The 497,500-nt window shown below is 39.0% G+C and overlaps 2 protein-coding genes and 3 pseudogenes across 5 annotated transcripts; 4 read left to right on the plus strand and 1 right to left on the minus strand.

Annotated features, from left to right (window-relative positions):
* Positions 1–21,975: 21,975 nt before the first annotated feature.
* kug (kugelei) lies at positions 21,976–397,776 on the minus strand. 4 transcript variants are annotated; one of them, XM_065236077.1, is made up of 19 exons: positions 396,887–397,776; positions 381,223–383,815; positions 250,124–250,230; positions 242,571–242,778; positions 209,599–209,660; positions 189,547–189,702; positions 177,761–177,913; positions 113,275–113,644; positions 111,456–112,855; positions 107,044–108,027; positions 98,952–99,135; positions 70,933–70,956; positions 56,835–57,071; positions 43,121–43,722; positions 30,354–30,807; positions 24,751–30,285; positions 23,495–23,680; positions 23,058–23,297; positions 21,976–22,990 (listed from the first exon to the last, which is right to left on the minus strand). In XM_065236077.1, the coding sequence occupies exons 1-19, from the start codon at positions 397,733–397,735 to the stop codon at positions 22,749–22,751; spliced, it is 14,586 nt and encodes a 4,861-aa protein (XP_065092149.1). In that variant the 5' UTR covers positions 397,736–397,776; the 3' UTR covers positions 21,976–22,748. The 4 variants fall into 4 exon arrangements, with proteins under 4 accessions (XP_065092149.1, XP_065092151.1, XP_065092150.1 ...); XM_065236079.1 differs by lacking the exon at positions 177,761–177,913; XM_065236078.1 differs by lacking the exon at positions 70,933–70,956.
* LOC135712973 (uncharacterized) lies at positions 115,267–125,001 on the plus strand (annotated as a pseudogene).
* LOC135712968 (uncharacterized) lies at positions 126,121–141,378 on the plus strand. Its single transcript, XM_065236076.1, has 4 exons — positions 126,121–126,402; positions 134,903–134,958; positions 135,097–135,865; positions 141,220–141,378. The coding sequence occupies exons 1-4, from the start codon at positions 126,121–126,123 to the stop codon at positions 141,376–141,378; spliced, it is 1,266 nt and encodes a 421-aa protein (XP_065092148.1).
* On the plus strand, positions 386,592–387,386 carry LOC135712969 (heterogeneous nuclear ribonucleoprotein L-like; annotated as a pseudogene).
* An 83,364-nt stretch (positions 397,777–481,140) lies between the features above and the next one.
* LOC135712970 (uncharacterized) overlaps positions 481,141–497,500 on the plus strand; it is a 168,476-nt pseudogene continuing 152,116 nt past the window's right edge.

Here is a 497,500-nt window from a genome sequence, read left to right on the forward strand (position 1 = left end):
CTATGTGTCAGCCACATAGGGGAAATGACGCCTTCGGCTTGCAAGACTATTTTCGGCAACCCAAATTGAAACACTATTTTCACTGGATTTTCTTACGAAAACACTTCGCTGAATGCATGCAAACGATTCTTTATGCTTTCAGCTTCAATTTGACTATATTTTTACCACTGAGAAAAAGCAATCTAGCAAGGTTTTCTTGAAATGAAACACACACACTACAAATTGTAGCTGATTTCGAGTTGCCGATAATAGAACAGCAGATTTACATGCAGTTCAAATGGAACGGTTGCCGACAATACTCGCTCTCACTAGAGAAGATTGGAGCTTTTTAAAAGCGTTTCAAAACAGTTTTTGACAATTCTTTCGACTGAAATTGTTAGAGCAGCTGGCAGCAAAAGATTGTAAACAAACCAATACTGCATATGTGTGCGTTCCTCAGAGAAAAAGGCTATAGAAAGAAGGTCGCTGCTTAGGTTGCCGAGAATACGTAAATTCCCCTACTTAAAATATGTACATTTAAAAACCATGCGTGACCACTAGACTGATGATTTGAAATTTTCGCTCCACAGTGCTCAAATGGTTCCAAATTGGGCCCTGATAAGCCTCCCAAAATTTGAACTCATTTAGTGAGAAACTGACTTGGCACAAACCATTTGAAGTTTATATGGGAATTACTATGGAGAAACCATAATTTCAGTTTATATCTATCTCAAAATTCACCAGTTCACTCTACTTTAGAAAATGATAGCTGAACTTGTTGAAAACCACTTTTCGATCAAACGTAAGGAACAAAAATTATTAATGATTCAAGTCCCTGATGTCTTATGATTATGCTCAATCAACTGTTCAGCAGGCAACATTGGTGTTTATGGCGCGTAGAATAGAGGACAAAAATCATGGCTACTATGTCACACTGCAGAATACAGTGTTGCCCACAATACAGTTGCTTAATCTTGCCATAAGATTATCAATCTCTTAAAAAATTAATAACTATTTAATTTGACGTTTGGATGAAAAATGATCTTCTGCAAAGTTGTAGCTGATAAAAATTCCCATAAGAATAGCAATAGAATGTGTTAACAGTACAATGTGTAAAAAGGCAAGAAGACAATGAACAAAAAGTTTTGTTTTCCCATAGTAATTTCCATGTAAACTTCAAATGGTTTGTGCCAAGTCAGTTTCTTATAAAATGAGTTTTCTCTTTTGGAGGCTAATCAGGACCCGATTTGGCACCGTTTGAGCACTGTGGAGCGAAAATTTCAAATTTTGCATCAGTCTAGTGACCACACATACTATTCATTTGCGTGTAAATTTCATGTGTACTTCTGAGTGGATTCTGTTTATGTGTGGTCAAATGAAAATCATGTGGAATTTCACATGGATATTTGTAAAGAAAATGTGTAAATTGTTTTGAATCAACCATAACCGAAACATTGAAATACTTGAAAATTTTAAGATAAAGTATAATAGTCAAAAATGCATGAAAAACAACAATTTTGTGTGGTTCTACGTCATACTGCGGTCGTGTCTAGGACACAACCCTTTACTTTTTTAATTTGTATAGAAAGCAGAAGTTTTGAAAACAACTCTAGGGTGGACAAACTTTCAATAAAAAAGTTTTTCTGAGAGCAACTTTTGAGGCATTTTTGAAAATTTCATTATTTACGGCAAAATGTTCAGTTTGATGTCAGTATATGATTATAAAAATCATTTCAAACGATAATATTCATATCGATAAACTTCCTAAATATAGCCGTTTTCGAGATATTTTAAATTTACTTTCATCAAAATCAATTTTTTGTAGAAAATAAGCCATTTTTGTAAGTTAATCGTGATTCTCCATCAGCATTGATAAGTTTAGCAAGATACACATATATTTACCTTCATTTTGTCTTTTGACGATTGAACGATCAGGCAACCCGTTTAGAATTTACAGGGGAAATGAAAACACTATTATTTTAAATATAGAAACCAACACAAGTTAAGTTGCACTTATTTTCATTATCAAGCGTAGTTTCATCCTATTTAAGTTGGTAATATTGATGTACCTATCCATCTTATTATTTTAGGTACATTATAATGTCTTCCATGGCATTCCAAAAGAGCTTCTCTGTTAAGTGGACCCTACGAGATTACTTTTATTTTCAATAATCGTATTGTCAATACATTCTATATTGACGTCAATATATCGAGATTGACAATATTTCTGAATTCACATCATCAATATTATTGTCAATAATTCCCCTTCGCGTCAATATATTGATGCGTGTGGGGTTTGCTTTAGAGTAGCTTCAATACCAAAACAATATTTATACCTGAATATCCAAATGGTACCTACGTTTGTATATAAGCATGACCATCCTTTTGAAAACAGACATCACTAAAAAAATCTTTTTGAGTGAACAAGTATAATTTGAATATGGAATTCAAGAAGGTCGAGTGTTGACGTTTCCTAATAAACGGTGTTCGTCAAAGCTTCGTAAATTATCCGAAAATTTGATTGAAAAACATAAGTTCCTAGAGTGGAAATTTAATTTGGATACATCTCTATCAATCTGTGATACGTGTCGCTTGAATTTAAATAGAATCAAACCATGTGCTGAAAATCTGGAACTAGAAGAGCAACCGTCAGTCATGGACATCGCGGAGCCGCAGCCATCTACATCTCGACATGGCCTCGAAGAAATACCATCAACTACGTCAATAACAACAGCATCATCTCAGGATAGTGGAGACCAACAATTTTCCAGGACGCATAATATTGAGCTATTCAACAAGGGCATAGCTGGTATCAACGTATCGCCAATATCGACAAAAAAATTCCAGAATGTTAACTATCCCCGGAGAAAAAATATGGACATTACCAATGGCATTAAGAAACGCATCTTCGGTTTTCATGCGGAAGAAGATGACCTGGAGCAACTAAAATTGAAAGCTGCGGAACACAATGAGATGATCTGACAACTGAAGGAGAGATTTGCTGATCCAGGTTTATCGAGAGACGATCAAATAAGGATTCTGACGATTTTGCCGAAATCTTGGTCATCGCAAACGGTAATGGACGAGTTTGAAACAAATAAATACATTGTTTTGCAAGCTCGATGCTTGGCAAACGGGAAAGGAGTATTGGCCACCCCCAACGAAAGGTTAGGACACGGTTTGGATCCCGAAATTAAAAACGAGGTATTGAAGTTCTTCGAAAGCGACCAGATAAGCAGAGTCACGCCAGGACTAAACGATTACGTTTCAGTGAAGAAGGAAGGTAAGAAGATTTATATTTAAAAGCGACTTTTAGTTTGTACGATGGAAAATTTTCAGCCGTCAATTTTTGCTCCGTTTTTTCTCGACTTTTGTGAAGTTGTAATTAGATTTCGCTTATGCTCCCGCTCCAGAAATTTGTGGCATCGCGAGTGATAGTTTTTAAGTTCAGTTTATTTATGCGTTGTATGATTTTATGAGCGGTCACTTCGTGTTTGCGTCAAGGAGCAATTGACTATATTAAACCTGAGGATTGATCCCCGTAAGGCGGGTCTATGATCGGAACTACTACACCAAACGTGACAGAGCTGCTTGCAAAGGATTCACTTGGACTGATTTGGTGAGATTGTTCCTTTTTTTTTACTTTTATCTATTTAAACTTAATTTCTATGAATCCGTAGCATTTGGAATCATTTGATTCGGATGAGACTTAACTTTCATCCTATGGATTTTAGACATCCTATTTTTTTAGGAGACATCCTACTAAATACGTGCCATCTACAAAGCAGGAATTGCTTTGATGATGGAAGTGTACACGCAGTACCAATATACATTTTATATCGGTACTACGTGTATGCGGGGCGTGTTGTAAGTTCATGCATTGTTTCTTCTCATTGTAGACAGCGAATAACGAATAGCGAGCAAGGGCGCTATAACCTAGGCGAACACAGCATTCCCTCCGTATAGGTTACGTCCGCACACCGCTCTCTGTTGTCCTTCGACTGAGGTCGGCTGGATCGATTGAGGGATGGCAGTGGGTGGGCGGTGCCGTCCACGCTTGTACGGAGGGAGGACTGTACGCTCGAACACAAGGGGTAAATACCTGTGTTCCATCCCAGGAGATCGGACAACCAAGGAGTGTACTTTAACTTTCTTAGCTCTGTCACTCCCAACGATTTATATAGCCTATTTTTAAATCCTGCATACGGAGCGGTTGGTACGGTATGTCCCCGCTCTTTGATTACCTGTGGATTAAATGTTAACCACTGTCTATACTTATTAAGTAGACATGGTAAACATTCACTTCCACAAAAATTAACTAAACGCTACACAGTAGGCCTGGCCACTTTATTGTTTGTTTCACATCCTTGATGTGCAGCAGGCATTAATAATGACAAGAAAATGATAGATGTATTTCTATCATTTCCAGGATTCTTTCAAGTACTGGCTGTGTATGTGTAGACTAGACTAGACTAGACTAGACTAGACTAGACTAGACTAGACTAGACTAGAATAGACTAGACTAAAAGTGACTTTTAGTTTGTACATTGCGAGAAGCTTTTATTACATTTCAAGAAGTTAGTAAAAATAGCATTGGATTTAGTTCATTTGCAGCACTAAAACCAAAGCATTGCAAATTACTTGGTAGTTCAGGTTCTCACAATATTTGTGTTTGTACCATCCATGAAAATATTAATTTTATGCTTCATTGTCTTAGAAAAAATTCATTCGAAAAAGATTTCAACCATTATTTTGAAGAAATATTATGCAGCTCATCATCCAGAACTAAACATTGTTATCTCCGCGAATGCGAACGTTGTCCAGGTCTCTCAGATTTTGAAAGAAGTTTTTCAGAAAAATTCGAGGAACAGGGTATGTCTGAAATATGTTTTGAACAATGGGTTTCAACTGATCGATGTAGTTTAGAGAAACTTGTAAAACCAGTAGATGGATTTGTTCCTTATTTTTGCGAACAGTTGGAAAAACTGGTATCCCATGATTATATTAAAATTCAGCAGTCTAGTTTCTTGAGAAATACAAAAAATACTCTTAAAAATGGAGAAGTTGTCATAATTTGTGATTTTTCCGAAAATTATTCATTTGTTCTTCAAGATGCTGCCCAAAGTAGTTACTGGAATAATCAACAAGCTACTATTCATCCTTTTTGCATTTATTATTCAGAATCAGGTATAATTAAAAATTTCAGTTTGATCGTAATCTCTGAAGTTTTAAAACACGATACAATTGCGGTGCAAGTATTTATTTCAAAATTACTGACCTTTTTGCAAACAAAAATACAAGTAAAAAAAGCGATGTTTATGTCTGATGGAGCTGCATCCCAATATAAAAATTGCAAAAATTTTGCAAATCTTTGTAAATTTAAAACGAAGTACAATATTGATGTTCAATGGCACTTCGCATGGTAAGGGACCATGTGACGCGATTGGTGGCACATTAAAACGAATGGCAAGGAACGCAAGTGTGGCTGTAGAACACGAACATCCAATCACAAGTGCAGCAGAGTTATATGCATGGGCTAACCAGAAGAGTAATGATTATTTAACAAAAAGTTCATTTTTTTTTGTGTCACAAAAGGAATACGAACAGGGGGCTGCAGAATGGAAAAGCATTTTTGAAAAGGCCAAAACGATCCCAGGTACAAGAAAATATCACTGTATTGTTCCGATTTCCGAAAATAAAATATCAGCGAAACTATTTTCGAATGACGAAGAACGCACCATTCATAACATATAAAAACATACCAATCAAAAATTCATCACATAAAAATATATCCAACGAAAAGGTTTATGTACAAATTATTATTATTAAAGACGATCGAAAGTAATAAATGTAAGATGCAAATAAAAACGCATGAATATTTCATTTATTTATCTTATTTATCTTATAAGTTTAAAACCAATTTTCCTATATTCTATTGGTGCAAGGGTAAGTTGAAGGTAAGTACATGCATATCTAGCAAAACTTATCATATTTGATGGACAATCACGTATAACTTACGAAAAGGGCATGTTTTCTACAAAAAATTGATTATGATGAAAGTAAATTTGAAATATCTCGAAAACGGTTACATTGAGGAAGTTTATCGATATGAGCACTATCGTTTGAAATGATTTTTATAATCATATACTGACATCAAACTGAACATTTTGCCGTAAATAATGAAAGTTTCAAAAATGCCTTAAAAGTTGCTCTTAGAAAAACTTTTTTATTAAAAGTTTGTCCATCCTGGAGTTGTTTTCAAAGCTTTTGATTTCTATTCAAGTTTTTTTTTTAAAACATAAAAAAAACAAAAATACGTTTTTTTTTGTTATTTGAATTTTGAGGTTTATTTTTAATTTTTTTTTTGTAAAAAAACGAAAAAAAAAATTCTGTGTATAGTTTTTTTTTTATAAAGCCTTATTAGTTTCCTACAAGTCCTTATTAAATTTTTTCTACAACCAACTGTTTTCGAACTAAATTTTTTTTTAAAGTATATGTGCAAAAACACATAGGCCCTTTTCAAAAATTACCCTTGAGTCAAAAGGGCTCCTCTCCTGCGGAAAATACTTGGTCTATCATACTGAAAATATGTGCCAAGTATCATCCAGATCGAAGATAGTCAAGTTTGGTGACTGACCGATTTGGCGTGGAATTGGTCTGTATAAATTTTATTTGTCGTTTTCGATTTCACTATGAAAGAGTTGGAGAATGGATGGATAATGACTACCATAGAGGTAACTGTAAGAACAGAAGGTCCCGAAGAAACGTGCTCAACATTTTGGCTGAGCTCTGGTACTATCTTCGGTCCCAAGCTAATCGATGCACCCCTCGAAACATAGAAAATCCACGAACCCCTTATTTTATCATAGCGAATCAAAACAAACATAGCGTAGTACTAGAATTTCGACTAGAATGGGGTACGTTAACCGATTTGCTTGGGACCAATAGGATAGTCAAGTAGTGAGCCAATTTAGAATCGTTAGTTTCCACTACCACAAACGAAGTGACAGACGGAGCGGCTCGAAAACTTTGGTGACGCACCTGCTATTGCAATTTTTCAGTGTATCACATGGCAACACCACTACTACTGGCTTGTACCACATGGCAACACTACTAATGGGTTGTACCACATGGCAACACTAAATGTACTAGAATGTTTTGGTTCTATCTCTTTCACTTTACTCTAAACTGAAATGCATAAAAAAATGACAAAATGATACACTCTTTGCACACTGTCAAAGATCATATTGCACACAAAATCAACTATGTTCAAATCAAAACAAAAATACTAGCCCATCTGGTGACTGATGGCACAAGCTTATAAGAAAATTCTATTACAGTGAACCACATTATCACAAACGAAGTGACAGACGGAGCGGCTCGAAAACTTTGGTGACTAACCTGCTATTGCAATTTTTCAGTGTACCACATGGCAACACCACTACTACTGGATTGTACCACATGGCAACACTACTACTAGATTGAACTAGCATTTTAACCGAATGTACTAGAATGTTTTGGTTCTATCTCTTTCACTCTACTCAAAACTGAAATGCATAAAAAAATGACAAAATGATACGCACTCTTTGCACACTGTCAAAGAATCATTGTACACAAAATCAACTTTGTTCAAATCAAAACAAAAAAACTAACCCATCTGGTGGATGATGGCACAAGCTTCCAAGAAAATTCTATTACAGTGAACCACATTATTTTAATGGATTTCTTCGCCAGTAAGTCGTCTGTCACTTCGTTTGTGACATTATTTTAATTGATTTCTTCGCCAGTTAGTCGTCTGTCACTTCGTTTGTGATACTACTATTGGCTTCTGCGATTAGTTTTATAGTAAGCAGAGTTTCCAGACAAAATGCAAACAGCAAGCGAAACTGACCACTCCAACCAATCAGCTTCGAGTATGTCATCCGCGTCGATTATAAAATGAACTCGCAGCAGCGGGTTTGATGCATGTTCGTAGACGCCAGTTTCAGAGGACTGGAGATCTGGGCAAAAAACGTGATATGGCCGATCTGAACAGGCAGATTGCTTCCAGAATGGACTCACTCCGAAATGAAAGTTTCGGGCGTGTTGTTCAGAATCTGGACGACTCCAGACTATTCTGGAAGGTAGCCAAGGTCCTGAAAACTCATCCCAAACCCGTTCCACCTCTCAGAGTCGAAAATGATGACGATCGGCTTTTAATCACCCCACAGGAGAAAGCAAATGCGATCGGCGAGCATGTCGCTTCATCGCATTTGCTTGGGTCGAATATCCAAAGCCCGCTCGAAGGTCAGGTTGCACAATGCGTTCAAAACCTAGATGCCTCCCCTTGTGTCGTGCCTTCGGCGGATTTGATTACAGTACAACAGATTTGCTAAGCGCTGGAATGCACCAAGAACATGAAGGCTCCCGGATTTGACGGTATACTCAACTTGATCTTGAAGAGACTCAGCATGAAAGTGCAGTCTCTTCTAACCACCATATTCAACAGATGCTTGGAACTGCACTACTTTCCAAGCATTTGGAAGGTAGCAAAAATCATACCAATCCGCAAACCCGGAAAGGATCTTCAACCTCCTAGCAGCGCTGAGCAAATTGTTCGAGAAACTCATTCTCAATCGTTTGCTCAAGTTTGTCGAGGAAAATAACATTCTCCTTCCGGAACAGTTTGGATTCAGAAAGGGGCACTCCACCAATCACCAGCTAGTACGGGTGATGAATAACATCCGAAGTAACGAAGCTGTATCACAGACAAACAGACGTAACACTTCATTGTGTATCTTCGTTCACGCATTTAACGGTTGATTTGAATATTATTAGTTCCGCGAACTACCCGCCGCAGTGCTGGCATCGGATCACTTTGACGTTTCTATACATTCTATAGTACTTTTATGCAATATTGTTTGCGAGTTAGCGAGAAATCTTGTTTTCCGCGAGAAGCCAGAGAGATGTCGTTACTGAGGTCCTATGTTTTGAGATACTATGTTTTCAAGAAAAACTTTTTCAAAGTGTTACGTCTGTTTGTCTGTGGCTGTATCCAAGTCCACAGCCATGGCCTTGTTAGACGTTGAAAAGGCGTTTGACAATGTTTGACATGAAGGACTTGTGTACAAGCTTTGTAACTTCAACTTTCCTTTACATCTGGTTAAAATCACGCGTAACTACCTCCATCTATGCACACTTAAAAATAACTATTTTTACACGAGACGTAATCCATCTTTGACGTAAATTATGGAACGTAAACAAACATGTCATGTAAAATTAAGTGTTCCCAAACCGAAACATACGCAACTCGACGAAAAGTGCGATTGATTGAATTTATTTTCTCGTTTCTTTCAACTGATTCTTATGTCATTTGGTCCGCTTGCATGCGTCGGTCTCAGGACACGGAAATTTACATGACTTTTTGGTAGTGTGTGGTATATGTAGAGTTTCGGATGTATTCAACATATTAAACATGCGTTGTTACTTCTGATTTATCACTTTTTATTTTCTCGAACCATCTAATACAACCTCGTACTCTCAACGTTCGCTCTCTTCTCTCCCTATCCGGAAATCCCACGTACCTCACATGACTTTATCAGGGTTGCCATGTGTCTACTGTTCTTTATTATATAATACAACAGGGCCGGAGTTAGGCTCGACCCGACATCCCTCCTTTACACAATGGTCATAAACTTCTTATGTCTGATAGTCCCTCAAATATCCCGGTACACGAAGCGAACGCGTTGGGCGGTAATCTGGTTTCTCTCGTTGAGATGAATCTAGAAAGTCCCCGTGTTTTGCTTGTTGCGACGTGTTACCCTCTTCGGATTCTGTTCCTTTGGTGCTGTCTTCTCCAGAAGATGTATTCTTCATCAAAGACTTCAGGTGGGCTGTATTTCTATGTATTACACGATCTGAGTCAGTCGATCGTAGTTTTACATCTGACCCAGACAGCTTGATTATCTGAAATTCTTCAGGAGCAAATGTTGTTGATAGCTTATTTGTTTTATTTGTACGTTTAGCGACAACTATGTCTCCCTCTTTCAAAACCGTAAATCTTGCGCGGCGACGAGCGTTGGTGTATTCTGCATCATTGAGCTTTTTCGTCCAATCTCTATCGGGAATCTCCTCCTCATCCATTCGAACTCTCCTGTTTTCCATGCTTGGAAACAGAGACCACGTCCAAACATCAGCACAGATGGAGCTACTCCAGTTATCGCATGTGGTGTAGAGTTGTACATCAGCAGAAACGAACGTAAATCCCAGACCCAGTCTAGACTACCTGATTCCTGGCTAATTTTTAAGCGTTTGAGAATCGTCTTATTCGCGCGCTCAACTTCACCGTTGGCCTGTGGCCAGTACGGAGTTGTTCTCCGAAGCTGGATGCCGTACTCTCTGCAATATGTTGCTAACTCTTCACTAATGAATTGTGGGCCATTATCGGTCTTTATTGATTCTGGAATGCCAAATCTACAGAAAGATTCATGTAGTGCCTGGATAGTACGCTTGGCTGTGATTTGTTTCATTACCACAGCTTCGGTGAATCTACTGAAGTAGTCGACTATAACAAGTAGATTGTGACCAGACGGCAAAGGACCCATGAAATCCACAGCTATGTTTATCCATGGCTTCACTGGCATTTTTGTCCTTTTAACCGGTTCGGGCGATGAGACAAGCGTACACTGTTTACATCGTTTAACACAGGCTTCCACGGCTTTATCCATTAATGGCCACCATACTTTTTGCCGAAGACGATGTTTCATCGCTGCAATACCTGGGTGCCAGATCTATTACGCGGTCTCGTAATATCGTTGGAACAACTAACCGGTTTCCTCTGAATAGTATGCCATCTACGTCACATAATTCGGTCTCGTACGGCTTATATTCTTTTGGTAATACCTCTCTTGATTCTGTCTCGAGAGCTTTCAAAACTGCTTGGATAGTGTCATCTTCCTTAGTTTCTTTGGTGATTTCAACAATACTTAAGGCAATTGGTATTGCTTGTTCGGCTACATTACGAATGTATTCTTGAGTTCCTGCATCAAACTGTTCCGGTGTATACACTGCCAATCGGGATAAAGCATCTGCAATGTTGGCTGATCCTCGTATGTGTTCGATATCGTAGGTGTAGGCCTGCAATCGTAGAACCCATCGTTCTATACGAGCGCAAGGTCGAGACCTGGGACTAAACAAGAACTCCAATGCCTTACAATCTGTCAACAATGTAAACTTTATCCCTTGGAGGTAAAGTTTGAACTTATCCACACTCCATACGAGTGACAACGCCTCCCTTTCTGTCTGAAAATATTTCTTCTCGATATCCGTCAGAGCCTTACTTGCATAGGCTATTACTCTGATTTGACCATAGGAGTCTTCTTGGAGTAAAACTGCTCCAAGGCCTGTTGGGCTAGCATCCGCAACGAGTTTAGTACGATTGCGGGGGTTGAAGAATCCTAGGTAATCAATGTTACAGATAACGGCTTTGATTGCTTGATAATCTTTCCGTTCCTGATCTGTCCATTCAAATTGAACACCAGAACGGAGCAGCTTTCTCAAAGAATCAGTTTTAGTAGCCAGATCCGGAATAAATCGACCAACGTAGCACACCAGTCCGAGAAAACTTCTCAACTCAGTCACGTTTTGTGGCTCTCGAAATCTTTGGATTGCATCTATTCTGCTTTCCGTTGGACGAACACCATCAACAGATAGTTTGTGACCGAGAAATTCAAGTGACCTGACATTATACACACATTTCTTGTCATTCAACAACACTCCATATTCCGACAACCTTTGCAAAACAGCGTTCAACCTTCCATCATGTTCCTTTTGGGTTTTGCCATGCACAACAACATCATCGAGATAGACAATAACCCCGTCGAGCCCAGCAACAACTGATTCCATCACCTTCTGTAACACCTCCGGCGCACAGCTAACACCAAACATTAGTCTTTTGTATCTGTTTAACATACGTATGTTTATTTTAGCAAAATAAGAAACAACAAGAAAAAAAATACCCAACGTTAGATTATTGCAGAATAAAAAAACAACAACTTTATTAACTCTGATCAACGATTTGCTTCAATTCAATCTACCTGAATAGTCCGTGTTTAGTGATGAAGGTAGTGATGACCTTGGATTTTTCAGAAATTTCCACTTAATGATAAGCATCCTTGATATCAATCTTCGAAAAACGCACTGCTCCATTCACCGAACTTAACAATTCATCCACCAATGGAAGGGGATGAGTTTCCCGTAAAACTGCTCTGTTTGCTTGACGCATATCGATGCAAAGTCGAATTTCCCCTGAGTCTTTGGTAACTGGGATCATTGGAGAGACCCATGGTGATGGACCATTCACTCGTTCAATAATGTCTTGTTGAAGGAGGCAACGCAATTTTTCTTCAATCTTTTGTTCCAAAGCAATTGGCGGTCGTCTATAGGGTTGTTGTACCGGTTGTACTTCAGTATCGATAGGTATTTCCACGACTACGTTCCTAAACTTTGGAAACATCTTCAGTTGTCGGTTCTCAACTGCTCCAACATTGAAACAAACTTTCAGAACCTGAAGATTTTTAGCTGTGCGATCTCCGAGAAGACACTGTTGCCCATCGTCGGCAATGTAGAACCTTGCAAAATCCTTGTTTTCTCCTGCTTTAATCTCTGCTTCAAACATTCCAGAAATTTTCATGGGCTGGGCTGATGCATATGCAACCAGGTTGCGGTCTATCTTCGTGGTCATGTGCTTCACTTTTACACCTGCTTCCTTCATCTGCTTCCAGACGTCTCGATTGATAATGTTGGCATCCGCGCCCGAGTCAATAGCCATTGGAACTTTTATTCCCCCTACCTTGAACACAAATGCGTTCCGACCCATCGCATAAAAGATGTAATTTTCCCCGTCTTTCTCCGATTCCTCAAGTACTGCTCGGATACGTTTTGGTTTCGGCTCATCTGACGCTGTCTCATGTCCAAGTTTGATTGCTTGGCCTCGAATGTAGCACCGTTTAGCCCAATGTCCAGTTTTTCCACAGCAAGCACATTTCGTTCTTCTTGCAGGACAATCATTACTCCCTTGAATGTGACCACGTTTTCCACAGCTGTAGCAAATGAATCTGTCATTTGGTTGAACTCTTTGTAGCCTTGATTGTGAACCTCTCTGGAACCGTGTATCAGGGCGTCTGTTTCGTTGATCTTGTGAAGTGCTTCGTGAATAAAGGGTGATACGGTCAAAATTTGGTCAAGGGAAAACGCGTGTTAATCGGTGAAATCGTTTATTTAAAAAATCAAATTAAATTTCTTTTTCAAGTTCAATTAGTATAAAATTCAGGAAAAATATTCAGTTAGGCTTCCGCTTTTCCAAATCCGAATTGCCGGGCCTTACGCTTGACCCCTGCCATCAGATTTTGTACAGCCACCTTGTCCACCTTCTTCGCCGCAGAAAGCCAGTTTGCCTTGAACTGCTGCTCGCCCTTAGCAGTTTTTTTGGTCTTCTTTAGGTTCCGCTTGACAATAGCCCAGTATTTCTCCATTGGGCAGAGCTCTGGCGTGTTGGGAGGGTTCTTGTCCTTGGGAACCACCTGCACGTTGTTGGCGGCGTACCACTCCATGGCCATTTTACCGTAATGGCAAGATGCCAAACCCGGCCAAAACAGTACGGAACAACCGTGTTTCTTCAGGAAAGGCAGCAGACGTTTATTCAAACACTCTTTCACGTAAATTTCTTGGTTGACAGTCCCGGAAGCTATGAAAATGCTGCTTTTCAAGCCACAGGTACAGATGGCTTGCCAAACCAAATATTTCTTTGCGAACTTTGACAGTTTCATGTGCTTGAAAACATCTGCTACCTTTCCCCTTTCTTTTGCCGTATAAAACTCCTGTCCCGGAAGCTGCTTGTAGTCGGCTTTGACGTAGGTTTCGTCGTCCATTACCACGCAGTCAAACTTCGTCACCATCGTCATGTACAGCCTCCGGGATCGCGCTTTGGCCGTCGTATTTTGTTTATCATCGCGATTTGGAGTCACTACCTTCTTGTAAGTCGATAGTCCGGCTCGTTTTTTGGCTCGATGCACGGTTGTAGACGATACACCCAGCTTATTTGCGGCATCTCGGAGAGAGAGGTTAGGGTTTCGCTTGAAACTACCGGCAACTCTCTTTGTCGTCTCAGCGGCTTCCGGTTTTCGATTTTCCCCCGATCCAGACTTCCTGGCTGTCGACAAACGTTCCCCAAACACTTTAATTACATTTGTAACGGTTGATTTGGCAACTTTTAGCGATTTTGTCAACTTTGCGTGCGAGTAGCTCGGATTTTCGCGATGCGCGAGCAAAATTTTGATACGCTGCTCTTCTTGCTTGGACGGCATTTTGACAACTGAAGAGTGAATTCCAAAATCAAAATAGGAGCAACATTCTACACACACACACCTTCAAAATGAGGGGTGTTCAGGTTTTTTAAATGCAAAATTGAAAGAAATACGTCATACGTCATACGTTGATATTGACCAAATTTTGACCGTATCACCCTTTATGATTGACGGACTATATTTACCTCCTGATGATCTTTTCTCAGTAGCGGCTGTTTGCTCAGGTCCTTGGATTGTTGTGACGATTCTGCCAAACTCGTTCCTAGCGCAATAATCTCTTCCAAATTTCTGTCTTTCTGAAGCAGTTTGACACGCAATTCTTCAGAACTGCATCCCTGAGCTATACGGTCAGCAATCAGTTCGTCCACCACCGAAAAGTCGTAATTGCATCTTGCAATTTGCTTTCGAAGCCGCATTACGAAATCTGTGAATCGAACCCCAGGAATTTGGCTAATCTGGTGAAACAAATGACGCTCGAAAGTTTTGCGACGAAATGGTTCAAAGTAATTGTCAAGGCATTTAACGGCAACGTCGTAGTACGGAGGGTCAACTGTAACGTGTGAAACATTACCTACTCCCGGAAGATGTCTCAGTAGGTCTTGGAGCCCTGGTCCCCCAAGATATGCCAACTGCGCTCGCTTGTCATATTGTTTTTCGATCCGTTGGGCTACGAAAAACGACTCTAGATCAAACTTCCACGTTTCCCATTCTGCAGGTAAACGACTTGCTTCAATAGTGACGTCGAACGGTTTTATACGACTAGAAACGCTCATGCTGTTAAGGTTTGAAATAAAGAAAACATAATATCCATTGCAATAATCATTTCAAAATTCAACAAAAAAACGTTTGAATAGTATGCTGACGTGCCTATTCACACTAAAAAAATAACTTATCTGTGGTAAAATATGTTTTTTTTTCTCTGCTTTCTTCCCAAAATGTGTTTTCAATAACAATAAACATGAATAGTCCACCTACCTTTAACGCCATCGAAAAATAACGATTTCTTCCTTGAACTTACATTTCGATCCGCAAGGCTAAAACAGCAATTGGGTTCTTTAAGGGTATTTAGGTAAATGCATATTCGTAATCTTCATGAAAAATGGAACCCAAACCCAAAATTTCATCAATTTTGGTACACAGGAACTATTTTAAATAAGTACGATTACATTTGCAAAAATCACCTTATTAGCGCCCCTCGGTGTCACTTTGCATGGGAGCGAGCTGTCAGTTTGTCAGTTTAGTGTCAAACAGTGAAGTTATTATTTTGCTTTCAATCTTGATTTAAAAATCGAGATGAAAGTGTGTGGGTTCGAAAAAAATATCGCTGTGCCCAGAAAACGAAGCTCTTTCAGATGATATATAAAAACCGATATATTTTTCAAAATTAAAGAACCTAATTCTTCCCTGTTGCTGTTTTGTTATTAAAAAAAAACATTTATCCTTATTCTGGTATATAACCAGTGCTAAAGCACACAACCCTATTTACTTTGTTTTATGGTACACAACCTTCACTTAATCATTGGTGGGTACACAACCCATACCTGTAAACTTTTGGTACACAACCAATTCCATCACATACACACTGAGTGGGGTACACAACCCAATTCCTCTGCACGTTGGTACATAACCATTATTCACTCAAGTCTCTGGGTACAAAACCCGATTCCTCCATAGAGCTTTTTGACGTTTAATCGGCACACACTACTGCACCATTTAAATCGAACGGGTGCGAGCAAGAGGGAAACAGATTAGTGGGAAAACAAACCATCCATTCATCCATGTGTGCTAGATAGAGAAAGACGATTAAACGTCAAAAAGGTCTATACGTTGGTACATAACCATATACCCATGATGAGCAATAATGACCACCAGTAAAAACTAAAATGCAACCCTTTTTTTTCCTCTACAGGCCATGCTACCAGAAGCAAACCATCAACCGACATTACACCACTACCATTAAATTTCTTTTCATCACAACTCGGTACCCAACCAGCAGCACGATTTGCTCCATTATGCGATACATATTTATTCTAATCGGTGTACATTTGTCTTCATTCTTCTTTGTCTACTACTGGCTCACATATTACAAGTCGGTACATAACCACATCTTCCGTTTCATATTTTGTTTCTACAGGCACACAGCAACAGTAAATAAACAAGTACAACACTGTATGTTTTTTTGACCTGTTATTTTCACCACTACTATAAAACCCAGATTCAACATCCCTTTCACCGTATCACCGTATCCATCATTTTCATGCACTAACACAGCCACGTTCTACCTTTTTCGGATTTACTTTTTTTTCCGCCATCTTTTCGTTTTGCCACACATTTTTTTATTGTTTTTAGAGAAAATGGAAGAAGTTGAAATGTGTGGATGGCACATCGAGCACAAAAAATTTATTTCGCACGGCTTACCTTTGTCACGTTTTCTTTCGTATGCAACCTCAAACCTTTCAGCTGTTTACACGCTTCAGAAGTATATCTGTACGTCCAACTCCGTAAAAAAAGTACTACGATCAATTCCGAACTTTTAACACAATTTCATCCTCAGTCGCCAAAAATGTAGAGTTTCGGATGTATTCAACCTATTAAACATGCGTTGTTACTTCTGATTTATCACTTTTTATTTTCTCGAACCATCTAATACTACCTCGTACACTCAACGTTCGCTCTCTTCTCTCCCTATCCGGAAATCCCACGTACCTCACATGACTTTATCAGGGTTGCCATGTTTCTACTGTTCTTTATTATATAATACAACAGGGCCGGAGTTAGGCTCGACCCGACAGTATCGTTGAATGGTTGTCTTTCAGACACGTTTTCCATCCCAGCAGGAATCTCGCAAGGCAGTCTGCTGGGCCCCTTGCTTTACAGCATTTACACTTCCGACATTCCTCCCCTCGGAGACGGTTGCGTGTTTTTCCTGTTCGCAGATGATACCGCAATAGCCGTCAAAGGAAGGATGCCTCGCGAAATAACGAACAAACTTCAATGATACCTTATGTGGTGTTTACACTTAGGCTAGTTCACTAGCGCTAATGAGCTCGCTGCTTGCAAAAACGGTCACCAGCATAATGAAAACAGAACATCAGCGTCTACCAGCATGAAATTTCAGGAGCAACTGAAATTCGTGCTAGTTAGCGAGTACACTAGCGTGTACACTAGGACCGCAGATAGTACCAGAGCTGAGCCAAAAAGTTGAGCTCGTTTCTTCGGGACTGTCTGGTCTTAGAGTAACTTGTATGTCATTAGCGCCTTTGCTGATTATGCCCCCACGTGGAAAATTAAAATCAATCCCTCCAAAACACAAGCGATCATGTTCCTCCATCGGCAATCGCCCAAACCAGGCCAATGACAAGGCTATACCAACAGCAACATTTGACAGTAGGCAGCATGTCCCGGGCTCAAATCGTTTATTTTGCTGTGCTGGGCCCGCTGTCACGGTATAACATGTTGCCTACGTGCCTGCCACTGGACTGGCCCGAACTGAAACCGGCTTGTACTGTAATCATGGATGGCACAAGGGTTGAGTGGTCTACCGAAGTAACCTATCTCGGGATGTTGTTCGATGAAAAGCTCCTCTTCCGTTCGCATGTAGAGAAAACTGTAGTCAAGTGTTCTGCCTTGGTTAGGTGTCTGCATCCGCTGATTTGCCGCAGATCCCGCCTCTCAAGGGTGAACAAACTGGCTGTTTACAAACAAATCATAGCACCTGCGATCCTCTACACAGTTTTCTGCTTGATAGGCCCAAAATGGACGATTAGGCAGAAGTAGTTACCTACCCTAATACATGTAAACCACACAAATAAAGATCATTTAAAGTAAAAAAAAGTCGGGTTTGATGCATTCTTTCATCGATGGCGTAACTGTACACATCGGACATCCAAGCAGCAGCAGTAGCAGGAACTAATATATTAACATTGATCTGATCGGTTGAACTCTGACTATTTCACAACTGTGACTATTTCACAAAAGTGTACGCGCAAATACCCACACACACACACACTCACATACAGAATCTATGGCAAAAGCACAGACAAGCAGACATAACACATTGAATATTTCTCACTGTAAAACATCGTCACTAAAACATTACCGCCATCTGTTGAGTATACTGTGGTGGGTAGTACGCTGAACAGATGGCGGTAGTGTGTTAACTTCAAAACCAAGAGAATTGACAATGACCGCCTCAGGTGGCGGTACTACCAACTACGATACTTTTAAATTTACCGTTAAATCACAGACAAACAGACATAGCACATTGAATATAGCTCACTGTAAAACATCGTCGCTAAAACATTACCGCCATCTGTTGGGTACACTGTGGTGGGTAATACGCTGAACAGATGGCGGTAGTGTGTAAACGTCAAACGCAAGGGAATTGACTATGCGCGCCACAGGTGGCGGTACTACCAACTACGATACTTTTAGATTGACCGTTAAATTCTTGTTCGATGAAAAACTTGCGATTGTTATGTCTGTTTGTCTGTGGTTAAATACTTGTTCGATTAACAACTTGCGAGAGTTATGTCTGTTTGTCTGTGGCAAAAGGTCGAAAGGATAAAAAATCATTGTTAAGTCAAACATACAAGAAAAAAAGACTTCACGACACAACTTCAACTGAATTAAAGATTTAATAGAAGAATAAACATTAGGAGTTTTAGGGACAAAACATTATAAATAAAAACATAATAAACTTATTATAAAACAATATAAATAAAAAAATTACAAAAATAAAACCCACTAAATATTCATCAATAAGTCCATTAATAGTGGATCAATAATGGTTACACTTAAAATCGTTTTGAAAGTTCCCTGGGCATTGGCATAACCTTGAGGATTGCTTAACTGCAACCAGGTCCCAGGGCTTGTCTGTATCTTTACATTTTGAAAGATGCACACTAGTGATGCCAGTTGTGATGTAGCGGACCAAAGTTTGTTTTGATTTAACTACTAGCCAAAATTAAATAATTATGTAGTTTAGAATTATAGTATAAAATATGAATTGTTTCTTTTAAATAATTGAGTCTAATAGTTACAAAAATGTAAAAAATTAATTTCCATTATTTGGCTCAACACTTTTGGAATGCTACATCACACAGATACTACCTTTGAATTTGGCTTGATCGAGTGGCGATTTTGTTTTCTCTTTTCTTTTATTTAGATCAATACGATGCAGTTTTGAAGAAAACAACGATATCAACTATATTCCTTCTCGGATGAAGACAGCGAAGATGATTTCCTTATGAGCGAATTTGAAGACGACGAGAGCGCAAACAAAACGACAAACAGTCATTCATCGGTTTCATTTATTATTATTCAGTGGAGTTTTTGCTTTTATTTGTACCACCTTTGGTGCCTTTTAAGTTTTTACCAACCTCGATCATTATTAACAGGTAAATATTTATTTTATTAAATTACTATATTATACTGTCATTACTGTTAACAATATAATTGCAACTAATTCAATTAGGCATATTCAATTGACCTGCATCGGGTTATTATTTTGCATGTAATGATATGGGAAAAGGGGGGACTCACGATTCAGCATGGAGAGTATATGGGAGCCGTTCTAGGGGTTGGTTGGGGCATGTGGTTCATTTTAGACATTATAGTCTGACGTGAGAACCATGTTCCACTCAAGTTCAGGAATTTGGCCTTGAGAATTGAGATCTGGCCTTCATAAGACCCCCTTCTGTCTCGCAAAATCAAAATCAAAAATCAAATCAAATAATGGTTACACTTAAAATCGTTTTGAAAGTTAAAATATTGAAAAAAAAAAAAATCCCGTTTTTGTCAGCCTAATTTCAGATGGGGCTGACAAAACCGGGAAAGCACTGTATACAATTTTGAGAATGAATTTTGTGTGTGTGCGGATTTTAAACGGTACACCCTTTTTATTGTAAGGTTCAGTTCCAAAAAACCATAATTTATAAAGTTAAAGCCGGCGCCGGTGGTGTAGTGGTAAGCGTGACTACTTTCTCACCCCGATGGGTCTGGGTTCAATCCCAGCCGAGGTCGGTGGAATTTTTCTGAGGTTTAAAAATCTCGGGTGACGTCTTCCTTCGGAAGGAAAGTAAAGCCGTTCGTCCCGGCCTCGGTAGTGGTCCATGTGTGTTAAATGGGTGCGATATCCTACGCAGGTGTGGTAGCTGCCTTCATGCACATTGCACCGATATCCGTCGGTGATTGGCACTAGATTGTGGAACAGAGACCGACGTTAAATAAAGGAATGAAGACATAAAGTTAAAACTTTATCACACATACGTTCAAGTAAAGTTCCATAACAATTTCAGTTAAAGTTAAGCAGGGATTGTAAACAATTTTAACCATTTATGGTAAGGTCAAGTAATGGCTGCATACCGTGAATTCCATTTATGTAGCGGAACGATGGAGAATAAACATGATAAAAGGACCCAAAACATAGCACAGAGAACTGGTTTCATAACACGGGGCTTTTCTTCAAGTGTCCAAAACGCTGTCAGTTTTTAAAAAACGTCATTTTTCAGATTTCTTTATTATTTCCTCAATGTTAAATAATGTGTCAGTTTTCTGTTTCCAAACAAATACATAAAAATGTTCTATTCGCTACAATGATCTGTTGTAAATGCATTCTCCGGCGAACGTTCCTATCGCTCACTCGCTCTGGGTGCAGCGCCCGACATTTTTTTATGTGATCATGTTGTGTTTTCCTTTCATTATTGGAATTTTTACGAAACGAAAATTGTTCCATCGAAACAAAAAAATGGTAATGCGTGGTTTACCAACTTTACTTTTAGGTTAAAATAAAAAAAAGAATGATAGTTGGTTTCTACATCGTCGATTACAATGTGTGTCTATTTTTGTTCGTTTTGATATTTTGAGTCCCTAAATGCGGTTTTGAATTTTCATTTTCATTTGCTCCAGTCGTGTCAAGGGAAAATTTGTGTTCGACATATCCATCCATTCATAAATGAGCTAACCTAAGATTTGTTTTGTTTTCCAACTCATTAGCTGATGAATGATTACTATAAAGGAAGTAGCTACCAGTTGGGAAGGGAACTTGTTCGGGGAAACTAATAAGGCTAATGGCAGATACAAATAACTTGTGACGTATAATTTAAATCTAAATTATTTACCTATACAATTGGACATGTAAAAAAGAAGGAATAAGTAGACAGTGAATTGTTGATGTGGTTTTGTAGATTCATTTTATAAGTAGAGCACCATAGAATTAACAGAGCCTTGTCAGTGTTCGCTTTTGATAGGTAGAATAAGAGTTAAAACGTGTGATAAAATTTGAATAGGACAATCAAACAGGACAGGTGGTTTCGAAACGAGAAACGGACCTTTTTCAGGATATAGAGAATGATTTCGCAATTTTGAAAGGATTTGGGTGAAAAGTTGGAGAGTACATTGTATAGTTTATAAACAAAAATGAATACTGGTTAGTGGTTGTAATGATGAAATTATCTAATTTTCTATTCCTGTCATTCTGTTCTTACATTTGCGTGTATGTACGTAGTGATGGAAAACATAGTTTCACCCTCATTCCATAAATAGAACTGAAATCTTTCTTCGAGCTTGTTGATATTTTGAAGTTTAAATATAAAATAGTTGCTTGTTTGTTTGTTTGTTTGTTTGTTTTTCTTCATTTAACTTTTTTTCTCTCTTTTGTTTCAGTCATTGATTGTATTCTCTTCCGAACAGTGTACCTGCGCAATAAAAAATCTTATATCCTATAGACTTTTCAAGTGTCAAAGAAAACATTAGACCTAGTGTTCTTCAAATTTTATTGTTTTACAATGTTGTGTGAGTTTTACGAATTTTGTTGTTTTGCTAGCTGCATTTCGAATCAACTTTCTTTTTTCTAGACAAATACTATCTTACACATTTTTTTTCTCCGTAATTGATAATATGAGTTGTGTGTGTGTGAATCGGTTTGCGATTTGTTAATCTCAAAATTGTTCTCATTTATTTTCGTGTTTGAATGATTCGAGCTATGATCGACTTAAGTGTGTCTCCTAGTGATTTGCTATCTTTTCTTTTTACAAATTTGTGTTGTGTAAATTTATTATTCTACTTATATAATAATGTTTCCTTCGATCTTCTTATTTCAACAGTGATTTTACATCTGTTGAAAATCTTGTCAATTTGCATTAAACTGAAGTAAGAATGATGTTGCAGCGAAAAATCGAGAGATCACTCATTAAAATTTTGATTTTCGTTCACACAAACAGACCTTAATGGCGAAACTAGGAGCAGCATATGATCTACCGTAACACAAAAGTAGTATAAATTTTCTACGACACAAAGTAGCTATTACGAAAGGTTCACGTTAAAATAAATAAAATAAGTTAACCTAGAAAAAAGTATCAAAAGTGAACTAATGCTAGAGTTAGTCTTGGCGTTTAGCACTAAATGGTCGCTGCCGTCGAGCTGCTGTCAGACCTCCGTTTGCTGCACTATGTTGGCCCATTTGACCTTGTTTTGCTTGGGCCGGGATGGCCCACCGGATGAGAGGGACGAGGTGGACTGATGTTGCTGCGGTTGCTGCATCGGCCGCTGCAGCTGCTCCTGCTCGTACTCGGAATCGTCGATTTCGCACAAGTGCGTCGATAGGTCGCTATTCGAATGATTGGAGCTATTCAGATTTCGGGGATGGCTAAGTAGGGAGCTTCCTTCTCCTAAAAGAAATTGAACTGATTAGTACATATTGCTGAAAATTGTTAGAACTCATGCGTTTATCATTACCGCCACTGTGAAGAACTAGATCGATGTCACTCGGTTCCCGTCGGTTGCGCCGTTTCTGCGGGAATCCGTACGCTTGGATGTCCTCGTCGTCGGAGTCTACCAGCTGATGGGGACCGATTTCCAGTCCGTTCAGTGGCTTGCGGCTACCCACACCGGTCAGCGGTGCGCTCTCACCTTCCGTTTCACTCTGGATGTTGTACTTGGGTAAGTAGCTGTTCGGGTGTCGAAGATAACTATCAGCTGTAAATACGGAAAGAAGACCATATTGAGCATCATCATTATTCATGTACCGAAAGGGAAAAAGTGCCTTCAAAGTACTTACGTGTATTAACTTTTAAAGGCACTACGGATGAGCAGCAATGTAGAAAAATATATCAGACAGGGAATCTTGAGTACCACAATTCGAGCATTGGGATATGTAAAAAGCATTAACTAACCTGTATTGAATCTGTAGTCCTCACTGCCGCTATCGAGAGGATTCAGACATGGAATGGAAGTGTTTTGCTCGAAGCCCAACGATAGCGGCTGCTCGCTCTGGTCACACTCGGAGTCATCCACAAACTCGGACTCGTTGTCCTCGTTCAGTGTTTCGATGTCGCGTGCTGGGTCCACTGGTCCAAGGACTGCATAGAAGGAGAGGATCGTTAATGGTTGTGGAATAACTTTCGTTAACATTTAACAATCTAATATGGGCCCTTGAGATATTGGAACAATGTTACGAAAGAGGCCAGCACCAGACATGGCTAAAATAAAGAGCCTAAATTTATAAAGAGGCGACCTGTCAAAATTTGAACAATCGATTGTATGTCAAAATCATAGGAAAAGTCATTCCAATCGAGCAGAAGATCTGTCAAATGGATAAGATGTCATCTCTTTATAAATTCAGGCTCTTTAGGCTAAAACAGTAACTAGGGGAAAGTGGGGCAGATTGGTCACCTCAAGAAAATCCTCACTAATTATACCAAATTCAGTGAAAAATTCGAATGATGTTAAACCAAATGGAGAGTTTCAAGCCCTATTTACATAATGAATACAAATTGAGTATTAAAAGTAAACCTTTGAATCTGAAATTAAACCGTTGGGGTACAATCCTTGAAAACAACGGGTAAGAATATTATGTTCTGTTGAGGCTTTATGAAGGGTGAACAATTATTAGTTTTAGTTCTTCGCAGCTGTTTCACGTGATTTAATATGATACAGTCATATTTATGAAAACAATAATGCAATTTTGAAGAATTTAAGTTGAAATATTGCTCATATTGCCTCGAATGGCCTTAAGTAATATTTTATTAAGAAAATCTTAAATGTTTATCAAAATCAAGAACAACATCGTGTCATATAAGAAACCAATGACCATTTATAAAGCTGCTGAAGGAAATGAACTATAAGTTATAAGAAACTTCTGATAGACCTTATTTCCTGATTCAGAAATCTTATAACGGTTTTGACATTTTGAGCTAGTCTAACTTTTTTTTCGAATATTTTTATCTTCTTAGACTTAAATCAAATGTTTAGTTGAAGTAGGCTTCAAGCATTAAGCCTGCAACAGGGTTTTTTTTTTGTAAAATATGTTCAATAAGTAGATTTTTAAGCAGGTGGCCACATTGTCCAATTGTCCCATATTGCCCTGCTTTCCTCTGTCTATATACCGGACATGAACAAATGAGTTCTTAAATAAAACCTATCCACTTACTTGGAGGTAGCAGGTTGTTCTTAGGGTGCGACTCGTTGCTCTCGTTGCTGTGGAAGCTCGACGAGTCGGGCACCTCGCTGCCCGGGACTTCGGTGATGTTTGGCAGCGGATGGTGCCCCCGTACAACCCAGTCGGAGCAGTCCCAGTGGTAGGCGCCCTGCGACAGACCCGGTGATTCCTCGAAACTGTGCGGTGGTTGCAGATGGGTCGGCGAGTGTGGCATGTTGAGCAATCGGCCCGGCAGAATGCCCGTTTGCTGTTGCTTCAGCGAAACGGATCGGTGGGAATCCAGTGACGTTATCGGACTTATTCGCTTCAGATCGTTGTTGATTTTGTTATCGGTGAAGGTTTGCATGTGCATCTGATCGGCCCACTTTTGTTTGTGCAGAGATTCCGTATCGCTGGAGGGGTGGCCACTGTTAATGTTAACCATCTGTTGATTCGGCCGGCACGACGCTTTCCGATATTCTGGTGGCACATTTTCCAGCTCATCGCCAGCCGAACCGTAGCTCCTCAGTGTGTCTAGATTATTGTATTGCAGCATGGCGTTGCACGTGTAGGCGTGGTCGTTGTTACTACTGGGAGTGTACGATACAGGCCTTTGTTGCATATCCCTCTGGATGATTTCCAGATTGCTCATTTTAGATGATCTTTTGTATTGCGAATTGTCAGACACAGGATTCAATACCATTGCCTTGGGATCGTTGTTAATTTTTTCGTGTCGATGAGTTCGTCTTTTCTTTCGGCAGGCGCACACAACTCCCCATATCACTATCACTAGAATCACGATAACGGCTATACTGAAACCGACAATAATCCACTGCTCTTGGGTAACCTGATTGAAGGGAATCCGCAGTGGGAACGAATACATAGGATCCCCACAACTCGTACCAGTCATTTCAGGTGGACAAACGCAACGGAAGCTGCCAGCTTCATTGATACATGTAGCTCCATTATTACAAGGTTGCTTCTCACATTCATCAATGTCGATTTCACACGTTAATCCAGTATATCCTCTACACATGCATAACGGTCCATCATCGCCTTCTTCACAAACGCCACCATTTCTGCATGGATTTGGCGTACAGAACCGGCCATAATCACACCGTTTACCGGACATTCTAGCCGGACAATCACAGGTGTAGTTACCGAGTCCTGCCTTGGTGCACTTTCCACCAAACAAACACGGCGATGAAGCGCATGGATCTTGATCTTCTTTGCAGAATTTTCCAGAGAATCTCGAGTGACACAAACATTCAAAGTTACCCGCTCCAATATCGGTACATGTTCCGCCATTCCAGCAAGGTTGCGTTCCACAAACTCCCAGTGGCACCAAGATAGATGAAGCATCACAGCTGAATTCTACGTTAGCGAATCGACGAAGACTGGCGACCGAACTTGCACCATTCATGTGCAAAGGAACCGGAACCTTCGATAACTTGATTTCATCCATGCATCCCGTATAACCACGCTGAATGTCCTCGAATCCCAGCACCGTTGGATGTTGCTTCACTTCCGCTCCAAAGAAGATATCGTCCGACTGTAGATTCAGCACACCATTTACACCTGGAGCATTTCCATTTGCCACGTGTTTATTATCCACAATCACCCGGGCACTGTTCCCGTCCCGTTCTAAGCGTACCTCGTGCCATAGACCATCCGATACAAAGATGCTAGTCACACTGACCATTCCTTCTCCGGAGCCCAAATCGAAACGGTACTGAACCACCCCGTTTACAATCTCCAGTATATTGTAGTCCACCTTACCCGCCGAGTACATGATATTTCCTGTCGGTTGCACCGTTCTTATTCGTAAACTTAGTATCAGTTGATCCTCCAGATTCTTTCTGGCAATTTCTTTTTCCACCCTGTATTGAGCGTAGCTCTTTCCACTAAACGACACAGGATTCCGCGGTGTGTAACATGTTTCATCATTGCACTTACTGATGTCTCGATCGCACTTTGGTCCAGCGAAACCTTCCGGACAAATGCAGTGATAGCCTTGGTCGGATGAATCCGGAACACAGTTTTTGTAATTCTGACAAGGTGATTTGGAGCACTCATTCACTGCATGTTGGCACTTGTCACCACCGTAGCCTTCCTTGCAACTGCATTCCATCTTGTGAATGTGACGAGCCGATACGAAGCTCGTTACGTCCGTCGAAATTGGGTTGACTATCTTAGGGTCCAGCACCAATTTGTCTTCACATTCGCCGTGAATACAGAAGTTTGGCAGACATTTCGATTTGACAACTTCGTCTATTTGTAGCTTGGTGGCATCTTCGATCTCTTCCAGATTATCATCAATTGCTTTGCGAATCTCGTAAGCTGAGTAGTATCCCATTTGTCCTTTCCGTACGGTGAACATCACATCCAAATCCAGCATGGTTCCACGTCGGTTGCGAGTTCTTTCGAATTGCTGAGTAACGTTTTGAAGGCCAGATTCGCGCTTTAAGCGATGGTGAATGAGATTGATATCATCGTTTGATTTCTGCACGGAGATGATAATGATATCTTTGATCTTACAACCCATCGAGTTCCGCACCGAGCGAATAAAGCCTTTTCGGTGACTTAAGATAAAGGACTCTGGACTTACTTTCGTGAAGCGAATCACAATCGAGTTTGTTAGCATCTCGTCCGTAATTAGTTCGACGGCAATCTTCACAATCGTATACGAAGCAAACTTGCCATCAGATACTGTAACGTTAACTCGGTAGTCTCCTACATCCAGTCGAGGGAATGCGTACAGTACTCCATCGTTACGGGATATGTTGAAAAGGTTCATTGGAGAGTACAGGACTCCAGCGGTGATAGCTAAGGCGAAGGTAAGTGTATCGTACTGGTCTTGGTCGGTAGCGAATACTTTTCCTATTACTCCACCTGGGTATTCATCATGGAAGGAATTGATTGAGACATCCAGCGGAGTAATGACAGGAGGGTACTGAGATTCCTCTATTATTTTGATTGAAACCCAAGTGTCCGAGTACAGTGGAGGTGATCCATTATCGAATACGCGGACCTGCAGTAGATACGAATCCTTTATTTTACTATTGAAGCGAGATGCCGTTCGCAGAATGCCATCCTGTTCAATACGAAAAGCACCACCATCGTTGCCAGAACGGAAATCGAACGTGTACGGGGCGGCATTTGGAGCAGTGTCAGCATCAGTAACCTCGAACTTAAGCAGCGTGTAGCCAATTTGTTTGTCTTCTTGGACAACTGCCGTGTAGTTCTGATTCGTGAATACTGGAGGATTGTCATTGGCGTCGGATATTTCAATGTTTACAAGAACATAAGTACTCAACGGCGGGCTTCCATGATCTCTTGCTTGAACTTCCAGCACGTAGCTGGAAATGGATTCCCGATCCAGAGTTCCCGCCACGGATATGTAACCGGTATCTTCCTCTATGGAGAACTGACCCATTCGATCACCTCGCTCGATTCGATAACTGACACGACTGTTCTCTCCCGAATCCATGTCATTTGCCCGTATCTGTAACATCTTGTCTCCCTTCTGGGCATCTTCGCGTATTGTAGCCGTGTACGAGTTGGCAGTGAATTGTGGCGGATTGTCATTACAGTCTGCTACGGAGATATTAACCGTTGCCAAATTGCTTAGTGGAGGAGTTCCACCATCTACCGCCTGTATGGTCAGGAAGTAGTCTTTGGCCCGCTCGTAATCAACAGTATCAGCCAAAAATAGAATACCAGTTTTGTTGTGCATGGAAAACTTGCGATGTTCGTTGCCTCCGATGATTGAGTATGTGATTTCCGCGTTGATTCCAGTATCCTTCGAGGTTGCTAGCACTCTGAGGACGTCCGAACCGATGGAGCTATCTTCTTGTACCGAAGCGAAGTAGTGTTTAGAAGTAAACTCTGGAGGATTGTCGTTGATGTCCTGAACGTTTACGACCAGGAAGGCCGAATTGGACAGAGGAGGATTTCCTTGGTCCGTAGCACGAACCGTCAAATTGTAGACAGCTTTAATTTCTCGATCTAGAGGTTTGGCCAAGGTAACAATTCCGCTATCTGGAGCTATCTTGAAATGATCCCGATAGGAATCAATGAACGAATACTTGATCTTTCGATTGATGCCAATGTCAGCGTCTGTGGCATGGATCTTGGTAACTAGAGTTCCTACTTCAGCATCTTCGGGAAGAGTGACACTATACGGGTTCATCGAAAAATCTGGTGGATTATCATTCAAGTCGGTGATTGAAATTTCTATTTGTGAAGAACACTCCCATCCGGGGTGATCGCGATCTTGGACGTGAGCGACGAGGTGGAACTTTGATTGCGTTTCACGATCCAATTGTCTAGCGGTTTTCAGTTGACCTGAATCCTTATCGAGGTTGAACTCTTCAGCACCATTACCGGTGAGATAGAACCGTAATCGACTGTTTGCTGGTTCATCGATGTCGTTCGCTTGGATTTGCAGGACGAATGTTCCAAGGGGAACTCCTTCGCTAAGCTGATTTCGATATCGGTACTTCAAACAATATGGAGGATTATCGTTGGCATCGAGCACGGAGACTGATATGTTTGTTGTCGATGTGTACTTTCCATCGGTGACGATGACGCCCAGTTCATACTGTGATATGCTTTCGCGATCCAGGGCTTTTACGACAAAGACTTCTCCACTGTTTTTGATTTGGAACTGAGATAGAGGATCACCCGAAATTATGTAGTATTCGATAGGGGTTTTCAAATCTACGTCCTTGTCCGTAGTAGCAATTTGCAGTACGACAGTACCGGGCAGTGCATCTTCGATAACACTAGCTTTGTAGTGAGATTCTTTGAATGTTGGAGGGCAGTCATTGTAGTCCTTTAGTCGAATAATGACCGTTGTACGAGTGGAATGTTTCGGTTGGCCATTATCGGTGGCGAGAACTTGGAATTTGTAATCTTCTCTTTTCTCCTTGTTCAGAGGAACGAGAGTGGTGATCCATCCGGTGTAGGCATCGATGTCAAATATATTGACAATGTCACCAACATCCGCGGAGAGAGAATATCGTATGTCTCCGTTGGAGCCACTGTCCGAGTCTCGTGCAGTAAGCTTCATGATCGAGCTTCCTTTCTCGATGTTTTCTGCCAAAGCAAACGAGTATGGGTTGCTTTCGAACATTGGTGTATTGTCGTTTTCATCTTGTACGTGGAGATTGACATCGGTGACTGCCGTCAGAGGAGGACTGGAATCAGTTTCAGCAAGGATGGCTATCAGATGAATGTCATTTATCTCCCTGTCCAGTGTTTTAGCTAGCCTCAGTTCGCCAACATTATTGATCGAGAACTGTGGCTCTTCGAGTTCATCCGAAAGAATACGATACTTGGCCGTTACGTTTCCGGACAGCTTCAATCTAGTGATAACCGTTCCCGGAAGTGAGCTTTCGGAAAGGAAAAGTAGTTTTTCCTTCTTCTCGAATACTGGAGGATTGTCCGCTGAACTCATGATGTAGATGTCAATAGGTACATCAGAGTACAGAGATGGAACACCGCAGTCATTGGCACGGATGAAGAATTGGAAGAGCTGGTTTTCTGAGCAAAAAAAAAAAAAAATAGAATCAATTAATAATGTCTATTACAATCCTTACGGAAACACTTACCCCATTGCATAGCACTTTTCCTGAGATAGATTCCTCCAGTATTCTCATCGATTCCGAACAGTTCTTTGATTCCGCTATTTTGCGAATCAAAGATCGAATACTTAACCACTGCGTTCTGATTGTCATCAGTATCTATCGCCTTGACTCGGAAGAACGTCGTATTGATAGTTAAGTTTCCTTGTATCAACGCCTTGTACTCGCGAAGAAGGAACACGGGAGCATTGTCATTTTCATCGCCAATGTTTACCCTAACTGTGGTAAAACCCGCACGGCCACCAGAATCTACGGCCATAATCGGTATCTCGTAGAGTTTCTTTTCTTCACGATCCAGCTTCTTCTTGGTCACGATTTCACCCTTCTCTTTATCTATGGAGAAGTATTCCTGTATTTCGTCCGAAATGATGTAGTACGACAGTCGCCCGTATTCTCCAAAGTCCTTGTCCAGTGCTTTGACCTGTAATGAAAGATACATAAACTCTTTAAGTACTGTCAATTCATGTCAAGTATTTCAGAATGGTATAGACCAAGTGCCATTTCATAACCGTTAAACTTTTCTCTCTCATCAAGGATGCATTCAACCAACCAACACACCCACATATATTGTCGGTGCTGAAACATGACCCCATGAAAAATAATGGTAATTGTATCGTGGCAAACAATTAGCATTCATCGTTTCTTTGTTCACAGCTCTGCAGATTCGCCATCGTGATAGGGGTGGTTCTCGGTAGGTACCTACCCACCATACATCGACACAGTCAGTCAACTCGAGTTCAGAGTCGGAGAAATTTGAATCCTGCTGCTTTGTTATCGCTTTGCTTTTAACACATACCTACCAACCAACACAAGCCAATACGGTCGGCCGGTGGTGTGGTGAGGACCAATTGTTAAAATTGCAAGGCTGCCGTGTGAAATCACACGGCTGAGCACTGATTTATTTTCCATCATAAAATTTAATTATCAGCACGCGCGAGTGTTGATTGGCGCCACCGCCCGCGATACCTAACGGCATCATGTTCATATATTGCTCGCCTTGCCGGAAAAGCACTGTTCACGGTAACAGGAGGAAGCAATTCGTCGTGGGCGGTGGGTGGTCTGAATTTTGCATACACTGTACCGAAACATCATCCTCTGTTCGTATGAATCCTCCGACTATTCACATCGAAACACCGAACTAGTTTTTGCGAATGAATCGGGTGACGGTTGTTTTGAAATTAGATGATATTCCTATCGAATACAGGATGAACAATATACAAAAAGCGAACGCACCTGTGGAATGATTGTCATTCCAAATTGAAATGCATATGGTATTGGTTCAGACAATTAACCTCGCAATTAGCACAAAATAACCATACAAAAAATGTTTCATGACTTGTTGTTCAAAACGATAATGCAGTAATAATTCAATCTTAGGTCATTTGCTGATTAGAGGTGGCTCACGAGATGAAAACGAATCTACACACAAAAAACAAAAATTGTTGCTTTAAGAATAATGCATGATCAAATTATAAGTTTCCCAAATTTCGTAGTTTCAACTATGATATTTTTTAAATATAAAATATTTTTTTTTGATTTAAAAGTGTTTTTTTCATTTTCGGCTTGTTATTTTAAAAGACATTTTTTTAGAATAAAAGTTGTAAAATTGTCAAAAAATCTCTTCCTTGCGAAGTTTTTGACAGTACTGTGTTTCCCGCCAAATTGGACATGCGAAACAAACAAACAAAACAAAAGCAGCTGTGAGAATTAGCTTGAGCAGCAGCAGTTTCTTGAACTTTCCCACATTTTCATCCACCGGTGCGCTTGTTTCTCTTCTGTAAGATACAAATAATAAGATGGAGACATCCGTGGTTACGCTATGAAGTGGAAGGATCGGAAGAATCCTCCAGCTGCGGGATTTGGAGGTAAGATGATGAAATTTTCGAAGAGTTTGCTTGGTTCCGATTTTCCTAATTGATGTGTTTTGATTTTCAGCAGCCTCGTCAGACTTGCCGGAAAGGAAGGCTACTCCCACCATCACCATCACCAGCCGTTGAGCCAACTGTATATTTGTGTAAAACGCTTCCCATGCTTCAAGTTCCATAATGCCGTACCCTTTCAGTCAGCATCATATAAATAAACTAAATTATATATCATTAAATATGTCTATGCTTTATTTCTTTCAAAGTAAAAAGCAATTGAATTAAAAAGAATTCATATTTGAGATGAAAACATAAATCATTGCGATAAAACTGCCCATCTTTTAAATGAAATCCTTTCATGAGTCTATTTAACAAAATAGGTTTTTATATTGACAGTTCTACAATTCGATTTGAAAGTTTCAACTTTTAAAAGTAAAAAACGAGTTACTTTTGAATTGACAGTTAGCTGACTTTTGTTTTGAAAGCTAAAGACTTTCTACCAAAAAGAACCAACGATAACTTTTAATTCTACCAATGGATTTTTAAATTTTACTAACGATAGTTTTTTGTGTGTATGATCAGAGGTCGAAAGACAAAAGGACTAATGGACAAAAGGCCGAAAGGACAAAATAAAATCCTACAGGATGACAAGATCAGGTCAAAAAGCGGACAAACCACGGTTTTCCTACTATGAATGAATATAACATAAATACATTCATTTGAATTAATACATTTGATATACACTGCGGAAAACCTAGTTTCAATATACAAAACAACCCCGCTTTCAGCCCCTCCTCCTAGCTACGTCCAGTATTGTTAAAATAATCATATTTTATATTATAATACTAAATTATTATACGAAAGAACTTAGCTTGATTGTCAAAAAATTATATCCGGAGTGATTTGAGATTTGGGCGTAATTACTTTTGTAAACAAACGCTTCAATGGACGATTTCTGGCGAATAAAAGCTCAGCCTAGAAAATTAACAACACAAACAGGTAGAGGGATAATTTATCTAGCATGGGGTATAATTTAATCCCGAGATTGAGCTATTATTCGCGAGAAATCGGCGATTGACGTGTTTGTTTACAAAAGCAATAACGCCCAAATCTCGAAGTTCTCTGGATATGTATTCTTATATTTTCTTCTATTTCCTTATGATATCTGGGTGCATTATTGAATTTTGGCCATTCGACCTGTTGCCTCTCTTTGAACCATTCGACATTTTGTCTATTCGGCCTTTTGCCCATTCAACCTTTTGTAACTTTTGGAACCATTTGACGTTTTGTCCCCCTTACCATTATTTTATCTTTTGTTCCCCTACGCATCATTCGACCATTTGACTCCCTTTTAATCTTTCATACCTATTAAAAACAGTCGAAAGACAAAAGGTCGAAGGAGAAAAGGCCGATAGTCAAATGTTCAAATGGATAAACGATCGAAGGGACAAAAGGTCGAATGAAATTTAAAGTGACAACAGTTTGAATGAACAAAAGGTCGAATGGACAATAGTCGAACTAAACAAAAGGGCGAATAGACAAAAAGTCGTATGAAATAAAAATGGTTCAAAGGTCGAACGGATAAAATGTCGAATGTACGTAAGGTCGAATGGACAAAAGGTTGAATGGAAAACAAGGTCCAATAGACGAATGTTCAAATGGACAAATTAATTCAATCTAAACAAATTTTGTGACAAATTTAGGATGAGTTCTGTTAATGTGTTTACTAAATGTTCTATTTCCTGTTATGTATTGGATCAACTGATGGTCTTTGGAATAATTCCTGATCATCTGATTTTCTTGTAAGAATATTTAACAAAATTGATTTGATTTTTGGAATATCACTAGTTTACATCATATTTGAACTTTGTACGCTGATGGTCATTTCCCATGTAAAATCGTGCGCTTAACTCAAAAATGTAGCCTAAAAAAATTCAGTAGGATAGTTTTCGAAATATAATTAAAAAAATAAATTTCACTTAAAAAAATGTGTTTATTAAAATACAAATATCTCCGACTGTAATGAAACTATATTATTTGTTTAACTCCAAATTAAAGATGATAAATTGCTTTCAAACGTTAAAAGCCAATTTCTAATTGTACAACCACTACAAACATTTTTATTTACACTGCTTAAAAACTTAGCAGAAATTCAATTTTTCTTAGAAAAATGCAAAAAATAATAATTAATAAACAAACTATTAATCAACAACAATACCAATAATCTCACTGACAATTGATGTTCAGTTAATCGAATGAAAATTTTCTTTCCTTTGATTTGGCGTTAAAATAATTGATATAGTCACATTAAAACCGGAGATATTTGTTTTTCATTATTTAACTATATCTCGAAAACTGTCCTACTGCGATTTTTTGAATACATTTTTGGATTCAGCGCACGATTTTACATGAGAATCATTAGCCTGAGATTCAAGTTAATTTTGTTTTACTTTTTTTGTAAACTAGTGTAATTAGAAATCTGCAGAACAATAACTTATCAATCAGAAGAATTTTAAAAATGCCCAGAGAACATTATGCTGGTATTTGATCAATTAAGCTCTCTGCAATAATTCCTCATCAACCGACTTTTTTGCAAGAATATCTTAAATGCATGATTTGATCTACAGAACAATTAGAACAATCCCTGAAAACATTATGCAGGTAATTGATGAATTGAAGGTCTTTGGAATAATTCCTGATCAACCGATTTACATCCAAAAATATGTAAGAGGCATGCTTTGATTTATTGAACAACAAGAATATGCAGAAACAATACTAATATAGGGGAAATGGCTGTAATGTCGGCCTAAATGCCCCTTGGCAAGATGGACCAACCATTGTCTTAGTCGTCATCAGACAACAGCAAAAAAAAAAATGCCCCTAATTTGGGCCCATACTTAAATTCAGCAATGGACTAGATTTTCAATAGCGACCAACAATATCCATTAGTACCGTCCCAATGACGCGTTCATCTAGATTAAATATAAATATTGCAGATTTTTAGCGATGGACCCAATCTTAGATCCACAGACAAACATTAGAGTCATTTCTCCTACCAGAAGAATTTCCAAAACACCCAGAGAATAGTTTGCAGGTATTAGATCAATTGAAGGTCTTTGTAATAATTCCTGATCAACCGTCTTTCTTGCAAGAATATCTTAGAAGAATTATTTGATCTACAGAACAATTAGAGATCTCCAGCATAATAACTAACCAACCAAAAGAAGTGCCGAAACACCCAGAAAACATTATGCTGGTATTTGATCGATATCAGGTCTTTGGAATAATGTCTGATCAACCGACTGTCTTGATAGAATATCTTCGATTCATGATGTTATCTATTGAACAATTAGAAATCTGTAGAATAATAACGAATCAACGAAAATAATAGCCAAACTATCATGAGAACATTATGCATTATTTGATGACTGTAAGGTGTTTGGAATAATTCATGAGATCTTCAGAATAATATCTTATCAACCAGAAGAATCACCAAAATACTCAGACAACATTTTGTTGGTATTTGATGAATTGAAGGTCTTTGGAATAATTACATCTGTGGATTTCAAAACATTATTGTAAGCTTCAGAAGAGTTTAAAACAATTCACTAAAATTCTGTGTATTTCACATGTGTTTTGAAACTTTTTTTTATTGACTGAACATCACAAACCTTTGAGAAGCTTGTCGAAATCGCATATAAGCAGAACTTCTAGCCTAGCCTCTTCATAGTAGCATGCATAAGTAGCTAAGCTTTTACTTACTTTTACTTTAAATGATCTTTATTTCAGTCCAACTTGGATGATTACCATATACATTTTTCTAAGTGATTAAATTGCTTTCTTCATCTTTAGGTATGGGCAAAATTCAAAATTTGTTTTACAGAATTAGTCCTAGACTTAGTACACGGTTGACCACCTTGATGGGATTGGTTCGTTTTGTTTTTAGAATTTGAAGAGAAACTACTTGATACTACTATTTACAGGTTAAAACTAACCTACTCTACTATATACACTTAACCTACTATGTACAAATTGCTTATTAAAGCATGTTCAGAAAGATTGCATTTTTGGATAAATTTGGTTGTCATATCCTCAATTTTGGAATCTACTTTGGGAATTTCTGCCTCTTGATGGAGGTCTGCTATTCTTGTGTCGAATGGACGATCTAGGATCATCCTCAACACTCTATTCTGTGCAACCTGGATTTTGTTCCTGTGGGTCTGAGCGCACGATTCCCACACCGGGGCGGCATAGAAGATCGCGGGGGCTATGATCTGTTTGTAGACAGCCAGTTTGTTTTGCCTTGAGAGGCGGGATCTGCGGCAAATGAGCGGATACAAACACCTAACCAAGGCGGAGCACTTAACTAGGGTTTTCTCTATGTGCGAGCGGAACAGGAGCTTCTCATCGAACAACATCCCGAGATAAGTAACATCAGCGGACCACTCGACCCTTGTACCATCCATTATTACGGTACAGGAGGGAGACGGTTAAAGTTTTGGCGATTGTCTGTGAAGGAACATTTGGGTTTTCAAGGCGTTGATTTTGATTTTCCACGTGGTGGCATAATCAGTAAAGGTGTCAAGGCATCGTTGGAGCTTGTTCGTAATTTCACGAGGCATCCTACCCTTGACGGCTATCGCGGTGTTATCTGCGAACAGGAAGAACACGCAACCGTCTCCTAGAGGAGGGATGTCCGACGTGTAGATGCTGTAAAGCAGTGGTCCCAGAAGACTCCCTTGCGGAACACCTGCTGGGATCGGAAATTGTCCCGAAAGGGAACTATTCAACGACACCCTGAACGACCGTTGCTGGAGGTAGTTACGGGTGATTTTTACAAGGTATGGTGGAAAGTTGGAGTTACAAAGCTTGTATATAAGTCCGTCGTGCCAGACATTGTCAAACGCCTTTTCGACGTCTAACAAGGCCATGGCCAAAGTAACAAAGGATGTTATTCATCACCCACACTAGCTGATGATTGGTGGATTGCCTCTTACGGCACCCGAACTGTTCCGGAAGACGAATGTCATGTTCCTCCACAAACTTGTTCTGTCGGCTGAGGATCAATTTTTCGAACAGCTTGCTCAGCGCTGAGAGCAGGCTAATCGGTCTGTAGCTTGACGGTAGTGAAGGGTCTTTCCCAGGTTTGCGGATCGGGATGATTTTTGCCACCTTCCAGATGCTTGGAAAGTAGTGCAGCTCCAAGCATCTGTTGAGGATGGCAGCCAGCAGCGAGTGCTCCTCGGGCTGAGATTTTTCAACGCTAGGTTGAATATTCCGTCAAACCCGGGAGCCTTCATGTTCTTACTGTATTTCAGCGCTGAGCAAATTTGTTTCTCTGTAATCCGTTCTTCTGGAGGGACGGCACAAGGGGAGGCATCTAACGTCTGGACGCACTGCGCAACCTGGTTCTCGAGTGGACTTGGGATTGTGGAACCAAGCAAATGCGACCTGGGCAATGTGCTCCAAAATCGCATTAGCCTTCTCTTCGTTGATGATAAGCCGTTCGTCATTGACTCTAAGTGGTGGAATGGGCTTGGGGTGAAACTTCAGCACCAGAATGGTCTGGAACGGTCGTCCAGGTTCTGAACGAGCCGCTCGAAACTCTCGTTCCGGATTGAGACCATTCTGGAAGCGATCTGCCGATTCAGATCGACCATTTCGTATTTACGCTGCAGATCCCCAGTCCGCTGAAACTAGCGTCTACGAACATTTCTGAGCCGAATCACGAGTTTGGTGTGGGAATCAATTGCTTGAAACTTACCCCTCACAGGAACTCGTCGAACGCACTCTTCGTCAGCCACGGATATGGCTTGATGGAGACCCTCCAGGGCCCGGTCGATGTCCTCCACTGTGTCGAGCGGTGGGTTGTCGTCGATGTGGCGGTCGACCACGCGCCGAAACTGGACCCAGTTGACTCGATGGTAGTCCTTCCGCAGGCACGGTGTAGGGGCCACGTTGCAGCCCAGCTCGGTCAGCACCGGTTGGTGGTCCGAACTCAGGTCGTTGACGGCAACCGGCTTGGCTAATCCGGTGTTTGCCAACAGGTCCAGCGTCGATGGGTTGTCCGCCGGTGATGTGAAGGTTGGTTCGTCCGGAAACCAGACGGAATAGAGACCATGCTGGGAATGGTCGAATAGTAGGCGGCCGTTCTGGTTCTGCTGGTAGTTCCGCCAGGCCTCGTGCCGGGCGTTCAGGTCCCCATTGCGGGCATTGGTGCGGGTTATGTTGGCTAGGTCGTTCTTGAACTGCTGTGCTGTACCATTGCTAACGGTACATTGCTGGGGGCAGTAGGCGGCGATGAACCGGACGTTTCCGGTCGATGTATCCACCTCTACGCTGACGGCCTTGATGATGGAAGTGCGGTAGTGGGGTAGGGTGCAGTACTTGATGCCTTTCTTGATGATGATCGCGACACCGCTCCCCTGGAGCTGGTGCGATCAAGCCGGACAATGTTGTGAGCGGGCAGCCAGAAGCTGTCACCGGTCTTGAGGTGGGTCTCGGTTAGAAGGCCCACGTCGATGTCGTGCTTGCGGAGGAAGTCTGCAAGCTCAATGTTTTTCGCCCCTACGGAGCGAGCGTTCCAGTTGGAGATCTTGATAACTTCACGGCCCATAATTAGCGACGAAGGAGATGATAGTTTGGAGCTGTTGTGTTCTTGTAGCGCAGGTGCGCTTGATGATGATGGCCTGGGCCAAAAGTGTGACGATCTCATTCGTTGACAGCGGAGAATCGTCTGTAGCTTCGCCGGTTGTACCGGCGAATCCCGGAGCAGGGGGATCCGTTGATGGCCCGGAGGCTTGACCGGGTACTGCAGCGGCAGCCGACTGGGCAGCAGCCAACTGTTGGTTGAGCGGGAGCGGCGGAAACACTGGAATTGGCCGTGGTTGGACCGGTGATAACGGAGGAAAGTTCTGCGCGTTGTTTTCCGAAACCTTGTGACCGGGCTGGTTGTTGGACGAGGCCTTCTTCCGGATCTCGGCTTATTCGGCCCACTTCGGACAGGCCTTACTCGTGGCCTTGTGGGCGGCGCCGCAGTTGGCGCATGTTGGAGCGGCTTCCTCGATGCTGTCGCAGTCGTCGATCTTGTGGTTTTTGCCGCATTTGATGCAGCGGCTGGCCATGCGGCAGTTCCTGGTGCCGTGCCCGAACAATAGACAGTTCGAGCACTGAGTGACGCCTCGGTGGGTCGGCTTATACCGCTCCCACTTCACTACGATGTGGAACAGTGTGCGTGTCGTCTGGAGATCCTTCACGGTTGTGGAGTTCTTCTCCAGATGGACCAGGTAGAGCTGGTCACGATACTTGATGGCCTTGCTGCGGGTCATCTTGTGGATTTCGACCGGCTTGAGGCCGTTCGCCTTAATATCGTCCATTAAGGTGGTGGTGTCCATTTCGTGGAGCCCACGCAGCACCACATTCAGCGGCTTGGTGGCCTCGACGTCGTGGGAGAAGTACTCCAGCTACATCCTGCCCAAGAGGGCCGGGACTGTGTTGCAGTATTTTTCGGCAGGGACTATCGATTTGCGAACGAACGAACGAACGAAACGAGAGAGAATAAAAGGTAGCTAAGCTGCGCACTCTTCCATCTACATAGCACCGCAGCTGGGCTGCACGCGCAATGAATTAAAAGGGATATCGACTTATTATTATTATCGTTGGGTGTTCTACTAAAACGGAAAAATTACACTTCTTCTTCTTCTTCTTATTCGCATTTCAAGCTTATTGCATATCGCACATTAGCTTATTGCGTGCTCTCAACTTAGTGTTCTAGGTGCACTTCCACAGTTATTAATTGAGAGCTTTCGATGCCTGTACCATTTTTGCATTGATATGATTGTGTGGCAAGTCCAATCATACTTCTATGCCCAGGGAAGTCGAGAAATTTTCCAACTCGAAAAATGCCTAGACCGAACCGGGAATCGAACCCAGCCACCTCCAGCATGGTCTTGCTTTGTAGCTGCGCCTTTACCGACTGAGCTAAGGGAGGCCCGTAGGAAAAATTACACCTAAATCACGAATCACTCCGGCAGTCTTGCAGTACCTACCTATTTTTTTATGTTGTCAATTATCGTTCTCTTCGGCCGATGCTATGCAGAGATAGCGAGAGAGCAAGAATTTCCGCCTAGCGGAGCTAGGCAAATATCGTCGAGAACGTATTTTTTGAAGCCCGCTGTGGCGTGGTAGCAATCAAGCCATCTTCAGAGAGCCGAGCGCACCCGAATACCCGAAGTCCGCTCCGCTACTCTCACCCTCGCTCAAGTCTGAATACATCTTAAACGTTACTACGAAACTCTGAGCATCGAACGGAAGGAGAAGTGCGGTCAGAATAGATGTTTTATTAGTGATCAGGATGACAAGTGTGTCGTGAAAGCGTTTAAGCGGAATCCCAATGATTCGGTCATGTGGCCAAAAAGTTGAATCTGTCCATGTCTTTCGTTCAGAGAGCCAAGGACCGGGAGGGACTGCATACGTACAAAGTGCAGAAGGCTCCAAATAGTGACGAACGGAAAAATACGGTGGGAAAGACACGGACCCGGAAATTGTACACCCAGATGCTGACGAAACCTCATTGTCTCATCATGGATGGTGAGACTTACGTCAAGGCGGACTTCCGGCAGCTTCCGGGGCTACTGATATTCAGAAACTTTAAGTTTCCCAAGAAATAAATGATTTGGCAAGCGATTTACTCATGTGGCAAACGGAGTGCGCCGTTCGTGACTACCGGTACTGTAAACGGGGAGATCTATCTCAAGGATTTTCTACAGAAGCATCTGCTTCCTCTGTTGAAGCAACACGAGGGCCCTACGATCTTCTGGCCGGATCTAGCTTCGTGCCACTATTCAAATGTTGTCCTGGAGTGGTACGAAGCCAACGGGGTCACTTTCGTACCCATGGACATGAACCCCCTCCCCCCCCCCCCCAACGCACCGGAACTAAGGCCCATCGAAAAATACTGAGCTATTATGAAGCAGGCACTACCGAAGCATTCCAAGGAGGTCAAATCTGAGAAAGACATGAAGAAAAAGTGGGTTTCTGTACAGAAAAAGCTGCAACCAGAAGTTGTACGGAACCTTATGAGTGGAGTCAAGCGTAAAGTGCGAGCGTACGGTTATGGTTTTGAAGTTGAATGAAATAAATATGCCAAAAGCTTATTAATGGGTTATATTTTATTGTCTGAAAGTTTGAAAAGGATCGGACAACTAGGTAATTTTCTACAGCGTTTTTTCAGTGATGCAATTTGCTGTGAATTGTTACGTGCTGTTTTAAGCGTGGTAGGCTTTGAAAATTAACTTATAAAAGTGTCCGAATTTTGGTGCATTACGGTATATGGCTTAGCAGTTACGATGCTTATGTGTTCGTTAAACCTTAGCTTCGAATCGATCGTAACTTCTAGATCATAGATTGAATTTGCACGTTCTCGAGAATTCGAACAGTCTTTGTGTGCCGAAATTCATCACATCACATTAGCATTCAAGAACAAGATCATTAGCGGTGACGGTGGTCTTTTTTGGACATATATATTTAAGGCATCTATAACATTAAAAAAATTCTGGCATTATAATTTGTTTTATTGACATTGACCTTTTTGCCTCGATGGTACACTATTTATGAATACGCCTATATTTGCAAACGATGAAACAAAATTTATTCGTTTATTTCAATAAATAATCTAGAAATAGTAAACAATGTTGTAAGCATTTCACTGTGTTGGTGCTTTACAACCTTAGGAACTGCATACCTACCGAAATTTACATCACTTCGCCATTAGAGGAGTAGCCTTATGTTTTTGTTTATATTTAAACATCTGACATTAAATATTGTAAATTATGAGTGGATGTGACAAAAAAACATATTATTCAGTAGTTAAGCCATCAAATAATCAACTGTACATCTTACTCCGAATATCCCTAAGAGGTGGAACCATCACAAGAATGCTCATTTTATGATATTTAACCATTTTTTCCCCAATGCATCAGCTTCCAAAATTAATCTTGTAAATGTAAAATATTGATTCATGAAATAGTCATGTGCTCAGTATATTTCCCGTATGAAACATATACAGGTAATGCATTTTAAATTCATAAGCTTTTAATTAATAAATGAATATGCATAAATAGGTATCTAAGAGACCAATTGAAAGCATTTATACTACCCATACTCGCATATCAGTCCCATTTTTGCTTGATTTCCTATCCATATGGGACTCATATGTGATTATAGACATAATAATAGGTCCTTAAAAACATTTTTTTCTTTTTTTTTGGTGTTTGGATTCTTCTACCGAAATTTAATGCGCAGAATATTTAATATACTGTGTTACTGCACTTGAGCAACTGTTGTTATATGGAATGTTTCCCACACATGCCTGTTTATTGTCACCATGGCATGAAAACGAGGAAAATGCATCCACCCAACCTGTGCGCTGTTTCCACTTTTAATTTTCTGTACGGCATGGTAACAAAAGAGCGAAACTACCCTCATCTAAATTTTTAATCCACAGTACGCCTCTACGGGCTTCACTTTGCTGCACTAATTTTAAATGTGCTTTTAGCATAAATTAAAGCACATGTGTATGAAAATCAAGCCGAAAGCAAGATGCGATGGTTTCCATGAGGATATACAGCACGATCCACTCATGCTCATACCACACCCTCCTTGATACAATGAATGTGTGCATGTTTGGATCCGTGTTCCAGGATATATTAGAGAGCACGAACAAAAGAGGAAGAGCCCCACGGATGATAATGAGAATAATACACTTCAAAGAATGCCTACTTGAAGGGGTTTTCCTTGGCACTTTGGTCTAATGGGAAGTGTTGCTTTTTCCGCTTTAGTCAGCGGAAAGTGATTCCGGTTTTCAGTACTTACCGTTGTCACCAATCGGCCAGCTAGTTGATTCTCGTTCACCTTGACATCGTAGAACATGTGCTCGAAGGTGGGGTTGTGCAGGTTTGCCGGAAGGATCGATATCTTAACCCGGGTGAAACTGGTATACACTCCATCCGTTACGGAAACGTTCAAGATGGTGACGTGCTTTTCGGCAAAGTTTTGCATGTTGACCAGAGTGATAATCCCACTGACCGGGTTGATGTCGTAGGTTTGCAGCTCGTTCCCTTGCGATATGGTGTATGTTAAACGGTCGTGGTCAATGTAGTCCGGGTCGGAGGCAGACACCACCGTTACGAATTGGCCTCGAGTGGCGTGTTCGGATAGAACGCAAGTATAGGACGGTTGTTCAAATTTCGGCGGATTGTCGTTCATGTCCATGACTGAAACCCACACGTGGGCCGTAGAACTTAGACTGGGGACTCCTTTGTCACTTGCTATAACCGTGAAATGGTGATGGCTCAGCGTTTCATGATCCAATGATTTCTTCAGGTAGATTGCACCATCTGTTGGATCCATGTGGAAATACTCGGAGGTGTTCTTGGAATCTGTCTGCAGTGCGTAGGTTATGACTTGATTGATACCTGGCATGAGAATAAAAGAGAAGGATTAGTAACGACGGCAATTGGTAAAAGCCAAATGGATTGCATTTATCTGGATAGCGATGGCATTTAGTTTGAATGATTCGTTTCAATAAATGAGCTTAAAGGCCTAATTGTGCGCAATCAAAATAGTGTTATTCTTGTATTTCGATATTCACTTTATCACAATCTTTAATGCTTGGGCCACTATATTAAATTTGAAGCTTTGATCACTTGGCGTAGAAGTAGGGTAAACGCTTCTATAGTAGCGGTACGTTAGAAGCGTTAGGTTCCTATAGTTGTGTATGGAGACTCAATACACAACTATAGGAACCTAACGCTTCTAACGTACAGCAACTATAGGAGCGTTTACCATAAGTGGATTATGTCAAATAGTTGTGACCATGTATATGGTCCGAACAGGCATGTTTATTCGTCGCGTCGCAGAAGTACGGAGGTCCCAGAAAGTACACATCTAGAAAAACTTGCATCTAACATTGATTTCAGCCCAGAACGGAAGCACCCGCGAAGGCTAACATTTTTGATTAAATAGAAGGAAGACCGAATGGATCTCTGAATGGATAATAGAAATGGCTTATCACTTTCTTTATTGTGTTCTTCAATAAAAACAGAATGATTCCAAAATTTATTGTTATTTTTCAGCTGAGCAAAATTGCAAAATTGCTCAGAATTTAGAACATACGTTCGACAGAGGCTTAGGCATCACAGCTTACCAATTTTGCTTGTTTTTGAAACAAATGCTACAAAGCTGCACAACAAGTCAAGCAATCGTTGGCAACGTTGACACTATCACGTCTTCAGTAATTACCTAATGAGCTTTTGTGCAACGTAATGACAATGTTTCACATTCGGTACCAGCTGTGTAACTAGTTTCCTTCCACCGCACCGGAAGGAACCCAAGCAGCTTACTACGCTTCAGTGTAAAGTGCAAAACAAAAGGTTGGAAAAGTTGAAATCGTCTCTAATTGCTGATAATGAACACATACACCGGTACAGCACATATGAATGACCGGTCGTAGCTGTAAACGGTGGTACAATCATCAATATAGGTGGGTGGGAAAGAGTAAATTTCTTCCTCTCGAAGTGGATAAAAACAACACCCCCCAGGAGGGAGTGGGTGACAGCAATCGGGGTTTACCGGAAGCAGTTTGTGCTCTCTTTTGTATGTACCATGCGTACACTTTGAACATTCTGTGCAATCCGAGGCATCTTTGCACTCAAGTGCAGACCTAACTGTTCAGGATGGCCATGTGAAATGGCACATATGGTCTAATGATGGTGGTTATCGTTGCGGGGAGTGAAAAGTCATTTGCTGACAAGTTATTATCGAACCGAAGGGAGATAATTACAATTTTATGCGAGTGTTTTTATAAACATCAAGATAAGCTAACACAATGGAGCCTTTCTCAGCTACCACTGTCTCAGTCAGTTTTACTGTGACTGCCTGATAGAAAGGATTTTTTTTTTTCGTTTTAATGTTTGGTCGATCTCTGTTCTGCATGCGAGTACCAATCACCATAGCCAAGCAGGCGACTCCACACCTGTTCCCTAGATATCAAAGCCACACCACATGGACCAGAACCTACGGCTTTGACAGAGATATTTCGCTACAGAAAATCTCAATGACCTACGCCGTCGAAGGATAGTTTTTAATTTGCTTCGATTTCTACCAGAATTTCATCCACAGAGATCAGAATTTAGCAAATTTAAAATATTTTTTTGAAAACCATCAAATGCATGATTAACGCTTAACTTGAATCATGTTTGGACTCTAGAGTGCTTCATTAATTTTTTTTTTTTAGATTTCTTATAGGCTACTTATAGGCAATATAGTCCTCTGCAGTCTTCATTCAACATTTCTTAGCATTTCCTAATACTTCTCCCTAGAATTCACTTGAGCGAAACAAAACTCGAGTTCATTTTAGAGCTTCGAAAATGTAGAGCCCTGCTTGCCACACAGTATATACTATTGGAAGCTCTTAATTAACAAGTATGAAAGTGCTCAAAGAACACTAAGTTGAGAGCTGGCGTAAAGTCACAATAGTGATCTTATAATGTCAAAGAAGAAGAAGAAGAAGAAGAAGAAGAAGAAGAAGAAGAAAAAGAAAAATAAGAAGAACGAACCAAATGGTAGCATGAACAGAGCAAACCAAGAACGTTTTTTCTCAAACATTGTACAATATTAAGGGAAATGGGGGTAAATTGCCTATGCCGGGCAAAATGTGTCACCCTTCTACCATCAGCGCTAACATACTTACTGGAAAAATAGTAGTTATTTTTATCATTACTATTGGTTACTCCAAGTGGGGTATGATGTGTCCCACATAACCATCAGGCGTGAACCTACGAGATTTAATAAAGAAAGAACATCCCTAATAAAAAGAACCATAAAAAGAGTTGAGAGAAAACGATATACTAAATAATAGTACGGCAGTGTGAAAATTGAACAGAGGTTGAAATTGAGCTAAGGGCCATTAATGCGATAATATAAGTCAAATGCGCACTCCTTTACCTAACTGATACTTTGGTGGATGAGGGGATTTGAGGTATGTCCTCAAATCCACAGGCAAAAGAGTGCGCGTTGCTTATATACTGTCTGCGGCTGTGGAATAGTTCTACCGACGTAAATCACTGGCCCATTAGGCCTGTGCGAAACAAAACAATCTGCGGGATTATTTTTAGTGTAATAAATCAGCAACATTTGAAACATCAGATACTTTGAAAAGTGTTCGTTATCTAAGTTATACAAATAAAATATAGAACTTGGTTAATTTGCTACTATCTTATGGACTTGTGAAGTTTTCTCAATCCTGTCAATTTCAAATTTGTTTGGAATTAGAGAGAAGGGGTTATTCGCTTTTCCCTACCATGGATACATGGTTAAGAATATTGTCATTAATTTAAAAACACTTCCACACTCCCCCTCATGTCGTTAAAACGTGGCATGTCATGTGAAGATATTTGTTTGATCTTGTTGAAGACCTTTCCTAAATCTTGTCAATTTCAGGAAAGCTATCAGTTTTGATTAGCTTTCAAATAATCATAAACATGAAAATCATAAAAAAAATATCAGGGCTGGTAGCGATCAATGCTGTCAAAAATAGTGATTTTAGTGACCATGTTCAAGAAATAAGTGAGCAAATAGTTACTTATAGTTGTAAAAAAATACTAAAAAGTTACCTAATGGAAGAAAATTAGTCGTTCTGATGGCATACCAAATAAATGTTTGATGCTTTAGACTAATTCAATTAAAATCTCATAATACTTGAATATGTACGATAGGAACCTTTAAAGCGAACGTTTCAATAGAAAGTTTATGACTAAACCGGAAAAACCGGAAATTCTCAAGGAATTTTATTTCCCCTGAAAATACCTGGAAGTCTCAGGGAATCTTAGCATTACTCAGGAAAGTTTTTAATTTTCTTACTAAGGATATTCCAAATGCATTTTAAAATGCCAACATTTAATATTCCTGGATATTTTCATTCATAGCTCCTTTATGGTTCAAGAATATGCATATTTCCAACAATTTTCATAAATTCTGAACTGAGTCAAATTCCTTGCACAGTTTTAAGCCTCATTGAATTTTATTCTAATTTATAAGGGCCTCGTCAGCAGCGCCGGTGGTGTAGTGGTAAGTGTGATTATCTCTCACCCCAGCAGGCCTGGGTTCAATCCCAGTCTGATCACGGAAGTAAAGCCATTGGTCCCCGGTTCATGAGTTGATAGGTCGATAGGTAGGTGTGGGAGCTGCCTCCCTGGCGTCGGTAGCATTGGTGCTCAGCACGGAAAACAAGATCGACGGAAAACAATAAGGGCCTTGTTCCACGGGAGTACTGGGAAAAAATCTATGAGAAAAATATCAAGTGCAATCTGCTTTCATGGTAGTTCTGAAGAATTTTAGATTTCATGTGAAGCCTGAGATAGTTTTGAATATAATTTCAAGAAAACAAGAAATTGAATTCAATGTAAATTTTAATGATAATTCATAGGAATTTCTCCTCTTCTGAACTTTAAAGGAAAATTCCAAGGGCATTCTGATGATAATTTCATGAAGTTTGTGAAAGACAACAAAACCGGAGCATAAGTCCTCGTATTTTTTAGGTGAATAGTTTGCAGGTGAAGGGGATGCTTAAAGAAGGATTACAATTAAATCTGAGAATAACTCTACAAGATCTTCAAAGAAATTCAGAAAATAATTCCAGAATAGATTGCCAAACAAATTAAGGGGAGAAATCTAGGAGACTTTCAATGTGGAAGGAAGCAGTTGAGATTAAAATGGAAATCTGAAATAAATTCAATAAAAAATCTGAAGATCGTTCCATAAGATTTCTTACTGAGGAGAATTTCAAAGCAATTCCTAGGGAAAATTAAAGAAAATTGAATTCAGAGGATTGTTTCAACGATTTTGAAGAATATGAAAATATGAATAATGAAAAATGAAGAATTTGACAATTTTGAAGAATATTTCAATGGAATTGCGAGAAGTATTCTAACTTTATTCTTATGAGATTTTTTTTAGAGAATTCAGAGAAGCGTTCCAAGTTAATTTCTGAAATAGTTCCATGAGAGTTTGGAAAGAATACGAGTGTAAGATTTGGAGAACTTCAAACGATTTTTCATGAGAAATCTCCGTTGAATATGTACTGGATTATTCTGAGGTTTCCAGAACAGCTTGAACGTTCCCAAAATATTCCTGAAGTTTATGAAACTGGCTTGTAGTCTTTTGTAGTTTGAGAAACTAGCTTGATGCTCGCAATACTTTTCATCAATGTTTTCAAGTTCTCTTAACTTTTTTGGACTTTCTAAAGTTTCCACAATTTTCCTAACGATCATGAATCTTCTCTAAAGTTTTAAGAATTCACTGAATTTCTCGAAACTTTTTTTTTAAATTTATGTAATTTAACTGCTCTGTAATATCTCTGTTCTTTCTTAAAGTTTTTTTTTGAGCTTTGGAGTTCTCGAAACTTCTCTAAAGTGTTTTCAATTCTCATAAAGCTTGGTGTACTACCCTGAATTTAATTGAACTGTTCTAAAAATGTTTAAGCTTCCGTGAACTTCTGGACTTATGCGAAAACCTCAATAATTTTCGTAACATCTCTAAAGTTTACTGAAAATCTGGGAACTTCTTGAAATTTCCCGTTAATTTTTTTGGAACTTTTGTGGTACCCCTATTTGCTGTTTGTATCATGTAAACCAACCGCTATTTAACGAGTGGACAGCAAATTGCCTGGACACATCTTTTCCCAGTCCGGTTTAATATGATTTATAAAACCAACTACCTATTTCACTAGGTTGTAAGCTAATACTTCCAAGAAACTTAGATCTACGCTTGTGTAATTTAAGTATGATATTCCACAGTATGGTTCTGGGCCATAAAACTGTGAATTGGAACCTCACTTTGCTAGGTCGTCTGCCCTTTCATTCCCTTCAATATCACACTTTACTTGGTTACGTTGGCAAAGTTGCCGAAGCGAGAGAATACATTCCCAGACGATCTTTGATGTACATTTGTAAGCACTCAGTGCTTTCAGCGCTGCTTGACTATCAAAAAAAAAAAAAAAGAGTACAAATATGTGCACATCTGCATTTCCTCCTCAGACAAACATGTACACATTCAAGTATGGCTACAATTTCCGCTTGAAACACCCAAAAAATGCCAAAGATTCCTGCACCTGTTCGTATTCCAATTTTTGAGCCATCTGTGAAAAATATGATTGTGCCCCGCTAAAGTAGTTAAAAAAAATGGAACTGAGCTCCCCTGAAATTCGTCTTGTTTTTGGAGCTTTACTAAACTTATTTGAAATGCTCTCAAAATGTCCATATAAGTTCCTGACGTTCTCAGATTTTCCCTTAAGTTCCATTGACTTTTATGAAGTTCTCGAAATGTTTCTGACGATCTCTGTACTTCGGTGAAGCTTTCGAAGTTATTCTGAAATTTCAGGAACTTATTTAAGCTCCCGCAATGAAATAATAAATATAGTTCTTCGATTTTCACTGAAGTTCTCAAGATTTTTCTGAAGTTCAAATTATCGAAACTAATTCATAACTTTTCAACAGTCTAGAGTTTCCTGATGATTCTGAAACTGCCCAAAATATTTCTCAATTTCCTTAAAATTCACTATACTGCCCTGAATATCTTAGTATTCTTTTAAAAGAACCCACCATTTTCCTGGAATTGATTGAATCGCCTTTAAGTTCTACAATTTTCCTGAAGTTTATAAATGCTCACGGAACTTTGGCTTAAATCACTTATTTGCCCCGGAAAGTCCAATAAAAATATATTTATTTTTTTTCGGAAGTTTTCTGGAATTTCTAGCAAATATCGGTGCTTGCTAAAAATTATCTTTTTTTTTAATTAATGGAACTTCGTTGATGTTCTCAAATCAACTTAGCTAAATTTTCGATTTTTTTTAGATCTTGAAATTTCCATGATATAACACCTTTGAAATATTCTTACATTTTCCGGATGTTTATATCATTTTTACTGCGTTCCAGAAATTTTCAATGAGCAAACCGAAGTTTCCGGAAATTGGCGGAAATTTTCTTGAAACTTCTTTAAGGTTTCTGCAATTCCCTTGAAATTTTTTTAACTGCCCTTTAATTCTATGATCTATCTTGATGTTCTCGGAGCTTCCCCAAAGCTCTCAATGTTAATGAAGATCTCGGTTTTGCTTTTAAATAAATGGAATTCTCGTGAACACATTTAAACTTCACTGGAATTCTCTGGATTTCTTTGAAGTTCCTGAAATATTTCTGAAGTTTTCATAAATTTTCTGAAGGTCTCTGTACTGAATCTCTCGGACCACCTTACGGGTTCTCGATTTAATTTCAGTACATCATGGAACTATCCTGAATTTGTCTAAACTAACGCTTATAGATTTAAAACCAATCCAATAGTCTGGGGTGAAGTTTCGGGAACTTCCCCTTAAGAGCTCTGGAATTCTCGAAATATCTCTTGATCTAGCTTTGCTGAGATAAATAGAACTTCTTAAAAGTTTCCACAATTTTGCTTGTACGAAAATTCAAGACTTAAAAAATGTTGTGATCTTAGACTTACTAAAATGAAGTAAATCTGTTTTCTGATTGTAACGTTGCTTAAAAAAACATATGTTTAACGCATTTCATAAATAGCTTTCTTATTATAAACCTAGAAATTATTCGCCAAAGTTATGGAAAAACCTGGAAAACTCGATTAAAAGTAAAAAAAACTCTGTACAAGGTCGTCAAATTCAAATTGTTCAAAATTAGAACCAAATTTAGGCCTATCCTACACACTGCAAGAAGAATGATCACTCTTGAAATAAATTCACGTTAATACATTATTATACAGGGTTACCCACTCGAAGTGTTACCTGATTCAAACTGCTATAACTACCACACTATTAATGACAGCGCGCTCAAATTTATACCAATGACAGTTCATTCCATTGTTTACAAGCGTACAAAAGTATTTTTTTTTCTGTCTTTTAGAAAAAAAGTTATTCGTGATAGAAAGAGCAAAGGAATTGGTGCGCTTGCACGAACGTGGCGAAATTTCGAACTTTGTGTTCTTTGATGAGAAAAGTTTCCCTATTGAGCAGTTCATAAACTCTAAAAATGATCGTGTTTACTTGACCGAACGCACGAGAAAACTTTTAAGGATTAAAGCAAAAAATGCGTTTACTGGCGTCGGTTCGTCGATGGTTTGTCGCGAGGGACTTCCATGGAATGACACACTCTGGAATGTCGGCAGGAGAATGCGAAACGCGTCATAATCGGTTAACGAAGACAAAGAGTACTCAGACAGTTGAATATTCAGCTTCGCGCAGAAAGTGTGCCCAGTTTGTAAACGAAATAGATTCCCCGTTTTCGATTGTGATATTCTCACTTGCTCTCCTCTCACGTAACAACTCTGCTACAGGAATGGATAGAATCAAGTTCAACTTGCTCAAAAATGTCCCAGACGTCACAAAGAGACGCTTGTTGAACTTATTCAATCAATTTCTGGAGTACAACGTTGTTCCGGATGACTGGAGGCAAGTAAGAGTTATCGCCATTCGAAAACCCGGTAAACCCGCGTCGGATTATAACTCGTACCGTCCCATCGCGATGCTGATCTGTATACGGAAATTGTTGGAGAAAATGATTATTTTTCGTCTAGACAAATGGGTCGAGTCGAATGGTTTACCTTCGGATATGCAATTTAGATTTCGGAGAGGCAAAGAAACGAGCGACTGTCTTGCGTTGCTTTCAACTGAAATTCAACTGGCCTATGCGCAAAAAACAGCAAATGGGTTCAGTTTTCTTGGACATTAAGGGGACTTTTGATTCTGTTTGTATCGACGTCCTTTCGGATAAACTCCACGATAGTGGGCTTTCACCAATTATGAACAACTTGTTTTCTGAGAAATATATGAGCTTCTCTCATGGAAACTCGACAACTTCACGAATTAACGTTACATGGGTCTCCCCCAGAGCTCATGTTTAAGCCCCCTTCTTTATAATTTTTTATGTAAAAGACATTGATGGTTGTCTTGATGAAAATTGCTCGCTAAGGCAGCTTGCAGATGACGACGTTATGTCCGTTACAGGGCCAAGTGCACCAGACCTGCAAGGACCATTGCAAGATACCCTAGACAATCTGTCTACTTGGGCTATGAAGCTGGGTATCGAATTCTCTCCGAAGAAAACTGAGTTGGTTGTTCAGCTTCAACTAAAGGGTAGAACAATCACTCAAAGTATATCTTTCAAGTATTTAGGTGTCTGGTTCGATTCCAAATGCACATGGCGAAAACATATTGCGTATCTGAAATAAAAATGCTAACGAAGATTCAATTTTCTTCGTACAATTACTTTAACTTGGTGGGGAACACACCCGAAAGATCTGATCAGATTGTACCAAACAACCATCTTGTCGGTTCTAGAGTACGGTAGCTTCTGCTTTCAATCCGCAGCAAAAACACACATCCTGAAGCTGCAACGGGTTTAATACCGTTGCCTCCGAATCGTGCTTGGCTGTTTTCACTCGACGCATACGATGAGCCTCGAAGTAATCGCGGGTGTTCTCCCACTGACAGATCGTTTCGCGGAACTGTCCTTCCGGTTTCTTATCCGTTGTGAAGTAATGAACCCATTGGTAATAGAAAACTTTGAGAAGCTGCTCGACCGAAATCCTCAAACAAGATTCATGAGTTTGTACTATGAGTACATGACGCTGGAGGTTGGTCCTTAATCATTAATCTCCAATCGTTATTGCTTTCAAGCCTTCTTTAGTTCCTCTGTAAATTTTGATTTGACCATGATGCAAGAAATCCATGGAATTCTAGATCACCATCGGTCGATGGTTGTTCCCTCAATTTTTGCAATCAAGTACCACCATGTAAGTAACGATAAAAGTTTTTTCACAGATGGGTCAACCATAAATGCTTCCACTGGATTTGGTGTATTTAATCAATTTCATAGCGCCTCCTACAAACTGCAAAAACCCTGTTCCGTATAATGTTGCGAAACTAGCAGTTATATTCTACGGAGTAGAGCAAATTGCCTCACTACCTTCTGACCATTATTTCACTTTTACGGATAGTCTTAGCTCATTAGAGGCTATCCGTTCAATGAGGCCGATGAAGCATTCCTCGTATTTCCTGCCTGAAATACGATCTAAACTGAGTGCTTTATCCAACTGCTTCTATACTTTCACCTTAGCTTGCGTCCCATCTCATTGCTCAATTCCGGGTAATGAGAAAGCGGACTCATTGGCTAAGGTGGGCGCTATGGAAGGCGATATTTTTGAGCGACAAATTGCCTTCAACGAATTTTTCTCCATTGCTCGTCAGCAAGTCCTCATCAGTTGGCAAAAAAAAATGGAATGATGGTGATTTAAGAAGATGGTTACATTATATTCTCCCACAGGTGTCAACAAACCATCGTTCAAAGGGTTGAACATGAGCCATGACTTTATACGCGTTATGCCAAGGCTTAGGTCCAATCACTGTTCGTTTGACTCGCACTTCTATCGAATTGGGCTCTCAGGCAGCAATTTATGTGCGTGTAATAGCCAGCAGAACAATCATCAAACATAATATTACCATTGGAATTGCTTTGAGCAATATTCCATGAGCGGTGTTTTGCATTAAAATCACAAATTATGAACAATTTAGACCTATGACGGGTAAGTTTCTGAAGGTCACCCTTGAGCAAATTCTTTTGCTGGCCTACGCATTGGAATGGCAAATAGGCAGCTTTAAACGTAAGTTGTCCAAATTTTGTTTCAACAGAAACTCCCAAAGTTTCAAAAACTTTGGTTTCAAACAAAGAAAGAATTTTATGTTTGATTCGTCTATGAACAATGATGACAACGCCACCACAGGGTCCATCAAGACGATCATTTCTATAAATGAAATAATTAGCGTCCCTCTTAACCTTATGGTCAGGTTTCAGTTATAATGGCAATATGCACGTTACGAACTCTCAAAAATTTAAATAGCTCATCTTCATTAACTTTAAGAGATCGAGCATTCCAATTTAAAATATTTAATGCTGAATTTCAAAGTCATGACAATATTGTTTGCAAATTTTACTTCAGTTTGAATAGCATCAAACATGGAGTTAGATTTAAGCATATCAAAAATCATGTCAATTAATGATTTCTGTAAAAATTCCTTTTAAGGGGCAGTGGTGCTTTCTAAGTCAAAATTGTCGAAATTTCCGTTAGAATTACGTGGGTTAGTATTTTGATTTCTACCCGTTGCATTAGCAGCATAGGTAGCTCCATTGACTCGCTGAACATTGTTAGCAGCGAGGGGAGTAGGTATAGACGAAAAATTTGAAGCAGAGGTAATACTTGTACCTATTGGTACGAATGTAGAATTTGTTCCTCGCTGACCGTTGTTAACAGCAGAGGAATTTGTACCTGGTCAGGAATATGGAGCGTTTCCTAGCTGTCGATTAAAACGAGATTGTAGGATCACTTTGCGAGTCTTACATTCCCAAAAATTGGATTTGTGGTTTTCACCACAATTTGAACATTTAAATTTCTTAGGATCTTCCTTCACAGGACAGGCTTTGCGTGAGAAGAATCACCACAATTCATGCATTTAGCTGACATGTAGCAATTTTTAGTGACCCCATCCCCGGCACTTACGGCACTGGGTTAGGTTTTGGAAATTTCCTCCAGTCTTCCTGAAGTTTCCACTTCACTCGGACATGGAGCATAAGGCTAGCTTTTTCTAAGGCCTTAGGGTTGTTCAGTTCACTAGACTTGAAGTGATTAAAATAAAAATCATTAGAAATCCCGTTGCGCGAATCGCCAGGACGGGATTTAATTTTCATTTTGATTACTTGGAGTAGCACAACTCCAAGTAATTTTGCCATCTTTGATCTGATCCAGAGATTCACCACTGGGCAGTCCTTTCATGACAACCTTGAACACACGTTCAGTTTTTATGCCGAGAGTTTAAAAAAAAATGTGCTTCTTCTCAGTAAGATACTTGAGAAGACATTTAAATCCGTCCAAGGTTTCAGCCAATACACGGCATTCATCCCGACGTCCAATTTGTAGTGAAAACTTAACTTTCACGAAGTTCAAAAGTTCCATGCGAAGAGCATGGAAATCGGAAGTGGTTATCACAATAGGGGGAATCTTTTCCTTTTAGGCATTAAGCCGGGAAAGTTTACAAGAATTTTTCTTGGATGATGGATCATTTTCATCATCCGTGAGTAAATCAAATTGATTACTCAAATTAATTTCATCAGAAGGGGGATCAAAAGTTTGCCCCTTTCTTTTGCGCGTAGGCGCCATGGCGGCAGTAAATTTTTATCCAAATCGACTTCCAAGCAGATTACTATAAGAATCTGAAGGATCGAAGAGGAATTTTGCAAATCGATATCCAAGAAGGATTACCTCGGGTAGGGTCCAAACAAGGATCGAAGAGGAATAAGAGTTGAACAAGGTAGACATTTTTTTTTACAGGTTGAGCACTGAAAGGGCTGTTTAAATTTGTTGTAGTTTTAGGTAGTAGTAACACTTCCTTCAGCGAAAAGAAAATAGATCCGCACGGCAAGAGACCACGATGCGGACTACTGCCATCCTTTTGTTACAATTTTTTACCCCTAACCTCAAGATAGCTGCGAGTAATCGGCGCTCGCTTTACTAACGTTAGTTTCAAGTAATTTTGTAATCTAAACAATGAATATCGGCTCCGCAAAGCTACAGCAAATGATCCTGGAAAATTAAACGCATTATAAAAAAAAAAATAATTGCCCCTAGCGAATAATTAGGCGAAGTTTCATATCAAAGACTTCAAACGCGTTGAAAACACGTTGTGTACTTTTAATATCATGAAAGGAAACATTTGGCATTTAGGCAGCGAATATATTGAAATTAAATGGAATTGAGCGCATCGTGTAAATTTTCTTTTTTAATTTATGAACGATTTCTGTTTGTTACATCATTACATTCGTATTTTGGTATGTTCTAGGATATTGTGATTGCGCTGTTGAAATAATTGTTTGCTGTGAAGTCGTGTAGCATAAATTATACTGCTGAAATTGTTTGCATTTACTTCCACATGTTTTATTTGCTAACGGGCTATTTATTTGACGAATGACTACATTTGCTAAAGCTTATACCGAGCTGAACCGAAATCCGAACCCCTGAAAAATGGCTGGAAATCTGTAAACGCCTACCTCTAGAATATTTTTTTCATGTGTGCGAATTTCGATCCCGTAATGAAGTAGGTAGCATACGCAGCACAAAAAGCAGGATTTATTTGAAAAGTAGAAGTTAATTTTGACTTCGCTTCGTAATGTCCCCGTTATACATATTTGATTTACTTGATCAAGTTAACCTTTTTTTCCGAGCATCGCAAATTGCAATCAGGAGCAATCTGAAAAGCTCCATCATTATTCTTAATCATGATGTAATAGCATCGTAATGGAAACTAACAGAACCGGATCTCGACAACGCAAGTGTCACTGGCAGTAGTGTGACATGGACAAGACAAAGTATGTAACCAGCTATAGGAAAAGAAAAAAAGTGAGGGAGTAAATGACCAGCTCAGCAGTGGCACCTCTGCCAGCAGTCAGCAGAACAAGCAGCAAAAGTGTAAACTTACCGGTATCATTATCCTTGGCCTGCACCTTCAGTATTGCCGTACCGAACTGGGCCCGCTCGGAAACGGTGATGTTGTAGCTATCCTGCTCGATCTCCGGTGGACAGTCGTTGACGTCCTGCACCAACACCGATACCGGCACTTCCGCCGACACGCCGGAAACGCTGTCCGTTGCTCTAATTAAAAGTTCATAACTTTGCTTCTGCTCGTAGTCCAGCTCGTCTACCACGTAGATCGCACCTGTGTAAATGGACGGTGCCATGGTTCACGGGATAATGATGATATTGTTTGTTGGTTGTTGTTGGTGTTTTTTTTTTCCACCAGCGTGTACCCGGTTCCGTGCCGAACGGTGGTTTCGTTAATGTTCCGGAACAGTTGTTGAAAGGAGGAGAGAGAAAAAGAAGAAATATATGGAGGATTAACAATTTATGATATTATTAAAATTTTAAACCCACGCCATCGGGCAGTGCAAGTTAAACAGTGTGCTGACTTTATGAGCTTTTGATTTTTCCCTCCTGCATTTCGGTGCAAATGGTGTTAGCAACAGTGTAAGTAAAATGTTTCACTTTGTAGCAAGCGATAAACTATCGGAGTGGATTTTAGAAAAATTAAACGGCAAAAAGATTCATGCAAATTAGTTCGTACATAAACAACGATGATGGATATGATAGCAAGCGATATGTGTCTTTTGCGAAATAATTAATTTTCCAAGATTCATTGGTAATTTAGACTGATTCCAACCGGTTTTTTTTATTAATTTTTTAGAACGGTTGAAAAATTGCGATACAAAACTCACCTTATTTTAGTAATCAAACAATCTTTTCCAGCTGAAACATAATTGAAAATCAGCTTCCTAGATTAGTCCGCGTCACTCACAATGCACTTTTGCGGAACGCAAGCCCGGAATTGGTTAGCTGATAATCAAAATTCTAATTATGCGAAATTTCTCACCCTTTTGCACAAATTGCGGTTTTTCTATATGTGGTTTACATTGGATTTGAATCCGCTTACCTTTTCCCACCTTGCACACACGTACATATCCACTGCATGCTCATGATTAAACAAGTAATCGTAATTGGAATTTGTGGTAAAACTAATAAAGTAGATTCGAGCATTGAAGTCAAACCGTTTGTATGTAAACTGGAGCTCCAAATTTTCGCACCATTATTGTCCTGCTATGGCCAATGGGGGCGGAGGATTAAGTGGGAAAGGTATCGGTAAAGTTGCCCAAAATTGACCGCAAATCACGTTTCACAATTATGCGCTCAAACGGGCGAACGCATTCGTAATCAGGTAAAACTCGACAGCAACTGGCAGATTAGGTTTCGGTTGGTTTTGTGGTGGGTGTGGGAGGCTGTGACTACAATATGTAGCGCAAACTGTGAATAATTTCGTGTGTAGGGAATTTACCGATGGTCAAAAAACAATAACATTATTCGATTTGGGTTCGTGATTATCCAGTGGGTTAAGGGTTAGTTGAAACAATTGGGTGGGTGACAAAAATGTAACGAAGGTTACAGTAATCATCCAATTTCAGACTAAAGCTCTGGGGATGATGATGATGATTATGAACCTTTTACCACTGCAAAGCTTTGAGCTGGACGATTTATCTTTAAGATAAGTAAGCATAACATTTTAACCAGATAAGCAAACAAAAACGATATGGTTACAATTACAGATATAAATTCCCTCTACAGTTTACATGTACTTTACAGCGACATAAATGTGCAAAAGCTTAGTGGTTCACCTATTTGTTCATGTTTTTCCACCTCACATATTAAAAAAAAACTCCCAGTGATCAAGAGTTCATGAATAACAAACAAATCAGCCAGTGCACAGTGGTACAGAATGCAGATTTAGGTGGAATGATATGTTTTGAGCCTGAAATTGAAACTTTAGACTAAAAGTCTCTTCTACAAAGTTATTCCTTATAGTTAGGCCCTCATTTTTATGACAATGAATTCTAGGGTGGTTCCTATTATCATTAAAATCAAAAATCTAACTTTTTTGTTTGAATAAATTAAGGTATACATTTTTCGGCAAAGTTATAGCTGAGCTAATTTTAAGCAACTTTGTTGAAAATAACTTTTTTGTATCTCTTAAATTGGCCGATTTACAGCTATTTTCTTGAATTGAGTTAGGGTGGCTCTTAAAAAAACAGTTTTTTTGCTCTTTTTTTTTATTTCGAATTTCTCAGCAAAGGTGTCTTCAGATAACTTTTAGATCTTAAGAAGGCGCAAATTTTTGCTGCACAAAGCTTGTCAATATCTTTCGCCGATCAAGAGTTATTGACGTTTTTATACTAAAAATATGCACTTTTCAAATGTTAATATCTCTGGTTGGGGCAAACAAAAAAAAAGTTTTTTTGCAGCATTTGAAAAGGCGTATGTTATTCTCAATAATATGAAAAAATTGGAGGTATGTTATTTTTTAAACTCGTATAAAATCAATTTGAATTTATTCATATTTTTTACTATATTTGAGTATATCTTTTTTATTAGAAGAGATACAGGCAACAAATTCAGGTATAAAACATTCGTCTTAAAGAGTTTTAAAATGCTCTTGAAGAAACTTTCATGAGAATTTTCAAATAAAAAAGTTATTAATAAAAAAGTATACATTAATTTATTCAAACAAAAAAGTTAGATTTTTGATTTTAATGATAATAGGAACCACCCTAGAATTCATTGTCATAAAAATGAGGGCCTAACTATAAGGAACAACTTTGTAGAAGAGACTTTTAGTCTAAAGTTTCAATGTTAGGCTCAAAACATATCATTCCAGCTAAATCTGCATTCTGGACCACTGTGCAGTGGTGGCAGGGGGACACCCCTCACCATCCCTCTCCAAAGGGGGAGTTTGATAAAGAGAGATGATAAAACCGATTTGTACCTTCCTATAAAAGTTGTCCTAGCTCGCAATTTTCACACTGCCGTAATCTAAACGAAACTATCATTTCTGTACTTTCATCTCATCCTCATCTATCGTATAAAAATTACCACTTAAGTCTGTTATTTGAAATTAGTATCTTGAACTATATAAACAAATCATCCCTTTACACTAGCAACCCCGAAATATGCTACCATAACAGTGCCGTATTAACGGTAGGGTGATGAAGGGCTAAAGCTATGGCCCCCAATTTGGAGAGGGCCTCCAGCTCAGAAACATCAATCATATCCTTTACAATAATATGTTTCAACCAATTAATCGTTGTATCGAACATTCAAGCATTGAAAACTTGAAACAATAAATCATACCAGTTGATAACATGATAAGATCAATACAAACTCTCACATATACTGTCCAATTTCAGAAGAACACCTAGAATGCACTCGATTTTATCTTTTAAATAGAGCGGGAAAGTTGTACAAGTTGTACATGTTTTCACATTTTTTTTTTCGTATGTAGCTGAGAGCCTAGCATTGCGATATTTTGGGGATGGGATAAGATGGAGTAGCCAGGTGGAAGGCAATCTACGCAGAATTTCGCAATAATATATTGGTAATCCGTTCTTGCAGCATCTGCATTGAACTGTTTTCTGTAATGTTGACTTCGGTGAAATGTTGATCGAAGGGTGTGTTTTTTCAATACACTATGACTAGAAAGTCATATTTTTTATTAACTTGTTCATCTTCTTCTTCTTTGCATTTCAAGATTATTGCTTATCGCACATATAAGCTTTTTGCGTGCTCTCAACTAAGTGTTCTAGATGCACTTCCACATGTCTGTTCTACCATTTTTGCATTGGTATAATTATGTGGCAAGGACAATCATACTATATGCATGGAAAGTTTTTAAAATTCTTAAACTAGACTAGGAATCGCTAGCCACCTCTAGCATGGTCTAGCTTTGTAGCTACGTCTTTACCGACTGAGCTAAGGAAGGTCCTTATTAACTACTACTGTTAAATATAAAAATCCACCAAAACCATCGTGACGAACAAAGTAGTTTTTTGCAGTGCTACAATAATAATTAAAAACTCGTTATGACAGCTATCCATACAAAATGATGCGTTAGAGATGGTTTCGTCATAATACATATATAATTTGCCAATTCATTAAAAAACACTAGACAACTTAGTTGGAGATGCCTAACGTCAAATATCAGACTTAAAGTAGTCATTTTATACGATCGATAAGGAAATGAACCCAAGTAACCAAAAGTTCTGATAAAAGGCTATGAGGTTTAAGTAGCTTGGTTGAAGGTGGTCTGTAGAATTTTAAGCAGCTTCATTTTTAAGTCGTTGCAAGAACTAGAAATTGAAGAGCATTCTAAGAAGCTTCTCGAGGAACTTGAACGGCACTTTTAGTAAATAAGTTTAAAAAAGGTCTTTGTCCTCTCCACCAATTTTACGCACTTTTAGGACAGTTATTTCTAAAGCCAGGTATGAACGTGTATTGATTAATCAGCATTAAAAGTAGTATTAGAGCTGTTTGACGCGTGAGAGCCCCAGCACAAACCACTACGCCATCTGATACATATATCAGGCGTAACATTTGATAACGGCACAAAAGCTTTTGTAAACCAACTTTTTAAGGCCCTTTACACGCACACTACGAAAAAGACATGTAAATTTCAGTACCCTGAGACCGACACATGCAAGCGGCCCTTTTGACATAAGAATCAGTTGAAAAGGACGAAAAAATCAATTCAATCAAACGCATTTTTTGTCAAGTTGCATATGTTTCAGTTTCAGGACATTTAATTTTACATGCTATGTTTGTTTACGTTCCATGATTTACGTCAAAGCTGAATTACGTCCCATGTAAAAAATAATAATTTCTAAGTGTGCGGGAACCGAAGTACGCTCACGCAAACCAACAACATCATCGGAGGTTCGCGTGCAAAGGGCCTTAGAAAGTTTGTTTACGAATGGTTTTGTGCCGTTACCAAATGTTAGGCCTGATATATAAAAGTGAGCTGTTATCTCGCCTAATGTTGGTGTTTTCAGTGCCAGCTGACTGATTTGAATACGAAACATGACACTTTGATGGACTTTAAATTGTTTTTTGTCCGCTTGGTATTCCAACACACTTGTGGCGCAGGGGTTTGCGTTCGTAGATCGCATTCCGAATACACGAATTATTTTTTTAATGTTTCGGTAGAATATTGATGCATTGCATAAATATAAGAATTATCATATATTTGAGCCATTGATCATTTCATATTTACGTACATGAAATTTTGTTACTAATAAAGACTTGTGCGGATTGTTTCATGTGCGTTTTGATGGACCTTTTAAGAAGTTCCGCTGGGAAGTTGTTCAGATCTTTGTTGGGGCCATATTTTCAGCCTTATCTGAAGTGCCTAAGAAGTGCTTGGGGATGCTTTTTGAGCTTCAAGTTGCTAAGAGTACGCATCGGAACTTTTTGCAGCCTGAAGTTTTTCGTGTGCTTTGTATAGCTTATAAAGTAGCCAAAAAGTTATGTTGGAGTATTCTTGATCGGAATTTAATCCAAGGATTATACCAGTTGGAGCTTACTACCTTAAAAGGTTTTCTCTTTACTCAAGGTACCATTTAGACAGTTACTATGCTTGTAGTTGAGATGCATCCTAAAATTTTCAATTCTTGTTTACCTATGGAGACATCTACAAACATTCCTGAGTAGTAGGCTGTCCCATTTTTCAGCAGTGTGCTCTAATTTTTGCTTAAGAAATAGAATAAGAGCTAATTCAGGCAAATATATGCTTTTTCAGCAAAAAAGGATATTCAGCCATTAATGAGCATACATTGTTTGTTGGGTCACTTTATGTATGCCTCAGTAGTCTCTGTGCAGAAAATAAGCTCATCTGCTCAACCTGGACCAAAGCACTTTTGTGAAAAAAAAACTACCCGAGCAAAGCTGGAGATCAAATTGAAATCAAAATGTGCTGTTATGATGTTACTTATTTTGAATACTCCAGTTGATCTCATTTTGGTTGACTTAACGGTTAACACAGCAGAAATGAGAGCAAAATTTTACATTGTTGAATCAAACGGAAAACTGATCCTGCTTTCAATGAAATCAATTAGATTACTGATTTGGCATTCATAATATTTAATTGAATACGGGTCTGGTTTAAATTGTTAGCATCCATGCTTCTCACGCTAAAAAACTTGAGTTCAAATCTCACCCGGACAAGTCACGAATGACCTAACAAGTGTTAAACAAAACAAATAGACAATAATTGTTAGTTCAACGACAGATGAACTTATATTAAACTTTCAACAAGACGTTAGCAGCAGAATTTGAAGTTAAGTTGCTTTCATTTAAAAAGTCTTGGCTGCATAATGAAAGCACAATATGATATCAGACTTCTGGCGCAACAGTTGAAATCAAAATTAGTTTTCCTTATGATAGGAACTGCAAACTTTAATATCGATTTGCTTGCATTTTGTTAACCGATTTTGCTCGGGTAGTTATATAGTATCTACCATGAACATATTTTTCATAGAATCTGTAAGGTTCTACATCGATTGTTTGGAGATCAGCTTGCATGCATTCCTACTACAAATCTTTAAATGCCATATTATGCTGTGAAGGACATAAAGACCTTAAATATTTTTGATTTTGTCAGAAAATGCAACAGGGTCAAAATTTGTTCAAAATTGCTCCATTTTTGATTATGTAGAAATAATTGATGATTTTGAGGTGGCATCACGAGTGATAATTTTAATTTTAGTTTATTTACGCGGTGATGATGTTGGTTCACTCGCAACTATTTTTGAAAAATTAAGTGTTTTCGAACGAAAGTGTACCAAAAGTGCTTCTGAACGTGTTTCGCAGTTGGGTATGGTGAAATTCGTGCATTCCCGGTTGATTGTGGAAATCCGTATCACAAAATTGCTCACCGATTCCTTTTTTATGCCGTTCAATAACGACGGGTGTGCTTTCGCGAGAGTGACGTTTATTGGATCCATTTATTTGCACAGGTGTGTGTTGTTTTTTTTTTGTAACTAGCGTAAGTGTGCCTGCGATTTGCAAGACTGGACGGGCGGTAGCTGGTGGCCGTGAATGGTTCCTGGGGAAAGCACTAGATGCGACCCTCCTCCCAGATGACCATGGCAATACAGGAAGTATTACAACAATTGCTATTAGATATTTAGCAAACAGTGACAGATAGCGGACATGAAGAACCAGTGGAGGTGCCGGGCAAAGGTGTTAGTCCTAGACAAATGGTAAGTTACAAATTCGCTGTTGTCGTTGTCGTAGGCGCCATCATAGTCGCTGTCGTAATCGCCTTCGTAGTCGTAGGCAGTACCGTTAGTATATTTAAAATTAACCATCAACCGCTGAAAATATGAATTATCGCGTATTTCTGTTGTTCATTACATGCCAAGTGAAATTCGAGAACGTAATTTAATTTGAATAGCTTGTTTAACCAGGTCCTAAACAATCGTCACGTTGGTGATAGCTTGTTATGATTGCCTGAACCATGCGTAAAGAGAAAATCGAAACATTGAACGTCGCGTGAAAGTGGATCTTAATGAAGACATACGTACGTACTTTTTCGTAGCTTTTAGTTTTAGGATTTCAAAGATCGTCGGTTGTAGTGGCTTGCTTACTGAGCAGAAAAACGCGGTCCCAGGTCCTTTCATATTAAAAATGTATGGTTAGATCGCTTGTTTATCGTGTATGTCGTAAAACTTTTCGTTGTCGTCGGTGCCGGGTTTGAATAGTTATAAAAACTTGAGTAACGCTATAATGTGATATGAGGGGCTCGGTGGCCTTAGAGCAACCGGTTTTGCTTACTAAGCAGAACATCATGAGTCTAATCTCAAGCCCATCCACATTCAAGATTCGTCAATCGTTTTATTTGTTAACATGACTACATGGTAATAACAGCAACTCGATGATTAAAAAGGAGCTCGTCTGCCTAGTGGCAAACATTTTTGCTTACTGAGCAGAAGACCGTGGATTCAATCCCAAGCTCCTTCGCGTTATACAATTGTTAGGACATCAATTCAGCTTATCGTTTACCAAAACGAACCCTGCTGCAAACCCAACCCTCTTACCGAACATCCCTGTGATTCCTCGTGGAAGTGCAGAGGACTCCTCGGCTTCCATCAAAGCGAGTGTCACGTCAACACATTCCTACCCATTCCTTTCTTGACCTGCGTTCAGGCGCGGCTGGCGCTGGTATTGCCTAATTCGAGATCACCAGTTTTTACACAAGCATCGTTTATTGGTTCTCTGTGTAATTACAGCTGGTCTGGCAATAACACAGTAGCAACCTTGGCCGTTCAATCATGCTCATCCTCATGCTCATGTAGAAATAATTGATGATTTTGAGACATTTGTTAATAATTGTTGTTTAAGACAGGACATGATGATCCTGATCAAAAGCTTTTTACTTTAAAAACACATTTAAAAGAGGGAATGGCCCCGGAGCAGTGGAAAACATTCATATCTCTCACATCATAGTCAATAGCTCAAATATCATCCCCGGAAAAATCACGAATAACCCAAGACTATGAAGAAAACTATAAACCAAATTATCTTTAAGGTTTTTCAGTTGAGTTTTATTGTTCTACGTCACTAAAGTTGGTATTTAATTGTTGTAATTCATCATCTGGAAACAAACTTCTGCCTGTAAATTTTCGGATACATCACTATATTTTTGGGGATTCTAAAAGACCTTGCCAACAAGTGTCTAAAATATAGAGATATAAGGGAAATGACTCTAATGTTGGCCTATGGATCTAAGATTGGGCCCATCGCTAAAAATCTGCTATATATCAATTTTATATAGATGAACGCCTGATTGAGACGGTACTTATGGATATTTTTGATCGTTATTGAAAATTTAGTCAATTGCTGAATTTATGTATGGGCCCAAATTAGGAGCATTTAGGCCGACGCTAAATCCATTTCCTCTATTTTGCTCGGGCTTTGAAAACATCAAAACTCACTTTTGCCCCACCTCTCATACATACACTCTACATAGCTGAAAATTTTAGTTGTGTCGTTACCAATCAGGGACGTGCACGCTATTTAGAAGGTTCCCAATTTTTGGGTAGAATCCACGCAGATCGGACAAAACTGAACAACTGAGTTACAAGTTCACAAATGGACAACATCGATCGATGTTGTTCATTTGCCAACTTATCACTCCCAACTGAGCAGTTCCACGCCAAATGACGAATCCGAAAAACTCGATCGAAGTATTTTAATGAGAAAAGCATTTTTATTTAAAAAAAAATAACTAATAGAAAATGCAAACTTTTGAAATATTTAAAATTATGGAAACTTGAAAATAAAAAAATAATAGTTGAACAGGAACTTTATGTAAAATATTTTTACTTTTTGCGTACATGCAAAAATTTAAAATATTTGGGCAAAAATTCCTATGTAATTTATGTAATTTAAACACAGGAAATAATTTTTAAGACATTCTAAATAGTTATATAAAAAAAGCTTGTCAATAAGAAATTAAAAAATATGACCAAAAGTTGATGTTTAACGATTTTTATCAATTTTCAAGTGCCCATGGTTTTGAATACTCCTTAAGTTAGCATTTATCAAGAGCTTTATTTTGAAAATAAATTATAAATACTGAAGATACACATTGAGATATTTGGGATTTTAACACTTTTATTCATTTTAACGCGTGTTTATTTTTTCTAAAATATCTTTACTTTTCTAAACAACTTGGTCTCAGACGTCATTTTGATCAGAAGTGACGCTTTAGTACTATAATTTATTAAGAAATGTCAAAGATGCCTTTTATAAAAAAAAGATACAACATCCAAAATGGCAACATTTTTGCATAAATGTAAATGATTGCCCATAACGAAACTGTGCCATTCCGCCGAAGGACGTTTCGCTGAAGAACATTTCACCGAAGGACATTTCGCCGAATGGATCATTTCGCCGAATTTCATGAATCAATATACAATCAAATCATGAATCAATATACAATTACAATTCATTTGGAACGCATTTAAATAACAGATATTCCTATGTAAAGCAACAAAAAAGAACTACTTAAAAGAAGTATTTCTATAAATTAAAAATATTGTTTATTGAAAAAATTCTGAAATCAGTACAACTCGAAAGAACTGCTCATGTGTAAACAAAGGAAGCATTCCTATAAATATTCATTGTTTACAAAAATAACTAAATCAATACAACTGCTCATGTTTAATAGAAGAATGCACGAGGGGCACGCAATACAAAGAACCGGTGTGTCGAAGTTAAAATGCAATCAAAAGTACTTAAAGTAGTTAATGCGTTTTGAAGTAGTACTGACGGTTATTAAAATTATCTATCCTTACTTAATGTAATAAAAAGTATTGATAATGTAATTAATGTACTTTAATTACGAAAAATCAACTGTGGTTTTCTTTGTCGCGTTTGAAAATTTGGAAAAATTTAAAATTAATAATTTATGTGAGATAGTTTGTCTCGTAATTGGAGCACATTTTCCGCGATTCAAAATTCCAGTGATGACCTGTGTTATATTTATACTTGGGTGCTGATCCGGTCAACAACTACCATAGATGGACCTGGATTCGATTGCCCGGTTTACCATTCATTACTTTGCATATTATTGTTACATTCACTCATAACCTAGCTCGGAGCGTTAGGTACGGTATGTCCACGCATCCTTCCACCCTTGAAGATTCACGAAATGCATCGCTGTTTAGATATACCATGCCAGCACTATATTTGACGCGTTCCTAATGATGACGCACTCGTCTATTTTGACAAGATATTTTTTAAAACCTTGTAACAACATCATCCCCCTAGAGCACTGAAACTAATATTTGCAGAAGTAACATTTCAAAAATAATTATTTAAAATAGTCGAACATTATGGAATGCTTCGATTTAGGAACTGCTTCGAATGTGGTGCCTCCACGGTTTATTTGAACTCGAATCCTTTCACAGAATCATCATTGCGGCAAATGCAACGCAGTAGGCTTGGCCGTTTTGATGTTTGTGTCATATCTCAGATATGCTGCAAACATAAATGTTGACAAGAAAAATGATTAGGTCTTATCTAACTGTAATTAATGGACTTAAAAAGCCGTTAATTTTCTACACTGTGTAATTAATGTAATGGAACTAATTTAATAACAGCCGTTTCCTGCAACGAAGTTAAAGATTATAGCTTGAAAAACTCCTAAATAAAAAAAAATTAAAGATTATTGCATGCCCCTACAGGAAGCATTCCTATAAATCAAAAATATCTATTATTTGCAAATTTCTGAAATCAGTACAACTTAAATGAACTCCTCATGTTCAAAAGAAGAAATCAGAACATTTGAATAGCTTTGCAGGTTGAAAAAATCGAACCTTCTTAATCTTTTTTCGAGACTGATTTCAAAATTTACTGAGCTTTGAGAAAAGTTCATTACCGTAGAAAATAGCTTGTTCTTCGACGAAACGTCCTTCAGCAAAATCTCCCGCTCCCGCCCATAACACATAGCTATGCAAAGTTTCATGCAAATCGGAGAAGGTCGAGACTTAAATTTTTATTTTTTTATCCTATTTGGCCTGGAATTGGTCAACTCAGTTTACTTATTTTTGGGTGCGTTCAGTTTCAACGAATGTGGGTGGATTCTACCCAAATTTGGATTGTTTTTTAATAGCGCGAGTGTGTCAATCAATGAGGGACACATACTTAATCGGTTTAACTCGATTAATAGACAAAATGTATGTGTTACTCACTTAATTTAAAGGTTCAGCTAAATCTCATCAATGTTTTCAGGGGCACACATTTCGTCATCGATAAGCCGTGCAGATATAGTCGGTTTCACGCAACAAATAGTAGAAAATTTCACTTTGTTTTTGATTTTTCCTGCAGATTTTATTCCTCAATTCCAATGTTCCACCGCTAGAAGGTGTAAGGTATAGATGTAATACAGTGATATTATTTGATTTGTTTATGCATTTAAACGATAAAACGGTTAAATTTTGAGTTGCGATAGTGTTACAAGAAACCGACGATATGGAAGTTTAACTCGATGTACCTATCATCCACTGAATATCATTGCTCGCAACGTATAGATTGTCAGTTGTGTGCCCAAGAAATGCATATAGTTTGTATTTCAATAGTTTTCCATTAGTTTTCTAATTATGTGCTTTACCTTTGCAGAAACGCATTAGTTTACTTAATAATAGAAGTATCCAACTTAATGGGACTGAGTGGTGTCGGAAGACATTGTTTATAAAATTGTTTTACCACACCCCACACTTAGAAATTACTATTTTTACACGAGACGTAATTCAGCTTTGACACAAACTATAAAAAGTAAACAAACATGTCATGTAAAATTAAGTGTGCTGAAACTGAAACATATGCAACTCGAAAAAAGGTACGTTTGATTGAATTGATTTTCTCGTCCATTTCAACTGATTCTATGTCAAATGGGCCGCTTGCATATGTCGGTCTCAGGGCACTGAAAATCACATGACTATTTCGTAGTGTGCAGTCAAAAATCAACTCTTTCTGACTGCTTCATGAGCTCAGATATTGTGTAGAGCTGTGTTCTGCTTAGCGCTTACCATAGTGTAACAACACACCAGGAAATTGTTTCATAAAATTGAAGCCATGTAAAAATTAATTGCACTACAGCTAGCAGCAGTACACAACTCGTTGTATATAGTTGTTTCGGTAGAGTATAGTGAAACATTTCTGTACCACTCAGATCAACAAAGTCTTGCTACCCAGAATGCTGACGAGTTTGTACCTCTAAAAGTTGGGAATAAGTAAACACCCTTTTCCTCGTGCTATATCAATAGAAAGAAGGGGTTTCCTTTACTGATTGGTACCATCGTGTTCGTCGTCGTCCTCGTACCTACTTGTTGTTGTTGACGAGAGGAATCGCTCCTGGTTGATTGTGCTTCACCTGCACAAGATCGATGGAGCTCTCGGTAAACATCGGAGTGGTTCTGCTGTTGCACTGTGATGATGGTGTAAAATTCAATCCATTTAACAACTAATTCCTTTGTCTGACGGATGGACTTTCCAGAACAAACTCTAGATCGGAGGAACCACCCTGACAAGGATGGTTTGTTCTGTTACTTTGTTTGTTGTTGCACCTGAACGAAAGTGCCCATCAACTTCCGGGCGTGCAGAGGTGAAACCAACCACCCAACCATTGAGCGAGAGTATCGATTTCATCGTTCTTGGTTGAGGCCAACCATCATCGTTGGGGAAGCCAAAACAACTTAATTTTCTTGTTGGGTAAACAGCAATAACCGCAAAACAAAAGAGCGTTTTCTTAAGGGTTCACAGTATTTCCTGCCTGAAGGGATCATAGAGGCATATGGTTTATATTTGAAACGTCAAGTATCGGGCGTTATAAGCTTGCTTATTTTAATTTGTATCTATGAAAACGTTTCACTGCTTTTAAAAGGACAAAGGACAAAGCACGAATAAATGGTAAACAATCTATAATCAAGCACATGCAAAATAATTCATATATCGGGGCCATTTTTTTTAGCAACAACACACAAACATACAAACGCACACTATAAATGTTTTCGAAGCTTAATTTTTGCATATTTCTAGGTTAGATAAATATTGTGACATGACGTGGGAAAAATACATATGAATAGCAACTTTATTAAAAATGTCCGTATATGTCCGTGTTTTCATCCGTTTCGTATTCCATCCCACCAAGCCGTTCCTAGAGAATTGCGGCTAAAGCTTGGCGTTTTCGTGCATGATGCTGTTACGCGACGACGGTACAAGGGATGCTAATTTTGAGGGCAGTGTAGAAAAAGTTGGTTCATGCGGTGGTGGAGCAACACAAAAAAAAAAAAGTCAAGCAATAACGGCCTGGACAACACGTAGCAGAAGGTCAACATAATAAAACATTCGTCCGTACACGCATGACGGACCGTGATGAAAAAATAAAAATAATTAAAACATAAAGAATTATGCATCAGAACGGTGACCCGGGTCGTACCCACAGTAACAGAACATACAAATGTGCGACATTGATGCGAGTGGCATGGCAAAACGAATAATGTGCATGACGTAACATGATTCCTAGTTTGTGGAGACACGCAAAGCACAGACGAGCTTGAACGGAATTTTAAAATTCACACAAAATCTTAACATGTAAATGGCATGTGTGTTGCTACATTCCGACAAAGGATACTCACATGGACCGTTTGTACTGTCTGGCGCTGTGGTGGGTTCAATTCGTGGGAAAAACGGGAGAAAAGTAAATTCGTTTATAATTGCACTGATGACGGACAGGTAATGGAGATGATTTGCTTGTAAGCAGGTGTGATGATTAATATGATTAAGGAAGTCGGAGTAATTCGATATCAAATATATTCAAAAACTGTGTTAATAATGTACATTTTTTTAAAAGTCCGGGAATATATAAGATAAGTTTATTAGCCAAAGAAAATAACTGTTTATTCCAACAACTTCAGCGACATTCAAGACCGCAACTAGATTTAATAATCATAAATTGAATTGAGATTGACAACTTTTTTTCAACAAACAAATTTAATATATCTTATAGGGTAAATTACGGCGTCGGCACGCATTGACTGATTACGCAGCCAAAATTTAAACGGTGATTTCACTACATTATCTCACCAAAACACATCCTTGAATGTATTCAGACGATTGCTTAGTCTTTCAGCTTCAATCTGATTAGATGTGTTTGGCTGAGCAATCGCATTTTGTCAGGTTTTTTCTTAGAATGAAACATACGCACTACAAAATGCGGCTGATTTCGATTTGCCGATAACACGCAGTTCAAATCGAAAGGATACCGAAGAAAAAGAGGTTTCCGACAATAGTCCCACTCAACTGAGAAGAGTGGAGCGTTGTGCACACGGTTTCAATCAGTTTTCCACAATTCAAGATAGAGGAGCAAGCAGCAAATAAATGTAAACACACAAACACGTAAAATGTGTGCGGACGCTGAGAAAATGCTAATAGAAGCACCGAAGCTGCTTAGATTGACGATCGTTAATTCCCCTAATTTGGAAAACTAAAAATCATGAGACTAAGGTTTCCATTTGGTTGTTAACATTTTTGAGTTGGAAATACAGGAAACTCCCGAATAACACGGTTGTCTCCCAACCAATTGAGCTGATTTTCTGCAGGTGATAAATTCTCAAGCAAGACGCAAGTTCTATAATAGTTTAAATAACCTTTATATAACTGGATTTGGTTGTAAAGAAGTTTACTCAACATAATTTCATAAAGTTGTGTTACTTGGGATTATGGGTGATCTTAATCACATTAAAGAAATCAACTCTGGTTGATCGAGGCCAACCGGAACATTATTTGTCCAACCGGAACATTATTTGTTGATACATTGCAGAAAAACTGCAAATCTGTTGTCTATTTATCGGATGCAATGTACCTACATGCTCGGTCTTTACAAAAGTGGTAATAGATTGTTTTTCCTTGATTTATATTCCGTCGATCTTGTTTTCCGTGCTGAGCACCAATGCTACCGACGCCAGGGAGGCAGCTTCCACACCTTAACCCTACCTATGGACCCATTGACTCATGAACTGGAGACCAACCAACGTCTTCCCCGTGATCAGAGATGTTATGCCTCAGAACATTCCGGTAACGTCGCCTGGGATTGAACCCAGGCCTGCTGGGAACGCGCAAAAATTGGTCGACAAAAAAATCGTTTCTTTCAGTCAAAATTCATATCACAAAAATCTTCTTATTTTTCTTATGGTAGTTCAATTCATATATTTAAGGGAAAAAATGTTCGTTTATTCGTTTCACAGTGGTCTCATCGACCTTATTCGCCACCGAACGCCAGTTAAATTTAAACTGCTGCTCGTTTTCCATGGATTTATTAGTTTTTTAAGGTTCCGTTTGACCAAGGCCCAATACCGTTCGATAGGGCGGAGTTCTGGGTTGTTGGGAGGGTTGTGGTCTTTGGGTACCCCAACCACGTTGTTCGCATCGTACCACTCGATTGCCTTTTTTCCCATAGTGGCAGCTCACCAAGTCCGGCCAGAACAGCACAGGTCTATTATGTTGCTTTAGGAATGGTAGCAGCCGCTTTTCCAGGCATTCCTGGACGTAGATCTCTTGATTGATGGTTCCCGTAGTAATGAAAATGCCGCTTTTTAGACCACACGTGCATATGGCCTGCCAGACGAGCTATTTTTTCGGGAACGTCGATAGTTTGATGGTGTTGAAAATTTCAGCCACCTTCCCTTTTCCTGATGCGGTATGAAGCTCCTGTCCCGGAAGCTGCTTGAAATTCGCCTTCACATAAGTTTCGACACAGTCGAACTTAGTGAGCAGATTCGTATACAGCTTTCGGGATCGCTGCTTTGTCGACGTGTTTTGTTTTTAATCTCGGTTCGCCATCTTCACCTTCTTAAACGTCGACAACCCGGCTCGTTTCTTGGCCCGCTGCACAGTAGTATGGGAGACATTGAGCTTGCCAGCGACGTTCCGGATGGAGAGGTTAGGATTCCGCTTGTATTTCACCGCCACCTTCTTTGTCGTCGCTGCCATGTCCGGATTACGATTGCCGCCGCTTCCAGGCCTTCCCGGACGAAATATCCCTTTACGTACAATATGCATCCTTCACAAGCGTCCATAAGCTTTTGCAAGATCTTGCAAAGACTTGTGAGCGATAAAGAGGGATGCGTATGCTTTGGACTGGATTTTTAAGCCTAGAAAATCTTAGAGTCACCCCTAACTTGTTAATCCAAACGTTTAAATTTTCGCCTTTGAAAAAGGTAAAAATGTAAAATTAATTTATATAGGGGAATGTACGTATTCTCGGCAACCTAAGCAGCGACCTTCTTTCTATAGCCTTTTTCTCTAAGGAACGCACACATATGCAGTATTGGTTTGTTTACAATCTTTTGCTGCCAGCTGCTCTAACAATTTCAGTCGAAAGAATTGTCAAAAACTGTTTTGAAACGCTTTTACAAAGCTCCAATCTTCTCTAGTGAGAGCGAGTAAAGGGTGTCCACGATGAAATTGCCACACACAAAATTGATTCGCAAAATTCGAGTTTTCATCCGATTGCCATCAAATTTTCAGGGATTGAGAAATAACTATTAAACTTCATTTTACCATTTTACTCGTATTTTATTTACAGTCCATACGCAAATGCCCGCACCTTGGCCTTAACCCCGGCCATAAGATTCTGCACAACCTGTGAATCAACCGTTTTTTGCATGTAAACCCATACTTTCTTCAGTTCCTCGACTGTCTTCACTACCTTAGGTCGTTTAAGAAGGTGCTGCTTCATAATCGCTCAGTACTTCTCGATGGGGCGGAGCTCCGGAGTGTTGGGAGGGTTGAACATTTTCGGCACGAAATTGACCTTATTGTCCGCATACCACTTCAGCACGTCCTTGGAGTAGTGGCATGAGGCCAAATCCGGCCAGAAGATTGTTGGGACGTTGTGGGCCTTCAGGAGAGGAAGCAGCCGCTTCTGGAGGCACTCTTTTATGTACACCTGTCCGTTCATCGTGTCCTGGGTCACGAAAGGTGCACTCCGCTTCCCGCACGTGCAGATGGCTTGCCAAACCAGGAATTTCTTCGCAAATTTGGACATCTTCTGAGTGCGGACATGCTCCGGAACGCTGAACTTATCCTTGGCCGTGAAAACAGGTTGCCGGGGATCTGTTTGAAGTCGGCCTTCACATATGTTTCGTCGTCCATGATGCAGCATTCAACTTTCGTCAGCATGTTGAGGTACAACTTCCTGGCACGGGTTTTGGCGGACTTGTTCTGCTTCTCGTCGCGATTAGGGGCCTTTTGTACCTTGAACGTTCGAAGCCCAGCCTTAGTTTTGGCCTTCTGGACAAAACTTCGGCTTAGGTGCAGCTTCTTAGCCACATCCCTAATTGAGGCGTTCGGATTTCGGTTGAAGGCCCCAACTACGCGGTTGTGATTTTTGGTGTTGTACGGAATACTTTTTCCTTCACTTCTGTGGTCAACCGATCGGTGGTCAACCGTTCCTCGAACCGCTTAATCACTCACGACACCGTGGAATTCGCGATTCCCAACGTTTTAGCGATGGAACGATGCGAGAGATCCTTGTTCTCGTGATGAATGCGCAAGATTTTATCACGCACGAGCTGTTCTTTCGACTCCATTTCCGCGAGTTTTGATCACAGGACTTTAAAACTTGCAGGATGTAAATAATGCACTATAAACTAAATCCATCCAAATTTTCATTAAATTCTACCCAACGGTTAAAAAGTTAGAGCAATTTCATAGTGTGGCAATTTCATCGTGGACACCCTTTATTGTCGGCAACCAGTTTTTCTTCGGCAACCGTTCCATTTGAACTGCATGTAAATCTGCTGTTCTATTATCGGCAACTCGAAATCAGCTACAATTTGTAGTGCGTGTGTTTCATTTCAAGAAAACCTTGCTAGATTGCTTTTTCTCAGTGGTAAAAATATAATCAAATTGAAGCTGAAAGCATAAAGAATCGTTTGCATGCATTGAGCGAAGTGTTTTCGTGAGAAAATCCAGTGAAAATAGTGTTTCAATTTGTGTTGCCGAAAATAGTCTGTCATGCCGAAGCCGTCATTTCCCCTAGTAAATACCGATAAATACAGATTTTTCAAACCTTTGATACCGATAAGCTTAAAACCCATCTGGCAACGCTGTCTTTTGATGCTTACTAGAAATCCACAGAGGAAAAGATAGGCGGAGAAAACAAAATGCGATTCTGCAGCAGGGTCTTGTACACTGTACCAAAATATAATCCTCTGTTCGAATGAAACCTCAGACCATTCAAATCGAAATCGCTTCTTCGAATGATAGTTGCAACCGAATGACGGTTGTTATGTAACCAGATGATGGTCCTCTCGAATACAGGATGAACATGAAACGAGAAGCGGATGGACCTCAGTTGAAATACTTAATGCTCTCTGTAAAACGATTGTCATGCCAAAATGAAATGCATATGCACAATACAGTACAAACATTTCAAAACAAAGCACATCCGTGAACATAACATAGAGTAAACATGGCTACAAATACCAACTGTAGTCAAAACATAAAAAAAAACTTATACTTCAATTAGCTTCATTGGACATCCATCATCCGAAACAATCCTCGTCGGTAATGGTGAATCGAGAAAAAAATATACAGGTAGCATAACGGGTGACCCACATCAAATTGCATCACGAAAAAAAAACGCTGTAGAAAATTTTGTAGGTATTGTATGTAGGTATTTTCTCTTGAAAATTTGGGTGGAAATTGTTTAGAGTGTATTGTTCTCACTGTATTTTTATCGCTGTCAGTTTTTCGAAAGTTGGAAAAAAATGGCGCGAATTTATTTTGCGCAAGCACCTGGAAAATTCTCAAATGTTTCATCGGGGCATTAGAAAACAACTCGTAATTTTGCAGTCAACTGTGAGTCGTGTGATTAAACGTTACTACGAAACTCTGAGCATCGAACGAAAGGAGAAATGCGGTCAGAATGGATGATCTATTTGTGATCAGGATCACAAGCGTGTCGTGAAAGCGTTTAAGCGGAATCCCAATGCTTCGGCAGGGATGTGGCCAAAAAGTTGAATCTGTCGAAGTCTTTCGTTCAGAGAGCCAAGGACCGGGAGAGACTGCATATGTACAAAGTGCAGAAGGCTCCAAATCGTGACAAACGGCAAAATACGGTGGAAAAGTCACGGGCCCGGCAACTGTACACCCAGATGCTGACGAAGCCTCATTGTCTGATCATGGATGATGAGACTTACGTCAAGGCGGACTTCCAGCAGCTTCCGGGGCTACTGTTCTTCATTCCCTTCCTCTGTTGAAGCAACACGAGGGCCCTACGATCTTCTAGCTGAATCTAGCTGTGTGCCACTATTCAAATGTTGTCATGGAGTGGTACGAAGCCAAGGATTTCCGGGACTCAAACAGCAAAAAGTTTCGTTGGCGAACCAATCATTCAGGAACGTAAAGGTGAAGTTGACCTAGTATCCCCGGTGTGTCAGTATTTCCTGTGAGAATTTTAGCACCGCTTGAGTATCATTCCATCTTTGCTCAAGCGTCTGCAGTCCCAATAATCTGCATCGATCTCCATATTGTGGTAAGTTCAACGAATGTCGACACGGAAGGCGTCGTAGGGCATGTAACAATTTTCTCTGAATTGCTTCGATCCTACCAGTCCAGGTTGAGGGGTACGGGTTGGATTCCAGAATAGATCGCACCATAGTGCAGTACAGAGATCGAAGGCAGAGAGGATCGGTAAATTCGCTGGATATTTTGAACATAAATCCCATCTGTCCCATGTTCCGGGTGCATCAATCAGAAAAAAACTATTCAGCAGCAGTTGTAGAGCATGGCAGTCCTCGATACCTTAAATGATCATGTATACTTAGAAGTCATCAGCGTAAAACACACGGTAGCCAGATGGTAGTACGAGGAAAAGCTCGTTCATGAAGAGTGAAAATAACAAAGGATCCAGGATGCCTTATAGCACACCAGATAAGTTTGAATTTTTTTTTGAAGATTCAAATCCGATGTTAACGGTGCCGTGATCCAAACCAGCTATCAAGATCCGTAGAGACACCAATTAGTCCTAGACGTTTCAGTAATATTCCGTGGTCAACTCTATCGGAAGCTTATTTCAAATCAGTGTATGCGGTGTCGATCTGAGCACCAGCATCAATGTTGCGTTTGCAAAACGAAGCAAACTGGACGATATTTGTAGAGGTTGATCTTTTGGAGTAGAAACCGTGTTGATCCGTAGAAATGTAATTCTTGCAGGAGTCTAAAAGTACATCATTTATTATGATTTCAATAACCTTTAAACAAGCACATAACGAAGTGTAATTCTCGATTTTCTATCGATCCCCTTTTTTAAACACGGTGGGAAAACTACCCTTCCGTAATGATATGTTGGAAAGTGTCATAAGTGGGAAAATCAACTCTTCGCCGCATTATTTTTTTTTCAGGATGCATGACGGTATGCCATCTGGAATGGATACAGAATATTTCAATTTGTTTATTGCGTAATCCACCTGATTCGACGTGATCGTAAAGCTTCTCAGAGAACAGATACCGCTAGATGTATCTCTACAAGCTTCTGTGATTTAACGTGCAGATGACGTTGAATGCCCTTCTAAAGTGAGTGGCAAACAAATTGCACTATTCCGAAGCGGAAATGACGACTTCAATGCCCAGAGACATCTCAACGGGTAACCCATTCTCCTTCCGTTTAGAGTTGACAAATTTCCAAAAATGTCATGGATGTCTGCGTAGATATTCCTGAGTTCGTTTGCAGTAGCGTTTGTACAGATAACGGTTATGCTATTCATGGAGGAAGTTTCCTCTACCAAAAAACGATTTTTGTATTTATCATGGATACAAAAATCGTTTTTTGGTTCATGGCAATTCAATATGAAAATCGAATCGAATTAAAAAAAAATATTTAAAGCATTTGCAAGTCATCCTATTTCTAATTTTTTGTCATCTGAGCGCTGTAAGTTGCACAGCCAATTGTCAAATGAATGTCATCATTTATTTGGCTGACAGTCATATGGATGCACATCAACTGATGACGAATTCAACCATAAGGCAATCATCCGAAATTCGAAAGCATATTGTTAAATTAATGCAGCTATGCGCCTATTCGGCAACACCATCATCTCACAAATTACGCAAAATATGGGCCATTAGCATGATAGCTTCTTACAATCAATACTGCGAAATTATTGGCTTTACAATGTCTCAGCATAAACTAAAACAATATGTTAACTCCATACGGAATCATAACTCATATGAAAAAATAGGAAAGCAGGCACAGCTTCTTTTTTATTCAATTCTTTATTTCTCTTTTCATATTATTAAAACAAAATTGTACTTTTTTTTCCTTTTTAAGAGAAAACACTGTATGTGTATTTTTACTAGTCTACGTCGGTTGACGAAATAAATAAAAAATAAATAAATAAATAAATAAATAAATAAATAAATAAATAAATAAATAAATAAATAAATAAATAAATAAATAAACAAAACTTATACCTGAGAGTCTCCTTAAGAAAAGATGCTAAAAGTCAAAAATACGAACTGTCATCGCGAGCAACTGTACAAGAATACAAAGAGCAGTTTAAGGCAAATTTTCGATTCGAGCTGATCAACACACAAATCAAGACTTTTTTTTTAAATGTTTTGGTTACATAAGAAAGTGCAAAACAGAAAGGCAAACTTTTTCCTAGCACACTGAACAAAGTAAAACAGTAATTACACGCTCAAAACAGAAACCACTGTTAACAGCCTTATTTGCTACACCTAATTTGATTTAAATTTAAAATCATAAATTTTCCCCCTTAGGTGTTTGTTAATACTTGAAATTCATGATCTGGTGATATTTAGCGGCGCCGGTGGTGTAGTGGTAGGTGTGGGAGCTACCTCCCTGGCATCGGTAGCATTGGTGCTCAGCAAAACAAGATCGACGGATAATAAACCATAGAAAAAAGATCTGGTGATCCACAGCCAAAAGTCATCAAGCAATCATTGACAGTTTAAAATAGAATCATACATCTTAACAGAGTTAAGTTCACGTTAAGATTCCTTCGATTTAATGATTTAATCCAGGACTGCGGAATAAAGCCAAGATACATTTGGGTAGCATTTGGGCTTGGAGTTGATGGTGTTTTTACCGGTCGAATATTAAAAATATCACTGGTTTTGACTCCAGATGATTAAACAAAATCTACGACTCCAATCCAACCACTATCTCAGCTCCAATGTCGTAAATCAATCACTTGCCTTTGAGAAAATATAAACCAATACCATAAACCAGTACTAACCCATTTTTCCTACCACTAATTGGAAAACAAGGCTTCCAGGAAATCCTACCGATTTCAAATATTACAACTCGTAAAATAACAGGCATTAACCTCAGTTGAACTAGCCTGTCAGTTTGGGGCCGCACTTATGTTTGATAGTGTCATATACCGCGATGAATCCTCTCAATGGCGTATGCTCAATTATGTTCATAAAACCTAGACCCATAATTCAAGATTAATTATCGGTGGAATTAAATGGCTATTACTTATCCTTCCATCTTTTTTTATATTAAAGGTAGACTTTAAGTGAAATGATGCAGCAAGCGAGAATTCATTTACCGTCTTTGTTTTGATTCATCAACAAAGCCGTAATACAATGCAAACTATATTTGAAAAGCCAATTAGTCAGATTATTCCACAAGATGCCACTTTTAAAACAAACAGATCAGCAACAAAGGAATCTAACGCACCCATAGTGCCAATAACCAAGATCAAGGCTACTGTATAGAGAGAAATCGTTATCTTGGTGCAGCTGAGCGTCTGATTTAAAGCTATACATAGTTGGCATCCAATGACATTCAGCCAAATGGTTTCTTTTATCCTTTGGAAAATATACACATTCCGGATGCAAAAGTACAACCTGAAACCGTAGACAGGTCACATGAGGTTGCAGGTACAGTGGTGGAGTACGGCATGCGGTACGGATAGCCATTGCTGATTTTCAAAGAATGCTTAGCCGAACAATTGTACCTACTATTCCGGTTTGTCCTTCCGTCCGCTCTTCCTCTCGAGCTTCACGAAAGTGCTAGGATAAAACATTTTCTTTTGGATTTTCCCTTGAACACCGTAGACTTCACTTTTTTCCACCTGGGGCACAATGATACCTGCCCCAAGATAGGTAGCAGTGCAAAAGTGAAAACCTCTTTTTTTCGCTCATGGTCACCTAGCAGTGCAAAAGCAGAAATTATATTGTATCATGCGCAAGATATGATTGAAGTTTAAAAAAAAAATTGCACTTTTCTTCTGCCAGACACGGCAATAGAGGGGAAAACTATCAAAGACATTTTCACCAGCTAACAAAGTGAGAATCGCTGCTCATTCAACAGACCGACGACGACCGACTACGACGGTGACGACACTCGGTGTGGATTGAGCGAGCAAAAGAGCTGAACAACGCAAGCACAAGAATATTATTTGCTTCACAGATTTCATAACAATGTCTTATTTTCCGGTTTAGTTTAATTTTCAACAAAACGGAAAATAATAAAATTGTGATGAAAAGAAGAACCGACCGTGAAAGGAATGTAGCTTTCATTTGGAATACCCAGCCTTCCACAGCAGTCAGAGTCAGTGGGGATGTGAACGGAAAAATAATGCCGATTGAAAGAGCTAACGAAAAAGCATTTCTTGCAGCTATGCATGCTTAAATGCAGACTCTGCTGCTTTTATGCTAGTCAAAATTGCCAGCTCGTTGTTATCCACCTTCTTTGTGCAAGTGCTCGTTTTGTATCTAGTTATTCCATTCTTTTTCTCTCCCTCTACTTGGGATTCTGGCGGGTGCAATTCATGAGATTCATTGCCAGTTGGTGCTTGTTTGTGAATTAAAGCCACTAAACAAGTTTTAGTGTTGGGGGTTCTGTTTCGCGATTGTTTTATTTTTGCATATTCTATATCCATTTTAAATTGAATTAATCTCACTGAGCAGAAACGGGGAGAGATGGTTGTTTTATTATTTGTTTAATGACAGTGGGAATTCTTAATGGAGGTGATTTGTTTTTTAACAGTTTTATTTCAGCTCATGAAGGACCCTGGATTCATCTACGTGTTTTACGGTGGACATAACTGGTGCTGGTAGAAAGCCACAGTTTGTTCCGTGTAATAAAGTATCCAAGCGACAAAATAAACCACAAGGGAAACCTGCAGGATATGCGACTTGCCAGCATAGGCGTGCTCTGGGCAGAAACTTTTAGTTGGTATCACATTTCTCTTTGAGTTGTTTCTGATCTCTGGAAACCAATTGCTTTCAATTTGGATGTCTGGAAGACTGTAACATTTTTGACTTTGAATGAAATAAAATCCAACAAAGTTACATCCTTCCATCCGGGCACCAAACATTTACCATCATTAGCTATGGTGGAAACATATCGTGACGAACATTTCTGGGTGGCCAGTGAATTTTCATTTTAAATTCCCAGTATTTACCAGATTTTCCCGGGGCTAATCTTAAAAATTTCCCGGATGTTCGTATTCAGCAAGAAAAGAAAATATTCAATAAATTTGGGATTTAATAAAATTTCCAAGATTGGTTATTATACATATGTTTAGAGTCTTACACTATGAAATACGTTCAAAATTTTCTACTCTAGAATTAGAAAAAAAATCAATCTGAAACTGAGAAAATATTCAACATTTGAGATCTTGTAAAAAATTTTTAAGACTTTGGAACTTGACATAACTTTCAGGGATCTAACAATTTTAAGATTTTCTATATACTTCTGCCGATAATACCTATGCAAATGTAGGGTATATTTAAAAGGTATTAAAGAGTTAAATCAAAGGTAACGCTGAGGAGGATTTCTAAAAAATCCTGGGAAAAATTCTAAAGGACCTCTGTCCAGAATTCAGAGAAAGTTTTGAAATAGATTCCTAAGAAATTCTTAGGTGAATTGCAAGGTATATTTGGGGGGTTGAAAGTAAGTTCTGAATTCATAGGTGATTTTGAAGAGACTTGTTTTTGAATCGTGAGGTTGATTGATACCAGATGAATTTAAAGGGTGTTCTGAGGATAATTTCAAAGGAATACTGAAGAAGATTCAACGAGAACTTCTAGAGAATTCCGAATAAAATATCAGAAGGATCATATTCTGACAATAATTACAAAAAATGGAGCGTAATTTCAATGAAATTCTTAGGAAATTATCAGGAAAACTCAGACGCCAATTCCAAGAGATTTCTGGTGAGATGTCCAGAGGATTTTCGAGTTTAATTTCAAAAACTTTAAAATTAGTTTGTATCGAAAATTAAAATTCAAAGTAAAATAATTGTTTATCCTTTAAAAATACAACCTATAATTTAAGCGACCGACGACCGTATGCTAAAGTTTATGAATATTTGCCAGTTCTTCCATCGAATTCCAGGTTTTGCACAGTTTTGCCGGTAGATTTTCAAATTCTCGGTTATTTCCCGGTTTTCCCAGTTCGCAGACCACCCTGACATTTCAAAAGGTCCTATCTGCTTTGATCAATTATCATCATCAACTTCAACAACATCAAAACATTCCCTGTTGTATTTGACGTTTTGGACGCTAGATAAGAACCGCTTTATTCAAAAAATGTTGCAAAAATAGCACAAAAAGAGCAAGTCGATGATGGAAATTGGCCATTGCATATAATATATTTTGAAGCTGTTGATGAAGTTGAGCCGTTTGTTGATCGTCTATCTCTTATTCTGGTTGATGACAAAGTAGCTGAACTCGAATATAAATTTCCATATGATGCACATTAATTCTTGCTTTAAAACCGTGTTTCCGGCTTCATCGAACCGCTCAAAGATGAGCTCGGTAATGAGTTGAAGCTTAATACCGTTTCAATTGAACTGTTTAATGTTTTATTCATACTCTTAACTTCGGTTTTAAAAATTTCCATCTCCGCTTCTACTGGTTGATTCACGTATCTCACTTTGTTAGGGCCTGTTCACAAATTACATTGCACAATTTTATACTCGCCCCCTTCCCAATATATATTCAACATAACACATTTATAAATTCCCTCACCCCTTATCCCTGGTTTAAGGCGTAACAATGAAATCTTTCTCAAGTAAAAGAAGAAAGAAAATTGCATTTATATTTGCGTTCATAAAATGTAGGGGAAATGGCTCTAATGTTGGCCAATGGATCTAAGATTAAGCTCATCACTTAAAATCTAGATGAACGCGTCATTGGGACGGTACTAATGGATATTTTTGGTCGCTATTGAAAATTTAGTCGATCAACTGTTTAAAGACAAACTTTAAAAAAGCGTTAATTTGAAAATAATTACGTAGAATGGTTTTGGAATTGCAAAAAGCTTTCAAAGTCTGTCTTGAAACATATATCAAATCCCAGATTACTTGTATGCCTGTTATGAATGTATGCCTGAATTAATCTGGAAATGCTTTAAGAACTCTTCATAGGATTTCTTCAAACATTTCACAAGAATTCCCTATCTTCTTATAATTTCTTCAACAATTTTCTCATATTTCCATTCTTTTATAGTTTTCTACATCACACTTTAATGCCATGAAAGTCTGGTCAGAGCTTGGAGTTCTCCTGAAATGCCCATAGATATATTTGATTCTCTTTGAAGTTCTCCAAGGAACTGCCTTGATTCTATTTTTATGCATTCTCTTGGAATTATCTATAAAATTGCTCTTAAAATCTCTTCAAAAGTCGATTCCATTGGAATTCTTCTTAGAATTCTACTAGAATTCCCTTGAAACTGAAACTCTTCTAATAATTCTGTTTAAGGCATCCGCAGAATTCAATTCACATGAAATTTTTCTTTGAATTTCCGAGTCCAGTTCCATGCCAAATAGAGTTAAAAATATTTTTTTTGACTAAACCTTCTCTGATTTGTATGAAACTTTGCATAATTGCATATTTCTGGGAAAGATAAATAAGGTATTTTTTAATAATTAAATTTAATTATTTTAATAATTAAAATAAAAAAAACATGTTACATACTGACATATTTCAAAAAGCGCGTCTTCAATATTTATAAATAATTAATTAAATAAAGCTCATGAAAAATGCAAACTTATGGAGCATTTAAAACTATAGACACTTGAAAATTGATAAAAATCTAAGAAAATCAACTTTTGGTCACAATTTTAAACTTTTTGTAAACAAAATTTTTATTGTAATTCATATACATATAACGATTAAGAATGTTTCAAATATTGTTTTCTGTTTAGAAAATGCATAAAAATGCGAACTAGCAAAAAGTTCAAAAATGTGTCCAAAAGTTCTTGTTTTAAATATTCCAAAAAATTAGCTTTTTTCTTTAAAAAAAAATTACAGTTAAAAATACACTTTTTTAAATGTATTACTATACAAACCCTTCATGTATATTTTTCCCAGAAATACTTTATCTTTCTCTACAATTTTATCTCAAGACGTCATTTCGATAAGAGTTGACGTTTTCGTACTACAATTTATTAAAAAAATTGAAAAGAATTTTGAAAAAAAAAATAATACAAAATGGCCGAACTTTTGTAACTTCAAAATTTTCTTGAGGTACTCTTAAGTTATGCTCAGAAGTCTGTATAAATTCTCTTCTTCCCTTTGAATTATCCTTAAAATTAAATTCGAGTTCTCGTCACAATTCCCAAACTTTCCTGATAATCATCTTGAAATTCAAGACACTTGCAAAACAAGCTATCGCAATACAGTACCAAACTAAAACACTGCCGCCGAAGACCGTCACGTATTTATGTATTTAAGTTTTTTTTCCTCATAATAAGAGCTGCTAATATTGTGCTTCTGTGAATTCTGAAAATAGCAAGCAATGATGTTGTAATAATACCATTTTTGATAAGAAATGGTTTAATGTGTAAATTGAGGAATTAGAACGAAAAATCACACTATCACATAATAGTTATTTGATAATATTCGATTTGCTCGAATGTTGTTCTACCGTTTGTGTTGTGTGAGAGAGACGACGGTGGAGCATGATTGTACAAATACAAACAGACTGTCGCGCACGACAACGAAGCGAGTGTAGTAAAAAGACGTCAACCGTTTCAATTCTATGATCTAGACATTTGTTCGCTACATCTCCTTGTTCGATGAGATCGATTGTGTGAACACTGCAGAAAACCCTCGAATTGTTAATAAATTTATGAAAAATGTTTATTAGGGTGCAGCACAACCTCGCCTTGTTGATGTAGAACAACCTGAAAGAAGATTTTTTTAAAGATTGATTCATCATTTGAGGGTTTTCTGCAGTGTTCGGAAAATCATTCTTAAATCTCATTCGCTTAAGATTTTCATGCATTTTCATGTACTTACAGTGTCAAAAATTCATTCCTCCTCAAAACTTATAAAATCCGGTCAAACATTGATGGCATGTACATGAATATTTCGTTAGTTTTCCAACGAGTAGTTCATTATTAAGAACAATGAGTAAAGTCAAAATATAAAGGAATTAAAGTATGATCCGAAAACCCATCGGTGTTTTTTGCGCAGATAAACTAAGCAAAGCAAAACTCATTGATTTTTCTGAACACTAGTCTTCTAATAGACATTTAGAATCCCCTCGACGTATCCAGAATGGCAATTAGCAGTCCAGTTTCGTACATTTTACTATCTACAATAAATTTTTGATCGTTGCACATCCATCCATTCTTGATTTAAATGTTGATACCAGTGAAAGATTTCTTGCCATATTGACCAAATTACTTTTAACATCTTTACTGGAAGAATTGACCCTCACATAAACCTTAATCAAAAACATTTTCATTTTTTGTCACTCACAGCTAAAATAAAGTAGTGTAAATTTCCGTTACTATGATGCACATAAATGGAGCGTCATAAATCATACAAATTTACATTATAAATCGTGTAAATTTCTGAGCCATGTCATGCAATATTCCATATATTGTACGCAACTTTCCACCTTTGTTTGCAACATTTCTTGCAAGCTGCTAGTTTACGTGAAAAGGAAGTTTACATGCATGAATGTTTGCATGCATGGATGTTTACATCACCAGTAAAATTCAGATTTTTTTAGTGTGCTGATAAAGTTTTACCTGGTTGCACAAATTGTAATTTCGTGCATTTTGATGTTATCCAGGCGATTTAGGATGTATATTAGGTTGATTAAAAATATCTCGATCAATTCTAAATTAGCTTCTGATAATTATTTCAAATCTCCAGCGAATTGGATAACTACACACCAAAAAATTCTGAATTTTACTGGCGATGTAAACATCCATGCATGCAAACATTCATACATGTAAACTTCCTTTTCACGTAAACTAGCAGCTTGCAAGAAATGTTGCAAACAAAAGTGGACAGTTGCATACAATATATGGAATATTGCATGACATGCCTCATAAATTTACACGATCTTTAATCTAAACTTGTATGATATATGACGCTCCATTTATGTGCATCATAGTAACGGAAATTTACACTACTTGATTTTAGCTGTGTAGAACCAAAATGAGAGGGATATAAGTGAAATTTAAAATGGTTCCATAACAATTCCAATACAAGTTTCAAACCATTTCTGTGACCCCTAAACCTTCATCAATCTGTACCATTTATTGCACATACAGTAATCCCTCTAATTTTGCAGTGATACCGTTCATCCACCGTTGTTTATCGACTGTTCTTCAGCCAATTATGCTTTTTTTTTTGGTTTTAATTCGTGTCAACCATAAACTAGTTATCTACAGACAATCTGCTCAATTGGTTGGGGACAGCCGAGAAATAGCGGTGGAAAATAGAAGAATTACTGTACGTATATTTTGGGGTTATGAGACAAACTGGAGGGTGGCCTATAAGAAATCCAACACTTTTTTCAAAATGATACACCCTAACTACCCTATAATGTTACAAGGCTATCTTGATGACGTTTTTTTTTGTTATAATTTATAATTTGAATAACACCATTGTAACATGTTACAACTCTGTAGTCTAAACAAAACATAATGCACATTTATATCCAGCATAATCAAGGAGATAACGTTTTGGAGAATTCTCTAATACCATTACATGGCTTTATTTAAACGTAGGATGCCCCACGAATGTCTATAGTTATGCATTCATACAACAAGCTGATCTTTTTTTTTTCCTTGATTTGTTTTCCGTCGATCTTGTTTTCCGTGCTGAGCACAAATGCTACCTATCGACCCATCAACTCAACTCATGAACCGGGGATCAACGGCTTTACTTCCCTTCCGAAGGAAGGCGTGATCAGAGATGTTATGCCTCAGAACATCCCAGCGGTGCCGACTGGGATTGAACCTAGGCCTGCTGGGGAGAGAGCCAATCACGCTTACCACTACACCACCGGCGCCGCTAACAAGCTGATCTTATTTTTATTCAATAAGAAGTGTTGCTTGCGACTGTCAATCTTGCAGATTTGGCTCAAAATGTACGCAAACTTTGCCGAAGACAGAAACCCTCCATATTACCAGGATCTCTAGATATCTAAGATATAACAAAAAATGCTCATTTGCGTATTTGAGAATCATTTAGTGGGTCCATAAAATAAAGCATCAATTCTTTTGAAGACCTTGTATATCTGAACAGAAGAACAGCAGAAAGAAACAACATCCCATAATATGAAAATCTCATGGAATAAACAACGCCTTCAAGATGTTTTTTTTCCTTGATATGTTTTCCGTATTGAGTACCAATGCTACCGACGCCAGTGAGCATCTCCCACACCTGGACTCTACTTATCGACCCATCGAACTCATGAACCGGGGACCAAGGGCTTTACTTCCCTTCCGAAGAGATGTTATGCTTTCGAAAACACGGCAGCGCCGACTGGGATTGAACACAGGCCTGCTGAGGTGAGAGGCAATCACGCTTACCACTACACCACCGGCGCCGCTTATCTTCAACATGTAAATAAATAAATAATTGTTCCAGTATCTTCAAGCAGATTTCATCTCGGATAATTTCGGATATAGATTTCCAGAGGATGCCCCCTAAATAATTTTACGAATTGTTTTGCAAAGTCGCTTGCGGTCCAATCAAGCCCAAGATAAAGACAAAGGGTTAACAAAATCACAAGTTCGAAAAACTCCTTCGCACACCTATGTTAGTATGCCGCTACCACAGGGTAGTAAATTTTTTCCAAACTTACACGGTCCCATTGCAGTGGAGTTAAACCATGACCGTTCGTTCCTAGTCCCCCTCTCCTCCCCCACCTCAGGTGTCCTTTGGTCAGTCACTATCCAGCTCTGCTGTGTGGGGTGTGGTAGAAAACTTCCCCATGCGGAGCCGAAAAAGCTACTGTTATCGCCCATTATTTATAGCAATGCAGAGAAGTTAAATTCCCGGTGTGAATTTCCACACTTGCATATGACACCTTGCAAGTGAAAATTACAGACTGTGAGAACATATTCTGCGCCCGTGTCATGACACCATGGTGGTCATTCTTTTTTTTTCGTTCCTAAACCACCTCTACTTGTTCATACGAGCTGTTTCAAACAATCGTTTCTAGTGTAACTTTAGTAAACTTGTGGTTGACGCGCCAAATTCCACACTCGCACATCACATTAAGGTAATTAACGGGGGGCCATGGTGATAAAGCAACTGAGTTATTATGACCCAAAGTAGTTAACGATAGGGATTCCTCTCCAGTCGAGTGCTGTTTTGATGCTTTAATTTCAGCAGCTGCCGCACAAATAAAACCTCGATAAGTGTTTGATTTACACTTCACAAGAATGGGAAAATTGTGTGAAAAAGAACGACCAGAACCACTTAAGGAGCAGAGTGGCTTTGTCGCTATATTGGGGCTTGATTGTGAGCGAAAAGGGACGGGTACAGTGGCACACAGCTGAGGACCTTAATACTCTGGAGGCGAGAAACAGTTACTCGAAGAATCGCACTTGCAGCATGAGTTTTCACAGTCACGTTTTGGAGATGTTATTTTCGTGCCAAGCGAAACGAGATTGTGGATTATTATCCGGAAAGAAAAGCGAATAACATTCAACGAGAATGGAATGAACAAGGAAATCGATTTAACCGGGATGATGTTGCAATCGGTTGAAAACGGTTGGTTTTTATCGTGAATCAAGGCTGATCGATGAAATAAAATTGATCAAAATGCAAAACATTTTTTGTTCACGTTTAAGCCGGACGCAATATGGCTGAATAGGTCACATGGTCAATTTTTTATAATGGTTAACTTTTCTGTATTGTTTTGATTTAAGGAAATAATTATAAATAATAAAAGAAGACAAAATCACGTTGCACCATGGACCAGAATTATAAATTACGCGAAACAAATTTTGAAAACATTTTCAAACCAACCGGATTTTTATACCTCTCAATCAATCTTTAAAGGTTTGTCATTAGATATTTTTGTTATTATGATAAACTATGATAAACAAGACTTGGAAATGCTTCGTTAGAGAGTTATTAGTTTTGTTGTTTAAATTGCATTTCTGGCCCATGATGTATCGTTGGAATTTTTTTCTTTGGTTTGTTTTCCGTCGATCTTGATTCCCGCACTGAGTACCAATGCTACCGACGCCAGGGGGACAGCTCCCACACCTGGACCCTATCTATCGACTCATCAACTCATGAACCGGGGACCAACGGCCTTGCTTCCCTCAGAAAAATTGATTAGTTTGGTGCAACAATAATTACTGGCATGCTAAATCATGTTTCGAAAATGACCAATTTCCTATTAATTTTTGTATGGCGTCCTTATATTTATTTCCGAAGGAGAAAACCACATTTCCATTTATTTCTCCTACTTACATGATGCAATTCGAAAGATTAGGCTCATATTGTAGCATGATAATGTGGTTTTCAGACACACATGTTATGGAATTCTGATTCTTTGATTCGGGAGGAGCCATGGCTTTTAAAGTGTCCTTTTATTAATTTCTACTAGTGTATGATCACTGAGCTACTTTTCCGTAATGGGAAGATGCCAAATCAGGCCAAAACTACACAGTAAAATTATTTTAGTAAAACGCACGGTTTTTTTTAATAAACGCAACCAAATAAACCCAACACTGTACCAATAATTGATAAATTTATGTCGATTCAGCAGCCAGAGATTCAAAAACGTATCTCTTTTAAATTGTGCTGGTTTTTCTTAAATTTAAGGACATCTGTACGCTCAATTTTGATATACCGTATGCGTGATAATGTTTGCACCATAGTACAAATAAGTTTCCTGTTGCACCTGTGCATACAATACCTTGGTTTTCTTTGCATGCACGTAACCTATAGCTCAGACCGTAGTAGGCTGTGTATAAAAGAAAATGATTTACTTAGTTTGACAGTTGCACTATGATGAAGTGGCAGCGTATTCGCGATTTGTTTCAATCACCGTGGGAGTGTCCCGGTGGTCCAAAAGGCTTTTGGACCGAGAAAAGAAAGGACAACTATCCACGAAGGTGGCCACAGGTCGTCCGAGGTCAGCTCGGGTTCCGAGGGTTATCGCTGCTATCGAAAGGAAGATTCAGGTGAATCCAGTGCGTTTAACAAGGAACATGGGATCAGTGACCTTACGGCACGGAAGATCGTAAAGGAAGATTGCGGGGCGAAGTCGAGGGCAATGAAAAAAACTCACATGAATACCAACCGCATCCGGGAGCTACGATCCCGTATCAAATTCCAGAACCAACCGGTATATTAGTTCTTTTCCGGTAAAAGACGTGGCCGACGAGCACAAGAACGTGTATCTGACCAAGCATCCTGCTAGCGTTATGGTGTTTGGATTGGTGGCTTCCGATGGCAAAAAATGGACCCGGTGTTCATTCCAGAAGGCGACAAGGTCAACACGGAGGTCTGCATCGTGATTTTAAGTAAGTGTGTTCTTCCGTGGATCAAAGAACAGTACGGTCCGAAGCCAAATGTTGTATTTCAACAAGATGGGGCTCCGTGCCACACCTCGAACCGCACTCAGAGTGGTTGCAGGAACATCTTCCGTTCTGGGCATAGGATATGTGGCCGCCATCCAGCCCCGATCTTAATACGCTGGATTACTCAATATGGCGCGTCATGAAGGCTAAGGTCTGTTCTAAACGCCACCCGAGTACAGCAAACCTCAGACAAACATTGACCCGTACCTGAAGAGAAATGGATCCAGACTACATTATTAGAACCTGCCGTGCATTCCGTAACCGTGTGGAGGCCGTAATTGCAGCAAGTGGAAACTCGATCGATGATTAACATAGTTTAAGACTCTGAAACCCATCCCCCCTTTGGATAAATAAAAAAAATCCGAAAACGAAATTTTTGAGATTTTTTTAAATTTTGACACTGTTTAATAGTACAAACATTATCACGCGTACGGAACACTGTACTTTCGACTGTATCCATGGAATCCGATGACTCCAACTCTGCATACAATGTTAATCCACAGTACCATTATTATAGAACATGCATTGCTACTAATAGGGCAATTGTCAGAAGAAGCTATAGAATCGAGAAACAAATATTTAAGATTATACCACCAAATTTTTTCCAGAAATTTCTCAAGACAGGCTTGCAACATGGATGTACTGAATAGACTGCTGCTTAGTTCAGATCCTGTTATCACAGGTAAACAGCGTAATGATTATCATTTGTGAAAGTAAATAAATGTTAGGATTAATAAAAATCCCGCGGAAAAGTCAAGGGTTTTGACAACAGAAGCATTGCAAATGTCACTCCCAGAGGACTTCATGAAAGAAAGCGAAGATCGGCTGGAAAAATTAGAGATGGAAGAAACATATAAAACAGACAAGAAAATGTCTTCTCAAATTCAGAATGAGGTTTTCTTTCGTTTAATTTCATTTGTTTTTTTTTTACTTGTTGTTTTGTTTTTGTTTTTGAATTGTTGAATATTTAGTTGCTGTGTAATACTCGTTGAAATATAATTATTTTCTTAAGGTGAAAGTTGATGAAATCCACAAATGGCCGGTCTTCTGTTTATTTTGCCTTACCACATCGAATTTTTGGCGTCACGAATCTCAGAAACTACAAAGTTTTCGTGCATGAAATTGTAATGACATGTATGCTGCAGTGCAGCAAAAGAGTGATTAGAATTTGGTTCACGAAATCCTTTTAATTTCTGAGATCTGGGCCGCCAAAACTTCGAAGTGGCAAGGCAAAATAAACAAAATAGCGGCTATTTGTAGAATCCATAAACTTTTGCCTTAAATCTCAAATCTAAAGATAAATATCTTGTTCCTGTTCTTGTTAAAACGTAAAAAAAAATCTTCAATATTTTTTATTCTTATAATTCTATATATAATTATATTCTTAGCATCATAAGCGGATTTTCATGTAAATTAGCCAACTTTTATGTAATTTTGATTTATTATCAATTAAGCTAAAATTCTTATGCAGAACCAAACTATGGTGAATTTTGCGTGAGCAAAAAATATTTTTTTTCTTGAGACATTTCGAATGTCAAAAATGCTATTATTATACACATTTTTAACCATATCGCTGATTTCCGCATTTCCGCAAAAAGTTTGGCCTTTTGTTCACGCACAATTCAGCATATTTGTGGTTTTGTGTCAAAATTTCAGCTCAATTGATCATAACAGAACAAAGTTACAACATGTCAAATTTGGCATGTTCGTAAACAAAGTTCGGCCTTTCGTGCTTGTTTATTGACACAGGTGTAAGTGTATTTTTTTTATTTAAAGCATTATTAGTTCCCAACATTTCATCCTTTGACGGTCACTAAATCCCAAGAATACTTAACGATTTACTCATTAAAAAAAAAACATCATTATAACATGACCGTCTTCCCTCCAAAATATGACTCCGCCCTTTTTTGACCAATTTTTTTTTATCCTTAACAAATAAGATGTAAATGACACGTTGGAGCGGTTAAATATTTTTGGCCAGCTAGAATTAATGAATACCCCACTGTGCCCCCGAAGAACGCGTTACCCACTGAGCTGCACCCACCGCTTTTTCTCGGCGAGGTTTCAACCAGTCGGTCTGATTGTTTGCATGTGCACTGAATGAAAACATCCGCAGTTCTTCGACTGATTATAGTATTGCTCGAGCCCTCTAACAATATGCTGTCGAATTTCGGATGATTTCCTTATGGTTGAATTCGTCATCAATTGATGACCATCCATATGACTGTCCTCCAAATAAAGGATGATATTTATTTGAAAATTGTCTGTTAAACATACAGGGCTCAGAGGACAACAATTTAAGGATAAAGGGCGAACACGAAATTATTGCGACACATTCAACAGGGCATAACTTTTTACCATTGGGTAAAAATCAACCAAATTTTGCACACTTTCTCATTGATGTCTATTGTGTACATGCTGTCAAACTCGAAGTCGTGTTTTTCGATTCAACGAAAATGGAGGTGAACCAACGCGAGTTGAGAGAACAAATTCTTTAAAAACACCTGGAATTTCCTGACCTGTCGCACCGGCAGTTGGGAAAAATGCTGAACATTCACCATTCAACCGTCTCCAGAGTGTTGAAGCGGTTCCAAGAGCGGTTGACGTTGGATCACGGCAAAGGAGCTGGAAGAAAACCGGGACCGGAGAACAAAAAGACGGAGGGAAAGGTGAAGCGGATGATTAAAGCAAATCCCAACGTCTCAAGCCGTGATTTGGCTAAAAAGATCGGCATGTCGCAGAGCTACGTCCAGAATGCAAAGAAGAGAGCTGGACTACATACATACAAGGTACCGAACTTCCCAAACCGCGATGAGCGGCAACAATCGACGGCTAAAACTCGGGCACGGAAGCTCTACGAGAAGATGCTGACAAAATATGTCTGCTGTGTGATGGACGACGAAACGTATATAAATGCCGATTTTAAGCAAATTCCGGGGTTGGAGTTTTTCACCGGCAAGAGCAAGTTCGATGTGGACGACAAATTTAAGAAGAAGAAAATGTCGAAGTTTGCCTCCAAATATCTCATTTGGCAGGCCATCTGCTCTTGCGGACTGAGGAGTGAGCCTTTCGTGACAAAGGGCATAGTAAATGGCGAGTGCCTCCTGGAGTGGTATGAGGCCAATTCTGTCCATTTTGTTCCAAAGGACATGAATCCGCCAAACTGTCCGGAGCTGCGCCCGGTGGAGCAGTACTGGGCAATAATGAAGCGGGAACTTCGGAAGAGCAAGAAAACAGTCAAAGACGAGAAGGACATGTTAAGAAAATGGAAAAAAAAACTGAGAAACTGGTACCGGATGACACTGTAAAGACTTTGATTGAGGGCATCAAGCAAAAATGCGTTCAATTTTACACTCAAGGCTCCATCGATTAACTTTTCTTTTGATTTTTGAAGTAAATATATGTATAAAACTACCCTAAAATTTTGGTTTGATTCTAAACATTATAAGAAAATTGGCATGACATTTTCGGTGTTGCAATAATTTCGTGTTCGCCCTTTAGGATGACTTGCAAATGTTTTAGATTAGATTCAGCGAATCCAAACACATAAAGCAACCAACGATACAGACAAAACGGTTGCTACGACTACCATGACAAACTCGCTCTGTAACATAGCTCGATCCGAGTGGTAGAAGGATAATGATATATTGCTTGCCTGCTTTGTTGCAATATACACGGATGAGGAAATAGCTTGATATGAATCGAGAAAAGACATAACAAAAAAAATCCCATAAACACACGTGTATCATCTTCGGCTTTACTTCGTGAAGCAGCCTGCCAACAATTTGCTCGTTTCCTTCTACCACCCGAGTGAGTTGTGTCGCACGGGCTGCTTGTCATGAAAAAGAAAGAAGAAGAATTGCTTTGCACTTCTGACATAGCGTTATTATTCGGTTCGTTGATCGCTTGTCATTTTGTCCTTTGGAGATATTTTTGATTCCTTGATTAGATTATTAATTCGATTGTTCACATTTCCATATTTAATAACCATGAACAGCCATTAATCATGGATACAAATATTATTTGTTGGTAGAGGAAACTTTCTCCACCACGAAATAGAAAATCTACGGTTTCCACCCTTTACCAATGTTCGGGCCACTTCTGATAGCAATGGTTATGCTTCCACGTCGTTTGTCTACTCAAAGCTAGACTAACATTTGGAAAGGGCGGAATTCCAAAATCACCACATCGAGAAAATCGCTTCCGAATTTTAAAGACCTAAAAATAAATCCTATTTCAAGACTTTCCATTTTCTGGATCTTCCACCCTTTGAACTGCCAACACTGGTGATATGCTGTGGAAATACACCCTCGAGATTTTTTTGTTTGTTGTGCCGCCTTGGTTATTCGTTCGCAAATTTTGTGAGAGAAGATTTACGCCCGGAGATTTTTTGGTCTTCTTTTTTGTTCGTTGTTAACTTTTGAAATATCAATCGGATGCATTTCAAATAAATCAGGCGTGAATAGTTACTACAGAATCAGTACGTTTTGCATATTAAAACAATGTAATTCGAAGTTTTGGTGCAGGACGTAGCAACCAAATGTATTATAAAGTTGAAAATTGGAAATACGCCATGTGAAAGGAAACGTTTTTGATGATTTGGAATGATATTTTCTTCTAATTGTTCGTGTTTATCCAGTAGTTTGTGAACTTTTCTCTCTATATGTGGCAAAATATGGTTTGTTTACATTTTGGCTCTTCCGCCCCTTTGAAATGTTAGTCTAGAAAGCATCATCGTTTTGAATGATTTGCGTTAAGGGGCTGAACCAATACCAAATGCATTTGAATTTAAGATCACTATCATTCTGCAGAGAACATTACGCATTCCAACTGAAGGCCCTATCCCTTCTCATAACAATGTTCATCCTGTATTCGAGAGGAAAATCATCTGATTTCAAAACAACCGTCATCCGGTTGCAGCTATCATTAGAAAATGCGATTTCGATGTTTCGATTTGAATGGTCTGAGGTTTCATTCGAACAGAGGACGGTGGTTTGTTACAGTGTGAGTAGTGCCAATGGAGAACTACACGGATAGAAATCTCCTTATATCTTTTGGCAAATTTCTATTGCTGATTATTCATAAAATGTAGAAGTCAACTAATGAGCAGACGCCTTGCAAAAAGTTAATGAAGACCATGTGTCAAATGAAATGTATAAGCGGTCACACATACCTTTTATGCATTCTTATAGGACGTATGTGGTTTGTCTTATGGAATGTATAAGGCTAATGTTTTGGCAAAAATGTATAAGTGAAACACATGAATAAAATAATTGATTTTCGTTTCGTGTAGTCACTCGCAGAATATCAGAGTGCTTGGTTGAAAACCCACCGAAACAAAGCGGTGGGTAGAACTTAGTGGGTAACGGGTTCTTCTATCAGTTTTCAAACAAAATGTTGGAACCAAATTCACATATGGAAAATCAATGAGCATAAACAGGTAAGGCCCAGTAAATATGTCGTCTCTTTTGTTCTCCGGCTGATTAAATGGATGACGGAGTTTGACGTCACACTCCTTCAATCGTTTAATCAGCGGGAGAACTAAAGATATCATAAATTCACTGAACCTTACATATTTCCATCTCATTGATTTTTAGTAGGTCGATTTGACAGCACATCCCGCCTCTGCTTTCAAATGTTAATTTTGTGTGTGTATTTGTCCCGTGCTGAGTAACTAACATTTGAAAATGGCGTATTAATATGAGAAGTCGTTAATATCGCATGATATTTCAGAGATATCAATTCGCAGTATTCTGCAGCAAGTTGTGTTTTAACAAGCCCTAAAAGTTACGTCAGAACGGTGTATACGAGAAATTGAAAACAAATGATTTAGATCTTAAAAACTACATGTTTCAGGTACATCCTCATTGAATTCCGTAAAATTACCTTTAAATGAGAATGTTAAGAGACAGACAAAATGATTCTTTAACAAAAATGCTTGAAATTAACTCAAATACAACTTTACTCAACAACGTGTGCCTTTATTTTCAAAAATAATAAAGTTAAATTTTAAATATCTACTATTTTAGACCACTCTAATGTTTACAACCACCAAAAGAAGGAATTTTCGAAGCACAAATAATTCACCTACGACACCAAACGTCTTAATATTACAGTAAAAACTCTAGGACTACTATTCCTGCAAATTATCATTCTGGACCACTGTGCATTGCTTATCACACAATTTTTGGTTGAGTATCCAAAAAGTTATTTAAATTTTCATTAATGATGATAGAAACCACCCGAGGTCTCAAATCGTGAAATACGGAAAGGTTAAGCATGTCATTCGAGATAAGTTTTCTGCTGAGCTGGACCTCGACATGCACACAGGTGTGCGAGGTGTTTGTATGGACATGGAGAAGAAAATTCCATCAGCGCTTCAGTTCCTCAATTGAATAGGGAACATTTCCTACGTTGGGATCAAGAACAGGAGATATGACAAATGAAAGGGATGTTTCAAGACAATCAATTTAATAATGGCAAATACTATAAATATTAATATTGACCTAATCTATTGCTGCAGTCTTCTATAGGATTGGCTTAATTGTATTTTAAGCTTGGGGTGGTCTTATTCCGTATTCTCCTATGAAATCTTAGAAAAAAAATTAAGTCACAGAATTTTGAAAGTCCTACAATTCTAAAATGTCCCAAAATGTATTCAACTGTTTCAAACAATAAATCCAAATCCTATTTTTTTTATATTTGGGCTAATGAATCATTCGGCTATGGTCCCAAACCGATTCAATGTGCTTTGATGAATATCTTTATCATCAAGTACCTACATCACCAATTGTAATAAAGTTCGCATACCGTCATGTCGATGAGCCTTCAATGGAGACGCTTTATACTTTGTGAGCATTTTGTTATTTCTGGAACACATTACACTAATTCACTTCCTCTCGCTTTCCCAATCGTATGCAATAATCCCCCTCTGTACTCAGTAGCAAATCTAATGTGACACATTCGTTGTTTTTTTTTCTCTTTCCATTCTCCCCATTATCTCACAACAAAGTTTCGATTTGCTAAGCAAAATAAATGCTGGATAATGGAATCCTTGACTGTTTTCTTTCCATCTTCTGCTTTGGTGGTTGAATATTTGCACAACCCTGTTGGGTTGCAACAATTTCTCGTCGAATGGCAAATGGTCAAACACATAGAGGCAAAGTGGAACGGATTATCGTCAGACAGTTTGTGGCAGGAGGACAAGGGGTCCGACTGGAAATCAAACAAGACTAATTCAGCTGATGAGTAAATGCCAATACTCGGTGGGATGCACCCCACCCGAGTCAAACCCAATCAACCGACAACCCCGACATAGTCAACATTGTTACTGGTTGTATTTGCTGGTGTGGTGGAGTTTGGTGTTTTCAGGTTTGTTGATGAGTTGGTTTCGAATTACCAGACCAGATTTGATGGGTAATTAATGTGGTGTCAAAGCTTTGCCCTTCACCCTTTTGAGGTTAGTGAACGAAACTATTCATGTGAAATTCAATATGTTTAAAGATATTCGCTAGTCCATCAATAAAGCGTTTAATATTTAATCACACCAACTGGATTGGATGCGAAAAATCCCTACGAGGGAAATCAAATCTAACGATCTGAAAAATTAAAAAAGGCAGCTCTATTACGCGTAGGAGAGGCAAACGAAGAGGGAACACGAAGGTGGCCAATTGATGATCCTACTAGGTTCCTAGCCTTGCCACCATCGCGTGTCTGTGCCATCGTAGGCTTCCTGGCTGGAGAGCGATGATGGTGTAAGCCTTTGACTATGGGCAATGGTGGTATTAGTATTATGTATGAAGCAAAGCGCGTACCTGTGTTGAAATCAACGGCAAACTCCTCCATCTCGTTACCCTTCACGATGCTGTAGATCAGCTTCCGACCCAGCGGACTTTCCGCCTGAATTGCTACCGAGAGCGGTGAATGTAGTTCGATGTTTTCCGCCACCGTGTCCGAGTAGAACTGCTTGCTGAACACCGGCATCGATTTGTCAATCACCTGTGCGGGGTAGTGGTAGAAAGTGAATGGAAAGAGGAAGAAAGGATGCATGAGAGATTGTGAATCAGATTTTGTTAGCAGACTCGTAGCAGAATCATTGATTGAACCATGGAAAATTGAAAAAAAAAAAATACATTTCGTCGTTCCTAAAATTAAGAGATGGCAATGTTAGAAAAAAATAATTTGCGATTCCGCAAAATTTCCAGAGAATATTCAGGTTCATCCATCCTTATTTGAACTGTGCCCAGAGCCGTATTTCGGCTTTGGTCTTTTGTCGGTGAGAATTTATTTTAGCGCATCTGTTACGTTCTTAGGTTTTTTTGAATGTAAACTTAAAGTTATTAACGCCTTATTTAAATTTTTATCGGTTTTAAAGGTTGAACACGAAAAAATCCGGATACATTAAAAACGCTGCCATTAAGGCATGTTCAGAGTATTTTTGACGAAGGACTACGTCTGTGATTTATATATGGGGGTAAACTTTGTGAAAACCGAAAATACAACATGTAACGAAATTATGAAAGATTTGGAACGTTAAGAACTGAGCTGCCCCTGGACCAATTTCATTAATTTTATCACCAATTGTTCAGAAATACTTCCACACATCGATAACAATTCTTCTGACTGTTGATTTTCAACAAGAAACTATTTAAAGAGTTGTAAATCTCAAGCATTGTCCAAAGCGTCGAAATAACTAACAAATCCACCAATTACCTACACCTCGATGTAGCATTGCTGCTTCCCCACCACAGACATCAGAGAGTCGTTAGTAGACGAAACAAGTCGAAGTGGCATTCGCCTCCGATCTTCATGGAGGATGCAATTGCGTAACATTTTGCACATTCATCGCCATATTCAGAACCACACGCCCTCAGGAACCACACAAAATGCTCTCTAGAGTTGTAATCTTGTAACCAAACTTGGAAGCAAGGGGGCAAGTGATTTGATCGATTCTCTTCATCGACTTGCTGTTTCGTTAATAACTCGACGGAAAACACATTCATTGACACGTTTGTTTTTCTGGATGATAGAAAAGCGTAACAGAAATAGTGCGTAATAGGTTAGTGAAGCCATGGTCATCAAAAGAGGAAATCGATGAAGATAATTGTCTGTCACCCCGCTGCTAAGTCGTCGTCATAGCAATGAAAACTAGCATCGTACCACTTTTGGTTCTTGGGTTATACTTGTTTGTTGCAATTCTGCTGTTCGACATCTTCGAAGAACCACCAAAAAACATGAAATTACACTATTTTCTAGCGATGCTTAATTTACAAATATTCGATTATCGATTAATAGCAAAGATTTTTCCAGCTATTTGATTAAATAATTATAGAATTTTCAATTATTTGAGCGCGTAAGTGACATCCCTTCTTTTTTCTACTCGTTTGATTTAGCGCAGTATAGAAAATTAATAAAAGTAATATTTTATCTGAACAGGCATAGAGATGAACCGTGACATGAAACAGGATCAAAAATTCGCCGAAAAAAGTTTTAAGCGTTTTTCTGCTGAAGGTTGTTACAATTTTCGAGATAATGCCGACAAAATGCGCCAGCAAATTTCTTCCTGTGTATCCCGTAAATCGCTACCAATTCTACAATACACCATCCGTTATACGTCCAGACCTCTCACGGCGTTATCAATAGAATCGTTATCGATTATGAAAGAATAAATCGATCTCCCTCTCGCACATCTGCACCAAAGAACAATATCCGTAAGGGACAATAGGTCGGCATTGTGCTAAAAGAGCAGCTAGAGTGTGGTTGGCTTCACCAAGTAGTGCCACAAAATTGGGTGATTGCCAAAAAGTGCATGTTGTGGTCCACCGAAATACCAAACCAGTAAAAGTGCTTGGCCAGGGACGGACACATCAACGGGAATGACTTTCCGGCAAGGTATGACGCATTCCAGATTGCAAACCCATTTAAATGCTAACATGCGCAATGCCATCACTTGAGGCCATCATCTCTGGAGTTAGAAGAGTATTCCGTTCGGGTCGTTTCAAATACCTTTTTACTCACAATCGAACGACAGGAGGTCAAGGCATCGTCATCAGTGTAGATAATCTGCAAGGTCCGATCAAGTGGGACGGAGGAGAGTAAAACGAAAATCGGAAAAGGCCTTGATCAGGTAAAGTCTATCACCAACAACATCTGATGACGTGATGGATCGATTAACGCTGTGTCGCTTCGTTAGAGGGCCTTTTTATTGTAGCTGGTTTGTACGCTGGCCATCGTACCCGGACTCCTCCGGTAGAATCCAGCCAACCACGCAGAACCACCTACGTCCTTGCCGTCATCAGAAGAGCACTTCTCCCTAGCCAAAGTATCCGAGGAGCCGTCGTGACGCAACGGGGGCCGAGACAAGCAGGGTAGAAGAACCGAGGATAGCGATAAGCTACCACGTATTGTTGGTGATCGCGGTGCATCGTCAATAGTGCATTGCAGCAGTAGTCGACCGAGCGGTTGTGCGACAGTGAAGTCGGAGTCGACAGTGAAGTCGGAGTCGACAGTGAAGTCGGAGTCGACAGTGAAGTCGGAGTCGACAGTGAAGTAGGGACACGACGTTGTCGTGCGACATCTGGCGGGGCAAAAAAGCTCGCCTACGGGACGTCACGTGCAGTAGTGCGACACCCACAACGGTGTTGAGGGTCGCGCGACAGCCGGCAGGGAACGAGTGACTACGGTAGCCGTGATGCAGTTGCAGCAGTAGTACGGGGCCCCCAACGACACGTGGTGCAAAGAAGACTAGCGTAAGTATGTAGAGTAGAATTAAGCACTAATGACATGCACATTATACCATTGAGTGGCAAGACCATCTTGCGCGACCACTTCGTACCTGATTGAGTTTCTTGCGAATGAAGTCATTTTCGTTTCATTCCTGGCCATCGGTAGCTAGCGCACCTTAATTGCTGTGAGGGGCTAGCCGGCCTGCAAAGAGTATTGAGCGGGAACCACTTCTCTCTATCGTGGTACCGTCACCGACATTAACACTGCTATTTTGACTTTAATTGCTACTATACTTCGAAGAAGTGTTCGACAATTCACCAACCAAATAGGAGATTGTTACAAGGTTAAGATACACCAACTTGTTGAGAGAAGGAGTTTAACGAGAAAAACTAAAAAGGGGAGAAGCTTTAGATGGGTGGACACTGATATTCTGCAGCCTTCCAACTTGTCGCAAACACCAGTTCAACCCCTGTCCAACCCCTGTGGGATTTTCCGGTCCGATTTTTTGACCCAGCTGCCTACACGTCATCTTCGTCTTCCAAAGGCTTTAAGCGTGTACTACTTTTTACGGTCACCAAGATTTTCCAAAAGAGTTAAATTTCTGAACATGTCCCAACTAAAATTCATATCAAAGGGGGTAATCATAGTCATACTAAAGAATATGAACTGAGAGAGCCCCGCTTAAATTCCCGCAGTTAACAAAGAAGATTTTTTTTATATAAGACCACGTAGTTCTACGTGACCATTGCGTACAACCCCATATGACTGTCAGTTAAAGTTTTTTTTTCAAAACATCATTGAATCAACCTGAGAGTGTATAGAATCACAGTAGGCATTGGTTGTCAGGATAAGTTCATTTGTTTACATCATGGCTTCACCGGAGCAAGCACGTAAACGGCGCCGGTGGTATAGTGGTAAGCGTGACTGCTTCCTCACCCCAATGGGTATGGGTTCAATCCCAGCCGAGGTCTGGCGGTCATCTCTGGTTACGTCTTCCTTCGGAAGGGAAGTAAAGCCGTTGGTCCCGGCCCATGTGTGTTGTGTATGGGTGCGGTATCCTACGCAGATGTGGAAGCTGCCTTCCTGCACATTCGATTGCCGTCAATGGATAGCAATCGATGTCCGTCGGTGATTGGCACTAGATTGCGGAACAGAGACCGACGTTAAATAAAGGAATGAAGAAGAGAAGAAGAAGCACGTCGCGATTGGATGTTGCACGCTCGAAACGAAAATCCTCGTCTATCCACTCGAGAGTTAGCAAAATTTTTGAATTTGTCGAAATCCACGGTGTGTGACGTTCTGAAACGGACTTGGCAAGCTGCCACTACTCAAATTCTACCAAACAGTGGTACAGCAAAAATGATGTCACAGTGGTTCCGAAGGAGATGAACCCGGCCAATACTATGGAACTAAGGCCAATTGAGGAATACTGGTCAATTGTGAATCACATACTGAAGAAAAATTGTGAAACTGCAATTGACCTGAAGGAATTCAAGTGGAAATGGAATTTGGCATCCAAGCAAGTGGGAACAGGGCTCGTGCAAAAGATGGGCCTTGCACGAAGAAAAGTTTAGCAATGGTGTGTGGTAAGAAGGAAGACTGAAACAATGGTATTACAATAGGCATAATACCAACTAATGTATAGCAGTTACATTGAACTATGAAAAATAAAACGCAGTTTTATACCCCAACAAGATTTTCGTGTCCGGATTTTTTCGTGTTCAACCTTTACGCCTTTTCTTGCTTGCCTATGTGTACTAACATTGCATCGAAATAAATTCTTATTCTGCATACAAAATAAACCACTGTCGACTTTTACAAGCCAGTTTTACTAGCAATATCTGTTGCAAGAATCATCCATGCCATTTAATTCATTGGTTATGGGCCAGATCTGACCAAATTGTTCAAATCGAATAGGTCGCTCAAGTTCCTGAAATGATCCCGAGGGATAATCCAAGTTCTCACAGAGGCAGTAGCACTTGTGGAAGTACGAGGGAGACCAGCGAGGTCGAAGGCGCAACTTCCATTGGAGGTAGTGTGTGGAACTATGCGTCGTGTGCATTTGCGATTAAGGTTTTCCTAATAAGTGAAGGTACATGACATTTGGTCTCGTCAGTGGAGATTATGTAGGTTGATCTGGACATTATTGACTGAGCATTGGCGACTATTTGTTTGAGCGGATAGAAGCAAAATTTCAACCTTGTCAAGATCATTAAAACAGCCGAAGAAACGTGGAATAAGTTACAGCGAGCATTTCAGGATAACGGGCTGATCTTGCAATCTGGTTTCCTGGACAAATTGACGTCAATCAGATTGTACCAGTTGGTGACGATTTAGAGATGAACTAGCCTAAGGCTAAAAATCTCTTTAATAAAGAATTAAAAAAAAAAAGTTGGTGACGACGACGGATGATTTAAGCGAAATTGGATTTCAAGCCAATGACCAATGGTTGGCCAATTTGCTGCTAAAAGGATTGCCCTAGTTCTTTAATCCGATGACTATGGGTCTTCAAGCATCCGGTATCGAGCTCAGCACAGATATTGTTAGGAGGAAGATTATTCAAAACGTCAAATTGTATTGGAAGAACTCCAGCGTTGAAGCTCGAGTCAGAACGTACGAAAAGTAGTGCTGATAAGAAGAATGGTACCAACTTCAAGTGCAAAAAGAAATTTTGCTGCTAAAAGTCAATAGAAGCATTGAAGATTTATTTTTTTTTGTTTCATTTATTTCATTCTTTCAAATCAAAAGGTGAGCTCTTATGTGCGTCGTCATTGACCGTGGAAACTGGGAAATAAGAAGACTGGTGTTCCGATTCCTGTGCAACTTCCAACATGATGCAAATAGCAGAGGGATTCATCAAATAATGGCTGACGAACAATTCTCAAACTGCCACCATCGACGATGAACGACGTGAACTACTAAAGAAGTACTGGACGGAAGCCTTGTCTACTGCCAGAGCAGTGTCCGACCTTTTGGCCAAGTGCCGCTTGGCCGAATGCCATTTGACCAAATAGGTAATTTGGTGATGATTGTAAAATTTTCAAAAAGGTGCATTGTGTTACTGCTGAAAAAGTGTGTTTGGAATAGTTGAACTATTCTATTACATTTTTAAGGATGACATACCATGATTTCTGGTGGATATAATCAAAGGTTTATCAAAATGGCATTGCTTTGGTATCGTTCATCAGCTGGAGTGGGAATCGAAGACTTTCTTGGTGGCATTGACAAGATGTCGAATCAACAAGGTAAATACTTGTAGGGGAGTTTTCTTTTTAGAATTATGATCTCGGAGGCGAACCAGCCTCAGGCTGAAAGCCTCGATAAAAAAGAAAACTTAACTTAACTTTTATACTCATGAGCAGTTATATCAATTTTTACTATTCTCGTTGTTTTTGACGTATTCGCATAATTTTGAATTTAATGAGATTTGAAGTTTCAAAATTATGAAGAAAAAATAAGATTTTATAAATTTAGCATATTATTCCTTCTTTGAAGTTTTACTGTTTCCTATATTTTAAGAACCAGTTATGTAACTTGCCATGAAATTTGATAATGTGTGATCCCGATTTGAAGCTTTAATGAAAAATTTATAAATATGGGATTTGATTGCAGTTTTTTTGAATCTGCACATGAGAAGTTTTTTTTTAAATAATCAGAACTCAGCCAAAGGGTATTCAGCCAAATCGCATACGATAGATGAGGAGATGAAAGTATATAGTTGATAGTTCCGTTAGAGTACGGCAGTTTGAAAATTGTACATAGAGAGTAGAAAACGAGCAAAGGCTGATACGGAGGAGATATCCCTCCCCAGGGGAGCTTGGTAAAGGAGATGATCAGCCAGATTCATACCTTCCTTAAAATTGACCTTTGATAGCTTTCTACTCTCTATATACAATTCACACTGCCGTACTCTAACGGAACTATCAACTTTCATCTACTCATCTATCGTATAAAATGAACACTTTAAGTCTGATATTTGACGTTCAGCAACTCCAACCATGAAGTAATACAAACATGATTAGTTAAAGTTAAAATTATGGTTTTATTTTTGATCGATATTGCCTATCATAAACTGTGCAATAAATGACGACTCATGCTGAAAAAAATGTTCAGCTATTTTAATTCTTCAAATTCGTTGAAATAACGCATATATTCCTGAACCAATCATTATTCCGCCGGACCAGTACTAACTATTGGCAATACGAAACAGCTCGCAGGGTACAGGAGATAGCTTTGTACCTACACTGTTCCGGGCAATAGTGGTACTACACAGAACTAAACCCGGTAGGTACGAGGCTGCGCAAATAAAAAAAAAAGACTCCCTCCCTAGTGGGTAAAATCCGATTGCTGGCAGAGGAGAGTTCCTGTACAGCTTCCAACGGCAAAGGCCATAAACGGGAGGAAAACTAAATCGCCGAACGGATGAAAAATAATCCAATATAGGCATGGTTTTATTACATTTTTATCCGCTCCTCTGGGTTACGCCTTTTCGAACGCGCTAGCAGGCCCTGTTTCAGAAAAGCTACACCAATGTGCAGGAATAGTGGGCGTTTGATCTAGCTTTTCATGTATAATTTTAATCTCCGTTATTGCTTTTGAAGAGTGGTTCTGACATTGCCGTGATGTTGGTTTTGAATTTTGGTTTTGGTAGAAGTTTCTTTTTTTAATCTTTTCACCGTGACCAATTAATTCGGAATGATATTCCACTGTGATTTCGAAACATATCACACTAGCTCAACTCGTTCGAAGTATAAAAATTGGATGAATTTTTCCTCGCACAAGTTCTCCGTCTGTGTAAGAATCATTGTTTTATGCAAATTCTCAATCGTATCCGAACGTCCAACCAGTCACCATTCCAACGCATCGGCCATTGATAGAGTTTACTCCATCGGTTGCCAGCTCCCATTCGTGTTCGATGGATGATCCCATTCAAGTTCAAATTACATCGGCTCAATTTCGATTGAATTTTCCCTTCGAATGGTGTTGGAAGGCAGTTCGAACGATGTGAACGAGGACGATGGAGTCCTGAATTTCCTACCACGCTCAAAGAGATTCTAATCTGTCGCTTGTTGTGCCTTCACAGAAAAACGACATGGCTTTACCGGGATTGCATGTCCTGTCGGTCCAAAACCACAAAGGGAGAAAATGAACGACTATATGTAGAATTTACAATTGACTTACCTTTACATGTACTGTGACATCCGTTGAGCATGGCGTAATGCCACCATCGTATGCGGATATCAGCAGTTCGTAGTCCCGGTTGTGTCCCTCGAGAGTCTGCTTCAGCGTCACTTCACCGGTCTTGCGATCTACTTTGAACAGTTCACCGTGCCCTCGTTTCATCTCATAACGAACTTCACCGTTCTCATAGCTGTCCAAGTCGAGAGCGTGCACTTTCGTAATTACTGAACCGCGTGGGTCATCTACTGATACAACCACGTAGTACGGTAGATTCACAAACATTGGACAATTGTCGTTGATATCCAAAATTGTAACATTCACAATCACATGTGCCACTCGTGGTTTCTCTCTATCCGGCAAATGCGAGCGTGCTTCAACAATCAGTTCATAATTATCACGCACTTCTCGATCGAATTTTTTCCCAGTCGTCTGAATCGCCCCGGATGTCAAACCAATTTTGAACAGATCAGTTGGATTCAAGATATTGAACTCAATGTGCTCATTTAGGTTCGATCCAATTACATTTACAACCGTAACAGTTGTTATTTTTGTACTATTCTCCAGTATTGAACCTTCGTAGATCGTTTTTTGGAAGATCAAGCCGGAATTGTCGGATGTTTCAACACTAATGCTTACGTAAGCCACTTTGGAAAACTTTCCATCCGATACGCGAACTCCTAGCTTGTAGAACGATCCAATACTCTCCACATCCCTGGTGGTAATTACTCCAGTGGCAGCATCGATCATAAACACCCCATCGCGATTGCCTTCGATCAAATCGTACCGCAAAGTGGAGTTCTCCGAGCTGTCCTGATCGGTTGCGTTGACCTGTATGACGGCTACGTTTTCATAGGTGGGAAGCAGAAGCGTAACGTTGTACTCCTTCTGGGTGAAGGCCGGAGCGCAATCGTTGACGTCGTTGACCGTGATGCGCACCTCGGCGGTAGTTTCCGACGTGAGACGAGGCTTGCCGAGATCAGTTACCTGGAAAAGGGTTGTATACAAAACAAATGATTAGTTCTGGGTTGGCTTTTTAGAAATTGATTGACGTTTCAGATTATGGAAACATTAAAATTCAAAACCATGATGAATCCCTCATTTGAATGAAGTACCACAGGGATTGTATGATTAGCTTCCTGGTTAATTATTACCTACTGGAACTGCCATCTAGTATCACCTTAGTGTTAAATTCAATACTTTCACTTTATCAAATATGTATACGAAATAGTGATACAGGTTGAACTCGACTATCGGTAACTAATTGTTAATAACTCAATCAAATCAAATTATATAGGGGAAATGGTCCTAATGTGGGCCTATGGATCTAAGATTGGGCCCATCACTAAAAATCTGCTATTTATCAATTTTATCTTGATGAACGCGTCATTGGGACGGTACTTATGGATATTTTTGGTTGCTATTGAAAATTTAATCGATTGCTGCATTTATGTATGGGCCCAAATTAGGGGCATTTAGGCCGACATTAATCATTATCAGGGTTACTTCCACTCACTTCGCTATAAAAAATGTTTTTCGGAATTATGGAATCATTCGATGCTATTATGAAAGTTTGTACTTGTCAGTAACAAGAAGAGGTTGGAAGGTATGTATTTGACACATAAAACCTGTCAATTTCGCTTTCAGTGCGTCACAATCTCATTATTATTATATTATTATGATTCATTACCAATTGGTGACGAATTGTCTTCTGGTGAGTAATTGATTGGTCGTTTTCTAGTTACTGTTACAGAAAATCAACTCCGACCTGTAATAGTAATACCAAGTGATCAGAGACGATTTTGAAAGTCTAAAATATGGTTTTCTGTGCACAATTTCCCAAAAAAAATTTACAAAAAGTTAAGAAAAAATGGCCCAAAAGTTGTTGTTTAATGATTTTTGTTAATTTTTATTGCCATACTTGAAAAATTCACAGAAGATAGCATTTGTCATAAGAATATTGAAGAGTGTATTTTTTCTTATTTATGTATGTCTATTGTAAACTATGATTATACACTATCAATTACTTTAAAGAAAACCTTATTTCAACAACTGAGTGAAAAGCTGTTAACAAAGGAGCAGTTGGTGTGTAAAACTGAGCATGCCAAAATATGCTTATGATAAATCCCTTCTAATTAAATCAGCATTCGGCCAAATGTAATTCGGCCGAGTTACCAATTCGGCCCAACGGTATTTGGCCAAATGACATTCGAATAAATTACCCGGAACACGACAAATGAGTCAGTACTTTGAGGAAAATAGAGGGTTCAGTTTCAGGTTCCAAGTATTAAGACTAAAATATTGGCCATCTTTTAGCCTTAGTATCCAGTTTTCTTAAATAAGATAATAAGAAGCACCATTTATTTTTGCTTTTGTCGAAGAGAAATAATGTAATCTTCGAGCAAATGTTCGAGGAATCCGACAGAGTAAACTCTCTTACTATCCGTTGACGTTGACTGGATACCCCAGCCCCAGAATTTTGTTCACATTACTGAATTGCTACGCTGCTAAGTAAATCTTTATTTGGTAAAAATAAATCGTATAAGGTGCATAGAATTCAACTATACGTAAAAATCTGGAGGCCATATAGGAGCAAGTGGAAAAATACTCCTACATTGTATGATTTCATATGATTCAATAGGATACTTTATACAACTCTATGTATAACTTTATCTTGCCTCTAATATGATTTTGTATATGCCAATATATAATTTAAAATGTTATTTGTACTACTTTCCAGTGTCGGGAAAATATAAAAAAATCAAATCTCTCCAACGCCCAAGCTCACGCTTGATTTTCGTAGACAAAAATCGACAAGCAAACAACTGCGGTTGATTTTGCAAGCTGTGATATCGCAGCTCGGAATATCAAGCTAACAAAACTCACCAACTGCAAATCTCACTAAACTGTGGTGAGATTGAGTTTAACGATTTTTGATTTACACCCGAATGCAACCAAAACTTCCATAACGGGTTGCAGCAGTCTCTTCGCGTCTGCCATCGGTGAAGATTAAAAAGAGATAGCAAACCATGCTTTCTCTTTCTAAGAAAACGATGTGCAATGGAATAATTTTTGTGTCGAGTCAACTCTCAGCTTGATTTTTGCACGTTGTGAATAGTCTTATAATATCAAAGGAGCTTGTAAAATCAATATCAAGGATGATATTTTTTTCCAATATCACGCGTGATATTGCGAGCGCATGAGAGCGGAAAAATATCAATTGATTTCTGATTTTGCCAACACTGCTACTTTCAAATTACATCTCTAAAATTGAGGCAATCCATATAGTCAGACCAAAATGCAGAAAGCCAGAAAAAATATCTTTTAAATGAACCTTCAATTTTCTAAAGTTGGTGGTACCTAGTGATATTGGTTTAAATAGAAGTTGGAAATTGAAATTTAAAGAATTAGGGGAAATGGATGTAATGTCGGCCTCAGGACCTCAGTGAAATGCCCCTAATTTGGCCCAATACATCAATTCAATTTCTCTTCCAGTTTAATATCACCACGTGATGTAAAAACTCATCGAAGAGCATCGGATTTTCAACGATAAAACCTATACATTTACATGCTCGTGTAAATTTAAATCAAATAACACTGAGAAAGCTAATATGGCGGACGGACCGATTATTCGATCAGGTTTTTCTCCGCCAGGTCAATTCATTAGTGGAGAATGTCGGAAAAAGTGTATTGTAAGTTTTGTGCGCTCAGTTTTCGTTATGTGGAACGATTTATCGTACATAAGCACGTCCACAAATAGAAAATCATGACAGACAACATATTGATTAAATCGGTTTTATACAGAGAGCACATTTAGTTCGAGCAGAAAATCTAAAAATTGGGTAGGGTGAGTGTACCAGTTATGGTCAGACGTTCCTATTATGGTGTGCTCCAATTATGGCCTATGGAATTCTCATAGGCCATAATTGGAACACACCATAATAGGAACGTGTAACCATAACCCTATGGAAAAATAGAAAAACATTCAAAAACACGCTCAGGGTTACTTTTTTCTCCTGACTGATCGTTTTGATGCAGCGGTGGAAGTGTAGGGTATGTACTGTGCCGTGAAGGCGGGTTATTCCGCGTGGGTGATAACTCCACGTACTTGAAAAAGCGAAAGGTAAACCCATCGAAAATCATCCATGTAAAATTCAAGTGTCATTTCATTTTACATGCATGTAAATTTCAAGTCGTTTAAATTTAAAAATCAATTTAATTTTACATGAATATGCATGCTCTTTATATGTGCATGGAAATTCGTGTAAAATTACAAAATAATTTTAACTGTGTACACTCTTAAGTTGATTTTCCACGATCGAAGGTAACTCTTTCTCTGGTGGTGAAACACCTTATTGTCTGATAATCCGACAGCACAATTTAAAAAAAAAATGCAATCGTAATATTCAACTCACCTTAACATGAAAACTGAAGAAAGGAATCTTTTCGTGATCCAGGTGCATAATCGTCTTGATGGCTCCAGTGCTAGAGTCGATGTGGAAGTAACGCCGCGGCATCATCTCCAGTATGTCGTAATGCAGCAAGGAGTTAAGTCCGGAATCCGCATCCTTAGCTTTAATTACCAGCGGTAGTGATGCATTCACCAGCGATTGACTGGCTTTCGTTGGATTGTCACTCAACGTCAGCACTAGCGATCCGACTGGTGCCGCTTCCGAGACTTCACCTTTGTAGACTTCCTGCTCGAAGTATGGCGTGTTGTCGTTCTTGTCCAGTACGTTGATGATCACTGCGCACGTTGCCGAAGCGGAGGCCATGTTCGTTGCTCGGATTGTTAGATTGTAGAATTTGTGGCTCTCGTAGTCCAGGATGTCTTTGGTGGTGATGACCCCGGTTGAGGGATTGATGAAGAACATATCGTTGACGTTTCCTTCGATTATCTCAAACTGCAACGAAGAAGTGCTCCGTGCTTCTATATGGATGACAAATGTCCCGATAGGCTGGTTCTCATAGATTTCAGCAGCTGGATCGACGGATATGAACCTCGGAGGAGCATTGTCTGCCATGTTAATCATCACGTGAACCGGAATCTGAGATGAAAGTGACGGTTTTCCACTATCGGAGGCCTTAACCTGCAGCATGTACTCGGAGAGTGCACTTATGTCCAAGTCTTTGACAACGCTTATGACACCCATGTTGGAATCGATGTTGAAAACGTTTCCAATGTTTCCACTCACTATCGAATAGGTAATTCTAGCGTTGTCTCCAATGTCTCGGTCGATTGCGTAAACCTGAACGACCTTGGTTCCAACGGTAGCAGTCTCATATACCCTTCCTTGTACAATTTTGCTGGTAAACTCCGGAGCGTGGTCATTGTGGTCATGCACCGTAATAATAACCTTCGCGTAATTTCGTTTGGCTGGGGTTCCCTGATCTTTTACAATCACAATCAACACGTGCTCCGCCAGTGCCTCGCGGTCCAATTTATGTGCCATAATAATACTCCCACTAACCGAGTCGACGCGGAAAAGTTTAAGTGAAACCGGATCACGTGCCGCATGTAAGCTGTAAAACAACTTTTTATCCTCGTCAGCATCGGTTGCGTGCAGTTGTAGCACCTCGGTGCCTTCCTCGATGCTCTCCGAGATGTCCACCCGGTACAGCGATTCCGTAAACTCCGGTCGGTGATCATTTATATCAATTACCGAAACGTACAGTTGCGTGTAAATAACGTGCACCCCGTCGGAGATGCTTATCGTTAGATTGTACTCCTTCTGAGTTTCCCAGTCCAAATATTTGGCCAGCAAAACATTGCCATTGTCTCGTCCGATGTAAAATTCATTCCGCTCGTCCCCACCTGGAGTTTTTGCAATTTATTCACCACGTGGCACGGACACGATAGGTGGTTCAGATCAGATCCATTTCCGGCAGCAGGGTTTTCGGTTCGGATTCGGTCCGAATGAGAGATTTTTGTTTGTGTAAGCGATTGTGATAAGGATCAGAAAAGGAATGAGAAAACGAGAAGTCGGAATTAGAATAAATATTGAATGCTGGCTGTTGAATAAACTTAAGCACGGATCTGCTTTCTTGTGCTGACGGTGGATGATGGCAACAATGAAAACGGAGATGGGGTTGTTCCATAGAGAATGATCTGCAAGTTGAAAATGACCCTAACTTGGAGATTTCCAATCTTCGTATCGGTTTAGTGAAAATTTACCCTACTGCTATGGAGCAACCCCCTCATAATTGATTCATAATGGAAAGCAAAGCACTTACCAACGATGTCGTACCACAGTTGTTCGCCATCGTAGTCGATGGCTTGGATTAGTGCCACCAGGAAGCCAGGGGTGTCACTTTCTGTCACCTCAACGTGCTGGTCGATGGTTTTGAGCACCGGGGGGTTTTCCGATTTCCCTGGCACCTCGACGACAGCGATGCTGACGCGAGCCTGCTGGGACTTTTTCAGTACACCGTTATCTTCAGCTCTGACCAGCAAATCATACTCGGAGTCCACTTCAAACGTTTTGGCCGCATAGATGATACCAGTGTCCGGGTCGATGCGGAATTTTTTCGCCTTCCCGCGTCCGGCTTTGATGGAATAGGTTACCCGGCCGTTTTCGCCTATGTCCTGATCGGTGGCCAATACCTGAGAGAGGAAAGAAGGAAATTTCGTTTGATTAGTGTCAAAGTTTTCTGGAGAATATACAACAAATATCATGAGAAATTACAGGAACATTATTGATTGTCATGCATCACAGTATTTAACATGCATGCTTTCGATAATAACGATTCATTTTTAACTACTTAAACATAAATGTGTACTACCTACAGAAAAGTTTCATTTTCATGGGATACTGAATGAATTTAACAGCTTTGTTCAGAAAATGTTTTTAAATCAGTAACGGTGTGTCAGTAAATCATTATATCTGTGATTTAACAGTTAAAGAAGGTTGGCTCACTGTATAAATATCATGCAAATCCTTAATTCGGGTTTTCTCGGCTTGTTTTTTTTTAAACTAAAAGACGGCAATGCTGAAATCAAACTCTTCCTCCGTGATTTATCAATCCGTTATTCATGAAGCATAAGTTTCATCATGATGGATTGCAAACAACTGCTAGAGCTAGAGAGGGGGAGCACTTGGAATCATTACTAGAGGGAAAATTTTGCGTTCTTATCGTAACGGAATATTCAGTAGCTCCCAGTTGGATGCAAATTCTGTGCATTTATCAAAACAGAATTTGAATATTTAATAACAATATTTCAGACTTGCCGTAGATGTCTTTTCCTACGAGCTTATCTCGTAATGAAACTTCCTGGCAGAACACAATCAACACAACAGAGCACTACACACACACACCCACTCTTTGTGTGTATCTCTTCGTCCTGGGAGAAGTGCATCGCAATCTTTTCTCGGATAGATAAGAGCAGATTTTGCTTTGGTGATAAATAAAACTCATTCAAATTCCCTTGCCCTCCAGTTGTCCTGGAATTTCCTGTACAGGACGTTTTGCGGAATAACTTTCAAACTAGTGACAGCCATGCGGCATGTCTAATGGCCATCAGGCATCAAAACTTTCACACTAACTAACAACCAGGCCAGTCCAGACCTGACAACCTACTTTTCCCCGGTGGTAAAACTGCTGCACTCAGCTATCAAACGATTTCATTATCATTTGCATCATCATCATCATCATCATCATCGTCGTCGTCGTCGTCCTCGTCAGCACTGTTAGTAGTCCTCCCCGGACGGCTCCCGTGATCGTCGTTGTAGCGTCATAAAATTCATTATCATCATTATTCATCTCTCGGCTCTTTGTGCAGCTGAGCTTTTGCGTTCACGGTCTTCGGAATTGACATCTCTTACCACCCGATACCATCCCAAGTTCCCTGGGATCCTAGTTTCCGCTATCCGCCATACACGTGGAATAATGCGCAAGAGGGCAGCCTATAGCAATCGACATAGCCACCCCCTGCAATGAGGACTGATGGCGTAGGAGGAAGGGAAGATGGTTAAAGCAGCCCCATCAGTGCTGCGGGGGGTGGAATGAGACTTAAGCGACTGAGATGATGGAGGGTGGGTTGATGTTTTGTCGGCAGCAAATGAGCTTTTCACATCGCAGCTTATAAATCTTTACACCGATGATGTTGTCGGATGGGTTGCTTCCTATTCATTTGAAGTCGGGATCCGTTTTTTCCTCGCTTGTTTCTGTGATCAGCGATAGTGAATGCTATTGTTTGGAAGGAGGTGGAGATGCGGGAGGCCACAAATGAGCGTTGGCACCTTTTCCGCAAGAATAGGCGACGGGTTGAACAACCCGCTGAGAAATGCGATTAAGGATAAGGTGATGTGCATTTTGTTCAGAGAGTGAGGGGTGGAAACTTGAGGCGTTTGAAAGCGCTAATGATTGGTGAAGGCTGACAAATGGTGCAGAAGTATACGAAGAAAGGAGAGTGTTGACTCATCGTTGCGCGGGTTTGTCGGGTGACTTTCGCTTGGTTTGGAACCGTAGCAGAGCGGAATAAACCGTTGACGGCAGGGAAAAAAGCTACCTTTCTTATAGTGCTTCTGTAAACAGACTATGCTATGTGAATTTACCATGCGATCTGTTCTGTACACATAGATTATTTTACAAGAGTCAGTAATTTTTACTAACTTTGTAACTACTGAAAAAAATCGATAAAACTTTCAAATTACTTTTATACGTAAAAAATGTCGTTTAACCTTAAGGCTAATATAGTTAACAGAACAAAGCCTGTAGAAGTTAGGAATCAATAAACTAAGTTTTGAATTTTTCACATATTTTTAAGCAACAGTTCCGCTGTTCCAAAATTACTGAAAATGCAGCTAAGTGTGTGTAAAACTGTTGGACGACTGTCTATGTTAGAGGAATGGGGGTTCTAGTTTATAGAGTTCGAGTCCCCAGTAAACTATACATATTATCTATGTCTACAATATGACCACATACATTATCGGTATGTACGGCAGATTGCAAGTTCCATAGTTTAAATTAAAAAAATTCCAATTGAATATATAATAATCACTTGTTGCAGTGATCTGATCTCCTTTTGTTTCTTTCCAGTATCAGCAGAGTGTCTCAATCTAGTCTCAAAAGCTCAAGCCCCTTTGATGATGACGAAATGGATAACAGCGTATCGCTGAACGATAGCTTCAACAACGGAACGCTACGGCAAAGTTGAGCGTGGCAACGAAAGAAGCGACGAGAACCCCCAACGCCATCGGTTCGAAATTTGGTAAAACATACATTCTCGCGTAACATTTGAAAAGGGTCTTACATCTTTTGTTATCAAACAACCCTTACAACCCTTTCACGAGAAGCGAAATACGCCCTCTCAAATCAAGAACACTATCGGGGAGGGCTGTTAGTTCAAGACCAACAATTGAAATGGCCTCAACTCCATTTTGTAAACAAACCTTGTAAGGCCATTTTCTCGCGAACCGAAACTCCAACTTCCAACCTTCTACCTCAGGCAACTATACATGTTTTCAAACAAATTCTTCGCCTGATCCGTGTCAACGTTGCAGCATTACGCCTCCAGTATGTGACTATTCTGAATCTGCCAAACCAAAACGCAATGCCTGCCACCTCAAGGAAGTCCCTGAACCTCTCAACCCAGTCGTGCTTGCTGGTTCCTGCCGTCGAAGTCGTTCTGGCCCTTTTGTTGAGAATGGTGAGAACGGACTAAATGCTACTGGAACCGCTTCGAATTTGCGCATTTATTATCAAAATGTACGAGGGACGAAGATCGACTCCCAAGCAACACAGAAAACATCTCAATTCTTTTATTTTTTATTTAAGTTGCCCTGAAATCCCTTAAATGGTACAGGAAATACATCTTGATACGACAAAGTTTCAACTTTGTTGCTTCATTTACTTTAGATCACAATAATGAAACTCAACTGTTTCAATGTACTGCTCTGATGACCTGTCAAATCATGCCTCAATTGGGAGGAGCAAACATGTTACACTCAAATTGGTATGAAGTTATTTGCTACGTGATATTGTATGAAACACTTGAGCAACAAATCTAACTTGTGTTGTGTTTGTTGAATGAGAGTTACATAAAACATTATGTTTCATAAAACTTTGGTGCAGCAGAGTGTGAACTATATGTTTTTTGTACCTATTGAGCAATTTTTCCGAAATGTTACTAAAAAGTTGACGAACCAAGATGTGTTGAAAAATGTATTTGCAATCTTGTTCCAATTAAGCGTATGAAACTTCGTTTTGCAACCAACTGAATCAAGTAGTCACTGTAAAGGTTTGTTGTAACCATTTAGTGTCTACCATGGCTCAAATATGTCTTGTCACTTTGATGTTGTAAAATATTTTTGGAAGGCATTGGCAAAAGCGGAGAAATCGTAATGCATGTGCTAACATCTGCATAGGAAATGGAAGACCACGACGAGGATGATAGGATTACGGATGGCAGGGGACGATGATGACTTAAGGCGATGCCAACAGTGGCTGGCGTGGCCGTAGTCTCTCAACCGACCGAGTGTTCCAAAGGGCTAAATAGAACAGTGAGAAGCCTGAGGTGACGATGGATTGGTTGTTGCGTGAGCTGGGGCAAACAAATATGTTGATACCGCCGAACGGAGATGTGGCCGTTGAGGATCCGTTAGAGACGGAGCTCGTATTTGTCGGAACTGCTGGCGAACAGGAAACGGCACCAAATAGCGGGTGGATTGCCAGAAGTAGTGGCTCATAATGCTGAAACCTGATGGCTGCTGGCGGAGGAGCTGCACCGATGCCGCTACCGCTCGATGTCACATTGCTACTGACAAGTGACGTTTAAAACACGCACATACTCAACAAATTCTATGATTGTTCAAACTACGCATTTGCTACTTATTTTCAACATAACTGGAACATGGATACCATCGATAATACGTAATGGTGCAGTTATGTTGACAAATCGTTGCGGTGTTGTTTTGCAGTTCAATATGAATCATTAATTTTAATATCCACTCATCTGCAACGTAAAAAATACTTGTTGTAAACTTTTCATAATGTCTTGAAAAATAGCTACATTATTGTAACGTACTATTTAACAAGTTTGCAACAGTTCAGTGAGCTGGATTATATCTGGATGAACCGTACACTACCGGCCGAAATTATGTTGCTATAATGGAAAATGCTCACAAATATTTCAAACATTTCGATAGCAATCTTTGCTTTATAATTATAAATTATTTTTTTAAAGATCAGTGAATGATGACTAGATGATTATGAAAAGAAGTCTTACGGTTTGTGTAATCAACGTAATGAAATCGCTTTAATTCTCGCGCAATAAACTGGGAGTTTGAATCCTTAGGGTTTGAAGCATGAACTCTATGCGTTGAAATATTGATCCCATTCACTAATTATTGGATAGTAATATTATAATCGGCCAAGGGGTCAAAATGCAAGGATTTATGTATTAACCAGAAATTGATGATACGCAGCAGCTAGCTGGTATATTTATTCGGAATTCGTAACCGCTCAAGTTTTCTCATTTTTTAAGAGAATATTGAGAATATTTTTTCAGACATCATCGCACAAAGATGGACTCAAAAGCCGCAGAAAATCAACTTTTCGGTTTTGTTGGGAGTCCAACTTTCTTCGATGAGATTTAAAGCGTATTGTTACATGCTAATTTTCTATGAAATCTTTGGAAAAAATGATTTTCTTGGATTATTTATTTCTTTTCCAACATTTGGGATCATCCACAAATTTAGTACCGGAATGGGGGGAGAGGAGGGTTGACATTTTCATACATTAAATTTAATAGGTGAAAAACACAATTTTATCTTAAGCGATTTAATGTCAAAACACCTCCAAATACATTAAATGCGCAAATGTATGTAAAAGTTTACCCAAATCGATATCTACCGATCGACTGAAAATTTTAAAATCTTAGAAAGACTTGCGAACTGCAAATTTTACAGAGTCTTACAAGGACGGGAGGGTGATTCAATAATCATTCATAAACCCGTCCTATTCCTATTAGAAAAAAAAAAACCAAAACGCACCTGAAATCGAACCGGTAAATTTTCGTTTGATTTTCAAACACCCAATGTCAAAAATTTATACTATTTCAGTTCATAATATTTTCAGAATCAAAAGATTTTTTAAATACTGCAATGCTCATCAAAACTTGAGAAGTTTGTGGTTCTATTGCAATGGATAGATGAAAATATTCTGTTCAAAAACAACGAAATTGTGCATATGAAGTTTTAGCATTTTTCAGTAATAGACAGTGGGGGTTTGCGAGTTAAAGTCATTAATTCCAATTGGTTTACAGGCTTTTTTATTTGTTTTTATTTTATTTATTTATTATCTTATGCATAAAATACTTCTTCAAACTAGTTTTTAAGCATTTTTGCGTTCAATAAACTTTCTGTCAGCCAAAACAATTAAAATTAAAAGGATCTATCGGTACTGCATAAAAAACGCTTATTTGGTTTAAAAAAGCTGATCACTTATTAGGCCTTGATTGATTGTTACTTGTAAAGTATTTATTTTAAATTAACTATGCTGATTAAAATTTAGGTTTGCGGCTACGGGTCGGACACTTCATGAAATAGGAGTCTGTTTTAGTTGCCCACTGATGTGACGGGGTGTGGTATCTACCAGCTTGTCAGAATATTTTGTGGGTGATTGGCTCACAACAGCGCGCTACCTTGCCTTAGAGAGCCGAAAAAGTGCCTGGGTACATTATTTAGAGTGACCACTGACCATCCCATTAATTATTACTTTTTTTAAACATAATTTTGAGTTTTAAGAACTCATCATCATGCTACTTTCATTCGGTTAGAATGCAACCAAAAATTAATCACATTCGCAAACACAACCGCAAATACATATTAATATGGTTGTACTGAACATGTTTACCCGCAATGTACACAATAAGAATGCTGTTGGTAAACTGGCAGCCATATGTTCTCCACCAGAAATAAACATAATAAACTTATTTTTCAATTTATTCATGTTTCACACCCTAGTGACATAAAAAAGTGAAATACTTATTACAGCTGTAATGTTTTCCAATAGTTTTAATATAAATATTTTTTTTAGAGATCAATTTTTTATTTCGACATATTTTTAAGCTGCGAATTTGTGGCATCAATTTGTAAGTTTTTGAAGGCGTATATATTTAATCGAAGCAAAATGTGTAATTTCACCATAAAACTAGATGCGTTTGAAAAAAACGGACTAGTTATCAAAATTTTAAAGTAATTAATGTCATACTTTTATTCAAATGACTTTTTCTACGATTGGCATCTCTGATTTTGCAGTCTAAATAAAAACATCAGTATGCTTTTTCCGCATCACCTCACAAAATATCCAATACATTTATGTGGTTAACTTGAATGTCATTTACATGTATTCGGAAACATCACAGTACTGTTTTAAATATTTCAGTGAAACATTGCAGTTAAGTCAGTTAAAACCTCATTTACAACTTGTGTCATTCAGACTCCACCTTCTGCGCTTTTTAAGGTACAATGAAGTTTTATATGCGGTTCGTTGTCCATAATTTGGACCGTCTATTAGTCACACTAAGGTTGTTGTTACTCGCTTAGAAACAAATGGTGTTGCTTGGGCTATTTCTTTCTAGCTGCGGATGATTCAGAGTATGATGCTATCGTATTAACTGAAACTTGGCTCGACGATTGCATCCTATCTACTCAATTATTTAACGGATCATACACGGTATTCAGAACAGATCGAAGCCCATTGAATAGTCGAAAAACTCGGGGCGGCGGAGTGCTGATAACCGTATCATCTAGTTTGTGATGTTGTATTGATCCGGCTTCGATTAGTAATGCTGTTGAGCAGCTTTGGGTTAAAATCATGCTTCCCATATGTGCCGTCAGCGTTGGAGTGCTTTATCTGCCACCAGATCGTAGAGACGATCTGTTTCTCATCCAGCAGCATATTACATCTATCGATTCCGTTTTATCGTGTTTGAAGCCTCATGATGTCGCTTTCCAGTTCGGTGACTATAATCACCCTCAATTGCATTGGATACCTTCAAAAGATGGAGGTCTCAAAGTAGTAGTAGTATGTTGTACTATGCATTCTGCTTCCATAGCTTGACACAGGTAAACGGCGTTGTAAATTCCACTTCACGGATTCTCGATTTGGTACTCGTTAATGATACTGGGTTACAAAGCTGTTGTGTTTCCAACGCAGCCGAATCACTCGTTGATACTGACACCGCACACCCTGCTATTGATGTCACCGTATTCACGAGCCACTTTATAATTCTAACCAGTTTGATTTTCGTCGGGTAGACTACGACCTGCTAAACGATGCACTGTCCTCGATCGATTGGCAATTCCTGGATTCTGAGCTGGATCTGGATGAAATCGTTGGTGTTTTCAACACGGAAATACGTCACGTCGTCGAAGCTAACGTGCCTCTTCAACGTCCTTTATTAAAGCCGCCTTGGTCAAACTCCAGCCTTCGCCAATTGAAGCGCTGTAGACGATCTGCACTTCGGAAGTATAGCCGCAATAGGTCTCAACAGTTGAAGCATCGCTTTGAGCTTGCTAGTAACAAGTATGCTCGGTACAATCGTATTCTGTATGCTCGGTACATTGATCGAACGCAAAGGAACTTGCGTGTGCATCCGAAAAATTTATGGTCGTTTGTTCGTACTAAACGTAAGCACGATGGATTACCTACATCCATGTACTTTGATGAGCGTTCTGCGTCTAGTAAATGTGAGCTATTTGCCGATCACTTCAAGAATGTCTTCTCAAATACATTGACCACACAAACGCAGATCGACGCTGCCCTCAGTAATACTCCGTCGCACAGCTTTGAACTTAGAATTTTTCAAATCACCGAGGAGCACGTCCAAAATGCTCCACGTAAGTTAAAAAAATTCGGTATCACCTGGTCCTGATGGGATTCCTTCAACCGTACTGAAAAAATGTTCAAGTGCTCTGCTGAAACCATTAGTAAAACTATTCAACCTCTCGTTTCAAAAGAAAACATTTCCAGCTGGATCGAAAACTTTATTCCTGTCTCCGATTCACAGAAAGGGGGACAAATGTTATGTTGCCAACTTCCGGGGAATTACTTCGTTCAGTGCCTGCTCTAAACTTTTTGAGATTATCTTTAAATATATTATCTTTGAGCCTAGCAAGAACTACATATCCTGTTCTCAGCATGGATTCTTCCCGAAACAAACCGTCACTGCAAATCTGACACAGTTTACTTTACTCTGCATACGCTCGATGGACGCTGGTACGCAAGTAGATGCCGTGTACACAGATTTCAAAGCTGCATTCGATCGAGTGAACCATGATATCCTACTTGGAAAACTTGAGCAATTTGGACTTTCCTCCGACCTAGTAAACTGGTTTAGATCGTACCTGACTGGAAGGTCTGTGAAAGTAAGGATCGGCTCTTCATATTCATATGATTTTTTTTTCATTTCTTCCGGCGTACCGCAAGGAAGTAATCTAGGCCCGCTTCTCTTCTCGTTATTCATAAATGATGTTTCATTTGTTCTGCCACGCGGACAGCGAATATTCTATGCAGATGACGTTAAGATATTTATGGTAATCACATGTATTGAAGACTGCTTGGAGCTGCAACGGTTATTGGATATGTTTGAGGAGTGGAGCAAGCGTAATCATCTTGATTTGTGTATAGCCAAATGCAACAAGATCTCATTTAGTAGAAAGCGTTAACCGTTATATTTCAACTACAAGCTATCTGGGCAAACTCTCGAACGCATGGATCAGGTGAGGGATCTTGGTGATGTTGGACCGTGAACTCCCTTTCCGACCGCATTGTGAAGATGTGTTAGCAAAAACTAACAAGCAGCTCGGGTTCATCTTTAAGCTTGCTGATGGATTTCGCGATCCTCTCTGCCTGAAGTTCCTCTACTGTGCCCTAGTACGCTCTATTTTGGAATCTGCCGTAGTAGTATGGTGGCCATACAATAGAAAATGGATCGAACGCTTCGAGGCTGTACAGAAAAAGTTTGTGCGCTTAGCCCTCCGACACTTACCCTGGCACGACGCACTGAATCTTCCTCCATATGAACATCGCTGTATGCTGCTGGGAATTGATACTCTGGAACAAAGAATATCGACTTTGCAAGCTGTATTCGTGGTTAAGATGTTAACCAACGATATTGACGCCCCAGATATTCTCACTGAATTGAATAAATATGTTCCAGAACGACCTTTGAGACGACGCAATTTCTTGCATTTAGCTAACCGTCACACTCGTTATGGACAACATGATCCAATCAGATTCATGATACTTCGGTTTAACGAAATCGCCAGCAGATTTGACTTCAATAGTTCTGCCACCACTCTGCAACGCCAACGTAATAATAATCAACGATATTGAATAGAACAATAATGCAATTGGTGAGTATCTGTCCAATAATTAACTAGGAAAATGAATGTGCTACCTGCTGTTTTTTTTATTTCATGATTCGTAATCATCTACACGATATTGGTTCCTGCCATCTGACGAGTGACCTGTTTGCAGTTGCCAACTAAAAATTGTTTTATTGATTGGTTCACTTTAAGAACTTATTTATGTTTTATTTATAATTTATATATTTTTATTTCATTTAAAATGTGCTGTCTCAAAAAGGATTTTCACCATCCCATATTTCATTTAGACTTGAATCCAGATGGAATTATATAAAATAAATAAACAAATAAATAAGTAAACCTACATTCGCAAACCTAAAAAAAAAATCGGGTAGGGGAGAATTTATCCTACCTGTTCATTCTTTTGGTTCACCTTGGCGGACTTCACTTCGTGAGAAAATGGCTTTACAAGGTTTGTTTATAAAATTGAGTTGAGGCCTTTTCAATTGTTGGTCTTGAGTTTGGGTGGACGTACTTCGGTTCGTGCGAAAGGGCCTTTTAAGTTTTGTTTACAAATGCTGATAGGCCCTTTTCAAATGTTATGCGGGAATTGCTTATTGTTGATTTTAAAAAGATTGTTCATTTTGGAATTCATAATTTCCAGGCAAACACTTCCGTTGATTTAACGAATACCGTCCTTGTCACGCGAAGATTGACGGATCACCAGAAGATGCTGAAGATGTGAAAAATCTCACCAATCTAACGGCTGAAATTGAATCATTTGTACGTACTACTTCTGAAGATGAGGTGAACCGAACGACCACAATAGAACCCAATCAATTCGAAAACCTGGCCTTGACCAACGATAGTAACAACAACCACCTGACGGAGCTTGTAATAGTTGAAAGAAAATAATAAATTGTTGAAAGAAAATAATAAATTGTTGAAAAGGTGAACGCCGCCCAAAACTGATAGACAAGAACAAGATCTATCAAAAGTTGATGGCAGCATAAAGTCTGCTGAACCAACACCAACAAGCGACGTCAACATCGCCGAACCAGAGGAAAACATGTCGCGAATAGAGGAACTCAGAATAGAAGAAACAGAACCAAAACCCGTAGCTACCCCTCAGCCTTCACCACTCTCTAAGTCATCTCCGGCACCAATCCCACAGACACCGCCCGTCGTCGAAGCAGAAGACCTGGAAGGCATCGCTCTTCCTTAAACTCCCGGTCCAGCTCAGCGCCACAACAAAAACCGCAACCAGATCCGCCGAACCAATGGAATCGCACTTCGAATAACTTCAGATTCTGCAACGGCTAGCACAACCGAGGGAGAAGAAAACATGGAATCTAAAGCGATCAAATCCATCAACTATGAGCTCTAGTACAAGGTAGAACCAATCAAAACAGAAATCGGCGAAAAAATTGGCACAACTCGTCTGAAGATAAGTTAGTCAACCTGTGATATCAGCTCCCTTCAAAATAACGGTACTGAACGGGGACGTTCGGTGCGTGACATCATCACATTGACAATGTCATCAAGAAAATTGCCAAGAAGTATGGAATTCTACCCACATAAACGCAAACCATCACTTGACCTTACCGATAATGGTTATAAATTGTTTATAATCCCTCCTAAACTGTAACTGAAATGGTTTTGGAACCTTACATGAACGTTTGTGTGATAAAGTTTTAACCTTATGTATTATGGTTTTTAGGAAGCGGACCTTACAAATAATGGGTTGTTTAGAACCATTACCATTCCAAATTCTTGTTTTCTCCATACATTTTCGGAAAGAGAACTATATTAGAACGTTTTTACTTATGGTTTGAGAACATTAATGATTATGGTTATGGTAGTCAGTAAGGTCCATTAATCGTTTTGTATTATCGCTCAACTTTACGTGGAATATATCGCGAACTGATAATTATTAATTTACAGGCAACCAATTCGCGATATATTCCACATAAAGTTGATCGATGTTACAAAACCATTCATGGGCCTTACTGACTACCATAACCATAACCATTAATGTTCTCAAACCATAAGTTAAAACGTTCTAATATAGTTCCCTTTCCGAAATGTATGGAGAAAACAAGAATTTGAAATGGTAATGGTTCTTAACAACCCATTATTTGTAAGGTCCGCTTCCTAAAAAACCATAATACATAAGGTTAAAACTTTATCACACAAACGTTCATGTAAGGTTCCAAAACCATTTCAGTTAAAGTTAAGGAGGGATTATAAACAATTTATAACCATTATCGGTAAGGTCAATTTATGGTTCGCGTTTATGCGGGTATGTCGCCTGAAAAACGATTTAACTATTGCCAGTAAAATACAGCTATACAAATCAATCATCTCTCCTCATCTAGACTTTTGCCCTTCCATTTTATTTCTGACCAATGCAACACATTGATTTTGAGATGTAATAGATTCACTTCCTCAACTTTGATGCTAGATGCCTTACAATGGTTGTCGGTGAAGCAAAGAATTGTATATTTGACTATGGTGTTCATTTTTATAGTAGTTAACGGTTTGCTGCCTCGATATTTGTGTGATCGAAGTGAAAGAGGAAGTGACTTTCATAGATATAATACTAGAAACGTGGCTGAAATAAGAACACCACATTTCTTGACTTTTGCTTCACAAAATTCATTTTATTATTAAAGAATAAATGTTTTCAATTCGATGCCTAGAAATATCAAACGTTCAGCAACACTTACGCTCAATCGAGAGCTGAACGAGCTCCATGCTCCACGAAATGCAAGCCACCTTGAGCAACGTTCAACCCGAGCCTCGCCAAGTATCGTCCGTTCCGCCACCGATCAGCAAACGAGGCTCCTACTACGATAACGTACCGGAAGGTGATGAGAACCTTGCTAATTTGGAATATCGTAAAAATCTTCTGAGCAAATCGGCCTTACGTTCCAAGAAGAGTCCGACCATGTCGCTTGGTATCGAACAGTCAGACGATTGCCCAGCCGCGGCACAGTCGGCATTTACCCGAACTACAAGCAAATTTAGGCAACATCAGCAGTGGAAGGTGTTTTGATAATTATCGATCAAAATAATAACGGCAATACTAATCAAAGATAGCTATTTAGTGCACAGAGGCAGAATATTGTTTCGTGGTGCAATGAATGAGAAGTTTATTATTTATTCAATCGGCCAATATTGACACATGGTTTCCTCACACACGCCGTCAGTTCTTAGTTTAGGTGCTTGACGCTGGAAGCAAATGGCCCTTTGGTTCAGTGAGGGTTAGGGCACATTCTGCCAGGTTGGTCGAGGCAGATTTCATGTGTGAGTAAGTGATGAACATTGTTATGCGCAATTCACTTTAAAATGTGCGTTTCATATTTCATCACATCTAGTTCCAAAGAACCTGAACGAAATGTGGCACTTGCGAAGATCACTTGAAGATACGATATGACGGAGCATTGATACTAATGGTAAAAAACACAAGTAAATTCTTCCAGAAATAAGATAAGATAACATATTGAAAACTGTGTTAATCGTCAGTGAACAGATGTTATGTTGCATTGAAATACTTTAAATCGTGTTAAATTTTAATGTTACCTCATTTAACATTTGTTTGTACCATTCTAAACGGCGTTCCCGTTGTTATTATATCATATCATTTCTAATAATGTATATACAGGGTGCTCGGTTCCTTAGTGCAAATAAATTAAGGGCGATATAAGATCATATTTTAAGTAAAAAAAATTTTCTACCGATATGATCAAATCTCAAAGATTACTGAGTTATTGAACTTTTTCAGGTACTGCATCCAAGAAAATGAAGGACACACAGAGCAACTATTGAAATAAATTTATGAAAAAAAAACGAAGATCAGTGTTTCAATTTGATTAATCATTTTTTCTCGATACCAATGTAAATCAGTTCATTGAACTGATTGGGTATTTAAAGGGCGAACACGAAATTATTGCGACACCGAAAATGTCATGACAATTTTCTTATAATGTTTAGAATCAAACCAAAATTTTAGGGTAGTTTTATACATATATTTACTTCAAAAATCAAAAGAAAAGTTAAACGATGGAGCCTTGAGTGTAAAATTGAACGCATTTTCGCTTGATGCCCTCCATCAAAGTCTTTACAGTGTCATCCGGTACCAGTTTCTCAGTTTTTTTTTCCATTTTCTTAACATGTCCTTCTCGTCTTTGACTGTCTTCTTGCTCTTCCGAAGTTCCCGTTTCATTATTGCCCAGTACTGCTCCACCGGGCGCAGCTCCGGACAGTTTGGCGGATTCATGTCCTTTGGAACAAAATGGACAGAATTGGCCTCATACCACTCCAGGACACTTTTAGAATAGTGGCATGATGCCAAATCTGGCCAAAATAGCGGAACTTCGTCGTGCTGCTGCAAGAACGGCAAAAGGCGCTTCTCGAGGCACTCAGATTTGTAGATCTCGTTATTTACTGTGCCCTTTGTCACGAAAGGCTCACTCCTCAGTCCGCAAGAGCAGATGGCCTGCCATTTTCTTCTTCTTAAATTTGTCGTCCACATCGAACTTGCTCTTGCCGGTGAAAAACTCCAACCCCGGAATTTGCTTAAAATCGGCTTTTATATACGTTTCGTCGTCCATCACACAGCAGCCATATTTTGTCAGCATCTTCTCGTAGAGCTTCCGTGCCCGAGTTTTAGCCGTCGATTGTTGCCGCTCATCGCGGTTTGGCAAGTTCTGTACCTTGTATGTATGTAGTCCAGATCTCTTCTTTGCATTCTGGACGTAGCTCTGCGACATGCCGATCTTTTTAGCCAAATCACGGCTTGAGACGTTGGGATTTGCTTTAATCATCCGCTTCACCTTTCCCTCCGTCTTTTTGTTCTCCGGTCCCGGTTTTCCAACGTCAACCGCTCCTGGAACCGCTTCAACACTCTGGAGACGGTTGAATGGTGAATGTTCAACATTTTTCCCAACTGCCGGTGCGACAGGTCAGGAAATTCCAGGTGTTTGGAAAGAATTTGTTCTCTCAACTCGCGTTGGTTCACCTCCATTTTCGTTGATTCGAAAAACACGACTTCGAGTTTGACAGCATGTACACAATACACATCAATGAGAATGTGTGCAAAATTTGGTTGATTTTTACCCAATGGTAAAAAAGTTATGCCCTGTTGAATGTGTCGCAATAATTTCGTGTTCGCTTTTTACCCAATTAGTTCAATGAACTGATCTACATTGGTATCGAGAAAAAAAAACAGAACATTTTCAATTTTCATCATGCGTTCAATTGAACTGTCTGCAGCACTGTTTTTCTTGTCACACTTTTCATACCGTTGCTCCATGTGGCGATCAAGTGTGCTATGCGCGCTGCAAACAGACGTCAACAGCAACGCACGGTGGGGTTGAATTCGTGTTTTACGCAACCGTTAATTAACGACCCAACATGATGTGTTTAGTACGAAATTGCGACAAAAATAAACAAGATAGAAAATTGGTGGCAAAGAGAGAGTTGTAGAACGCATTGAGAGACATCTTTTGGTTTGACAAAACAATACACTTTATTACGTATTTTTTTAAATAATAAGGGAAAACCCGTAGGAAAACACAAGTTTTCGACTCGTTTATCCCTAAATTGTGTCTAAATGCAGCTTCTATAAAGCAGAAATGACACTAATAAGTAGAAAACCAAGCTGTCCAATGGAAGCAAGAGTTTTGTGCTAAATGACATAGTTTTTGAGTTAGAGCCAATTTATGGCAAGCATAGACCAAAACGGGAAAAGTTCAATAACTCAGTAATCTTTGAGATTCGATCATATGCGTAGAACAATTTATACTTCAAGTATGATCTTCTATCGCCCCTTAAGGGGAGGTTTACTTGGATTTAAAAAAAAAAAAAAATGATTTTTTTTGCATAAAATGAAAGCTACAAGTGTGTAGAATATGTGGCCAAAAGGATTTTACGATCCGAAACATATTTAGCGAGTTATGGCGCTTTGAGTGAACCTTTGTCATGCGCGCTGAGGGACGCAACAAAAACTTTAAACGCGTTTTTCTCGAAACCATATTTTTTATAACAACTTAGAGCATAGGGCTTGAACAAATGATCCGATTTACAATCGGAAAATTGCGCTTTGAAGGATACTATTTTTTGTATGGCGTAGGTATGAAAAAAAAATGTTAGTTACTATTTTTTAAGCAAGGTCAAAGTGAGAAAAAAAGGGGTAAAAAAAGCACTAAATTTTCAAATGTCCATAATTTGGTCAATTTTTGTCGGATTTCGTTCTAGTTAGGTATAAGCCTAACTTTAACCACAATAAAAAAATTTCATTTCAGTTCACCACCAGAGGGTGTGCACTCGAAGTTCTGCAGCAAAACCTGACTGACACTCCTCCACGCGAGCCGCCATTTTGTTTTTTTACCTTCAAAAAATTTCCAAGTATTCAGGAATAGTGGACAAATATAATTATCGAAACCGGAAGTTCGTATGTCTTTTCATTCTCCTGAAAAAAAATTCCAATGTTCAACTGTTTTTCAGCCAAATCCAAGTAAACCTCCCCTTAAACTATTTGCACTAAGGAACCGAGCACCCTGTATATCTGTATCTTTTCCGGTACCATGGCGTCAACGAAGTAAAAGTGAAAGAAGAGCTGCAAAATAGAGCTCATGCGATAGGACAATGGAGTGATGCTCGGTAAGAAAATACCCCGAGCACGTCCATTTTCTGCATTGCTGTTACGGTTTAATAAGACGCAACTAGGAACTCAAGATCATCGTACAAAGATAATGGACGTCGAAATATCGTAGAACACATCAGAAATAACAAGGGAGATTTTCGGCAGACTAGTAGCGACTAGCAGTGATGCATAGAAGGACAACGAGTTCACAAATTGGCACGAAAATTGGACAGAAGGGTAAAGAAACAGCGAAAGTTGGTGAGATCGTGTAAATTTTTAATTTTTATTATTGCTTATTTATACAAACAAATGCTGGGATTGGGTGGGACCATCAGGGTACCCGATTGAAGCGATTTGGATGGGGAGAGTGAAATTGTCAACTCCCTGTGGCTCTTCTCCACACTCATTGGGTATCCTTCTGTCGGACGGCTCGTTTTTTGACCAATTGTATGATCATGTGGCTGGAAGGTGATGCTCTACCATTTTGTGGAGTCGTATAGGTGAATTTACCTATGGATCCACCAAACCCGTTTTTGGCCCTTCATACAGTGACATTTTGAGGACAATCAGAGGTTATTAAGCTTGATCAAATCAAACAGTGAGGAGCGCCCACTGCTATCGGACTTAGTTTCCGTGCTACAATGAGTGGTGGACAATTATCATACATCATACAATAACGCTGGAAGCAAGTGTCGGTGTAAATTATTAATCAATCAATTAATTACAATGTTGATTCAAATAAATTTGCAGAGAAGAATAAGTTTTAGTTTTCCTAAAATATAAAGTTTAGTGCTATTAAACTCGCTATCAACGAGGGTGGCAATTTAAACAAAACTAGCTTCGTATTATGAACGAATCTATTTCGTTGCAGAAAACAATGAATGGATTCGTGGAACGAACGAACGTTTTCGTTATATAAACTAAATTTTATTTTCAGTGTGTGTACTTATTTTAAGCGCAGGAGTCTAGTGAGGGGCGGAATCTGCAATACTACACCGCAAACAATTTCAATTTGAATTTAATTCATACCCCGCCCACAAACTTCAAATTGATTCTTCATTTCCTCGCAAGACTTGTTCAGGGCACGTGTATGTCTATTATACCTCCACACCAAAGGGGCATAATGCATACATTTCGAACGTACATATGCGAATGTGAGCCATGTTCGTTTTTGACACACATGTCTCCGCACTCTCCCGGGAGAATCGAGCTGCTCGTTATCGCTGTCTTGCTGCCTGCGGGAGGAACGAAAAATAAAAAAAGATTCTCCTGAGACATTTTGTGAGTCACTTAACGAAGGGGGTTGGGTTGATGGTGATTTTTTGGAACAAGCGAAAACCATCGCCATCGTCGTCGTCGTTGTCGTCGTTGTCACCCAGTGGAATCGCACGCTGGTGCATTCCGATGAAAGCATTGGAGAGAAGAAAAAAATATTGCAGTGTATAGTGTATAAAACTTTTATTGTCAAACACGACTCCCAACAGCTCATAGTCGTTATGCAGTGCGAGAACGCTCATGTCGGGGAGTATCAAACGCCCTAGCATCGAAACAAATAAACTCCCAAACAATAAACATCTCGACATCATAAAATTTATGATTCTATTTGAACTTCGTATTGTCTCCCTGAATGGCTCGGTAACTGGGTGCATACACCATAAGTGCCCCACGCTGCATCCTCCCTTTGAAAGCGTTTTGTATCCTCTCGTCGGAGACTTTTCGGATCAGTGTTGATTTTCATACTTTATACATCAAGTGACATCGAGTCATGTGCTGTGTACTACTGCAGTGTGTGTGTGTGTGTGTGTCTGGGTTTGTGTTCATGCTGGAACATTTATTCATGTATGCAAGTGCATGCAATTGTATCCTGTTCAAACGATAGATAGAGATACCGATGCATTTTGCATAAATCTCACATTTCGAGAGAATGTGGGATTCTTTTGTTCCGATGACGATGCTTGTGCTGCTAAGGCAATGGGATACAGACTGTCTGTAAAATGGAATCGAGTTAAGAAGTTGTACTCACGGAGCGATGAGGTTTTGCGTTTTTTGGTACCCCTTTCTAAAGTAACCGACCGGTATGTTGCTTTGAAGCAGGGTTGCTTCCACTCACTTGATGTAAAAAATTGTTTTTTTGAATTTTGAAATCAATCAATGTTATACTGGTTATTATTACTTGTAAGTTACATGAAGAGGTCTCGGAGTATTTGTTTGACACATAAAACCTGTCAATTTCTCTTTCAGAGCGTCACAGTCAGCGATCTTATGATTCGTGAGCGCTCACGAATCGTGAAATCGCTGATTATGACGCACTGTATATAACCATTATAACATCTAATGATTTCATATTTCCGAAAAACAATTTTTTATTGCAAGTGAGTGAAAGCAACCCTGCTTTGAAGCTTAGCTGCGGTGTTGTGAAAATGAGCTTTGGGGACATGTTAGTGTATTGAAAAATCTCCGTTTGACATTTTATGACCAGGGGTTTGAATATTTTGTTCTTCATCTCCTTTGTTTTCATAGCTTGTATGACATAATTGAAACGGATTAGAAAGAAACAATTAAAAAATACACGAAGTTGCAAGTTTTCGAACGGAAGGATTACACGGTGTTACACGAAAAAAAGGCTTTTCAAGTGACCTATTGTAGGATGTGAGTCTGGTTTGTCGAGGACACCATGAAATCACGTTTGAAACTTTTCTAACACTCCCGCAATTTAAAGTCATTGTTAAATAAAAAAACTAATTTTGGGTAAGGGACCGCATACTATCTTGAGTAACTTATTAATTTGCATTTGTTTGGTCTTTAAACAGTTTTGGAAAGCAACAAGTCAGTGAAATTTTTCTAATTAAATATGATTTTTATACAAACAAATCGTATTTTTTCAACTTTAGACGCTATTAGGATGACCAAAAAATTACCATCCCCCTCGCCATAGTACCACTTGTTCTCTATGCAATTCTGAGGCTTTGTTCAAAATTTCAGCCAAATCAGTCAACATTACATTGATTTATTTCCTTTTAATTCCGTTAGAATTGCTTATCTTTTGACAGATATGCGTATCTCGTCTACTATTTGCAGACTTCATCAGTGCCAAGTACTGAACACCACTTGGCACTGATGAAGTCTGCAAGTAGTACACGAAATACACGTATCTGTCAAAAGATAAGCAATTTTAACGGAATTAAAAGGAAATAAATCAACACACTCAAAAAGCTCTACGTAAGGTTCCGTTAAAAGGTTCGACAAAATTAAAAAATTCATATAAAGCTATTTTTCAGAGTTGAAATTTAAAATGTATACAAAAATATCATGTCCAAAGTTTTGTCGCTAGGTGGTGCTGTTAACCTCACAAAGTCACAAACATCATTAAACTCAATAAGAATTGATGTGTATACAAAAAAGAAGAAGAAAAAGAAAAATTAATATACATTATTGATGTCTTATATCAGCAATTCCATAGAAAAAAGTTATAGTGGGTCTCAGAATTTCATGAAAATTGGTATAGTTCTTCCTTATCAAAAAATATTAGACTCGTATTTTTTTATTGCGCCATTAGGGTGACCATTTCCGTGTTAGGGTGGTCCAAAAAATCATTTTTTTTCAAAAATGTCTTTTTTCAAAAATGTATAACGTCTGAACCTCTTGACCGATTTTTACGATTGACCTTTCAAATGAAAGATGTTTTAATGTAGTTTTAAGAAAAATTATGAAACACTCAGAGATATTTGATTTTGTAGGAAAAAAATATGTTACAAATGCTTTTTCTTGATTATCACTGCGAGGGTCTTCAACAACTTCTTATTTTAGTATTTTTAATTGAAAGATCATTTAATTTTACATAACATAGCAAAAAATTAGCGATGTCGAAGAAGCAGTTTTGGAGATACAATTTTTTTAAAATAAAAAATTATTGTTCCGCAATATATGCACCACACGTGCATGGAAACGATGAAGACGCAAGGTAGTTCACAATGCGTCTCCATCGAGTCACAGCAGCTGTGACTAATGAAATCTATGAGTAACTTACAAGCTGGGTGCAACATTCAGTTCAACCTGCGGGCCGTCCATAAACCACGTAGACCAAGTTTTAAACATTGCAGATCCTACCTTTCCCTTCGTATACTCAAATTTTAAAGCGTTTCGTTTCAATACTCCTCCCATAGGGCCTTTTCCATGACAAGTTGCGAAAAAATGCCACACGGCAGCAATGCCAAAATTTTTTTGCATGTTGCATCAGTACCTAAGAGTCCAAGCTGTACCTCATAGGTATATCACTCGTTCGTAGGCAATGACTTTTACATAAGCTCCAGCCCAATAGGCTTCGCGGTGTTAGTGACATTTGGAAATGTTTGGTGGTGTTTGTATTTATTCGCAATATTCATCTATTTACCTGAAACAGCTGTTTGAAGTGACGTCATTGCTTACGAACAGGTGATATACCTATGAGTTACAGCTTAGACTCGTAGGTATATCACTCACTCGTAGGTACGATATAATGCTTCACATAAAACAACGAATGTTATGAAAGAAATGATCAGTTAGAAATCAAAGTTTCCTACTAGAACAGTTGAATTGAAGAATATCTAAAAATGAAACGTAAGTGTTCAATGTGTGATGTTTGGATGTTGAGTTCATGTGCCAGAAAAATCACCAATAAATTGTACGATTATGCAGTGGAAAAAAAGATTAAAATAGATGAGAGTAGCTCCTTCATTTGTCAACGATGCTACCACAAACTATATGAACCCAATGATGCCGTGACCGAAGAAGCCGTTGCAGGACCATCCAGAATCGCTGCTGCAGGTACGTTATTTGAAAATTCATGTGATTCTTCTTTAAATTTCAATTCTTTTCTTCTAACTACTAACATAAACTCTTCTTTTTTGCAATCATTTTTCAGAGTCCATCGAAGCAACCAGCATTGAATCAATTTCCGTTGCGGGACCCTCCAGAATGGTTCCTTTTCCCTGCCAAGGTAAATAATAAAAAAATAAATCATTTGTATGTTTTTTTTCTAATAATCAATCATTTTTTATATTTATTTTCAGAATCAGTGGAAACAACCAGTTCTGAATCGATCGTTACAACCTACAACGCACCTTTGTCGGACGAAAATGAATTCCTTATACAACTTAAGGATAAATATAAAGAAACAAGAGACAGCAATGAGCGATACAGGATTTTAACCACACTTCCCAAAAGTTGGTCTACATATAGAATTATGAAGGAGTTCAATGTTTCCCAACATATGGCCAACCAAGCAAAAGCACTGCAGCAAGAGAAAGGAATAATGTCGGTGCCTGTAAAGAGGTTAAGCAGAGCTTCATTAGGAGAACCAACGATAATGCTTGTTCGTGATTTTTACAAAAGTGACGATATAAGTCGTGTTTGTCCGGGGAAAAGAGATTATTTAATATCTAAAAATGATGAAGGCGAAATCTACGTACAAAGAAGATTAGTTTTGTGTAACTTGCAAGAGGCGTACTCCATCTTTAAAAATACATATCCTGATATTAAAATAGGATTTTCCATGTTCGCCAGTAACCGTCCGAAACACTGCATTTTGGCAGGGACAAGTGGCACGCATACCGTATGCGTTTGTATATATCATCAGAACGTTAAACTTATTTTTAAAACACTACAAAGCAGACAATCACTCCCAGATGGTGTTGATTCCTATCACGATTTGTTTAAAAAAATAATTTGTCAAAATCCAAGTGAACAATGCTGGCTGCAGTGTTGCAAAAATTGTTCAGGAACGCAAATTTTGGCCACAGAACTAATGACTATTCTTAGTAACGGACATGTTGAATCAATACAATTCAAACAATGGCGTCAAGTAGAGAGATGCATTATGAACTTAGTTGAAAGGGACACACAGGAATTTATTGATACTTTTTTAGAAAAATTATTCAATTTATTGCCGCATAGCTTTATAGCTGAGCAACAGGCAAATTACATGAAACACGTCAAAAGCAATTTGAAAGCTACAGAATGCATCATAATCTGTGATTTTTCGGAGAATTATTCTTTCGTTGTGCAGGATGCAGTTCAAGGCTTTCATTGGGCGAACGCCCAATGTACTATTCACCCTTGTGCTATTTATTTTAAAGACGAAGAATCTAACGATTTGAAATTTACTAGTTTTATTGCAATTGCTGATTTCACTAAACATAATCATGTCGCAGTTCGTTTATTTCTTACGCATTGTCTAGCGTTCATAAAATGTAAATTGCCAAGCTTACAACAGATTTACTTTTTCTCAGATGGATCAGGAAGCCAATATAAAAATAAGATGACCGCTTTTAATTTATGCAACATGCAAAAAGATTTTGGCATTGCTGCCGAGTGGAATTTTTTCGCAACTTGTCATGGAAAGGTCCCTTGTGATGCTTTGGGAGGAGTATTAAAACGAAACGCTGCGAAAGCGAGTTTGCAAGGCCACCATATAACAATGGCCCAAGAACTTTACTCATGGGCTATTTCTAAGCCAGATTCAAAAATACAATATCAGTTTTTTTTCGGAATCCGATTACAATAAAATGGAAAGAAAATTGAAAAACTGTTATATACATGTGAACCAAATTTCGGGGACACAGTCATTCCATAGTTTTAAGCCTCAATACGAAAAGTATATTATTGTCAAACGGTATTCATTTTCAACGGAAGAAAAATGTGTGAAATTGTAATTAAAGAAAATAAATGCTTCATGTTTTACTTATTTTTCTTCGACCTCGCCATTATTTGTAGCATTTAAGTACTTCTCCCAGAATTTTGATACCAAAATTAATAATGTCAAACTGGGGCCTGTTTTAAAGCCACGAAGACTTCAATGGGGGAGGGGAGTCCAGCCACAGTATACGCTCGGTAAAAATATTTTAAAATTTTAGTAAAGTATACGAGGGGGGAGGTAGGATCTGCAATGTTTAAAAATTGGTCTACGTGGTTTATGGACAGCCTCCAGGCTGAACTGAATGTTGCACCCAGCTTGTAAGTTACTCATAGATTTCATTAGTCACAGCTGCTGTGACTCGATGGAGACGCATTGTGAACTACCTTGCGTCTTCATCGTTTCCATGCACGTGTGGTGCATATAATGTGGAACAATAATTTTTTATTTAAAAAAAATTGTATCTCCAAAACTGCTTCTCCGACATCGCTAATTTTTTGCTATGTTATGTAAAATTAAATGATCTTTCAATTAAAAATACTAAAATAAGAAGTTGTTGAAGACCCTCGCAGTGAAAATCAAGAAAAAGCATTTGTAACATATTTTTTTCCTACTAAATCAAATATCTCTGAGTGTTTCATAATTTTTCTTAAAACTACATTAAAACATCTTTCATTTGAAGGGTCAATCGTAAAAATCGGTCAAGAGGTTCAGAAGTTATACATTTTTGAAAAAAGACATTTTTGAAAAAAAAATGATTTTTTGGACCACCCTAACACGGAAATGGTCACCCTAATGGCGCAATAAAAAAATACGAGTCTAATATTTTTTGATAAGGAAGAACTATACCAATTTTCATGAAATTCTGAGACCCACTATAACTTTTTTCTATGGAATTGCTGATATATAAGTTAAAGGAGCTGGACCGGATACTCGCGGTTGTCTCGAGGTTAGTAGTGATTTACAATTTTTTTGGATGGGAAAAGGGAGAGGGAGGTTTGAAATGTGAAGCTACCCGAGCAAAGTCGGTTAACAAAATGAAAGCAAATCGATATTAAAGTTTGCAGTTTCTATCATAATGAAAACTCATTTTGATTTCAATTGTCGCAACATAAGTCTGATATCATATTGTGATTTCATTATGCAGTCAAAACTTTTTAAATGAAAGCAACTTAGTTCTACTCTTAACGTCTTGTTTAAAATTTAATTTAAGTTCATCTGTTGTTGAACTAATGATTCTTGTTTATTTGTTTTGTTTAACACATTTTAGATCATTCCTGACTTGCCCGGGGAGAGATTTGACTTATTCAACTTTTAAGTCTTTCAGCGTGAGAAGCATGGATGCTAACCATTTATGCCAGGCCCGTATTCAGTTAAACATTATGAATGCAAAATGAGTAATCAAATTGATTTCATTGAAAGCAGGATTAGTTTTCCGTTTGCTTCAACAGTGTAAAATTTTGCTCTCATTTTTGCTGTGTTAACCGTTAAGTCAACCAAAATGAGATCAACTAGAGTATTCAAAATAAGTTACATCATAACAGCAAATTTTGATTTCAATTTGATCTTCAGCTTTGCTCGGGTATATCTTGAAATACTCACCATCTACGAAGTCAGGACATCTACGTGAAGTGCACTCGCAGACTTGTGTCGCGTAGTGGGCCCATCAATTAGAAGACATTGGTTTACCTGAACAACTTTTCCGAAGACGGAAACTAACTTAATAGTATAGATCTCAAGATATATTCTATACAGGGAATTTACTTGTACATAAGCGCCGCATAGTAGAAAAATGCTGTACTACTGTTCTCAAACCAATCTGCCTTGACTTACTGTCCAATTTCACCAAAGACTGTAACCTTTTTAAAGGAGCCATTCCATAGCAAAACGATATAGTGGTTCTCAAAATTTCGTATAAATTGCTAGTTCTGTTCCTTTTCGCAAAATATTACTACATTTTTTATCATTAGGCCGACCATTTCCATGTTAGGGTGGTCCAAAATACGATTTTTTTTCAAAAATGACTTTAAAAAAAAATCATAACTTTTGAACCGCTGCAGAGTGGGAAAAAGTATATAAAGCGCGAATAAGTTCAATATTTCACAAAATGTGCACAATAGGCTTATTCTGATGTTAAATTTCCTAGAAAATCGAATGGAAGCGGTCTCGTTCATCTCACGAAGCTCCTAGTAGGGATAAAAGACCGACTTAACCCCAATTCCCCCTATTTTATTGAATTATTCATGGATATCTTGACTTAATGGGTGGACGATCGACCGCATGGCTCTGTGAATGAAGTTATGGCCGATTTTGCCGTGCTTCCCCTTATTTTAAACATGTATGTTTGTATAACTTTTGAATCACTGGGCCGAATTCAAATAAAATATCAAATAAAAGGTAATTAAAAATAATTTTTAGGAAAAATGCAATGATATTAAAAAAATGTGATTTGGTCTTGAAAAACATTGATTGTATTTTTTTTCTGGTTTTCATGGTTTGTATACAAAGGGTGCAAAATAATTTTATATTTTTCCATTAAAATTTAGGATTTTTTACCCATACATATAAACAAATCAGCGATGGGTTTTGACGAAGGATTACGTATTTCTTCTAGGGGGTGAAATTTCGAAAAACCATATCTTAGTCCTTGTTACTTTTTATGCCTTGTTGATAGTGACAAGACTAGGCTTTGTCCACTGAGAATGATTTTGAAACAAGGAAAAAATGAGTCTTCATCTATGTGATTCCTAATCTTCTATTAGTTGTTCCCTAGTTTAAAGTGGTTAAGACTAGGGTTCTGATGCATGGTCATTATCGGTTTCATTCCTTAATTTTGTTGCTAAGGAATCCAATTTTGACTGACAAAGGGGCAAAGGGTATAAATAGCGGAACCTTTCAATAATAGTTGGATGCTTGCGATAAATGCAAGAATGACAACTGTAAAAAAGTCGAATACTTTTCATTTCTCAATAGTGATGATAGTGACAACATGCACTAAAATAAGGACACGGGATATACTACAATATATCAAATTACTGGTCGCAGTGGTGTTATGTCCCGAACAGAGGAAAAAAAAAACTGGCTTCCAAGCTTTCAACCCATCGGTCCTTTTCAGGACCACAAATGACTGATAGAGTTAACTAAAGAGTAAGAGCTTGTATCCAAGATATACCGTCCAGGATTGGCTTGTACTAAATGGACATCGACAAAGCACCTCACAAACAGAACTCTCAAATTGCTTCCGAATTTCAACTTATCGAACCTTTTCTCTGATAACGAGTTAAGAAATAAATTTAATATATAATATACTTTTGCTGTGACATCAAAACTACCATTCGTAATCCTACGTCAAATCTACGGTCGTGTCTTGGATACAACCTCTTCCTTTTTTTTTCTTTTTTGTGTTATATGTTTTGGAACTTATCAAGTTTTGGGTTTTCGCTCAAAACGCCAATGCGATTAGAAGGTTCACGTTTAGCTTTCAACGTTAGCAGTTCAGCTAATGCTCTGTACATATGTGCATTTTTCTTCCCTTGTTTGCTGTGTGCTGGCGTTATGCCTCCCAGACGAAAGGTGTTTGTCGAATGTTGTCGTCGTCGTGTTTGTGCGTTGAGGTTGTGTTTCTGAAATGCCATCGAAGTGTGCTGTGGCCGCTTTTAGACACGTTTGTTTTCGGTCGCTGGAGTTGGTTCTAATTTCGGCACTGGTCGCGAGTTGATTCGGCCTGTAAGGAGCTGGCGCTGCGTCTTACAGACTGTGTACTGGCGAACTGAAGCCATTGTGTCACGAGTGATTGGCGATGGAAAGTGGATGCAGTCCTTTTTTCTCTTCTGAGGTCCCTCTAATTGGTGCAGCTAGAGTGTGTTTCATGGTTGATGGGATTTTCGCTGCTGTCTGAGGAACGAAAAGCTATATAGCTGTTTTAACACCGGTTGAAGAATGTCTATGGGAGATCTTCGAAATCATCGTGATTTCATGGATTTCTTTGCAGCATATCGGGTGAGATATTTCCTTTATTTTTCTCTTTACGTTCATTCCATTATTACATGCAGAAGCAAAACGAATGGAGGGAGTGGAAATGCCAACTCCCTGTCTTTAACATTTCGTGAATAGAGGGCGGGCTCTTCTTCCCACTCATTAGGGCATCCTCCTGTTGGCTGGCCTGTTTTTTTTGACAGGTTGCATGATTCTGTTGCTGGAAGGAGATTCTCATTTATCCCGGGATGCACGTGGGCGATGTCGCCCATGGATTCACTCAGAGCGTTTTTGGCCCTTCATACAATGGCAGGTTGAGTACAATTAGAGGTTATTAAACTTGAACCTGTCGAACAGCGAGGATAGCCCATAGTCTATCGACAGTTGTTTTGCTACAGTGACTGGTAGTTCCATATCATATCATATCATATCATATCAATACTCCTATGCGACTAGAATATAGAGGATCGCAGTGTGCTGTGCTCGAAGAGAGACATGGAAAATTTTATGCCGTCAATTTTTTGGTCCGTTGTCGAGTTTTGTAAAGTTTTAATTAGTGTTCCTTCAACCAGGCTTCGTTTGCTCTATTTGCCACGCGGGAGCTTTTCAACCGCCGATCATTATCACCGGTCGGTTCGGTTGGCCTCTCGGGACCTAGCACCAACAACCGGCCTTATTGGTTGTTCTTACCGGCTCTTTGTATGGGTCACATTCTCCGATTAGCAGCCTGAATCCATTCAACCTTAAGTCATCTTCGTTGACCATTTTTGCTGGCATCATCTGGTCTATTAAGTGATCGCTTGTATTCATCCTTGGACGGAATCACCGACACTAAGAATAGGCAAACCTATTTTCATGCCCAGTCAACCAACCATTAAGTATGGAGATCTCTGCAACAAGACACCGTACATTGATCGATTTGGTGAGTCCAATTTATTCTTTTAATAATAATATTTCCTTATATAGGGGAAATGGCTCTAATGTTGGCCTATGGATTTAAGATTGGGCCCATAGCTAAAAATCTGCTGTTTATCAATTTTATCTAGATGAACGCGTCATAGGGATGATACTAATGGATATTTTTGGTCGCTATTGAAAATTTAGTCGATTGCTAAATTTATGTATGGGCCCCGGGGCCTCCCTTAGCTCAGTCGGTAAAGGCGCAGCTACAAAGCAAGACCATGCTGGAGGTGGCTGGGTCCAATTCCCGGTCCGGTCTAGGAATTTTTCAGGTTGGAAAATTTCTCGACTTCCTTGGGCATAGAAGTATGATTGAACTTGCCACACAATTATACCAATGCAAAAATGGTACAGGCATCGAAAGCTCTCAATTAATAACTGTGGAAGTGCATCTAGAACACTAAGTTGAGAGCACGCAATAAGCTAATATGCGATATGCAATAAGCTTGAAATGTGATGAAGAATAAGAAGAAGATGTATGGGCCCAAATTAGGGGCATTACATCCATTTCCCCTTATTGTTACGATAATCGTCGGAGGTGGTAATAATGCGATCTGGCGTGTGGTGTGGAGAGATTTGTCTATTGGAAAGAGATTCTCTATTTCAGTGGTTCCGCGAACGAGTCTCTGCACCCCTCCATTTTTGGTTCTTGGTACCGCAGTGAATTCTATCTCTGTCGGTAAATAGGGTAGTTTATTAACTAAAGTATCGTACCAAACGCATAATTGACTTGTTAACTCAGAAATCATGGATTTATTTGTTTCCGCTCGATAGGCCCAAAATGTGCGATTAGGCCGAAGTAGTTCTCTACCCTACCAAGAGAAAACATAATCGTATTTTGTCGTGGAGCATTGAGATGCGCGTCTCGGGTAAAAAAACCGTTTTTCAAGTGGTTTCAAGTAAGGTGATGAGGGGGCGTCCATAAAGTACGTCACGCCCTAAGAGGGGAAGGGGACATGAAGAATCTTTGACAAACAATGTATTAAGTCTAGGCAAAATGCATTGAAAGAAGAGAGAGGAGGGCTGATTTTCCCTCAATATAGCGTGACGTACTCTATGGATCGCCACTTAAAGTAAAAACTTCAAAAACGGACGCAGCATCCAAAAATCACTACAATATGAAATTTCCATCAAATTCAGACAACTTTTGGATTTTTGTCCGAGATTTGTATGGACGGTGCCCACTGTGCGTCGTGACCATGTTACAATCGCTATAAATCAATGGATACGCATGAAATATACTGAATTTTTTATATATAGGACCAAAATGTTTTCCCATAATTGAGTTTATTGTGATCTTTTGAGTGAAAATCTAGATTCTAAAATATACTTTTACGGCATAAGTATATTTGACAATCTAGATTTTTACTCAAAAGAGTAAAGTTTTTAAGGTACCGCCCCCTTTATTTACGCAGACCCTATACATATCAATATTTCTGACAATAATTTTACTGTCAAACCTCCGTCAATCACATCAATCCATTGGTTTTGACAATATTTTTTCACCATTTATATTATTGACGATAATTCCCCTTCATATCCTTATATATATTGCTGCGTGTGGGGTGCACTAACACTAATCGGTAGGTCTGGCCACCCTGTACACTATTTACTACCAACCTAAACATGTGGCAATATTGTTGTGCAACGACTATTTGTAGAAATTTACTCAAGGAACATTTTTCTTTGAAAACGCTATCTCGTTTCACAACTCATACACGCGTGAAGGGTGGTACAACCTCATAAAGAGAACGGTACCAAAGAAAACGTGACGTGTTACGGCAAACGTAAATCCTAGTTTTTAATTCATGAATCCATAAGAAAGACAAATATGGTCATATTTGTATGTCTTAGAAAGTCGTGATATTAAAAATTCCGGATATGAGAAAAGCTTGAAACTTTGTAAAGTTTTCCTGCTGAAAGAAAAGATCTAAAATTTAACTGATTTTCAGCTTACGTACCAAATGTGTCAAAACCTTAGGGCTATATACACTTTGAGTTGGATAAATTCATCTATGTATACGAGGATGCATAAATGGAAATGTTTAAAAATAATGTTTCATGTTACGAAATTTGGGAGATTTTTTAGAGTGACTGTAATTCGATAAAGACCACGCAATAAAAAGGGTAAGTCGGCAAACAGTAGCAAACGACGAGTGTCATCATGAATATCCAATAATGCTACAAAAATGATCACTCAATCCATCATCCAAAGTAGCAAGCTCATGTGTCCTCAGTGCAAGTGACTTCTGCCCATAACAGCCCTTATGTGTTTGGGAGCAATCGTTCATCCTCGGAAAAATAAATCATCCCCTTTGGGGACGAAAGTTTAACTTTATTTTAATTCCATCACACCCACATCAATTTCCAGCAAATATTAGCTTTCGTTTCGTCTTTTTCCTGACTAGCTTCAGAAAATGTGGTGCAAGTCTGGATACTACATTTCTGCCGTAGGTCATAAAATAGCAATCGTCGTTTACTTTTAGCCATAGAATGTGTTTCAGTTTTTTTATATCTTCGTCTCAGACTGCCATGCCCACTTGGTACCATATCAACGAACGAGACAATATTGGCCAGTGGCAGTTCAAACATTTACTACAGACGTTCATTCTTCTTCACATGCCTGTGTGACTGTCTCGTTTTGAACCACATGGTTCGAAAGCTTGTAAAAGTGGTCAAAGAATCTCTACGCCTGTCTACCTCCGCATATGGTTGTTAAATTTTCTCTCGTTCAAATATTAAACAAAGTGGCCGGCCTTGCCGGTTAAGCAAAACCCACAATTTTGAATTTCACGTCATGGTTCGTTCCGGTAAATGTGGGTTTGGAAAATTCGTAACGTAAGGAGATTTTCCTTGGCGTAAAAATTTTGCACTTTTTAGATGTGTGTCTGTGTGTGTGTGTGTGATATGGACACATTTTTTCTTTTTCAAATTTCATTGCACGGTTCGGTACCACTTTACGACGGAAGAACTTTTCCCAGATTTAGAGCAGATTATACCGGGCACTCTATTGACACCGGTTCTGGTTTCGTCCAGCAGCAGTGGATGTAAATTTTGGGTTTCATTTCTCGTCTAACCAAGGCACGAATGAGGCTTCTTCCCACTGCTGGTGGTGGACGTGGTGGTGTATAGGCTATACAATTTAATGGCTTAATTTCCTTTTTGTCTTATCTCCAACCCGGTGGTAGCACTATAACTAAGCATAATGGAAGACTGTATCGTTCTCGCAAATTTTTGGCTACGTAGACCACACCAGCATAACATCGAAAGTGTTGATGCCCATCAACGCCAGCAGTAATAGCACCAGTAGCAGAGAAGAGGACACTATTATAACAAGCCGACAGGATCAACACTAGAACTAATGGCAGAGAGTCGACTATATGACACTCCAACGAGTAAAAGTGGGTGTTTCCTATTTAGGGCGAGCAAAAGAGGGCAAGAAATTTCCTGATTACGTTGTCCTAATCTTTGGTATGTTTCTTTGCGACATGAGCTCGGAAAAGGATGGTGGTCTATCTCCTACCGGAAGCTATATCCTCTGCTCCTTTGATAGGGATGCGCATTGGAGTTTATCCTGAAAGCTAAATGACAAATCATAATTAATCCCAATGTACATCCCTGCAAGTCCAGTCGAAACTTTCATTATCCGGAGTCTAAAAGCACAATAAAACCCAAATAGGAGCTGTTAAAGCAACTAGAACTAGACGAACAGATACCCGATATCGATTTAATAGTTATTAATGTTCGATGTAGCCCTCTTCTTGTTTGCATCCGACCGAGGGTCAATATTTTGCTTTGAAATAGCTCTTATAGTCGGAACATGGTAACCTATGTGAAAGCAATTTAGTTACTAGCAGAAGTGGCCCTTGAATTCCAGCTTGTAAACTTTCACTGAAAGGAGTAGTGGAAAAGTCGCTTCTTGCAACTAATCATTTCAGTAATTTACCTGGAATGTGATGATAAACAAAAAAGAAATAAATAAATAAGAATGTTATTTATGAGCCTTCTCTAGCGGACGACGAACCGATGTATGGGCTCAACAAATAGTTTGAAGTAGTGAGCTAATTACTTTTATCACGAACACGTGGTTCCCGATGATTTATAATATCTTTGGTGCACGAGATACGGAGTTTGTGTGTCAGGCGAAATAAGAACCATGGATGTAGTTAGGAGATATCAAGGAAAAAGAGTTTTTCTATATCAATGCAAATTGTCAATTTTAAGGAAAAAACCATAGAACATGAATAAAAGTGGTAACAACCGGTCATTCCTCCTAAAAATTGCTGAAAGCTATTGTAAAATAATAGTGACAACTAATCTAAGTTGTTTGCTCACAAAAAATGTATGACAACTAGTTCTGAGCTGAAATTTTGGATACAAAAAAAATTAAAGGGAATTAGTTGCTGTGATTGAGCAATTACTTAATGTTTATTTTTTTAATAACGATCAAGGTTATAAATAAAATTAGCAACAATTACAGCAATAACAATCAACGGGTTTGGCGTAATTCTTCCTATTGTGATGGAAGCTGGAAATGAAAAAAATAGTAATAATAATAATAATAATAATAATAACAATAATAATAATAATAATAATAATAATAATAATAATATTAATAATAATAATAATAATAATAATAATAATAATAATAATAATAATAATAATAATAATAATAATAATAATAATAATAATAATAATAATAATAATAATATTAATAAAAATAATAAAAATAAAAATAATAATAATAATAATAATAATAATAATAATAATAATAATAATAATAATAATAATAATAATAATAATAATAATAATAATAATATGCTTAAAAACAATAAAAATCTACCGATCAATTACAAGGTGCTTGGCGTTGTCCGGCAGTTTTAAAGGGGCTCGAGTTCTCTCATTCCTGTTTAGGAGAGAAATCTTTGGATCCGATGTGAACATTAATCGCTTGAAGACATCTTCCAGGTTAACAGTTCGATCGATCTTCCGAGCGTGGTGTTCACGGAAGTCGCTAATAGACTTATTCATTGTCTCCTGTGCTTCTTCGCTCAGCATACCGACTGGTAACAACGAGTTCTTGATTATGCTTGCCTCATGTACTAGCATTTTATGCACAGTTGGTGACAAGGGATACCAACCATATAGTTCGACATATAGTAGGCTCGTTTCTTCAGCATACACCTGATATGCTTCGTGGTCGATTTCCTCCTTGCTATTTAGAACCACCAGTAGTACACGAAACCTTTCCAGAAGGTTTCTGTCCAAACCTGTGATTCGTGCATCGGCTTCGACATTTTCAAAAAATGTGTCAGATGAATCTCCTGACGGCAACGGTTCGCTTATGTGAAGTCCCACTTCCTGTCGTAGCCCTAGGCGGATCGTTTCTTGGCGATCTATCACGATCAGATTTCCTCTGCTCACGCGCCAGGTTGGTTTTTCTAAGGTCATCTTGTATGACACGTTGAGAAGTAGCTTCGGTCGAAAACTTCGATCTGACCTCTTTAACTCGGCTCAGCTTCGTATGTAGACGGAGAATGATTTCGAATTTTAATCATCGGAAACAATTCCACTCCTTTCAACCATCCCGCATGACGGAGCTGCAACACGTCGCCTATGTGATTCAATGCGATCGCGAAGAAGAACAAGAAAGCGATTATATGCAGACAAAATAAGAAGCCAGTTTACGAGACTCATCTTTGACTAGCGAATCTCCATAGGGGAAACGATCTTCAAACTTCCAGTCAATGCAAAAGAACTGTCAAAGAACTTTCAAAGAACTGTCAAAGCACTGTCAAAACAAGGGGTTCCAATCGCACCAATGACGTTTTTGTATGGTTCGATTGGTAAATTATAGGGGTGGGAGGAATGACCGGTTATTCCCACTTTTATTCATGTTCTACGGCTTTTTTCCTTAAAAAAATGACAATTTTCTTATTCAAATATCTTGAAAAAAAAAAAATGATCTACCATTTTTTCAGCAAATATAGAACCAAATGTCTTCTTTCCATTACTTTCAATAGATTTAAAATTGGCTTACGAGTCTTAAAGTTATATTAGTTTGGAAAATACTTGTTTATTACCTAAAAATGACTAAATCTTTTGATTCAGTGGTCCAAACGTCATAATTAGGTGATCAAAATGTGTGTTTTTTAAGTTTTGAAAGTGTTCTCAAGAACAGTTTTCTCTAAATACAAAGAAAAAAAAAAAGGTTATGGTCAAAAAACTGTTTTTTCATGAATCACCCTAACCATCTAGTTGTTTCAGTTCGTAGAATGCGTAGATGATGAGATAAAAAATTGACGTCTTCGACAAAGTGGCTTGGTTTTGCATCTTCTACAACTTTGAACGAGTAAAACAAATTCCCAAAAATTTCCCTGAAGAGTTAGATTTTAGAAGTCACCCTAAAACTGAACCACCCTAATGACTGACCCAATGAAAAGATGCGTTTTTTTCATTACCAACAACTCTTTCGAAGACGCTAAAACTAGTAGATTTTGCGGAAAACCTAATTTCCATGTATTTTTCCGCTCTGGACCACTGTACAATGGAATGAATGCACGATATAAAATGTTGATTGCAAAAGTCGAAGCACCGATCTCCAAATTTTTTGGAGCCTAGACCGTGAAAATTTTCTTTCTGAAAGATTTTCTCGTTCGGACCGGGAATTGAACCTGCAAACTCCGACTTGATAATACCATGCCTTTACCAACTAGGCTATCTGAGGCCTCTTACATCAGGCCTGTCTAATCTTTAATATTCGCAGGCCATATATCGTTATAGATATCAGTTGGTGGGCTATACATCGGGTTCTTTAACTTAAGTGTGGTTTGATCTTAAAATAATAGATAAAGTTAAAAGTAAAAGTAAAGTAGAGCTTCTGAAACTTTTGAGCACTTCCAGATGATCCAAAAACAATATCCAGAATACTTCATAGAAATTACGTATCCCATAAACGTCAGAAAAATTGCCAGGCGGTTCCGATATTCACAGGAAATTTGAATACTTTATGTTAGTTTATTTTTGTCCGTGTGGGTACCCAAGCAACACAGAAAACATCTGAATTCTTTTATTTTTCTTTTTAAGTTGCCCAGAAATCCCTTAAATGGTACAGGGAATACATCTTGATACGACAAAGTTTCAACTTTGTTGCTTTATTTACTTTAGGTCGCAATAATGAAACTCAACTGTTTCAATGTACTGCTTGGATGACCTGTCAAATAATGCCTCAAATGGAAGGAGCAAACATGTTACACTCAAATTGGTATGAAGTTATATGCTACGTGATATTGTATGAAACACTTGAGCAACAAATCTAACTTGTGTTGTGTTTGTTGAATGGAGGTTCCATAAAACATTATGTTTCTTAAAACTTTGGTGCAACAGAGTGTAAACTATATGTTTTTTGTACCTATTGAGCAACTGTTTCGAAATGTTACTAAAAAGTTGACGAACCAAGATGTGTTGAAGAACCTATTTGTAATCTTGTTCCAATTAAGCGTATGAATCTATAAGTTTTCAAACTTCGTTTTGCAACCAACTGAATCAAGTTGTCACTGTAAAGGTTTGTTGTAACCATCTAGTATCTACCATGGCTCAAATATGTCTTGTCACTTTGATGCTGTAAAATATTTTTGGACAACATTGGCAAAAGCGGAGAAATCGTAATGCATGTGCTAACATCTGCATAAGAAATGGAAGACCAGGACGAGGACGATAGGATTACGGATGGCGGGGGACGATGGTGACTAAAGACGATGACAACAGCGGCTGGCGTGGCCGTAGTCTCTCAACCAAGCGGGTGTTCCAAAGGGCTAAATAGAACGGCGAGAAGCCTGAGGTGACGATAGATTGATTGTTGAATGAGCTGGGGGCAGCAAATATATTGATACCGCCGAACGGAGATGTGGCCGTTGAGGATCCGTTTGAGACGGAGCTCATATTTGCCGGAACTGCTGGCGAACTAGAAACAACATCAAATAGCGGGTGGATCGCCAGAACTAGTGGCTTATAATGCTGAAACCTGATGACTGCTGGCGGAGGAGCTGCACCGATGCCGCTACCACTCGATGTCACATTGCTACTGACAAGTGACGTTTAAAGCACGCACATACTCAACAAATTCTATGATTGTTAAAACTACGCATTTGCTACTTAATTTCAACATAACTGGAACATGGATACCATCGATAATACGTAATGGTGCAGTTATGTTGACAAATCGTTGCGGTGTTGTTGCAGTTCAATATGAATCATTAATTTTAATATCCACTCATCTGCAACGTAAAAAATACTTGTTGTAAACTTTTCATGATGTCTTGAAAAATAGCTACGTTATTGTAAAGTACTATTTAACATGTTTGCAACAGTTCAGTGAGCTGGATTATATCTGGACAACCGTACACTACCGGCCGAAATTATGTAGCTATAATGGAAAATGTTAACAAATATTCCAAACATTAAAAAATTAAATCAATTCAGAATTTTACACTTGTTAATGGTTATGAGAGGGCGTTTTGATTTGTGATCGGTGCAGGACATTAAAGAACTATATTAAGTTCTCCGTTTTGGGTGACTCTATTTTCTTATGGTGTAATGTTGTTCAGATGAAGGCTTTGATTTGTATTTTGTCAAAATTTCGATAGAAATCTTTGCTTTATAATTATAAGCTATTTTTTTTAAAATCAGTGAATGATGACTGGATGATTATGAAAAGAAGTCTAACGGTTTTGCGTAATCGACGTAGTGAAATCGCTTTAATTCTCGCCCAATAAACTGGGAGTTTAAATCCTTAGGGTTTGAAGTATGAACTCTAATCGTTGAAATATCGATCCCATTTACTAATTATTTGATAGTAATATTATGATCGACCAAGAGGTAAAAAAGCAAGGATTTATAAACTTTCGATTGATTTTCAAACCCCCAAAATCAAAAATTTACACTAATCATAATATTTTCAGAATCAAAATATTTTTTTTTAAATACTGCAATGCTTAACAAAACTTGAGACGTTTGCGGTTCTATTACAATGGATAGATAGAAATATTCTGTTAAAAAATGACGAAATTATGAAAGTTTTATCATTTTTTAGTTTCAGACAGTAGGGGTTTGCGGCTATTTTAATTTGTTTTTATTTATGTATTTATTTACTTGATTGTTTGATTTTCAAAATTGATAAAAATTAATACCATTTATTTTATTTAAAAAATATGTTTAAGTTTAAATGTATGCATTAAATACTTCTTCAAATTAGTTTTTAAGCATTTTTGCGTTCAATAAAAAATTAAAATTAATAGGATCTATCGGTACTGCATAAAAAAAGCTTATTTGGTTTAAAAAAGCTGATCACTTAATAGGCCTTGATTGATTGTCACTCGTAAAGTATTTATTTTAAACTAACTATGCTAGGGGTCTGGTAAGTGTGTTTTAGTTGCCCACTGATGTGACGGGGTGTGGCATCTACCAGCTTGTCAAAATATCTTGTCGGTGATCGACTCCCAACAGAGCGCTGCCTTGCCTTACAGAGCCGAAAAAGTCCCTGGGTACATTATGTAGAGTGACCACTGACCATATAATTGATTATTGGTTTTATTAAACATGATTTTGAATTTTAAGAACTCATCATCATGCTAATTTAATTCTGTAAGAATGAAACCAAAAATTAATCACATTCGCAAACACAACCGCACATACAAATAAATATGGTTGTACTGAACATGTTGACTCGCAATGTACACAATTAGAATGCTGTTGGTAAGACTGGCAGCCATATGTAATGCACCAGAATTAAACATAATAAGCTTATTTTTCAATTTATTCATGTTTCACACCCTATTAACATAAAAAAAATGAAATACTTATTACAGCTGTAATGTTTTTCCTGTTTTTATATTGCTTTATTAGTACCTATGTCAAAGTTTGTAAAGCAACCCACATAGACTGACCTTAAGCATTTTCCCACTCAGGTATTTCATTTCGAATGAAATGTACTACTTTACTGGGACCTGCACAGCTAAAAAAAAGTAGTGTAAATTTCCGTTACTATGATGCACATAAATGGAGCGTCATAAATCATACAAATTTACATTATAAATCGTGTAAATTTATGAGAAAAGTCATGCAATATTCCATATATTGTATGCAACTTTCCACCTTTGTTTGCAACATTTCTTGCAAGCTGCTAGTTTACGTGAAAAGGAAGTTTACATGCATGAATGTTTGCATGTATGGATGTCTACATCAGCAGTAAAATTCAGATTTTTTTAGTGTGTGCATACCAAATATCAAAGGGTTCTGCCAGCCCCTTATCCAGAAAAATACGCCTTTTATTGAAGATTGCTGCACAAGACCATAGCAGGTGTTCAGAGTCTTCCTTTTCTATGCCACAGAATCGAAACATATCTTCTTGAAGTTTTCCTTTTAACTTCAAGTGATATTTACATGGACAATGTCCTGTTCTTTGATAATTCAAGAATTCTGCTAATCATTGAAATGTTCAGAATTATGAAGTGTTGGTCTCACCTTTAATAATCGATCTCCATTTTAAGAGAACAAGCAGAAACTCAACATAATGGTTCTGGTGATATGAATTGTTGAGATGATCCTAGCCCGGCTAACGAGTCGACTTTTTCATTCCCTTCAATTTCACAGTGGGCAGGAACCCAATATATGTTCACTTGGTATCGACAGGGCAATATCTGAAGTGACATTGCACATTCCCATACGAGTTTTGAATTGCATGTTGCTGATTTTAAAGCATTTAATTCAAATATGATGCAGATATTTGAATGTTTATAATTTCTGAGCAAGCATATTACAGAGCATTCAAGAATTGCTTGAATTTCTGCTTGGAACACGGTTGGCCAGTAATCCGTAGATATTGAGATATCTTTTTTTTTTTTCCTTGATTTGTTTTCCGTCGATCTTGTTTTCCGTGCTGAGCACCAATGCTACCGACGCCAGGGAGGCAGCTCCCACACCTGGATCCTACCTATCGACCCATCAACTCATGAACCGGGGACCAACGGCTTTACTTCCCTTCCGAAGGAAGGCGTGATCAGAGATGTTATGCCTCAGAACATCCCGGCGGCGCCAACTGGGATTGAACCCAGGTCTGCTGGGGTGAGAGGTAATCACGCTTACCACTACACCACCGGCATCGCTATTGAGATATATATTCGTGGATCAGTTTTCCATATATTAAAGGGTTTTACGGTTCTTTCAGTCTTTTAAGTGCAGTAGAAACGTTGTATTACTTCAACTCTCCGACGACTCGGTGATATACTTCACCTTTTTAAAGGATTTCTACAATTATACATGAAGAGGATTTAGAAAATTGGATAGATATTGTGTTGGTTGTGTGGCTTACAGAGATCTTTTTCGTGTCGATCTATAATTTTCACTTTCCCTAGATCAAAACGGTGGTTGTTCTCGATGCTCTCTAGCTCGGCTAGCTGCGTGAAACCTGGGTCTTGGAAATTGGTGTTGGTTTGTTGTAGTGCACCTAATGTGTTGTAATGTGATTTATGTCCGTACATTCTGATGTCGAGTTTGTTTTTCGTCATCCCAATGTAGCATGCAGGACAGTTTTTGCATGGTATCTGATATATGACGTTTTTTTGGTGTCCAGGAGCGCCTGGGTCCTTAGTCTTGCTGAATGTATCGTTGACGGTGTGGGTATTTAGATTCGCCAGACGTATGTTTTGATATTCTCGTTTTAGCGGCCTTTCGATTCTGCTCGAGAGATGAAATATGTGGACCATTAACCGGTAAGTATATTCCAGATGCTGTTGGTTGGATGCTGCAGATTGTTCGGATGGTGCTGTGTCTTGTCAGACTGGAGGTCAGGTTTGCTGAAACTCCTCAAACTCACTGGAGGTTTTAAAACACTCTTGCCCTGCGAGTTTAGCCAGCCCTCACTTCGAGTGAGTGGCGGCAGGAATGTGGAAGAAGTAAACAAAAATTCCTCGAGAGAGAGAGAGAGAGGGGAAGTGAACTCAAGCGAGAGCAGCGTTGCCAGATATACCGATTTATCAGTATTTATACCGATTTCCGAACTAGATACCGATATACAGATAAGGTTCCTCAGAATACCAATTTTTGAGGTTTTATACCGATTTATACCGATTTTTTTAAATAATCAAAATGATAATTGCCTGCCCGTGCCCGAATTTCGGAGAAAATTATTGTGAAAGACTTGTATCTTTTTAGAACATCTCAAATTCTAAAAAAAAATCATCTTCAAAAATGTCATATGGATACTTTTTCGATTAATGTTTCAATTTTCTCACAGTTTTTGGCTACCCATGAATCGATAAACAGTCAATGGCTCTTCTGGTAATTCCGGGGGAATCGGGAAATACTTTTTAAACATTATTTAACTTCCTGGATTTTCTTCCAACCTTCCCCTGGAATTTTCTTCCACCTTACATCGTAAATTATTTTACGATTCCTCTCAAAAACTTATTTCGAATTTCCTTGAAAACTTCTTCAGCCTTCGTTCGAATGATTCTTCCATCTTCTCCCGCCAGTTTTTTCAACTTTCCTGGAACTTCAGGGATGCTTCCAAATTTTTATTGCGGATCCAGACTAGCTGCAGGAACTTTTAAGAAGTTCTGAAACTTCGGAAAAGTTCAGGCTTTTGAGTAAGTTTCGATAAATTAATGAATGTTTCAATAACTTCTGTTAAAATTCTAAAATCTGTTCCAGCGAACTCCAGTGAACTTAAGTATACATCATAAATATTTTGGATACTTCACAAGTCCAAAGAGCTTCTGGAAAATTTAAGGTTTTCAGGTCAGTTCCATTAGTTGCAGGAGAATTGAGAAAACTGTATTAAGCTCCGAAAACATCAGGACAGATCAATAAATTTCACGGAAATCGCTGAAATTTTAAAGGAGTTCCGAGAAACGCAGGCAATTTCCGAAAACTTCAGCAATGTTCCGAGGGGTTCATGCAAATTTAAGAAACGTAAGAGAAGTTACATGAACATTAGCACATTGTGAGAACATTTTATGGGAAGTTCCGTGCTTATTAATGACAGTGTCGATAACTTTTAAAAATTAGACAAATCGGAAAGATCAGAGAACTTCAATGCTGATGTTACAATAAATTCATGAAAATTGGCGGCAACCCCGGCGTAGAGGTTAGTATCCATACCTCTCACGCCAAAGTCACGAGTTTAAACCTCACTCCCGGACAAGTCACGAATGACCCAAGAGCGTTAAAGTGGCTATAATTTAAAAAAAAATCAAAAAAATTGTGCGCTTAAGAAATTCGGTAATCTAGAAAGTCTAGAGACCTTCAAAATTGATTAGAGATATTCTGGTAGTCCCATTATAATTAGGGAAGTTCCAAGTATTTCAAAAATTATAAGAGTACTTCAAAACAGCCTAAAATCCCTAAGTACATTCCAGGAATGTTCAAACAACTTCAGGGGCATTGCGGGGTCTTCAGGGATGTTTATGACCATTTGGCAATATTTCTGAATCATCAGAACATCCCCCAGGAGCTCTTTCTTCCGGAATTAACTCCTTTTTTCAGGGTTACTTCCACTCACTTGCTATAAAAAAAATGTTTTTCGGAATTATGTAATCATGAAATATTATAATGCTAATTAGTACTTGTAAGTTACAAGAAGAGGTCGTGAAGCATATGTTTGACACATAAAATCTGTCAATATTGCTTTCAGTGCGTCACAATCAGAGATTTTACGACTCGTGAGCGCTCACTCTGAGTGAACGCTCACGAATCATAAGATCGCTGATTGTGACGCGCTCAAAGCGAAATTGGCAGGTTTTATGAGTCAAACACATACTTTACACCCTCTTCCTGTTACTTACAAGTGCAACACAGCATTATAACATCTAATGATTGCATAATTCAGAAAAATATTTCTTTATAGCAAGTGAGTGGAAGCAACCCTGCCTTGTTCCTTTCGACTGTTCCGTAAGCGCTCTGGCTTCCGACTTTCTCCAGAAATTTCTTTAAACTTCTCCCAGAAATTTCTTTCGCCTAGTTCTGGAATTTTGTCCAGTTGGTTTTTTTTACTTCTATTGCAAGGTTTTTCTGAGCTTCTTTTGGCTTCCCCTGGAAACGGCTACTTCTGAAATATACTTCCAATTTCCGATACTTTTCTGTCTTCCTTTGAATGTGAAATCCGATTTTTTTCTGAAAGTTTCTTTGAATTTTCGCCAGAAGCTTCTCAATTTATGTCTTGGAAGTTCCGCGGATGTTTTTCCGACTTCTCTCAGAGCTTTCCTCAAATTTCCTCCAGGAGAGCTTCTTTCGACATTCTCTGGATGTTGTTTTCAGCTTCCTCCAGAAGCTAATTCAAACATTACCGGAGTTTTCTTTTAAAATTTTCCGATCATAATCCAAAAGTTAATTCTTTTTCCTTTCAAAAAAGGCAAAAATATAAAATTAATTAAAATAGTAAACATCGATCAATACCGATTTTTTAAAACCTCTGATACCGATAAGCTTTAAAACATTCTGGCAACGCTGAGCGAGAGGATGATTTGGTGAGAGGTGCGATTTCGAAACTGTCTCCAGATGACTTTTTTGTTCGCGCAGATGCTCAGAGTTCACCCAGAGTGAGAGTAAGAGCGTGTGATAGAAAACATGAACATGAATGGCAGCAAACCTCACTCTCATTTTATCTCCCTTCGCTCTCAAGCTCTGAAGCTCAGTAAAATGATTTGGCAGTAGGCGTTCTACTCCTCAGAAAAATTCTACGCTCGGCTCATTTCAAAATCGTGGGCGAGGCTCCATCAAGCCTGCTGGAGTTGTTTGCTGTTGTTGATCCTCTTTGGCTGATGCTATGCTAGGCGATGGAGATGTTCGGTCATGCGATTTATCAGACAGTGTCGTAGATGAGCAGGATAGTGATTGAGTCTGAGCTGGTTGACGATGGTGTTTGCTTTTTCTAGTCTGATTGGTTGGTGGATAGTCGGTAGACTCGGATGATGAAGTGTTTGGCAACATTCAGTTTCATGCTCATGGGATGGTACGAAAGGAAAAAAAAAGGCCGCTGGCAAGGGGTTTCATGTACAGTTCTGTTTTTATCCGCTGGTTGTCCTGTTTGACGAGCAACATGTCCAAAAACGGTAATTTGTTGTTCACTTCCAACTCATGTGTGAACTGGTGATCGTCATAGCTGTTAAATATGTCGATAATATGCTGTAGTTTTTCAAGTGGTATCGCTGTTATCAGGTCATCCACATATTTGAAGCCCAATTTGCACATCGTCGTGTCCAATAGGCCGTTCCAAACACTTGTTCGTAGTACTTTCCATCGTATACGAAGTAGCTGAACCCTACGCAGAAGTTAACCAGCTCCAGGAACAGATCCAGGTTGATGTTCGTGTGTGGCATTATCTCGTTCCGTCGCATGATGATGATGTCGTGATGTCCACTTATTCATGGACGGGGATCGATGTGAAAAGCGATTTGACATCGAGCGAAATCAACACGTAGTTGGGTGGTAGCTTAACTTCATTAATGAAGTGGCTGAATGAGAATGAGTCTTTTATGTTGTATGGACTGTTAATGGATTTTGAATGATCTGACCAACATATTTATACAGATTGTACGACCGTGCTGTCAAATTTAGAACCACTAACCTGAGTGGTAGTCCCTGGGCATACGGCGTTTGTATGTTTTCAAAGTTCTCACTGTTCTGATAACAATGAGTTTCAAGGAGCCGTTTGACGAGGTTGTTGTTCCGTGATTGATTTCTCGATGTCGGATCCCGTTGTACAGGTCTTAAGTTGCCTGATCGCCTACCATGTCTAGCATCTTACGCCGGTAGTCGTCTGCCTGTATGAGCACAATTTTGTTTCCTTTGTCCGACGGAACTCTCAGTACATCGGAGTTTGTCTTGACGAAGTTCTTCGTAACACGTTCAGCATGATTGAGAAATTTGTCCAGAGGTGTTTTACCGTGTTTGATGTGGTGGATGTAGTTCGTGATTTGGTTGGTTTGGTTGGTGGATTTCAGTATCGCTATTGGTTTTGAGGCTGCATTCGATGTCTGCTAGAAGATGGTAGATTGGGGCTTGATATACGGATGTAACGGGAAGCGCGAATTTTGTTCCAAGTGATTAGCAGTGTTTCCATCACTGCCGGTATTTGTTTTTGGGTTCCATTATGTAATGCTTTCGGGTTAATCTGCGGTTCGCGTGTGCTGGTACTCGTTCTTTTCGCTAGCAGTATTCTGTTAAACTTCTGTTTCGTCTTGACGGCTCTTTTTTGCATGCTTTTTGATCTGAACGTGGACTGGATAGCGAAGAAATTGTATATGATTTCTTCTGGAATGCCAGATGCTCTGATCTGGTAAGCAGTGGTAGACAGACGTTGCTTTAATTGTTTGATTTTGAAGAAAGTCTGTTGGATTTCTATGTTGAAGGCAGCATTCTTAAAGTGAGTTATACAGTGGCTTAGCTTGTTGGTGGACGGACCGTTTTCTTCTAGGAGTTTGCAATGTGCGCCGGAAAAACTCCTTGTTTCCGACATCTTGTGAGGAAAGACTTTCTGTTTGCCATGCTTGAGATCAGGCTTGCTTCCACTCACTTGCTATAAAGACATGTTTTTCTGAATTCTGAAATCATTAGATGCTATAATCATATTTTGTACTTGTTAGAGTGCTTGTGAAGTGGTCGAAAGGCAAGTGCTTGACACAAGAAACCTATCAAATTCGCTTTCAGATAGTCACAATCAGCGATTTTACGACTCGCGAGCGCTCACTCTGAGTGAACGCTCACGAATCATAAAATCGCTTATTGTAACACTCTGTTAGTGAAATTGACAGGTCTTATGATTCAAACACTTGCTTTTCATCCGCTTCTTGTATCTAACAAGTACAAAATATCATTATAACATCGAATGATTTCAAAATTCAGAAAATCATTTTTTAATAACAAGTGAGTGGAAGCAACCCTGCTTGCGATTTTGTTGATGTGTTGGCGTAGTCTTTCTGTTCAAATTCTGTTGCATTATTTAAGCGATCAAAATGATATTTATATTATATTTATTTACGTCAGAAATTTTTTAAATTCTTCAAGAAGTTTTGAGAATTTAATGGAAATTTCACGATTTAAAAAAAAATCTATAAACTTTAGAGTCGTTCCGAGAACTTCAAGAATGTTCAGAGCATCATGGAAGTTTTAAGATCTATTATAGTAGGTTCCTATAGCTTCAGGGCAGTTGCATAGACCTCAGCAAAATTTCAGTAGATTAAGTGAACATCAACGAGTTGCAGGAAAGCTCCATTAACTACAGACAAAATGCTGGAATATCACTAAAGTTGCCAAAACTTCAGTTGCGCTTAAGGATCATAAAGGAAGCTACGTGACTTCTGGCATTTCTGAGAACTAAAGACAGTTCCATCATTATCATAAAAACTGCGGTTACTTCAAGTAAATGTGGAGTACACAGTCCCAAAAAAGAGGGGGAAATTTTCGTTACTATGATGTACATTAATGAAGTGTCATATATCATATCGTGTAAATTTATGAGACATGTCATGAGATATTCAATATATTGTATGCAACCATCGATTCTTCTAAGCAACATTTCTTGCAAGTAGCTAGTTTACGTGAAAAGGAGGATTACATGCATGAATATTTGCATGCATGGATGATTACGTCACCATTAAAATTCAGTATTTTTTTCTGTTTAGGTTCCATTTTGTAGCTTAGGGTACCTTTGATATCGTATAGAGCATTTTTTCTCAATTTATGGGTCGCGACCTTCTGGTGGGTTGCGGGCTGCTCTTAGGTGGGTTAAAGAAATTCAGACAACTTGGTCAACATCATTTTAGAATTTCCAATGCCCCTTTCGGGTTATTTGGGCATGTTTTTTTTTCCTTGATTTGTTTTCCGTTGATCTTGTTTTCCGTGCTGAGCATCTATGCTAGGAGGCAGCTCCCACACCTGGATCCAACCTATCGACCCATCAACTCATGAACCAGGGAACAACGGCTTTACTTCCCTTCCGAAGGAAGGCGTGATCAGAAATGTTATGGCTCAGAACATCCCGGCGGCGCCGACTGGGATTGAATCTAGTAGGCATGCTGGGGTGATAGGTAATAACGTTTACCACTGGTTATAGGTAATAACGCTTATCACTGGCTTACGCGCTGTTTGGGCATGTTTAAAGATGTTTTAGCATTTCAATACTGTTGTACCGTTCCGATTCAAATTTCGGACGATTCAAATTTCGGACACTTTCATTTTTAATTAAATATTACATCCAGTTAGAAACAAAGTAATAATGTTAGATGATCGTGGAGTGCACTAGTCAAAAAAATAAAATTTACAAGACATGTGGATCATATTCGACCGAGATAATCAACTTTTAAAAGTGTCCGAAATTCGAGTTTAAGTGTCCGAAATTTGAATCGGCACGGTAACTTAATTCCATTACGCGTAAACAATTATCGTTTTCAGGCCTAGATACTAGGCTTTTTCACTTTTCTGAGTCATTTTGCGTTACAAGATGATTTTAAAGGAGGCCGCAGGAGGATCGCAAATTTGTTGTTTTTAGCAATTAAAAATGTTTAGTATTTTTTTAAACTCCATTCTATTGTTGGGTTTTAGGTAATCATGCAGTTCGAATCTTATTTTTTAGATTTGAAAACATGTTTGAGTTTTTAAGGTAATTTTAGCCTTCTAACTGTATTCAATAATGGTGGGTCGTGAGCATATATAATTTATAAAATCGTTCGCAATCTACAAAAGTTTGAAAACCGCTGTAAGGGTAGAGCGCTACTTCTTCGTAATCACCCATTTCCGTTCTATCGTTGCTGATCAATATTATCAATGGTTTTACTGTGCACTAGGGTGCTTCATTCTGAAAAAAGTGATGAATTTCTGATGGGCCACCCTCCAGTTCGATTCATAGCCCCAAAATATGAACCTGTGCAAAAATTGGTAAAGATTGATGAAGGTTTAGAGGTCGCGCCAATGATTTGAAATTTGTATGGGAATTACTATGGAAGAATTTAAAAAATCGCTTATATCGCTATAACTTTGCTTCTACTTGTCCAAATGTCGAAAAAATTTAGTATGTTATTGCTATGGCAATAAACAAAAAGCCTACAGTTGCTACGCTCAGTTTTGCAGCGTATCAAGAATTATAAAAATGTGAAAAAATGGCAAAATAGGGTAATTTTGACAGATGAATATGTACAAGGCAACAACGCCAATTTCATCGCAACAACAACAGGCTTGTTGATCATTGTCATGACAACCACATATTTTTTTTTTTCAACGTTTGGACAACTACAACCAAAGTTAGAGCAATGTAAACGAAAATCAATAATTTCCCATACTAATTCACCAAAATCTCCATACAAAATCCAAATCATTGGCGCGACCTCTAAACCTTCATCAATCTTTACCATTTTTTGCACAGGTTCATATTTTGGGGCTATGAATCGAACTGGAGGGTGGCCTATCAAAAATTCATCACTTTTTTCAAAATGAAACACCCTACTGTGCACAAATCAATAATATGTTTGTTCCAATGTTTTAGTTCATTAGCTACAACATCAATCCTATTAGAGCGCATTGAATGAATATTTACACTCATTGTTCTCAAAACAAAAGAAGCACTCCTACCGAATCCACTTTTTCTACGTTAATCCGTAGCACGAAGAAAATCTAATGGCGTTTCAATGCGTTAGGACGCAATTGAAAATCGTAGAACGAATTTAGAATCAAGAAGCAGTAGGGGAAATGGCTCTAATGTTGGCCTATTTATCTAATATTGGGCCCATCGCTAAAAATTTGCTATTTTTCAATCTAGATGAACGCGTCATTCGGTACTAACACAGACAAATAGACGTAACTCTTTGAAAAAGTTATCCTTGAAAACATATTATCTCAAAACATAGAAACTCAGTAACGACATCTCTCGGGCTTCTCGCGGAAAACAAGCTTGTTCGCTAACTCGCAAACAATATTGCATGAAAGTTTTATAGAATGTACAGAAACGTCAAAGTGATCCGATGCCAGCGCTGCGGCGAGTAGTTCGCGGAACTCATAATATTCAAATCAACCGTTAAATGCGTGCACGAAGATACACAATGAAGAGTTACGTCTGTTTGTCTGTGGTACTAATGTATATTTTTGGTAGCTATTTAAAATTTAGGGACAAATTAGGGACATTTAGGCTGACATTTCATCCATGTTCTCTATCTCAACTATTTGTGACTATTTATCAAATCCAACGGGACGTATGGAAATGTGAATAAATTTAGAAGAATTTTGACAGAAATATTACATTTTTTTTGTTTGAACTCGTTCAGTTTTTAAAATGTATGTTTTACATATTTTCCAAAATCTTCCGATAAAAAATTGTTCTAGCTTCAAATGAAAATTCATCAAAGTTGTAAACCTTAAATTAGGGATCCTGTGCAAGCAATTAGTTTGGTTTAAAAGGCTTGGAACATTGAGATATTATAGTTTTTTGCTAAAGTTGACCCGGGAACTTACTCTACATTTCCAGCTGAGTTCCGTTTACTCAAAGTTTCGCAAAAGAAGACATGATTTATCAAATTTTCCAGTCCTCCTTATTCATGAAGCCCAACTTCGCCTATGTCATTTGATTCATCGCCCATTTTCTTTCCATTTTCACATTCCTTGCAGCTGCCATAGAATGCATTCCACAGCCCCGTTTACAAATGAGCCATCATTTTTCACCTATATTACACCAATTTAGTGAACCGCAGTGCTTTCTGTGCTCACTCTCGTTGCGGCTGGGTCATATATTCCCTTTTTTACCATTTTCAAACTTCAAACTTTCTCCCATAATCATCCTGCATGCCTCGTTCACGTGTGCATGAGCGGACTCAAATTAACCGAGTATGTTTCGAAGACCACGATTCTTGCGAGTGGAAAGTTTTTCTTTGGTTAGCATTTTTTTTTTCGCTTAGTTTATGCCTCTTTGCTGCAGTCATTTCCATGCACAGGATCTTGGCTGGAAAGCTAAAGCTAACAGCGTTCTCCAACGAATTAAGTACACAGAAAAAGAACGCTTTCCGAATATTAAAAAGAGTAAACGTTAACTTCACCGCAACTTTCTGCTACTGCTAGTGCTAAAAAGTTCCTTTACTACTAGTAGGTATAGTGCTGCAGGGAAGGAAAACTTACAACGAGACACGAACGCTGAAACGAAGCAATTTTTCTTCTCAAAGTCTCAGAATATGTGCGTTATCGAAACTTTGCGGCTAAGTTTGTTTGGTTACGATTAAGTTATGTCTTGCCGCGGAATGGTTGCTTGATCTTAAAGGACCCAACCTTACCGTACTAAATTGAATTTCAAACTGTGTGGCATTGGCTGTGAAACAAAAGTGGTTTTGCGAGCTTTTCTAACTGGTAGTTTGGAAGGTACAATGACACACGCTTAACTGAATTTATCATGTATAAATAAATCACTATCAACATTAAACCACTTCGATTGGAACGAAAGGATAGGTATATTTCGGCAAACGACATTCTTTTCATCAGTGATGTAGGCACACGGTAGCTCAGGCGGAAGACTCTGAAGGACCCTCATGGTACTTTTCTAATGATGGCGATGACTAGAGCCGATGATGCCGGTGAGAGCAAAGTTGAGTTCGTCATCAACAAGTATAGGATCCCAGGCTGGTCCCTTGTCCCTTGTCCCTTGCCGGATAAGAACGCAAGCTGGCACAGCAGTCCTCTCTCGCTGTGTAGTAGGTATGTTGATATGTACCTGAATTTTGTATTAAAACTAACGTTACCCGGTGGACTTCCAACGTTCGTTCACATGGACGTAGTATTTGTCGAGCCAGTTTCGGTTCGTCATCATCGTCATGGATGAGGGATAAGTATTACAGCAAACGAGATCTACCGGCAATGACAACGATGAGGACGTTGGTGACGATGGTAGAAGGTACCTAGAACTCTCGACCCGTACCTACTACGGTTGTACACACTCAAAGGCTTTCTAATTGAAGCATTCAGATTCTGGTTGAATGAATAAGACCATTTGAATGGGGGCCGTAATTTGCTTATGCTTTCAGTGAGTATCGTTACCAAGGGTCACGTGAGGGGAATATTTTTCCTGAGCTACTTGCAAGCAGTTTCCTGTATAATGACCTTTTGCCTTAATGTCTAAATTGATTTAATTATAATTAGTCACTCGTGGCGAATGTACATCAACAATGAGTTGAGTTCGTGACATGTGTTAGAAATGGCTGCCTAATAAACGATCACAAAAATAAAGGGAAAACTCCCATAGGTTAATGCAAAATTACCAAAAAACTGCTTGCTCCGGAGCAATAAACTATAATATAATATATAATATATAATGCTTTTATAATATATATGCATAATATAGCATGCTTTTATATAATATAGCATGCTTTTTTTATTCGGCGTTTACACTCAAGCTTATATTGAATCCCGAGCAAGGCCGGGCACTCAGCTAGTAATATATAAAAATAAAGTTGCACAAGGAGTTCCAATTTTTTAACGATGTCACAGCAGTGTCCGAAATTGGTGCTCTAGACAAATTGAAGTGATAAGGCATATCAGCCATCATGACGACCATTGATGAACGCTTCATGTAATCACCTGACCTGATGTTTGACATAGAGCTTTTATTTTTTAGCCATATATAAACTTATCTCATAATAGATGTAAGTCCATTTAATAAAATATAAAAAATATAATTTCAATTGCCATTTGGCATAACTCCTGTTCAGCAAAATCAACCAGTTATTCATTATTATTATTATATTATTCCAATTAAATCATTATTATTATTCTTGTGATCATCAGCTGTTCTTTCAAATTCCGTCGAAGTACAGCCTAAACGGACAAATATATTTATTCAACGGTACAGTATAAGTACAGTCTTTCCGCATTAGAAAGAAACTTCATAAATATTTCAGGAACTTCACAGAAGTCAAGAGAATTTCAGAGAAATTAAATGGTGTTTACGAGAATTACATGTATTTTAGAGAAGATCCGAAATATTTAATAAAATTGAGAGCTTCACATCAAGACAGATCAGATAGTCAAAGGGCAGTTCAAATAAATTCAAGGAAATTGGTTTAACCTTAAAGAAGTTTCGAGAAACTGAGGGAATTTCCTGAAACTCCAGTAAGGCTCCTAGAGAATTTCTGGAACGCAAACAAATTATGCACATCTGAAAATGTGAATGTATTTTAAGGGTGTGCAGATATCCAAAAGATTGCGAGCATTTGGCAAAGTTGATTAGAAAACATCAACGAGGTTCCATTAATTAAATTTGCAGCGTCTTACAATGAGTTCCGTGGAATTCTGGGATATTCTGAGAATTCTATGATTGATCCGAAAGCTTCAGAGGAGTCGGGAAATTATGAATATATATCTGAATATTTTCGGAACAATTTTAGAGAACTTCAGGTAAGTATAGTAAACTTCACGAATGTCCGGATATATTCAAAGAAAATTTGCGATTTAAGGCTACGTTCGGCGAGTGTGCATAAAACTTATGGAAAATTGTGAAAAATTTAAGGAAAATGAAATCGCGCGATCTTATAATTATATTTAGACGTTCAGGACAGTTTTGAGAACTTTAAAGAATTTCATAAATCTTTTGCGCAGTTTTAATAACATCAGGAAAGTCTAGACTATTGAAGAAGTTATGAATTTCTGTAGATCATGGAAAAGGTAATGGACATTGTGTGGTCCTATCTTTCATTCCTGCATGACCAGCCACCTGTATTCGCGGAAACACCAGAATCAGCGCAGCATTAATGCTAGAATCTGAGGGCCTACTAACAGACATCAATTTTCTAAGGGAAATTTTCTTGGACGTCCACGAAGAACTTGGAATTTGACGAAATGGCGCCTTAAAAGACCTGAAGTCATACCGAGCGTTCTTATCCAGCGAACGCACACAACAACTGCAGCAAACTAGGGAGGCCGCACGGAAATTCTACAGCCCTCAAAATTTTCATTAACATTGACGAACCCACAGAAGGAATGAAAGACGACTCTCTCCTCGCAGAAGAAAACTATAATGGAAATAGAACTAGTCTTCCAGAAATCCCTTCGCCTTTTCAGCAGAATGCGACTGAAATGCTGGTAAATAATAAAAAAGAAAATATTTTGTCAACCGACGCACTTCCAACAATTTCTTCACATAAACAGAATGCGACTGAAATCTTGGTTTACTGTCAAAATTTTAATCGCATCAAAAGCCCAGTCAAAATGAAGGAAAAAATTGTTATACTCATCCTTTTCGGTAATTCTGGCAACTGAAACAAGCTTGGATGAAAGCGTTCGAAGTGCATTTAATGTATTCTTTGGAAGTGCATTTAATGTATTCAGAGACGACAGGAATGTCATGCGGCTTAGAAGAAGTCAGGTGGCGGAGTCCTCATAGCTCTTTCGGCCAATTATAACTCAGAAATCATCTCTACACCAAAATGTAATGAATTTGATGTTTGGGTGAAATCTTACATAGCAGGTGAAATACACGTTTTCGCTTCAATGTATCTTCCACCCGACCATGCTCATAAAAACACTTATGAAACATTCTTCCAAAATGCTGAACAAGTTATACCTCAACTTCCTCCTGAGGTGAAAGTTCACATCTATGGAGACTTCAACCAACGCCATGCCAACTTCATTCTGGACTCTGAAAATGAAACTATCTTACTCCCAGTCGTTGAGGATAATGAAACATTGCAGTTCATTTTCGACCAAACTGCTAATTTAGGATTGAACCAAATCAATCACATTAAGAACCAACAACATTGATATTTAGACTTCTTACTTACGAATATTTATGTAGATTTCTGTGTGACCCATTTGGAAACAAGATTGGTTTAACACAGCAATAGAATATTCTTTATTTGTACACGAATACCAAAGACCCAACGACTGCGAATACGAGGAATTATTTGATTACTTAAAAATCGAAAAAAGAAAGCACATAAACATTACAAAAAACACAATAATGGTGAAATTTTGGATATCTATTTAGGCATATGCGATCAACTGGATTTAACCATCAGTTATGCATTTGAAGAATTTAGCGTTAGCGTTAGCGTTGTTATGATATACTTCGTAGATTGGATACTAGCGACACTCACGTCTCTTCTGAAATTCTCAGTTAGACTACTTTCAGGAATAATGCTGAGGAGTAAACATTGGTTCCAATCTAAACAAGAGTAACAGAAGCATGACTGTCGCTATTCCCGGCCACGCCCATCTTTACCATAACCATAAGTAATGCATTTGAAGAATTTAATTCAAAAACTGAACATGAAATAAAGTCCTCTCCAAAGAACTTCTTCAATTACGTAAAAACCAAATGAAAATCTGACAATTTTCCATCAATAATGCGTCGAGACGAACGTGTCGGGGATTGCTCGGAAAAATTGTAATCTTTTAGAAATCTTTTTCCAAGAAATCTATACGACATTTTTTGAAAAAGATCGCGATCGCGATTATTTTGCATTTCATCCAGAATTTTCAAGGGACATTTGCAGGCTCTAAAGAATTTAGACCCTTTAAAAGGTCATGGACCTGACGGAATTCCTCCAGTAATTTTTAATAAGTCTATCAATGGAACTCACTGCTCTATTGTTTTGCCTTTTAAATATGTCACTGGAATCCGGAACCTTCCCAAAAATATGGAAAAGCTAAAGCTTAGTACCAATTTTTAAATCTGGTCGAAAAGCTGACGTCCGTAATTATCGTAGAATAGCCATTATCTCTTGCATTAAAAAGCTTTTCGAAGCAATTATAAATGAAAAATCATTTCTTCAAACCAAAAATAGAATTACTGACATGCAACACGGCTTCTTTAAAGGACGTTCGACATCGACAAATTTATTTGAATTTATAGACCATACATTAAATGCAATGCATAATGGAAACCAAGTAGAAGCCCTCTATACGGACTTTAGCAAGGCATTTGACCAAATGCTACTCTTCATATTGAAAAAAAAATGGAATTGAGCCAGGACTCCTGAATTTATTATGAATATATTTACCCAACCGCCAACAAATAATTAGATTCAATGGAAAGAAATCGACCTAATACACAATTAAAACACTATATATATTGCCTATGTGAGGTCAATACTGGAATATTGCAGCATTGTATGATCTCCATTTTCAATCACGCACGAAGAAAGATTAGAATCAGTACAAAAGCAATTATATGCCCCCCCCCTCCCTATTATATGCCCTTCGTAAATTAGGTTGGACATCATTTCTTCGTCCATCATATCAGGTGTAACATTTGATAACGGTACAAAAGCTTTTGTAAACAAACTTTTTAAGGCCCTTTACACGCGAACCGAAGTACGCTCACACAAACCAACAACATCATCGGATAGGGGCAACTATCACCTTTCCGAAAGTGGTATTGGTTTGCGTGGGCGTACTTTGGTAAGCGTGTAAAGGGCCTTAGGAAGTTTGTTTACAAATTCTTTTATGCCGTTATCAAATGTTACGCCTGATGTGAAGCGCGCTGCAAGCTTGTAAACACACAAACATTAAAAGAGCGACGTGAATATACAATGGTTTCGTTTGTAAACGATATCGTTTAGCAGCGCATTAACAAAACTATCATGAAATTGTTTTAGAACATCACTTCCGCTTCTCCAATTTCTCTAAAAAAAATATCACCAGAATGTACTTAGAATACTTATTGCAATTCCATTGACGTATTCCTCAAAATTTCGTTTGAACTATCCTCCGATTTTAATTTTCTTTGCAATTTTCTCAGAACTACCTTGACATTCTCCTCCATTCAGGAGACCTTAAAACAGTGCAAGGAATTTGACTCTCGATTTTGATTTTTTTTTAAGTATTGTAATTTTTGAGTCCTGTTATTAAAAAACTAGTTCATGGAAAATATGTAGAATTTCAGGCAATTGAATTTTTTATTTAATTTTTTTTTATTTTAAAGTGCATTCGTTTCAAGAAAATGTCCTTAGTAAGAGAATTATTAAATTCCCTGATTAATGATGAGATTCCCAGAGACTTCTAAGTATTTTCAGCAAAAATAAAATTCCCTGTGGATTCCCGGATTTGGATGTTTTTTTTTCTCAGTTAGTGGCGAATACCGTGTGTTTCATCATAAACTTTCTAATGAATATTTCGCTTAGAACATTAATATCGTGTAGAAGTGTTTAGGAGGTACAACTTGGAAAAGTCAAAAACATCAAATATACTACATTTCTCCTCTTAGGTAACTTTTTAGTCACATTTTTAACAGCTATAAGTCACTTTTTGGTCACTTATTGCTTCAACATGGTCATAAAAAACACTCTGTTTGATAGTATTGATCGGTACTAGCCTTGCATTTTACTATATGGATTAGAGTACGTTTGGAATTAAGTCTTTTGACATAAAACCGTTCGGCATAAAACCGTTTTGCATAATGGTCATTAGAATAAAACAATAGAAAAGGTTTAAATTTTAATGCGGTTTAATAACGCGAGTATCAATTCAGCAGCTACTTGGCATTCACTCTGATTTATGGTGGTTTTATAACGGCAATGAACAATCCATTTAGTTTAAATGCAGCATTTCAAAGTGTAAAACATTCCGGTTTAGTATTTTAGCTTATTGCTGTCTTTGACACCTCTTATAGTCTGTCGAGAATGTCAAAAACTATCTTGTTTTCAAAATAAATTTATAGCAGCTATCAATCTCTCCCTAAAACAGTTCTGTAAATCAATCATAAACTTCATTGGCAATTGTTTATTAATGCCTTGATAGAATACTCTTTAAAGTTGTTATATCAATATAAAAGCAACCATAAAACCATTCGGTTCTAAATGAGAGCGAAAACCATACATTGTTGTTGTTTAGACTTGTTAAAGTGTATCATAAAATCCCCAATTACTCTGTTCACAAATTGAGCTTAAAAGTTGGATCCTCATAGTTAATAAAAGCAAAATTTATGACAAGGAAATCTCGAAGGGTACACGAAGTAGGATGAAACATTCAAGCGATGTTAACGACCGAAGGGAAATTAATTTCAGCAACGACTGAGCATCTGGCGACTGGATGCCTTCCTTCAGATAACAACTTGAGTGCGTTAAAAATCGATAGAACTGTTTCAAACACATCGTCGGTACATGAGCAAGGCGGCGATCATCTCTTTTTGCCAGTTGTGGCGGGGGGAATACCCCTCACCATCCTTCTCCAGCGGGAGAGTTTGGTGAAGAGAGATGATCAAATCGATGTGTACCTTCCTTAAAAGTTGTCCTTGCTCGCTTTCTACTCTCTATGTACAATTTTCATACTGCCGTACTCTAACGGAACTATCAACTCTATACTTTCATATCCTCATCTATCGTATAAAAAATACCACCTTAGTCTGTTATTTGAATTTAGCTAACTATGTGAATCGTTGACTTCACGCAGAAGTAATACAAAACATATAGTCAAAGTACAAATTGTAGCAAAATTGAGGCTGGAAGTCATTTCAAAGCTGTTGACCGAAACTTTAATAAATTCATACAACAATAGTTGTTCTATCAATAACATCCTCGTCAAGTAGGGACGTGTCATGGATTTAACTCAGTATAGAAGATTCCTTACGAAATACAAAAATGAACTCTGAAAATCTAAGAGAAGATCTTGGATTCAAATGTGCGAGCTCATTGAAAGAAATCTTATAGTTTCTAAATCACAAAAAAAAAACATGCGCAATAGACCAGGTGGTGGGTGGATAGGTGTGTAAAAGAGTCGAAAACTTGTGAACGTCATACATTAATTATTTGGTAGTCAATAGTTGCATGCAGGCATGGAAAATCATTTACATTCATTTCATACATTCATTTACATTCATTTGCCTCTAACTTTTTTTTATCAACAGCATTCCGCAAATTGATGTATGGAGCTTTTTTAGGTTTTGTTATTATCTACAACTTTTACTCGTAACTTAAATCTGTATATCTTATGCATCACAAACTAGAGCGAGCAGAACTTATTACTGTTTTTCAGTGAATGTAAAATACATTCACTGAAATACAGTAGTGGATTCTGTTCGCTTTGGTTCGTCATGCATAAGAGATACGAATTGGATTTGTTTGCAAAAGTTGTAGCTTACAACAAAACCTACAAAAGTTTTATACATCATGTAACGGAATTCCGTTGATGGAAAAAGTTAGAGGCAAATGAATGTAAATGAATGCACGAAATGAATGCAATTGATTTTCCATGCCTGGTTGCATGTTAACCAGACTATTGTTATTATTCATTTGAAGAATGATTTTCTGAACACATCAATGATACCAAATTGAATCATACTTGGATATCCGTTTATTCCTAAATGTTGTGCGTTCATAAAAGCGTGAAAAAATTGAAATCAGGTCACCAAATATATTTAAACGGATGAAATTGGCAATTTGTAATGCGATTAGGAAGCCTCTATCGGAAGTAATCAATTGAACAGGCAATCGTAACTCACATATATTTAGAAGTACGGGCGATCACGCATCAACGAAATGCATGAATAGTGTTTGATCAACTGTAGAAACGGTACTGATGTTGTATTGGGGGTTGTGTTTTTCGTTCGTTGAAACCTAACCATTAATTTTGATTGGATTTGAAATATCTATACCATATATTCTTTTTTTTGACGTATGTCATTCCAACTGGATAATTTGCTTGCTCTCAACTTCTTCCACATGTTCATGTGCTTATGATCTATTATGTCCCAAACATACTCATAATTTACATCCCGGGACATTTTTCGATCATAACGGAAATTTAACCCACCATCTGGTATGACTCACTTTGACTGCCTAGGCTATCGGGACAAACCACACCGGACTTCAATACTGGATTAAATATTCGTCACTATGGATTTCGAATTCTGTGGTCGCCGCAGAAAGGGAAGGCGGATTTGTTGATTGCAAAAATATTGAATTCTTCCGCAAATTGTTGCATGCAATATGCATTCGGCGCTGCAGCAGGTGATCCATCTACCGTCAACATGATTGCGGGAGCATCAATGGATGATAGAGGATTTCCCGCAGCTGTTGCTGCACTACAGGATGTTAAATTAATTAAATTGTCGTGCAATGGTTGCAGAGCAGAGATTAATTCATGCATTGATTGTTTCAAATTGAGTTGCTTAAACAACGATAAAAATGAAATTTGATCACATTCCATATTTCTCACACCACCCAGTTTCAGTTGATTCAATTTATTCACTTGTTGCTAAAGCACAACAAAGCATTTCTGTTTTAAACCGTCACGCAGTTGCCCATTTATGGAGTCATAATTTCTCAATCCGTCAGAATTTATGTGTAATCCTTTTGTCAGTCGCGAATATGAAATGAGTATACCCTTCGCCATCATGGATGGTAGGAAAATGAAGCTTCGTCCGTACAATGTCTTTTCCAGGGATTAGCGAATGGGGTTTCTTCAAGTGTGTTTCGAGTCGAGAAAAAAAAAACGCCTCAAGGTTATGGGACGACAGGTTGGATAGGAGGAAGGATGGAAGTGAGGCAGGAAGGCTGGCTTGTTACGAGTCAGAACGAGGGAAAAGTTTTGTTTTGTCATATTTTTGTTGCCGGGATAAAACATTTTGAAATGGGTTTCTTGGGTTGGCTGACAATGTTTCGAGATACAACGAGTGGAGTGGGCTGGATTTTGGCTGTGAAGGGAGTATGATGAAAAAATAATATTTTATGAAGGTAGAAACGAGTTTTCATTTTATTGGCACTGAATATTTGAGATGGCTTAAGCCGACTTAAGTTCTTTTTTATGCATTTTATGTGGGACATTTGAAATAGTAAACAAATTGACACATGAATGTTAATTTCGAAGACACTTTTAATAAAATGTTGCATATGTTTTATCAGAACATTTTGATTCAGATGATACAGGTTGATGGCACATTTTATGCGTTACACTTCACGAAAAAAAATATGAAATGTTCGGCATATCATAGATAGATTCGTTAATTACTGCAGATTAAGTACAGATTTCTAGATTATTATTATTATTATAGTCACTTTAACACTCGTGGGTTATTCATGACTTGTCCGGGGATGAGATTTGAATTCGTTACTTTGGCGTGAGAGGTATGGATAGTAACCAGTACGCCGGGGTTGCCCCCTACTAAGTACAGCTTGTTCGCCATCTTAATCTGTTCCTGTTAACTTTTAATAAATTTACTTGAAGCGGAAGGGGGGTCTAAAAACTCTTAAACATTGTCTACATAGTGCATGATCATCTCAAAAACATATCTAGGTTTGTAAAATTATTCCGTCAACATAAAATTTGATAATAAACCAGAGGGCCCAAAATGCTGTAGTCTGAGCAAAGCATAAGAGGATTTCCAAACGTTTAACGCGATTAAAAAACCATTGCATGATGATGATGATGATGGTCCCACCTCTTACCATAACAATGGTTTCAACTGGGCGATTTATCTTTAAGATAATTAAATATGACAATTTAACCAGGTTAGCAAACAAAATCGAACTGGTTTCAGTTTCAGATATAAATTCCCTCTAGAGTTTACAGTTGCTTCACAGCGATATAAATGTGGAAAAGCTCAGGCGTCCACAGGCGCATCTTAGCTCGCCTTTTTGTCTACCTAAAATATGTATAAGTATTTTAAGCAGTCAAGAGTTAATGAACAATCAGCAAAGCATCATATTACACTAGCAACCCCGCAACCTGATGCTTTCATAATTTTCAACAATGTCAGGAATGCTCATGAACCCCGACATTTGCCAGAAAACTTACTACTAAATCAAGGTGTCTTCCAAATAAACTTAAAAATTGCATTTTTTAATCAAATTTTAAATTCAGTCCTTTATATCCGTAATACGCGCGCGAGGCTAAAACTTGTGTAGACTACTTTTTTGTTGATTAATCTACTCTTATTAAATCAAATATTAAAAATACATCATCATCATAGTGGCGAACAAAAATAGTTTTTGCAATGCTACAATAATTAATAAAAAGTCATTATGACAGCTATCCATATAAAATAATCCGTTATAGATAACTTCGTCAAGATACATAATTTGTCAATTCATAAAAAAAAAACACTGGATAACTGTTCAAACAACAGATTTAACGTGTGAAATGTAGTGTCTTTTAAATTCTGTAAGTTTTGCTGAACGTTTGATATCTCTAGGCATTGAATTGAAAACATTTATTTCTTTAAAAAATAATGAATTTTGTGAAGCACAAGTCAAGAAATTTGGTGTATTAGAAACCGTGTTTCTAGCATTATATTTATGAAAGTCATTTCCTCTTTCAATTCGATTCACAAATATAAAGGCAGCAAACCTTTAACTACTTTAAAAATGAACACCATAGTCAAATATACAATTCTTTGCTTCGCCGAAAACCATTGTAAGGCGTCTGGCATCAAAGTTGAGGAAGCGAATCTATTACATCTCAAAATCAAACGCATTATTTTATTCTGCAAGCGCTGTAATCTCGATATTTGTGTTTCATTGGCCAGAAATAAAATGGAAGGGCAAAAGTCTAGATGAGGAGAGATGATTGATGGCAATAGTTAAATCGTGTTTCAGTTGACATAGAATTCCATACTTCTCGGCAATTTTCTTGACGACATTGTCAATGTGAGAGTTGAACTTAAGTGTGTCATCAGTAATCTCCCGAACGCGATCAATAGTCTCATCATCAATTACAACAGAGACGTTCTCATTTACTCGATTCCCCGAAATTACCATAAATTTAGTTTTACTTGTATTCAATTTCAACTGCTTATACTTCAACCATCTACTTAGAAACGTAAATCTTCATTCAAGTGTAAAACGGCATCATCTGAATCTTTAGCTGCAATGAATAACACAGTATCATCTGCAAAAAGATTAATATCCCAAAATCATAAAACACGTCGCAAGTGATTAATATTCATAACAAATAACAGGGGCCCTAATACACTTCCCTGGGGCACTCCAAGGTTATTCCCCGACGGGACTGGAAACAGAATCATTAAAAACAGTCCGTTGAGTTCTGTCAGACAAATAGCTATCAAACCATTTATATGCAGTACTCGTAATTCCAAAGCGTTCGATGGATCTTAACAATAAGGGCCTAGAAAATGTTTCAAAAGCGCATTTAAGATCAAAAAAAAAAAAAAAGACCAGCAACAATCGTATATTTACACTCCAAGCTATTTTTCCATTTCGCTAATACCAAATTCAACGCGGTTGACCTGCCCGATATTGAGATGAACTGGCTTTCGGCTAAAAATCTCTAAAATAAAGATTTAAAAAAGAACCTTCCCGATATCCCGATTGTTCTGGTATCAACAAACTATTACTAGTTACATTCTCCTATAGCTGGCCTTTAACAACAAGTTCTAGAATTTTATCTAATGCGTGCATCATGGGACAAAACTCTTCGGTTTTAATCGTTCAGCAAATTTTTGAATAGGAACCACTAAGGATGCCTTCCAAATTTGTGGCACATGTCCAGTTTGCAATGATTCATTAATGGTCCAGCAATAACTCTGGCATTAACATAGTCAACTAAAGCCGAATTTCCTAATGAAAAACAAATAACTCTAAGTTCATCTAATGTAATTGGGTGAAAACCTTCAAATCCACAACTACTATTAACTGGCTGTTTTATTTCGTCAGGTTCATCGACCAATTCAATGGATTGATTATTCAAAGAAACGCTGCCGACAAAATAATCATTAAATTTAGATGCAATTTCTTGTTCTGACTGTTCTAAGGTGCCATTAAAAGTTATGGGCCACGGTTTGTAATTACTACGTTTTAATAAAGATTTAGAAAACTTTCCATAACTCTTTGCTGTTGTTTAGATGCTGATTCATCTTCCTTTGAACATATTTACAATGAATTTTCTTTATCGATTGTGAAAACTTATTACGCGCGATTGTGTACCTAGTCCAATGATTGTCATTATTTGATATACAAAACTTTTTTTGTCCCTTTTCCGTTTAAGACGCAAAAGATCCAAATTGTACCAGCTGTTTGAGTTTTTCAAAGAAACAAACCTTTACTCAACTAGTTGAGTAGTACACGTTTTCAAAGCGTTATTAAGAACAGCTCTAGATTCATCAAAGTTACCGGCCGCGAATGAAAAATCCACGCTCCTCTCGAAAAAAAAACAGCTTGCTTCGAATATTTCCTCCAGCACTTCAATTTTACAGAATTATCGTTATCGTTAGCATGGTCTAAGACATTAATCACTAAGGTCTCATGATCGGTTATTTTCAAATCAGTATCCGTAACTGCACAAATGGAATCAAATTGGAATTAACGTGGTCAATTAAAATTGTACTGTGCCTGGAAATACGCGTATATTCATCTACCGTTTGTTTTAAATTGAAAATTTCAGCTAAACGCTTGAAAAGAATCGAATTATGGTTATCACGCCAATGAATATTAAAATCACCAGCCCATATATTTAATTTACTAGAATCAAGGAATGTCTCGAGCCAGTTCTCTAAAATTTCAACAAAACGCTGGTCACTAGAACTGGGAGAATGATACAAAGCACCATAATTACCCATCTTCATGCCACGTACAACTGTAATGCCCAAGAACCAGTTGCCATCAATAACTTCGTTGGTACGAAGGTTGAATTGAATTGATTCTTTGACATAAATAGCAACACCGCCAGTGTGTCTAGAATGTGATAAACAAGCAGCAACAATATATCCCGGAATACTATACTGATCAAAAGCTTCATTTTCTACAATATGAGTTTCAGCTAATAACACTAAAAATGGACACTTTTCCTCAACAATCTGACGTAATGCTACGTAGTTTTTCAACAACCCCGCTATATTAAAATACAAAAAATCGAATTGATTCACATTTCTGGAATAATCCAGAATAATAATAAAGTTCACGTTTTCTATCATCGAGAGTGTTCTCTGCTTTCACATCTGATTCTATGCGCTGACTTGCCACTGTATACCCGTGATTTGCAAGCTGCTAGTAATTGAAAAATATGAATTTTCAATAAATAAACGATACCGATAAATTACTGGTCCACATTCAAATAACTTTTTCGTGTTACTTACCTTCATAGCTGAGCTCAGTACTTTTCTCAATTAAATATTTGGTTTTGGCTGTCAATATTGGCTTATTTATAAATAAATCCCATCATATTTATCAATCGCATTCATCCAAGATCTCCGTAATTAAAGCATGCATTACCGAACAATTACTGTCCACTGATCGATCTAGCCGAACGGACAATCATGCACTAACGACCATCAACTGTCCAGCGTAGCCAAATCAAATCCGAAACGATTCACTAATGGATGCTTTAGCCTCTATGTGAATGCAGGATACATGACCCCTCCGATTAAGGTAGTATAGTAGCCACCCGATATCGCGAATGACTATTCATAAAACATCAAAGACTACCTACTACTGCAACATGCGAACGTACAATGCATTGAATTCACGCTAATTGAAATGGCGGATGGAAGGAACCGCGGATTGAAAAGTATAACAGCGAAGCAGGCAGGTGAAAGGATTTCCAATTAGTTCATGGACTCGACGAGAGGATGATGATGATGATGGTGATTACGTCGTTTGTGGTTTCTGCACCACCGACCGGCAGTTATTACATTCTTGACGTTTTTCTCACAGTCATATAATGGGAGCTACTACAACGCGAACCGATGCATGAGGGTGGTCGACTCTTTGCAAAGAGCTTTATTTGCCTCCGGGAGCTCAACTCGTTAGTATAGTCGGATGTGAGTTATGAGCGGATATGTGGTCACAACGGATTCACACATGTGTTGGTCGAACATATCGCCCATAAAGAAAAATGAAGAACAGACACGAGTAAGATTTAAGCAAATGTAAATACGAATGAAAATGAAATTAGCGCCAATATGCAACTATAAGGGGGATGAAAGTCTTAGTTTTTGATATCTAACTAACAAAGGTCAAAATGCGCAGCACTAAACGGATTTTAATCTCCCGGTTGTACATAGCAGGCACCCAGGCAGACCGGGTAGACCAATCCGCTTCACATGAAACGAAAAAAAAAAAACACTAAACGAAACATACCAGAAACAGCAGAATGGATTAAAATAACTAACGAAACATGTACGAGGAACCAGAATGCGAAAAGAGTTTGTAAGAATAGAAAGTTAAACAGAGCAAACATTACCCTGAGAACCATTTGCAGTCCGCGGAAATCTTTCTCCGGATAGCTTTCCCACGTAGCCTCTTCGAGTCCGGCGTCCGGATCGGATTGCATCAGGCTGAAGTCGACTTCCACCGGTTCCGTTTCGGAGTGGTCGTATCCACTTGCGTAATCGTTCTATCCGGGGTGGTTTTTGTTTTTGTTTTATTTTTTTGGTTCGATGGGTGGATGGGTTTGGGGTTGGCATTTTTTTTTGTTTTTCGTTCACGGTGGACGTAGTGTGCGGTGGGACCATTGGGAATTGGATGATAGAAGCACAAGCCAGATGTTGCGCAAATACAGCACCCAAAAACCCAGAAGCACAATAGTTGCGTCGTTGTTGTTGTTGTTGCCGTGGTCGTTTTGTTTGTTTGCAGTTTCCACGTGGATTATGTGTGCAGAAGGATTATTTGTAGACAATCACACATACACACACACACACACACATAGTGGAAAGGGTGATACAGTTTGTGTTTTATATTTCGTTTTGCGGGTGGTAATTTTGTGCGAAGTAGATTTTTTGGGATTTGCAGCGCATAACGAGGGTGATGTTTTTTCGTTGTTGCAGATTTGTTTTTGTGAAGAGAAAATAGAGAAAATATAAATAAAAACAATTGGATTGTTATATACAGGTTATTTTATTTGCTGATGTGACATCGGATGGTGGTGATTAGCCGGGGAGCTGTGCGATGAGAGCTACTCAAAATATAGCATTTAAAATTCCATTGAGAGGAGCAGCAGAAAATAAACATTATCATGCAAAATGCGTGGAGATTAATGAATTTGTTTTGTGTTGAAAATCTTATGTGAAATGAAAGATGTAAAGTGTTTGCTCGAATGACAGAGTTTATTTTCCTATTGTTCAGGTGGTAGGCAACGAAAAACCGCAGCAGGTTTAGCGTAGTTGATTTTTAATTTTATTTATTTTATTTTCAAATTGAATTGTTTACTGCATTCTAAACGTAATAAACGACGGTTTTTTTAGCACTGATGTGTGCTAAATGTCGATGAAAAGTTATAGAAAAGGATGTTTGGGTAAATACCAAGGTAACATTTAAATGTGGTTCCATTTTGTAACCTTTTGTACCGAATACATGGCATTTTTATTGTTAAATATTACGTCTAGTTTGCACCATAATAACTATGTGTGGTGATTCTGAAGGATACTTAAATATCATTATAAAATTTTCTTGCATTGGACCGCAAGCCAAAAAGTTGACCACGTTTCTTTGGGACTTTCTGGTCTTAAAGTTACCTCTACTGTGATACTCTAAAGAAGCATTAGCATGAAATTTCAAAAGCACAATTGTCAGCTCCCACAAAACATACAAATATGAAATTTCTACTCCATTTCTGCTACGCTACTACAAACATAATGTTCCACTGGAAGCTGATATTTGTGCTTTTGATGTTTCACGTTAACACTTTTTTAGAGTATCACCTTGAGGAGCATTTCATCGTTTTAATATTGCAAAATTCATTTTCTCGTTACAGGTGTCATGTTTGTTATCCAAAGGTTCATAGTTCTAATATTTTTTCCCCTACCTATATTTAGTTTACCCTGTAAACACAACTTTTCAAATTTGTTCAATAAGTGTCTTGCAGTACTGTGGTTGTGGGTGGTCGCTGGTAGTCATTGACTACTTAGCACTAAGTCCAATAAAAATATTTTACTCTTTACTGGCCATGGCATTAAGAGTATGAAAAACAAAGGCATATTTCCACTGGGATAATAAAAAAAAGCGTGAAATCAATGCATAAGTTTAGTAAAATAAAAGGTGTGGCAGACATTATACCACATCTTCTTCTTCTTCTTCTTCTTCTTTTTCTTCGCGTTTCAAGCTTATTGTGTATCGCATATTAGCTTATTGCGTGCTCTCAACTTAGTGTTCTAGATGCACTTCTACAGTTATGAATTGAGAGCTTTCGATGCTTGTACCATTTCTGCATGAGTATAGGGTAGAGCACTACTTCGTCGTAATCGCCCATTTCTGTTCTATCGATCAGAAAAGATCAATAATATCAATGATTTAACCATGCACAAATCAATAATAGGTTTGTTCCGATACGTTAGTTCATTAGCTACAACATAAATACTGTAGAGCGCATTGTATGAATATTTACGCTCATTGTTCTCAAATCAAAAGAAGCGCTCCAAGCGAATTCCCTTTTTCTACGTTTATCCGTAAGACGAAGAAAATCTAATGGCGTTTCAATGCGTTAGGACGGAATTGAAACTCGCAGAACGAATTTAAAAACAAGAAGCAATATTAGATTTTAAACAATATGTCAACAATTTGTGACTCTTTATCAAATCCAACGGTACGTATGGAAAGGTGAATAAATTAAGAAGTCATCTTTGACAGAAATATTCCATTTTTTGTTTAAACTTGGTCAGAAAAGAGAGGTAAAGCGCGGGTTGTGCTTAGTAGGACAGAAATTAGATCAAAAACTCTAATTGTGTGGCAAGTACAATCACATTCTATGCCCAGGGAAGTTGATAAATTTTCCAACCCGAAAAATTCCTAGACCGGGCTGGGAATTGAACCCAGCCACCTCCAGCATGGTCTTGATTTGTAGTTGCGCTTTTACCGACTGAGCTAAGGGAGGCCCCATTATACCACTTTCAATTATAGTTGATATCACGTAATATGATAACAAGAAACAGCGTTGTCAGATATAACGATTTATCGGTATTTGTCCTTTTCCTTTATTTAACGTCTCTGATCCGCAATCTAGTGCCAATCACCGACAGACATCGATTGCCATCCATTAACGGCAATCAAATGTGCAGGAAGGCAGCTTCTACACCTGCGTAGGATATCGCATCCATTCATCAAAACACATGGGCCGGGACCAACGGCTTTACTTCCCTTCCGAAGGAAGACGTGACCAGAGATTTTTATGCCTCAGAAAAATCCCACCGACCCACACCCCATCGGGGTGTTAGAAAGCAGTCACGCTAACCACTACACCACCGGCATGAAAACCCCACTGACTCGACTGGGGAACGAATATACCGATTTTTAAACTTGATACCGATATACAGGATAAGTTTCTCAGAATTCAGATTTTTGATATGTTATACTGATTTATACCGATATCTTAAAATAATCAAAATGTGTGTTGCCTATACACCCACGCTTAACTGCCAAGAGTAACTAACAAAACTAATATCTTCTGTCTTCTCACGTCAGTTTGTTTTTCAACTTCCCCGGAACTTGAGGGATGCTGCCCGAGTTTTATTTCAGTTTCTTTACCTTCAGGAAATCTACAGGAGCTTTTAAGAACTTCAGAAATGTCTACATTTTTGGGTAAGTTTAAAAAACTGTAAGGGTAAGTTTATATAAATTGAAACAGTGAACTTAACAAAACATCATAAATATTTTGGAAACTTCTTAAATCCAAAGAATTTCAGGGAAGTTTAATGGTTTTCAGGACAACTTCATTTGTTTTAGGCGAATTGAGAAAACATCAGTACAAATCAATAAATTTCAAGGATATTACTGAAACTTTAATGGTGTTCCGAGAAGCTCAGGGAATTTCCAAAAACTTTAGCAAAGTTCCGAGAGGTTCATGAAAGTTTTCGAAACGTAAGGTAAGTTACATGAGTTATTAGAAAATTGAGAAAAAAATTTAAGGAAGTTCCGTGCTTGAAATGGCAGTTTCAAGAACATTTAAAAATTAAAACAAAATAATCAGGAAGATCACAGTATTTGAATGCTGATGATCCATTGATTTCAAAGCAAACAAAATTTTGAGCACCTAAGAACTTAAGAAGTGTGCTGCTAGGGAAGTTCTGAAATTTTCAAGAAAGTCCCGAGCCCTTCAAAGAATATTTTATGTTTTGCCATAAGTTTCATTGAAGCTTGATTTGGATATCCAAACCGTTTCTGGCTTCCTCTGGATGTGTTATCAGATTTTTTTCCGAATGGTTGGTTAAATTTTCAACAGAAGTTTTTCAATATTTGTCCTCGAAGTTCCTCGGATGTGTTTACGACATTTCATAGAACTTTTTTTTCAAACTTCCTCCAGAAAAGCTTCTTTATTTTTTCTCTGGAAGATGTATCGTCCTCCTTCAGGAGCTAATACAAAGAATCACTGGAAATTTGCTTAGACATCTCCTGGATAGTAAATGTTCCGTTCTTCGCCGTCAAAATCGTTAATTAATATAGTAAATACCACTTTTCACGAAAACGTGTACCATGTTGAACTTGTGTATGAAAATCAAAGCGAATGTTCAGCTCGAACTTACGTGCAATGTTGTACACAATACACTCGGTTGTATCGATGAGCACAAGTGTATTCGCAGAAGTTTGTACACGAGTTTTTGCACGGAGCAAAATTATAAAGACCGGGGGGACTCGTACCAAGAAACTTGTGATCATCAGTCCTGAGTCTTGACCACTCGTCTATTCTACTGCGCGGGTAATGAAAAGTTTAAAGGCATATAAGAAGCGCTGGGTGTAAACTTGTTCATTGTAATTGAGCACAAATAGGCTTGTACATATTCGAACATAGCAAGCGGAGAACAAGTGAGTCCAAACCACTACACATGCTGTACCGTGAAGACTGGTAAATACCGATTTTTAAACATTTGCTACCGATCATCATTAAAACAATCTGACAACGCTGTCAAGAAAGCCTATGTTACGTAATATCAACTAAAGTCTAAAAGAAAAGGCAGATTATATCTACCATTCCTCTTTACATACCACATTGGCAACTGACAGGAAGCAAACTTTCAAAAATCTAAGAACTGTTAACCCAAATTTTGGTAATCGATTTACATTAACGGTATGAAAAAAGCACTCAAAATTAAGTTTAAAAACACTCAACGTGGGGTTCTATCAGATAAGTGGCGTTAGTTCAAATTTACTCATCTATTGAGTAACAATAGATGAACTCAGATTAAATTTCATTTTCGGTTGATCATATTTAAGCTGAAAACGTAATATTTTGCATTATCGATTGATATAGTACTTTCCGTATTTGTTTGAAAGCTACATTTTTGTAAATTGTGTTGCATAAAATTAAATATATTTCATTCAAATAAAACACACTGTGAATCAAAGTAGAAAATAATTCAATTTTTAGTTAAAAGTACTCAACCGTCACGTTTTCATCGTTGGGTACTTTTAACTTATTTTTCGATGAAAGTCATAGCAAGCTGTGCGGCATTGCCTTCGTTCGTGCTCCATTATTGAATTCGATTGATCGATAGGTAATTTTCACTCAGTGGCTACCGATTTCAGAAAAAAAGTTGGACATTCTATCAAATACATACGTTTTTTTTTTAATCAGGGTAACGTATAGAAGCCGGAAATCGATGTCCGACGTCATTTTGAAATCTAAGATGGTGGCTTCCGATTTGAGGAAGTGTCAAATACTCTAAAATATAAGTATTTTCAGTACGGGGATGACACGGAGCTGCCGAAAATTGATGTCAGACCTCATCTTGAAATTCAAGATGGCGACTTCTGGTTTCAGAAAAAGTGTCAATAGGGTATTTTCGAAATTCCAGTAACGTCTAGAGGAACCGATGATTGACGCCTTTTTAATATCTAAGATGGCGGCTTTGGTTCAGAAAAAGTGTGAAATACTGTTAAATACCGATAAATGTGGGTATTTTTGGAATCGGGGTGACATCTAGAGCCCGGAATCGATGTCTGACGTCATCTTGAAATTCAAGATGGTGGCTTCCAATTTCAGAAAAAGTGTCAAATAATGTATAAATGGCGTCCAATATAGATTTTCAGCATCTAAGCGTCGTTCCTGTTCCGAAAATTCCCAAACCTTAGGGTAGTTTACACATTTTGTAAAACCCGATGGTCACCATATTAGATTCCGAAATGGTGTCGGATGTCGGCATCTACGCGTCGTTCATGTTCCGAAAATAGCCAGATCAGGTCCTGCGACCCATTCGGTCAAGCGACCCATAAGGCCAAATAGCATTCGGTCAAACGGCATTCGACCAAATGACTCGGAACCCCCAGCTCTTAGGGTATTTTACATTATTTGCGAAACCCAATTCCCCGGATTCCAAAATGGCGTCGTATATTGAATTTCGGCATCTTTGCGTCGTCCCTGTTCCGAAAATATTCATATTGTAGGGTATTTGACAGTTTTTCTGAAACCCGATGGCCACCATATTGGACTCCAGAATGGCCTCGGTAATGTAATTTTCGTTGAATATAAAATAACCTTTTATTACTACATATAATCCGGATGCCATCCCTATCGGCAACCGATACTGTGTGGATATTTAACGGATACTATACTTTGAAGCCTGACGACGTGAGGCGTGACAAGTCGAATGAGGCCCGAATTGAAGAGAAACTGACAAAAACGAAGGAAGCAGTTTTCGAGTCATAGATTGCGTCAATTGATACAAGTCTTTGCTTCAAATGAAATGAACTGATGTGCTTGACGAACGAAACAAGCGATAGTCAAGTCATGTTTGACAGCAGGGATGTTCATCGTGACTCGATAACAAGAAATACAATGACTTACACGAAAATGATATTGCTCGAAATGAAGCGATTCTGCGGAGAGTTCATTTTATTTTCTTTGTTTGTGGTGTTGGGGATAGTAGAAAAGTGAACCATTTTGTTAATTTAAAATATTTTAAAACAAATCCATTAAATGTTGAAGTTTAAAATTAGCTTCATTTTAGCAAGTCGAAGATCTCAAAATTTTCAATGCGTTTCGTATTTCTAGTACAAGTTCAAGATATTGAAAATTTTCAAAGTGCCAGAAATAAGGGAAAACATGATTTATTTCAAGTTTTCATTTAACTTTATAAATGATAAGAGATGTTCAATGAAGTCCCATAAACTTCTCATCAATTTTAAGAACTTTACAGAGGATTATTGTTTTGGTCTCCACAGAAGATCTGATAAATGAAAGGAGATGTTCATGTTGAAGACTTTCAGTAAAGCTTCATAAACAAGCTGCGGAAACATCCATAAGGGAAGTTCTTAACACATCTTGAAAATATGGAAAACTTGATGGAAGTCTTAAGAACTTCAATGCGGTTCCAATAGCTTCAAAAATGCTACAGGAACTTTTAAAAAGTTCTTGGAATTTCAGGAATATTCAGAAACCTTAACGAAAATTAAAATAAATTCAGAGATGCGAAAAAAATTAGAGAAAAACTGTGAAAACTTTAAAGAAGTTCCAAGTACCTCTTTTGTGAATTTCAGAGATCTTAAGAGTTCACCGCTCCGAAAAAATAGTTACGTGTGTAATTTTTCTTAAAATATTGGAAAACAATATTAATAATCTAAAAAAAAAAACTTTTTTTTTTTTTTAAAGAAAATTCACAGGCAAAATTTAATCACGACACAAAGTTGGACTCATATCCCAGCCGAGGTCGGTGGGATTTTTTTTAGGCATAAAAATCTCTGGTCACGTCTTCCTTCGGAAGGGAAGTAAAGCTGTTGGTCCCGCCCCATGTGTGTTGATGAATGGGTGCGATATCCTACGCAGGTGTGGAAGCTGCCTTCCTGCACATTCGATTGCCGTCAATGGATGGCAATCGATGTCCGTCGGTGATTAGCACTAGATTGTGGAACAGAGACCGACGTTAAATAAAGGAAAGACAAAGTTGGACTCATTTAACCAAAATAACATCAACCTTTCAGATTTGATGAGATTCCAAATGATTTTTCATGATAAGATAGAAAAAATATTTTTACATGTAAAATTTCTCAAAAATCTAAGAAAAAATCAGATTTTCTTGGATTTTTAATAATTTTTCTTAATATTTGAAAAAAAAACATGCCGTAACTGCAGGTGAGCTCAGACTTTTGATGGAGTTTAAAAATATATAAACGTGAAATTAGATGAATTCAGGACAGCTCCATGTTTTCCATGGGGAAAAAAATCAAGATCCCTTAAAAAGAATTTCAAGGAAGTTCTCTAAACCTTCATACCTCGTTCACATTACAGCCTATATCACGTCATATAGGCTGTCTTGCAATGAGCACTCATACATAGGATTTCCAGTGAAAACTAGATGTATGAGTACTCATTGCAAGACAGCGTATATCACGTGATATACGCTGTAATGTAAACGGGGTATCAGAGAACTTATGAAAACTTCAGAGAAATTATGTAAACTTCAGATATATGCCGGGACTTTCAACAAAGGTCTAGAAAACTTCAGGAAAGTTTAAAAGTATTTAGGAGAGATCCATTTATGTCAGAGCAGAACCAAGATATTGTAAAATTATGGGCTTCGGGGAAGCTTCTCTGATCTGGACAGATCAGATAACCAAAGGGCTGTTCAAATTATTTCAAGGAAATTGCAGAAAGCTTACAGAAGTTTTGAGAAATTCTGGGAAATACCGGAATCTTCAACAAAGTTCCAAGGGAATTTCTAGAACATAAGGGAAGTTGTATTAACATTAAGAAAATAGTTTTATATGATTATCCTGGGAATTTCAAAAAATAGTGAAAATTTATCAATGATGATTAGAGAATTCAAGAAATTCAAGCGATCTACAAAAAACTTTAGAAACTTTTCGATAGTTTCATGGTATTTTGCAAAGTCATGAGTCGAGGACGGTCAGATAGCTTCAAAACAATCCCATTAAATTAAGGAATTTTACAGCTACTTTCAAAAAGTACCGTGGAATAATGCAATATTTCTAGAATTCTATGACTGATCCGAAAACTTCATTAGCACCAAGGAATTATTAATATTTAGGGAACCTCAGAGAAGCATAGAACATTTCAGGGATGTGCAGAGAATTTCAGGAAAATGAGTAATTTATGAAGTTTACTAAGCTTTAGGAAAATTATTGAAAACTAAAGGTAATTCAATTAACATCAGTAAATTGCGGGTACTTATAAAAATTCTGAGAAATTCAGGAAAATCAGAATTTTTTTGGTCATTTTCAGCAACATCAGGAAAGTTTTAACAATTGGAAATGTTATGAATTAAAGCCGATAATTTAAGGGCAGTTCCAGTTACTTTAGGAAAATCTCGAGAACATTAGTGAAAATCTTAGATGTCTTCTATTGTATCCCAAAATGGAAGTCATCATGAATCAATCGAAAAGGTCTCCTGTACAGGCTGCACGAACAATACGTACATTCTATGTGTGTTCGTTAGTTAATCGAGTCACTCTAATACCGCTTCGACAAATTTGCATCATGATCTGATTCGATTCTATCAATTATGGCATCAGAAAGCTGTTGCCCCTACTTGCTCCCATAATCGGGCATTATTATTGAATGCTATTAATTTGCATGTCGTGTTGCCGCACCGCATCTATGCTATGCGTCACATCATTGCGGATGATGTAACTGTAAAACACTCGACGAGCAGTTCGCATTAGCGCACAGATCAATTATATTCCGTCCCTTTGTCGCGTTTATTTGTATGCATAACACATCCCGTGCGCTGGGAAATTGCTTCGACAATATCTGCTCCATCGATATCAGGTATTTCAATTACGTTTTACGCAACAATCTATGCATTCATTAATTGATGCTACTGTTTGTTCCGTGTAATGATTTCCGATGCTTTTAAACCGGAGCTTTACCGCTTGTTTTCCATCAAAATTGAAATGTTTTAAAAAAGTCAACAACACGAACTCGATCAAACAGGTTTTGCACAATACCCGGCATGGGTCACGTTGGCTTTTATGTGATTTTAATTTATAGCCAAACTGAATGTTTTTCGCCGTGGTGGGAAGAAAGCTTTTTCCGTTCGACTTGCCGTGTAGCTACTGCAAATGTGCAACCAGCTTTCGAAAACCCTGCCATGATGCTATAGAATGCTTTCATATCGGTTGACGGTCAGTAGCCAGCAGTAGCATTTTGGCTCTGTACACACGTCGGATTCGCCTGGCAACGATACGGACGAGAGAACCAATCAACGTCACGTTCTGAAGTGTTGTTTTGATATTGGAACCCGGAGGTACAGAAGGTACAGTACCAAAAACTCCAAACTTGTTCACAATCACTCAAAAACGGGCCAGGTTCGGCCCATTTTGTGTTAGGTTTGGTTCAACAGATTTAAATTTTAGCTGGCCAGACCCACGTGTGCAGCCGGAAAAAGGGGTGGTGGCTTACCGAGTATAAAAAATTACCACTGTTTGGAATCGAGCCGCCTTCTGTGACAAATATTTCCAGCGAACAGTCGGCCGGTGTCGATTTGAGCTGAAATGGGAATGTTTGTTTTCGCCATGAGGATTAGGTTTTTTCGCATGTCTAAACTAGACGATGCCTACGTATACTTTGCGAGAGATGATTCTACTGGAGAGGAAATTTATGCGTCCCAGTACACTTCTACTCCGTCTGGATGGTTTCTGTTTGACATTCTTGTTTGGGCGGCAATTGGTACAAGGGTATATTTCGAGGTCGACAATATGTTCTGAGCACAATAATGCTAGTCGGAATCGATGCACTAACATGAACAACATTCGAAGACCTACTATTAAAATTAATTTAATCAGTGTATGTTTCAAACCTATCAATCCAAAAAGATGATAAAGCATTTGAAAAGACTACTTCAATCACAAATGTATTGCAATTAAAACCTCCACAGCGTTAACTATCAACACCAGCTGATAGAGGAAAAAAGTTTTGGAAATTGAGGATTGAAGACACTGCTTAAAAGACAGTTTGTGGTACTAAATTCCGAAATCCTTCTCTGCCACCAGACGAACACAAATTCATAATCTCATTTGTCATCGCAAATTTGTCGCACTTTATTTCGGCTTCTTGGAAATGAGTATGCAATATTTGCTTTCACTCACTGAACCTGCCATAAAGCCTATGCGTGCGCTCCCCGCGGTCACTTGTATGACCGAAACTCACTGTAGGAGCCGAGAAGAGAAAATGTTAAATATATTCCTTCGACACCAGATTTATAACATTTCCCGGGCACCATGCGATCCTGCATGTTGCTCAGCCAGGGGGGAAAGCTGATAGCCAGCGTTTGGCTCGGTTTGGCCTGTGCCTCCATGGGGTGAATGGTATCGGTGTTATTACTTTCAGCTAAATGAGATTTTAATGAGAGAAAGCGTGTGGATTTCATGGAATGCAGAGGGTTGTACGTGGAATACCGCTGGCTTTGTTGTACGTGGGAGGTGGTTGGATTCCTCCCTGACGATTCCTGCCAAACACTGTGGCTGGTAGTGTACATCTAGGTACGAAAACGTGACCTACGTCGAAGGAAGGAAATGCTAGGGCGGACCACGAGGATGACGACGACGTGCAAGAAGACATTAAAATTCTGAACCGAGAACCGTCATGCACAGCACGACACCAGGGAAGGATTAGCACCTGCGGTGAAATTAATTTCGTCGCGTGTATGTGATCCTTTTTTTGGGACTGGGAGTGAATGTTCCTGGCGCACGTGTGATGAAGGTATGCTACGAGATGAGTGATGTGTGAACGTCGAAAAACGCGTTGTTATGCGAAGAGATGACAAAGGTGATTTGTGCCAAGTAGATGAAGAAATCAAAAGGTTTGCGGTGTGAGCATGTAACGTGGATGTACATCATCTACTTTGAAATGGAGAGACTGAATGCGAGTCTATCGTCCCACCGCTTTGGTAACTGGTAACGTCTATCATGGCAATGACGTGTAAATTTTAATAACTCATAAAATGATGATCAGATTATGTGAGAAATTGAATAAAAATTCAAATTCGTGTAGATACGAGTAAGAAAATTTCCAGCAAGCAGTTACAACAAATATAAAAAAAATTGAAAAAAAAAGACGTTAATGAGCGTATGATTTTCGATGCTTACCTGAAACAGTGCCTGGTCTACTTTGGCATTGGCCGGAATCTGAACTTTGTACAGTTTCTGATCGAATTCGGGCGCGTGATCGTTTACATCCTCAACCTGTACGACGACTCGGGTGGTGGAAGAAAGCTGCGGGGCGCCATTATCCATCACCAGGACCTGAAAATGGAGATACAGAAGGCCATAAGTTTATAACATTGTTGCAAGAAAGGGGAACAAAGTAAGACAGATAAGAGGTTCAATTCCTAGCATATGAAATAGACAATATTGCCAACAGCCTTGATAGACCAGCCCTGTGTAGAATGTCCCTGCAGGTATTATATACTAAGGGGGACGGCCCCGCACAGTGGGGAATGGCTGGCCATTAGACAAAATTGAAAAATTTGCATTTCCTCCTCCATTCTATTTTTTCTATCATTCTATACTATTGACCCGTTCAAATCCCAAAGTTTGAACGCAATACGATAAAATTTGAATTTTTTATGCCTTTTTGAGGTTGGTCACCTTGAACTTTTTTCGCATTTTTTCGAAAAAAACGGCATTATTACTCAATCAACTGGAGGTTTAACGGTAGCTTGGATTATGGTGACGTCTGAGAGAAAGTTGTTTTAAAAACAATGAATAACAAATTTGTTTCATTGAATTTTATAGAATCTTAGTAAAGTAGGCCTAAATCTTTATTTGATTAAAAAAATAGTGATTTTTCCATATAAATGAAGCTTCAAAGTTATGAAGCCAGGGTTTGCCATGGTTGACACCAGTTGTAAAAGGTAGCTTAAAATGTAAGGTTTCGAATGAGCATAATCTGATATTGCGCAGACTTGCGCAGGATGCTGATAGTGCAAAATGAAAAAAAAAATGTTTGTACTCAGGTGGCATTCTACAATTTTAAATTAGAATCACAATCAGCAGATTGCTTGATTGCTCATTTTTAGTGCATAAAAACAGCAAATTTTGCTTTATCTATACATCATTCATGAACCATTTTCTGTTATTACGGCTCATACACTAATTACGTAATGGTTTATGGAAGCACAGAGAGTTCTAAGATTTTCTTACGTGCCATATATTTTTTGGGATTTGTTACAAAAAATTTAAGGACGGGATTTGAAAATCATAGGAAATGTATAACGCATTTTGTGTACGAAGTTGAACACAGCATCGAAAAATAGAAAATATTCAATTTGGACCAGCACTAATCTGCAAAGGCCCGTTTTCAATCTGCATTATTCTTTGTGTCTTTCAACAAGCAGTGATAAGGCAGAGAGTCTTTTGTAAAAGGAATGATAAAAAGTGCCCGACACTCTTTATCATACCACTTCATCTCTCTCCCAAACGTAGTAGCGCAGCAGTAAAAAGATACCTATCAGTTTATCCATATATTTCACAAATACGTTTATCGGTTTGAAGTTATTGTTATTATACGTTATCATCGAAATTAATTATGGAATCCAAATCAGCGATGGAAACAGATAATGTAAATACAAGTAAGTTGCATTTGGAGAACAAATTAATTGCGATGAATCCTGAATAACCACTGTCTATACGAGAGCGATCGCCCGTACCGTAAAATAAGTTTTTTTTATGTATGGTGAATTTCTTTGCGTTTTATGTCGTGAAATAGTGATCTAACATTTCGTTTTAATTCATATATTTTCAATACCGTTATAAAAATTGTTGTGCTTTCATTTAATCAAAAGGAAACGGACTAAAAAGAAAACAGATTTACGAAACGATGAAACATCAAGAATCGCTAGAAAAGATGAAAGCAGCCGCGGAAAAATGCTTTCCTTCGAATGCGAAAAAAGAGTTTGAGATTTTTTGGAAAGCATTCAACAGGAAATTTCTACAATTTCAACGGATGCGCGACCGCTTTGAGAAGGAACATTCAGATTGGTTAGAGGAATATGCAATACCACCATCTGATGCACCTTGGCGGCTAGGAAAATCTGAAAAAGCTTTTGAAGAATGCAGTGATCGATCGAAGCGGCGCCGTAGTGAGGAAATTAGACCAAAATATTCGTCAAATCAGTTAAGCTTTGCTGCAGAAATGAGTTTGCGTGCCGACCACAATTACAAAGCAGCTAATTTAATTAAACAGGCTATTGATCTCAACAACCAAACCACTTGAAACCTTATGAGGGGATGGTAAAGAGCAGCAAAATCGTCGTTTCGTTTTCTCTTTTCCTCACAATGATCGACGGAAAATGTGTCAATACTTTAACCAATACAAGTTCTGCACAACGGTGTTATGCTTGTAAGGCAACGATTTCGGAATTCAATGATATAGAAAAAATGCAAAACTTAGAAGTAAATGAAGACTATCTAAACTACGGAATCTCTTCGCTGCACGGTTGGATACGCTGCTTTGAGTGCATGATCCACATTGCGTATCGCCTGAGCTTCAAACGCTGGAGAAAATCTGGTTTTGAAACGCAGTTCGAGGCGAACAAGAAAATAATTCAGGCAAGCTTCAAGAGCAAGATGGGTCTGATTGTCGACAAATCGAAGCCAGGAGGATTTGGCAACAGCAATGACGGCAATACAGCTCGTAGATTTTTTGCCAATCCTAATGTCAGTTCCGAAATCACAGGAGTAGATTTGGAGTTGATTACAAGACTTCGGAACATTCTTATTGCAATTTCTTGTTCCCAGCAAATAGACCCAGCTAAATTAAAAATTTACTGTGTTGATACCGCAAAGCGCTACGTAGAGTTGTACGCGTTGTTTTACATGTAGTCTTCGATGCACAGAATTTTGATTCATGGGCATAGCATTGTTCAGGCGGTGATATTGCCGATTGGAAGAATGACGGAGGAGGCTCAAGAAAAATGTAACAAAGTCATTAAAAACGCTAGAGAGCATTTCACTCGGAAGGATAAGCGTGAAAACACAAATCGGAATATTATTAATCGCCATCTTATCACCACCGATCCAATGGTTAACTCTTATTATGAGAAAGAAAAACATAATTTTAAAAGTCTACCACAGGAAGTTAAATTCTGATGAAGAAAAAAACTGACTCAAGCGAAATGGTACCAGAAAGATGATGATGATGATGATGACGATGATGCTGACGATGATGATGATGACGATGATGATGATGATGAAGAAGCAGAAGAAGAAGAAGAATGTGATGATGCTGATGATGAGGAAGAAGTTTAAGTAGAAGGAAAATACAAATTTGACCAATTGTGATTTTTAATTTGTGCTGTTTTTTATAATAACTTTATTGTAAGGGATATTTTAAGCAAATAATAAAAAAATTATGTTTTCTAACAATGCTCTTCATTGTATGACTTGTTTCATGACCATCATTCACAGTTACAACGTATAAAAAATTTAACAAAAAAAAAACATACAAAATCGTTTATAACGTAAAAAATACCAGTTATAATGCAAAACTTATGACATATTTGGATTCAGCGCCCCAAAATTACCCAAGAATCATGATTTTTTTTTCATAAATTGGAGAATTATTTGCTTGGCCAGACTTTGTATGGAGTCGCCCCACTGTGCCCCGGCGTAGTAGTTAACATCCATACTTCTCTCGCCAAAGTCACGAGCTCTAATCTCATTCCTGGACAAGTTACGAATGACCCAAGAGTTTTAAAGTGACTATAATAAAAATAAAATATGATACACTAAGGAGATTCATTTTGAAAAAAAAGGTATTTGAATTCTAATAGCCCCTCCTCCAGTTTAATTTAGTACCCACAAATATTATCCTGTACAAACATGGTAAATATTGATGAAGGTTTTGAGGTCGCGCAAATGGTTTGAAGTTTGTATGGGAATTACTATGGAAGACGTTTAAATTTATCAAATATTAGTCTAGCTTTGATTCAAATTGTCCATATGCTGTAAAAAAGTAATATGGTGCTGCTATGACAATAACCAACAATCCTAGTGTACATGCGAACTTCCTGTATAAGTAAGAAATAACTCCTGGCCATATAGAATGTTACTGTCTTCAGCTAAGTTGTTCAGATGACCACGGTCTTCCGAATGGTGGTCATATTAGCTGAGAACTCTCTTACTGCGTACCCCGTTCCAGTGCAATGTGAGAATTCTCGAAACAGGGCACGTTACCCCGTCAAGCTCAAAATCGATGCTGGACGCCAAACTGGAAATAGATGTCCGCCATATCTGTTTTAGAAAAACTGTCAAATACTCTTAAATATGGGTATTCCCGGAACGGGGACGACGTGTAGAATTCGAAAATCGATTTTGGATGCCATTTTGGAATCCAAGACGGCTGCTATTGCTGCCATTAGAAATGCTGTCAAATACCCATGGCTATGGGTATATTCGGAACGAGAACGACGTGTAGTTGACAAAATTCGCTGTCCACCACCATTTTGAAATGCTAGGTCGTGACCATTGGCGTAACTAATGGGGGTACCAGGAGGGCCAGGCCCCCTCCAGAATTTTTGGTGTTTGTTTTTGACTCACCGGTATTTTTTCAAGTTTTCAATGCTACTATTTAACAGTGATTAATAAAATTGGACCACCACCAAAGATTTTTTTGAAGTCCTTTATGTTGATTACTTTTGTTATGTTCTGGACTAGAAGAAACAATTTTGAGAAATTATATTATATCACATCGATGGCAATAAAACGTCTTCAGGCTCTACAAATTAGTCATGAGCCCAAGAATTTTTCTTTCGTAAAACTTCAAATAGAAGTTCAGGGAAGATCGTAGAAATTAAGAAAACTTGATAGATATTTTGGGAAATTCATAGACCTTCAGAAATATTCGTAGAAAAAAGGAACTTCGAAAAGTTCTGAAAGCTGCGTAGAAGTAGAGAATTCATTTAAATTTTTGAGGAGCTTCGTAAAAGTTAAAGGAACATTATTTTATTTTAGGGAAGCTCATTATTGATCGGGAACCTCTACATAATTTCAGTTTTTTTTAGCCTCATGGACTTGGAATAGTTGTGGAAATTTAACAGCAAACTTTATAGAAGATTTTCAAATTTCGTAGCATTTTGAGGAGCTGCGTAAAATTTCATATAAGTGTAAGGAATTTTGAAAAAGTTCAAGGAATTATTTAAAAGATTTAAAAATAGTTCAATAAACTTCTAAGAACTTCAGGGATCTGCGCCTCTGGTTAGGGAACTTTGTTGCAGTTGTTCAGAGATCTTACTCGAAAAAAGCTCCATGAACTTCCTGGAGGTTTTGTGAACATCGCTAAATTCAAGGTGTTCAAGGTATTCAAGAAGTACAAACATGTTCAGAGATCTTTGTAGAATTAAAAAAAAAAAAAATGGGAAAAAAAATGGAATCTGGAATAAATTCAGGGAACTTCGTAGAAGTTGAGGAAATTTTGTAAAACCTAAGTTTTGTAGATGTTCAGGAAACGTTGCATAAGTTACAGGATATCCTTCCTAGACATCAGGAAATATTTGAAAGATCTCCACATACTCCAAGATATTAGTATAGTTCACTGGATATTTGGTAGGTTGTAGGTTGATCAGGAAGTATTCAAAAGTTTTCCAGCTTATGGAATCAGATGGAATCTTGAATGATGAATCTTGATTTTACGGCCAAATTTGTATATTCTCTATAGGGAGGACCCGTGCCTTGATGTTTTAGCTATATTGTCACAAATTTGCACTCCAGCAGCTAAATTCCGGTCAGAAATGTCAATTTCTGCATACACCTAATATGTATAAATTTCTTTTTTTTTCAAATATCCTTTTTTATTAGTTACAAAATCTTGAAAACATGGGTTTGGGACAACAAAATTATTTTTATTTTAACATTAACAATGTTAAAGATTGTGCATTTGCAGCATATGCATGTACGTAATTTGTGGATTTGTTAGTTATTTCGACGCTTTTTAACAATTCTTGACATTTCCCCTTTTTGGTCCAGGAACAGCTGAGTTATTAACGTTCAAAATCTTTCATAATCTCGTTACATTTTCCATTTTCAGTTTTCACAAAGTGTATCCCCGTATAGAAATCACCAACGTAGTCCTACGTCGAAAAATTATGCATCTTGAACATTTTCATATGTCCTAAATGTATTAAATTTTATTCTGTGTGCACTTTACCTTGAAACAGCCAGAATTTTATAAACTATACCAAATGATAGAGGAGGCATTCCTCTACCTGTTTGTGTTGTTAGTTTAACAGATTGAGCTTTAATTCACGAGATATCGGTGATTGACGTGTTTGTTTACAAAAGCAATTACGCCCTAATCTCGAAGTTCTGCGGAAATCCAAAATTTCCCATAATAATTCACTTAAATCTCCGTTCACATGATTCATTCAAATCATTTGCGCGTCCTCTAAAACTTTATCAATCTTTACCACTTTTACACGGGCTCATATGTTGGGGTTATGAATCAAACTGGGGAGGATGGCCAATCAGACTGCAAATACATTTTTTTTATATAAATGAAGCACCAGAATGATACACCTGAAGAAGACAAAGTCCACGATGAACACAATTCCTGGCATGCTCGGCATCCGGATTGTGGACATTTAATTTTTGCATGGGGCACAATTAATTCCAGCTCATTTATTCGGACCGGTGGTGTTGGTTCGGTCAACTGAACCCGAAACGTGCGCACACGCATTGCAGGTCGAGCGAAGGGTGTTCACCACAAAAATGGGCAACCTGCAATTAGGAGTAATTTCGAAACCGCTGAATCCAATTATGTCAAAACTAGTCTTAAAGCTTCCTGAGTTAAAGTCTACAATATATTTTTGCTCTCGCTTTTGCCCGAACACGTCACGTTTTGTATCTTTTTATGAGACTGTACCACCCTATGAGATCAGCAACCTTGAAACACGGTAGTGCTCCAAATTCTTAAATATTCCGCCTAAGTATGAGAAATATCACCGAAATGAGGGGTGCATCGAAGTAGCGTTTTCAAAAGTTCAAGACAGATGTTCCTAGACTGTATAGGCAGTAAATGTCACTATGAAAACGTATGGGATTGATGTCGTGACATTTTTTTCCCATATCATTTCTATGACATTTAACACCTCTGTCCTAGAGATAAATAAACGCGAAATGTTTATCTGTGAAATATTTTAGTGTACTTACGTGTAAGTCATTAATTTATTGATAAGGCTCAACCGAATTAACTTTACAGAGCCAAGGATTCTTGTTCACTACACAAAACATCTTAAAGCTATAGTCAAAAGGTACAACACAATAAACATTTTATCTTCCGCTATCCAAAAAGCCTCCTCCATCAGAACGGGAGCCGGTTTCATTGAATGGCAGTATCGCCAACGGAGGGCAGAGTGCTTCCATTGCAGCAATGGACGCAAAACGTGGTGAGCACTCACACACTCATAACTAAACGGTTTCCAAAGTCGACGACGCATCGACCAAAAGAACTGCTGATGAAGAACAATGAGGAGGACCGCACAATGGTTGCTGCCAAGTAAACAGACACATCGAGAGTGGCTTGCTTCTATCAGCAGCCAAGTGAACACTGCTTATGGGTACGACGCACGCAATTTTAGAATTCAAGATAGCGGCTTCCTGTTTGTAAAAACAATTTTGCCAGGAATTGATTATTGACACCATATAACCTCCATTACGGATGTTTACGAAATGGAGACGACGTTTAGAAGCCGCAAATCCAAGATTTTTTTTAAACTTTCAAATACCCTACAATATGGGTATTTTCGGGACGAGGAAAATGTGTAGAGGCCGGAAATCGACGTTTGAAGTCATTTTGGAATCCATGATGGCAAGCCTAGCTACTCAGGTTTATTACTTCTTCTTCTTCACATTTCGATCAGTTCAATAGAACACGATCGAGATAATAATATTTCTAAAACTTGAAAATAAGGAAAATGATAAAGTCATTATTTTAAATAGCTACATTGCATTACAGAAAGATCTTGAATTTTCAACACAGCTGTATCATCTCACATCATTCGGGATTTGGTAACAAAGCTGCTTAATTCGAGATCTTTACTGCACTGTAAAAAATACTGATGAAGACAATATTTTACTTTATTCATGGACTGTTTCCAGCTAACTGTGTTTGTAGCTATATTGCGGTGAAAAATTATATATGACCAGCTTTTTTCGTTAGCACTCTTTTATTGAAGTCACTTTTGAATGTATCGGAATATCGAGCTACGATTTTACATCACTCAACAAAAACGAAAAAAGTGATTGAATTGTAGCTGGGGAAAAGTAGGGAATGTGAGGTGAAATCAATTGTAAATTACACATCCACGTCATCGGTTGTTTCGCATACAATATCCAATGGAAAGTAGCAAACCGGACTAATTGATCGAGGGAGATTAATTATTTTCATTCACTACCCTGGGCTCAGCATGTTCACTAGCCTGACGAGCGGCACAGATTGTGGATATGGACAAGTAATCAGCACCGATTCACCAGGTATGACCCGACCGATGTGTCAGCACAAACTGTGCCCATTATGAACGAGTGGGATACATTTCCCTCCTTGATGATGTGTTCTGTTGCTTTCCCGAGCAAAGTTCAGCATCAAATGACAGCAAATTGAAATCAAGTTTTGATATCAACATCAAACTGAAATCATAATTTGATTTCAGTTTACGCAACTGACAAATTTGATACCTTATTTTGTTTTTATTTTGCTGTAAATTTGTTCTTCAAAAATATTTTGTTGCGGGTTTGTTTTCATTGCCTTAGCATAACATCAAATTGAATACTTGTTTTGTTATCAACAGGAAAATGGATATCAAATTTAGTTTTCAGTTTGCTCTCACTGATAGCAGAAATAGTTTTCAATGTGATGTCACAGGAAGATTTGTTTGCTCTCAATTTCGATATTTTAACCGTTAAAACGACCAAAACGACAGCAACCTGAGTAATCATTATCAGCGACATCACAGCATCAAATCTCAGACTTTGCTCGGGTTGTGTGCCAATTATGAAGAAATTTTGTGTTTTTTTAACATCGTGTCCACTTTGTCATACATTCCATACCTCCCTTAGTTCTGACAGTGTGCACGTAGCAAATTCTTTACATTTTTGTAATCCCAAAACTCTCTGGAATTCTCCCTTTTACCTTCTTTGAAGTTTTCTGGAACTGCCTTTTGGCTTTCATTCTGATCAAATGTGGCTTTATAACTGTTTTAAATAATCTTTTTAGATTAATTCAGCTTTACGCTGTTTAAAAACCGTTTGAATTTGGGCGATAAAGTTAAAAAATAGCTGGGTATAAAATTAAATTTAATTCAGTACTCTTTCCTTTCATAAAACTGTTCCGTTAATCAATCATAAACCTTCTTAAAGTTTTTAATTGATGTCCCGACAAAATACTCGATAAAGTTGTTTCAAACGAGAACAAAATATTTTTTTTTAGCATTTTGGTGTTAATAAAGTGTATCACAAAATTCATAGTGTTTGCAAATTAAGCAGAGAAAAATAAAATCGGATGATGCTTTCAAACGCCGCCTGGAAGAAGCGGAGTGCGAGGAAATGGAACTGCTGTGCCGTTCCCAAGAAACACGGAAGTTCTACCAGAAGCTCAACGCATCCCGCAACGGCTTCGTGCCGCGAGCCGAAATGTGCAAGGATAAGGACGGGAGCCTCTTGACGGACGGACGTGAGGTGATTGAAAGGTGGAAGCAGCACTTCGATGCGCACCTGAATGGCGAGGAGAACGTAGGCACGGGAGACCAGCGCAATTGAGGAAATGACTACGTCAGTGCAGCAGAGGACGTAACTGACCCAACTCCCACGCTGAGGGAAGTTAAGGATTCCATTCAGCAGCTTAAAAACAACAAAGCAGCTGGTAAGGATGGTATCGCAGCCGAACTCATCAAGATGGGCCCAGAAAAGTTGGCCACCTGCCTGCACCGGATGATAGTCAGGATCTGGGAAACAGAATAGCTACCGGAGGAGTGGAAGAAGGGGGTAATCTGCCCCATTCACAAGAAAGGCGACCATTTGGAATGTGAGAACTTCAGAGCGATCACCATTTTGAATGCCGCCTACAAAGTGCTACCCCAGATCATCTTCCGTCGTCTATCACCTAAAATGACCGAGTTCGTGGGAAGTTATCAAGCCGGCTTCATTGACGGCCGATCGACAACGGACCAGATCTTCACCGTACGGCAAATCCTCCAGAAATGCCGTGATTACCAGGTCCCAACGCATCATTTGTTCATCGACTTTAAGGCGGCATACGACAGTATCGACCGCACAGAGCTATGGAAAATCATGGACGAGAACGGCTTTCCTGGGAAGCTGATCAGACTGATTAAAGTAACGATGGACGGTGTGCAAAACTGGGTAAGGGTTTCGGGTGAACTATCCAGTTCATTCAAATCTCGCAGGGGACTGCGACAAGGTGACGGACTCTCATGCCTACTCTTCAACATTGCTCTAGAAGGTGTAATGCGACGAGCCGGGCTCAACTGCCGGGGTACGATTTTCACGAAATCCGGTCAATTTGTGTGCTTTGCGGACGACATGGACATTATCACAAGAACATTTGGAACGGTGGCAGAACTATACACCCGCCTGAAACACGAAGCAGCAAAGGTCGGACTGGTGGTGAGTGCGTCAAAAACAAAGTACATGCTAGTAGGCGGAACCGATCATGACAGGATTCGTCTAGGAAGTAATGTCACGATAGACGGGGATACTTTCGAGGTAGTGGAAGAATTCGTTTACCTTGGATCCTTAATGACGGCTGACAACAATGTGAGTCGTGAAATACGAAGGCGCATCATCAGTGGAAGTCATGCCTACTACGGGCTCCAGAAGAAACTACGGTCAAAAAAGATTCACCCCCGCACCAAATGTACCATGTACAGAACGCTAATAAGACCGGTGGTCCTCTATGGACACAAGACATTGACTATGCTCGAGGAGGACCTACAAGCACTCGGAGTTTTCGAGCGACGTGTGCTAAGGACGATCTTCGGCGGCGTGCAGGAGAACGGTGAGTGGCGGCGAAGAATGAACCACGAGCTCGCTGCACTCTACGGCGAACCCAGCATCCAGAAGATGGCCAAAGCTGGAAGGATGCGGTGGGCAGGGCAATCCAGAATGCCGGACAACAACCCTGCAAAGTTGGTGTTCGCTACTGATCCGGTTGGCACAAGAAGGCGTGGAGCGCAGAGAGCACGATGGGCGGACCAGGTAGAGCGTGATCTAGCGAGCATTAAGGCCCAAACGCAATGTGGGCGGAAGCGGAACGGAAACGGAAAGTTTGACAGTTGTCACTAATGACATCAAGATGCCTAACCGAAGTCGATTTGGATCTAACTAGTTTTCAATCCGACAAGTAGGCTTACTCAGATCGGGCTTTTCCGCTGCCGTTGCCGTTCCGCTTCCGCCGTCATTGCGCTTGGGCCTTTAGGCATGACCGAGGATGGAGAGCGGCAGCCGCAAACCGAGTAAAGGGCGAACACGAAATTATTGCGACACCGAAAATGTCATGCCAATTTTCTTATAATGTTTAGAATCAAACCAAAATTTTAGGGTAGTTTTATACATATATTTACTTCAAAAATCAAAAGAAAATTTAATCGATGGAGCCTTGAGTGTAAAATTGAACGCATTTTCGCTTGATGCTCTCCATCAAAGTCTTTACAGTGTCATCCGGTACCAGTTTCTCAGTTTTTTTTTTCCATTTTCTTAACATGTCCTTCTCGTCTTTGACTGTCTTCTTGCTCTTCCGAAGTTCCCGCTTCATTATTGCCCAGTACTGTTCCACCGGGCGCAGCTCCGGACAGTTTGGCGGATTCATGTCCTTTGGAACAAAATGGACAGAATTGGCCTCATACCATTCCAGGACACTTTTAGAATAGTGGCATGATGCCAAATCTGGCCAAAATAGCGGAGCTTCGTCGTGCTGCTGCAAGAACGGCAAAAGGCGCTTCTCGAGGCACTCAGATTTGTAGATCTCGCCATTTACTGTGCCCTTTGTCACGAAAGGCTCACTCCTCAGTCCGCGAGAGCAGATGGCCTGCCAAATGAGATATTTGGAGGCGAACTTCGACATTTTCTTCTTCTTAAATTTGTCGTCCACATCGAACTTGCTCTTGCCGGTGAAAAACTCCAACCCCGGAATTTGCTTAAAATCGGCTTTTATATACGTTTCGTCGTCCATCACACAGCAGCCATATTTTGTCAGCATCTTCTCGTAGAGCTTCCGTGCCCGAGTTTTAGCCGTCGATTGTTGCCGCTCATCGCGGTTTTGGAAGTTCTGTTCCTTGTTTGTATGTAGTCCAGTTCTCTTCTTTGCATTCTGGACGTAGCTCTACGACATGCCGATCTTTTTAGCCAAATCACGGCTTGAGACGTTGGGATTTGCTTTAATCATCCGCTTCACTTTTCCCTCCGTCTTTTTGTTCTCCGGTCCCGGTTTTCTTCCAGCTCCTTTGCCGTGGTCCAACGTCAACCGCTCCTGGAACCGCTTCAACACTCTGGAGACGGTTGAATGGTGAATGTTCAACATTTTTCCCAACTGCCGGTGCGACAGGTCAGGAAATTCCAGGTGTTTGGAAAGAATTTGTTCTCTCAACTCGCGTTGGTTCACCTCCATTTTCGTTGAATCGAAAAACACGACTTCGAGTTTGACAGCATGCACACAATACACATCAATGAGAAAGTGTGCAAAATTTGGTCGATTTTTACCCAATGGTAAAAAAGTTATGCCCTGTTGAATGTGTCGCAATAATTTCGTGTTCGCCCTTTATTGTGGCGTACTATTGTTGATTATGTCTTATCTAAAATGTGATGTTGTACAAATAAATGTATGTTTGTTTCAAACGTCGAATCATGAAATTTTACAAAGAAAGCATCGGACAAGAAAATGCTGAAAGATAGTCGGAATAGGATGAATAATGCAAGCGATACTGAAGACAGAAGGGAAAAGGAATCAATTTCCAGAAGATAAAAACTTCCTGGAAGGTACCAGCAGCTCCGGCTGAACCGGTACTAACAACAACAGAACAACCGACGGAGAAGAGTGAAGTGACTGTAGTCCATTATGCACTGGAAGCCGTCAAATTAGACTCTTAAAATATAAAGTTCTTCTTTATTAATACATCTTCAGATGGGGCCTACCTTAGCACAGTTGGTAAAGGCACAGCTACAAAGCAAGACCATGCTGGAGGTGGATGGGTTCGATTCCCGGTCCGGTCTAGGCATTTTTTGGGTTGAAAAATTTCTCGACTTCCCTGGGCATAGAGTATAATTGTACTTGCCTTGCCACACAATAACACCAATGCAAACATGGTACAGGCTTAGAAAGCTCTCAATAAACAAATGTGAAATTGTTCAAAGAACGCTTAGCTGAAAGTCTGCGTAAAGTCCCAGTGAGGACATAATAAAGCACAAATTTTTTGATCAGTTTTGCCGTCTGGGAAACGTTTGAAAAAAGAATGCACAGTTTTTGCAATCAATATGCTCTGAGAAATGAGAAGTTTGTTTATGGAGCCAGTTACTGTGGAAATGAATATAAAATATAGTATAACCATGCTAACATGATTTCCATACAGCGTATCAACGGGTGTTTGCTTTGAGCGCAACTCCCCAGCAGACGGTCGTGAACGGACAAGTTTACCACTATTTGAAAGCTTTTTTAATGTAGTTTTAGATGCATTTGATCTCGTCTGCACCTAGTTGTATCAATAAAAGATACACAAGCCCAAAGTATGAGGAAAATTTTGAGCAAAGATGTTTATCACAATTTTTGCTATAACTTTGCTCAATACCTTAACCCTCTATCTCGATATTGTGAAAAAATAAATTGTTCATATCACTTTGAAGGAGATTAATCTCAAATTTCATATAATCCAAAGATGAAACACGTCATACTTATCTACTCTACTAAATCCACTCTCCACGGTGATATTCATTAAGAGTGTCAAATTGGACTTTTAAACCACTGTGCGCTGCACCGCTTTGCAGTTACTGACTTCCACCACTTCTAGCTTCTTGCTTGTAGCTCTTAAAACGACATCGTCCGCAAAGCCAACAATCTCGACACCTTTGGGCAGCTTGAGCGGTAGCTCACCGTTGTACATCGAATTCCAAAGCGTTGTTGGATTAAAAATGGAGCCTTATGGAACTCCGTGATCCGATCTCTGTCCCATGTCTGTCTTGTTGACCAGAAGCCGGTAGTCCTAAGCTGGCTCTGTTGAAAGCGTTCTTGACGTCTATCGTTAGCTCTTTCGATCACTTCCAGAATTGCATCCACCGTAGATCTTCCTTTCCGGAATCCGAACGTCATCTTCGACAATGAATACTCACGTTCCGTATATTTCGTCAGCTTGTTGAGGATAATCGTTTCCAAGAGCTTTCCGAGTATCTAGCAAGCATATTAGCGTATGCGATGCTGGATCCTCCGGCAGCTTACATGAGTTTGGCAGCAACAATAGCTTTTGTGTCTTCCATCTGTCTTGGTATAACCCTCATACAATCATTTCTACAGCACCATGCTGAACAAGTCCGTGAACGCCTGGATCGTGGTTTTCATACCATCCGGACCGGGTGCTGTCTTCATTTTCAACCTTTTCGCCACTGCTACGAGTTCCTCATTGGAAACTTTAATACCTTCGGCGATATAAATTATTTAAAAAGCAGCTTATAGGCATCCCTTGTAGACATCACAAACATGAACTACTGGTTGCCAAAGCTTTCAAAATTCAAAAATTTTAAACGCCACAGTCTACTAATGTCAAGATTTTTAAGCAATTTCAAACTAAATGGCACACTTTGGAAAAGAGTTCGTACCACTCAGGTATGGATACTGATATGTTAAAACAGCGATTACAGAAACGGAAAGGTTGAGTATATTAGACTTTTTTGAGAAACAAATCGTTGAGAAACTCCACCGCAAGGATTTCCGAGAAGTTATACAGCTCGCGGTTAAACTTTTGGGTGGAAAGATGGATAACAAATTCAAAATCAGAGATCCTGGTGCTCTCCACATTGCGAGGTGGATGGTGCAAGTAATTTATTCGTTGAAAATGTTAATCTATAGACTCGAATTTTCAATACTCGATTTAATGTATTCATTGTTAAGGAATACTTGGAAAGTTGGTCTCTTTGTTCATGTAATGCCATGGCACCGAACAACGATTTGAATTTCTTGAAAATATTTAAGGATTATGAAGCTATCGATGAAGAAGTTGCGAAATCAGTGCATGAAGGAGTTTTGACTTATTTGAAGAACCTGGACAACAGCCTTATCGGACTGTGTCCAGGCATGGAAAAAACAATCGTTTCATTTTGTGCGAGTCGCGCTGATTTCGTTCGCATTCTCATTGCTTGTATTATCTTCGATGATCGCAGAATTGAGGTAAACAGATAGCTGCACTATGGGAAATTTCCATACAAGCAGGCGGACAAAATTATTTGCTTCAATGTAAGATGTTGAATGTTTATAATTACTAACTGAGCGACGAAAAACAAATTTTGATGATTCCTTTTGATAAGGGCTTAGTTGATATTTAATGATAATATTTTCAATTTTTTCTGTAACATTTACTTACGCGTTGTGCGTAATTTTACAATATAGTTTCCATTTAAATGAATGGTTATATTCAGTCTTCCTAGTTTATTTCAGTTATAAGATAGGTAACAGAATGAGTGAAAAATGGGGGGATTAAAATTAAATTTTGTTTTCCCGATATTGTACATTTTTTTATTTTTCGGTACTGATATTATCACTAGCTAAATCTTCTTCAACTTCGTCAACAGTTTCCAAAATTCTTCCAATGCATTGCAGCATCACAGACTATTGAGCAGTTTTCAGAATTTTCGAATAATATAAAACTTTTGACAATATCGGGATGCTCGATGCTTTTTTGTTTGTCTTCTTTTCTCCATCCAAATGGTACTAATGAATGGATCTGATTCATTCATTGCCCGAATGAAGACATCATGTAAATTTTCGACTCTGGATCGTTTTCTAGCATGGTGAGTTCGACATTTTTTCAGCTGTTTATGCTGATTTTCTGCTGCTTCTTTTGCTAATATTCCAAAAGGAGCTGGCGAATGAATTGTTATTTCTCCAGCATGAGCAAGTACTTTATGTACGGTTGTAGGAATTTTATACCAATCATATAAAGAAAGATAAAGTCGGTATGTGTCTTTGCAATAGGCATCATTTTTTCCCGGAGTATTACCGATATTTTAAACGCTGCTTAAAAGATGAGGATTTGCGAATCCTTGTCGACAAACGTTACCTGTTGTGCTAGTACCTGCTCCTCCCGATCTTGGTTGATGAACTCTAACTCCAAATTTTTAATAAAGCTGTGCCGTTACTTGTTTAATTCTTTGCAAATACTGTTCTTTATATGGCTGTAAAACTTTCCATTGCTTTATATCCATACGATACGAATTATGCAGCAAACATTCAAAGAAGCGAATACATGCATGAAGTGTAGATATACCATAGACTAGGGTATCTACTTTGTATAGAAATCCTTCTTCTTATTTATCTTTGTTGTTCATTACGTTTGGAGTTGCCCCACAAATAGGACAGTTCTGCATTGATGAACGACCACAAATATATGTCAACACCTTACCGTCAATCATACTTAGTGCAAATTTAAAATCAACCAAGATTGTGTTTCCGTTTAATAGATCAAATTTCACTGGTATTAGTTCTTGCATTTCTTTCTCCACGTCTTATTTTGTAGCAAGAATTATCTCTTTACTCTCTTTCACGAATTGCAGTATGAATGGCCCACAAAACCGAATGTTTTGAGGCATGCGGTTAAACCACATAATTTTGTTCGGATTATTCACCATACATAACCGTGATGAGTGTTGATGAGAATACATCAGAATCATCTTGACATTCGTCTGGCAGTTTTTGATGATACTGGGAATAATCGGTTGAACCATCCATGCTCCAACTACTCAATAGAATCAATTCTGCATATTCCAGGTTATTTGATGTCATAAACTCGTCGAGTTCCATCTCAATAACTTTGATGATTCGTTGGACTGTATGTTCCAACAGAGCCTGTAGTTTCACCATTATTTTGGACGCAGTTTCCTCAATGGATTGAATTGGTGGGGCACATACTTTTTTAAATGTTCCGATAACATTGTATTGTGGAAATCTTGATGGTGCCTCTATTGACTGTTGCTTAAGCCAGCTTCAATGAACATACTAAATGCTTCTTCAGGTGACATCATTCCACGTTCATCTGTTAACTGCGCGTATATTTTCTTTTAATGTTCTTGGGTTTTAATAAGGTGTACAATGACCTTAACCAGATTAAAGTCCCGTCGATTATAGGCAGTCCGTCGCGTAATAAATAAAGCCTTCTCGATGCTGTCCACCTTTGGATTTACTTCCTCGTTGTCGACGAGACGACGCTTGCTTCTTTCGCTCAGCTCATTAAGCTGTTTTGAAGGTCTCCCTCGTTTTGATGTTGAAAGAACGTTCTGCTCTTCTTCGATGAATTCCTTGATGGCAAATAAGATTTGAGCCAACTCCGATGATCTGAATCAAATCTCTCTTTTAATCGTTGAGATTAATTCCACTTCTCCTTGTATTTACTGACGAGTTTGTAAATTTTATCATGCAGTCGTATTTGGTTTTCCACGTGGATATGATATTTTTCACAAATATACTTGAAAGCGTTTTGAACGTTTTCGCTATGCGTTAGTTTTACGTCAAAAAGTGAAATAATAGTTCTAATATCCATGTGCGATGAAACTAGAAATAGCTCATAACAATTTATATAAGATTCTGACATTGAAATATAAGTAGCTTCAACAAATCTTGAATGATAGGTAGGAAAACTGGCTAGCAGATTCATTATTCTAACTTTGATTCATAATTAAGCCCACAAATAACAGGTATAAATATATGCACCATCACAATACATTCTTAATACATCGTGCTGTTTTGCTTTTTATATCAACAACTAAATTAGGTCCGTTGTTCAACAACATATTTCATTATAACAAATCATTTCATTGTGAAAATTAAGAATAGGGTAAATGTTGGCTTCGGCACCTAAGACTATTTTCGGCCACCCATTTTCAAACGTTAATAACACTGAATTATCCCAGCAGAACATCCTATTAGATGTATTCAAATGATTTCTTGGTTAATCAACTACAAGCTGATTACATTTTGATGTCTGAACAAATTTGTCATGCTAGATTTTTACATAATGCAGCTAATTAAGATCTGCCGCTAATAGGACAACCGGTTAACACGTAAATGAAATGGAAAGGCTGTCGAAGAAAAAGAAGCTGCCAATAATTGTCCCACTCACCTGGGAAGTTTGGAGCGTTGTAAAAACGATTACAAACAATTTTGGACAATTAGGTTGATTGGAATACATAAATCTTCACATACGCGAAAATAATGTATTTCATGAAAATCAGCAGCGCCGGTGGTGTAGTGGTAAGCGTGATTACCTCTCACCCCAGCAGGGGATGAGGGATTGCTTGCTGAAGAAAAGCATGTTGGGCTGTTCGGATGTTGAATAGTGTAATAACCTGAAGAACAATCATCAAACAGAAGCCTATTCATCAATATTCGAAATCTCGCTTACAACTCAAGAAAAAAAACAAGAGAGTCCCAGATGTTCGACATAACAGTACTGAAAGGTTAAATGACACAGGTGGATAATAGGGTCTCTTCAAAATGATAGGTTTGGTGGATGAAGTATTTGCCTCTGACAACGATAACTGGTGGAGTGGATGAGATTTGTCTGAACCTTAAACACTCAACCGTGGTCCGCTACTAATTGACCGCATAATTCTTTCCACGATCGGTCTCCAGGTACCTCAAGAAAATGGTTCATCTTCCTCAGTTAGATTAAACTTCACTTACATAATGGTTTTGACAAAGTTGATAGCTCCTTCTGAAAGTTGTCTTTCCTCGATTCTGTTTTCGAGTGATGTGAACTTTTATCTTCAAATTACAAACAAATGACATCGTAAACACGATGTCGACGTCAGCATTTCCTCAGAACATGAGCAAAGTTTGGTCCCATATTATATAAACTGTCATCTTGTTACTCTCCCCCACCTCCCATCTACCATCACAAAGATCCTATTTCCATACCCGGCATGACATATTATGGCAGCCAAGGAACATGCATGCATCCACTTGAAAGTATCAAGATGAGAGCACTTTGAGCAAATTGGAGACAACCCCAATATATGTGAGTTACTCTGCAAATGTGACACCGTCTGACATTTTTCTTCTTTATCCTGCGACGAGAGCTTTCCACGTGCTTGTTCGTATTCATATGGCTTAAAATGTTTCTTTCTTCAAATTTCGACCGCCGAAAAAGAAAGTAAAAGAAATGCTTATCGCGCTGACGAAGCCATCCACTCTTGTCAAATATTCAAATTGAACGTGCAAATTGCTTCACAACTCGGCTTACCCCGGTTCCATTATATGAAAGATGTTTATCGTTTTCTAATACCTGCTTTTCAACTGGATGAAGGCTCAATGATCGTGTGACGTGTGCCCATGGAGACGTAATTTATAATTTATTCCGTCATGAAACAGGTTTTTTTGCCTCCTATTTATGGCTCTGCTCATCTAACCATTTGAATGCCTAAAGTACTTTCCAATGAAAATTCGGCACTAACAAGCGGAGTCTCATGTTGAGGAGAAAAGAGGCCAGCTAGGAAGTGGTTTCGTGGGGGGGGGGGGGGTCGAGGAGACTTGCACGGAAAATTGCCTCGAAAAAATTCCCCCTAATGGCACAATCAGAGGAACTTTGAACTTTTTCTTTACGTTGGGTTTCGTGCACTCATTTCTTACATCATCCATATTTCAGGCTTGACGTGGCGTGCAAGTGGTGGTAGGTAGTACATAAGTAGGGAATCAGTGCAGGATCATTATCATAATCATAATGGTTGAGTTCAGTGATAAAGAGAGCGAACAGTAACGATGCTTGCTGAGCCCAAGAATTGCGTTGAAGTTAAGAAAATGAACGCTTCCTTCCTACGCAGCTCATGAACGGGACAATATTCTGTAATTACATCCGTTATAGCGGCCGTTCTAGGCAAAATGAAGTGAACAAATTTGATACTACTATTTCAGATAATCGCCATAATGTCGATACTCACCTCAAGGATATGCTCGGACTGGTTTTCCCTATCAAGCTTCCTGGCAGTAGTGGTAATTAAACCTGAAATTAGAAAGAAGAATCGACGTGGTTATTAACAAGCTCGAATCGGATCGACAGGATAAAACTGTTGTGCAGTGGGCACTTTCTCGGAAATAGCTATAGAGCTACGATATCGAGCCATATCGAGTAGCAGGGCTATCACAGTAAGGTACGATTCAATTTTTCATGAAAAGCGTGGTTCGGAAATCGAGCACGACCACTCGAGCTATGGTAGCGTGACTTCCACTGATAGCGGTAACCGTGCTGATAAATTTATTGTTTCTGCGAAGGAAATCGAATTATCGTTTTATTCCTTATGCTCCGATTAGCGTTTAATGATGTTCGGTCTAGTCTGTGAAACAGTGCACGCTGGTCCAGGAACCGAAATTAGCAAGACAAAACCTCTAGCGCATTGGAATTGCATTATATTGAGTTGGTGTATTTGATGAAGTTTCTTGATTTGACATGCGCCTTTATCTGGTCATGGAAATTAGTTCCAATTTTCGCCGCATAGATGGTGCCTCGATACTAACTTTCTTATTTAGAATGATAGATGTTTGCTGTATCCGGCCAAGTTGTAGAGCACAAACAAATATGAAAAATGCCGAAGAATCCAAAGTTCTAGATCTTCAAATATCAAAGATACAGTGAATATTGTAAAATTTAACTGAATTATACGGTTTTGTACTATTTTCCATACAAACGTCAAACCCTTCATTTCTAATGCCATGTATCTTTTAAGTCGCATAATTTGCAAGTTTTAAGGAATAGTTCCCAACTTTTGGGTACAAGCGAAATATTAGCCAAAATTGTGAAAATTACCATGATTTTCATAATCAATTTTTTCGGAAAGTAGCAAGTATTAGCAAAATGTCATTTACTTTCTGAAATGTACCATTTATCATCAATCAAAGGTGAAAGTTTGCCGGACATATAATTTTATATATTTGAGATATCTGAATTCTTAGACTACCATCTTTATTAAAGCAGCGTTCGCTAAAACACGGCTTGCTGTTTTTTTTTCCTGTATTAAAGATATTTTTAGCCATAGGCTAGTTCATCTCTTCAAACTGGTTGCATTCGATGGAAATGATGGAATATGTCTCTTATCACTGGCTGCACGTTGGAGAACGCTGTACTAATATTCATATGCACAAAACTACTTCATGTATATTCTCGAATATGTGAGCGTGTGACAAATGTCGATGAGATATCTAAATTCGTACACGCAAACCAAAAATCTATTACAATGAATGTTAGTTCCGTTTCCTATCATCCTCTGTTCATGAACATCGCAACGAATATTAGAGATTGACCATGCAAGCGATGTAATGGTTTTTTGTCTTTTTTTATTTCGTGTTCTATCTACGCGTAAGCTTGTAGAACGACGCACATTGTAGAACATTGTAGAACGACACACACACTTGCCTCGAATCTCTCCAGCAGAAAAAGCATACGGAGTCGAGTATGCGAGAAAATGAGCGCTTCATGTTTGCTTTCAGGCTATCCATATTCAGAAGCATGGAGAGAGCAGTAGAAAAAGCACAGGTCTGGTAATCGCAACGTTCGTGGTATGAGTCCAGTCGGCAGTCTGTTGCCAATTTTTTTCGACATAACTAATTTACCTCACTAATACACTCTACATTTTTCGGTCTCCAATTTTCTTGCATTGGACCGCAGCTAGGTATATCACATCCTCGGTTCATGCGGTCTCCACTAACATCCTCTGATGATGAATCCCACATAATTGTAAGCGAATCTTACATCCCCCGGTTGGGTGTAGCAATTTCATTTTTTTTTAAATTCTAACAACTAACTGTTATCTTGCATTGTCGATTATTGCAACAGCATTTGCACGAGTTCTGGAAATTGCTCCTTATCGGTTTGAGGAAACTGTTTCTGCAAAGTTATTCCATTAAGAAAAAAAAACTGTTCTATCCATTTAGGGAATGCTTCGTCATGATATGTTAAATTTTCTCCTACGACGATATTTTTTTACTAAATAACTTGTCGTTTCTCTGAAATGCCTCAATAGGAAGCACTCTACCTCTGTAACCTAGCGGTTATATCTTAGCATTTCCTAGTCTGTCCTGAGAGCGTCAAGTTTTATACTGGTTGTATAGATTGCTTGCTGGTTATATTACGTATAAATTTAAAACAAAACAAAAACATTAACTTCCAATGCCGCTACCAGTCTGTCAAAAATTTTACTCTTTATTTCCCTTGCATAAAGGTTCGTGGATCTAGGATCTCTTCCACTGTATGTACTGTGCCTTATGTTTTGTGTGAGGGCCCACAACTGTAGATCCTCCAGCAGTTCCACATTGGCGATCGTCTCTTCCTCTTCATACTTAGAAGCACTGAAAAGTTTTTCATTTGTCAAATCTAAATCGATTTGATTATGTACGTCTACATAAGTGTCAACATCAGTATCGAATTTTTCCAGTATTGTATTCTCGGTATCCGGAACAACTGGATTTGCAGGCGTTGATTGCTTGATGAAGAGATGAACTAGCCTTAGGCTAAAAATCTCTCTAATAAAAAAAAAAAAAAAAATGATTGCTTGATGTTCATTTATGATAATACTCCCGAGCAAAGTCTGAGATCAAATTGAAATCTAAATTTGATGTTGTGATTTCGCTGATAATGATTACTAAGGTTGCTGTTGTTTTGGTCGTTTTAACGGTTTAAATATCACAATTGAGAGCAAACAAATCTACCTGTGACATCACATTGAAAACAATTTTTTTCTATCAGTGAGAGCAAACTGAAAACTAAATTTGATATCCATTTTTCCTGTTGATAACAAAACAAGTATTCAATTTGATGTTATGCTAAGGCAATGAAAACAAACCCGCAACAACAGATTTCTGAAGCAAAATGAAAACAAAATTAGGTATAAAATTTGTCAATTGCGTAACTGATGTTGATATCAAAACTTGATTTCAATTTGCTGTCATTTTGATGCTGGACTTTGCTCGGGCTGTTCTGCGTCGAGGAATCCGTCATTTGTCGAAAATTCTTTAAACGATTTATAAGGTATTTTCTGTTATTGTTATGATGTATTTCTTTTCTGTAAATCTTAAGAATCTTTTGAATTGAATAAAAGTTGTATTGAGATTGTAAAGAAGTATTATTAGAACTTCAAGTTTTATAATGGTCATGAAAAAGTATGTCATAAAACTTTGTTACATGTTTTATTCTTCAGCTTTAAAAAGGGATACAAAACCACCTAAAAGCCATAGTTAAAACTACGAAGTTTTAGTTTCAAAGTTATAAAATAGTTTTAAGGACCACGTAAAGGCTTTTATAACCATTACATAAAACCATAACACAACCATAGGCAGCCAGCGATGCTATGATAAAACAATAATAAAATAAGAATAAATCTTCCAAGCATTTAAATTGTAACTTGGGAAAACTACAATTTTTTACAAAATTTTGAGAAACACTATATCGTTTTTTTATGTAATGGCTAAATAAATTAAAGAAATAACCCAAAAAAAGAGCCTATTAACAACGCAAAAAATGACTTGATAATGATAATAATGATGATATGGAACTACCATTCACTATAGCAAGATAACTGTGGGTAGACTGTGGGCTATCCTCGTTGTTCGACTTGATCAAGTTTAAAAACCTCTAAGAACGGTTTGGCTGAATCCGTGGGCAGCATCGCTCACGTGCATCCACGGGATAAATGAGAATCTCCTTCCAACAACAGGATCTTACAACCGTTCAAAAAAAAACAGGCCATCCAACAGGAGGATGTCCCAAAGAGTGAAGAGAAGAGCCCGCCCTCTTTTCACTAAATGTTAAAGACAGGGAATTGGCATTTCCACTCTCCCCATCCATTTCGCTTCAATCAGGTGCCCTGGTGGACGTGGACCTTTCCGTACCCAGCATATAATGTTTCATATAATAATCGAATGAAAGTTAAGAGCAAAATAAAGGAAAGATCTCACCCGATATGGTACAAAGGAATCCATGACATAGATATGCTGCCGTTAATTCTTCAACCGGTGTTAAAACAGCTATATCAGCTTTCCTTCGTCACACAGCAGCGAAAACTCCCAACAACCACAAAACACACTCTAACTGCTCCGACTAAACGGCGCCGGTGGTGTAGTGGTAAGCGTGATTACCTCTCACTCCAGCAGGCCTGGGTTCAATCCCAGTCGGCGCCGCCGGGATGTTCTGAGGCATAATATCTCTGATCACGCCTTCCTTCGGTTCTCAGCACGGAAAACAAGATCGACGGAAAAAACAAACCAAAGGAAAAAAAAACTGCTCCGACTAGAGGGACCACTTTCCATCACCAATCACTCGCGACACAACGGCTTCAGATTGTCAGTACACAGTCTGAAAGACGAAGTAGCACCCCTACACCGGCCCAATGAACTCGCGACCAACGGTGAAATCAGAACCGACAACTCCAGCGACTGAAAACAAACGCGTCTAAAAGTGGCCACGGCACACTTCGATTGCATTTCTGAAACACAACTCACAAACACGACGTCAACAACATTCGAACGCCAGCATGCAGTAAGCAAAGTGAAGAAACAACGCAAAGAATGTCAGTCCGCATCGTGCTCTCTTGCCGTGCGGATCTATTTGCTTTTTGCTGAAGGAAGTGTTACTACTACCTAAAGCTACAACAAATTTAAACAGCACTTTTCAGTGCTCAACCTGTAAAAATTTTCTACCTTGTTCCAACTCTTATTCCTCTTCGATCCTTGTTTGGACCCTACCCGAGGTAATCCTTCTTGGATATCGATTTGGAAAATTCCTCTTCGATCCTTCAGATTCTTATAGTAATCTGCTTGGAAGTCGAATTGGATAAAAATTTACTGCCGCCATGGCGCCTAAACGCAAAAGAAAGGGGCAAACTCTTGACCCCCCTTCTGATGAAATTAATTTGAGTAATCAATTTGATTTGCTCACGGATGATGAGAATGATCCATCATCCAAGAAAAATTCTAGTAAACTTTCCCGGCTTAATGCCAAGAAGGAAAAGATTGCCCCTATTGTGATAACGACTTCCGATTTCCATGCTCTTCGCATGGAACTTTTGAATTTCGTGAAAGTTAAGTTTTCACTACAAATTGGACGTCGGGGTGAATGCCGTGTATTGGCTGAAACCTTGGACGGATTTAAATGTCTTCTCAAGTATCTTACTGAGAAGAAGCACAAATTTTTTACTTACGACACCAAAACTGAACGTGTGTTCAAGGTTGTCATGAAAGGACTGCCCAGTGGTGAATCCCTGGATCAGATCAAAGATGAACTGGCAAAATTACTTGGAGTTGTGCCACTCCAAGTAATCAAAATGAAAATGAAATCCCGTCCTGGCGATTCGCGCAACGGGATTTCTAATGATTTTTATTTAGTTCACTTCAAGTCTAGTGAACTAAACAACCTTAAGGCCTTAGAAAAAGCTAGCCTTATGCTCCATGTCCGAGTGAAGTGGGAACACTTCAGGAAGACTGGAGGAAATTTCCAAAACCTCACCCAGTGCCGTAAGTGCCAGGGATGGGGTCACGGAACTAAAAATTGCTACATGCCAGCTAAATGCATGAATTGTGGTGATTCCTCTCACGCAAAGGACGACTGTCCTGTGAAGGAAGATCCTAAGAAATTTAAATGTTCAAATTGTGGTGAAAACCACAAATCCAATTTTTGGGAATGTAAGACTCGCAAAGCGATCCTACAATCTCGTTCTAACCGTCAGGTAGGAAACGCTCCACGTTTCCGACCAGGTACAAATTCCTCTGCTGTTAACAACGGTCAGCGAGGAACAAATTCTACATTCGTACCCGTAGGTACAAATATCTCCCCTGCTTTAAATGTTTCATCTGTACCTACTCCCCTCGCTGCTAACAATGTTCAGCGAGTTAATGGAGCTACCTATGCTGCTATTGCAACGGGTAGAAATCAAAATACTAACCAACGTTCTAACGGAAATTTTGACAATTTTGACTTAGGAAGCATTACTGCCCCCAAAATGGAATTTTTACAGAATTCATTAATTGACATGATTTCTGATATGCTTAAATCTAACTCCATGTTTGATGCTATTCAAACTGGAGTAAAATTTGCAAATAATATTGTCATGACTTTAAAATTCAGTAATGGATTTTAAAGCATTAAATATTGTAAATTGGAATGCTCGATCTCTTAAAGATAATGAAGACGAGCTATTTAACTTTTTAAGAGTTCATAACGTGCATATTGCCGTTATAACTGAAACGTTCCTTAAACCTGCCCATAAGGTTAAGAAGGACGCAAACTACTTGATTTATAGAAATGATCGTCTTGATGGACCCTGTGGTGGCGTTGCCATCATTATTCATAGACGAATCAAACATAAAATTCTTTCTTCATTTGAAACCAAAGTTTTTGAAACTTTGGGAGTTTCTGTTGAAACAAAATTTGGACAACTTACGTTTATAGCTGCCTATTTGCCATTCCAATGCGTAGGCCAGCAAAAGAATTTTCTCAAGGGTGACCTCCAGAAACTTACCCGTCATAGGTCTAAATTCTTCATTATTGGTGATTTTAATGCAAAACACCGCTCATGGAATAATGCTCAAAGCAATTCCAATGGTAATATTCTGTTTGATGATTGTTCTGCAGGTTATTACACTATTCAATATCCAAACAGCCCAACATGCTTTTCTTCTATAAGAAATCCCTCCACTATTGATTTGGTCTTAACTGATTCATGTCAACTTTGTAGCCAATTGGTTACCCATGCTGACTTCGGTTCTGATCACCTTCCAGTAACTTTTGAAATATCCCAAGAAATAATTTGTAATCCCAACAGCTCTACTTTCAATTACCATAGAGCTGATTGGGAGCAATATCGAACATTTATGGAATATAACTTCGATCCAAACATTCCTTTGCAAACCAAAGATGAAATTAATTATGCTCTTGAATCTCTGACTACTTCTATAGTTGAAGCAAGAGCTGCCTCAGTACCAAAATGCGAGGTTAAATTCGATTCAATTATAATAGACGATGATCTTCAGCTCTTGATCCGTCTTAAAAATGTCCGTAGGAGACAATATCAAAGAACACGCGATCCTGCCATGAAAGTTATCTGGCGGGATTTGCAAAAACAAATTAAAAAGCGATTCTCTGCCCTGAGGAACAAAACTTTTGAAAATAATATTTCTAAATTAGACCCGAGTTCCAAACCCTTTTGGAAACTCACAAAAATTTTGAAAAAACCTCAAAAGCCTATTCCAGCGCTTAAAGAAGGTGGTAAAATTTTGATCACAAATTTGGAAAAAGCTCAGAAACTTGCTAAGCAATTCGAGAGTTCCCATAATTTCAGTTTGGGTCTTACTAGTCCTATTGAGAATCAGGTTGCTCGGGATTTTCTGAATATTTTCTCTCGGGAAAATATTTTTGATGATTCCTGGGGGACTGATTTGGACGAAGTAAGGTCTATAACTAAAAAATTTCAAAATATGAAAGCTCCAGGTGATGATGGAATTTTCTATATCCTCATCAAAAAACTCCCAGAGAGTACCTTGTCTTTCTTGGTAAAATTATTTAACAGATGTTTCCATTTGGCATACTTTCCTGATAAATGGAAAAATGCAAAAGTTGTTCCAATTTTGAAGCCGGATAAAAATCCAGCTGAAGCTTCTAGCTACCGCCCAATAAGTTTGCTTTCTTCAATAAGTAAACTTTTTGAAAAGATAATTTTGAATAGAATGATGCTTCACATCAATACGAACTCAATTTTTGCAGATGAGCAGTTTGGATTTCGCCATGGGCATTCAACTACTCATCAACTCTTAAGAGTTAACAATTTAATTCGTTCAAACAAATCTGAAGGCCACTCAACTGGAGTTGCTCTTCTAGACATAGAAAAAGCATTCGACAGTGTTTGGCATGAAGGTTTGATTGCTAAATTGAAAAAGTTTAATTTTCCACTTTATATTATGAAATTAGTTCAAAATTATTTAACTGACAGAACTCTTCAAGTAAATTATCAAAATTCCAAATCTAATCGACTACCTGTTAGGGCAGGAGTTCCTCAGGGTAGCATTCTTGGGCCTATATTGTATAACATTTTCACTTCGGACCTCCCTGATTTGCCTCAGGGTTGCCACAAATCTTTGTTCGCTGATGACACAGGCATTTCCGCTAAAGGAAGAAGTCTTCGTGTTATTTGCAGCAGACTGCAGAAAAGTTTAGATATTTTCTCTTCTTATTTACAAAAATGGAAGATTTCTCCCAACGCTTCCAAAACTCAACTTATAATATTTCCACATAAGCCTAGAGCTTCGTTTTTGAAACCTAGTAATAGTCACATAGTCACTATGAACGGAGTTCCAATTTCCTGGTCAAACCAAGTGAAATATCTTGGATTAATACTTGACCAAAAATTAACTTTTAAAGATCACATTGAGGGCATTCAAGCCAAATGTAACAAATATATAAAATGTTTGTATCCTCTTATAAACAGGAAATCCAAACTTTGCCTGACGAATAAACTTCTAATATTTAAACAAGTTTTTAGACCGGCCATGCTTTACGCTGTGCCAATATGGTCTAGTTGCTGCACTACCAGGAAAAAAGCGCTTCAAAGGATTCAGAACAAAATTCTGAAAATGATTTTGAAGTTGCCTCCCTGGTACAGTACTACCGAAGTACATAGAATTTCGAATGTTGAGACTTTAGCACAAATGTCCAACAAAATAATTAATAATTTCAGGCAAAAATCGTTGCAATCCTCAATTGCAACGATTAATTCCCTTTATACTTAGATAAGATTTAGTTTTAGTTTTTAGTTTTAAGATATCAATTGTTATACTGACATGCAGGTTAAAAAACCTGTTTAAAATACTGAATTGCCAAGACATGAACAATGTAAAAACACTTAGATATATATCATAACAATTAAGGCTGGTACGTTACTGCAGTAACTGGAGCACCTAGGTTAAAATGAAATGTAATTTATTTTGAATTTGGAACAAATAAAAAGTTAAAAAAAAAAAAAAAAAAAAAAAAAAAACGCAAAGAATGACTTTAACTCTCAAACTTCCAACGTCTGTTACTGAAAAATGCAAAAACTTTCCTAACACCGTCATTTTTTAACAGATTGTTATATCTATCCATAGCATAGATGTTCAAGTTTTGATGAGCATTGCATTAAAAAAAAAAAACAGTTGATTCTGTAAACATTTTCAATTGAAATACTATAATTTGCTGACATTTTGGGTTTCAAAATTTCAACGGAAGTTTACCGGTCAGAATGTGTTTTTTTTTCCGGCGCGTTTGGATTTTTCTAAAAAGATGCTATCCACAATTATGTAGAGGTTTTTTGAGTGACTATTAAATCTCCTTACTGCCTTATAAGACTCTGTGTTTTCTGTTAACAACCTTTCCCCGGAAAATCCTCCTTAATGCTACAACTAGGTAACTTCAAATAAGGCAATTTTGAGTTGATTGTTTCAAAATACTCTTCTCGTCAAGCGTTATTTATATATTTCAAAACAAGGTATCTCAGATTAGAAGAACGATATATTCTAATTAAACAGCACTTAAGGGGGTTGGATTTTGATAAGTTCACTGATGAAGACTGCACGTTGTAGTCGAAATACGTATCTGTCATGGATATCCAAATTAATTTAGTGTATTTTTTTTTAATAATTACTTTATTTGTACAGGCTCAATCGAATAAACTTTACAGAGCCGAGTTATCCTTTCCTTATTCTTACATTATTACTGTCTTATATTTAAAGTTAAAGGAACTGGACCGAGTACTCGCCGTTGTCTCGAGGTTTGTGGAGATTTACAATTTTTTGGACTTACAATCTAAGGTTAATATTCTTAAAGTAAACATATATGAGTTTCATAAGCTCCAAATCGCGTCTAGCCAAAATATCCCGAACTGGAACATTAGGTTGTCTACCTCGAGCCCGAAGGGAATCACAAAAATGTGATCTGACTCCACGATACTCCACACAAGACCAAAGGATGTGATCAGCGTCCTGGTAACCTTGTCCACATTCACAGAGATTGCTGTCTTCTAACCCTACACGGAACAAGTGAGCGTTTAGACAATAGTGATTGGACATGAGACGAGACATCGACCCAAGTCCAACCCTTTGAACCATGCAAACTTCGACACCTCAGGGATTATTGAATGTAGCCATCGTCTCAAGCTCCCTTCACTCCATTGATGTTGCCAGCTAACGAGCGACTAGTGGAATTTAATGGAAGATAACCTTTTTTGCTGTTTTATTCCGCTAACAACCCAATTTCATTACTTTATTACTTCGATATATTCTAGTTTGTTGCAATTCTACTACCAGATGATACCGGTCTCAATCGAGTTAATCAAGCTTGTGTTCTGTGGACATCACGAATGTCTTTTTGTAGTTGAAAGAAAAGTTAAGAATCAGAATTAGTCCTCACCCACGGCCCATTTTAAGCTTTTTTTTTAATGTAAATTCAAGACTTGTCCTTATCTGGTAAAGAGTGTTACGATCAAAATTTGGTCAAACAAGAATGTATGTAAATTTATATTTTTTTTTTTATAAAACAAAGTTCAATTAGTATAAAAAATATTAAAAATATTCAGCTAAGTTTCCAGTTGACCAAATCCGAATTGCCAGGCCTTTCGTTTAACTCCTGTCATCAGATTATGTACAGCCACCTCGTCCACTTTGTTCACCGCGGAACGCCAGTTTGCCATAAACTGCTTCTCGCTTCCAATAATGTTGTGGGTCTTACCACTCAATGGCATTTTTTTCCGTAATGACAGGATACCAAATCCTGGCAAAGCAGCACGGAGCGTGTTGCTTTAGGAAAGGTAGCAGACGTTTGTTCAACATGTGATAAGTTTCTGGACACTCGTTCACGTTAATTTCTTGGTTGACGGTCTCGGTTGCAATGAAAATGTCGCTTTTTAAGTCACAGGTACAAATAGCCAGTGTTCACTGGGCTGTCGACAGAAGCAGATCACTTTCAATGTGTGTCACGCGATCGTTTGTTTACTCGGCAGCAACCATTGTGTGGTGCTCCTCATTGTTCTTCATTAGCAGTTCTTTCGGTCGATACGTCGTCGACTTTGGAAAGCAACCGTTTCGTGATGAATGTCTGAGTAGCTGCAATGGAAGCGGTCTAACCCCCGTTGGCGAATCCGCCATAAAATGAAATCACTGGAAGCGTATTGTATAGTGAACAAGAATCCTCGGCTCTGTAAAGTTAATTCGGTTGAGCCTTATCAAATAAATTAATAAACAAAAAAAAAGGTACAGATAGCCTGCCAAACCATTTATTTCTTAGCAAACTTCGTCAGTTTCATATGCTTGAAAATGATTACCACCTTTTCCCTTCCGGTTGCCTTATAAAACTCCTGCCCAGGAAGCTGTTTGAAGTCTGCCCTGACGTAGGTTTCGTCGTCCATTACCACGCAATCGAACTTAATCAGCATCGTAGTGCACAGCTTCCGGGATCGTGTTTTGTTTATCGTCACGATTTGGAGTCACTACCTTCGTATAAGTCAACGGTCCGGCTCGTTTTTTAGCTCGGTGTACGGTTGTAGACGACACTACCAGCTTGTTTGCGACATCTCAGACGGATAGGTTGGGGTTCCGCTTGAAATTGCTGGCCACTCTTTTTGTCATCGCTGCGGCTTCTGGTTTTCGATTTTCCCCCAATCCAGGCTTCCTGGCAGTCAACAAACGTTCTCCGAACACTTTTATTACGTTGGTGACGGTTGATTTGGCCACTTTTAACGATTTCGCTAACTCGGCGTACGAGTTGTTCGGATTTTGCAAAATTTTGATTTGTTGCTCCTCTTGCTTGGACGCCATTTTGATCATAATAGAGGCATCATTCTGCACACCTACAAACTTAGGGGTGTTCAGGTTTTTTAAATGCTCGATCAAAACAAAGGCGTCATGATTAAGTCGTCAAAATTTTGATCGTAACACCCTTTAATTTGACCCATTGTAATACTGGAGCAATTTCACTATGTCGATTACACAAGACTTCTTTCCATCATCACCAAGTCATCACTCACTCATCTTCTTAAAATAGCTTGTGATTATAATATCTATCGAAATTATAATAAAATGCGAATCAAAGTCTAGTACCTGAACAACATTAAATAATAAGAAAAGAAAATAGAGTCGATCTTTTAAGTATAAAAGTATAATTTTGTCTTTAATAAAAACTAAGCAGTGTCAGCTTTCCTATTTTGTATGAGTTATAATTCCTTATGGAGTAAAACTATTGTTTTAGTTTATGCCGAGACATTGTAAAGTCAATGGTTTCGCAGTATTGATTGTAAGAGGCCATTATGCGGTTTAATGGTCCATATTTTGCATAATTTGTGCGATGATGTTTTATGGCAAATAAATTTCGATTTCGGAGTTGCTGAGTAGGTGCATGGTAATTTAAATTTGATAAAAGTTCTGTGGATTCAATGCGCTGCGAAACGATATCGTTTACAAATGAAACCATTGCATATTCACGACGCTCTTTTAATGTTTGTGTGTTTATAAGCATGCAGCGTGCTTCATATGATGGAAGAGGAAATGATGTCCAACCTAATTTACGAAGAGTGTATCATAGAAATTGTTTTTGTACGGATTCTAATCTTTCTTCGTGCGTGATTGAAAAATGGAGACCATACAATGCTGCAATATTCCAGTATTGACCTCACATAGGCGATATATAGTGTTTTAATTGTGTATGGGTCCTGAAAGTTATAGCAAAAGCGCTTGATTAAGCCTAGCATGTTATTTGCCCTTTGAATAATTGTGTTGTAATGGTCTATGAAAGTTAGTTCAGAGTCTAAGATAATTCCTAAATCCCTAACTCTTTCCCTTTTTTCTACATTTTGATTTCCTAGTGCAATTGAAATATTTGAAGTTGTTCTTTTCCTGCTAAATGATTTTTTTACATTCAATTCTAGTAGACTTTTTTTGCACCATATTCATCTATAACATATCAAAACAATCTCAAATTACCATTACCAAGTAGGGTAGATGTACCAGTTATGGCTATACGTTCCTATTATGGTGTGTTCCAATTATGTCTTATGGGAATTCCATAGGCCATAACTGGAACACACCATAATTGGAACGCATGGCCATAACTAGTACACCTACCCTACAACATTCTGAATTGATTTAATTTGTTTAATGTTACGATTAATTGTGAACATTCCTCATTATAGCAACACAGTTTTGGCCAGTGGCCAGTGGCCAGCAACACAATTTTAGTGTACGTTTCATCCAGATATAATCCAATTCACTGAACTGTTGCTACATGTTAAGTAAAACGTTTCAATAATGTAGCTTTTTTTCAAAAGATCTTGAAAAATCTACAACATATTTACACTATTACGTATTATCGGTGGTATCCATGTATCAGTTATGTTGAAAATAAGTAGCAAATACGTATTTTGAACAATCATAGAATTAGTTGAGTATGAGCACGCTCACACGCCACTTGTCAGTAGTAATGCGGCATCGAGTGGTAGCGACATCGGTGCAGCTCCTCCCTCAGCAACCATTAGGTTTCGGCATTAGGAGCCACTGATTCTTGCAATACGAGCTCCGTCTGTAACGCATCCTCAACGGCCACATCCCCGTTCGGTGGTATCAGCTCGACATCGGCATAAAAAACTGACCACATATTAGATGCCCCCTGCTCCAGCTACAATCGATCCAACCTCACCTCAGGCTTCTAACCGTTCTCTTTGGCCTTTTGTAAAGCCCTCTCAACTGAATACGGCCACGTCAGCCACTGTTGGCGGAATAATTTTCGGAGCCGCCAGCGTTCAACTTTTCTGCTGGCTGCTAGCGGAGACCAGCCACATTGTCGTTCGTCTGTGCTAATCTGATAGCTGCAGTCGGGGATCCCTTCGGAATGCCCAACGGAGCCGCTGATATTTACCATAGGAACTGAAGGTGGCGAAAATGTACCACCCGGCCCCACCGCGTCTATCCCAGTTGTTTTTTTTTTTATTGTTGCATAATGCATGAAATTCTGTCTGTTTTTCGTGAACAATCTTTAAAAATATGGAACACACCTATTCTGCTGAAATAGCAGACGATTGTGTTATTTGTCGGTCATGTAATAAACTATTGGATGAGGTGATTGAAAAGATTCTTGATTATTGGGGCATCAATAAATTTCGACTTTGTATTTGTGGCTACCGTTTTTAGCTTAGTTTGCATCGTCCTTCGCCGTCTGTAATAATATTGTCCTCGTTGTGGCCTTTCTCACCATGGCAATTTGTTAATTTCGTTTCCTATGCAGATGTTATCATGGGGGCCTCATAGCCTAGTCAGTAAAAGCACGGTATTCCCGGTCCGGTCGAGGGAATCTTTCGGGTTGGAAATTTTCTAGACTTCCCTGGGCATAGAGTATCATTGTGCTTGCCACACAATATACAAATTCATGCATTGGTATTGGCATCGAAAGCTCTCAATTCTTAACTGTGGAAGTGCATTTAGAACACTAAGTTGAGAGCACGCAATAAGCTAATATGCGCTAAGCAATAAGCTTGAAATGCGAACAAGAAGAAGAATAAGAAGAAGCAGATGTTATCACATGCACTATGATTTCTCCACTTTTGCCAATGTAGTCCAAAAGTGTTTTACAATATCACAGTGACATGACATATTTGAGGCATGGTAGATACTAGATGGTTGCAATAAACCTTTACAGTAACAACTTGATCCAAGTCGGTTGCAAAACGAAGTTTGAAAACTTTAGATTCATATCAAGGTTGCAAATAGGTCCTAATACTTTTTTCAATTTAGAAATCAAACCCGCATGCCAAACACTGTCGAATGCTTTTTCTATGTCTAGAAGTGCAACTCCAGTTGAGTAGCCTTCAGATTTGTTTGAACGTTTTAAATTGGTAACTCTTAAGAGTTGATAAGTAGTTAAATGCCCATGGCGAAATCCAAACTGCTCATCTGCAAAAATTGAGTTCATTTTGATGTAAAGCATCATTCTATTTAAAATTATCTTTTCAAAAAGTTTACTTATTTAAGAAAGCAAACTTATTGGACGGTAGCTAGAAGCTTTAGCTGGATTTTTATCCGTCTTCAAAATTCAATTTTTCCGGAAAGTATGCCAAATGGAAACATCTGCTAAATAATTTTACCAAGAAAGACAAGGTACTCTCTGGGAGTTTTTTATGACGATATAGATAATTCCATCATCACCTGGAGCTTTCATATTAAGAAACTTTTTTGTTATAGAGAAAATATTCAACCGGATTCTCAATAGGACTAGTAAGACCCAAACTGAAATTATGGGAACTCTCGAATTGCTTAGCAAGTTTCTGAACTTTTCCAAATTTGCGATCAAAACTTTACCACCTTCTGCGCTGGAATAGGCTTTTGAGGGTTTTTTAAAAATTTTGAGGGTTTCCAAAAGGGTTTGGAATTCGGGTCTAATAAAGAAACATTATTTTCATAAGTTTTGTTTCTGAGGGCAGAGAATCGCGTTTTAATTTGTTTTCGCAAATCTCGCCAGATAACTTTCATGGCAGGATTGTGTGTATTTTTTATATTGTCTCCTATGGACATTTTTAAGACGGATCAAGAGCTAAAGATCTTCGTCTATTATAATTGAATCGAATTTAACATCGTATTTTGGTACTGAGGCAGCTCTTGCTTCAACTATAGAAGTAGTAAGAGATTCAAGAGCATAATTATTTTCATCTTTGGTTTGCAAAGGAATGTTGGGATCAATGCTATATTCCATAAATGTTCGATATTGCTCTCAATCAGCTCCATGGTAATTGGAAGTAGAGCTGTTGGGATTAGAAATTATTTCTTGGGATATTTCAAAAGTTACTCGAAGGTGATCAGAACCGAAGTCAGCATGGGTAACCAATTGGCTACCAAATTTACATGAATTAGTTAAAACCAAATCAATAGTTGAGGAAATTCTTGCTGAATAAAAGCATGTTGGGCTGTTTGGATATTGAATAGTGTAATAACCTGCAGAACAATCATTAACCGAATATTACCATTGGAATTGTTTTGACCATTATTCCATGAGGGTAAGTTTCTGAAGGTCCAAATTTCGTTTCGGAAAAAAACCTCCAAAGTTTCAAAAACTTTGGTTTCAAATGAAGAAAGAATTTTATGCTTGATTCGTCTATGAACAATGATGGCAACGCCAACACCAGCTCCATCAAAACGATCATTTCGATAAATGAAATAATTTGCGTCCCTTTTAACCTTATGGTCAGGTTTAAGGAACGTTTCAGTTATATCGGCGATATGCACGTTATGACCTCTCCAAAAGTTTATTAGCTCGTCTTCATTGTATTTAAGAGGTTGAGCATTCCAATTCGAAACATTTAATGATTTAAAAATATTTACTGAACTTCAAATTCATGACGATATTGTTCGCAAATTTCAGTAATTATGTCGATTAATGATTTCTGTAAAAAATCCATTTTAGGTGCAGTAATGCTACCTATGTCAAAATCATTAACATTTCCGTTAGAAGTATGTTGTCTACAATTTTGATTTTGATTTCTACCAGCTACAATAGCAGCATAGGTAGCTCGGTTTACTGGCCGAACATTGTTAGCAGTAGGTATAGATGAAGAATTTGTATTAGGAGAGCTGTTTATACCTACGGGTACGAATGTAGAATTTGTTCATCGCTGACCGTTGTTAACAGCATAGAAATTAGTACCTGTTTGGGAACGTGGAGCGTTTCGTACCTGTTGCTTAGAACGAGATTGTAGGATCGCTATGCGAGTCTTACATCCCCAAAAATCGGATATGAGGTTTTCACCACAATTTGAACATTTAAACTTTTCAGGATCTTTCTTCACTGGGCAGTCGTCGTTTGCGTGAGAGGAATAATCACAATTCATGTATTTAGCTGACATGTAGCAATTTTTTGTTCCGTGACCCCATTCATGATACTTTCGGCATTGGGTTTGGTTTTGGAAATTTTCTCCAGTCTTTCTGAAGTGTTCCCATTTCACTCGGACATAAGCATAAGGCTAGCTTTTTCTAAGGCCTGAAGATTGTTTAGTTCACTAGACTTGTAGTGAACTAAATAAAAATCGTTGGAAATCCCGTTGCGCGATTTAATTTTAATTTTGATTACTCGAATTGGTTCAACTCCAGGTAATTCTGTAAATTTATCTTTGACCTGAGGGATTCACCACTGGACTTCAGTGTTGGTGTCTAAGTAAAAATATTGTGCTGCTTCTCAGTAAGATGCTTGAGAAGACATTTGAATCCTTCCAAGGTTTCAACCAATATATGGCATTCACCCCGACGGCCAATTTGATGTGAAAACTTGGTTTTAACGAAGTTCAAAAGTTCCATCCGAAGAGAATGGAAATCGTTCTCACAATAGGGAGAACCATTTCCTTCTTGGCATTAAGCGAGGAATGTTTAATAGAATTTTGCCTGGATGATGGATCATTGTAAACATCCGTGAGCGTATTAAATTGATTGCTCAAATAAATGCCATCAGAAGGGCTTGATCCCTCTTTGCCGTTTTATTTTGCGCTTAGGCACCACGTTCCTCCAAATCGATTTCCAAGCAGATTACTATAAGAATCTGAAGGATCGAAGATAAATTTTCCAAATCGATATCCAAGCAGAACTACCTCGGGTAGGGTCCAAACAAGGATCGAAGAGGAATAAGAGTCGAGAAAGGTAGAAAATTTGTAGTTAATATTGAGAACTGAAAAGTGCTGTTTAAATTTGTTGTAGCTTTAGGTAACAGTATCATTTCCTTCAGCAAAAAACGAATAGATCCGCACGGCAAGAATGAACGATGCGCACTGACCTGAGTAATCATTAGCCACATCATATTTAGATTTTAATTTGATCTAAGACTTTGCTCGGATATTTTATCCTTCGAAGAATTAGAACACCCTCCAAAAGCTGGCCCTTTTCAAAGTTAAAATCGGATTCCTTAGCAACAAAATCAAGCAATGACACCGATATGGATCATGCACTAGAAACCTTAGTCGTAACCACTAAAGAATAAAATATTTTGAATCACATGGATGAAAAGTAAATATCTAATTTTTGCCTTGTTTCAAGATCATCCTTTGTGGAAAAAAAAACCAAGTCTTATGACTATTAATAAGACATAAAAAGTAACGAGGACTAAGATGTGTTCCCCTAGTTTGAAATAGTTAGCACTCGATTTCGGCTTCTTATACCAGTAACGCAACACGAAAAGGTGGTCCTAGTATCCTCTAGAATACAATTTTTGGTAGGAATTTAACTTTTTATTTAAAAAGTTTTAAGCATATGGGTCATTCTGCGTCAAGTGAGCGATTTCGACCAACACTGCCTACATTACTGCTGACTGTATTTTATAAGCTTCTTTAGTTATTGTTTACATTTTCAAAGGTTAGTTTTGTTTTCAATAATATTTCATTATTGTTGTTATTAATGGGTTACATCTGGAATTCATTATATTTTACTTCGCCGCCAAAACGTGAGCGCTAATCATGGCGCATTAGTCAAAAAAAGAGGATTACTTTTGGGATTAACAGCGGGGAATTACAAGTGAAACAATTGGCTGTTATGCAGCTAGGATTCCTTTTTTCCTTATTTTTAAAGCGGAAAATCCTATTCAGATTTATTGTACTGACAAAAAGTAGAAGTATTTTCGCACTTTTAAATTCCATAATCCACCTCCCTTGGAAACTCATGCAAATCCATCTCTGGATATAAAATCAGAATTTTCGGAAAATAAGCATGCTAACGTCAGAAAACACAAAAAAAGTAGCTAAACAGGTAATGAAGTAATCATATTACCTGACTTGGGGTACTTTTACCCTACCTGTATGTTTCGTGCCACCGACGGATTTAAGTTGGCAGGTAGTGCTACAACATTTCCGTAAACAAGTATGTTGACTACCTGCAATAGTATTTAATGCTCTGCATGATGCTCATTCTGTACCCACGTTCTTAAGTTAAACATCAGTTAGTTATCACATCCCGTGTTAAAATTAACGATCATCATGGATTTCGATTGGCAAGGAATGTCAGACTTTGTTGTGAATTGTGAGAAAGAACAATCGTGCATGAAGGAAGAGACACACATTTTTGGAGAGGAACAAGTTCAATACTATCCGGAGGATTTGTATAACGTAGCGGTACTATCACAGCCTACGCCTACAAATGATGGTTGTGCCTTTGCCGTTCATTCCGAACTAGAGGCATATGGAGACGGTTACCCGCCATTCAACTCGTATTCACCGGAAGTAGCACAGCAGGATAACTACATTTCGTTTGCGGACAACTTATACGAATCACCGCAGAGCTATTATGGATTACAACAGGACTACAATGCAGCACCACAGGATGTGTTCAATTTGCTTCAGGACTTCTACGTGCCACCTCAAGAAGTGCCAGCGAACTACAACGAATATTCGCAGAACATCCAGCAAAACGTTTATCCAGTGCAACAGCAGAGTGCCCCATCACCTGAAATCGCTAAAAAGGAAGTGACCTTTCCCATAAAGATCGAAATAATGGGATACGTAGAACAGGACGCATCGCAACAACAGGCCAGAAAGACCACCACCACCAGGAAGACGAAGAAGCTGAAAACGTTCACCAGTGATTGGAACTGTGCACCGTGTGGCAGATCGTTCAAGTCCAAAGGAGGATTGAGCCAACATAATCAGCAGATACACTCCGGACCGACACCGCATGGATGTGACATATGCGGCAAGCGATTCCAGGACTTCAAAAACATGCAGCAGCACCGTCAGCGTCACCTGATGCAGGACAAACCATTCAAGTGCGATGAGTGCCCGAAGCAATTCTTTCGTCTTTCCGATCTGCAAAGGCACGATGATCTGCACCATGGAATGAGCCGGTTCAGTTGTTCAATTTGCGGAAAAGCGTTCGATCGGGCTGACCACGTTAAGGACCATGAGCTGAGCCACGAGAATGGAACAGTGAAGAAGATTAGAATCCATAAACGGAAGTAAGATGTGTGATTGATGAAGAAGATTGTAAACTTGACAAATGAATAACATGCTTGTTTAAATTGAAAACATTATGGAATTTTTATTCAATTCCGTTGTCCTCTGAAAATCCTGTTTCCTTTGGAGTTTACAAAAGGTAGCGTCCCGAATAGGAACTTATCTCGACACCTTAAATTGGTATGGTATGATCCTTGACATAAGAGGTAACATATCTAAAAACAATGTTTCCACAATACCAAATTAGGTATTTTTTTGGTGCCCAAATATCGATTTTTGATATGTACAAAGCATTTGGCATCAACTTTTTTGGTAGGGAAAATGACTCTAATGTTGGCCTATGGATCTAAGATTGGGCTCATCACTAAAAATCTGGAATTTATCAATTTCATCTAGACGAACGCGTACTAGCGGTCGCTACTGAAAATTGAGTCGATTGCGGAATTTATATATGGGCCCAAATTAGGGACATTCAGGCCGACATTACCGATCAACAAGGTTTTATTTTTTAAATTATGGACAATTCTAACAATTACAACGCTGATTATTTAAAAATTGAGTAGTACCTACATTATTACAATTGTGTTGCAAAATTTTACAAAAAATCTGGATCATAGTGACATTTTTTAAGCATCATTCTCACTTTTTAAGGGATTTTCACCGGGGTTTTAAAGGATCATCTGAGAGTTTTTAAGGAATATTTTCCAGTTCTTTTTTTGGTCGTTAGGGTCGTTAAAGGTGCATATTAAGGCTGCCCATAACAACTAATTCGAAGAGCTTTGAGATAGCGCACAGTGAAGTGGTTATCTAGATCCTTCCTGCCTCCTTTTTTATGAACTGAATACATTTGTGCGTTCTTCCAGCAGATCGGGAACATTCCAGTGCTCAAAGACAATCCGAAGAGATAACATAGAGGCTTCAGTAAACACGTTAATGGTTCCTTCAGGAAAACGGACCGTATTCCGTCTGGTCCGGGATTGTGAGATGATTTCAGTCTAAGTGCTACTGGTGAGATGAGAGCTTCATCGATCGGAATTTTTTTCAGTACGTGATAGTAGACGGGTACATTGGAAGCAGCTATAGCAACATGTTGGGACGATATACTCTCGATGGCAAACACGCTGGAAAATTTGTTTGCGAAGAGCTGGCACATTTCTTCAAGACTAGATAGAACGTTAACTCCTAACTTCATGGTAGAAGGGTGACTGGACTCTTTACGCTGTTCATTCACGTACTTCCAAAAACTCCGTGGATTGGATTTGAATTGGCAGTGGGAAAAACTTTTCAGTGTCGCCTTTTTGTACGCCAAGTATAGCCTCGTGTAATAGTCTCGAAGTGATCTAGTGCGGTATCTCGTAAACTGTCTAAACGCAGCTCTCTTGATGGATTTCATCTCACGAAGACTCTTTGTTTGACGATCTCAATCTCGATGCACCGTTTTTGACAGAAAATTAGCACGTCGCTGCTATCGAGCACAGCTTCCCAATCCTCAGCGATACAATTGTGATCCGGAAATTGTAGGTAACAGTAGACGGACTAGCTGTGGATTCGATGATGCAACGTTCGTCCAAGGTAATCACTAAAGGAGGGTGATGAGCGGTATCCTTCACCAGTGAAACTGGTGCAGCAGATAATGGAGGGACACAGTCACGTTCACTGACAAAGCAAAGATCCAGCGTCCAACTGTTTTCATTTACGACGCTGTTGATTTGCAGTAGCGTAGCTGAACAGTAGCTGTTTATAAGTTTAGTAGCTCCAGCGTGCTTAACCAAATGTTCTAGGTCAGGATGGCGAAAACCGCTATAGAACGGGCGCCATGCAACTTCCACGAATAATCACTTCATACACTGCGAAAGCTTTTTCGAGAACGGTCATAACAGACTGCGCATGAGAACGTATGAGAACATAATCGTGGGTCCCATCGGGAGGGACGTATACGGCACACTTACTTCAATCCAGATCTGTTCGATGCAATCCCACAGAGCGTTCTCGATCATTTTTACTTTGAGTTTGGAGTTAAGAGCCATCAGCATATCTCCGCCGTGGGACTTGCGGCTGTTGGTTGCATTGCGGTTGCAGCGGAAGACCTGATAATGATCAGAGAATAACTGACTAGATGAGGTGCATCCATCGAGCCATGTCTCTGCCAATACAAGAACATCATAACAGAGGTCCGAGCTGGCTATCAGGAATTCCTTGGTACTGGAGTTCATACCACCGATATTTTGGTACTACAGTAGAAGCTCCTGACAAGTGACAAATTTCTCTATAACGACATTTCCATAGGTCCCTTCAAATTATCATAGAAATCCTCTTCTGTATTGCCACATTTTGCTATAACGACCTTTCTCCATAACGACACACCATCGTTGCTTTTTATCCGTACTTGTCATTCTCTATGGACGAATTTCAAATGGTTGGCAGCTCCCTCTCAGATGTCAATAAAACTTTGTAAGTGTATAGATTTCGTCTACTTAAGCAACTTTGCATGCTTATTTTCTTTAAAAAATCTAGACCAACATTTGGAAAGGGCAGAACTTTTTTGTCATAATTTTCTTCAAAAAATTATAACTCAATAATGCAATGTCCTACAAAAATGTTGCCAAAAGATGATTTGTAGAAAAATAAATGAGCTTTTGTGAGAAAATATAAAAAATATGGTCTTCTACTTCCTCTACACTGAAAAAAAAAAATAAAAAAATAATAATGAGATTTTTCAAAAACACAATTTTTTTAATCTGAAACTTTTTTTAAAGATAGACATACCATTTATCTAAAACTTGTTGATACATCCTAAGATGGGCACTTTTAAAGGAAAAAAGTTATTCCACGAAAACTTTTTCGTGTTCGCACTGAATAAAATCTATGATTTTTTTCAGGGTGGGAACGACAAATTTAAAAAATTTTAAGTTAAACTCCAAATGAAAAAATAAAGCGATCTTTTATAAAGTGTTTGAATATTAAGGAAGGGTCAGCTAGTTTTGGATATATGGACAGAACATGCTAATAGTTTAGGGATCGTATCCCAGGAAGAAATAATGGAGTTGGTTGGAAATGCTAACATGAAGCTTTAGTGTGATGATTTATTAGCTAGAGAATGATCTTTAGAAGAGGGTAGGTGGATAGTTCCGTCAGAGTACGGCAGTATGAAAATTGAATAGAAGTTGAAAATGAGCGAAGGGCCATTAAAGCGACAGTTTTCAAGATAGACGCACATTTTTGCCTAGCCCGTACGGGCTAATAAAGCTAATAAATCATCACACTAAAGCTTCATGTTAGCATTTCCAACCAACTCTGAAAATCGTTAACTTCGCGTATGAAGTAACATAAAAAACACTTTGAAAGAAATAATGGATGAACTGCTTTGTAATTTTTCCAGAGTTTGCCACGTACTTCGTAGATAAAATTGAAAAGTTAATCACTCGTGACTTTATTTGTAAAGAACAGAAGATGAATTAATTGTTATTTTCAATTTCTCTGAGAACTAATCATTTATTTTTTTGAACGCTGCTCAGGGTTACCATTGGAATAACGCCCAGGCAACTATTCACCCTTTTGTGGTTTATTATATGAAGGACAGTAAAATAGAAAACGTTAGTTTTATAATAATATCAGAGGTATTGGCCCATGATACAATAGCAGTTCAATTGTTCATTTCAAAACTGATAGAATTATTGAAACTATCAATAGATTTCTCCAAAATTACATTTATGTGAGATGGAGCAGCTGTTCCTTATAAGAACAGAAATTTTTTTTGCCAGTCTATGTAACTTCAAATCAAGGCACAAATTGGAAGCAGATTGGCATTTCTTTGCAACATCTCATGGCAAAGGTTCCTGTGATGCTATTGGTGGAACTTTAAAACGAATGGCAAAAAGAGCAAGCCTTGCCCAAGAATGCGGAAATACTATTACAACCCCACGAGAGCTCTACGACTGGGCAGTTAAACAAACAGATAAAAGCATCACAAAATTGAATTTCTGTTATATATCTACTGAGCAATACGAAAAAATGCCAGAAGAACTAGAAGATTTGTTTCACCACGCAGAGACGATATCTGGTACACAAAAAAAAATCACAGTTTTCAGCCTATTGCCGAAAATCAAATTGCAGCTAAAAATATTCTTATTCAACGGAGCATCAAAAAAAAATACTTTGTTTGACAATGTTAAGAAATAATATATATGTAAGCTATTCTCTAAATAAGATAAAATAAAAATTTATGAAATAAGAACACCATTTTTTCATACTCTGCCAATAACTTTAAACATAACTTTAAAATTAAATTTTCTATATCATTCACATTAGGATTGAATCCGTCTTCAATATCTTTTTTGGTGTACCTTTTATTTTGAGCTTGTTGAGTGAAATCCGGTTGAGTGGTAGGTTTCACATGAGTCTCAACATTTCAATATTCTTCATGTCTACACTAAAAAAAAATCATTGGTTTATTCAGTGCGAACACGAAAAAGTTTTTGTTAAATAACTTTTTTTCTTTAAAAGTGCCCATCTTGAGATATATGAATAAGTTATAGATAAATGGTCTGCCTATCTGTAGAAAAAAAATCAATTTTTTAAAAATGGTATTTTTGAGAAATCTTAATTTTAAAGTGTTTCATGTTAACATTTTTTTCTTCAGTGTAGCAATAATATTTTTAATGTTGCATGGATGCATGCAAGATCATTTGATTATCTACAAATCATTTATAGGCAAAATTTTTGTAGGACTTGACATTATTGAGTTATAATTTTTTGAAGAAAGTATTAATATAAAAAAGCTCCGCCCTTTTTAAATGAAGGTCTAACGTTAAAAAAAAATAGGTATGCAAAGTTGCTTCAGTAGACGAAATCTACACACCCACAAAGTTTCATTGAAATCTGAGAGGGTGCTGCCAATTCCTTTGTCGGGTTAGCGTGAAATTCGTCTATTGCGAAATTTTTCAGTATCATGAAGCGTAGTGGTTAGCATCCATACCTCTCACGCCAAAGTCACGAGTTCAAATCTCACCCCCGGACAAGTCACGAATGACCCAAGAGCGTTAAAGTGACTATAAAAAAAAAGTATCATGAAGGTACTATTTGTATCTCAGAGTGGTTTTATAGCCGTAGACAATATTAAATTTAAATATTTAATAAAATATGTTTTTTGGACGTAGATTTTTTTCATGTTCAACAATTTCACCATCAGTATTTTTTTATTTTACTTAAATTCCATCTGCAAACAATAGATATTACGCATATATCAAATTTGCCTACATTTAAACTGAATTTAGTCCACCTGAACGAGATTTTCGCGTAGTGTTTTTGTTAATTAACAGATGCATTAAAGTTCGTGTTAAGTCAAAGTTCATTGGTTTTGCTTTTAGTTCACGGTCAAAAATGAGTTCAAAAACTAGAAAAGCATTAAATTTACAGAAAGAAAAACTGGACATAATCAAAAACTTCGAAAATAGTGTTTAAAATAAAATACTATCCACCGAAGAATTCAAAGTGCCGCACAATACATTTTCATCCATCATAAAAAAATAAAGAACAGGTTTAGCAAAAGGTAAGGATGTTGATTGGAAGTGCTACAAAGTCTATCTTACCAAATTTTTCATTACAGGCCCGTTTGTTTTCACTGCAACACAAAAAACTCGCTCGGTTCAGTATGTTCCATTAGAAAAAAGCTCTGATGTTATTTTGCCAGCAAAAAATGTCGTTCAAAATTCCGATATCTGACAAGAAATAACATGTGAAAAGGGCATACAAGCATTTTGTAAACAAACCTTCTTGTGCGCTTTTCAAGCTACTTATATGACACCAACGCAAACCATCAACATCACCAAATAGGGAAGCTTTCCCCTTCCCGATTATGTAATTAGTTTGCGTGGGGGATCCTCGGATGGCGAGAAGAGGGTCTACAAAGGTTTCTTTACAAAAAGCTTGATGCCCTTTTCACATGTGGCTTTTGAAATGAAAAAATTGTTAAGAGGAATGGATTGTCGTTCAAAATTGCTAAGGCCTGTACTCGAAAAAAATGCACCAGGCAAAAGTGTTTGCCAAAAATTTATTTAAAGTCGGATTTTCTAGACACTTTCAGGGAATGAACTAATACTTATGGATTATGTTTCGGCATAATTACTTTATTACATTTCCTTTCCATCGCTGAAAGCCCGCACCTTTCCCTTAAGACCCCTCATTACATTTTGTGCAATGGTGGAGCCGACCTTTTTGGTCACTTTCATTCAGGCTTGCAATTGTTCATTACAGCTCAAATGCTATTTTTCGTAATTATGAAACAATGAGATACTATAATGATATTTTTTTGTAAGGTGCAAGAAGAGGGGGTAAAGTTTGTGTATGACATATAAAATTTATCAATTTTGCTTTCAGAAGGTCACAACTAGCGATTTTATGATCGCTGATTGCTCGCTCATCGCGTTGCTCATCGTTACAGCTACAGTTTCTCACCAAATGGGTTCAAATTTTGAGAGGTTAGTCAGGATTCGATTTGGAATCGTTTAAGTATTGTGGAGCAAAAATTTCAAATTTTGCATCACTCTAATAGCCACACACATCGGTTTCGTTAACCACTCTCGATACAGCTTCCTTGCGCGGGATTTGGTCGCCGTGTTTTGTTGATCACGCCGGTTTGGTGCCTCCCGCACCTTGAACACACGAAGCCCAGCTCGTTTCATGGATTGCTGAACGAACCAGGCGGAACATTTTGCCTTCAGAGCCGCGGCGCGAATCGAAAGGTTTGGATTACGCTTGAAATAATCCAACACCTTCCGGGCCTTCACAGGGTCAGCTGTCTTCGATTTTCTTCCACTTCCAGCCCGCCACTCGGTCGTTTGGGACTCCTTAAACGATTTTACCACCCGAGACACAGTTGTATGGGGGATTCCCAGTTGCCTTCCGATCCATCTTATGGTCGCAGTCGGATTTTCCATGACGGCGCGCAAAATTCTTCGGCGATTTTCTTCTTGTTTCGATTACATCTCAATAACCACTGAACCGATTGTTATGAAATTTTACACATGTAAACAATTCACTCCAAACAAACTTTATACCCATATTTTTATCAATTTTTACCCACGGATAAAAAAGTTACACACGGATAAAAATGGTGCATTTTTTTTCGAGTACAAGTCTTAGTGGAGAAACTGGAGCCGTAAATGTTGATGACGCTGGGCGATTCACTTCCGGTACGTTGCCACTGTTGATTGCTGACTACAGTCCACAAGATGTGCTTTATATGGATGAGACGGGTCTATTTTGCAAATGCTTATCCAACAAAACATACTGTTTCAAAAGTAATAAATTTCATGGGGGAAAATACTCTAAAGAGCGAATTACACATTTTGCCATCAATATGGACGGATCAGAAAAGTTGGAGCTTCTGATCATTGGTTAAAGTGCTAAACCTAGATGCTTTAAAAATATCAAGAGCCTGCCAGTCAGCTATAGAAGCAACAAAAAAGTATGGATGGTAAGCTTCATGTTCGAAGAATGGGTGCTTAAACTTGATGAAAGAATGATGATTGAAGGAATCCGAATAATTTTGTTTATCGATAACTGTCCCAGCCATCCAAACTTTCAGCAAAAGTTGAGAAACATAAAACTGGCATATTTTCTTCCAAATATGACCTCTGTGCTCCAACCACTTGATCTTGGCATAATCAAGTCTTTGAAAGTTTATTTCAATCAAAATTTGAAATGCTCGCTGAGAAAGGTTTGATTCATTTGGAGATATAAACATGTCTGCAATGTTTCAATAATATTATTAAGGAAATTTGTGTATTCCAGACTACGTGACTTTTGACGACGGCCTTTGTGAAGGAGAACTTTTGAGTGACGATGACATAGTCAGAATTGTTCATCATTGCTGCAGTATCGATGATCAAAATCACTCAGCGACTGATGAAACTGTTGACAATGAGCTAACCAGCGTGCCTTCTAAGAATCAACTTTTAGATGCTTTCCAAACAATATGTGCTGGTTTATTAACTACGGAAGATCTGCCAAAGGACAGTTTCCGCAATTTTTTTAATTAAAAAACAGGTTCTACACAGAAAACTATGGCTTAAAATCACCCTTCGTTTAATTTTGAGCTACAGTTAGCATAAACAACGAAATCGTTTACAAACTTGTATACAATATTGCTAATTTAAGAGTCATTGCGCTTAAATTTACAAAACATATCGTGTAAATTTACGCCAAATATAGAGTTAATTTTATCTGCGCTTTATCTCTCAGATATTTACATGATTTTTCAAACGGTGTAGGGGACAAATGAATGGAAATTTGTTTGGGTTTAATCTTAAACAATATGTATTGTATTGTTAAAAATCGATTGAAATCATCTAAAATATAGTTTGATTGTTTAGCATGGAGTAACGTTTCTCTCTCAATAACGACATTGAAATTCTATATAATGACTATCTTTTACAACGAAAGTTCTTTATAACGACAGTCCCCTGCGATGTCGCTATAAAGAGCTTCGGCTGTACATCAAAATGATACTGGTGCTCAGCGTTGCCAGGTCATTTTCAGAAAAAAAATCTGTAACAGTTAAAATATAAAATCTGGAAAAATCTGGAATGCTTTAAAAAATCCTCTTTTTAACAAAATGCTATTGAAATCAAAGTTATGTGCCAATCTCCCATAAAAATCGGTCAGTATGTTGTATTGTTTTTTTTTTTAATTATATCTTTTTTAAAAAGAATGAGAAGCAAAGAATCAAGCAAATTTGATGGGATGGATATGTTTTAACTAATAATAATCGTTGTAGCCCTTACTATTTGATGCAATACCAGAATTTAAAGATTTTATTTGTTCTAAATAATTCTAATATTACCCTGAGGTCGATCAGACTTACCATTTAATTCTTGACATCATACAACACCCAGTAGACCAGTAGGAAATTTTGTTTTGAAGCAAAATTCACCTGGTTGAAGTGGGAATCAAAGTCTAACATCGTGGTATTCTCACACAGTTTACCTAAACTACGGATAACTCCACTATTCGCATGACCATTACGAATAATTTTATGCTAAAGAATAATTTTATTATATTACTAAAACGAAAGTCTGATAGCTTCATTTTGGAAGGCTCAGGAGTTCCAGATCATGAAATTTTTTGTTAGTCTGATTTTACTTAGGACTCTTCAAAGAATATTTTCGCCCTAGAATTCCATCATACACACTTAGTTTTTTCTACCGAGTTTTGTTTCACTGAGATCTCAGCAAAAGTGACATTTGATAGCTGAGTCTCGTGTAATGCTTAGCTCAATCTCAGCAAACAAATGAAATGTTTGATGAGATATCAGTAAAACTTGTTTTTCCGAAATTTGCACAGATTTACTCTAAAATAATCTTGATAATATCCAAACTTTTACAGTAACATTTTAGCATTACCTTTTTTAATCTCTTATAAATCACTATCAAATTCCACAATTCCCTCAAACTGGAAATAATTCCCAAAAATTGGCTCAATTTTATGTCCATTAGAGAAAAATCCTGAAAAAAATACCATAATTATTTCCTTGGTACACTCTTCAGAATGACCGTCACGCTCTTCTCAGACTCATCCGATAATTTCCTTTGAAATGCGTGGTAGGTAAAAATTGTTTTGAAATCCTCTTCAGTATTTCCTTATTATTCAAGTACTTTGCCAAAGTGGTTTTGAACGTTTCCCAGAAATTCCGCATAATTCCATTGAAATGTCTTAAAATTAATCTTCATAGGACAGAATTCAATTGAAATTATTCTCACAATTCGTATCAGAATACTCCTTAAGTTTCATCATAAGAATTTTCTATGATTTCTCTTCCAGATTGTATTTCCTGTATTCACAAAATCTCCATGCAATTGTCATTAGATTTGATAAGACAATTGACACCGTCTTCAACCAGAGGTTTCACAGACTGTATATTTAACACTAACGGACAACACACCACACCCAGTAGACCAGTAGGGAAATTTGCAGGTAGTCAAATTTGAACCGGCTGGAGCAGGAATCGAACTCTCACTTCGTGGCACTCAATACGGGTGAAGTCACACGAAAACAAAGCCCACAAAGATGGATGGAACTCTACTCAGAATTAGCTTGACATTCTCGTTTGATTTCACAATTTTCAGAATTACCTTAATTATGTAATGTCCAAAGTTGATAGACGTTGAGTAGCAAGTTTTGCTTTTTATTTTTAGATTAGATGATAAATCCATTGCAGTGATATTTTTAAAGCAACATGTTTAAAAAATCTGGGAAAATCTGGAATATATTTTAAAAATCTAGAAATATACGTGGTCTGTCTGTTTATCTGGCAAGACGACTAAAAATGTGGAAAATCCAGATAAATCTGGGATACTGGCAACGCTGCTGGAGCGAGTAGCTGAGTATGAAGTATCCGACGAACGTACGAAGACGCTGAAATGTGAATTCACTGCAACGCCTTATGTAGATGTTGGACTATTTTTCCTTCCTTTCCCCTGCCTGCGAATGTAAGGATGTGGCCAGGTGTATGATGCGATGCTTGTTTGCATATGTTGATGTGTAGGAAATACCACTAATCCCAAGTATTTTTTCACGGCAACACACGAAACGCTATGATGGCACTTTTATCAATAAATTTAAAATTACGATGTCTGTTCTGCACATTTTCCACTATTTAAGACTGCTGTGCAAAAAATAATTGAACAGTAATGTCAAACAGGCAAAGACATTGAAAAATCGACTTAATTTGCAAACAGCAACAGATTTATCAGTATTGAAAAGCTACACTAATAAATTCGAACTGCTGCTGCTTGTCTAATTGAACATGAGCACTAAATGGCTCCAATTGGTTCCGATGTGTAATTTTTTTTTTAGCGGCGCCTGTGATGTAGTGGTAAGCGTGATTGTCTCTCACCCCAGCAGGCCTGGGTTCAATCCCAGTCGGCGCCGCCAGGATGTTCTGAGGCATAACATCTCTGATCACGCCTTCCTTCGGAAGGGAAGTAAAGCCGTTGGTCCCCGGTTCATGAGTTGATGGGTCGATAGGTAGGGTCCAGGTGTGGGAGCTGCCTTCCTGGCGTCGGTAGCATTGGTGCTCAGCACGGAAAACAAATCAAGGAAAAAAATTGCAATTTTTCTTTTTTTTTTGCGACAAAATCCTATCAAGCATTCAAATTGGAAGAGACGATTCTTGATCTTCTCTGAAATCCACCTGGTCATACGAAATCAAGAACCGAGCTGGTAGAACATGCTCGTTCAAAAAAGTGCGAGCTGTTCTTTTCAACCAATTCAACATATCTAATTTTCATTCACATATATGTTTATATAGAATATACTGGCCTCACATATTTTTGTTTATCGGTCATCCAGAAACAACACTATGACCTCTCTGAGCACATACGCTGACATCACCACGGGTCGAAATACTTTCCAAGCTGCAAGCTACAGGCAGTGGCAAAAGAAAACCAACCTGAGAAGAGTGCCGAAGTCAAGTGGTTTGCATAACATTTCGCTGAAAAGCTACCTACTTGTATCCGACTAGAGTATCGTTCTGCCGGCAATATCCCAACAATTGAAGCTTATTGCTTGCCCCTATTTCGATACACAAACCACAAGTGCACTCTCAAATTGCATCAAGAACAAGTTCCTGCCCGTAGGCTTAACTGCAATTTCTTCTCGATACACCGGTAGACAGCACAGTGGGGCGACTCCATACAAAATACGGTCGCAATGAAAAGGTTTTGTATTAAATCGTAACCAACATAGCTTTTAGGTAATTTGGATATCCATACACATTTTTGCGCTATAGATCAAGACAAAATCGTTACCCTAGGATGGCTCCTAAATATAACCGAAAAAAACGATCTTCATGAAAATTATCAATTTTAACACAGAACAATAAACTTGTGCTTGGAATACTTGGAATAGATATAAATACCAACAGATTTCGCACTATTTATGCCACAAAGTTTGATGAAGGTTAAACACAATAGTGAATAATTTGGCAGCTAAGTTATTAACGAAAGCGAAAGTCGACGAAGATAATCGATCAAAGCAGATAGGACCTTTTGAACAATTTGTCTAGTTTTAGTAATATGATAACTTTGTTTAACAAAGGTTTTAACGGATTAATGGCCATTTTATTGCATGAAGTGAAAGTTTTAATCGTTAAAGATGAGAAACTATGATGCCATTGAAATTAACTATTCATTTGTATTGAATTTCTAGGTAGATCAATGTGCCATATCTTGTTAAACATTCACAGTTTTTCAACGGATTTTCATCATTACCGCTTTGCATGGAATTCAGTTCTTATCGCATTATCCTGAAATATTGCCTTTGAAGCTATAATATATCGAGAAAAAAAAAACATATAAATAATAATTAATGATACATAATTTCAATAACGATCAAGCATCGCTCCACTGTGCACAGGACCCGGAAAGAGTGCACTCTCGTTTGTCGGAGTCGGAGCCATGGGGCAGGGAAAAGAAAACTATTTTTCCACTTTTACCTACGGTCCGAACAACAGTCAATCAATCTTGTGCTGCAAACTGCACTCGAGCTGTGTTATTGTTATCGTTCGTTGCACGGCTCGTGCTCTTCGAAATAGGATCAATATGCAATTGAGGTAGAGCAGAAGCAGAGAGAAAGAGAGAGACAGTCAGTGTCCGTCCGCAAATTCAAAACCAAGCTGGGCGAAACAACTCGATCAATATTTATAGCTCATTGTTCCTGTTGACGTTTATTAGAAAATAATTGAATTTTAAATGCATTTTCCGTCATGCAACCACCCACGGAAGAGTGTCATGATGCAACCATGGTCCTTGGGGAGAAGAATGGCATTTTAATGGGCTATCGAAGAACGAGTGAAGACATTTAGCGTAAACTTAATTATAACTTTTATCGCGTAACTATAGGGAAAAACTTCTACCATGGTGGTTGGTAATGGCTTTACTTACCGCTAGTGCTGTTGATTGCAAAGAAGCCTTCCGGGTTGCCCGACGTGATGCGGTAGGAAATCTGCTGCAGTGGATCAATGTCGCGATCGTCAGCAATCAGTTGAAGAACTTTCACACCGTTGGGGCTGCTTTCCAGTACGGAGGGATAGTAGACGGCTTCCTCCGTTAGGGGCACGTTGTCGTTCTCGTTCTGAACTTGGATGAAGACCTGTTATCGGAGTAAAATGAAAATGAAGAAATGCGATTAGCTTGGCTGGTTGCAATTTAAGCAGTTAATACGGATCTTGAATAAGGGAATGGCTTAGTTTACCTAACTGTGTCACCTAGAATCTCTGTTAAACGAACAATATATTGACATGAAGGGGAATTTTTATGTTTTTGTTGTAAATTAATTTATTTTTACAGGCTCAATCGAATAAACTTTACAGAGCCAAATAGCTGAAGGGGAATTATTGACAATCATATTGATGATCTGTCTGTTCCCGTACTTGCTTTTTTGCTTTTGCTGTATGTTGCTGCAGCTTTCTGTTAATGAACCCCGCTAATATGCACGTCGTTCAAACTAAAATTTGATCAAACGTCATCTATCACATGGAATAGAGTAAAGCGAAATGAAACGATGCGAAGTGGAACGCATAATCAAATCAAAACAGCAAATAAGGCTACCATAAACTCACTTGTCTGATGGTCATAGCGTTACTAGAAGTTCTAATTCAAAATTAACCCCGTTAATATGCACTAGGCGTCGCTGAGATCACAGATGGTCCACGGTAAAAGCCATCGTGTAGGGTCCATTTAAAGGTCCAATAAGACCAGTTAAATTGTCTCATTGTAGTTTCTGTATAAAATTCAGTATGAAATATTCAAGGGAAACTATTCTGGATCCTGAGTGCGCTCTTTATCGGTTATCCAAACAGATCCAAAAATATTATTGCGAATAAATAATCAAGAACAATGAGTTCAATTTCTGTTTTTTATCATTCGCTGCATTCGCAATTTAAAATTCAGGATTGATAAGAACATTGGCAGTAAAGTCCATTAGTATACTGCTCTAGAAGGGCAGATATTTATTGCTATAATTAATTGAAGTGGATTGTTCGCAAGCCACATTGGGTCGTTATATTTTCTGTTTTTAGCAAGGATCTATTTGTAAATAACGTTATGAAAAATGTCACATTTCCGTCTCTCTGTCTTCCGTGCTGATTTTAATGTGAAATGATTAACATATTTCCAAAAATATGTGATTAACGGCACCGGCAGTGGAGTGGTAAACGTGATTGCCTCTCACTCCAAAGGTCCTGGGTTCAATCCCTGTCGGCACCACACAATGGTACAAGATCAAATAAAGTGAGATATGATGATGATGATGTTGATGATGGTTCCACCGCTTACCTCTACAAAAGTTTAAGCGTGACGATTTACCTTTAAGATAATTAAGTATAACATTTAAACAGATTAGCAATCAAAGACGAATTGGTTACAGCTTCAGATAGAAATTCCCTCAACGCTTCTCAATTATTTCATCGCGATATAAATGAGAAAAAGCTTAGGCGTTCACCTCTTCGTTTACCTTTTTGGCCCCCTCAAATATTCACAAGCCTCCCCAGCGATCAAGTGTTCATGAATAATCAACAAAGCATTCTGGTGCATTTGTTATTTTCAGCAACTTCAGGAATGCTCACGAGCCCCCCGATAATCAGCCAGAAAACTTGCTAATAATTTAAAACATCTGCCAAATAAGCATCAATGTTTCATTTTTTGTTTTTTGTTTATTGAATGTTAAATTCAGTCCTCCACATCTGTAATACGTACGGGAGGCTCAAACCTTTGAAGACTTCTCATAATTACTTGTTTATATATAATTACTATTATTAAATAAAATGTTAAAAATGCATCATAACCATCCTGTGAATAAAATAGTTTTTGCACTGCTACAATTATTAATTTGTTGTTGTTGTTGTTGTTTATTATTGACATTTTACATCCTGCAGATGCATTCATGTCATACAATTATTAATGAAAAAGTCGTTATGATAGCTATCCAGCAAGATACATTATTTGTCAATTCATAAAAATAAATTCATTAGATACCTGTTCAAAAGACAGCGTGTGTGAAATGCAATGTCTCTTATATTCCGTAAGTTTTGCTGAACGTTTGATGTGTCTAGGCATCGTATTGAAAACATGAATTCCTTTAAAATACAATGAATTTTGTGAAGCACAGGTCCAGAAATTTGGTGTTCTTATTTCATTCGCGTTTCTAGTATTATATCTATGAAAATCACTTCCTCTTTCAATTCGATTACACAAATATCGAGGCAACAAATCTTTAACTTTAAAAATTAACACCATGGTCAAATATGCAATTATTTCCTTCACCGACAACCATTGTAAAGCGTTCGGCATCAGAGTTGAGGAAGTGAATCTATTACCTTTGTCACTAGCGTAACTTAGGTATTAGAATCGATTTTCACACGTCTTGCCGTCTGCGTCCAATAGCAATCCACACAAGCTATCTCACCTGTATAAAACATTCTCAATCGATAGAAATCGGCTCGATCTGGCTCGATAGTTTGATTACGACCAGGGCTGGCAAATGTCAATTTCAATGAAAGATCTCACGCGATATTTACAGAGATATTTCTGTCACTATCACCGGATGAGAAAACGATGATAGAGATTTACTTCAAAATCTCATTTATTTTTTGTCATGACAGAACGTGACAGTGTTGTTAACATCGCTATTACTAGCCCATTTATTGATTTTATTTTTACTTGTACCGCGGAAATCTTAAAAATATATACACGGGAACAAATCAAAAATCCGAAATGAGATAAATGACTCATGATTTCATGAACATAGCGTATTTTCATGTTATGAAAATACACCATGAATAATATTCATGCGCTATGTTTGCGTAACGCACCCATGATTCCGGAAATCATGAATCATCCGAGTTAAAATCATGAACTAAATTCATGAGAGTTGGTTGGAAATGCTAACATGAAGCTTTAGTGTGATGATTTATTAGCTAGAGAATGATCTTTAGAAGAGGGTAGGTGGATAGTTCCGGTAGAGTACGGCAGTATGAAAATTGAATAGAAGTTGAAAATGAGCGAAGGGCCATTAAAGCGACAGTTTTCAAGATAGACGCACATTTTTGCCTAGCCCGTACGATGTACGCGGGGACTTGAAGTATGTCTCCAAGTCCACAGGCAAAAATGTGCGTCCCTCTTGTTGCTCATAAACTGACTGCGGCTGTGGAATAGTTCTAGCGACGTTTTCATCACTACCTAAAGCCCCACGTTGCGAGAGCATTTCCAGTCGATGGTGTGTTATAATGCAGTTCTTCTTTACCCAACTATTGTGTTGCTCCTCTCGTCATGACCAACGTGATCATCTCAGAGAGAAAGCAGTAGGGTGGTAGTTGCGTGCTGTACCATCATCAGCATTGTTGACGGCTACTCCCGCCTTGAGTTGTTACATCCAAAGTGTTTTTATGTTACTTCATACGCGAAGTTAACGATTTTCAGAGTTGGTTGGAAATGCTAACATGAAGCTTTAGTGTGATGATTTATTAGCTAGAGAAGGATCTTTAGAAGAGGGTAGGTGGATAGTTCCGTTAGAGTACGGCAGTATGGAAATTGAATAGAAGTTGAAAATGAGCGAAGGGCCATTAATGCGACAGTTTTTTAGAGATAGACGCACATTTTTGCCTAACCCGTACGATGTACGCGGGGACTTGAAGTATGTCTCCAAGTCCACAGGCAAAAATGTGCGTCCATCTTTTTGCTCATAAACTGACTGCGGCTGTGGAATAGTTCTAGCGACGTTTTCATCACTACCTAAAGCCCCACGTTGCGAGAGCATTTCCAGTCGATGGTGTGTTATAATGCAGTTCTTCTTTACCCAACTATTGTGTTGCTCCTCTCGTCATGACCAACGTGATCATCTCAGAGAGAAAGCAGTAGGGTGGTTGTTGCGTGCTGTACCATCATCAGCATTGTTGACGGCTATTTCCAACCAACTCTGAAAATCGTTAACTTCGCGTATGAAGTAACATAAAAAACACTTTGAATGTAACAACTCAAGGCGGGAGTAGCCGTCAACAATGCTGATGATGGTACAGCACGCAACAACCACCCTACTGCTTTCTCTCTGAGATGATCACGTTGGTCATGACGAGAGGAGCAACACAATAGTTGGGTAAAGAAGAACTGCATTATAACACACCATCGACTGGAAATGCTCTCGCAAACGTGGGGCTTTAGGTAGTGATGAAAACGTCACTAGAACTATTCCACAGCCGCAGTCAGTTTATGAGCAACAAGAGGGACGCACATTTTTGCCTGTGGATTTGGAGACATACTTCAAGTCCCCGCGTACATCGTACGGGCTAGGCAAAAATATGCGTCTATCTTGAAAACTGTCGCTTTAATGGCCCTTCGCTCATTTTCAACTTCTATTCAATTTTCATACTGCCGTACTCTACCGGAACTATCCACCTACCCTCTTCTAAAGATCATTCTCTAGCTAATAAATCATCACACTAAAAAAAAAGCTTCATGTTAGCATTTCCAACCAACTCTGAAAATCGTTAACTTCGCGTATGAAGTAACATAAAAAACACTTTGAATATAAATTCATGAATTTAACTTTTAGTTTTTAAACCAAAACATGTAAAAAAATAAAATAAATCATCAAACTGGATTCGAACCAAGAACCTTACGATCACTAAACCCGTACTTTGACCACTAGACTATCAATACTTGTATCAGAAGGAAGGCAAAAGGCGTATAAGAGATACCTATGTAGTGCAGTGAACACGGTTTTTCAGGTAACGCTTGAAGCGGTCATGATTCCGCTGCATTATGAAATCAAGAATTTCCATTACGAAATCATGAATCATTGTTATGATTTCAAGGGCTGGCAAGTTTTTTGATTTCATGATTTTTTGTTCATGATAATGGAATCGGATTTTTCCCGTGTACACTCTGCCTATTACATACTGTTGCTTGCCTAAGCTCATCTAAATCAGTTAGAAATGTTGATGTTAAAGCCGAATGACTATTATTCTCATGAATGCTAGATCATAGGAAAATGACAAGAAATCTCATGATAGGTAGTTTCGTCTCGTGATAGTGCGAGGACCTGTTTTCTCATTGTCACATGACGGTCGTGATATTTACCAGCTTTGATTACGACATCGTAGAATCAAATTGAATATGAAAAATCGATCCAGCAAGATGAAATTTGCTGATATCTGTATGTGCGTCTGTGGACGCGTCCCATCTAGGCAAGCTTTTTTCGAGATGGTTCATCCGATCAATATGGTTGATGTCTCGTTTGATAGGCCCCATTGCACCATTGATCCCTGTTGATTTTTTTTCTCGATCTGACTTCCGGTTTCGGAGATATGGCAGAATGATTTTAGCTAACGATTTTTTTAAAAATCAGTGGTACACTTTATCAACATGCTTTTTTTAACAGTAGAAAGACCTAATCCATATCTACTTGGGAAAAATTTCATACCGATCTGACTTCCGGTTCCGGAGATTTACAGGATATAATGATTTTAGTAAACGATTTTTTACAAATCATTCGGGTGCGGTACATCCCATCAATGTAAAATTTGCAGCAATGGGAAGATCTTATCCATATCTACCTACAGAAAAAAATGTCATACCGATCTGACATTTGGTGTTGGAGATTCCGCCTTATTACCTTTGTTACTAGCGTAACATAGGTATTAGAATCGATTTTCACTCGTCTTGCCGTCTGCGCCCGATAGCCATCCACACAAGCTATCTCACCTATATAAATCATTCTCAATCAACACGGGAAAAAATCCGATCTCCGAAATGAGAAATGTGACTCATGATTTCATGAACACAGCATATTTTCATGTTATGAAAATACACCATGAATAATATTCATGATATCGTGAGCAATTGTCTTTGTGATATTCATGAAGAAAACAGCAAGCATTCTGATTGACTCGTAAAAAGACAAAATAAAAATAAATGTAGATTGCAGTGATAAGTGTGGATGCTCTTTTTATAAAATATCAAATTCTGTTTTTAATTATATTTTTTAAAAATATCAAAATAATATCAAAATATGAATTCAACCGAATTTAAAAAAAAATAGCATATCAAAATATGTTATCAACAGGATTTCAAAAACAAAATAAGGTATCATTTTGACAGTATTTTAATATACAACTTTGCTCGGGATCCGATCGTCGTGTTCTCTGAAACTGTTCACTATCGATCCAGTATATAACACGCACACTTATAGGTTCATTTCACCCCTAAAGATTGAGGATGTTCCAGAAAACGTAAAATTCAAGTTTACTACCAAGAATCCCACCGGAGTTATGGTATTTGGAGCAGTTGCATCGAACGGATTGAAAATGCCTCTAGTTTTCATTAAAGCTGGTGTTAAAGTCAACACATAAGTCTACATGGACAACCGTGCTACGGAGATGAACCAGCCTGCGGCTGAAAATCTCCTAAATAGAGATAATAATAATAATAATAATAATGGACAACCGTGTGCTCCCATGGATCAAAGCTAAGTTCGATGAGCACGAGGATTTGTTTTCAACAAGATGAAGCTCCTAATAAGCCCTCTAACAAGACTCAAACATGGCTGAGGGAGAACATTAAATTTTGGCAGAAAGATTTTTGTCCTCCCAGCAGCCCAGACTTGAATGCTCTTGACTATTCAATATGGGCGTATGTTCAAGCAAAGGCCTACGGATCATCACACCCCACAGTAGAAACATAGAAATAATCCATTGCCAAGGCATGGTCTTTGATGTCAGAGTCTTATGTTACGAAGGTTTGCTCTCGATTCTGCTCCCGTCTGGAGAAGGTCATTGAGAATGAGGGTGCACATATCGAATAAATTTATTTGGTGTTGGTAAATAAACATACTTGAACCATAAAAAAAAGGTTTTGTTTCAACGAACATGATTGAAATGAACGTTTTTAAAAGTTCTGTAAATTTCCGCATTCTTTTACTGTAGTCTTTAGTGGTCCTCTTATCTGGCCTTAATATTCACTTCTAATAATTGGCCGTGGAAAACGAATTAGTTACGGGTCCAACCCCCCACTCAGATCCTACCTTAAGCGTAGAATAAAGTCGTTACTGTATCGGTATAACAGAGCCTAGAGTTGTTTTAAAAATGACTACTTTCAATCTAGCACTTAATTCTCAATGCAGCAACAGGTATTCCTGTAATTCCAAGCAACATCTACGTTTCAAAAAATAAACAATTCCTGGCAGCAAAACACATCAAAGTGTATTACATACAAATTTCTTTGGACACCCACCCCCATTGCTCCGTAATCAACGGTAATCCAGCATTCTCCCACATTCTCTCATATAAAACATTCCATTCGAGGTGCAAGACGATCTTCTCGCCTCCGGTAGTCTTCCGAGAAAAAAAAGCACCAGCAGGAGCCAGCAAAAACACATTCCAAAACCAGAATGGTGTGTCATATCATCTCACACCCTCCAACCACCACCATCTTTTGAAACTCACCTGAACACACGAATGCAGTGGGACCACCGCCTGGTCCTGGGCGCAAACCGTTAGCCAGTAGTTGGGTTTGGATTCCAGATCGAGCGATGCCAAAGTCCGGAGGACACCTGTGGGTGGAAAAGAGAGAGAAAAAGAAAAAGAACTGAGTGAGAATTTTATCAGATTCAATAAAGCTCAATCATCCTGCACGTGGGATTCCGGGTGGACCGGACCGACATTCGGTATAGCCAGCAGCAGTGATGGAAAACTTGATTTATTACAGCGTCGCGCTGTGGGGTTTAGTTCGTCGAAATATTGATATATGAGCTGCCAACTACTTTTCGGGACGTGGAGCGCTGGATTGATACCCAGTAGAGTTGCCACAGCGAGAATAGTTGAGAATTTGAATGTTAGTTAAGCAAGTGAAAGTGGCATTACTGAATCGTTTAGACGAGAAAAGGTCACACACATGATCCCAGGGAGATATTTGCGTCAAACTGTTATCGACGAGATTTCGCGAAAAGAGTAGGTTATTTATTAGGACTGACTGCTCTGAATACGTCTTTCAACTTCTGTTGCGAGTGGGATTTTCCTGATCACAGAAAGCCGTCACTTACACTAGCCACATCTATATTCACACCCCTTGGCACTGCCATCAGCAGCCCGGGCTCATGTCCTCTTTTATCTGACTCGGCCAACAAAAGTTATTGCTCTTGATGGGTTTTCTCTCGCCTCGTCTCGTTGGTTGCTGGCATTGTGATCAATTTCTTGCCATATCACACAAATGTTTTTCCTTTTGCTTGCATGACCGGCTCTTTCCCGTTCCATTTCCACGTCCCTACAAATCTCCTCAGAACAGGAAGGAAAAGTCTCTCTTCTGCTGATGGTGGCGACGAAGCATTTATCTCTGCAGATAATGTGGGATAATGTATTATCATTATCAGAATCACATGATGATGCCGTTTTCTCTTTGGGTTGGTTCCGGAGGGTAGATTACGGCAGGAAGGGGATCAAGCACCAGGGCAAGATTTCTCGCTTTGTCGGATGTCGGAGATTATGTAAAAGAGGAGATAACACGAATGATATTGAATGGAGCATCATTCTAATAGTCATACATTATTATCGGTCCTGAGAGACCATTGGAGGCGCACACTAAGCGAAGGGAACAGAGTGTAAGACCCGGTTTCCCGACAATCGATGTATTAGGAATTGTTGTCTCGTCCACTTGATTGAACAGTATCATCCATGTGATCGAAATGAGGGCCCATGATGCAGCATTGAGAACAGCCAAAGGGGAATAGAAGACATTTTTCCATTAAAGTCTAATATTACCACAAACCGAGCATGTCGGGCAGGCATATCCTTTGTCACAATACACCTTTTCTAATTTGGTCGCTCCAGATGAATGGATAGCAAGTCATTTGTTGCGGACCTCAATAGGGTCTTTGTGAATGAAGAAATTAATTTTCAGCAAATTTTCCCTATCTAGGATGGGGAAGCAATAAAGAGAACGAATGGAACTTCGTTTGCAATCAAAAGCTGGGCCACGCTACCTGGCTTTTAAATTAATATTTCAAAGTCTGTTCATTGTGATGTGATTTCTCGGAAGGTTGAAGAAAAGATTCCCAAGTAGCACAGCCAGTTATAAAGAAGTTGAAAATACTGTTAAATGACAAATACAAGTAATAATTCATATACAACCTGATATCCTCTATACAACATGTTTTGCTATTCTAGACATAGTTAGTTGTTATGTCTGTACTTATTTAGTTATCTCCTCCGACTCATTTTTTATCAGTTGTTATCACTTTGAATGTTAGCCGCATGGCAATAAAAAAAATGTGCTTCACACGACAAATCTTATTTCAGTCAGGACTTCAATACACAAGTATCACATCTTCATGCCATTATGTTGAGTAAACTTCTTCACAACGAAAACAGTTATATAAAGATTAACTGATATAGAGCTTGCATTACATTACTCGATATAAATAGAATAAACTTGAACAATATTAAACCTATTTTGAAATTATTTTTGAGCAAAATAGGCTTAAAATGAAGGTAAAAGTTGTTACGTGTTGTTTCTAGAGCTGAAAAAAAGCGTCTTTGTGACAGCTAAATATATTGTTAGATAAACTATAATTGGATTGGAGTATATTTGAACCCGGCAGGACGTCGCAGCAGTCAAAGACCCAGTGGAACTTCTACAAGGAAATTAAGTAAATCGATTGGATTTTAACCTGGGCACAGTTTAAAGCAAAAGCAAACAATTTTATTTTCAAAATTCTCAGATGTCTTAAAAAATAAAAAGTCTACGATGCCTATTTTCAATTTATTTTATGCAGTGCAAGAGTTTGTCTTAACGGCGCCGGTGGTGTAGTGGTAAGTGTGATTACCTCTCACCCCAGCAGGCCTGGGTTCAATCCCAGTCGGCGCCGCCGGGATGTTCTGAGGCATAACATCTCTGATCACGCCTTTCTTCGGATGGGAAGTAAAGCCGTTGGTCCCCGGTTCATGAGTTGATGGGTCGATAGGTAGGGTCCAGGTGTGGGAGCTGCCTTCCTGGCACGTCGGTAGCATTGGTGCTCAGCACGGAAAACAAGATCGACGGAAAAAACAAACCAAAGGAAAAAAAAAAAAAAAAAAAAAAAAGAGTTTGTCTTTGAGTTTTTTTATACCTTCTTCTGTGCATTCAAGCTCTTTAATTTCTCCTTATTGTTTTGTAAAAGCCAGACTTAGTGCCAGTCTCAGTGTCCTGTATATACACCTCAAGTGCCGCCCCGAAAGAAAGTTATCCGGACAACACCTTTAACTTTTCCGTATTTCCCCAACACTAACGCTAGATTTTGGTCAGGAGCCTCCAATCACAGAACAGAAGCGGATGTGCAAACAAAGTGGTGAATCAAAAAGTGGTACGTTTTTCTGCTCAACAAGCGATGCGTTGTGAAGGTGTTCTACACGGGCTTTATAAGCGCACTCACACTATCATACCATGCTACCTATCTTAACTGCAGGCAGATGATGCCTTCTGCCGCTAGGTGCGCAAGTGTTCGCAAAAGACAAGTGGAGCAACTTTCTGATCCGAAGCTCCACTTCTATTCTGTGGTATTTAAATTTTCCCTCCAAACGTAGCAAGCATGCATGGAAAATCAGATCCTTCGAGTTATAATCATCACGGTGAAGACAATTGAATAACACCGACTGATCTGCAGCAGTAACCAAAGCGCACCGAAATCACCGATTATACAAACTGTCGATAATCAGATCGACACCGAGAGGTATCTTGAAATTTGTGCTCTCGAAATTGCAAAAAGTGATGAGAAAAATGACTCTGTAAGGACACACCTTATGGTTTACATGAGCCCAACCCACTTGTTGAACTCGACATCTCTAAATTATGTAGATGAAGATGTACATACGGTCTCTAGTAGCAACGATTGGTGAACTAATCATCCTTGCTCTTACCCGATGACCGTAAAGATATGATTGACATAAAGGGTTGGACGAGTAAAAAGTAGTCACACAATATTAATAGCGATAAGCTCCATCGAGGATGATAGGCCAATCTCGAATTATCCTCGATTTTGCTAAGCACTATGCCGTTTTATCCTCAATTTTATTCTCGGATATAACTTTAATACGCCGATTTCGCCATATTGGAGAAAATCTCGGATTTTCAAAAAGAAAGCAACCAAAACAAAATCTGCTCACACACATATGCATCTAATGTAATATTTCTGTTTATTTTTTGGAATGCAAATCACTTCAAATGCTGCTAACATATACTTATTGCATTATTAGCAATGCATTATTTTTCTTCATCTTCATCATTTTCCTGGACAATCCGATCGGCTGCAGTAAATAAATTTGGAAAAGGTATACGCATCGTTTTCGGGAGGAAGCAGCAAGTGATTGGAAGTGTCGCACAGTGGGACGAATTAAAAAAAAAGTGGGACATGGCTATTTGCGACGAAACTATTGAGTATAGCTTTTCGTTGTCTTCTAAAATGTTTCTTTATTTTTTAAGTACTTTATTTTAGTAGTGAAAATTTTTGGTTAAGGAGGGTATACACTCAAATAAAAAAAAATGACTTTTTTATGTCTTGTTAAATTCGATGAACACCTATGAAAACATTGAAGATGAAGTCTTTTTAAGAAACTTTGTCCAAGGTGTAAACTTTCTATCTCTCAAGTGGACGAAGTCATAGGGTGAACATGGACTACAAACGGTAGTTCCCCCTTAAAAAACGTTTTTTCACCATAACTTTTTTCTTTGAATTTTTTCGATTTTTTAAATATTCTACAAAGTTGTAGGTGCTTAGAAAATGCACATTTTTGCAGAAGACAGTAAATCGTTATCTCTTTGTTGAAAGGATTTACGCCTGTTTTTACATTTTTTTTTACACTATCTTTAAGGGGGTCTACCTTGCAGGTTAGCAGGTATTAGCAGCTAATGACAACGTCATTTCATTCAGCAACTTATACCCTACTGTTTCATATACAATTCATAGGGGGATCCAAGAGGATGCTTAATATTTTTTTTTAAATGTACCTCAACGTTTTGTTACGTTTTGCTGTTTTCATGAAGATTTTTCCAAGTATGTACATACATCAAGACAAAAAACGTGTTGCTTACTGTTAATTATGACAAAAGAAATCATTATGGTGAACATTTGCACTAGCTATTAAAAGTAAACGGCAATTAAGTAGGTGACAAAACATTTATTCAAACTCTTTTGATTCTTTTTTTTTTTTTTTTTTTTTAATTACTTTATTTGTACAGGCTCAATCGAATAAACTTTACAGAGCCAAGTTATCATTTTCTTTATAATTATGAATGTCTTAAATCTAAAATTAAGGGATTGGAACCGATTACTCGCGGTCTTCTCGAGGTTATTGGATGACAACTGTTTGGATCGGGAGAGGGAAAAGGAGATTTGGAATATGATTCTAAAATTTCACTATTTCTTAAACATATACTTAATCCTATCGACGTTATATCAACTCTGTAATTATACAATTATTACAGAAACAAATCTACAAAAAAAATACACACACACATACAAAACACAAACTAAACACAAGGTTAATCAAACTTACAATCTATGGTTAATATTCTTCAAGAAAACATATATGAGTTGCATAAGATCCAGATCGATTGCCCGGAATCGAGCAATGAGATGGGACCCATGCAAAGGTGATGACAAAAGATCTTAAAGATAAAGCACTCAAAAGCTCTCGTATTTTCGTGAGAAAATACGAGGAGTGCTTTACCGGCCTCATTCAGCGAATAGCCTCGACAGAACTGAGACTATCCGTAAAAATAAAATAATGATCTGGTGCAAGTGAGGCGATCGTTTCTAGCGTATAATGTATTGCCGCCAGTTCAGCAACATATACGGAACAAGGAGCATGAAGCATTCGAGAGGCGCTATGAAATTCGTTATAAATACCAAAACCAGCGGACGCCTCTATTAGTGATCCATCTGTGAAGAACGATCTTGCGGAATCAACTTGGCCAAACTTTGCAGCGAAAATTGACCGAGCAATCATGGAACGATGATGCTCTGGGATTCCGCGAATCTCTTGCGTCATCGATAAATCAAAATGAACAGAATTGTCGAAGTCGGAGAAGCAAACACGATAGGGATTATGCTGCGAAGGGCTGACATCCTGTGTTATGTACACGTAGTACAATGACATAAAACGAGTTTGCGGGTTTAGCTCAAGAAGCTTCTCAAAGTTTGCAATCACCAGTGGGTTCATAATTTCACAACGGGTGAGGAGCCTGAGGGATAATTCCGAAAACCGATCAGAGAGTGGCAACATGCCCGCTAACACTTCGAGACTCATCGTATGAGTCGAGTGCATGCATCCTAACGCGATACGAAGACAGCGATACTGGATCCGTTCCAGTTTGATGATGTGCGTTTTAGCCGCCGACTGGAAGCAAAAACTACCGTACTCTAAAACCGATAAAATCGTTGTCCGGTACAACGTTAGAAGATCTTGCGGATGAGCTCCCCACCACGTTCCGGTAATTGTTCGGAGAAAATTGATCCTTTGTTGGCATTTCCGCTTCAGATACTCAATGTGGGATCTCCAGGTGCATTTTGAATCGAACCAGACCCCAAGATATTTGAAAGACATGGAATGAGTGATCGGCTTACCCAAAAGTTGAAGCTTCGGTTGTGCTGGGCTATGCTTCCTAGAAAAAACGACCAACTCAGTTTTCTCCGTGGAAAATTCGATACCTAGCTGGATAGCCCAAGTAGACAAATTGTCTAAGGTATCCTGTAAGGGTCCTTGCAGGTCGGCCTCTCTGGGTCCTGTCATAGACACTACTCCGTCATCTGCAAGTTGTCTCAACGTGGAGTTGTCCCTTAGACAATTGTCAATTTCTCTGACGTAGAAATTATACAGAAGGGGGCTTAAACATGAGCCCTGGGGGAGACCCATGTAGCTAAATCGTGAAGCTGTAGAGTTTCCATGAGAAAAGCTCATTTGTTTCTCTGACAGCAAATTGTACAAAAAGTTATTAATTAATGGAGAAAGGCCACAAGCGTGGAGTTTGTCTGAAAGGACTTCAACCGATACTGAATCAAAAGCCCCCTTAATATCCAAGAAGACAGAAGCCATTTGCTCTTTTTTAGCAAAAGCCAACTGGATTTCTGTGGAAAGCAACGCGAGACAGTCGTTCGTTCCCTTGCCCCTACGGAAACCAAATTGAGTATCTGAGAGTAGGTGGTTCAACTCAACCCATTTGTCCAGGCGAAAAAGGATCATTTTCTCCAACAATTTTCGAATACACGATAACATCGCAATGGGACGATACGAGTTGTGATCTGACGCGGGTTTTCCAGGCTTTTTAATGGCTATAACTCTCACCCGCCTCCAATCATCCGGAACAATATTTAGCTCCAGAAACTGACCAAACAAGTTCAACATGCGCCTCTTAGCGACGTCTGGGAGGTTCTTCAACAAGTTGAACTTGATTCTATCAGCCCCCGGAGCCGAATTGCCACACGAAAGGAGCGCGAGTGAGAGCTCCAGCATTGAAAAAGGTTGGCTGATCTCGTCTACCGAATTCGTCGTTTCGCGAGGAATCATCTGTGCCGGCACAGAATCAGGACATACTTTTCGCGCGAACTTGAGAATCCAACTATCCGAGTACTCCTCGCTCTCGTTGTTCGAAGACCGGTTACGCATCCTTCGCGCCGTGTTCCAAAGCGCATTCATCGACGATTCGCGCGATAAACCGTCCACGAATTGCCGCCAGTATCCGCGTTTCTTGGCTTTGATGAGGCTCTTGAGTTCGCGTTCAAGAGCCGAGTACGCTTCGAAATGTACGGGTGTTCCACGTTTCCGAAAAAGCTTAAACGCGTCGGACTTTTTACGATAAACCTCAGTGCATTGCTGGTCCCACCAAGGGGAAGGAGGTTTCCTACGGAAAGACGTTCCTGGAACCGGCCGAGTTTGAGCTTGAAGCGCGCTGTCCAAGATCAGATTGGAGAGGAAGCTATATTCCTCCAACGGTGGAAGCCCTTCTACCGACGTTAGGGCATCTTCTATCACATTTTTGAACTTTGTCCAATCGATATTACGGGTAAGATCGTACGCGACGTTAACGGGTTCCGACGGATTGAACCCACTGGCAACTGAAACTTTGATCGGCAAGTGATCACTACCGTGGGGATCTTGGATCACATTCCACGTGCAATCCAACGATAATGAGTTAGAGCAAAGTGTGAGGTCTAATCTGCTTCCATTCGAGGATGGGCCAGCCAAACGTGTTACTTCTCCATTGTTAAGAATTGTCATATTAAAGCTGTCGCAGAGGTCATATATCAAAGTAGAACGGTTGTCATCATACAGTTCCCCCCAGCCTGTACCGTGGGAATTAAAATCTCCCATAATCAACCGTGGAGCAGGAAGTACCGAACAGATATCTGAAAGTTGTTTTCGATTAACAACGGCTCTAGGAGGAATATAAACAGAAGCAATACAAAGGCTCTTACCTTTAATAATAGCCTGACATGCGACAACTTCAATACCTGGAAATTGTGGAAGATTCACTCTATAGAAAGAATGGCACTTTTTGATCCCCAAAAGTACCCCTCCTCCACGCGAATCCTCACGATCCAGTCGAATAATGTTAAAATCATAAAAAGGAAGATCGATATTTGAAGAGAGCCAAGTTTCACAAAGAGTAAATGCATCACAATCATTATTGTGAACTAAAAACTTAAAAGAGTCTAATTTAGGAATAAGACTTCGACAATTCCACTGTAGAATAGTGATCAAATCCCCGACCTCGTTTGGAAAATTATCCATCGAAGGAAATGATTGCTGCAATGAGGGGCCACTTCAATGTCAATTGCTTCAAGAGAGTCTTCACAGAAGGAAGCATTGCCAGAACAATGCTTTTGAGAGGATCAGAAATATTGAGGTACTTGAGAATATCGTCCACAATTTTATCAAATGAGAACAACCCGGATGATGGATGAGCGGCTTGAATGTGGAGGCAGATGCTGACACTCGTTGACGATGATGTAGGTATGCGTGACCACGCACCGATGGTGCGCAAAATGATTGGCGAATTGCCAATCGCAAAACCAATTATCGATGATGCCGAAAACACACTTTCTTCTCAGAAAAAAACTCACTTTTTGATAAATTTATCGGGAATTATGCCAGGAATCACTAAGCGAGAAAAACTGATTATTTACGTCAGATAATAGCGAGAAAACTTCCAAATTAACGGAGCGCGAAACAAGCCGACCGTACTTCTTGCTAGGACGCATTTTTTTTTTTTTTTTTTTTTTTTTTTCTTTATTTTAGAGATTTTTAGCCTGAGGCTAGTTCATCTCTTTGCTAGGACGCAGTGGTGTCTCTTTTGATTCTTGTTTGGTTACAATTTTTATTATAGTTGATCGTTCTCCTCCCAATCTTCATCGCTGGATGAACATGGCATCTCGTTCTTTAAAATACTCGGTTCTTTCAAAAATTTCAATGCATCTCCTCTGAATGGAATGCTTTTCCTTCTTGGAATCTTTCGCATTGATGAAATCAATGGGTCTGAAGACACCATCAGTCGGCTTAAAATGTCTTGATTGGTGGCTACACTGTTGAATACAAAAACAAAACATAAAGCATAACTATGATTAGAAAATATAAGAAGCACATATCTGTACCGTGAACATTTCCTTGCCTGATGTTCTCGAAAGTTTTTGATGTCCTTATTTCGGCATTCTTGAGGTTCTTCTGATAGAGTACCAACAGGAAGAATAGAAGCCCTTATAATGTCTGCGCCGTGAATCAGGAAAATTCCAGGATTCGTTAGTGTCAACATCAATTACGGGATTTAAACGCAAATAAGTTCAAATAAATGTGTTACCACCTACTGTATTGCCATTTAATATTGATAGCTAGTGCAAATGTTCATCATAATGATTTCTTTTGTCATAATTAACGGTAAAAAACACGTTTTTTGTCTTCATGTATGTACATACTTGGAAAAATCTTCATGAAAACAGCAAAACGTAACAAAACATTGAGGTACATTTTTTGAAAATTTATTAAGCATCCCCTTGGATCCCCCTATGAATTGTATATGAAACAGTAGGGTATAAGTTGCTGAATGAAATGACGTTGTCATTAGCTGCTAATACCTGCTAACCTGCAGCTAAACTCAATAGTTTCGTCGCAAATAGCCATGTCCCACTTTTTTTGAATTCGTCCCACTGTGTGTCGGCAAGAATATGAAATCCCACAGCGAACATGCAAAATCCTATTCCCCTAATTTATGTTCCATGTTTGCCAAGAAACTTGTTGTCGATTCAGGATAAATTATGCTGCTCTTCTGCGTGAAGTTCTCGTCGGAAGTGCTGGGAATTTCTAGCAGTAAGTTTTCGGAATTTATCGTCAGTTGTTCTTAGAATTTCTCGTCTGAAGCTTTTTGTACTTTTCCTTGGAAGTTGTCTGGAATTCTCGTCGGAGATTTTGTGTGTTTATTGTCGAAATATTTCTGAACTTCTCGTCGGGAATTTTGTGAAGTTCTCATCAGAAGTTCGCCAGTTTTCGTTCTCAGAGCTTCTCATTCGAACTTCTCTGAACTTCTCCTCCGAACATCTATGAACCTCTCCTCGAATGTACTCTGAATTTCTTCTCATCGGATGCTCTCTGAACTTCTCGTCAGAATTTCATTGAACTTAAATGAAGTTCTGTGAACTTCTCGGAACTTCTCTTCGGAAAATCTCTGAACTTCTCGTCAGAAGCTCTCTGAGCTTCTCAATAGAAGTTTCCTGAGATTCTCGTCGGAAGATTTCTGTAAATCTCATCAGCAGTTCTTTGAACTGCTCGTCGGAAAATCTCTTAACTTCTCTTAAGAAGTTCTCAGAACCTCTCGTCGGAAATACACTTAACTTCTTGTCGAAAGTTCTCTGAACTTTTCATTGAACTTCAGGGAACTTTGATTGTGAAGGGAAGTTCTCTGAACTTTAGAGATTTTTTAAAGTACTCTGAACTTCTGGGAAGATTTATAAACTATTCGTTGTGTCGCAAGTGATTGGTGGTGGAAAGTGGATGCAGTCCTTTTTTCTCTGCTGAGGTCCCTTTATTTGGAGCAGCTTAAACATTAAATGTTTCGTGGTTGATGAGGGTTTACGGTGCTGTGTGAGGAACGAAAGGCGAGAGTGCTATTTTTAACACCGGTTAAAGAAGTAGCGGCAGCAAATATATGGGGACTCTTCGAAATCATCGTGATGTCATCGATTTCTTTGCAACATCGGATGTGATCTTTCCTTTATTTTTCTTTTAACTTTCATTCCATTATTATATGAAACATTAAATGCTGGGTTCGGGATGGTCCACCAGGGCACCCGATTGAAGCGAATGGATGGGGAGAGTGTAAATGCCAACTCCCTGTCTTTAATATTTCACGAACAGAGGGCGGGCTCTTCTCTCCACTCATTGGGACATCCTCCTGTTGGATGGCCTGTTTTTTGACCGGCTGTATGGTCCTGTTTTTGGAAGGAGATTCCCATTTATCCCGTGGATGCACGTGGGCGATGTTGCCCACGGATTCACCCTTACCGTTTTTGACCCTTCATACAATGAGTACAATTTATTAATTTATTCGTCAATCAGTTAAATCGTAGACTACATATTAATATTAGGACTTATGTTCTATGACTTCGCAGGGTTCTGAAATATATTTTTAATTCTGTTGAGGGCATATTAAGGTCAATCATTTCACAATGATGATTATACTCATTCATCATCTGATTTACTGGTCCTAATTTAGCGTAATTGGCGATCTACTGCGAACAAGTGGGGGTTGCGTGATTGTCGGGAAGGTGCATACAAATTTAATCTTGGCAATAGAGTCAATGCGTTGCGAAATGATAAATAAATCTTTACGTAATCCCGACGTTCATTCAATGTTTGAATGCTGATCAACAAGGAACGTGCCTCATATGACGGGAGAGGAAAAGCTGACCAAATAACGCTACAATATTCTAATATTGACCTCACAGGAGCAATGTAAAATGATTTTATTGTATAAGGATCTTTAAAGTAGAGACCGAATTTTCAATAAACTTTTACTACACCATCTGTAAATAAACATGTATTTCATTCTGAAGCACGTCCATATTGTTACCGCTTCCTATTTCTAAAAATAGACTTCATATCATCAGCGTATATAAGTACTCTGATATATTTTGACGTAGGACTACGTCTTTCGGGAAGATGGGGGTACAATTTATGAAAAGCGAAAAATGAAATTATGAAAGATTTTGAACGTTAATAACTTAGCTGCCCCTGGACCAATTTCAATTATTTTATCACCAATCGATCAGAAACATTTCTACGCATCGATAACAATGCTTTTGACTGTTGAATTTTAAATTGAAACTATTGAAAAAGTGGTATATGTCAAACATTCTCCAAAAGCGTCGAAATAACTAACAAATCCACCATTTACGTACATGCATGTGCTGCTTCCCCAACACAGTCATCAGAGAATGGTTCCTAGATGAAACAAGTCGAAGTGACATTCGCCTCCGATCTTCGGGTGTGTACGAATAGGGAGGATACAATTGCGGAACATTTTGTTGCCAATTCAGAACCACACGCCCGCAACGACCACACAAAATGCTGTTTTTTCCTTGGATTTGTTTTTGGTGCTGAGCACCAATGCTACCCATACCCATGCTTGGCATACACAGTTCTGGTCACGAACTGCTCATTTGCGAATAACTTTGCACACAGTTGACGGAACATAGTTCTTTTTGAAGCAATAGATAGAATAGAGTGTAAGCTTGTTAAAGATATGTAAAATAAAGTAGATTTTAATGCTAGTAGTAAACTGTATTTGTTTTTGCGTTGTAAAAATGAGGTGAGAAATGCTCACTACACATCTCGGAATTTAAGTGTTAAATTGATTAGTGTTGATTTGCTTTAATGTTTAATCTTCGCATATCTATAGTAAACTATGAGCCTAATCTATCAATTACTTTAAAGAAAAATAAATTTCAACATTTGAGTGAAAAGTTATTACCAAATGAGCAGTTGGGTGTGTTCAACTGTGCATGCCCACACCTGGACCCTACCTATCGACCCATCAACTCATGAACCGGGAACCCCGAAGGAAGGCGTGATCAGAGATGTTATGCCTCAGAACTTCCCGGCAGCGTTGACTGGGATTAAACCCATGCCTGCTGGGACGCTTACCACTACACCACGGGCGCCGCTGCTCTCAGAGTTGTCATCTTGTAACCAAACTTGGAAGCAGGGGATAGTCTATATAAATTCTATTCTCTTTTCTGAAAAGTACTTGGTGGCCCTGAAAAGGGCCGTTTTTTTGCATTGGTGATAAGTTTTCTCCTCCCAAACCGTACAGAAAACTCTAACTCTTTTCTGAAATGTACTTGGTAGCCCTGAAAAGCGCCGTTTTGTTGCATTGGTGATTTCGATTCACCCGTTCAACGAGAAACAAGTGTTAAGTGCTCGGTAGAGGAGGCACCAAGCGTCATCGGAAGGTTCTAGGTGAAAATCAAGGGTACTGCCAAGCTCGCCATTCGTCGTCTGGCTCGACGTGGTTATGTCAAGCGTCTCCGGTCTGATCTTCGAGGAAACCCGAAATGTGCTGAAAATATGCGTGATGCCGTCACCTACACTGAACACGCCAAGCGCAAAACCGGCCATGGATGTCGTCTATGGTTTCAGAGGTTAAAACTTATCACCAACGTAACAAAACGGCCTTTTTCAGGGCCACCAAGTTCATTTCAGTAAGAGTTAGAATATAATGTATATAGAGTAACCCATGATTCACCCATTCAATTGGGTTCTTTAAGGGTTTTGAAGAAATGCATATTCGTAATCTGCATTAATTTTGCACATTCCATCAATTTTTTTTTCACTGTAACTATTTTAAATAAGAACGATTACATTTGCAATAATCACCTTATTACCGCCCCTTGGTGTCACTTTGTATGGAAGCGAGCTGTCAATTTCAAACAGTGAAGTAATTATTTTGATTTAAATCTTGATCTAAAAATCGAGATGAAAGTGTGGGGGTTCGAACAAATATCGCTGTGCTCAGAAAACAGAGCTTTTTCAGATGATACATAAAAACCGAGAAATTTTTCAAAATTTAAGAACCCAATTGTCAATAAATACATCAAAATGATTCAAAAATCAAATAATTTGTTCGGGAAATAAATTATGTTCATATCTTATCGGTGGATTAAATTTTTTTCCGTTTCACTTTCATCAACTGAGAAATTCTCATCGTATGCATTTTCCTGCTGCGCGACATCTTCGAAAACGTCCGAACTGTAAATAAATACAGATTACAGTGAGTACAAAAGGAGAGGAGCCAGTGTCGCTAATTGATAGGAAACTACTCATGATGGAAGGAGTCTGTGTACTTTACCGGCGTGTTCAAAAAGAAAGGCAATCAAAATTTCATTTTTTGATTGTTTCTCAAACACAGACATCATAATCAAAGAGCATCTTGATTATTTACTGCTGTATCATCGATGTCATCCACCATGCCTAAGGTGAATCATTAATCCAACATCATGTCATGTTCTCGACCGTATTGCAGGGCCTCCATATTGCCCAAGGCCTAACACTCCGAGGACAACATCAATCTCGGAAGGCACTTTATCAACCATCAACTGGTTATTCAAAACCACCCAAAAACAATCGGCCCTTTTCAGGGCCACCACAACTTTCTACAAAAGAGTTGAGTTATGAAATTCTCTTAATTCCAAAACAATATCCGAAGCAACAAACTAGAAAATCGTACAAAAATTTCGTAGTCCTACGTCAACAATGCGGTTGTGTCATGTACACCACCCTCCAACTTTTTTAAATAAGAAAGATGTCATTAATGTACAAAATAAAAAGAAGGGGACCTAGATGCGAGAAGAATCTTACAATTTGCTGGCGATTAACTAAATACGACTTAATCCAGGTGAGGAGCTTCATCTCAATTCCCATTTTTTCTAATTTAAAAATCAGAGGTTATTAAACTTGAACCTGTCGAACAGCGAGTATAGTCCATAGTCTACTGACAGTTGTCCTGCTACAGTGCGTGGTTTCATATAATTCATATCATCCACGAGACCCAGCGATTCGCCTGATTATGCTGATTATGAGAAAAGTGACCCTTGATCAATCCGCAATACAGAATCTTTGAACTAATCGTCTTACACGACGATACTGAAAGCTGACTAAGAAATTTCTCGTCGCATTCACAAAACACATCGGCATGATCAAAGTTTATCACGCATGCCAGACCGACACCAATCTCCAGAATTTTATGTTTCCTGGATTGCATCATTATCCTGGAATGCAATTTGGAAGAAGATAACATTTAAAGGTATTCGAAGACGGCTTCCAAAGTCGATGGCAGATTCTAATGCAGCAATTAGCATAATATTCTAGGACCATCAATTGAAATAGACGGATCAACCAAAGGTAAGAAATGGCTTTAAACGCAAATTTCTCGAGAATTAAAACACATCCGCGCAATCTAACACCAACATCTGAAAGAACAAATTGTATCGAATGGCATTGATATTTTGCGTAGGTGTGTTTTGATTCTCGAGAAGTTTGCGTTCAAAGCCATTGTTTACGTTTGGTTGTTCCATCGATTTCAATTGTTGGTCTAGTACTTTTCTTGCGCCTGCATAACTGAATTCACTTATACCTTAATCATTTCTACCTTATGCTTGAGAGAATGGCTGCGTGCTTCCTATTTTTTATCCTCTCTTGGTGCTTGCCGAATGAGGTATTGCAATTTAAACTAGATTTATGAATATCTTGATTAAATCGCGTATTATCCTCGGTTTACCACCACAAGTGTAGAAAAATTATTAGATTATTAATATGTTAAAGGGTGATACGGTCAAAATTTGGTCAATACCAACTTGACGTATTTCTTTCAATTTTGCATTTAAAAAACCTGATCACCCCTCATTTTGAAGGTGTGTGTGTGTAAATTTTGCTCACGCATCGCGAAAATCCGGGCTATTCGCACGCAAAGTTGGCAAAATCGCTAAAAGTTGCCAAATCAACCGTTACAAATGTAATTAAAGTGTTTGGGGAACGTTTGTCGACAGCCAGGAAGTCTGGATCGGGGGGAAATCGAAAACCGGAAGCCGCTGAGACGACAAAGAGAGTTGCCGGTAGTTTCAAGCAAAACCCTAACCTCTCTCTCCGAGATGCCGCAAATAAGCTGGGTGTATCGTCTACAACCGTGCATCGAGCCAAAAAACGAGCCGGACTATCGACTTACAAGAAGGTAGTGACTCCAAATCGCGATGATAAACAAAATACGACGGCCAAAGCGCGATCCCGGAGGCTGTACACGACGATGCTGACGAAGTTTGACTGCGTGGTAATGGACGACGAAACCTACGTCAAAGCCGACTACAAGCAGCTTCCGGGACAGGAGTTTTATACCGCAAAAGGAAGGGGAAAGGTAGCAGATGTTTTCAAGCACATGAAACTGTCAAAGCTCACAAAGAAATATCTGGTTTGGCAAGCCATCTGTACCTGTGGCTTGAAAAGCAGCATTTTCATAGCTTCCGGGACTGTCAACCAAGAAATTTACGTGAAAGAGTGTTTGAATAAACGTCTGCTGCCTTTCCTGAAGAAACACGGTTGTTCCGTACTGTTTTGGCCGGATTTGGCATCTTGCCATTACGGTAAAAAGGCCATGGAGTGGTACGCCGCCAACAACGTGCAGGTGGTTCCCAAGGACAAGAACCCTCCCAACACGCCAGAGCTCCGCCCAATTGAGAAATACTGGGCTATTGTCAAGCGGAACCTAAAGAAAACCAAAAAAACTGCTAAGGGCGAGCAGCAGTTCAAGGCAAACTGGCTTTCTGCGGCGAAGAAGGTGGACAAAGTGGCTGTACAAAATCTGATGGCAGGGGTCAAGCGTAAGGCCCGGCAATTCGGATTTGGAAAAGCGGAAGCCTAACTGAATATTTTTCCTGAATTTTATGCTAATTGAACTTGAAAAAGAAATTTAATTTGATTTTTTAAATAAACGATTTCACCGATTTACACGCGTTTTCCCTTGACCAAATTTTGACCGTATCACCCTTTAGAGGAGATCTGGATGAATTTCTGCCCCTAGGGTTTAGTTTGGAAGCAGTCAGAAAAGAACTTAATGGTAAGAAAATTGCCATGCGAAGGACCTCTTCTCGTATCAGTGAGTAAATCAAAGTAAGAAACGGATCATGAACTTGCTGAAAACTTTAAGCGATTAAGGCAAGCCTTTTTTTAGATTTATATCGAAATTGTTGCAGTTTCCTTTACACGTTGTTTTCAATCATAGTAACATCACCCAATCCTCGCCCAAGATGGGAAATGACAGGTGGGCAGGAACTCACGGTCTCCCAGTGTTGGTGAGTTCTTTGCCGTTAATGTTCATGAAAAGTTCACTATTTTGCCATACAGAAATTCAAAACAAATTTTTTTATCTGCGGATTTGGACTGTTTTTGACCTGTTTCGTACGACCGGAAGGTGTATGCTGGTCACAAATGCCGTGCCAAATTGATTTCCTACTCAATTAATCAATCTTTGATGTGAATTTCGCTAATAAACACGAGGAGCATTTCTTATAGCAAACTTGCCATAACAAAATGAGTATGGTTCATTTAAGTAAACAAACTCACACTTTTTCCGACTGTGGCACCTCTCTTACTCGCCTGGATCCTCGCCTACTAACAAATTGCTGAACGAGTGTAAATTCTTCCAACCAAGTGAATCTGCAGGTAGACTCGACACTGACAGCAATAGAAAGAACGATGGATAAACTGAAAAGCAACCGAATAATTTTCTCTATCGAGCCCGATTAAAAGCGTAAACACCGAACGCTAATGATTTAAATAACCGAGTGAGATAGTTTTTGCCTCAGTGATTTAAATCAGTTGAATCTAGAAAATAAAAAGTGATTCCTTCTGAAGTAATGAAATTGGGTTGTTAGCGGAATGCTTAAATAAAACCTACCTAACTAATAAAAATCAAAGATTTAAGTAAACTAAAGGAGAAAAATCTGTACAACTCTCTAATAAGGAAAATCCCAAAGGCTTGGTAGACATCATACTCAAGTAATGAAATTAGGTTGTTAGCGGAATGCTTAAATAAAACAGCAAAAATAGGGTTATCTTCCATTTAATTGCACTTAATAAATTTTGGTATCCATGACAAATACGTATTTCGACTACAAAGTGCAGTCAGCCAAGGAACGGATTTTTGATATCACCCTACTCATTAGCTTCAGCACAGATGCCAATCCAACAATTTTGGATACTTTTTCCCAGTCTTTCGCAAACTTTGTAACGGAATCCGCTGCCTTTACATGTTTCCGCAAATATGCTTTGGTCAGGGCCCAAAAAGTTGCGATCGGCCTAGCCAGGGGACAGAATGGTGGATTCATCCCCTTGAGTACGAATCGGACCTTGTTGGCTTTATACCATGCTACTGTTTCCTTGGAGTAATGAACCGACGCCAAATCCGACCAAAACATTACTGAGGCGTCGTGTTTGCGGATCATGGGTAACAGGCGCTTGTTTAAACACTCACACACGTAAACATCAGTTGTCATTGTATCCGTTGTCACAAACGGTTAGGAAAGCATACCACACTCACAAATGGCTTGCCAAACCATAGCCTTTTTACCAAATCTTTCGGTAAAAATCGACTTATCCGTGTCGTCAACACTTCTGCCATCACAAACGGTGTAAAACTGATAATCAGGAAGAGTTTTGTAATCAAATTTAACGTATGATTCATCGTTCATAATCTTACACACCGATTTTCCGCACAGCAACCGTATAACTTCCGAACCCTCGGTTTGACGGATGCGGCTTGTTTTTCACTCCACTTTGGCATCTTCTGCTTCTTATACGTCTTTAGACCCATTCTTGCCTTGGCCCGCTGGACGTTACTCTTCGAGGATCCCACTTTTTTAGCCACGCCTCGAATCGAAGCACTTGTTTTGCGAGTGAAAGCTTGCACGATTTTCCGGTCCAGATTTCCGTCAACAGGGTTCGGTTAACGTCAAGATTTTTGCTTGTCCTGGAAAGTTGCTTCATCATCATATTTCCGAATCGCGTTTCGAACGACTCCGATGCTTATACCTATCAATTTTGCTAATTGACTCAGATAAATGTTGGGAATAGTACCACCGACGAACCGACATGCCACAGGAGTATTTCGTTTGTCCTCAATTCGAGTTATCAAACGAGCGATCAGATCTGTCAAACGAGGTGAGACGCAAACCAAGGCAATATAAATTATACGTGGGTTCGTGTTCTTGCTCATGGTTTGACGTGATCGGATGAGTAGATGTCGGTAGTGTTCTACACACATAGTTCCACCACAGACAAACAGACATAACACTCGAAAATTGTTCATCGAACAAGCATTTAACGGAAAATTTAAAAGTATCGTAGTTGGTAGTACCACCACCTGTGGCGCGCATAGTCAATTCCCTTGCGTTTGACGTTTACACACTACCGCCATCTGTTCAGCGTAGTGCCCACCACAGTGTACTCAACAGATGGCGGTAATGTTTTAGTGACGATGTTTTTCAGTGAGAAATATTCAATGTATTATGTCTGTTTGTCTGTGGTTCCACGATTAAGAAGGTACTGTCTCTGTGAGCTTACGAAATATCTGGAGATCAAATCAGATTAAACAATACTTCAAAATTCGGATTTTCAATTCCGACGTAAAATCTGATCTGTTTCATGACAGTGAAACATGGTGGGTATCAGCAGAGAACACTCAAAAGCTACTGACCTTCATTAACCGATACCACTACATAGTAATTCGTGCCTAGTGGCCTCACAACTGGATCACGAATGCCGATCTCCATCTTCGATTTCAGCAGAAGGCGATATCAACAGGGATCCAAGAATAGAAGTGGAGGTAGGTTGGTCATTCACTACAAAAGGGCGAAGACGATAGTTTCCGACAAATAAATAGCTTTGACTCAACATTAGTCATGAAAACTTGATACAGTAATCATTAAAAAACTTACAGTCAACTTGATACTCTTCAATCAAGTTGACTGTAAGTTAACGACAGTTTTGGAGCTACTGAAATTGTTTTTTTTTATTGCCAAGTAGAGTTCTAAGTATTCGACATTATATTTCTCGATATTCCTATAGGACGAAGATTCCTACATTTTTTAAATTTAGTAAAAAATGTAACGCTGCAAATGCATTGGGAATTTTGAGCAAGCCACCAACCTTCAGGCCCAGTTAACACGGTACAATTGAGAGTTCAACTCAATTGATTTGCGTTTTTTAAGGTCCAGACAGTTGGTCAACGACGAGCATTTACGAATCGCTTTCAAGGCACTTGATCATTGACTACTAGATCGGGGGTTAAACCGAGTATTCAGGCCCTTAAGGCCCAAACGCAATGACAGCGGAAGCGGAACGGCAGCCGCAGCGGAAAAGCCCGATCTGAGTAAACCTACTTGTCGGATTGAAAACTAGTTAGAATCAAATCGACTTCGGTTAGGCATCATGATGTCATTTGTGACAACTGTCAAACTTTCCGTTTCCGTTCCGCTTCCGTGCACATTGCGTTTGGACCTTTACTGGAACTTCGTCTGCCAATACCGCATTCAAAGCACACGCATCAAATTAAATCAATCCAACATAATCCTCTGGGTGGGATCGCTAAGCTCCTGAAGCAAATGCCTGCGTTCGGTGTGCGTTCATCCCTTGGGCGACATTCTCACACACGCACCCGGCTCATTGCGGTTAGGAGGCTGACGACAGTGATTATCCGGATTTATTGTGCCGTCACCCCGGTCCATCGGAAACACCATGCAAGGGGAAAAGTTCAAATCAGCGTGCAATATCGCATACCCGAACGACACCCTAATATAGAAAGATGTTAGCGTTGTCGTATATATGTATACATTATTTCCCGATGAAATGTATGCAAATCCGTCGCCGTCTTGGAAAATTTCATCACGCAAGAGTCTTGGGAGATTTCCGGTGCCGACTTCTTTTTTTATCCTTCTTCATCGGTTCCGAGTGCTGCAAATGCTCACTGGCAAACCGAATGACGGAAGTTGTCACCGTGTATTTGGCATCGGTTAGGTGCGCTGGAGAGGAGCGACGGAGCAAACGGAACTGCTGTCATGTTGCCAGAGATAAGGCGCTTTTTCCATTATTCATTCATCTTTGCATAGGAATTTCCCTACCGTTCGTTGTTGTTAGCGGACTAGTGCTGCTGCTGTCGGTATTGGGTGTCGCTTATGCTATATAAAAATTGAAATCAAAAGTTTGTACCCGGAGGGCCCGCGTGAGCTGCAGGAGAAATTATAAAACCATGATGTGCGTAGGAGTGCACTGCTACCAATCTTTTGTCGTTTGAAAGGATAATTGAATGAAAACTATAAAATGAAATGCCTTAAAAAATCCCAACGGTGCCGACTGGGATTTAACCCAGGCCCTTTTGGAGTGAGAGGCAGTCACGCTTACCACTACATCACCGCTGCTGCAACACGGTTTATAGATGTATTTCAATTAATCGTTCGATGAAATAATAATGAACATTCTCCGGTAAAGATTACTTAATTTAATTTGATTTTGAGCTAGTATTAGCTTATTTTACTACTGAGGATTATTAACTGAAAAATTAAGAAATTGCTTGAACTCATATACACAATGTCAAACATATTTTAAACATGAGTCATCACAATATTTCTAATACTGAGTATCAAAAGCACACGTTTTATGGTTCAACAATTGATTGCTGTCACCATGATCGGTAAAATTCATGGTCTTGGATGAATGCTGTACAGCAAACAATGTGGAGTGTGCAAAAATGGGCAATTTACCCTACTACTTCTGCTCAATCGATAAATAGTAGATCTATGTACTGCAAATTTATAGGAGGCTTTTGCTCACAAACGATTTGGTCAACTGCCTACGAGCGTTGGGCGTGATGACGGACGTTATAACGTTATGCATGAACTGAGAAAGCAGACGCCTAAACATCTTGTAACCAGTGTTGTGTTATTGTATTTTACTGTCCAAAAATTTAGTACAATCCATCACATTTTCCCAGCATTTCCCCCATGGCTTGGGAAGGGAAGTAAATCCGTTGGTCCCGGCTCATGTGTGTTGAATGGGTGCGATATCCTACGCAGGTGTGGAAGCTGCCTTCCTGCACATTCGATTGCCGTGATTCAGTTGATAGAAAGCAACATAGTTAAGCGTTGAACGTATGCATTTCCAAATGTTTGTTAAAAAGTAATTTGAATTTCCTACTTCGAGTTGAAGAACTTCTCCAGCGTCCCAACCAGTCCCAACTCTGAACCTTTCCAGCGTGGAAGTCTTTCGCTTTTCGAGTGTTTGAAGACCGGCCAGGTGGTGAATCTCAGAATTACGAATTCGCGGTGGACTGTTAAGGATCATTCTGAGGATCTTGTTTTGGATCTTCTGAAGCTTTAGGTGGTGGCACTTAGCACAACTCTCCCAGATTGGCATACCATACTCAATAGCCGGCAGAATGATCTGCTTGTGGACAGCAAGCTTGTTTTTGAGAGACAGGGTGGACTTCCTGTGTATCAGAGGGCAGAGCGACCTGATCAAGATGTTACACTTGGTGGATGTCTTGTCCACATGGGATCGGAATAGCAATTTGCTATCGAGGGTGAGACCAAGGTAGACTACTTCACTCGACCATTCAATGAGAGTGCTATCAAGATGGATCTTGACGTTAGCAGGCGGAACAAGCCGAGGTGAATTCGAGTGTGGAAACAGAATGATTTGTGTTTTAGCTGCATTGATACAAATCTTCCAGCTCTTGAAATAGTCGGACAGAACATCCAGGCCTGATTGTACTTTACTCGCCAGAGCACGGACCACTCGACCCTTAGAGATGATGGAGGTGTCATTTGCGAACATTGACAGGATACCACCACCCGGCAGGGGAGGAACTTCTGACGTGAAAATGTTGAATAGGATAGGCCCTGCATCAACGTTGAACGTATCAGAGGGGACATTTTTCAAGTAGACCTGGAATGATCTGCCCGACAAGCAGTTTTTGATGATCTTCACGAGGTAGATCGGACAGTTGTATCGATTCAGCTTGTACACTAGACCATCATGCCAGACATTGTCGAACGCATTTTCGACGTCCAACAATGCCATGGCAGATGTATTGGAAACGGACTTATTCCGCTTGATGATGTTAGTAACCCGTGCGAGTTGGTGGATGGTAGAGTGACCTTTCCTAAACCCAAATTGCTCGTTCAGAAAGATGTTATAATCATTTGAACACCAGCAGACGGCTGAGTATCAACTTTTCGAATAGTTTCGAGATGGAGAACAAGAGGCTGATGGAGCGATGGCTTTTGACACTGGTAGCACATTACCTCTGACTGCTTTCATGTTTTTAGATAAGCATCAGTGAGCGCTCAACTTCCGAGCTGGACAGACGCGTTTTTGCTATCGCTCGTGGAAGTCGAACACGAACTAATTTCTAGTGTTAACTGTGTTTTTTCGTATTCTGCTCATCGCTGCGCCGTTTCGCTGCGCGTCCAAACGACTCCGCGATGGGCCGTCGAGAAAATACCATTCGAATAGATTTTTCGAATGTGCCGAAGAAACCGGACCTTGCCAAAGTCCTCAAATTCTGTGCGACCGTTCTTGGTCTGAAACAAGGTGAAGTGCTACGTATACAGAACAGCAGAGCCCTCGGTGTTTCGTTCGTGAAAGTTGTCGACCTAGAGTTGGCGCAACGAATCTGCGAGGAACATGACAACCAACACGACATTACCGTCGACGGAAAAAAATATCCGCTAAGAATCACGCTGGAGGATGGAGCAGTGGAGGTGAGGCTCTTCGATTTGTCCGAGGTGTCGGACCAAAAAATCGCCGATTTTCTCGGAAGGTATGGGGACGTCATATCAGTACCAGAGCAACGATGTGGAGCCGATATCGATTTCCCTGGTATTTCGACCGGCGTCTGCATAGCGAAAATGAAAGTGAATCGTAATCGAGTCGTGGGTCACCATCGACGGTGAATTGACGAATATATCGTATTTCGGGCAGCTACAAACATGCCGACACTGCCGCGAATACATCCACGTCGGGGCTACTTGCGTGCAGAATAAAAAAATGCTCACAAAAAACATCTCAAGCCGACTATACTCCGAACCAAACCAACACACACTCTAACCAAATCTCTCCCAGTGCGAATTTACACAAAACAACTTTGAACCAAGCTGCACGGCCCCGGTTCGAACCAAACTCGGTCAACCCGGCTACCATGCCGCCACCGAAACAAGTCCTCCACCGACAACAGAAGTTGTTACCACCGATGCGCAACGAACAGAATTTCCCCACGCTAGCCTCTACCTCGGCTTCGATTCCCCCATCGGACAGCGGGTCGTTGACTCCCTCTACAGGTCAACAGCCCCCTGCTAGCAGCGGAGTGGATCGCAAAACTGCTAGTGGCAAGTCCGATGGCAACGAAACAGATTCGTCTGTCGGCTCATCCAGCTCAAGAAGGCATCTCCGCAATCGACCACCAGGCAAGGAGCCTCGGGTGGAGGACGACTGCGACGATAAGCGAGATGGGAGTAACCAACTGTCGTAATGGCTGAGTTCTCCAGCAACAACCTCGCCTCCATCAACATCAACAATATCACGAACGGAACGAAAGTTGACTCTCTTCGGACCTTTGTACGAACGCTGGAGCTGGATATCGGTTATCTCCAGGAGGTGGAGAATGATCAGCTCTCTCTCCCTGGTTTCAACATTGTCTGCAATGTGGACCAGGCAAGGCGAGCAACGGCAATCGCGCTGAAAGCTCACATTCAATTCTCCCATGTGGAGAAGAGCCTGAATGGCCGCCTCATCGCTTTGAGGGTGCAAAATACGACTCTCTGTAATATCTATGCGCCATCGGGGACAGCTGCTCGTGCGGAAAGAGAGAGATTCTTCAATGGCACGATCGCATATTACCTTCGGCACAACACGCAACACCTCGTCCTCGCTGGCGATTTTAATTGCGTGCTTCGCCCGAGCGACTCCACGAGTTCAAACACAAGTCCGGCGCTCCAGGCAACCGTACGGCAGCTGCAGCTTCAAGACCTGTGGCTGAAGCTATATCCCACCACCCCCGCACCCACATACGTTACGCACAATGCGGCATCCAGGCTTGATCGCATGTATGTAAGCTATGGACTTTGCGAGCATCTGCGAAGTGCTGCCACACACGTATGTTCACAGACCACAAAGCTCTTACAGCGCGAAATTGCCTTCCCCACCTCGGTCGTGAACAAGAACGTGGATTCTGGTCCCTCCGTCCTCATCTTTTGACTGCCGAAAACATCGACGATTTCCAAGTCCGGTGGCAGTTTTGGACCCGCCAACGAAGGAATTTCCCCAACTGGATGGCATAGTGGATCTCATACGCGAAGGCAAAAATTAAATCGTTTTTCCGCTGGAAGTCAAGCGAAGCATTCAGCATTTTTAACGCTGAATACCAACGTCTCTACGCGCAATTGAGGCTTGCGTATGATTGATGAGATCCCCCTGCCGATCTTCCTTGTTTCAAACTGCTTTCTCAGCACTGCATGGTGTCTATTGAAACGCTACAGCACAAGGTTTGCGAGTGCCCTCGTATAGCTGCAGCATGGACGCACGTACAACGAAAAATAATGACGACTCTTGGCGGGTGGCAACGGCTTTCCTTCGCCGAGTTGATACGACCAATCTTGGGCAACATTGCAGCAGCCAGAAGAAATGAAATTCTTAAATTGTTTATAGAATACATCAACTATATTAATGCAAATATTAATAACAGAATAGATGTAGGTGAACTAGAATTCCTTCTGAATTTAAAAGAATAATATTTTTTACAAATTGAATAAAATATATATTAGCTAAAAATAAATAAAATATATATTAGCTAAAAATAAATAAAATACATTTAAAAAAAAAATTGCATTGTAAGCCCCTTCTACATGAAGAATTATGCTATGGAACGGCTTGCTATGCCCCACCTCCATCAGCGAAAAACTTGGGATATTATAATTGAGGCACAGAGTTTGAGATTCTATCTGGCAGTGTAATCATAACAGTCTAGATATTCTCTGCAGATCCATGCAAACAAGCATTGTTCGCGACGGGAAGACTTTGAAAAACTTTGTTCAGCACTTATTGAACCAATGAACGCGAAGGATAGACGTTCGCGGCGAACGGTTTTTAATGGTGCGCTCAATCCGTCAGGATTGCTTAGACACAACTTTCAATTCTCAATTATATTAAAGTTCTTTTAAACTTATAGGATAGTTGCTCTACCAAAGTGAGAGCTTATTCCTATATCTGAATAATTGGAAACTTTAACAAACTGAAAAAAGTATCTTAGCATCAAGATCAACCTTCAATTCAACTCAAAGGCTAAGACCTCACTAAAACGTAGGCTTGTGCTTCTTCGACGAATGAATTGAAACGATACCTGATGAAAACACTTACGAAAGGGATTGTTCGGACTTCACAAATGGACCGATTGAGCCTTACCAACGAACTAACTTTATTTAACAATTCATTTTCCTTATATAGCTAATCTTAAACCTAAAAAGTTTAACAGGTAAAATCTAATGGGTGATCTAGTCCTTCGTATAATGTGTCGTAGGTAAATTCCTTGCTATTTTTTTCTATGGCACATTTCCATCTTCTGGGGTTTTTCCAACAATCTTTATTTACGACACATTTCCTTCTTCTAGGCAGGTAATCACTTCATTCTTTAAAAGTTACCAGGTAATGCGCATAGAGAAATATTTATTGCTTGCGCTTTTGTTGCCTGCGCCTAGCTGGTGATATGTTTATTATTTTTATTTCAAAGAGTGGTGAAAACAATAATCATTATTTTGAATAGAACTAATTAATTCGTCGCGTTCCCAACAAGCATGAAATCAATTTTTAGATTTTCTTCGAAGATTCCTTGCATAATGCTATGTAAAATTCCCTTGAATTCTGTTTGAAATTCACCTCAGAATTGTCATGAAATTTTGCTTAGAAATTTCCTGAAATTTCCCTAGAAATTCCCTTAAAATTATTCCCAGAATTCTTTTGGAATTGTACCATTAAACTTCGATCCCCTTGATATTTTTCACGAACCCTGCGACCCTCTTCGCAATCGACTTGTATTTTTCCACAGACCTACTTAAAAATTGTACCCTGAATCTGAAAAACGACTTGACGTTAAAGTTTAAAATCCCTAAGAGTTCTTTCTAAAACTCCCTTTAATTTTCTCAGAATTACAGCCCTATCATTCATTCTAAAGTATAAAATCTTCTCAATTTTTCTTCGTAACAAAAAATCTCTTCTGGTCCAAGAATTTTAAAAATTTTCACTGGGTCAAAATCATACTTTTCTCCTTAGTAACAGTAACAGTTAAGACATTTTTTCCGAACTTTGAATTCCCGGTTTTTTCCCGATTTCCTGGTTCACTGGTCTCCCTGCTCACACCTACCCGATATCATGCGATCGACTCTTCACATATGAGAGAGCGAGATATATATATATATATATATATTTATATATAGAAAATCGCCAGTGGGATCAGATGATATCAAGTAGATGCGAATTGAGCTAAATGCAAAAACAGCTCGTAGCAGAGGTGAGTCTCCTACCACCCACTACTGGTTGTCAAGGTGATACAACTCATCACGCCCGTCCGCTGCGAGGAAGTTTTCCTGTATGACGGCAGAGAGAGAGAGAGAGAGAGAGGGGAACATTCTACCTCTTACCGCTAGCGATGATGTTGCTATTGCTTGCTGCTGGTACCTTGAACGATCCGCTCACCGCCGTCCAATACGAAACCAACGCTGTTTTATAGCTTTACAGGTACAAGCAGAACAATACGAAACCAATCGGTACTCGGTTATGATGACTTGGTTAGGAAAAAAAAATCATGAAAACTGTGATTAAATTATCACTTTTTATTTGTACATTTTCAATAGTTTTTCTATGGAAAATGGGAAAGGTATTTATTCCAGAAGATTTGGAGAGTTATTTACTATCGGTTGGTAAATTTGCATTTTATTTTCATCTATCGATGACAAAGTTATAAGCGTTCAAACCCTAACACCTTTTCGTGACGGTCGCAATTTTAGATTTTCGATTTACTCCCTGTACCTTCTTTTCAACAATTTCTTTTCAAAGTAACCTACACCAAACTCCCATGAAAACTACGGGTCATTGATTAGGAACGGTGTTCAAAAATCCAATGACTCCTTGTATGCAAATATTCCCACCGACGACCCTGTTGGAAAATGTGCCGTTTGCGTGTAAATTCTGACGAGAGGGCTGCTTATTGAATGGGCCATCGTCGCATGCATACATCTCCATGCAAACCCCCTCCACGCCATCAGGGCACATCGGGATAGAAGAAACGGAGCACGTGTTCCCTTGGTCAATGTAAGTAAATTGAACCCTACAGCGGTGCACGAACGAAATAAGCCCCCGCTCTTACGGAAGAGATTGGGTCGTGTATAACAGGTTACAAGGGGTTGGTGAATCCTTCTTTGTGCTGCTATGTACACACAAGTGAATAATTTGCTATAAAACCAGAGGTTGAATGTCTACTTTGGTGGTAAACATTGTTACGGAATTCGAAATGTGCCAGACCCAGGGTCGCTCAAGCTGGCAGCAAGCGTATCGTTCCGTGTGTGCGGATGTTTCACGGTAAAGCCGGTAATGAGGGTACTTGTTATCGGCTCCACTTCAGGCCACAGGACGTAGAGGATGGATATGTTGAAGAATGTAGGTGGTATAATAATGTTAACAACTTCAAGCGGCTGTTATTTCGACATCTACTTCTTCATATTTCGAAAGTTTTTTTCTCCGTTCTCTTACTGTCGGTAGGTACTTCGAACTTTTGACGATCTGCACTATTTCAACGTTACTAAACCTCCCGCTGGATACATATTCATAAGCCGTGCCAGGTTCGTGGGTTGCAGTTGATGGCACTAAAGTTTCCCACCATTTCTCGGTCGGACCCCGACTTCTAGGTGGTTTTGAACAAGCGTCAGCCCACCCGCCTAGGCTCAACTTAGCTGCCAGCGCAATGGAAAACGTGAAAAGTGACGTGTTTCGGAAGAGCCAAACGGAAGAGAACATGGCGTATGCTTCAATAATTTTCCATATCGTGCCTCCGGCTGTTGTTCTTGGCACACGTAGCACGTGAAATGAGCGCTACGTGCCAGTCGCCATTATCGCACTGCTGGAGAGCATTCTTTCTCTCTCGCTTCCTCTAACCATGACATGACGACGACGACGACGACGACGACATTGGACGTCGTATGAGGTTGGGGACAGGCTGAGTCCTTTCGGTGAAGGTAAGCGCATTTCAACGAAACGGATGCTCTGCTTTTTCCTCTCTGCACTTTTCTGCTGTTGTGTGCATGTGTGTTTTTGTCGCGAACTTGAGTGATTGTTTTTCATCCTAGCCGTCGAGAAGTTAAGTACCATTGACTCACATTTTTTTCGGAGCGGATTATAACAAGTAGTGAAATATTTTTCGTGCCTGAATTGCCCTTCCACGACTATGCCGCCGAAAGGCAATGGGAACAATCATTTGTGCAACAATCGTCGTGTTGGTTTCCAGGGGTTTTACATCAATACTGTCAGGGGCATTAATATCTTAAGTACACCGATTGTCATTTGAATGAAGGCGACAGACAGTTGCTTCTTCAGTTCAGTTGTTGCCGTTGGTGTTAAACGTCTAGGCGGTTGTTTTTGACTATGAATGAAATGATGAAGAATAATTCAGAAGCAGCATGAATGCTTTTTTGTGCAGATAAATGATGAATGGGCTTCATAAGAATGGGAAATCTACCACGATTTATTTGTTAATGGAAATAGCGTTTTGACCAGCCAAGAGAGGGCCATTAATGATATAGCATAACAGATATGAGAAAATACACACAATGCAGCTATAAATATGACAAAGCCTTGGATGAAAAGGGTTTGGCCGACAATAATGAATGACAACGTATGAGATGAATTCACTTTTCGTATACCTAGTGCAAGGGTTGCTTCCACTCACTTGCTATAAAAAAAGGTTTTTTGGAATTATGAAATCATTAGATGATATCATGATATTTGGTACGCGTAAGTAACAATAAGAGGTTTTAATAAAGTATGTGTTCGACTCGTAAAACCTGTCAATTTCGCTTTTAGAGCGTCACAATCAACAATTTTATGATGTGTTGTTCACTCAGAGTGAGCGCTCATGAATCGTAAAATCGCTGATTGTGGCGCACTTAAAGCAATATTGACAGGTTCTACGCGTCAAACAAATAATTCACGATCTCTTCTTGTAACTTACAAGTGCTAATTATCACCATAATATTAAGCGTCGCCGGTGGTGTATTGGTAAGCGTGATGTCGGCGCCGCCGGGATTTTCTGAGGCATATCCTTCGGAAGGGAAGTAAAGCCGTTGGTCCCCGGTTCATGAATTGATGGGTCGATGGAGCTAAGGGTGTAACAAACAAACTTTTGTATAGCGTCAACTCTGGGAAATGTTGTTTAGAGGTCGCCCAGACGAGATTTTTGAAAAAAATTAATTTTTCATAGCTTTTATCCAATAAATATTTTTAATTCTTTAAATTTCATTCGCAAATTTTCAAGGGTCAAAATTTAAAGAAAAAAAAAATTGCTACGACATGTTCTGTGTCCAATTTGTTAGTTACAATTTTTCAAATTCATATTTTTGGAACATAACTGCATTCAATCTACAAAAGTGGGTATCAAACATATCGCTATTAAAGGGCGTCCACCATGAAATTGCCACACTATGAAATTGCTCTAACTTTTTAACCGTTGAGTGGAATTTAATGAAAATTTGGGTGGATTTAGTTCATAGTGCATTATTTACATCCTGCAAGTTTTAAAGTCTTGTGATCAAAACTCGCGGAAATGGAGTCGAAAGAACAGCTCGTGCGTGATAAAATCTTGCGCATTCATCACGAGAACAAGGATCTCTCGCATCGTTCCATCGCTAAAACGTTGGGAATCGCGAATTCCACGGTGTCGCAAGTGATTAAGCGGTTCGAGGAACGGTTGACCACCGATCGGAAGCCCAGAAGTGAAGGAAAAAGTATTCCGTACAACACCAAAAATCACAACCGCGTAGTTGGGGCCTTCAACCGAAATCCGAACGCCTCCGTTAGGGATGTGGCTAAGAAGCTGCACCTAAGCCGAAGTTTTGTCCAGAAGGCCAAAACTAAGGCTGGGCTTCGAACGTTCAAGGTACAAAAGGCCCCTAATCGCAACGAGAAGCAGAACAAGTCCGCCAAAACCCGTGCCAGGAAGTTGTACCTCAACATGCTGACGAAAGTTGAATGCTGCATCATGGACGACGAAACATATGTGAAGGCCGACTTCAAATAGATCCCTGGCAACCTGTTTTTCACGGCCAAGGATAAGTTCAGCGTTCCGGAGCATGTCCGCACTCAGAAGATGTCCAAATTTGCGAAGAAATTCCTGGTTTGGCAAGCCATCTGCACGTGCGGGAAGCGGAGTGCACCTTTCGTGACCCAGGACACGATGAACGGACAGGTGTACATAAAATAGTGCCTCTAGAAACGGCTGCTTCCTCTCCTGAAGGCCCACAACGTCCCAACAATCTTCTGGCCGGATTTGGCCTCATGCCACTACTCCAAGGACGTGCTGAAGTGGTATGCGGACAATAAGGTCAATTTCGTGCCGAAAATGTTCAACCCTCCCAACACTCCGGAGCTCCGCCCCATCGAGAAGTACTGGGCGATTATGAAGCAGCACCTTCTTAAACGACCTAAGGTAGTGAAGACAGTCGAGGAACTGAAGAAAGTATGGGTTTACATGCAAAAAACGGTTGATTCACAGGTTGTGCAGAATCTTATGGCCGGGGTTAAGGCCAAGGTGCGGGCATTTGCGTATGGACTGTAAATAAAATACGAGTAAAATGGTAAAATGAAGTTTAATAGTTATTTCTCAATCCCTGAAAATTTGATGGCAATCGGATGAAAACTCGAATTTTGCGAATCAATTTTGTGTGTGGCAATTTCATTGTGGACACCCTTTATCAATCAAATGCAACAGAAAGATGGGAAATTTTATGGGAAAAAAACCTTGCCGAAAACACTTTAACCTCTTTTTGAGCCGTTAAAAGTTTATTCGTGACTTACTATAGAAAGAAAAGTTCAGAATTTCAATACTTGCAGTAACGGGTGTTCAAGAGGATACACCACAATAGATCAAAGTAATGGTCGCGGTGGTATTATGTTCCCAACATAGGAAAAAAAACGGGTGTTCAATAAAAAATGAGAATGATTTCAGTGCCGTCCAGCGACTAAGTTGCGTCGTACGGCTGACCAAGGCCCCTTCTTCAATATTCATTGACGTTTTTTTGAAGAATAAAAATTATGTTTTTAATAAAAATACTGAATTTGTTGAAAAACTTGACTGAGAAACTTTTCATTTTTTATTGAAAACCCGTTATGTCCACCAGCAAATCAAACTAGCAACCCTTCTTAGTGCTTCCAATACGATTTAAAAATGAGCTCAAATTATTTTGAACAAGACATGATTTACAACATAACAATGTGGCTATGAGAAGCACCACCCGGAAGCCCAGGACTGAAAGTCTCCTTAATAAAGATAAATAAAAAAGCACCACCCAAATACTTACGTGCTAAACTCAGATGCTAAAATCCAAACTTTAATTTTTTTGAGCAGTAACAGAAATGAAGAAAACAGGACATCTGCCAGAAATAATATGTAGTACATCAATCAAATAGACTGTAAACTTCCAAGACCATTCCTATCTGTAACTAATTATACCCAAACATTTACTAAGACTTTGTGCTGTTATAATGCTATACATAAGTTAACATTAATAACGTCAATTAACGACCTCCGCCAAAGAAAATCATGATAGACGAGCAAATAATAGCTTAGACATTCCATGAACTTGTTTTCTTCTACTGTGACGCAAATCCATAAAGTACAATCGTACACCTTTAAATCACTTGTTAGACGGAAAATCCCTCCAAAAATCTTCAGATTAGCTTTACAAATTACACAACAAATCAGCTTATTTTCAACCCCGAGTCGTAGGGCGACCAGTCGACAGAGTACATGGTTACGAGGGCCAATGGCACATTATCACCATTCTGAACAAGAAATTAATCTAATCTTGCTCCCCTGCACCACAACAAACCATTCGTGTCCCTTCAGTTGAATTCTATTCTAAGTACCACCATCAATTTTCCAGAAGACCACCATCAATTTCGACACTCTGTTGCTGGACAAAATCAGTCTGGTTTAGGGGAAAATGTTTTTCACATAGAAAAGTGCCGCCTTTTCGCGATAAAAACTTTCAACCCAACTTCAGCGGACCTTTTGGAACATGGCGAATGAGAACAACCCAAATTTGAGTTTAGTTCACTCATAATCGCCAAAAATGCAGGAACTTAGTGATGAGTAAATTTGTCTCATGGTTTCTTGTGGAAAACCTAAAAAAAAAACTGCCGGAAAATGAGGAAATTGACGAAAATTTTATTCAGTCTCGGAGTAGTACCAATAGACTGAGTGAATCCAATCTTTACTTTTCTCAAATTCGGGAATTTTTCCCTGGAAAATCCTGGAAAAACCTGGGAAAACATGAGGCAAATTTACTCATCGCTGAGTTCCTGCACTTTATGATGTATGAGTTGACTAAACTCAAATTTGGGTCGTTCTCATGCACCGTGAAGCTTTTACTAAAGCAGAAAATCAGTTTTTACAATTATCTCCATCTCTAAGTATACTGACTAATTTACCGTCGGGTAATAGTCCACAATTCTTTGACGGAACCATTTTTCTCCGCTGCTAATCCGACATCAGACATCTCGCAAATAAAAATTCATTACAAGCCCAGTGCGATACGATGGTGGTGGTACCGGCCGCCGTCACTACGGCCGTAGCAATGTCCTCCCATTTTAAGGACCTTGCCATGGTGCTAAATGTTATCCTCATTCTTGTCGTTCATTCACACAGCGGGAATGGCAGATAGCCTACCGTGGAAAAGTGTCACCAAAGGACGGAAAATTCAGAAGGAAATAATTCCACCCACCCACATGAACATGACTTGAAGCCTGTTCACAGCCTAATATCTTGGCGAAGCTTTCGAAACAACGCAAAAAAGGAATCGTGGTAATCATCTACAACCTGATGACAAGAGGAAAATAATAATAAGAGTTCAAGGTAGGCTCTCCGGAGGAACGAGGCTCTTTAGTACGATGGCGCTTGTTGCTGCATTGTTGCTATAAAGTGAAGAGTGGTGAAATTTTTTTCCCGGAAGACAGGATTTTCGCGCTGTAACAATAACGGTCGACTCTATGGAGTACCAGCTTGGCGGATAATCCTCGACTATTTTTGTAGTTAGCAAAATCCTAACGAGCTGTGTGGATTTTCTGAGAAAGGGACTAAGGAAGTAGAATTAAAAAGTGTACATGCGAATCAAAGCTATATCACAGACAAACAGACATAGCGTATTGAAAAACATCGTCACTAAAACATTACCGCCATCTGTTGAGCACACTGTCACGGACTGTACGCTCTACAGATGGCGGTAGTATGTAAACGTCAAATGCAAGGGAAATGACTAAGCGCGCCACAGGCGGTGGTACTACCATCTAGACTTGGGTAGTCAACTGAGGCTGCACTGGACAGTTTTTATCGCGGCTCACTTAAATTTGAGCTTTTTTCATTTATCCGATGTTCTTGGACTGTTAAATGCTCAAAAAGCAGCGTGGCGAAGAAATGAGAACATTTAACCAAGGGGTCATCCACAAATTATGTAAGGGAATATGGAGGGAGAGTGTGCCTCAACATTCTTACTGTTTCTTACAATGGGGTCAGATTTAATAGGGGAAGAAAATAATTTGAACTAAAGCGATTTGATTCCAAAACACTTCAATGTGTACATTAGATGAGCATATGAAAAAGTGATCAACTTATCTTAGCATGGACCCAACTCAACATCTAACGATTTTCTGAAAATTAGTAAGATTTTAGGGTAGCGGGGATAACTTAAAACCTTTCATTGCACACTGGGCTAGAAATGCGATCTAGTGTCTTGGGTAAAGTTTCTCATCATAATAAGGTCCATCTATTGACATTAACAAATAGTTCAAAACTCTTCCGCAAAAATGGCGCCACAATCTAACTTCTTTCTCTCACGTTTTGGAGACTTGATGTCTTGGGCCAAGTTGTTTGCCTTGACAAAATTAACAATTCTTTTCAAGACGTAAAATTTCCACAGCCTACTGATTCCGAGTTATATGGAGTTAAAGAAAAAAATGTCGAAAATATGATTTTTTGCTTTTGATGCTATTATTCTCTTTTTCAAATGCATTAAATAAATAACTTTTGAGGAGAAACATACTGGTTTAAGCTTCAAATTTCAAAGATATGGTTAAAAACCAAAAAAATAACAATTTTTGAACTTTAATACCTCCCAAAGAGCAAAAAATCGCAACCTGACATTTTCAGCAAAAATTAAGCAATACTCGATACACAAAATATAAAAATTTGAGAGAGGGATATTTTGGCGTTTTTGAGATTTCGTCATTTTAGTGGAGCATGTACTTTTTCTATAACTGTTTTTTAATGCATTGAAATGGCGTTTTGAAGACTTGACGACTTAGGAAAAGTTGTTTATCTTGATGATGATATGATGATGATAGGGGTTTACCACCCATTGTAGCACGGAAAGTAAGTCCGACAGCAGTGGGCTCTCGTCTCTGTTTGTCTTGATCAAGCTTAATAACCTCTGATTGTCCTCAACATGTCTCTGTATTAAGGGCCAAAAACGGATTGAGTTGATCGATAGGCAAAGTCGCCTATATGCATCTACGCACTCACAAACGATCACATAAATTGTGGATCCCCCACAAATCGTGTTTTGAGCGGTTTACCACGGGTTTTTGAGGCATGTAAATAGATGTAATTCCTTCGCCAAGCCAATTGAATGAACATCGGATTCATGAATAAAATATTGATTTTATTGAACCGTGACGAAATTTACCGGGAGAAATCCTCAGTTCACTACCCAAGCTAAGAACAATTAAAATGTACTGTTAAATGCATGTTCGATGAATAATATGTGAGTGCTATGTCTGTTTGTATGTGGCTACATGATCCAAATGGAAAAAAGTGGAACTAAAGAGATACAATTGGGTGGAGATACCTTTTTTGGAGGAGATTAGCGATGATAGGAATTACAGACAACGGAGGAAAGATTTTTCTGGCAAGAGAGGGAAAGCGGCTTAATTAAGCTTCAGGATTATCCTGACGAAAAGGTATGCTTTTAGAAGGGGCATATATCATATATAGATCAGAAAAAAAATCATGAGCACATGAAAACCAAACTGATGGAATACAGATAGCCCAATAAAAAACAACCTTTTTGACGTAGGACTACGTCTGTAATTTTTTATATGGGGGTATACTTTGTGAAAACCGAAAATGGAACATGTAACAAAATTATGAAAGAATTTGATCGTTAATAACTCAGCTGCCCCTGGACCAATTTCAATAATTTTATCATCAATCGATCAGAAATATTCCTACGCATCTGTTTATTTGTTATTATCAATTTTCAAAATGTCGCTATTTAAAATTTCACGAGCGTACAACTGCTGCTATGATAATTAAAATTATCACCGATTGCCTGCGAAAACCGATTTCCCTAACACAGATTTTTTTGCCTAGGTTCATAAATGGTTGCCTAGTGTGTGTAATCCGGGCTTGGTGGCCTTATAACTGGATCTCGAATGCTGGGCTCCATTGTGGATGTCTTAAATAAAAATTCGAGATCAAGATGGGGTGGAATTAAAAATATGACAGCCACTAACCTCACAAACCTTCAAACATAACTCCGACCAAAATTATCTTATATGCAGTCCGGATGAGAAGATAGGCAATTCCAGAATGACATCAATGTGGATCTGTTTAATCAACAATGTAATTTTATGGATCATGCCAAATTCTGTCCTAAGGGCCTATCCATAAACTACAAAGCCAGTTTTAGAGAGATTTCAATCCTCCCTAAACAGTCCCATTTTAAACGTATTTTATGGACATCACCTAACGAAAAAGTTCCGCCCCCTTTAATTTGCTTTTACAGTCTGATCACCCAATGCTGCAGTGGGGATTTCAAAAATCGAATCAGTACCAGGGCTCTATATTTTTGAAGCTATAAAATGAACTCGAGTTGTGTATCTTTCACACAACGTACAACGCTTCATTTCTATAAAACCTAGCTAGACTATGAGCACGAAACGAAAATGAAAATGAAGCACGTTTAGAACGAAAAGCTGGCTGTGGGTTTTCTGGTCGATGCTTTTTTGCTCATCACTTTCAATGAAAGTAACGTCGATTATCGAGTTGTTATTACTTATTATTACTTTCAATCCCTTTGACCAACACTCTATCGCCACTCTTTCAATTTGTTTAATATGCGTTATGTCCTGTTATTGCTACTTTTTCTAGATAAATATGTAATCTTCAAGTGTTTTCACGTGAGAAATGCTTTAAATATATTTTTTTCATTTTCCGTCATATACGTCATGATATCTCTGTTGATGTGTTTCATGAAAGACGAAACTATCAAAGTCAAGCACTTTTTCATTCGTCCGCTTCACCGAAGCTTGAAAGAAAGACTAATGAAGCAAGTTTCATTGTATGGCAGATTCGCCAACTGGGGTCAGCGCGCTTCCATTGCAGCAGTGGACGCGAAACGTGGTCAGAACTCACACATTCATCACAAAACGTTTTTTGTTCGAAAAATTTCTCTAGAATTTATTGAGAACTGATTTTCTAAGGTTCTTATATCCTTCTCCAACATTTTTAGAAAAATCAAATCGTCCAGAATGTGTTTTGTCATTGGGCTTCACGTTGCATCGAAAAATTCAAAAATGATTATAGTTTGTTTCACTTCAATGTAATGTTAGTCATTGATTAATTTTAGGCTCAGGATGCTCCAGATTGTATCTCAAACCCACAGAAAAGAATCATCAAATTCCATTTCAGGACCATTGTTTACATTTAAGCCAATGTGTTTTTTTTTTCAACCTGTGCAATCATCTCTGACAATTAGTTCAATACATTTTACGTTGATCGCCATTTAATTTCCACATCCACTTTATAACGGTGAACTGTTTGGAATAATATTCTGTGAAAACTTGGATGCTTTGAAGCTCAAAAACCTTGCAATGGTAGGTTATTCAAAGTTGACGTTCGTGACTGGTTGGCCCCTATGCTACTGTACACGAGGCTTGTGACAATTGGGTCATGTTTATTCAAATTTTTTCACGCCTATCTCAAATTCTAGAACCTCTCAGCCTCAGTGGGCATGATTTTCGAAAGGATCCTAATGCTAGGCTAGTCTCATTTGTATCGTTTTATTCAATCCCTAGAAAATAAAATAATAAAACACTTACAGTGGCAAATAACATCAGCAGGAGGGAGATCCAATTCCAAGCAGAGAGTAACAAATATTCTTCTAGAAATACCTTCAGCAGCATCGTAGGCGTTACGTATTAAAGCATCTTTTGATTGGTTTCGTAATTATTGTTGCTTGAGTAAATTGCCAGCCTAAGATTCGGATCTTTCTGCTACTTACAACTCCATTCAACTTTTTCGCAGAACATAATAAAGCATCACATCAGTGCATTCTATTGGATTTTGCTAAATTGCCTTACAAGCAACTCAATTGGAAGGTTTTATGTGCAATAAAATTTCACATAACTTAAATTTCAGTAACATGCGAGCATGATGTGAAATATGCTACACTCCTCCCGCTAACAAGAATAGGAAAGCAATAAAGAAGCTACATTCTCAAGATCTACTGGAATTCCGCCCGCCTATCAGCGATAAACGTTCTGCTTAAAGAACCCTCATACATGCGGCCACAATCTTCCATCGATTTTCCAGACCACACAAAAAAATGAAGGCGGCTGAAAACATTTGCATAGTAAACCGGGCAATAACAATAATTTATGGCATGTCTAATAGCACCTTTTCGGTTTGGAATATCAAACATTTTACATTCATCCATTCTCTCTGGAAGCGAGCAGCTCCCGTAACTCCCATTTTCATTGGAGGTCCTCCGGAAAGCAAACATCCGAGCAAATGGCCGAATGGGTCTGGGCGTATCCCTTTGGAGCAACAATGTTATACATGTTCCTCAAAGCCCATTTCTCCCCCCGCTCTACCGACATCTTCGTCCGACAGTTCCTCTACGGCAAACCTTCCATTTTATGGAATAGCACCTGTTATGCCGCGAAAATTCATCTAATCTCACTTCCGGTGGCCTCGGTCGGGACAGAACCGTGGCTGATGTGGTGCGGAAGTTATGCAGGAATATGCCGTCAGTTACATAACATAGCAATGTGATTTCCCTGCAGGCCACTTTATTTCAGGCCGGATCGAAATGCTCCTCCACAATCCATCTCATTCGGAGGCAGTCAGAATGGCTGGTTGGTTCGGAAAGAATTGCTCTGAAGTTGGGGATCCAGGTGTGACACACAAAATCGAAATGAATGACGAATGTGGGCTGAGTGGGTGGTTTATTTTTTATAGTAGCACTGATTCATGATTTTAAAGTTTAACTTGAAATTGAAATTGTTGTAGAACTATCCGCATAGAATTACGTTTTTGGGTGCATCAGGCCTGATGATTTGACAAGTAACGTTATGGCGAATGCATTTGAAAATTGCATGCCAATACATCAAGTCTAGCTCTGGTCTACTATTGAGGCTGTCGGGAATGCACTTGCTATGAGCATATATAGCATATGACGTTGTGAGAGCAACCTGTACGGTGGCCAATCGTGGCCCAAAGTTACATATTTAGACTTCCCACGTTGCATGTAGGCCTATTAAGTTATGCATTGCGAGGATCGATGAAGCCTACCTGTATGTACATAAGCATACTCCATATGAGCTGTTGGGCTGTTGCCGTACAGTCAGTGTCGGTTCGCATGTGGATCCAAGCGGTTGGTCGACCGTTGTCCTCTGTCAGGGCGAGGAGTGTGGTCCTGAACGTGTAAGTTGAACGTTTTGAACGTTATGTATGTACTCTACACACAACTCCGGCTCCCGTTGGCTGTACACACACAAGCTAGGGAAATTGGTTATTCTTCTTGAATTGTGCCAGGAATAATGCCCGATAAGTGAATACAGGATAAACCGGTTCACTCGGTTCGAATCGCATCCGACGGTTGATGTTGTGATAAGTTTGAACAATGCCCAACAAGACAAATAGGCTCCCTGCTATCGGATGTGGTTGTACATTGCATTGTGGCCTTACGCACATGGTTCCTTCGTCGTTGTCGTATAGGTATCTGCATGTGAATTGGTTCTATTTTCAACATTGACAATTAACTGTATGTTGAGCTGCATAACGTTCGATAGATTTCAAAACATCGAAAGTCAACACATTCGTTGTCCAGCTAGTTAGTTTTGTGGCAGAAAACGTTTTGACTGGTCATCCTTTGCTGATCGTCTTTCGATTTTGATGATGTTGATGTTATGCAAATGTTCACATGACAATGCTAATCAATCGAATAAAATGTTTGATAAGTTAACAGACGACTCAATCGGCTCGTGTATGGTATTAGTAAGGGAAATCAGCGATATATATTGATAGAGCTGGAATAAGGGCGTAACAGCTTTTGTAAACAATGACTTCTCTCGATGATTTCTCGAAATTCAAGTCACGCCCACGCAAACCAACATAACCAACTGGAAGGAGAAGTCTTCCCCTACCCGATGGGGACGTTGATTTGAGTGGGCGAACCTTGGATTTCTAGAAATCATCGAGAGGAGTCATTGTTTACAAAAGCTGTTACGCCCTTATTCCAGCTCTATCTAGATATGTTCATTAAGGTGGTCCATAAAATTGATGTTTCTCCACCAACCTCAATCGATTTTAAAGCAGGAGCTGATAAGTTTCAAAATTTTAGATAATTTGGTTGCGATATCATACTGCACTGGCCCTTTGAAGTTTATATGGGAATTCTATGGGAAAAGCAAACTTCTTACTATCATCGTCCTAGTCTTTTGTCATAATGATTTACGGGCAATTTGTACTTCTTTGAAATTTTCTCAGCTACAATTTCGCTCGGAACCACTTTTTGATTGATCGTCAAGAATATTAGTTAATTGATTTCGAAGCTGACAACTTTCTCATATGATAAGTCAATTGCTTTGCAGTATGACAAAGTAGCGTGGATTTTGATACTCTATTCTTCGTGCCAAGTACACCAATGTTGTATGCTGGACCATGTCAGAAGAATATCACTTTGCTATATTATTAGTAACTAATTATCCTGACGTTATCCACAAATTATAATGACAAAAGGCAAGGGCGAATAGATCAAAAAGTTCACTTTTGCCATATTAATTCCCATATAAACTTCAAAGGGCTTGTACAGTATGAGATCGCAACCAAATGAGCTAAAATATTGGGAGAATGATCAGTACCTGATGTAGAATCGATTGAGTTTGGTGAAGCAAAATCGACATTTTGAACCACCCAAATATGCATGCATCTAGGAGGGATCATAGAAAGACCTGTATCTACTCATTTACTAGTAATCCGGCATGTACTAAAACGAATCTGGGTGCGCTTAATGGATAATAGAATTTGGGTGGAACTCTCTTATTATGGACTTTGGTTTTGCTCTTTCTTCTTTGGTCTAGAATAATATCGGAATGAGACAATTAAATAAATAATGATCCTCAGAATTCTCATGAAATTTTCATTCGAGTTCCTTTGAAGTTCCTTTGGAATTCTTCTCAGCATTCCTTTAGAATACTCGTTGGAATTCTTTTGGAATAATCCACAACATTTCCTTCAAATTCTATTGGTGTTATAGTCAGAACTACCTTGGAGTTCTCCTCAGATCCTTAAATCCATAATTATCTTGGAACACAATTAGAGTTTTCTTCAGAATACTCTTCAAATTCACCAAAAATTCTCCTCATAATTTTCAAGTTATTTTTAGCACAATTTAGTTCCTTAGATTTTTCTTTGAAATCCCCTTGAATTCTCTTCAAGAATATTGTGCTGCACTAGCTCTCAGCTAACAATCACGTTATTAAACTTTAAAAAACAATCTTCAAGACTATTTTGGGATTCTTCTTCGAAGTATCTTGGAATAATGCACATAGAATCAATTTGATGGTCTCCTTGAAATTTCCTAGGATTTCTTCTTAGCTATCAGGAATCAGGAGGTTCTCCCTTACTTCAGTCGGTAAAGGTGCATTAATAAAACATTACCATACATGAGGCGTCTTAGATCGATTCTCGGTCTGGTCTAGGAATTTCTCGACATATTTGAGCATAGAGTATGATTGTTCTTGCCACACAATTATAGTAATGCAAAAATGGTACAGGTATCGTCAGCTCTTTATTTATAACTGTGGAAGTGGATCTAGAACACTAAGTTGTGACAACCCTAACCTAACACTAAGTTGTGGCAACCCTAACCAACCCTAACCATCCCTCTCCAAAGGGGGAGTTTGGTAAAAAGAGATGAAAAAACCGATTTGTACCTTCCTTAAAAAGTTGTCCTAGCTCACTATCTACTATCTATATGCAATTTTCACACTGCCGTACTCTAACGGAACTATCAACTTTAGACTTTCATCTCCTCTATCTTTCGTATAAAAATTACCACTACAGTCTGTTATTTGATATTAGCATCTTCAACTATGTAAATCGTTGACTTCACGCAGAAGTAATACTAAACATATAGTCAAAGTACCTCTGATATTTTGGAGCAGCTGAATGCTGAAGATTCGGAAACCAGCTGAGCTGAAAAAGAAGGAGGAAGAAGACGGCCAGCTGCACATCTATCACTAGAGGCGTTGCTGCTCTTCTGTTTATGCTGCTTGTAAAACGAAAACTCTGCGATTTGGACCATGTCATTTTTGAGAGATCGGTGAGATCATTCCATATTTTATATTATTTTGCGAACAATTTCAATTTATATATGGCAACAAGTTGTGTGTTGGGTTCTAGACGTTGCTGGTGTTTATTATAATCGATCGATAGTGCAATGCAGACTTGAATTTTTCCTTATTTCCACTATATTCTACAATATTCGAAATATTGAAAAATGATAAAAGGGTAGGGAGTATTTGTCTCTCCCTGCTACCTCTGGTGCGCACATGATTTCAAATAATGTAATTAATTTTAAAAATAATATTGAAACACTCTTACTAACACAGACAACAAGTGTGCTCTGATCAGCACCAAACTCAGCAAGTGACGAAGGTGGCGTTTGCTACCAAAACATTCCTGATGCGCGGAGAAATTGCTCTCATTTTCAATAAGTTCCCAAAGTTTCCAAATCAAACCTTGAACTTCTAAGAATTATGCTGAATTTCTACAATACTCCATGAGCTTCTGCAAAATTTCCAGAACTTTTACGAAGTTCACTAAGCTTCTAAAGTTTTGGCTGAACTCCAACGAAGTATATTGAGCTTAGAAATAGTTTTACGAAGTTCCTCGAAATGCTAAGTAATTCACTTGATTTCTACAAAGTTCTCAGAATACCATTGAAGTTTGCAATGTTTCCTGATGTGTTAAGTATTTTATTGATTTTCTGCGATGATCCTTAAAATCAAACAAAATACTATTTTGAGTCTTGAGAAGTTATTTTAAGTTTTAAGGGTGCCGTGAAGCAAAATGAAGAACTTTAATGAAGTTTTTTTTAATAAATCAATCAACTTTTGCAAAGCACTCAAACTATCCAAACACAACCAAGCAATTTATCAAAACTATCTGATACTCTACGAAGCTCCCTGACTTTATGTTAAATTTGCTGAATTTCTTCGATGTCCGAAATCTAATGTAAATAGTTTACTGTTTAACGGCTGCGAATTTCTCAACAGCTCGCTTATTTTCAACAATATTTGAAGAGTTCTACAACGTTCTGTTCTCTGAACTTCTATAAAAATTTCTTAGATTTTAGAAAGCAAGCTAAATTTCTATAAAATTGTATTCACTTCTATAAAATTTGTTGACCTTCTCATAGTTCAATGAATTCATATGAAATTTACGAAAATTCTCAAAAATAATGATGTTCCTTAAATTTTTATGAATTGTTCTTGACTTACAATAAGGTCCCTGAACTTATGAGAAGAATCTGTTCTATAAATCTGATTTATTGATATATTGGACACCTTTCCGAAAATTTTAAAATTAGCTTTTACGGCATGTGATCTCATCTCATCAATATCGTTGATTTTTCTGAATGCAGCTAGCATCCCTGGGCTAAATGACTCTCGCTTTATGTCAAAGTAAACAGGTATAATATCTGTTTCTTTTTATGGCTACCCTTATGGAATGTGTCGAGTACATAGTAAAAGTGAAAGAGCTAGGAGGAGGGGTGGAAAAATGTTTGCCACCTAAACGAAAATCCTGATCGCTTTTTTTTTTTTGTTCATTACTTTATTTGTACAGGCTCAATCGAATAAACTTTACAGAGCCAGGTTATCATTTTCGTTATACATTATTAATGACTTTATATTAATAATATTAACGAATTTGAACCGATTACTCGCAGTCTTTTCGAGGTTAGTGGATGACAATTGTTTGGATCGGGAGAGGGCAAAAGAGATTTGGAATATGATTTAAGATTCAAAAATTTCACTATTTCTCAAACATATATTTAATCCTATCGACGTTATATCAACTCTGTAATTATACAATTATTACAGAAACGAATATACAAAAAAAAAACACACATACACATACACAAAATACAAACTAAACACAAGGTTAATCAAACTTACAATCCATGGTTAATATTCTTAAAGAAAACATATATGAGTTGCATAAACTCCAGATCGCGTCTAGCCAAAATATCCCGAACTAATTTCTTTATTGTAGCCACTAAAGTCCTACAGAAGTACCTCCCTTAGCTCAGTCGGTAAAGGCGCAGCTACAAAGCAAGACCATGCTGCAGGTGGCTGGGTTCAATTTCCGGTCCGGTCTAAGAATTTTTCGGGTTGGAAAATTTCTCGACTTCCCTGGGCATAGAAGTATGATTGGACTTGCCACACAATTATACCAATGCAAAAATGGTACAGGCATCGAAAGCTCTCAATTAATTACTGTTAATAACACTAAGTTGAGAGCACGCAATAAGCTAATATGCGATATGCAATAAGATTGAAATGCGAAGAAGAAGAAGAAGAAGAAGAAGAAAGCACTAAAGTCACCACTAATATATGTATACTAAACCCACTACCAGTCCTGTGCATAGTAAATCAGCTAGTATTAAGTTCGTTGTCAGATTACACTGGAACCTCAATTTACGAACCAAAGTGGGGGTTCGTAAATCAGATTAGTGCTTAAAAGAACCTTCTTTTTTTGGTATTTACTTAGTAATAAGAGGTTTTTGAAAATATTGTCAAATACCCCACATTATTGGTATTTTTGGAATCGGGGTGACGTGTAGGAACTAGAAATCCATGCCTGACGCCATTTTGAAATTAAGATGGCGGCATTCGGTTCATGAAAAACTGGAAAATACTGTCAATACTGCACAAAATGGGTATTTTTGGAATCAGGGTGAAATGGCGTCAGGCATGGATTTCCGGTTCCTGCATGTCACTCCGATTCCAAAAATACCGATATTGTAGGGCATTTGACATAATTTTCCAGGTTGTCTGTACCCGGATGCCAACATATTGGATTTCAAAATGGCGTCAGACATAGATTTTTAGTTCCTACACGTCACCTTGATTCCAAAAATATCCATATTGTGGGGTATTGACAGTATTTTCCATTTTTTCATGAACCGGATACGATCATCTTTGATTTCAAAATGGCGTCAGACATAGAGTTTCGGTTCCTAAATGTCACTCTGATTCTAAAGATACCCATATTGTGGGGTATTTCACAGTTTTTCCCAGATTCCTATAATCACAAAAAAAAAACTCGTTATTTGGAATTTACTTCGTAAAAAACCTCGTTATTTGGGATTAACTTCGTAAAAGAGGGACGTTAATTGAATACTGCGCAAAAAAAAAAAGACTTCGTAAACGGAGGTTTCAGTGTATCTACATGCAAACAATGACAATTTTCACAGAAAATATAAAGAAACACAAATGTGATGTCAATCAAATACGAAATGAAACATATGAAGAAAACATAGGCTAAATCACTTCGTGCTTCTTCTGTTTATAAACATTAATTACAATTACAGCAATGACGTTAACACTGTTGCGACATTAATATATTGCGTTATGATAAAAATAACATTGTTTCGAAGTATATCCACCAATAGAAAGAAAAAAGAACTATCATTGTCATAGTTTATAGGTGTTTATGCAACTAAAATCTACATTTCATATGGAAACCTACTGACTACAATATTTCAAATCACTATATCTCAGAAAAAAAGTCGGGAGAACACGATTCCGTTGAGAAATCGAAAAAATAATTACATACATTTGATGAAAAATGCGTGTTTGTATTTCTTTTGTAAAAATAGCATAGTTGGCAACACTGTTAAAAATAAACATTTTTTTTTTGTCAGATTCCTTGCAAAATTCCAAGCTGAAAACAGCCACCAAGATTTTCTGTAGCTCAATTTGGCATGGAGATTCGTCGTTTGAAAATAGCATGTTTTTGAAAATTAAGAAAAAGAGGGATGGGCGCCGTATCAAAAGGGCGGTAGTCCAACTCCAACCAGCACAATCAAATAATTTTCAATATTTTGACCCAAAATGAGTTTATCCATTAATTTAGAATCAAATACAAAGAGGTCGTGGTATATACGCAAAACATGGAAGATTATCTTTGCAGGCATTGGTGGGAGTGTATTTTATTGGGATTATACTTACTCTTCACTTTTGATTTATGCTCATTCAAGGATAATTCATCATCGTGCCAATTTTCCCTTTGAAAAGTACCGAGTTAGCTCACTTTCCCCCTCCATGCATCATTTCGCCGTCAAACATGCGGAAAATCACTTAACGAAATGAACCTACACAGTTCGCATACTTTTCTGCGAACTAATTAAAATAATTGATTCCTCCTCGCGCCGGCGTCGCCACTCACACTGCCAGGTGTCCATCGAACAGTCATGTCCGCGGAAAAACCTGTTGTCTGTGTAGCGTGACAAAAAGTGCTCAGTCAGCACTTTTCGTGAATTAGTTTTTGGCAAACGAAAGCAGTCAGTGCGGCGTGTAATGAATGACCGAAAACTGGGCAGACATTGTGGGAATCGAGCGATGAGGGACGAAGGAAGTTTCCGGGTGAAGGCAGTTAAAAGTAACGTTCAGATCGTAGCCAACCGGTAGGACATTTTGTAGGAGTGGACGCTGGAATGGTTGCGATTCATTTTGGCCGATGTAGCTGGAGGTTGGGCACGGGATGGACACAAAACAAGGGCATATCTCACCAACCTACCGCCTACCTCCGGACAGAACGGAAAAAAAGAAAGTTCTGCTGCTGACATGTCCTTTCGTTGGACAGGGTCGGAATTTACCCGGTTTTTGTACTCAGATTTTGTATGAAGTATCAATTAGGGAGTCCGCTCCTGCACCTGGTTGACCAGACCTCATAGCTAATAGAAATGAAAGGCCAATAATGAAATGCGGGGAACGACGAAGAAAAACGGGAATCTTTTGTGCCGTGTGTTTTGTTTGCTGACGTAATCACAGGTGGACCGACAGACTGTATACAGCTGCGACGAATGGTAGTGGAATATGGAAAGTGCACGTCCTTCTCATCCCGCCATCGTTTGCCGCATACCTTCCGGAGGAATGGCTAAGTACCAGAAGAAGAAGTTTGAATTTATGTCTTTCAAGGTTTTTGCAACTGTTTGTGGTTCTTGGTGCATGAATTAGACACATTTTTCATTCCCACCAGCCTGACGTAGCAAGTGTCTTCTCGGCTTTTGTTTTTGGTCTGAGAATAGAAGAATGGAATACGAAGAAGCGGAAGCGAATCCGGAAGTTGATGGTTGGAGAAAAATTGAACTTTTCGCCGGTACTGCACAGAAGGCAATAAGTTTTATCTCTGTGAAAAGTGCTGGGAAGTGTCGGAGCAGAGGAATTAGACAAATTCTCAGTAGGATTTGGAACTCGGCGAAACAAAACAGAAAAATCTGAAACGATGAATAATTAATTTTGACAAAATGTAAATAAGAATAACAAATCAGCAACTTCAAACTTCGCTAAAGTTGTTGATGGATTATTATCATTAATTGAATTCACAGAATTGGAAAGCATGGGAGAGTCCTACTCCTTGCGTGAGATGAGCGTTTTGTAAAGAAGAGTCGCGACCATCCGTGGGAATTTCGTCTTTTTCAAGGAGATTCTGATGTCAGTCTGTTTTTAAGTTTCAGGTAATCGTATGTATATGCATGCAGTATCATATTATATACATATCTATAGGGCTACCATATCAAAAACTTGAAAACGAGGACATTTCATTTGAGGTTTGGAGATAAAGGAGGACAATGAGCTTTTATCAGCCTTTTAATAATATGTGCGCTATCACAAAATTCATGATTTTCAATGGTTGAATTAGGATTGTTCATAACTTGTAGTCGTTTTCAATTCAATTCATCTTCTCGTTATACTTCTGAAAAATGCATCATCCTAGACTTATTACTTTTTGTTACTTGGAATTGATCTTGTCGAGCCGTTTTGCATGCTACAGCTTTACAGCCTGAATACCATACCACCTTTTATTATGTACAAACATCAGGATACATGTCATCGCTGATCAACACGAAAAAGAAACATTTAAGGTACCTGTTAATTTAACTGATTCAGTATAGGACTAAAATCCCATAGAACCATAACGTCAACATCAAACACATGTTGTTCCATTTGGTGAATTTTCACTTCAATTTTACACTTCGAAAATAAATTATAATGTTCAAAAATTCATCTGTTGTTGATCGTCCGATTTTCGAGAAATTGTTTGATTCTTGGTTTGTCAGAAATAAGACTGATAGAAAAGAAGGTTTATTTGAAAAATTTCATCTGTCAAATTGAAGTGAAAATCCACCAAATGTACAAGAACCTAGTAGGTTCAACCTACATGTAGGGCGGTTTACTTCAGGTCCACTATAGAATGGTATTTGCTACCATATGGTAACCCTACATATATAGCATCTGAAATATCAAGAGCAAATTTTCATTACGTCGAATGTAACAAAGGTAAACAAAGTCGAGCTATCAGTGTCAATCGATTCTCCTGCTATTACACTATATACTGTCCAAATATAGGATCAAATCCTATTTTTAAATTTATTTGCCAGTCAAATTGCTTTTTGACGTAATCACCTTCTGATCAAAATAATTTTCGATGTTACTTAAGTCACCCAATTTCTATGGAGATGCCGTTTGACTTAAGTAACAGCGCTGAGAAACCCGTGAAAAGTGTACGTTCGTCGTTTCGCTTTCTCATTATTAAAGTGAATAAATCGAACTGTTTGTTGCTAAGATGATTTCGGTAGTCCTAAAATGATGAATGGGCTGCACGTAAGGAGACGTAATTGATAATTCTCCCGAATATCCTGGTAAATACACTTTGACTTAAGTAACAATAGGGGCCACCAAACGACGTATAATAACTTTTGACCTCAAAAACCAGTATTTTTTAGCATGAAAGCTAGCGATTTGCATTTGTATGATTAAAACCCTGCTAAATATGTTAAACATTGCTATCACTATGAGATTATATGTGTTTACTTGGAAATAGGAATAACTTTTCGGTCATCAAAACAAAACTTTATTTTTCTCGGATTGGTGCGAATGTTACTTACGACATAATGAAAATTTGCTCTTGATATAAGGAAGGATAAGGAAAAGAAGAAAAGGAAGGTTGAGAAATGCTGCATTAGATAAAGGGTGTATTCGATAGGAGTTTCGAATGCCTTTGGATGCGGTTGTGTCTTAAGTTTCTTCTCTGTTTTGTGCGTGCATTAGCTTTCATAGTTTTCGGCTGCATTTGCCGGATTAGCGCTGGCACTCTGCCTCCCGGACGGTTATACGTGTGTGAGTGGTGGTTTTCTCGTTTTCCGAGAAGTTTTAGAATCGAGAAAGAAAACATGATTCATCATGTTTGCAAGCAACAGAAGATTTGACGCTATCTGCGCTGTTTGATTTTTTCTCCCGGTCCAGAAATTTGTGACATCGCGAGCGATAATTTTAATTTTAGTTTATTTACGCGGTGATGATGTTGGTTCACTCGCAACTATTTTTGAAAAAAAATTAAGTGTTTTCGAACGAAAGTGTACCAAAAGTGCTTCTAAACGTGTTTCGTAGTTGGGTGTGGAAAATTCGTGCATTCCCGGTTGATTTTGGAAATCCGTATCACAAAATTGCCCAGCGATTCCCTTTTTTTTGCCGTTCGACGACGACGGGTGTGCTTTCGCGAGAGTGACGTTTATTTTATCCGTTTCTTTGCACGGGTGTGTTTTTTTGTAACTAGCGTAAGTGTGCCTGCGATTTGCATTGAGTGTCGGAGATTGTAAGTAATCTGAAAGGGGGCGACCCCGGCGTAGTGGTTAACATCCATACCTCTCACGCCAAAGTCACGAGTTCAAATCTCACCCCCGGACAAGTCACGAATGACCCTAGAGTGTTAAAGTGACTATAATAAAAAAAAAAAAAAGTAATCTGAAGGATGCCTCGCTGGATACGCCCAAGACTGGACGGGCAGTAGCTGGTGGCCGTGAACGGTTCCTGGGGAAAGCACTAGATGCGACCCTTCTCCCAGATGACCATGGCAATACATGAAGTATTGATATTGGAAGGTAATTGCTATTAGATATTTTGCAAACAGTGACATATAGCGGACATGAAGAACCAGTGGAGGTGCCGGGCAAAGGTATTTATCCTAGACAAATGGTAAGTTACAAATTCGCTGTGGTAATCGTCGTCGTAGTCGTAGGCAGTACCGTTAGTATATTTAAAATTAATCACCAACCGCTGAAAATATGAATTATCGCGTATTTCAGTTGTTCATTACATGCCAAGTAAAATTCGAGAACGTAATTTCATTTGAATAGCTTGTTCAACCAGGTCTTAAACAATCGTCATGTCGGTCATATTTTGTTATGATTACTTGAACCATGCGTAAAGAGAAAATCGAAACATTTAACGTCGCGTGAAAATGGATCTTAATGATGGCCTCTTTCATAGCTTTTAGTTTAAGGATTTCAAAGATCGTCTGTTGCAGTGGCTAAGCAAGCCTGAGCAGAAAAACACGGTCCCAGATCCTTTCATATTAAAAATGTATGGTTAGATCACTTGTTTATCGTGTATTTCGTAAAACTTTTCGTTGTCGTCGGTGCCGGGTCTGAATAGTCATAAAAACTTGAATAACGCTATAATGTGATATGAGGGGCTCGGTGGCCTTAGCACAACCGGTTTTGCTTACTGAGCAGAACATCATGAGTCTAATCTCAAGCCCATCCACATTCAAGATTCGTCAATCGTTTTATTTGTTAACATGACTACATGGTAATAACAGCAACCTCGATGATTAAAAAGGAGCTCGTCTGCCTAGTGGCAAACGTTTTTTCTTACTGAACAGAAGACCATGGGTTCAATCCCAAGCTCCTTCGCGTTATATGATTGTTAGGACATCAATTCAGCTTATCGTTTACCAAAACGAACCCTGCTGCAAACCAAACCCTATTACCCAATATCCCAGTGATTCCTCGTGGAAGTGCAGAGGTGTTCTCGGCTTCCATCAAAACGAGTGTCACGTCAACACATTCCTACCCCTTCCTTTCTTGACCTGTGTTCGGGCACGGCCGGTGCTGGTATTGCCTAGTTTGAGATCACCAGTTTTTACACATTGAGGATGATTGCTAGTCCCAAGCATCGTCTATTGGTTCTCTGTGTAATTACAGCTGGTCTGGCAATAACAGAGTAGCAACCGTGGGCGGTCAATCATGTTCATGCTCATGCTCATTTGATAAAGGGTGTATTCGATAAAAATGGCACATCGAAAATCTTCTGTAACTTTTGAACCGAAGGAGTAAAATACCTGAGAATTTGATAAAATCTTATTCATAGTGCATTGTTTACATCTGTCAAGTTTCATAGTAATTCATACAGTAGTCATGTTGTCAAAACAAGAAATTGACCGTGAACAAATTTTGTGCACTTACAATCAAAAACCAGAGGCGTCCCACCGATGGACCGCTAAAAAGCTTGGAATTGCAAATACAACTGTGTCTCGTATGATAAGAACATTCAAGCAGCGTCTGAGTTCCCGAAGGAAGGAAGTGTGTGGTCGTAAAAGTGGTCCAATAGCCAGTAAAGTGGTGCAACAGTTCAAGAACCGTCCAAACATATAAATTCAAGATGTCGCTAAAAAGTTCAAGGTGTCAGTCGGTTTTGTGCAGAAAACCATGAAACGTGATGGACTACATGTTTACAAGGTGCAAAAGGCCCCAAACTGGAATGAAAAGCAAAACATCACTGCGAAAAACCCGCGCTCGGGTTTGGTATTGCTTACCAAATCTTGTTGCATCGTGATGTATGACGAAACTTACGTCAACTTCTTGGGCAAGAATATTTCGTTGCCAAGTCTATGTTCGATGTTCCGGAGAAGAAATTATCAAAAACTGCAAAGCAGTTTCTGATCTGGCAGACCCTTCATCACTTCCGAAACAATCAACGGTACGATTTACACGGAAGAGTTCCTTAAGAAGCATCTCTTGTAATTCATAAGGAAGCACAAAGGATCAACTCTGTTATGGCCTGATCTAGAATCCTGCCACTACGCTCGAAACGTGTTGGAGTGGTACCGAGAAAAATGGAGTCAATTTTGTGCCAAAAGATATGAACCCACCATTCACCGGACCTTCGCCCAATTGAAAAATTCGGGGCAATTACGAAGACGGAACTTCGCAAACATACCAAAACAATTGAAACAGAGCTGGAGTTGCAGAAAATTTGGGTAAAAACAGTAAAAACACTAGGAAAATTGATTGTTAAAAAATTTGGTAGGTTGAGTGAAATGGAAGATGTGGGCATTCGGGATTGGAGACAAAATTTAATAAAACAAATTTAGTAAATCATAACACATTAGTAGTTTTTCAATCCCTTATAATTCCAAGAAAATCCGATAGTCGGTTTAATTTTGATGAGTAAATACGTGTGTGCCATTTTTATCGAATATACCCTTTATTATGAATGATACTTTGCACAATGTTGTAAGGTATGTGTTTGACACATAAAACCTGTCACTTTCGCTTTCAGATTCCTTGTTTTGTTTTCTGTACATCTTGTTTTCCGTACTAAGTACCAATGTTACCGACGCCAGGGAAGCAGCTTCCACACCAGGACTTAGAGGTTCCATACCGGGTTGTCCCAGGATGAAAAATTTAAAAAAAAAAATATTCTCGTTCATCCGGGTATTATTTTTTTTAATTCATAATTTATACACAAATTATGTTCCACTGTAGGATAATTATTCGCAAATGACGAGGAACAAGTCATCATTTAATTATTCATTTTCATTTGTTGATTTGATTCTTGATTAATATTGGACAAAGTTACGATGGGTACATACAAATTTGAAAATAATACAGTTACTTTTATTGAGAAAAAAAAAATGAAAGAACCATGCTTCCATTGATTTACTGGATTTTTATTTCATTACTAAAAATAATAATATTGACAGTAATAAGAATATTTGAAATTCTCCAATGAAAGGAAGAGAGTATATTGAATTCCCCTTTGCGAACTCTGATTGGTTTGAAGTGCAAAAGCCATCGGCTATTTAAAGGGGGTGCATATTCCATGTGAGTCATTCTCCAGTATGATTCCGTAAAGAACTCAGCACCGTAGATCATCTGACCGACGAGCCAGCGAGCCCTCTTGTCGTTCGACGGTTACCAAGGGAACAAGCAAAACCGGCAAGCGAGACAGATCGCCTATTACGATCGAGAATGTGATTCTGAAGTGAAACCCCGAAAAGTCAGACCTCGAAAAAGATCCAGTTTTGCTGTCGTTCAATACGACAGTAAAAAGTTCCAAATCTGCTTGAAAACGGTAAGTTATTTGTCTTTCATATCCAGTGGAAATACTTTTTTATTTATTTTTTTATTTTGATATGTTTGATTTGCAGAAATGATGGTGAAAAAGCACAATGTTCCAAATGCCCATAGCAACTTTCCTGCAAGGGATCATCCACCAGTGGATTGTTACGCCACTTGCAAAATAAGCACAAAATTACCCTGAAGCGACCGACATCTGACCTAAATCAACCAGCATCTGCACCAACCCCAAGTAAAGTATCGAGACCTGGAGGATCCACCACAGTGATGCAATTCATTAAACGTCAGTCTTTGAAAGAGATTGTAGCACGGCTTGCTGCACTTGACGGATTTTCAATCCACGCTATAACGAAAAGTGAGTTTATCCGCGAGTCAATTTCCGCTCGTGGCATGCAACTCCCAAAATAAAACACAGCTGTGATGAAACTGGTACACGATTTTTGGAATAAAGCAAAAGATCTCACCAATAACTAAATTGCAAAGCGAGTAGGAGGGGGTGAATGTATGAGCCTCACTTTGGATGAGTGGACCAGCATCAGTAATAAATGGTTTATCAATGGCAATGTGCACTGCTTCGACGGGGTCATGTTCAATCTCGGGCTGGTTCGTGCTTATGGGTCTCTTCCGGCTGAAAAAAATCCGAGAGGCTGTAAACATCGTTACCTCAAGCTAAATATTGCTGCTACTACAACTGACGGAGCTGCCGTAATGGTGAAGTTTGGAAGGGAGTCAGAGTTCTGTCACCAACTGTGCTACAACCATGGGCTTCATTTAGCGGTGATGGATGTCCTCCGGAAAGACAACTCTGCTATGACTGATTCCACAGACGATACCGATGACGACTGCAATTATGACGAATATTCCGATGAAGAAACTGACACACCATCTGGACCAATTTCAATAATTTTATCACCAATCGATCAGAAATATTTCTGCACATCGATAGCAATGCTGCCGACTGTTGATTTTTAACAAAAAACGATTGAAAAAGTGGTAAATGTCAAGCATTGCCCAAAAGCGTCGAAATAACTAACAAATCCACTAATTAGGTACATGGATATGCTGCTTCCCCAACACAGTCATCAGAGAACCGTTTCTAGACGAAACATGTCGATGTAGCATTGCTGCTTTCCCCAACACTGTCATTAGAGAGTCGTTAGTAGACGAAACAATTCGAAGTGGCATTCGCCTCCGATCTTCGGGCGTGTGCGAAAAGGGAGGATAAAATTGCGTAACATTTTGCACACTCATCGCCATATTCAGAACCACACGCCCCCTAACGACCACACAAAATGCTCTCCAGAGTTGTAATCGTGTAACCAAACTTGGAAGCAGGGTTGCAAGTGATTTTGATCGATTCTCTTCATCAATTTTCTCTTTGAAAAAATTAAATACTGCAAATATGGTAGGGAAAATGACGGCTTCGGCATGACAGACTATTTTCGGCAACCCAAATTGAAACGCTGATTCCTTTTTTTTCCCTTTGGTGTGTTTTTTCCGTCGATCTTGTTTTCCGTGCTGATCACCAATACTACCGACGTGCCAGGAAGGCAGCTCCCACACCTGGACCCTACCTATCGACCCATCAACTCATGAACCGGGGACCAACGGCTTTACTTCCCATCCGAAGGAAGGCGTGATCAGAGATGTTATGCCTCAGAACATCCCGGCGGCGCCGACTGGGATTGAACCCAGGCCTGCTGGGGTGAGAGGTAATCACGCTTACCACTACACCACCGGTGCCGTTAACGCTGATTTCACTGCATTTTCTTATGAAAACACTTCGTTGAAAGCATCCAAACGTTTCTTTAGGCTTTCAGCTTCAATTTGCTTATATTTTTACCATTGAGAAAAAGCAATCTAGCAGGGTTTTCTTGATATGAAACACACGCACTACAAAATGCTGCTGATTTCGAGTTGCCGATGAAAGCACAGCTGTTTAACACGCAGCTCAAATAGAAAGGTTGCCAAAGAAAAAGATGTTGCCTACGATAGTCGCTGTCACTAGAGACGATTGGAGCTTTGCAAAAGCGTTTCAAAACATTTTTTGGCAATTCTTTCTACTGACATTATTAGACCAGCTGGCAGCAAAAGATTGTAAACAAACCAATACTGCATATGTGTGCGTTCCTTAGGGAAAAGGCTATAGAATGATGGTCGCTACTTAAGATGCCGAGGATACGTAAATTCCAGTACGCCTACAATTCAAAAACGGAAAGAGTTAAGATAATAGATGATCGATTAATTAAATGAACTAAATGCTCTTCACATTTGTTCCGTCCACTAGCGGTCCCACAACCGGCGCCGGTGGTGTAGTGGTAAGCGTGACTGCTTTCTAACACCCCAATGGGTTGGGTTTGGGTTCAATCCCAGCCGAGGTCGGTGGGATTTTTCTGAGGCATAAACATCTCTGGTCACGTCTTCCTCCGGAAGGGAAGTAAAGCCGTTGGTCCCGGCCCATGTGTGTTGAATGGGTGCGATATCCTACGCAGGTGTGGAAGCTGCCTTCCTGCACATTCGATTGCCGTCAATGGATGGTAAACGATGTCCGTCGGTGATTGGCACTAGATTGCGGAACAGAGACCGACGTTAAATAAAGGAAAGAAGACTAGCGGTCCTTCGTCAAGCTTCCTTTCGTGCCCCTAGGCACAGACCTTTCTACTTTTTTTTATGTGGCCTAATACTTGAAATTAGTTGTACTTATAGCGTTTTATCTTACGCGCTTTATCTTACGCGTTTTGCTGAAATTCTGAGGCATGTCCGAAAAATCGTCAAGATTTTTCGGCAATCGCCGGTGAAAAATTGGATCTTGCAAGATCAGATAATCGCTGTTCATACAAAACCACTGCAATTGATAATTGACGTCACGACTAGATGGAACAGCACTGAACAGATGGTCGAACGATTTCTACGTGTCTATGAAAGCATCAAGGAGACACTAACCGAGCTTGTACAGCCCAATCCACTGCCTCACAATGACGTTCATAGTCTTCAGATACTTTTTGATGCATTGCAACCAATTAGATTGGTGTCTGAAGCAATAGGCAGACGAGATGCGACTCTGATAACTGCTGAAGGGAGTTTAAGTTTTTTACTTTCGAAACTAAGGTTGCGGCCAGGGTAGAAGCGACACGCGACGCGACGCGATGCGACTCACGCAAGGAATAATAATAAATAATAAGATTCTTTTGAATTGGTCGCGTCTACCCTGGCCGTACCCTAAAGCAGCAGAACAACGCAATTGCAAACGAGTTGCATGACGCCATTTACGACAGGATTTGTTCGCGACGAAATAAGGAACTGGTCTCATTAATGATGTTTTTAAAAACTAAACACCTGGACTGAACCAGCTTAATGCCAACGTGCTCCAGGTCGCAGTTGATGAAATTTATGAAGGAATCTGATTGGTTACTTAAGATGGTAGAACATAGGACAGAGACAGGAGAATCATCTAACTCTAACAATTCATCGATGGACCGGGAGAACCTAACTCTCCATCAAGAACTAAAATGTGCTATTAAAAAACATTCTGAACTACACAACGCATCAACTGATTAAGTAGACCGTGGAAAAAATATCCAAAAGGAGGTGATGCTGTATGAGATAAGCGGAAAATTATCTAACAACTTGCAAAAACTGTTCGACAACTTAACATGCATTAAGCCTACGCCCGCGAGCGAGTCTTCTCGGATTCATCATATTTTTGTAACAAGAAGCGTTCCTCTTTGTCTGATGCTAGCATGCATGTGCTTTAATTTTTGAAGTAATATTTTAAAAGAATTGATCAGTAGACATGTACGATGTCCCAGTCATGCATAAAATAAAATGAATAATAAAAATGTGAGAAGAGGTTATTGAAATTTTCAATTGTTTATTTATCCCGGGATCCCGGGATACTGAGAACCGTCAGGATATGGAAGGTATACCAGAACCCTACCTATCGACCCATCACGACTCATAGACCGGGGACCAACGGCTTTTCTTCCCGAAGGAATGCGTGATCAGAGATGTTATGTCTCAGAAAATCCCGACGGCGCCGACTGGGATTGAACCCAGGCCTTTTGGAGTGAGAGGCAATCACGCTTACCACTACACCAGCGGCGCCGCTGCTTTCAGATATAAATTTCAGTGATATTATGTTTCGTGACCGCTTACTCTGTGTGAACGCTCACGAATCATAAAATCGCTGATTACAACCCTCTGAAAGTGAAACTGACGGGTTTTATGTGTCACAATTCCGTAAAACATTTTTTTATAGCGAAGTGAGTGGAAGCAACATTGCTACTAGGTGAACAGTAAATCGAGCCCAACTATTTTTTTACAAAGAGCAGATCATCTGACCATAATTTCCACAACGATGTGTTTGATCTCCACTCTCCTTTTCATTCAACTCCTAGAAGTAACGTAAGGTCACCGAAAACGCCTAGGGAAACGAAAATGAACCGGGACAAAAGCTCATGGAAGTCAACTCGGATACTGCGGTTTAAACCACTCCATCGCAGCGGATCCCAACGAGAAATTTCCGTTTTACGTTGTAGGTACTTTATACTTTTTCCCTTGTTGTTCGGTGTGCCGAGATTAATCCCTTGGGCATTGGGAAAAGCTTGTCTTAAATTTTAATTAAAAGTTTATCCGCGAGCGAGGTCTCTGCTGTTGAAACCAAACAGCATAACTAGGACACAACACGAAAGAATGAGAGTCTCTGTCCGATGGCAGAATCTTGTGGCTGCGGCGATACAACACGCGAATTATGTGACAATGTGCTGTGGTGCACCCTGTTAGAACCCGATGATTGTTCTTCGTTTGCGCCATCAGAATGAAGTTTTCAAACGCGATAATGGAATGAAGCTCACGAACCACTTTGTCTGCAGTTTGGTATGAAACGTTGTTCAGTGGATCGTTCTTTTTTAGTCCGTGAAATTGGATTTTGCTAACGGGATGTTTTTTTTTTTATGGTGCGTGACTTTTTACAGTTTATCAAAATGTTGGTTCAATCTGCAAATGCATTTTCGTGACATGTGAAAATTTAATTAACATTTGTGTTCAGCTGAAAAGGTATTGTTCAACCCACATTGTAGGATTCACGTTCCAAACAATCTGACACACACACACATACCGAATGAATTTGTTATGGCGTTTTATCACACTGACTGGGGAGAATCCACACAAACGGAACTCCTAATCGAGATAAAATTCCGGTTCGTCTCTCTGTTTCCGGTCGTTTTGTGCTCTAATGCTTTTATTCGCTCCTACTATGGGCGTCGTCCGTTGGTGTAGGTTATCTTGCTCACTTCCGGAGGCCCGGTTCGTTGGCGGAATGTTCTTCCCATGCTCGTGACGGAAGACTGATTTTTTATAAGCAAAATCGCTGATGCGTGCCTGTCCCTTCGGGGTGTGTACTTGAGGGACATTATCTACGTGGGTGATCCAAGAAGTGGGAACTACCGTGCGAACAAATTTAGGTCACGATTCGAGTTAAAGTGAAAAATTTCATGATTTATTATGACTTAAATTACAAACCATTACGGTCTTGAGTGATCTCAACATTTTATCTAGCTTCAGCAGCAAAGACATACAAATTACAAGGAAAGGGGGCTATATGAAAAAAATCTGGGGAAAATTTCATAAAGCTTATTTTTAATGGGTCTAAGAAACTGTTAAATAATGCAGGGGAAGGCAGTTTGTGGCTAAAGTGAAGCCTGGTTAGAAGTAAAATTGAACGCAGAATTCAATGTACCCCAGTAGATCAAGCCAAAACATTTTGTTTATTATACTTTAACGAGTAACTGGTGAAGATTTCATCAAAATTGATCAACGCGTTTTAAAGTTATAGACTATGGAAATTAAAATAAGAAAATTTATTCTGCACAAGTGCCAGGAGGATTATTGTGGTCTATTATCAAAAAAATTGAAATTATTAACTTATTCCTGTACGTCATTTGAAAGCTAGCCTTTCATTTTGAGGCATCATCTGTGTACCTTATGACATAATTTTGAAGCGTTTTAATGCGTTTATATTTTCCATGCAAAAAAAAAATGGTGGTGGTGAATAGAGTATGCTGAAGATGAGTGATCAGGGTAAACATTTCGATCATAAAACAAAGGAAGTGGTAAATATTTTTTTCTCTTCCGATAAATATAATTATCGCAGCTGCTCGAAACCATCATCAACGTGTGATAATTTGATGTGTCATCGGTTTTGAAATTAACCAGCTGGTGTACGTACAATTTATTGATGAGAAAATTAAAAAGAAGGTTCGTCTCACTTCGGTTATAATCTTTCGGAATGCCTGAGTATGGTTAACTGCCTATCAATTTAGATAGATGGAAAAATCGTTACATAATAAAATAACCGAAGGAAATTTGCAAGGTGTACAAAAACTTTACATTAATTTGAGTAGCAACAAAGCTTTTTCTAACGTAAACAAATAGTACTCTCTCCCATACTCGATATTCTAACTAAATTTCCCAAAACATTCCACCGTAGCTAGATATCGTCCCTTACTCGATGGTCCCTTCAATATCGAGTTATTGAGAGTTGGCTATAATTACTGTTGATGTAATGAGATCACTGTATAACATTGCCTTGAATTGACTTGACTAGATAACTTTAATTACTATATCCAAGTAACCATAGGCACGTTATTTCGCCTTTTTAGTTATATACAGTTGAACAACGGCTACACATCGTGCTCGAAGGAACTTTTACTGCTACCTCAGCTACAACAGATTTAAACAGCACTGCTCAATATACCTGCAAATTTTCTACCTTGTTCGACTTTTATTCTTCTTCTATCTATTTTTGGACCCTACCTGAGTTAATCCTGCTTGGATATCGATTTGGAATATTCCTCTTCGATCCATCAGATTCTTATAGTAATCTACTTGGAAGTCGATTTAGAGAAACGCTTTAATGCCACCATGGCACCTAAACGCAAAATAAAAGGTCAAGCTCTTGATCCCCTTTCTGATGAAATTTATTTAAGCAATTTGATATGCTCACGGATGATGAGAATGATCCATCATCCAGGCTAAATTCCACTAAACTCTCCCAGCTTCATGTCAAGCAGGAAAAGGTCCCCCCTATTGTTTCACTTCAAATTGGTCGTCGGAGTGAATGCCGTGTATTGACTGAAACCTTCGACGGATACGTCTTCTCCAGTATCTCACTGAGAAGCAACATACATTTTCTACTTACGACACCAAAACTGAACGTCTGTTCAAAGTTGTCTTGAAAGGACTGCCCAGTGGTGAATCCCTGGATCAGATCAATGATGGACTGGCAAAATTACTTGGAGTTGTGTCACTCCAAGTAATCAAAATGAAAATGAAATCCCGTCCTGGCGATTCATGCAACGGGATTTCCAATAGTTTTTATTTAGTTCACTTCAAGTTTAGTGTACTAAAGAACCTTAAGGCCTTAGAAAAAGCTAGCTTTAGGCTCCATGTTCGAGTGAAGTGGGAACATTTCAGGAAGACTGGAGGAAATTTCCAAAACCTCACCCAGTGCCAGTTGTGGTGAAAACTATAAATCCAATCTCGTTCTAAGCGACAGGTAGGAAACACTTCATGTTTCCGACAAGGTACAAATTCCTCTGCTGTAAACAACGGTGAGCGAGGAACAGATTCTACATTCGTACCCTTAGGTACAAATATCACGCCTGCTTCAAACTCTTCAACTATACCTGCACCTCTCTCTGCTAACAATGTTCAGCGAGAAAATGGAGCTGCCTATGCTTCTATTGCAACGGGTAGAAATCAAAATACTAGCCAACATAATTCTAACGAAAATTTTGATTATTTTGACTTAGGAAGCAGTTCATCTCCTAAAATGATAACTCCATGTTTGATGCCATTCAAACTGGAGTAAAATTTGCGAACAAAATTGTCATGAATTTGAAATTCAGTAATGGAGTTTAAATCATTAAATTTTTGAATTGGAATGCTCGATCTCTTAAAGATTATGAAGACGAGCTATTTAACTTTTTTTAAAGAGTTCATAACGAGCATATCTCCATTATCACTGAAACGTTACTTACACCTGACCATAAGGCTAAAAGGGACGCAAATTATTTCATTTATCAAAATGGTCGTCTTGATGGAGAATGGAGCTGGTGGTGGCGTTGTCATCATTGTTCATAGACGAATCAAACATAAAATTCTTTCTTCATTTGAAACCAAAGTTTTTGAAACTGCGAGTTTCTGTCGAAACAAAATTTGGACAACTTACGTTTAAGCTGCCTTTTTGCCATTACAATGCGTAGCACAGCAAAAGAATTTTCTCAAGGGTGACCTTCAGAAACTTATCCTTCATAGCATAGCATAAACCGGTTGCGCAATGTCGTAGGTGGTATGAGCTCCAAACTGTTGTTAAGAAGGAGACCCACCTTCATCCATTGCTGTTAGATAGTAATTTGTGATTAATTACTACCTCTTAGATAAAGGATGTGTTTCCGTCCAACAGACCAGAGCTGTCCTGTGCATCTGGTGGGGAAAAGGGAGGAATGTTAGTCCGACACTCACTTAAGAGAGATGCAGAGAACTCTACGACCCCTTATAAGTGTCACGGGAAGGGTGGATTTTTGTTAGTAGGGAGGGTAAGCCATAGGATACGCCCAGCCAGCGTTGCTGGCAATCATTATATCAAGCATTTATTAAATAAAAGCTATGAGTAGTTTATATGTCCGTTGTTGCTGCCCATTACCAAAACATATTATTCAAAACAATCTTCAGATTTTGGGATTAAGGAACGTCATCAGCTCGATCATGTTGCTGCTTTGCGCCTGGAAATTTTTGGTGATCCTAAGCATATGCACAATTCATTCTGATCGATAGGAGGTTCTCATGTGTAAAAGGTTATTAATAGTATGTGTCATCGTAGATTAGGATGAAGATTCGTCCTTGGTCTAACTCCCACTGTCTGGTTGTGGCATTATGGATACATTCTGCCTGCAATCATTTCTTATGAATGCAAGAAGCTTAAACCCGGGAGTTAGAAGGTGACAGTTCGACCGCAGCTACAATAGCCCATGTAAAGAACGCAAGCATCTCGAAGCTATTTTCACACATGAGCTCCAATACATTATCGACGCAAATATACACCATTGATAATGTACTGAAACTTTCAATCAAGCAGTAGTGAAATACGTGATTGACGCGTATTTAGTAAGTTTTAAAATGATCGTCATCACACCAAAAAATTCTGAATTTTACTGGCGATGTAAACATCCATGCATGCAAACATTCATACATGTAAACTTCCTTTTCACGTAAACTAGCAGCTTGCAAGAAATGTTGCAAACAAAAGTGGACAGTTGTATACAATATATGTATTTGTATTTACACGATCTATAATCTAAACTTGTATGAAATATGACGATCCATTTATGTGCAGCATAGTAACGGAAATTTACACTCCTTTTTTTTTAGCTGTGTTGATTTAGATGGATATTTCCTATCGAGGACAGAGGAACGAAAAGGTAAATAAACATAGCTGAGCGTAACTACGCGGAGTCTAGCAAAGTCGGCACCACATGCAACGGATAAGAATTTGAAAATTTCCACTTAATGCACTTTTCAACTTCACTTCTGTACTTTCAAATTAACACTTTTTAAAAATGAAATTGTAAATTTATAACATTTTCACTAGAACGTAAACGACGCAGCAAAACAAAAACACGGCATTTTTCGCCACATTCAGAAACTTACCCGTCATAGGTCTAAATTCTTTATTATTGGTGATTTTAATGCAAAACATGGAATAATGCTCAAAGCAATTCCAATGGAAGTATTCTGTTCTGCAGGTTATAACACTATTAAATAATCAAGCAGCCCAACATGCTTTTCTTCAGCAAGAAATCCCTCAACTATTGATTTGGTCTTAACTGATTCGTGTAAACTTTCTAACCAATTGGTTACCCATGCTGACTTCGGTTCTGATCACCTTCCAGTAACTTTTGAAATATCCCAAGAAATAATGTGTAACCCCAACAGCTCTACTTTCAATTACCATAGAGCTGATTGGGAGCAATATTGAACATTTAAAGAATATAACTTCGATCCAAACATTCCTTTGCAAACCAAAGATGAAATTAATTATGCTCTTGAATCGCTGACTACTTCTATAGTTGAAGCAAGAGCTGCCTCAGTACCAAAATGCGAAGTTAAATTCGATTCAATTATAATACACGACGATCTTCAGCTCTTGATCCGTTTGAAAAATGTCTGTAGGAGACAATATCAAAGAACACGCGATCCTGACATGAAAGCTATCTGGCGGGATTTTAAAAAACAAATTAAAAAACGATTCTCTGCCCTAAGGAACAAAACTTTTGAAAATAATGTTTCTAAATTAGACCCGAGTTCCAAACCCTTTTGGAAACTCACAAAATTTTTGTACAAACCTCAAAAGCCTATTCCAGCGCTTAAAGAAGGTGGTAAAATTTTGATCACAAATTTGGAAAAAGGTCAGAAACTTGCTATATGGGTTGTATGCTGTATGGGTTTTTTGAAAATCAGGTTGCTCGGGATTATCTAAATATTTTTTCTCGGAAAAATATGTTTGATGATTTCTTTGGACGAATTAAGTATATAACTAAAAAGTTTCATAATATGAAAGCTCCAGGTGATGATGGAATTTTCTATATCCTCATCAAAAAACTCCCAGAGAGTACCTTGTCTTTCTTGGTAAAATTACTTAACAGATACTTCCATTTGGAATACTTTCCTGATAAATGAAAAAATTCAAAAGTAGTTCCAATTTTGAAGCTGGATAAAAATCCAGCTGAAGCTTCTAGCTACCGTCTAATAAGTTTGTTTGCTTCAATAAGTAAACTTTTTGAAGAGATAATTTTGAATAGAATGATGCTTCACATCAATACGAATTCGAATTTTGCAGATGAGCAGTTTGAATTCCGCCATAGGCATTCGAATATTGATCAACTCTAAAAAGTTACCAATTTATTTCGTTCAAACAAATATGAAGTTGCTGGAGTTGCTCTTCTAGACATACAAAAAACATTCGAAAGTGTTTCGTATGAAGATTTGATTGCTAAATTGAAAAAGTTTAATTTTCCATTTTATATTATGAAATTAGCTCAAAATTATTTAACTGACAGAACACTGCAGGTAAATTATCAAGAAAAGTTTAAAAACTTGTTCAAATATTTGTAATTTATTCTTCAGGCAAAGTTTGGATTACCTCTTTATTACATTTGGCTTGAATGTGATCTTTTAAAGTCAATTTTTTGTCAAGTACTAATCCAAGATTTTTACTTAGTGACTAAATATATGTGATTACTACTATGTTTCAAAATGGAAGCTCTAGGTTAATGTGGAAATATTATAAGTTGAGTTTTGGAAGCGTTGGGAGAAATCTTCCATGTTTGTAAATAAGATGAGAAAATATATAAATTTTCTGTAGTCTCCTGCAAATAACACGAAGACTTCTTCCTTTAGCGGAAATGCCTGTGCCATCAGCGAACAAAGATTTGTGGCAACCTTGAGGCAAATCAAGGAGGTCCGAAATGAAACCGTTACACAATATAGGACAAATAACGCTACCCTAAGGAATTTCAGCAGACAGGTAGTCTTTCATATGTGGAATTTTGAAAACTTAACTGCATATATCTGTCAGTTAAATAATTTTGAACCAATTTACAGCCATTCCATATCAAAACGATATAGTGGTTCTCAGAATTTCGTAAAATTTGGTAGTTTTGTTCTTTATCGCAAAATATTAGACCCGTATTTTTTTTATTTTGTCATTAGGATAACCTGTTTCATGTTAGGATGGTCCAAAATTTCGATTATTTATTTTTTTCAAAAATTACTTTTTTTTCAGTGAACCGATTTTAAAGATCAAATTATCAAATGAAAGAAAATTTTTAGAAAAAAATAAAATGCTATTATAAAATTGAAATTTTTTATAGAACATTTTTTCCGTGTTGGGTATATTCATCACTGTGACCATTACTTCGATCTATTATGATATTCCCCGTTTTTATATTGCCTTATCAGTTATGTCGTATCATTATTTTGTGAAGCGACCGACATAGACTGACCAGAAGCTTTTTCCTAACCAGGTATTACATCCTAACGTGTCGGCTTTTTCATTCTCTTCAATTCCACAGTGGCCAGGAACCCAATATAGGTTTACTTGGTTTTGAAAGGCCAATTTCTGAAGTGACATTGCATACGAGTTTTGAATTGCATGTTGCTGATTTTAAAGCATTTAATGCTGCTTGACTTTCAAACATGATGCAGATATTCGAATGTTTATAATTTCTGCGCAAGCATATTACAGAGCATTCAAGAATTGCTTGAATTTCTACTTGAAACAGGGTTGGCTAGTAACCCATAGATATAGAGATATCTATCCCTGGACCAGTTACCCCTGCTCCCACACAATTTTTCAATCTTGAACCGTCTGTATAAAAAACAGTTGAACCTGGACTGATATTTGGTCCCCCACTTTCACAAATATTACGATCAAATTCTGCTCCATTGTATAAACGATCGAAATTATATTTTTTTACTCCATCCAGTCATAATTTTATAATACAAGAGAATCAATATCAAACATTTTTTAAATACTAAGGTGTCCTGTAAGATCATCTTCAACTTCTACTTTATTCGTTGAACCCTTAAAGCGCTCCATTCAGTTTCTAATTGGATAAATTGATGCAACGGAAGCAGATAAAAGAGAGCATCTAGTGACATACTCGGTGTTCTGCTCATTGCACCAGTTATTGAGAGAGTAGCAAGTCTTTGCTATCCCCCCAGCTTCTTCTGAGCCGATTTTTCATTAGTTTTCGACCACTAAACCAATGATGCGTAGGATATTCTGGGTCTTACAATTTTCAAATAAAGCCAGTGGTTCATTTTTTGGTTTTAGGCCCCATTTCCTACCAAAAGTGTTCTTACTTATCCAAAGAGCATTTATTTCCTTATTAACAACCTGCTCTATATGTGAATTCCAGTTAAGTTTACAATCAAAAATGACTCCCAGATACTTGACTGTTCGTGAAGGTTCTAAAGAAATTTCTTTCAATTTTAAGTTATTTATAGAATATTTCCTTTTCCGTGTGAACGGTACAATAGTGGTCTTAGAAGGGTTTATATTCAACCCTTCTTTAGTGCACCACGACGAAACATAATTAAAGCCAATTATCTCGAAGCCCTTTGCTGCTTCTAAGTTTTTGAGAAGTTTGGCAACAATTAAAGACCATAAAAGAGGTGAAAAAACGCCTCCTTGAGGACACCATTTTACAGCTCTAACTGTTATGGATGAGCATTCAAGATTTGCTGAGATTTCTCTTTTAGAAAGCATCTCATTAATCCATCTAACGATGCTTTTGTCGAATCCACGCTTCAACATATTGTTTTTCATTGAGTTATAATATAGTCAAATGCTCCTTCAATAACGCTGCTAGTGACATTTCTTATGATTAAAAGCTGTGAAGAGCTGTTACTGTTGATTTACCAGCTTTATATGCAAACTGATATTTACTCAAAGGAATTGCAATCAAGTACGTTGATTTCATATGCTGATCTATTATTATTTCCATTATTTTTAACATGATGGATGATAAACTGATCGGCCTGAAGGAATTAGAAGAAGTTTTATCGTTTTTAATAGCCTTCGGAAAAATGATAACCTTTACTTGACGCCAAGTTATCGGAATATAACTTAATCTTAAGTTTGCTCTAAACAAGAAGAAGATTGAATATATTTGTTTTTTTTTTTATTTTTGGTTTTTATGGTTTGTGATTTCTAAATGAAAATTTATAAATTTCTAAATTTTGTGAAAACCGAAAATGGAACATGTAACGAAATTATGAAAGATTTTGAACGTTAATAACTCAGCTGCCCCTGGACCAATTTCAATAATTTTATCACCAATCGATCAAAAATATATCTACGCATCGATAACAATACTTCCAAATGTTGATTTTCAACAAGAAACTATTGTAAAAGTTGTAAATGTCAAGCATTTTCCAAAAGCTCAAAATAACTAACAAATCCACCAATTACGTACATTTTCTTTTGCTTTATTAGAGAGATTTTCAGCCTTGGGCTGAATTACGTACATGGAACTTTTGGCTCTTGGGTTACACTTGCTCGTTGCAATTCTGCTGTTCGACATTTTTGAAGGACCACCAAAAACATGAAATAACACTATTTTCTAGGGATGTTTAAAAGTCCAATTATTCGATTAACGATTAATCGTAAAGGTTTTTCCAGCTATTCGATTAAATTCTTATTGAATTTTCAATTATTCGAGCGCGTAACTCACATCCCTTCTTATTTCTACTCGTTTGAGAGGCATAGAGGAGAACCATGACGTGAAACAGGTTCATAAATTCGCCGGAAAAAGTGGCTAAGGCTAAGATTTACCAACTTGTTCAGAGAAGGAGTTTAACGAGAAAAACTAAAAAGCTTTAGGAGCTTTAGCTGGGTGGACACTGATATTCTGCGACCTTATAACCTGTCCAGCAGCAGATGAACCAAGGAATATGGGATTGTCCGGTCCGATTTTTTTAATCCAGCTGCGTACACGTCAGCATCATCTTCCAAAGGCTGTACTACCATCGGCCCTTTTCAGGGTCATCAAGATTTTCAAAAAAAGTTAAATTTCTAAACATGTCCCAACTAAAATTCATATCAAAAGGTTCTTTTCGGTCATAGTCATACTAAACAGTATAAACAGAGAGAACCCCGTTCAAATTCATATTCCTACACAAAACATTTTTTTATTATTATTTTAACGTCGGTCTCTGTTCCGCAATCGAGTGCCAATCACCGACGGACATCGATTGCCATCCATTGACGGCAATCGAATGTCCAGGAAGGCAGCTTCCACACCTGCGTAGGATATCGCACCCATTCAACACACATGGGCCGGGACCAACGGCTTTACTTCCCTTCCGAAAGGAAGACGTGACCAGAGATTTTTATGCTTCAGAAAAATCCCACTGACCTCGGCTGGGATTGAACCCAGACCCATCGGGGTGTTAGAAAGCAGTCACGCTTACCACTACACCACCGGCGTCGGCAGTTAACAAATAACATTTATTATATAAGACCACGTAGTCCTACGTCACCGCATTGCGTACAACCTGTAGTTTTTTTTTTTTAATGTTACACACTTAAACAGAGACCCTGAGTTCGGTAAAAAAAATTACCGTCTTAGATCGGTAATGCTGAAAATTACAGATGTTTCGGTATTTTCTCGCTTTATTGCTGAAAACTGTAAATGAAATGACCGAATTTCGGTAATTTTATTTTAATTTACCGAAAACGGTAAACATTTTTACCGGAAGGTCTGTAAATCAGCTTCATCACTGACTTCGGTGAAATATTTTACTGAAGTTTCGGTAAACAAAGCGTTCCATTACTGAGTTCGGTAACGGTCTAGGTAAACGTCAAATCGACAATATTGTTATTTTCGATCGACATTAAAAGCGTTCGTGCTTGTGAAAAATAGAAAAGGTGAAATTATGGAAGCTGTTATGCAACCGAGCGATGATCGAATCGTAGATATTATCCGTAAATAATTAATTTTCGTTATCTAAATAAATACCTATGTTGTTGCTTGTTTTTTTCTGTCAGTCCAAGTTCCATTCCCGTTGGCGACGATTTGAAAACATCATTTGGAATCTTCTTACAATGCTTCCTTGTTTTCAGTGTAGCGCCGAATCTTTCCGACAAAAACTTAATTTTTCAGATCGTCGCCAACGGTTTTGTTCATTGGTGGTGCAATTTGCAACAGTAACTTATTGATCACGACTGCAGCCAAATTTTTGCATGGGTTGCAGTGACCGCCACCTTGAAACAATATTAAAGCAAATTACAGTTGAGTCGGTGACCTTTTTAAAAAATTACAGATCTCTCGGTAATTTTCGATTTGCATATCGTCCTCAAAATTACAGTTCTCCGGTAAAGTCAACTTCAAATCAAGCAATGCACATCGGTAAACGTTACCGATCGTTCGGTAAATTTGACAGCTAATTTTTTTGATCCAGTTTACAGATTTTTCGGTAATGTTCTAGATTACCGAAAACATTACCGACCGTTCAGCTGTTGAGAATTCGGTAAATGAATTACCGAAGTCGGTGATTTTTTCTAAGTGTGTATCAAGTTTTGGTTTTTAGCTCAATACTCATGTGTGACTAGACTACCATGCGTCTCCATTTATTTATAGCGACTGTAACATGGTCACGTAGACCACTATGTTCAGAACAACCGTAAAGTAACAGTTTCGAGAATGGGTTGCTTATATACTACGTGGGAGAGTTTTGTTAAAGTTGTGCAAATAATTAGATCCAATAGTTATGATGAATCCCACAATCGGGCTGGCTTGAAAAATGTCATTGATTTCCGGTAGTTCTCTCACTCCAGTTGTTCTCTATCATTCTCCACACGCCCGAGAAGCTCAGCTATCAAACTCTCAATTTGAAATGCATTCATCCGAATGGAAGCACAAATCTGTCGGAATTAATATTCTCACTGTCAAAGATATCTCCTACTAATTGAACTTCTCTCACTCTCACCGGTGGAAGTTTGTTCCGGGGCAAGAAAATTTAAATCATCGAACATTCACATAACTCCCAAGTCATATATCTTCCCAGACACGCAAACCATCCTGATATGGTTGCCGGACCCGATTGCTCCTCGTATGAGTTGGTTTGGCAAACCTACATACTAGGGCTAACTTGTACCGAGACTTGGATGGTAGTTGGCCGGAGCAGAAGCGGAGGGACAGACTTTGCACTTTCGACCCGACACGTCGACGATGAGAATGTCCGGTCGATTCGATGGTGGAGTGAAGCGCAGCTACTTGTTCTAATACACCGACTTCCACCACCACCACTATTGCACTGACTTGTTCGTGTTCTAGTTTGTCTAGCGATAGTAGCTGATAGGGTGCTATAGATAAGAGATTGGTAAATCCTTCACTTCTTCCTGGGGAATTTATTTCTTACATTTCGTGCTGAGCTCAGCCTGGTTGGTCGGTTGGCCAAGAATCATGGAGTCTTAAGGAAAGGTGAAACTTTTCCTTGTACTATACCGTCTTGTGTATACATCGAGTAGGAAGCCGTGTAGCATGGTGTCCTTCGGGACGGGAGGAAACGATGTCATCGGAAGTGGCACGAAGGGGGGAGGGGGAAGGGGGTCGATGGGGTTCAGTGAGGAAGGATATCTTTTCCTTCCTGCATGTATTTTAATAATTTATGGCCGTATCAAGAAAGGCATCGTGTTACGAAAGGCTGTGAGGAGTCTTTAATTTGGCCAACATGCAGCATATGTCGGTACGTGGTACAGCAATTTACCTAAAAGGGAACCTTTTGGCCCAGACACCTTGATGGTTGGTAGCACCTGGTTGAAACGTGATAATGTTAATGGGATTTGGAAATTAAATTTATTACCGGTGGTATTCCCGAAGTAGAACGTGAGATCCTTGCTATAGGAATGGTTCCATAAGTTCTGAAATGATCGTTTCCTGAATGGAATCATCATATCACGGATTAGAAATGCGAGATATTGAATTGAAATTGAACTCAGAGACATTTTATTGGAATCAATTACGAAGGGAAATTTTCATTAGAGCAAAGTTTCGAGTAGAGGTGTCTTGTAATGGAAGGAAATTAGCAGCGTTCCAATCACATTATCATTTCAAAGCATTATAATTCAAGCAATAATCTCAATTGAATGGTAGCATCAGAAGATTCGCACATTTAATTTATTCCGCAGAGCGGAAACGCAAAAAATAAGAACCGGACGGTGTCGGCTGCATGTAATGAGTATAAATTCCAAGCCCAGCACTTTGAAAGGATGCTAGCTTCTTCGCGCGGTGCAATACCAAGGATAATGAAGATGAAATTAGTTGAGCGAACGTGATTTGAAAAGAACGAATAAACTCCGGCAAGTAGTTTTGCTCTCACAGCGGAAAAGTCAGCACAAGTGCTTCCTCAGGATTCCGGCTTTCAATTTCATTAATTCCACTCTTGTACCGAAGGGCAGTGCCAGATACTTGTGTAGGGGAGAACAGTCCATCATGCACCCCTGGGGTAAAATGGCCCCGTGCGGTTTTTTGGTGCTTTCCCATTACTAGCTCTGGGAAATACTATGTAGTTTAAGTACCATAATTCAGATTTGTCACTTCTATTGATTAATGATAGAATGTCATGAAAGTAGCAAAAGAGATTTAACGAAAACAATGTGAATAATGCCGTTTAAAAAAATAAGTTTAACGTGAATTGGAATTTAAAGTATAGTGTTGGCCTACCCTAATAGTTTTTAAAGTGCAGAATTTTTCATTTCAGAAATTCAAAGCATGAGGTGGAGTTTATCTTTTTTTCCTAAAAAGTTGCTCATCTGGTCAAAACCATGCCCAGGATACGATTTCTAGTTCCTCAGCTAGAAGAAGTCCTGCAAGAGTTGCATCTCATTCTATGTAGTTCTACGTCCCTGTTTTTTACCGCTGACAAGTTGTTCCGAAGCCAAGTAAAACCAACATGGGGCCCTCGACGTCCCATCATTCGTTTCATCGTTGAGTCACAGTGCTGAACCTGACTATTTCCCACCAAAAGGCTTGCCAATGCACATCAACAATCGACATCTTTTACCTCAAATCGAGGGAAGACATTCCGTGCAAGCTCTACCATAAGCCGAACTAGTTCATATTGGTCTTCGTCAAGCGGACCGTCTATGATTTGGACTTCTACATCAACACATGTCAAGCTTCTTTTAGGTTCAATTGGCTATACTTGGTGAGTTCGTTCCTTTATGCCCATGTTTATCTTTTCATACCAGTAACGCTGGTAGATCACCGTTGTGCGTTACTGGTATAAGATCTATCACCGAACCCTAGTCCTGAAAATTTCAAACCAGGGAAACAGGATTTTACAGTAAACAAAGGAACACATTTAAGTCCTTTTTACTTTTTATGCCTTGTTGATAGTGACAAAACTCGGGTAGCGACCACCCCCGTTATGAATTTTTATATTGTACTAGCTGAAACCCGTGCGTGCGTTGCTACGCTTGCAACTTAATGAACGATAATTTAATAGAATAGTTATGCAGAAATTTCTGTATCATTTGTATGGGTACAGAGGGTGGAGGGGTCTCGAACCATCATGAACTTTTCCCGGCCCCAAAAACCCCTGAATACAAATTTCCACGGCGATCGGACAGTAGTTTCCGAGTCTATAAGGGTCAGACAGACAGACAGAAATTCATTTTTATATAGGGGAAATGGATGTAATGTCGGGCTAAATGTCCCTAACTTGGGCCCATACATAAATTCAGCAATCTAAATTTCCAATAGCGACCAAAAATATCTATTAGTTCCGTCCCAATGACGCGTTCATTTAGATAAAATTGATAAATAGCAGATTTTTACTGATAGGCGCAACCTTAGATCCATAGGCCAACATTAGAGCCATTTCCCCTATTAAGATATTTCAAATAAAAAATATTGTTTATGTTCATTGAGTCTATATCATCCTTTCCCTTTGTCATACTCCTTTTTATTTCCTTTTCCTTTCCCTCTTCTCTTTTCAGAAAGCGAGTAATGGCGCTATAGCTATAAGCCATAAAAGGCTAGGACAAGAGTTAGTGCTCATGTCCAAAACCATCAGTTGAAAATGGAACATCGCTTAATCTTTCTAGTTTTGGTGCTTTCAACGACCACCCAATCATATAATTACCAATAATGGAACATACGGTACGAGATGTCCACGTTTCATCCATTTATTGGATCCTGAAGCATCGTTTTTAAACAGGCCCGATGATGTTTGAATCATCTTGCTCCTTAAATGCAGCACAGTAGGCCTGACCATTTTGGTATGTGTGACGCATCTTCGATGTGAAACATATATCAAATATGTCTGCCTTTCCTGAAGCAACACGATTGTTCCGTGCTTATTTGGACGGATTTGGCATCCTGCCATTACGGAAAAAAGCCATAGAGTGGTATGCCGCCAAAAACGTGAAGGTGATGTCCAAGGACAAGAACCTTCCGAACACGCCAGAGCTCCACCCAATCGAAAAATATTGGGCCAACGTCAAGCGGTCCCAAAAAACTGTTGGTAGCTAGAAGCAGTTTAAGATAAAGTGGCGGTCTGCGGAAAACAAAGTATCCCACCAAGGTGGTCATTCTCTAAAACAGGCCTGATAGGACTAGGAACTGTAATTAATAATAATTGAAATTTCACAGGAACTAAAGTTGAAAAGACGCATCTGTGTCACTTGATAAGTTATACATGTAAACCACACAATCACAAGAAATAAAGATCATTTAAATGCAAAAATGCGGAAAACAAAGTGGACGAGGTGGCTGTACAGAATTTGATGGCAGGACTACGAAAAGCCCAGTGATTCAAGTGATTTCAAATTATAAAATTGCAAACATGCCCTAAAATTAAACAAAACACCCAACGTTAGTTTGTCAATTTCATTTGATGTGGAAATTTATGTCTATATTTACATTATTAAGTGATTAGTTAGCCCCAAGCTTACGGTACTGAACTAGCAATGCAACTCGTTACATTCTCGACTTGATTTTGGGAAACCTATGAAATCCCATGCGGGCGCCATTTTACCCCAGGGGTGCATTTTGGCCCATCCTACCCTACATGCACTGATCCACGCGAAAAGTGAAATTGGTTGGGTGTGTTCCACTACGACTACCTACCTACTACTAACAGCAGCTGACTAATGCCATGATAGGAGCACCAACCGTAAGAGAGGGTAATTGAGAAGGCGAAACTGATTACAGCTTTTCCAGAAAAGCGAGCGTGGGTAAGCGGTAAAGTTTACCTCCCTGCTAAATTGAGCGCTAATTTCGTTAATTTTCACTACATCGGAAAACATCTCCTTCTACTGTAGTGAGAAGGAACCCTACGCTGTAGGATGTGTGCTCTGTTTGTTTCGTAAGTTCCACATTGGTTGCTTAATTGAGCTTGTTTGTTCATGTGATGTGGAATTCACCCAAAATGTGTCCTATCATTTTCCGTGGAAATTCCATGATTAGGTCGCAAAGCTCTTCATTTATTTCGGTCGCTGCTTTCCAGAGTCAATACAGCAGCATTTTAGTTAAAAAATTAAGAACAGGGGATCAACACTATCTTACAGATTAAGTCTATAAGGCTGTCCACGAGACAGTTGCGATCAGCTGACTTTTTTGTTTTGTGTTTACCAAGAACTTTTGACAGATCACAGTAGAACTGACAGTTCACTCTCATATGAATTTCTGCTTTGTTTATGTTTACATTCAGCACTATTAACACCAGATCACTCACACACTCTTAATTTCTAGTTGTCAGTTCCACTGAGAAACGTCTCTTGGATCACCTTATAAAACTACTCGCATTACTTTTCCATTTTATCGCCACACTATGGACAGAGACGTACCAAATCACTGCATATAGCATTGCAAGTATTTAGGTGATGACGAGAAACTCCTAACAAACTAACATGAAAAAAGGGGAGTTTGACGTCGTGGAACATATACGTCACAAACACTATGACATATTTTGCACTACACGAACAGCATTTTACTATCATTTCTTCACCTGTATACACCTCATTGGAACAAAGACACATCGCAAAACTACAAACAGAGGAGTTGTGGGCTAACATTAGCAAAAGACATTTTTATTCCAAAAAACTTGCAACTGGATGCAAATCACTTAAATGCACTTAAATGTATAAACAAATAAATTAAATGCATTTTTAGCATTAAAAAACTTATGCATTTTTTGCTGTGTGTAGCTCTAAATGACAGCTTATATCATTGCATGAAATATTTGGTCCTGTTCGCCTCGGTTCGCTCAAATCCGCACTTCTGTTTCGAAAAAAATATTCCTGATTTTCAAGGCGGAAAAGTTTCCAGATTATACCAGTGGAGATTTCCGAGGCTGTCATCGAAAGTTCAAGTGAATTTCAATTTGGCGAATTCCGATACTGCCATCGGAAGTTTTTTGATGTTTTCCACGGAAAGATTTAGGTGAAGATTCCCGATGCTGCTTTCGAAAGTGCAGTTTTACCACCTTCTCAGAGGAGGAGGTGCTGCACAATGTTGGCGTACATTCTAGAAGCTGCCAACGGAAATTCCAGGGATTCATGTTCTCACTGGAGGAGCTTCCACACGATTTCTTTGACATATGCGATGCTGTCAACGGAAGTTCCAGTAAATTTCTATTGCATTCTCGTGTTCTCAGTTGGCGGGCTTCCGCACGTTTTCCGATACTGCCTTTGGAAGTTGAGTGGAATTTGAACATCTTTTTTATGCATTTCCGTTGGAGAAGGTTTTGCATGATTTCGGTGGAGATTATCGATGCTACTGACGGAAAATTCAGGAAATGTCTACAGAGTTTTCTCGCGTGAGGAGCTTCCACGCGATCGGTGTTGATTTCCGATGCTGGCAACATAAGTTAAAGGTAATTTCAACATAGTTTCTCGTTTGAAGACCCACCCCGCGACTGGTGGAGGTTTCCTATGCTGCCAACGGAAGTTACAGGGAACTTTGGCGGAGCCCTCTCACGTTATCTGAGGAGCCTCCACTTGATTTCGGTGGATATTTCCGTGGCTGCGAAACTTCCACAACCGAGAACGCGAGAAAACACCGTTGAAACTCCCAGAAACCCTTGCTGGCAGCATCGGAAATTGTGCGGAAGCTCCTCGATCGACAACGCGAAAAAATCCCTCTAAATTCCCTGGAACCGTTGACAGTATCTGAAACCTCAGTTGACAGCATATGAAATCTCTTCGACGAAAAACGTAAAAAAAAACTCCGTAAAAACTCACTGGAACCTCCGTTGGCAGGACCGAAAATTTCCACAGAAAATGTGCAGAAGCTGTGCCCGGAACTTCCTCTGCCAACATAAAAAACCTCCACCGAAATCCTGCTCCACCGAGATCGCGAGAAAACTTCGTTGAAATTCCGGAGATCCTCCGTTGACAGCACCGAAAATCTTATACAGAATCTTGCGGAAGCTTCTCCACCGAAAACATAAGAAAATGACGTAGAAATTTCCTGAAACTTAAGTTGGCATCACCGAAAATCTGCATCGATACCGTGCAAAAACTTCTCCACCGTGAACGCAAGCAAACTCCCTGGAACCCTCGTGGCATAATTGGAAACATCAACTGAAAAGGTGCAGAACCTTCTCCGCTGAGAACGCCAGAAAACTCCGTCGAAATTCCCTAGAACCTTCACAGCAGCTAGAATCGTTTCCGAAATCATGCAGAACCTCATCCACCGAGAGAATGAAAAATCCGTGGAACCTCGTCCGCAAGGAGAACGCGAGGATACGCCGTCGATCGATAGTCATCTCCCAAATCGTGTGGCACCTTTTCCACCGATAATGCAAGAAAACTCTGTCTAAACTCTATAGAACCTTCGTTGACAGCATCTAAATTCCTACCGAAATCATACGGGACCTCTTTCGCCGGGAGCACGAGAAAACTCCGTAGCAATTTACTGGAAATTCCATTTGCAGCATTTCAACCGAAATCGTACGGAACCCCCTCCACCGTTCACTTGTATCGTGCAGAACCTGCTTCGCCAACAATGCGCGGAAATTCCGTCGAAACTCCCTGTGAACCTCCGTTGACAGCATCTGAATTCTCTTCTATACCGAAATCGTGTTGAACGGGTTGAACGACGGTTTTTCTTTTCCTATTGTGTTTGTCTTCGCAGCGATGATGTATGGAGGTATATAGGGGAAATGCAGGTAATGTCGGCCTAAGTGTCCCTAATTTGGGCCCATACCTAAATTCAGCAATCGACTAAATTTTCAATAGCAACCAAAAATATTCATTAGTATCGTCCCAATAACGCGTTCATCTAGATAAAATTAATAAATAGCAGATTTTTAGCGATGGGCCCAATCTTAGATCCATAGGCCAACATTAGAGACATTTCCCCTTTAAGTGTAAAATGAAAATGCCAGCTGACTAATATGCCGCCATGTTATTGAAACCAACATCTGAAACGACACAATTTAAGTGTGCACTGCAATAATGGCGTGACTGGATTGTCTTATTTATATCAAATGGAATTATTTTCCCTTTTATGCCATATAAATGGTTGACTTTGTGGTAGAAAATCAGAAAATCATGCTCTATGAGTTCTTAGTTTATGTCTCACAAATGCCTTTTTTGAAATTCTGGCTTGAATCTTCTATTTGTTTACAAATTATAAGCTGTTAGTGAGGCTCACGATTCACGGGCCCGCAGCGAGGTTAGCTCTTGTCAAGGCAAGGCAAACAAGATAGGGTTGCCACCTAACTGGAAAATGCGCATGCTTTGTGTTGACGTTCAAAACCCAGTGAATAGTCCATAGGGAGCTGCACCGTCGGATTAACCTCACTTTTTTGACATCTGCCAGTGGTTTGCTTACATGGACTTAGAAAAAAATTAAAAATATTAGTAAATGTTTTTTTAGATTTTTTGGAGAGGAATATTTTTTAAACGAACATAGTCGGAAATCATCTTTTTAATTATTTTTATTTTAATCCTCAAATACACTTGAATCGATTACCCAAGTAACACATAAAACATCTTTTTGAAAAATAATTAGAACGGCTTGTTATATAAATGTATTATAAGTGATGCAGAAAACAAACCACATTATATATGAGGTTTATAGATGTTTTCTTCATACTTCCTAGTTTCAACATTTTCCAAAAAAGTTTTATTTTGCTTTTATCTTTAAATGTTATTTAAACGTGCATCTTACTGTTTTAATACTTCTATAAAACTTGTCGTATACAAAATCAATCCTAGTTGAATTTATAAAGTTCTTGAAGAGATTCTGAACTTTCCAGATTGACGTAAACATTGACGGCGCCATTGAGCCGGACTGTCGCAGTGATTGACAGTTTCTTATGAGGTATTCGGAGGTTTGTTGTAAAGAAAGTTGAAAACAATTTTTTATTACATCTCATATATTAATACAACTGAAAATGTGCAGGTTGTCTTATAAGGAGTTGAAAATACTTTTAAATAACACTTTTAAAAAATGTTATTTTTTTTTGCCCCTGGTTTTTATGATGTTTCCAAAACATGTTATAAGACCAGTATTTAGTTGTATAAGCTCCGCGTCTTGCGCTTTTAAGGTTATATAAATGTATTAAATTACGTATATTAAAGTATTATGGATTCTTTACGTAAGTAATTAAAAAGTATGTTCAACAGCGAATCCAAACACATAAAGCAACCAACGATACAGACAAAACGGTTGCTACGACTACCATGACAAACTCGCTCTGTAACAAAGCTCGATCCGAGTGGTAGAAGGATAATGATATATTGCTTGCCTGCTTTGTTGCAATATACACGGATGAGGACATAGCTTGATATGAATTGGGAAAAGACATAACAAAAAAATTCCCATTAACACACGTGTATCATCTTCGGCTTTACTTCGTGAAGCAGCTTGCCAACAATTTGCTCGTTTCCTTCTACCGCCCCGAATGAGTTGGTTCGCACGAGCTGCTTGTCATGAAAAAGAACGGTGAAGATTATATCATTATTGTTTTCCACTTCTGACATAGCGTTATTATTCGGTTCGTTGATCGCTTGTTATTTTGTCATTTGGAGATACTTTTGACTCCTTGATGTTCAACTTCTTTATGACAAGCCGTGTTGCTTGGGTAACAAGCAAAGGTAAACAAACTACCACTGGATGTCAAACTGATGAATGCGTGTTCATCGCGTTCATTCGTGACGTCAGCGTGCAGCATCTTATTATATGCGCACAAGTATTACGAGCAGCGTTGCCAGTATTCCAGATTTATCTGGATTTTACAGATTTTCAGTCGTTTTTCCAGATACCCAGACAGATCACGTTTATTTCCAGATTTTTAAAATATGTTCCAGATTTTCCCAGATTTTTAAAATGTGATGCTTAATAAATATCACTGCAATAAATGGACCTCTTATCAAAAAATAAAAAAGCCAAATTTACTACTTTTATTACTAAAGGCCATCGTTGGGACGTTGGACATTATTGCAACATCATACATGGAATTGTTACAACATGTTTGCAATGGGTTGCAGAATCATGAAAGTTGAGTAATTTTCTAAACATTATTGGTTGTCAAAAATCTTCAAATTTAAAAAAAAAAATCGAGCCAGGATTTTTTTATTTTTAGGTTTTGTTTAGATTTTGACTATATTTTTTTTTAACCTGGAAGGAATTTTCCTAATTTTGGAATTTAGAGAAATCGAAAATTGTTTAGGATTCAAAACAATAAATTGAGCTTTGGAAAATAAGCAAGGCTTTTGAATCAAGACAACCACCAGGACTTTGAGGTATGTTCGTGATATTTTTGAGGATAATTAATTAGATTTTTAAATAGAATTTTTAAGTACCTGTGAATATTGAGAAACCTTAGCAGTCAGAAACACTTTAGAATTCTGAATTGCCTTAGATTTCAGAATTTTAAGGTAATTCTGAAAATAGTTTACAGAGAAGTGTAAGTATGGAGTCTGTGCAACCTTTTATTGAAGTGAAGACGGTATAAATTGCCTTTTGCAAACTCTGATGACAATTGCATGGAGATTTTGTGAAGAAAGGAAATTGTTAGAATTCGGAAGAGAAATCATAGAAAATTCTTAAGATGAAATGAAACTTAAGGAGAGTGCTGATATGAATCGTGAGAATAATTTCAATGTCCAATGTTTCTATGGAGATTAGATTTTATCAAGTTTTAAGAAATCTGGAAATTTCTGGGAGACTTTCAACTCTATTTTGGCAAAGTACTTAAATACTTTGAGTATACTGAAGAGGATAAGTCTGAGAAGAATGTGACGGTCATTCTGAATAACGTACCAAGGAAATTATTATGAATATTCTAAGGGAATTTCATAGAGAAAAATTGAGACAAAGTTATGCCAATTCTTGGAAACTATTACCAGTTTGAGGGATTTGTGGAATCAGAGAGTGATTTATAAAAGATTACAAGAGATAATGCTAAGCACTCTTAGAATGTTACTGAAAAAAAGTTTGGATATTATCAAGATTAGTTTAGGGGAATCCAGAATAGAAATATGATGAAATTCTAGGATGATTAAAATTGAACTCTGTAAATGAAGTACATCCAGACTAACAAAAAAAGTTCATAATCTGGGACACAGGAAAAATGTAAATTCCAGAATTTAGAATCATTTCAAGATCCTGAGACTTCTAAAATGACGCTTTCAGACTTTCATTTTAGTTATATAATAATATTATTCTTTGGCATAAAATTATTTGTAATGGTCATGTGGAGTAACACGTAGTTTAGGTAAACTGTGCGTTTGGGCCACGATGTTAGGCTTTGATTATAACTTCAGCCAGGAGCATTTTAGCTTGAAATAAAATTGCCTAGAGTGTTGTGAGTTCAATGATGTCAAGAATGAAATTGGAAGTCTGATCAATCTCAGAGTAATATTAGAATTCTATAGAACTTATAAAATCTTTAAGACATATTCTGGTACTGCATCAAATATTAAGGACTAAATCGACTATTATCATCCTAAATCATCCCATCAAAGTTGCTGATCTCTGCTCTCTGCTGCTTCAGAAACCTAAAAATATTTTCTGAAGTATTTTACCAAAAATTTAAATCAATTTTGAAATGCAGCGTAATGGATATTTAAACTTTTTGGGAACACTGTGTCAATACTTTTCTTAACTTTTGAATGATTTTAACAATGCTAAGAAGTTGGCATACAAGCTTTTTGTAAACAACCCTTTGTAGGCCTTTTCGCGCCAACCGAGGGTCGCCCATGCAAACCAACTACATTATCGAGAAAGGGAAAAGTTTCCCCACCGGGTGATGTTGAAGGTATGCGTAGGTGTCATATGGCTGGCGAGAAAAGAGCATAATAAAGCCTTGTTTATAAAAAGCTTGTATGCCCTTTTCACACATTGTTCTTGAAATGCTTTTTTTTTTAATCATGCATTTTCAATGGGCATTCTTAAAGTGAGACACCGCTAGTCTTGCAAAGCTAGTGTCTTCAGAAGAGTTGCTCACATAACATTCTTTAATAACTTACTGAACAGTGTTCACTCGGCTGTCGACAAAAGCAGGCCACAATCGATGTGTGCCACTGTTTTCTCGGCAGCAGCCATTGTGTGGTCCGCCTCATTGTTTTTCATCAGCAGTTCTTTCGGTCGATGCGTCGTCGACTTTGGAAAGCAACCGTTTAGTGATGAGAGTGTGAGTGCTGACCACGTTTTGCATCCATTGCTGCAATGGAAGCGCTCTGACCCCTGTTGGCGTACCTGTCATACAATGAAAACACTGGAAGCGGCTCCAGTTCTGATGGAGGAGGCTTTTTGGATAGCGGAAGATGTATTGTATGACTATAGTTTAAGATGTATTGTATAGTGACCAAGAATCCTCGACTCTGTCAAGTTAATTCGTTTGAGCCTTATCAAATAAATTAATAAACAACTTGCTGAAGACCCCATCATTACATAATACTTTGTTAAAAAGTTTGCAACAGCACCGCCCAAGACAGACAGAATTCCGACCTACATTGATGCTACCAAATGAAGGTCCAGATGCTAAGGATCAAGTTTGCTCAAGAGACAAGGCTTCCATAAAGCATCCCTGAGAAGCTAATAATTTATGCCGTGATTTGGTACTTCTCCGACCACTGTGCATCACCGTGTTAAGTCATCACCATCACAAAAGTCTTGACATGCCAAACTTTAAAACACAATTATTTGACGACGTGTCCCCAAAGAATCATCATCTCTCTTATATTTTTTTTAAATCTAAGGGTGCTCCCAGAGGAAAGTCCTTACAACTGTGAGACATCATGGCGGGATGAAAACGTGCAGAAACTTTCCTGTGACAGATTAATAAAAGCATGCTGAAGTAGTACCATACTGAGACCACCCATCCAAAAGTTGTTAAGTCAATAAACTTTTGACGACGCCTTCTAACACACACACATACAAAGTTGACTATGTACATATTCCTATCGGTTATCTGGCAATTGGGGATGGGCAAATATTTGAAGGAAATACGACCACAGTTTGATTCAAGAGGCTTAGAAAGAGGTGCCTAATGATGTTGAAAATTTTGATGGAGATCGCGTAATCCAAATATTAATTAATTGCGGCAATGGATAAAATACAGGTTTAAACGCAATTGCTGGTTCGATTTACTTACTGTTCAAACGTGATGTTTGAAAGGCCGTTAATAGCTCACCTGAAAGTAGAAGAATACATAAAATTAGAACTTTCAAAATATTGGTATCAATATCCGGGAGTAAATTGATCACCAGCGTAAAATATATCAAACATACCATTGAAAACTAAACTCGTTTCCGAAGATTAATTATAAATAAACACTGGAAGAATCGTTTTACGAATATTGATCTATGAATTGCTTCTGAGTTTACGGACAAGTTATTATTTGCAGAGTGCTTTGAGATTTGACCGTTATTGCTTTAGTAAACAAACACGTCAATTGACAATTTCACGTGCATAAATGCTCAACCTCGTAAACAAACTACACCAAATGACGCGGGGTGCGACACATCTAAATCTTGATTTTAAATGGTTGAAAAATCTCACGCTAGCGAATCAATCTACGAAAAATCTTTTTTCATCCCTTGCAAATAAGCCCATCTACTCGCATCGCTATCCACTTTTTGGCAGGAAATCTTAAAAATCATAATCAATCGTATTTCTATCTATTAAGCACGAGTGCATCTCACAACATTAAAGTATAAAAAAAATCCTGCATCTTTGATAGAGCCGCCCTCCTCGCCAAATCATAGAAAAATCATTCTTCTACCTAAAAGTGTAATTAGATTTCAAGATTGGGCTTAATTTCGCAAAAAATCGATGATTGCCTCCGGATTTATCAAAATTGGAGAAGTGGTTAACTTTCATGCATCCCACAGTAATGTTCACGAGTTTAAATCTCATCCTGGGCAAGTCAAGTATCTTTTTACTCTAAGAGAATGATATTTGACATGAGCCTCGACAAAATTGCGAACCAATTGCATTTTTAGTGGGAAAACACTATTTTTCGAGTGGATTACGTTGTTCGCCAAGTACTGGCAATATCTGGGCACAAACCTGTGGATTCTGTATGTCCTTTACACCATCATGGGGTGTTTAAAGATTTGTAGATGCAAAACTTCTCAAAAACTGCCAAAAAGTTTGCAAAATTTTGGTTAATTCCTGAACACTCTTTCGAAAAAAATCGTTATGGACTGAAAACTCATCTAAGCTTTGTAAAAAAAAGGTGTAGACCTTGAATGAGGGTTGCTGTGTATGGAATAAAGTTTATTCCAAAAATGCAGTTGAGATAATTTTTATAATTTTTTTTTCAATTAAAGTCAAACTATTGCCCCAAATTACTCTATTATTAAAAACGTTCATGTAAAATTTATTTATTTTTTTTCTGTAAGCGCGGAGAATACATTTGTTAACGAGATTTTTAACCAAACACTAGCTTATCTCCTGAAATGAGATTTTTTTTCCCTTGATTTGTTTTCTGTCGATCGATGTGTTCCATGCTGAGCACCAGGTAAGTAAGCTGAAGGATGTCTCGTTGGATACGCCCAAGACTGGACGGGTGGTAGCTGGTGGCCGTGAACGGTTCCTGGGGAAAGCACTAGATGCGAACCTCCCAGATGACCATGGCAATACAGGAAGTATTACAACAAAGGCAATTGCTATTAGATATTTTGCAAACAGTGACATATAGCGGACATAAAGAACCAGTGGAGGTGCCGGGCATAGGTGTTTATCCTAGACAAATGGTAAGTTACAAATTCTGTGTTGTCGTTTTCGTAGGCGCTGTCGTAGTCGCTGTCGTAATCGCCGTCGTAGTCGTAGGCAGTACCGTTAGTATATTTAAAATTAAACATTAACCGCTGAAAATATGAACTGTCGCTTATTTATGTTGTTCATTACATTCCAAGTGAAATTCGAGAACGTAATTTCATTTGAATAGCTTGTTTAACCATGTCTTAAGCAATCGTCACGTCGGTCATAGCTTGTTATGATTGTCTGAACCATGCGTAAAGAGAAAATCGAAACATTGAACGTCGCGTGAAGGTGGATCTTAATGAAGGCCTAAGTACTCTTTCGTAGCTTTTAATTTTAGGATTTCAAAGATCGTCGGTTGCAGTGGCTTGCTTACTGAGGAGAAAAACGCGGTCCCAGATCCTTTCATATTAAAAATTTATGGTTTGATCGCTTGTTTATCGTGTATTTAGTAAAACTTTTCGTTGTCGTCGGTGCCGGGTTTGATTAGTTATAAAAACTTGATTAACGTTATAATGTGATATGAGAGGCTCGGTGGCCTTAGAGCAACCGTTTTTGCTTACTGAGCAGAACATCATGAGTCTAATCTCAAGCCCATCCACATTCAAGATTCGTCGATGATTAAAAAGAAGCTCGTCTGCCTAGTGGCAAACGTTTTTGCTTACTGAGTAGAAGACCGTGGGTTCAATCCCAAGCTCGTTCGCGTTATACGATCGTTAGGACATCAATTCAGCTTATCGTTTACCAAAACAAACCCTGCTGCAAACTGAAAACTCAATTTGATATCAATTTTTCCTGTTGATAACAAAAACAAGTATTCAATTTGATGTTATGCTAAGGCAATGAAAACAAACCCGTAACAACATATTTTTAAAGAGCAAATGTACAGCAAAATAAAAACAAAATTTGGTATAAAATTTTTCAATGTGTAAACTGAAATCAAATTATGATTTCAGTTTGATGTTGATATCAAAACTTGATTTCAATTTGCTGTCATTTTGAAGCTGGACTTTGCTCGGGTTGCTAGTCCCAAGCATCGTCTATTGGTTCTCTGTGTAATTACAGCTGGTCTGGCAATAACAGAGTAGCAACCGTGGGCGGTCAATCATGCTCATGCTCATGCTCATGCTCATCTTGTGTTCCATGCTGAGCACCAATACTACCGACGCTAGAGAGGTAGCTCCCACATCCGGACCCTACCTATCGACCCATCATCAACTCATGAACTGGGACCAACGGCTTTATTCCTTTCCGAAGGAAGGCGTGATCAGAGATGTTATGCCTCAAATTATTCCGGCGGCGTGGACTGGTGCGGACTCTAACCCAGGCCTGCTGGGATGAGAGTCAATCACGCTTACCACTACACCACCGGCGCCGCTTACAGCTGTACATACGTCCAGTACATTTTAAATAGAAAAACATTAAGCTAAGTTTAGTACAGAGTAAATAGATTTTAAAATCCAAAGCAACACAATTATTGCTCTGTGGCAAACGAATATTCTGGCAACCATCCGCATGGCTATTATCCGTGTGAAGTTACATCAGCTTGCATCTTACGTTCACATTCCAAATCCAAAGCCTTAACTGTAGATATTCAATCATTTCCAAGTCTCTAGGGTCTGGTTACCGCCATCCTCAATTCCCAACCAATTGAATTCTTAACCCCAGAAACGAAGCTAAAGCAGAACCAAAAGCGATCAAAGCCAATGAACGCTGCTCACAAGTTATGCATCATGCTTGCAGAACGAGAGCAATTTTTCTCGACAATTTCTTTGATGTGGCTTTTTCCATTTTTCAAGACGTGGGGTGACAAGGAATGAGGGATGACCGAACGAGTTCAGTTGCATTTTCATGGTATCAACAATTCTCTCAGTAAACTTTATCTGACCACTTGGATTGAGCTACTTGGCCCGACAAGGACATCAAGCGGCGACAGCAGCAGCAGCGAGGTTGAAAGTTTTCCTCTTTATCTTGGCGACGGAGTTTTAGCAGCTGTTTTAATTCAAGTGCTGGTGGTTCAGTTCCCGCCATTCGTCGTCGGGTCCTCGTGGACTGACAAGAGCAACAGTGGAATGTTGGGAAACAGGCAGGAAATTAATTTGCTCAACTTGCCTTCGGGATGCCTCATTTCTTGCTCCCCTTGTCTGCGTAGAATGCTGGTGAAATATTCATCTGCTATCATCTTGAATGCTCCTTTACAGCTAGGAGGCGAAAGTTACGATCCTGCGGTGACGGGAGTGGTTCAACTGTTCACAGTAGATGACTTTCCTTCGAAGTGAATTTGCATATTTCTCTAATCTTGTAAGGAAATTGATGGAATGTGCTAACTGACCATCAAAACTTCTGAAATCAAAACAAACTTTGAGCTTTAAACTTTAATGGAATGTACCCAGCGATTCGTTTTTTTTTTTTACTCACGTAACGAGAAGTCAGCTCTGCCAATATAGTCAGATTCATTCCAGGAAGCATCATCTCTCTTCTCGTGAATAATTCATCTTTCACCAGTCAGATGTCCCATTTTCCCACGGTTTATAAATGTATGTATCTCCATAACTCCCCTCGATTCCATGATGCAAAACGTACGAAATTCCAGCGAAAAGGTAAAAATAGGACTCAAATTAAATTGTCCCCCTAATTGAGTAATCTTTTTTTTTTTCACCATTGCATACCTTCCATTTTGATTTTCACCGCTTCGTCGTCTCTACCCGGAGAACTTCATTCGAATCCGAAAGAGTGTGTGCCTGGTGCGGTGATCTATTCGGGAAAGTTTTTTAATTCAATTTGTACTTGATTTATCGAATAAGTCCACGTGCTCTGAACATCAGCAGAGCACAGCTAGAGGATGCAACCGGAAGGTAAATCTTGGCAGAGATATGCATACAGGCACCGGAGATGAAGGCAGTAGTGCGTCCTTTCGAGAGACAGAGAAAGAAGCGCAACAGTGTGAAAAGTTGTAACCTGATTGCGCGAGGGCACCAGCACTCTATCTACGTAGGATGAGATGACACTTTTCTCCGGGAACCCGTCGCCGTCGCCCGCCTAGTGTCCGGAACTCTTGGCAGTAAATTCTACCTTTGGTTTCTATTGCATCAAGAAACGGGGAAAAGAAGCGGTTCCCATCCGGAAGTGACGCTGTGGCGAACGGGGGCTGCTGCTGAAAGCGAGAAATTAATTCATCGTACACGTGAAGTAGAATAATTGAATCAAGGGGGACTTTTCCGGATGTTTCCAAGTGGATGGTGATATTCGAAGGTAGGTTCGTGTGTATGGACCTTCGGGTGAACTGTATTGAACGTACAATTGGAACTGACTCATGTTGATTTGCTGCCCGTTGAATAAGGCAAGTGCGATGATAATTGAGCTAGACTATAAGCCGGTGAAATAATTTTCTGGAATTACAATTTAATCTTTTATCGTTAGCTATTGTGAACAACCAGCAGTTCTCGAGCAGGGGAAAATAACTTACAGGGTGATTCAGAATAACTGTCACCGATTTCACAAATATGTAATTCTCAATGGGTAGAATGGGTATATTTTCAAGTATTTTTTGTTTCAAAGAGTGTACAAATATCAGCTTGATTGATAGTAGCATTTTAAATTTCATTCGTTTTCGATTTCAAGCAGCCATGGACGTGAAATCGAAGCATGTCATAAATCTGTATAAATTCATGTGTTATCTCTTGGAAACTGAAATCTCTTCGAAAGAATGAAACATTTATTTTTCGCATCATCATCCAGGATTCCAAAAGTGCTGGAACTAAAACGTGCGTGCCAGTTGTGGTTCATTTTCGTGGCAAATGTGGCTGGCAATTAAAGGTAAAGCAAGAGAGATTTGAATTAAAGTATGCTAAGTTGAAGGTTATATATATAGAATATATGGAATATACTGATATTAAAAAATCATGCATGCGTTCAATCGTTATGACCATTTTGAAAAGTGACAGTTATTCCGAATCACCCTGTATAAATAATTCAGGAATGATAACTGCAAAACAGGCAACTAATTAGCATACTGATGAGCTTGACATATGCGGTAAAATTCAAAAAAATAATACCTTAAAAATGTTCTATGAATAACGATCAAATAAATAATTTAGCTATTACAATAACTGACGACTAAGCAACGCTTTTTTTGATGCCAGAATACCATTATTTGGAATTTAAAAGGTTTAAAACTAATCCAATAACTCTTTAAGTTGTTGTTTTTTTTTAAATACTGAATGATCACGTTTTGATACTTTATAATCTACGGATTTAGCATAGAATTCTACGGATTTTCTATATATTTAGGGATTTTTAATAAATTGCCGAAGACATTCTACGGATTCACCACCTTTCATCACTAAAAAAAAAACTCTTTGAATGGCTGTTTTTAGGAAAATGGTCAATAAATTTAGCAATAATAAAAGCAATGGAAACAAATTTACCTATCTACGAATCGTACTGCATGAAAAGTTAACAACACTGGTTCCGAGTGTATCTGGTCCGGTTTCCAGTGAATTAAAAATAAATTTCACACTTTTTCCCAGAGCATCATAACAATCATTTATTCTATCTGCCTCGTCTAATGTCTGATGTCGTCTTGAATCCGATCTTCGTTTTTCATGACACGAATCACATTTGTGTATTCGGAGCTTTTCGAAGCTCATACTCAACTGCTCTCGGTGCGTATGAATCGTCTAGTTATGTCATGTGCAGCGTTGCCAGTATTCCAGATTATCTGGATTTTCCAGATTTTCGTTCATCTGGCCAGATACACAGACAGATCAAGTATATTTCCAGATTTTTTAAATATGTTCCAGATTTTCCCAGATTTTTCAAACATGTTGCACTCTAATAAAAAATTAAAAGCCAAACATGCTACTTTAATTATTAAAGGCCAACGTTGGAAATTATTACAACATCGTACATGGAATTGTTACAACATGTTTGGATTGTAGTGGGTTGCAGAATCATGAAAATGGAGACATTTTATAAAGATTATTTGCTGAAAAAATCTTCTAACTTTTAAAAATATTGGGCTTGAATGTTCGGTTAGTTGGAATTTTTGTTTTGATTTGTTCTAAATAAAAAAAAATCAAAATTTCAATATGGAGGAATTTTCATAATATTTTAAATTAGAGAAATCTAAAACTGTTCAGGATTGAAAACAATAAATTGAGCCTTGGAATATTAACAAGTCTTTTGAATCTAGGTAACCACTAGGACGTTGAAGTATGTTTGTGAGATTTTTGAGGATAATTCATGAGGAAAATTTTAAAGGCATCTGTTAATTTCTAGCATTTCTTTTAAGTACCTGTGAATATTGAGTTACAGCCGTCTGAATTTCTTAAGAAATCTAAATTGCCCCAGAATTTCAAAGGTAAGGTAATTTTGAAAATAGTTTACAGTGAAGTGTGAGGTGAATTCTTTGCGAAACCAAAGGATAATGTCAGGTTAATTCTGAATAGAGTTCTATCCATCTTTGTAAGCTTCGTGGTCGTGCGGTGTTACCAGTCCTTCAGGCGTATTGTGAGTGCCACGAAGTGAGGGTTCGATTCCCGCTCCAGCCAGTGGAACTTTTCGCAACCTGAAAATATTCCTACTGGTCTACTGGATGTGGTGTGTTGTCAGTTTTCTAGTGTTAAGTTTTCAGTCTGTGCAACATTTGGTTGAAGACAGTGTCAGTTGTCTTTTAAAAACTCTGATGAAAATTGCATGGAGATTTTGTGACGAATGGAAATAGAAGTCGCAAGAGAAATCAAAGAAAATTCTTAAGATGAAACTTAAGGAGTATACTGATACGAATCGTGAGAATAAATTCAATGAAATTCTGTCCAATGTTTCTATGGAGGTTCATTTTAAAATTGTTTAAGAAATGTAATCGGAACTATGCCAAAAGAACATCTGGCAATTTCTGGGAGACTTTCAATGCCATTTTGGCAAAATATATAAGTTCTTTTTTTTTTGTAAAACAAGTTAGTTTTATTTGTCAGTTTGTTTGATAACAGTAATTATAATTTGTTATTCTAAATTGAGATGAAATTCCAGTGCGTCTACATAAATTATTTCGTTACATTCACAAACAAAGCAGATGTATTTAATAAAAACACTAAGCACTTCCGCGCGCCTTCTTCTGTCTACTCCTACTAGGGCAGGTCTCACCAAGTCTTCAAAAGAGAGTCGTCTCCATTCATTCATTATGGCTTCTATCCTCTGCTGTAGAACCGTCCAAGCCAGGCCGACACGAGCACAAGCACAAAATTTATGCAGAAGAGTTTCAGTCGTGTGATTGCCACAATGTGTGCAGTTTTCGTCCGGTACTCTCTGCATCACGAACAGTAGTTTTCGGTGTTCGATTTTCCCATTCACGAGCAGGTAGAGTTTTGATCGCTGCGTTGAAGATAGCTGTTTTACTGCAATGTTCCGCCACGTGCGTGGCCAGTCGTTTCCCGGATTGTTTTGTTCCACCTTTGGTCGTTCCGTTTGCTTGACGAAATGCTGATGGATTTGATCGGCAGAGGGGTTATTTTGAATTTGGAGGGGAATGTGGGATAAGTTTGACAAGATCAACTTGACGTCGGGAAGGTCTATTGATATTACTGGGCGGGGATTATCATGGAAAAGAAGGGATCTATAATAGGGAAGGGAATCGATCTCCTGCAGGTGTCGATTTATTGCGAGTGACTTACACTTCAGCGCTGGAAGTTGCAGCTTCAGGCCTCCATTATCTCTGCTCCGAGTAAGCTGCATCATCGGTACGCGGGCGATCATTCCTCTCCAAAGGAAGGCACCCATCGTTGATGTGATTTTCGCAGTGTGTACACCAAGTGGTGGCAGTATGGACGAAAGATACCAAACCTTGGATGTGCCAAATGTATTTAGCATGATCACCTTCTGATGCAGTGTCAGCTTGCGCAGCGATTGCAGCCACATTTGATGCGCGAACTTCCCCACGAGCGCATTCCAGTTTGTCGTTGTCATTAACCGTATAGAGTTTGCGAAAACAACACCCAAGATTTTGACAACATTGGCTGTTTGAAGCCAGTGAGTGTTGATTTCGTTTCCTTCGCAGAAACCTACGTTGATGGCAACAGTTTTTTGGAAGTTTAATTTTGCGCCGGCGTCAATCTCAAAGCGGGTGAACAGTCCATTCATCACTTCGATTTGCTCAGCCGATGTTACGATTATGCTGGGTTAAGACTAGGCAAGTCAAATGATCAACTCAGTTGAATTCAATTGGCTTGCAAAGTTGAGCCTGGTTCAACTTTTTTCAATTCAAGTGAGTTGATCAAGTCAGTTGAATGGCATGGTTTACACGTTCAATTCGCGTTCAAGTCAGTTGAATTCAACTGACTTGATCAATTGACTTGCCCTGTTTAAAACCAGCTTTACGCTGATGTCATCCGCATACGCTACAAGCAGATCGTTTCCACACGCTTGTTCGAGTCTACACACAAGAGGATGGAGGTACAGCACGAAGAGATGCATGGATAACGGGTCCCCTTGCCGTACGGAGCGTTGGATCTCGAGCGAACGAGAGAGATGCCCATTGATCAGCAGGCGAGATGTAGATCGGCTAGCAATACGCGAGAGTAGAGCGATGAGTTCTGGGTTGAATCCGAGCGAGCACATGGTATCGAATAGAAACGAGTGCCGGACCCGATCGAACGCATGATCTAGGTCAAAACTGACAAGCTTCCCTGCACGACGATGATGACGGAGACTGGCTATGCGATCTTTGAGGGCCAGAGTGGCTTGGAAAATGTTTCACTCTGAGTTCGAACATTTCTGTCCGTTGCTCAAAACATTGTGGGTTCTCATCACTCGCTCCAGTCTGGTTTTGAGGATGCGGGAGAAGAGCTTATAGTCGCTGTTGAGAAGCGAGATCGGACGATACGATCGGGTCGTGTTGTCACTACCCTTTTTCTTTACCAGCACGATGATGCCTTCAACGAACGCAGCGGGAAGGTTACCGGTGAGTGCTTCATTTAGCAGCAGATTAAGCTCTCGGTGGATGACATCGAACATACGGTGGTAAAACTCCCTCTGGATACCATCGTAGCCTGGAGACTTCTTCGGTGCGCTTGCTCTGATTGCATGCAAAATATCTTCCGTGGTAATCTCGCTTGTGCAGGCTTCATTCAGTGGGTCGTTGGGTGGAACGACTCTCTCGCAAACGAAGCTGTTGTATGTATCATCGACATTTTCCCTTATTTCTTCCGATTAGAGGGTCGAGAAGTAATTGACCATGTGCGTTTCGATCGCTTGTGGGTCGGCAATAGTTTCGTGCTGCTCTGTCTTCAGCTGCGTGATGATGGTTTTCCTCCTTCGCCTTTCTCCCAGTTGAAATATAGACATGGGTTCTCCCGCCACATGAGTTTCGTTGATTCGCATGAATGTTTGGGAGAAATTTCGTTGAAGCGCCAACATCTCGCCCTTCAGCCTGTTGATGGTGGTCAACATTTCTGGGTGCTGGTAATAGCCGTCATACGCTTACCGTAGTTCCGTATAGAGATGTTGATGTTCATTATGGAATTCTTCGAACACCAAACGAGATTTCCACTTGAAGAAGCTTTTTATTTTAGGCTTAGCGTATGTAAGCCACCATTGAATCCACGAACCATAATTTCTGCGTTGCCGGGTCCAAAATTGCCACTGGTTTTGGAACTCCGCAACGTTTTCGTCGGTCAGAAGGTGAGGCCGAAGAGACCAGAACCCACGGCCAGGCTCCTGTCCAAGATGGGGAAGGCAAATTCGGAGTGTCAACGCTTTGTGGTCGGTGAATGAGCACACGTGTGTGTGTGCTGCTCGAAGGTGTTGTCGCAGTTCACCGCTCACGTAGATGCGATCGAGACGTGATTGTGCGTTCCGATTGACGTACGTGAATCCTGTCTCGCGTGGACACAGTTTTTCCCACACGTCGTGAAGCTGCAATTTTGCACAGCTGATCTAAGGGCAGGGCTCGTATTCGGGCTACTCGAATCGCATGCACGAAGTACGCAATTGAAATCGCCGGCCAGGATGACATGCCTAGTGCGATGACGGAGGTAGTAAGCAAGCGTTCCATTGAAGAAATCCTCCCGAGTTGCACGTTGTGAGGAGCCGGAGGGAGCGTAGATATTACAAATCGTCGTGTATTGTACTCTCAGAGCAAGCAGTCGGCCATCCAGACTTTTCTCAACGTGAGAGACCTGGATATGTTCCTTCAGTGCAATCGCCGTTCCTCTTCTCGTGTGGTCCACATTTGAGAAAACGACGAAGCCAGGCAAGGAGAGCTGTTCGTTTTCTACTTCTTGCAGACACACAATATCGAGGCTTTGGCTATTGATGAAGTTCCGTAGCGCGTTTAGTTTTGTTGGACTCGTGATGGTGCCGATGTTGATCGACGAGATATTATACGACGTGAGAGCCATTTATGGGTGGGAATCCTCATCCTTCTCCATATCATCGTCGTCCCGACGAGGTTTTTTGCCCACTGGACGTCCTCTGCTTCGTCTGCTGCTCGTGGATGTGGAGGATTCATCGGTTTCGTTCCCGTGGCCGCTTTTGCTCTGCGATCTCGGTGTATTTTCTGGTTTTTTAAATACATCGACCAACGACACGACAGCTTGCGGTGGATTTAGGAATGATGGCAACGAATTGGGTGTTCGTTGTGTTTGTGGGCATAACGACACAGCACCCACTGTAGGCAGGCTGTTTGCGTTCGTTTTCGAGGCTGAGGATTCACCCTGGCTCGTGCGTTTCGGCAGTTCGGGAAAAACGTCCAACTATACCGCTGGTGGAGCGGTGGATTTTTGACCATACGGTTTCGCACCAGCTGGTTTTTTCGGTTGATGACCGGTTGTTGACCTATAACTCTGTCCAGTTTGCTTCGTCACTTTCAGACATTCATTTTAGATACATGATAAAATTATTCGTAATGGTAATGCAAACTGTTGAGTAACCTGTAGTTTAGGTAAACTGTCTGTGAGTACCACGATGTTGGGCTTTGATTCCAACTTCAGCCTGGTGAATTTTACTTTAAAATAAAATTGCCTACTGCCTACTATGATGTCAAGAAACACTTTGAAAGTCTGATTAACCTCAGGGTAATTTAGAATTATTTAGAACTATTAAAATCTTTAAGACATATTATGGTACTGCATCAAAAAGTAAGGACTGCATCAACTATTAGTTTAAAAAAATCCATCCCATCAAAGTTGCTGGATTCTTTGCTTTTCATTCTTTTTAAAAAAGTTACAGTTTAAAAAGCAATTCTTAAAATATTTTCTGCGGTATTTACCAACGATTTAACTCAATTTTTGAAATGCTGTGTAATGGATATTTAAAAATTTTTGGCACACTGTTTGGATGATTTAAGGAATACTAACAATTTATTTGTTTTTTTATATATAATTGATTTAAACATGTAATTCATTAACATTTTTGTACTTTGAATAAATTCCAGATGATTACAGATCGATTTTTACGGGAGATTGGCACATCATTTTGATTTCAATAGCATTATGTTAAAAACAGGATTGTTTGGATCTTTCCAGATTTTTCCAGATTCTATATTTTAACTGGTTCAGATTTTTCTGAAAATGACCTGGCAACGCTGATGTGTGAGTCGACTCCCAGTGTTGCCAAATGCACTTTGTCGACTTCACACGAAATGAAAGTAAATTATTTTTATTTTATATCAACCATATAACATACACTACACCCAAGAGAAATTTTCCAATATTAAGAATTACTTGACTGGGCCAGAAATCTATTACCCCGGCATTGTATAATACGCCTTTACTGACAATCTCGTTATTGAGAACAGCTTGTAGAAGAAATTAGTCCATAATGCACTCCTAGGGTAAAATGGCCCCACGTGGTTTTTCAGTGCTTTCCCATTTATCTAATTATTGGATTTTATGTTCCAGAATTCCAATTCAGGGGCGCTTTTTTTGACCACCTACCCTAATACCACAGACAAACAGACATAACACATTGAATATTTCTCACTGCAAAACATCGTCGCTAAAACATTACCGCCATCTGTTGAGTACACTGTGGTGGGCACTACGCTGAACAGATGGCGGTAGTGTGTAAACGTCAAACGCAAGGGAATTGACTGTGCACGCCACAGGTGGCGGTACTACCAACTACGATACTTTTAAAATGTCCATTAAGTGCTTGTCCGTTGAAAAACTTGCGAGTGTTATGTCTGTTTGTCTGTGCTAATACGGTATTATAAAGCATTCAAATGCAGAACCTTAGGACAATGGTGGATATTCGTGGAAGTGGTACATAGTTCGACTCGAGCTACGTGGTTTACTGGCAGTGCAACACAACGACACATTCAGAACACCCAATATCCAATAAAAGCAAAACATCTTAATTAAAATGCACAAGCAGCTTAACCAAATTGCTTTCTTGCGTGCCTCGAAGCATTTTCCCAATCGTGCGTCGCAAATAATGGAGAGTAGCTGCAATGTTGACTCCAGGTTAGCAATCCAGGTCCCAACCCGAAAATAAATTCAGTAACAAGATAATAACCTGCCCAATTGTTCGTTTCAACCTCGCTACTCAAGCAATGAGGTGAACGACGACGCGGCACACGGGAATAACTAGGACTAAAAACGTGGACAAAATTATTGAATGCTGTTTTAAGTGATATCAGGCAATGAAACAAAAATTGTTTGGATAAAAATTTGGAAAATTTTCTCTAAAATTGTAGCAAACGCGCAGTTTTAAAAAGGCTCGCAAATGCCGATTCGGATAAGTCGGGTTGAGTTTTCACCACTAATATGTTCATAACAACATGAAGTTTTATTCGTCATATGATCGGACCTCGCAAGACTCGACAGCTTTTTAACAATATTTTAAAATCACATTTTATTAAATTTCTTCAAAACAAGCAAAAACATTAAAATGTTGAGATTTTTATCTATAAACTATTGAACATTTTCTGACAAATATTGTCCATTCACCATTTTGTTTTATGTTGTTGCTCAATGGTTGCTTGGTAAAAAATAAAACTCTCAATTATGTCAATTCTCACACTACCCAAAAATATTGCAGCATAGAACACACACATAGAACCACGCAAAAATGTTATTCTTATTTTGGACAGTTTTTCGTTCTAGTTAACTCCTCTGTGGCGCCGGTTAGCAAAACGGGGCAGCAAATGAGCAGTTTTGGGATAAAGCTCGAATCACCACAAAACAGAGAAGGAGCACAAACGTGTGCATGACATGACATGAAATATACAGCCCGACGGGTGAAGACCCGTGTCTGAGAGCCGTCTGCTGCTGCTGATGGCGGCGGAAAACTGATTCCTGCCTTCGACAGAGAGATACAACACTTTTCTTACCGTAGTGGTGGGCGTCCCCGGAAAAGACGGACGATGACAGGCTTACCAAAGCTCGTTTATTGTGAGAGTGTGTGTGTCATTGTTATTTCATCCCTCTGCCGACTGGATGCACACTTTCTACGCCACTGTATTCATTCAAAATGTCTAAATTGGCTTCTGGCGTGACACGTTAGGAAAATTCGGCTTCATTTCGGGTAATGGAACAAATTTGGATTATGGTTATTGCTTTTGCGTGAATTTATTTACATTTGCAAGTGAGTAATTGTGAGTCAAATTGAACGTGTACAATAATCGAGCCATTTTGGGAAACTTTACTGTTGCATGTCAACATGTTGTAAATTTCCTACCGTGTGTACCGTCAGCTCCTATCGCCTATAGGGAAAATTCAATAAAAAGCGGCAGTATACCCCCTCCTCCAACAATGACTGAATTTACCTTTCCGAAAGGTTCAGGGTTGCTGTTCCAGTAATGCTTAACTTTTTGTCCTAATAACGGTGGAATATGTATTCATCGATAATATTCTAAAACTAACAACAGAGCAACAATGCAAAAATTTTCCATATAAAAACTGCAGTCTACATACTATTTCAGTCTCATTCACACTGTAGGAATGATGCGCGGTGTGAAAAGCATTCTTTACCCACTTTGGCTGTCGTCAACGTCATCATCATCATGTGCCCATTCAAACAAGCGTCCAATGGCATAACTTTACGCACTTTAACGGCAGCAGCGTAAATAGCAGCCACCATAAGGAAAACGTCGGCAAACTACCTGTCACGAAATGTCGAAATTGTCAGATACACTTTTAGTCCTGCAGAGGTAAATTTTCGGCTACCTGTTTGAACTAGGGTGGTCGATTGACATTTGGCAATCGAAGTTTACCAGGATGCATATTAGATTTCCTATTTGAATTGGAATTAGAGAGTGTAAGTACTTTTTAACCTGAATCGATTTTGATGTAGTAATCCTGCATTCGGCGGAGAATGGCCAGATGGTTGCATTGAAGATCTACTTCATCCACTCCGCCGACTAAAACACCGTCGAGGTAACCTAATGTAGATTTGAGTCCAGTTGGCCTAGTGTCACCTGACTGCTGTCAATTATAGTGATAGAGTCCCCAATGCGTGTTGATTCTTGTTCCTCGACGCATCAGAAAGATCTATTTATCTAAATACGTTACAATTGACCAGCTTTGTGGAGATATCCTGCGGCAGCGGAAGTGGGTACTGGTGTGGTTGAAGTGCTTCAATTAACCCTGTTTAGTAGTCTCCGCAGAACCTTACTGCTACGCTTGCCTTCCTGAAGTCAACGATCGGTGTTGCCCAATCCGAATGCTCAACGAGTGCTATGAATCCAGCGGTTTCCAAACGGTACAACTCTTCATCAATAGTATTGTACACAGCAATCTGCAGACGAAAATACAGCAGCTGTCGACAAAGCCAATTCCGTATATCTGGTATCGTATCTACGTGCTATCTGTCCCTATCAGTGAAAAGCCGGCAAACAAATGTTGGTTCTACTTGTCCCGCATACGATCTGATGTATCCAATGAAGATTTGTCAACTATGGTACGAGCGAATCTCGAGATGACCCAGGACCCAGAGGTTGTTAAACTGGTGGCTAAGGGATTAGATATCAGCAACATGACCTTAATGTCATTCAAAGTCGGCCTGGACCCAGCTCTGAAGACAAGTGCACTTGACGCATCGATATGGCCGCATCTTGTTCCGTGATTTTAAAGAGTACTCTACCCAAAAATTTTGGAACCGCCCAGTGCAAAGCTGACGCCGATATCTGTTACACCACCAGAAGTTGCAATGCAGCTATAAGCACTGTTTCAACGGACGGTGGGAACCCTCGGGTTCCCATCACAGGTGAGTATTTCCATTCAGTTTCTTTTATCCCAATGCTCATTCATCCTGTGTTGCAGCATGCTTCAACTGCCTGGATTTATTACCAAAACTGGACGGTATCTTTCTGGCATCTATTTACAATGACTGCGATGCAATTATGCTAACGGAAACAGGATTGAACGACAGCATCAATTCCCTGCAGATCTGTGGAACATTGTTCAACGTCTTCCGTTGTGACCGGTGCCACAACATGGTAGCTCATGCATTGACACGCACCGGCAGAAGGCTAGAGCAAGTGTGTGTTTCTGTAATATCTACATTCCACCGGACAATAGCCGAAAAATCGATCTGATTGCAGAGCACATTGCCACCGTTCATGAATTCTGAGAAAATTCTACTCAGCATGACACTGTCTTCGTTTGTGGCGATTACGTTTGACCTGGTCAATAGATGAAAGTGGCATTCGTCTAACAAATTGGACATAATGCATGGAACCGCAGTTCCAGCATGGTGAACCCGAACCAGTTGTATTGACTTTGCTCTATCTAGTTGATGATCAAGGCCCATGAAGAATGTTTTTTGTATTGCCTTTAGGGTTACCATATCAAAAACTTGAAAAGGAGGACAATGTTTCCTTTTCTTAACATTAAAGGATGACAATGAGTTTTTATAAAACGGGTGTGCGCTATCACAAAATTCATGATTTTCAAAGGTTCTATTGAGATTGTTAGTATGTAGTAGTCGTTATAAATTCACTTCATCTTCTCGTTATACTTTTGAAATATGCAAACTAGCCTTCATAATTCATTGTTGAAACTTGGAAATGATCTAGTCCATCTGTTTTGCATGTGAAAACTAGATTTATGAGTGCTCATTGCAAGGCAGCGTATATCACGTGATATACGCTGTAATGTGAACGGGGTGTTACAGCCTCAAACTTTTATCATGTACATATATCAGGATACACGTCATTGCTGATTGAAACCAACATGAAAAAGGAACTTCTAAGCAACTTATTAATTTAACCATTCATGCCGGTGGTGTAGTGGTAAGCGTGATTACTTCTCACCCCAGCAGGCCTAGGTTCAATACCAGTCGGCGCCGCCGGGATGTTCTGAGGCATAACATCTCTGATCATGCCTTCCTTCGGATGGGAAGTAAAGCCGTTGGTCCCCGGTTCATGAGTTGATGGGTCGATAGGTAGGGTCCAGGTGTGGGAGCTGCCTTCCTGGCACGTCGGTAGCATTGGTGCTCAGCACGGAAAACAAGATCGACGGAAAAAAACAAACCAAAGGAAAAAAAAAAAAAACCATTCATTCAGCATAGGATTTTAAACCAAAACCTAAAATGGATTCAATCTAATACCCCGTTCACATTACAGTGTATATCACGTGATATACGTTGTCTAGTGAAAGCTAGATGTATGAGTGCTCATTGCAAGACAGCTTATATCACGTGATATACGCTGTAATGTGAACGGGGTATTATTTCAAAATTTTCCATCTGTCAAATTTAAGTGAAGATTTACCAAATATGCCACAGGCTTAATGTAGGGCTGTTGACAGCTTTAGTATACTACTGGTACCAGACCACTATCGAATGGAATTTGTTAGATAAGACGAGGTTGTGACATAATTAAACAAACATGCCCTACAGCAACGCTCTTTGAAAACAATTTTATAAATATCCCAAGTACAATTTTGGTTAAATGAGGGTTCTGTAGACCAAAATTTAGACTTGTATAATGCTTTAAAACCTCGATAAAACTTACAATGTTACTTGGCATCTGACTGGAAAAAATGCAAGAACTTAAAAGGAGGAAATTTTCGGGCAAAAGGAGAATGTAGACAAAATATTGAAAAAGAAGGACATGTCCTCCTTTTGGATACCATATGGTAATCCTATAGCCTACTGGGCTGTTTCTGAAGACGGCCGTGCTGGAATCATCACTGTAACCTGTTTGATGTTGAGGAGCCAGTGGGTTGATTCTTCTTAGGAATCTTGTCCAAACGTCCGCATTATTCTCCGATTTTAATACGCACACACACACACCAGATTCTTGAATTGAGCAATTAGCTTACGAAATTTGAACTCCACATACAGTTTGAGGACTCTCTTGAAGTCCCAGTGACTTTAGTTTGCTTGCGGTGTCTTCAAAGCTGACATCATTCGGGTATCGATGAAGAACGTAGCTAGTTGTAGCATTGCTGTTCAGTCGGTCCTAGTTTGTGGAGGAGTAATCCTCATCCGTCACATCAAACCGTCATCAAGGAGAGCAGCGTCTTTGGCAAACATTGGTAACATTCACATCCAGCTTATATCGAAACTTCTTTATATTACGTGAATCTGATCCGGCTTTGGTGCTGATCGCTGGTTCAACGTCGACATCGTCGTTTCGAAAAATGCTGCAATAACTCGAAACACTATGCCGCACAATTCTCCTTCTCCTTCGATCACTTCTGCAAGTTGATTAGCTTCATCCCGGTCGTATAGTCGTTCCGGCCATGTGTTTGAGTTTGGTGAAGGGGTCTTCCAATCCGCTACTTCAGGCAAGTACACTATCAGTAACAGCAATTATGTACCTGATACGTCCGACGTTTATAGCCAGCCACTTCATGTTCGTCTCTCTATATATGGAGCAATCGTTCCGGCACCGGGATGCAGGCCTGTTAGCCTCATGGAAGCCCCTAATCCTCTCAGCACAGTCGAGACCCTCCCGTGAGCGCTCAGCCTGTGTATGTTCTGCCAAACCGTCATCTCAGGCAAGTACACACATATTTGGAATACTTCTCCAGTAATGCACATCGCTTCTAGTCACCACTCTTGACCCCAAGTAACCAACAGTTCCGCATTTACGAAAAAACTCACTTCTAAGTTCCATAAAGTTCGAACAAAGTTCTGACAGAACTTTCAAGTTGCATAAAGTTCAATTAAAGTTCCTACAGAACTTTCAAGCAGCGTTGCCAGATATACCGATTTATCGGTATATATACCAATTTCCGAACTAGATACCGATATACAGATAAGGTTCCTCTGAATACCGATTTTTATCGTTTTTTTTTTAAATAATTGAAATTATTATTGCCGGCCCGCGCTCAAATTTCTGAGAAATTTTTGTGAGAGACTTGTATCTTTTTGAATACATATTTTTTTGCCTTCAAAATTCTAAAAAATCATCTAAAGATGCCTTATGCTTGATACTCTTTCTACTAATGTTTGCATTTCCTCACCGTTTTTGGCTACCCATCAATAGAGAAATAATCTATGGCTCTTTCCGGTAAATCCTAGGGAATCTAGAAATATTGTTTAAACATTATTTAACTTCCTGGATTTTTTTTCTATCTTACCTTGGAAGCTTCTTCAGCCTTCGCTCGAATGAATCTTTCATCTTCTCCCGCTAGTTTTTTTTTTTCAATTTTCCCGGAACTTCAAGGATGCTATCAGATTTTTATTGCGGATCCACACTAGGTGCAGGAACATTAAAGAAGTTCTGAAACTTCAGAAAATTCCAGGTTTTTGTATAAGTTTCGATAAATTAAAGACAGTTTCATTAATTTCTTTTGAAATTATAAAACCCGAAAATACAGAAAAGTCCAGCGAATTCTAGTGAACTTAAGGAAACATCATAAATATTTTAGAAACTTCACAAGTCCAAAGAACTTCAGGGAAGTTGTATGGTTTTCAGGAGCTTTAGTGAAGCTCAGAAATCAATTAATTTCAATGAAATTGCTGAAATTATAAAGGAGCTCTGAGAAACTCAGGCAATTTCCGAAAACTTCAGCAATGTCCTGAGAGGCATGTTGGAATACAATGCGGGCAAACACCAATTTAAAATTCATCAAGGTTTTGTGTTTCGTATTCAAGTCAGTCAGCTGGCACTGAAAACTTTAATAATAGGCAGGACAACAGCTCACTTTAATATATCTCAGATGGCGTAGTGGTTCATGCTCTAACGCAAAGAAGGACCGGGTTTAATTCTTCAAACAGCTCCAATACTACTACTAATACTGATAAACCAATACCAGTGGCGTCGCGTAACCTCACTTTTTACCTGTGCACCAACTTTCAAAAACAGATTTAATGTCATATTCATGATCCAATCGGTTGAAAAATACACTTAATCTTCTAGTTAACTCGATATCTATCAATTGCAAGCAATATTTTGATAATTGTTTATGTTTTGAGAATTGGTGCCCTAGTAGCACGCTTGTCACAAATCTGTTATGGCAACTTCTATACAACTTACATCAGTCATAAACAAGTTGTTGCAACTTATTGTGACGAAAATGTGCTACTCGGGTGCACAGGTAGATTGACGTTCAGGCGCCGCCACTGACCAATACACTTCATACTTGCCTTTATAAATAACTTTCATAAAGACCTGACTTTAGAATTAAATTTTATAAAAGTGCGAACTAAATATAAAATTTGTGTCAAGGACAAAAACCTTTTTTAATTTATTTTCTTAAAGTTCCGTTCAAGTTCCGCCAGAAGCTGCTTAGAATGCTCTTCAATTATGGTACCGGAACTTTCAAGTTCTTATAACGACTTAAAAATGAGGCTGCTTAGAATTCTAAAGACCACCTTCAACAAGCTGCTTAAGCCACAAGTAGCCTTTTATCAGAACTATTGGTTACTTGGGACGGGTTTCACTCAGATATTGGCGCTATTGAACCTGCTGAATCATCTCTCACAGTAGCTGCTGCACCTGACATCGTCTCTTCAAGCATGCAACCGAGTCCCGCCCCAGAATGTCAGAGGTGTGCGCACAAAAATTTCTCAGCTCCGCCTGTTTTTATTCAGCTGTGGCAGTGTTCGGAAAATCAGTCTCAAATCTCATTCATGGAGCCTCTCTGCGAGCAGGAATGCCATTCTCTCCAGTGTAGGCAGGGTGATGAGTTGAAAAGACACCTCGCACTATGACAAAAGCAAACTCACCCGAGAGATCTTTTTTTGTTTTCAGTTTCTATCGCTTCTCCCACTTCGGAAACAAATACAGTATGAGTGATCACTAGGGAGCACCGTAGAGAGTTCGTTTGCTTCACCGGGGAGAAACACCCCGGTGAAGACCCCGGTGTTAGTTTGTTGCTAAGAGGAAGAGGAGACAACTGACTTCTTACTCTTTTATCTCTATTTCTATCTTACGGATTTCAAATCGGCCAATCACGAGCTGGTTCGCGTTTCACAGAAAAGTGAAATGCTGGCGACCGAGGCGATCGACATGATTGGATGTAAGGAGCGAAGCTGCAGATAGTTCATCATAAAACAGAAGTTCTATTGGACAGTAACTGTAAAGCGGTACAGCGGGAAGATATAACCGTCCGGGGCATGCCGTAACCTCAAAGTGGAAAACAGCGAGTGCTACAGGCGGAGGGAAGCCGGAAGAGTACGAAAAGTTATGAGAGTGGAGTTGTTGGCTAAGTAGCAACAGGAGTGGAACACGGCAGAGAAATGTAGATGGACACGTAGACTAATAAAGAGATAAACCAGCCTCTGGCTGAAAGTCTCGCTATTAAAGATAACCTAACCTAACCACGTAGACTAATACAGATTTTTTTCGACCTTGGTGAACAGAAATCACGGAGACGTCAAATTCCACCTAACGCAGTTCTCGACTGGCCGCAGCTGCTTCAGGAAGTATCTGCATCGGTTCGGACACGCAGTGTCACCCCTTTGTTCGGAGTGTGGCAACGTGGATGAAACGCCGGAGCATATGGTCTTCGACTGTCCAAAGTTCGAGGCAGTTTTGTGAAGGGAGATGCCCGTCCTTAACGTGGAGAATGTCGTCGATGAAATGTGTCGAGAGGAAGGCACTTGGAATGCCGTCAGCAGCTGCAGCGAAAATGGAGAGAGGAGCAGCGATCTAGCCACACCAGAACACCCGATGAATATTGACGAGATGCCGCTTCAAGTTGAATACCGTGGCCAATTTTAATGTTTTCCATTTGCCCTGCAAAGCACAACATTTACAACCACCTTTTCGGTACCGTCCTCAAACCGCACTAAACTCTGCAACAGAAAGGCTTTCGGTGAAATGGCATTCGGCCAAATTTTCCATAGTAAATTTTTTTTCGCCCCTCCCTAGCTCAAAACCTGGCTACGCTCTTGTCGTTGTATAAGTTTTTCAGCAATTTTATTGATTTTTTTTCCTTTGGTTTGTTTTTCGTCGATCTTGTTTTCCGTGCTGAGCACCAATGCTACTGACGCCAGAGAGGCAGCTCCCACACCAGGACCCTACCATCGATTCATCAACTCATGAACCGGGGACCAACGGCTTTACTTCCCTTCCGAAGTTAGGCGTGATCAGAGATGTTATGCCTCAGAACATCCCGGTGGCGCCGACTGGGATTGAACCCAGGCCTGCTGGGGTGAGAGGTAATCACGCTTACCACTACACCACCGGGGCCGTCTAATTTTTTTTCATGTTTTCACTCACTCACGTCAAGCTCTGCCGGAATCTTTGGAGAAACAATAACGCATTTGCACTGCCATCTTTCTCACCGAAGTGAGTGTATAAACAGACAAACAGTGAATTGTCAACATTCTCACTCTCTCGTGCTGTGTCTAAAAATCTCTCCAGTGGTGCCAGAAAAAATCTCCAAGGAGAAAAGCAGAGATTCACCCTAGAGAATGATATCTAGAGTAACATTTGAAATGGGCCTATGTCCAAAACGTAAACAAACCAGAAAATGAATTTTAAATTTTGACCGCCATTATTCAATTCATATTTAAGAAAATTGAAGTATTTTAGGCATTTATATTGTTCACAATAACAATAGTAACTGTATCTCAGTGTACAACAGCCAAAATATACGAAAAGCTTTCAAAAATATATGAAAATCGATAACAATATAATTTCATAAATTAATAAGCCTTTTTTGTGAATATTTCAATGGATAGGCCCTTTTTGTTAAGCCGTTGTGCTTGTCATCAGAAATGGTAGGCCCTTTGCTAAGCCTTTTCGCAACGTCAAATAAATTCAAAACAAATCATCGGCCCTGCCTCAAGCAGTAGGGCCTAGCTTTGGTTTGAAATTTTTCAATCATCGGCCCTTCTACGTTACTAGGCTTATCAATGAAATGAAATAAATGAATGGTTGGCCGTTTCAGCGAGCGGGCCTATTAATGAATCGAAAAATTTCGTTGATCGGCCGTTTCGAAAATCGAGTTATTTTTAATGATTTTTCTCGATTATGCGGAACTTTCTTACACGATTAGTAGCTATCAAGCGGTGCTAAAGAATGGTATCAAAACCCGATTTGTTTACGTTTTGGACATAGGCCCATTTCAAATGTTACTCTAGATATCTCTTGCACCCGGGTGCTTGTCCCCAGATAATTTTCAACTCTGCCTGCGAGAATAAACTCGCGTGCGAATGCAGCAAACAAAATTCACGCTTGAGATTCTCATGCATGTTCACGCACTCACACTCACAATGCAGCTTTAAACTCATAAAAACCACTCATACGTCAATTGATATCATGTCTCTGCATGTTGTGTTATTTTTCCATCCATTAGGGGACAAACAATAGTAATAACAATGAATAACTCCAAAATATAAAGCAATGAATTTTTTAATCTGAAAACTCATCGGTGATTTTTGCGACGTTGAATTTTGCAAGGCAAAACTCATAGTCGCATAAACTCATGCATGAGATTTGAGTTTTTGAGTTTTTCCAAACACTGGCTGTGACTATGATGTACTTGTCTTTACGGAAACCTCGCTCCGTTCTGATATTGACAGCATTTAAATTTCGTCGGATTGCGTTTTCTTCCGCTGTGATCGGAATGAGTTAATCAGTTAACCTGGAGTGTGAATATATTTCGATAGCTAACTATGACAATCTTGAGCAAATTGCAGTTTGCATGAAGTCGCAATCGAGTTGTATACTGCTCATCCAAGGGACGTTCAACAAGTGACAGCTCGTTTTTCGGAGACTGACTTAATCCTATCGAAAGGTGACTTTAATCTTCCTAATCTGTGATGACATCTTGACGAGGACATTAATGGTTTTATTTCTTCAAACGCCTTGACTGATACTGAGAGAAGCTTTACAGAAACTTTGTTTGCCAATGGCTTGAGGCAGATTAATAGCATTGTCAACATCAACACCTGGCGTTCACCAATCTCCCGGAGTATCTTGACCTGATTGCCACACCTGCATCGTTGTTACCTGTTGATAACCATCACTCACCAGTCATCATACTACTTGACGAGAGTGTTGTGCCATCCGTACTTGACGATCAGGAAAAGTGTTTGAAATGTGACTGTTTGGCATGCGACTTTGACTTGTTGAATTCTATTTTTATGAAGATTGAGTGGGAACGATTATCAAGTTATACTTCAGTAGACCAGATGTTATCACCTTTCTACGAATCTCTCTCTGAAGCTATAAATCATCATGTACCTCGTAAGAGACAAGCACCGATTTCTGCTTTCAACAAACCATGGTGGACTGCAGAGTTACGTATACTTCGTAACAATCTACGTAAGCTGCGCAACAGTGAAAAATGAGTTCAATAAAGTTGGACTCCGTGTGCTTGAATTGGAGTACAAAGTCACCGTTTCTGCTACACTCGAAGACTATTTGTGTAGGATACAGACAACCGTCAAGGAAAATCCTTCGCTCTTCTGGGATTTAATCAAGAAACGCAAAGCTGACTACGGCATCCCTGGCCCAGTCAACTTCGATGGAACCACTTCTCGCTCAAGCTCGGAGACAGCTAATCTCTTTGCCAATTTATTTGAGAGTGCATTTAGTAAAGCATCTCCCGTTCAACATCAAGCAGGCTTCGAGCAGATTCCGTCCTTCACCCACTGAAATAGCGTTACTCTTCATCCTTACTGCATGGGACCGGATTCCCTAGTACGTGTAAACTCAATCTGCGATCTAGGCGTTACGATCGATTCCAGGTTAACGTTTTGCGAACACATCAGCATTGTAACTACCAAAGCATACACTGTGCTTGGTTTCATTCGTCGTCATGCTTCTGGTTTCACCGATGTTTATTGCCTCAAGACACTATTCTGCTCGCTGGTTCGTAGTGTCGTAGAATATGCTTCCCCAGTGTGGTCTCCATTTTACACTACGCATATTCTAACGATTGAACGGATTCAGAAAAGTTGCATGACGTTTGCTTTTCGTCAGCTCCCATGGAATGATCAAGTCATTCTTCCTAGCTATCCAATATTTTTTTTTAATTTATTCTGATTATACAGTAGCATAAGCATTAAACTTAGCTCTATGAAAGTAATTAATTTAAGTATATGTAACAAAACAAAAATAAGATGAAAGCGATTCATTGATTGCATATGCACTATTTGAATTCTAATACAGTGTTAGTTGCACATTTTGTTTGGTTATGCGTTGAGATCTGTCTCCCACACCAATGCAAATTAAAGATATATTCGAGGTTAGTTTTGATTGCTAATGTTCGACGGTTAGTGTTGCAATTTTCCATTGATCATTGTAATTTGTATATCATCAAAAACATATTGTTTTTCACAAATTGCAAAATATTTTTTTGAAAAGGTGCACGCCAAAATTCAAAGAACGCAACTGAACTGATAATTTATGTTTTTGGATTCCGTTCATGAGCGAATATATCATTGGTTCACACTGTTATTGTGCAGCCTTTTGATCAGAAGCGTCTTGCAGTGACAATTTCAATTTCGAGAGATCGAGTAAAGGGGAGTTGAATGTAATAATTTATTTAATTCTTAGCATCCCAATCAGAAGAGAATGCTGTAAAAAAGGAGAAAAAGCACTTTGGCCTATGGATCTAATAAAAATCTCCCGTTCTTAATTTTTTCGTAGAACAATGCATCATCTGGACAAAACAAATGAATATGTTTGATTTTTGGTTTATCATTATCAAAAATGCTTACCGTCGAAATTTATTTATGGGCGCAATATTAGGGACACTTAGGCTGACAATAGGGACATTAACCCTATTAACCCAATTCCATGTGAAAAACTTTTCCGTAGCCCTTAAATAAATTTAAATTCTACAACCGGCTTAAGGCTAAAACAAAACAAAAATTAAAATAAAACAAACCGTTCAATTTTTCGTGCTACTAATGCTAACAAACTTAGTTAAAATGTTTTATTCTTACAAATTATGTAACAGTTTTATGTCAAATGCCATGATGATTTTTTATTCCTCATTTCACCACAGAGCTCTTAAAACAAGATTATATCAACGGTTATTATGTATAACAGAAGTTGATATAATCATGATATAATTTTGTTATAACGTTCTGGTCGGGGACTGTTCATCTTCGACCTAATTACCGGCAATATGAACTGTCCCAAACTCCTGGAACGGATTCCATGGAACATTCCACCTCGCAGATTTCGGAACTCCCCGTTACTGGCAATTCTATTCCACAGAACTAACTTTGGATTCAATAACTGATTTAATTCCTGTTTGCGTTCCTTTAATGATGTTTGTAATGATTTTGATTTTTCTATGTCCAAATATGTGTTTAGATTAAACAAGTTTTAAGTTAAGTATTAGGTCCATACGACGTAGTCGAAGACGGTGTGCAAAAAATAAATAAATAAATAAATTCGATCGATTTGTAATTTTGCTACTGGAATTGCTGCTGCTGCTGTAAGTCCAATGAACATTCGGAGTACTTTCATGGTTAGTCCAGAAGATGTCTGTGTTGAGCATAGATGACTACTTCTGTATGAAATCTAGAGCACGTTCGTAGTAACTCCAGAGGACCTGCGTATTAAGCCCCAAAAAAAAAAGTTCAGAGACATTTGTAGTTAGCCCAGAGGGTATCAGTAATAAGTCGAGGGGACTTCTGTGGAGTGTGCTGATGAGTTTTGCGTTAAATTTAGAGAACTTTGGAGGCAAGTCTAGAGGACCTTCATGATAAGTCAATAGAATTTCCACTGAAGAAGATGTGCTATGTTAAAAGGATAACTGGTGTACGTCCACGGAGAAAATTGCTGAAACTGTGACAAAGCTTTGGTATTTTACGTGTATTTGAATAATGGACTTAGTGAGTATAGACACTTTCCTTTAAGAATCGATAATAACTTATCCTGCATAGTCAGATTGATACCAACATTGAGAACATTAATTTTCATCCCTACAATCATCTTACAGCATGCATAAGCCTTATTTTGACTACACTCTCCACTTGGCTTGAGACTTACCATTCGCTAGAGGATGTTTGCTCAAAGCATCACTCTTTTCCCGTTCATCAGGATGATTCATTTTCATCCCGGAAAGTGTTGAAAACCACCACTGCCGCCACCGTTTTCACAGTAAAACTGTCAACTAACAATTGATGAACACCCGAACCACAGCTGCCGAGGACCCCCTCAATTCACACCATAAAGCAATTCGCTGTAGTTGTTCTTCAAAGCCTGCCACACGACGACGACGACGACGACGGAGCATACGCGAACGGCACATTTCTACTACATATAGAGAATCGACTGGACGCTACAGAAGATAAAACTTCCGGAAGCATTAGGGTAAAACTCGTGCTGGCGAAAAAAAAAAAGCTGCACTTTGGCAACGATTTTTCTTGTGCACTGACGTTGGCAGCGAACATTTATCAACTATCACGAGCAGAAGACGGGCCAACCTGCTCACCAGGCCGGAGTTGTGCCGAAACCGGAATGGTGAAAGCTTTTTTTTAGTTCCTTCGCCACCAGCACCACCCATCCAAATTATGTGCCACAGAACGAACAGTTTTTCATTTATATTGAACTACTCTTGTGGTGTGTGACGAGCTTTCCACTGGCCTCCACTGCCGCTTTACGCCGCGATGCATCATGGCAAAAGAGAGAGGAACGACTTCGCAGCGAACAAAGAGAATAATGGAAACTAATGAACAAGATAAACAGGAAAGCTGCTGCTGGCTGGTGCTGCAGCTCCTCTTCCTACAAGGAAACGATGTTCCCGGATTGGGTGAATGCAGCCATCTGTGCCATGCCGGAAGGTGTTCCAATCTTTTCTCTTGAAGCTCCTGAGTAGAGTTGTTTGTCTCGATCGTCTCGGATGATGATGATGATGATGATGGGAAATTTTCTTCTCGATGAAGAAACATGTGCCACGGTGTGTTTGCATTTTTGGCAATCAATGCTGTTGATTGACAATAACAACTTGAATATCTTCGAAAATGCGTGCAAGCTAACGAGTGGTTTTCTGTTTGCATAGAAAATTTCCTAAATACTGACAAAATTGACGAAATCACCATGCACGCGCAAATCAAGTGGGTAAACGTTAAGCAGCAATTGGGGACACGACTAGACGAATGCTCAAATCATACTATTCTATGCTTCAACATTGTGTTAAATATCCAAAATCAGATCATTTGCAACGAGGAGATCAATTGGGTACTTACGTAGGCGTAGCCAGGGTGCACCAAATCAGCACTAACAGCAATATTCAAGCTTCGTTTACAAATTCTCAAATTTGTATCTCTCGAATTTTGCTTGAGCTGCAGAAACATGATTTTACATTTTCCATACAGAATGACATAAAGCTGACGAAATTAGTTTCCACGGAGCGGCCAGGAAAGAAACCATGTTGCGTATGAAGAAACATAAAAAAAAACACTTTGAATGAATATAGTTCAGTTGAAAAACTTTAAATATCTTATTGTTCAAAAATTTGATTAAATTAAAACTATTTATTTTTTTAAATTATTTAATTTTTTTTAAATTTTCGAAATTATTTTGCTTAGCAACTAATGTTTTCCACATATAGTCGCCTTTTGAATTTGAATACATATATCGAAATAGTGAAAAATACTTATTTTTGAAAGTTATGATACTGATATTCTAAAATAAATTCTGGCAACTCTGATCGGAATTCTCCTTATCCACAACCTCTTTGAATTATTCCTCGATTTATTTTTAAACAATTTTCAAAATTCGGTTTTTAATTTTTCTCTAAATTCTTAAGAAAATTGTTCAAAGCGCCTCGAAAAAATCCGAGAGGTTTCAAAATACTCCAAATCCTAGATTCGTGTAGTATGTTTGCAAATTTCTATTCACAGCTGTATAACATCCAGGTCTTGGAATCTTGATATTTCAATCAGTCCCAGAATCTGGAAGTTTTTGATTGTTTTTCTGCTGGATTACTTATCCTTGAAATCATTTATTTAAATTCAAGGATTCAAAAAATATCTTTAGTCCAATTCTTACTTTACAATATTTGGGTCCAATGCCTAAGTAGCCCCAAAACGTTCGATCTAATGGCCTTTTAGATGCTTGGCATACACAGTTTTGGTCACGAACTGCTCATATGTCAATAACTTTTCACTAAGTTGTTGAAATTTGTTTTTCTTTAAAGTAATTGATAGATTAGGATCATAGCTTACTATAGATATGCAAAGAGTAGATAAATCTTAACATTTGAATCAACACCAATGAATATTTACGCTTAAAGTCCGAAATGTGCAGCGAGTATTTCTCACTATATTTTTACAACGCAAAAACCAAATTCAGTTTATTACTATAATTAAAATCTGTTTTTTTGTACGTACCAATAACAAGCTTAAAATCTATTCTATCTACTGCTTCAAAATTAGTTATGTTTCGTCAACTCTGTGCAAAGTTATTAACAAATGAGCAGTTCGTGACCAAAACTGAGTATGCCAAGCATCTCGAAGGCCATTAGATCGAACGTTTTGGGGCTACTTAGGCATTGGGCCCAAATATTGTAAAGTAAGAATTGGACTGAAGATATTTTTTGAATCCTTGAATTTAAATAAATGATTTCAAGGATAAGTATTCCAATTGCGGTCATAGAAAAACAATCAAAAACTTCCAGATTCTGGTACTGATTGAAATATCAAGATTCCAAGACTTGGATGTTATACAGCTGTGAATAGAAATTGGCAAACATACTACACGAATATGGGATTTAGAGTATTTTGAAACCTCTCGGATGTTTTTCAAGGCACTTTGAACAATTTTCTTAAGAATTTAGAGATAAATTAAAAACCGAATTTTGAAGATTATTTAAAAATAAATCGAGGAATAATTCAAAGAGGTTGTGGATAAGGAGAATTCCGATCACAGTTGCCAGAATTTATTTTAGAATATCAGTATCATAACTTTCAAAAATAATTATTTATCACTATTTCGATATATTTATTCAAATTCGAAAGGCGACTATGTGTGAAAAAAATGAGTTGCTAGGCAAAATAATTTCGAAGAATTTTGAAAAATTAAATAATTTAAAAAAATAAATAGTTTTAATTTCATCAAATTTTTGAACAATAAGATATTAAAAGTTTTTCAACTGAACTATATTCATTCAAAGTATTTTTTATGTTTCTTCATACGCAACATGGTTTCTTTCCTGGCCGCTCCGTGGAAACTAATTTCGTCAGCTTTACGTCATTTTTATGGAAAATGTATGCAAGAAACTTCAAGTGGATGCCATCTACACTGATCTTAAAGCTGCGTTTGATAGAGTTGTGCACGACGTTCTGCTACCAAAGCTTGAAAAAATTAGATGTTCTGTTTCCTTCTGCAGCTGGCTTAGATCGTACCTCGTGCAACGTGAAGTTACTGTATGCATTGGAAACTACTCATCGTACTGTTTCTTGAACAGATCAGGAGTTCCACAGGGTAGCACTTTGGGACCACTGCATTTCTCTTTATTTGTGAACGATGTAACATTTATTCTACTACGTAGAGGTAAATTGTTTTTTGCCGATGACTTGAAGATTTATCTAGTCGTTCGAGGCTATGCCGACTGTTTAGAACTACAAAACGTTCTTGAAATCTTTAATGATTGGTGTGAACGTAATTTTATGGTCCTGTGCGTCTCAAAGTGCTGCGTAATTAGTTTCCGTCGAACTAGGACTGCCGTTTTGTTTGATTATAACGTTGCTGGGACTGCAGTTCAACGTGTCGATCACGTTAAAGACCTCGGTGTCATGTTGGATGAAAAGCTCACATACACTTGCCACTTCTCAACCACGATTGACAAAGCTAATCGTCAGCTTGGACTCATGTTCAAGATATCTAAGGAATTTCGTAATCCTCTGTGTTGTAAAGCCCTTTACTGTTCATTGATACGCTCACTACTGGAATTCGCGTGTGTTGTCTGGAATGCCTACCAAGCAGTATGGAGTGGATGATTCGAAGCTGTTCAACGCAAATTCGTCAGATACGCACTGCGCTATCTTCCATGGAGTGACCCGATGAATTTACCACCGTATGCTGACCGCTGTCGTTTACTGGGTTTGGATACTCTTGCTAAGCGACGAAAAATATCGCAGGTCGTCTTCGTTGCTAAAGTTTTGCTCGCAGAATATGACGTTCCTGAGTTACTGGCCAAAATTAATCTGTATGCTCCTGCCCGAACACTCCGTCCGAGAACCTTGCTACATGCAACCAACTATGCTGCAAACAGTTCCTTTGTCGCCATGATTCATTAATTCAACGAAGCCTCTGACTTTTTTGATTTTGACATCAATGCCTCCAGGTCTCGTCATCGTTTGCTGTCGACTATTTTTTAATTTTTAATGAGTGACTACATTTAGATTTAAGTGTTTTATTGAGACTATCAAGTCAGATGGACTATAATAATAATAATACGCGATTTTTTTTAGGAGGTGGTTGGAAACGCTATCTAACATGAAGCTTTAGTGTGATGATTTATTAGCTAGATAATGGTCTTAAAAGAGGGTAGGTAGATAATTCCGTTAGAATACGGCAGTATTCAAATAGAAATTAAATAGAAGTTGAAAATGAGCGAAGGGCCATTAATGCGACATTACAAAGTCAAACGCACACTTCTTTGCCCCGTACGATGCACGCAGAGATTTTATTATTTATTTTTTCTTTGGATTGTGACTTTGAAGACAGGCTAAGACCATGACTGGTTCATCTCGCCAGTATGCAAAGATTTGAAGTAGGTATGTCTTCAAATCTACAAGCAAAAAAGTGTGCGCCCGCCTTTGCTCATAATATGTCTGCGGCTGTGGAATAGTTCTAGCGACGTTTCATCACTGCCTAAAGCCTCACGTTGCCGAGCGCATTACCAGTCAATGGTGTGTTATAATGCAATTCGACAGTGAGCATGCATAAGGGCGTATACGCGATGATCGATTCTCTTCATCGATTTTCTCTTTGCATTGCTACAGCTAAGCGAAACATTTTTCTAAAATTTGTTCAATGCAGAGTTGTAACAGGTTGTATTGGCTATCAAAAACAACAGCAAACGCCCCGAGGAACGTTAATTCAAGCGAGTTATTAACAAAAGAGAAAATCGACGAAGAGAATCGATCATCGCGTTTACGCCCTTATGCATGCTCACTGTCAGTGTTGGGAAAATATCAAAAAGTCAAATCCCACCAACGCCCAAGATCAAGCCGTATTTTCGCAAACAAAAATCAACAAGCAAACAACTGCGGTTGATTTTGCAAGCTGTGATATCGCAGCTCGCAATATCAAGCTAACAAAACTCACCAGCTGCAAATCTCAACAAACTGTGGTGAGGTTGAGCTTCATGATTTTTGCTTTACACCCGAATGCAACCGAAACTTCCATAACGGCTGGCAGCAGTCACTTCGTGTCTGCAATCGGTGAATAGTAAAAAGAGATAGCAAACTGTACTTTCTCTTTCTAAGAAAACGATATGCAACAGAATCATTTTTGTGTCGAGTCAACTCTTAGCTTGATTTTTGCACGTTGTGAACGTGCAACGTTGTCTCGCAATAGCAAAGGAGTTTGTCAAATCAATATCAAGCATGAAATTTTGTTCCAATATCACGCGTGATATTGCGAGCGCATGAGAGCGGAAAAATATCAATTGATTGCTGATTTTGCCAACACTGCTCACTGTCGAATTCTTCTTTAGCCCAACTATTGTGCTGTTCCTCTCGTCATGACCAACTTAGTCCTCTCAGAGAGAAAGCAGTACCGAAGTAACACAAATTCATTGAATCATGTTGAGTAAGCTGCTTTACAACCAAAACATATCATACAAAGGTTATGTAAACTGTTATAGAACATGTGTGTTGGTTGGGTAGGGTGGTTGTTGCGTGCTGCACCATCATCAGCATTGTTGACGGCTACTCCCGCCTGTATCAACTCAAGGCGGGAGTAGCCGTCACGCAACAACCACTCTACTGCTTTATCGTCATGACGAGAGGAGCAACACAATAGAAATTCGACAGTGAGCATGCATAAGGGCGTAAACGCGATGATCGATTCTCTTCGTCGACTGGAAATGCTTTCGGCAGCGTGAGGCTTTAGCTAGTGATGAAACGTCGCTAGAAGTATTCCACAGCCGCAGACAGTATATGAGCAAAGACGGGCGCACACTTTTTTGCCTGTAAATTTGAAGACATACCGTAAAACGGGGTATTTATGATAATGCGGGTAACTTTGATAGTATAATGTAAAGAATAAATTTACTCGCTGTGCTTTTTCCAAATAAGAATCATTGGTTCCATATTGTAGCTTAGGGTATTTCCGTTGATATCGTTTATAGTTTGTATATAGTATGTGTTACATATTTTACAAAATTATTAAAAAAACAATTTTCGTGTTTTTCGCCTTTTTGAAAAAGCACTCAAACCATCACATATGAAATGTATTTCCGATACAGCCATCACAAATTCAATGTTGTATTCTTATTGCTTATGAAGTCTTCTGATTATATACTCATTCAAAGCTGCATATTTAAAGAACTAAATTGTTTGAGTTTCACTCATTTTTTTTTCTATATTCATCGAGCATTATCAAAGTAACCCCATATCAAAATACTGAAGTTCGTTCACAAAACTAAAAAAATTGTGCAAATGCTTTAATTTTCGTTCAACATATTACTAACCAATAAACTGTTGGATCCTCAGTACTTGTTTTAAAAATATAAAATTTGAAAAACATTCATTGCTGTAAAAAATATTTAGAATATACTTTAAAAAACCATCAATGTGACGGTTTAGGAAAAGAAGTATGCGTTTGCTTTGTCCTGTCGTATTAATGGCCCTTCGCTCATTTTCAACTTCTATTCAATTTTCATACTGCCGTGCTCTAACGGAACTACCTACATACCCTCTTCTAAGACCATTTGTTCATTTAGCTGACTTAACATTAACTTTGAAGTTAAATAATTTAAAAAAACGCGCCGTAAAAACAATCATCATACAAACATGATCCTTATTCGGCTAAAAAATAACAATGTGAGACTTGGGTCTTTTTTATTACAGTCACTTTAACACTCTTGGGTCACTCGTGACTTGTCCGGGGGTGAGATTTGAACTCGTGACTTTGTTGTGAGAGTTATGGATGTTAACCACTATGCCAGGGTCGCCGGCTTGGGTCTTTTTAAAGTTTTGTTTTTAAGATTTCAGACTAAGAAATAGTTTTTGGATTGTTTATTAATTTATTTGGTAAGGCTCAACCGAATTAACTTTACAGAGCCGAGGATTCATGGTATACTATACAATACATCTTAAAAATATAGTCAAAAGGTACAACACAATAAACACTTTATCTTCCGCTATCCAAAAAGCCTTCTCCATCAGAACTGGAGCCGCTTCCAGTAGTTTCATTGAAATAGTTTTTGAAATTCCAAATATATTAAATTTGAAGAATAATGCAAAATTGTTGAACTAAGTGAAATATTTTAGAAGTCAGATTTAAAAAAAAAAAACAAGTTCTAAGGCCTAGGACTTTAAGCATTTTTAAGACTTTAAAATGAGAGTTCAAAGGGAATTATTAATATTATTCTTCAAGTAATCTGAGAAGAACTCGTAATGAATTCCAAAGTAATCCTGAGGAGAATTCCAAGAATAATCTAGGGTGAATTTAAGGAGGATACTTGTTGAGTTCTCTAAAAAAAACGTATTATTAGGACATTAGAATAATTGCAATCACTTCAGGTTTTCGAGTAGGAGCAGCTATTGCTGCAGGCAATCAAGAAGAAAATGGAATTTGGGCTCTTTTAGCTATAGCTGCTAATATAACTAACCATCCAATAACTATTATTTCAAAATTTGCCTTTATTATATCTAGAGCATTGATTTAAATATAACATTATCTTTTTATACAAAATGTGGTTCAACTTTGGCACTTTTTCATATGCTCCACCCTGGAAAACCTACTGAATTCTCCCCCAAAAGTTTTGTTCAACTTCTCTAAAAATCAACTTGTTCCAACTACTGCAGGAAGTGTCATCCGACTTCCACAGGATTTTTTTTTCTCCAAATTTCCCAATTTCTTTTGATTTACTTCAGGAGTTTCTTCTGATTTCCTTTGAAAGATTCTTCAGACATCCCTTGGAAGATCAGTGTTCACTCGGCTCACGATGTGTGTCACGCGATCGTCTGTTTACTCGACAGCAACCATTGTGTGGTTCTCCTCATTGTTCTTCATCAGCAGTTCCTTCTGTCGATGCGTCGTCGACTTTAGAAAGCAACCTTTTCGTGATGAGTGTGTGAATTATGACCACGTTTTGTATCCATTGCTGCAATGGAAGTGCTCTACTTTCCGTTGGCGATACTGCCGTACAATGAAACCACTGGAAGCGAATCCCGTTCTGATGGAGGAGGCTTATTATATAGCAGAAGATAAAATGTTTATTGTGCACGGACAGAAAATTGTTTGACTTGCACCAAAAATAAATTAATTTGTATTTAATCAAAATATTCCGGTTGAAATTATATTGCATTTTATTGTTTCGATAATACTTTTCAAATAAATTCAAAATAAGTTTCTTTTTGTTTTAATAAGTTACTCTTCAACTGTAATTATTGTTAAAATAACAATATTCTTTTATTAAGCCAATAATATATAATTTAAATTTAGCATTTATTGGGTTTGTCCATTCCCCGGGCCATGAATGCAAAAATAACTATCAACCATTCCCTCGTTCCCGGACAAAAATGTAAACAATAACACAAAACTGTTTTCGTTTGATTCAGCTCTTTTTCGCGTTCGACGTAAATATTGTTTTTAACCCTCCGTTACTCGCGCCAACTTTTGTAACACGAGTACTCGCGCGTTGTACTTTGTACAACAGTGTGAGTTATGCATTGCCATTTAAAGCCGAGCTACCAATCGATATGAAACCAACGGGTATTCCTTAAAAAACTTGTTTTTAATCAAACAAGCTAAACTTTTATCTCAGTTAACCCCCAAAAAATGCGGATAATAGAGAAAATGTGAATGGAAACCGCGTTAACGGTGTCCGTACTACGTGGGATTTGACTTAATTGGTTACAACATGGAAAATCTCGAGATCCTGACCAGATAGAAAGTTACTGTTTTCGGCAAAGTTGTTTTAGAGATTATAACCTTTTTGCTGGTGGAGAGTAGTTCAGAATTTTCTCACTACGTAGCGCTAGAATACATGTGAAATTCTCGTATATGATATATCTCGAGATCCTGACCAGAAAGAAAGTTACTGTCTTTCACAAAGTTTTTCAGGAGGTCAAAGCCTATTGCTTGGTGCTCAATAGTTCAGAATTTGCTCACTACGCGACGCTAGTATACATGTGAAATATTCATATAAAATATCTCGAGTTCCCAACCAGATAGAAAGGTACTGTCTTCGACATAGTTGTTCAGGAGGTCAAGGATTTTTCGCAGGTGGACAGTAGTTCAGAGTTTTCTCACTTTGCGGCGCTACTATACATGTGAAACTCGTGCATATAAAATATCTCTAGATCCTGACCAGATAGAAAGTAAATGTATTCGACAAAATTTTTCAGGAAGTCAAGATCTTTTTGTTGGGTGACAATAGTTCAGAATTTTCTCACTATGCGGCGCTAGTATACACGTGAAATTCTCAATTAAAATATCTCGAGATCCTGACCAGATAGAAAGTTACTGTCTTTCACAAAGTTTTTCAGGAGGTCAAAGCCTATTGCTTGGTGTTCAATAGTTCAGAATTTGCTCACCACGCGACGCTAGTATACATGTGAAATATTGATATAAAATATCTCGAGTTCCCAACCAGATAGAAAGGTACTGTCTTCGGCAGAGTTGTTCAGGAGGTCAAGGCTTTCTCGCAGGTGGACAGTAGTTCAGAATTTTATCACTTAGCGGCGTTACTATAGATGTAAAATTCTTGCATATAAAATATCTCTAGATCTTGACCAGATAGAAAGTAAATGTACTCGACAAAGTTTTTCAGGAGGTCAAGATCCTTTTGTTGGGTGACAATAGTTCATAATTTTCTCACTATGCGGCGCTGAAATACGTGCCTTTCTCGCATATTCAATAGGTCGAGATCTTGATCAGCTCGAAAGTTACTGTCTTCGGCAAAGTTGTTAAGGGGTTCAAGATTTTTTGGCTGGTAAGCATTATTTAAGAATTTTCTCACCACGTGGCGTTAGTATACATGTATACTATTATTACGTTTAAAATATTTTTTTTTCTGCGTGTGTTGTACCTTTTGGCTATAGTTTTAAGCAGGGTTGCTTCCACTCACTTGCTATAAAAAATTGTTTTTCGGAATTATGAAATTATTAGATGATGTAACAATATATTGTACTTGTAAGTAACAAGAAATGGGTGTAAAGGATGTGTTTGACTCATTTACCCTATCATTGAAAGCTTGCAGAGCGTCACCATCAGCGATCGTATGAATCGTGAGCGTTCACTCGAAGTGAGCGCTCACGAATCGTAAAATCGCTGATTGCGACTCATTGAAAGCAATATTGACAGGTTTTATGTGTTAAACACAAACTTAACGACCTTTTGTTGTAACGACAAGTACTAATTATCATTATAACATCTAATGATTTCATAATTCTGAAAAACAATTTTTGATAGCAAGTATAGTTTGATGTTTTGTATAGTGAATCCTCGGCTATGTAAAGTTAGTTTGATTGAGCCATATCAAATAAATTAATAAACAAACTTATCCTATATTATTATAAAAATCCTTTAAATATGTCGAACCTCTTAACAGAAGCTTTGAGTGGGTTGGTTTATTTCCTTTAAATTCCTTTCTCTTCTTCTTCTTCTTCTTCTTCTTCTTCTTCTTCTTCTTCTTCTTCTTCGCATTTCAAGCTTATTGCATATCGCATATTAGCTTATTGCGTGCTCTCAACTTAGTGTTCTAGATGCATTTCCATAGTTATTAATTGAGCGCTTTCGATGCCTGTACCATTTTTGCATTGGTATAATTGTGTGGCAAGTCCAATCATACTTCTATGCCCAGTGAAGGTGAGAAATTTTCCAACCCGAAAAATTCCTAGACCGGACTGGGAATTGAACCCAGCCACCTCCAGCATGGTCTTGCTTTGTAGCTGCGCCTTTACCGACTGAACTAAGGGAGGCCTTCCTTTATAATTGCTTATACTTTGACAGACACGCGTTATTCGTCTACCACTTGCAGACTTCATCAGTGCCAAGAACTCAACACCAATACGCAGTGCAGCACATCCGGCCCCAGCTCACCCGAATAATTCAATCAGCCAACCACGAGGAGCAAACCGACGAGTCAGCAGTCATCGAGTAGCAACGACCAGCACGTGGACCCGTCGCGACGCTTAGGTAGCACTTTTCAGTTAGGTACCTTCGAGGTAGTTAGAGTTAGCAATTAATCAGGAGAGTTGGTATCAATTAGTCAGTAATCGAGTGCAGTTCGGGAATAAAATCGTCCGGTGGGCCAATCAAAATCCTTTTTTTTTAAATGTCTAATGAGAATTCCAACATAATTATATATTGCGTGGTAAACACTCTACAATCTTATTGGCGAGGAACTCTGACTAGCTGCCATTAAACTGCACTGGTAATTCTGAGATCTAATAAAACCTAATCTAATCATCTAATCACTGTAATGGTCTTCCATTATATGCCGACAGCTATGCTCTGCTAACGTGAGGGCGTTTGAATTTGAAAAGCGGAATCCTGACTCATGGTCTTTTTAACCCTTAGGTGAAGTTCTCAGAATCCGGAAGTATACTTCGTAGTTAATGATCTGTCTAAAACCCCATTTGAGGTTCAAAATTCTTTATGCCAGGCGATAAACAATTTCAAATATTCCTTAGAAATTAATCCAAAACATCTCAAAACAACCCCGTGAGCGCTTTCGTTGCTACAAGTTAGACGAAACCTACGTTTCGCCGAAGTCGGGAAGTCAGCACCAGAATAAGCCACATTATTCATGAAAAGCAAACATTTTTCAAAGTTTCCCGTAAATATCTTCCCTGTTGTGCCATTCCACTTTTGCTCTGGGAAATTAGCTTTGTCGATGTACCTACCGTCTGTGGTGCCAGTGATGGGGTAGAAGTGTTTTCAATTAATTAGAATTAATTACATTATCGCTCCGGGGGGCGCAAACGTGCTTTGGAATACTCCTCCCTCGCGTGTCACGCATTCAACGTGAGCGTCTTCGGTCGGTGCGTGATATTCCACGAGATGCTTCCTGCGTTAATTTCATCGTGCAAATACTTGCAAAGCCCAGCTGAATTATAATTTAATCACAGCGGCTTGTTTGCATTAGACGACTGACTGCCGAATAATTTACGAATCCGAACGATGACGCTCATAAATGGAGCATACTTTCAGCACGGTGTCTGGCGGAGGTTTCTTTGTTTGGTCCCGGGCAAGCGTGTGCTTGCCACTAGGTTGGTGAAATTCAGAGGAGGTAGGTGTTGTTCAGATGCATAATTTTGAAATTATCAAGCCAGCAGCCTAGTGGACCACACGTACATATGGGAAATAATAAATCATGATGAGCCAAGTTTCGATGTCGTAACTTTTCTCCGAATGGCGGTGGCAGGTTTGTAGTATACTACTACAGTACGTGCTAAGATAAAAGTTTACAACTCCTGGCGGGATGCTGTGCGATATTCATACGCCATACGTATGCGATAAAATCAAACCCATTTGTGCGTTTGTGTGATTGGTTTGCTTGTTATTTGAAATTTATGGCGTAAATTGATGACCAACTATGCGGTGTGAGAGATAGCGCTGACTGCTGGAAGACGGTCTGATTCGAGTGGGAGGCAGTTAGAATTTTATGCCAGTTTAATTTATTATCGTAGATCTGAATGTGACGTGATCTATGTTTGGATTATATGCAGATTTGTATTGCTGAAACGATGCAGGGCATGGGACATGTCACAGTCTTTAATTCCAGGGAATTATCACGGTTCAATACCAAGTTCACACTGTGCCCTTTATTGATTGGATAACTGACAAACATATAATTTGATCGGCATATTTGGAATAATCAAAATCGCAATTCTCTTTTTTTCGAATAATTAAAAGATGCAATTATCTCAAGTTTGCACATAAAAGGAGTGAAACCATATCCATCAGAATAATTAACATTTCCAATCATTTGTTGGGAAATGGCGCACCGTGCAATATTCTCAAATTGCTTTGCTGCAGCGGCGTTATTAAAAATTGAATATCATCCCATGCCGTTCGCGAGCAGTTCGTATTAAATAATTACAATAATTATTCTGCAGTTTGTTTTCTCCCAAAGGGTTACCAGCTCGTGTCTCCCTATTATACAGAGTGACTCCGTTCTGGCCTTCCGGACGAGAACGGTCAAACAAGCCAGCGGGACACGACCAAGACTTTTCCGGTTCATTTTCATTGGCAACCGCCCAGTTGCACTTTTGCCGGCACAAAAAACATCCATGCTCACAGACACCCTAAGTGGTCGAATAAAGGCCTGGCCTCAGTCAGTGCCAAGCGTGCAGCGTGGAGCAGCCGGCAGTTCGGATACTTTTGCGGTGGGCTTTTTCGTTGCAGTCAGTGTCCGCGAGTATGTTGCTCTATGTTGGTACATATATGTATATAAATTATTTCACGCTTGGTTCTTTCATGTCCCAATCTGGCGTGTGGTTGTGTGTGTGTGTGTGTGTGTGTGTGTGTGTGTGTGTGTGTGTGTGTGTGTGTGTGTGTGTGTGTGTGTGTGTGTGTGTGTGTGTGTGTGTGTGTGTGTGTGTGTGTGTGTGTGTATGTGTGTATGTATGTGTATATGTGAGAACTGAGCTTATTCTGCGAATGATGTCGGTTTGTGAAACACAGCAAGTTCTGTCGTGTCCGGAGGGGGAACTCAGTTGTCGAATAAAATAGTACCCCTGACAGCGAGTGGCAAAGCTTCTGGCATCGATGTAATTTTCGGCGTAAATATGCTGATTATTGCAAACGAGGGAAGCTTGCCAGCTGCTAATACATTCGCTGAAAAGTATATTAAGGGCAGAATTATGCTTGCATTTAGTTCAACGTACATATGTTACAACTTGCGTGAAATATGCACTAAGGGTAGTGATTTTTCAGGAAAACAGTATCCATATTTGACCTAGTTGGGTATGGGCAGAATTACATCTAAGCCGACCAATCCCATTCTTGCTCATATTAGACACTAATGAAATGAAACAAGTTACTCAAAGCATTTGATCAGAGTTGGAGAACTTGTCCTCTTACAGGTCGATGTCCAGGCCGGTCACGGTCTTTGAACTTAGCGGTCTTTAGGCGATATAAAATTATACCATCTTTCGTTCAGTGCGCTGAAAGCTTTACGATCTAAAACTAGCCTTATTCCTAGCCTATAACATTTTTAATTATCTATAATTTGATATTTTATCTTATCTTTGAAATCGACCCAGTGATTCAAAAGCAATGAATTTTTGAAAAAAGTCATTATTGAAAATCGATTTTTTGAACCACCTTTGCATGGAATGGTGGTTGGATGGTTACCCTAATGACAAAAATATGGGTCCAATATTTTGAGATAAAGAACAAAACTACCAACTTTTACGGGTCTATATTGTAGAAAACCGTTATTAACATAATTCGGGTAGAACGATACGGAAAAAGAAAACAAAAATGTTTAGAAAATATACGATGTACGCTAGATGCGGTTTCGAAAACATTGTTAACTGCTTATAGGGATGTAATTTCGTTTGTATAACTCCTTTCATCCTGACTTGAAAGACCGTCGATCGTATACGCAAACCAAAAATCTATTACAATGAATGTTAGTTCCGTTTCCTATCATCCTCTGTGCATGAACATCGCAACGAATGTTAGAAATTGACCTTGCGGGCGATGTAATGGTTTTTTGTCTTTTTTTATTTCGTGTTCCATCTACGCTTTCGACTATACCAGTAAGCTTGTAGAACGACGCACATTGTAGAACATTGTAGAACGACACACACACTTATCTCGAATCTCGAATCTCTCCTGCAGAAAAAGCATACGAAGTCGAGCATGCGAGAAAATGAGCGCTTCATATTTGCTTTTAGGCTGTCCATAATCAGAAGCATAGAGAGAGCAGTGGAGAAAGCACAGGTCTGATAGTCGCAACGTCCGTGGTTCGAGTCCAGTCGGCAACCTATTTTTTTCGACATAATTAATTTCACTCACTAATACACTCCACACTTTTCGGTCTCCAATTTTCTTACATCGGACCGCAGCTAGGTATATCGCATCCTCGGTTCATGCGGTCTCCACTTACATCCTCTGATGATGAATCCCACATAATTGTAAGCGAATCTTACATCCACCGGTTGGGTGCACATGATTGCAAGGACAATCATTAAAATTTTGACTCACTGAAACTTATACAATGATAATGGAATGTTACTCTCAACCCCATTCAGTTGATTCATTGTGTAATTTCACTGGTTTTGATCAATCACGGAGTAGAAACTAATTGAAATGTGCAAGCAGTCTAAGCTATGCTAAATTTAAATTTTGGATTAAATTTTCAAATGTACTGCAGTAATCCAGCACTGATACCAGCACAGCCCGCAATTTATCTGAAGTTTTCGATAATTATTTGCAACTTATGTAATTTGCTTCCAAACTATAAACTTTCCTGAGATTCTCTGGACTTGCATAAAGTTGAAGTTCCTTAACTTTTAAAGGAATTCTTGGAATTTCTCTTACGTTCCACCAATTTTGATATTGAAATTCAATTGACATTCAAACAAATTCTCTAGTTATTTTCCAGAATTTGTCGGAAGATTCCATAATTCCTCGACACACCTAGAAAAATCCTTCAATTACTCAACGGAACTGCTCTGAAGTTCTCTGATCTTCCTATAACTACTCGAAACATCCCCGAGAATACTAACAGCAAAAATCTTGAAAACCAGGAACCCTACACCCAACCGGTGGATGTAAGATTCGCTTACAATTATGTGGGATTCATCATCAGAGGATGTAAGTGGAGACCGCATGAACCGAGGATGCGATATACCTAGCTGCGGTCCGATGTAAGAAAATTGGAGACCGAAAAATGTGGAGTGTATTAGTGAGTGAAATTAATTATGTCGAAAAAAATAGAAAAAAAGTTGCCGACTGGACTCGAAGAACCACGGACGTTGCGTCTATCAGACCTGTGCTTTCTCCACTGCTCTCTCCATGCTCCTGAATAATGGGTAGCCTAAAAGCAAACATGAAGCGCTCATTTTCTCGCATGCTCGACTTCGTATGCTTTTTCTGCTGGAGAGATTCGAGACAAGTGTGTGCGTCGTTCTACAATGTTCTACAATGTACGTCGTTCTACAAGCTTACTGGTATAGTCGAAATCATAGATGGAACACGAAATAAAAAAAGATAAAAAACCATTACATCGCCTGCATGGCCAATTCCTAACATTCGTTGCGATGTTCATGAACAGAGGATGATAGGAACTGGAACTAACATTCATTGTAATAGATTTTTGGTTTGCGTGTAGGAAATTTTATTATTTCTCAAAATACTTGGAAGGCTCAGAGAATTGAATAATTTTCTTACTAAGGATATTATAAAGAAAATAATGAATTTTAAAATACAAGCATTTAATTTTTCTCGTTATTTTACTTGCATTCTTGCATTTATTTTATTTTACTTGCATTCCTTGAAATGTGCCATATACATAGTACACCCCATACAGTCAATAGAAGAACAGACGTAGACAATTTGAACACAACTTACGCAGCAATCTTTCACTCACTAAAAGCAAAATCAATCAATGCCCAACAGCAATACCAATTATGCCCACCTGAATCCAACTAAAAAAAGCTCAACTATAATACCCGTTCCCACCATTGCACCATAGCCTCCATAACCCTCGGAGAGTGCCCTACCGCAAATTTTATACCCGACACAAATTATAAATAAAAAGAATCAACAAAACTTTGAATATTCAACTAAAAACCGCTATGTATAAAAACTTACCATCAAAAAAACAGACGTTAGACATCAAGCAGTATTTAGACAAAGAACGAATCCAACAATTGTGAGTGTAAAATATTTATTAAATGTGAAACAATTAATTCTAAAAATAAAATTCCCTTCAGTTTCCCCTGAAAAAGGCCCAAATCAGAGCCGAAACGTAGGTAAAAATTATAAAATTAATTTGTTCTGATTGAGTGATTGCCAGACTGCCGGGCCGAAACTGATTATTGTTTTCAATTGTTTTAATTAAAATTCCTACAATTTTCCTGACGTTCATTAGACTCAAAACTCATTTGAAGTTTCCTGGACTTTTTTACCGGAAAATCTAACATGTTTTTGTTTCTTTTTTAAAAGTCAATGGTTCATAGCGGTGCCGGAGGTGTAGTTGTAAGCGTGATTGCCTCTCACCCCAAAGGGCATGGGTTCGATCCCATTAGACACCGTCAGGATTTCCTGAGGCATAGAATCTTTGATCCCGAAGTAAAGCCGTTAGTCGCCGGTCCATGAGTTGATGGGTCGATATGAAGGGTCCAGGTGTGGGAGCTGCCTTCCTGGCGTCGGTACTCAGTACGAAAAACAAGATCGACGAAAAACAAATCGAAGAAAAAGTAAACAACCATATGTTCTCAAAATTGTCCTAAATATTTTTTAACTTCCCAGTTTTCCGGATGTTTATGCAACGATCCTGAAGTTCTTAGAATAGTAACGAAGCTCTCTGACCAATCCTGCACCTACCTGAAGTTTTCTGGAATATTTTGAAGATACTGTTAAGTTCCTGAAATTTTTCTTAAGTTCTGTGATCTTCATCTAAGATCACGAAATTTTCCTTAGGTTCATGGAACTGCCCTGAAGTTCTTGGAACTCACTCTTAAAGAGCTTAACGAAAGAACTTCACAACACTCTGAATGTTTCGGATATTCCCTAAAGTTCTTAAGTTTTCGAAATTGCTATAAAAAGCTATGAGCTTTGTACTTAGCTGAAGTTTTCTGGAGTATTTTGAAGACACTGTTAAGTTCCTGAAAATTTCCATAAGTTCTCTGATCTTTATCTAAGATCACGAAATTTTCATGAGGTTCATGGAACTGCTCTGAAATTCTTGGAACTTACTCTTGAAGAGCTTAACGAAAGAACTTCACAACACTCTGAATATTTCGGATTTTCCCTAAAGTTCTTGGAACATCCCTTAAGTTATCGAAATTGCTATAAAAAGTTATGAAAAGGAGATTCTCAATCTTGGCTGTGGTACATTTATCTTGCTATAATGAAAAGGTGTAGAAAACTGCCAAAAGGGCCAACAAAACGGAAATACAAACAAGGAACACTCAGATATTATGGTAAAGGTTCGCCTCCTTTAGGAAGGTGATGAAGGCGGCTGCTGCCGGGGACTCGTCGCCCAACAGGTTCCGAATGCTGATTAACTCCAAGCCAAAGGCAGCCCGAAGGTCTTCCAACTCGGCGCAGTTCACGAGGAGGTGGCTGGCACTCCGCAGATTTCGCAGGTCCTCCGGAACAGTGTTCCTCCGAAGTTGTGGGAGACTCTGCTGTGTCCGGTGCGCAGCCTTGACACCACTCGCTGTTGTCAATTATTTTCAATCCGGTGGTATTTTTTATCAAGCGATTGTTTTTATCACCATAGGAAATATTTCTTCACCTCTAGAGTGTCTAGCAGAAATTGGCATTCAACAAATCCTTAATGCCTATGGAAATATAGGAACCCGTCTTTACCGGAGCACGTCTGATCAGACTGAAGTAAAATTTTATTCCCCCCTCCCCTCTTCTTAAAACCTTCAGTAGTTTAGTGGTAACCGTTTCAGCTTACTGAGCAGAAGGACAACCCCATGCCCGTCTCCTTCCTTGCAATTTTTGACCATGCATCACAATAGTTCTATGCATCTCTCTCAAGTCCTATGTGTCCAACTAACAATCCTTCCTAACCCAGAACAGCAGGAAAGTTCTCGATAAATAATGCTACTTCCATCAAGGAGGTCGAGATCAATCCCACATCTTGGTAAATAGAGCAGAGAACTACTTTGGCCTAAGCGCCCATTTTGGGCCTATCAAGCAGAAAACATCAAATAAATCAATGATTTCGGTGTTAACAGGTAAATTATGCGTTTGGTACCATACTTTAGTTCAAATGCTACCGTACGAAGTCAATAAGAACGCGTGATATAAATGTTTGCACCCAATATTCACAAATACAAATAAAGCACTCCGATCAATCTGTATCTTCATCCGATAGGCCGAAGTGAATTCATTGGCGTTTCAATGGCATTTCAATGCGTTAGGCCGAGTTTAGAAACCGTAGGCCGAGTTTGGCGTTAAGAAGCAGTAAGAAAGACTAAAAGCGGGTTGTGCTTAATAGGCCGGAAATGGGGTAGTTAACCCTACGAAAACGGACGGAGGTGGCAGTACTCTTAAACAATGGTCTACCACTTGTACTACCTACGGTTTTGTGCAACTTGCTCAAATTATTATTTTTTTTTATTAAGGAGACTTTCAGTCCTAGGCTGCTTCGTCTCGGAAATTATTATTATTATTATTATGGAAAAGTATAAAAGTTTGTTCACATTTTGTAAGGAGTCTGTCTGTTTTATGTTTGCCACAAGGCTCTGTGTGAAGAAGGGTGGGCTTTAAGGATTGCTGCACCAGTGGATACAACAGTATCTATATTTAATCCAATTCCCTTCGCATACCTTGCCGGTAGCTCAATGAACACTAAGTTTTGAACATACACACAAAGTTCCAGTTGGGACGTAGCAGCAACGAAGAAGAAGAAGAATCATGACGCAAATCGCGTTGATACACTCCTCTATCCGCATCATCATTCATAATACCCCTGGAGGAAATAAATCACAGCCAAATTATATCCACGATTGCGATCCAATTGTTTATAATTTCGATGCCCATACTGCTTTGGCTTAAAATATATTGAATTTAAATCCCATTTCGTAGTGAAATGAAAATCCTCTATCCTGTGTTCATATCAATAGGTAGTTACTGACCTACCCGAAGCTAGCAGATCATTGGTAGCAAATTCCGAAATACATACTCACAACAGTGGTAGCATCCGTCTGTGAACGTTGGCATACTATATTTGCAAAATTTGAATAATTTCATTCGATTAAATTTTCGCTCGCACAGGACACTTTGAATCGGCAATCCACTCTCCCAGGAGATCGGAATGCATGCATAATATGCAAATCAGGCTCGATATTAAAACTATAATATGCGTATGCATTATTCATTGCCAATTTCACCGATTTTCAGCAATAGATATAGATCCGATCCGGCAAATGCAAGTCCGAAAGCAAAACACACAGTCTCCGGAAAGTGTAATTGTACCGTAACACTCTTGATATGATCCTGGGAGGAAAGCACGCTGTTCCTTGACACATGTTGGTTGGGCATGCACACCGAATGCGTCAGCCGGAGGACACAAGGTTCATGCAGCTGTGGCTTTTGAATTTTCGGTCGAAAGAACCAGCTAAGCTATGGGATAGTTATAGGAACATTTTCACTTTCGATTTAGTATTTATGTTTTATGGATACGTACAGCTGGTGTTTTGAAAGGAGGACTATAATCCTAAAATGCTATTCGAAATCGTATCGATGTATGGTGAATTTGAGTACCAATTCGTTGATCATGGGCGTATTGAAGGATGGGACATTTAAAATTTTCGTTATAGATATCAGTCTTGCCGTAAAAACCGAAATTTGCATTCCAAATACACTTTACGGCAAGATATATTATTCTGCTCGGTCCCATCCAATTGTACTCGGTGCGCAAAAGTTGATCCTAACCCAACACGGTCGAAATGAAAACAAAAATGAATGCATTTTGGAAAATGAAAGAGAATCAAAAATAGGAATAAGCTGGAATAAACTTGCAGTGAGTCCACACGCTCACAGAAAACGAAACAGGCTTCAGGAATTTCCAACGAGCTCAATCATTTCTGTTGCCGGTGCTGAAATCCTAGCAAGAGAATGTGTTAGCCAGGATTTGAGGCAATTATCCGTCCGGGATCTCGTTTTCACCAATGGTGCTGCAAATATATTCACTGCCTACCTATGGTCGAAGCCCTGGTGACTGGTTGATATAAACGATTCTAATTTTCGAATTCATTCCAGCATTGCACAAATGGGAATTCGGACAATCCAACAACTGTAGGCCCGGAGCCGCAGCCTATCACGGGCAATTTAATTTGAATTTAAGTTGGATTTTAATCTCGTTTGGTGAGCGTTATGAATCATAAATCCCGATGCAACGCCACCGATTGGCTAGTGGATTTAATTTGATGCATTCATTTTGAACCAATCAAAAATTGTTACAATTTGACTTACCTTCGTTATCGATGGCGAATATCCCTAGACCGTCACCACCTTTGATAGAATAGCTCACTCTGGAATCGGGGCCAGGCGGGTCGTGGTCCTTGGCAATCACCTGCATCACATGCGCCCCCGGAGGCTTGTTCTCCGTAATCGTACCCGTTAGGACAAAGTCTTCGAACTGAGGAGCGTACCGGTTTTCGTTTACATCTATTATTTCCACTATCACTGACGTTTCCGACGAAAGAGACGGTGTGCCCCGGTCAATCGCTTTCACTACCAAACTATGAATCTGTCGTTCTTCAAAGTCCAGCAGCTTCGCCGTTCGAATCGTACCGGAGAGTTTATCGATTTTGAAAGAACCTTCTCCATCTCCGTTTTCACCGAAACTGTACATGATTTCACTACTCGGACCGCTATCCAGATCGATAGCGGACACCACCATCACGACGGTTCCCTTCGGAACATCCTCACGAATACGAACATTCAGATCTTGAACACTAAACTCCGGAACGTTATCATTGATATCGTCTACCGTAACCCGCACCAATGCTTCGGAATACAGAGCGGGTGTGTTCTGATTACCTCCACCATCCGTTGCTCGAATTCGCAGTTCATATAATTCCTGACGTTCTCGATCCAGTGGAGCCACAACTGAAAGGACTCCCGTTTCGGGATCAACCAGAAAGTCCCGAGTATCTGTGATCATACTGTATGTGACCTTCGCGTTAACACCCAAATCGGCATCCGTGGCGTTCACTCGGAAGATAATCGTTCCGTTCAGTGCGTTTTCAGTCACCCGAAAACTTGCAAGGGATTTCTCAAATTTCGGAAAATTGTCGTTCTCATCCAGCACGGTTATGGGAAGCACTTTTGACACGGATTTTTGAGGTTTACCCAAGTCGTACACTGTTATGTTCAGTAAGTATTCATCACGACGTTCCCGGTCAAGGTACCCTATGATCTTGAGCTCTCCGTTATCCGGATCCAATCGGAAGACTGAGTCATCATCTCCTCCGGATATGCCAAACACTAGCTTTCCATTGTAGCCAAGATCTCGATCTCTTGCCTTGATCCAGGTAATAGTCGTTCCCAGCGGTATCGATTCGTTAACCTTCACTTCCAACGGAAGATCTATAAACTCTGGTGCGTGAACGTTCTCCCCGTATCTGCTTGGCATCATGGCAAAGTCATCACCATTGCTCACGTCTTTCCCGGGCATGTTATTTCTTTCCGCAGATGCTTGGATATCGACACGCCTTTGCCGAACTCCTGTCTCCCGGCACTCGAATGAAGCACCATCCTCGGCTTTCAAATTTCCACCCAAATTTCGCTTGTTCCGCGCAAGACTTATCTGAATCCTCACGGTATCCGAATAGTGCGTACCATCCGTTGCCGTTACATTCACTTCTCGGAATTCAACACCAATATCGTTCAAATCACAACCGATCGTAATGACACCAGTTCCCAAATCAAGATTAAAACAACCGTCCTCGTTACCGCCAACCATTCGGTACGTAATTACAGTGCCATTGTCAAAATCCAGTGCCGAAAGGTTGAAAATCTCCGTACCGATCGGGGTGTACCTCGGTATCCGTCCAACACAGTCGATCCGTTCGAACTGTGGTCGATTGTCATTAACGTCACGCAGCTTGATGACCAGCTGCATTTCGGTTTGTCGTCGATAGGGAAGGCCCCAATCTGAAGCCCGCACTCGCAGAACATACTCCCGCCGCATGCTTTCGAAGTCCAACAGCTTGGACGTTCTCACAACTCCAGAGAAATGATCGATGTCGAACGGGACATCGTTTAAGTTCGCTATACTGTACGATATGTATGCATTCTCGCCAAGATCCTTATCCCGGGCTGTCACCTTCGTAACCGTCGTCCCAGCTGGCTCGTTTTCGTCTACCCATATTGTCATGTTATTCGTTTCAAAGATTGGATCATTATCATTGGTATCTTGTACGTTGATTTTCACCTTCGCCGAGGACTGTTTCCTCGTCCCTGTATTCCCTTGATCGATCGCCGAAACAGTCAGAGTGTAGAAAGCTTTCTGCTCGGCATCCAAGGGAACTGCTGTGTACAACATACCGGTCTCCGGATTCACCCGAAACTCACCACCCTCGTTGCCTCCCACAATCTCCAGAAATACTTGAGCATTTTTGCCCTCGTCTCTATCGGTTACTTTCAGTCTTATAACAGGAGTGTTGGGAGGTGACGTTTCCGGTACAGACACTTCGTAGATTTCCCGATTGAACACCGGTGCATTGTCGTTTATGTCGGCCAAATGAACTGGAATCACTTTGTAACTTTGCCTCGAAGGAATCCCTCGGTCCATTGCCCTGAGCGTTAAATTATAACCTGCCGGGGCCGTTTCACGGTCCAGCAGCCGATGCACCTCGATGACGTATTCACCCGGCCGTGCGGTAGGTTTGATGCGAAAATGTCCATCCGGATCACCGTCCACGATATCGAGACTTTTGATCTGTCCGTGGATGCCCTTGTCCTTGTCCTCCACCCGGACAATACCGAATATGTTTGTATTGGAATTCTCCAGAATGTCCGGCAACGCTTGCACATAGATGTCCGGTGCAAACAGATTGACCTGCAAAAAAGAGCAAAACGAGAAAAAAATTAAATGGCTTCGTAAATCATACAGCCCAGTGCTATAAAAGAGCCATGTGTCATCTGTGCCTAGATTTCTATGCATTCGGAATGTATGAAAAATGAAAAATTCAAATATGCACTATTCCCTCGCCCAGCAGCATCAACCCCGGGCAGAAAGGCCTACCAGCGAGCAAAAACGTACCATTTGAATGAATTTTATTCGACGTCATTCTTTCCAGCGAAAGAGAGCTGAAAATTGTGCTGTCGTAGCTCTTCCCAGCTGCATCTCTAAAAATTGCAATCCGGGGCACAATTTCCCACATTTGCAGTAAAATAGTAGCATCGGTTAGAATAGAATGGACCACCAACCCAGCACACAAAAATAGGTACCTACCAAGAGGGAAGCCGGGTGCATCCTATTTGAGAGCAACCGACCAACTAGCCCGTTGTTGTTATTGAAGGGCTACCGCAAAATGCACCATGCATTCTGGTTCTGGCTACCTAAATATGTAAAATTGTGCACTGTTTTGCTCACCGATGCAGAAGTATTTGCCATATTGCTATGCGGGCTGGACACCCATGTATGTGTGTATGTGTGTGTGCACGCGTCTGAAAAGGATTGTCCACCTAGCGGAAATACGGGATGGCATTGTGATGTGTTACTGAGTTACAGATGTAGATGATAAAAGGGTGCAATTTGTTTGAAAAAGACGCAGAAATGATGAACTATGCTGGCTTCTCAACTATTTTGGTTGCATTAGAATGCATCGGTCCGACACAGCCGTTGCTATGATTTGGTTGTCGTTTCAAGATGACGTGAAGAGCAGGGGAGCTAAATTTTGAATCTTGTCATCATGTTGAAGACATTTAATTTTGGCAGATATTTTGCAGACATTTCATTATTTGTGAAGATATTTTACGACACGTAAATCACATGCAAATTGATATACATTTGAGAGCATACTCGCGTACATTTTTAAAAGGCTTCTTCCAAGATGATTCAAACATAGAAAGTCTATCGAGGTCACAGAAAAAAGAAAAAAAATTCTGAGACTTTGAAGTTATTTTTATTTAATAACTCATGCTTCAAAAAGCTCTCTTGATTCTGGATTTAGAAAAGTCATCTAGTTTTTTTCTTTCTTTGATTTGTTTGCTGTCGATCTTAATTTCCGTACTGAGTACCAATGCTACCAACGCCAGGGAGGCAGCTCCCATACCTGGACCCTATCTATCGACCCATAAACTCATAAACCGGGGACCAACGGCTTTACTTCCCTTCCGAAGGAAGGCGTGATAAGAGATCTTATGCCTCAGAAAATCCCGGTGGCGCTGACTGGGATTAAACCCAGGCCTTTTGGGTGAGAGGTAATCACGCTTAACACTACACCACCGGCGCCGCTTGTAAAGTCATCTAGATAAGGAGAGTTTTTATTTCGATTTCAATTATTATTGCGGATATTGAAAAAAATATCGACGATTCTAGAACAGCGTTTCTCAATGTGACCCACCGGAGGGTCACGGACTCCTCTCAGGTGGGTCCTAAAAATTCAGACAACTTGGTCATAGGTTGATTAAATTGCATGCAGAATTTGTAACTTAAGTGTTTTTGAGATTATTTTGAAGGTGTTGAGGACGTTTTAAAACGCCATATATGCGTTCTGAGGCCTTTCCGCAATTTAAAGCCATTTTTTTGGTTTGTATGGTCATTCCGGCGTTGAAAGTAGGTCTCGAGTCGTTTTTTACAACGTAATGAGGTGATTATTTAATTAGCAGCATCTTTCTTGGCTGTTTTGGCGTGTCAATCCGTTGAAATGCAATGACTTTTTTGGCGTTTTAAATCCATTAAGGAACTTTGAACAAAATGTTGGCCTTAGATGGGTCACAAGCCTGTAAAATTCCTAAAAGTAGGTCATTGAGATTATTCAATTGCTTTGACTCAATGGAGACGCATTGTACTTGATTGATTGATTGATTGATTTATCTTTATTTAGGAGGCTTACAGCCTGAGGCTGGTTCGCCTCCAAGAGATTGTACTTAAAATGCCAAGGGATGGTCACTCTACACACTTATATTCCACCAAATTTTTTCTCAGTGTGCCTCAGTGTGCCGCAGCTGACTTTTGTTTGCTTGTGAATATGCCTTGTTTGAAGCTTTTGTAGGCTACATCTTTTATTAATAACTCAAATCAGTATCTCTTATGCATGATGAATCAGAGCGATAAGAACCCACCATTGTTTTTCAGTGAATGTAAATTGCCTTCACTGAAAAACAATAACATGTTCTGCCAGCTCTAGTTCGTCATGCATAAGAGATTCAGATTTTAGTTAATATTAAAAGCTGCAAAAGCTTCATACATCATTTTACGGTATTCTGTTGATGAAAAAAGTTAGAGGCAAATGAATGTAAATGATGTACGAAATGAATGTAAATGATTTTCCATCCCTGGCCGCAGCTGTACCGACAGTGTCGAGTAGTAATTGAACTGACTGTTGTTTGCTTGTGAATAATGCCTTGTTTGGCAACCCGGTATTTTAACAGCTCTTGTTACAGTTGGGAATACACATTGGAAGCAGCCGTCTGCAAGGATGCGTGCAATGGACGAGCCCCGTTGCTTTACGATCCTACTATCTTCGGCGAAAAACCGAACTCGTACAACGACCGTCAATCTTTAGTCAATCGGCGGAGGAAACGGAATTACAACGAATTTTTCACCGCCCGAGTTTCATCCGTCGGAAAACTGGAAACCAATACCGGCCGGAACACACGTCGCACTGATGAAGGACGCACCGCTGACCCGAAACGGACCAGCTAACTTCATTCAACCGGCACAGAAACAGGGCGCAGTGATGATGATCTACGGACTGGATAACAACACAGCCAACACCGATAAGCTATTCAACCTGTTCTGCCTGTATGGAAATGTTGTCAGGATAAAGTTCCTGAAGAGCAAGGAGTACGAGGTTACCGCCATGGTCCAGATGGGAGACGCCATCGCAGTCGAACCTGTCAAACCAATCGAACGCATCATCCAGCACTTGAACAACATTCCAATCGGAAATTATGGTAGCAAAATTCAGATTGCATTTTCCAAACAGAACAAACAAGGATTACAGCGCCTCCAAGAACAATCGCTTCCCTCGTTGATCCAGGCCAGCAAAAATCGCATTCTACCACCGAGCAAGATTCTCCGCTTTTTCAATACCCCACCCGTTATATCCGAGGATCTGCTGCTGACTACATTCGCCACCAAGGACTGCCACCCGTTACAAGTGCGAATGTTCCCGCTGAAATCGGAACGTTCCTCCTTCGGATTGGTCGAGTTCCCGAGCGTAGCCCTGATGGTGAACGCCATCATGAAGTGCAACCACAGCGCGATCGATCACAAAGGCACACAATTCCCGTTCATTATGAAGCTGTGTTTCTCCTCGTCCAAGACGATGAACGGTGCGTGGAGCAACGAGAACATCGAAAACATGGGCATGGGCATGGTACCAGCACCTGGCAACCGAATGTCGGCAGCAATATCAAAGCTAAATTTAAGGCACAGTCCAACGTCCGTCAAGACATAACCTAAATAGTGTATTGCTAGAGCCACGGCTACACAAATTTTTCGATGTAGCTCCCACGGCTGTGGCTGCTTCCAATGCTACTGCTACTTTGGTTGCTGCTGCTGGTCCGTCTCCTCTGAAAATCGTCAAAATAATGTTGTAGGCGACGGACCAGCAGCAGTATTAGAAGCAGCCGCAGCCGTGGGAGCTGCATCGCTAGTTCGTGTAGCCGTGGCCGAAAACCTCGGTCCGGTCACGATACCGCTGTAAGCTGTTCTTTGTCTGGAAGGAAATGTGCCGTCACCGGTGGAGCGATTTTGATAACGGAGTGTTGCTATGCAAGCGATTACCCTGATTTCTTCATGCTGGGTGGTCGGAATGATTGTACGAAGTCCGGCGCGAAATGATGTACCTAGTTCTTCGGACAGGCATCAGGATGTGCGCTGACAATAAGATCTACAAGTGACGACATCAATAACAAATGTTAATACATCCACGCTTTGCAGGCGCAGAAAAAGTTCAGTGCTGCCAGTAACTTTAAAGATCAGAAAAATTGTAATACAGTGCCAATGATTGTGCCCAAGATTGTTGTTGGCACACTGTGCAGAGTGACCAACCCCTTGTTAAATGTATAAACATTAGATCCCGATGTGTCATGATGTTTAAAAAAATTATATCTCAAAAACGAAAAAAAAATATTTATAGTATGCTTTTCAATAAAAACATACAAAAGAGGTCTCTTTCATCACAACACTGTAAAAAAATAACTTCATGTTTTGGTACAATTAAAATTGTTTTACCATCCCTTTCGTAAAGCGTAAATAGCGCAATTTAATACCCTCAGTTTGCTGTATAAAGATCAAAAATCTCACGAAGGTGCACCCTAATGGCGAAATAAAGAAATACGGTGTTTGTGCATCGTCGATTATTTATTCCACTACCCTACCCACTGTACGATTCTAGAAAACAATAAACAATACAATAAAACAGTGTCTTGTATGCCTCCGCCATGGCAGGACGGCGAAGCAATCGGTGCGTTAGTTCTATCCGTCTTCGTAATTATCACTAAAATCAACACCATGTAGGGATTCCGCCCGTGTGCGATCATACGGGTATAATATTTTTTATTAATGAACAAATGCACAACGTTTGAGTGAAACAATTTTCCGATAGGTCTGTTTTACGTGGAATTGTTGTAAATATAAACAAAACAATGCTGGGATTGGGAGGGACCATTAAGGCACCCGATTGAAGCAATTTGGACGGGGAGAGTAGGAATTCTAACTCCCTTTTGATAACATTTCGTCCTGCTTGAGGCAAGGTTGCAAAGACTCATTTCAGCTAAAACAATGTTTTTCTAAATTATGAAATAATTAGATGCCATGATCAAATTTTGAATAGGTAGGATACAAGAAGAGGTTGCAAAGAATGTGTTTGACATATTAAACCTGTTTATTTCACTTCATGAGAGTCACAATCAGCGATTTTTCACAAACTCACTCACTCACTCACTCACTCACTCAGCGATCAGCAAATCGCTGATTGTGACTCATAGAAAGCAAAATTTACAGGTTTTATGTTTCCAACGCATACTTTGTAACCTCTTCTTGTAAGTTACAAGTAAAACATGCCATCATACCATCTTTTGGTTTTATTATTCCGAAAAACATTATTTTAGCTGAAATGAGTCTTTGCAACCTTGGCTTGAGGCTTGATTTTTTTTACCAATTAATCATATCGTCCGGCCATTTTCCACAGAGATGGCGCTGTTCCGCTGGTAGGAAGTGATAAGAATCCCCATATAGAAATTGAGAGAAGTGGGAATAATTTGCTTTCGGTGCATATTCAGGTCAACAAAACTGACTCAGGGACTTAGTCTTTCAGCTTTTTCCCGGAAATTATGGTTAAACAAGCTACAATTAAATAAAAATGATTTTTCCCCATACAGTTTTACCTGCTTTACTACCAGTCCCCAGAGTGCCAAAAAATTCAAATTTGAGTGAGAAAATTATCCCTTATGAGCTCAATCTCTCAACATGCCATGTATTTTGATGACACTTGATTTGGGATTTCCCTCTCACAGACTACAACAAAGAGTACCTGACACTTCAAAACATGTCTGGTAACTCTATATATGCTTTTTGATTATCATCCGAAGTCCCTCCTTTTCTACATATTCTGCACAAAAGATACTTTCTGCCCCGCCATATTCATAAAATTCGGTAGGAAATCATGTGAGGGGTGAGCTATTTTGAGTACAGAATGTGTAAAAAAGGAGGGACTTCGGATGTTAATGTAAATGCATATATAGAGGTACTTCAGTACTTTTCGGAGTGATTCCAAACATTTCTGACGTGATTCAGTACTTTCAGGAGTTATTCCGAATTTTTCAGAAGTGATTCAGTACTTCCTGAAATGAATCAGTGCTTTCCGAAGTGATTATGAACATTCTGAAGCGATTCAGTATTTGCAAAGTGATTCCGAACGTTTAGGAAGTGAATTAATAAAAAATAAGAATTTTCTGAAGTTATTCAATATTATCCGAAGAGATTCCGAGCTTAAAGTGATTCCGAACATTCCTGAAGATATTCAGTAATATTTGAAGTTATTCCGAACATTCCTGAAGTGATTCAGTGCATTCCTAGCAGATTGAATTATTTTCAAATTGAACTTTCCGCAAAGATTCAGTACTTTCCAAAGTGATTTCAAATATTTATTAAGTGTTTCCGGTCTTTTCTGAAGTTCTTCAGTACTTTGTAGAGTGACTCTTAACATTTATGAAGTGATTCAGTATTTTATGAAGTGATTCAGTACATTCAGAAATGATTCCGAACATTTCTAAAGTGATACAATACATTCCTAAGTGATTGAAAACATTTCTGAAGTGATTCAGCACTTCCGAAGGGAGTCCAAACTTTTCTGAAGTGATTCAGTACTTTCTGAAGTGATTTCGAATTTTTCATAAGTCATTAAGTGCTCTCTGAAATAATTCAATACTTTCCACTTTCACAGTGATTCCGAATTTTTATGAAGTGAATCAATTATTTTCTTAAGTGATTCAGTACTTTTCGAAGTGATTCCGAGCTATTCTCAAGTGATTCAATACTTTCCGAAGCGATGTCGATCTTTTTTTTATGCGATAGCAAACTTCTCTCCCATACCTCACCGTGAAATAATTTTGAAAGCATCATCACGTCCAAATTTTTATTTTTCGCCACTAAATAGCACCAACTTTTATCCACCAATCAGGATTTTCACCGTTAGTGGTTAAGTTCAGTGGTATTATTTAACTTTTTTTTTATTTTTCCTCGATCAGCACAGGCCACTTCAATTTTATCATTTTTGATGGAATGCTTCCGTAACATGTTTATCAGGGGCGCAAGTTATTTCAAATTTAAGATTTTGTCAATTTTCTCCCGAACATGTTTACCAGAGGTATGCGCCATTTAAAATTTAATATATGTATTTTGAATTTTTTTTCCTGAACGTAAAGGGCGCTAACTACTTCAAATTTAAAGTTATTTTTTATAAATTTTTAGGAATATTTTTTTTCTGAACATGTCTACCAGGTGCGCTAGCTATTCCTAATTTTATATTTTTTAAAGATTTTCCAGATTTAACATTTAAAAAAAAATCCCTGTACATGTACATTAGGGGCGCTAACCACTTGAACGAGTCATTTCAAATATATCCTTTTTAAATGTTTTCCGTAACGTGTTCATCAGGGGCAAAGCACATTTCTAATTTTACTATTTTGAACTTGTCATTTTAAATTTACTGATTTTTTTTAAATTAACCTGAACATGTAATCAGACGTAAATTATTTAAAATTTATTTTTATTTTTTTACTTTCCGTAATTTCATGTGTACTTCTGAGTGGATTCTGTTTATGTGTGAACACATGAAAATCATGTGGAATTTTACATGTTAATTCGCCAATAAATATGTATCGAATTTTATGAGTCTAGCTCTTAGTATTTTATATGACTTACTTTTTATGACAATGTGTATGACCGTCATAAAACCATTGTAAATTGCTGTCCCTGCAATAAAACCTTTATAAAATTCAAATAAAACCAAGTACGTCTAGATTTGTTACTTGTGAAGTTTTGTGGTTTACTTTGAATACAGTTATAGACATTTTGTTCTAAGGTTGATCGACTCTAAGTCATGTAATTAATTTTTTGTTTGTACATTATTTAAATTTTTAATGGATTTATGTGAAAATATAAATAAAAATAGAGGACAGCTTCAGCGTAGTGGTAAACATCCATAGCTCTCACGCCATAGACATGAGTTCAAATCTCATCCCGGACAACACACGAATAACAAGGGTGTGGCTTTATAATAAAAAATAAGATAAAATAAAAATATGGAAAATCAAGGATTTCTAAATGTAATGGCGTTAACGTCATTTTGGTGATTACTTTTAAGATAGGTACGTTTTAAAAATATCCATACTGAACAACTGTCTCAAAAATACCATCGTTTTGCGCTGAGTCTCATTGAATGCATTTTGAAACATGTTTGCGATTATTTATATAACATACGTCATATATGCTCTTATCTTCACTAACAATTTTTCTCATTAAAAGACAGGCTTGCTGTAGCTAATTTGGATCAAGATTTAATATTTACTTAACATACACCATTTCTTACTAATACCAATGTCCCACTCCCATGAAATCTATGAAGTTTGTATGGCAACACACGATATTTTCTGTAAAATATAATGATCGATCATTAAATTGCCTCCCATGATTAGCACAATCGCATATGCTATGCTAAAATTGGACTCACTTCAGACATGTTTCTAATAGATTATACCTAATAGATTAAATATAGAAAGTAGGAATGAATTTCAATGTTTCTACGATGTCAGGTCACGTTATTATAGATTCCGGGAGCTATGGAACCCAGATCTATAGAACATAGTAATATTTCTGAAAATCGTATGATGCAACATGTCAAATCATGCCAATTAGGTAGAATCAAACAAATGAAGACCATTTGAGGTATATCCGGTGGAAATTCGGTTCCATGAATTGCAATATAGGGTTTGTTATAACATTATGACGTTCAAAATAACTATATAGTAGAGCATATCAAATCTATAGTTCTATAGGCCATCGTTATATTCGAGGCAAATAAATCATGCTGCATGTCAAACCATAGCAGTATAATAAGTGAGGTCAATGAAGCCTATTTTAGGTGATTCCTTTGACATTAGTCCACATTGGCATCGGTTCCGGGGCTCCGGAATCCAATTTCGTGAATCCCGGGCTACGGTACGGTTGGCTATACCATAGTAGCACACTTGTCACAAATCAATTGTAGAAACTTATATACGACTTATTTCAATCATAAACAAGTTGCTGTAACTTATTGTGATGAAAGTGTGCTACTCGGGTAATAATATTGGAGAAAACCATAAAACGCAGGACTTCAATTCATAATAAAATGTGAATATCAGGTCAATGAAAACAGATCGAAATGTATTCGATGACATATGACCACATTGGAATCGGTTCTAATGGTCCCAGAATCTGGTTCTATAGGCCATCGTAATATTCAAGGCAAAATAGTCATGTCAAATCATTTCAAACTGGCAAGGTAAGATCATTGCAATCATATTTCATCTATTAGGTATTATTCAATGCACCAGATAAGCCACTCGTCAGACAACGAGTAACATTTGGTCATTCTTGAGGAAAAAACCGCAATAAAACATATACATATTTGCATCTTTCATATGCGAAGAGGGACAACCTACGTCAAAAGGAAGATCCACTATTCCCCTTTAATAAAAATCCAAGTTTATGAAAATCGGTTGTGACATTACTGAGAACGAGCATTTTGAAAAAAATAAATCTCGTCCTGGTACTTTAAGGGTTAATCAAATCACTCCACCAAAAAGGCTCAGATAATATACATTTGGGATAGAACCCAGGCTTGCTGGGTTGAGAGGTAATCACGCTTACCACTACACCACCAAGAATTGTTTTATCTAGATAAAAATAATTTGCCCGGAATAGACGAGACACGAAGCAACATGTATTGTACATTTCCAATTTCCTTTCTGAAGATGATTTCATGGACTTTTGTTAATGTTTAAATCATTAAGGATTGAACAAAAAAGTTCACTGTTTGGCAAATAAATCCACTGCAATCAGTAATATGATCTATTGGCGATATAGTTTAGAGTTAATCACAGGTATACCTCGATATAACGTAACTGTCACTTTTCTCTTCCATCGTCGATTTCTCACAAGCAACAATTGGGTTCTTTACCCTTAGAGGTAAACGCATATTCGTAATCTGCATTAACAATGGAACTCAATCCCAAAATTTCATAAATTTTGGTACAATGGAACTATTTTAAATAAGTACGATTACATTTGCAAAAATCACCTTATTAGCGTCCCTCGGTGTCACTTTGTATGGGAGCGAGCTGTCAGTTTTCCAGTTTAGTTTTGTCACTGTGCTCAGAAAACGAAGCTCTTTCAGAAGATATATAAAAACCGAGAAATTTTTCAAAATTAAAGAACCCAATTCAATCACGCAAAGTAACAATACTATCGGACAGGTGAGACAATCCCCTATCAAATCGCAATGTTTATTTTGTTTGACGGTTGTTGTTTGAGAAATCGACAATAAACTCAAAAGTGACAGTTACGTTCGAGGTATACCTGTATTGAGATCAGCGAATCCAAACACATAAAGCAACCAACGATACAGACAAAACGGTTGCTACGACTACCATGACAAACTCGCTCTATAACATAGCTCGATCCGAGTGGTAAAAGGATAATGATATATTGCTTGCCTGCTTTGTTGCAATATACACGGATGAGGACATAGCTTGATATGAATCGAGAAAAGACATAACAAAAAAATTCCCATTAACACACGTGTATCATCTTCGGGTTTACTTCGTGAAGCAGCTTGCCAACAATTTACTCGTTTCCTTCTACCGCCCCGAGTGAGTAGTGTCGCACGGGCTGCTTGTCATGAAAAAGAACGAAGAAGATTATATCATTATTGCTTTGCACTTCTGACATAGCGTTATTATTCGGTTCGTTGATCGCTTGTCATTTTGTCATTTGGAGATATTTTTGATTCTTTGATTGAGATAATATAATTTGGAATACCTTTTAGTTTTTTATTATGCACTGCATTAAGCGACATAATTCCTAGAAGAACTTCAGAAATTCCAAAACAGAAAATGTTACAGATCTTCGTCAAAATCGTCGATCTAGTAGGATCTGTTCATTTATTTAACAAAACCCCACACTACCCGAGCAAAGTCCAGCATCAAAATGAAAGCATATTGAAATCAAGTTTTGATATCAAAATCAAACTGAAATCCTAATTTGATTTCAGTTTATGCAATTGACAAATTTTGTTTTCATTTTGCTGTACATTTACTCTTCAAAAATATGTTGTTGCGGGTTTGATTTCATTGCCTTCCCGAGCAAAGTCTGAGATCAAATTGAAATCTTAATTAGATGTTGTGATTTCGCTGATAATAATTACTGAAGTTGCTATCGTTTTGGTCGTTTTAACGGTTAAAATATCAAAATTGAAAGCAAAAAAAATCTTTCTGTGCATCACATTGAAAACTGTTTCTGCTATCAGTGAGAGCAAACTGAAAACTAAATTTGATATCCATTTTTCCTGCTGATAACAAATCAAGTATTCAATTTGGTGATGAGGCATGGTGATGAGGCAATGAAAACAAACCCGCAACAACATATTTTTGAAGAGCAAATGTACAGTAAAATGAAAACAAAATTTGGTATCAAATTTGTCAATTGTTCTTCTTCTTCTTTCCTTTATTTAACGTCGGTCTCTGTTCCGCAATCTAGTGCCAATCACCGACGGACATCGATTGCCATCCATTGACAGCAATCGAATGTGCAGGAAGGCAGCTTCCACACCTGCGTAGGATATCGCACCCATTCAACACACATGGGCCGGGACTAACGGCTTTACTTCCCTTTCGAAAGGAAGACGTGACCAGAGATTTTTATGCCTCAGAAAAATCCCACCGACCTTGGCTGGGATTGAACCCAGACCCATTGGGGTGTTAGAAACCAGTCACGCTTACCACTACACCACCGGCGCCGGCAAATTTGTCAATTGCGTAAAATGAAATCAAGTTATGCTTTCAGTTTGATGTCGATATCAAAACTTGATTTCAATTTGCTGTCATTTTGATGCTGGACTTTGCTCGGATTAGCATAACATTAAATTGAATACTTGTTTGTTATCAACAGGAAAAATTGATATCAAATTGAGTTTTCAGTCTGCTCTCATTGATAGCAGAAATAGTTTTCAATGTGATGTCACAGGAAGATTTGTTTGCTCTCAATTTTGATATTTTAACCGTTAAAACGACCAAAACGACAGCAACCTGAGCAATCATTATCAGCGAAATCACAACATCAAATTTAAATTTCAATTTGATCTCAGACTTTGCTCGGGTAGTCTTCCTATTGTTAACGCAAGCTGTATGAAAAATGAAAATATGCTCACACAGTTCTTCTCTCACGACCTGAGAAAAACAACCTAAAAGATTCTTTCGTTCCTTCCACACTGAGAAGCAAACTAGCGCAGCCGTTTCATGACTGACTGGAATTTCATGGTTTGCAATAAAGTCTTATTAAATCCGGAAAATTACGACCGCAATAGCGTTCCTTGCTGAGCAACCGTGAAAACGGTAAAGGAAACACAATTTAAGGAATATGATACAAGCATAGCAATAGCAATAATAATTGCCTTGCAGGCATAAATATTGAAATCTCCCGAAAAAATTGCACCATGCGCTTACAACCTACATACCTACATTCGTTCATTCAAATCTATGTTGGTGAATCGTTTCGTGCGATTCAAGCCGAATAATAGATTAGGTCCTAAGTAACATTGATCGATTCTCTTTGTCGACTTTCTCCTTCGTTAATAACTTGGTTGCAAAACCGTTTCATGCCATGTTTGCTGTATGCTAGATGAGACGAAGAGAATATGCCAATGTTAGGACCCAATCCATTGTCCGGCTTGAATTGTTTTGTAACCGTGTCGTCTCCGGAAAGTGAGGTGTTCAAAATCAAGCTTGGAGCTTCAAAGGTTGGGAGGGACTGACTTTGGCGAGCTAAATCTGCAAATCAAAACCCGAGATGTCGCTCGGGAAAATTGTAAAAGCTTTCTAAAACTTTTTGGAAGTGGCATGAAAGGGTTCCCAGGTGAGCAACCCCGTATCTCTTTTTTTATTTTGTAACGCATTCATATGCATAAGGAAGGGAAATTATTACAACAATCCCGAGCCCCGTCCCAGCGCTGCCATAAATAAAAGCAATTGAGTTTGGCGCAGGAGAGCGAAAAAAATCCCTACTTTATTGCCGTGATATATGGCTGTTAATAAACGCTTGCGGTCGTTGCTTTTGCTGCTGGTGGGAGTGCAACACAATATTGTGCGCAGATATTTTAATAAAAATGAATTTGTTCCCCGTAAATTGACCTACCTGTCGAATTTTAATTTTCACCCGTGCCTTGCTGGCTTGACTTCGACTGGTTGAACCAATACCGCGGTCATTGGCCGTTACGGTCAATTCATGCAGGGATCGATCCGTGAATCGCAGTGGTCGGGTGAGCGTGATGACACCGGTCGTTGGGTGAACCGCAAACTGTTCCGTCTCATCCAGGATGCTGTAGTAGATTTCGCCATTTAAGCCTAGATCGGCGTCCTCGGCTATCACGCGGAGGATGCTTTTGTGTAGGGGGGTATCCTCCGAGATGGTGACGGAATATTCGGTTGGGTAGAACAAGGGGCTGAGATCGTTCGTGTCTAGCACCTTGACGTCGATGATGGTATCCGCCTCCAAGGATATCCGACTCTTGCCCTCCCGCTTGGTGGCAGTGGCCTTAACTTCCAACCGATAGCTGTCGCCCTTTTCACGGTTCAGCACCACATTGCTTGTGCGTAATCGGATAGCCAGGAATGCGAAATCCCCAACCAGCCGTTCTTCCGCTTTGAAAAACTTATCTTTATCCCCGCTGACGATTTTGTACTTGACGTCAAGCTCTGGACTTACGTACAGGCCCATCCGGTCCTCGTTCGGTGGTTGAACGGCATACGTTTTCCCGACGCTATTTTCCGGGATGGAAACGTTGTACACTGCATGAGCGAAATGAAAGCTGTACTTGGGTACCATAGAACCTTCATCCTGTTGCTGTTGCTGCTGCTGTTGATTTAGGGCTACATTCGAAATTGGAGCGGGGCTGCCTAGAGCGCGTGCTATCACTTCCGTCAGGGCCAGTAGAAGAAATGTGAATAACCGCGCTCGTGACACTCCGCCCACACCTGGGACCATCTTCGGCTAGCGTTAGCTCATGTTATGCTCTAGCAGCATCTGTGAAAGAGAAAGAGAACAGAACAACCCATTAGATGGTTTCAGTCTATCGGTGCGCGTAATATCGCTTAATTTTCTAACCATAAAAAGACTGTTATTTCAAAGTTTATTGCCACCCCGGTAGAAGGATATTTTTCTTGCCGCTTTCGCAATCGCGGTAAGCGGTCGGCTTTATGATTGCCCTAGCTTCCAAGCACACGCACACATCCCCCACCTCCCATCCCTGAATCCCGTGGAGCAAGATACGTAAATTTTCTGCAACTTAGGTTGGAGGTGTTTTGCAAAGCAAAAACGCCAACATAAATCACGTTCCCGCACAGTATTCTTGTGACGTTTTCTCGCCATGTTCGCGGCTGGTGGTAGACAGGCACTTTGCATCCTCGGCCGTGCCGTTGTAGTCCGCTTTTTCTAGCTTCTGGGTTCGTTGTATCATAAAATGTCCGAGCGACATGGGCAGAGAGTTTCGTTCATTATTTAAGGCTTCGAATGATTAATGCCATACGTCTCATAATTTTCATTTTCATGAAATGCAATTCCACTTAATTTTGTGCCGTTTGTGCTCCATGGTGACATATGTAGGTGATCAGGGTCATTTTGAACGAGAAAGCGTCGTCTCGTTGGCAGAGCCATACTCAGGGTATTGTTTTAGGTGGCAAACTCTTAGTTTTGCGCCCTGCCTTAGGCCGCATCTCATTCCATAAGGGGAATGTAAATGAGAAAGAGATATCGCAACAAATTCTCGAGTACTTTTTGAAATGGACCAATGTAACATTTACACCATATTAAGAGAAACTAAGTTGAAGATCGACATATTTGTTTTTAAACTGTTTTGGAACAAAACGTTTAATAAAACTATTTTTATCGTAATGAGTGAATAATAACGGTAAACTTTCAACATGAATGGTAAAATCGCATTTATTACGGGTGTTCAATAAAAAATGAGAATGATTTCAGTACCGCGCAGTGGGGCAGCGAGGCCATTCGCGTGGCCAAAACCTCTAGCGCCGTTGGTTTGCTTTCTACAGCAATACAATGTTCTACAAAGTTGCTCAATACTAAAAGCGCCATCTTTTGAAAGTTTCATATTAGTTCATTTTTACGCCACATAGGTGGCACTCGAGTGTATCTTTTGAATAGAGCATCCTAGCCGAATGGTTTTCAGGGCAAAGTTGTGTAATTTGAAGTGTTGAGAAATGTTGTCGAAAACATTGAAACTCTATGACTCACATTAAGCGAGATATTGGGCAATTAGGAAAACTAACCTCTAAAATTGCGTTTTTTTCTTTTTTTTTACCTATATACGTCAAATGTATATATTTTATACTCTGATAATTAACAAAATGGTTTGACTCATCCAATAAATACTCACTATTGTATATGCCATGCATTATTATATAGTTATAGTTAACATAAATGTCTCAAAAAAGTGATGCATAAAAATGTCAATTACTCAAAATATAACAAATTTTTTTTACAGTGATTAGTGTAGACCTTGTTGGGTAAAGTAACGACCACAGTTCAACAAGCAACTGCAGGCTTTTTAATATAACATTATTTGAATATTGCATATGGTAAATTCTTTCAAATTTGTTGAAATTTTGCTTTGTGTGTGAAACATGATAAGATGTTTTTCTAGTTTTCCTAATTGCCCGATATATCGCTTAATATAAGTCATAGAGTTTTGATGTTTTGGACAACATTTCTCAACACTTCAAATTACAAAACTTTGCTCTGAAATCCATTCGGCTAGAATGCTCCGTTCAAAAGAAAGACTCGAGCGCCACCTATGTGGCGTAAAAATGAACTAATATAAAACTTTCAAAAGATGGCGCTTTTAGTATTGAGCAACTTTGTACAACATTGTATTGCTGTAGAAAGCAAACCAACGTCGCTAGAGGTTTTGGTCACACGAATGGCTTCGCTGCCCCACTGTGTCTTGTGAGAGCATCGCGACTAAGTTGCGTCGTATGGCTGACCAGGGCCCCTTCTCCAATATTCATTGACGTTTTTTTGAAGAATAAACATTATGTTTTTAATAAAAAATACTGAATTCGTTGAATTTTTTTTACTAGCTGTATGACTGAAAAAATTTCATTTTTGATTGAACACCCGTTATATTGTAGCGCAAATAACAATATGGAAAAATCACATACATCGTATTGACTAGTCACGTTGTACTTCGGATATGTTACATGGGACGATTTTTCTCAATGACATAATAAATGAGCGATACATTGATCGTTTTGTTCTACATCATCTAGATTCCCTTTCACAGACTTCAGAATAGAGTACCTTACACCGGAAAAATTGACGGAACCTTTACTTATTACCTTAAATTGGTTTTCCAAGCTCCATCCTCCAAAAATGAGCACCGATCATGCTAGGTAGGCAAAATGGCCGAAGTAACAATCAATCACCCATCAAACTAAATTTGTAAATTTGGACAATTTGTTATCTACGATTATTTTAAACAATTGAAAGTTATTTTAAATGGATGTTTTGTAGCACATAGAATGATCAAAAAGCAATAGTTTGCATCGATTAACTCGATTTGTTTACATCTGTTACTTAACACCTGTTGAAAAAGAACTCGAGAATTCTCACTATTGCCCTCGCACCACTAGGTAATCTGGCGCAGGGCACATTCGAATATCTGCATTATGTCCGATAGTCAAGCAGAATTAGCAACATGCAATTCAAAACTAGTATCGGAATGTGCAATGACACTTCAAAAATTGGCCTGTCGAAACCAAGTAAAGCTAAATTGGGTTCCTGTCCACAGCGGAATTCAAGGAAATGAAAAAGCCGACACGTTAGCAAGGCTAGCATAATCCCAACAATTCATAGGAACAGAACCATTACGTGGAGTTTCTGCTTGTGGAACAATTGCAAAATTCTTGCAATGTCAAAGAAGGATCTCAGTGTCTTTACTGGTTTAATAACACGACATTCTCCATGTCATTGAAGCTAATAGGAAAACTTCAAGAGGATACGTGTCGATTCTGTGTCATTGAAAAGGAAGACTATGAACACCTGCTATGCTCTTGAACAGCAATAAGGGACTGGCAGAGCCCTTTGATATTTGGAATGCAGGTACCAGTCAAGTAATACATTTCATTGGAAAAGAAATACCTGGCAGGAAAAATGCTTTTGATCAGTCCATGTCGGTCGCTTCACATAATAGTGATACGACATACTGATAAAGCAATATACAAACGGGGAATGCAGTCATCTCTCTATAACTCGGTATTGAAGGGACCATCGAGTTATAGAATTATCGACTTATAGAATAAATTAAATATTTTTTATCGTCTATAATTTTAAGAATAATGCTGAAATACACCATTTACTGGAATATCCAACCTTATTTACTCATATGAATTCGGAAAGTGCTTCAAGGATCCATTGATTTATAATATAAAACAAATATGCACAAAACACGCAATAGGGCTGCCAATTCTTGAATTTTAATTTGTCTGGATATCAAAGGTTCTAATCATTTCTGGATATGGCTCTATCGCCCTGAGAGTGTCCGCACATAAATCCGAAAGTCATTAGCCCGAAGGGTGATTAGCTCAGACTAAAATAAATGTTGACGAGCTTCCATACACAGTTATATTTCAAGATTTTAAACACTTAGATATTTATTTTGTTCATGCTATTGGGGCTTTTTAAGAGATCTTGGACTGCAATTTATTTTTTTTTTAATTGAAGAAATTTCCTGCATTCGCAGGAATTTAAAAGTTTGACAAGTAAATAAAATGCAATGTTCAAAGTGTTTTTCAAACATGAGCAGTTCTTTCGAGTTTTACTGGTTTTGCGATTTTTTACATTACGAATGAAATATACCATCACATTCATTTTTCTTCTAAAGCTGCTCGTTCTTCCAAAAGCTGCCTCATACCAATCTATGTGAGTTTTTTTTCATTATTGAAGAATTTTAATGTAGTCCACTGAAGTTTCGAAGATAAGGGTTCGGCAATTTGGTAATTTTTAAGGATTCTTCCATCGTTTAAACATGAGTAGTTCTTTCGAATTTTACTGTTCCTATAATGTTTGGCTCAATTAACAAAATATGCAATCACATTTTTATCCTTCTTTTAAAAACTGATCTTAATTTTCCCACACCAATCTATTTGACAGACTGATATATAACTTTGGCTAAGAATTTCAGGGTGTCTTCTCATTTGGCGAAACATAATTACCTAATATTTCCAGGTATTTTTTTACAGGGCTGCAGTCACCCCAGTATTATGGGCCAGCTAGTAAAGAGCTATTATTTAATTCAATAAAAAAAATAATTTTTGGTAAAACAATAACCTGATTGGCACAAATGTTTTAAAGATATGATAATCAGTTTTAAGAGAACACACTTTACAATCAAAACTATTAAAAATTTAAGATTCACATTTACTTAATTTTAGTAACTCTAAGATCTAGAAAAAAGGAATATCTTAAAGTTTCGAATTCCAAGACCTAGTTCAAGATCTTGAAAATTTACAAAGTGCCAGATAAAAAAAATATTTCAAGGTCACAATCTTAAGGACTTACCGAAGTTTGGCAGTAAAAATTCCTTTGGTAGTTTTGGAACTTGAAAACTTATCATGTTCCAGAATCTTGACAATTTCTCCAGATATTTATTTGGAAATTTCCAGAATATTTTAAAATGAAACTTCCTGAGTCTAGACGATTTTTTTGTTTTTCAGGATCATCAAATTTTATAAACATGAAATCTCTGGATATTGATTTTGTTCGTCCAATATCTCTAAACAAAATTTGATGTTTTTTTCCCCTTAATTTGTATCCGTCGATCTTGTTTTCCGTACTGACGCCAAGGAGGCAACTCCCACACCTGGACCCTACATAACGACCCATCTACTCATGGACCGGGGACCAACGGCTTTACTTCCACCGTGATCAGAGATGTTATGCCTCAGAAAATCCCGACGACCCGATTGGGATTGGCCCTTTGCAGAATTCTATGTTGCAATCAACTTGAAACACTTGAAAATCTTTGCAGGATTTCTTTAGTATTTTCTGAAGGATTTGCTTGAATCATCTCAGAATACCATCAGAGTTCATCTTATACCCCTTTCTTTTATTTTCTTATAATACTCTTGAAAAACATCTGCAGAGCACTCTTTGAATTCAATCTGCAATGCTCTTCAATAATTAATAATTTAATAATTTTAGCGAGGGATTCCCCGGAGATTTCTCCGGAAAAGTTAATTTGAGTCACTTTGTATTCTCCAGAAATTTCTAAAAATTCCTTTAAGTTCTGCAAACGACCAGGCTTCAAAATTATCCGGATAGGCATAGATAATATAATTATCTGGATAGACCTATCCAGTGGATAGAAATAAACGGAGTTTATCCCTATCCACATTTCTTTCCCTCCGGATAATATCCAAGTTATCCGGATAATTTTAACTTGGTTATTATCCATTATTTTTCTATCCGGACAGTATCCGGAGTACTCCGAACAGTTTATGTTTAGAATAGGGATGTTTACCCATCAATATGGATATTTTTGGAATCTAATGTCTAATGTCTAGAGTCCGGAAATTGATATCCAAACCCATCGTCTGCCGCTGAGGCCGAACTGGCTCCGTCAAACATATCGCTGGACGCAGTTGATCTGGACACGTTCGAAATATTGCCTGCAATGATTATCGGTGCGTCAAAAAAGTTGAAGAGTTCATTTCCTTCTGGCCCGGATGGAATTCCTGCTGTTGTTCTTCCTCGCTGTGCAAGCGCAGTAGCTGAGCTGTTAGCTTTCATTTTCAACCACTCGTTCAAGCAAGGATAATTTCCCATGAGCTGGAAACTGTCTTACATGTTTCCTGTGCACAAAAGCGGTGACCGGCGAGATGTCAGAAACTATCGTGGGATAACCAGTCTTTCTGCCGCTTCGAAGCTTTTCGAGATCATCGTCAGCGATCATATTCTGCGTGCTACATAGACCCACATCTTGACTGATCAACACGGATTCATTCCCGGCAGGTCCGTAGCTAGGGTTAACTACCCCATTTCCGACCTATTAAGCATAACCCGCAATTAGTCTTTCCTAATCTAGCGCAGTTTAGCACCAAACGGAATTTTATCATTACTGATGGCTTCCAAATTTATTTACCTTTCCGTACGTACCGTAAGATTTGATAAAGAGAAACCAATCGTTGAGATATTGTCAAAAGTCTAACACTACTTCTTGACGCCAAACTCGGCCTACGGATTCTAAGCTCGGCCTAACGCATTGAAACGCCATTGAAACGCCAATGAATTCACCTCGGCCTATCGGATGAAGATTAAAATTGATTCGGTTGGAGCGCTTCTTTTGTTTTTTGGGAATAATGGGTGCAAACCTTCATATCACGAGTTCTCATTGACTTCGTTCCGTAGCTTATTAACTAAAGTATCGTACCAAACGCACAATTGACTTGTTAACTCTGAAATCATGGATTTATTTGTAGTTTTCTGCTCGATAGGCCCAAAATGGGTCGTGTAGGCCGAAGTAGTTCTCTACCCTACTAATTTGTTGGATCTAACTACCACCTGTTTTACGGCTATGGAAGAAAAAGCGCAGGTAGACGTAATCTATACGGACCTGAAGGCGGCATCTTCACTTGGCTATAGATGCTTGCTCATATACGCTGATGATCTAAAGATATATATGGTGGTACGCTGCATCGAGGATTTTCTTCACCGGTAAATGTTGCTCAACATGGCTCATATACTTGCCATCAGCATCGCAAAATGCCACGTGATGACCTTCCATCGTTCCAAAGACCAGATAATTTATGAATACCACATCGATGATACTGGGGGTGGACCATGTGACCGATCTTGGGGTTGTGTTGGATTCAAAGCTCTCCTTCCATTCCCATTACGCTTCGATTCTTTCCAAAGCAATCCGTCAACTTGGCTTTAATTTAAATTTTAATTTTAATTTTAAATTTCCAAGGACTTCACGAATCCACACTGTCTAAAAGCTTTACTCGTATGGGCTCCAAACGACGTTACATGGAACCTAAGAATCGAGCGAGTCCAAAAAATGTTCATACAGCTTGCTCTCAGGAATCTACCATGGCGTGATTCGTCTAACCTTCCAGCGTATCCCACTAGATGCCGTCTGCTTGGTCTTGAAACGCTTGATCGAAGACGAAAATTACAATAAGCTACGTTACGTTCGTCGTTAAATTACTCAACGGTGACGTCGATTGCTCCTATCTTCCATCGCTCCTTGACTTCCGTGCTTAAGGTAGGATATTACGTCAGCGGTCCCTGATGCAGCCGGGATTTCGTCGTACTCTGGTTATAACCTGCCTATATCTGCAATGGTTCGTTTGTTTGCATCGGTTAAATCCACGTTCAATTATATTATTCAATATTTCAACGCCTCAATTTGTAAATAGAGTAAGAATATTGAACATAATTTAGATATTCATTTAGACTGTTTGTCAGATGATTAACCAAACAATAATTAAATAAATAAATGAATAAATAAAGGGTTGAAAAATTATTATTTTACATTCTGATGGTTCATTGAAAATTCCGATAAAATGTTAAAACGAATTAACAAACAAAAACGGATTGATGACACATGATTTTGAACGATTTTGCTGAAAGTAAAAAAAAACAACAAATTAACATATCGTGGCTCTGTATCATTCGATATTCAGTAATGCGCACATTTTACAAAGCATAGGAGTTTTTATGTCATGCCCCCCACCCGAAACCATTATTCTGGCTACTGGCGCTCAGGATCTATTAAGTTTAATTAGTGAAAGAAAGTAACGAGGAAAATTAAATGTTTTGCACGGTAAAATTTATTAAAGGGGAAATGGATGTAATATCGGCCTAAATTATCCTAATTAGATAAAATCGATAAATAGCAGATTTTTAGCGATGGGCCCAATCTTAGATCCATAGGCCAAAATTAGAGTCATTTCCCCTATTATTAAAAAAAAAAACTAAGTAAGAGAATTGGAGGATTCCTAAAGTAATAACAAAATTCCCTGAGAATCCAAGGTTTTTCCAGAAAAAATAAAATTCCCTGAGGTTTCCCGGTTTTTCAGCAGTAAACATCCTAAATTTCTAAAATCGTTTTCTTATTCTTCTTTCATTTCATGATACGGAATAATTGTTGGTTCTTTGAGTCTAATAAGGATTAAAAAAAAAACAATTATAGGTACACTCAAATATCACTGCTTCATTTCAATGACAGATAATAAAATAGGTGCGAAACTTTTTTGGATTGACGAGGTTCTAAGTTAACATAGTACCTATAAACAGATTAAAAATAAGGCTTAAGACAAAGCATGCAATAATATACGCTTTTATATTATTATACCTATAGAAAAATTCCAATAAATTGAGATAAACATAACAGAAGAAAACGTTCAATCTTCTTAGCGTATGTAGGAAGCTTTATTTCGAGAAAATATCAATTTGTAAAAAACATTATTTTTATAATATCTCAAAAACGACTACGTTTAGGATGATAGTCACTGAGATCATTTTTGTTTGTTATGATCAAAAGAATCAAATTTAAATTCTTGTAATATTCTTATTGATTCTAACTAATCAAATTGGAAAAATCCACAAAAAGTTTTTTTTTCAGGATTTTTTTTATTTGAAATGGCTTTATCTTGGATTAACCTTTTTAAATTGTCTCATGGCATAAGGTCATCGCAGAAATAAAGAGAAATTCAATATTATATTATTTAATTTTAAACTTTTTTCAGTGTATATTTTTTCCTTTTAAGTTCAATAAATTCTTTACAATTTCATCTCAGAGAAAATTTTGATACAATAAACGGTTTCGGAGTTATTTTTTTTTTTGAAAAATTCGTATGTTGATACACAAACACCCTTTTTAAAAAAAAATGTCTTGAGACAAAATAGTCTCATGATATGTGAAAAAATCACAATCTCCAATGCTGAAAACATGTTGAAAGTTTCATTCAGATCGGAAAGAGTCGTGACTGTTTCCGGCAGATTTCACCTGAATATGCTCTTATTCTTCAATTATTTGCAGGTATTCTCGTTTTCAAACCAGCAGATTTGCATCGCAAGTGTTAAGAAACAATTTTCCGGAATTCGGCATAATGACCCAGCATCCACCCTGAGCATTCAATATAACCTGATTGATATATCTCATGATAGGCCCTCTTATAAACTAAAGGTACCGACCATTTCCCCAAAACACCAGGAACAAGCTCTGATGTTTTCGATGGGCCCTGGGTACACCAGTTAGCATGTTTTTTAAAGTTCTTTTGATTTTAACATCAACCTCACACATATCGAGTTATAGAATCAAAATAGCACTACATAAAGGGCTGCTGAATGCATAGTGTAATAGAAAATATCGAGTTATAGAATATCGAGCTATGGAGAGTTGACTGTATATCACAATAGATCAAAGTAATGGTCGCAGAGATGAATATACCAAACTCGGAATAAAGGAAAAAAAAAGCGCAGTGGTGGATCAATCCCAGTCGGCGCCGCCGGGATGTTCTGAGGCATAACATCTCTGATCACGCCTTCCTTCGGATGGGAAGTAAAGCCGTTGGTCCCCGGTTCATGAGTTGATGGGTCGATAGGTAGGGTCCAGGAGTGGGAGCTGTCTTCCTGGCACGTCGGTAGCATTGGTGCTCAGCACGGAAAACAAGATCGACGGAAAAAACAAACCAAAGGAAAAAAAAATAGCCAACACTTGAAAGGTACATTAATTTCTAAAACTTATTCTATTTAATGTTTACAAAAACTATAACAAATCCGCCTTCAGAAAACCATTTGAGATAGCTTGACCATGGATTCTATGTGATAATCACTATTTGAAATGAAAACGAAAGTTTCTTATTGTTGTGAAAATCCGCCGATATTAATTATGGGCAAATCACCCACGACGCAGCTTATCAATGCCCAACTTACCCGTGCAGCAGCTTGAATCCAAATGACTTTTCACCAACTGTCAGGAAATGTGTATGAAAGGTCATGACCTACCTAGTTATTATCCATCTCATAATTGTCTAATCAAAGCCATTATTATGTCGCTGATTTCCGCTAAACAATGTCAAGCTCAGGGCTGGTAGCGATCAATGCTGTCCAAAATAGTGATTTTAGTGGCCATGTTGAAGAAATAAGTGACCAAATAGTGACTTTTATTTATAAAAAAGTGACTTAAAAGTGACCTAAGGGTAGAAAATATGTCGTTCTGATGGCATACAAAATAAATGTTTGATGTTTTTGACTTATTCAATTAGATTCTTATAAACACTTAAATAGGTACGATAGGAACCTTTAAAGCGAAAGATTCAATAGAAAGTTTATGACTAAAACTCCAAGCTTCTACTACTTGGAAAAATCTGTAAAACCAGGAATTCTCAGGGAATTTATTTTTCCAGAAAATACCTGGAAGTCTCAGGGAGTCTTATCATTATTCAGGGAATTTAACAATAGTCTTACAAAAACTGCATTTTTAAATAAAAACATTTCATATTCCTAGTTATTTTCATTCACACATTGAACTTTATAGATCCAGAATGGATTTATCTTCAGTGACAAGTATATATATTTAAAATTCAGAGGCTGATTTTTTGATTTTTTTTTTGTTCTAAAATTTGCATGTTTCCCACAAATTTTATAAATTATGAACTGAAAAGTTATAATACTTTAAGAAATTTTCAAAATCTGGAGTCAAATTGCTTGCTCAGTTTTGAGGCTCTTGGAGTTTTACTATAATTTCTAAGGACCTCATTCCACGGGAGTTCTGGGGAAAAAAAAAGTCTATGAGAAAAACATCTCTTTTCATAGCAGTTTTGCGGAATTTTAGACTTCATGAGATTTTCATGAGAAATCTCCGTTGAATATGGAATGAACATTTCTGAACTATTTAGAAGTTCCCAAAATATTGCTGAAGTTGATTAAATTGCCTTTAAGTTCTTTTGTAGTTTGAGAAACTAGCCTGATCTTCGCAATACTTCTCATCAATTTTTTTTTAAACTTCTCTCAACTTATTCGGACTTCCAAAAATTTCCACAATTATCCAAACAATAATGAATCTTCTCTAAAGTGTTATTTATTCACTGATTTTCTCGGTTTTTTATTTATTTATGTAATTTACCTGCTCTGGAATATCTCTGCTGTTATATCTGTTCTTTCTTGAAGTATTTATTTTTGTTTAGAGCTTTATTTATTTATTTCTCAATACTTCTCTTAAGTGTTTGCAGTTCTCATAAAGCTTGTTGTACTACCATGCATTTAACTGAACTGTTTTAAAAATGTTTAAGCTTGCGTGAACTTCTGGACTTATGTGAAACCCTCAATTATTTTCTAAACATCTCTAAAATTCTCTGAAAATCTGACAACTTCTTGAAATTTCCCGCTAATTCAGTTAAACTAATGCACACTGGGGACAAAATCGAAACAATGTGTTAAAATTCAATAACTTCGGTGCTCGCTGGAACAAGAGACTAAAAAAATAGTCATTCTTATAGAAAAAAGTCTCAGGAATCGATTGGAGTGGGTTTCATCTTGAGCACGATAGGGTAAGTTGGGGTTTTCCACAGTTTTGCCCTAAAATCTCCTATTTTGCATGATTTGAATGCTGTACCGATGATATAGACGGATGATTTCTTGGGCAAAGTTGATCAGGAGGTCAAGAACTGTTGGATGATGGACAGAACAATTCGGAATTCTTCCGCTAGGCGGCGCTAGTGAGCATTCGAAGTGTATATGTTTGTGCTGCTGTATCTCAAGATCCTATCTATTTAGACGGATGATTTCTTCGGCAAACTTGATCAGGAGGTCAAGGATTTTTGGATGATGGACAGAACAATTAAGAATTCCTCCACTAGGTGGCGCTAGTGATTATTGCAAGTGAATATATTTGTGCTGCTGTATCTCAAGATCCTGACTATTTAGACGGATGATTTCTTCGGCAAAGTTGATCAGGAGGTCAAGGACTGTTGGATGATGGACAGAAAAATTCGGAATTCTTTTGCTAGGCGGCGCTAGTGAGCATTCGAAGTGTATATGTTTGTGCTGCTGTATCTCAAGATCCTGACTATTTAGACGGATGATTTCTTCGGCAAAGTTGATCATGAGGTCATAGACTGTTGGATGATGGACAGAAAAATTTGGAACTCCTCCGCTAGGCGGCGCTAGTGAGCATTCGAAGTGTATATGTTTGTGCTGCTGTATCTCAAGATCCTGACTATTTAGACGGATGATTTCCTCGGAAAAGTTGATCAGGGGGTCAAGGATTGTTGGATGATGGACAGAACAATTAAGAATTCCTCCACTAGGTGGCGCTAGTGATTATTGCAAGTGAATATATTTGTGCTGTTGTATCTCAAGATCCTGTCTATTTAGACGGATGATTTCTTCGGCAATGTTGATCAGGAGGTCAAGGACTGTTGGATGATGGACAGAACAATTCGGAATTCTTCCGCTAGGTGGCGCTTGTGAGCATTCGAAGTGAATATGTTTGCGCTGCTGTCGGTAGTTTTTGTTTAGGATTTTTATAAATTATTCATACAAATATCAAAGCCAAATCTTCTTCTAATCGCGGTTGATGCTATTTACTATTTAGTAACATGAACAAAAACAGATTTCATCAGTAGTATGTCTTGCTTTACATTAACGCATTTCCACACTTTTACTAATTTTCATTCAAGTTCAATTTAAATTTGTTTGGAATCCGTTGGTTTTTTGAAAATTTAGCACTTCGCTCAACAGGTACAATTTTTCCGAACTGGTATTTTTTTTAATGTTCGACGGTATCGTATTGAAAACGTTTCTTCGTTAATTAATGCTGTTTCCATAAAATAAGGCACGCCCAGGGATTCTTACCTCGAATATGCTTTCAAGCCACTCGGCATTCTTCTTAAAGAATCGATCCTTACTGTACGTTTTGAACCATCGCCGATTAAATTGACCAATCCAGTTTTTAACATCTTGCGCAACAGCCGCAGGTGCTTTCGACAGTGCTCTAGACACAAAGTCAAGTAAACGGTTTTTATCTCGACCAGACGCAAAATATTCCTCAACGATAATTTTATTTGACAGAATTTTGCTTAATGAAATTCAGTGGAACACACTTAACACCACGTAAGAACTGCACTACACTGAGCTACTGTCACGCAAGAAACAAGAGTAAACAAATAATTCTTTTGGATTGGGTTTCGATGACGGCATTTTACATTTTCGCGTCAAAGTGGTCTTCGTGGTCGAGTGGTTAGCGGCGTCACCCGTCTAACAGCTATTTTGCGTGTGCCATGGAGTGAGGGTTTGATTCCCGCTCCAGCCGGTGGAATTTTTTTTAAAGATATAATATATACAAGAATGACCCGATTTTATCAGCCTACTTTTTGAAAATATTTTTTAATTTTCTACGAAACCCATGCGCTATTTTAATGGTTTTATTGCACCAAAGTTTACCGTAAACATCGATCAATGGGTTTTGATGGGTTTTGAACTTACTCATAAGCTGGTTATTTTCCCTGAAACACTAAGAACTTGTTCCGGCCGTATCTCCGGAATTGTATGACCAATTTTGAAGCTATTCCGTAGCGATCTATGTAATCATAATCCCGAGCAAAGTAAAATATCAAATTGATAACAAGTTCTATGACCCGGTCATCACTTTTTGATAATGTCCTTCAAAATACCTCAGCTGCGAAACCTGCCCAAACATGTTCAAGGAGTTACTGCGCATCGTTCTTGCTCTATTTGGATGTATATAAGAAGCTCAAGTGACGTTCTAGGTCATCCAAAGCATTCTGTAGTTAAGAACATTTGACAACCAAGGCCTGCACAATGTCCTCAGCGTCGAAACTTGCTCAAACATGTTCAAAGAGGTTCTGTACATCGCTCATAATCAGTTTGATGTATATATGATGCTCAAGGTTACCAAATTGTCCTTGATCTCAGATCAAATAATGTACCAGGTCAGTCATAACCGGTACATGACCCTTACTGCCGTTAGATGACAAAGTGACGTAAACGCCACCATGGTCAATTTTCACTTTTCTTCATATTCATAATCTATACCCTAAGATACACCCGAAAACAGTCTCTTCGTGATAAAAATGTGTTTTGGAAGCCTGGAGACAAAGTGACGTAACCATACATTTTCGGAGAAAGAGTAATATGTTTTCACTCTTTCTACGGATAAGTGACGTCCACCATATAAGAATGTTGAAAATTCAAAAGAAATTTTAAACAGTAAGGTTCATATTTTCCGCTTAATTTTGACATTTTTTAACAGAATGAAAATTTTTTTGGCAAATTTTTATAATTATTGCCAGTTTATGCACCCAGGTCCATAACTATATGGACATCATTTTCGTTGTAATTGATGGTGTATGAGATGTTCTAGGTTCTCCAAGTTGCTTTGGAGTTCAGATTATTTGATCTACTGGCTCAACCATGAACAGCACGATGTCCTCAGCGACAAAACCTACAAAGACATGTTCATAAAGTTTCTGCGGATCGTTTTTGATTTATTTTGATTTATAATTAAGGTTCTCCAAATTGTCTTGAGCTCAGATCAAATGATTTACCTGATCAATCATAACTGATACAAGGTCCTTAGCAACTAAACATCTCCAAACAACATCAATTTAAAGTGTATTAGAAGTTCTAGGTTCTTCAAATTGTTCTAGAGGTCAGATTATTTGATCTACTGGATCAACTAAAATCTGCACGATGATCTCACCGACAAAACTTCCGAAACACGTTTATACAGTTTCTGCTGTTCGTTTATAGTTGATTTTGAGGTGTATAAGATACTCACGGTTCTCCAAATTGTCCTTGAGTTCAGATCAAATTCTCATCCAGGTTCACTGATTCAAAGCCCTTTGTATTAAAACATCTCCAAACAGGGTTAAACATATCATGCACATTATTTACGTTTGAATTTGATATGTTTAAGACGTTATAGGTTCAATAAATTGTCCTCAAAACTTGTTAATTTGGCTACCATCTCGCATTTTAGTTTGATTACATTCATAGATCAGGGGGCTTCCATAAGCTCGGTCGGTAGAGCCTGTGACTATAAAGCAAACCATGCTGGAGGTGGCTGGGTTCAAATCCCGGTTGGTCTAGGATTTCAGATTGGAAAATTTCTCGACATCCTTGGGCATAGTATATTATTGTACTTGCCACACAATATACACATGTAAAAATCGAACAGGCTTGGAAAGCTTTCAATTAACAACTGTGGAAGTGCATCTAGAGCACTAAGTTGAGAGCAGGCGTTAAGTTACAGTTGGGACGTAATAGCCAGAGAAGATCAGGATCTAGTCAGGAATCTTGAGAATAGTCAGGATCTTGAGATACAGCAGCACAAATTTATTCACTTTCAATAATCACTAGTGCCGCCTAGCGGAAGAATTCCAAATTGTTCTGTCCATCATCCAACAGTCCTTGACCTCCTGATCAACATTGCCGAAGAAATCATCCGTCTAAATAGTCATGATCTTGAGATACAGCAGCACAAACATATACAATTCGAATGCTCACTAGCGCCACCTAGCGGAAGAATTCCGAATTTTTCTTTCCATCATCCAACAGTCCTTGACCCCCTGATCAACTTTGCCGAAGAAATCATCCGTCTAAATAGACAGGATCTTGAGATACAGCAGCACAAACATATACACTTCGAATGCTCACTAGCGCCGCCTAGCGGAAGAATTCCAAATTGTTCTGTCCATCATCCAACAGTTCTTGACCTCCTGATCAACTTTGCCGAAGAAATCATCCGTCTATATCATCGGTATCTTGAGATACAGCATTCAAATCATGCAAAATAGGAGATTTTAGGGCAAAACTGTGGAAAACCCCAACTTACCCTATCGTGCCCAAGATGAAACCCACTCCAATCGATTCCTGAGACTTTTTTTCTATAATAATGACTATTTTTTAGCCTCTTGTTCCAGCGAGCACCGAAGTTATTGAATTTTAACACATTGTTTCGATTTTGTCCCCAGTGTGTAATGGAACTGAACTCTCCTGATATTCCCTTTGTTTTTGGAGTTTTACTAAACTTATTTGAGATGCTCCCGAAATGTCCATAACAGTTACTGAAGTTCTCGGATCTTCCCTTAAGTTCCAAAGACTTTTATGCAGTTCTCGAAATGTTTCTGAAAATCTCGGTACTTCTGTGAAGTTTTCGAAGTTATTCTGAAATTTCAGGAACTTTTTTAAGCTACCGCAGCGAAATAATTAAAATAGTTCTATGATTTTCACTGAAGTTCTCAAGGTTTGCCTGAAGTTCAAATTATCGAAACTAATTCATAACGTCTTCAATAGTCTAGAGTTTTATGACGTTTTTGAAACTGCCCAAAATATTTCTCAATGTCCATAAAATTCTCTAGATTTCCCTGAACATCTTAGTATTTGTTTAAAAGAACCCATCATTTGACTGGAATTGATTTATTTGCCTTTAAGTTCTGCAATTTTCCTTAAGTTTTATAAAGTTTAAAAACGCTCATGGGACTTTGCTTTAAATCACCAATTTTCCCTGGAAAGCCTGGACATCTCAGAAGGTTTCTATGCTTACCTTAATTTCTCTAAATTGATCAAATGTTCCGGTAAATTTTCTGATATATATACATATTTATAATTCCCTGAAGCTTCTAAAGTTTTCGGATCAATCATAGAATTCTCGGAATATCCCATAGTTCTAAGGAATTCCATGTAAAACTATGTAAATTTTCTTAAGTTATTGTGATACTTCTGATGTTATCTGATCGTCCTCGAAGTACTCGGAACTTCACTAAATATAATGAAACAATCTAAAAATATCTAAATTTCTTAGAAGTTTACTGGAATTTTTTGAATTATCGGTTCTTGCTAAAAGCTCTCGCCTTTTTTAATTAATGGAACTTCGTTGATGTTCTCTAATCAACTTACCTAAATTTTTGAATTTTTTTAGATCTTGTAATTTCCATGATATAACACCCTTGAAATACTCTCACATTTTCCGGATGTTCATGTAATTTTTATTGCGTTCGAGACATTTTCTCTGAGCAAACAGAAGTTTCCGGAAATTTCGGTTTCTGCAATTTCCTAGACATTTTTTGAACTATCCTTTAATTCTTTTATCTGTGTTGATGTTCTCGGAGCTTCCCTAAAACAATCAACTCTAATGAAGATCTCGGTTCTGCTTTAAAATAAATGGAATTCTCGAAACCCCTTTAAACTTCCCTGGAGTTCTCTGGATTTCTGTGAAGTTCCTGAAATACTTCTGAAGTTTTCTCTGAAGGTCTCTGAACTGAATCTTTCGGAACATCTTATGGGTTCTCGATTTTATTTCAGCACATCATGGAACTATCCTGAATTCGTCTAAACTCACGCTTATAGATTTTTAAATGAATACAATAGTCTGGGCTAAAGTTTCGGGGACTTCCTATTAAGATCTCTGAATTCCCTAAAGATCTCTAGATCTAGCTTTTCTGAAATCAATAGAACTTCAATGATTTTTTCCACATTTGTGTTAGTACGAAACGTCAAACGCATTTCATAAATAGCATTCTTATTATAAAACTGGAAATTATCCGTCAAAGTTATGGAAAAACCTGGAAAACTCAGGGAACTTTATATAACCAAATGAGTGGACACCCTGTAGATGGAGAAGAACGATTAAACGTAAAAAAAAACTCTATAAAATGTAGGCCTATTCAGAAAAATGATCAATCTTGAAATAAGTTCACGTTTAAAAAAGTTTAAAATAGTGACTTATTACAAGAAAAAGTGACTTTAGTGACTTGGCCTTAAAAAAAGAGACTTTTTAGTGACTGGCTTGAAAATAAGGTACCAAGTCACTAAAAAGTGAGCCCTGCAAGCTTTATATTTTCATATTGGTCTTTAAATTTAAATATAAATTTGGTGCTCTTCTGTTGTCTTCTTCTTTTAAGCCATATCTCATAGAAGAAGAAAAAATGTCAAAGTATAATTAGCACGGTCAATATTCTTTTTGGCTACCATTATTGAAATAAGTGGGAAAACAATAACCATTGCTGAATCAAGCTTATGGAATTAGTGTGATTCAAAATGCTAGGAGTTTTGAGATATTTAAATTTTTTCAACTAAGGTCGAACTTTTGCTCACCCTTACTATACCTGCGTGTTTTCTATTTTTGCTTCCCGCAGTGCATCTATAGTATTAAAATTGAGTAGGAATCACAGTAGATAGTGTGAATGAACGTATGAAACGACCAAAGCCAGAATGGCATAATTCTACGAGATTTTTTTTCTCCAGCAGATAAATCAAGCGCAAAACGAAGCACCAATCCAATTGTTGACTGGTTTTCTTCCTCTTAGCTTCCTCGAACAGGAAATAGCATCCTTTCCGAACGGACGGACCGAGAGTGCAGATCTTGGCCTGCCATTCTAAATTGCAGATTCAGATTTTCAGTGTGAATGAGTTCCTTTAAATATGCATGCATTAGCATTTGCACTGTTTGGACCTGCTGCACTTCTTTCTTCGTTCTTTCAAACAGGTTTTCTTGTTCTCTCCATTCAAAATTGCATCTGAAAAAATGCCAAGAAATGCCAGGACATGACGATGGTGGATACCTACTAAGTGAAAATGGAATTTCCACAAGCTCGACATCGGTAGCGATGAGGATGGGAATCTCTTTACTTACGTTCAATTTAACACGAATTCTGCATGGCACTTGGACCGACTAACGGTGGACTTTTAGCTATGCATAGACTCAACGGGTCAGACCATTTTGAAAAGTGAACCACGAACTCTGTGGTTCACCATCAACGGAGGGAGTGGGAGATGATCCTGAACAGAATGCAGATTGTAAGATTTCACCCACAAATGCAAACTCTCGCAGCATAATAAATGCTAGTCGCGTGTGTCTGACGGACTTGGGAATAGAGCTCCAACGAACGAACGGATCTCAAACCAAGGAACGAGTCTGTCGAGTGTCTCGGTACTCATGACTAATGGCCCTGCAGTTGCGGGAAAGAAAACTTTGCCCGTTCGCGAGCGTGGCAGTCCTTGTCGGTCGATGTTCGCGAACTAGCTGCGGTTGAAAGATGCAAGATGTATTTACATTTGACAGTTTGGATGCCATTTAGCTGCTGGCACGACTGACACTAACTAGTGGGGTAATTCTTCTGAATGCGATTTCGCTCTATGATGATTACGAACCGCTTGAATCATTTCATTCAGTGGTGTCACCTTGGACTTTCTCCATTTATGTAGCTTCCAAGTTGAAAATGTCCCTACTCAATGTCGAATTCTGGCTGGGAGTTGCTTAAATTGCCTTCAATCACAGAGTTTTTTTTTTCGTTTCGTTCCTGAGGGCAGGGAATGGAAAATGGTTTTTCATTCGATTTCCCTTGACACGATTCGCTTCACACACTCACACGTTGCTAAGTTGTAAGAGTGCATGCCCTTTGGCTAGTGAATATCCTGCCAGCACGGCAGGAAACATTTTAATGCACTTCCTAAACCTTTTCCTTCGAACGTAGGATTGCATTCCCGTGTAGGTGGTGCCTAGTCGAGTAAGACGATTTCGAGTGAGGATACCAGACTATGGTCTTTTAAAATAAACGCGCTTGGCAACATGACGTTTCGCTGCTTCGACTCTCGTTTGATGGGAAGATTTATGGAGTCCATGTGCAATAGTTGGGATGTTGCGGAGGGCAACTAGTTTGAAAACATACGGAAAATTCAGAAGTTTTTGGTATGATCCAGTTTGTTCCTTCCTTATTTAAAATTTGTTTGGCAAGGGATTTGCAATTAACAGTTTTTAAAGAATGATACAAGCGATTGGGATTTGTTTGATCTTGGTAGTTTTTTTCCTTGATTTTTTTTTTCTTCCAATCTTGTTTTCCGTGCTGAGCACCAATGCAACCGACGCCAGGAAGGCAGCTCTCACATCTGGACCCTACCTATCGCCCCCTCAACTTATGAACCGAGAACCAACGGCTTTACTTCCTTTCCGAAGGATGTTATGCCTCAGAACATCCCAGCAGCGTCGACTGGGATTGAACCCAGGCCTGCTGGGGTGTACAAAAAATGTTTTCAAAAAAGGTAAAATACAGCAATCCAATGAGAGCAAAATCTCACCGCAAATGTTAAATATTTAAAATACACTGCACCCAAGTCAGTCCCCTCGAACACTTGCGCCCTTTATTAACAATTTCGACGAAAATTAAAAACTTATAAAATTTGAAGTAACTAGCCTCTGATATATATGTTCAGGTAAATTAAAAAATCAGAAAATTTGAAATGGCCAGCGCCGCCGATAAACACATTCTGGAAAACATTTTAAAAGGATATACTTGAAATGACTTGCGCCCCTGGGAAGCATGTTTAAAATGATTAAAATCGTTCAATTTAAAGTGGATAGCGCCCCTAACATACATGTTCAGGGAAAAATAAAAAAAAAGGTAAATCTGGAAAATCTGAAAAAAAAATATAAAACTTGAAATAGTTAGCGCCCCTGGTAGACAAGATGCGGTAAAGGTTATATTTCAAGTGGCTTTAGCCTCTGGTAAACAAGTTCGGGTGAAAATTAGAAATAGCTAGTGCACGTAGTAAAAATGTTCAGGTTGAAATTTGGAATAGTCTGCGCCCCTGATATACATTATCAGAGATACAAAATCTTTAAATTTGAAATGGCTTGCGTCTGATAAACATGTTCTGAAAAAAAATTATAAAAACATTAACTGGGCGGACTATGATGCTCGGAAGTTGCATCGCTTGAATCAGCAAAAAAAGGCCGATAAGGCTAAAAAGCGGAAGAAGTAACGAAAAGCAGACGCACATTTCAATCATAGTCACAGTCGTAATCAAAATCATCAAAATCACAATAATTACTCAAATCAGCACAATATCATCAGCTACAGAACGGATCATCACCAGACAGAATGAAAACAACCGTCTTTCTCATGATAGAGACCTTCTTGCGGCAGCGAAAGATCGGTTTTCAAGGCCACTGACCAACCAACGATCCAATTTCAAATGGGTGAAATATTAAACCCCTACCCGGCGAGAGATGTTTTCCCGCGCCCAGCTCAAGCGCACCCGCCCAACAGGTTGACTCCAGGACGTTCAGCTGCATTGTGCGAGGCGTGTTCTTGCAAGCATTCGGGTTTTCTGCGGAATTGACGCACCACTTGGAGGAAGACCACATTATCGTGGATCCCGACGAACGCCGGGAATTGACGACTTCTCCGCGTGAGAGGGAGGTAATTAGTTTTAATAATTTAAATTTGTCGACCGTTAGAATTTCTACAGTAAAAACGACAGACTTGCCTGAAGTCAATAATAGCAAGAGAAAGTGCGGTAGCAAAGATTTTAGAATTTATTGCCAAAATTTTAACAGGATGAAGAGCGCGATAAAGGTCAATGAAATTTATAAACAGGTAGCTGCTTCTAGTTATCCTATCATTTTAGGCACCGAAACAAGTTGGGATGCCAGCTTAAATAGTAGAGAAGCTTTCGGAGATCGCTTTAATGTGTTTACGGATGATCGTAACAAAACGTTATCCAACAAAAAGTCTGGTGGAGGTGTATTAATCGCAGTGTGTACCGACTATGAATCGGAAAGGATTGAATCAAGCAAGTGTAAGAAGTTTGATCATGTTTGGGTCAAATGTTTTATTGGAAATCAATTTCACATCTTTGCGACAGTGCCAAAAAAGAATCATATGAATTGTTTTTTAGTATTGCTGATACTATTATTTCTAAATGTGAGCCTGAAGCAAATGTTCATATTTACGGTGACTTTAATCAACGAGCAGCAAATTTTATTGTTGACAACGAAAATGAATCTGTTTTGATACCGATTGTTGGAGACAACGAAACGCTCCATTCTTTATTTGACAAAAGCGCAGAGATTGGACTTGATCAAGTCAATCATGTCAGAAATCATTTTTGTTATTTAGATTTATTATTTACTCAAAATCATGTCAGAAATGTTATTTAGATTTATTATTTACTAATATGACCGATGATTTCTGCGTGATTGAGGCTCCTGCACCTCTATGGAAAAATGAAATATTTCATACTGCAATAGAATTCTCCGTATTTATACACGTTGGATGGCGATTTGTTGGAAACCTATATTGACTTTAGACATGCAAACTATGAGCTTATCAAAAACAATTTAAAATCTATTGACTGGCAAAGTTTTATTAGAAATTCGAGCCCAGAGCAGGCTGTAGATATGTTCTATGAAATTATATACGATATATTAGAGACGGCAGTACCGAAAAAAAAAGCTAGGATACCTCTCACCCCAGCAGGCCTGGGTTCAATCCCAGCCGGCGCCGCCGGGATGTTCTGAGGCATAACATTTCTGATCACGCCTTCCTTCGGATGGGAAGTAAAGCCGTTGGTCCCCGGTTCATGAGTTGATGGGTCGATAGGTAGGGTCCAGGTGTGGGAGCTGCCTTCCTGGCACGTCGGTAGCATTGGTGCTCAGCACGGGAAACAAGATCGACGGAAAAAACAAACCAAAGGAAAAAGCTAAGGAAAAAAAATCAAAGAAATCTAAAACTCCAGCATGGTACAATAGGCAAATAAATAATCTCAAAAATAGAAAACAAAAGGCTCATAAAGCCTATAAAAGAAAACAAAATAAAAGTAACCTCGTAATTTATTTGAACATATGCGATCATTTGAACTGTGAAATAAAAAACGCATACGAACGGTACAACACTCAGGTTGAAGACAACATTAAATCAGACCCAAAATCACTTTTTAACTTTGTTAGAGACAAACAGAAGTCAAATAATTATCCTTCGAAAATTTACCTAGACAACAAAACAGGAAAAACGACTAGCGAGATCAGTAACTTATTTGCTGAGTTTTGACGTAGGACTACGTCTTTGATTTCTATATGGGGGTACATTTTATGAAAACCGAAAATGGAACATTTAACAAATTAAGAAAGATTTTGACGGTTAATAACTCAGCTGCCCCTGGTCCAATTTCAATAATTTTCAGACGAACCTATCAGAAACATGGCTACGGATCGATAACAATGCTTCCGAATGTTGATTTTAAACAAGAAACTTTTGAAAAACTGGTAAATGTCCAGCATTGTCCAAAAGCGTCGAATTAACTAACAAATCCACCAATTACCTACATGCATATGCTGCTTCCCTAGCACAGTCGTCAGAGAGTAGTAAGTAGACGAAACAAGTCGAAGTGGCATTCGCCTCCGATCCTCGGGCGCGTGCGAATAGGGAGGATGGAATTGCGTAATATTTTGCACACTCATCGCCATATTCAGAACCACACGCTCCCAACGAGCACACAAAATGCTCTCCAGAGTTGTAATCTTGTAACCAAACTTGGAAACAGGAGATACACTCAAAAAATATATCACATATGTAATGCATGAAATCCATGTGAATTTCACATAGCTTTCCAAAAAAATTGACGACAACCTAAAGAAATCGTTTATGGACTTTGTCGTTCAGTTTTTTCCTGGAATTGTTTGTTAAATAAGCTAGAAGTAAATAAAAAAGGTTTTTTTCCCATACATTTTTTAACCGCTCTACTACCAATCCCCAGAAAGCGGAAACATTCAAATTTAAAAGAGAAAATTCTCTCTCACGATCTCAATATCACAACATTCCATGTATTTTGATGACACTCTGTAACATCTGGTGGGGAGGGAGGATTGACATTTGAAGTCCCTCCCATTTTGCATATTCTGCATAAAAAATACATAAAAATTCCGTCCCTTTTAACAAGAAAGCATGCAAGAAAATACTATTTATCGTAATTTTAGCTACCTTTAACATAGACAACCAACTCTGCCGGTATAATATTTTCTCACTTCTCATTGGTTACTGTGTATAGCCAATAGGAAGCGAGAAAATATGGTACCACTAGCGCTGGTTGTCTATATAACAGGTAGCTAACTGCGCTTTCGCATCCATCATTCTTTGCTCGACTGTCGAGCTGTTCAGCCCGTATTTTCGCTCGAGTTCTCGATTCGATTTTGTTTCGTTTTGTGCTGTCGCGTTGCGCGTTCTGGCAAGTTTAATTGAACTTGCAAACACGAAACAAATGGTGCGTAAACGTGCCAATGAGCCTGCAGCGGGCCCTTCAAAGAAGATGCTAATCAAGCCCAGCGCGTCGCAGGATGATGCCGAAAAACGAGTACTGCAAGCTCTGCAGTACTCCCAGAAGAAAATGGGGATGGTGACGCCGTTCCCATTGCAAGACGAGAGCGGATTCCCCCGCTTTTCACGCCGGTGAAGGATGTTGCCAAGCTAGGTGCCGAACTGGCAAAACACAGCCTGGAGGAGTACAAACAAATAGGAAGTTGCCTGAAGAACAACAACGTGGACTTCTTCACGCATGATCTGCCATCGAGCAAGCCACTGAAGGTGGTTTTGCGTGGATTACCGTCGTTCGAGGCTGCTGCGGTGAAATCCGAGCTGGAGCGGCTTGGGTTCCAACCTGAGGCCGTGTTCCAGATGAGCCGGTGTCCCAACCAAAACACCAGCTTCCGTGATCAGTTGTTCCTGGTGCATTTCACGAAGGGACCCACCAGTCTTGCGGCTCTGAGATCTAAAATCCGGGACCTGTTTCAGGTCATCATCAGTTGGGAGCATTACAAATCCCAACATCGTGATGTAACGCAGTGTATGAACTGCCTCTCATATGGCCATGGCACCAAAAACTGCCACAAGAAGACAAACTGCGGCAAGTGTGCTGGAACTCACTCAACTGCGTCCTGTGAGCAAGTCGATGACATCGAGCCAACGTGTGTCAACTTCGGTGGAAACCACCAAGCCTCCAATCACGGATGTTCCAAGCGAGTGGAGCTCATTAATATCCGTCGGAAGGCCACAATCAACAACCAGCTCGGTCACCTTCGTAATCATCGTTCGCCTCCTGTACTAACGGAAGTCCAGTACCCAGCTCTCCAGCCCCGTCGACATGTTCCGAACCTAGCCCCGCTTCCGCTCAACAACTAACAAGCCAATCCCGCGAGTATCTAAATGGTTCCCAACAGTCGGACAGTTCAGCATCGTCTCGCTGTTGCTGCGGCCCAGCCAATTCCAGGTTCATCCACCGCCCCTGGTTTATCATACGCTGGTGCTGTCTCAGATGAATCTGTCGACGATTCTCCGTTCACCTCGGAGGGAACTTGTGACGCTCGTGGCCGAGGTCATCATCATCATGCGTACCTGCAAGACTCGATCTGAACAGCTTCATGCTGCCTTGTCACTCGTCACCTAGTATGGACCGTGAAGCTATAAAAATTGCAAATTGGAACGCTTGCTCACTGACGAACAAGCATAGTGAGCTACTCGATTTCCTCAACACCAAGGAGGTCGACATTGCTATTATCACCGAGACGCTCTTGAAGCCCGAACTGAACGTCTTCCTTCCCGACTTTCGGCTCATCAGACTTGATCGCACCTGCTCTGGAGGTGGAGGAGTGGCCATCGCTGCAAGACGGAACATCAGTTGCCGGCTGCTACCAAACTTCCTGCTGAAAACAATTGAAGCCATCGGAGTGGAGGTGAGCACATCACTTGGCCCAATCACCATCATCGCAGCCTACTGCCCCAAGCAAACCCCAAGCAACATCAGGGACGGGTCGTCAGTGGCCCTCCGGAAAGACATCATCAAACTCACCCGGAGGAGCGGGAACTTTATCATCGCTGGCGATCTGAACGCAAAACATCAAGCTTGGGGCAACGGTCGGAGCAATAGAAACGGCATCATCCTCAATGAAGACCTGCAAGAGGGCCACTATACCATCTTGGCCCCGGACTCTCCCACCCGGTTGAGTCGGTCTGGGGTCCATGCGACCATCGACATCTTCGTAAGCAACATGGGACACAACATCTCGCAACCTGTGGCATTCCAGGAGCTGAGCTCGGACCACTACCCTGTGGTGGCCGAAGTTGGATCCTCGGTTAACCGATTCGAAGCTTCCCGGTGCAACTACCATCGAGTCAACTGGACGCAATATCAACACTGCGTCGACACAACCATCGACTACGATGTTCAACCGAGGACGTCCGAAGATGTTGACCGGTGTCTACAAACCATCGAGGAGGCGATTTCCCGGGCCAGGGAACAACACGTGCCAGTATCCAGACAGGTGAGTAACACTCTGAACCTTGACAGCCCTACCAAAGATCTCATTAGACTCCGTTACACAATTCGTAGGCAGTACCAGCGTACTGGCCTGCCTAACTTGAAGACCAATTGTAATCGATTAACAAAGATCATTCAGGCCAGGATGGTGGATCTCAGAAATAACGATTTTGCTAGTAAGATCCGCTCTCTCCCAGATTGTGCTAAGCCCTTCTGGAAACTTACAAAAATTCTTAAAAACAAGCCTAGGCCCATTCCACAACTGACTCCACTGGATCGTCAGGTTAAGTTATACTCGTAGTTAGGTAGGTTATCACTTTTTTCAATTCAAATAAAACACATCCCCAAAGGGATATTCTGTAAACTAGTTGAAAAACGCAAATATTAAATTAGAATATCAAATTAAACAAAAATGAAGAGCCAAGTAGGCTAATCAATTAAAATGATAAATCATGTACTACCGTAATCAACAGAAATAAACATAATTTTACTACTACTACTACGCCTTCGCATTTAGTTGCGATTCACCCGTTCAACGGTAAACATCGGTGTCGGTGTCATCGTGTGATAACATCCAGGGCCTGCTATTCGTCGTCTGGCTGGACGTGGTGGTGTCAAGCTCATCTCCGGTCTGATGTACGAGGAAACCCGAGGTGTGCTGAAGGTGTGCCGAGAAAATCATCTTCCAAAGGCTTTAAGCCTTTTCAGGGCCACCAACATTTTCCAATAGAGTTAATTTTCCGAACATGTCCCAACTAAAATTCATATCAAAAGGTTCTTTAAAGTCAATCATAGTCATACTAAAGAGTATAAACAGAGAGATCCCCGCTAAAATTTCTATTCATACACAAAACACAAGCTACTGCTGCAGTTAACAAAAATATTGATTACCATACCACGTAGTCCTACGTCATCATTACGTACAACCCCATTGGGCTGTCCCTTGTAGAATTTTTTCAGGATATTTACACAAGTCATGATGACCAAGACCGGGATTACCAGTATTTCTCATACCTTCCTGAGCCAATGAGAAATATTGTAGTTAATAATGTTACCCTCAACGAAATCTTACATTCTCTAAATACATTGGATGCATCAAAGGGTGCAGGATCAGATGGATTGCCACCAGTATTCTTGAAATCAGTATCGCAGGAGATAGTAAAGCCATTGTTCTGGCTGTTCAACTCTTCTCTCGAATCCGGTTTTCTACCGTCGATTTGGAAGGAATCATATTTGATTCCAATTTTCAAAAGTGGAAAAAAAATCAGACGCAAAAAATTACCGTGGAGTTGCTATATTGTCCTGCATTCCTAAACTCTTTGAATCTATAATAAATCAAAGTGTTTTTGCACAAGTTAAACATTAAATTACAGGCAAACAGCATGGTTTTGTTAAAGGACGTTCAACGACTACTAATATGTTGAATTTTGTAACATTTTCTATTAACGCAATGGATAAGGGACATTATGTTGAGGCACTATATACTGACTTCAGTAAAGCTTTTGATAGAGTTGATATCCCTCTTTTGCTATTCAAATTATCTAAGTTAGGTTTTAGGCAACATTTATTAAAATGAATTCAGTCATACTTGACCGGTAGGACACAAAGAGTTAGATTTGAAGGAGATTTGTCGTCTGTAGTCAATGTAACATCTGGTGTGCCACAAGGTTCCCATCTTGGACCATTACTGTTTATTCTATTTGTTAATGATGTAGAGCACATATTGACTACTCTGAATGTATCAATATATGCAGACGACATAAAACTTTTCCTGGAAATTCGTCAAACGTCTGATCTTGTAGTATTTCAACAAGAAATTGATAACTTTTACACTTGGTGCTCAAAAAGTTTATTAAAGCTTAATGTGAAGAAATGTAATTCCATTTCATCTACAAGAAAGAGAATTATAAGACAAGAACATGTAACAATAGGACAAAACAGAGTTGAAAGATGCAATCAAGTTAGAGCTTTAGGTGTTATACTAGATTCAAAATTAAGCTTTGTTGAACATTATGATAACATTATCTACAAGGCAAGCAACATGCTAGGGTTTATTAAAAGGTTTAGCTTTCATTTCAATGATCCATACACAATCAAAACATTATATGTTGCATATGTTAGGCCCCTCCTTTAGTAATGTAGTATAGTCTGGGCTCCATATCAAGATACTCTTATAAACCGCATTGAATCAGTTCAAAAACAGTTTCTATTATTTGCTCTAAGAAAGTTAGGCTGGACGAGTTTACCCTTACCATCTTATGAGTCTCGATGTATGTTGATCAATTTGGATGCCCTTGAAAAGCGAAGGCAGTTTGCAATGATAGCTTTTATAAACGATGTTGTAGCACAAAGAGTGAATGCCACAGAGATTTTAGAAAATCTAAATTTTTATGCTACCACTCGTTCCTTAAGAAACAGAAATATGTTTTATATTCACAATCAAACAACAAACTATGCCAGGAACGCGCCTTTAAATAGAATGATGTCTTGTTATAATAAACATTATGAAACAATTGATTTGACAATGAACAAAAATGGTCTTAAAAAACGTTTCTTTTCGAGGTTAGTCAGAGATTGAAAATTAAAATAGATGTTAAGTGTTTTTGTAAATTGAACTGGTCTACATTTGATTGACGACGAATAAATAAACACTCATCTAACAAAAAAAAATGGAATTGTTGCATCCCTGATAAACATGTTTAACGAATTTGAAAAAAAAAATGTCAAATTGAAAATAGCTTGCGCACCTGGTAGACAACTGGTAAACATGAGCAGGTAAAAATTGATCAAAATAGTTAAATTTGAAGTGACTTGCGACTTGATCAGAGAAACATTTAAAAATATATATAAATGTGAAATGGGTAGTGTGCGTAGTAGCAAGTTCATGGAAAAAAAAATTAAATATCTTGCGCTTCTGGTAAACATGATCCAGGAAAAATTGAACTAGGGTTACGGTATGTAATGTGGGTCTAGTCCTTTCATTCGGCCTATCACGCAAATAAATAATTAATTAAGGAATATTACACAAAAAATAAGGAAAATATTGATCACTGATGGTTGATAAATGTGTACCACACACAAATCAATTTATATCACAACATTTCAATACATTTTCAGCTCTCGTAAGTAATAAAACTGGTTGAGAATATCACAATGTTCGGAGTTTTTAGCCGCCATGACTTATAAGGTTAAGATGGGAAGGTTGACTGACGATCATCAAATGGCCTGATTATGGCATTTATTGATTGGAATTACCTGATAATACACACTAGACGTAAAACTTACAGTTGCTGTTTGAATATTTTATGTTTATTTTAATTGTTTAACAACGTTTTCACAAGTAAAACATGGACCCAACTTTAGGGACACATTTCTTTTCTATGTTCCTAACTATGGCCCATGAAATTCATTTGACAGCATATAGCAATAAGAGTAACGTCAACAATGTTGTTTTGCATTTGGATGATAAGGAACGAACAGGAAGGGAGATTTTTTCTGCCAAACCTGTATAATGAACATCACAATGTTCTGATTTAGATATTCTGCGGTCAAAAGACGATAAGCGAAATTTTTAATTTTTAATTTTTAAATTGAGTGATTTAATGTAGTTTTCGTAAAATTTTCTCTAAGAAATGTTTTGAGGAATGAAGAGCATTAAGTTAACAGTGATAGTGATAAAAAAAAATACATCAGAAAACGTTACCAAGAGCGTTTTTTTGAGGATCAAACAAGATAGGACGAAGTTGCATCCATAAATAGACCCAATTTGGGGACAATAGACCCATATTACATACATTTCCCTCGTGAGTTATTGTCTTAAAAAAAGTAAGTTTTTCAACTTTTCGTGGTTTCTGATAGCAAACGACATGATAAGCATATCTAAGCATACCATTTAGCAGTAGAATATCGTTTGCAGGTAAATTCATTGATGAGTTATGATTAAAAACGTAATCGATGGCTGCATATTAGACCGAGGTTAGGGACGTATACCCTAGTTGGCGCTTCTTAATTGCGTAAGATAGAAATTTCGACATGATGATGCTTTCAAAATTCTTTCACGGTGAGATATGGGAGAGAAGTTTGGAATCATAAAAAAATCGACATCACTTCGGAAGGTACTGAATCACTTGAGAATAGCTCGGAATAACTTCGAAAAGTACTGAATCGCTTAATAAAATAATTGAATCACTTCATAAACATTCGGAATCACTTCGGAAAGTTCTGAATCATTCCAGAGAGCACTGAATAACTTATGAAAAGTTCGAAATCATTTCAGAACAGTTTGGACTCTCTTTGGAAGTGTGAATCACATCAGAAATGTTTTCAATCACTTCTTAAACTACTGAATCATTTAGGAATGTATTTTATCACTTTAGACATGTTCGGAATCACTTCTGAACGTACTGAATCGATTCAGAACAGTTTGGAATCACTTCAGAAAGTACTGAATCACCTGTAGAATCACCAAAGTACTAAATAACTTCAGAAAAGACCGGAAACACTTAATGAATATTCTAAATCACTTTGGATAGTACTGAATCATTGCGGGAAGTTCACTTTGAAAATAATTGAATCTCTTAGAAATGCACTAAATCACTTCAGAAATGTTCGGAATCTCTTCGGAAAATACTAAATGTTTGGAATCACTTTGGAAAAGTTCATGATCACTTCGGAAAGTACTGAATTATTTCAGAAAGCACTGAATCACTTCTGAAAGTATTGCATCACTTTAAGCTCGGAATCTCTTCGGATAGTATTGAATCACTTCAGAAAATTCGGATTCACATTAAAAGGTACTGAATCATCCCAAAAAGTTTGTAATCATTTCCGCACGAACGGAATCACTTCGAAAATAATTGAATCAGTTAGGAATGCACTGAATCACTTCAGGAACGTTCGGAATCACTTTGAAAATCTGAATCGCTTCAGAATGTTCAAAATTACTTCGGAAAGTACTGAATTATTTCAGAAAATACTGAATACCTTCAGAAAAAAACGGAATCATTCCTGAAAGTACTGATTCACTTCAGAAATGTTTAGAATCACTCAAAAAAGTACTGAATAATTCTAGATAGTTTGTAATCACTTCCGAAAGTACAGAATCACTTCAAAAAGAATTGAATTACTTTTTAACAGTTTGAAATCAATTTTTAAAAAAGTGAATCACTTCAGAAAGGCTCCGAAATTCTTCGGATAATTATGAATGACTTAAGAAAATTTCTGAATCTCTTTGGAAAATACTCAATCTTTCCAGAAAGTTTGTAATCGCTTCCGTAAGGACTGAATAATTTCGGAAAGGCCTGCATCACTTTATGAAACATTGGAAGGTACTGTATCAATTCTCTCAAGTTTACCATCACTTCTTCAAGAGCTGTATCACTTTGGAATAACTTTCACTTGGGAATAACACTTCAGAAAATTTTGAAATCCCTTAGACAATATTTAATCACTTCATAAAAATCGGAATCACTTTGGGGAGCACAAATCTTAAAAAAAAAGTTTAAAATCTCTAATGAAAGTACTGAAACACTTTAGCAAATCTCGGAATCAGTTTGCAAAGTACTGAATTACTGCAGAAAAACTTCAGAAAGTACTGAATCACTTCAGATATTACAGACATAATTGAGTATGATTAACCGCTCGCGGCTGCTACTCCGTTATTACCAGCTCACCTGACAGAGAAGCAACTCACAATGCGTTGGACTAGCATGCATCTGCAATGTGTAAAAACTGGCGATCTCATACTTGACGATAGGCAATAAAAGCACTGGTCGTTTCCAATAAGATCACCAAAAACCGAGAGATCCTCCTCACTTCCACGAATTTTCAATAGTTTTTCAATGGGATTCACTTAAGGGAGTATTGATTTTTATCGCTAAGCCACTGAATTGTGACACATCTAAAAAGGTCTCAATTTTGGCAACATAGATGAAGTACAGTCAACTCTCCACAACTCCATGCTCACTATATAACCATAATAAAAATGAGTGTCATGGCTACTGCGATAGAGAATTTGTATGGGATTGTTATTCTATTACTCGATAATTCTATAACTCGAGTTGTAGTTACGTTTCCAAAACGAGATCTGGCTATTTTACTTACTTACTTAAGGGTCCTGTGCACCACCAGCTCGTTTTTGCCTTGACCTGGGCCCAGGTCAGATTTCTATCGACTTACTTAATTTCCTTATTGAGGCTCCGCCGCCATGAGCCGCTGGGTCTGCCTCTGCTGCGATGTCCTGCTGGATTCCAATACAGCGCTTGCTTGCAGATTTCGTTTCCGCCCCGTCGAAGTGCCACTTTCGCTCTCGAATTTCTGTTGCTATCGGCTTCTGATGACATCGACGATGGAGCATGGCATTCGAGATTCAGTTGTGAGGCCACCAGGCACGAATTATATACCGCAGGCATCGGTTGATGAAGACCTGCAGCTTTTGAGTGTTCTCCGCTGAAACACACCACGTCTCGCTGGCGTATAACAACACAGATTTCAAGTTCGAGTTGAAAATTCGGATTTTGGTACGTTGACTTATCTGGTTGGATCTCCATACGTTTCGTAAACTCGCAAAGGCAGCCCTAGCCTTCTTGATTCGTGAACTTATGTCGCTCTTGGTCCCGCCATCCGACGCTATTTGGCTGCCAAGATATTGGAAACTTTCGACCTTCTCCACTGCTTGCCCCGCTACCGTAAAGTTGGAAGGGTTGCCCGTGTTGATATCCAACGATTTGGTCTTGTTGACGTTGATGGTGAGACCCGCCGCAGAGGAGCGTTCGGCTAGGTCATTGAGCTTACTCTGCATATCAGAGCGCCGTTGTGCTAGTAGAGCAACATCATCAGCCAAATCGAAGTCGTTGAGATGCTCCATGGTGATAGGCTGCCAAAGCAGCCCACGGTTCGGTACACGGTCAATTGCACCTACCATGATCTCGTCGATTACGATGAGAAACAGTAGCGGTGATAGTATACATCCTTGTCTCACACCAGCGACTACCCGGATAGGGTCGGACAAGGCTCCGTTATGCAGAACTCTGCACGTGAAAGCCTCATACTGCGCTTCGATGAGGTTGACGATTTTATCCGGGACTCCCTTGCGTCTCAGGGCGCCCCACAGATTCTCGTGATTGAGACGGTCGAAAGCTTTTTCGTAGTCAATGAATACCAAATAAAGGGACTCTTGGAATTCATTGACCTGCTCCAGGATGATGCGGAGCGTGACAATATGGTCCACACAAGATCTTCCGGCACGGAATCCTGCCTGCTGCCGTCGGAGAGTCGCGTCGATCTTCTCCTGTATCCGATTCAGGATAACTTTGCACAGAACTTTGAGAACAATACACAGTAACATGATGCCTCGCCAATTGTCGCACACAGTCAGATCCCCCTTCTTTGGGACCTTCACTAAGATGCCCTGCATCCAGTCGGCCGGAAAAGTCGCGGTGTCCCAGATATTACAGAATAGTTGATGCAACATTTGTGCGGATAGCATGGGGTCAGCTTTGAGCATCTCTGCTGATATGCGATCGACCCCTGGAGCCTTGTTGGATTTCATGCTTCGGATAGCTGCTTCAATGTCCTGCAGTGATGGGGCCTCGGAATTGATGCGAGTGATGCGCCGCACCCTAGGCGGATCATGCCGAGATGTTGATGGCTGGTTGGCCGTCGAAACTTGAAGAAGTTGTTCGAAGTGCTCAAACCAGCGTTTCAGCTGGTCAGTGGGGTCGGTAAGCAATTGTCCAGTCGTGTCCTTCACTGGCATCCTCGGGTTCATCCTTGATCTGGCTATACTGACATTAAATTACATTAGGAAAGTTTGGAATCACTTTGGAAAAGTTCAGAACCACTTTCAGTAAGGATTGAATAACTTGAGAAAAGCTTATGATCACTTTGGAAAGTACTGGACCATTTCAAAAAAAAAAAATAGCGCGTACAGAATATCTTCGGTAAAATTGGAAACACTTGATCCGTGTATTCAGCTCATAATATATATAATAACTTCAGAAAGGCTTGAGTTCAGCAGGGAAAATGTTGAATCGCTCAAAGATAGACTCACTTCCGTAAGTGTTAAATTTGCTGGACTGATTTAACACTTTCGGAAGTAATGTCACGAGTTCTTGGGAGCGTCTAAAACAAGAACCTGATATTAACGTAAGAACCTAGCACTGAAACAGTAAACGTATTGCCTATTAAGGTTTCCAAAGGTAACATCAATTGCAACAGCACAAACATCTCTGGTTATTATTTCAAAGGTTTGCTTAGCGACGATTGCGTTATTGACATGCACACATGCTCGAGCAGTTTGGCATTCCACTTTTGCTAAAAGTTGGGTTCACGAGGTTTCCTAGATAAAAGTTTCCTTTTAGAAAGTAAGGATTCCTGTACGAGAGCCACATGGGATGTGCCTTTTTGCATTATTCTACACGTGCGACATTCAAATTGTTACTCCACGTTTGCTGCACTGCAGCATACATGAAGTAGCAATTTTAGGTGAAATGGGGCACTGATTTACGAGGTTTGTGTAATTGAAAATACGAAGTGGACGTGCATGTATAGCCTACGTGGCGGCCATTTGTGGACTTTGCAAGGAATCACCTTAACAGCAGTCATAATTTATAACTTCTCAAGATATCACAAATCCACCACCTCCAGCATAAATTGAACAGCAACGTAGGCACCAAATCGGTAATGATTAGCAAAACGCCAGAGGTATTCTGAATAAAACGCATAAAGCGAATCAATATGTATGTAGGGTAGGTGTACCAGATATGGCCATACGTTTCTACTATGGTATGTTCCAGCTATGGCTTATGGAATTCCCATAGACCATAATAGGAACACACCATAATTGGAACGTATAGCCATAACTGGTACATCTACCCTATCTATATTTTTTGTTTTTTGATTTTAACTATCATCATATCCATAATCTTCCCCTTATAGGTTTCATACTGCGGAGGCTTTGATTTGATAACATACTGGTAGTTTTGGAAACTTTGTTTTGCCCACGAATGTTTAGGAAAATTCTAGAAATTATTCATGGTTTTCCTGAAATTAGGAGAAAGTCATGTATGATATGAGATAAATAAGAAAACACAAATTAAGCTTATAATGAGAGTATTAAGATACATTGTAAAAACTCAAATGAATTTTGACTCCGTAAAGCTTCCGCATATGAGCCTTGATAAATAAATGATTTTTTAATGAGAGAGAGAAGGATTAGTAATTTCCATTTAATTCCACTACCTTATTTGCTTATCCTTGACAGATCCGCGTATTTCGTCTACAATGTGCATACTTTTAGAGGAGTTAAATGGAAATTACTAATCTTTCTCTCTCTCATTATACAGGTATTCCAATAAGACGCCCACACTCATGAGGATACAAATTAAGCTGCTTGGAAAATGTTGACGGAACTTTTGGAAACTAATCATAAATTCATGAAGAAAGAATAAAGGGACTTTGTAGATATTCAAGGAACATTAAAGCGATTTTTCGCCCTCGGGTTTTTGTTGTGTAGCAAATGCCACCTTCGCCACCTGTAGAGTACGGTGCTGCTCGATAAAGGGCAAATGTTTTGCAATGTACCATATAAACTAGATAATACACTATTTGAAGCAACGTCATAAACGTTAGGGGCGGACGCATAATTATTTTAGGCAGATTGATATTTTAAGGGCGCTGGTCAATATTGGGTGTAACTACTTAGCTCAAATTTTAGAAACACAGTACTGGTGTTAGGATATATGTATGTTTAGGACTTTTACTCAGATTTCTACAAGAAAGTCAAATATGATACACTTTCTCACTACTGGAAAAAAAAGTTTCTATTTGTTGCACAGTGTTATTATGCATTTTAACATTCTTGTTTTATTTTCCACTTTGGTGCAGTTTGCAAGAAATACTTTTTCTAAAAATTAAAAATTTTCAGCGGCAACGGCGTGGCCGGGCTGCGTACAGGTCTATTTATATAAGTTAATCGATTTTCATATGGTAAATAAATGTATACTTAAGCTTTTGGCATAAATACGGTTAAGATCAAATTGTTTTCCTAAAATTGTAAAATCTCGATACATAATGTCAAACCCACCACCCCTCCAATGTAAGAAAATGTGAAAAATGTTGAGACGCCCCCCTTCCTATTCCCTTTGATAAGTTGTGGATGACTCCTAACTTTTTTTGTGTGTATAAACAAACAAACTTACATCAGCCGGTGTAACGCCACTCCGAGGTACTCTGCACCATTGGACTGTTCTTCTTCTCGCCGAAGAGAGCGTGAAAACTGGTTAACAGAGAGATATCAACTCTAACTCTCTCCTGTTTCATCTCTGTGTTCTCTTCAGTGATGGCCGTAGAGAATCTCCGCAGAGACAATCAATGAACCCTCCAGAGAGTATGAATCTCTCGTCCCGGTGCAGCATTTCAGATAATTTGGCATCTCTGCCTGGTATGACAGAAATTAAACCATACACGGTAATTGCAAATTATTGGGTATTAATGACTACAAAGTAAGCATTTTCGAAGGAGACTGGGACTACCCATTAAATGAGTAAAAATATTACCCATTTATGAGTATTTGCTACTCAAAAATGAATACTTACTCCTTGTTTTTGTAGTTGTAATTACTCATAAATGGGTAAAATTTTACTCATTTAATGGGTAGTCCCAGTTTCCCTCGAAAATGCTTACTTTGTAGTCATTATTGGGTATTTTGCGGTTACCGTGTAGCGCATGGTGAAAAGCAACAAAACGGTTGACTCTAAATAAATTCGACGACGCGAATTGAAATGCGATGAATTATAGTAGCACCCTATAATCTAACATTTTTGCATGAGGAAGCAATTATGCATATCTGATACAGAGAAAGACCGCAAACCCTTAAATGTTTCTATATTTCAGTAAAGGACTGCTGCTTTTATTATCCTCATTCAGGTACAGCACTCGTAATGTGCCCAACTTTTTCGAGAACGGTGCTAGTTCAGGCATGTTTACATAAAATAACGAGTTCTAGATTTCAATGCAAGGGGCTCATACACAAATACACACATACATTCTACGATGCCAAATCGTGCCAAGCCAAAGTTTATTCAGACTTCTCGACCGTGCATCACGTGCATCTCCATGCCCAGCCAGGCATTCCAACCGTGTTCCCAATATATAAATTGTATGCTCTGCCACTACTGCCCTGAAAAGACGAAAACCACCACTACTCTCGGTCTGCACCAAGGTGTGTATAGCTAGGTATTATAATGTGTCAAATTCTTGATTCAGCCATGTTTGATTTTTGTATGCAGTCCCCAATGAGCCTGTTTAAAATTTATTCTTTGACCGCACTATTCGTCCATCCCCTCGCGATCTGCTCGCCCAAAACTTTAACACCATCCTATACTCATCGTGGTCTGCACAAGGAAATCTCTTCTTGTCTCTTTCTCTCTACTCAGCCAGCCGTTAGCTCTGGAAATGAATGAATGGAGTAGTGGGAGGAAACACTTGAAATTTTATTTTTCTGCCCGGTCGTTTCTTTTCAGCCAACATATTCCAAAGTATAAAGTAAATACACACTGCCATCAGTCGTCGTCGCTCGTTCGCTGGTTACACTGCATTTAGGATGCATGGTAGCTTTTCCACCTTTTCTCTCCGCTATCTTATAGGTACATGGTAACATTCCGGAAAACACCCGACAGCAGAAGGAGTGGATGCAAAAAGTGATGCAGATTCAATTGAATAGGAATAAAAAACCACTTTCCCTGCTGTGGTCCTACAAGGCTCGTAGATGGGTGGACTGGGGGTAGATTCTAAAAGCAAGATCCATTACCGGCTTTCTTTCTCTATCCATAATCTGAATAGAAACGAAATATTTCCTTTATTACATATGCATCGAGCAAAGTTGTTTATTTTACCTTCAGGAAATTGCTGGAAATGGAACTCTTGGCTCAGGAGGAATGCACATAATCGTTTGCTAAAAGTTCGATTCGTGATGTAGTTTGTCATGCTAAATGTTGCTTTGATTCGCTACTGCAACTGTCAAATAACAAAAAAAAATCAACGCGTATATATTTTTTTTTTTTGCAAAATCACTCAAGAATTGAAATTGTTATCGCTCAGAAGCCACTCCCCCATACAGAGGAGACACTCCAGTCACAAACATATTGGCCCAATGAAATGAAATCACAACGAAGCTAACCGACATTGATCCCTGAAGCCGAAATTGAACGCAACAAAATTGATTCTATCAGTCGTAACTCTTGACGTTCCGAATCGAACACGCTTCCAGTCGGGCATTTTCTCACCCTCGCATATTTGCTGCAGCTTCTGTTGCTATCAGCCATCCAGTCGAGATCTTATTGTAGTGAAAATGTCTGAATTTCGGTTCATAGCACTCTTGTAGGTTTGAAATGGAGAGCATGGACGTTTGGCGGGTTTCAACAGCCCCTAGATATTTTTATTTAGTTTCAGTTGAGACTAAAGCGGAAACTACCAACTACTCTTACTGGGCGGGTAAAAATAGAACTCTTTACTTTACTCAACCTTTTGCTCGATCGTACCGGCCTACACACAACCCTGACTATGATGGAGGTATATTCTTCGGAGCTGTCATGTCATGCTCCATAAAGGAAAACATGTTGGCACGAAGCTGACCACTACAGATTGAATTTATTGTACTGAAGCTGAGATTCGGTTCTCCCTTTTCATTTTTTTTTCTCCTAAATTTCCACGCTTTCTATCTTGCTTCGATATCGATTCGACCGGCATTCGCTGCTAGGTTCTGCTCGTTGCTAGGGCTGGGCGGAAACGAACAATTGAATATAGTTTTTGATGAGATAATAGAAACCAAGGAAAACTTTTTTCGCATCGATTGCAAAAATAAAGAAACCTGGGAAATGGAGAGAACGGCAAAAATGGTGTTCCTGTCGAAAGATCCTGTCCCATGCTCGGTTGATTTTAATGGACCATGAAGGTTGCCGCCTGGCCTGTACAACAAAGAGGCAGGAGCGGTAACAAACCACAACGAAAAATCACCCGAAGCGTACATCCCCCCAGACCAATGTGGGCACCAGCAGTAGTAAATCGAAATAAAATATATTTTCATCAATTCGATAACAACACATATCACAGCGAGAGCTGGTACTTGGAATGGGAAAATAAAAGCTGGAAATCAATGCAGTATCTCGTGGGGAATGATCAATACATTTTTTTTCCTGGCCCAAGTTGCAGGAATAAATGGTGAGAAGATACCACTCGGATCACCCATCATCCATCCACACCCTTCTGAATGGATTCAAATGAATGGTAGTGAGCTGTGGTGGGGAATCCTCGTCGAATGTAGCAGCATCAGTGGCCACACAGCCGTGTATTTGATAAAACTATTGAATTTGAGTACATATATTTATGTTCCCCACAACGAATGATGATATACTCCACTCTGCTGAATCGGTCGGATCCTATTGACCGGAAGTGGATCCGATTGGATTGGGGAGCACATTCCCGCGGTGTTCATGCGAGAACAATAAAAATATCCATTCCAATGCACTGATTTGAATTGGGGTATGCAAGCGTGATTTATGTTCCTCTATACGGATTAATAGAGGCGTTATTCAATTTGATAGTTTTCTGAGCGAACTTGGATGATGCAATTTTTTTTATGTATTTCATAGAAATTTGACGCAGATGTGTAATCAAGGCACTTTTTAGGATAGTTCGAATAATGGTGGGACTATTGGGGCTTGGTCGTTAGTTAAATGGAAATGAAATGGTTTCCCTTGCATGAAGTATTTAATGTGAATCAGATATGAAGAGTCAGATTATCATAACAAATTTTCTTGAATAAGTGAAAATTGGATTGAAATACCCTAAACCATTCAACATTATGTTTACACTTCTATCATAAGAAGGAACCAGTAGTTGATCCCACTATTTTCTGTTAAGTTAGCAATATGATCGGTACGAGTTGACAGCCCAACAAACAATTTGAACTGATTAAGAGCTGAATAAGCCATATTTTAGCTAAAGAAGCATATTTTTGCTTGAATAAGCTATTATTCGGCGTTCAATGTTTGTTGGGAGATCTACTTACAACAGATTACAACATGGGAATTTCAACACATAGTTTCCCTTCATCTTGGGGATTCAGTGATTCTGGACAGTCTTCAAAGAGCAGCCCTTTGCTTGAAGATTTAAAAAAACCAAGCTGTGAATCGGTCTTCTCGAGCAAAGTTGTTTTCAGATGTTATCGCAAAACTAATTTAGTAATCAACCTCGACTGATTATGTTATCAGTTGATATCATGAAAGAATGTGAAATGATGCAAGGTTAGTTCAAAACTTCAAATATTATCCACATGGTGAGAAAAAACAAACATTACCAATCATATGTCAGTTATCAGCGTAAGGCTTTAATACCAAATCGATAAAATAATTTGGAATTTTGAAGTATTATTTTGTAATGTTGGCTGTTTATTCAACCACATAGATAACATGTTCAGTTATCAAATCTTGATAACCGCGAATCAGAACTAGATTGAAAGCTATTTGACTTTATCAGTAATCTGTTTTTGGTGTATTTTTAGTGTAGAACTATTGCAATTTAAACAAACAAATTTATTAACAATTATTGATCTACATATTGCGAGATGATCTAGCCAACGAGCTAAAAATCTCGCTAATAAAGTATTAAAAAAAGTTCTACACCTTAAGAAGCACAGAATGTGTATTGGCAGTTCCGGAGAATGAAATTTCACTAAAGGTAGAGGCGGAGTAAGGGATGAATGAACAACATTGAATAAAGCGTCATTGTATGCTTCCGGACAGGACAAGCCCTGTGGAGAGTGATGCTTAATATTATGAATTTCTTGAAGCATTGAACTCATTTAAAAAATCCAGTACGTTATGGTTTTCTGACCCTTTAAGTTCCTGAAACAGGTATAAGATTGAAATTACTTAAACCTAATCAAATATCACCTATACTAGTATATTATTGCTATGGAAATCTCAAGACCCGTGTCACCACTTTTTCCAGTCGACCTTCATCATCCACCGCTTGTTGTCTGCTTACCATCTCTAATGGACAATGGTGTACAGCTGCATGATGCGAATAACAGTGATAGAATTGCGTTAGACTACAATAAGATTGATTTTGATGCTCTATTGAATTTCCTGTCGAGTATCGACTTGGATATTATTTTTTAAGGAAAGAATGCTGATGAAATGGGTGAAACGATGTGTGTTATGCAAAATTAATTGATGGATGCAAATGTACCGATTCGTCGACTCGCTGTTTTTCCTGCCTGGAGCACTGCATTACTAAAAAAAACTAAAACCAGGGTGGCAAGTGAACCAGGAAAACCAGGAAATCCGGGAAAAAGTCGGGAAAAAAAACCAGGAATTTCATAAGTCCACCAGGAAAATAACCTTGTTTGTATATTTTAAAAAGGTTTTAAATTTTATGTATCTCAAAGTTTCTTTTTATAATAAGGTCAAAACTAACCATTTTGTTCATGCTAAATCTTTCACACAACTAAACATTGATAAACAAAATTTACTCTGAGAATTTAGTTAATATATTTTGTATGTATTTTTAATTTAATTTTTTTCTCGAATGAATTGCATGTATGATTTGTGCTTAATTTATAGCAGACTTAAGCAGTGCCTCATCCTAACTACTTTGAAGTACCTGTTCAACATGTTCAATAAAAAAGTTCTATTTCTTAAAAAACTTCAGATAAGGCCTTCGAACTTCATGCAAGTTCTACAAAATTCGGGAAAGTCTTACAAGTTTCAGGAAAATCCTGTGAACTACTGTGATGACGGTCAGGAAATCTCTCCGAACCTTCAGAGAAGTTCTACAAATTTCAGAGAAGTCTTACGAACTTTAGGGTAGTCCTTTAATCTTTGAGGAATAACTACGAATTTTACAGAATTTTCTACAGATTTAATGTAACTTCTACGACACTTAGGCTCTGCTTAAAACTATGACACTTATGGATTTTCTCCGAGCTTCAGAGAAGTCTTCAATACTCTTGGGAAGTCCTCTGAACTTAACATAGGTCAGGGTCAGGGTCAGGGTCAAAAAAGTTCCTAGAGCTTCCGAAAAGTCGATTGAACTGCAGGTAGTACTACGAAATTCATGGGAGCTCTCCAAACTTCAGGTAATTTCCAAGAAATTAAAGAAAGGGTCCTCATATATTCAGTTAAGTCCTTCAAACTTCAGGGAAATCCTCAGGTATTCGTGAAAGTTCTTCGAGCTTGAAGGAAGTCTTACGAACTTCTGAGAATTTCTACAAACTTCATGGTACTTCTACGATATTTAAGAAATTCCTATGAATTTCAAAAAAAATCCGAACTTCAGGGAAGTCCTGAGATCTTAAAAAGTCCTTCGAACTTCAGGAAACACCTTAACGCTTCAGGGAAGTTCTACAAACTTTAGGGAGTTTCTATGAACTTCAGCAGTCAGTCTTTTTAATAATATGAGTTATATAACCAGCGTTGTTTATTAAATCTTTTAATCATATCATTTTGAAATCATGTTGTCATCAAAATTTCGCTAAAAAAGATCCTTAATCGTTGACAATTTGCGAAAAAAAATAAACAAACTGGAAATCCGTAAAATGTTAGAAGCAAAGGTTTGTTTAAAGAGTCCTCATTCATATCACACTTCGCAATTTCACCTTGAGATAACCTTAAAAATCTCAATAATAAAGTTTAAAAAACCACACTTTCAAAAGCAGAAATTTCAAGATTTAGGGGCTTATAGATCTCTAAATTTCAGACATTAGATAGGGCTCCACGCTAGTCCGTCTCAGCTTTTCTTCGTCATACACCCCTAAAATCGCTCATTTTACGGGTTATCGCAAATGTTTCAGTGTCAATCGTAATTAATCTTGTAAGCAAAGATGTTTTTGCAACAACATGAGTGAAAACGCTTTGCTATTATAGGTTTAGCACATAGAACGGACGACGAAGTAGCGCGGCTCCCTACTAGCTTCTTTACTGCAAACAATCAAATAAAGATTTCACGGGCATTCACAAGAACCTTAATACCTATTTTGATTTTTGAATTTCCGCATTGCGCGAAGAATGAAGGTACAAGGATTCACTTTATTTTTTTTATAAAAAATTGTTTTTTAAATATATGGTTTTTAAAACCAGGAAATTTTTAAATCATTGACCAGGAAACCCGGAAAAAAACCAGGAATTTCAAAATGGAAATTCACTTGCCACCCTGTAATTAGAACAAATTCATAAGTTTACTTTATATAACTGAACTTCAACATAGATATGACCGATTTAAAGTTAGTTTGAATGTTTACTTCTCATTTCTGAAGAACGCTCGAACTTTTCTCTTGATACCGCCCATCAGATAATGCACAACTTTCTTCTTAACTTTTCTTTGAGCTGCAGACCTGAAATCTTGCAGAGCTGAAATGTTCTTGAAGCAGTTAACAGAACTTGCTCCTCTTCCATCTTTCTTAAGATGCCGTTTAATTATTGCCCAGTATCTTTCGATGGGACGCTGTTCAGGGCAGTTTGGGGGATTTTGGAATTTTTCGACTAAATCGATTTTTTTCCATCTTGAGCATCTCCAACGTAGCTGAAGCATAGTGAGCAGATGCCAGAACTGGCCAAAACAATGGAGGATCCTCGTATGCTTTCGGTAGATGGGTAGAAGCAGTTTTTTGTATGCATTCTTTTCTGTAATTTTCACCATTGATTGTGCCCGTTGTGAAATACGAAGAACAGTCCAAGCCACAGGAGCAACAGGCTTGCCACATCCAAAACCTTTTTTTTTTCAAATTTTTCAGTTCGGATGTATCGCACATCATCAGGCACATCTGTCCTCTGCTCAGCGTTGAAAAATTGCGGCACGGGAAGTGTACTGGTATCGAATTTGACGTACGTCACATCGTCCATCAAAATGCACCGGTTCGACTTTTGAAGGAGAACGTCATACAAGTTCCGTGACCGTATTTTCGAAGAAGCTTTCTGTGAATCCGTCCTTTTGGGTGCTTTTTGCTTCTGATATTGTAACGTTTTTTGATATTCTTTACAGTTCCGACGCTCATGTCCAATTTTTTTGGCAATTTCACGAACGGAACACGGTTTATGCGATTTCAAAAGGCGTACTGCTGCCAGATCCTTTTTCTGGCCCGATGCCCCTTTTTTTGCACCCAGATTTCGGTAAATCTTCAAGAGAACACGTTTTTCTAAAAAATTTCACAATCTTGAACATTGTAGATTTACTGAACTTCACGCTTTTTGCCAATTCTCGAAACGACAACTTTTCGGAAAATCATTTGTGCAGAATTAATCTGCGAGTTGATAAGCTGATCCGACCCATCGTTCGAAATTTCTCACATTTTTTTTCAGGTGTGTTGCCAAAATAGACAATGTTTTTACACACTAAGCGAAAATTCACAATGTTTCGTTACGTTTTAACCCTAAACCATTGATGAACAGGTGTCCACTTTCTTTAATAAACAGTCCTTACCCGTAATCATTTTTCTCAATGATGTTGAAACATCGATCGGCGAGGAGAAATGTAAGCTCTTTGCTGCTCATTTTTCGTCAGTATTTGTTACATAATCTGTCGACTCGACTGAACTTCCTTCGCTATTTCGGATGTTCCTGCAAGTCTTGTAGATGTGCACGAAAATTAAAAGCACCTTAACGCCTAGACCAGACGGCATTTCTCCTGTAGTGAATTTCCGCGCTATTGGAGCTCTTGTTGAGCCACATTGCAGAATCTTTGATACATCGTTTGTGGAGCCGAAATTTCCTACTGTCTCGAAGGAGTCGTTCCAGTAAACAAGAAAGGAGTCAAACGTGATTTTAAAAACTACAAAGAAATCACCAACCTTTCAGTTGCCTCTAAACTGTTTGAGATAATTGTGAGTGGAGTAATTATTGAACGTACCAAATGTAATATCTCCCACGACCAACATGGCTTCATGCCTGGACGTTCGGTTGTAACTAATCTCCTGGATTTTACCACGACCTGTTTCGAACAACTGGAGACTGGGGCGCAATTAGAATACATCTATACGGACCTTAAAGCAGCGTTTGATACTATCAACCAAGATATTCTGTTGGCTAAGCTATCCAAACTCGGCACATCAGGTTGACATCGTGTAGCAATTTTCCTTCGCGAATGATTTTGAATACAAATGTAGATGAGAATTCTTCTGAAATTTGGAAACTTCTTCCAAGAAGTATACACCACATTTTCTTTGCATTCATTCCTGAAATTTCTAAAAAACATCTCTGTCAACCAACTTTTTCAACATGAAGTCTTCAATGCACTAAAAAACTTAAACGTATCGAAAGGGTCTGGATGGCATTGCACCCATATGTTTGAAAAACCTTTCTGAAGAACTCGCATTTCCTCTAGAGCGTTTCATCAAAATGTCTCTGAAAAATGGAAAATTCCCTCAAATTTGGAAATCATCTTATTTGGTACCTATTTTCAAATCAGGCGCAAAATCAGACATTCGAGGAGTTGGTTGGAAATACTAACATGAAGCTTTAGTGTGATGATTTATTAGCTAGAGAAGGATCTTTAGAAGAGGGTAGGTGGATAGTTTCGTTAGAGTACGGCAGTATGGAAATTGAATAGAAGTTGAAAATGAGCGAAGGGCCATTAATGCGACAGTTTTTTTTAGAGATAGACGCACATTTTTGCCTAACCCGTACGATGTACGCGGGGACTTGAAGTATGTCTCCAAGTCCACAGGCAAAAATGTGCGTCCCGTCCGTAATCATCACACACTAAAGCTTCATGTTAGCATTTCCAACCAACTCTGAAAATCGTTAACTTCGCGTATGAAGTAACATAAAAACACTTTGAATGCAGACATTCGAAATTATCGTGGAATTGCTATTATTTCTTGCATTCCAAAACTTTTTGAATCAATCGTTAACAGCAATATTTTTCAGCAGATGAAAAATCTAATTACAAGTAAACAGCACGGATTTTTTAAACGTCGCTCAACTACTCAACTATCTATTAGGGGTGTTGAACACGGATGAGGCTGACGATCTGTATGTTATTTGGAACGAGAGTGACTGGGGTTGGCATAGATGGCCCACAGCGGCTCACGACGAGCAACTGAATCCGATCAGAGGTTGAGGGCAGCCTTATAGCTAGCTGCTTGCGGGGAGTCTTTCATTGTGGACTGGAGAACACCACGACTCACCACACGCGGTGGTTGAATAAACAGCGTTCGGTGAGACCGGATAGAATTCAATTTTGAAATCTGTGTTAGGGAAAGCGCTTTTTGCAGGCGATCAGTGATAATTTTAAGTATCATTGCAACAGATGCACATTCGTGCAATTTTCAATACACATTTTGAAAAGTGATAGAGTCTTAATTTTAACAGATTGGTAGAAAAAATTCCTATCGATTGTCGTATTAAGAATTAAAATCCATCATCTCTGGATCAAAATCAGACCCCTTCCATGCCACGACCGACTTTGCTTTTTGAAATTGCACCCCCAATGTTGCATGTTCAGCTGCTATTATCTGTTAATAATAGTTTCTGTTAATAGACGATGTAGAAAAATTAGTCAGAAATATAAATGCAGCCAAGCTGTCAACGCAAGAGTGAGTCGATGAATAGAATCGATCAATGTAGATTGGTCTTTTCGAAAGTTAGCGCGAGAAGTGTACAGAAAATACTCTTTAACAAATTTATGGTGGTCCTGAAAAGGACCGTTTTGTCGTGATGTTTGAGTAATGCTGAGCTATTATGTTGTTGTTTGGAACGGTGACGCGCTTGGCATAGATGGCCCACAGCGGCTCACGACGATCAACTGAAATCCGATCAGTAGCGGTGCAACTTTTTGCTTCTTGTTTGGCGAATGTACCGCTCAGTGGGCTGCAGCTCACGCTTGCATGCAGCTTTTCGTCGTGTACTGGAGAACAATCTACAACGCCACGTGCCATGCTGCTGGTGCTGATGATGACCACTAGACAACACCACTCACCACACGCGGTGATTGAATAAACATCGTTCGGTGAGACCGGGGCGAATTCGATTTTTAAGTTTGTATTAGGGAAAGCGCTTATCGCAATCAATCGGTGATAATTTCCATTATTATAGAAACAGTTGCACATTCCTGAAATTTTCAATAGTGACCATTTGAAAATTGATAAATTGTTGATTTTAGCAGATTCGTGGATGACATTCCCATCGATTGGTTTGTTTAGAATTAATATCCATCCACTATTGACAGAGTTATTAGTGGTCAAATCCTGACCACTTTTCGTAACGCGGACGATTTTCGATTTTTGAAATTGCACTCCAATATGTTGCCAAAAATCGTAATCCTCCCTAAAAATGTTTAATACGCTGACGAAAAATACGCAGCAAAAGAAAAACACGTCAGCTTTCAAGTCCGGCCTACTGTGACACTCATAGAAAACCACAATCACGAGTTGCCAAACACGGAATGACACTGTATCTGCGACGATATACTGTGAAAGATTGCTTCTACAAGTTCTATCGTATTCTTCTATCGTTCTACGCTTTCTCCTCAATACATGCATTTAACACATTGTATACGATTCTATACATTCTATCAAACTTATATGCAAGATTGTTTGAAACTAGTCAAGCATGCTTTTTCCGTGAATAGCTCGTAAGATGTCGTTAGTGAGGTCCGTAACGGTAGTTTAAGGAAATTTTAATTGAAGAGTTACGTCTGTTTTTCTGAGATAAAACTGCCACTAGAACACTCATTAATCCACTGCTCATGAATCCAAAAGGTGCCATCCTAACGTTCTTTGATTTAAATCAAACTCTAGCTAAATGTGTACATCTATTGATTTCTTGGTACGTGAAAACTCATTACAATCTATCAGTCTGCCATCATCTACTATACATATATGGATAATAGCAAGCGCACCTGCAATCTAATCCGTCTCTCTGTTGATTATGCTCAATCCTCACTACGATCCTGGATAGCTATTGAAAAGGTGAGTACCACCGCAATCCACAAATAGAGATATCAGTCATTGAACCGCAACTTCAAATGAAGAAACCTCAACCGGAAAACCGCTGACAAAGATCAAAGCGGAAGGCAGAGCTGTTAATTAGAGCTCGGTGAGATGTATCTATCTCCGTGACGGTAACGACGGTGACGATATGTCCTCTTTCTGCTATCAAATACATGTTGCTTTCGACTCTTTTGAAGGGAAATGGTTTCAGGGAGGTGGATCGTTATCATTTTGTGTCTGAAATTGACTTTCGATTGAAGCCTACAATTTTAAATGATGTAAACAGTTTGATTTGGGCAAATTTCGTATTTTCTGTTGCTTTCTTTGATGTTTCTGCATAAGTTTGCATGAACGTACATGCGAACAATGGGCACAATAATAAACGTTCGTCTATGTGCTAAATAGCAAGACTTTTATTCCCATCATCAACGATCACTACTGGAGCTGTACAGTTGCTACAAATTGGCAGTGCTAACTATCCAAAAAGCAGCTGCTGAGATTTTTTTCATCAAGCGAAGAAAAAGCATTCTTCGTTTCGCTTTTCTGACCGAAAAATGTTAATTCCAAACCATTTCAATTCCACTCGTAGCCACTCTCGATTGCTGAAGCACATGCCACCCACGCCAAAAACCGGCTCACTCGAACCGCAATGGAGCTATTGCACCACCAACATCGACCGTTCTGTTCTGAATGGCAACCAGATGAGAAGACCAAGTCAAGCCAAGTTCTCTGGAAATAGTGGTGCAATACAGAACTTTGCATTTAATGAGAAACTTTCTATAATGAAACAATTCAGTGAGTTCGATATAGATTTCTTTTTTTTACGTTGCTCTTGCCACAATGTCTTTAATTTGAAGCACAGCGAATGCAGTTTATTTTTTTTGCAGTGGGAAATTAATTTCGTCTTTTCACTTCATCGCCTTGGTACTTGAGCATCCGCAAAATGGCCAGTAGAAGTTTTCGATGGCAAGTTCACGTAGGTTTTCAGAAATTAACATCCTCGAACAAGTTGAAGTTTGTCAACTGCTTTAATCAAGAAATGCTTACACTCTCGGAAAGAGAAAGCTCAATTGAAAATCAATTCTTGGTGATTTGTTTAGCAAACAATTAAAGCGTTTCATGCGTTTGCTGATAAGTAAACTACACGAGAAAGCAACCGATAAAGACCGATTCAAGCAAAGAAACCACCCTCCATCCTGACCCAGTAAATATTTATCCCAGCAAAGAAATTGCTCCCTTCGTTCAATACGGATTGGGTCTCGTTTCTCCTCATTTCCTGACCGGATTGCATTTCCAGTGAGATAAGCTCGCAATGGCTTACACTTTCCTACTTTGATAGGCATCACGTGGAAAGACTATGAAACAAAAGAAGCGCCCTTCAAGCCGTCGAGAAGTTGAACGTCTAGTTCGTTCTCCGATCCCAATATTGGATATCTAGTTTCCGAAAGGAAAGAAGTACCTACGATCCGACGGCACGCCCGGATCGACAAACTTGAACTGCGCCTTCCCAACCGTCTCTTGTGATATGGAGGATAAATAAAATCCATTAGTGCTGTTTTCCTACTAGTAATAATGGAGAAAAGATGTACGATAAAAACATGATACCGGAAAACAGCTGCAACAATCGGACGTGATACCATTTGGCTTTCCTTCGCTAGTTGTAGTGTAGAGCCTGTCTTATAGTTAAGTAAAAATTCGCTTTCCTACTGCCTGTAGGCGTTCAATTTTACTCAACGCTATAGGAAATATGCCATCCGAATCGCAGTGGGAGGTAAACTTTTAATACAAGACAAAGATCAGATTATGACTGAGAGAGCACGGAACTGCGAAAACGAGCTGCACTCGAATCGTGCCATGAAAGTAGAGATACTGATGTGTGGCACTTTCTCCAAAACGATAAGCTGAACCGATTTTGACAACAGCTGAGACCGTGATTGTCGATTGTTGATATGTAGATTCTTGCTATAACAGTTTTGCTGATAGCAAGTTAAATAAAAATGGAATCAATCTAAAGACAGTGAGTCATCCAAATCATATGCATCGGGATAATTGCCACGAATGAAGGAAAACAAATGCAGGGTGGCCAGATTATTTTTCTCATTATCGGTAGGTTCTCAAACTTTTATCGGTAGTTATCGGTAGGTCGTCTTAAGAAGGCTTTTCCCGAAGCTTGAAACCCTTTGGGGGGGGGGGGGGGTATGAAAACAAATCATGCGCAATTTTGAACCGGTGTTTTTTTTTATAGAGTAAACGCACCAGTATTGGAAATGTTCCTATTTTGGCTACCATTGGACGATATTTCACGTTGTTTACAATTTTGAGTTGTTCAGTTGCGTTCAGTTTTTTGGTAGAAATCATATTCATCGGTGTGCGGTGCGCATGTATAGGGTGTTCGGTATGGAAGTCGAACCGGTGTTCACACCAGATTACCACGGGTGGGGTCCAGTTGTGAATCGGATCGATCGGACAGGACGCTATTGACCTTCCTGTTGGTTCCAGGTAACGGCTAGAATGTGGACTGCATGGGAGCGATTATCAACAGCAGCGATCGTGTGCTCCAGTGGCAATGGACATGAGGATGAAATTATGCTCCTTTAGTGATGGTTTAAATAATAATTTATTTGATGTTTCTCGTTCGGCAGTTACAATAATAGTGATGCGCTTCGCTTTTTTTTTTACTTTGAATTTATTTTTATTCAGTTGTTTTGTTTTACCATAGTTTTACAATGCAAGTGATCAACATTTGTTATTCATTCTTTACTAAAATTACTTAAAGCCATTGGCTAATTTTCGCTATTGGTATTTATTATTTTACAGTGTGAACATTTGTTCTATTTTAAATTTTAAATTTCCTATTTAACTACATTAAATCCTAACTAAACCAACTATTTACAAAATTATCGGTAAAGATTTCTAATTTTTTCGTACTCTGAGTTTAGAGTCCTAGTTTCAAGCCTACTGGCGAGCGCAGTCATTCTCTGGTCGATTTGATCGAGATTTGCCAGCCGATGAACGTCGGCTATCCGTGTGCGCGGAGGCAGATTCAGAATCATCTTCAGGAACTTGTTCTGCAGGACTTGGAGCTTCTTCCGATGTGTTTTAGCACAACCCTTCCATACCGGAGACCCATACTCCAGCATAGGCGCAACAATCTGCCTGTAGACAGCCAGCTTGTTGACGGTGGATGCTTTCGAGTGACGTTTGATGATCGGATACAAACGTTTCAGCATGATGGTGCCTTTTTTGACTCGGTCTTCCACGAGCGACCGGAAGAGGAGCTTACTGTCGAGCATCAGGCCAAGGTATCGTACCTCGGGTGACCATTCAGTTTCAGCGTTCAGAACCTTTATCTTTGATGACGGTTTGAGCCGGTCGGTGTTACTATGCGGAAACACAATGGTTTGCGTTTTGGCCGCGTTCACACATATCTTCCAGTCGGTGAGATATATGGTGAAGGCATCCAATCCGTTTTCGAGCTTCGATACGAGAGTGCGCATTACTCATCCCTTGTAGCTGATTGCCGAATCGTCAGTAAACAGCGACAGTGTTCCACCTTGCGGCAGTGTCGGTATTTCCGATGTGCACAGATTGTACAATATGGGTCCCAGGATGCTTCCTTGAGGGACACCAGCGGGTACATCATACGGTTCCGAGAGAGCACTGCCTACACATACTTGAGACGTCCTGCCGTCGAGGTAGTCTGAGATGATCTTCACCAGGCAGCTGGGGAAACGAAATTGCAGAAGCTTGCACATCAAGCCATCGTGCCACACGTTATCGAATGCCTTTTCGATGTCCAGTATCGCCATGACCGTTGTCTTCAAGACCGACTTCGCCTGATTGATGAGGTTTGAGACCCACTTGAGTTGGTCCACTTTCGAGTGACCTCGTCGGAATCCAAATTGCTCGTCCAGTAGGATGTCGTTCGCCTCGGTGTGCTCGAGGAGTATGGCGTAAATGAGTTTTTCGAACAACTTGCTAAGCGAGGAAAGCAAACTGATCGGACGGTAGCTTGACGGGCTGGTATCGGTACCACCTTGGACCGTTTCCAGGTAGCTGGGAAGTGTCCAAGCTCCAGACAGCGATTGAAGACGTTCACCAGAAGAGTATGCGCTTTCGGTCCCAAATTCTTCAGGATAATGTTAAAGAGTCCGTCGAAACCCGGTGCCTTCATGTTCTTCGTCGACTTGACGTCATCAAGTGTGATTTTCCGGTCCGCCGGAAGCTTGCTAGGCTCAGTAGCTAGCTGGTAGACGCTCTCAAGCACCGGACCCTCCATCGGGCTGACAATATCTCGACCCAGATTATGCGAAGCCATAAAATGCTGAGAAATGGAGTTCGCCTTTTCGACGGCTGTTATGTGAACCTCATTATCAACTCTAAGAGGTGGCATGGGCTTTGGTTTGTTTTTAAGCACTTTTGTTAAACGCCAAAAGGGCCTAGAGTAATTTGGTAAACTACTAAGGTCTTTTGCAAACTGCCTGTTCCTAAGTTTTTCCACCCTAATGGCAATAATTTTGTTTAATTTGTTATATAAAACTTTCCTACTAATGTTTTGCGTTCTTTGGATTTGCCTCCTAACACAATTCCTAAGAGATATTATACGCTTGGTCTCATCATCAAGGTTGGTAAACTTACAGGTCACCGGGGTTGTCGGAATGAACCGTTGTTCCGCTTCGCCTATGTCATCGGAGAGCGCTTGCAGCATGCCGTCGATTTCTTCCGTCGTCGTTAACGCAGGATTTTCGACCACTCGATCCTCCATAAACCGCTAAAAGTTGAGGCCAGTTCGCTCGACGATAGTTTCGCCTACGATGCTGCTGACGTTGGTTGATGGTTTGATTCATCTCGAAAACCACCGGTAGGTGGTCGGATGACAGATCGGTAATGGCACGAGGCTCAGAGCAACCATCCGCCATGTTGGTGAGAACGATGTCGAGGGTGGATCCGACACCGGCTGGTGAGTAGAAGGTAGGTGAGTCCGGATGGAGGACCACGTAGTGTCCCGCCTGCAGGTCCATGGCCAGCACTGCTCCGTTTTTGTTACTTCATGCATTGCCCCACAGCGAGTGGCGTGCGTTGAGATCACCGGCGAGGGTAAACTTACCCTTCCGACGAGTCAACTTCTGGATGTCATTCTTGAGACGATCGATTGTTCCATCCGACCCCTTACATTGGGCAGGACAGTAGATGGCAATGAGTGTGATGAGACCATCCGGCGATGCCAGCTCGACTCCAATGGCTTCCACGAACGATAGACGAAAGTCAGGCAGCATCCTGTACTCCAGTCCTCTCCTGATGAAAATGGCAACGCCACCACCCCTCTGTGCTTGAACTTGGTCCAGTCTAGCAATTGTGTGATTTGGCAGGCTAAAGTTGACCTCCGGCTTGAGATACGTCTCGGTTAGAAACGCGACATCGATGTTATGTTGGCGCAGGAAATCTACGATTTCCGGCGGTTTTCTCGCCACTGAATGGGCGTTCCAATTAAGGGCGCATCATTTGCACCATCATGTTTTGCATTTCACTGACAAGCGTTGTCAGATGACTGATTACCTGCGTCAGACCATCAGTTGGAGGGACCAACGGTACAGCACCAGGCTGGGTTCCCCAGAATCCTGGAGGAGTGCTGCTTGGTTCGGCTTGCGTCGAATTCCTATACTGCCTTCGGTGCAGCGGAAGGGTAGGAAGATTTGGTGCGCGTCCTTCGGTTGGAGGAAGCGGTGGAAAATCATTTTCCAGATCGATTCCGGGTAGTTGCTTCTTTTTCTGCTGTCTCGCCTGGCTTGCTTTCTTCCGCAGTGCGATGAATTCAGCCCGATTGGGACACGATCGACTAGTCGATGTGTGGGCATTCCCGCAGTTGTCACAGGTTGGCTGCTTGTCCTTCATGTCCACGATGCATTGGGCAGTGACATGTTGTTGGCCGCATTTGAAGCAACGCGACTTCATATGGCAATTGCGCGCGCCATGTCCGAAATTCAAGCAGCTGGTACACTGCGTCACTTCACGGTGGACCGGCTTGTACCGCTCCCACTCGACGACGACACTGAGCAGCGTTCGGATGCTTTGAAGCTGCCTCATGTTTCTGGATCCGCCAACTAAATGCACCAGGTACAGTTGGTCGCGATACTTGATCGCCTCGTTGTGGCGTTTGATCACGAAAACCTTCACGGGTTGAAGGTTGTTGCGTTTCAGCTCTTCTTCCACAACCGAAACATCCAGCTCGTGCAGCCCGCGTAAAATGACCTTGAAGGGCTGTGTCGACTGCACGTCGTGGGTGAAATATTCCACCTTCCAGAGTTGTAGTGTCTCCGCCACGGATTTATAATGTTCCGCCGAGGGAACGGTGATTTTCACGCCATCAGCGCAGAGACGGAATTCAGCCCGTAGCCCTTCACGGACTAGCACATTCAGATTGTCAAGCAGCTCGCGTGGCTGTCCCTTGACATAGAAAGGAGGCAACTTCTCCTTTTTCTCAACGCTTTCACGCCTTTCGCCATCATCCTCCTGGAGCAGCGAGAACTGGTTGAGGGCTAGCACCCGCTTCGTATGTCTGGCATCGACATTGTTGTCCGCCGGCCGCTTGCCGCCTTGCTTCTGGCTACCGCTTGGGCCAGGTTTACCCATGCTTGGGTTGAACGAAAAAACGTTCGACAACGCGCGAGAAAAAAACTTGCGAAAACACGGGAGAAAAGAATACTTGCGTTCGACCACACTGAGTGCTGATCGTAGTGTGAAAAGTGATGAGCTTCGCGCGAAATGTTTTGCTTATATACATTTTTCTTCGCCATTTTGTTAATTTGCAAGATTTTTTGCTGCCAACGGGAGAAGCTCCAGAGAATCTTATGCAGATTATTAATTTCATCACGAAATCTGTTTCAGATGAAGCCGTTCCAGAGAAAAGTCTTCGCCCGTCCAGGCGTTTGCGGCGAACAGGGGTCTGTTTGCCGCCATTTTGTGACGTCAAGAATGTCTTTTTATGTCGAAAAAAATTTATTTGTAAACTTTAATGTTCAATAAACAAGAATCCCAAAGAGTTAGGCGCATTACTATTCATTTTCCTTGAAAAAAAATTAATTGAAAAACAGGCCGAAAAAAGGCAAAAGATTGGGAATACCCCCTTAATCAACGCCATGCTGACTTCATTCTGGACTCTGAAAATGAATGTATCTTACTCCCAGTCGTTGGGGATAATGAAACATTGCAGTTCATTTTTGACAAAACTGCTAATTTAGGACTGAACCAAATTAACCACATCAAAAACCAACAAAATTGCTATTTGGACTTTTTACTAACGAATATTTATGAAGATTTCTGTGTGACCGAATCATTAAATCCACTGTGGAAAAATGAAGCGTTTCACACAGCAATCGAATAATCTTTATTTATGCATGAAAACCAAAGACCCAACGACTGCGAATACGAAGAAGTTTTTGAATACAAATTAGCAGACTACGAAAAAATAAAATTTAAATTAAACAGTGTCAATTGGCAATTAATTTTAAGGAATGTAGGAAATGTCGAAATTGGTATAGACGTGTTCTACAAAATTTTAACAGAAATAATTTTGGAAGAAATACCTTTGAAGAAAAAAAAAAGACGTAACAGAAACACACAAAATTCAGTCTGGTTTAACAGACAAATAAAAAACTTGAAAAATCGGAAGCAAAAAGCACATAAAATTTATAAAAAACACAATAGTAGTAATAATTTATTAATTTATTTGGATCTATGCGATCAACTGAATTTAGCTATCAGTACTGCATTTGAAGAATATAATGCAAAAACTGAACGTGAAATAAAGTCCTGTCCGAAGAACTTCTTTAATTACGTAAAAACGAAATTAAAATCTGACAATTTTCCTTCAATAATGCATCTAGACGAAAATGTCGGTGATAGTTCGGAAAAAAACTGTAATCTATTCGCAAAATTTTTTCAAGAAATTTATACGACATTTTCTGAAGAAGATCGTGACCGCGATTATTTTGCATTTTATCCAGAATTTTCAAGGGACATTGGCCTCAATCAACTTCAAGTGCAGGACATTTTGCAGGCTTTAAAAAATTTAGATGCCTCAAAAGGTCCTGGACTTGACGGAATTCCTCCAGTAATTATTAAATGTCTAGCAATGGAACTCACTGCTCCATTGTTTTGGCTTTTTAATATGTCCCTGGAATCCGGAACCTTCCCTAAAATTTGGAAAAGCTCATTTCTAGTACCTGTCTTTAAATCTGGTCGAAAATCTGACGTACGTAATTATCGTGGTATAGCCATTATCTCTTGCATTCCTAAGCTTTTCGAGTCAATTATCAACGAAAAATTATTTCTCCAAATCAAAAATAGAATTACTGACATGCAACACGGCTTTTTCAAGGGTCGTTCGACCTCGACCAACTTACTTGAATTTATAGACTATTCATTGAATGCAATGGATAATGGAAACCACGTAGAAGCTCTCTATACAGACTTTAGCAAGGCATTTGACCGCATTGACATACCAATGTTACTCTTTAAACTGCAAAAAATTGGAATTAAGTCAGGGCTCCTGAAATGGCTTGAATCATATTTAACTAACCGCCAACAAATAATTAAATTCAACGGAAAGAAATCGAGCCCAATTCAAGTCACTTCAGGCGTCCCCCAAGGCTCTCATTTGGGACCTCTCCTTTTTATTCTATACGTAAACGACATATCTTACATTCTCAAAAAACTTAAATTGCTTATTTATGCCGACGACATGAAGCTCTTTTTGGAAATAAGAAATGAAGAAGACATCAATATATTCCGGAATGAAATACACATATTCTACATATGGTGCAAAAAAAGTCTACTAGAATTGAATGTAAAAAAAATGTAACTTAATATCATTTAGTAGAAAAAGAACAACTTCAAACATTTCAATTGCATTAGGAAATCAAACTGTAGACAAATGTGAAAGAGTTAGGGATTTAGGAATTATCTTAGACTCTAAGCTAACTTTCATAGACCATTACAATACAATTATTCACAGGGCAAATAACATGCTAGGCTTTATCAAGCGCTTTTGCTATAACTTTCAGGACCCATACACAATTAAAACACTATATATCGCCTGTGTGAGGTCAATACTGGAATATTGCAGCATTGTATGGTCTCCATTTTCAATCACGCACGAAGAAAGATTAGAACCAGTACAAAAACAATTTCTATTATACGCTCTTCGTAAATTAGGTTGGACTTCATTTCCTCTTCCATCATATGAAGCACGCTGCATGCTTATAAACATACAAACATTAACAGAGCGTCGTGAATATGCAATGGTTTCATTTGTAAATGATATCGTTTCGCAGCGAATTGACTCAACAGAACTTTTATCAAAATTAAATTTCCATGCACCCACTCGGCAACTCCGAAATCGAAATTTATTTGCCATAATAATATGATGGCCTCTTACAATAAACACTGCGAAACCATTGACTTTACAATGTCCCGGCATAAACTAAAGCAATATTTTTATTCCATAAGAAATAACAACTCATAAAAGAAAAGACAAGAAAGCTGACACTACTTTTTTATATAAATATATATTTAAGAAAACAAAACTGTATTAATTGTACTAGTCTACGTTGGTTGACGAAATAAATAAATAAAAACGTTCGGAACCGATTAATCGGTATACTTAAACATTTTGACCACAAAATGCACGAATATTGTAATTTAATCGCTTTTCTGGTGTGTGACCAAAATAGGAACCTATGTCTAGAAAAAAGATCCGTCCCACAGCCATCGGTTCAAAGATATGAGTAATTCGTATAACAAGCCTAACAAGTAAGTGCGAGTATGACGAACGGAACACGACATCAAAAAAGGAAGAAACAGAAAATAATTATTTTACTCTAGTCTGTTTCTGAGATATCCGGAGTGATTTGAGATTTGGGCGTAATTGTATTTGTAAACAAACACGTCAATCGCCGATTTATCGCGAATAAAAGCTCAATTTTGAAAACTAATAACACTATGAGGTTGAGGTATGATTTCTTTATCATTTGGTATAGTTTGTTTATGAGATTGAGCTTTTATTCACGAGAAATCAGCGATTGTCCTGTTTGTTTACAAATACAATTACGCCCAAATCTCAAATCACTCCGGATATGGTGACACGGTGGTGGAGATTTTTTTTCCTTTATTAACGAGACCTTCAGCCTTAGGCTGGTTCATCTCTAAGGGTAGTGGTGAAAATATTGTAGTAAAATTCCGTTTTATGTAATTATAGTATAGTAATTATAGTAATCCTGTTGTCTGCTGAAAAGAATGCAACAGTTAACATTGCCATGCTCTTGCGATCTGAGATTGAAGCATATATCAGTGAAAAAGATGAGGACTTGCTTACCATCACACACATGAAGCTGGGGATGAAGAAGCAAATGAATCGAAGGTTTCCTGTTAAGGACCTAATTTTGATTTCGGCTTTACTTAACCCTCGATTGATGAACCTGAAATGCATTAAAAGTGCTTTGGATGGACGCTCGATTACCAATTTCTGGTACGTTCTATACGATATGAATTACTTGTACGTACTATTAAGGACAACATAAAAAAATGGCTATTCAAATGGGTTTATAATCGGTAACATCAGATAAATGCGATGAATTTCCTTCTAACTCATCTTTTTCGTTGCTCAGACTTGCTATTTATGTAGCACTCAAACGTTGAAGATAGTGCGACCTCTGTCATCGAGCAAGAATGCATCGCATATCTGGCTACGTCATACCCGAACAACGTTGTAGATGGAGATATTCTCTGCTTTTGGAAAATTAGAATGCCTTGGTTGGCAAGACATTGCGTATGCCCGCCAAGTGAACGAGTTTTTAATATAGCTAGGCCGACCGTATCTGCACGTCGGTCAGGCATCCACCCTAACAATGTGGATAAAGCAATCTTAATTCATGACAAATACAACATTTGCAAAAATAGAGCTTTGCAATAGTCACTGGCTTACTGACGAGGATCGGATTAAGATAAAGGTGAATAAGGGACTATTATTAACAACACGCTGAAATTTGACTTTTTTTTAATCCCTTACAGGTCCAAGTTGTGCAGAATTATACGTATATCCGAAAGACATAATCTTCAAATACATAAACAAAAAGTTATATGCCTACAATGCGCGTACATTCAAATATGTATCAGAGTAATAAACCACATTATTTATCGCTATCAACATATTAATAACGTGTGTAATGCTCAATAAATGAAAAAAAAAATTAAAGGGTTGTGTCCTAGACACGACCGCAGTATGACGTAGAACCTATCTATCTATCTCTATCTATGATGCATGATATATGCATTTAACATCCGGCGTCGCTCCTTTTTTACATATTTTACAGAAAAAAATCATCCGAAGTCCCTCCTTTTTTACATATTCTGCACAAAACATATTTTCTAAGCCCCGCAACTGACAGGATTTCTCGCCATTTTATTATGAATGGGGGGCGGGGCAGAACGTTTCTTTTGTGCAGAACATGGAAAAAAGGATGGACTTTGGATGTTAATATAATTTCATATATAGAGGTACCAGATATGTTTTACAGTCAGTTTTTGGTAATTCTTCGAGTGTATGTCTCCTGTTAAGCAATTTTTTTGGCTCTGCATGTAAAACATTAATTGTTTATACATAGGTAATTGTGGTTTGCTTAAAATTTATTTCCCAGAAAAAAATGATCGTCAAAGTCCATGTCTTTTTTGGGTTATGTTAAGGGGGGAGGGGAGAGGTTGTTAAGGGGAAGGGGGTTTTACATGCACGTTTTTTCAAGTCTCATTCCTCATTGCGCCGTGATCCACCTTTAGCCGCTAACTTAGTCTGCTTGCTGCAGGACCTAGTGCCACGCCTTTTGAAGCGGTAATGAACAGAGGCAGGAGAGCAGCGCTGATTTATATCTTTTCAGGTTCAAGCAGAATGATGTACAGCCAAGTGGTATTCGTTTAAGATGACTGGGTTTGGGAAAAAGGCTTATTTCATGAAATCAGTGATAAAATTATCATTTATATATTTTCAAAAGTTTAATTACAGAAAAATTGGAAAAATATTTATTTCAGCAGGTTGGTAATGTAATATCCTATCGATTGGCGTATGTGGATTTTAATTTCATCAATAAATGACAAAGTTACAAGCGTTAAAAACCTAACACTCCTTCACCACACAAATCATAAGGCCCATTAAATTGTTACTTAATGCAACCAATTGCTTTTCAATACTATCCACCTCTACTTAAATAACGTACTTTTCTTATACTTAATAAAAGGGTTGTAACATTTTGACAAACGACTCCACCCCCTGCAATTGTAATAAGCAATTGACATAATTTTCTAAACAAATTCTGTATGCACGGCCAATGAGAACGACTCCAAATTGAGTAAGAGCTACTCATATTTGAGTTCTGGTTACTCAAATTCGCGAAAACGTAGGTCACCCATAGAATAAGTCAATTTTCCGACGCTTTTCCGAGGAAAACTTCTCGAATATGAGAAAAACTAAATGTATTTTTTCTACTAGTGCACTTCTAACCTGTGTACAATTTTTTAAATTTTCCCCGTATTCAAGAAGTACTAAAATAACTAAGTAACTAATAACTAGTAAAACTGTGTAAGAGTTACTCATATTTGAGTTCAGGTTACTCAAATTCGCCCATAGAATGAGCCATATTTTCCGACGCGAAAGTGTCGCAAAATTTATTCACACTATGAGAGACCGACGTTTTAGCGATTTTAAGTAATCTGAACTCAAGTGTGGGTAGCATTTTTTGTACATGTGTGATTAGTTTGAACACGCCGCCGAAGCCGGCAGAAAATAACATATCACGCCGTCACCGAAAATATTTTGATCGGCGCCCAGGTCTAGAAGGAACCTGATCAAATATAGTCGTTCTTACAGGAAAAAGTGATTGAGTAATATTTTGATTTTCTAAGGATTGCTATTTCCAATGGGAAATACCCTTCAATATGGGTATTTTCGGAATCGGAATGACGTATAAAGACCGGAAATCAATGTCTGACGCCATTCTTTCCCAGTTTTTCTATAACCGACAGTATTTCCCAGTTTATTTGCAATCAAAACCCACCATCTTGGATTTCAAAATGGTGTCGGGCATTGATTTCTGCTCCCGAGACATCACCCCGATTCCGGAAATACCCATATTGAAGGGTAGTTGGCAGTATTTCCCAGGATTTCAAGATGACATCGGTCATCTATTTCCGGACTCTATACGATATCCTGATTCCAAAAATAACCGTATTGAAGGGTATTTGACAGTATTTCTCAGCTTATTTGCATCCGGAAGCCGCCATATTGGATTTCAAGATTGCGTCTGACATTGATATCTGGTCTATATACGTTATCCCGATTCCGGAAATACCCATATTGAATGGTATTTGACAGTAGTTATTAATACTATTTCCCAGTTTTTCTATAACCGGATGCTGTCATCTTCGATTTCAGAATGGCGTCAGACGTCACTCCGATTCCGGTAATACTCATATCTAAGGGTATTTGACAGAATTTCCCAGAATTTGGTTTTCAAGATGGCGTCTGACATTGATATCCGTCCGTCTATATACGTCATCCCGATTCCGAAAATACCCATACTGAAGGGTATTTGTTAGTATTTTCCAGTTTTCTTTCAACCAGAAGCCGCCATCCTGGATTTCAAGATGGCGTCAGACATTGATATCCGGTCTTTATACGTCATCCTGATTCCAAAAATATCCATATTGAACGGTATTTGACAGTATTTCTCAGCTTATTTGCATCCGGAAGCCGCCATATTGGATTTCAAGAAGGTATCGGTTATCGATCTCCAGACTATAGGCGTCACCCGGAATCCAAAAATACCCACATCGAATGATTTCCAGTTCCTTCGCTACCAATATTGTATTTTTTTTTCCTTTGTTCGGGACCTAACACTACTGCGACCAGTAAATTGATCTATTGTAGTAAATCCCGTGTCCTTAGTTTAGTGCATGTCGTATTACTACATCACTATTGAGAAATGATGAAGTATTATTCGATTTTTTTACAGTTGCCACTCTTGCATTTATCGCAAGGATCCTACTCTAATTGAAAGGTCCCGCTATTTATATCCTTCGGAGTGTTGAAACACCCTCCAAAGGCGCACCCTTTTGTCAGCCAAAATTGGATTCCTTAGCAACAAAATTAAGGTAAAGGGTGATACGGTCAAAATTTGGTCAAGGGAAAACGCGTGTAAATCGGTGAAATCGTTTATTTAAAAAATCAAATTAAATTTCTTTTTCAAGTTCAATTAGTATAAAATTCAGGAAAAATATTCAGTTAGGCTTCCGCTTTTCCAAATCCGAATTGCCGGGCCTTACGCTTGACCCCTGCCATCAGATTTTGTACAGCCACCTTGTCCACCTTCTTCGCCGCAGAAAGCCAGTTTGCCTTGAACTGCTGCTCGCCCTTAGCAGTTTTTTTGGTCTTCTTTAGGTTCCGCTTGACAATAGCCCAGTATTTCTCAATTGGGCGGAGCTCTGGCGTGTTGGGAGGGTTCTTGTCCTTGGGAACCACCTGCACGTTGTTGGCGGCGTACCACTCCATGGCCTTTTTACCGTAATGGCAAGATGCCAAATCCGGCCAAAACAGTACGGAACAACCGTGTTTCTGCAGGAAAGGCAGCAGACGTTTATTCAAACACTCTTTCACGTAAATTTCTTGGTTGACAGTCCCGGAAGCTATGAAAATGCTGCTTTTCAAGCCACAGGTACAGATGGCTTGCCAAACTAGATATTTCTTTGCGAACTTTGACAGTTTCATGTGCTTGAAAACATCTGCTACCTTTCCCCTTCCTTTTGCCGTATAAAACTCCTGTCCCGGAAGCTGCTTGTAGTCGGCTTTGACGTAGGTTTCGTCGTCCATTACCACGCAGTCAAACTTCGTCAGCATCGTCGTGTACAGCCTCCGGGATCGCGCTTTGGCCGTCGTATTTTGTTTATCATCGCGATTTGGAGTCACTACCTTCTTGTAAGTCGATAGTCCGGCTCGTTTTTTGGCTCGATGCACGGTTGTAGACGATACACCCAGCTTATTTGCGGCATCTCGGAGAGAGAGGTTAGGGTTTCGCTTGAAACTACCGGCAACTCTCTTTTTCGTCTCAGCGGCTTCCGGTTTTCGATTTCCCCCCGATCCAGACTTCCTGGCTGTCGACAAACGTTCCCCAAACACTTTAATTACATTTGTAACGGTTGATTTGGCAACTTTTAGCGATTTTGCCAACTTTGCGTGCGAGTAGCTCGGATTTTCGCGATGCGCGAGCAAAATTTTGATACGCTGCTCTTCTTGCTTGGACGGCATTTTGACAACTGAAGAGTGAATTCCAAAATTAAAATAGGAGCAACATTCTACACACACACACCTTCAAAATGAGGGGTGTTCAGGTTTTTTAAATGCAAAATTGAAAGAAATACGTCAAGTTGATATTGACCAAATTTTGACCGTATCACCCTTTATGACACCTGTTCGCAATAGCGAATAAATTTCGAGACGATCCTGCACCGCCGCTGGCTCTGTAAACGTCCTGGGTTTATCGACCGTCAACGCTTCAGCAGCAGAAAAAATGTCCCTTCTTTCCTCCTCATCCTTTTTTACTAACCCCGAGATAGCCGCGGGAAAACGGCCTCCCTACTAACATGACAACAACCAATCACAATCAAGATTGTATTTTAAAGTACACTTTTCTTCCCTTTTGCGTTGCGCAGTAACAGCCAATCAGCAGTGGCTGATGAAATATAAAAATGTTTAAAAGTAGAGTACGCAGCAAAAAACGTTGTCAGTCTTTCTTGCATCCTGGAGAATAAATCAACCACAACAAGTAAAAAGGTTTCGCAGTATTATTTCAAAGAAGAAACGTCTTCCAGTTTGCTTGCTCCTGCTGTTGATTGGTTTCGTCTGCTTGCTGTTTGAAGTTCCAGTTGTCAGCGTCCTGCTCTGAAATGGTCCTACTAGTTTTCTGCTGCGTGTTTCCACATTATCACTTTTCCAAAAGAGTTTATTTCATCGGAGTTCTTTTCAGAACTTCCGATATCGTGTGGTAAGTGGCTTCACCAGCAGAACTAGTGCCCACTCCGTTCCGGGAGCAGCAATCCGTTCCTTCGCTTGTCGTTGGCAGTGGGCCAACGAAGCATAGTTCGTGTTCATCGTTGGCAGTGGCCAACAATCAGTCTGTCCGTCGATCTCGTTGGCAGTGAGCCAACAAGAAAAATCGTGTTCGTTCGTGTCTGTTGGCTGTGCCCAACAACACCGATAATGACCATGCATCAGAACCCTAGTCTTAACCACTTCAAACTAGGGAACAACGAATAGAACATTAGAAATCACATAGATGAAGACAACTAACTCATTTTTTTTTAGCCGGCGCCGGTGGTGTAGTGGTAAGCGTGACTGCTTTCTAACACCTCGATGGGTCTGGGTTCAATCCCAGCCGAGGTCGGTGGGATTTTTCTGAGGCATAAAAATCTCTGGTCACGTCTTCCTTCGGAAGGGAAGTAAAGCCGTTGGTCCCGGCCCATGTGTGTTGAATGGGTGCGATATCTTACGCAGGTGTGGAAGCTGCCTTCCTGCACATTCGATTGCCGTCAATGGATGGCAATCGATGTCCGTCGGTGTTTGGCACTAGATTGCGGAACAGAGACCGACGTTAAATAAAGGAAAAAAAAAAAACTAACTCATTTTTTTCCCTTGCTTCAAGATCATCCTCGGTGGACAAAGCCGAGTCTTGTCACTATCAACAAGGCATAAAAAGTAACAAGGACTAAGATGTGTTCCTTGGATTACTGAAAAATCCTGTTCCCCTAGTTTGAAGTAGTCAGGACTAGGAATCGGTGGTAGATCTTACATCCCGTAACGTACCACGAAAAGGTGATCTACCCACGTTACGGGCACAGAACAGATAGGTAACTCAGAGCAAACGGTTTCATCTGAAACTGAGCTCATGCTTTTCTTGTGATATTTGCTATTCCTTTCTATTTTCATTTCGCAGTGCACATGATGATTTTAAATCTTGTATAAATTAGTATAATAACCGTTAAAACATTTTGCTTACAGTACGCTCCAAATTGCTTGAACATGCCAAAATTAAATTTTCTTTTATTCAATGCTTGGCCATTATTGATGTAATTCCAGCGGTTTTGTTTGAATACGTGAATGGGGTATTACATTGCTTTGCATAAAATCACTATTAGTATTACAATTTGTTTGAACCAATTATAAACATATATGATGGGATGTTGGTGAAATGTCTCGTTTTTAAATATGGTGATTGCAAATGTGTTCGGGTAACAACTATGTATGTATGTATGTACAACTATGCTACTTGCTGTTCCGAGTCTGATGATAATAATAAGGTTCGATACCTCCGCCATTTAACCATTCATGGTCAAGCAATTGGTGTATTTTTTTTGTTCATTTCAACTACACAACAACGAAAACGCAACGTAAAAGTTTAAAGTCCGTGCGCGGAAAAATGATATGGTTCAAAAGATCTGTCTGCAGGTTTGTGCCAAACAGGAGTCTCAGAATTTTTTAGAAACTTTGCCCACAATTTTACTGATTTTTACATTCATCACTTGCTTTGCAATTTTGCCACCCTCAAGCATTTTAAAAATAATGATTTATGTTCAAATTTTCAATTAGTTAGATTTTTGATCTTAACACAAAAAAGGTAAGGGAATCCATTCTGAAGTTTTCACCAGTGAACGATAAGAAATCTTCAAGTAGGGTAAGTGTGCCAGTTATAAAACTAATGCTCCAGTTTTGTGCTCTAATATTGTAACGAAATAAATAATATAATGAATGAAAAAATCTGAAATTCAGGATAGCGCCAATTAGATGACAACTAGGGTTAAAACCTGGCACACTTATCTTTTGAAAAAAATATTGAAAAAATGTGATTACTTAGAAAATGGTTCTTTCGGGTTTTCTTTGCAATTTTTCTCCATCGTGAAAATTTTCATGGAAAACATTTTTCAAATTATATTTTTATGAATTTATGAGATAATTTCACTTAATTATAAGACACTTTTTTTCCTTTGATTTGTTTTCCGTTGATTCCGACTCATCAACTCATGGACCGGGGACCAACGGCTTTACTTCCTTTCCGAAGGAAGGCGTGATCAGGGATTTTATGCCTCAGAAAATCCGGCGGCGTCGACCTTGATTGAACCCAGGCTTTTTGAGGTGAGAGGCAATCACGGTGCCACTATAAAACAATCCAAAAACTTCATTTGGTTCCAGTGATATAAAAGAAACTTGATATGTGACAAAACTGGATGCATTACTAACTTTAATCAAACCAAAAGTAAAACATTGGGATTGAACCCCGAACAACCGAGATGAGAGGCTTAGTAACCCTAAACCACAGATGCTTTGGGAAAATGGATGACTCAATCATGTTGCTTGCACTCCTGGGGTAAAGATTTGTTTAAATAGTGTTCAAAAGTTGAGTGCCATAACTACCTTAAAAAAAGCGTTGTTTAAAATTGTCCATTGGTAATCACATATTTTAACACACTTTTATGTGGATAGACATGGATTAAACGTGATCCTTATTCATGTATACGATTGACATTATGATCATTTCAAAATGAACTCCTAATAGTTACATTGCATTTACTTATTTTGAGATTTATGGTCAAATGTATTTTTTTTGGTCCAAAGTCAATGGTCCAGTTTCTATAGATTTGTAGTAAAATGAGATTTTGATTTAAATCAACCATCTCTTCAACAGTTGTAAATATATTATTGATGAATACATGCTTTAAACTAATTTCCGCGCTAAAATGTGTATTTGATAAGGAACGGAACTTAAAATTGTGTGTTTTTGGCCCAATTTACCCTCCAACTTACGGTACTATCTTCATTGTTGCGCGTTCATCAAGTGCACCAGTGCGTCTGTTGGAAGTTTAATAATTTGCGGGTCACGACTGCGTGTATTATTTGTAATTTACGTCATGTTAAATAGCCCAAAAATATTAACTATTAAAGCAAAACTAAAATCTGACTGCATTTACAACCTCTTGTGTGCAATATATAATTTCAAATATTTTTTTGATGAATTTCCACTGATATTTATTAATTAAATTCATAAATACACTAATAAGCTAAAGCTAAACAAATATGCTAATAAAGATCATGTGTCAAATAAGTTGTGCATGCATAACATAATTATAATCTGTTGCGTTTGGCTTTTCAATACTAGCAATCTTTAGTAAAATAAATTTAACGTACTTTAATAAAACGGTAAAGTTTTCACTTGATTCACATGATCAAAATATTAGGATAGTACTGTACGATTCTTGTTGTCAATTATACCAGTACCAGCAATGCCAGATTGAAAGAAAAATATTAAATCCTAGTACACAACTAACCTTGGATTAAAAACTGCTAAAGCCACTATGTACTGATGAGCATACAAATGTTACATGTCAAAGTAACATGAAAACATTTATTTGATTGTTTCATTGAATTATTCGATCAAAACATCAAATGCATTAAGCAAAGGAATGCAAAAAATATTATCACACACGCAACGTATCGCAAAGTCTGGGAAAACTGGCAACAAGGCGCCACTAATTTGCTTTTCATGATAGGAGCAAAGAGTTATGCTGGGTTTAGACTAGGCAAGTCAAATGATCAACTCAGTTGAATTCAATTGGTTTGAAAAGTTGAGCCTGGTTCAACTTTTTTCAATTCAATTGAGTTGATTAATTCAGTTGAATGGTATGGTTTACACGTTCAATTCGCGTTCAAATCAGTTGAATTCAACTGACTTGATCAATTGACTTGCCCTATCTAAACCCAGCTTTACAGAGCTCTCGTCAACGACAATTCCTATAGAGGTTGCTGACGTTTATCGTACGCACACTACGTTACGTATACGTATACGCAAAATGTTTTCATAGGGAAAAAAAATTTCATAGAGGAAAATTTTCCCGATGTAAACAAATCACTGACACAATAACACTTTAGCAATCTCTACGTCGAGTGTGGTGTCCCACTAACTGCTACCAGGAGGACTGAAAGAACAAAAGAGACGGCAAGTATATGCTACATGACAGATAAGCTCGTATTCGCTTTTCCTCTCATAAATCGTAAACAATGGGGTCATCCGTCGTGAATGGAACGATTTTTTTCTACGACGAAATGCATTATCATTTCGCTTTTTCTGGACGACGGTTTTTACGCATGAAAAGTGAAAGAAGGAAGATGTTTTGCTTTTTAACACAAACGCACACGGCCATGAGAAATGCCATTGGAGTAAAGAGACAAGAGAGTTTCCCTGCCATTCCTTCGACATATCCTCTGATAACCCAAGATATGTTCAAATCCTACAGGTAAAGCGATCTGCATGTGGATTGAATATAGTTTTGAGGATTCAGGATGAATGAAACATTGGATTCAATTAGGGGGTATGTCGGCCTCGGCACTTTTTTCCTTTTTATTGCCAGGGGAGTAAATGAAGTCTTAGAGCACAGACTTACAGTGTTAATTTTTTTTGGAACTTGATGCAAATAAATACCCGCTAATGATAATAGGTAAAGAAGTGCTGAATCCGACATTTCCCCTATTTTCTATCGTTAATCTTTGAATATGTTTTATTCCAAATGTGTTTTTGAATATCCAAAAGTATGGAACTATGATAGTCGTACTAGAATTAGCAGAAAAATCATAAATACATTTTTTGTTTGATGTGATCGTCTCACTCCACAATTTGCATTTTACTCACATTTGCTTTTGCAGGAAGCATTGATGAAATCTGTGAATAAGATGTTGCCTACAGACACTCTATACATAAGCACCAACAGAAGTGTACACACCTTTCAATATATAAATCTTGGGTATAAATGGTAAAAGGTGGTATAAGTGTAAATAAATTTTGAGTGTAAAAAGCGTTCTCTCCACCGCTAGGTGTCACTACCAATTGAAATTTAAATGGCTCCATTTCTGATTCCCATGTTACCTATCTGTTCTGTTATACGGGGATATATTGTCAATCAAAATATTTGACAATTGAATTAACACGTATTGCTTGGTACAAATATCTTGGTACTCACCTTTTTGGGAGCACTGCTATTTAATTCTTGCCAATGTTCTGAACCAAGAACAGTAAACCCGGTTTTGGTTACATATAATTGAACCATGCACAAGGTTCAGATTTCGTGAACCAAAACCAAAATTCTAGCACACCGGTTTTCGTTTTTCAAGCTGCGGTTCTGAACATCAACTCGAAAACCGGTAGTCGGTTTTGATTCAGAAACACTGAACACACTCAACCGAACCAGGGTACACGCTTACATAAACACATGAGTATTTTTTTGAACACGAACCAGCACACGGTGCGTACCGGTTGCTTCAGTTGCCCATCACTGCTTACCTGCATTGCATAAACCATTGGATACATGATTGGGGATTTACATTGTCCCGATATACACACCTGCAATTGATAAATGAAATCTCAGTTAGTTAAGGACAGAATAAGTACATATAGAAAGTAAACAAAAAGCACAAATTTAATTTAAACTAAAAACTTGGGCAAATGTATTCTTTTACGATTTGCAATAAATTCAACAAACCTTTATAGATTGTTTTGATAAAGGTGATGATTATCACGCAAAGTATTATTAAAACATAACCAGAAAGCTACATCAGTTGCCAAGATTCAAATTCTTCGAGCCCAGCCATATATTTCAAAATACTGCTGAGGACACTGAACGTGATACTGCTTGTTCAGGATCGATCAAAAATAACTCCAGTTTTTGGCACGTTCAATATGAAAATTTCTCTTCCAAATTCCGCTTGCCATAGTCAACAATATGCATAATTTTATAACCACCAGCTGTCATCAAGTGCCGTAACAGTGTTTACCATCATTTCTCGGCAAACTTTCGTCATTACATGACATCAATAAACATGTTTCTGTGACCGCGTGTACCATAGTTCCAGAGGCAGAGCCCTTCCATTTCTTCACTCGCTCTCTAACTGCACATCGTGCCGCCACCGTGCCAAACGAAATTTTCACATTCCAAGTTTAGTAATTAAACGTTAATTACAATTTGGACGATTATGTTCTCGGTGTGTTCCACGACTTGCCTGTCGGAGTTTGAACTTTTGTTTGTCGGCTTAAACCTGGCCAATGCTATTCTGTAGGAAATTTTCGAGGGCAATAATATCTAATTTACTATCTTTTGCAGTGTTTCTGGAATAAGTTAGATTTAGTGCCATAATTAAAAGCTGCACTTGTACGGATTCTCGGTAACATTCGGTCCTACAGGTTGGATTGAGCCATTCTCGGTAGAATACTGTTTTGGTAGTAAAAGCTCATCGTGTGCTTGAAGCAATTCGCTTTGTGCCGCCGCTGCTGTTCATAAATTAACAGACCGAGTAGTAATACTTAATTACTAATAAAATTTTACGATATGCCCCTCATGAAGCTCAAAGTTCATATTTTCCGTTGGAAGACAGCAGATGAGTAAATAATGTCTCTTTCGCTGTCCATCCAGCGTGTGCATTGGTGATAGTGGTGGTAAAAAGCTCGACTTTTTTCAGTTGGTCTGGCTGATGCTACTGGTTGATACTGAAGCGTTTGCCTTAATTGAGCGTATCGTGTTGCTCGTTACGACCCGAAAGAGTAAACGAAATTGCACTTTGGCAGTTCAGAACACCAACCATGACACAGGGCTTTGCTTAATGACGGCCATCTGATTTGGCACGTTTGCATGGGTTCATTTCTTGACTGAACTCTAATAATACCATAATGTTGAACCAAATGAAACCTGAGATTGATGTTTTGTGCTAAAACTCAAGCGACATTATCCATGATCAAAAATTGGAATTCCTTTGTTCAGTATATTAATTTCAAAAAGATAGGCATAAACATGATTTATTAGCAAATTAACAAAGAAAATGCTTAAATTCTACGCCCAGTTTGATCTATTACTTAGTAGAAGTAATTAAGGTGCAAACAGCAAAAATGCTCCCACTTGATCAAATATACCCGCTAGAAATTAAAAACAATCGTGTTTAAAACGAATACAAGAAGAAGAAAAAAAAAGCACATCTAAGCTGTCCAAAGGCAACGACGAGACGGGTGACTGCCCGGGAAGAACCAGTCTTGTATCTTCGTTTCCATTAAATTAAGCCAGCTTTAATTAAAAGCAAGCGCCACCACCCGTTCCGGATCATCTCTCTGTCGGACGACCAGCATCAGAGCATCAGTCCGTTTGCAGTAATTATGATTTACAGTGACTTTGTGTTAATAGCTACCCACCATTTTTCGCTCTTATCTGGCTGACCCCTTTGGGGATGAGACTGAGACGGGTCTTTTGACTGCATACTTTACAGCTACTTTTGCAGCGCTGTTGTACTTTTTAATTTGACCCTTTACTTGGCTCACAATGGATCATTCGTTGCTAGAGATTTTTTTCTATTGTTTATTAAGGAGCCTAAACGTATTTTGCATGTACTGTAATGATCGTCTGCAGTTAGCTGCTATTTGATTAGGGTCCAAGATAGCCGTTAGGGTAAGTCATAAAAATATCATTTATTTTATATGTATTTTAGATTCATTTGTTTTTTAACAAGTCCCTTTAACAGTCTTGGGTCATACGTGACTTATGCGGGGATGAAATTAGAACCCATGATTTTGGCGTGAGTGGTATGGTTGTTATCAAGATTTTTCTCGGTACGGGAACTCAAGCGAACAATAAGTTGCAAATGTAAGAGAGACATTCTATTATATGTTGCGTCGGTGTACCTTTCGTAATTGCTTGAATTAATGAGTAGAAGTATATGATAGCACAGTCATTGGAGGATGTAATTTTTCGAAAATTATGCTCATTGCATTTATTTTTGATAATGGCGGCACCGAATGAGAGGGATATATTTTTAATCCGGAATAAGAAACAGTACACAGCACTTTCGAGTGAACACATACATACATCTGTGTGTTTGCACGTAAAAAATAACGATACGTGCAATGAGCTAAAGCTACGAACTGATTTTTCAAAACACAACAATTATTAAAGTTTGAGTGACGGAACTTACATCTAAAATGTTGTTTTTGTTTACATTGGTTCTAGACAGTCTTGAAAACTGTTACTGTAGAAGTCACGAAATGACTCATCATAGTCACCTTTTTTTATTTTATCACTCTCGAATCGGACGCTTACTCAAGCAACGTACCTAGTTGCTTTTGACAGTTGACAAAGAAAGTTGGTCACTCACCGTTCCACTAAATACACTCTTCTTCATAGTGAGTGTCATCTCAGAAGTAATTTTTCTATCAAACAGTATTGTTGACATTCGTTTACATATCATCGATGATAATCGTGACATTCACTTTTCATAGTGGCCTCCGTTTCAAGGGCACAGTTTTTGTAGTCTTCCCATGAAGAAACTGAAGAAAAAATATATTTTATTGATTATTACCACCTGGAAGGATTCTGCTTTTTCAGAAAAAAGGTACCGTAAAACGGAGTGGTGGCTTTGGTCAGATGCACCTTTTTTTTTTGAAAAGTATAAGAAATAGCACATTTGGTGCAAAGAAGGTTGCAGAAAATTACCCAGTTGTGGTGTTTTATAAGTAAGCTATAGTTTTGTATGCTTTAGATTTTAATTATAGTCAACTGTCAATTATCAATTAAATTGCTTTTGAGTGATTTCACAAAGGATGTAAGCAGTTGCTTATTTCAGACATGAAACAACAAGCTACTGAGTTAAATACCGCAGATTCTGAACCCGTTATAATTTCTTTCAATGACATTTTAATAGCATCCCAATCTTTATTGTTAACTTGACTTTGTGCTCAGTAAAACAAACTCCAGAACCAAACATGCACAGAAACGACTTGAATATTTTTCTTTCTTCGACTCTGGAGAGAAGATCGTTTGCAATGCCACCTAGCGGCTAAAATAAAAAAAATGTATTTCTTGAAATATTATCCCAGCGGTGCCGGTGGTGTAGTGGTAAGCGTGATTACCTCTCACCCCAGCAGGCCTGGGTTCCACCTCTTCTTCTTGTTCCTGTTGGGTCGCTTTCTAGAACCATTTTCACTGGGTCGTCGTGCGGCATTCTTACGACGTGCCCAGCCCACCGTAGTCGCCCAATTTTTGCAATGTGGACGATGGATGGTTCTCCCAGCAGCTGGTGCAATTCGTGGTTCATTCGCCTCCTCCACGTTCCGTCATCCATCTGCACTCCACCGTAGATGGTACGCAACACGTTCCGTTCGAAAACACCAAGTTGGTCCTCCACGAGCATAGTCCAGGTCTACACCGGTCTAATCAGCGTCTTGTAGACAGTCAACTTCGTGCGGCGGCGAATTTTATTATAAACACTGGTACTCAGTAATTTACAGACAAACTATTCGCGATATATTCCACATAAAGTTGACGGAGATTACATAACCATCTGTGAACCTTACCTACTACTTACCTTACCAATCAGGCTAAGGCCTTGTTGTCCTCTGCTGTCCGAAGAAGTCGTCTCCACTCTACTCGATCCATGGCCACAGTTCGCCAGCCTCGTAGTCTGCGAAGGGTCCGCAGGTCACCTTCTACTTGGTCGATCCACCTTGCCCGCTGCGCGCCTCTTCTTCTTGTTCCTGTTGGGTCGCTTTCTAGAACCATTTTCACTGGGTCGTCGTGCGGCATTCTTACGACGTGCCCAGCCCACCGTAGTCGCCCAATTTTTGCAATGTGGACGATGGATGGTTCTCCCAGCAGCTGGTGCAATTCGTGGTTCATTCGCCTCCTCCACGTTCCGTCATCCATCTGCACTCCACCGTAGATGGTACGCAACACCTTCCGTTCGAAAACACCAAGGGCGCGTTGGTCCTCCACGAGCATAGTCCAGGTCTCGTGGCCGTAAAGGACCACCGGTCTAATCAGCGTCTTGTAGACAGTCAACTTCGTGCGGCGGCGAATTTTATTCGACCGGAGCGTCCTCCGGAGTCCAAAGTAGGCACGATTCCCTGCCATAATGCGTCTTTGAATTTCTCTGCTGGTATCATTTTCGGCGGTCACCAGTGAGCCCAAATACACGAACTCATCGACCACCTCGATTTCGTCACCGTCAATCTGAACTCGGGGTGGGAGGCTAACATTGTCTTCCCTAGAACCTCTTGCTTTCATATATTTTGTCTTTGATGCGTTGATGGCAAGTCCAATCCGTCTAGCTTCAGCCTTACCTACTAACATTACCATTAAAGTTCTCAAATCATAAATAAAATGGTTCATATATAATTCCTTTCCAAAAAATTTATGTTGAAAACAATAATTTGGAATGGTACGGAAAACAAACCAGAGGAAAAAAAGAAAAAAAAGTATCGCTCAATGCTATGCGATGTCCTTTCGCGCGCGCCTTAATCAGGATTGCAACACTTACGCATAGTCAGGTTGATAAAAGAGTGAAGTGAATTTAATTTGAAACGATTTTCTGTGGAACCGAAACTAAAATGGATACTCCAGGACTAAGTGGTTGTAAGAAGGAACCGGGCAGTGGTAAAAAACGATCGTGTTCGGCGATTGCATGGGACTTGGTGTCAAAAGCTGACGGGAAGTTTGCATGCAATATTGCCAGAACCAGCGGTTGCCGGTTTGAACAGTCACGATACGAAGCCGGAAATTTTGGCACTAAATCTAACATTAAATCTAACCGGAAATTATGGCACTAAATCTAACATTTCCGTTCGGTGCACCTAGAAGCGGTGCGCACTCACGGACTATCGAAGGAATCTTCAGATTCAGAGACACAAAAAAAAAGGAAAAAAGTTGTATCGAAGCGCTTAGTGGATATTGATCATCAAACGTTTGTCGAAGGTTGTGTGGAGCTGGTCACAGACCATAATATGCCTCTAAACTGTTTTGAACGGTCTGGCCTTCGAAAGCTTATTGATCCGTTGTCTGCAGCACTTGGGCTAAAGATGAACCGGGATAACATAAAAACGCACCTTCAAATGATTCAATCGAAGACCGTTGAGTGGATAACAAACAAAATGGCTGAATTCAGTATAGTTAGGTGCGCCATCCATACACTACAGCTTGCCTTAAATGATGTGGTGGGAAATAATGATCCCCTGATTAAATGTGTTACGGATTTTGTAAAGCAAGCTAAAAAAATTAAGCACAAACCATTTTTTGACTTCAACAAGGCCAACTACTGTCCGTTATGGTCAGCAACACGTTGAGGGGTGGCAAATATAAAATGATCAAGTCCATCATTAAGCAAGAAACATTTGTGTCGCTTTGCGAGCAGTTCCCGGAACCTAGCAAAATTCAAGCATTTGTTTTGTAAATAACATTTTAGCGCTTACTTATATATTTAAATCATTCACAGCACTAGATGACAATACATGAGAGAATACGCGGCTGCCTTTGGACCATTCTAGAAGGCAACAAAACTTATGCAAACACTGCACCAACCATTCTCCGAATTCTACATGCAGTGGCTAATTGGAGTCCAAGAGCTGAAACAGCTGCACAATAACCGTTTCGTAGAGCCACTAATGAATGGATTGATTTCAAGGTTGGATCGATTGAAAATGAACAGTGTTTTCCGTGCGTCGTTGTAACTGGATCAGAGATTCAATAACTGTTGTACCCAGTGTTGGCTAAAATCAAGATCAGAAATCCAATATGGCGTACTCCGGACAGGGAATATTCATCTTAACCCATGTGATATGGGTATCTAAGGAATGGGCTCGATGAGTGGAAGTGGAAAATTGACATCCGCCGTTATTTTTTAATCCAAGATGGCGGACCAGAATCCAATATGGCGGCCTCTGGATAGGGAATATGCATCTTAATCCATGCAATATAGGTATCTGCGGAATGGGCCGATAAGTGGAAGTGGAAAATTGACATCCGCCGCCATTGTGAAATCCAAGATGGTGGACCAAAATCCAATATGGCGGCCCCCGGACATTTCAATTTTCCACTTCCACTCATCGAGCTCATTCCGTAGATACCCATATTGCATATTGCAATATGAGGAACATTATACCGTACACTACACATTTTTATATCATATGGGTGGAAAATTCGTAGAACAAATACTTTAAAATTCTTCACATTTTAAGATATCTTCGAGCATGAAACTAAGTCAAACTTCAATAAAATCACTTCGAATAGTCAACCTTTGGTTACAAAGTTGATACATAACACATTAAACTTTGCTATGAAAGTTGTTACAGCAGTTTTCGTTGTTTCAGTCTCGAGATACAAATATTGTAAGCCGTAAATTACCTTAAAAACATAAAATTAACTTGAAGCACCTCTAAATCATCACCGATTTTGCTGAAAATTTGCACAGAAGTTCAAATTAACATGACGAACAGTAATCACGGTTGACCCGTTACATTCCGAACATTTCGTTTAAAATGAACAGGTCTAGTATAGATGCATATTCCCTATCCAGAGGCCGCCATATTGGATTTTTGTCTGCCATCTTGGATTCCAAAATGGCGGCGGATGTCAATTTTCCACTTCCACTCATCGAGCCCATTCCGTAGATACCCATATTGCATGGGTTAAATGCATATTCCTAGTCCGAGGGCCGCCATATTGGATTTTTGTTCATCATAGTGTATTTAAAAATGGCTTCAAATGTCAATTTTTCGCTTCCACTCATCGAGCCCATTCCGTAGATACCCATATTGCATGGGTATAGATGCATATTCCCTATCCGCCTCAGGCCGCCATATTGGATTTTTGTCTGCCATCTTGGATTCCAAAATGGCGGTGGATGTCAATTTTCCACTTCCCCTCATCGAGCTCATTCCTTAGATACCCATATTGCATGGGTTAAATGCATATTCCAATTCTAAGGGCCGTCATATTGGATTTTGGTCCACCATTTTGGATTCCAAAACGGGCTTCGGATGTCAATTTTTTGCTGCCCCTCATCGAGCCCATTCCGTAGATACCCATATTGCATGGGCTTAGATGCATATTCCCTATCCAGAGGCCGCCATATTGGATTTTGGTCTGCCATCTTGGATTCCAAAATGGCGGTGAATGTCAATTTTCCATTTCCACTCATCGAGCCCATTCCGTAGATACGCATATTGCATAGGTTTAGAAGAATATTCCCTGTCCGGGGGCTGCTGTATTGCATTTGGGTCCGCCGTCTTGAATTCCAAAATGTCAGCGGATGTCGATTTTCCACTTCCACTCATCGAGCCCATTTCGCAGATACTCATATTGCATGGATTTAGATGCATATTCCCTGTCCGGGGGCCACCATAATGGATTTTGGTCCACCATCTTGGATTCCAAAATGGCAGCGGATGCCAATTTTCCACTTCCACTCATCGAGCCAATTCCGTAGATACCCATATTGCATGGGTTTAGATGCATATTCCCTATCCAGAGGCCGCCATATTGGATGTTGGTCCGCCATATTGGATTCCAAAATGGCGGCGGATGTCAATTTTTCGCTTCCCCTCATCGAGCCCATTCCGTAGATACCCATGCTGCTGTGTGATTTTGCTGATCTCAAGATCAGCAGTGATTTTCGACCGTTCCTGATTTTGGATTTTCTTGATTTTTTTCCATCACTGGTTGTACCTATAAACAAGTGCTTTGCATTGTAGGGTTAAGCACTAACTCGTCATGCCCATAAAACCATATTGACCTCTTCTTTGTTTGAAATCCAATTCAAATAGGACACTTAGGAGTCTTGGGTTCTAACAAGCCACCGGACCAACATGGCGGAAAAGCTTTTGGAGAATATCCTTTTGATAAAACTGTATTCGCATGTCGTGGAGCAAGTGATGCCTAACTTGTATCAATGGAAGGATTTCAAGTCATCGCTTCAAGGTTGATATGTAACGTCAAAAAGTTGCCCATAACTGAAATGTAATAAGAAAGACAAAATGGCTTTTTTATGTCTTTGTTCATCAATAAAATTTAATGGTTCAATAACATGAATATCTGAAAAAAAACTGTGCCATTATTATAAATGTGTTATTCATATCGTCAATTTCGGCAATGTTCCAGTCCACCACTTTCTCACCATCAGTGCAACTACCCTAAAGCAAATTGTACTATCAAAATTCTTCTGCAAGTCGACGATTAGCAAATGTTCCAATTGACGTAGCACACACGCAACATTAAACATTCTTCCGACAATACGCGACAGCTTTCAGAAGCAAAAAAAAAACTCATGAGGATGAACCAAACCTCAGCCGAGAAATTGCGTTGTCAATAAATCTGGAGAACTTTGAGATTTGGACGTAATTGATTTTGTAGCCAAACACGTGAATCACAGATTTCTCGCAAATAAAAGCTCGATCTCACAAGGAGACAATAACAAATCATTCATCCACCTGATTGTGGAGTAAGCTTTCAAGGTTGAGTTTTTTTGTTGCGAGAAATCGGTGATTGACGTGTTTTGTTACAAAAGTAATAACGTCCAAATCTCGAAATTCTCCAGATTTATTAACACCAAAACGAAGCTCACGAGCATCAAAACAATAACAATCAATACTTGTTGTCTGTGTCACACTCAGTTTTGACGTCTCATCATCTAGTCACTCAGTCGACACTCAGGTTCCGAATGTCAGATATGAACGTCACTCTTTCGAAGGATTGTGTGGTGAGTGTCATCGGTGAGATTCTTTTAATTATGTTTTTGGGAATTAGCTTTTCTGGTGCTATTTTTGAGCTTTTTTTGTGCTGTTTCTGTGCATTTCTGCACGTCTTTCAAATTATTGCGTGATTTCTCCGGTCTCTTGCTCTCGAAAAAATCGAGTGCAGGAGACTTTTTTTTTGCTGTGCGCGTGCATTCAGACAATCCCTGCTTTGAAGTAGGACTACGTCTTTGTGGACTATACTGGGTGCAAATCAAAACAATTAAAATAGTGTTACGTTTTGAACGGTTATAACATGGTCATTTGTGAATAAAATTCCATTTTAATTACATCATTTTATTCAGATTGAATGTAAGATTTATTTGGTATAAAGATGATAATTGTTTATTACTAACTTAACTATTGAAAATTGATCGAAGTTTTTAGCCGTAATCAACCAACCGCGTACTCTCTCGCTATGACTATTGAGAGAACTGAGAGACGAGCCGGTTCTACTCAATGTAATTTTTTTTGTTTTGCTTTTTTTTTACTCATTGACTTAAATCAGCAAAACGGAGAAAAACGGTGGGGCTTAGAATGCTAATCTAAATGCTTAAGTAATGAAAATGTAGACCATTTTACTGCAGACATCCTTTGACTGCCGAGTCCTGAAAAGGGGTGTTCGTTGCGTTGTACACTGAAAACGAGTGAGAGTGAGAACACAACATTTCTATTTCAATCAGGTCTCAGATCTGTATCGAAAGTCGAATTTTCACCGTAGCCAGAGCAAAACTCATCTGTTCTGTTCTATGTACTGCATTAACAATCTCTCTCTGAATATTGAAACCCTGTGAAAGCTAGGGCGGATGAAGAGATATAAAAAACATTTCACCACCAAATCCGTCAATTCGAAACACAAACAGCGAAACGAAAAAAAAAAACAACTGATGAAAAAACTTTAAAATCCCGCTTGAAATCGAAACAAACACTGTCCATCACGACAGATCCATTTAGTCAGCAGAAACGTGAACCTTATCTTTCTTTGACCCAGTTCTTCCGGAGACCCTCGCCGGCCGCCTGCCACGTTAGAGCATACACTGCGTCCAACGTGCTGCATTCCGAAGAGCTAAGCCAGCAAAAAGCTCTCTCCGGTCACCATTCACCTCGCGCCTTCTTGTTCTTGTTTCAGGGGGCCCGGTCGGTCGGTTGTTAGCGCAGCTAGCGTAACTTCGTAAACACCAATAAATTTGCAGCTTTGTAAATACGCTCAACAGCATAAGCTTGGAATCACTTCACTGCCTGGTATGCTTTTGCGTCCTATGCTGACACCCAGTCGGCACCCGGGAGGCGACTTTGACAGCGGTGATGAAGATTTTCACTTGAGGAGGACGCTGTTTTGCTGCTACTGCTGCCCTCTTAACGGGAGCAATAAAGTGAACCCACAATCCGGGTGAAAGTGCACCCTTCGCAAAAAAAAAGAAATGGCGCGATCAGTCTGGTCGAACGACCTTCTCGTCTTACACGAGCTTTGAGGAAAAGACCACAACCGTAAGCGTTTCAACGCATTTGGCGAAAGGAGGGGAGTACAATTTCAAATTCCACTGCTGCTCACAAATTACCCGGGAGTGCACGCCATTGCCGAACGATACAAGTGCAAACAAGCGTGGAGTGAAATATCATAAATAAGCATATACTTTGAGTGAAATATTGCGACAAATGAAAGTTAACGTCAGTAATCATGGAAGTGAGGGGAGGTTTTTCCTGAGAAATGTTGATCCCAGCTCAAGCCATTTAGATCCGTTTTGTTCCGGGGTGGATGCGGAAATGGTTACGCGATTCATTTACCACCAAATGGCATGTGAAACCCCCTTTTTGCTCGGTACGTCGGCAATCTGCGTTCGTTGAAATGTGGAAGTGTTTTCACATTTGGTTGTCACGGAGTGTGAAATGGGATGAATGATATTTGGGGGACAGGGAAATCCTCTCAATGTAGTAGCAGTAATCTCGCACGCCACATAAGCCCCGCGTCAGCTTGAATTCAACATGTTATGATTTATGGAGCAACTGCTAATGACGTGGATCGAATAACTTCACTTCTATATGTATTCAATATAAACCTACCGAGGACCGTTATTCGATTCGGTTCGAGATTACACTCATCAATCACCGAGAAGAGGAGTCCACTCTTATCAAGTTGTTTTTCACAGCTCTCGGTTTCCATATAGAATAAACAGAAACTCATTTCCTGCGAGAGCAACCATTCATTCACAGCACAAGTTGTTACACTCTAGAGGAAAAATGATGTCAATGAAAGTCCATGATCCGCATATTGCAAACCGATGACAACACCGTTAGAGAGCTGTCGGGGAAAATTAAGGAGGTGGAACGGGTGTCCCATAAATATAGACATCTGTAATGACCCGAATGACATGTATGTTATGACAGTAGAGGGAAGTTTCTTTTAGATCAACTGTACGTCGCTGTAAGGCAGGAGAAAAAGCGTACGGAACGATTCGAGTTTTATCGAAGACAACATATCAAGAAGACTGGCAGCTCTTCAATTTTCTCGTACGACCGTTTCATCTGCCGCTCAAAGGTAAATGCTTCGAACGAATTTGATAGCAAAGATTACATCCTCAGAAGAAAGGTTTGTGAATTTGCTAATTTTACTATGCGTTGCTTCCACCTTCGCTCAAATGTAGCGCTACTGTATCTGTCGCTTGGATTTTGGCAAAGTTGCCAGTTTTCTTGATATGATGTCTTCGGTTTTTTTTCAAACTAGTATGCACGCGAATTTCCTGTGTCAATTTGAACTGCTTCACAGTTATAGTGGGTACAAGTAGGGCTCTACATTTTCGAAGCTCTAAAATTAGTTTTGTGTTTTTCATACTAGTCTACCAGCACGAAAAGAAAATGAAAAAGAAGCACGCTTAGAACGAAAGGCTGACTGTGGATTTTATCGTCATTGCTTTGCTCACCTCTTTCAATAAAAGTAACGTCCATTTTCGAGTTGAAACGAAACCTCATTATGGCTTTCAACCCCTTCCACCGACACTCTGTCACCGCTCTATCAATTTGGTTAATAGGCTTTATGTCCCGTTTTCGTTACTTTTTTAGATAAATATATGGATGGAAGATAAATTAAACATTTTAGGAGGTTTTCAGCCACGGGCTAGTTCATCTCCACACGTGATAAATGGTTTAAATATGGGAAATGGCTTTAATATTGGCCCATGGATCTAAGATTGGGCCCATCGCTAACAATCTGTTATTTCAGGCATAACATTTGATAACGGCACAAAAGCATTTGTAAACAAACTTTCTAAGGCCCTTTACACGCGAACCAAAGTACTCCCACGCAAATCAACAACATCATCGGATAGGGGCAACTATCACCTTTCCGAAAGTGGTATTGGTTTGCGTGGGTGTACTTTGGTTCGCGTGGAAAGGGCCTTAGAAAGTTTGTTTACAAATGCTTTTGTGCCGTTATCAAATGTTATGCCTGATTTATCAATTTATCATTGAGAAGGTACTACTGGATATGTTTGGTCGCTATTGAAAGTTTAAGGGACATTTAGGCCGACATTAGGGGCAATTAGGCCAACATTACATTCATTTCCCCTCGATTTAGCGTAACTGTCACTTTTTACTTCCATAGCCGATTTCTCGCAAACGAACATTCAATCAATCAAAGTAATAACACTAACGAACAGATGAGATAATCCCCCATCTATTGGTAATATTAATTTGTATGATTCAGTTGTTATTTGGGAGATATTGACGATGTAAAAAGTGACAGTTACGGTATATCGAGGTATATATATTTTCATTTTCCGTCATATATGTCCTGTGGTTGATGTGTTTCATGAAACACGTCAGTATCAAAGTTGAGTGCTCTATCACTAGTCCACTTCACCAAAGCTTTAAACAAAGACGAATGAAGCGATGGGAATATTAACTATCGCGTAGAATCACCCTTCGTTTAACTTTCAGCTATACTTGGCATAAACAACGAAATCGTTTACAAGCTTACATACAATAATGCTAATTTATGCGAAATTGTGCTTTAGTTTACACGAAATATCGCGTACATTTATGCCAAATCTAGCGTTATTTTTATGTGCGCTATATCTCACAGAAATTTGCATGAATTTTTCGAACGGTGTACCTATTAAGATTGGAATCATTGTTTACTCCCCAGCATTATTTCTAAAAGCAGCCTGAATTAAAAAAAAAAGGTGAGTGTCAATAGTTTCCAATCTACGAAATATACCGTAGCAACGCTAACGCTAAATAGGATTTGTTTCTTAAGGAGATAAAACGAAATTCAGTTGCGTAATGAAATTCGGTTGAAAGGACAAGTACGTAAAATAAGTAATAGGGGAAATGGGTCTAATGTTGGCCTATGGATCTAATATTGGGCCCATCGCTAACAATCTGCTATTGATCAGTTTTATCTAGATGAACGCGTCATTGAGACGGTACTAATGGATATTTTTGGTTGCTATTGAAAATTTAGTCGATTGCTGAATTTATGTATGGGCCCAAACTAGGGACACTAAGGCCGACGTTACATAAATTTCCCATACATGAGTTTTAGAAAAGACGTGTTGATCTCAAATCCATAAAAAAATTTCGTATATTTCGTGTGGACGTATGCGGTCATCAGAGAAATTGGTGAAACTCTGTGAATTTTACTGTTCAATTATTCGTTTAACTAGCGTTACATCTCGCACAATAAGTAAAAGATTAGAAACATTGTGCATGCCATCGTGTTGGGTCTGTTTGCCCAACGTCACCCACATCGCTGTGGTGCGACCAAAGGCCTACGCTTACTTCAACTTCACCGCAGCCGAGGTCAAGTACTAGCCCACGGAGGAAGTCACCGAACTGCAGTTCGCCGTCAGCTGCGAGCCCGATGAGGGTGCCATTGTTGCCAAGGCTCAGTTCAACAAACAATTTGTAGACAGTCTGGACGATCCGACTTAAAACGCGTGGCTTAAGCGCCACTCCACAAGGGACACCACACGCCCAATGTTAATTTGCCCGGTTGAGACTCTCCTAAGAGCGAGTGCATTAAATTTCTTAGAAAGGATTTACGGATCAGGCAAGCCGGCTTTCAACTAACCGTTCAAACGGGAAAACCCTATTATCTCCGTAAAATCACAAACACGATAATCACTCAGAGAGTCGGTGAGAGCTCACCCATACCAAAAAGACCCCTACGAAAGAGAATTTATCCTCATCGGCAGTCTCGTCACTTGCCACTAGACGCCGCCCCGATCTGAAAGTGGACTACTCTCTCTAACATTCAAACTCTCAACAAGAGGACTCAAAAACTACAACGGAGAACACGAAGTGATGTCGAATGCATTCAATCAATTAAAGCTAGGGAGATGGTTCGTTTAAGAAAACATTTATTGTTGTGAAATATTCAGACGGTATATACGGGTAAATTCGGGTATTTCAACATTACTTAACCTACGTAGACTTATTTACATGTTATCTTTATAGATTTCTATTTACGTTTGTGTGTTCGTTCCTCTCTCCTATGTGTGTGCGATTTCTCTCTTTCCTAACTAAAGTGCTCATATGCTCTTATCGGCAACTCAGCTCTAAACGAGTCTGCGCTCCTGGTGACAATGAAGTAGCGTCGGAAATCTTACGCGCGCATATTTTACAGGCGGGAATGCCACATCACGAGTTCTGGAAAAGCATGTCACGGAAACTCGTCGCTATTCGCTCCTCAGTCTTAGACTGACAAAAAATCACTCCGTGGCGCCCTCGCCGGAGGTCATACTCCAAAGTAAAGTTTGAAAATCAGGCTTGACTCTCCAGATGATCGTTGGCTTACGTGATCACAGTCGATGACCTATCGACGGGTTCGACGCACTCGTTAGTGATCGTCGATGGTGATGCGATGAATGGAGCTCGAGCAGTGGCGTTTCACACGCCGGTGCGATGGCGGTTACTCTGCCGTGCCGGTAGGTTGACGAACCGGCGGGAGGACCGTGTCCACGTGGAGATCCCCTGAGTTTCCTCGGACAGATTTATTTAACGGATCCGTCCGCTTCCAGACGGTTGACGATTGCCGGGGAAATTCCGTCCGTCGGGGAGAAGTTGCTGCGCTTGGGTACGGTGAATTATTCTGTGAACGATTTAAAGATGGCTTCACCAGAACAGTGAGCACAAGCACAGACATAGACATGGACAGCACATCTAATCACCTGCAATTTTTCTAGTCTGCCTCCTGATCGCACACAATTTCTTCACGCACACCCTAGCTTCTACTAGTCATGAAACAAAAAATATTTAATTAAATTTAAATACTTTTTTTTCAATATTTATTTAAGAGATTTAAATAATGATTAAAAAAAATGTCGAAATTTAACACATCACTTTAAATTACATACTTTAATTTGAAACACAACAACTACGAACAAACGCGCACACTGCAAGTTCGTTGGGAAGTCATGGACGAAATGATCGAGACCGTGAATCCTCAGATTAATAAAAGTGAAGCTCGGACGAACCGGAAGTCCATCATTTCCCGAAACTCTTCGTGTCGTGTCTATCGTAAATCTAAAAACACCAACATAACTTGACTCGTTTAATATTGCGGCTGTCCCTCTCCTACCTTATCCATAAATTAAATGGACCCCTCTTAGGAAAGATTTCAGCAAAAATGCTTGTGTCTTCCTACTGCCTACACTAAGGAATTTAATTCAAACCATTTAAAACTATTAAGTTATATACAAATTTATACAAAATTCTCTTTGCATTACCTATACTGGTTTGCGTTCGCCATCATGACCTTGCCATCGTTGGCCGTCCCCTACGGACTGTGATTCAGCTCCAAGTCGAAGTAAGAACTGTTATCCAAACCAACGAAGAAAGTTGACTAAGAGCGAAGGTTTAGAATAGGTTGACAACCTTTTCCATGTTTGCGAGGAATGTTCAAATGCGAGGCAGATTTTTACTGCTTCGACTTTCCTCCGAGTGATATGAGTGGATATTCTGTTTTTGGAAAGACCAATTTATTACACATAAGAACGCTTTTTCTGCTCCACAATTCTCATCACTCTTAAGCCACCCAGTTTTTTTGTTGTTGTTGTTGTTGCCGTTTTATAAGTTCGAACAAGAGTAAAAAGAATTAAGTTGGGGGTTGAGTTGAGGAGCGACAAAGTAGGTGTTGCATTTTTTTTTACTCTGGCAGCAACATAAAGCAATGCAGGAATCAGGCTTTAGTTTGTTTCATCGAGTCGTACCATCAAATAAAAAAAAAAGAGATTGAAAACTGAAAAATCCTTCTGAAGAGCAGTTGTTGTTGTCGCCGGTGAGGTCACCGCCAGGATCGAAACGTAGTAACAAAAAGTCAAGCGGTGACTTAATCGTAATTATTTTGTGATGTAAGGTGCTCAGTGGCCTAGTGGCGACCGACTTCGCTTACTGAGCAAAAGACCGTGGGTTCAAACCCAAGCTCCTTCGCGATATTGAATCGTTAGGACATCAATTCAGCAAATTGTTCACCAAAACGAATCCTGCTGCAATCCCAATCCTTTTATCCAACATCACAATGATATCTCATGAAAGTTCAGACGTGTTCTCCGCTTTCATTAAAGCGAGTATTGCGTCAACATATTCCTATCCATTATTTTCTTGACCAGCATTCGGACGTGGCCGGCACTGGTATTTCCTAGTTTTAGATCACCTGTATTGAGGATAATTGCTGGTCCCAAGCAACGTCTATTGGGTCTCTGTGTAATTACAGCTGATCTGGGAATAACGGAGTTGCATCCTCGGGCGGTCAATCATGCTCATATAGAGTGGCACCCTTTCCATTTAAAGTACGAGTTAAAAAGCTGATCTGAAGGCAGCTCGAAATCGCTAAATTTTCTTGCATGTATGTTCCATTTCAAGAAAAACTGAGCAAGTCATGAAAAGACATAATTTAAATTCACCTAGTCGAGCAATGTGATGTTAAATTCGGATGAAATTGGCGAATTTATTTTGATTGCCAAAAGCAAACATTACCTTTCTAAACCATAAATTTGTAAGCTCAGCAACCAGCGGTGGGAATCCATAAATTACGCAGGATATTTTTTTCCAATTAACCCACTCCCCTTTCCCCTCATGGCAACACACTCCACTTTTCTAATACATGGCACGTCACATCTTCTGAAATCCCCAGCCCCGTCCTCCATCCCCCATGCCATAGATCAAACAAATGTTCGACAAATATGTCATTTACATTCTGCTCAGTGTTCAATTTTATCGATTTCTTCATCTTTCAAAACGGTTAGATGCTTTAAAACTATAAACAATCACCAGTTATCCCTTCCATCACCATCGCCACGAGCCGTATCACTGCGCTTGGCACGGAAAAGCAGATTACTCAGCAATTTTCTTATCAAAATTTCTTCCACAAAGGCAACCACACTCTAGACCTGGCAGAGCGGAAAGAAAAATGACTGGCATATCTCTCCCCCCCCCCCCCCCCCCTACCAATCTCCTCTCCCCTTTCCTTACCACGGCAATGCTATCCTTGGCATTCTGAACTCACCCCCGCAACATACGCAAAGGGGTGAAATATGAGCAGAAATAAATGTCAATCATATTTCTTTACACCTCATTTCGTGCCGTCAGCGGGCGGGAAAAGGTTCGCGAGACTCATTGTCGGTGTCTGTTACCCTATCGCATAGCCCTAGTTAGATACATGCTGCTGGCCAGGCACGGCAGGTACTAGGAACATTGATCGACCTGGATGGATGCCACGGAAAAGGTGAAGGAAGGCCAAATATTTTCGCCTGTCAATGCCAGACAATCAGACCCTACTCAGGTTGGAATCCGTTACGCCATGCCACTGACTGGTAGACAGCGGTAAACTCCCGAACGATTTTTCGGCTTTCACGGATAAATAATTCCTCTGCCGAGGATAGGTAGCGCTTGCGTGTCACTATCAATAAGCGGTGCATATTAATTTCAACAAATTTATAATATTTGAAAACTTTTTCCTCTTGTCCAAAACAAGCCAACTAGGTGCAGACAGGCGTGCATGAAGCGGGTTGTCCGAATAAATCAGACCGAATTTCATAGCGGAATTGGTCTTTTCCTTCGATTATTCGGAATGTTTATTTTACAGCTTTCAACTCCGGGTTCGAAAGTAGAAGCGGAATCGAATTGGGCAAGAAATGTGTGTATGCTTATCCGGTCTTTCGCTGTGTCCACATCGTTACTTTTATTTGATTTTGTTCTCGTACGATGCAATCTACGGCAATACAATTTGGGAAAATGGAATTGAATTAAATTTTATTTTTATTGCGTCGCAGTGACCCGTTTACCCCCCGCTTGAGAAATCCGAACTGGAAAAATGGCCACGTTGCTTCACGGTGTGCGGTGGGGAGGGCAGAAGAAACCACAGAGAATTAAGACACACCATAAAATAAATGATCGGGAAAAACGAATGGAGTTTTCATAATCGATTGGTGAAATTCCCATTCCATTCCTTTTTCATTTTAGCTATTCCCATTCTGATCATCGAATACATATGGGGCGCCACCTCCCCACACGGGAAATCGAACAGAACGTGTCGGAAGCTGACTTCCTTCACATTTCGGAATCTTCTTGTCAATGTGGATAGAGACCGAAACCAATCGCGATGATTATAAAATTCGACCGAGTTATTGCCGTCAATCCAGCCAACGAGCCATCAGTAGCAGCACGTGCTCGCGCTTCCGAAGGAATGTTGAGCGCGGGAAAAACGATGATCTTCCACCGAACCGGCTGTGGCTCATAACCATGAACGATTTCATTCGATTTGAATACCGCCACCACCGCCACCTCTCCGATCAATATTGCACGATTTGGCTGACGGAGGGAGGAAGCGTGAATCCTTTTATTGCGTTCATTTCCGCCGGTTGTGAACCAGATAGGCTGTGTTTATTTTGCACCCAACTTTGGTTTTGATGGCTCTCTTAAGAATACGAAACGCAAATCTCGGTTTATGGTAACGTTGCTGTGGGTATGTGTGTATGCTGTGTACACACTGCAAGCCGTCGATAAGAGTTCTGTTGGAAAATTGATTTGGACGCTGAAAGGAAATTGAAACTGATTTATTGGATAGTTTTGGCCAGTCTTGAAGTTTTCAATTCTATTGCTACTATCCGACAATCACGGAAATTGAAAGCGAGTGAACGTGAGCTTGTATAGGTTGATTAATTGAGTGTAAAATGAGTTGACTTGAGTGGTAGCAGATTGATTGGGTAATTAAGTTATCCAATTAGTTGTTGGTGTTGGATGTTGGTGCACAAATCCGACTAGTTATAGCGTTTTTGTTTATGTTTTATGGTAGAAGGGAAAAGTAAAAAAAATGTGGGGTTGTGTACAAGACACGACCGCATGGTTGACGTAGACTACCTTAAGCTGTGTAGTGAAATTCTCGTGCAATTTTCAATTTTTCTAGATATTAATTTAAAATACAGAAGAAGTAACCTATGATTTCGGTCCTATGTAGGTATATATTATGGATTTCTTACTTAGTAAAACTTGGTTAAACTCAGGACCTCATAAAAATGCGAATACATATTCTATTAAATTTTGTTCCTACACCGGCGCCGGTGGTGTGGTGGTAAGCGTGACTGCTTTCTAACACCCCAATGGGTCTATGTTCAATCTCAGCCGAGGTCGGTGGGATTTTTCTGAGGCATAAAAATCTCTGGTCACGTCTTCCTTCGGAAGGGAAGTAAAGCCGTTGGTCCTGGCCCATGTGTGTTGAATGGGTGCAATATTCTACGCAGGTGTGGAAGCTGCCTTCCTGCACATTCGATTGCCGTCAATGGATGGCAATCGATGTCCGTCCGTGATTGACACTAGATTGCGGAACAGGGACCGACGTTAAATAAAAGGAAAGAAAAAAAAATAAATTTGGTTCCTAAATTACAATCAGATATGAGTAAGGCTTTCTTCAGGTGATTCATTGAAGCGTCCAACAATGACCGTCATTAAAATATTCCCTGTCACTTCAAGATTTCTAGGACATAAATCTTGGACGGTTGTGACATCACTCATGAAATTGAAACTCCTTGTGTACTGGACTGCAACAAACGTGAAGTTCCAGTTTCTTTGTTATAAGTTTTGTGAGAGCTGATATCTGTACTCTTGAAATTTTTTATGTAGTAATCCTCAGCAATTCAACTTCAAAACGCTAAAAATAAATGCACACACAAAAACGGAGTACACAATTTTGCAGCAATGTTATGCAACATTTCATAGTTGATCGAGATGATATCAATTAGCCATGAATCCCTCCAATAAGTCCTCGGAACATTTGGAAAATTTTCACTTAGATTTGACACTTCGAAAATAAATAAATTAAGATGTTCGAACATCTCTCTGTTGTACATCGGCCGATTTTCGAGAAAGCGTCCGTCAAATTGATTCTTTGTCTGCTGGAATAGTAGGTTTATTTTTTTAAATTTTCCATCTATCAAATTTAAGGAAAAATTCACTAAATTGAACACAGCCTTAATAAGTACAAAATCGTTTCTTGTTGTGTTTGTCGTATTAGATGCTAGATAAAAACTTCTTTTATCGATATGTGTGCTGAAAATACCTGGGCCGAGTGGATTAAAAGAGAAAGTCGATGAAGAGAATCTTGTCAGTGTTACTTAGGACCTAATGCAATGTTCAGCATGAATTGTTTTGCTTAGCTGTAGCAATGTAAACAGAAAATCGATGAAGAGAATCGAACATTGCAAGTAGGCCCTTTTGAACACTCACTGTCGAATTTCAGAAGCTAACACTGAAGAAAACTCGACAGTACCTCTATTTATGCAAAGAGATAGGCATTGCAAGTCCCTCCTACATGAAGAATTATGCAATCGAACGGCTTGCTATGCCTCGCCCCCATCAGCAAAAAACAAAAACTGTTGTTATATAAACGGTTCTATAGCATAATTTTCATAGCATCATTCTCTGCTTGAACGTCAAGCAGTACAGTTCGGTCTTTGCTCGCTCTGTCGAGTTGTTCTAAAGTTTCTAGTTTGTTCCAAACATTCGCAGTTTAATGGCGTCGTCAGTAGTGTCGGTCGCTTCGTGTGATGGGAAGACAGCGCTCCCGGAGCAGACTCCGAGAGAAAACGGAGAAGAAGAACAGCGGTAAGGGTAGCTTGAGTGTACCTATTTCGAATAGGTACGCTACTCTTCCCACCGATGTAGGGAATACCACCTCAACAACGGTGAAGCGGTCAAAGAATAGGAAGAAAAATCAAGGCCAGTCCGATGGTGCGAGTGGACGGGACGATGCCACCGCGACGAACGTCAGCATCATTGGCGATTTCGGCGACGCCGTCGACAACGAAACTGCTGCCAGCCCGAGTGCAGCAAAAATGAAGCTTCCTCCACTGGTGGTGAAGCAAGTCCCACTCAACACGCTGATTGGCGATCTTTCATCGCTGGGCGTTGCAGCTGAGTTTAAGCTCGGCAGGATCGGCACCAAGGTGATGCTCCGAACAAAAGCGGAGTACGAAGTGGCCGTGAAATATCTGAAGGATACCAAGGCGGAATTCTTCACGCACGACATCCCCGGTGAGAAGCCCTTCAAGGTAGTCATCAGGGGTCTACCAAACTTCGACCCCAAGATGGTCGAAGCTGAAATCAACCGGTACAAGCTTGCCCCAATCGCTGTCTTCCGAATGACAAGGAGAGACGAAAACGTGAAGACGTACCCGGATTGTCTTTTCCTGGTGCACTTCCAGAAAGGGACGGTGACGCTCAATGCGCTACAAGCCATCCGATCGATCTACTCCATCATCGTACGGTGGGAGCCATACCGTGGTGGCCATCGTGACGTAACGCAGTGCATGAGGTGCCTCAATTTTGGACACGGTACCCGCAACTGCAACATCAAGCCACGCTGCAGCAACTGCGGTCAAGAACACGCCACTTCCAACTGCCCTGCGGATGGAGCCGTGGCGATAAAATGCGCTAACTGTGGTGGTGCACATCAAGGTTCCGACAGACAGTGCTCCAAACGCGAGGACTTCAAACGCATCCGAAAGCAGGCGTCAAGCAACAATCAACCAGGACGCAGGAAGGACAAAACCCCAGCATTCAGGACGGAGGATTTTACGCCTCTTCGTGCTCCCCAGCAAAGGCAAGCGAATTCGTGGGTGCAACCCGCCCCCCATCAAGAAGCTTCCGGTGATTCTGCTGGCCAAAGCTCTCCATCCCCCCCTGGATTCTGGAGACAACCAACAGCGCAAAACAACAACCCCGATCTGTTCTCAGCGGATGAACTGATGGAAATTTTCGTCAACATGTCCGGTGCTCTTCGTAAGTGCCGCAATAAGCCCGAACAGATCCAGGTGCTCGGTAAGTTCATCATCCAGTATGGCGTCTAAACCGCTAACTATCGTCACCTGGAATGCTTGCTCTGTAAGAGCAAAAGAGATTGAGCTTGCCGACTTCCTCCGCAAGCACAGCATCGACGTGGGCCTTCTAACCGAGACCCATCTAAAGTCCGGCGACAGCTTCTGGTTGCCTGACCACAACATTATTCGGCTTGATCGCACCAGCTCCAGGGGGGTGGTGTTGCGGTCGTCGTCAAGAATGGAATAAAATACCACACTCTGTCCCATATCCGCACCTCTATCATCGAGGCCCTTGGTGTGGAGGTAGAGTCGTCGACTGGATACGTCCAGTTCATCGCCGTCTACTGCCCTCGACAGTGTGCCGCCAGCAGCGGACTAGCGGCTAAATTCAAGAAAGACCTGTCCACCATCACCCGTACCGGTTCCCGCTTCGTTGTTGGAGGAGATCTGAATTCTCGCCATGAGGCCTGGCGGAACTACCAGCAGAACCAGAACGGTCGTCTGCTGTTCGACCATTCGCAGCATGGGCTGTACTCTGTTTGGTTCTCGGACGAGCCAACATTCATCTCACCGGCAGGCAACCCATCGACGCTAGACCTGTTTCTTTCAAATACCGGCTTGTCCAAGCCGGTAGCCTTAAACGAACTTAGCTCCGACCATCAACCGGTGGTGGCTGAACTGAGATACAACGTAGCTCCTGCTCCAAGCCTGCGCAAGGACTACCATCGCGTAAACTGGGCCCAGTTTGGACGCGTGGTAGACAGGCACATCATCGACAACCCGCCGCTTGATACCGTGGGGGACATCGACCGAGCGTTGAAAGGACTCCACCAAGCCATAACCGTTGCTGACGAGGCGTGCGTCCGACGAGTTCCTGTGAGGGGTAAGTTTATTGCCATTGATTCCCACACCCAACTCTTAATTCGCCTGAGAAATGTTCGTAGACGCCAGTTTCAGAGGACTGGAGATCTAGCGAGGAAACGTGAAATGGCCAATCTGAACAAGGAGATTGCTTCCAGAATGGTCTCACTCCGGAACGAAAGTTTCGGGCGGCTTGTCCAGAATCTGGACGACCGCTCCAGACCATTCTGGAAAGTTGCCAAGGTCTTAAAGACGCACACTAAACCCATTCCACCACTCAAAGATGAAAATGATGACGATCGGCTCATAATCACCCCTCAGGAGAAAGCAAATGCGATTGGTGAGCATATTGCCAAATCGCACTTGCTTGGCTCCAACATCCAAAGTCCGCTCGAAGTTCAGGTTGAGCAATGCGTACTCAACCTTGATTCCTCTCCTTGTGCCATCCCTCAGGAGGATAGAATCACAGTGGAACAGATTTGCTCAGCGCTGAAATGCACCAAAAACATGAAGGCCCCCGGGTTTGACGGAATATTCAACCTAGTGTTGAAAAATCTCAGCATGAAGGTTCACTCTCTGCTGGCTGCTGTCTTCAACAGATGCTTGGAACTGCACTACTTTCCAAGTATCTGGAAGACAGTGAAAATCATACCTATCCGCAAACCCGGGAAGGACCCAACGCTAGCTTCAAGCTACAGACCAATCAGCCTCCTTTCAGCGCTGAGCAAATTGTTCGAGAAACTCATTCTCAATTTTTTGGGTTCAGAAAGGGGCACTCCACCAATTACCAGCTAGTGCGGGTGATGAATAACATCCGAAGTAACAAAGCTGTATCCAAGTCCACAGCCATGGCCTTGTTAAACGTTGAGAAAGCGTTTGATAATGTCTGGCACAATGGGCTTGTATTCAAGCTTTGTAACTTCAACTTTCCATTACATCTGGTTAAAATCATCCGTAGCTACCTCCAGCAAAGGTCGTTTAAGGTATCGTTGAATGGTTGTCTTTCCGACACTTTTTCCATTCCAGCAGGAGTCCCGCAAGGCAGTCTGCTGGGACCCTTGCTTTACAGCATTTACACTTCCGACATTCCTCCCCTTGGAGACGGTTGCGTATTTTTCCTGTTCGCAGATGATACCGCAATAGCCGTCAAAGGAAGGATGCCTCGCGAAATAACGAACAAACTTCAACGATGCCTTAACGCCTTTGCTGATTATGCCACCACGTGGAAAATCAAAATCAATGCTTCCAAAACACAAACAATCATGTTCCTCCATCGGCAATCACCCAAACTAAAACCGGCTCCCTCTTGTACTGTAATCATGGATGGCACAAGGGTTGAGTGGTCCGCCGAAGTAACCTATCTCGGGATGTTGTTTGACGAAAAGCTCCTATTCCGCTCGCATGTGGAGAAAACCGTAGTCAAGTGTTCCGCCTTGGTTAGGTGTCTGTATCCGCTGATTTGCCGCAGATCCCGCCTCTCAAGGGTGAACAAACTGGCCGTCTACAAACAAATCATAGCACCTGCGATCCTCTATGCAGCTCCGGTGTGGGAATCATGTGCACAGACTCACAGGAACAAAATTCAGGTCGCTCAGAATAGAGTGCTGAGGATGGTTCTTGATCGTCCTTTCGACACTAGAATAACAAATCTACATGAAGAGGCAGGCATTGCCAAAATAGATTCCAAAATTAACGAAATTAAGACTAAATTTGAACAAAAATGTAATTTATCAGAACATGCTTTGATAAGCAATTTGTATATAGTAGGTTAGGTATACATAGTAGTTGTAGGTTAGTTGTAGTTGTAAATAGTAGTTATAAGTAGTCTCCTTTTTCCAATTCAAATCAAACCAATCCCACCAAGGTGGTCATACTTTAAAATAGGCCTGATAGGACTAGGAACTGTAAATAATAATTAAAATCTCAAATGTACTAAAGTTGAAAAGACGCATCTGTGTCACTTAACAAATTCATACATGTAAACCACACAATCACAAGAAATAAAGATCATTTAAATGGCAAAAAAAAAAATAATTTTCATAGCTCTCTCCCCTTGGCTAGTTTTTAACCTGGACGTTGGTGTGCGGGCCTAATCTTATGCTTCATAGTGGAACGTTGGAGACGGTTGGATTAGGTCCGGCACCGTTGGCTCTTGCTGTGGCAGAATAGCGTCATGAGCATGCGATGAGGATTACTGAGCTTCCCCTCTCCGATGAACCATTGCATGAGAGAACCAAAGTTCTAGCCTTAACTGATAGTATCACACTTATTACTCTTTTGACTGAGAGCCACGTCGTAGTACGCTTACGTATACTGGCGTTGGGTGCGCTTACTGGCGGGTTTTTCCGCAAATCACTCTTATTTTATTTATTTTTACGCAGATAGATTTATTTGGGTTTGCAAGGGAATTATACTATTGAAATATTTCAGAAAGTGCCCAACAGGGCTCCTTCTACTTGCGTGACAAGCTTTCATTGTTGTTTTCATTGAGGTATTACTCAGAGAGCAATGTTAACGAACATTGTCAATATCTTAGCCTCTGGTGTAGTCAGTTGGGTGGTTTATAAAAGTGCGATCTTTTTGTCGCGCGGTGTTAAAATGCGAAAACTTGAATTTAAAAGGTGTTAAACAACATTAATAGAATTTCTAACAGTAAATAGGGGAATTTACGTATTCTTGGCAACCTAAGCAGCGACCTTCTTTCTATAGCCTTTTTCTCTAATGAACGCACACATATGCAGTATTGGTTTGTTTACAATCTTTTGCTGCCAGCTGCTCTAACAATTTCAGTCGAAAGAATTGTCAAAAACTGTTTTGAAACGCTTTTACAAAGCTCCAATCTTCTCTAGTGAGACCGAGTATTGTCGGCAACCAGTTTTTCTTCGGCAACCGTTCCATTTGAACTGCATGTAAATCTGATGTTCTATTATCAGCAACTAAAAATCAGCTACAATTTGTAGTACGTGTATTGCATTTCAAGAAAACCTTGCTAGATTGCTTTTTTTCAGTGGTAAAAATATAAATAGTCAAATTGAAGCTGAAAGCATAAAGAATCGTTTGCATAAATTCAGCGAAGTGTTTTCGTAAGAAAATCAAGTGCAAATAGTGTTTCAATTTGGGTTGCCGAAAATAGTCTGTCATGCCGAAGCCGTCATTTCTCCTAGATTGTTTTTGAACAGTTTGCATGTTTCAACACCTAATTTGAACTCATAGTTTTGTCATGGGCAGCAACAATGCAATGCATTTGAAAGAAGTTAGCAATTTAATGAAATTTAACTAACGGTTTCTACACTTTCCGGGCACTTCCGGGCAAGTTGTAATATACCATTTGGAAGCTTTGAGGAATACAATAACATACTTACATCTTCCTCATGTTTCCTCTTTTCCGATTTATTGGCAATTCACGTAAAGATGTTTATTTATTTTTTAATTTGTTCGTTGAACTGTTTTTAAGGAGTCAAAACGATGCATATCAAGGCAATATTTATGCCAGATAATGGAAACAATTCTGTGACACTGCCCTGAATGTCACTACCCCGAACGCCATAACCCCGAACGCCGTTACCCCGAATGCCCCTACCCCGAATTTTCTACTACCCCGAATGTCCATTACGAATACCCTACTACCCCGAATGGCCATAACCCCGAAATTAAGACAAATGGAAGAACAGCATGTGATCAAAAGAAGGGTAAATTTTTAAGAAGAAAATTATTTTTTAATATTTTTATTTTATAAAATTATTATTTTAAGGGATTAGCTTTAAAATAATTTTTTAAATTTTAAATAAAATATTTTAATAAATGCATTCCCCAGAATGTACCATTCCCAGAATGTACCATTTCCCAGAAAAGATGATGAAATTAATAATTTATCACTTTTTTTTGTTGGTCATTTGATATTATATTTCAGTTTTATATTACAGAACAGGCGTCCATAAATAAACAGGTCCGCAAGTATCTTGCACACTGAATAATACATCTTATGAATACCAATTTTCTCGATAAATTTTACCCATATTATTTAATATATTTTTCATGACAAAACTCTCTGATTAGTTTCACTTTACTATTGATGATACACTACGTTTACTTTTATGGAACTATGTATTTATCAATTCCAAACCATTTTATAGCTCTTTAGAAAATGACAACCTTCAAGTTTTCGAGCACTTCGTTCATCATTTAAAAAGTCAAAGGGTATTTTATGCAATCTAATTCAACCAATCGGAAACTGTTAAACCTTATCGAAGAATTGTTCGACCTGCGTTGAATAATTTCTCATGCTGGATTAAAAAATCGGTGCATGGAAAGTTGAACTACCGATTACTAATTTATAACATTATTCCACACGTTATTATCCAAAATGGGCATCACCCCGAATCCCTTGCGAAAAACTATTGATTATATATTTTCCTTATATATTAAAAGAAGGGAATATTCCCTTCTTTTTCGTATATCCAAAGAATTAATTATTTCCTTTTGTTATATTTTCAAAGAAGGGAATATTCCGTTCTTTATCATATATTTAACGAATTAATGATGTTCGCTTTTATATATTCAAAGAAGGTAATATTCCGTTCATTATCGTATATCCAAAGAATTTATTATTTACAGCTTTTGGAAATGGATTCAGGGTGGTGGCCATTCGGGGTAGTGTACTATTCGGGGTAACGGCGTTCGGGGTTATGGCGTTCGGGGTAGTGACATTCGGGATAGTGTCACAGAATCAATGGAAACATGTTCCAAAAAGCTACAGATTATTGTTGGTTGAAAGCAAGCTGGCCAACACTTAAGCGTGAGTTCTGTCACTTCAAATCCGATTTCAGAAAAGATGGATTGCCTCCCTTTTTCGCAAAAGTTTTTTCATCAGTGCCAACCACGAATGGTTGAATTCTGAAATTCAATTCACTTCTTAGGTTCCTCCGGCATGGCATGGACGTTCAACTAAGATGTTTGAAGCTTCAAGTGTACTTCAGAACTCAGAGCTACCGATTCGGTTAACGAATTGACACATGCTGCTCATGTAATAAAATCAGTAGCAGCATTCCCCTCGACAGCTGCGAGACTTAATCGAGTTATCCTTAACCCCGATCCAAAATATCCTCGTCAACATAAGCCTGAATAAGCTTTAGCTTTTTTTGTTGAGGTTGACTTGACGATAAAGCAATATGAAGTTATTCACATGGCAGATAAATCGATCTACCCATGTTATTCGGTTTTGAAACAAGCAAAAATCACTGTTACCCAAAGAAAGAAGCCATTACAGTTACCGAAATACTCGCAGAAGTGCGTCTGGATCTACTGGATCACACGGCTTTACGGCTTTGCAAGTATCTGGATGAAGTTTCGGAGCAGTTATCGGACGAAAAAAAATGCAGTATGCAGCTGTTGTTCAAGTGGGGGTGTGACGGATCTCAGCAGACGCAGTATAATCAGAAGTTAGACGATGCGCAAGCTGATGATACAAATGTTATCCAAAGTTCATAAGTACCAGTTCGACTGATTACTATAGTTGGTACGGCAGAATCCGGTTTCTTTATCGCCAAGATATTGCCTTCCAATAAGGATTCGTTTTGTTAAAGAAACTAACGATATTACGGTTGAGGAAATTTCGTATATTGAGAAGCAAATAGAGAACCTTCAACAAACGGAGGGACAAAGTACGATAAATTAGTAAAAGTTAGTCATGTCTTATTTCCAACAATGATGGACGGCAAAGTACATTTGAGACCTTCAACAGTCTTGACGAACTACAGCCTTCTAATCCAGAATCGTTCAAATTTGGATTGTCGATTTAACATGCAACGATTAGATTTTTTGAATCGTTGTTGCATAGGGTAGAGAACTACTTTGGCCTAATCGCCCATTTTGGGCCTATCAAGCAGAAAACTTCCAATAAATCCATGATTTCAGATTGAACAAGTCAATTATGCATCTGGTAAGACACTTTAGTAAATAAGCTACCGAACGAAGTCAATGAGAACGCGTGATATGAAGGTTTGCACCCATTATTCCCAAAAACAAAAGAAGCGCTCCGAGCGAATCATGTTTTATCTTCATCCGATAGGCCGAAGTGAATTCATTGGTGTTTCAATGACGTTTCAATGCGTTAGGCCGAGTTTAGAATCCGTAGGCCGAGTTTGGCGTCAAGAAGCAGTGTTAAACTTTTGACAATATCTCAACGATTGGTTACTCTTTATCAAACCTTATGGTACATACGGAAAGGTAAATAAATTTGAAAGCCATCAGTAATAATAACATTCCTTTTTGTGCTAAACTACGCTTGATTAAGAAAGACTAAGTGCGGGTTGTGATTAATAGGCTAAAAATGGGGTAGTTAGCCCTATTTCTTTCAAACTAACTATATTATTTACATTAGTTCAGAGATCCTGGTGAGAAACAAATAGTTAAGCGTAGGAAACTTGACGTTCAGAAAGCATTTAAATCTGAAATGGGGCTAATAGTTGACGTTCCCAAGGCTGGTTTTGGAAACACTAACGATGGCAATATATCACGAATTTTTTTTTGCAAATCCAGAAAAATCAGCAGCCTTAACAAGACTTGACGTCGACATACGTTCTCATTCACCGGCCGAAAATTATTATTGATACAATAGCATGTGGCTACCAAGTTTACGCTGACAAGTTTGCCGCATTTGCAATGGAGACCGCCAAGCTTTTCGTGGAACTGTACGGTTGGCGTCCTATGACACCAACACTGCATAAGATCGGTCAACTTTCTGAGGAGGCTGTGGAAGCAAGAAATACACATTTTCGAAACTTCA

The sequence above is a fragment of the Ochlerotatus camptorhynchus genome, unplaced genomic scaffold (assembly GCF_037179485.1).
Source record: "Ochlerotatus camptorhynchus isolate MF236.1 unplaced genomic scaffold, CSIRO-AGI_Acam_v1.1 ptg000526l, whole genome shotgun sequence".
Lineage (NCBI taxonomy): Eukaryota > Metazoa > Arthropoda > Insecta > Diptera > Culicidae > Ochlerotatus > Ochlerotatus camptorhynchus.

Coding starts and splice junctions, on each gene's coding strand:
- LOC135712968 (XM_065236076.1), top strand. CDS start 126,121: ATGCAAGCCACCTTGAGCAACGTTCAACCCGAGCCTCGCCAAGTATCG. Junction 134,959..135,096: donor TTGCGGGACCCTCCAGAATG/GTTCCTTTTCCC, acceptor TACAACCTACAA/CGCACCTTTGTCGGACGAAA. Junction 135,866..141,219: donor AGAGATGCATTATGAACTTA/GTTGAAAGGGAC, acceptor TCCTTCAACCAG/GCTTCGTTTGCTCTATTTGC.
- kug (XM_065236077.1), bottom strand. CDS start 397,735: ATGGTCCCAGGTGTGGGCGGAGTGTCACGAGCGCGGTTATTCACATTT. Junction 242,779..250,123: donor CACTGCATTCGTGTGTTCAG/GTGAGTTTCAAA, acceptor CTCCGATAACAG/GTCTTCATCCAAGTTCAGAA. Junction 23,298..23,494: donor GGACTACAGATTCAATACAG/GTTAGTTAATGC, acceptor CCGTATTTACAG/CTGATAGTTATCTTCGACAC.